Consider the following 576716-nt stretch of genomic DNA (forward strand, 5'->3'; position numbering starts at 1 on the left):
TACAGCACAACTTAGACTGGATGAAGGAGAGTTAGCATACTCATGCGCTAACAATGTGTATACCAGTGATGGCAAACCTTGGCACCACAGATGTTTTGGAACTACATTTCCCATGATGCTCAACCACACTGAAGAGTGCATGAGCATCATGGGAAATGTAGATCCAAAACATCTGGGGTGCCAGATTCACCATCACTGGTGTATGCTCATAACAGGTGAGAGCTGAGTGACAGAGAGATGATCAACTGATCAATATACAGTGGCACTTTTTACTGTTTAGTCTTAGGCTGGAGGGAAAGACTAGACCTGTAAGGGCTGTGCTGTGTGTCACAGCTGTGCAGTGGCGGTTCGTCCATAGAGGGCGCTGGAGAGCCGCCCCCTCTGGCTCTCAACGTCACTGAGTCTAATAACATAGATTCATGCATTGCACGAATCTATGTTATTATCGCCGCTGCCGCTGTTCTATTCAGATGGTCGGCGCTCATGTCCGGCCATCTGAATAACGGCAGCTGGTTGGCTGTACGGAACGGAAGTGCCTATCAGAGCCAACGGCTCTGATAGGCTTTTCTGAGTACAGCCCTTGGGTCCCGGAAGCTTTTACAAGGAACGCACTAGGGATGCGCTCCTTGTATAAGACTGACAGGCGTCTCAGCCAATCAGGTTGGCCGTATCTGGCTACCGGTAACCTGATTGGCTGAGACGCCTGTCAGTCATCGAGGGCGGTAGAAGACATCGAGGGACATGGATGGCTGACTCCAGTAAAGGTAAGTGCCGGGCTGGGGGGGAAAGGGGCACTTTACAGGGCACAGCGGCAACGAAGGGCACAGTCAGTGACATAAATGGGCACAGTGGCGACAATAGGCACAGTGGGGACAATGGGCACAGTGGGGACAATTAAAGGGCACATCGGCGACAATTAAAGGGCACAGCGGTGACAATTAAAGGGCACAGCGGTGACAATTAAAGGGCACAGTGGTGACAATTGATGGCACAGTGGCTGTGTTTGATGGCATGGCACAGTGGCTGCGTTTGATGGCATGGCACAGTGGTGACAATTGATGGCACAGTGGGTGCGTTTGATGGCATGGCACAGTGGTGCGAATTGATGGCACAGTGGCTGCGTTTGCTGGCATGGCATAGTGGTGACAATTAATGGCACAGTGGCTGCGTTTGATGGCATAGCACAGTGGTGACAATTAATGTCACAGTGGCTGCGTTTAATGGCATGGCACAGTGGTGCGAATTGATGGCACAGTGGTGACAATTAATGGCACAGTGGCTGCGTTTGATGGCATGGCACAGTGGTGACAATTAATGGCACAGTGGCTGCGTTTGATGGCATGGCACAGTGGTGACAATTGATGGCACAGTGGCTGCATTTGATGGGCACAGTGAGGCTGCAATTTTTTTTTCGTTTGTGCCCCCCCAAAAATTTTGAGCACCAGCCGCCACTGCAGCTGTGTATATCTCAGGACGTAAATGCAATCCATTTGCTGATAAAAAGAGCTACCATATATGTATGCCATCTGTATATTTAGCTGTTTTCCTGGAATTCGGCTTCAACAGATATTATTTTCAGCATGAAAAACCAATGAGAGATAAAAACATGGCACCTGGCTATAAATATTACTTTTACAAATAACATGTAGCACCCTCCTCTGGTTAAATTGCTAGGCTAAGTTTAGTATTGTTAGGATTCACTGTAGTGGGTGGAGCAGTGATCTATTATTTTTTTGTCTTATGAAGGTTTCCAAGCTGGGTGTTTAATTTCTCTCATCTGCTTCTGATAGAAGTTTCCAGAATATAGGCCAGGGAGAGTCAAATGCCCAGTATGAATGTTTATCATGCCTCAGCCAATCCCTGGAAGGAGAGGTCCAGAATGTGTCTAAGGAAGTGATAAATGTTTGGGAGGCCTTTTCAGAGTGCTCTTTCCCCTCCAGAGAGGGTTCCAGTTCCCCTGAAAGTGCAGCCCCTGAAAGAGAAGAAATTGCAGTCTGGGCCTCAGCAGATGCTGGGCTGAGGGCCTGGAGAAGACTACTAAAGGATTTGGAGAAGGTTTTTTTCTCTCCCTCACTGGGGATCTAACTGTGGATGCTGGGTGGTAGACAGCTTCTGCGATATTGTGAGCAAAGACCTTGCTGTGGACTCCTGGGTGTGCATGTGCTAGAAGGGAACTAAGTGCCAGAGGATGCTATATGGACTGGGATTGCTCTTACATAGATATACTGGTCAACCCCTGTTACCCCCAAGATAGGCTGCTTAAAGAGGATTAATGAGATGCAGTCCTCCTTTAATTTTTTGCTATTGTTTGAAGTATCCCGATCCCTGAACCCCTCTTCTGTTTCAAGTTAGTCAGCAATTTTTTATAAAAGACATCCCAGGGGTTCCCAACTAATGTTTCATGGAACCCTAGGGTTCCTCCAGAGGTTGCTAAGGACAATTCTTGCCTGTCAGATAAGTTCCATTGATCTTTTTAGCTATCTGTTAGGGGGAATTTCTTCCACATGTGTAACAAGCACTGATCATTAAAGTGTTACTAAAAACAGTAATATGAAAATAGATCACCCCCCCCCCACAGTGCCCACAGCTTATAATTCTTATTTTAACATTAAAATATTGGCACTACATACCTTTTTGGCTGTTCTGTATACCACGGTCATGGATAAACTGCACAGTTTCTCCAATGCTGAGAGTTCAGGTAGAAGGAGATTTCCACTGCAGCCTGTATACACGCCCACATGTGTGATGCCAATATCATGTGATCTGGCTAGCTCTGAGAACAAGTAAATGCTCTCTCCAGCATAAAGGACACAACTGAGCATTTGCAGGTTTGCCACTCTCTCTGTGTTAGCTAGTCTTCCCAATACAATGCAAGAAGGGAAGGATCTGTGGATAGAGGATAAAACAGGCTTTTTCCACAATGCAGAGGATTAACCCTTTAAGTTCCACAGTGAGTAAAACAAGCATGCTATGTTGCATATACAGACAGATTTTACTGTTGTGGGTTTAGTAACACATTTAATGTATCATGAGTTGTAGATATAGGCCCGGATTCATGTAGGAGAGCGCATCTTTGTGCGGGCGTAACGTATCCTATTTACGTTACACCTCAGCAACTTTGACAGGCAAGTGCAGTATTCTCAAAGCAAAGTTGCGGCGGCGTAGCGTAAATAGGCCGGCGTAAGCCCACCTCATTCAAATGTGGAAGATGTGGGCGTGTATTATGTAAATGTATTGTGACCCCACGTAAATGACGCTTTCTCCGAACGGCGCATGTGCCGTCCGTGAAAGTATCCCAGTGCGCATGCTCCAAATTAACCCGCAAAAAGCCAATACTTTCGACGTGAACGTAAATTACGCACAGCCCTATTCGCGAACGACTTACGCAAACGACGTAATCGACGGAAAATTTTACGCTGGCCCGACGTCCATACTTAACATTGGTACGCCTCATATACGCCTCATATAGCAGGGGTAACTTTACGCCGGAAAAAGCCTAACGTAAACGGCATATCTGTAATGCGAATTGGCGTATCTAGCTGATTTACATATTTCTAGGCGTAAATCAGCGTGTAGCCCCTAGCGGCCAGCGTAAATATGCAGTTAAGATACGATGGCGTAGGAGACTTACGCTGGTCGTATCTTTTACTAATTCTGTCGTATCTGATTCTTTGAATCAGGCGCCAAGATGCGACGCCTCAGACTCAGAGATACGACGGCGTATGTGGAGATACAACGTCGTATCTCCTACGTGAATCTGGGTCATAGTAATTTTCTAGCGGGGGTTCCCTGAGACCAGAAAGTTATTTCAAGGGTTCCTCTATGTTGAAAAGGTTGATTATGGCTGCCCTAGAATGACCCTGTGTTGTCGGTGTGCATAGAACTATGCTTGTGACTGTCAGCCTCTGGCAAGGGAGACCCGACCATATGTATTCTTAGCATTAAAGTATAACTAAAACAACTTTTTAAAACATTTTTGATAGAGTGCCTGTGTTCCCATTAGGGAGATTCACTGCCTGACCCACAGAGATTTACTCTCACCTCCTGTTTTGGCTATGGGACAGGAAGTGAAGAGAGATTTCCCCAATGGGGCCCATATGTCAAAAACAAAGCTGACAGGGCTACAACTCTCCCTTACTCTATCAAAAAAAAAAAAAAGTTATGCCTTTAGTCTTAATTTATTGCCTAACCCCTTCCCACACAAAACGGAGGTGTGCCTTAATCTGTGTTTCCACATATAAGCATACCCTATTTCGTATTGGCAGTGCACTCAATTGCTTGCCCCCAGCACGGTGACTACGCTGTCACCAACAGCTACCAATCACATACCAAAAAATGATGCCAATAAGATCATGTGATTACTGTGACAGCCAATCACAGTGACCACATGATCGGGAAGAAAATGCCTCCAGCAATAAGTTCCTCTTAAAGGGCTGAGAAAGGCATGTGGAAAGAGGTTAAAAATACTAATATTAGTAATTATATGTGACTCTGTGAATGCACCAGATTCCTGTGAAGTCGGGCTGTTTAATCAATAGAGTACTGTGGATTATTTTGGACTGGTGAACAAAAAAGACAGGTGACAAAACCCATTAATAGTCTAACAAATGGCAGATCTTCATTCTTTATGTTTATATGAATCCCAACTACTACGCATTTCCTCCATTAGAGTGTGTAACACCCCTATGGTTAATTATTCCTGCTGTTTGCAACACTTTCAGCACTCTGGTTGTCATGACAACTGAATAAAGAGGTAAAATTAAGAAAACAGAAAAGTCTGTCAGGTTTCAGCATCACTTCCTCAATTTCCCTAAATTTTTGAGAGGTGCGTGTTTTAACCCATTCCAAGGCTATAAAGCCCAGCCTTGATCTATTTGGAATGGAAGTTCCTACTGCAGTAAGTATTGAATCCATGGGTTGGTATTAGGTATAGGCAGAACCAAACTGGCCATAATCAGCATTTAGCATTGTACAGAAGAAATCTGACAAGCAGCACAGCACCTGTGTGAATGGGCTTGCAATTTATACATACTAGATCCGGGTGGTGAAAATGGACGGACTACTGCTCTATGAAGTATGCCCGACATATTCTGCTGAATGCTTGCTTCCATCAGAATCTAATCACACATGTTTTGTTTCTAAAATAGCCCTGCAATTGTGCAATACTAATTTTCTATAGAATTATGATGTTCTGTACACGACCAATTTAAAAGTGCTTTAGCATCCGAGGGCAGTGCCGGTTGGCTGTGGTTCCTATAGAAACATTTTATATCTGCAACTAAGTAATGCAACAGAAGCTTTAGAAATGGCAAAAGTGAATGAAGACCGAGCACACCAACTGAAAACATCCCTTGTTGCAAAGATCAGTTAGCAAACTGGGATCTTTACCATAGAAATTTGGGAGATTAATGCAGTAGGTAAAGGTACACGTTATTAAAAAAAAAAAAAAAAAAAAATGAAAGTAGTAAACCTTCATCGTTTTATATGTAGCGCCTGTGTACTTTCAGTACCGGTGCTATTTTAAATTTAAGGGGGGATGAGAGAGTTAGTTAGCTCTCATCCGGTTGATTTGTCTAAATTTGGCCTCTGTTTCAGCTGGGCTGTACTGTGGGTTCATTCTGTTGTTGCTGGGGTGCTGTACCACCCCGGAGTGACAGGTGGTGCCAGTGGGGTCCAGACTGGGGTGCCTCTTGCCAGCAGCCAATCAGGAGGGGTTTTCACTCGCGGGGCATACTGGGGGAAGGTACTTCTGGAGCAGACGCCTTTTGGCGGGGTTCTTGTTCCGGGTGTGGCACCCACCTTCAGGGTGACCACACATCGCGGCTCCCCGGCTATATGGCCTACCAGGCCGGGGCGCGCGTGCCACGCGGAGTTCCTGGTTCTGGGACCATGTTGGCCCGGAGCATCTAAAGCTGTGGCGGGGGTTCCAGTAGTCGACTGTGCCCCAACTCTGAGGAGATCCCAAGCAAGTGTAGCTGTTCGGTGGGGAGTCCGTCTGAGGAGCGCCAATGAGAGGCTGGCGGTCCAACAGGGCCTAGACAATCCACCGGGGATCGAGGTAACCAAACGCTGAGGGGGTGGATGTTAGCCACCTGTCAGTTGGTAACCCAATTGAAACTACCTGAGCGAGATCCAGGCCAGAAGAAGTTTACTGAGAGTCGGTTCACACTAGGGCGACACGACTTCCAGCGCGACTTTCAGAGGCGACTCCGACACGACTTGAGCATGAACCACAGGGCGATCTGGGGCGATTTATAACACGACTTGAAGTCGTCTCCAGGACAGGAGATTTTCCAGTGGCCAATCAAACAACAATCAGCTCTAGAGGAGGGAGGGGGAGGGAGAGGTTTGCCTGAGATATGTTATCTTCCTGGAAATTAGCTTTAGTTAAGACAGTGATCAGACTTGGATCAGACTTGGAGGCGACTTCCATTGAAATCAATGGGTACAAATCGCCTACAAGTCGGATTGAAGTAGTACAGGAACTTCTTTTGAAGTCGGAGCGACTCAAGTCGTGTGTATTAACACCGCTCCCTTTCACTTGCATTGTTTTTCTCGACAGCGTGACTTGGGACGACTTGAGGCGACTTCAAGTCGGATCCCAAGTCGCCCCAGTGTGAACTGGCTCTGAGGAGAATAGTCTCCATAACCTAAGTTCTGAGGGCAGGTCTGTGGCAGAGACCTGTTTTCTCTCAAAGTTCCGAGTGATATCCTGGCTGCCAGGTCGGTGTGAGAGGCCTGTCCAGATACACTATACCCACTCCGGCTGAAGTGGCGACGAAAGTGAAGTGTCGTTGGAAGCTATCTACCTCAAGTTTGTATTTTACCGTGTTGGGTAAAATAAAGCACAAGAAAAGACACCTGTTGTTTGGACATTCCATCATTGCTGCTCTCATCATCTACCCCTAGACGCTCACAGAGGTAACACGCCATCCCAATTCTATCCAGCGTCTCCTTCGGGGGTGAGCGCTACATATAGCTTAACATTTTAAACACATTAAAATAAACATTGCTGTTTCCCTGAACTTCCAGTTTTCACAGGAATTAGTTAACAGTAGATAATGTCGTTTTCAACCAATCTGTTAGCTTGGAGAAGAGAGCGGGGAGAAGGAGGAGGGAGGAGCAGGGGAATGTTTACTATCTTAGGCTGTGTTTCTATTGATTTACACAGCGTTGGGAGACCCAACTTTTAAAAAGGATTCACCCATCAACAACAGCATACAGCGTAACAGAATGATTCCAATAACAAAAAAGGCTCCAGGCACTGCGATTAGCTGCATTTGTACATTGCAATTACATGCGCTTACGTGCGGTTACATGCGGCCGCGTTTAGCTGCGGTAGTCATTCCCATAGCAACCCTTTTTATTTTAATTTTTTGGTCCCTTGAATCACACTGCTATCCGCAGTTCACACAAAAGACTGCGATTACCTGCGGTTATGTGCATATAGCTGCGCTAAATCGCACCTGGACGCATTCAATTCAATTTTTTCACACCAAACCGCATGTAACGAAATCACAACTAAACACTGTGTGTGAATGGGGCCATAGGAAAGCATTGTGTGCTTTTAGCTGCGGTAGAAAACTAGGAAATCCGCAGATAAAAGCACCATTCTATCCATCCGTGTGAAAGGGGCCTTAAAGAAAACTGTCCGACTTTCAGCCGTGTGTTTGTTGGTCTGTCCATCAGAAGCCAGTCAGCTTCTGTCAGATGTGCATGCTGGAAAACCAGCAGCCGACTGACTCCTGATCAACGCTCTCAGCCAATGGCAGAGAGCACTGATCACAGTGTTCTGTCCGGGGGGGGGGGGGGGGGATCAGATTACGTGCCTCCATCATCGGCTGCTATCTGCAGCTCTACCTGTGTCTCCCTCTGTCCTCCTCCTCCCCCTCCCCTCCCTGCCTGTCAGCTCTCACTAGCACTGCTCTGCTCCTCTCCCCACTGCTTCAAAAAACTGATCAAACAAACTGATCATTATATCATCCCCTCTGTCACATAAAAAGCTGATATATCATGGTCATTTTACAGGAGGGAGGTAGAAACTTGCAGGATCAGCCAGGTCTTTTAGGTGATACAGGGGGGCAAATGACACAGCACAAGTACTGTGCTGTATAACGTGCTTTAAGGAAACAGGATCCCTTTTTTGGGGGGGGGGGGGGGTTGACAAACGCTATTTTTTTTTTACAGTGGTTCTAAAGCCTTGTTATTTTTTTCTTTAAAATAATTATGGCTTTTTTTGCAAAGTGCCCCCAGAGCAAGCTGTTTTCTCTGGGGGCACTCATGCATGCTCAGTCTCATCCCCTCCTCATTGGCTGTGAATGACAGCAGCGGGAGCCAATGCCTCCCACTGGTGTATCTCAGCCAATCAGGAGAGAGAGTCCTGGGAGAGCCTCAGCTCTTATGGACATTGCTGGATGGGGATCGGAACTGCACATGGAAGGTTTAGCAAGTGGCTTGCTGAGTGGGGGGGACTCGAAAGCAGTGTATGAGCATTATCTGTCAAAAAGAAACCCCCTCCAAAAAAAATTGGGCACTAATCTGCATGTTTACCCCTTAAGCATGAATCCTCCCTGCTGAAATCCCCCCTCCATCCCCCAAAGCCTCCCAGCACACATGCCCCCCCCCCCGTTCCTGTAAGAAATCACCCCTCCTAGCACAAATCCGCCTAACATTTCCCCTCCAAGTACATATTCTGTCCTCCGCCTACTCCACATCCCTCTCCTAGCACAAATACACCCCAATTGCCCCTACTAGCACAACCCCCCCCCCCACACACAAAAAAAAAGCTCTCCTCCAAGCACAAATCCCCTTCCTTCCTCTACCATATCACTCACAAACCCCCAAATCCTCCCTCCTAGCACAAATCCCCCTGAATCTTTACTCCTTGCACCCCCCTCCCCCCGACATTTCCCCATCTATAACAATTCTTATGCCCTACAGCCCCCCCACCCCAAATTACCCCTCACAACACAAATACCCTCCCCCTCAATCTCCTTATGGTGCCCCCCCACCTCACATGATACTATAGTGCCCAGGGCAGCCGTCCCTCCTGCCCACCCCTTGTCCTGGCCCTGGCCAGGAGTGCCTGTGGCACCCACCATAAGAGGAGGATAGGGACTGCTGTGTGCAAAAGCATGTACAGAGCATGTAAGTACGACATGTTTTTTTTTTTTTTACTCTAAGGCCCCATACTCACGACCAAACATGTTTGCTGAAACTGGCCCGCGGACCAGTTTCAGCATACATGTTTGGTCGTGTGTAGTTACGAGCGTACAGAATTTCACCGTACATTTGCCCGCCGGGCCGTTTTTCAGCAGACATTTATTTCCAAACTTGTTTTAAAACCGTCCGCTCAAATCCTGTCCGAACGTACATGTTTGGTGGTGAGTACACAAAACCAACGTACAAAAACCCCGCGCATGCTCAGACTAAATGAGGCCACGGGAGCGCTCGTTCAGGTAAAACTCACGTTTCTTTGGGATATGGCACATTCGTCAATAGAAAGATTAATTCTAGCAATAGAACACTGAAGCAAAACACACAATAACCAATGCTTGATGCCGTCGTTTTATTCATTCTTCTCTTGCTATAACTAATCAGTTATTTAGCTCATGTTATTTCAACTGAGTTGTTCCATACTCAAAAGTGACATTTGTTAGCTGTGATGTAGTAAGATTTTTGCAAACTTTTATTGGCCCGACGTATCATATTTTTAGTGGTCCTCCACATTTCAATTTTTTTGCTTTTAATGTTTAATGGTTATCTTTCCCACTTTCTTTAGGTGTTTATAGTTATGTCACCATTTAGAATATTTTAATAGGAAATAGTTTTGATTTAGCTTTTGTTTGTATATTTAACATGATTTTGTTGAAGGTTGTTTAAATTGTCTACCATGTTGGCACACCAAATGACCCCCCCCCCCCCCACATGAGTTAGTGAATATTTTAGATTAATCATTTTATTTATTTGTAATGTTTGATGCCTAAAATAATACCCACAGTATTACAAACAATAGGCACGTTTTTCAAATCAACAAAAAGGCTTTTATTTGAGCAAATTATAAAAAGGATCAAAAACAGAATGGCAGCACTTGAACAGCTAGCAACATACATGCAAACTTGCATTTCAAACATGGTGAAGGATAAACTAGCCAACCTCAGGAAGCACACAAAATAAAATCTGAAGCAGCAGCACATAACCAAAGCAACCCAAGCTGTGGTAGTCCAAACAAGATGCCATTTGTGGGGGATCAAATGGAAGGCAGGGCATCAACGTCTCCTCTTCCTTGCAACCTTCCTTCCAGGCTGCCTTCCAGCGGGTCTTCCCTGGGCCCTTGCAGGTGGGGATGATGTGGCAGCAGGAGAATGGTGTTCAGCAAGCCGGGCCGGGTCACATAGCCCAGTGTCTGGGGTCAGCAGCTCCCTCTGCATCCACCAAAGGGCCTGGTTGATCACGCCCTTTGCCAGTTGCCTCTGCTCCTCCGTGCCTTGATTCAGGTCATGTGCCACGGAGGCACTGTAGGCCTCAGTGGGGTTGAGGGGGGCCCTCATGATGGCACTCGCCTCCTGAATCATTTTCAGGCTGGCTTCCTCCACTGCCCCCAATTTCTTCTTACGGCCTGGTGGCCTAATATAAAGTGGAGGAGCCTGGCTGGTGGTGGTTGTCCTGGGGAGCTGCTGAACGCCACTGGGCCCGGCCTCCTCCTGGCTGCCACTGACCCCTTCGGCCTGGCTGTCAGTGAGGAGAGGATCTGCCACCTCCTGGCTGGTCTCTTCTTCCTGTGTAAAAAAAAGGGACATGTTGTAATATATTTAGGAATATACTCACTCACATTTTCATGCTTGAATCTTATTTTTTGCCTTGAATTTAAACTTGAAAACAGACTCACCCTCTGACCCCTGCAGTTGTCATCCCTGACACCTATTTGTTTGCCCACGATTTTAGATTTTTACTTCCCAGCTTGTATTTTATTAACCAATATCAAGTCAAGAATCAAACAATAATTAATATTATTACATAAATAGTTATGAAACTACTATACCTCATCATCGTAGAGGCGCAGATCTGCCTCTCTGTCAGCCAGGCCCTCTTCATCCGACTCTGCAGGGCTGTGGTGATCTGGGGAAGTCCCGCTGGGAGGTAGCGTGGAGGAAAGGTTGGGATTCAGACTCGACATTGATGGCCTGCCTTCCAGTTGATCCCGCAAAAATGACATCTGGTTGTAATACCACAGCTTGGGTTCCTTTGGTGGTCTTGCTGCTGCTCCAGATCTTAGCTGCTTTTGGTGAGCTTTGTACGCTCTCCTATATGTGCCCCTGAGGTTGGCAAGTTTATCCTTCACCATGTTGGCACTGCATTCTGGCACCCATGTCCTCATGTATGCTGCTAGCTGTTCAAGTGCTGCCGCTCGTACGTCCTTATTGTGGTAATGGTCCTGCTTTGAATCCCACAGGATGGGCATTTCCCGAAATTTATCCAGCAAATGCTGGATAATGTCTTGGCTCTGCAGGAGATCCATTGTGAATTTATTTTTTTATTTTTTTTATTCTAGATAGAAAAAATGAAAAGAAACCAAAAACACAATTAAAAAAAGCCTCAGCATTTACATTGATAGAATATGTTGTTAAAAAAGTAGTACCTATATAGAAATACAAACACAGTGTCTCTTGTTTTGAAAATGCTGGCCAGCTCTGCCCCATTGGTTGGTTTTAGCTAACATTTTTTTTTAACATGCCGCCCCTTTGGTTACATTGCAGGAAATAATATAAATCTACAACCATACACAATTCTTACAAATGACAGCATTCATCAAGGCACTATTGCATGTGTAGATATCCTGCCCCTCAGCATTGATTACATGAAAGAAACTTCCTAATGACCTCTGTCCAACCAACACAGAACAATACTTGGCCTGATCTGAATACACCCTACATAATTACTAATGAGTCACAGCATTTTTGATCTCTCTATTTTGTGATGTCTACAAAAGCATTTGGGTATGAAAATCACATTCTGGTATCCAAGAGACATAATAGCTTAATAAAACTGTGCAACCAACAGACCAAACCCCCATCCCATTGCTCTACATTTTAGAGCCCGCTGCTGATCCCATGTTTAAATTTCTTACCTGCCTCTCTCACAATCCTCGTTTCTTCCGCTCGCTGAATTAACACGTAACCTACGTAATCACGTCAAGCGCCTTTTATCCACTCCGCGTATGTATGAAACGCCGCCCTCGTCACCTTTGCCATGCCCCTAATCAATTGAAAAAGTAAATATGGCGTTAACTGTGTAGGTTCTGGAATCGCGCGAATATTCTCCGCGTAACCTACGTCAATACGTTGTTGGCATTCGCGACACTCCGCATATGCAATAATCCCCGCCCTCATCTCCGCCCCTGACGGGACATTTCCTCGTTTCCACGCCCCTAATCTCTGTGGGAAGGAAAGATGGCGATGTCACACGAGCGGGCACGGAGCTCTCATGGCGCAAGTGAAGGGACAGAGGCTGGACCGTCCCGATCCAGGCCTAAAAGATATAAAGCCACTAATATGGCGTTCGAAGAAATGGTGGAGTTGGTTTACATCATGAGGAGGAAGGATTATGATGGTGAATGTGGGCCCTACAAAACACCGAACCGTAGGAAGTCACACATAATGGACAAGGTGGCAAGGAGAATGAGGAGAATGTTTGGTGTCACCAGGTCAAAGGAGCAACTACGGAAGCGTTGGTCCGATTTAAAATTGAGGGAGCCACATCACATGAAGAAGATCCTCAAAATTCTGCGTAAAAGTAAGTCCATATTATTTAAGGGGGGGGGGAATGTCTGCAATAATGTGTTGACATGTATTTTTTCACATCTGCCTCCTTGGCCTGCTTTTACTTTTGAACACGTGTAGATACTGTATTGTGTTTATGTCAAATAACAACCTTAAACAAATTTTGTGAAATAGTAAACACGCGTAATATGACATTGTTTAGCAAAAATGTGACGTTACTCCAGGAACAACACACCTGGACATGGCTGACTGGCCCCAAACTTGGTTTTCCAACATTGTTGAATAGCAAAATCACAGAAATTAAATTGAGTGAATGTGACAGGCAAACAAGATTCATTCTCCAAAATGCAAATAAAGCTGATGTTTTAACATCTTGAAATGCAAAGCACCTGTGTCTCAAAAATCAAAGTATATTTATTTGGAGGGTCGACGAGAATTAATGTTTTGGGGGGACATCCATTTGTGTCACTTCTTTGCAAAAAAGGGGCAGGATCAGAGCTTGGCCTAGAACTACGCCAAAAATGGAGGATTGCTGAAAGAATAAACAACCAAAAATCATCATAAATGTATCGTCTATGCAATGTGTGCGATTTATGATATCCAATATCAGTGTGCTGATGAGTATACCTTTTGTTTTTTATTATTTCTTATAGGGGAAAGAAGACGCCAGCAATTGGAGGAGGCAGAGAGGGCCAGACACCCGGAAAATCAAACACCTCCACATGTTGAGCAGGAGGAGGCTGGGGAAGGAAGAGAGGAGGATGTGGAAGGAGAAGAGGATGTGGAAGGAGAAGAGGATGTGGAAGGAGAAGAGGATGTGGAAGGAGAAGAGGATGTGGAAGGAGAAGAGGATGTGGAAGGAGAAGAGGATGTGGAAGGAGAAGAGGATGTGGAAGGAGAAGAGGATGTGGAAGGAGAAGAGGAAGGAAGAAAGGAGGAAGGAAGAGAGGAGGAAGAAGTTATTTTGGACTTAGAATTTATATCAGATGAAGGGCAAGTGGCGGAAGAACAATTTGGCAAATTGCAAGAAGGTGGATTGATGGATGAAGGAGGAGTCGAAGATGATGGGGAGGTGGTGGAAGAAGGAGGAGTGATAGAAGATGATGGGGAGGTGGTGGAAGAAGGAGGAGTGATAGAAGATGAAGAAATTGGGGATGTGGAAATTATCAGGCCATCAGGTCAGTGTCACCCCTATATTAATAGGGCCAAACATATGCAGATAGGCTGGAAATTATTTACATATTTTGAATGCCAATTTGTTTCTTTTTAGGGGATCAAGATGGAGTAGCACATTTTTCACGTGCAAGTGCTTCTATCATTATACAGCAACTAATGGAGTGCAGCACGGAAATGGACATTATGCAGGAAAGGATGCTAGTCATGGAGCAGAATGTGCGAAATGTCATTTCAGAGTGTAGCACGGAAATGGAGAACATGCGACAAAGGATGCTAGTCATCAACCAAAATTACAAAAATATCATGGACATGATGGGCCGTGTCAAAGACTGAACCACAGAATCCCATCCCCCGCCCATCCCCCGCCCACAAAACCCTTTTTAATTTTTGTACTTTATAATACGCCAAAATTTCTAAATGCACACACAGTGTGCCAATATGTGCTAGCTGCCATCACAGACTATCTATTGTCTGTGCTTTGTGGGTACAAACCCCTCCTCGATCCTCAAGTAGTTGAGAGGAAGGGTTTGCTCCCACAAAACACAGACATTGATCACCCATGATGTCAGATAGCACATGTGGCCATTTGTCTGTTTAACCAATGACATTTGGCGAGTTTTCACTGAATGTGTGCATTTAGAAATTTTGGCGTGTTCCAGTGTGAAAGCACACCATCCATATGACTGACTGCTGTTCATTTTTTAAATTTTTGTTTGGTGTTGATCTTTTTTGGTTTGTAAATGTTTCCATTTTCAGATCACAAAACGAACAATAAATCTCACCTAAAGAAAGAAGTTAACTAATTTTTGTAAAAAAAAAAAAATTTTTTGTGTTGTGTTAAAATCTTGTTAAAAAAATTAGACACAAACAAATGACAAGCCCAAAAATTCTTGCGTATAGTTTCAGTGAAATTATTCTTACATTGTGTTTCGATCATTATTATTGATAATCACTGTCAATAAAGACAAAAAAATAAATAATTAAAAGCCAATATTTTGTCTCAAGAATTTGCAGGAAATGTTTTCTGCCTAAAAATACACATTTCTTGTTAAAAAATGACTAAAATAAAAAAAAAAAATGAGACATCAAAAGCAGAAAAAAGAGTGGCTTCTTATTTCTAGACTGAATACCCAGTTAGTAGATGAGTGAATAATGTGCAAATGTGGTTAGTTAATACATCTGAGTAAGTAAATCTGGCACTAGAAGTGCACTATTTTTGGAGATAACCTGGAAGACAGAAAAATAGAGAAAAAGCAGTAATGACAAACAACTGTATAAAGTCCAATGGTCTAATTATTTATTAGTTGTGAGAATATTCCTTTCTTTGGGGGCCGAATTAGAAAGAAATATGATCTGGCATAGCAATGGCCCCCCGACCCATGAAGTACTCAACATATTTGTCGCGTACCTCACGAGCAGATTGGGGGGCCAAGCCAGCGCGACCAGTGTCCAGGCCAGGAATGTTCTCTGAGGGTAGTCCTGCCTCAGAGCCCATGGAGGCTAGGTACGTCTGGGAGTGCCTGCGTAGAAAATTGTGCAAAATGCAGCAGGCAAATATAACGGTGTTCAATTTATATTCCGCCAAATGTATCGATGTCAGGAACAGGCGGAACCGGTTGCTGAGGATCCCAAAGGCATTCTCGACTACCCTCCGAGCCCTGGACAACCGAAAATTGAACACACTCCTCTCTGAGGTGAGGGTCCTCTGGGGAAAAGGCCGCATTAGGTGAGGTCCAAGGCCAAAAGCCTCGTCCGCTAGGAACACAAACGGAAGTCCTTCCACATTATCTTCATCTGGTGGCAATGCCAGACCACCAGTTTGGAGACGATCATAGAAATCAGTCCGTGCGAACACTCCCCCATCTGACATCCGGCCGTTCTTCCCCACGTCCACATATAGAAACTCATACTGTGCCGACACCACCGCCATCAACACGATACTATGATAACCCTTGTAATTATAATAGTAGGACCCCGAGTGGGGTGGGGGCACAATGCGGACGTGTTTCCCATCTATTGCTCCACCGCAGTTAGGAAAATCCCACCGCTCGGCAAATTGGGAAGCCACAGACTGCCATTCCTGTGGTGTGGAGGGTAGCTGTGGGGACAAACAAAAAAAGAGATTTAGTACTTTGGCACATAAACATTGCAAACATAATCATACAAGCATCCTTGTGCAACTTTACATTTTTTAAATAGCATTTGCAAATTATGAAGGGAGAATTTCGGGGCACAAATATATAGGGCCAATTAATTAATAAGAGACTCCACAGCCCTCTGATGGGGACAAAAACACTTTGAAGGGGGGGTGGGGGGTGTTTAAACTGTTTTTAGAAAACCAAAAAAATAAAAAAATAGTGGCATGGTGGGGGTTGGCCCGAAGATAGCATGCTGGACAGGTTAATATTGGGTAAGATCAAAATATGCAGGTAGGCCAAAATAAAAAGAACATGTAAAAGCTGATATCAACATGCATAGTGAGAAAAGGGAACGTTAGTTAAACACACAGCATATCTGGGAAATAAAATAAAAAGTTAGTTTGCCACATTATTAAAGACACATTGTGAGGTTAAAATGAGGAAACTTACCTTCATATACTCCTCGTGCATAACTTTAATGATGGCAGCACACGTGTCCGGTATGATGACCCCAAGCGCCTGCGGAGAGATGCCTGTTGAGAACTTGAGGTCCTGCAGGCTCCTCCCAGTCGCCAGGTACCGCAACGTGGCAATAAGCCTCTGCTCGGCCGTGATGGCTTGGCGCATCACAGTGTCCTGCCTCGTGATATAGGGGGACAGAAGATCCAGCAGACTGTTGAATACGGGGTCCGTCATGCGGAGAAAATTCCTATAGTCATTAGGATTATTCTCCTGGATTTCCCTAAGCAGAGGCATATGTGAGAACTGGTCACGCTGGCGCAACCAATTCTTGGTCCAGAAACGCCTCCGCCCCCTGTTTCTGGCCAAAGTACTGGAATAATGAACATATCCAGCAGCCATCCCATAAACAGCACCAACTCGCGAAAATTGACGCTGCTGCTCCATCATGGCTTCAAACCGGCCGGCTGGTCAGTCAAGAACACACTCCAACAGAAAGCACAATCAAATCCAGTGGTACCTGCAAAGAACGCACGACACACAGATACGAACGCACAGTACGAATCTGCTAAGCAGAACGAACTGCACGCCTGTACCCGAATGCCAACTACGTACCCACAAGCACACGCACTGAACGAGAAAATACTACCTGCTAAAGCCTGGAGACCGAGAAGCGCGAATCAGCTCTAACCAAACCTTCACTAACACGAGCAAAGCCGTAACTAGCAAAAGCGGAACAGAGGGCGTCGCCATTGACTTTGGCCTTTCCCTTTATAGTGACGTCAAACGTGGATTACGTGCACGCGTTCAGGTCCGCAGGGAAATATCGTCCGCTGGTGTGTACAAGCCAGCGGGCCAAATGAAAAAACAGCCTTGTACGCCGGAAACAGCCCGTCGGACATTTCGAACGGACATGTTTGCTCGTGAGTACTCGGCCTAAGGTTTAGAATCACTTTAGGCTGATTACAACTGTTAATTTAGTTAATTAATCCTCTTAGGCTAGGTTCACATTTGTGCGATGCAGGCAAAATGCAGGCAGGCATTCCCACAACGTACAAAAAAACGCATACCTTTTAATTCTTAATAGCATCCAATCGCACCTTGCTAATGTGCATGCAGAATCGCACTTCAAAAACGCATTCTATCAAATTATCATGCATTTTGGTGCAACGCAAATTTTAAAAAGGTGCTTTTACAAGCATAGGTCAGCCTACTAAACTAAAATTATAAAATAAATGGGATGCCCTAAACGCAAAGAGCAAAAATGCATGCACACTGTTACACCTGCATAGGTGGATGGAGCCTAAAAAAATTCTGAAAGTTCAATTTGACTTTATGCCCAGGTTCACACTGGGCTGAGGGAATGAAGCCGCGCAAGTTCAGCTGAACTCGCACGATTTCAATCCCGCTTGCCAGTCCCGATTTTGGCTGCGATTACAGGTTTCTGCACAGATGTCAATGTAAATTGCGTCCAGAAATCGCAGACGCAGGGCCAGATCCATGTAGATAGGCGTAAATTTAAGCGGGCGTAGCGTATCGTAGTTACGCTATGCCGCCGCACCTTTGAGAGGCAAGTGCTGTATTCACAAAGCACTTGCGTCTAAAGTTACGGCAGCGTAGCGTAAATGTGCCAGCATAAGCGCGCCTAAATCAAATGAGGAACAGGGGGCGTGTTTTATGTAAACTAAGCATGACCCCACGTAAATGACGTTTTTTTCGAACGGCCCATGCGCGCGCATGCTCAGTATCACATCAAATTTTTTAATTAAATTACGCCCGCTCAATGCCTAGACGACCGTAATGTAATTTACGCAAAGCCCTATTCGTGAACGTTTTACGCAAACGACGTAAAACGTAAAAAATTCGAGGCTGGCCCGACGTCCATACTTAACATTATGTACGCCTCATAGAGCAGGGGTAACTATACGCCGGAAAAAGCCTTACGTAAACGACGTAAAAAAATGCGCCGGGTGGACGTACGTTTGAGAATCGGCGTAACTAGCTAATTTGCATACTCTACGCGGAAATCAACGGAAGCGCCACCTAGCGGCCAGCGTAAATATGCACCTAAGATCCGACGGCGTACTAAGACGTACGTCAGTCAGATCTAGCCCACATTCTGGCGTATCTTGTTTTGTGAATACAAAACAAAGATACGCCGGCGCATCGTAGAACTTACGCGACGTATCAATAGATACGCCGCCGTAAGTTCTTCGTGAATCTGGGCCGCAGTGTCGCACCGATTAGGATGGTGCCATTGCAGCTGATTTGAAATGCATTTTGACATGTCAAATTGTATGTCAAAACGCACCAGTGTGAACCAGGGTTTAATGTTTTGTTTTAAAAAAAAGCTAAATAATTTTCATGATCTTTTAGGCGCTAACTAGCTGGGCTTGCAGGGACATGTAGTCCACTGGCAGATGATGGGGGAATATTGGGTTCTGTAGTCCTACAAAACATTTGCTTGGAGTAATAGCAATATGACTGGACGGAGGGTGGGATTAGGCTGATATATTCTCAAATTCGTTTTTAAAACCAATCAATGAATTACAATTTTAATTGAATTTAAAATGACAGAAAGTATTAAAAATGATCTGAAAATGTCCTCCCTCCATTTTCTATAATAAGCTGAAATGCTGATCTATAAATCACGCAATCCTGAGGACCCAGGTTCTGGTGTGGGTGTAACAAGCAGCAATCACAGCTCCTCCTATTCCTATACCATGAATAGTGAGTCCTGCTAGTCTTTATAACACGCTTGGGTGGCATATTATTCTGCGATTACACCACTTCCTAGCCCCCTCCTTTACAAACTCTTCCTATGAGATGCAAAATTGAAGTGTTCCTTTTAAACGGCAGCTCGAACGCTGGAGGAGGCAGAAGAATAGCTGGCTGTGTCTCTGTGAATGGATATCTGTGACAAGCCTGTCTCCAATCATTGTAACCTGCATGTAATTCAGGGATTGCTGCTGCATTGAAGAAACTGCAAGCATCTTGTTCTTGTGGAGGACAGAAGAAGATTATGGTGTCACCTGGCCACCTAACATTTCACCTGGAAAACAATGGGACTGAATTACAAAGGAGCTCTCGGAAGCAGCAGCATCAGTGCCTTGTGCAGTACTGAGCCAGTGCAGTGATGCTTTTTAACAATGAGGTCTCACCTCTGAGCGGTTGCTGTCTCCCTCTGTTGCTGTGCATTATTTGCAGATAGCCGGTTGCTGTCATTTCTGGGTGTGTGCTTTCTGTCAGTGCATCGGATATATGTTGTGGGGACACCTGTGTGGAGAGGAGGTGGTTCGTCAGATGATGGATATGCTGAGCTGATTTTAGACCAGCACCGTCTTTCATCAGGCAGACTATTCTGCAGCCAGTGCTATCCTTGCAAGCTGCTCACTCAGGGGACCCATGAGCAGAGGAGCCACCCTTCAGCGCAGGACCACCTACCACATTTCATTGACCCTAGTCAAATTAGAGGCTGTAGGAGAGGACAAAAAAGCAGAGAGCACTGAGGTATACCGAAGACATGACACCCCCTCTCTTGGAAGCACCCCTGGATTGGCCCATTGCCTATCACTGGATAGGGAATTTTCGGATGTCTGGGCATGGGGAGGGCCCTCTTCTGGTTCCGGGGTGAGTGGAGGAAAAGAACGGTCTACCACAGAAGCCAGTTTACCTGTGATTAACAGCAGCGTGGAGACAAGTGTGACAGCAAAGGTGACTTCAGGTACTAACAATGCATCACCACCAGTTCCTTCAAAATCTGTCCCACCTGAAGCTGAAACATTGGCTCCAAGGCAAGCAGAATCTGCACATAGTACTGCTACGGTGCTTAAAGAGAAGGCCACAGGAATTGCCAGTTCCTCAGGTTTGGAAATGGGGGCCAAACACAAAAGCGATACATCGTCTTCACTACCGGGAGAAGGAGATGCTTCAGCTAATATCAACGGCACTGCAAAAGAAACAGCAACGATCCCCGAGACATCAAGTATTGTGGGTCACTTGTCTCAAGAAGTTGCCAGTGCAGAATGTACAACAAACAAACCAACGCCATTAGCAACCGAAACATCGGGAGCCACTGGGAAATCTCAACCTTCAGTCCCCAAAGAGGTAAAGAGTAATACTATGGCATCTAGTATTCCAGTACCAGCACCAACTGATAAGGATACAGGGTCATCAAGTGCTACAACTCAGAAACAGGATCAAAAGAGTTCTCAAGCAGCAAGTAATGCAACTTCAGTACAGGGAGACAATCGCACAGGTGCACCCAGCAGTGGAGACCCTTCTGCGCAAAACACCAAATCTTCAGGAGCTCCAGCACCAGCAATGAAAGACACCAGAACAGCTAGTGCTCCAGTGCCATTTAGTCAAAGGGAATTTCGCTTTGGAGAAGTGCGGGTAGTTCGAGGATCTCTCATCAGAAGACCAGCACTGGATACTGATGTGTCCAGGGATTTAGTATGCAGTCCTTTAACACCAGTGTCTGGTTCCAGATTCACTGAGGGTGTCAGCCCTGAGAAACCAGTTACCGAATCTAGAATTACCCGTCGCAGTTTAAAGGCAATAAAGGTACCAGCTGTATCATCTGACTCGCCACCACACATAAGTGCTTTACCAGTTTCTACGGAGAAGTCTATCAACATTTCTGAAAATATTGACAAACCATGTGCAGTGTCATCTAGCATACCCCGTGTTACAGCTCCTCCAATAAGTGCTGCCCGCACTGCATCAGCATTGTTTTCTGCATCCCGATCTGCAGGAGCCCCTGTTATTGCTGCAAAGCCTAGTGAGGCCAAAATAATTGCTGCGAGAACTGCTGCAAGAGGATCTAAGGGATCAACTGCAGGGGCAGGAAGCGAAGAGTCTACAGGAAGCAAAGCAACAAAAAGTGGGGATACTGGCACATATCCTGGAGCAAAACCACCTGTTACTGTATCCAAAACTGTACCTACTGTCACACCAGTTAAAGCCCCAAGTATTATTACTAAACCAGTGACTTTATCTAGTGACACTGTACCAACACCAGCCCCTAGAAATAAACCTTCATCTACTGCAAAAGCTCCAATGACTGGCACAGGAACATATCCAGGAGCCAGATCACAGAATATCGGGACTAAATCTCCAGGTGGCAAAGCAACTAGTGATAGGCCCGTTACCTTGATAGAAAACAAGACTTCAAGCCCCAGCAAGCTAACATCAACCACACAAAAGACTAGAGAATCTACGCTCGTCGTGTCCGTTTCACCCTGTGGTGATGTGTGCACCTCTTTGCATGGTGAGGAGGAAGATCTCACCCCAGACAGTGACGATCCCGGAAAGAGTAAGCGTCACGAAAGATTGTTTCACAGGCAGAATGCTATGTGGATCAGCACTAGTGTCACCTCTGACTACTTTCTTCAGAATTCTCCTAGTCGGCTTGGCGGAAGCCCTCGGCAGCATTCAAGTCCTACTTTTTTTTCTGGGCCCAGATATTCCTTCAGCTCTCCATCCAGTCCACTTTTGCCTATACCCTGCCAACCTGGAACACCATATCGTGAAGCACCAGTGACCGTGTCCCTCTTAATCAGTCCAGACAGGTCTGGAGAATCTCAGAAGAACAACTCACAAGTGGATAGCAAGACCAAAGCTCCAGGTACTCCAATAATAGGATTAACAGGATTGTCTGGGCCTCCTGAGCAAGTAAAGATGACTCCTGTTCTATTAACACCATGTAAAGAAAAAGGGAGTAGAATTCTCAAACTCACCAAGGCCTCTAAAAGTCAAGTGGAAAAATCGGAGCCCCGTGAAAAAAGTCAAAGCCAAAAAAGTGGCTCCAACCGATTGTCCTGGCCTGAAAATGAAGGAAGTAAAAGTCGTTCAAAGTCCTCCTCAAAAAGCAGCCCAAGAGCAGAGACTCCAAAACTTTCTGGGGGTGGAAAAAACCTGTTGTCTCCATCCTCATGTGACCCCAAAGCATTTAGAAAGGGAAAAAGCAGGACAGTGGACAACAGTGACCTAGACCTACTACCTGAAGATTTGAAGAAACAAGGGAAGGAGGGAGCATCTCCTACTGGGGACAAGGCCAAGACTGCAGCTAGGGACAGGAAGATGCTGAAGTTCATTAGTGGTATCTTCACCAAGTCTACTGTGGCCTCTTCCGTCTCCCCAAGTGGATTAAGTCCTGGAGATGAGAGAGATTTTGAAAGTAAGTATCTTTTTTTCTTATCTTTTACTAATAGCTTGCTTTAAAAAAAATCAGTTTGATTAAAAGTCATATACACCGCCAACAATCTATATATTCACTTTACAAAAGGTTGGTATCCCATTACTTTTTATGCAAATTGCTTTCTCTAAGGCCTCGTACACAAAACCGAACATGTCCGCTGAAACTGGTCCGCTGACCAGTTTCAGCGGACATGTTCGGTCGTCTGTACGTCCGACCACACAATTTTCCGGCGGATCGGACAGGTTTCCAGCGGACAAATGTTTCTTAGCATGCTAAGAAACATGTCCGCTGGAAGCCTGTCCGTCGGACATGTTCGGTCGTCTGTACGACTTACCGGACATGTCCGCTTGGCCGAAAGCCCTCGCATGCGTCGAAGTGATTCAACGCATGCGTGGAAGCATTGACCTTCCAGGGTCGCGCACGTTGCCGCGTCATCGTCGCGGGGACGGCGCGGCCACGTCATCGCGTATCCTGTACGCGGGGATTTTGGTTTGATGGTGTGTACAACCATCAGACCAAAATCCGGCAGCGGACATGTCCGATGAAAACGGTCCGGCGGACCGTTTTCATCGGACAGTCCGTCCGTGTGTACGAGGCCTAAGAACTGCGTTCTCTGTAAGTGATATACGCTGTTTATTGTTCTGATATTTATTATATTGTATTTAGTGTTTATTGTATTGTTAATCTTCTTAAAGTTTAACAAAATTTACCCAGGGGCACAATTTATAAAAGCGGTTTATCGCTGTGACCTTCCAAATCTTCTAATTCATTAACAATTTTCTTCCAAGCATACAATAAGCATAACCTCACCATACATAGGGAATTAAAACATAAATCCACAATTATTTTCTCCAGTAGGCATTATGTGTGTTAAAGCTGAACTCCTGGCCAGATATAAAAGGCATAAATGAATGCAGATCTGTAATCATTAATAAGTAATTTAATGTTTTTTTAAATGCAAGCAGCGCCTGTATTAGACTTAGGATCTGCCTCTTGCATTCTGTACAGTTGAGCTCAGGGGTTAGGGGGCGGGGGGTGGTGGGATCAGTACGGAGATCAGCACAGGGAGCCAATCGCGTATGCTTCAGGGCATACTGATAGGAGGAGATAGCACAGGTGAACTCTTCAGTGCGCTGCTTCTCCTTTCACTGTCCAATCGAAGGATTGGGGGGAGGCCTGTGAGTGAAAGTGAAACCACTGCAGATAAAGATCAGGTCTACAGCTAGATAGGGATGTGCTATGGGGCAGAACTATGTAGCACTGGATGGACAGAAATAAAAATCTTTTGGCAGATAAAACAGCTCTCAAGCGCTGTACACACGACTGGGATTCCCGGCGATAAAAAGTCCACCGGGAATCCCGGGGGGGAAACCGAGAGCCTGCCTCGGTAACCTTCCCCCTGTACACACCAGAGGTTTCCCATAGGGAAAACTGCGGTGAGAGCTTTGGCCGGGAATCCCGGCCGTGTGTATTCTCCACTGCAGTGTTTCCCGTTGCCGGGAAAAAGACCGACAGGAATCGCGGCAGGAAAAAAGAGAACATGTTCTAATTTTTACTGCCAGCATTTCCGGCGGTTTTCCTGACGGCAAAACTGCCATGGAGCATACACACGGACAGTTTTCCCGGCCAAAAGCTGTCATGGCAGGTTTCCCGATGGGAAAACTGGTCGTGTGTACGAGGCATGACATATGTTTCTCATGTGTGGATTTAACTGTTTGTTCAGCTTTAAATGCTAAATCAGGTATACTTTTTTTTTTTTTTTTTTTAAGAAATAGGTCTGTACCATACATTAGGTTTTCAATTGCATGAGGTTATACTCTTATTGCAAAAAAAAATATTTTTAGAAATATCTACTGTCAAGAAATGAGCTGTCAGTACATCAGGACTAAGCAGCATCAAATATATATACTATAGTTTGTAGACTCAATAACTTTCACACAAATAAAATAATATACACTGAATTGGATATTTTTTTTTTTTTACCAAAGAAAGGTGACAGACCACATTTTGGTTTAAATTTATGGAGAAAGAAATTTGCAAATATTTAGAACAGAGATGGGTTTTTTTTTCTGTATTTTTTCATTTATATAGCAAAAAATAAGAAACCCAGTAGTGATTATTATGTGTATACTTTACAAAAGTATATTAAAAAGTAGTATAAACCCTGTATAACCACTGTTCCCTACAGGGAAGCCTATAATAAGGCTTACCTGTAGGTACTGGAAATATCTCCTAAACCTATACGGTTTAGGAGATATTTGCCATATACGCTTGCGCCGATGTCATCGGCACATGCGCACTATAAAAAGGGCACGATCGTGCCCTTTCTATAGGGCCGTGCCATGACCGTCGGGTCCCGTCCGCATGCGCAGGAGTGATGTCATGTGACCGGCCCCGGAAGGAAGAGGGGTTTAAGATGGACGCAGTCACACAGCGGGGACATCGGTGAAATTGCAGGCTTATTCTGCAGGTAAGTCGCATATAATGGACTACTATGCGATGCATAGTAGCCCATTATGCTTTTACTTTACAGGGAACAAAGAGGAAGTAAAAGCCATCAGGGTTTACAGTACTTCCTCTTTAAATACCACCAAAAGAAAGCTGTATTTGTGTGAAAAAAAAATAGATAAATTAAATTTGCATACAGTGTTACATGACTGAGCAATTGCCAGTTAACCACTTCAATGCCGGGCACTTTTACCCCTTCCTGCCCAGGCCAATTTTCAGCTTTCAGTGCTGTCACATTTTGAATGACAATTGCGCCGTGATGCAACACTGTACCCAAATGAAATTGTTATCATTTATTTCACACAAAAACAACCAAAAAAAAAATCTAAAAAAAAAAAATACGTTTTTCTTTGTTTCTGTTATAACATTTTGCAATTAGATAATCTTTCTTCATAAATTTAGACCAACATGTATACTGCTACATTTCTTTGGTGAAAACCAACCCAAATCTGTGTATAATATGCAGTCTGTGGGAAAGTTATAGAGTCTACAAACTATCTATGCTTTTCGGCGCTAGCGGGGCACTTTTAACCTCCAATAGTGGCCGAAGAAGGGGTTAATTTAGCCAGTGTAAATGCCACCTTTATATTGGCAGCCAGTGTAAATTTTCCCCATTACATTGGTGGTCAGTAAAAATATACCCCCCGCTGAACACCAGTGTGTCAAGGGGGATTTATTAAGGAGGAGTTTAAATTTGATGAATAAACTTAAGAGAAACTTAGGGGGGAGGGGTCCCTTTGCACGCTTCCCACGCGCCCCCCTGCAGGGCACGTATGGCGTGCGCTGTGATCACAGAGTGACTAAGACTCGGGTAATCATAGATCCGAGTCCCTTACCACGTGATCAGCTGTCAGCCAATGACAGCTGATCACGTGATGTAAACAAAAGCTCAGCAATCGTTTTTTTTCTCCTTACACTGACAGCGTGAGGAGAAAAAAAAAGCAGACCGCCGCCTTTTGTGCAAGGGATATCGGTCCCGAAGAAGAAGAGGCACATCCGCCTTATCTGTGCCCACTAGTACTGCCAGCCAGTGCCCCCTGCCAGTGCCCACCAGTGCAAAACAGTGCCACCTATCAATGCCCACAAGTGCCACCTATCAATGCCCACCAGAGGTGACAATTAGTGCCTCATCAGTGCCACCTAGCAGTAGTGCATATCAGTGTCATCTACCAGTGCTGATCAGTGCCCATCATTTTCACCCATAATTGCCACCTATCAGTGCCCATCACGGCCACCTATCAGTGCCACCTATTAGTGCCAATTCTAAGTGTCCACCAGTGCCACCTATCAATACCCTTCAGTGCCACCCATCAGTGCCACCTCTCAGTGTCACCTCTCAGTGCCCACCAGTGCCGCCTTATCGGTGCCCATCAGTGCCACCTTATTGGTGCCCATCAGTGCCCATCAGGGCAGCCTATCGGTATACACGACCAAGAATCTCGTCGTAAAAGAAACGTTGTTTTCCTCGACGAGGTTCTTGTCAGGCTTCTCGAGAATCTTGACAAGCTTTCTTTACATACACACTGTCAAGACAAAATCTCGTTGTTCTCAAATGCGATGACGTACAACACGTACGACAGCACTATAAAGGGGAAGTTTGATTCTACTGGCGCCACCCTTGGGGCTGCTTTTGCTAATCTCATGTTACTGAGTGTTAAGTAAAAGTTTGGTGAGAGACGATTTGTGCTTTTCAGTCTGTTACAGCATGACAAATGTGTTATCTCCATTACAAACGCTACTTTTACCGAAGGTGCGCTCCCATCTCATACTTTATTTTGAGCATGCGCGGGTTTCTAAGCATACACACGAACGTGTTTCTCGTCGTAAACCAGCCCAACGAGAAACACGACGAGGAAATTGAGACTCCCGACGAGAAAAAAGAGAGCATTTATGTCTTAACGAAAAACATACACACGACCGTTTTTCTTGCCAAAAATGCTCTGCCAGCATTTTTCTTGATGTATTTTGCCAAGGAAAGCTGTCGTGTGTACGAGGCTTCAGGCCTCGTACACACGACCAGGTTTCTCTGCAAAAACCAGCAAGAAAAATGCTTCTTGCCGAGATTCCCGTTCGTGTGTACGAGGCATTCAGGTTTCTCGTCTGGAAATCTGGCCAGAATCTCGACGAGAAAAAAGAGAACCTGCTCTCTTTTTTCTCGTCAAGATTCTTGTCGGCCTGTTTCCCGACGAGAAACCCGAGAGTGTGTATACTTAACTATCGCCGTGGAAACTAGCGTATGCTCGAAATGACTTTGACGCATACGCGGTAGCTTCCACGGCATAGGTAGGGTGAAGCAAGATGGCGGCGATGGCATCGAATGTGACGAGCGCATGCTCGTCATACGCGATGACGTCACCGCGTTCTTTTCTTTTCAAGAGAACCGCGGTTCTTTTGAAATGAAAGTCAGTACACTCCGGCGGCAAGAGTTTCTTGCCAAGAATCTCGTCAGGGAAAACGACGGGTTTTTCCTGACGAGATTCTCGGACGTGTGTACGAGGCCTGAGAGCGCTGAAAGCTGAAAATTGGTCTGGGCGGGAGGGGGGTTTAAGTGCCCAGTAAGCAAGTGGTTAATATAAACAGCTTTTGCAGCGTAATATGTTTCTGTTGGATAATATAATGTATTATCACAGTCTCTGTCCTCACACAATGTTCTATTGTAGTTGTAGATTCTTGCTAGGTGACATCACATGTAGTAGCTGTAATTTGGTATTACAGTGCAATTTACGCAATTTGCTGTAATGGCATTATGCAGTATAATGTGCTGTTACAGTGCAGTGATTTGCGACAGTGACATATTAGGGTCAAGTCACTAAGATGGATGAGTTATTTTTATTCCAATTGCTGTTTTATCTCATTATAATTTTCTCCCAAAAATGTACAATTTGCAAACATACGTATCATTTTTGTGTAGAGTTTTTGCCTAAAATGTCTTATTTTACAAAGATCATTACAGCTCACAATTCAGTGAACCATAATGTACTGTTTAGGTTACTTGTCATTACAATATTATAAATAGGGCCCAATATCATTTGTGTAGAGGGGCCCCTAGCTACTGTCTGCTACTGGCTACGCCTATGCCTTCTCCTCTTAGTTCATGAATTAGATCTGTACAGAAGTCATGCTAACATGCTGAGAAGGAGCAATGGTCATATTGATCTTAATTAACCTAATTAGGGATTTGCTGCTCACTATTGTCCCGTTGCTGCTTTGAATTCCTGCGGATCAGTTGCTTGCATGATGTATACATCCTTAATGGTAAACAAGTGCCGAGATCTCTCCTTTCCTTTCAAAAGTGGAAAAAACTTTAGAACTTTGAGAATCACTGAGCTAGACCTATGTAAGTTAGGAGTATCGCCTTCACTGTCTGCACAATTGTTGAGTATGACCATAGACAATTACCATTTTCTAAAAGACGCAAGCAATTGCAGAACCTGTATCTCTTTCCTGATAGGTTTACGTAACCACATCAGCCCCAGAAGATTTGGCTGCTCAATGACCAGGCCATTTTTTGCAATACGACACTGCATCGCTTTAACTGACAATTGCGCGGCGTGCAAAGCTATACCCAAACAAAACTGACATCCTATTTTTCCCACAAATAGAGATTTCTTTTGGTATTTGATCACCTCCTGCGTTTTTTTTTTTTTTGCGCTATAATCAAAAGAAGAGCGTCAATTTTGAAAAAAACATAGTGGGGGTTATTTACGAAAGACAAATCCACTTTGCATCCACTTGAAATTGCACTGAAAGTGCACTTGGAAGTTCAATCGCTGTAAATCTGAGAGGAAGCTCTGAAATGACGGGAAGCTCTGCTGATTTTATCATCCAATCATGTGCAAGCTAAAATGCTGTTTTTTATTTTCCTTGCATGCCCCTCTCGGATCTACAGCCACTGCACTTCCAAGTGCACTATGCACTTGTAGTTCGCACGTAGTGCAAAGTGGATTTGCCTTTAGTAAATAACCCCCAAAATCTTAAAATTTTTGCTATAATAAATATCCCACATTAAAAAAAACAACTTATTGTTATTTTTATTAGTAATGGCGGTGATCTGCCATTTTTATCGGGACTGCGATATTGCGGCGGACAGATCAGACACTTTTGACACATTTTTGGGACCATTGACAATTATACAGCGATCAGTGCTATAAAAATGCGCTAATTACTGTATAAATATCGCTGGCAGGGAAGGGGTTAACACTAGGGGTGATCAAGGGGTTAACTTTGTGTTCCCTCACTGTGTTCTCAATGTGGGGGGGATAATTAGTATGAACACAAGATCTGTCTCCTCTCCCCTGAGAGAACCGTGATCTGTGTGTTTTCACACATAGATCCCGGTTCTCGCTCTATCACGAGCGATCGCGTGTGCCCGGCGGTCATCGCGCCCGGCTCCAGGCGCATGCCTCGTACAGCGTCTTAAAGGGCTGACGTACAGTTATGGCGGCTTGCCCAGGGGAGCCATTCTGCCGCTGTAAAACTGTGGCGGCCAGTCGGGAACAGGTTAAAAGGTTTCTTCCCATTAAGCCTGGTACACATGGGCCAACTTCTGTTGAACAGGCATGCTGGAAAACAGTCATCCGATCGGAGCTGGCAGCCAATGGGTAAGAATGCTGACCGGTGTGTTCTAGTGGGGGTGGGGGGTCAGTCCCCCTGTCAGAACATAATAGCAAAGCAGGGAGACCGCTGTGCTAACATTAGATAGTTGTAAGGAGGGTTATTGCCGCGCTACCAAAGAACTGGGGGGAAAAGTGGCTAAAAAAGAGGGAGAAGTGGAGGGGGAGAGAGGGAGGGGGGGCGGGGGGAAAGGACGGGGGGGGGGGAGGAGGATATACTGCTGCGGCACTAAGGGTGTATCAAAACCAAAATTAAGTGAGCTAGATGAATAGTGCTGCGCTGTGTGGGATAGGAGAAATGGGTAAGTCTTATAAATACAGTGCTAAAACAAAAATTAAGGCATGTGCATCTACACAATTAATCTTCGGTACATAACCTCACAGTGGTGCATACCATCAAAGATAAACGTCTGTGTTCATGCAGGAACAGCGAACCAAACGCTGTTGAAACGCATATGCTAAAGTGCTGGTGCCAGGTGTTCAGTGTATAGTGCTTGCAGTTCCAATTTCCTTTAAAGGTAGTGCAGATGTCCCCTTACCTTACTGCTGTAAGGCAACAGCATAAAGGAACTCTATATGGACGAGTACAGCAGCGAAATTCAAACCGTTAGGGGCTGCAATGACCCTCACACAGGAAGATGAAAAGAGAGCACCAATAGTGTTAGGCTCCATGCACACTGAAGCTGATAAAAGCTATAAAAAAAACGCCAGTAGTTTTGCAGGGAGCCTTTCAACGTTTTTTAGCGTTTTTGCAATAGCTTTAATCAGCGTTTTTCAGTGTAGCTTTTTTATTTATTTATTTTTTTTACTTTTTTTTTTTCAATGGATTAAAAAACACAAAAAAAACGCTGGCACCGGCATAACGTAGGAACAATTTAATGGTAAAAAAGCTTATACACTAGGTACTCACAAAGGTAATTAAACGAGCATAAAAAAACGAGTAACGCTGACGTCACATCCGGTATCTCTTTTACTGGACTCGTGCGCGCATTCATCACTGACACGTGACTTCCTCAGCAACACTTAAAAATTTGGGATTACCCCTTACTTTTGTTCCCAATAACAATGGTCGCCAGTACATAGAGGGGTCAACAAGGCCACAGACCCAAATAAAGACATGACAGAGGGTCTAACCCCTTCTTACTCTATCGGAACACATTGGGGTTGATTTACTAAAACTGGAGAGCGCTAAATCAGGTGCAGCTCTGCATAGAAACCAATCAGCTTCCAGTTTTTTTTTGTTTTTTTTTTACAAAGCAAGCTGAAGTTAGAAGCTAATTGGCTACCATGCACACCTGCACCAGATTTTTCACTCTCCACCTTTAGTAAATCAACCCCATTGTGTTTACATTACTTCTATGGTGTGTTATGGAGCGATTTGAAGAAGTATCTGAAGCCCAGGAGCCGGAAAAAAATCAGCTCCTGGGCTTCTGATACTACTTAGGGCCAGACCATTGGTCTAGCTCTAGTCGGGACGGTAAGGGGAAGAACCACAGGAGTCACTGAATGAGACTGCTTTTAAACAGTGATGGGACATACAGACACTGCCCCTAGGTTCAAGTGTTTTATTTAATTAGAGGGTGTAGTTGTAAACCTATTATTTAGCAACTATCAAGGATATGCTTGCCCATTGGCTGACAGGTATTCTGACTCTGATTGTTGTAAAGCGATTTATCCCTTGTGAGACCTCTATGCCTGGCCTGTATAAGCAGATGTAATCACTGAGGACAATCCTTATCAGATAGCTTGAACTCACCAATACTGATTCTATTGACAGAAGTTGCTTTAATCCAAAACTTCAGAATACATCAGATGACAGGTTACAGCAGATGAACGGGTTGTAGTATTGTGCAGTCAAAAGATGATACTGCATGTAGCTTACTTATGCAGAATACATGTGCCCTTGTTACATGTGGCCTGTAAGCAGTCTCCATAGACAGGAAGAAGAAAGTCAGGAAGAAGGGGTGGAGCATTACACAGAAAGGAAGTGTGTAATAGATCAGACAAAGAAAATACAGAAACTGTGCATTACCACAAAAGGTCACTAGATGACAGCATGTAAACTAAACATAATGTACATAGAAAATGGTTAAGAGAAAGAATATTATATATAACAAATCTATGCCCATTGGGCAGCACAACAGGTATGCTGAAATATATAGTTAGATGATGGAGAGCCTTACAGTACCATGCATACATTAAAGGCTGTTTCTGTTATTGTATTCAGAAAGCATTATTTGGTAGGAAGAACCTGGATATGGCTATGCATCCTTGTGCTCGCTCATTCACAAACAGTGCTTCTGGGCCTCTAGGGCATAAGAGTAGCTTTACCCAAGCTATTATTTAATCCTCTAGTCCTGTCTCACTGTTCACAGCAGTCAGTTAAGCATTATGCAGCTTTGGGCTTATGTCTTGTTTGGCTGCATGCTGGGAAGAGAGGCATTTGAAGGATAAAATAGTTTGTCTTATCTTTTTAGGCTTTATTCTAATGGTCATCAGCTGAATATTGTAGAGAGGGAATTTGTGCCTATCCTTGCACCGACTGTGATTGTTCAATAAATTCAATGATGTCTATGTGTTTTGGTTAAATCATCTAGATCTGCTTTTCTCAACTGGGGTTCCTCTGAGGGTTGCTAGGGGTTGTATGAACAAATGACACCAATGATTTGTAACCACTTCAATACCGGACACTTTTACCCCCCTTCTGCCCAGGACAATTTTCAGCTTTTAGCGCTGACACACTTTGAATGACAATTGCGTGGTCATTCAACACTGCACCTATATGAAATTGTTATAATTTTTTTTCCACAGAAATAGAGCTTTTTTCGGTGGTATTTAATCACTACTGAGCTTTTTAATATTTGCTTAATAAATGAAAAAAAGACTTGCATTTAATTTTTTTTTCTTTTTCGTTTCTGTTATAACATTTGGCAAATAAATAATCTTTCTTCCTTAATTTGTATTCTGCTACATTGATTTGGTCAAAATAACCCAAATAAGTGTATACTTTTTAGTCTGTAGGAAAGTTAGAGCCCAGAAACTATGGTATATATAGTATCTCACAAAAGTGAGTACACCCCTCACATTTTCGTAAATATTTTATTCTATTTTTTCATGTGACGACACTGAAGAAATTACACTTTACTACAATGTAAAGTAGTGAGTGTACAGCTTGTGTAACAGTGTAAATTTGCTGTCCCCTCAAAATAACTCAACACACAGCTATTAATGTCTAAACCGCTGGCAACAAAGTGAAAATTACAAACTGGGCCCAAAGTGTTAATATTTTGTGTGGCCACCATTATTTTCCAGCACTTCCTTAACCCTCTTGGGCATGGAGTTCACCAGAGCTTCACCCACTGGAAACCCACTGGAGTCCTCTTCCACTCCTCCATGACATTATTACAGAGCTGGTGGAAGCCTTGAGACCTTACGCTCCTCCACCTTCCATTTAACGTTGCTCCACAGAGCCCAATAAGGTTTAGGTCTAAAGAAATGCTTGGCCATTCCATCAACTTTACCCTCAGCTTCTTTAGCAAGGCAGTAGTCATCTTGGAGGTGTGTTTGGGGTCGTTATCATGTTGGAATACTGCCCTGTGGCCCAGTTTCTGAAGGGAGGCGATCATGTTTCTAAATGTTACAGTACATGTTGGAATTTATGGTCCCCTCAATGAACTGTAGCTCCCCAGTGCCAGCAGCACTCGTGCAGCCCCAGACCATGACACTTCCACCACCATGCTTGACTGTAGGCAGGACACACTTGTCTTTGTACTCCCCACCTGGTTGCTGTATTTGTCTTTTTTAAAGGATAGGTTAACACTCGTATTTAGGAACATGCTACATGCTTTTGAAAATGTATGTATCATACAATCTATGTACAGTACATATAAGTATTTTGCTATATGTTCTGCAACCTCTCCCCAAACCCCCAATTCGGCTCCCGCTGTCTAATTTCAAAAACAGTGCAGCGGTGCGTGTCTCCGACTGCACGGCCGCATCATTCATTCACAGAAATCTGTGAATGAATGAACTACAAGCCCCGTCATCCACCGTGGAAGACGGCTTGTAGTTCTCAATGAATTACAAAGGCTCTGGTGAGCTCTCTTGTAGTTCAGTGACACTTCCTACAGCTCCTACAGCTTCCTACAGCTTTCAAACAGAAAGCCTGTAGCAACTGTCTGCAGGAGCCTGGCATTGCACCCGCTATCTGCTGATTATGGGTGCAATGCTCTACAGGCTCCTGATAAAAAAATAATACATGCACATTTTTTTTTGCCTGCAAAAATATGAGCATTTATGTTTTTGTAAAAGGTGAACTTAGTCTTTAACAAGTTAATGTTTTTATCTTTCTAATTTACACATCCCTTTCCATTTATATTGTACATTCACATCAGACCCTGCTCTTATGGAGCATACAATCTAAGGTCCCTATCTCACACGTATACACACAGATACTAGGGCTCATTTAGACAGGTACCGTTCTTTATTGCTGTCTGTGTCTCCATTAGGGAGATTCACCCTCTCTATTTGTCCTGTTTTCCATTATCATTGAAAATGAACGTAAAGTGAACGTAAAAGAAATCACTCATTTTGGGTTGTCCCAAGAAAAGTAATAGAGGGGAAATCTTCCAATGGGGGCACCAAGGAATTCCCATAATTTGTAGGTATTCCCTTTCATTCCTTCTGTTTTGACTATGGGAGAGGAAGTGAAGGCAAATCGTTCCAATGGCAAAAAACATCTGACAGGGGTTATAACCCTCCCTTACAAAAAAACGTGTTATGCCTATAGTTCTGCTTTAACTTATAAGCATGTTTTTGGAGTGCGGGAGGAAACCAGAGCACCTAGAGGAAACCCACGCAAGCACAGGAAAAAAACATGCAAACTCCAGGCAGGAGTTAGTATTGAAAAGGTAGCTCTGTAAAAAAAAACTTGTGGGTTTAACTAATCATTTTTTGCTTATTCATTTATCATAGTCAATGTAAGTGGCAGACATAGCAGACGTGTGTAGTTTGCTTTATTTTGTGCTATAATGTGCTCCTCCTCCCATATCAGAAAGTCAGCTTACAGTGATAAAAGTAAATGGCATTTTTTTTTTACACATTTTGGCATAGTATCTGGATTTTAATTAAAAAGGTAAGAAATATTACATAAAATGTACAAAGTGGATAATTATGTTTCTGCCATGGCTACATATTTGAATTAAAGCATGCCTTGCATTATTAGCATATCTGTAAATAAATAACCCATTTTAAAAAACATAACTATAATAAGATTCCACTTAATTCATATAAATAGACATTTGTTGGCTTCGCATTGCGTATTAGGGAGCTGCCAAACATAGTTGTGGTGCTCTGCCTCTGTTAGCCTAATGTCTTTGGTTTCACTGTAGTGGGGCAGGGATCTGTTCTTTTGGTCTGGTCAGGGTTTGCTAGGCTGGATGATTGATTGCTCCTGTCTGCTTCTGGAGGAAGCTTCTAGAAAATAGAGACGAGAGGGTCAATCACTCAGTTGTGAATATTTATCAGATTTGCCCTCCTGTTTGTCCTTCTGTTGATACCTGACATTGTTATTCGAGTACCCTGAATCCCTTTAATCCCCTTCTGTTCAAGTTTCTGTAAAACAAATCCACAAAACGAAATTCCCTAGACCAGTAGTGGCTGTTGCTAAAACAAATTTGGGGGAGCGCAAAAAAAAAGTGGCACCTCATGGTGCCCATTATATGCGGCCTCACTGTGCCAATCATATGCGGCTTCACTGTGCCCGGAATATGCTGCCTTACTGTGCCCATAATATTCAGCCTCACTGTGCCCATAATATGCAGCTTCACTGTGCCAATAATATGTAGCCACACTGTGCCAATCATATGCAACCACACTGTTCCAATCATATGCTGCCTCACTGTGCCCATCATATGTGGCCTCACTCTGCTAATCATATGTGGCCTCACTGTGCCAATCATATGTGGCCCCACTGCTCATGTAATATGCAGCCTCACCCATGCCAACCATATGCAACAGCCTGTACAGTATGGAGGGACAGATGATGTATACCTGCAGTCAGTGATGATGGAGTCTGCACTGGCTGCTCTGGTGGGGAGAGAAGTGACTGTAATTATTACAGTGTCAGTAGGGTATGCCTAGGTGGAGCGGCAGCTATCAGTGCTGTTAAAATCATCATTCAACATTCAACAATAATAAATCCCTCATCCATGTCCAGCCCATGTGCGGCACTGAGAAGGACAGTTGGCACTGCCAGTTAGCTGAGTAACTTAGCTTACTGTCCGTTCCTTCAGGTGGCTCTTTCCGAGTGGTGGGGAAACTGGAAGTGACGTTCCGCGATAAGCCCCGCCTACCATCCCCCGGGCCCGCCAATCAGGTGCAACAGGGGTGCCGGAACACCCCCTATTGCAGGGCTCGACAAATCCCGGGCGCCAGGTCGCCATGGCGACTAGAAATAGTGTCCTGGCGACTTGGCTTGGAAGGTGGGCAAAAAAAAATTAGCTGGCGCCATCTGGTGGTGAGCCGTTGGTATTACAAGTTATTACCACCAGATGTGAGCTGGCGCCATCTGGTGGGGGCCGTTGGTATTACAAGTTAAGCATTACAAGTTAAACAGCAATTCTAATGTCATTTTTCACTATTTTCACTGCCATCTTCTTCCCTCTAATTAGAACCCCCAAATATTATATATATTTTTTATCCTTACACTCTAGAGAATAAAATGGCGATCACTGCAATACTTTCTGTCACGCCGTATTTGCGCAGCGGTCTTACAAGCGCACTTTTTTTGGGAAAAAAATACACTTTTTTTAATTAAAAAATAACACAACAGTAAAGTTATCCCCATTTTTTTTAATAGTATGAAAAATAATGTTACGCCGAGTAAATTGATACCCAACATGTCACGCTTCAAAATTGCGTTCGCTCGTGGAATGCCGACAAACATTTACCCTTTAAAATCTTCATAGGCGACGTTTAAAAAAATCTACAGGTTGCATGTTTTGAGTTACAGAGGAGGACTAGGGCTAGAATTATTGCTCTCGCTTTACCAATCGCGGTGATACCTCACATGTGTGGTTTGAACACCGTTTACATATGCGGGCGCTGCTCACATATGTGTTCGCTTCTGCGCGCAAGCTCGTCGGAACGGGGCGCGTTTTCTGGCTCCTAACTTTTTTAGCTGGCTCCTAGATTCCAAGCAAATTTGTCAAACCCTGCCCTATTGACAAGCCGCCACTGCCCTAGACTGAGCCTGAATTGTTGTTGTGCATGGAGCTGTCATCTGTGTCTGTGGTAGGCAGCCTCTCTACTAACACGATAGACCTGGGCTTATTTTCAGCGGCCCCTTCGGGGCAGCGAGCTACGTATTATTTGGCCTGTTTTTGTTTTTTTTTCATCATTGCAAGGCTTATAGAAGACTTTGTTCTGTGCTCCAGTTCTGGGCAGGAAGTGCTGAGATTGATTATGTCAATGTGATTACGTCATCATGTGACCAAAATACCATGGTCTCTTTGGAAATGGGTTCAAGTTTGTCATTCTCCAAATTCTGAGCTAAATCATATGCACAGCAAAACTATTTAAGCCAAAGCATACTGTACATATTTCAAATACTGTGCTCACTTATGAAGGTTATGTTGATACAATGCCATTTATTTATTTATTTATTTATTTATTAATACAAGGTCCTTTTAAAAAGCATGCTGCTACCTCTTAGGGCTCTTCTTTGTGATACTAGAATTTTTTTTTTTTAGAATGTTTCATGGCATGGTTTGTCTTTTGTCCTAGTATGACATTGCCCACTCATACTACATTGTCTATGGAGAAGTGGTATTGTCATTCTAGGACAAGAAGTGTGTTAGGACTACATGACTCTTTCACATTACCGCATCTTTATAACAAAGAAGAGGTGTTCTATAGTTCACGGGGAGAACTGTGAATAAAGCTGATAACAATTAGCAGTGGCAAAGATAACATAAAGTTATCAACTCAATGATTTTTTTTTTTTTACATTTTTGTTAAGCAGATATCAGAAAATGCTTTTTTTGGTGTATTTGATAGACTAAAATGAGCAAGTAAGAGAAATACATGGAGTGGGATTAAGGAGACATCTGCTCAGGCAATCCACTACGGGTGAATCCTTGATGGGCTACTACATGTTCCTGGCATCATAATATCATTTTGTTTATTAATAAAAATGCCTTGTTTAAAATACAGAGGAATTAGCGCTAAATATCACTTTTATCTAATGATTTTAGAATCGAAGAACAGCTCATTTGCAGTCCAGCACCTGATACCTTTATATATTTTGTGTCCTTACTACATTATCCTAAAGCATTGAAAGCTTCTACTGCATGTCCGGTTGACATGCTAGAAGTTAGGCATAGCTTCATAGCTTCACACAGCAACACAGAAGTGATCAAACATCTAAATGAGTTTAAAATGAAAGGCCCAGTCCACCCAAATTTTGCCACCACTAATATAAGAACTACTTCTGTATTAATGTGTATGTATAGCCAAAATATTCATCTTAAAGGGATTGTAAAGGTAAAAAATGTTTTACCTAAATAGCTTCCTTTACCTTAGTGCAGTCCTCCTTCACTTACCTCATCCTTCCATTTTTCTTTTAAATGTCCTTATTTCTTCTGAGAAATCCTCACTTCCTGTTCTTCTGTCTGTAACTCCACACAGTAATGCGAGGCTTTCTCCCTGGTGTGGAGAAAGCCTCTTGAGGGGGGGCGGGGGCGAGCAGGAGGGTCAGGACACTCTCTACTTTGCAGATAGAGAAAGAAGCTGTGTGTTAGTGGGCATCCTGACCCTCCTGCTCGCCCCCTCCCCCCTCAAGAGGCTTTCTCCACACCAGGGAGAAAGCCTTGCATTACTGTGTGGAGTTACAGACAGAAGAACAGGAAGTGAGGATTTCTCAGAAGAAATAAGGACACTTAAAAGCGAAATGGAAGGATGAGGTAAGTGAAGGAGGACTGCACTAAGGTAAAGGAAGCTATTTAGGGGGGAAAAAATGTACCTTTACAACCCCTTTAAGTTTTGGACCCCTATCAGTTTATCATTGCGGCCTATCCCTCACTGGGGAGGTTTCCCTTCAGTTCCTGTCCCAGTGGAGATGCAACAGGAAGTAGTAAGAAATCTTTACCAAGTGATGGGGAATTCTCTTCTGAGCTGGTCATACATTACACAATTTTCTTATTCAATTTCCTTTAGATTTGCCTTCAACTATGTAGTGCAAGGGCCCAGGGCTGGTGCAAGGATTTTTGACCCCCTAGGCGAAAACCTAATTTTGCCACCCACCATTGGTCCCGCCCCCTTTGCCCTCCCTATGTATACCCCACCTTTTTAATGAAGTGCCCATCAAATGCAGCCTATGAGCACCAATCAATGCAGCCTACCAGTGTCCATCAATGCAGCCTACCAGTGCCCATTAATGCAGCCTACCAGTGCCAATCAATGAATGTTTGCTTGCTTCTATTCATTCGGAAGTCGGGACACAGACGCAGTCCTCCACCGCCCTGCGCCTCTGACACTACGTGTGAATGGAACGGCGACTGCCTGATGATGCTGAGACTTAGTTGCTTCCTGCAGAGAGAAGAGAGTAGGAACACCAGTGGCCGGACACCCTAGGCAGCAGTGCGCCCTAGTGCGCCCTGCCTAGTGGTAGCACCGGCCCTGCAAGGGCCTCCCTGACTGCATACAAATTAAAAGTGTTTAGGTTTGGCCTCATATTACATGATTTTGGTAAATCTAAAGGAAAATTGTACAATAAAATTGTATAATGTATGGCCAGCCTTAGACAGCTGCTGTTGGTAGAGATTTAGTCTCACATTCTCTTTCAGTGAAAATTGTACAATTTGGATTTTCTATCACTTTTTGCCTTGGTGACAATGGTCACCAGGATAAATAGTAAAGGCAAATCTCCCGAGTGGAGACACAGACAGCAAATTAAAACCTCACAGGGGTCCTTTCCCTTACCTACTCTACCTTAAAAAAGTGACTGATATATAATTTAACTCTCCATCATCAACCAAAAAATGAAATAACAGTTTCCTGTAGACTGACCTTTTAATAAATTTTGGCAAGGTCATTTGACTTTTTAATTGATTGGTTTCAAGACTTCCTTAAAAACATTTACAATGTTTATTTAATGCTGTGCTTTCACTAAAGCAATTGAGTTGAGTGCTTGGAAAATGTACCAGTAGAAAAATGCATAAGAATGACATGCTCTAACTTCTGGCAGCACCCAAGGCAATGTAACATTTCCAAGGTCACCATTAACTTTCTATGCTTATTTGCAGCTCACAGTTTTCATGCCAGAATCAAATTAACAAGGAAATGAAATAAAGAAAGGATAACATAACAGATTGGTTTAAACTAGATAAATAATTGATTCACATAGGACACCCTTGTGCTCTTAGGCATTCTGCTTTCCTTTGACCTGGTTTTGTAACATAAAGTAATGCATTGCAATCTGAACTCAACTGGATGAAAACAAAGTGGTTTTAATTTCTCTTCCATTCATGGACGGACACAGCAGCCTTTGACCTTAGGGTATTATGCACCTTCCTTCTAGGAGAGATAGTCTCTCCTGAAAGGAAGGATGATAAACCCTAAGGTCAATTGCGGCTGTGTCCATCCATGAACTCAGAGAAATGGATTTTACGGTGAGTACAAAAATCCTATTTTCTCTTTTCCGTTCATGGACGGACACAGCAGCAATTGACCTTAGGGTTTATCATCCTTCCTTTCAGGAGAGACTATCTGTGACGGTATTGGTATGATATCCCCGTCAACGTTCCCTTCTTCCCATAACGAAAATCACCCCAATATTCCACGAGGAGGGATATCCCTGGAATCGCCCAGAAAGCCACACATGAGACAAGCTTACTGCTAGAACAAGACACTTTAATGGCACAAAAACTCAGCTTATATGTGGTTACAGCCTGTTAGGAACGCCCCCCTCACACAGTGGGGTTTCCCATACAGATTATAGGAGACAAGTCGGAGCCGACCATGCAGACACGTTTCTTTAGATAAAGACATCAGTGGAGTTAATTAATACACTGAAGCAATCAGAATAATTAACATACTACTTCTCTAATCATTTAGCCTGATGATACAATACACATCTTTTAAGGGTAAACACAGATCTTCTTCACACAACACAATAGATCAATTAACGTTTAGAATAGTGAGGGGACATTAGCACGTCAATAACCTGTCAGAGGAATGAATCACACATGAAATTCCTTTCTACCTCTACCCATATGGCTAGCAGGGAGCAGTAAACTGAGACATATAGGCAAATGTATCACACTATCTCTCCTAGAAGGAAGGTGCATAATACCCTAAGGTCAAAGGCTGCTGTGTCCGTCCATGAACCCAGAGAAATGGATTTTACGGTGAGTACAAAAATCCTATTTTTTTGTTAGAGACCTAGAAACATGGAAGATTGGTGGCTGAAAAAGACCAAGTGGTCCATTGGGACTTTCCCTTTTTTTTTCCTTTTAGGAAGTCTAGGTATAATGTCTGGGTAGAAATCTATATTTATCACAAGCATGCTTAAAATCACTTACTGTTGATGAAACTTTAGTTTAATCTCAATAAGAATCCAGCTGAAGTTGTTGGGATAGTGGGATAGTTGTAGGGAACCAAGGCCAAGATCATAGATTTGAGATTTCCCAGAATAGGCTTTAAAAGTTATAAGAGTCTGACAACCAAGACACTTGTGACTGTAATAAGTTCATTTTCAGTGGGTCTAAATGAGGCCTTTAATAAGCATGTATGAAGATTATATTTACTCATCACTCTTTCTGAGAATTCAAGTTGCCTGGCTATCATGCTTAGTGGCTTCAGTACTTTCTGGGCCATTACCATGCAACACGTATGCAAACCAGGAGGTATTGCTTTCCTAATGATCGTGTTTATTGTATCAGTGACTCTGAATATATTGTAGTCAGTGACCACCAAGCAAAATGCAATTTTCAGAAGGTAAGCAATGTCTGCCTTTTTTCATAAAAAGGTTCCCCCTGGGTAGTGGTAAATAAAAGCTCAGAATTCAATACACAAAATCAGTCATTAACCACTTCAGCCTCGGACCATGTTGCTGGTCAAAGACCAGGCCACTTTTTGTGATTCGGCACTGCGTCGCTTTAACTGACAATTGCGCGGTCGTGCGACGTGGCTCCCAAACAAAATTGGCATCCTCTTTTTCCCACAAATAGAGCTTTCTTTTGATGGTATTTGATCACCTCTGCGGTGTTTAGTTTTTGCGCTATAAACAAAAATAGAGCGACAATTTTGAAAAAAATGAATATTTTTTACTTTTTGCTATAATAAATATCCCCCAAAAATATATAAAAAAAATGTTTTTTCCTCAGTTTAGGCCGATACGTATTCTTCTACATATTTTTCATAAAAAAAAATTGCAATAATCGTTTAATGATTGGTTTGCGCAAAAGTTATAGCGTTTACAAAATAGGGGATAGTTTTATGGCATTTTTATTAATATTTTTTTTTTCGAGTAATGGCGGCGATCAGCGATTTTTAACGGTACTGTGACATTATGGCGGACACTTCGGACACTTTTGACACATTTTTGTGACCATTGGCATTTTTAGGGGGCGAGGAAGGGGTTAAGTATGTTCCCTGGGTGTGTTCTAACTGAAGGGGGGGGGGGTGGACTGACATGGGGAAATAACAAATCGCTGTTCATACATTGTATGAACAGACGATAGGTCATTTCCGCCCCTGACAGGACCGGGAGCTGTGTGTTTACACACACAGCTCCCGGTTCTCGCTCTGTAACGAGCGATTGCGGGTGCCCGGCGGTGATCGCGCGCCCCTATTCGCTGCTCGGCGAGATGACGTAGATCTACGTGATCTCGCCCAGCAAAGCCGACCTCTGCAGTAAAACTGCGGTGGCTGGTCGGCAAGCGGTTAAAGGGGTTGTAAAGGAATTTTTTTTTTTTCATAATAAGCATCCTTTACCTGCAGACATTCCTCTTTTCACTTTCTCATTGTTAGTTTTTGCTCAGAAGTTGCTCTATTTCTTCTCTGTTCTGTTCACTTCCTGCTTGTCTGATTGTTACTCACCACCATGACGGGAGGCTTTACTGCGGTGGTCAGTGACGTGCTCACCCCCTCCTGGGAACTACATCTGTGCAGCAGGACGCTCTCTACGTGTTAGAGACTTCAAGGAGGTGTGAATTACTGGGGGTGCCGCAATGCATACTGGGAAATGTAGTTTTTATATGAACGAGCACCGCAAACCAGGAAGTGAATGAGAGAACAGAAACTAGAACGCCAGAGGTGATATAGATGAAGGAATTTAATAGGTATTTACTCGTTTTTTAACAGAATCATTACACTATTCTGTCTGTCTACCTTGCAGACATTAATTTTAGGCAACATTTTTTTTCCCTTTACAACTCCTTTAACTGACCCCTGCTGTGCCCCTTTTCCACCACAAGATGTCCTCAATCTTCTAAGTTGAATGATGGCCAGTGTTGCTTAACCCAAAAGATTGAGAGCATACGGTGAGTGCATGGCATCATTAACACACCCCCTAAGATCGTTTTACCCTGAGGTGCCTTTCATTAACAGTGATATGGAGTAGAGATGGCACTAACGTCTTTACTTCAGTGTTACTTTCTGCATCAGTAAGGATCACCCAGTCTGGAGAAGAGGACCCTGTGGTGTTATGTGACTAGCCTGAGGACTTATGAAAAAGGTAAGTATTTAAAACAAACAGCAAAACATACAGACAATGGAGTCTGACCAGGGAGCCTGGAGCTGGGCTTTATCATGGACCTAGGATTAAATTTTTTTATTTTAGGTGCATGCATACCAAGAGTAAGCATCATAAGTAACACATAGAGGTACACACTGCCTTTCACAGAATTCACAGTACTACACCTGACAATATCAAGGATGGCACCATCTTTTTTTAGGAATTAAGAAAGATCAGCATTCAGCTCCTGGATTGAGATGCTGGCTCAGTCATTCCGTATTCTATCCAAAATGTACTCCGTGGGATCTAGCGGGTTCTGTGTCTTTATTCTCCCTAATATCTAGTTTTTTTCGTTTGTTTTTTAAACACAATATCCATGTTTCATGATTGTTATCCTACAGTGTGGTACTTTTACTTTAGACCACCCATTATCAGCCAAGTGTCTGTGAAGCCCTACGTTTCCTCCAGAGGTTACTAGGGATGCCTTGAACAGGTAGAAATGGGCCTCCCATTTGATGGTGCCTACATAGTACCAGGTCCAACTTAACTTGGCAGAGGTGTGGCACCTGTGGAGCATCTGTAATCTCTGGGATAAGTAACCATTGACACCAGTAATCTCTTTAGCTGCCTGTAAGGCTGACATTCTTTCCAATGACAACAACAGTCAAGCCTGCCATACATGGAACCAAATTCGGTGGGTTCAGCGGGCACAGCTTCCATAGTTCAGTTTCTTTTTAAGGTCATGCACGAATTTGACTTCATGATCTGCTTCCTACATATTTCCGATGTTATTGACAGTGACCTTCAATTCTAACCCAGTCATCCCACATTAATTTGTTTTCACAACTCTTGTCTATTACTATTCCAGCTAATGACACCATTGTATAAATATAATGGATGCTTTGTTCAAATGTAGAAAAGGAATTTCCCTACATAACTAATTTATTGTTCTTTATCATTCATTTCCCAGTTACATAAATAAATGGGTTATTTGTTACCTGAGGAATAGCCAGTCAGCCATATAATATATGAAATAATGTAGCTCATGCTATAATTAGAAGAATATTAGGATTCGCCACATTCCATGAATGTATAAATGCACAATGCCTGTGCTTAACACAAGGTCAATCCTAATAACCTTAATGAGACACAAAACCGGTATTTACACAGTTACTGAAGGATACAGACTGGCAGGCGTTGATGGATGGGAACAAATGAATACTAATGGTGGCAGACACTAATGGGTAAATGTACAAGGGTTGAAGCTAGGTATATTATGCCTTGTTGTCCTTATAAAACCATACCCAACTTGGAACATTACATCTACTTTTAGGCAAGTGACCCCTCAAAATGAATTTAATGTTTTCTATCCAGATGGTATTTGTAGGATACACACTTGATAAGAAAAGTGTTAAATAGGGATAAGCAAAGTTGTCTGATTTTACTTCAATGACTTCTCAGAAGAAGCTCTTGCAAATTGTGTACTTGATATTAGATACTAGATTGATACATGACACTAGCAGAAAAGTGTCAGCAGTGTCAAGGGGAATAACAATGTAGCAATGTTATTTTGCTACATTGTAAATACTGTGGTTCATTAATAGCAGATCAATGGGGTGATCTTTGATCTGCATATGATGTATTAAAGCAGGGATCCTCAAACTACGGCCCTCCAGCTGTTGCGGAACTACACATCCCATGAGGCATTGTAACTAGGGTTGTCCCGATACCAGTATCGGTATCGGGACCGATACCGAGTATTTGCGGGAGTACTCGTACTCCCGCAAATACCCCCGATACCTAAATAGAATACTTGTCCCAAGCGACCAGGAGTGTCTATACGCGGCGCAGCGGGGAATACTACAGCTATTCAAATGAAAGCTGTGATATTCCCTGTACGCTGTTTAACCCATGCGGCGGCGCCGGCTTCTCTTCCCCCGTGTTCCGTGACCGGCTTCTCTTCCCCCGTGTTCCGTGCCCGGCTTCTCTTCCCCCGTGTTCCGTGCCCGGCTTCTCTCCCCCCGCTCCGTGCCCGGCTTCTCTTCCCCCGTGTTCCGTGATCGGCTTCTCTTCCCCCGTGTTCCGTGCCCGGCTTCTCTTCCCCCGTGTTCCGTGCCCGGCTTCTCTTCCCCCGTGTTCCGTGCCCGGCTTCTCTTCCCCCGTTTTCCGTGCCCAGCTTCTCTTCCCCCCGTGTTCCGTGCCCGGCTTCTCTTCCCCCGTTCAGTGCCCGGCTTCTCTTCCCCCGTGTTCCGTGCCCGGCTTCTCTTCCCCTGTGTTCCGTGACCGGCTTCTCTTCCCCCGTGTTCCGTGCCCGGCTTCTCTTCCCCCCTCAATCTGTCAGGATGGAGAGCGGAGGTAGGAGCCGATAAACCCAGCTCCTACCTTTTCAGAATGAACAGAGTCAGTGATCACTGACTCTGTCCATTCATATAACTGAGCATCGTAAACTGTGTTTACGATGCTTCAGTTTATGAATGGATAGGAGCCTCTGTCTCCTGTCCATTCATTTCCAGTGCAGCTGAGAAAGGGACTGGGGATCTGTGACCTTAGTCCCTTTCTCTGTATTAAAGGGGAGATGTCAGAGGTCTGTTAAGACCCCTGATATCTCTCCAAAGACCCCCAACAGTGCTGATTAAAAAATAAATAAAAAAATTGCAATAAATATTTAAAAAAAAAAAAATGTAAAAAAAAATGTAAAAAAATAAATAAAAAAAAAACACACACTGACAATCCCCTAAAAAAAAAAAAATCAATACTGCCACTGTCACATGACATTAAAAAAAAAGTATCGGTATTCGGTATTGGCGAGTACTTGAAAAAAAGTATCGGTACTTGTACTCGGTCTCAAAAAAGTGGTATCGGGACAACCCTAATTGTAACACACTGACATTCACAGACATGACTAGGCATGATGGGAATTGTAGTTCCTGAACAACTGGAGGGCCGTAGTTTGAAGACCCCTGTATTAAAGCAACCTTGCAAGTGCTTAAATATAAAACCATACCCACCTTGGAAACCATACCTACCATGTGTGTTCCTGTTTAAAGAGAAATTGGAACCCCCCTCCCCCGTCCCTTTTTTTTTTTTTAATCCCCTTGTTCATTGTTATGTTTAATAAACACTCTTCTTCTTCATTTGTTTATTTATTTTTAAATGCAAAATAAACTTACATTACAAATAAATAAAAATAAAACAAGTCTTTTTAATGGAAAGAATGTAAGGTGTAAGAGCTGTAATGGCTAATGTTGTTTTTGTGACTTTTTGTGACGATCAGAAAAAAAAAAACCTGCAAGACAAAGGCATAATGAGCTAATATGCATAGCATACTGGCTCATTATGAATTACTCACCTTAGATCGAAGCCCCCGCAGCGGTCCTCGTACACCCCCTCCGGCCGGCAATGTCTCTCCCGGGGGTTACTTCTGGGTATTTAGACTCCGGCACTGTGATTGGCCGAAGCCCCAATGACATCATTCTCTCGCGGGAGTCACCGGTATCGGCACACTGACTGAAGCAATGGCACATACCTGCCATTGCTTCAGTTTTCTTTAGAGTGCATGTGCCGATGACAGTGGGCTTTAGTCGCTGTTGGCTAACCTTGGGTCACATGCATAGGTGTGCACAGCCTACTAAATTAGGGTGTGCACCCTAAATCTCAAACACACATGTCTGGGTGGGTCTACATATTTTTGACCCTGGCACATTGATCTCCCTGCCAGCACAGTGAAAGAGAAGTGCATAAACACTTCTCTTATGGCAGAGCCAATAAGAGGGAGATCTTTCCCATCTTCCTGCTGGCACACAGAGCGATGATTCTAATGTGCACGGGGTGATTCGGGTGTGCCCAGCCTGTGCGCACGCCTATGGTCACAGGAGTGCAGAACTAAGTAGGGACAAAAAAGCTTTGCAATGTCTCTTCTGCAATAAAACCTACCTGCCTGCTCACAGTGATCCCAGACTATAAACTGAGCTGTGCATGCACAGCTCAGCTTACAGCAGCTGGTCTGATCCTGTGTGCTGGGATGACTATCTCTTGTGCATACGCAGGAGCGCTGTCATCCTGCACCAGCCAATGAAGGTGGCCAAAATCCAGCACACAGGAGAAGATGCCAGCACTAAAGAGAGCATTGTGAAAGTGAGTATTGCTCCCTTTAGTTCCGCTTTAAAACATAGAAACGAGGTATATCTGCATTTCGCTACAACACAATTAGGCCGATAGATCTTGAGTCAATGTATGTGAACATACATTTGCTGTCATCTGTAAAAGAAACATTTTAACACATCTAGAAGGGGTGATAGTAACACAAATCTAGGAGGATTCTGCAAAACTCACACAACATAGGTGGCTGCTCCTCTACCCTCCTTCCTCCTGGGATTTCCTTTATTTAACCATTTTGCTGCAATGAAGTTCTATACTGTAGAAATGAAGATTTTAGGATTGTACGCTATTGACTATGATAAAAATGGAATTGGGCTTTAAAACCCAGCTAAGCCTTCAGTTCAAATATATTCCAAATGCAAAACAGAATGTATACAAAGTCTGATAGTTTGTTTTCAATAGAAAGTGACCTGGAGAAAGCCTGTTCTCTATCAACATGGTGCAACATGGGCCCTTGCTCTCTGTGCAGAACCAGTGGTCTATCTGCAGAAGTCCAATACACACCCTTCCCACCATAGTCAGACCTATAGCTCTGCAGTCATTACATCACACAACCCTTTCTCTCTGTGCAGAACCAGTGGTCTCTCTGCAGAAGTCCAATACACACCCTTCCCACCATAGTCAGACCTATAGCTCTGCAGTCAGTAAATCACACAACCCTTTCTCTCTGTGCAGAACCAGTGGTCTCTCTGCAGAAGTCCAATACACACCCTTCCCACCATAGTCAGACCTATAGCTCTGCAGTCAGTAAATCACACAACCCTTTCTCTCTGTGTAGAACCAGTGGTCTCTCTGCAGAAGTCCAATACACACCCTTCCCACCATAGTCAGACCTATAGCTCTGCAGTCAGTAGATCACACAACCCTTTCTCTCTGTGCAGAACCAGTGGTCTCTCCGCAGAAGTCCAATACACATCCTTCCCACCATAGTCAGACCTATAGCTCTGCAGTCAGTAGATCACACAACTCTTTCTCTCTGTGCAGAACCAGTGGTCTATCTGCAGAAGTCCAATACACACCCTTCCCACCATAGTCAGACCTATAGCTCTGCAGTCAGTAGATCACACAACCCTTTCTCTCTGTGCAGAACCAGTGGTCTCTCTGCAGAAGTCCAATACACACCCTTCCCACCATAGTCAGACCTATAGCTCTGCAGTCAGTAGATCACACAACCCTTTCTCTCTGTGCAGAACCAGTGGTCTCTCTGCAGAAGTCCAATACACACCCTTCCCACCATAGTCAGACCTATAGCTCTGCAGTCAGTAGATCACACAACCCTTTCTCTCTGTGCAGAACCAGTGGTCTCTCTGCAGAAGTCCGATACACACCCTTCCCACCATAGTCAGACCTAAAGGCTCTGCAGTCAGTAGATCACATAACCCTTTCTCTCTGTGTAGAACCAGTGGTCTCTCTGCAGAAGTCCAATACACACCCTTCCCACCATAGTCAGACCTATAGCTCTGCAGTCAGTAGATCACACAACCCTTTCTCTCTGTGCAGAACCAGTGGTCTCTCTGCAGAAGTCCAATACACACCCTTCCCACCATAGTCAGACCTATAGCTCTGCAGTCAGTAGATCACACAACCCTTTCTCTCTGTGCAGAACCAGTGGTCTCTCTGCAGAAGTCCAATACACATTCTTCCCACCATAGTCAGACCTATAGCTCTGCAGTCAGTAGATCACACGACTCTTGATCTCTGTGCAGAACCAGTGATCTCTCTGCAGAAGTCCAATACACATCCTTCCCACCATAGTCAGACCTATAGCTCGGCAGTCAGTAGATCACATGACTCTTGATCTCTGTGCAGAATCAGTGGTCTCTCTGCAGAAGTCCAATACACATCCTTCCCACCATAGTCAGACCTATAGCTCTGCAGTCAGTAGATCACACAACCCTTTCTCTCTGTGCAGAACCAGTGGTCTCTCTGCAGAAGTCCAATACACACCCTTCCCACTATAGTCAGACCTATAGCTCTGCAGTCAGTAGATCACACAACCCTTTCTCTCTGTGCAGAACCAGTGGTCTCTCTGCAGAAGTATAATACACACTCTTCCCACCATAGTCAGACCTATAGCTCTGCAGTCAGTAGATCACACACCCTGAGCAGATTGTAGAGTTCCAGCTATGAAGTAACAGGCAGTATGTTGGACCTCTATAGAGAGAACAATTCTTTCTGGCAGAAGACAGAAGACAGAAAACCAACTGTAATGCCTCGTACACATGATCGGTTTTCCTGGCAGGAAAACTGCCAGGACAGCTTTTGGCCGTATGTATGCGCCATGGCAGTTTTCCCGACAGGAAAACCGGCAGGAATCCCGGCAGGAAAAATTAGAGCATGTCTTCTATTTTCCTGCCGGGATGTGTACGAGGCATAAGACATTCATGCCTCGTACACACGATCGGGTTTCCCGGCTGACTTTTTACCGAGGGGAAAGCCGAGAACCGGCTCGGCAGCTTTTTCCCCTACACCCGGCTGGTTTTCCTGGCAGGAAAACTGCCATTAGAGCTTTGGCCGGGCTCTAAGCTGTAATGCCTACTACACACGATCGGTTTTCGTGGCAGGAAAACTGCCAGGACAGTTTTTGGCCGGGAAAACAGGCCGTGTGTATGCTCCACTGCAGGCTTTCCCCATAGGGAAACTGCAGAGAACAATACCGCCGGGAATCCTGGCAGGAAAATAGAATACATGCTCTAATTTTTCCTTCGGGGATTCCCGGCGGTTTTCCTGTCGGGAAAACTGCCATGGAGCATACACATGGCCAGTTTTCCCGGCCAAAAGCTGTCCTGGCAGTTTTCCTGCCAGGAAAACCGATCGTGTGTACTAGGCATTACAGCTTTAATGCACCATAATAGGTATTTAGCTGATTTAAACTGAAAGTTTAATTAGACTAAGTTTTTTTTGTATTTGAGGTTTATTTATATATGGGGTAAAAAAGCTACACACTTTGGAAGCTCTTTTGATTTCAGAAAACCCAGTCACTACAGATAATTATACAGAATGGCTGCCTAGAGTAAATTTTGGCTTTATATTTTAATATTATTGTATGTAGACCCTAGTAGACTTGGCAGAAACATGTTAAATGGGGTGCAATAACAAGAAAAAAAGAGACACGCGCTCAATGTAAGTCACAGTGAATATCTTTGGGTCACAAAATTTAACAAATAACCAAGTTAAATCCCAGCCTTTTAGGCATTACACCACCAAATAACCAATTCCACAAATTATGATGTCCATCTAGACTAGACTGGATGACTAACCCCTAACAATATCATGAACTAACATGCAATATAGGACTTAGGCCCCTTTCACATTGAGGAGTTTTTCAGGCGGTAAAGCGCTAAAAATAGCGCTGCTATCCCGCCTGAAAAACTCCTGCACTGCAGACTCAATGTGAAAGCCCGAGGGCTTTCACACTGAGGCGATGCGCTGGCGGGAGACAAAAAAATCTCCTGTCAGCAGCATCTTTGGAGCGGTGAGAGGAGCGGCATGTATACCGCTCCTTCACCGCTCCTTCCCATTGAAAACAATGGGAACCGCGGCAATACCGCCCGCAATGCGCCTCTATAGAGGCGCATTGCGGGCGGTATTAACTCTTTATCGGCCGCTAGCGGGGGTTAATACCGCACCGCTAGCGGCTGATACCCGCGGCAATTCCGGCGGTATAGCGCCGCTATTTTTAGCGGCGTTATACCGCCACCGCAGCTCCCGCCCCAGTCTGAAAGGGGCCTAAGAGTTACTCCGGCGTATCAGTCGATACGCCGTCGTAACTCTGAATTTACGCCGTCGTAAATTTAAGCGTATTCTGGAAACCAGATACGCTTAAATTAGGCTAAGATACGCGCGGCGTAAGTCTCTTACGCCATCATATCACAGGGTGCATATTTACGCTGGCCGCTAGGTGGCGCTTCCGTCGTTTTCGGCGTAGAATATGCAAATGACCTAGATACGCCGATTCACAAACGTACGTGCGCCCGGTGGTATTTTTTTACGTCGTTTGCGTAAGGCTTTTTCGGCGTAACGTTGCTCCTGCTTCTATGAGGCGCACGCAATGTTAAGTATGGACGTTGTTCCCGCTTCGATTTTTGAATTTTTTACGTCGTTTGCGTAAGTTGTTCTCGAATAGAGCTGGACTTAATTTACGTTCACGTTGAAAACCAATACGTCGTTGCGGCGTACTTGGGAGCAATGCACACTGGGATATGTACACGGGCGGCACATGCGCCTTTCGTAAAAAACGTCAATCACGTCAGGTCATCATACATTAACATAAAACACGCCCCCCCCCCTCCACATTTGAATTAGGCGGGCTTACGCTTTACGCTACGCCGCCGCAACTTACGGAGCAAGTGCTTTGTGAATAATGCACTTGCCTGTCTAAGTTGCGGAGGCGTAGCGTAAATAACATACGCTACGCCCGCACAAAGATACACTGCCCTCACTGAATCTAGCCCTTTGGTGCTAAGCTAATACTAGGGCAGATTTTGCCTGTAAAACCAATAGCAGTCTGCAAGAAAAAAGTGCTCTTTGCGATGCGCCATGGGTTCCCCACTTAGGGCCAAGGGCCGAATCATTATTGAAATCATGAACTGCTTCGAATTGTGACTAAGAACTTTAATTGGAATCAGAAATAAGAGCGAAGTTCCACTTTTACGCTAGTTTCCCACCTTAGCGTTTTTGCAGCCCACATTTGCAATGGGCTGCTGTGCCTTCATTTTAAAAAACTGAGATGCGTGGGCATAACAGATGTGATTCCCGCAGCCACGCATAGATGTGAACCTAGCATAAAAGGGAAAAGAAAGCAAATAGACTTATGGTCTATAGCAGTGGTCATTAACCCTGTCCTCATGGCCCACTAACAGGCCAGGTTTTATGTATTACCTTGGGGAGATGCAGACTAGAATACTGAAATCACTGAGCAGCAAATGAGATCACCTGTGGGGTATTTCAGTTATCTTGCAAACCTGGCCTGTAAATGGGCCCTGAGGACAGGGTTGATGACCACTGGTCTATAGTGACCAGTAAGAATGTTTGTCTTCGTAATATGAATGCTTTGTTATTTATTTCCTCTGGGTTTACTAAGTCAGCCCCTGATATGCCTCTAGATGCAATAATAAAAGCAGATTTTAATATGGACCTTGAGTGACTCAATTCGCCAGCTTGGGACTGTGATCAGATCAGCTCTTTTCCGTTCTGTAACAGAAAGCTGCACCATGATTGAATCACAGGCGAGGTCACTGACTACTGTTGTCACATGCTGACAGGTTGGGCCTGAATGCTGCAGCTGTCCTTGGTTCTTCCTTATATCCTCATCCAAATGCAAAGCCTTAGATGAGAAAACATCACACATTGTATATGAGGATGTTGATGGCTGGTCACAGCTTGCAGCCATCAGCAGTAATTTCTTCAGCCCAGGCAAAACACAGTGGCCACAATAACACATATCAGCATCTCATCACAACAGAAAATAAGACGGTCAATTTTGTAGGAAAAGCCATTATTTGAGGAAATATTTACGGAATGTACTTTGAGACAGCAAGCATATTTTTTCTTTAAATAGAAGTATCCTAAATATATATTGCACAGATGTTAATGAACTTCCAGTATTTGTGTGGATTCAGTTTAATAAACTGATTTATGTTAATTGTTTTATATTAAATCTGAAATTTGTGCATTTTCTTATGGCCTGTACACACGATCCGAATATCGGACGAAAACAATCGTCCGAGGAAGAATCGTACGATTTTCGGATCGTGTGTACACTACTTTCGAGAGCCGATCACGACAGTTCATCCGATATTATTCGATCGGACAAGCACAAACATTTTCCTTGTACGATGCCAGATCGTACGATTTTAGTTTAGTCAGTACAGTTGTCGTATATTAAATGAAAAAAGTCGTATGATCTGTCGTATGATATACAGATCATGTGTATGGGGCATTATGCCCTAGTCTGAGAGAGGAAGAGAGAGCAGCACCACTCTGGGTGTAGTATTGGGGTTAAAAGTATCAAGTTTAATAAATAACATTTAACACACATTGAGTAGAAATATAGAGGCATGTGTGTATGGTAATTAATCCTTAGGGCTCCCTTTAGCTGGGCAGGGCTAATCGTCTGTTCCAGCCACTCCGGTGGACTCCGAGGCTGGATGTGATCAGTGCAGCAAGCACGTCAGACATGATGTACAGGGGGCGTGGTAGAGCTTGCGTTCAGAGCATACGTTCTCCTTCATTGGGCATCAGATGCCTGATGAAGGAGCATGCCTGCTCCGAGCGCGAGCTCTGATGTAGTGCAAGGGCCTGCCTGATTGGATACAAAGTGAATGGATAGATAGGTGGGTCCTCCTATTCCATAATTTTGGTAAATCTAAGGAAAATTTTACAGACACTTTAGTCTGATTGGTTTCTAAAGGTTATTACATTTTGCATATCATTATTGGTGTTTTTCTGTCTTTTTGAACTATGATTTGTAAACTTGGATCAATAACTAATGCTGCGTACACACGATAGGTTAGTCAAAAATTATCTGATGGATAAAAAACCTATAGAAAAAAACGATCGTCTGTGGGTACGTCCATCGGTTAAAAATCCACGCATGCTCAGAATCAAGTTGACGCATGCTTGGAAGCATTGAACTTTTTTTTTCAGCACATCGTTGTGTTTTACGTCACCGCGTTCTGACACAATCGTTTTTTTTAACTGATGGTGTGTAGGCACGACTGATCATCAGTCAGCTTCATCGGATAACTGATGGAAAAATCCATCAGACCGTTTTTATCAGACTAACCTATCGTGTGTACAGAGCATTAGACATAACATCAGTCAATATGGCTGCTTTTAGGAGCCTCTTTGATGATGGAATGTGACATAACGCACAAGAAAACGAATAGCTAGGTTATTGTGACGGTATATATACCTCAAACAAAAGTAGGCTTGATTATGTAACAAATAATTGATTATTAGAAAGTGAAGAAAATTAAGAGTAACCTTCAAGGGGGTTAGATGTGTCCTGTCAATCAGCACTGCTGGTTATGCTGCTTTGACCTTTTCCATGGTAACAGTGCGGAATTGTTTGTATTGTAGTAGTTTGTCTGGGCATCATGTTTTAAGCCAATAATCTAATCATTACTGAAAAATATGATCTACTATTTAACAGTTATATTTATGTCTTTGTTTAAATACACAATTGTATCACCCCTAAGAGTAAAACAAATCTTAATGCCTAAGCACAATTTTGCATCGTTGACATGTTAGTAAAACTGTACATATCATCACAACTACTCTGTGCATCCAGGTGGATTATACCGCATTTTTTTCAGGACAAATTATTATTTATTTATTTTATTGTGAAAGGAAAATGGGCCCAAAGTAGTAAAAAATATATATATTTTTTAATTTAGCTGTATATTTTTTTGCTATTACCAGGACCTACAATCAAAGAACAACCCAAATTGAATTCTCCTGCTCCTGATTATCACACCGACACCACACTTGTGTATGTTAGTTGTTGTTTGTACTCGTAGTACAGCCCAAAAGTAATAGTGCGCATTTTGCTTTTTTTTATCCTACCTATAGCACACTGATACAATTTTTTAAAAAAATCCAAAAAAATACTTACCCTAACCTTTTGTCCTTGACCTTCAACCCAAACACTAATCTTGGCACTGACCTAGATCAAACCTTGAACTAGGCATTTTTTAATGTTATTTTTTTTATTATTATTATCTCTTTTTTTTTCTTTGCACACACCCAGTCCAGTAAAGCTGCATATTTGTGTTAGGTCAGCGTGAAGAGGTTAAATTATATTTTCATAATGCACTATTCATTATATATAGGTAATATAGAAATTTTGGAGAGTTGTTCTAATTCAGGCAATGTTGTATGAATAGTTAAACTAAACATTTTTTTTACTTGTTTGCTGTCTGTGTACCATTGGGAGATTTCCCTCCACTTCTTGTCTTTTAACAAGAATTGAGGATAATTCTCCTTTTATTCCTGGAATAGGTTTCCCTATTAGATGATCTCCCCTTAACTCATGTTTAGGTGACAACTTTAAGATTTTGGATTTCCCTCACTTTCTTTTTCGGTGACTATGGGCCTTAGTACAAATAGAGGAGTGACTTTCTCCAGTGGGGACCCAGACAGCATATAACATTTGACAGATGGCCAAATCTTTCTCTATTCATTTCAAAACTAGAATTATACTTTAATATAATACACTATTTATTCCTCACAATTTTTTTTCCCAAAAGATTTGGTCATTTTCAGTGTTGCCCTTAAAGTCACATAAGAATCCCCTCTTCCCAGCTCTCTGTAACCTTTTTTGACAATAGCTCACCTATCAGCCTTGAAAATGAAAAGCCTTCAAAATGTTGTATCAAATTTCCCTCTCCTATAGGCTTCAATGGGGTTCAATGGGACTTCACACAGGATTCAACGGACCCTCCACAAATGAAACCCAGGCAGTCTCAAGGTGGGTTTGTGGAATCATGTCTGAAGTCTGTGAAACCAGCTCTTAACACCAAACACCACTGAAGTATATAAGCAAATTAATCTTGAATATATATTTGACAGTATGGTTCCCTGTCATGGTGTGTGCCACCCAGGATTCTGAACTAGGCAGGTTGAGGATGCGTGTTTTTGGAGTAAAACTGTCTTTTCTGTTTCCTCAGTGGTAGTTAAAACTCTGTTTGGGATCTAGAGCCTGGAGATTTTCGCAGTGACCTGGGTGGGGAGAAATCTCCAATCCTGGGACCAGGTATTAGGAATAGCCAGGGCACTGTGCAGGTGGGTTCTGGGATTTTTGTAGAGTCAGGACCAGAGTTCTGGGCTCCATTCTACCGAGAAATCCATGTAGATGTAAGAGAGGAGCCACAAGCGTGCATGTCTGCACGGTGCAGTCTGGCAAAGCAGACAGAGGACCCAAGCCTGTGGGCTGGAGCAGCAGGAAGGCCGCGAAAGAGAGAATACTAATAGAGGTACGGCATTTGTACATGAAACCAGGGACACTGTTACAAGGTCAGGAGGACCAAGGCACAAAGCCTGAGCTGCTAAAGAAAGTCAGGAGGCTGAACTGTACTTTATTTTTGCATTGACGGTGAAAACGCCTGTGTGGGCAACTATGTGTTTTGTTGGGCAATTTTCTTTTCCTTCACTGCAATAAAAGTGGGCTAACAAGCCTTTAAATGGCACAGCTGGCATGCTCTCTACTCACTGGTGAGCTTTACATTAAAGCTAAACAACCCCCAAACATTATACATCAGGCTCACTTCTACATAGAAACCAATGATCTTCCAGGTTCTATTACCAGGCTTAATTGAACAAGCTGGGGTTAGAAGGTCATTGGTTTCTATGTAGAAGTGAGCCTGATTTTGCACTTTCCAGCTTTAGTAAATAAACCCCATTGTATACTTTAAAGTGGGGTATGCCAGTATATATATATATATATATATATAGTGGCAGAGCGAGGCTCTGTCCCAATGAAGATGGGATTAAAGTGGACACAGAGGGGCAGATCCACGTACATCGGCGCATATTTGCGTCAGGCGTAGCGTATCTAAGATACACTACGCCGCCGTAACTTACTTTTTTTTAGAATCCTCAAAGCAAGCGCGCAGTAAGTTACGGCGGCATAGTGTTTCTTTGGCGGCGTAAGGGCGCGCCATTCAAATGGATGTGATGGGGGCGTGTTTTATGTAAATACGTCTTGACCCGATGTAAATTACGTTTTTTTTTTCAACTGCGCATGCGCCGTCCGTGGGGGTATCCCAGTGCGCATGCTCCAAATTAAACCGGAACAAGCCAATGTTTACGACGGTGACGTCATTCTACGCAAAGCCCTATTCGCGAACGACTTACGCAAACGACGTAACATTTTTAAAATTTGACGCGGGAACGACGGCCATACTTAACATTGGCTGCGCCTCATATAGCAGGGGTAACTATATGCCGGAAAAAGCCGAACGCAAACGACGTAAAAAAATACGCCGGCCGGACGTACGTTCGTGGATCGCCGCATCTAGCTAATTTGCATACTCGACGCGGATTTTGACGGAAACGCCACCTAGCGGCCAGCAGAAAAATGCACCTAAGATCCGACGGCGTACTAAGACGTACGCCTGTCGGATCGAGCCCAGATGCAGTCGTATCTTGTTTTGTGGATACAAAACAAAGATACGACGCAGGAACTTTAAAAATTACGTGGCGTATCAATAGATACGCCGGCGTAATTCGTTTGTGGATCTGGCCCAGAGTCTGCATATCGGCAGAGTGCAGAGCTGCAGAGCTTAAATTTAAATATCAGGACAAACACATGTAAACCATCAGGCTAGGATGGAAGAAAGCCTATTTCTTATCTTTAATATCTAGGTCTCTTTGTAAATTTGCTTTATTTTAAGTAAAGTCGTATTCCATTGGTTCCATTTTTGCTAGAGATGTAAGTAGTTCTTATAATGCTGGTGTAGGTTTAGGTTCTGAAATTGTGTTCATATGGGGCCTGGTGCAGGTTAAGTTGGAGCAATAGGGTAGGGAATAGTATGACGTGGCAGATAACAATGCAAGACTGACACGTGAGCTAGCTGCCACCATAAACAGTAGACTACCTATGAGGGCAAGCATATATTAGTAAAAAAGCTGGATGAAGATGATATTCAACAGAGAGTGTCCTGTGCTAGTTCTCTGCAGAGGATCCTTATACAAGCTGTGCCCACCAGTGCTAAAGGCAGCCGGATTTCCTACAAAGTATTTCACAGCCTAGCTAAAATGATTAGCACTTGTTAGTGTTGTTTTCCGGTATATATAGTTTTGTTTTGGATGCGCTGATAGGTTTGAGAACATTTAACATTGAGTAATAACACAGCAGAGAAACTTGCACTGTCGGTAATGACAGGAACCTATTACATCTCTTTGTGAACTTGCCTATGTTCCCCTGGCCCATGTAGAAACAGATTGTGTGAGTCAGATGCAGCACAACCCACAAGTGCCTTGCCCGTCATACATCTGACAACGAGAGTTCATCAAGGAGGCTCCTCTAGCAGCATAAAAAGAAACTGGAGCAATTCTGTGGAGCAGCACTGAATTAAATCACAGACTTTGGCCAAGTGGGTGGTATTGAAGGTAACAATTAACTACTGACACCATGTGCAAAATTATGCCCTTTCTTTTACCGCTATCACATTCTCCCAGAACGTGTTATTTTAACGCACACTGGGGCAGTTTCTTAAGCTTACATTTACTTTTGTTGTTCTTGCAGACCAATGAATCATAAGCTAAAATGTATCGTTAAATAGTTCCTCTTAACAAAATTGATGTCACTTGAGTGGGTAGAATGTTTAAAGTGTATTCTCTTTAGTTGTTTAAAGACTGTTAAATGTCGTTCATGTTTTTATATTGGCTTATTTAAGTGGTATGCATGTTTTGGAAAAGAAAACAGTGCTGTTTGATGGAGCAGAATATGCTATGACTCCGTAGTTGGCATCACTATGGTGGTTTCTTAAACCTGCTACTGAAATGCAGACATTGGGTCTCAGGTGAGCTCTTTCTAGGGTGCCTCCTCTTTTGTTAGTTGACAATCTAAAGGGCCTGCATAACTGCTGGGTCTCTGTACACCATTTCACCCTGCATTTCTCTGATCAGAGTTCATGGGTTAAGGCTTAAATTTTGTTCCAGAAGATTGAGTTTGAAGGAAGGGTTTTGGTTAATAATGTTCTTGGTGATATGTGGGGGTGACATTCACTTGCAATTTTATTCCATTATAAATTGTAAATAGTCATCTTCTATTTAATTGACAATTAACTGGCTACTTTCTTTAAAGAAAGCAAGCCATAGGTCACCAATGCAAAAGGTGCACATTTGAATGCAGGCCATCAGTGTTAATGGTACACCAGGTATACAAACGGCTGCTGGCAATTAGTGTTAGAGCCGGTTCACACAGGGGCAACACGACTTCTAACACGACTTTGGGAGGCAACTTGGACACGACTTGAGTATGAATCATCATGCAACTTACAAGGCAACTTCAAGTCGCCTCCAGGACAGTTCAAGGCAACTTCAAGTTGCCTCCAGGATAGGAGGCTTTCCAGTAGCCAATCAAACAACAATCAGCTCTGTGGGAGGGAGGGGGAGGGAGGGGTTTGCCTGAGAAATGTATGTTATCTTCCTGTATTGTTGCTTCAGTTAAGACAGTGATCCGACTTCTGAGGTGACTTCCATTGAAGTCAATGGGTACAAGTTGCCTACAGGTAGCCTAGAAGTCGGATTGAAGTAGTACAGGAACCTTTTCTGAAGTCGGAGCGTACATTAAGACGGCTCCCATTCACTTACATTCATTTTCTCGACCGCACAACTTGGGGCGACTTGAAATTGGATCCCAGGTCGCCCCAGTGTGAACCGGCTCTTAAAAAGGCTGTGTTTACATTATTATGATCTTTCTTTATACGCTTAAATACACCTAAGTTCTGTGCCGCAGCAATGGATGAAGAACAACATTGGCCACAACCTCACAGGCCTTTCTAGGTCTGCAGCAGATAGTATTTTTGCCTATTGAAATGTAAGGCGTTTAGGAAGGACGATGTCACATGCCTCAGTGATGCCAGAAATTTCTAGTAAATGTAAAGGAATGATCTAAAACAGCCTTTCTCAACCTTTTCAACACAGAGGAACCTTTGAAATAACTTTCCAGTCTCAGGGAACCCCTGCTAAAAAATACTGTCTACAAGTTATGGTACATTACTGTGATGGTCAGTGAGAAGAATGCTCCTAAAACTTGTGGTCATTGTGAAGAATTACCCCCTTACAGAAAGCTAAAAAGATCAATGATGTCAGTGGGAACTTATCTGAAAGGTAGGAATTGCTCAACTTCTGAAGAAACCCTTGGCTGCGAAACCCTAATCTAAAAAATACCAATTGGTGGTATGATTATCTCAGATTTTTGAATCTCAAAGCGGTAAATTGTTTTGCATAGTAATTTGGCATTTTACATAGTTACATAGTTAGTCAGGTTGAAAAAAGACACAAGTCAATCCAGTTCAACCATAAAAAATAAAATAAAACCATCCCATACTGTATACCCAATTCTATACCCACAGTTGATCCAGAGGAAGGCAAAAAAAAAACAGCAGAGCATGTTGCAATTTGCTACAACAGGGGAAAAAAATCCTTCCTGATTCCCCGATAGGCAATTGGATTTTCCCTGGATCAATTTTACCTATAAATGTCAGTACCCAGTTATATTATGTACATTTAGGAAAGTATCCAGGCCTTTCTAAAAGCAATCTACTGAGCTGGCCAGAACCACCTCTGGAGGGAGTTTGATATTGTAGATATGCAATTCTTAGTAATAACACACTTAAATCTGTCCAAACAAGAGTCTAGTAGACATCTCAGGTATGATAAAGTTTGAAACACGAAATCATAAATTATAATATAATAAATAACTATAATTATAAAAAAATAATAATATAATAATAATAAAATGAATTTCCCCACAAATTACTATCACACAATTCTGCAAGTGTTCTAATTTACTATCACTGTTTTCTAGCTTGCCTAAAACCACTTTTGTTGTAAAGACTTTTGGTTGCCATGAACAATCTCAAGTTGCCAGGCAGAAAGAACAGTATATGTGGCATAAAAAGTGCACGCAGGGCACTGGACAAAGCACTAGGGACAAAAAGGAGGTGAAATGGTTTGATACAGTAATGTAATCTTACAGATTACGGTATACTGTATGTGTTATTTTTTTTGTACTTTTTGAATTTGTCCACCGGGCTCCGTCCCCATGCGTCGCGATGCTGGCAGGGAACAGAGCCCTGGACACAGGATCGGGCGGATGATCCAGCGGAGGACACAGCGGGGGGACATCTCAGGATCCTGGTGACAAGGTCATTAACCTAGACCAGGATCCTGAGATGCAGTCCAGAGTGTGGCCCGGGGTTACTGCTAATGCTACTGAAATTTAACCCTGAGCCAGGAGGGTTAAAACCCCTATCAAATGGTTACTATAGGTGACTTCTGGATTTGAACCGCAGTTAGCATGCTGCACGAGAGGTATAATAAAATGCAATCACATGTAAAGTGTACTGCACTCCATTTGAGGAAAGTAATGACAGCATAAAAATCAACATAAAAACACGTAGCATGCAAAATGTAAAACAAGAAGCTAACTGTGGAAATCCTTTATTGTTTGAACACAGAACTTTCTCTTTGAGAAGGTTAAAAGGTTTATAATTAATGACGTAGCCTATGAATCACTGAAATGTGTTTGGAACAGCAAAGTGTTCCCTTATAAATTAATAGAATAAAAGTAGAATAGGTATACTACAAGCTCAGCTACAATGTTCGAATATAAACAGAATGAGGTTGATTTACAATGTGAGTTGAGGAGTACGCAATAAAATGTAATAATATTCACTTTGATTATGCAATGATGTAAAAATCAAATTCCTGTTCCCTTTGAATACCCAATCATGTGCAAATGAAATACATAAACAACAAATAAACTATATTTAAGTACAATCACTTTTGTGTATCAGATGCTTTTAGGAATGTAGGTGGCGTCTCTAATGGGGTAATATATTGGCGCAAGATACGCTACTTTCTAGTTGATCTGATCTTGGTCTTGTTGTATGCATGCTTTCACATTTGTATGGCTGTGATCATTGACAATTCTAAAAATTTGGTCTGATTTATTCCATCTTTCTTCCTTTATGTATATACATCATGTTCATAATGAGCCCCATAAACCAGGCTGTATGCCTGCCTGAAAGCTTTGACTTTAGTGGCAGTTCTGGCATGCCATTGGTATCTCACAATGCAATGCAGCTTCGCAGCAATAAGAGAGATACTTGCATTGCATTGTGAGATACATGCTGGAGTGTTGACTTGGAGTTCCCAGTGCAAGACAGTGTACAGTTATTATTATTATACAGGATTTATATAGCGCCAACAGTTTATGCAGCGATTTACAATGTAAAAGGGAGACAATACAGTTATAATTCAATAAAATACAAGAGAATTAAGAGGGCCCTGCTCAGTAGAGCTTACAGTTAAGCCTCGTACACATGCTCGATTTACTCGGCAAGAACCAGCAAGAAAACTGCTGGCAGAGCTTTCTTGCTGAGTATACCGAGCGTGTGCACGGGGGTTTCGGTTTCTCGACAAGAAAACTGCCCAGAATCTAGACGAGAAAAATAGAGAACATGTTCTCTATTTTTCTCTTTGTGAGATTCTCGGCAGTTTTCCTGCCGAGAAACCCGAGAGTGTGTATACTTTCCTGTCGCCGTGGAAATCCGTGCATGCTCGAAATTACTTTGACGCATGCTCGGTAGCTTCCTAGGCATAGGTAGGGTACAGCAAAATGTCGGCGACGGCATCGATGGTGACGGGCGCATGCTCGTTGTACGCGATAACGTCACCGCGTGCTTGCCTTTCAAGAGAACAGCGTGCTTGCCTTTCAAGAGTCTGTACACTCGGGCGGCAAGAGATTCTTGCCAAGAATCTCATCCGGAAAAACTATGTTTTTTTCCTGACGAGATTCTTGCCTGTGTGTACAGGGCTTTAGTGTTCCCGACTTTGGCTACAAAAAAGCATGTACTTTTAATGTAGGGTATTTGAGGTAGGTTTTGCAATGTGACGAGTTTGCTTTAGGCTGTAGCACAAGAAGTGTGTTTACTTTAATTTCCTATAGGGATAGAAAATAACCCACAAACCCACATAAGGTACAATAATTCAGGCTACATGGTGTTCCTGAAATGGATGGCACACTGGCGGCAGGTTGTAAATGTTGCTTTAGCGCTGTGTTACTTTCAGAAGGGACTATTTAGCCACTTAAAGGATTAGGAGTTTGAATAAAATTAATAAAACTCCTAACCACTTAACCCCTCCTCAATTTGTTCCTCTGTGGGTAAGAATGTTCTCCTTCAAACCACTTCTGTTAATTTATTCTGTTTTTTAAAACCTTTATCAAAGAGAAAACTGTCAGAGAGCTGTTGGTTTCACTATCAAACATTTTACTGCATACATTTCTGTGCAAATATTTTCTATGGATTTTTCGGCAATTGTGTCAATAGCGTACAAACATGGAGTAGAAAAAAATTGACCACTTCCTGTAGACATTGTGTAGGCTGTACCATTTTTAGAGCCTTGACCATTCATTGTAAGAGACATGAGACAATAAAAAGGCAGTTTACAAATGTGCAATAAAGTGAATCTGTGTTTGCTTTAAACATCTAACCAGGACAAGGGGTTTCTACTTTAAATCTCCCATACAAATCTGGACATTGAACTAATCACCTTAGTGCAGTGGTTCTCAGCTCCTGTCCTCGGGACCCACTAACAGGCCAGGTTTGTAAGCTAACTGAAATGCATCAGAGATGATATAATTTGCTGCTCAGTGATTGTAGTATTCTAGTCTGCATCTCCCCAAGGTAATACTTAAAATCTGGCCTGTTAGTGGGTCCTGAGGACCAGACTTGAGGACCACTGCCTTAGTGAGTCACCTGTTTCCAATCAAATGCAAGAGTTCCTGTTTTTTTTTACAATTGGCCAGCTCATAATTAGATATTTGAAGTAAGTAATCCGAGTAAATCCCTCCCACTATGGATTCTAACAAGTAATGTCCAATAACATTTTAAGTTATTAGTCGTTTTTTTACCCTCAGGGTTGTCCAGAGTCTTCTAGCAACACCCTCCTAGATTTGTGCTTATTAAATACCATTGTTCATCTCAGCTATTCAGGGCCGTCTTTAAGGCAGGACAAAAGGGGCAGCTGCCCTGGGCCCTGTCATTGTTGTGGGGCCAAAAGCGGCTGCCTCATACTAGCCAACTATACTAGTTTAAGTTCCCTTGTCTCTTGAATTTTTAGTCCAGTGCTGTGTCCCGATATCTCAGTGCAAAGTGCTGCTACTAATGCTGCCCAGCTATTGTTGTGTAGAGATGACTCACCTGCAGACCCTGTGTTTACAATAACCGTCATTCATATGCAAATAACCAGAGCATTCATATATAAATAGCGGCGACCAGCGGCATTGACATGTAAATAAAGGTGGCATTCATATGTATATCATGCCCCTCTGCAGTGAAGAGATTATGTGCTGTAACGTCTAGCAACTAATTAGTGAGCCGTAATGTGTGCTGTAACCTCTAGCAACCAGTCAGTAAGTGGCAATGATATGCTGCAACCTCTGGCAACCAATCACAATCGCTGCCTGATCTGATACAGTAAACTGATTTTAAGTCTAGCTGATATGTATTCTATGTCTCAGAGCACGTGGAGACCAAAATTGCATGGTGGGGGGGAGATTTTTTTTGCCAAGGGCCCAATCAATATTAAAGACGGCCATGCAGTTTGCTGCCAGTACATAAATATTCTTGCTCTATTGAGCTTTGGAAGTTTAGCCATTTTCATAAATCTGATCAGCATGCGTTATATGCCAGGTCTTTTTTTTGCATTCCAAGTTTGGCACTAGAGTACTGAATGTGCTGGCTCATTGGGTTTCAAATGTTGCATGCACCGCATTCTGTAGCAACAGAATTGACTAGAATTTATTGGTTTTATGTTCTGTCTCGGCTCAGAAATAGTTGCATATTATAGCCAAGTTTGCAATCAGTACAATTATTTCTGTGAAATATGGAAATAAATAAAAGGGAAAGGCAGTTATATTAAGAAACTTAGTTATGCAGAATGTATAGAAATATTTATCTTTTTTTTTTTAGACAGGGCTGCCAGGTGCATAACAAGAGGAGCAAAATGAGTACAGAACTATAATTCCATTTACATTGTTTTTTTTTTCATTACAGCTGTACTAAAGAAAATCTTGTTTTAACAACTTCTAAAACAGGTCTGCCCAATTTGCAAATAAAGAATTCCAAATTTAAATTAAAATAAATAAGTACGCAGATATGCGGCCTCGGCTTTAGGGGGTTATAGCGGGATGATGCCTGCAGCTGCAGGCATGATCACGGTACCGTTCTTTAGAGCGAGTGGGCGGTTGGCTCTTCAGGAATAACAACCACTGCGGCTAAAAGCAGCTCGGCTGTCATACCGGAGGAGCGGGGGGGGGATGGCCCCCCTCCCGCTGCCTTCCGATGCTCTTACCAGGCCTCCCATCGCACGGGAGACCCGGTCCGTGATCTGGCACTTCCGTCAGCTAGAGAGAGACTGGCACAAAGCCCAGAAATGGCTTTGTTTCAGTCTTCTCTCTGTAAACATGGAAGCAATGTCAAGACGTCAGTTCCGGTTTACTCGGCTTGAAATGGCGCAGTTTTTAAAAAAAATTACAGTATTCAGAATTGCAGTCTTTTAGACCCCCGATCTCTCCATAAAGAGTACCTGTCACCACCTATTACTGTCACAAGGAGCAATACAAGTGATCAAATAAAAAAAAATGTTTTAAAGTGCCCAAAAAATTAAATAAAACAAAATAAAATACATTTTTTAAAGCACCCCATCCCCGCGAGCTTGCGCAGCAAAGAAAATGCACACGTAAGTTGCGACCGCATATGTGAACGGTGTTCAAATCACACATGTGAGGTATTGCCGTGATTGTCAGAGCAAGAGCAATAAGTCTAGCACTAAACCTCCTCTGTAACTCTGACCCGGTAACCGTGATTTTTTTTTTAAATGTCACTTATGGAGAGTTTTGTCGCCATTCCAAGAGTGTGCACAATTTCAAAGCATGACATGTTGGGTATCTATTTACTCGGCGTAACATTATCTTTCACATTATACGAAAAAACTGGACTAAATTTACTGTTTAGTTTTTTTTTTTTATTCATGAAAGTGTATTTTTCCAAAAAAAAAATGCATTTGAAAGTCCACTGCATTTGAAAGTCCAAATGCAATATTAAAAGTGGTCTTTCAAATTGCATTTGAAAGAACACTGTGGTCTTTCAATTTGCGTTTGAAAGACCACAGATTTTAACTTGCAAGCAACAAATGTCAGTAATAGGCTTAATCATGAAAGGGTTATAGAATGAATTATGCTGATGTAAAAGTTGAAGCGGTTATACTCCGCTTTGACTTACAAGCTGTCACCTCAGTTCTACATTACACATGCAGACAGAGCCTAACTTAGAACTTGTGCTGGAACCCCTTTCCCACAATGCATCCTATCACTGTAATTTATGTGGAATTTTCCCATTGGCAATCCTTCACAAGATTCCTAAGAACACACTGGGGTGGATTTACTAAAGGCAAATAGACTGTGCACTTTTCAAAGTTGCGAAAACAATTGCTTCAGAGCTTAGTAAATGAGTAGAAGCTGACTTAGTAAATGAGTAGAAGCTGACCATCATCCAAGTATGTGCAAGCAAAAATGCTTGTTCTTGCTGGTGACTGGGTATTCTTTGCAAAGCTAAACCTTACTAAGCTCTGGAGCAGCTGCACTTAAAGAGTGCAATTGCACTTTGCAAAGTTCACAGTCTTTTTGCCTTTAGTAAATCATAGAATGCATTAAGGTGAAAAAACTTTTACCTTTTACAACCCCTGTAAGCATGCTCACTAAGTAGGTGGGGCTAGTGATTGTAAACTATTGCCTTGTAAAACAACCCATTCAGTTTAAAATTGAAATGAAATGCAAAACATTTTTGTATAGATATAAAAAAAACATTATAAATACAATTTTTGACATAAAGGGACACTTTTGGTTGCTATGGACAATCTACAGTTTGCCGACAGAAAGAACAGTTTTTATTATATAAAAGTACATGTAGGGCACTGGGCAGACCACTAGGGACAAAGGGGGGTGTGTATTTTTTACAAACAGTACTGTAATCTATAAGATTACAGTATACTGTATGTAAGACGTTTGTTTACCTTTTTGAATTTGGCGCCGTTCTCCGCTCCCGTGCGTCGTAACGTCGCAGGGAACGGAGATCGGCGGCACAGGAGGACACTGTGTGAATCGAGCGAGGTCCCGCTCGCTCACACAGCGCGGTGGCATCGCTGGATCCAGGGACAAGGTAAGTAAACACTGCCTGTGGATTCAGCGAGGCGAGCCCGAGTCTGACTCGGGGTTACCGATCGTAGCCAAAAAATCTCACCCCGAGTCAGACTCGGGAACACCGCCAGGGGGGTTAAGAAAACACAGATTTTTTTTGTTTTTGGTCATATGAACTATAACATCATTGGTGAACTAAAACACACATTCACAAAATATAAAATATATATATTCTAAGACCGCCGCATTTACCCCATTTTCCTATATTTGTATTTATCCTGCTTTGACTCTGGGAATGAGAAGATATCGCTATTCCATAAATGAATTCAGTGTCAGAAATAGACATATGCAGGATATCAGTGTCTCAGAGCTTAAATTGTATTTCATCACTCTCCCACCCATAAGAGAGAGGAAATCTGCTGCACCAACAGATTTACAATGTAAATTCCCCTGATCAGCCATCCGCATCGCCTTGCTAGGGGATAGTAGCTGGGAGTGCCAGCACAGATAATAACACAAGATTGCTCAACATTTCATCCCGCAATCATTTCCATTTATCCTAACATGAAAGAAAAATAACACTAAGACTCACACAAGAAGACAAGAAGGTGGTAATTACCTATTTACTTGTAGTAACCCACATTAACATATCATTGGCAGGCAAGCTACTGGGGATGTCAGTGTCTGGAAAAATAAATCAGAGAGTCTTTCAGAATATTATCATATCCAAGCATGTTGGTATGGAAAATGAAGCAGTAGGCTTTATCATCGCTTATTAGCAGCTCAGCACTGGGCAAGAACATAGGGATATTACTGGTGTAGAACATGTCTATTTCAGACTGTTAATAAACACATCTTCATTGCTTTGATACAAGGAAGCAGCCATTTTATGAGCTAAACCAGTTCTCAGCCTTGTTATTCACTCATATGTAGTAGAGTTACTTATGGGTAAAAGCAGGCTTGTTGCAATATAGTGCAATATGTTTAGGAGTGCAATTGGCACTCATAATTGGAAGATGGACCTTTAAAGTTAAATTCTAGGCAGACTTAGAGGACACATTAATCTAGCTCTGCAAACATAATACATCATTACAGTGAAACCTCAGATTGCGAGTAACACGGTTAATGAGCGTTTTCGCAATACAAGCATTTTTTTTAACCACTTTGTTACCGGGCCTATTTTGGCACTTTTCTCCTTTATGTAAAAATCACAATTTTTTTGCTAGAAAATTAATCAGAACCCCCAAACATTATATATTTTTTTAGCAGACACCCTAGGGAATAAAATGGCAGTCATTGCACGGTATTTGCGCAATAATTTTTCAAACGCCTTTTTTTAGGGAAAAAACTGTTTCATGAGTTAAAAAATAACAAAACAATAAAGTTAGCCCAATTTTTTTGTATAATGTGAAAGACGATGTTACGCCGAGTAAATAGATACCTAACATGTCACGCTTTAAAATTGCACACACTCATGGAATGGCGCCAAACTTCGGTACTTAAAAATCTCCATAGGCAACGCTTTAATTTTTTTTACAGGTTACTATTTTTGAGTTACAGAGGAGGTCTAGTGCTAGAATTGTTGCACACGCTCTAACGCACGCGATGATACCTCACATGTGGGGTTTGAACGGTGTTTACATATGTGGGCGGGACTTGCATTCGCGTTCGCTTCTGCACGCGAGCGACCGGGACAGGGGCGTTTTAATTTTTTTTATTATTTTATTTATTTATTTTTACTTAATTTTTTTATTTTTACACTTTTTTTTACATTTTTTTTGATCACTTTTATTCCTATTACAAGGAATGTAAACATCCCTTGTAATAAGAATCACTGTGACAGGTCCTCTTTATGGAGAGATGTGGGGTCAATAAGACCCCACATCTCTCCTACAGGCTTACAAGCATGAAATCGGTGAAAAAAAAAATCACTAATTACATGCCGACAGCCGCGATAGCGGCTTTGTTTACTTTTGGGTACCGGGCGTGACGTCATAATTTCGCGCCCGGTCCTCCGACGGTCATAGAGATGACTGTGACCGTCTGGTCACCAGTCATCTCTATGCTTCACCAACGAGCGCCGGCAGATTCGCTCTCCGGGCCCTCGATGGCACGGGAGAGCCCGGAGAAGCACCGGATGGCGGCGGGAGGGGGGGGCGTCCCCTCCCGCTGCCTAGAAGAACGATCGAGTGGTGGAACCGCCGCTTTCATTGTTCTTCTGGTCCACAGAATCGCCGGCTGAAGACGGCGATATCTGAATGATGTCTGCAGCTGCAGGCATCATTCAGATATCACTGCACAAAGCTGAGGACGTCCTGGGACGTCCTCTGGATCTCAAGTGGTTAAAAAAACGAGCAGGATCCAAGCCACAGCAATGGGCAGTACCGCATTTGGCTAGAGCAGGCATGTCCAAAGTCCGGCCCGGGGGCCAATTGCGGCCCGCCTTCCGATTTTAATGCGGCCCCACTGGTAATTTGGATATATATCTCTTTTGTAGCCCCCAACAAATCCCAGAGCATCGTGCATTCAGAGACTGCATTCATGGCACTTGTGAGGCTGCATTCATGGCAATGGTGAGTCTGCATTCAGAGGCAATGGTGAGACTGCAGATGGGCACTGATTAGGCTGCTTATTTTGCTTCACAATTCTTTGTTTAAATTATTTTTTTCCTGAAACGTCCCTCTTAAAATTAAGGTGCGTGTTATACGCCGATAAATACGGTATATCCAAATAACACGCCCAAGCTCATCCTTAGAATCTTGACCACACACAGCCAAAAAGGCATGAGAATTCTTGTTGGGCAGTGTTTTAGTTCATTTGCTTTTAATTTTAATGGTTCAAAGAATGTCAGGCAAAATGGTCGGCCCTCACACATTATCACTTCATCAAATCTGGCCCTCTTTGAAAATAGTTTGGACACCCCTGGGCTAGAGTTACGGGGGTGCCGGAGCCAAGCCGACCCGAGCGGAGCGGATCGGAGCCATTCGAAAATATTTGGAAAAACTCAGAAATACTCAGTTCCTGAGCCTTTCAAAGGTTTTCCAAGTTCAGCCGAGCTGTCCCCAAGCCTTTCTGTGTATTTCAGAGGCTCTCCGGTGCCCCCCCACCTCTAGCCACATGCGGTAATGTATGCCATAGAAGTCAATGCAGAACAATTTTTTTTTTTCTATTGACTTCAATGGGGAAACTCGTTTTGATATGCAAGTGCTTTTGATTACGAGCATTCTCCTGGAATGGATTCTGCTCGTAATCCAAGGTTCCACTTTATATGTATTTTCCAGCCACATATCCAATCACTGCCAAATCTTGCCACGTCAACCTCTGTACATCTTTCAAATACGCCCCTTCTTAACCAATGACACCAGCTTCTAATTCACTCCCTTTTTATCTCTTATCTTGTCTATTGCAACTCCCTCACCATTGGATTACCTTTACATAGACTTTCCTCCCTTCAGTCCATCATGAGAACTACTGCCAGAGCTGACTATGACTACCTTACCAACTCTTCAGTGTCTGCCACTTCTCTCTGCCAGTCTCTAAATCTATTGTATTTCAACAAAACAAGCTGCCCTGTAAATGCATTAGTTAGTGTTAAGACAAAACATTTACCACTGAGAGGGGTGCTTACAATAATCAACATTCATTTATTTATGTTAAACCTTTATCCTAAAAGGAAAAACTGTTGCTGTAACTGCTTGTGTAACTGCATTGCAAGATGGAGTTTGGCTTCAATTTGTTAGTGTATCTAAATCTGCTTGTACATCTAACATTACCCTTCCCCCAGAGTGACAATGCTGCTGTTTGAAGGTGCCCCCTGTGTGCTTTCATCGACTGTGGAGGCACTCTAATACAGAAGGTGTGTTGCTGGCTAGATCACCAGGGAAAACAGAAGGGGAAAAAAGCAAAAAATAACAAAAACTAATGCAGCCACAATATCTAATGCCGCGTACACACGATCGGTTTTCCTGTCGGAAAAACCTTAGATGTTTTTTCCGACGAAATTCCGCTCAAGCTTGTCTTGCATACACATGGTCACCCCAAATTCCGTCTGTCAATAACGCGGTGACGTACAACACGTACGACGAGCCGAGATCAATGAAGTTCAATAGGCAGTTTGGCTCTTCTGCTTGATTCTGAGCATGCATGTTTTTTTTGCGCGTCGGAATTCCATACAGACGAAAGGCAAATTTGGGAAGGCTTGTGCATTAAACTAGGCCTGTTTGTGTTGATCTGGGACTGGGAGTGTTCTAGTGCAGCAGTGGGTGTGGCCACCTGTGCTCAGACTCAGAGACTCCCCTGGTTCAGTCAGTAAGTTCTGGAAAAGGGGTTGGACTTGAGGTTCTGAGTGACAGGCAGTTTGTGTAGGAGCTCTGACCAATCCCCAACTAGGATTGGCAGGGTGCAGGCCTCCTATTAAAGCTGAGGTAACATACCACTGGGGAGGAGTCTTGAGAGGAAAGAAGATGTAGCAGTAGTGTTTTCTGTGTGTGGGCCCCAGGCTCGGGGCCTGGAGCCTACCAGGTGCTGAGAGGAGGACCATTCTTCTTCAACACCGCAGAGGAGGAATTCAGGATTAAGAGGAAGAAGTATTGGGACTGTTACTGCTGGACTGTGTGGTTTAACCATGTTTATTCTATGGACCGGGGATCATGGAGAAGATCAGTGGGTACACTTCAGCAAGTGATGGGACGGGAGGAGAGTCGGGAAGCTTGTGAATATCTGCTGTTGCCCCTAGTAACGGAACGCAACAAGGGGGTGTATTTTATGGGATGTTGCATGGTCAGTCCCACACAGTAGGATATTACAAGGAGAGATTTTGAAGCGGAGGTTCTCCCAAACTGACAACATTATTCTAACACAATCATTGCACAACGCACATACTCAAAAGCCACAACATATTATTTTTTAACAATAAATACCGTAGAAACTGTGACTTCCGGGATTCCTCTCTCGCCGGAGTAGGTGTATCTTATCTTTTCCCCGACGCCGCAATGCGATGTGGGACTTCTCTGCAATGTTTTCTGGGAGCACACTGTCGTGCTACCCCAGATGCAATGTGGAACGCCGTGCTGCCAAATCACAAGAGATGACGCCTGATGACGGTCACGTGACGAGGGCATCTCTAATTTTCGCCATTTTAAAAACTGGCATGAAGGTAAATATTGCCATTAGGTACCTGAACACTGCGCAGGCTCGAGAACAAGCGGTGAATGCTGGGACAAGAGCATTCACCGCTTCCAGGAAATGATTGCTTGTGGGCTTCACAATGCTCACAAGAAAAATGGAAACTGACAGGAACGGAGAATATAAGTTGTTCTTTACCACGAAAACAGACAGGTTGCATTTGCAGACAACGAAAATGTGAGTATAACTTCGTTTTGTAAAACACCATTGAATGCAAAAAAAAAATATCTGCCGCGGAACCCCCGTTTTAAGCTTATTGTGGATGGCTGTAACCGAGGTATAGTCTCTGCAAGATTTGGACTGTCTGGGCCTAGTAGTCCAACAGTTGCTATATGCTGTAAAGGTACTGGGTCGTCGGGGGGAGGTGTGTGGCGACACCTCTGATGCAGTACCAGCATTTTAGAAACTGTCCATGTGCTGAAGAGTTATTCAGAGTGGCTCTTCACAGGGAAGCATGAAATTCAGGAACAATTTATAGCCAAGGCTTTACTCAGGAATACTAAAGTAATATTCTGCAGGGGACATTGCAGCAGTCAAGGAGCAATAGTCTGCAGTGACGCAGCACCATTGACTGTTGCTCTTTATATGCCGTATCTACCAGAACTTAAACTACTGTGTCTGGAAAAATGGATGAATGGATGGTCAGACAACAGGGTGATGTGTGGATCTTCGGAACTCGTGCTCAGTGCACCGCTACATAAATGTAGATTGGTTAGTGTTTATATCTACATTAACCTCCCCGGCGGTATTAGTCTTTCAGAAAAAAGGTGCTGAAAGCGGTACCATTATTTGCAAGGAAATTTGGTGATTTGTACTGTAGGCCTGTAATTCTTAGGAATAACTCACTTAAATCTGACCAAACAAGAGTCTTGTAGGCATCCCGGGTATGAATTTTTTTTAAAAACAAAATGATAAATTATAATATAATAAATAATTATAAATAATTATAACAAATAATAATATAATTCTAATAAAAATGATTCAATAATGTAATCAACTCAAAATCACTGAAATTTGCTCAGTTGCAGAATTGTCGCTGTCATTACTTTTAGTTTTTTATGACGAATTTCCCCACAAATCGCTATCGCACAATTCTGCAAGTGATTATAATTTATTATCGCTGTTTTCTAGCTGCTCTAAAACCACTTTTGACATAAAAAGACACTTTTGGTTGCTATGGACAATCTACAGTTTGCAGGCAGAAAGAACAGTTTTTATTATACAAAAGAACATGCAGGACACTGGGCAGACCACTAGGGACAAGGGGGGTGTGTATTTTTTACATACAGTACTGTAATCTATAAGATTACAGTATACTGTATGTAATGTGTTTGTTTACGTTTTTGAATTTGGCGCCGTTCTCCGCTCCCGTGCGTCGTAACGAACGGAGATCGGCGGCACAGCAGGACGCTGTGTGAATCGAGCGAAGTCCTGCTCGCTCACACAGCGCGGTGGCATCGCTGGATCCAGAGACAAGGTAAGTAAACCATGCCTGTGGATCTAGCGAGGCAAGCCCAAGTCTGACTCGGGGTTACCGATCGCAGCACAGAAATCTAACCCCGAGTCAGACTCGGGAACACCACCAGGAGGGTTAAGGGTCTGATTTTGAAAAACGAGAGCAAATTTTGAGCATCTACATTAACAACCAGCCAGAATCATTTTTTTTCTAAAAGACTACTGATGCAACATGGCAGCTTATGACTAGTTGTCCACGACTTTTAATTCAACCTCTTTTTTTAAGGATCTACAGTATGTAGACCTAATACACAGGGTAAGTAAAAAGAGAACGTGCTGTACATTTCTGGATTGTGTATTACAGGGATTTAATAGTAGAGAGCAATTATGTGTGTCGCCAGTAAACTTTCTCTTAGACTTACTTATAAAAGAGGCTTGTTCTAGGTCAGTGAATCAGCACTGCCAGCAGGAATTCTAATCAAATAAAATGAGCACTGGTAGGTGTGCTTCCCCATGAAGTGGCTTGACTAAGAACTATTTCAAGAAATGCTGCCAATTTCCTTTTTCAGTCTGTATAGTTTTTATCTGTACAAATGGAAAAACATATCGCACAGCTGAGATATATGTGTATACAGTGCTGTGCAAAACGTTTAGTGAATGCTTTCAAAAATATATATTTTATTGTCTATTTTTATCAATTTACAAAAATGCTAAATGAGTGAACAGAAGAAAACTCTAAATCAAATCAAGATTTAGTGTGACTACCCTTTGGCTTTAAACCAGCATCAATTCTGAAGCCTCGTACAGACGACAAGAAACTTGCTGGGAGATACTTTTTTGCCGAGGAAACCGGTCGTGACTCGTGTGTACATTTTCGTCGAGGAAACTGTTGAGAAACTCGACGAGCCAAGTTCTCTATTTCCTCGACGGGAATGGAGAAACTTGCCTTGTCGAGTTCCTCGACAGCCTAACAAGGAACTCGACGAGGAAAACGATGTGTTTCGCCCGTCAAGTTTCTCGGTCGTGTGTACGAGGCTTTAAGCCTCGTACACACGACCGAGTTTCTCGGCAAAAACCAGCAAGAAACTTGCTGGGAGATATTTTTTGCCGAGGACACCGGTCGTGTGTACATTTTCGTCGAGGAAACTGTTGAGAAACTCGACTAGCCAAAAAGAGAGCAAGTTCTCTATTTCCTCGACGGGAATGGAGAAACTTGCCTTGTCGAGTTTCTCGACAGCCTAACAAGGAACTCGAAGAGGAAAACGATGTGTTTCGCCCGTCGAGTTCCTCGGTCGTGTGTACGAGGCTTAACACTTGCACAAAGTCAGGGATTTTGTAGTATTAGAGTCAGGTGTGCGATTAAAGGAGTTCTCTGACCTAAAACTTTTAACCCCCGCTGTGCCCGGGCTGTAAAAAAATAGAAAATAAACTGTCACTTACCTGCCTACGATCCCCCGTTGTTCCGATATCGCCGTCCCGTTCTCCGGTCCCGGTCTCTTCCGCTTCCTGTGTGTCGTGACTCATAGTGCGCTCAGCCTATCAGTGGCCGCGACGGGACATTGCTGCGGCCGCTGATAGGCTGAGCGCACTATGAGTCACCGACACACAGGAAGCGGAAGGGGCCCGGGACCGGAGAACGGGACGGCGATATCGGAACAACGGGGGATCGTAGGCAGGTAAGTGACAGTTTATTTTCTATTTTTTTACAGCCCGGGCACAGCGGGGGTTAAAAGTTTTAGGTCAGAGAACTCCTTTAACCAAATATAACAAGCAGGGGCTAATGATCATCAATTTCATATGTATGTTAAAACACAGTCATTAACTGAAAAAGAAACAGCTGTTTAAGAGGCTTAAAATTAGATGAGGAACAGCCAAACTGCTACTAAGGTGAAGACAGTGTCATTTCACAGGTCATCATGGCAAGACTGAATGAGCACAGCAACAAGACCAAATGTAGTTAAACTGCATCAGCAGAGTCTCTCCCTGACCAAGATTTCAAAGCAGACTGGGGTTTCAAGATGTGCTGTTCAAGTTCCTTTAAAGAAGAACAAAGAAACGGGCATCGTTGAGGACTGTAGATGGAGTGGTCAGCCAAGGCAACTTAGTGCAGCAGATGAAAAACAGTTCATGCTTACTTCCCTTCAACATCGGAAGTTGTCCATCAGTGCCATCAGCACAGAGTACACCCATTTACTGTCCAGAGAAGTGTGGCCAGAAGTGGTCTTCATGGAAGAATTGCAGCCAAAAAGCCATACCGCCGATGTGGAAAAGCAACTGAACGTTTAATGAAAACATAGGAACTGGGTTGCAGAAAATGGCAGCCGGTACTATGGACTGATGAGTTATCATTTGAAATATTTGGCTGTATCAAGAGGCAGCTTGTTCACCAAAGCCCTAGAAAGTGGTAAAATAATGAGTGTCTGCAAGCAACAGTGACATGGCTCTTGAATCCATTCCTGCGGTATCTGTCTCTGCGTCTCATAAATTGTCACAATTATTTATTCTGCATAGGGCCTATAGAACATCAGTGCAGCTTCACAGGTAGGGAGGAAGGGACTCCCCCTTGTGCCAAAAATGCAAAGTACATCAGGGGGACTTTATACACTTAATTTGGAGATGCCCAAAGCTCCATCGGTACTGGGGGGAGGTTTCTCAGTGCATCACTAGCTTAGCCCAGGTACCTGTTTCCTTGGTGTACTTGCTTGGGGCCATTGATGTCGAAAAGTTTCCAAAAGGAATGTACTATATGATAACTAGATTGATGTACTTAGCTAGAAAGCTTATCGCACGATATTGGATTGCATCTGCGGTCCCCACGGGGGACCGCCATCTCAATATCATCAAGTCTGTCTAGGAGTGCATGAAGAGACAGAAGGATTTGAGGCAGCTCCACAGAAGATCTGTGGTTTGTTCTCCAAGATGTTTGGAACAACCTACCTGCTGAGTTCCTTCAAAAACTATGTGCAAGTATACCTAGAAGATTTAGTGCTGTTTTGTAGACAAAGGGTGGTCACACCATGGAAATGTTTGATGATCCTTCCAGAAGCGCATTTGTGAGGTCAGGCACTGATGTTGGATGAGAAAGCCTGGCTTGCAGTCTCCGCTCTACACAAAGCATAGTCCATAGATGAGTGAGTTTGGGGTGGAGGAACTTGACTGGCCTGACCTCAACCCGGATAGAACATCTTTGGAATGAATTAGCTTCCTCGTCCACATCAGTGGACGAGGAAGTGCACTTCTGGAAGAATAGTCAAACATTTCCATAGACACACTCCTAAACTTTGTGGACAGCCTTCCCAGAAGAGTTGAAGCTGTTATAGCTGCAAAGGGTGGACCAGCTCAACAGTGAACCGTACGGACTAAGACTGGGATGCCATTAAAGTTCATGTGTGTGTAAAGGCAGGCATCCCAATACTTTTGGTAATATAGTGTGTATGTGTATATATTTATATATACAGGCAGGCATACTCAAATTGTAGGTACACAATGGGGTCTATTTACTAAAGCTGACGAGGGCAAAATCCAGCTCACTTCTGCAATGACATCAATGAGCTTCTAACCCCAGCTTCTTCAATTACGCTTTGGTAATAAAATCTGGAAGCTCATTGGTTTCTATGCAGAAGTGAGCCTGATTTTGCCCTTTTTAGCTTTAGTAAATAAACCCCATTGCGTACTTAAAAGTGGGGTATGCCTGTATGTATGTATATGTATATACAGAGCGTTTTTTTTTTTAAGAAAATGGGTGCAGGAACTCAACCACGACCCCGTTCAGATTTAAAAAACAGTAGAAGGGTCTTAAAGGGGCATTAAATACCAGTATTGCATTACATACAGAATGCAGAGTTCAGGGGGTTACACACAGAGTGTAGAGCTGTCACTTTTAAACACATAAACCAGACTTCTGTGTTTACAAGTGATTGTGGAGAGCAGGCACCAAAGGGTCTGAGCCAGAGGTGGTGGAACTGAGCTCCCCCAGGTTCCCCCTGAAAAAAAGCCCTGTGTGTGTATATATATATATATATATATATATATATATATATATATATATACACACAGGGCTTTTTTTCAGGGGGAACCTGGGGGAGCTCAGTCATTCCGTCGTAAGTCCGAATGTGAGCCGTCGTATCTATGTGCCTGCATCTTAGAATCAGTTACGCATAGATTTGGCCAAGATACGAGCGGCGTAAGTCTCCTACGCTGTCGTATCTTGGGTGAATATTTACGCTGGCCGCAAGGGGCGCTTCCGTAGATTTCCGTGTCGAATATGTAAATTAGGTAGATATGCCGATTCACAAACGTACTTGCGCCCGCTACGCCGTTTACGTTAGGCTTACGTCCGGCGTAAAGTTACCCCTGCTATATGAGGCGCAGCCAATGCAAAGTATGGACGTCGGCAAGCGTATCTTTTTACGTCGTTTATGTAAGTCGTACGTGAATGGGGCTGTGCGTAGGTTACGTTCACGTCACAGGCATTGGGCCTGGCGTATCTTATGGAGTAAATTCGATGTGATACTGAGCATGCGCGCACATGCGCCGTACGATCGGCGCCTCATTTGCATGGGGTCACGGCTCATTTTAATAAAACACGCCCGCAACTTCCACATTTGAATTAGGCGGGCTTGCGCCGGGCGATTTACGCTACGCCGCCGCAACTTACGGAGCAAGTGCTTTGTGAATACTGCACTTGCCTGTCTAAGTTGCGGCGGCGTAGCGTAAGTAGGATACGCTACGCCCAACTAAAGATACGCTCTCCTACATAAATCTGGCCCATAATATATAAGCAGGCCAGTATGGTGGCCTGAATTTATGGGAGGAGCCCGGGGGTATATATTCAGCCCACTCACACGTGTTCCTTGTCGGTTCCAGTGTGCAATACCCTGCCACCCATTCCCCTTTTTAGGACACTTTCCTTGCATATTCCTCTTTTCCTCTTCTATAATCACCCATTGCTTGTCATTGGGTATGACCAGGGCACACCTCAGGTCTGTGTTATGTTAGGAGTCTTGTGGCGTGTTTGTGTATTTCCATGTCTTTCTTGAGGAACTCCAATTATATATATATATATATATATATATATATATATATATATATATATATATATTCTCCATCATTCTGGTCCTCACATCTTGTGATATTCGATTACTACTATACTAACTGTATGAGTGCTATTAAATTTGGATAATTTGGATAGGCCTATAGACATACGAAATATAGATTTCTAAGCGGCGTGGATGAAAAAATCTTTCCTGACGGCTTTTGGATTCTGACCGCCGGCACCCACAGCTGTCAGAATACCGAAATGGATGCAGTCACTGTTTAGTCAACAGTTTTTCTTCTAGCTTTTTCGTTAAAAGTGGATTGAAAAATAAACTTTTGTCAAGCTTGCTGGTACTGACAGGGCCACCTACAACTAAAATGTTTACTGATAAAAATATTATTTATTTTGCATCATAATTTATGTGTGCTTAATGTGGAATTCGAATGTAACAGTTAAGTAGATTTACACTGATAGGCATCTGTGGTGCTGATGTGGCTGGAACAGCAATATCTAATGGCTGTATTTCATTATATCCAGCCAGGGCCGTCTTTACCGCAGGGCAAATGGGGCAGGTGCCCTGGGCCCTGTCACTGTTGGGGGCCCAAAGCAACCCCCTTTAAAAAAAAAAAAAAAAAAATTTTTTTTTTTTTTTTTTTTTTTTTTTTTTTTTAGGGGTCCGGAGGCCCCCAGGGGCCCGGAGGACCCCAGGGCCCCAGATGGCAACCCCACCTTTTTTTTATTTATTTTTAAATTAAAAAAAAAAATTATATATTTTTATTAAACGGACAATTTTTTAATATATTTTTATTTTATTTTTTATTAAAGGGGCAATTTTTTTTTAGAGGTCTGGGGGTCCCCAGGGGCCCATAGTTCCCCAGGGCCCCGGATGGCAACCCCCCTTATTTTTTATAAAAAACATTTTTTTTATATATTTTATTTCTTTTTTTTCTTTTTATATATATATATATATATATATATATATATATATATATATATATATATATATATATATATATATATATATATATTTTAAATTAAAGGGCTCAGAGTTCCCCAGGGCCCCATGTGGCAAACACCCTTTATCTTTTTTATAAATGTTTATTTTTTTATTTTTGTTTATATATTTTTTTATTTATTTTTTATTTAAGGGCCCAGAGGTCCCCAGGGCCCTGGATGGCAACCCCCCCTTTTTTTTATAAATGTTTCTTTATATATATTTTTTATTAAAGGGCCCAGAGGTCCCGGATGGCAACCCCCTTTTTTTTGTAATTTATTTTTATTAAAAAAAAAATATTAAAGGGCCCAGAGGTCCCCAGGGCCCCAGATGGCAACCCCCTTTTTAAAATATATTTTTTATATATATTTTTTATTTCTTTTTTTTCTTTTTATTAAAGGGCCCAGAGGTCCCCAGGGCCCCGGATGGCTACACCCCTTTTTTATATATATTTTTCTTTATTTCTTTCTTTATTTCTTTTTTTGTAAATGGCCCCCCGCTTCTAAATTCGCGGCAGCCCCCCCCCTGCTTTATTAATTTCAGGCGGCAGCACCCCCCATCCCTGTTCTCTGCTCCAGGGGGCCCATGCCTGAAGCTGTGTAAGTGGCCTCATAATTCCTGATGGCGGCCCTGCCTCCCGTTAAGCCCCTGTGCTGCCCACAAATCAGGCTGAAAATCATCAGCGGCACGCAGCCAGTGACAGTACTGCTTCCCTTCCCAGTGTTTTAAAATGTACAGCACCCCTGGCTTCCCTTTAGACGTGCTCTTCTCCCTTCCTGCCACTGGGTGCTGCTTGCATATAAAAGTGAATTAGAATGTGATTTTATAACATCCCCAGTTTGCTCTTCCTGAGGCTGACTTCTTCATGTGCTGCTCCTCAAGGTATGTCACTGTTTGCTAATCTATATTGTATATAGAAGTTTTCTGTAGAGTGTGCCCAAAGTCTTTATAATATTTGATGATTCACTGCAGGTCTGGTCAGTGTTTTAAAAAGTTCCTCTATTTTACACATGGCATGGCATGGGGGTCACAGCACTGTCTGTCCATTCTGCTTTAGCACCATGGGACCCCATGCCATGCCATGTGTAAAATAGAGGAACTCTTTAAATAACAGACCAAACCTGCAGTCCAGGCTGAGTAAAGCCTCAGAGCAGATGACATTACTGTCTGTATTTAACTGCTTGATGGGCTTATTTTGGGCCTGGCTGGTTCACATGTATGTGTTTTGGCGGCCCACATTTGCGCAGGCACAGCAGCCCATTCATTTGAATGAGCCGCCATGCCTGCGTTTCCTGCAAAGAAAAGCGCATGCCTCATGTAATAGGCTGCACACACGGCACACCTATGCCCATCAAGCAATGAAATACAGCACTGTCTGTCCATTCTACTGTCTGCTGTGACTTATCTGCAGTTCCCGCACTGTCAAACTTGCTGCATTTTTAGACGTTTAGGTCACGCTTTTAAAAACACAGTGCGTTTGTGTGTGCAAGAACTGCAGGTAAGTAGCATGGTGCAAAAGCAGAATGGATTTCAAGGCAACTGTATTTTTAAAATGCTGAATGCACCTTTTTTTCTGCAGGAAACAAAGGCATGGCAGCCCATTCAAATCAATAGGCTGCTGTACCTGCACAAATGAGGACCGCCAATACATACATGTGAACCAGCCAGGCCCAAAATAAGCTGGAGGGGGGCCCAAAAATAATGTTTGCCCTGGGCCCAAACCATATTAAAGACGGCCCTGTATCCAGCCGTTGGTGAAAGTGGTTGGCTGAGTGGAAACACTGCCGATTTCAGCACATCTGTTCCCTGAGCATTTTCTTTGATCCTTTTTATAAGTAGTTCTAAGCGTATCGCCGTCATTACACTTATGTGACTAGCTTATGGCAATCCTCTCTACCATATCCATGGCAGCTTCTTCACACGCAGATTTACTCGGAACCTTCGATCTTATTTTTATTTCAGGCTGTGTCTGAGATGTGAGATCATTCTCGCTGGGTTCCCTGAATCTTTGTACCTTTGTACTGCAGGTGTTACGCTAAGTTATTCTGCTGTCATATGACTCTTTGCTTTGTAAAGACTTGGAATTACTTGTTATCAGTTAAGTGTTATACTCCCAAGTGGTTTGTCTGCATAGATGTTGAAGGCTTGTAAGCATTGTGCGTGAATCCCAGAAATCAACTATTCATATGCACTAAGGGATATGTTCTTCCACTTTCAGTAATTGGGGACTTTCCCCTTCGCTGCACACTAGAGATCCCATTAATGTCAAGGAATTCTAAGCTATCTTATTGCTTTGTTCCTACTTGGAATCTACTTTCACTGCCTTCAGTGCACTCTATTTAAACAGTACTTTATCTTCAAATATTTATCTCTCTATGTTTAAGGAAACCAAGAAAAGTTGCTAATATAACCTCTTACATGTTCCCTTTATTTCCAGGACCTTTGGAAGTTGTGATCACAGACCCATATCAGTGCAAATAATGCTTTCTGTACAAGTAGTCTGTCTGCACAATATTTTATCTTTGTGCTGCTCTTCTATAATCACTAGACCAACAGATCACAAACTGCTCCAATTAACTAGCCCCTGCATAGGTTTAAAGTGTTTCTAAAGGCTCAACGTTTTTTATTTTACCTCCATGCATTCTACAGTGTGCAGCTCCCCCTCATACTTACCTGAGCTCCATTGCGATCCAGCAATGTGCATGAGAGCAGCGGCTCTGGCAGGTCTCTCTTTCCTCAATGGCTCACACAGCAGCCAGAGCCATTGGCTCTGGCTGCTGTGAATCATGGCCAGTGAGCCAATGAGGAGAGATCAAGGGCAGGGCCGAGCCACACTCTGGGGTAGATTCACGTAGAATGGCTTATTTTTCTTTTTTTCTTTTTCTAAAGTGTATTTTTGTGCGTGTACTCGATAGAGGAGCCGGACTGCAGGAGTTGGGAGTAGGCAGGCCTCCCCCAGAGGCAATCTGCCACCTTTCTCCATGCCCCGGGTGGCAATGGCGGGTGTGTGAGGGGGTCCTCCCACACAGCCCGCCCTACCTGCTCTGCTTTGAAGCCCAACGGGGCAGAGGGACTCCCTATAAGGGAGTGAGAGGATCTAGCCCGCTCAACCAGCCCCGTTAGTCCTTCGCCTCTCTTTTTTTAGAGAATGGCTTATTTTTATGCGGGCGTAGTGTATCTCCGATACGCTACGCCACCGTAACTTAGTGAGGCAGGTTCTGTATTCACCAAGAACCTGCGCCCTAAGTTACAGCGGCGTAGCGTAAATCTGCCGGCGTAAGCACGCCTAATTCAAATTATGAAGAGGTGGGCGTGTTTTATGTAAATAAAACATGACCCCACTTTAATGACGTTTTTGACTAACGGCGCATGCGCCGTCCGTGAAAGTAAGCCAGTGCGCATGCTCCAAATTAACCCGCAAAAAGCCAATGCTTTCGACGTGAACGTAAATTACACACAGCCCCATTCACGGACGACTTACGCAAACAACGTAAAAATTTCCAAATTCGACGCGGGAACGACGTCCATACTTAACAGAGGATATGCCTCATATAGCAGGGGTAACTTTACGCCGGAAAAAGTCTAACGTAAACTACGTAAAAAAATGTGCCGGGCAGACGTACGTTTCTGAATCGGCGTATCTACCTAATTTGCATATGCCTTGCGTAAATCGACGGAAGCGCCACCTAGCGGCTAGCGTAAATATGCAGCCTAAAATACGACGGCGTAAGAGACTTACGCCGGTCGGATCTTAGTCAAATCTATGCATAACTGATTCTAAGAATCAGGCGCATAGATACGACGTTGTATCTCCTACCTGAATCTGGCCCTCTGTGTGTAAATAGACACACAAAGCCCTGCTCCGGAGCGAGGCTGCTTGAGTGCTCTCATAGCCTGCTTGCTATTGGGGGCATTCAGCAGGGGGGGGGGCCACAGGCAGAACAGCCAGTGGGGGGACCCAAAAAGAAGTGGATCAGGGCTACTCTGTGCAAAACCATTGCACAGAGCAGGTAAGTATAACATGCCTCTTATGTTTTTTTCAAACAAATCTTTTGTTTAGAATCATTACTCCACACATCCCTCTTTTGATGGGGTTCCAGAATGCACAAGTAATTAGGTGCATGATGAAGAAGAGATGTTATTTTCTTTTCTTGTCTAGAGGTCTGCGTCTATACAATTTATTGTTGACCTACCCACTTATAGCGTTTTTTGCTCTTTTCCTCCAGTGGATACATGAGTGCAGCAAATAGTTTTTTGCTACTGATACCGAAGACATTGGATCAAAAGGGCATGTAGAACAGATGCTTTCTTTGTTATTATCTGCCCTCTTCTGAACACAAGTCTTTCTCTATTACAGACAGGTTGAATTGAACAGATGCAATTTTACATGACCCAATGTTATGGAGTCCTCTGTTGTCCTAAAACTTTTTGACAACGCTGCCCTTCCATAGATACAGTACAGCGAGTGTTGTCACCCTAGGACAGGAAGTGTGCTACTGGCTCATAAAGCAAAAAAAACTGAAAGAAAACTAATGTAGCCATTGCATCAAAGGACTAGTAAGCTGTAATATATTACATTTTTTGGGGGGTTTAAATACATTTTAATGTAGGGTATACCATGACAGATGATTCCTGGCGCACTGTGAATTTTCTGAAGAGAGCACAGCAGAAACTGTCTTTCTCCAGACATGCTGTCTCTGGAACTAAAGAAAAAGGCCTATACATTAAGTAAGTCATGACCATTAGCGGCTGGTGCTCCATTTTTTAAGGGGGTGGCAAACAAACTTCCCCCATTCGGTCGGTCTGTCAGTCAAAAAAAACACAAAGACCCCTCCTGTTTGGTGTTTGTCGGTTGGTCCGTCAGTCAAGATGCCCCCTCCATTGGTCGGTCAATCGGCAATACAACACTCAAACCCCGCCGCTTGCCCGTCTTCCCACCAGCCCTGCACTTACCCCATCTAGGTCTCAGGCAGCTTTGGTAGATTCCCCCTGTGTTTCCTCCTCAAGGGTTTCCCACTGCATCTCCTCCTCTGCGGCCAATACGGTTGCTTCTCTTCTCGGCTAATCGGGTCTCAGGACCCACTTCCTGATTGGCTGGGAGGAGAATCAGGAAGACAAAAGTGAAAATAAATTGCTATTGTCACACAACTGGGTGGGCTCAGGGTACAGTGCTCTGCGCCACAAGCCCACCCTATTTTTAAGCTAATTAGAACCTTGGGCTCTAATCATCTGCTTCCAAAAAAAATAAACCCCATTGAAATCCATGCATCTGGCGGGATGGAATAGGGGGCGGCGCTTCTGCGTCCCTAATGAAGCGGCCGCCACTGGTCACGACTCTAAGTGACTTGTGTATGCATCTGCCTGAGCTGTTGAGCTCGGCATACTACATCAGGTAAGGAGATAAAAAATGTCCACTTGTGGACTGGATATAATAATATAAAATAAAATAATATATTTTTTTAGTCCAGACTATAATAAAGAAAGACCATATATACACATTCCCTTGAACATCCTCGCTAGGTTGGAATAAATTGCACCCCGCTCTTCGTAATGAACTGTGGAAAAGAACAAGTATATGGTAAAGGCATGTTGGCTAATTTACTAACAGCAGAAAACGCTTTGCTGTGTACTGACACATACTGGCCTCCTAGAGATAGGCTTTAGCAGCTTTTAGCAGGCAGGTTAATGAGATGCGATGATTGGTTGATATCATTTACTGTACATCACTAACCTTTGCTGTAAATAAATCTTCGCAGAGTGTAAAAATGTGTCATGTTAAAGTGCTAGATGGCTTGTGGTGAAAATAATCAATGCGCATTGCTGGTGCTTCCCTCTGTGTTGATCTATTTAGAAAGCTTAGTCCCAGAGGCAGATGTCCTTTTGTGGTGGGAGAATGAGATCTCTTCAGTACTTTGTGCCTCACAAAAGAATATGAAAAATGTCTCATGACAACCTATAGCATGTCAGATCTACAGGAAACAACAATGGCTAGTTCTTTATGGGGGCTGCATACTGCCCCTTCACTTGGACCTTGGGTTGTAAGCTCCTTGAGGGTAAGGACTGATGTGAATGTACAATATATATAGAGAGCGCTGCGTAAATTGATGGCGCTATATAAGTTATGAGTAAGCATCAATTTTAGATGTAAAATGCGTTTGTCATTTGTCCCTGCATATCCACTTCTTGTTTTTGACTGTTGTCTTGCATGATTTTTTGGATTATTTTGGAGTTTTTTGGATGTTATCCTTTGCTATTTTTGCAATAAAATTCACCTAATCTGAGTGCGGCAGTCCAGGATGATTTATTATTTTAATGGCGCTATATAAGTACCTGAAACAAATAAAATATATAAATTTCACGCCTTTAAAAAAAAAACCCGCTAAAATTGTTTAATATAAACATCATGAAGTTCTCAAGAGTTTACTTCAGATGTTCAGGTCCACTGTGTTATTACACTGCAGGCTGTCATCCCTGGTTGGGCTGCTCCGTGTTTGTTGTAAAGGCCCATTCTTTAGAGTCTCCTATAGTGTCTGGAGAAGGTGTTTTTTTTTTTTTTTTTTGTTTATTCTCAAAAAATACTTCAATCTGAGTCCCTTGTATGCATATTTTTGCATTTTCTCAATGAATACAAGATGTTCTCTCATTGGAGGTGGAATTGCATGGTTGTTCACCCTGTCCAATCTGCTTTGCATTCATTGAGAACATGCAAAGTATTCCGTGAATGGTGCTCATGCTGAGGAAGTGGCCTCCGGTGTTCACTAAGCAGCAGCTCAGCGTTGGACCTGGAAGCCAGTGATTTCCAGCTTTCACAAGAGTCATCCAGGTAGGGCTCATGCCTACTTACATTGGTTTAATCTTATTTTTTATCTTGCTCTATTTAGCTAAAGTTCTTGTTTTAACCTCCCTGGCGGTATGATTCTGTCAGAAAAAACATGCTAAAAGCGGTACCATTATTTGCAAGGAAATTTGGCGTTTTATATTGTAGGTCTGTAATTTTTAGAAATAACTCACTTAAATCTGACCAAACAAGATTCTAATAGGCATCCCGGGTATGACATTTTTTTAAAAACAAAATTATAAATTATAATATAATAAATAATTATAAATAATTATAACAAATAATAATATAATTATAATAAAAATTATTCAATAATGTAATCAAATCAAAATCACTGAAATTTGCTCAGTTGCAGAATTGTTGCTGTCATTATTTTTTTTTTTTTATGACGAATTTCCCCACAAATCGCTATCGTACAATTCTGCAAGTGATTATAATTTATTATCGCTGTTTTTTAGCTGATCTAAAACTATTTTTGACATAAAGGGACACTTTTGGTTGCTATGGACAATCTACAGTTTGCAGGGAGAAAGAAACGTTTTTATTATATAAAATGACATGCATGACACAGGACAGACCACTAGGGACAAGGGGTGTGTGTTTTTTTTTACATACAGTACTGTAATCTATAAGATTACAGTATACTGTATGTAATGTGTTTGTTTACTTTTTTGAATTTGGCGCCGTTCTCCGTCCCCGTGCGTCATAACGTCACAGGGAACGGAGATCGGCGTCACACGGAGGCACTGTGTGAATCGAGCGAGGTCCTGCTCGCTCACACAGCGCAGTGGCATCGCTGGATCCAGGGACAAGGTAAGTAACTTGTGCCTGTGGATCTAGCGAGGCAAGCCCGAGTCTGACTCGGGGTTACCGCTCGCAGCAGGAAAATCTAACCCCGAGTCAGACTCGGGAAGACCGCCAGGCAGGTTAAGGCTCCAGTGGGGCATATGCAGTGCTGGTTAAAGAGAAAGTGTTAAGCCGGCCATAGATGGGTGAAATCTCGCCCAGGTCAGCAGGAACCGTCCAAGAGTCAAACCATGTATGGGAAGGCTGAAGGTACCCAAGTTGATCAATCCACATCAACTTGGGTACAACCAGCCTGTCGGATTGTACTGTACATTATTGCCAGAAGCTGTCTATGGCCTGCTTTAGAAACTTTGTCAAGTTTTTGCTGCTATTTATGCTCCTGTTGGAAAGATTACCCTCTACTCCCTGTTTCTCCAGATGTGGTCACTGAGATAGAAAATAAAGATACATTTCACATTGGGAACACAATGGGATTGATTTACTAAAACCAGAGAAGGCAAAATCTGGTGCAGCTGTGCACGGTAGCCAATCAGATTCTAACTTCAGCTTGTTCAATTAAGCTTTGACAGAAAAAAAAAATCTGGAAGCTTATTGGTTTCTCTACAGATCTGCACCAGATTCTGTTTGATTCCAGTTTTGGTTTCAATGGTGTTTATTAAAGAATTTTCAAGTTTACAAAATTATACGTTACTTTCACAAAATTTGTTTAACAATACGACAGTAACCTCGCAGGAACAGCATACTGCGGTCCAAGTGGCAAAAACCGGCATTACAAGGCACAACCTCAGGGGCAGGCCCTGCAATAAACAAACTTGGCAAGTTCGAATTAATGTCCTCTGGGGTCAATTATCCCCCGGGACCAGCACTGCCCCTGCAGGGGCCCTCCCGACACTAGGGGCCGAAATGAGTAGGGGAGAGGAGCAAATCCCCCAGGCCGAGCAGGCCCAGAGCCCTTCGGGCAAAGCTAACAGCAAACCATTATAACATTACTTACTAGATTATTAGGTAAGATAAAGAGTAGATGGACAAGAAAGAAACAAAGGAAAGACGAGAGGAAGATAATAGAGTACCTGAGAGAAAGGGAGGGGGGGGGGGTCTCGGTCCTGCACCCGTAAGGCTGACTAGGGATAAACTAAGGTGTGAGCCTGTTAGGGTCATTAGTTAGGTACGAAATCCATGGGTCCCACACTTTATTAAACAATTCCATTTTATCTTGCGACAATGCTGATAACCGTTCATTTAGCATCAACCAGGTAAGTTTACGTTTGAACTGGTCAAATGGGAGGGCTGCGGTCTTCCAATTCCTAGCTATTGTTATCCTTGCGAAAATAAATATGAAGGAGATTAGTTGTCTAGTGGGTTTTGAAGTATCAGCCACTCTGCTCCCCAGTAATGCTTGTTGTTCCGCTTTCCACAGATTGACCTGCGTGAGCGAGTAAAGGAAGTTATAGATCCTGATCCAGAATCGTTTAACCTTTGTTCACGTCCACCAAATATGATGGGCAGTGCCTCTCTGGCCACATCCCCTAAAGCACAGGGGGGATGCCCCTGAAACAAAGGCAGCCAGCCTAGTAGGCACCATATACCACCGGAAGAGGACTTTATAATTTGCCTCAATTATGGAAGTGTTGATGAGAGATCGAGATGCTGTTGTGGCAATTGAGTGCCATTCTGCTAGGTCCAGGTCCATCTGCAGGTCTGTTTCCCATTGGGTCATATAAGCCAGCTTTCTCGAATCCCCCATCAGCAGCATGTAAACCGAGAATATATGGCCCTTCATCTTATCATACTGTCTACACAACTGTTCCATTAGTGTGATTCCAGTTTTATCAAAGAAGTCGTGCAGTGATATTACTGTGCTGGGATTTGGTTTATTGACTCTGAAGCCTCGTACACACGGCCGAGGAACTCGACGTGCCAAACACATCGAGTTCCTCGGCCAGTTCAGCACTGAAGCCGCCGAGGAGCTCGGCGGGACGAGAGCTCCCATAGAACAACGAGGAAATAGAGAACATGTTCTCTATTTCCTCGTCGAGCTCCTCGTCGGCTTCCTCGGCCGAAAGTGTACACACGACCAGTTTCCTCGGCAGAATTCAGCCAGAAACTCGGTCGGAAGCTGAATTCTGCCGAGGAAACTGGTCGTGTGTACGGGGCCTGAGTGTTCAGCAGCTTTACTTTATTTGATTTTGATTTTTTGAACGGTTGCGCTGATTTATCTTCTTTATAATACACTCCAGTTTTAGTAAATCAATCCCAGATTGTCCAAAGCTAAATACATTTTCAAACTAAAAAAAATAAACTTTTTTTGGATGGATTTAACTTTAAAACATATCAGCAATGGCAGCTACTATATACCTATCCTAAAAGGTATCTTTATAAAATATTATATATTAAAAGGACATGCCCATCCAAAACAAATAATAAAACCAGTCCAGGACAATGAGATAAAAACTATAACCTGCCAGATGAAATGGCCTTTAGCTACTTATTTTAAAAATGATACCCTGAATAAAGATGTCAGAAATGCAGCCATTTGGCTGACAGGTTATGCTTTCGTAGAAAACTATTTCTAATTTAAAAGGCTAACCCTAGTTCAAGTTTATCAGCGCTCCTTCCCACTAATGCATGTTTTTTCTGGAAGAGAAGAGTACTTTAAGCTTTTCACAGTTGGAGTGACCTACAATCCAGTGGCAGTATCCAGCAGTGAGGCTGCTGAAATGACTGTGAAATTGCTTTGCAATCTTTACTTTGTAGAACAGCAGTAAAGCTGATTTTCAGTTGGAGACAACAGCTTTTGAAATTGAATGTCTCCTGGAAGAGAATTAACTCAGTGCTGCTTACCAAAAGTTAGCAAGAGACAGCTCAGTAGGCACAGGCAATTAATTGAACTCAATGCAAGCTGTGGGTGCAACTGTTTAAAGGATGGTTCTGGCATGCACTAGGATGCAACCCAGGGAAGGCCTCCTGTGTTCCCTTGCTCTCCACGGGTCTTCACAGTGGTGGCCTTCTGTGTTCCCCTGCCCTCCACAGGTCATCACAGGGGTGGCCTCCTGTGTTCCCTTGCTCTCCACAGGTCATCGCAGTGGTGGCCTTCTGTGTTTCCCTGCTCTCCACAGGTCATGACGGTGGCGGCGGCGGCAGCTTCCTGTTCCCCTGCTCTCCACGGGTCATCAATGGCGGCGGCTTCCATTTCCTCCCTCCTCCTCGGTGGCCAACTGGGAGTTATCTCTTTTTGGCCAATTGAAATACGGGTCTGGCACCCACTTCTGGTTGGCCGGATTGAGGATCAGTGTTTCAACAGCTAATATTCCTTCGCTTTTTTACATATGCTCAATAAAAACCTTTGTTTGAGGAAAAAAAAAAATATTCCTTCGCTGTTGTAACACCTGGGTGGGCTCATGGCGTAATGCTTTGCACCACAAGCCCACCCTATTTTGAAGCTTATTAGAGCCTCTAATCAGGTGCTCCAAAATAAAACACCCCGCCGCTGTAATTTAGGTGCCTGTCGTCCTGAAAGGGGTCGGATGCATGAATAGGGGGCTGGCCGTGGCGGCCGTGGATAAATTCATGCTATATATGAGTCTATCTATTATACATATAGGGGGTGGCGTGGATAGAGGGGGACATGCAAGGAAAATAAAAAACAGCATTTTAGCTTCACATGATTGGATAATAAAATCAGCAGAGCTTCCCCTCATTTCAGATCTACCCCTCAGACTTACAGCAACTTCCACTTTCACTGCAATTTCAAGTGCACTCGAAAAAGGAAAAGGAACAAAGTGCAAATAACGGAATGGCATACATCTCCAGATAAAACATTTGTTATAAATCACACATCAAATATATTACACTACCACCCATCTCTGACTGTCTAATCCCACCCCATTTCCCCGGTGGTCTTGATAGTAGATCTGCTACCTAAAAGAAAACACACAAAGATATGCATAGCAAACACATTATTTTAAAATATCAACATATGTACACATAGAAGCAGAACTGCATCCCCGTGAGGATGGAGCTTTCCTTCTGTTAAGTTTTAAATCAGTTTGGAATCTAGTATTATCCTAAGAGTCTTTCCCTAGTTCAGAAAACCACTGCCACCTAGTGTCAGAGGCACCACATAGTGTCCTTTGAGCAGGGGTTGGAACAAACACAAAAAGAACACGGTTGAACACAGTGTCCTCAGTAACCCAACTCTGTCTGACTAACCCCCAGAGTTCAGCAGCAAAAGAAAAAAACTTTCCCTCAGAGATAAAAAAAAAACGTTCTCGGTCCTGTTTTTTTCTTTTTTAAGGCAAACAAATCTTGATGGTAGAAACAAAGTCATTCTGATATGGAATACTCTCCACTTATCAGAAGAATCAGAGTGCAGAGGCAAGCAAAGTCGATTCGAAAGTTATAGGTAGAATCCAGGATCTGGCAGGGTCACAGGTCTCCCCCGCTTGTCCCGGGTATTAACCGAATGTACAACGTCATCTCCCCATTCACTACAGTTGACCACCCGATCAGAGTAAATGTGCCGGCCGTAACTTCAAATCCGCCGACATGCAATGGAACTGTTCAGCCACAAGGAAAGAGTCCCGTACTCTGAGGGGTTTGGGTATGGCCAGATGATCCCAAACGGCTTCATCGTACCATTGCTCCCTAATGTCCTCGATTTCCTGCATAACATCCCGTGGCACATATCGGAAATCGAGACCATATTCTTTGGTTACACTGTCCATCAGTACTCGCTGTAAGCGGGCGAGTTTAGGCATTACATATGAGTTCAGTGATCTCTTTGCTACAGACTTAACAGGTTTACACGGGGCCTCTCCAGCTGGCAAAAACCTATCTAACACCAGCTAGGGCTTTCATTCTGGCTGTTGCCGGCTCCCCGGTCCACATATATACACGTGGGAGCAACAACCTCTCCATTGCTTTTTAACAACTCCAAAGCCATGGCCTTTGCCCATTTCCGGGGACCACAGAATATGAGTTTCTTCTCCTCTCCAGATATATAAGAAAGAACAGTCTCAGTCACCTTACCAGCTCCTGGCGTGGACCTCCCAGAGGCATCACCACTCACAAGGTCCAGTTCCGGCAGGTGCTAAGGTAGGTCTCGACCGCGGACGCGGGAGGCTTTAACATAGCCCACCTTTCGTTTCACAGGCGAGGCGAAGGCACAGGTGGTAGCGGTGACAGCTTCCGCTGCGATGTCCGCTGATGGCTCTATAGTAACAGTGTCATCTACTCTGGATACACCTGTAGCAGCAGATGCGGTGCGCATAGGCTGGACTGAGGGGCATAGGCGACTTCCTCCGAAGTAACGGTGCCTGTTATCCAGATCACCCGATAAGCGTGGGGTGGCACTGTGGGCTGTTCCACCTCGAAGAGATACTCCTCGCAGGACTGACATCGGCCAAATGGGTGCAGCTGGATAGTCCCTCACATCCAGGGCAAAGCATGCCCAAGGCCTCCACATCCCGGCTGGTGTACAACGTGAAGCGGCCTCGAGGCTTCAATCGGATCCCCGTATTCATAAGCGGGGCTCCAGACTGGATAGCATCCACAGTAGCAGGCACGGAAGACATCCCAGGTCCCGACATGGCAGGTGCCCAAGAAAGAGACAACATGCTGCTACATTCACTCACTTGATCTGGCAACTTCCGGTCCTTGGCGCGAAACACACTCACGCGGTTCACGCTGGTGGTGGGAACTCCTCCCAGTTTAGCTCTTTTGGCACGTAGTTCGTGGGCTTTCTCCTCTGTGACCTACGCAGTTGGCAAAGTAGTGATCTGTACCCCTTAACCCCTTCTCCTCTTGTTCAAAGCACAGTCCAATACTTTCTCAATGGCAGACTTCCCAAAAAGCAAAAAAACATCAATCCATTTTCCGAAGGCAACGGCAAATTATCTCAGACAAGCCCCCACATGTAGCACTACCCCCGAAGGAGCTGCTGGTTAAATTTTGGGTTTGCACATTACCTCTTACGCTTCGTTGTCAGGGTAGGAAAGTCCATAGTAAATGCGATGTCCAGACAGATGTAAAACCTTCAACAGTTGGTTTTATTTTCACTGCAGGGTAACTTGAATAAGAGAAAGTAGCAGGGAGAAGAAGAGCAGGGGAAGGTTCAGGCACATGGCACAGAATGCTCAAAATAGTCACATTGCTCACCCGGATAGTCCCCTCTCACATGGCCTAGCAGCCGGGATGATGCACAAACTAATGTTCAGACAGTCTCTGCCAAAGACTGTCGTGGAATGAACTTGGTCTCTGCCACAGACCCTTTGGATGAACTTGGTCTCTGCCACAGACCTTTTGGATGAACTTGGTCTCTGCCACAGACCTTTTGGAGGAACTTGGATGCGTCCAGGAATCCTCTGCCACAGGATTTTAAAGTCCCGAACCTCCAGCCGTGCAGTAGAAGAGCCTTTAAGCCAAACTGGCGTGCAGGGCTTTCAATGTAGTGGATCCCTCCCTAATCAAGTCACCAGGCCTCAGCCGAGACATCAGCACTTTGCCGGTCTCCTCCAGGGCAAGTCCTCCCCTGGTCTCCTTCATTAAGACTGCTTCCTCCCTTGTGTACAGACAGCTTGGGATACCATTTTAGAATTTGTAGGCCCCAGCCAGCATAGCTGGGCCTACTGAACAGCGAAGTGACCCCAGGCCAATGTGGCCCCGAAGTTGGGTACACACACACGCACCTCGTGCCTGGAGGGCCACGAGGCGAAGAAGAGCCCTGATCAATGGCATCTGCCCCTTAAGTACCCCTCCCCAGCATGCACAGCGGGGTCACCACTTTCACTGCACCGATGCCGAAAAGGGACACCCAACACACCATGGTACACCTGCGCTCCAACATAAGCCCAAGATGGCAATGCCACCTGCAGGCAACAAGGGAAAACTACCAGATAGTACCAGAGCCAGAGCAGAGGCAAATTTGTATTAATTAGACAGGTCTGGGTCCAAGTACTGACTCAGACATCCCTTAGATTTAAAAAAAAACGCCCGATGATTTTCATTTTCGGTTTCGCATCAACATTTCCATTCAGTGCACCTCTAAAAAAAGGTATTTGTTATGTTTTTCTTATGCATACAAATGTTTTGCCTTTCATTTCTATTTTTTGAATGGGGTGTTTTACAAGTTGAGGGTTCTCCTATATTCTTTAACCATTTTGCATGCATCTCTGACAATGAAAGAACAGCTAATTTGTAGCCCAGACCCCAAAACATATAAGAGAAAAAATAAGAGGTGCCACATGCAGCAGCTCATGGAACTGCATTTCCCAAAGGATGCTAGGAAAACCACGAAAGTAGAGTTGTTTCATGGAAAGGTGCAGACTCAAGCTAAAGGAATCCTGTACCTGGCCATAGATTTCTATGGGCCCACCTGCATTTATGGATGTTGGTTGGTAGTAGGCCCGGACACTGCTGCCCCAATGTTTATTCCCTGTTAAGGACATTTAAAAAAAAAAAAAGGAAAAAAAAAGTAATGTTGATTTCCTGATAAATGTATTCAATGCCACACAAGTTCTAGCCATATGTTTTACAGAGTTAATGGAAAACTATTACTACATAAATGGTTTAAATGCAGAAACCTGACCATTTATTATGCTACATGTTTAAATTATTTACTTGCCAGCAATGGGAGATGTTGAAAGATAATGAAAAGGAGCATGTTTTGCTTTTAAATATTAATGTGGCTTTTGTGTTACACATTTATAACTGTTATTCTGTAACATGTAGTAACAGTATGCCCTCCAGAGTAACCAGAGCGAGTTCACTGCTATGCAGACCCTGCGACAAAGTTGTTTTTTCGTTATACAACTGGTAATATCATCTTCTGGTTCCAGTGCTCTTGTTTCCACTGTACCAATGGCTCCTAAGGGTTTATTTACTAAAGGCAAATAGACTGTGCACTTTTTTGAAGTTGCCCTCTGCAAGTGCAGTTGCTCCAGAGATTAGAAAATTAGGTAAGGCTTCACTTTGCAAAGAGTACCCAATCACATGCAAGGAAAAAAATAATAATAATTTTTGCTTGCACATGATTGGATGATGAAAGTCAGCAGAGCTTCTGCTCATTTACTAAGCTTTGGAGCAACTGCTCCCGCAGAGGGCAACTGCAAAGTGCAATCTTTTTGGCTTTATTAAATCAAACCCTTGACCTTTTGTTTTCACGGTTTGGACCCTTTTTAAAGCAACAGGCAGCAGGAATGGGTTTGATGAGGGGGATTGGATTCTGTCTAAGGTTCAGAGACCAAACCTTAAAGCTGAAACTCTGCAAAAAACCACGATCCTCCCTTGCAGGGGGGTTTCCACTGCACTGCAAGGGTTGAATGCTTGTAATGAAAAAAAGCACTGTCCCTTACCTTATCACCCACTCCAGTATACTCCCTCCTGGCTGTATGATTGGCACATGTAGCCAACTTCTCCCCTGTGCACTGGCAGTCATATGCCCTGATGTAATGGTGTACAATGCAGGCTCAAAGCCCTGCACTGGATGTGGAGACACTAAGGGACAATCCACAAGCTGGAATATAGGGGACACAAGGATAATGCTGGCTGCCAGGGAAGCTTGGGATCAGGTGGGTAAGTAGTTCTTTCCAATACCATAGACCTAAACAAGCATTTAATCCTTGCAGTGGGGCTGCCCTTGCACTGCAAGGTTTAACCGGTTAAGACCTGGACCAATATGCAGGTTAAGGACCTGGCCCCTTTTTGCGATTCGGCACTGCGTCGCTTTAACTGACAATTGCGCGGTCATGCGACGTGGCTCTCAAACAAAATTGGCGTCCTTTTTCCCCCCCAAATAGAGGTTTTTTTTGGTGGTATTTGATCACCTCTGTCGTTTTTATTTTTTGCATGACAATTTTGAAAAAAAAAACTATTTTTCACTTTTTGCTATAATAAATATTGCCAAAAAAGATATGAACATTTTTTTCCCTCAGTTTAGGCCGATACATGTTCTTCTACATATTTTTGGTAAGAAAAATCACAATAAGCGTTTATTGATTGATTTGCGCAAAATGTATAGCGTTTACAAAATATAGGATAGTTTTATGGCATTTTAATACATTTTTTTTTTTACTAGTAATGGCGGCAAACAGCGATTTTTTTCGTGACTGCGACATTATGGCAGACACATCGGACACTTTTGACACATTTTTGGGACTATTGTCATTTACACAGCAAAAAGTGCTATAAAAATGCACTGATTACTGTGAAAATTACAATGGCAGTGAATGGGTTAACCTCTAGGGGGCGCTAAAGGGTTAAGTGTGTACTAATGTGTTTTTTCCAACTGTAGGGGGGCGTGGCTGGACGTGTAACGTCACTGATCGTCGTTCCCTATGACAGGGAACAGACGATCAGTGACAAGCCACAGAGAAGAACAGAGAAGGTTTGTTTACACTCACCTCTCCCTGTTCTTCAGCTCCTGTGACCCGAATGCGGGACACTGGCGGCGATCGGGTCCTGCGGGCTCAGTCACGGAGCTTCAGACCGGGTCGCGAGCACGCCGCCGGCGTTCTGGGTGCTCTGCGTTGCTGGCTGTGCTAGGGGGTAGTATGATGCACAATTCAGTCAGTGAGGAGAGAGCGGGCCTACCTGCATTATGTGTGTTAGTGCCAGCTTGGGAATGAGTACACATGAGTAGTGATTAATAGCAGAGGGAGACAATGGTTTCGGACTGCTACCTCTCTGTCCAATGAGGAAGGAGAGCAGCTGCTTTCATGCATATCGCTGGATCGAGATCCTGCTCAGGTAAGTACTTAGTGGGGGCTGGGGGAGGATGAGGTGTATACAGAAGGTTTTTCTTTTATAGTGGTTCCAAAGCCTTAAGATATATATATATATATATATATATATATATATATATATATATATATATATATATATATATATATATATATATATATATATATATAATTTTGCTTCAATGCATTCTTTGCAGAAGCACATTCTATGCTGCAGAATCTCCTCTCAGCCCCCCCCCCATTATACTTGGAAAAGAGAAAGTGCGGCGCTCAAATTATTACTCTCTGTATGCTCAAAAGATATAAGTGTACATTTAACCTCCGTGTTATACTTGATAAATTAATTAAATTGCACACATAATATGAAAACTATGCGATTTTTTTTAATCAAAGTGATAATATAACGCAATTATTGACTGAACAAATTGTGTTATTCAAAATTTGGACAAGATACAAAATAATATGTGTAGGTTGAAAATGCACCAAATGAATGAAGTGAATCAATAACCAATATTATATAAATAAATATAATAAATACAAAGTGAAGCACCAAAGATGGAAATAAACCAAAAAAGTGCCAGTGAACAAATGAAATATAAAGTCCAAAATTGATCCACTGTGATAAAAGTGACTCTGTATATAGTTGTCTGTAGGAAATCCACCACCATGAAGATCAAAGGCTTACCAGACAATATAGACCCAGCAGGGCATATGCCTGAAGGATCGAATGAGATTGTTGGTGTAACACTCCCAGGGAGAGGTACAGCAAGCACAGCTTCCAATTAGGCCAGGCAGTGAGACCAGGCGACGATATTCCACTTGACATCAATGGGTATCCACCATAGGTTTAAGCAACGTCACTTCATACACAAATCCTCCCAGTGTAACATATGTTAAGGATAGAAATTGGGCCACATAGTATAATTCTGTTTAAAAAGTGGTCATTTATTAAATAAAATATAAAATGGTCACTCACATTTGAGAAGACAAGTAAAAGCAAATAGGATTAAAATAACGCAGTGGCATCAGCAGAACCCTTCCTGATGCGTTTCTCCTAATAAGGCATCATCCCCATTACATTTACCTGAAGCCAATCTTGATCCAGTGCTGTGCATGAGAGCAGCGGCTCTCTTGACTCTCTCCCTCCTCACTTGGCAGATCTCTCCATAAAGAGTACCTGTCACATGCCTATTGCCATCACATTGGATGTTTTCATTCCTTGTGAAAGCAATAAAAGTGATTAAAAACAACATTCAAGTGACAGTGTAAAAGTAAAAATAAATACATAAATAATAATAAAAAAAGTTTTTAAAGTGCCCCTGTCCCTCTGTCCCATGTGCAAATGCGACTGCATGCGTCAGTCAAACAATGATCGGCCCACACATGTGAGGTATCACAGCTAAAGTGGTAACCTGTAAAGGCTTTTAAAGCGTTGCCTATGGATAGTAAAATTGATGCCGTTTGTAACCGTTGCATGGTTGTGTGCAAATTTAAAGCGTGACATGTTTGGTATCTGTTTACTCGGCGTAACATCATCTTTTCTATTTTACCAAAAAAAATATTTTTTTCTAAAAGAATTGCTTTTGAAAAATTGCTGCGCAAATACTGTGTGACATAAAAAAATTGCTAACCCCCCCCCCCCCATTTTATTCTCTAGGGCCTCTGCTTAAAAACATATATATATATATATATATATATATATATATATATATATATATATATATATATATATAAAATGTTTGGGGGTTCTTACTAATTTTTGAGCAAAAAATACAGATTTTTACATGTCAACAAACGTGTCAGAAAAAGGCCTGGTCTACAATTGGAGATACTTAGCTGGATTCAGAGAGAGTTAGGCCGGCGTATCAGTAGATACGCCGACCTAACTCGGAATCTGCGCCGACCTAAGTTTAAGTGTATTCTCAAACTGAGATACACTTAAACCTATCTAAGATACGACGACTTGCGCCGTCCTATCTTAGGGTGCAATATTTAGGCTGGCCGCTAGGTGGCGCTTCCATTGAGTTCGGCGTAGAATATGTAAATCACTAGATACGCCTATTCACAAACGTACGTGCGCCCGTCGCAGTAAAGATACGCCGTTTACGTAAGGCATTTTCAGGCGTAAAGTTATTCCATCAAATAGCTGGACTAGTAATGTTAACTATGGCCGTCGTTCCCGCGTCGAAATTTGAAAATTTTACGTTGTTTGCGTAAGGGCTGGACGTAATTTACGTCCACGTCGAAACCAATACGTCCTTGCGGCGTACTTTGCCGCAGCGCACACTGGGATATGTACGCGGACGGCGCATGCGCCGTTCTTAAAAAACGTCAATCACGTCAGGTCACCCCCATTAACATAAAACACGCCCCCTCAGCCTAATTTGAATTAGGCGCGCTTACACCGGCCCCATTTACGCTACGCCGCCGTAACTTAGCAGGCAAGTACTTTGTGAATACAGTACTTGCCTAGCTAACTTACGGCGGCGTAGTGTAAATACAATACGCTACGCCGCCGCAAAGATGCGGCAATGTACCTGAATCCAGCTAACTGTGTGTGTGTATATATATATTTATTTAAATGGGGCTAGTGGTGAGAATGACTTCATAATGCGGTGGGGAGGGGTGTAGCAATCATTCTAAAAAAAGGTAACAGAAACATGAATTTAGTAGCAATGTTTCACATCATACTTTATTTTCTGCATTATTCAGGCATTGTTGTATTTTAGATGCACAAATTATACCAATAAGAAGTGCAATTTTATTTACAAAAAATGATCTTGCAACATTTATAGATGCCATTGTGGTTTCTCAACCTAATGTGTATCTGGTAATTATAACAACGCTTTAGAATAGAAGCTGTGCCTACAAAAGGATATTTAATTTGTTATGACGCACCTCGGGCGCACTGCCAAGCATCAGAGAAAATACAGAAAGAGTGAGGATATGAGTTCATACAGTAGATAGTCTGCTGGTGCTGACTTAAGGCTCATTCATCTGTGAAATGGTTCCCCCTAAGCCTTTCGAGTTCTTCCAGTCTGAGTAGAAGTTGGAGTAGCTGTAATCACCATTAACCTGCATGGTTAACTCATGAGAGATGCTGGGAGTTCCAAAAATTGCATGCACTACTCTTTGTGTGACCCAGTGTTATTTCAACCTATTCAAATGACAGGTCTGAAAATCGCACCACACTGATTCATACAGGAATCGCAGCGTTCCTGTATAATTCACATGTGAACTAGCCCTTAAGGTGGAATTAAAGCCTAAGGGCCAGATTCACGTAGTTTGGCGTATTTTTGTGCGGGCGTAACGTATCCTATTTACGTTACGCCTCCGCAACTTAGACGGGCAAGTGCTGTATTCTTCTCTACGGCGGCGTAGTGTAAATAGGCCGGCGTAAGCCCGCCTAATTCAAATTTGGAACAGGGGGGCGTGTTTTATGTAAATAACTTGTGACCCGACGTGATTGACGTTTTTCACGAATTGGAATATCCCAGTGTGCATTGCTCCAAAGTACGCCGCAAGGACGTATTGGTTTCGACGTGAACGTAAATGACGTCCAGCCCCATTCACGGACGACTTACGCAAACGACGTAAAATATTCAAAATTCGATGCAGGAACAACGTCCATACTTAACATTGGTACGCCGCATGTACGCCTCATATAGCAGGGGTAACTTTACGCCGGGAAAAGCCTAACTTGAACGGCGTATCTGTACTGCGTCGGCCGGGCGTACGTTCGTGAATTTGCGTATCTAGCTGATTGACATATTTCTAGGCGTAAATCAGCGTACACGCCCCTAGCGGCCAACGTAAATATGCAGTAAAGATCCGACGGCGTAACAGACTTACGCCAGTCGGATCTAATAGAAATCTATGCGTAACTAATTCTATGAATCAGGCGCATAGATACGACGGCTCAGACTGGAGATATGCCGTCGTATATCCTTTGAGAATCTGGGCCTAAGTATTCTTAAAACATTTCCTCTTCCTACCTATCTTGCTTACCCCGTGAAAAAAAATCTGTATACTTACCTTTTTTTTAGTCCGGTCCGGTCCTGTGATCCTGCAGCTCCAGCTCATGGAACACTCGATAACGGCTTGGATTTCTGGTAGCCATGATATCACCCTCAGGCTCCCATTGTCCAGCCGTTGTCGGCACTCCTTCATCTCCCCTGCAACAGGATCCTGTTACTGGAAAGGAGCAAACTAAAAAAGGTAAGTAGTCAAGAGTGGGTAGGTAGGAGGAGGGGATAGGATAATTTTTTTAAGAATAGTTAGTGTTAGATTTTAATTCCACTTTAAGGAAGCAAAGTATTATATAAGGAGAAGGACCGTTCTCATCGGTTAACCGATGAAGCTGACTGATGGTCTGATGTGCCTACACACCATCAGTTAAAAAAATGATCGTGTCAGAACGCGGTGACGTTAAACACAACGACGTGCTGAAAAAAAAAAAACGAAGTTCAATGCTTCCATGGATGTGTCGACTTGATTCTGAGCATGCGCGGGTTTTTAACCAATGCTTTTGCATACTAACCGTCGGTTTTGACCTATCGGTTAGGCGTCCATCGGTTCAATTTTAAAGCAAGTTCAACATTTTTTGACCGAAGGTTAACTGACCGATGGGGCCCACACACGATCGGTTTGGACCGATGAAAAGGTCCTTCAGTACGTTTTCATCGGTTTTGACCGACCGTGTGTACGTGACCTAACAGACCACTTTTACCTACAGGTAAGCCTAGATTAAGGCTTACCTGTAGGTGCAAGAAATATCTCTTAAACCTACACGGCTTATGAGATATTTGCAAAAAAGGCAGGCACCGATGTCTACGGCGCATGCGCCATAGATAACGGCGCACGCAGGCGTGCCGTTTCTAAAGGCTATCGTGCCATGATTATTGGCTCCCACACACATGGGGCGATGGAGGAGAGGAACAAGGACCGCTGCGGGGGCTTCTATCTCAGGTAAGTAATTCATAATGAGCTAGTATGCTATGCCTTTGTCTTGCAGGGTGTTTTTTTTTGCAGAGGGTTTACTCTCTCTTTAACCACTTAAGGACCAGCCCATGTACATATACGTCCACAATATGGCACGTACAGGCACATGGGCGTATGGGTACGTCCTCCCCTATTAGCGGGTGGGGGGTCCGATCGGGACCCCCCCCGCTACATGCGGAGGTCGGGTCCGCTCGGGGAGCGATCCGGGACCACGGCGCGGCTATTTGTTTATAGCCGCTCCGTCGCGATCGCTCCCCGGAGCTGAAGAACGAGGAGAGCCGTGTGTAAACACGGCTTCCCCGTCCTTCACTATGGCGGCGCATCGATCGCGTCATTCCCTTTATAGGGAAGACACGATCGATGACGTCATTCCTACAGCCACACCCCCAAACAGTTGTAAACACATACACAGTGATCCCTAACTCCTACAGCGCCGCCTGTGGTTAACTCCCAAACTGCAACTGTCATTTTCACAATAAAGAATGCAATTTAAATGCATTTTTTGCTGTGAAAATGACAATGGTCCCAAAAATGTGTCAAAATTGTCCGAAGTGTCCGCCATAATGTCGCAGTCACGAAAAAAATTGCTGATCGCCGCCATTAGTAGTAAAAAAATAAAAAAAAATAAAAATGCAATAAAACTATCCCCTATTTTGTAAACACTATAAATTTTGCGCAAACCAATCGATAAACGCTTATTGCGATTTTTTTTACTAAAAATAGGTAGAAGAATACGTATCGGCCTAAACTGAGGAAAAAAAATGTTTTTATATATGTTTTTGGGGGATATTTATTACAGCAAAAAGTAAAAAATATTGCTTTTTTTTCAAAATTGTTGCTCTATTTTTGTTTATAGCGCAAAAACTAAAAACCGCAGATGTGATCAAATACCACCAAAAGAAAGCTCTATTTGTGGGGAAAAAAGGACGCCAATTTTGTTTGGGAGCCACGTCGCACGACCGCGCAATTGTCTGTTAAAGCGACGCAGTCCCGAACTGTAAAAACCCCTTGGGTCTTTAGGCTGCATATTGGTCCGGGGCTTAAGTGGTTAAGAGCAGGCGTTTGACAGGCATCATGCACCTATAATAGACAGCACATTGTGCCGTTCACACTAAGCGATAACGTCGCTTCACAATTGAAGCCTCATGTCGAGTCATTCAAGTCTATGCCATTCAAGTCTATGGTAACACTTCGCAAACACTTTGGAAGGCGTTTTTGGCGTGGCTTTGGTGCGGTTGCGGCATGTTAAAATTTGTTTATTTATGTCACTTTTCATTGTGGAGCGGTTTTAACGCTCATCAAAAGCCAAGAAACCGCGCATAGGGAATTTAGGCTGGATTCACACCTATGCAGTTTTAGTGCTTTTTGCATTTTGCAGATTTTCACTACAGAATGTGTTCCATAGTAAACCATGTTAAATGGACTACAGTGCAAATCTGCAAAATTTAAAAAGCACTGAAACTGCATAGATGTGAATCAAGCCTTAGGGAGCATTTTTAACGCTTCTAAAACGCCCCCGTCTAAAGCTCATTGACCCCTATCTGACGCCAATACCAACGAAAATACAAACGCTATAGATGCGTTGTTGAGTGTTAGAAATGTAGTCAAGTGTGAACAAGCCCTTTATCTTGCACAGGTGCTTTAAATCAAAGTCAATTGCTTGGTATTTTGGACAGGTATTTCATCTAAGGGCCAGTTCACACCAGACGCAGTTCCGTTCAGTTCCGTGCGCATTTTTTCTGCACTAAAAATGCATGCATAATGTTTTCCATGTATTCCAATGGCTCTAGTTTGCACCGTGCAGTCAGTTTTCACTCAGGCCCCGTACACACGAGAGGATCCATCCGCTGGAATTGATCCGCGGACCGGCTCCAGCGGATAGATCCCCTGGTGTGTACAATCCAGCGGATCTGTTTCCGCGGATTTTTATCCCCTGGGATGGATTTCAAGCGGATAAAAATTTGAAGACATGCTTTCAAATCTATCCGCTTGAATCCATCCCAACGGATTGATCCGCTGGTCTGTACAGACTCACCGGATCAATCCGTCCGAATGAATCCCCCGCATGCGTCGTAATGATTCGACGCATGCATGGAATTCCTTATATGACAGCGGCGCGCACGTCGCCGCGTCATCATCGCGGCGACGGCGCGACACGTCATCGCGATGGGATTTCGGAGCGGATCTTGATCCGATGGTGAGTACACTCCATCGGATCAAAATCCTCGCAAATCATCGAGAGGATTTATCCGCGGAAACGGTCCGGTGGACCGTATCCGCGGATAAATCCTCTCGTGTGTACGGGGCCTCAGTTTCCGGTGCAGAAACTGACCGGAACTGACTGTATTGGTGCAGAAGAAACGGAAATGCACGGAACTGCATGGAACTGCACCTGCTGTGAACTGGCCCTAAGAGAAATCCCCAAAACATGGCCTGTTGGGGGTCCTTGAGGACGGGGTTGAGAACCGTTGCTCTGTAGGATGAAGTATTACCAATTATGCTTTAAATTTCCTATTACAAAATTAAATGTAATTATTTTTGAAAAGTTAAAAGTACAAAGAAGAATGACAAGTTAGACACGTTGTCATATCAAGCTGAGTTCTTTGTGGTTATTTTTTTCTATAATAGATGTTACAGTGACAGTTTTGTTTCCATTCTTGTACTTGGAACAGAACACTTAATATGTCAATAACAAAACTGCCAAATGAAATAAAAAATACTTTGCAGCACAGCTTTAGGCTTTAAAGTGAAACTTCAGTAATTTTTTCATCTTTTCATCTATTACATTGTCTGCCCTTATTGTTTTAACTTTGGATAGTAAAAAATATTTTTCTGCCAGGAAAAAGCCTAGGCTTATGACATCATGCACAGCTTTCTTTCTCAGAGTTTGCCAGGAAAGGAGGGGGGTGAGTCATATGAGGACCAATGAGAGCTGCAGAGCTGGAGGTGTGCCTCTGTGTGTCTGTGTAAATATAGGAAGTGAACAGGCAGTAGCTTCAGCTGCCCACACTTAAAATGGATGCAGCAAGACTTAGTGGAGGGAGATTTCTGCAGCATATTTGGCAAGTACAGAATCGCAGTATATATAAAATAATATGCAAAGTGGTTGGAGGGAAGCTTCAGAATGGCAAAGATGTTTTAATTACAAATTATGTGAGCAGACTGCAGTTCTTCTTTAAATTGCTTAGCGGCAAAAGATTCTTTCAGGATAAAAATATGGCAGCTGTGATGCTGACTTTTTTCAGGTTGTAGGGCTGTCTTCCTTATTCTGCTTTCTAGCTACGTGGACAGTTATTAGTCTGATACAAACTTTTGTATATCTGGAGTTCCAATACCTGCTACTGTATATATGTTTCTACCATGTCCCACTAATTAGGAAGTAAGGATGAGGACCTTGCAGCTTTATACCTTCAAAAGTCAGCAATGGTAGTTCTATAAAGTCGGCCATACATGGTTCGAATGTCTCTCAATGGTTTAAGTCCCTACTGAACCGGCTGAGATCCGAACCAACCATGGGGAGGCTGATTGTACCCAAGTCAATTCATTCAGCATGTTAGATTTTTACATTGGTTTATTGCCAGAGGCTATAGCAGCTAGTAATAAACACTGACTGTGTTGATGGGGTAATCAAGCGGTTTTCTTTCCTGCAGACTGTGGTTGCAGGAAAGAAAATCACATTGTCTATGGCCTGCCTTAAATTTGATTTAAAATGTAAACAGATTTGATATAAAATGCCTTAAAGCGGTCCTCCACCCTAAAGTGGAGTCCCGCTGATCGGAACCCTCCCCCCCTCCGGTGTCACATTTGACACCTTTCAGGGGGGAGGGGGGTGCAGACACCTGTCTAAAGACAGGTATTTGCACCCACTTCCGGCCACACGATACGGGCGAAAGACGGGCATTCCGTCACATCCCGTCTGTCGCCCGTTGTGTGCTGGGAACACTCGGCTCCCAGCACACAGCGTGTGAGCCAATCGGCGGGCGCAGCGCGACTCGCGCATGCGCCGTAGGGAACCGGGCAGTGAAGCCGCAGCGCTTCACTTCCTGGTTCCCTCAGCGTGGATGGCGGGGGGAGCAGCAGAGTGACGAGCGATCGCTAGTGCTCTGCTGCGATCGGCGCTGGACTCCAGGACAGGTAAGTGTCCTAATATTAAAAGTCAGCAGCTGCAGTATTTGTAGCTGCTGACTTTTAATATTTTGTTCCCATGGCACATCCGCTTTAAGCAAGGTGACTCTTCAGCAATTAATTGTTTTCTTTTTGTAAGCCTAGTACACACTAACATGTTCTTTTCCTTCAATCCAGCTGTGAACAAAATTTAAGCGCTCGGGAAGAGATTATGTTCCATGTACTAACAATCCAATGTTAGTACAGCGATCTCCCCTGCTGAGCAATTGTGTTCTGACAGGGGGATGACCCCCCTGCCAAAACACACCAGTCAGCACTCTCACCCGTCGGTTGAGAGAGCTGATCGTGTGCCAATCGGCAGACCTTTTTCGGTTATGCCCCCATGACCGGCTACTGTACACATGGGCCGAATATCGTCTGATTTCTATTGAACTGACCCCTGTGTATGGCCCTTAATGATGACAAGTGCACTTTAGAGCCACTATAAGTAAGAAATGTTATTTTTTTAAACCAAAACTATTTATTGACATATGGATGTTATCATTGTCCACCTCCTTCTGAAGCCTCGTACATACGACAAGGAACTTGACAAGCCAATTTTCTCCATTCCCGTCAAGGAAATAGAGAACTTGCTCTCTTTTTGGCTCGTCGAGTTTCTCGACAGTTTCCTCAACGAAAATGTACACACGACCGGTTTCCTCGGCAAAAAAATATCTCCCAGCAAGTTTCTTGCTGGTTTTTGCCGAGAAAGGGGGGGGGGGCAGTATGTGTGTAACACGAGGGCTCCCAGCTCTGCGACCTCCTAGAGTCATGCTGTGTATAGGTCTGTATTCTCTCATCTCTCTCTCTCTCTTTCTATTCTAAATCTATCTCACTCTCTCTCTCAAATGTCCCTCCCCCTCTCTCTCTTCTATATCTATCTATTTATCTATTCTATATCTATCTATCTATCTATTATCTATCTATCCATTATCTATCTATCTATCTATCTATCTATCTATCTATCTATCTATCTATCTATCTATCTATCTATCTATTCTATCTATCTATTCTATCTACCTATTCTATCTATCTATCTATCTATCTATCTATCTATCTATCTATCTATCTATCTATCTATCTATCTATCTATCTATTCTATATCTCTATCTGTCTGTCTATTATATATCTATAGCTATCTATCTATATCTATCTATTATATATCTATATATCTATTCTATCTATCTATCTATTATATATCTATAGCTATCTATCTATCTATTCTATCTATCTATCTATCTATCTATCTATCTATCTATCTATCTATCTATCTATCTATCTATCTATCTATCTATTCTATATATCTATCTATCTGTCTATTATATATCTATAGCTATCTATCTATATATATCTATTATATATCTATCTATCTATTATATATCTCTATATATCTATCTATCTATCTATCTATCTATCTATCTATCTATCTATCTATCTATCTATCTATCTATCTATCTATCTGTCTGTCTATTATATATCTATAGCTAGCTATCTATCGATCTATCTATCTATTATATCTATCTATCTATCTATCTATCTATCTATCTATCTATCTATCTCTATCTATTCTATATCTCTATCTATCTGTCTATTATATATCTATAGCTATCTATCTACTGTATCTCTATCTATCTATATCTATCTATCTATCTATCTATCTATCTATCTATCTATCTATCTATCTATCTATCTATCTATCTATCTATTATATCTATCTATCTATCTATATATCTATCTATTCTATATCTCTATCTATCTGTCTATTATATATCTATAGCTATCTATCTACTGTATCTATCTCTATCTATTATCTATCTATCTATCTATCTATCTATCTATCTATCTATCTATCTATCTATCTATCTATCTATCTATCTATCTATCTATCTATTCTATATCTCTGTCCGTCTGTCTGTAAGCCCCATCATGGTGAGTGACGTTGGGGGGGGGGGTTGATTTTTTTGTGCCCCCCTAAAAAAATGGAGCACCAGCCGCCACTGTGGGGGGGGGGGATCATGGTGGGAGTAGGGGGTCACAGGAAATGTCTCAACTAGTTTTGCGGTCAGTTGCCGCTTCGTCAGGAGAAATTCAGAAATTAATTGACATACAATCAACAACTGAACAGATTTGACAAGCACGGAAATACAATTAAACCCAGCAGAATAGTGGTATAATATATACATTGGGGGACAAGGGCTGAGCTGCTTACCTAAAAAAACCTGTAAGTTCAAAAGACCAGGGGTCACCAGTCAGGGTCTACCTACAAAACTGACGGAGTTTTTTAGGTAAGCAGCTCAGCCCTTGTCCCCTAATGTATATATTATACCACTATTCTGCCATGTTTGATTGTATTTCCGTGCTTATCAAATCTGTTGAGTTGTTGATTGTATGTCAATTTATTTCAGAATTTCTCCTGACGAAGCAGCAACTGGTAGCGAAACTAGCTGAGACATTTCCTGTGACCCCTACTCCCACCGTGATTCCCCCCTGGGGATCATTAGTTTGGTGATACGTACGGTCTATCACTATGTTTTTACACTGTATATTTTTGCTTGTGTTTTATTGATGTTGTATTAATAAAAAATTATACTTTTTCATATACAGTATGTATCTACATATTTGAGTCTATTTACTTACCTGTACCGCAATAGTCCAACTGCCCCGTTTGGTTTGGGGACCAAAAGTCCAATCTCAATTCTTTGGATTAGAATATGACTTGCCATGCTACGTGAGATGGGCAGTTGTCATAGATTGCCCACTTCTGGTTCTGCTGGAATTTAGGCCTGGTACAAGCTGATAAGATCTTCTGAATCACATGCTGCTAACTGGTAAAACGCCACAGGCTTCCAATACCCGCTTCACCTGCTATAGCAAGCATGTTAAAAAGTTATTTTAAAGCTATTTCTTGATGATGCTAGGAGGACTTGTCAGACTCTTGCTGTGAAGGCATAATCTAACCGGACAGCTGCCACAGCAACCTAATCAAAGTTTGCCTTCACTACAAATTCTTATTATGTAAATTTTCTCTGTGCAGCAGCTCGGTGCTTCGGAATTCTGCATCCTGTACCAGTGGCTTATAACTGTTACCAGGCTGGATTTTTATCAATAGAGCCCATAGGCACGCATCTGTTGGCTCCTCTAAGCATAACATTTCATGGGTTCTAACCTGGCCGAGAATATTGTGATAATGTTTAACCACTTCATTACTGGGCACTTAAACCCCCTTCGTGCCCAGACCAATTTTCAGCTTTCAGCGCTGACGCATTTTGAATGACAATTGCGCGGTCATACAACACTGTACCTAAATTATATTTTTATCATTTTTTTCCCACAAAGAGAGCTTTCTTTTAGTGGTATTTGATCATCTCTGCGATTTTTATTTTTTGCGCTATAAACATAAAAAGACAGAAAATTTTGAAAAAAATAACACAATATTTTTTACTTTTTGTTATAATAATATCCCAATTAAATAAAAAAAAAAAAATTTCCCTCGGTTTAGGCGGATACGTATTCTTCTACATATTTTTGTTAAATAAAATCGCAATAAGCGTATATTGATCGATTTGCGCAAAAGTTATAGCGCCTACAAAATAGGGGATAGATTTATGATTTTTCTTTTTTTTTTAACTAGTAATGGCGGCGGTTTGCGATTTTTTTTTGTCAGGCCTGCGATATTGCAGCGGACGTATCGGACACTTTTGACACAATTTTGGGACCATTCACATTTATACAGCGATCAGTGCTATAAAAATGCACTAATTACTGTATAAATGTGACTGGCAGTGAAGGGATTAACACTAGGGGGTGAGGAAGGGGTTAAATGTGTATCCTGGGTGTGTTCTAACTGTGTGGGGGGAGGGGACTGACTGGGGGAGGTGACCGATCTATGTCCCTATGTACAAGGGACACAGATCGGTCTCCTCTCTCCCTGACAGGACGTGGAGCTCTGTGTTTACACACAGAGCTCCACGTCCCTGCTGTCACCACCAATCGCGGGTACCTGGCGGACATCGCGGCCGCCAGGCACACGCATCGGCTGCCGAGCGATGCGCCGTGCACGTTGTTTCCCCGCTGCGCGTCCCCAGCGGCGCGCACGGGAAATGACAACAACAGGACGTCCAAAGACGTCCACTCGGCACTTGAGAGCCGCGCTGTGAACGTCTTTCGTCTATAGCGCGGATCCCAAGTGGTTAAATAACCTTATATGAAATTACTATTTCTACTCATTATGCAGAAAAAAATTCAACAATTTTAGAGAGAAAAGCCACCTGATTGGCCACACGAAAGGCGCAAGCCCACTGTACCATATGTTAGATATGCATATAACATTTCAGAGGGTGGACCAAAGCAACAGGTAAAGATAGAAATCTATGCACTTAACCAGGTGTTTATTCAAAAACACCAAGATAATTACACAAAGTATAGAAAGGGGTTACAGAACAGAAAGCATTATTACCGTAATTAAAGAATAACCAAGTAACTGCAGGCATCTCTTCCCTTTTATTAGCTTCAGACATGACTGCCCTTTTATTCACTGACCTGCTCTATGCAGTAGAAATGGGGATATGTCTTAGATATGGGGTAGGCAACCTTTCAGAGGTGGAGATCTACCAGGACAACATAAAAGACATCAAAGATCACCGGGTTTCGGTGCCCTTATTTTTTTAAAGAAATTAACTAGCAAGGCCTAACTAAATAGTAGGAACAACTTAGAAACATATAATAAAACAAATCTCAATATGAAAATATTAACTTAGCCTATCCTAACAGTGGACAGTGTCAGTAGGGCAGTGTTTTTTATCAGTAGGTAAGTGGTTGGTGTTAGTAGTAGTAGGGCAGTGGTTGTTATCAGTAGGGAAGTGGTTGGTGTTAGTAGTAGTAGGGCAGTGGTTGTTATCAGGCGGGAAGTGGTTGGTGTTAGTAATAGTAGGGCAGTGGATGGTGCCAGTCAGTAGGGAAGTGGTTGGTGTCAGTAGGGCAGTGGTGGGTGTCAGTAGGGAAGTGGTTGGTGTCAGTAGGGAAGTGGTTGGTGTCAGTAGTGGTTGTCAGTAGGGCAGAGGATGGTGTCAGTAGGGCAGTGGTGGTTGTCAGTAGGGCAGTGGTGGTTGTCAGTAGGGCAGTGGTGGGTGTCAGTAGGGCAGTGGATGGTGTCAGTAGGGCAGTGGATGGTGTCAATCAGTAGGGCAGTGGATGGTGTCAGTCAGTAGGGAAGTGGTTGGTGTCTGTAGGGCAGTGGTGGTTGTCAGTAGGGCAGTGGTGGGTGTCAGTAGAGCAGTGGATGGTGTCAGTAGGGCAGTGGTGGTTGTCAGTAGGGCAGTGGATGGTGTCAGTAGGGCAGTGGATGGTGTCAGTAGGGCAGTGGTGGTTGTCAGTAGGGCAGTGGTGGGTGTCAGTAGGGCAGTGGATGGTGTCAGTAAGGCAGTGGAAGGTGTCAGTAGGGCAGTGGGTGGTGTCAGTCAGTAGGGAGGTGGTTGGTGTCAGTAGGGCAGTGGTGGGTGTCAGTAGGGCAGTGGATGGTGTCAGTAGGGCAGTGGTTAGTGTCACACACATACATTTAACAGTAAAAAAAATCAGCTGGCTTCTCCTACCTACAAAGATGTACACAGGACCCTGCACATCTCTGGACAGGGGGCGGGACCACGTGCTGCCGGTGTTAACTTTCTATAATACCAAGCTGGTGATTAGTTGCTAGCACTGTCCCATGTTCTGGCAACCAATCATCTGCCAGTTAACTTCAAAGTTAACTTGGCCAGCTCCTTCTGCTCATTTACTAAGCTGTGGAGCAACTGCACTTGCAGAGTACAACTGCACTTTGCAAAGTGCACAGTCTATTTGCCTTTAGTAAATCAACCCCATAGTGCCAATATGAAGCAAGCAGGCAGAGCTGGAGCTAAGCTACAAGTGATGGATTGCCAGTGCTGTTCCTTGTGACCTTTTCCATGTGATGTACTCAGAGGCACAGGGAGAACATGCAAACCCCAGGCAGGTAGTTGGACTATATCAGTACACAGTAAATAGATAGTAAAAAACAAGAATATATCCAAGAATTTGGTAGATTTATTAACATAATATCAAAAACGCATAAAAAACATCAAACATCACAAACAAATAAAACAATACAAGTATCGTGACAACCATACGTGTCACCGAAACTAGGTCCCGTGGGCGAACCCCGTGACAGTAGAGGTCACGATACACAAGGTCTCAAACATACCAGGCAGGTAGTGTCGTGTTTGGGATTTGAACTGTTGACCCTAGTGCTGCTAGACTATAGTTTTATTGCACAAGTTTTACCAACTAGAATTTCTTATTCCCCGTGTACATGTACATTTTATTATTGTATACTGTACAGTCTATATATATATATATATATATATATATATATATATATATATATATATATATATACATTTCCTTTGGTCTTTGTGAGGACTTCAAATGATCCTATGACGTTACTGCCATGGTACCTACTCCATCATACCAACACCTAATTGATATAATGCTGGAGGCACAGGAATGACAGCACAAGTTATACATTTATAGATATGTGACAGTAATGACACCCAGGATTTGCATTTTTACTCAGACTGTAATATTAACAGAATATTTTGCAGGACCTCTAATGTGGCCCTTTTGACCTTTTGGTCATTGCCATTGTTAACATATTCTGCCGTCCTGATGAAGACTTCTGGTGTACTAATTTAATGTATATTTATTTGTGTCTAAGGGTCCTTCTTGATAATAATGATGATTGTATAGTGTTTCTGCCTGTCAGTTCCTTGGTACTGTACATCATAACTATTCTCCTGATATCCTCCGGATGCCATAATGAAGTCCTATTATCACTTTTATTATATAAGGGCCCTTTCACGTTGGTGCATTTTTGCTGCACTTTTACCCTGCTCAAAAGCGCAAGGAAAATGTAATAAAAAATATTTATCTTTAAAGTAGTTGTAAACCATCACATATACCCAGTGAAGTGATTGGCCTCAGGTGATACACAGGGATGAAACCTATCCTCCTACATAGGTTTTACTTGTTAATCTACAGTCTTCTCTTCTCGACAACCCTTCCAAAGGGCAAAATCGTGTTAAAATCCTTCTCCATCCATCCGTCAGTATCACAGATGAGGGGCGGAGAGCTGCAGTTACACTGTGTGAGAGCTGATTGGACGAAAGGCACACACCCCCCTCCACACAGCTAACAGGAGCGAAGGAAGGATACAGAGCTGTCTTCTGCATAGACAAGCTGTGTGCTGAGCTCCCTTCCCCATCACAAATGTATCTCATGTGTTGGGAAAACTTCTAAGAAGTGTCTCATGCTGATAACAGAGGAATGAAGCACCAGAGAGAAACGACACTTAAGGCCCGTACACATAATCAGAAAATCGTAGGAAAAATACAGATTTCGAAGCGGTGGTACTGTTTAATCTGATCATTAGTACACAGCTTCATTGCCAAATTATCCAATAGAATAGGCTGGAAAAATGCCCTCATAATATAACAGATCATACAATTTTCATTTAATCAGTACAGTTTTCATCCAAAAATACAATACAAAAACACCACAACACATTACATCCCTCCGGAATTTTATTCTATCACATGAGAATTTTCATAACTTTAGTAACATCTTAATTTTCGATGTATCGACCGGCATGCAAAAAATCGGATGATCATTTGTCCGATAACCTCATTTTATGTACAAGGCATTTGAGCTTTGAAGAAAGATAAGTAAACACTACAGATATATGTGCTTTGTTCAGATTTCATGACTGAGGTTTACAACCACTTTAAATCCTATGGAACGCTTGTGCACTGAGGGTGCAGTGTGTTTTTAAAAGTCCTGCATGCTGCATACTGATGCCCTGTTTAAAAAACTCAACCAAAAACTCACTTCCCATTGAAATCAATAGAAAACGCATCAAAAACACACTGAAAACACATTAAAAATGCAACATGTTTTACAGGTGCATTCTGGGAGTGAGGCAAATAGAAAACAAATAGAAAACTCACTGAAAATTCATTATAAATGCATAAAAAATGCATGTGCATTTTTACTATTTGTTTTCAGTGGAGCAGTGTAAAAGGGCCCTAACTGTACTGAACAGTATACTGATTCTTGGCATCTATGTATTTTATTTTTCTAATGGAGTTAACCTCTTGCCGACCAGCCGCCGCCATTATACTGCGGAAGGTTGGCATGGCTGCGCGAATTGCCGTAGGTGTACTTTGGCCGCTTTAAGAGCTATAGGGGGTGCGCGCACACGCGGCATGATGCTGGAGTCGAAGCGTGTGGCCAGTGGCTGCGATGTCCACTGGAAAACCGCAATCGCTCCTCAGAGAGCCAGAATGGAGATCTGTCAATGTAAATAGACAAATCCCCATTCTGTCAAGGGAGTAGAGAGAGGTCTGCTGTTCCTAGTGATCAGGAACAGTGATCTCTCTCCTCCTCCAGTCAGTTCACTCCCCCCACAGTTAGAAAAACCTTCCTTGGGAACACTTAACCCCTTGATCGCCCCCTAGTGTTAACCCCTTCACTGCCAGTGACATTTATACAGTAATCGGTGTCCGATCTGTACACCGCAATGTCGCAATCCCGCTAAAAATCACAGATTGCCGCCATTACTAGTAAAAAAATGATAATAAACATACTTTTGCGCAAAACAATCACGATACACTTATTGCGATTTCTTTTACCAAAAATATGTAGAAGAACACATATTGGCCTAAACTTTTTTACATTTTTTGGGGGGATATTTATTATAGCAAAAAGTTAAAAATATTGTATTTTGTTTAAAAAAAAATACGTTTTTTTTTGTTTTATAACGAAAAAAAAACCGCAGAGGTGATTAAATACCACCAAAAGGAATCTCTCTTTGTGGGAAAAAAGGACATCAATTTTGAATGGGTACAACATCGCAGGACCGCGCAATTGTCAGTTAGAGCGACGCATTGACATATTTAAAAAAATGGCCTGGTCATTAAGGGGGTAAATCCTTCCGGTCCTTAAGTGGTTAAGATACAATGAAATTGTTTGTGGCAATGCTGCCATGAAGGTCTTCATGGGGGGAGTTGTCATAAACACAGATATAAGGTAATATCTCAGGTTGAACCAAAATTTGGAGGCAGTAGTTTCTTTTTTTATTTTGAAAACTATATACGGTACGTAAAAAAAGAAGTGAGTGATTTGGCCAAGGAAAAGAAGCCGCTTATGGGTATAAAGTGGACACACCTAGATGCCTGCTTACAACTCTCTGCCTGAATGGTAGGCCATTGTGATTGGGCACCAGTCAGACAATTCCTGGAAAACATGGCTGTTGATTGCCAGGGCTTTCTTCCACACAAGAATTTCAAACTAGCTCAGATGCCAGTTAAAGCCCAAGTATTTTATTTTTGGAATACTTTTTTCTTCCTACGTAAAAAAATAACTTTTAAATGCAGTACTTAGACCTTTTTCACACTGAGGCCTTTTTCAGATACTTTCCCGCTAAAAATAGCACCTGTAAAGCTCCTGAAAAATGCCTCATCTGCAGTCCCAGTGTGAAAGGCCAAATCCTTTCACACTGGGGTGGTGCGCTTGCAGGACGTTAGAAAAAGTCCTGGCGGTTTGCGAGCGGTGCATATACTGCTCCTCCACCGCCCCTGCTCATTGGAATGCATGGGCAGCGCTGCCGAAGTCCCTGCAAAGCGATTCAGCAGCAGCGCTACACAGGCGCTTTTAACTCTTTTTAATCCCTTCTAGAAGGTTTAACCTTTTAAAATGTAAGTGTGAGGAGGAGTACTGAGAAGCTGGAGAGTTATGCCGCGTACACTTGATTTTTCATGATGACAAAACTGCCATTTTTTAGATTGGACGTGAAAACCGGTCGTGTTTATGCTCCATAGCAGTTTTATCGACGAGAAAACCGACCGCAAAAAAATTAGAACCTGCTCTATTTTTTCTTGTCGTTCTTTTTCTCGTCGCGAAAACTGCTTGTGTATGCTTTTCCGAGGGGAAAAAAACATGCATGCTCAGAATCAAGTATGAGATGGGAGAGCTCGTTCTGGTAAAACTAGCATTCGTCACTGCGCAAATCATCTCTCACCAAACTTTTAGTAACATGAGGATCAGCCCAAAGGGTGGCAACATTTGAATGGAACTTCCCCTTTATAGTGCCGTTGTACGTGTTGTACGTCACCGCGCTTTGCTCGAGCTTTTTTTTCATTAAAGTGTGTGTGCAAGGCAGGCTTGAGAGGAATCACAACGAATCACATGGAGAAGAATGTCAGAAAAGGGGGGAAAGTTTCAACTCCCCCTTTTCCTATGGGACAGCGGCAGGGCGGTCAGTTTCAAGGCTCCCCTTGCAGAGGCATGCTATGGCTCTGCAGGAGTTGCCTGTCACTTTCCCGGGCTTTCTTTCAAACACCTGCTGTCCACGAGGCCAGCACCTGCTGTCCACGAGGCCTGCACGTGATTTTCCCGGGCTTTTAGGGCTCTTTGAGCCCAGTTCTGGTTCTGACCAGTTTTATCCAGTTGGAATTCGGGCTATAAAAGGAAGGGTTCCGAGGAGCTTTTCAGTCCGCCTCAGAGAACAGGATTGTGGTGTCCCCCCCCCCCCCTCCCTTTTATTATTTTTGTCGCGGCTGCAATTATGTGGTAATGTCATCTTCAAAAAAAAAAAAATATATATTTATATATATATTTATTTATGTTGAATAAAGTTCTGTGCATATTAAATTATTAATAAAAGTGTATGATGCTTGAAGATGGACAAAATCTGTTATAACTCTATATATTTAATATGGGTTGATTTTTAAAGCTGAAGTTTATACAGCCTGGGCCGTAGTGGTCAGGTTTGTTTTATTTTAGTGTCTTTTTAAATATTTATGAAGCTAATTGTATTTAAACCAATAATAAAGCAGCTGCGGCCGTTTCATTCCATGCAAGTGTCAAGTTTATTTATTATAGTGTTTAACTACTTGCCGTCGCCGCACCGTCATAATACGTCCACAAGGTGGCTCTCCTAGGCGAGATCACGTATTATGACGTCCTACCCTTTAGCCGCCACTAGGGGCGCACGCGCGCCGCCGGAGGCGCGCGCACGCGCCCCCCGCTCGCCCCCGACTCCCGTGCGTGTGCCCGGCGGGCGCGATCGCCGCCGGGCACACGCGATCGCTCGGTACAGAGCGGGGAACGGGAGCTGTGTGTGTAAACACACAGCTCTCGTTCCTGTCAGCAGGGGAAATGCTTTTCTTCGGTTCATACACTGTATGAACCGAGGATCAGTGTTTCCCCTAGTGAGGCCACCCCCCCCCCCCACAGTAAGAACACACCCAGGCATACTTAACCCCTTCCCCGCCCCCTAGTGTTAACCCCTTCACTGCCAGTGGCATTTTTATAGTAATCTAATGCATTTTTATAGCACTGATCGCTATAAAAATGCCAATGGTCCCAAAAATGTGTCAAAAATGTCCGAAGTGTCCGCCATAATGTCGCAATACCAAAAAAAAAAATCGCTGATCGCCGCCATTACTAGTAAAAAAAATATTAATAAAAATGCCATAAAAATACCCCCTATTTTGCAAACGCTATAACTTTTGCGCAAACCAATCAATAAACGCTTATTGCGATTTTTTTTTACGAAAAATATGTAGAAGAATACGTATCGGCCTAAACTGAGGAAAAAAAATGTTTTTTTATATATTTTTGGGGGATATTTATTACAGCAAAAAGTAAAAAATATTCATTTTTTTCAAAATTGTCGTTCTATTTTTGTTTATAGCGCAAAAAATAAAAACCGCAGAGGTGATCAAATACCACCAAAAGAAAGCTCTATTTGTGGGAAAAAAAGGACGCCAATTTTGTTTGGGAGCCACGTCGCACGACCGCGCAATTGTCTGTTAAAGCGACGCAGTCCCGAATCGCAAAAAGTACTCTGGTCTTTGGGCAGCAATATGGTCCGGGGGGTAAGTGGTTAAGTATTTTGGTTTTAGGGGTCCTGCCTGCTGTCCCATGTCTTTTTCTGCATGACAGGAAAAACGGTCGTGTGTACGCGGCATTACACCTACAATAGGCTCAACTAGAATGGAAATCAAACCCACCCAAACTAGGGATGAACATACAAACCCTGTACAGATAGGGGTTCATTCACTTTTCAAGTAAAATTGCACTTTGCAAAAGAATTTGCCCCAGAGCTTAGTGAATGTAGTGAAGTTTCACTTTGCAAAGAGTACCCAATCATGTGCAAGGAGGAAGCATTTTTTTTTTCTTGCAAATGATTGATTGCTGAAAGTCAACAGAGTTTTACCTCATTTACTAAGCTCTGGGTAAATTCACTTACAAAGTCTATGTTCCTTTATTAAATCAACCACATAGTGTCAGACATTGGAATTAAACCCAGAAACCAGGTTTTTCAAGGCTACTTCTTTGTGGAATATTTCATTTGTTTGCTCATTGTGAGGCCTCATACACACGACTGAGTTTCTCGGCAAAAACCAGCAAGAACCTTGCTGGGAGATATTTTTTTGCCGGGGAAACCGGTCGTGTGTACATTTTCGTCGAGGAAACTGTCGAGAACCTCGACGAGCCAAAAAGAGAGCAAGTTCTCTATTTCCTCGACGGGAGTCTGATTTGGCTTGTCGTGTTCCTCGTCGGGCTGATTTTCGACGAGAAACTTGAACGTCTGTATGCTAAGAAACCAGCGCTTGCTCAGATGAAAGTATGAGACAGGAGTAAAAGTAGCATTTGTAATGGAGATAATACATTTTTAAAGCTGTAACAGACTGAAAAGTGCAAATCGTCTCTTACCAAACTTTTATTTAACACGCAAACACATGAAATTAGCAAAAGCAGCCCCAAGAGTTGTGCCAGTGGAATCGAACTTCCCCTGCCGTTGTATGTGTTGTATGTCACCGCGTTTGAGAACGAGGAGATTTTGGCTTGACAGTGTGTACGCAAAGCAAGCTTGTCGAGTTCCTTGACAAGCCTAACAAGGAACTTGACGAGGAAAACGATGTGTCTTTTCCGACGAGTTGCTCGGTCATGTGTACGAGGCCTAACACTTTACTGGATGCTTTGTATATGTGGAAAGTGACCCTTATATCCCAGGAAAATACATTTGTATAATGACAACCCATGGAAATGTGTAAATAGGCTGATTATATCATTACCATTGCATTAACTTGGCTGGAAGAATACAATAGCAATCTGTGGAGATTGTGAAAAAGATCTAATTTTAACCGGTTAAATAGGGATAGTGTTTGCGCAAAGGTCGGGTACAAGAGGTTTACGACTAATTGCTTTTTTGCTGAGTGTCAGGAGTGATGTTCCTTGTCCCCAGTCTGTATTACCTGAGGTGCAAGGCAAGGCTAGTTCTATGCGTCTGAGTCAACGGCATGATCTTCTAGTTGCCAGGCAACCGCTCTCCAAGTCTCCACAAAACACAGTAAAGGAGTGGAGGTGCCAAAAATAAATTGTATTTGTACCTGTTATCAAGTCAGACAAAGACCGGGCAGCTATTGTATTTAATTGTAGCTCTGGACACAAAGCATGTGCATTTAAATTGAGGACAAAATGTAGGCAAGCAACAATGGCTGCAAAAACACTGGCTTTTGCTTTTCTTTTCAACTAGTTTTTCTGTCAGAACAAATACTCATTATACCAACCAGCTCACTAGTTAAAATAACTGGCCAGTTCAGCAGGAACCGGCTGAATTTCGATCCATATATGGGCAGACTGGTTGATCTCTCAATAGACTTCTGTACAACCAGCTTGTTGGACAATTTTCGCTTGAAGTGTTTTTTAAGCCAACAATAAAAACCTCCCATCCCCTCTGTAACATAACGTATGTGTCCCTGTGCCCCTGTTATATATATTAAAAAGATGCCGATCTGTACCTATATCAGAGCATCTCCTGGCGCTCACATGACTCCTCGGCTCTCTCCTCTGCCTGGCTGAAAGCTCCAGCAGGCGGGGCCGAGCACTGTCGCTGATGTCAGGAGGGGAGGAGAAGAAGAGAGAGCCAAGGAGTCCCGTGAGTCCCGTGAGATGCTCTGATATAGGTACAGATCGGCATATTTTTTATATAACACAGGCACAGGAGCACATAACATTAAGTTACAGAGGGGATTTATTTTAGTTATAATAGCAGCAGGAGGAGAGGGGCACTGACACAGTGAAAAAAGTCAGGGGGGGGGGAGAAGAGGACAGAGGAGGACAGAGCCGGGCTGCGGATGACGGAAGCATGTAAACTGACCACATGTCAGGGCTCAGGAGCCTTGATAAACCGTGGTCAGTTTACAGGGGGGAGGGTGTGTAGTGAAGTAGTTGTGTAGTAGATGATTATTATTTAATTATTATTTTAATGTGAGTAATTGACTTGCATGAGATCAACACATCAAAGGGTCATCAGCTGTCCCTTTGACATGTTAAAATTGAGTTGGCAACTCAACCATTATCAACTGAATTCTGGCCTGGTCAATATGGCACTGTAATATAATAGCCTACATAAATCTGCCAACATATTACAACAGGGTATAGCCAGGCAATATCAGCCAGGTTTTTTAGGTGTTAAAAGGGGCCACACAAGCACTGTGTTGTATAACATGCTTGACGGAAACAGGATTTGTGTTTTTCTTTTTGCGTAACAAACACTTTAATCAGTGCCCCCGGGTATACAGCTATAAAAGACTCACAGCTGTCAGAATACTATCTCTCCACAGAAGGGATTGCCCTAACCACATCACACTGGCTTGTTTGACTCTCTGCCTAATAGGTTGTTGAGTCCATAATCTTTGGTAAGCGCATTCACAATTTCCTTGGTGGTGAATCCTTGCACTTTTTGACACATGCGAAGTGTGATGCATATACATTTATGGTGACCACTCATCCGAAGTCACATGTATGATACAGTGAAGTTTGTTGGACACTTTGGACACTTCCTTTGGATGCACTCTGAGCTGCACTCTGCACTTTATATTTGTATTTGTTTTGTGACTGGTTCATGTTATAATGATTTTATGAGTGGTTTGCACTGTAGATGCCAATTGTATAGCCAGCTGCCTCTCTAACTTATTAGTGGAGTCAATTGACACTACCCTTCGATACACTTAGCTTATATGTTGCACTTTATATTTGTTATTCAATTGCATTTTCAATTAAGCATTGACAATAAAACCTGCATAAACCATAAATTTCTTCTTTTGCTATACACAACCAGCTATGAATAAGCACTGTATGAAAGTGTGAAACGCGTTAGCCCTTTTCCTGATTTTTTGCTGTGTCATTCATGATCTGACCAGTTTTTATTAAAAGGAACACATTTTTATTTTTGGAGTGCGGCCGTCCCGGTTTTTTCTTATACATTTTTGCAAAACCTGCAAACTGATTGGTTTCTATGCAGAGCTGCACCAGATTCTGCACTCTCCAGTTTTAGGCTCCATGCACACTGGATACTAAAATAATGTTATAAAAATTCCAGCAGCTTTGCAGTGAGTCTTTCAACGTTTTTTAAAGTTTTTGCAATCGCGTTTATTAATGTTTTTAGTGTTTTTCTGCGTTAGCGTTCTTATGCGTTTTTTTTTCAGTGGGCCAAAAACGTTAAAAAACACTGGTGAGCCATGTTTTTGAGCGTTTATCAATGTTTATGAGCATTTGCCATTTTTTGTGGTCAGAAAAACAACTTCTGAATGCGATTTTAGGGTGTTCAGAAAACAGCCCATAAACTCCACTGCTGATAAACATCCAAAAACGTCCATGTGTGCATGGACACATAGGATAACATAGAGTGAAGTTTATGGGCTTCTAAAAAAAAAACAGCCATGTGTATGCGCCACCGCAGTGTTTACCATAGGAACACTGCCGGGAAAAAGACCACCAGGAATCGCGGCAGGAAAAAAGAGAACACGCTTTCACGGGAGTTTTCCTGTTGGGAAAACTGCCATGGAGCATACACACGGCCAGTTTTCCTGGCCAAAAGCTGTCATGACAGTTTTACAGACGGGAAAACTGGTTGTGTGTACGAGGCATAACCAGGGCTCAAGTCCTGCGGGAACGCGTGGGAACGGAGTTCCTGCACTTTTTTCACAGCAGGAACTCAGTTTCCTTTGCAGGACTAGAGCAGCCGAGAGCACCCGAGCCAATACTTCACTAAGCAGCGATGCCCAGCTCGAGTCACTGTCAGGGGCAGGCGAACCTTAGTAATCCTTTATGTTACTGGCCGCTTTCTGTATATGGATTCATCGGGTAGTGTGCGGGTATTCCGTCACTTCCTCGATGCCGCAATGTCTCCTGGGAGCTTTTGTCATTGTTCACAGGAGACATTGCGGAGGTCTGCCGCACATTATCGCGAGATTTAGAAAGAACTTGCGTCTTTCTAAATCCCGTGATAACTCGCGGCAGACCTCCGCAATGTCCCCTGGGAACAATGACAAAAGCTCCCAGGAGACATTGCGGCATCGAGGAAGTGACGGAATACCCGCACACTACCCGATAAATCCATATACAGGAAGCGGCCAGTAACATAAATGATTACTAAGGTACAGTGGATCGAAAAAAAACATGCAGTTTAGTAATTATGCATATGAGCGTATCATTTTTTTTTTTTTTTTTTTTTGGTGGGGAAGTGGATCTTGGGTGGGAGTTCCCACACTTTTTTCCCCAGGACTTGACCCCTGGGCATAACGCTATTAAAATATTGTCAATTTATCAGTTGTTAATTTTGTAACATAAAATGTGGGCCATTTAACAAATTACCTACTTTAATTACCCCATGCAACATTATTCCATTAGACAGAAGCTGTGTTTTCCAGTGATATATAATGTACATCGTTAGTCTACCCAGAGGTCTGTCCTTGTACGGTAACATAACGAGTCTATATCCCTAGGGACAGCCATTTTTCATGGTGGCCTACCCTTTACAATGGTTCTTGAGGCCGGTTCACACTGTCGCCGCATGCGGCGCACATCAGGCGTCTGTTGCGTGCTGGTTCACTGGTTCAGGTCCGATTTCAGCCCAAATTTTGGGCTAAAATCGAACCTGGAACGCACCAAAAATGGCACGCGTTTTTCCGGCACACCGGACCTGCTGCAGAGATATGTGAATCGGCTCCATAGAGAGCCAGTCACATTTTCCTGCTATGCAAATTGAATGCGGGGAAACGCGCATTCAATTCGCATAGGTGTGAACCGGACCTGAAAGAGTGTTGCACACCAGCATAATACTTGTTCATCTTAAAATTAATCTCCAGCTTTTACAACCAGTATGAATTGTTCAAGTTATTTATTACATTTTAGTCAGTTGTCACAAAGTGTTCTTTATATAAAAGACACTGTAGAAAAAAAGAGAACTTTTATACACAGGTTAATTTACGAAATTGAATTATGCCTTAGCTTAGTGAATGGGACAAATATAAAGTGGGTTCTAAAGTCTAAATGTTTTTTTTTTTTTTTTTTTATCTTAATCCGTAGCCTGCCATAAAGGATTGTAATGGATTTTTTTTTCCCCCCTAAATAGCTTCCTTTACCTTAGTGCAGTCCTCCTTCACTTACCTCATCCTTCCATTTTGCTTTTAAATGTCCTTATTTCTTCTGAGAAATCCTCACATCCTGTTCTTCTGTCTGTAACTACACACCGTAATGCGAGGCTTTCTCCCTGGTGTGGAGAAAGCCTCTTGAGGGGGGAGGAGGCGAGCAGGAGTGTCAGGGCGCTCACTAACATACAGCTCCTTTCTCTATCTGCAAAGTAGAGAGTGTCCTGACCCTCCTGCTTGCCCCCTCAAGAGGCTTTCTCCACACCAGAGAGAAAGCCTCGCATTACGGTGTGTAGTTACAGACAGAAGAACAGAATGTGAGGATTTCTCAGAAGAAATAAGGACATTAAAAAGCTAAATGGAAGGATGAGGTAAGTGAACGAGGACTGCACTAAGGTAAAGGAAGCTATTTAGGGAAACATTTTTTTTTCCTTTACAACCCCTTTAAGGTAAAGAACATTTAGGCCCCGTACACACGACCGGTTTTCTCAGCAAAATTCAGCAAGAAACTCGACGGGAGACGTATTTTGCCGAGAAAACCGGTCGTGTGTACACTTTTCACCGAGAAACCCATCGGGGAAACTCTTTGAGCCAAAAAGAGAGCATGTTCTCTATTTCCTCGTTGGGCAATGGGAACATTTGGCTCGAGGAGTTTTTTGACAGCCGATCAAGGAACTCGACAAGCAAAATGATGTGTTTTGCCCGTCGAGTTTCTTGGCCGTGTGTACGCGGCCTTAGTTACCCCCTCCTTGCTCTTCGGATCAGTCCAGTGCTGTGTCCGGCTGCAGTTGTTCTCCCTTCATGTCCCTTCTGCTGCTGTCAATCAAATGCTGTGAGGAGGGGGGTGTTCTGGCAGATTAGGCGACCCGTCAGAATTGGTAACAGAAGTGACGTTCCGTTACCACCATCTACCTACACCACGCACCCCTCCACAGTAACGATAGAGTGAGAAGGGGGCAAGCGGACATCTTGTTACACTCACCACAGTTTCACAGTTATTTTTAACAGCAAACTGAGCTTATATGGTGAAATACAGGATTTGGAAATCCATTGGACTGTTTACATGTTGAATTAATCAGCTTTTTCCCCCCGTCATGCTGACAGAAAAAAATAAAGCTGATTGCCGACTTCTGTAAAAGGGACATCGATCTCACAGTTACCACGAGTGCTCCTAACCAGTCACCCCCAGTGCCACCTACCAGTGCCCATTAGTACTGCTAACCAGTGCCCATCAGTGCACACCAGTGCCCATCAGTGCTGCCAATCGGTGCCCATCAGTGCTTCATAATCAGTGCCACCTACCAGTGCCAAATATCAGTGCCCTTAAGTGCCACCTATCAGTGTCCTTCAGTGCCCATCGGTGCCACCTATCAGTCATGCCTCATCAGTGCCTCCTGATCATTGCCCATCAGTGCCACCTATCAGTGCTGCCTTATCAGTGCAGCCTATCAGTGCCCATTAGTGCAGACTCATAAGCACATATCAATGAAGACGCAAAATTGTTTGTCCATTTTTTTTATCAAACTCTGAAAACTGGGGGGGGGGGGTTGGTATTTTTGTTTAGCAAAAAAAACAAAAAAACAGTGGTGATTAAATACCAGCAAAAAAAATCTCTATTTGTGTAAAAAATATATATAAACATGTAATATGGGTACAGTGATGCATGACCGCGCAATTGCCATTCAAAATGTGACAGCGCTGAAAGCTGAAAATTGGCCTGTGCAGGAAGGTGGTATATGTGCCCAGTAAGCAAGTGGTTAATAGCCCGGTGCAGATGTGAATGGCCTCATTTTAATCAATCTATTTTTGAGACATATGTATTTTTGTACATGTAGTGAATGCACATAAAAATGTAAAGATGTGAACCAGGCCTTAGCTCTGCTTTAATACTGAGACGTTATAATTTGGCCCAGCTAAGTAGGTAACAGGGACCCCTCCAGTGAACTATCAGTAAAGCAGATCTATTATGTTTTTGGATCCTAACTTAGCACCATGCTGCCCTTTTCAATAAACTCATAAAGATTGTGATGAACAAAATATCACAATGAAAAAACGATTATCGATATAATGGACATATGGAGAGGGCGCACAGTCAGCTGCAGCTTTGAAGCAGCTGGAGGATGAACAGAAGCATGGACATTTTTAGCCACTTAAAATGTGTCCGTGGGGGAGAGTTACTAAAACTGGATAGTGTAAAATCTGGTGTAGCTCTGCATAGAATCCAATCAGCTTTGAGATTTCATTGTCAAAGCTTAATTGAACAAGCTGAAGTTAGAAGCTGATTTGCTACCATGCATAGCTTCACCAAATTCTGAGCGCTTTAGCTATAATAAATCAAACCCATTGGGTGCCTTTTGACACAGGTCATATGGTCTCTACTCAATGACAATTAGTTCTAATTGGGGCCTTTCTACCTGATAGAAGCAGGCTGGTAATACTAACAAAGAAAGACACGATAGGCTTAAAATATAAACGGACACCGAAACATGTGAATCGCCCTCTTTAGGAAACAGAATTCATTCATCCGCTTTTTCCACTCCAGCTATTCTGTTATTAAGTATACATATTAGCTTAGCGGTGTCTCTTGGGATGCGTTAGTAGTAGGGCACACAAAATATATCTTCAGCTATCAGCATTTCTAAAACGAGCAGCTTGCTATTTTTCTGTGCTGTACAATGCTGTCAGCAGTTATCTTTGTCCCATCATTCAGGTCTTTGTCCCTCGCCAGTTTTGAAGACGGGCAGCGTTCAGTCGGGCTCTTCCCAGCAACCTGTCTGAATTATATGGAAGAGTTTTGTAGTGAGATAAATGCACTCGGAAGGCAAATTTAGAACAGCCTGACTGAAAACCATTCAGACGCCCTCATGGACAGGCATAGACACAAATAAACCTCATGCCAAAAACAGTTAATATAATTGCTAGTGGCCTCAGTGCTGTCTTCAGTGATTTTTGCCAAGGAAGTTTATGAAACCTTCCAGTCCCAAGTTACTAGTGTTAAGCCTCGTACACATGACCGAGGAACTCGACGGGCGAAACACATTGTTTTCCTCGTCGAGTTCCTTGTTAGGCTGTCGAGGAACTCGACAAGGCAAGTTTCTCCATTCCCGTCGAGGATAAAGAAGACATGCTCTCTTTTTGGCTCGACAGGATCCTCGACAGTTTCCTCGTCGAAAAATGTACACACGACCGGTTTCCTTGGCAAAAAAAAAATCACAGCAAGTTTCTTGCTGGTTTTTGCCGAGAAACTCGGTCGTGTGTACGAGGCCTGACTGTTAGCGGTGAAACACAAGGATACCTACTTATAAAAACCCTGCATGGGTCAAAGCCATGCATGTTTATCAATTAACCGATTGCCGACCGCTGCACAATGATTGATTGATTGATTGATTTTTGAGCTTAATTAGGCGCCAAATGCTGACTGTGAAGTGATATACGTTGGCAGAATAGCACGGCTGCACAAAGCAACGTACCTGTACGTCGCTGTTAAATCGCGGCATAGTGGGCACACGCCCGCCACAAGCTCCGTGACCGTGCCCGCGGGTTCCGTGGACTCGATATCCGCTGTGTGCCCATGATCATGTCACAGAGCGGCAGAACTGGGAGATGCCTATGTAATCAAGGCATTTTCCTGTTCTGCCTAGCAACATGACAGAGATCTAGTGCTCCCTGTCACCGGGAGCAGTGATCGCTGTCATGCTGTAGTGAGCCCACCCCCCCCTCCACAGTTAGAATCACTCCCTAGGACACACTTAACCCCTTCATCGCCCCCCAGGTGTTTAACCCCTTCCTGCCAGTGTCATTTACACAGTGCATTTGTATAGCAAGAAATCGCTGTATAAATGACAATGGTCCCAAAATAGTGTCAAAAGTTTTCGATGTGTCCGCCATAATGTCACAGTCACAATAAAAATTGCAGATTGCCGCTGCATTGCCACGAAATGAGATTTGCAATCAGATGAGATGGTCTACCTCCATCACATCCTATTGGCTCACTCCTGTCACGTGACATATTTAAACGTCAAGTATCGACGCGAACATCAGTCTCAGCTAGGCTATCATAGGGAGAGGATCTCCTCTCCCTGTGATAGCTGAAGCTGCACGGAGCTGGTGCACGGAGCTCACATGGCCTCTGTGGCCCGATTCCGAGAGCGGAATCGGGCCACAGAAGCTCATACATTTACTAGGCTAATAAATGTTCTCTTTTATTACAATGTCAGGCTAATCAATGTTCTCCTTCATTACAATGTCACTTCGGGATCTACAGCGATATCGGGATCCCTCTGCCCGATAGCGCTGTCATGCCTCCCCGCGAGCGCGATAGATCCACAGCGCTATCGGGATCCCAATGCCCGATAGCGCTGTCAGCGTGCCTCCCGCCAGCGCTAACTACACCCCGCGCCCGCAGCTCTACTCCCCGTCCCCCGTTAAGGCTCAGGGAACGGGGAACAGAAAGTAGAGCATCGGGTGCAGGTAAAGTAGTAGTGCGCAGGCGCAGCACTACGCAAATAGCTCCGTGCACCAGCTCCGTGCAGCTTCAGCTATCACAGGGAGAGGAGATCCTCTCCCTATGATAGCCTAGCTGAGACTGATGTTCGCGTCGATACTTGACGTTTAAATATGTCACGTGACAGGAGTGAGCCAATAGGATGTGATGGAGGCGGACCATCTCATCCGATGGCAAATCTAATTTCGTGGCAATGCACCGCCATTACTAGTAAAAAACAATAATAATAATAAAAATGCCATAAAACTATCCCCTATTTTGTAGACGCTATAACTTTTGCGCAAACCAATCAATATACGATTATTGCAATTTTTTTTGTAGGCGAATACATATCGGCCTAAACTGAGAAAGATATATTTTTTTTTATATATTTTTGGGGGGATATTTATTATAGCAAAAAGTAACAAATATTGCTTTTTATCCAAATTTACGTATGCCTGATCTCGAGCCAGTGCTGAGCCTGATCTCGAGCCAGTGCTGAGGTGATAAAATACCACAAAAAGAAAGCTCAATTTGTGGAAAAAAAGGACCTCAATTTTGTTTGGGTGCAACGCCGCACGAACGCGCAGTTGTCGTAAAAAGTGCTCTGATCAGGAAGAGGGTAAATTCTTCCGGGGCTGAAGTGATTAAGGGGTTGCTTTAGTGTAAGGGACAATTTTTTTCAAATACATTTAATTAAGTTTACATTTTTACACATATGCAGACAAAAAATATAAAAAATGTACTTACAAAACAAGACAATAAAAAAATTAAAAGGAATAATAGTTGAATAAATATAACAATCATTTGTTTTAGTATACAGCAGTCATGCCTAAGGAATGGCAATGTTACATCACAATCAGTAATCCAGTTAAGTTCCCCACCGTAGACCCATCATAAAACAGCATTACTATCGGCAGAGTCAGGACAAATTTAGGGTCAGGAGTCAATTGGATTTAACAAAGTTCTGATAAAAACCAAAATATATCTATCCAGTATCGAAAGGACAATTTTTTAATTAGCAAAACTTTAGTATTTTCAGTGCCAAAAGCTCCATTCCAAGAAAACACAGAACTGGATAATTTGTGATCGTTGTTTGGCAGGGGTACCTAGATCTTAAAAATGACTCCACAGAATTACAATTTCTTCAGGAAAATGTTCTTCTTATATATGCATCTTCCTTGGGTACTTAGCAACTTGTCTGAAGTTCAGAGCAGAAAGACTTACATGATCTTTTCTATGCATAGACTAATATAATCTGTTGATACAAGAAACCATAGCATAAAAAAAAAAACAATCCATTCTGATAGGGTCTGCAATCTTTATATCCAACTCAGCAATTATTTAGGGAGCAAATGAATGTAACATTTTGTTTTTTTTAGGATCGATCACTCTCCATTTTCCTGTAATCTAATACATGCATTTTACTGCAACAAGTAGAAATCCCATTCATACCGAGGTGGCTAGATCCAATATATGTGTATATACTGCAGTGCAGTGTGATATTAAAGGGAGTGTGCACTTTGCAAAGTGCAGTTGCTTAAGAGCTTAGTACATCTTCTAATATTTATTCAATAATAGCATTTTGATGAGGAAGAGAATGCCACATTTGATGTGTAAGAGTTGTCACCCCCTGTATCAGCCTGATACTATCAGGCATTTCGTAATTATTATAGTTATGGTGGATTTAGAATGTTCTTAGCTACTTTGTTGTAGAAAATGTTAATGTAGCTTCATCCATACATTCCTAGTAGTGCCCTTTGTCGCTGCTGTGCCCTGTAAAGTGCCCCTTTCCCCCCCCCCCGCCCCGGCACTTACCTTTACTGGAGTCAGCCATCCACGTCCCTCGATGTCTTCTACCGCCCTCGATGACTGACAGGCGTCTCAGCCAATCAGGTTACCGGTAGCCAGAATTGGAAAAACCTGATTGGCTGAGACGCCTGTCAGTCTTATCCAAGGAACGCATCCCTAGTGCGTTCCTTGCATAAGCTTCCGGGACCCAAGGGCTGTACTCGGAAAGCCTATAAGAGCCGTTGGCTCTGATAGGCACTTCCGTACAGCCAACCAGCTGCCGTTATTCAGATGGCCGGACATGAGCGCCAACCATCTGAATAGAACAGCGGCAGTGGCGATAATAACATAGATTCGTGCAATGCATGAATCTATGTTATTAGACTCAGTGGCGTGAGAGCCAGAGGGGGCGGCGCTCCGGCACCCTCTATGGACGAACCGCCACTGCTTACCTCATTTACTAAGCTCTGGAGCAACTGCAACTTGCACTGCAAGTGCACAGTCTATTGCCTTTAGTAAATCAAGCCCTCTGTCTCCCAGGTGTGCTCCTGCAGCGTCACCAGATTATCACCAGATTAAATAGACATCCAATAAAGGTTTGCACTACAGTCCATTTAACAATGCATAGATGTGAATCCAGCCTTATCACTGTTTAGGCCTGGTTCACGCCTATGCATTTTTTAGTGCATTTTTAGTTTTGTAGAAACACACTACAGTCCATATAACATGGTTTCCTATGGATGTAGTTCACATCTGGGCATTTTATGGAAAGGGCCAGGGACTTTTTTCTGTTTTTTGGTTCCATAGACTTCAATGGATCAAAACTATGTATTGAAAAATGCAAAATGCACCCGGGATATGCAAACTGCAACCTGAATTGGTGTGAACCAGGTCTAAAAATCTGTCCTGAGAAATGATATGCAGCCATCGCTGTGTGCATGTAGACAGGAAGTGGCTGCAAGGATGCTGCTGGAGATCAGCCACAATGAGATGCAACAAGGGTTGAAAAGGTGATAACAAATATAAAAAAAAACACAGTTCTTGTTCAGTAAAATAAATGTCATTCAGTTGAGTTTTGCATTTAAATTAAACAAACAAACTAGTGCACATTATTGTCCCATGGGTGAACAGATTTACAGTTCTGTTGTATAGTATTAAGCCTCGTACACACGACCGAGGAACTCGACGGGCGAAACACATAGTTTTCCTCGTCGAGTTCCTTGTTAGGCTGTCGAGAATCTCGACAAGCCAATTTTCTCCATTCCCGTCAAGGAAATAGAGAACATGTTCACAGTTTCCTCGTCTAAAAATATACACACGACCGGTTTCCTCTGCAAACAAAAAATCCCAGCAAGTTTCTTGCTGGTTTTTGCCGAGAAACTCAGTCGTGTGTACGAGGCCTAAGTGAATTGTCAAACGTTTGGTTTGCTTGAATTGAATTTGATGCATTAAGAATACAAAAATGTTTATGTACATCGTTTTTTCTGAAAATGCTTAGGTAATGGGAGAATGCACTTGCTGCTAAAGCAGGTCTCTCGTAGAATTCCTTATTCTGTGTGATTTAATAAAGGTTACAAGTCGCCCTAAAGGCTTTAAACTTAATGAGGGCTTTCCTGCAGACAGATCTCTTATCACTCGTGTTTTCTGTATTATGAGGCTGCTGACCTCCATGCTAGTTGCCAAAAGGAAAAAAAAGGTCCTTTATTCTCTCCCTTTTAGTAAACCCTGTGATGGCAGAACACAAAGAGATGTAGGGAGGGCATTTTCCATAAAAAGTGAAAATAAAATTTGTCTTCTGGCAAAATATCATTTCATGTTCAGCTGGAAAGCTAGACTTTTATTGAAAAGCAAAACACCCTACCGCTGCTTTTCTATAACTATTATTGCATCAAATGAAAAGTATGATAATAAGAGCTAGGGTCACATATAACACGTTCACCATCAAATCTCATGGCTAGGCTTAGATGTGCCTATGTGTTTTTTAAATCTAAAAGTGTGTTTAAAAATTAAACCTATTCAGTGTATTTAGCCTAGTAATATGGTTAGTTATGGTATTGAATAAATGAGCAAATGAGTGCGTGAATGATTTGTTTGGATTCAAAATGGTTACTGGTTTTAATGACATATACTGTATAAGGTTGGTTTTGGCTTAAAAGAATACCAGGACCAAAAAAAAACTGTGGTCCCCATGTGCAGGAGTATTGTACTAATAGCTTTGCACTTTTACTATTGGTAAAATGCATCTTGTTGCAATACAATTCCGTAAAACGAAAACATTGGTTCCATTGAGCGCTATGATTCCTCAACTGGTTGATAGGGGTTCCTTGAGAAATCAAAACATGTCTGTCTCTTACATAAGTAAACAGTGAGACCAATGACCTTTTAAGCTTTCCGTAATGAGGGATTCTTCCCAATGACCCACAAATGTAAGGATTGTTCTTCCCAGTGACCCTCACACTAATGTACCACGAGCTGTAGATACAGTAATTGTTAGCAGTGGTTCCATAAAATCTGAATGTTATTTAAAGGGTTCCTCTGCGTTAAAAAGGTTGAGAAAGGCGTTGACATTTTGTGTGACCATTTATCAGTGGTATTACAAGCGGGGATCCCATGTGGGCAAACTCAAAATGGTGCCATGATTCTAGACCAGTGTTTCCCAACTCCAGTCCTCAAGGCACACCAACAGGTCATGTTTTCAGGCTTTCCATTATTTTGCACAGGTGATTTGATCAGTTTCACTGCCTTATTAATTACCACAGCCGTTTCATCTGAGGGAAATCCTGAAAACATGACCTGTTGATGTGCCTTGAGGACTGGAGTTGGGAAACACTGTTCTAGACCATTGCCATTAAAGCAGAATCATAGCCAGCATTTGCTATGATCACAAATAGTGCAATCCTGCAGGAAGAGTCCATAACAGATTTCCCACATTGTAGGCAAGTTTTTATTTTATTTTATAGACCTGCTCCAATACAAGCCAAGTACTTCTTAGATGCTGATTTTGAGTTCTTCTTTCCTGGAAAATGTAGTTTAGCTGGAAGTACCATTTCTCGACTAAGGCAACACAACATTCTGTTACCATTTAATCACTCTTGTAATGTTCAACGTCCATGTAATGTGGAGCTACTGCTTCTCTGTTAAAATCGGGAGTGGGAGGTCAGATATTGTATGTGGACAGCTTATCTCTTTTCCCCAGTATTCTCTTACTCCACCTCAAGCACAGAATTGTCATAATAAAATAGTTTTATGCTCTGTTTCTGTAGTTAACCATGGCCTGCATATACGTATATATATACAGTGTATATATATATATATATATATCTATATATATATATATATATCTATATATATATATACAGTACAGACCAAAAGTTTGGACACACCTTCTCATTCAAAGAGTTTTCTTTATTTTCATGACTATGAAAATTGTAGATTCACACTGAAGGCATCAGAACTATGAATTAACACGTGTGGAATTATACATAACAAAAAAGTGTGAAACAGCTGAAAATATATTTCATGTTCTAGGTTCTTCAAAGTAGCCACCTTTTGCTTTGATTACTGCTTGGCACACTCTTGGCATTCTCAAGAGGTAGTCGCCTGGCACAGCACCCCATCACTCTCCTTCTTGGTCAAATAGCCCTTACACAGCCTGGAGGTGTGTTTGGGGTCATTGTCCTGTTGAAAAATAAATGATGGTCCAACTAAACGCAAACCGGATGGAATAGCATGCTGCTGCAAGATGCTATGGCAGCCATGCTGGTTCAGTATGGCTTCAATTTTGAATAAATCCCCAACAGTGTCACCAGCAAAGCACCCCCACACCATCACACCTCCTCCTCCATGCTTCACGGTGGGAACCAGGCATGTAGAGTCCATCCGTTCACCTTTTCTGCGTCGCACAAAGACACGGGGGTTGGAACCAAAGATCTCAAGTTTGGACTCATCAGACCAAAGCACAGATTTCCACTGGTCTAATGTCCATTCCTTGTGTTCTTTAGCCAAACAAGTCTCTTCTGCTTGTTGCCTTTCTTTAGCAGTGGTTTCCAAGCAGATATTCTACCATGAAGGCCTGATTCACACAGTCTCCTCTTAACAGTTCTAGAGATGTATCTGCTGCAAAAGGTGGCTACTTTGAAGAACCTAGAATATGAAATATATTTTCAGTTGTTTCACACTTTTTTGTAATGTATAATTCCACATGTGTTAATTCATAGTTTTGATGCCTTCAGTGTGAATCTACAATTTTGATAGTCATGAAAATAAAGAAAACTCTTTGAATGAGAAGGTGTGTCCAAACTTTTGGTCTGTACTGTATGTATACAGTATATGCTCTGCGCTGGTTTCTTGGCCCAGGACCTTTTTTGGATGTTATCAGTGCCAGTGATTGCAGGTGGTTGTAGAGCATTATAAATTATGCTCAGAATACTATATGATCTATGCTCACGTCCTTTAGTAGATTAGGCCTTACTGTATTTTGTGGATGATCTCCTATCTTTTATTAGGTAGCAAAAGCACACACATCCTCAGACCAACTTAATTTTAAGGTGCCAAATTGCATGGCAACTGCATTTAGCAGAAGAGCCGGTAAGTCTGAGAGCATGTGTGGCTAAGTGCAAAATGGACTGCAGCCAGACCACATTCTTTCTGAAAACCAACAAACATGGATGGATAGAGGTGCCAGAATACATCAGTATTATTCTTCAGCTGATTTTAGCAAAATTAGGTTTTTGTCCTATTCTGGCATTGAAAGTGATTAGTCAATAAACCAGCTTGTTTGCAGTTGCAGTCTTATGTGATAAAAATTGCCAAGCAGTATATTAATTATAAATACTATAATTTAGTAAATATTCGGCCATGCTTTATTTCTCTAAGGGGAGTTGATCACAAATTTTCAGATTACGTTATAAATTCAAACCAAATTGTACAATTTAGGAAGGATGTGGCTCAGGCTGTCCTTTAGCCCCATGTTTTCCCCAAGGTGCAGTTACATCAAAAGGAAACCTGAACTGGTGAAGCTTGACCTCTCCTTCTGAAATTGCTAGTTACCTGGCTATCATGATTTTCTTTTAGATTAAATAGTTTTGAGTTACTGACTCAAAACTCAAAACAAACATTTTTGCTTATTTCGTGTTTGCTGTGGGCCAGTGACCTAGAGAGTTTTAAAGCCAGAGACTGCCAGATAACTAGCATTTTCATAAAGCGGTCAGCAATGGCATTTTTAACATTCCTCTCAGTACAGGTTGGTTTCCTTTTTTTTTGTATGGCAGTTAAGCTGCTTTTAATGCTTGTTATGTGATGCTTGCAATTTCACACACATCAAAGACTGATTATTATACAAATTCTTTTAACACTGTATGTTTAATGTGTGATCTAGGTATATTTTTTCTGAGCCCCTGGCTTGGTTTTACATGCACATGCCTTAATTTTATAAGCTACGTTGCTGTTAGAGCATTTCTTTAATATTTGTATTTATCACAGTACTGTACTTTCCACGCATCTGCTAGAACTCATTCAAGAATGTGGTTCAAGGAAGTGGCACCGCACTGAGCATTTACAACTACGGTATGCTTTGTTAACAACATAAATGCAGTTTTACTAATTTCATTTTTTTTTTTTTCAGAATGTGTAATCAATAGCCAAGAATGGACCCTCAGTCGCACAGTACCAGAAATACGTGTGGTAAGTTTCAGGTTATATTTGTCTATAAATGTACTTACAAGACAAGTCTGATGGCAAATATGACAGTCCTTTTCAGGATATTTAATACTTCTGTTGCAATGTCTTTTTAATTCTAAATCAAAATTCTAATTATAGTCAGCATTATATCCAACAATTAAAAGGGTTTGAATATAATGCTAACAGTACATACTTCCTTTGCTTAGCTGCCTTCCCACACACACTTATTATTTTCTTTTTTAGTTTTTATGTGCACCAGGATGTTGTGGAAAATTTATAATGGACTTTAATATAGGCACTGAGATGCACATTGTTTAAAATGAATCATCTTTTTTACAAAAAATCATTTAAAATACAAAAGAAACAAACAGACATTCTTAAAAATAGCAATGGAAATATTGCCTAGAAATTATAAGTCACACCACCAATTATACCAAAAGGGTTGTATCCTGAATGGTTGTAGAATCTTCCTAGGGGAGAATCTCTACCACGTTGAATGACTTCTGAAACGGTGGATGCATATACTCGATAAGGAACCTTTTTTTTGCAAATAAAATAAACTGTTGTAACTGCCCAAAAATTTTAGCCTTTGTAAATCCTGGTACACATCATGAGATTTTCGGATGAATTATCATTTGTTTTTTGTTTTTTTTTAATGTTAGGCTGCTTTCACACTGAGGCGTGCAGCCGCGGTGACGGTATAGCCCCGCTATTTGTAGCGCGGCTATACGGTCGTATTTACCGCGATATTCGGGCACTAGCGGTGAGGTTTTAACCCCCGCTAGTGGCCGAAAAAGGGTTATTACCGCACTTTCCCATTGATTTCAATGGGAAGGCGCGGTATAGGAGCGGTGAACACACCGCTCCTATACCGCGGTAAAGATGCGGCTAGCAGGACTTTTGCTGCGCTTTGGGCTTTCACATTGAACACTACAGGGCATGATTTTTCATGCGGTATAGCAGCGCTATTTTTAGCGCTGTACCGCATGAAAAACGCCCCAGTGTGCAAAGGGGGCCTTAGTCTCCATATCGAAAATGAGGAGGTTACTAAAGTCACGAAAATTCTCATACGACAGAATAAAAATTTGAAAGTGATGTAATGTGTTATATTCTATTTGTATTGTATTTTCAGACAAAAACTTTACTGATATCTAGTATAGTACAAGAAACATTTTTTTGTTCGTCCCATCAGATAATTTTAGTCGAAAAGCTGTGTACTAACGATTAGATTATTGTACAATCGCTTAGAAAATTTATTTTTTTGTACGAATTTCTGATCGTTTGGACTAGGCTTAAGGCTTCCGTTTGTTTTTCCTGTATATAACCAGTTGCCGACCACCATATAGCAGCTTTACTGCTACAGGGTGGCCGCTCTGTGCGGAACCACATATAGATACATGATTCTGCACTTCCAGGTAGGGGGCGTGTTTAATCACAGCAGAAGCCAATCAGCCGGTGCCGGTCAATGGATGCCAGCCAGCACCCATTGATCGGCGAGGAGACACACTGGACAGAGCTCTGCATACATAAACAATGCAGAGCTCCATCCTGTCATCGGAGATGTGCACCACATTAGTGTGAATCTAGACATAAAGTGGTTGTCAAGCTGTATGTATAAAGGTAAAAAATCTTTGTATCCAGCAGCCGTCCCCCCCAATACGTAGGTGAGCTCTATCATGATCCAGCAACGTGCACAAGAGCAGCAGCTCTCCCATTTCTATCTCTCCTCATTGGCTGAGACAGCTCCTTCTGCTGTCAATCACAGCCAGTGAGCCAATAAAGAGAGAGCAGGGGCGGGGATGAGCCATGCTCCATGTGTGAATAGACACAGTGAATAGACACTGTGTGAATAGACACAGAGCAGCGCCTCGGAAGCAAGCCTACTCGGGTGCCTCCATAGCAAGCTACTTGCTTTGGGGGTATGCACAGGAAGGAGCCAGGAGCACCGGTGGGGGACCCAAGAATAGGAGGATCTGGGCTGCTCTATGCAAAACCACTGTACTAAGAAACTAAGATTTTTTTTTTTTTTTTTTATTCTTTGGTCTTTTTTTTGGAAAAAATAAAAAAACCCAGCAGTGATTAAATACCACCAAAAGAAAACTCTATTTGTGTGAAGAAAATGTTCACAATTTCACATGGTCACAGTGTAGCATGACCACGCAATTGTCATTCAAAGTGTGACAGTGTTGAAAGCTTAAAAATGGTCTGGACAGGAAGGGGGTGAAAGTGCCTAATATTGAGGTGGCTAAAGAGGATGCATTGTTTGAGGACACTTTTTACTTTGTTGTTTCTTGCTGCAGATGTATATGATATAGCAGAGAGTAAGCACAGTGCGATACCTGTGAAGAGACTAGATAAAAAATATAAATTGTAGGAATCACAAAAACTGTGGCAGGGATGTGACATCACAAAACTCAGGGCAGATCCTAGGCAGGGTGCACAGGGTGCATTGCACCAAGACGCCTAACAGTCTCTCTAACAGAAGCCCTCTCTGTGTCCATCGCAGAGCCCCCCTCCAGGTCCCAATAAAGTACTCTGCTTCTCTTCCTGTATTTTGTTTATTGTTAAGAGATCAGGTAAGGATCCCAGGTTAATGAAGACTTCGTGGGGGAGCATCTCTGTGGTTGAGTCATTGCCATAGAAACATTTATAAAGGGGAGGAGTTAGTAAAATGACGACACCCATGTGGGGGCGCCAGAAATATTTCTGCACCCAGGCGCCTGTGACCCTAGGATCGACCCTGACAACACTTCCCGACAGTATGGAGGCCTGGAAAGAGCTGTTGCATCTCTGTTCAGCCTCTTCCTGCAGCAATAGATCACTGAAAAAGTCTCCAAAAAGTAAATAAAAATATTAAATGCAACAATGTTCAAATTCTTTGCGATCTTAAACCTGTGAGGAATTTGTGTTAATTTGAAAATGATCTGTCAGCCCTCTCTATCAAAAAAACAATGTATAATACACTTGATATAATGTGTGCAAATGGGACATCAACAAAATAAAAAGTAAAAAAAACACTCTGGGATGCCAGGGGATTTAGGGATCCAAACAGTTATTTAAAAGGGGCATCAATATCTGAATGTGTCCTCATATTACCCCCCTGTAATGCTTTGCACAGCTAGAAAGGTGAGGGGCAAAACAATTCAGGGCTCTAATTCTTAGTAAAGTGCTTTCACTTAATAATTATAACATGCTTTAACCCCCTTAGCGGTATCCCCGAGCGTGACTCGTGGTGGTTTTTTCATGCTACCATCGGTATCCCCGAGTCACGCTCGGGTAGATGTGCAGAGCGTGCAGCGGCGCGGCTTACCTGCTCGCTGAATCCACAGACAAAGTTACTTACCTTGTCCCTGGATCCTGCGATGCATCCCCGCTGTGTGAGCGAGCGGGTCCTCGCTCGATTCACAGTGTCCATGTGTGCCGCCGATCTCCATTCCCTGAGACGTTACGACGCACGGGAGCGAACGGCACCAAATTAAAAAAAGTAAACAAACACATTACATACAGTATACTGTAATCTTATAGATTACAGTACTGTATGTAAAAAATACACACACCCCTTGTCCCTAGTGGTCTGTCCAGTGCCCTACATGTACTTTTATATAATAAAAACTGTTCTTTCTGCCTGCAAACTGTAGATTTTCCATAGCAACCAAAAGTGTCCCTTTATGTCAAAAATGGTTTTAGAGCAGCTAGAAAACAGCGATAATAAATTATAATCACTTGTGACAACTTTTTGAATTTTTTATTTTTTTTTGTCATTATTCAATCACTTTGGACGAAAAAAAAAATTCAATGGACTCAACATGCCTCTCAGCAGTTTCCTTGGGGTGTCTACTTTCCAAAATGGGGTCATTTGAGGTATTTTTGTGCAATTTTGGCATTTTATGGCCTTCGAAACTGTGATAGGTAGTGAGGAGTGAAATAAAAAATTTACACCCTTAGAAAGCCTGAAGGCGGTGATTGGTTTTTGGGGTCCCATACGCGGCTAGGCTCCCAAAAAGTCCCACACATGTGGTATCCCCGTACTCAGGAGAAGCAGCAGAATGTATTTGGGGGTGCAATTCCACATATAACCGTGGCATGTGTGAGAAATATATAATTTAGTGACAATGTTTTGTACATTTATTTTTTTGGTCATTATTCAATCACTTTGGGGGAAAAAAATTAAATATTCCATGGACTCAGCATGCCTCTCAGCAAATAGCTTGGGGTGTCTACTTTCCAAAATGGGGTCATTTGGGGGGGGGGGGGGGGTTTGTGCTATTTTGGCATTTCATGGCCTTCGAAACTGTGATAGGTAGTGAGGAGTGAAATCAAAAATTGACACCCTTAGAAAACCATGAAGGCGCTGATTGGTTTTTGGGGTCCCGTACGCGGCTAGGCTCCCAAAAAGTCCCAATCATGTGGTATCCCCGTACTCAGGAGAAGCAGCAGAATGTATTTTGGGGTGTAATTCCACATATGGATTGATCGGTGGGTATGCCCACCATTAGAATACCTCCCTTCATCCACCCACTTCTAATGATGGGCATACATGCACCATTTATATATGCCGAAGCATGGGGGCATCCTCCTGCAAAAAAAGTTATGCCGCGTACACACGGTCGGACTTTTCTATGCCGCGTACACACGGTCGGACTTTTCTATGCCGTGTACACATGGTCAGACTTTTCCACGGGAAAGCCTCCGTAGGAATGTCAACCGTATGTACGCGGCATTAGGAGCAAAATCGCTCCTCCGCCCCTAATGCCCCCATGCTTCGACATATATGCTCTTTTTTGAACTGTGGTGGTGAAATCACCTCCTACAGCGTTGGAGTCGTGGTTTTATATATCGTGGGAGCAAACGCTGTTGCTGTCACGCTAAATAAATCCGCGCTGCAACTGAATGGCGTACCTGCTAAGCAAATGATGGTTAACATTAAAACAAAGTAACATTACAGTATAACAGTAAGATCATACCATACCTGCAAAGCAAATACCAATAAAAAAAACTTAGTAAAAATAAAACATTTTTTAACGCAACCTGTGCCTAATATATATATATATGCCGAAGCATGGGGGCATCCTCCCGCAAAAAAGTTATGCCGCGTACACACGGTCGGACTTTTCTATGCCGCGTACACACGGTCCGACTTTTCTATGCCGTGTACACATGGTCAGACTTTTCCACGGGAAAGCCTCCGTAGGAATGTCAACCGTATGTATGCGGCATTAGGAGCAAAATCGCTCCTCCACCCCTAATGCCCCCATGCTTCGGCATATATGCTCTTTTTTGAACTGTGGTGGTGAAATCACCTCCTACAGCATTGGAGTCGTGGCTTTATATATCGTGGGAGCAAACGCTGTTGCTGTCACGCTAAATAAATCCGCGCTGCAACTGAATGGCGTACCTGCTAAGCAAATGATGGTTAACATTAAAACAAAGTAACATTACAGTATAACAGTAAGATCATACCATACCTGCAAAGCAAATACCAATAAAAAAAACATAGTAAAAATAAAACATTTTTTAACGCAACCTGTGCCTAAAATATATATATATATATATATATATATATATATATATATATATATATATATGCCGAAGCATGGGGGCATCCTCCCGCAAAAAAGTTATGCCGCATACACACGGTCGGACTTTTCTATGCCGCGTACACACAGTCCGACTTTTCTATGCCGTGTACACATGGTCAGACTTTTCCACGGGAAAGCCTCCGTAGGAATGTCAACCGTATGTACGCGGCATTAGGAGCAAAATCGCTCCTCCGCCCCTAATGCCCCCATGCTTCGGCATATATGCTCTTTTTTTAACTGTGGTGGTGAAATCACCTCCTACAGCACTGGAGTCGCGGCTTTATATATCGTGGGAGCAAACGTTGTTGCTGTCACGCTAAATAAATCCGCGCTGCAACTGAATGGCGTACCTGCTATGCAAATGATGGTTAACATTAAAACAAAGTAACATTACAGTATAACAGTAAGATCATACCATACCTGCAAAGCAAATACCAAAAAAAAAACATAGTAAAAAATAAAACATTTAACGCAACCTGTGCCTAAAATATATATATTTCGAAGCATGGGGGCATCCTCCCGCAAAAAAGTTATGCCGCGTACACACGGTCAGACTTTTCCAAGGGCAAGCCTCCGTAGGAATTTTGACCGTATATACGCGGCATTAGGAGCAAAATCGCTCCTCCGCCCCTAATGCCCCCATGCTTCGGCATATATGCTCTTTTTTTAACTGTGGTGTGAAATCACCTCCTACAGCACTGGAGTCACAGGCTTTATATATCATGGGAGCAAACGCTGTTGCTGTCAAGATAAATAAGTCCGTGCAACAGCTGAATGGCGTACCTGAAAACCGTAAAATAAATTACATACCTGAAAAGCAAGCATGAAAAAAACATAACAATAAAACTTTGCAGAATAGAATACAGTAAAAAAGAGCAGAACAATAGAGAGAGAATAGAGAGGGAGAGAACAATAAAACGACAACTATTTTTTTTTTTTTTATTTTATATATTTTTTTGTGTTTTTATTTTTTATTTTATTTTTTAACGCTTTTTTTTGTAACTGTAACTTCAACTTTTCGGTTCCAGGTTTGGGTCTCTCAAAATGCGATGGCATCTTGGGAGACCCTGTGTAAGTGTGCTTAGCCTGTGAAATGTTTCACCCTACGCTAATAATTAACTTGTGTGTGGAAGCGGGCCGCCATCATCGGGGTACAGGCATTACACCTGTAAGGGGCCCGATGGTCCCCAGGGGCCCGGCTGACCCCCCTCCCATTTTTTTTATTATTATATATTTTTTTGCATTACACCTGTAAGGGGCCCGATGGTCCCCCAGGGCCCCTTACAGGTCTAGCTGGCCCCTCTCCTGTTTTATTCATGTATTTATTTATTTATTTATTTATTTTTTGCATTACACCTGTAAGGGCCCAATGTTCCCTAGGGCCCCTTACAGGCCCAGCCGGCCCCCCTTCCGTTTTTTTTTTGTAAAAATTGCTGTTTATATAAGTATGGGGGACCTACATGCATGGTTACATTTGTTCATGAGCATGGATGTATGGGGGGCTCTTAAAATGTGTTTGTTTTTTACACTGTACCTTTCTCACCCCTTCCCTTTCTGTCACCCCCCTCCCCCTCCATTTCTGTCTCATCCCCCTCCATCTCTGTCTCACCCCCTTCCTCTGTCACCCCCTCCCTTTCTGTCACCCCCTCTCTGTCACACCCTCACCCCCTCCCTTTCTGTCACCCCCCTCTCTGTCACACCCTCACCCCCTCCCTTTCTGTCACCCCCCTCTCTGTCACATCCTCACCCCCTCCATCTCTGTCTTACCCCCACCTCCTCCCTCTCTGTCACCCCTCTCTGTCTCACCCCACCCCCTCCATCTCTGTCACACCCCCACCCCCTCCATCTCTGTCTTACCCCCACCCCCTCCATCTCTGTCTTACCCCTGGAGCCTGAACGGCCCACCCTTCTGGAGCCTGAACGGCCCACCCTTCTGGAGCCTGAACGGCCCACCCTTCTGGAGCCTGAATGGCCCACCCTTCTGGAGCCTGGACGTGGTCGGGCCCACTCTGCTGGAGCCTGAAAGGCCCACTCTGGTAGTGCCTGATCGGTCCACTCTGGTGGAGCCTGATCACCCCACTCTGCTGGAGCCTGAATGGCCCACTCTTCTGGAGCCTGAACAGCCCTCTCTGCTGGAACCTGAACGGGAGTATCGCATTCTACTGGAGCCTGAACAGGGGTGTTGCACTCTACTGGAGCCTGGACGTGGTCGGCCCACTCTGGAGCCTGAAAGGCCCACTCTGGTAGTGCCTGATCGGTCCACTCTGCTGGAGCCTGATCGCCCCAATCTCCTGAAACCTGAATGGCCCACTCTTCTGGAGCCTGAACGGGAGTGTCGCACTCTGCTTGAACCTGAACGGGAGTGTCGCACTCTGCTTGAACCTGAACGGGAGTATCGCACTCTGCTGGAGCCTGAATGGGAGTATCGCATTCTACTGGAGCCTGAACGGGAGTATCGCATTCTACTGGAGCCTGAACAGGGGTGTTGCACTCTACTGGAGCCTGAACAGTCCACTCTGCTGGAGCCTGGACGTGGTCGGCCCACACTGGAGCCTGAAAGGCCCACTCTGGTAGTGCCTGATCGGTCCACTCTGCTGGAGCCTGATCGCCCCAATCTCCTGAAACCTGAATGGCCCACTCTTCTGGAGTCTGAATGGGAGTGTCGCACTCTGCTTGAACCAGAACGGGAGTGTCGCACTCTGCTTGAACCTGAACGGGAGTGTCGCACTCTGCTTGAACCTGAATGGGAGTGTCGCACTCTGCTTGAACCTGAACGGGAGTATCGCACTCTGCTGGAGCCTGAACGGGAGTATCGCATTCTACTGGAGCCTGAACAGGGGGGTTGCACTCTACTGGAGCCTGAACAGTCCACTCTGCTGGAGCCTGGACGTGGTCGGCCCACTCTGGAGCCTGAAAGGCCCACTCTGGTAGTGCCTGATCGGTCCACTCTGCTGGAGCCTGATCGCCCCAATCTCCTGGAGCCTGAATGGCCCACTCTTCTGGAGCCTGAATGGGAGTGTCGCACTCTGCTTGAACCTGAACGAGAGTATCGCACTCTTCTGGAGCCTGAACAGGGGCGTCGCACTCTGCTGGAGCCTGAACGGGAGTATCGCATTCTACTGGAGCCTGAACAGGGGTGTTGCACTCTACTGGAGCCTGAACAGTCCACTCTGCTGGAGCCTGGACGTGGTCGGCCCACTCTGGAGCCTGAAAGGCCCACTCTGGTAGTGCCTCATCGGTCCACTCTGCTGGAGCCTGATCGCCCCAATCTCCTGGAGCCTGAATGGCCCACTCTTCTGGAGCCTGAATGGGAGTGTCGCACTCTGCTTGAACCTGAACGGGAGTATCGCACTCTTCTGGAGCCTGAACAGGGGTGTCGCACTCTGCTGGAGCCTGAATGGGAGTGTCGCACTCTGCTGGAGTCTGAATGTGGGCGACACACTCTTCTGGAGTCTGAATGTGGGCGACACACTCTTCTGGAGTCTGAACGCGGGCGACACACTCTTCTGGAGTCTGAACGCGGGCGACACACTCTTCTGGAGTCTGAACATTGGCGACACACTCTTCTGGAGTCTGAACATTGGCGACACACTCTTCTGGAGTCTGAACGTGAGTGTCACACTCTTCTGAAGTTCTAACAATTTCTTCCAACTTTTTGGCAATCTTCACTCCCAAAAAAGCTGCACCCCTCCCATTTAAGTGCAGTCCATCTCTTCTATAGAGCCGGTAACCAACTGCAAAGTCAGACCAGTTCTCCATGAATCCAAACTTCTCTTCTCTGCACCAGTTCCTCAGCCACTTGTTAAGCTCTCTAAGCTCCTGCTGCCTTTGTGGTGTGGCTTGAGGTACAGGCAGTATTTCTGAAAATACTGCCTTGGAGGTCCTTTTTTTCAACATAGTCCCTATGTCTCTGAAATCATTTTGTAGAATTCTCAATCTTCCTCTAACTTTGTCATGGGTACCAATATGTACCAAGACAGCTGGGTCCTCCCCAGCCCCACGTAACAATCTATCCATGCGATCTGCAATGTCTCGAACCCGAGCACCTGGTAAACAACATACTGTTCGGAGGTGACAGTCTTTGTGACAGATTTCCCTCTCTGTCCCTCTAATAGTTGAATCCCCTACCACCAGTATCTGCTTATGCTTTCTTGTAACCTTGCTCCTATCTTTACCGGGGGAGATGTTTCCAGGGTCCCTCTGGCATTTTGTTGGAGTCGCAATGTCTGGTACAGCCCCAATGTGCACATCACACTCTACTGGAGTTTGCACATAAGCATCATACTCTGCTGGAGTCTCAACATTAGCGTCACACTCTTCTGGAGACTGAATGTGAATGTCACACTCTTCTGGATTCTGTACGTGAGCGTCACACTCTTCTAGAGACTGAATGTGGGCGACACACTCTTCTGAAGTCTGAGCGTGGGCGACACGCTCTTCTGAAGTCTGAGCGTGGGCGACACGCTCTTCTGGAGTCTGAGCGTGGGCGACACACTCTTCTGAAGTCTGAGTGTTGGCGATACACTCTTCTGAAGTCTGAATGTTGGCGACACACTCTTCTGGAGTCTGAACGTGGGCGACACACTCTTCTGGAGTCTGAACGTGGGCGACACACTCTTCTGGAGTCTGAACGTGGGCGACACACTCTTCTGGAGTCTGAGTGTGGGCGACACACTCTTCTGGAGTCTGAGTGTGGGCGACACACTCTTCTGAAGTCTGAGTGTGGGCGACACACTCTTCTGGAGTCTGAGTGTGGGCGACACACTCTTCTGAAGTCTGAGTGTGGGCGACACACTCTTCTGGAGTCTGAGTGTGGGCGACACACTCTTCTGGAGTCTGAGTGTGGGCGACACACTCTTCTGGAGTCTGAACGTGGGCGACACACTCTTCTGGAGTCTGAACGTGGGCGACACACTCTTCTGGAGTCTGTACGTGGGCGACACACTCTTCTGGAGTCTGAACGTGGGCGACACACTCTTCTGGAGTCTGAACGTGGGCGACACACTCTTCTGGAGTCTGAACGTGGGCGACACACTCTTCTGGAGTCTGAACGTGGGCGACACACTCTTCTGGAGTCTGAACGTGGGCGACACACTCTTCTGGAGTCTGAACGTGGGCGACACACTCTTCTGGAGTCTGAGTGTGGGCGACACACTCTTCTGGAGTCTGAACGTGGGCGACACACTCTTCTGGAGTCTGAACGTGGGCGACACACTCTTCTGGAGTCTGAACGTGGGCGACACACTCTTCTGGAGTCTGAACGTGGGCGACACACTCTTCTGGAGTCTGAACGTGGGCGACACACTCTTCTGGAGTCTGAACGTGGGCGACGCACTCTTCTGGAGTCTGAACGTGGGCCACGCACTCTTCTGGAGTCTGAACGTCCTTTTCAATCCTGCTCACTGTGGCAGGCCTGCCATGTGAGCTGTGTCTGCAGCAAATCTCGCCTTCATCTGCAATAAACAAAGAGGAATTGGATTTAGCATCTTTACCTACATTTCATATATTTTTCTTTATACAACGTAAAATTATGAAGAAAAAAGTTCAAAGCTCCACTGCCGGGGACAAAAAGTAAACCCGACATGACAGTGACACAGGAAAAACTGTTGTTGGCCTTTGTAAAAAAAATGCTGGTTGCCTGGAAGTTATGCTGACCCACTAAAATTCCATGATTGGAGGCCAGCAACAAGTATTTTTAGCAGTATAATAAAACAGCATCTACCAAACATAGGCTAAAAGTAAATAGTGGCTGAGCATTTTATCTTGCTGCATTTCTAAAAAAATGTACTTCTGTATGCAGCCCCCCTAAATACATACCTAAACCTGATCATGATCCAGCAATGTGCACAAGAGCCAAGGCTCTCTTGCTCCTCGCTGGCTCAAAAAATAAACGCTAAAAAATGCAAATGCTGTAAAAAAAATGCTATTGCAAAAACGTTGAAAAACTCACTGCAAAGATACTGGCGTTTTTATAACGTTATTATAACGTCCAGTGTGCACGAGGCAGCTTGTTATATTTTTTTCTCAGCATTGCACAGAGCAGGTAAAAAATAAAAGAACAAGCTTTACCATCACTGTAATGTATGGCATTGGTTTAATGATCTGTGTCTTGTAGAACGACTCCTATTGTAAGTGAAAAGACATTCTCTGCCTACAATGGCTTGCTACATGTGCAGTATATTTGTGGAATATTTGTTTAGAAATTTTGGTAACTATTCATATGTGGGTAACAAGGGGTTAAACTTGTATGTGGGGTTCTTTTCTTTTCATATTGTAAATCTCTGCCATCTTGCTGGGTGGCACTGAGGTCATTAGTCCAGCCTGTAATAAGTGGCATGCAAGATTTGTTAAAAAAAAAAAACGTCAGTTAGCAGGTGGCAGTTGGAAAAAGAGGGGGGAGGGGGGACTTGGCTCAGGGTAATCAGATCTAAAAATAGCTGCTTGCTCAGAATGTTGTTTACAAGACAAAAGCCAGCAATGGCCCAGATTCAAAGAGCAATTGCGCCTGCGTAACCATAGTTACGCAGCGCAATTGCTTACTTGCCCCGGCGTAACGAATGCTCCTGATTCAGAAACCTTGTTACGCCGACTGCAGCCTAAGATATGCGTGGCATAAGGCTCTTATGCCCACATATCTTAGGCTGCATTCTTGCGATGGCCGCTAGGTGGCATTCCCGTTGTGCTCAGCGTATAGTATGCAAATTGCATACTAACGGCGATTCACAACATTACGCGAGCCCTGCGTACGCAGTTTACGTCGTTTGCGTACGGCGGTTTTTTAAGAAAGGCTGCCCCTGCTATTAGCAGGGGCAGCCAATGTTACGTATACCCGTCGTTCCCGCGTCGCGAAATTTGAAATTTATGTAGTTTGCGTAAGTGAATCGTGAATGGCGCTGGACGCCATTCACGTTCACTTTGAAGCAAATGACGTCCTTGCGAAGTCATTTACCGCAATGCACATCAGGAAAGTTTCCCGACGGAGCATGCGCTCTACGCTCGGCGCGGGAACGTGCCTAATTTAAATGATTCCCGCCCCCTACGGGATCATTTAAATTGCGCGCGCTTACGCCGGGCATTTTGCCGGAGCGCCCACGCAATTTACGGAGCTACTGCTCCGTGAATCGCGGGTAGCGCAGTAAATTTGCGGGGGCGCAGGGCAAAAACGGTGCCCTGCGCCTACGTAAAAACTGCGCAGATGTTACTGAATCTGGCCCAATGTCTATGGCCATCCCTATACATGTGTCCATATGGGGGGGGGGGGGTGATTGTCATCAATGAGGGGGAAAAAGAATCCAATGGAAGTATTTTGTATTAATCAATATCCATAAATCTTACCAGCGCCGTGTTCTTTGTTCCGGCGTGTTCCATCGGCTTTACTGCCGGCATCAAGACATCCGATAACGGATCTGAAGCAGCGACTTACAAATCGCCGTGCCCTGCGCATTTTGGTGGGCTTCTTGCTTGTAGGATGTACAAGCTGTTGTTGGTTGATAGCTCCTTCCATAGCGGGGCTTCCTCTGGTTGGTTTCTCAATGTTGTTATTTTGAGAAACAATCTGTTTACTTTTAAATAGTCTCATTATGAAGATATAATAAGAAAAGCTTTAAATCTGAGAAATCGCAATAAAACTGAATCGATTAAAACCGAATCCAATCAAATAGCACAAGAAAACTGGACAAGGAGAAGAACACGTCTTCACTGTACAGGAAATAACTCAGCTACTGATTCCTCTGCTCAGCACAGCCTTATATTGGGTCAGGCGATGACATCACAGAGGGCTTTTTATGACTATGAATTTAATAACTGACGTTTTTTCTTAAAGGAGCCTCGTCCTTTTTTTGTGAGCTTTGTGAATTGAGCCTGTAGGCTTATTCTACAGATGTAATAGGGATTTATCTCCTGTAATAACAATGTTTTTCTTGAAGTGACAGTTATTGTGAATGAAATTTAACTCTTTCACTGCCAAACTATATTGTTCATTTGTTTCAACCCATAACCACTTGCAGACCACCCGCTGTCGTTTTATGTTGGTACTTTGAAGAGGAATTCCATTGTTATGATAGCAGCTAGCTGCCATATCCCTGGTATCCTTTTCTTCAGCGAGCAGTCCTCTTTCAGATAAAAGTAGTCTCTGCGACGGATTCGCCATAAGAAAAGTTTTATAGGTGGCGGGAGAGTGCCCCCCCTCCTGTCGCTTACCTGTGCCCTCCACTGCTTACCGGATGCTGTCGGTAGTGGCGGAGGGCGATCACATCCTCCTGCTGGCTTGGTAGGGAGATGAGTGAGGGGAAGATGACCCCCCACCCGTCACCATATCAAACATCACTTCTGCCCAATGCTCTTTTTTTTTTTTCCAAATGACACTTCATTTTTATTTTTTTATTGCATTTTAATGTAAATATGAGATCTGAGTTCTTTTTGACCCCATATTTCATATTTAAGAGGACCTGTCATGCTTTTTTTTCTATTACAAAGGATGTTTACATTCCTTGTAATAGGAATAAAAGTGACACAATTATTTTATTTTTTTTAAGAACAGTGTAAAAAAATTAAATAAAAGGTAAAATAAATAATAAAAATAGTAAAAAAAAATTGTCAAGGTGCCCCGTCCTGTCAAGCTCACGTGCAGAAGCGAACCCATACGTGAGCACCGCCCGCATATGAAAACGGTGTTCAAACCACACATGTGAGATATTGCTGCAATCGTTAGAGCGGGAGCAATAATTCTAGCTCTAGACTTCCTCTGTAACTCAAAACATGCAACCTGTAGAATTTTTTAATCGTCGCTTATGGAAATTTTTAAGGGTAAAAGTTTGTTGCCATTCTGCGAGCGGGCGCAATTTTGAAAGGGTCACATGTTCAGTATCAATTGCATTGGCGTAACATTATCTTTCACAATATAAAAAAAATGTGGGCTAACTTTACTTTACACGGACGCCGTGATAGACAAGAGGACGAGAGGGCGTCCGTGATAGGCAGAACACTGAATACAGTGTCTGCTGGGAAACTGAGTGTTCCGCCTATCACGGAACAGGACATGGAGGAGCGCGACTTTTTAACACTGCCCGGCCGCCGTCTGAATCTGCATGTCACGGACTATCACGGAATAGTACTCGGGTACACGGCAAAGTGATTCTGCAATGGGCACGGTGAGGTCTGACTGCAATGAGCACTGTGAGGTCTGGCTGCAATGGGCACGGTGAGGTCTGGCTGCAATGAGCACTGTGAGGTCTGGCTGCAATGAGCACTGTGAGGTCTGGCTGCAATGGGCACCGTGAGGTCTGGCTGCAATGAGCACCGTGAGGTCTGGCTGCAATGGGCACCGTGAGGTCTGGCTGGAATGGGCACCGTGAGGTCTGTCTGCAATGGGCACAGTGAGGTCTGGCTGTAATGGGCACAGTGAGGTCTGGCTGGAATGGGTACCGTGAGGTCTGTCTGCAATGGGCACAGTGAGGTCTGGCTGTAATGGGCACAGTGAGGTCTGGCTGCAATGGGCACAGTGAGGTCTGGCTGGAATGGGTACCGTGAGGTCTGTCTGCAATGGGCACAGTGAGGTCTGGCTGCAATGGGCACCGTGAGGTCTGGCTGTAATGGGCACAGTGAGGCGTGCAAATAGGCATTGTTGACCCTCTTTTGCATTGCCTGCACCCGAGTTGTCTGCAACGGAGGATATTCATCTGGGTTCCCACCTGGAGCGGCTATTCCCTTTCCCCTGCTGCATTCTCACCCTAGGCTTATATTCGAGTCAATACCTTTTCCCATTTTTTTGTGGTAAAAGTAGGTACCTCGACTTATATTTGGGTCGGCTTATACTCAAGTATATACGGTAGTTAGTGATTGTAAAGGACTCTATCTGACTTGCTGCAGCTTCTAATGCACATTGTGAGAAGCTCACAGTGTGCAGTGAAATCAGAGTAAGCCATTTCAGTCTAGAAGAGGAACATGTACAACTGTACAAGACTGAAGGCTGGAGGTCGGCTTTAACCCCTAACAATCAAGTACTAGGTGACAACACTGGAGCACATTTAGGGGACAAGGGCAGAGCGTTGTCACCCCACAATAGGAAGCACCTATTGTATGTCTCAGCAACAAAAATAATTGATCCCGTTTCCCTCTTTCCTGAGATTTACTGTTTGATGTGTTACAATGTATCTTCATAATTGTCTGACATGTTGCTGCCTGCTGGAACTATGCAGAGAATGACGAATCTTCAAGCCTAACAGCCTGAATGTATAATAGATCCGAAAATTCACTTCTTTCCCAGTAACACTCTCTGGATGGGTATCGGTGATAAAATCGCTCCCTACAATTTACTTTCCTCTACAATGAAAATTCTTCACGTGCCGGACAGCGCTTATTCACACCACTGATTCTTCTAAGCACAATTTTTAACCACTTGAAGACCGGGGGCCCGGATTCAGATACAATGGTGTATCTCTCGGCGGGCGTAACGTATCTCAGATACGTTACGCCGCCGTAAATTAGGGCGCAAGTTCCGTATTCAGAAAGAACTTGCACCCTAAGTTACGGCGGCGTAATGTATGTGGTCCGGCGTAAGCCCGCCTAATTCAAATGTGGATGATGTGGGCGTGTTTTATTTAAATTAATTGTGACCCCACGTATTTGACGTTTTTTACGAACGGCGCATGCGCCGTTCGTGAAAGAATCCCAGTGCGCATGCTCGAAATTACGCCGCAAATCGTCAATGCTTTAGACGTGAACGTAACTTACGTACAGCCCTATTCGCGAACGAGTTACGCGAACGACGTAAAATTTAAAAAATTTGACGCGTGAACGACGTCCATACTTAACATAGGATACGCCTCATATAGCAGGGGTAACTTTACGCCGAAAAAAGCCTAACGTAAACAACGTAAAAAAATGCGCCGGGCGGACGTACGTTTCTGAATCGGCGTATCTACCTAATTTGTATATTCCTCGCGGAAATATACGGAAGCGCCACCTAGCGGCCAGCGTAAATATGCAGCCTAAGATACGACGGCGTAAGAGACTTATGCCGGTCGGATCTTAGGGAAATCTATGCGTAACTGATTCTATGAATCAGTCGCATAGATACGACCCCGCACACTCAGAGTCACAACGGCGTATCCGGAGATACGCCGTCGTAACTGTTATCTGAATCCGGGCCAGGGTCTTTTTTCTGACATTTGTTGTTTATAATAAAAATCTGTATTTTTGTTTTGCTAGAAAATCACTTAGAACCCCCCAAACATTATATATTATTTTTAGCAGAGAGCCTAGAGAATGAAATGGTGGTCGTTGCAATTTTTTTATGTCATACGGTTTTTGCGCAGTGGTTTTTCAAACGTAATTTTTGGTGAAAAAAATACACTTTAACCACTTTGTATCTGGGCCAATTCTGACACTTCGTTCCTACATGTAAAAATCGACTTTTCATTGTGGTTTTTCAAACGCTATTTATTTTGGAAAAAAAAAACCTTTCATAGATTATAAAAAAAAATATTAAAGTTAGCCCAATTTTTTTGTATAATGTGAAAGATGATGTTACGCTGAGTAAATAGATACCTAATATGTGATGCTTTAAATTGCGTCTGCTTGTGGAATGGCCAGGGCCATCTTTAAGGCAGGGCAAAAGGGGAAGCTGCCCTGGGCCCTGTCATTGTTGTTGGGCCCAAAGCAGCTGCCTCTTACTTGCCAACTATCCCAGTTTAAATTCGCTTGTCACTTGAAGTTTTAGTCCTTTGCTGTGTCCTGATATCTCAGTGTGAAGTGCTGCTACTAATGCTGCCCAGCTCTGCCCTATTATTGTGTACGGATGACTCACCTGCAGACCCTGGGCCATATTCTTGTAGAGTTGAGGCGGGCGTAGCGTAAGCCATTTACACTACGCCGCCCCAACTTACAGGAGCAAGTGCTGTATTCCCCAAACACTTGCTCCGTAGTTTGGGGCGGCGTAGTGTAATTGGCCCGGCATATCCCCGCGTAATTACAAGAGGGCGTCTTGTATTTAATTTAAGCGCGCCCCCGTTTCGATTGAACTGCGCATGCGCCGGGCTAAAAATAGCCGTAAAGTCGTATTCAAGAACGACTTAGGGAAATGACGTACCCGACGGGAAAAGACGACGCGGACCCGACGCCATACTTAACATGGCCTACGTGGGACTGGCGTAAGGTTACCCCTCATATAGCAGGGGTAACCTTACGCTTACGCAAACGCGAATTCGTTCGGGAATAGGCGTATCAGGCTCATTTGCATAAACAAATGAGACCTGAACGTAAACGCCACCTAGCGGCCGGCTGGGTAATTACATTTAAGATCCGACAGTGTAAGTGACTTACACATGTCGGATCTTCAGCGTATCTATGCGAAAATGATTCTAAGAATCACTCGCATAGATACGCGGGTCAAAAAAGAGAGATACGATGGAGTATCCTGAGATACTCCGTCGTAACTATACTCAGAATTTGGCCACTAGTGTTTAAATAGCGACAGCATGCATGTGTAAATAAATGAGGCCGGCGACATTCATATGTAAATAGTGGCAGCATTCATATGTATATCATGCCCCTCTGCAGTAAAGCGAGGATGTGCTGTAACCTCTAGCAACCAATCAGTGAGCAGTATTACTGTACAGTAATCTCTAGCAACCAATCAACAAGAAGATATCATGTGCTGTGACCTCTAGCAACTAATCAGTGAGCCGTAATGTGTGCTGTAACCTCTAGCAACCAGTCAGTAAGTGGTAATGATATGCTGTGACCTCTGGTAACCAATCACAATCACTGCCTGATCTCATACAGTAAACTGATTTTACGTCTAGCTGATATTTATTGTATGTCTCAGAGCAGGTGGAGAGAAAAATTGCATGGGGGGGGGGGGGGGGCCAAGAATTTTTTTGCCCAGGGTCCAATCAACATTAAAGACGGCCCTGGGAATGGCGGCAAACCACAGTGTTTAAATTCTCCATAGATAAATGGTTACAGGTTACCAGTTTAGAGTTGCACTGGAGGTCAGGCGCTAGAATTATAGCTTTTGCTCACGATCAATGTTACAGTGCGGGAGTAACGTATGCGTTCGCATTTGCATGACTCAGCAAAAAAAATAACTGACAATTTTTCTTAAAGGAGCCTCGTCCTTTTTTTGTGAGCTTTGTGAATTGAGCCTGTAGGCTTAGACTACAGATGTAATAGGGATTTATCTCCTGTAATAACAATGTTTTTCTTGAAGTGACAGTTATCTCTAGCAACCAACCGCAGGTTGCAGGAGAAGAGAGGGCGGGCAAGCGATGTCATCCTTGTTGAGGATTGCGGAAGTGGGAGGAGGTACCAATAAAAATCAATACACCCCCCCCCCCCCCCAAAAAAAAACTCAGTAACAGGCTTAGAGGGAGTGAGCAAACCAACAAGTCTTCACTGGTGTTCCTACTCTCTTCTCTCTGCAGCAAGCAACTTAGGCCCAGATTCTCAAAGGCGTTACCCCGGCGCATCTTGATATGCGCGGCGTAAGTGGACAGATGCGCCGTTGTATCGATGCGCCGCACCCACAGAACCAGGTACGCCAGAAATTAGTCTTGTTCCGATCGGCGCAACGTTTGTACGCCGGCGTAGCGTAGGCGCACATTTACGCCGAGAACACCCATCGCTCCCATTGATTTCCTAATCAAATATGCAAATGAGGGATATACGGCGATTCCCTAATGTACGACCGCCCGACGCAGGCTACGCGCGGTGCGCGTAAGCTGTACGTCTGGTCTAAACTTGCCCCTCATAAAAGCAGGGGCAACTTTGCACCAGACGTGTGCAGGTCAGCTGGAGAGCAGCTTTAGCAGCACCCTTACGGACGAGCTGAACAATCACACTTTCAGGACAAGACTTCTGTATGCCAACATGCCAGGGGCAGGCATGGTCATAGCACAACTAGTGTGCGCCCAGGCGCTTAGAAGGAGAAGGAGGTGGGCACGGGAGCGTTTTTACCGAACGCCATTAGACGTCTTTGCCATCGGGGAAGCAGAGGTGTATCGCCTCTTCAGATTCAACACTCAAGCCATCCAGGAATTAACCACAATCCTGCAGGATGATCTCACCAGCCCAACACACCGCTCACATGCAGTGCAGCCACTGATCAAGGTCCTGGCAACACTGCATTTCCTGGCCACTGGCTCTTTTCAGCGCACAAGTGGAGGTGTGGCTGGGATGTCACAAACCAGCATGAGCAGATGTGTGCACCAGGTTGTCCCCGCAATCCTGAGACAAATGTCCAACCAAATCGTCAGACCCACCCAGGAGGTCCAGCGGAATAAGGCAAGGGCAGATTTTGTCAGAATTGCAGGATTCCCACGCACCGTGGGGGCCATTGATTGCACCCATGTGGCACTACAGCCCCCCCATGAGACAGAGCACATATACCAAAATAGGAAGCATTGGCATTCAATCAATGTCCAGGTGATTAGTGGATGCCCATGGCCTCATATGGCACGTCCGTGCCAAACACCCAGGATCCAGCCATGACAGCTATATATACCGCCAAAGCGACATCCCAATGGAATTTGAACAGAACGTGTATGGGGACAGCTGGTTGGTGAGTGACATGGGTGTCAGGTATGACTGCCCCCCCCCCCATGATGCAGACATCACGAGGGGCACATGCACGACTAACATCCTCCTGTCTTTTCCCTTACAGGTGACTCTGCATATGCACTGGGACCCCATCTTATGACTCCATTCCGGAACCCCCAAACCCCAGGAGAGGAAAGATACAATGCTGCACACATAAGTACCCGTGGAGTGGTGGAACGCACATTTGGCCTCCTGAAGTCCCGTTTCCGATGCCTGGATAAGTCTGGGGGTACCCTGTTGTATTCCCCAGACTTTGTGTGCCAGATCATCGGGGAATGTTGTATTCTGCACAACTTCGCAGTGAGAAGAAGCCTGCAGATTGACATACGTGATGACCTGACCCCTGAACCAGACAACCCCCCCCTGCCTGAGGGTACCCCGTCTGCTGAGGGATCAGCAATCAGGAGATGCCTCGTTGAACGTCTCTTTGAACGTTAAACACACACATTAAACATGGCACAATGAGAATGCACGCGTGCACACCACTGTGGTCCCTAGCACACACACCCCACACGCACATCGAATTGGATTAGACCCAAGTAAACCACCACATGGTTTTAGGGATCAGTAACGCCGCGCCAAGGCTCCAATTATGTCACTGTACATTCATACACCTTTCACACGGCAGAGGGTCACACCCCTTTGCTGGCAGGAGTGTCACCCCCCCCCCCCATTCACACACCAGTCACACTATTCTGCACGCCTCACCGTGTGCTTTTGGGGGGAAAAAAAACTCTTTACCAGAGCAAGATTCAAAAAATAAAAAATAAACTCTTTACCAGAGCAAGATTCAAAAAATAAAAAAAAACTCTTTACCAGAGCAAGATTAAAAAAATAAATAAACTCTTTACCAGAGCAATAAGAAGAAAAATAAATAAAACTAATTGGCCTGCCTGCTGCCACGGCCCCGGCTCCTCAACTGTGTGTTTTGGAGATCCCGCAAACAGGTTATAATTGCAGTGGTGTTGCCTGCAACGTCCTGAATCACATCGGTGACATGTCCCCTCTCACCAAGGCTGTCAGCCACTCGAGTGATGTCCTGGGCCATCGCTCCCATAAGGCGGGTCTGGTTTTCCTGTGCAGTGGATCTTAAATCAGGTAGATCGAGCGGATCTAAAGATCCGCTGATCTACTTAAATCTGGCCCCTAGTGTCAGAGGCACAGAGCCTGGCGGAGGACTGTGTCTGTGTCCCGACTCTCGAATGAAGGGAAGCAAGCCAACATTCATTTATTAATGGGCACTGGTGAGGCTGAATTTGATGGGTGCTGCTGAGGTTGCATTTGATGGGCGCTGCTGAGGCTGCATTTGATGGGCGCTGGTGAGGCTGCATTGATGGGAGCTGGTGAGGCTGCATTTGATGGGCAATGGTGAGGCTGCATTTGATGGGCAATGGTGAGGCTGCATTTGATGGGCGCTGGTGAGGCTGCATTTGATGGGCGCTGGTAGTCTGCATTTAATGGGCGCTGCTGAAGGTTGCATTTGATGGGCGCTGCTGAGGCTGCATTGATGGGTGCTGGTGAGGCTGCATTTGATGGGGAATGGTGAGGCTGCATTTGATGGGTGCTGCTTAGGTTGCATTTGATGGGTGCTGCTGAGGCTGCATTTGATGGGCGCTGCTGAGGCTGCATTTGATGGGCGCTGCTGAGGCTGCATTTGATGGGCGCTGGTAGGCTGCATTTGATGGGTGCTGGTAGGCTGCATTTGATGGGCGCTGGTAGGCTGCATTTGATCGGCGCTGGTGAGGCTGCATTGATGGGCACTGCTGAGGCTGCATTGATGGGCTCTGGTGGGCTGCAATTTGATGGGTACTTCATTAAAAGGGTGGGGTGTTCATGGGCAGGGCAAAGTGGGCGAAGTCAGGGGTGGAGCCAGGGGGACGGCAAAATTAGCTCTCGCCTAGGGTGTCAAAAATCCTTGCACCATCCCTGATTGGCTGATTAGCAATTTGTGTTGCCAAGCAATTGAGCAGGTGTGCCTAATAAAGTGGCCGTTGAGTGTATTTCTATATTGTGTGCACCAAACATCTTTGCAAATCCAGATATTACCTCGTGAAAGTAGTGGTGATATCATCCACAATGCTGTACATAGCCTGTGCACAGAGCAGAGCTGTAGGAGGGGCCCAGCAAGCTCCACCCACTACAGGAGGCTACAATAGGGGGAGGAGGAGACAAGACCAGTCATTCTGCACAAGCATAGAGAGCAGCAGTGGCCGGTCTTTATTACAGAGGTAATATCTCACACTGGATTACTGCACAGATCTGGAAGAAATACACAAAGCACACCAAGATTCAAAGAAGAAAACGCATAAAAGTTGGATTCAGACAATATTGACTTATCCTGGAATCCCGCTCACAGCATAAGCTTTTAGGTTATTTCTATCCTGAATGGATGGTTCGGCTTTGGGGGACACAGATGGATTGAGGTCTTGGGGGGGGTATGTGCTCCGGCATAAGCCCGCCTAATTCAAATTTGGATGATGTGGGCGTGTTTTATTTAAATTATCTGTGACCCCACGTAATTGACGTTTCTAACGAACGGCGCATGCGCCGTCCGTGAACGTATCCCAGTGCGCATGCTCCAAATTACGCAGCAGTAGTCAATGCTTTCGACGTGAACGTAAATTACGCACAGCCCTATTCGCGAACGACTTACGCAAACGACAGAAAATTTTACGCTGGCCCGACGTCCATACTTAACATTGCGTACGCCTCATATAGCAGGGGTAACTTTACGCCAAAAAAAGGCTTACGTAAACGACGTAAAAAAAAATGCGCCGGGCACACGTACGTTTCTGAATCGGCGTATCTAGGTAATTTGCATATTCTATGCGGAAATCTACGGAAGCGCCCCTAGCGGCCATCGTAAAATTGCACACAATTATACGCCGGCGTATGCAAGTTACGTCGGCGGAGGAAGCCTATTTTTTAAGCATATCTGCCTTTGAGAATCGGCGTAAGGATACGATGGCGCAGTTTTTAAATTACGGTGGCTGTCTGGAGATACGCCGCCGTAAATTGTATCTGAATCCTGGCCAATGTTGTAAGGGTTTTTTCTTGTACTGGTCAAATGTTTTTAATGGATTTACATGGAAAATACTGCATTTGGCCACTAGATGGCGCTAATTATAATACTTAGCGCCATCTAGTGACCAAATGTGGTATTTTCCATTCTGGTCAATTGATTTTCATTGCTGTAAAACAGTGGTCTCCAAACTGCATCCTGGGGGGGCCAGATGTGGCCCTTTTCTGTTTTTTGTTTTTTTTTTATCCGGCCCTTGGGCTACTTTCATACAAAGGCACTTAAAGGAACACTAAAGGCAGATTTTTTAAATAACAAACATGTTATACTTACCTCCACTGTGCAGCTCGTTTTGCACAGAGTGTCCCCGAATCCGGTCTTCTGGGGTCCCTCGGTGGCGGTCTCGGCTCCTCCTTGCAAAAGCTTTCCACCTTCATGCGAGCTCACATGGCGGAAAGCTTTTGTGAGCGCGCTCCCCTGATACAGCGGCGGCCATAGGATGCATTAAGGTGTAAAAACATTTACCTTTACAACCAATTTTAAAGCGGAGGTCCAGTTAAAAATAAAAATTAAAAGTCAGCAGCTACTAACACTGTAGCTGCTGACTTTTAATAAGGACACTTACCTGTCCAGGGTGCCCGCGATGACGGCAGCCGAAGCCGAGCAATAGCTCGGGTCTCGGCTGCCCCACCGTCATCCTCGGTGAGGGAATCAGGAAGTGAAGCGGTGTGGCTTCACCGCCTGATTCCCTACTGCGCATGCGCGAGTTGTGCGGCGCTACATGAATGGCCGATGTCTCCTGGGACACACACAAGGTCCCAGAAGACACCGCTCCCCATTCTCCAGGAGGCACCCCGAGGAGAAGAAAAAAAAAGACCATGGATCAGGAAGTGGCAGATTAGGATGATCTGCCTAGCAACGGGCACTTCTGGTATGTATAAAAAGAAAAAAAAAATTGTAGCATTTTGGATTTTTTTTTGGGTGGAGCTCCGCTTTAATGGGAGTTTTAGCACTAAAATTAGAGCCTACAAAGCACCTGTAAAGCACCTCTCCTGTCACTTTAGTGTGAAAGCCTGAGTGCTTTCACACTGGAGCGATGTGCTTGCGGGACGTTAACCACTTGAGGACCGCCGCATGCAGATATACGTGACCAAATGTGGTATTTTCCATTCAGAATGGCACAGCTGGGCACAAGGGCGTACATGTACGTCCCCTTTAAGATCCCAGCCGTGGGTCGCGAACGTGCCGCTGGCGGCAAGCTCGCAGCCCGATCCTCTTCTCCGTGACGTCCCCCCGGGAACAGCGGACCCGATCGCCGCCGGTGTCCCGCGAGTGTGTCACAGAGAGGAAGAACGGGGAGAGGTGAGTGTAAACAAACCGCTCCCCGTGCTTCCTAGTGAGCCTGTCACTGATCGTCTGTTAACTGTCATAGGGAACGACGATCAGTGACGTCACACGTCCAGCCACGCCCCCCCCAAAGTGAGAATCACTGCCTTAGGGCACACTTAACCCCTACAGCGCCCCCTCCTGGTTAACCCCTTCACTGCCAGTGTAATTTTTACAGTAATCAGTGGATTTTTATAGCACTGTTCGCTGTAAAAATTTCAATGGTCCCAAATGTGTCCGCCATAATGTCGCAGTCACGATAAAAATCGCTGATCGCCGCCATTACTGGAAAAAAAAAATATTAGTAAAAATGCCATAAAATTATCCCCTATTTGGTAGACTCTATAAATTGTGCGCAAACCAATCAATAAACGGTTATTGCGTTTTTTTTTGTTTTTTTACCAAAAATATGTAGAAGAATACGTATCGGCCTGAACTGAGGAAAAAAATGTTTTTTTATATATTTTTTGGGGGGATATTTATTATAGCAAAAAGTAAAAAATGTTGTTTTTTTTTTTTCAAAATTGTCGCTCTATTTTTGTTTATAGCGCAAAAAATAAAAACCGCAGAGGTGATCAAATACCACCAAAAGAAAGCTCTATTTGTGGGAAAAAAAGGATGCCAATTTTGTTTGGGAGCCATGTCGCACGACCGCGCAATTGTCAGTTAAAGCGACGCAGTGCCGAATCGCAAAAAGTGGTCCTTTAGCTGCATAATGGTCTGGGTCTTAAGTGGTTAAACAAAGTCCTGCAAGCAGCATCTTTGGGGCGGTGGAGGTGCTTTTCTGCCTGCTAGCGGGGAGCTTTTACCCCCCCTCTCTAGCGGCTGAAGAAGGGGTTAAAAGCGCCCGTGTAGCACTGCTGCTGAAGCGATGTGCAGGCGATTCGGCAGTGCTGCCCATGCATTCCAATAGGCAAGGGCCATAGTCTTGCCACAGATTCTTAATGTGGTTTAGGTCTGGACTTTGGCTGCATTCACACCTGAGCGTAGGTCGTTCGGGCGTTTTTTCCGGCGTTTATTTCCGGCGTTTTTTCGCGCGTATTCATGCTTATTTGCGCGTTTGCATACAGCGTTGTCTGATGTTTTTGTACTTCGACGTTTTTTATTTTAGCCAATAGGAAAAATTACCATCTTTTCATCACTTGTTGCTATGTTGGTAGATTTTTTTTATCTTCTGCCTGGGTGAAATGTTCTATTGATTAAAGCGACAAAACGCCCGTAGCAAACGCTCGTTGTCGCGCTAGTCGCTTGAATCGAGCGCTTCCATTACTTTCTATGGGAAATAGAATTGCTCAAAAACCCCCAAACCGCCCGATTCGCGGGTCCGGAACTTGTTTGAGCTTCAGGCGTTCGGCGTCAGGCGTTTTGGAGTGGAGATGTGAACCATCTCCATAGGGAATAATGTATATTTTCCCCCTCTAGCGTTTTTGAGCGTCGCGCTTCAGGCGACAAAACGCTCAGGTGTGAATGCAGCCTGACTGGGCCATTCTAATACATGGATATGCTTTGATCCATTCTAAACCATTCCATTGTAGCTCTGGCTGTATGTTTAGTGTTGTTGTCCTGCTGGAAGGTGAACCTCTACCCCAGTCTCAAGTCTTTTGCAGACTCTAAGGCCCCGTACACACGACCGGATCTATCCGCTGGGATTGATCCACGGATCAGTTCCAGCAGATAGATCCGGTCGTGTGTACGGCCTAGCGGACATTTTCAGGCGGACATTTGTCCAGCCGACGGTTTTCAAGCGGATAAAAATTTCTTAGCATGCTAAGAAATCTATCCGCTGGAAACCTGTCCAGCGGACTTATCCGGTCGTCTGTACAGACACAATAGGATCACCAGAGGAGAATGGTCTGAAGGACCGTTTTCATCAGTCCAAACCGATCGTGTGTGGGCCCCATGGGTTAAAAAATGAGAACTTGCTTTAAAATTGAACCGATGGACGCCTAACCGATAAGTCAAAACCGATCGTTAGTATGCAAAAGCATCGGTTAAAAACCCACGCATGCTCAGAATCAAGTCGACACATGCTTGGAAGCATTGAACTTTGTTTTTTTCATAACGTCGTTGTGTTTTACGTCACCGCGTTCTGACACGATCAGTTAATTAACCGATGGTGTGTAGGCGCGACGGACCATCAGTCAGCTTCATCGGTTAACCGTTGACAACGGTCCTTTGGACCTTTCTCATCGGATGGACTGATCGTGTGTACGAGGCTTTATGCCCAATACACCATGGTACATCTGCGTTCCAACATAAGCCTGAGATGGTAACGCCACCCACAAGCAACAAGGGAAAACTACCAGATAGTATCACAACCAGAGCAGAGGCAAATTTGTATCAAACAGGTCTGGGCCCAAGTACTGGCCCAGACATCCCTTAGATTTGAAATAGCGCCCCCTAGATTTGGGGTGGGCGCTACATATCTATCTTTTGTTTGGTTTCAGTTCCTCTGTGTAGCCTATGTGTCTGGTCACCTTAGACGCTGACCCTGGCAATATGAGTGCCTTGTCAGATCCCTCTAAATAGGGTTCCAGCTGGGCCTGAGGGTTCTGCAAACAAGATTTGTGCAGGAGGCAGAAGAGAAGTGTATATGGGCTGTATATAGTTGTGTCCATGAAGAGTTGCTTTTGCTGAAAAGTGGACATCCCATTATACCCCTATCCAGGGCCAGACTTACCATTGGGCTTGACTGGGCTCAAGCCCATGGGCCCCGGCCAATAGGGGGCCCCTATTGGATGCACCACAGGAGGAGGAAGCAGGAAGAGGAGCTAAGAAGTCCATCTAGCGATATCCCACCCCCCGCTCAACAACCATAACCAATCGGCGGCACCCTACCCCCCCTGCTCAACAACTTTGTTCGGGGGGCCGAACCCCCCCCCCAGCTCAACAACTCAGGTTGGCCCGCTCTCAACAAGTTTGGTTGGTTGGCGGATCCACTACCGCCCCCCGCTCAACAACTTCGGTCAGGACCTTCTCGGCTCCAGGGGGCCTCTTTAACACTCAAGCCCAGGGGCCCCCACCACCCCAAGTCTGGCCCTGCCCCTAAGGGTAGGGTGACCAGACATCCCCGGTTTCAAGGAACAGTCCCCAGATTGAGGACACTGTCCCCGGACCAAGTGTGTCCCTGGTTTTGTCCCCAGATTGGATTTGAACAGGGGCTGAGGCAATTTCAAAGACAGTCAGTGCAGAAAAAAATAAAAATAAATCTGAATTACCCCCCCCCCCCCCCCATTATCTGTGCCCCTTTCTGATGATCATGTGCTGGTCGGAGGGGAGGGAATATTTCTTTATATTTCTTTCGGGTGTCCATTTAGCTCCCCTCGCATTTCCTTCTGCCTTGGCTCAAGTCCTGGCCAGCCGCCTGTTTTATCTCCTTGCCTTCACTGGTGGAGTGATCTTCCTCCGCTCCCCACTCAGTAGTAGCCATGGGCCCGGAGAGTGAGACTTGACAGGCTGTGAGGTGGGCAGAGGCGGTGACAGGCAGAGAGTTGCTGATTGCCGCCATTACTAGTGAAAAAAAAAATATGTCCCCAGATTTCATTTTAAAAATATGGTCACCTTACCTACAGGGGGCATAGACAGCAATAACAACTGACACAGGCTTTAATCCATCTCTACTCTAATAAAAAAAGATTTGCCTATAGCGGATAGAAAGATAAGAACAGGTTGGTGACCAATCTTTACTACTTAAATGTAGTAAAGAAAAGTGAAGTCACCACCCTAGCTGTACTTGCTGTGTACATACTGTAGCCGACAGCAAGATTGAGCAGAACTATATATATATATTTTAACCTCCCTGGCGGTATGATTATTTCAAATTTTAGGTGCTGAAAGCGGTACCATTATTTTGCATGGAAATTTGGCGTTTTACATTGTAGGCCTGTAATTCTTAGGAATAACTCACATAAATCTGTCCAAACCAGAGTCTAGTAGACATCCCAGGTATGATAAAGTTTGAAAAACAAAATCATAAATTATTAAATAACTATAAATAATTATTACAAATAATAATATAATTATAATAAAAAATATTCAATAATGTAATCAAATCAAAAACACTGAAATTTGCTCAGTTGCAGAATTGTCGCTGTCATTACTTTTATTTTTTGATGACGAATTTCCCCACAAATTGCTATCGCACAATTCTGCAAGTGATACTAATTTATTATCGCTGTTTTCTAGCTGGTCTAAAACCATTTTTGACATAAAGGGACACTTTTTGGTTTCTATGGACAATCTCCAGTTTCCAGGCAGAAAGAACAGTTTTTATTATATAAAAGTACATGCAGGACACTGGGCAGACCACTAGGGACAAAGGGTGTGTGTATATTTTACATACAGTACTGTAATCTATAAGATTACAGTATACTGTATGTAATGTGTTTATTTACTTTTTTGAATTTGGCGCAATCTCCGCCCCCGTGTGTCGTAACGTCGCAGGGAACGGAGCTCGGCGGCACACAGGCACCCAGTCTGACTAACCAGGCCTACTTGGTAGATCACAACCCCGGACCAACGTGGTCCCGGAGCCAGGAACACTTGAACACGCACCCCCGGCCAGGAGGGCGACACACGGGGGGTGGTGAGACGACAGACCCAAGATCGACGACGACCCCGGACTAATGACGTCTGTCCCTTAAAGGATCACTAAAGGAAATTTTTTTTTTGCTAAAATGACTGTTTACAGGGTATAGAGACATAAAAGTTAACTGATTCCTTTTAAAAATGATTAAAAATAGATTAAATTCAATCATATAATGTGCCTGTAGTTTCACTTTCGTTTTTAAACTGGTTTCATGTTTATGTGAAGTAAAGAGACCCACAGAACAAAAACAAACAAATCCAGGGCAGTGTTTTGTTTTTAAAATTAATCTGATTGGTTCTGTTAAGTTTTAGACACACAGTAATGACAGCTTAGACCATCGTGAAAAGCTCCCAGTACGATGGTTATAAGGAAACAGGCAACCAGGAAGTGTGGAGATCACAGCAGTTTTACAGCAACATCAAAGAAAAAACGAGCAATGAGGACATGAAACCAGTACTGCAGTAAGGTAAATGAAGCTATTTAGCTAAAGAAATAAATTCCTTTAGTGATCCTTTAAGTACTCCTCCCCAGCATGCACAGCGGGACGATCAACTCCCTCTGATTGGCTGCCGAAGGGGAACACCCAAAACACCTTGACCTGACTGCTGCCACCCTTGGCCTGGGAATTTAAAGCAGTGCTGGCTAGAAAGTAGCAGGCCGCTACACTAGTAAAAAAAAAAAATATTAATAAAAATGCTATAAAACTATTCCCTATTTTGTAGACGCTATAACTTTTGTGCAAACCAATCAATAAACGCTTTTTTTTTTTTTACCAAAAATATGTAGAAGAATACGCATTGTCCTAAACTGAGGAAAAAAAGTTTTTTTATATCTTTTTTGGGGATATTTATTATCGCAAAAAGTAAATATTGAATTTTTTTCAAAATTATCGCTCTATTTTTGTTTATAGCGCAAAAAATAAAAACCGCAGAGGTGATCAAATACCACCAAAAGAAAGCTCTAATTGTGGGAAAAAAAGGACGTCAATTTTGTTTGGGAGCCACATCGCACGTCCGCGCAATTGCCAGTTAAAGCGACACAGTGGCGAATCGCAAAAAGTGGCCTGGTCATTTAGCAACAAAATGGTCCGGGGCTTAAGTGGTTAAAAGTACAAAACATAATTACCAGAGTTCCCTTCAAGAGCACCACATAATTTTCTGCCAAACAGAATGTGCCTCATTTTCAATGAAGTGCCAAACAGAATAGTTGAACTGGTCGTGCCACTAGCTAATTAATTACTTTGCAAATTAAACTTCTTTAATTTGTCACAAGTGATTAAATCATGCCAATTGTAAAGAGAATAATGAGATAATTAGTTTGTATTGACATCATTTATAATTACACTCTCCAACATGTTTTTAACTAGTAGAAGACTTCACCATTTTGTACATTTTACTGACCATTGTCAGACAGGGATTAAGAAAGCCATCATAACTAGAGAGAAAGGGAGTACAGTGCGGGGGCCTTCATTCTCCATTACAACTACATTTTCTGTTGGCAAAAATGTATATGAATGTCACATTGAGAGTGTAAAACAAAATATAATGGCTCTATTGAAACAATGTAGTAAACTTCCCACCACTTTGGGGAGATTTTCTCTCACTTGTCTTGTGCTTAGGACAGGAAGTGAGGGAAAATCTCCCTGGTATGGACAGAGACACCAATGATAACCACTCAGAAATTCTAGCCTTTTCCAAATCTATAAATAGTGAAAGTAGTGCACTGTCTTATATAACAAAAAGGGTACTATATGTTTTGATTGTTATAGAAGACATTATAAGCACTAACCACACAGGACAGGGTCAAGATTAATAAAACCTTTACCTTTTTTTCTTAAATAGTCTAGTTGCCTGGCTCTTAGACTGTCTCTCTTTAGCGTCAGTGATCTGGAACACATATGACTTTCCTGATTTAACCACTTGCTTACTGTTCACATATACCCCCTTCCTGCCCAGGCGAAATTTCAGCTTTCAGCACTGTCACGCTTTGAATGACAATTGCGCAGTCGTGCGACGTGGCTCCTAAAAAAAAATTGACGTCCTTTTTTTCCCACAGATAGAGCTTTCTTTTGGTGGTATTTGATCACCTCTGCGGTTTTAATTTTTTGCGATATAAACAAAAATATAGCGACAATTTTGAAAAAAATATTTTTTTTTACTTTTTGCTATAATAAATATCCAATAATACAAAAAAAAGTTTAGGCCGATACATATTCTTCTACATATTTTTGGTAAAAAACACAAAAAAACGCAATAAGCGTATAGTGATTGGTTTCGCAAAAGTTATAGCTCCTACAAAATAGGGGATAGAATTATGACATATTTTAATTTTTTTTCCTATTATTGGTTGGCGATCTGTGATTTTTGTCACGACTGTGATATTACGGCGGACACATCGGACACTTTTGACACATTTTTGGGACCATTCACAGCGAACAATAATATAAATATGCACTGATTACTGTATAAATGTGACTGGCAGGGAAGGGGTTAACACTAGGGGGCGAGGAAGGGGTTAATGTGTGCCCTGCATAGTGTTTCTAACTGTGGGGGGAGGGGAGTGACTGGGGGAGGTGACCGATGGTTATCCCTATATACAAGGGACACACCATCAGTCTCCTCTCCCTAACAGGACATGGATCTCTGTGTTTACACACAGAGATCCATGTCCATGTCTCTGTGACTGCCGATCGCGGGTGCCTGGCGGACATCGCGGCCAGGCACCTGAGTGATGCGGCGGGCGTGCGTGCGCCGACGGCGGTGCTCGCGCCCCCCAGTGGCTGGAGGCCATATATAGATGGCCTCCCAGCAATTAACATCCACATTGCGGCCGTAGAAAGTCGTATGGCCGGCGGGAAGTGGTTAAATACCTTTTCCAGGGCATTTATTCTGCATTATTAGAGCTGAAAACAGTCAAACAACTAGTATTTTCAAAAGGAGATCAGCAATGGACCTTGAATCTCTCTCATGACAGTTTTGCTTTAAAAAAAAAGGCATGGGAATATTTTTTGTTTGGATTGACACACAAATGTTGGAAGTATTTTTTAGAATGGTTAGGCTTTATTTAGGTATGTGGTTGAGAGGCTGTAAAAATGTTCAGTTGAGCTCAAAGTGGATGTTAACCTGATTCATGAAATTTTACCTGGTCATATATATATGTAGTGTTTACTTATCTCTCTCCAAAGCCCTAAGTCCTGTGTCTTTCTGCTACTTCGTTCCCATGCTAGCATGATAACTTCTGACAAGTTCTAAAACACGGGAGATAAAAAAAAGCAGTTGAAGATTTGTGTGGAGGAGGGTGCAATAAATAGATTAGCAGAGATCTATGTGAAAGGGGGTGTGTGCGTCTTTCCTCCAATCAGCTGTCACACCGTGTATGCCAAGACTCCCCTCCCACTGATGAAAGAGGAAGTAAAAATTCTAACACAATGTTCACATTCTAAAGAATATAGAAAGCTGAAGACAGCTGATATACTAGTAAAACTTATGTAGGGAGATTTGTTTTATCTCTGCGTATCATCTGATGCCTTGTGCACATGATCGGCTTTCCCGGCGGTAAAAAGTCAGCCAGAAAAACCTAGAGGAAAACCGAGAACCTGCTTGGTAGCCTTTTTCCCCCTACACACGGCCGGGTTTCCTGACAGGAAAACTGCCATGAGAGCTTTGGTCGGGAATCCCGGGCCTGTGTATGCTCCATCGGCACTGCCTCGCAGTGTTTACCATTGAAAAACTGTAGAGAAAAAAAAAAAAACGGGAATCCCGGCAGGAAAATAGAGAACATGTTCTCTTTTTTCCTGCCGGGAAAACTGCAATTTAGCATACACACGGACGTTTTTCCTGGCGAAAAACTGTCCTGGCAGTTTTTCTGCCGGGAAAACCGGTCGTGTGTACGAGGCATAAGGCTGTTCACTTCACTAGGTATAGGAAAGCGTTTACATCTGTTTTATGCTGCAATAGGCAGCAGGTGGGGTTGTTTACATGCTGTAATGCTTCACACCCATGCCAAAGTTTACCCAACATGTAGCAGTCAGCGGGCTGAAAGCCCTCCAAACGCTACACATTCAAGTTAATAGGGAAGTGCCGCTAATGCCCAACACATTTGCAGCACATTTTGTTGGCACGAATAAGGTTAAAACAGACGTTGAGTAGCATCTGAAGTGCAATCTGAACTTGGATCGTTTTCAGAGGAGAGGGAGATAAACTACCAAGAGAGGTAGTAGGACAGTCAACAGTAAATGGCTTCAAACATGCTTGGGATAAACATAGATGCATTGTCAGACACCAAGGTTAATGAAAAAAAAAACAGACTCAATGGACTACTCAGTCCTTTTCTCTCATCACTTTTCTATGTTTCTAATTACATGACAAGAAATCAACCATTCCTTGTCTAATGTCTAAGGCCTTGTACAGACGTGCAGACATGTCTGATGAAAATGGTCCGCGCACCGTTTTCATCGGACATGTCTGCTGGGAGGTTTTGGTCTGATGTGTGTACACACCATCAGACCAAAATCCCTGCAGACAGAGAACGCGGTGACGTAGACGACACCGACGTTCTCTGACACGGAAGGTCAATGCTTCCACGCATGCGTCGAATCAATTTGATGCATGCGCGGGATTTTGGGCCAGCGGACATGTCCAATGAGTCGTACTAACCATCGGACATGTCCGACGGACAGGCTTCCAGCGGACATGCTAAGAAACTTTTGTCCGCTGGAAACCTGTCCGCTAGGCCGGAAAACTGTCCGGTAGGCCCTACACACGGTCGGACATGTCCGCGGAAACTGGTCCGACAGACCAGTTTCAGCAGACATGTTCGGTCGTGTGTACAAGGCCTCAGACACTCTTCAGAATACCAATATGACTCTATACAACTGATGACGGTGTGGGCAACAGATTCAGTGTACCTGTTGTACACAGGTACATGAATCTTGGGCACACACTGAGTGTGGAGGCGCACTGATAGTAAGCTGTCACAAGGGCTTCGCAGCGGTGGGAGATTTCTGTACTTGGTGGTGGAGCCTGATGGTTATTTACAGACACTAGTTTCCCATCAGGTCTGTTCCCCTTGTGACTGACAGCAAAAAGTGGGTGGTTTCTTAGCCATTAGACAGCCCGCTATTGGCTAAAGAGTCTGCCCACAGCCCCACAGCCTGTTGTCAGTTAAAGGCAAGTGCTGAACTGATGAGGAACTAGTGTCTCAGCTTCCCCATCACGCTCTGCCCACATTAGCATCATTAGTTGTTAGGAGGCTGTCGGCTCTGAAGCCCACAGCTTCCTTAACAACCAGTGACAGGGAGGGAGTAGCTGCTGTGAATATGCCACTCTGCTACACTGCGGACAGGGACAGGCATTCTGCCTGTCTCTGTAGGCCAATTAAGAGTAGGTCTTAATTACCTCCAGTTTCGTTATCAACTAACTGAAGGTAATTATTTTGAATTTGAAGCACTTTTACAGAGTGCGCTATATAAAAATATCTATGAGATGATAGGGGGTGGGCAAGTTCCTAAAGTATTAGGTGCACCAAAGCTATCCTTGGTTATAACAACCTAGCATTTGGCTGCAGCAGAGCACATTGAGAGTTACAGCAGGTATGGCAGTCACTTACATCGCCTGCACTTTATAAATGCTATCAGCTTTTTTTTTTTTTTTTTAAGTGACAGAGCCTCTTTAAATGGACAAGATACTGACATGTTGAATAAATAGTTTAACCCTCTTCTGTGTCCTTCTAGCTCAATCCACAGCAATACTTTTTCATAGAATAAATTATTGTAGATGATCTCTTGTTACTGTAACTGATAAAAAATCTCATTATTATCTCTCTTGTTCTCTCTTAGGGAGTTCTGGGTAATGTCAAAAGTGCAAAATCTTCTCTGGTTCACCGATTTGTTACTGGATCCTATCTGCCATTAGAGGCACCAGAAAGTAAGTCTACAAAAACCACCTCTGTACATTTCCAGTGATAATTTACTCTTAGTTCTCCAGAAATGAAAACAAGTCAAGAGGGCAAAAGGGGAATTTCATAAAGTAAAAACTTTATATTAATTGAGTTGGCTGTTTAGACAAGTATATGATTGCTGGTCTTTTGAACCTTTGTAAACGTGAATTGTATTCCAATGCATATAAGTGTATTTGTTCTCATAAAGTACACATATATGGTTACCTTATAATATAATTGAACATGCTTTGCTAAAAAAAAATGGACTTTCCTGCCAAATGTGTTGTGGGTCTAATGCTATTTTTCAAATTGCTTTATCTTTCTCTAAGATTTACTTGTTTTTTTTAAAGGATGCACGAGTGACAGTTTTTCTTATCAATGCCTTTACTGCATATTTTCCCCTTTATTTGTTATTTGTATAGGCATATTGAAGCCATAGATAAGTTGCTTGCATAGCCTGTATTACTGCATAAGGGCTTAAAAGAACAAGCCAACCCAGTAGGGGATTCAGGGGGAGCCATGTGATTATTAGGTGATCCGAACGTGTTTTCATCCCCTTCTTTCCCTTCTGAGTACAGTAATTCTCCATTGACTGAGATAATCTCATAAAGATAAAGATGTGTAACTATGATGTGGTTGACTTGATTCATTGTGGTAACATCAAAATACATAATGCCAACAGCCAGGTATAAGCATGGCAAGAAAGCATGCACATGAATGGAGTGTAAAAGGGGGCTGACATTTTTTTTTGCACACAAGTAATGTTTGCCACTGCCATATATTCAAATAGATACTATTTTCTTCTTGCATTTTCAATGAATTGCCATTTACTTGGCCACTGTGAAGGATTATATTACATCATAGCATTTTTAATATACAGAAACTGTCAAATATGATAAGTGATTATGTATTTTCTAGACTTTGGTTAATAAGTCTTCTGGTATAATGAATGACACGGTATCTGTCGACTATTATGATTTCCCCTGGCATACACATGAGAGAAGTAGAAAGCAGAAAGCATTTATAACTATCTTGTAAACCAACTGGTTTTTTTTTTCTGTTTGATTATTGTGCCATGTAGTCTATATTTCACTTTTAGGCCCCTATCACACTGGGGCGGGAGCAGCGTCGGCGGTAAGCGCCGCTATTTTTAGCGGCGCTTTACTGCCAATTTCGCGGCACTATTCGGCCACTAGCGAGGCGTTTTTACCCCTGCTAGCGGCCGAGAAAGGGTTAAAACCACCCTATGTGCCTCTGCAGAGGTGCATTGCTGGCGGTATAGCCGCGCTGTCCCATTGATTTCAATGGGCGTGAGCGGTGAAGAAGCTGTATATAAACTGTTTCTTCAACGCTCCAAAGATGCGGCTAGCAGGACTTTTTTTCCCGTCCTGCTAGCGCACCGCTCCAGTGTGAAAGCCCTCAGGCTTTCACACTGGGGAAACAGCAGCAGCAGCTGTTTAGGGTCGGTTTGCAGGCACTATATTTAACGCAATATTTTTAGCCCTCTCTGGCAACACCTTCATATGCAAGCTCTCACTTATGATTGGCTCCTTAATTCCATGTGATCCAACGAGAAGTGTCGGCCCACTATCTTCCACATGCACATATCGGGGAATCCACAGTGCTCCCTGTCTGTCCACGTGTCGCTACCTCAGCTCCCATGCCAGACAATTTTTAACAGCTCTGGTCCTGTGCTCACATCTATACAGTTGACATCACCATTGCATTCGCCCCTGAAGAGTTGGTATATCCCAACGAAACACGTCGGGCATACATAGATGCATGATGTTCACACAGATGATTTTATGTTTTTTATACTACCAAGCCCCTCCAGTGGTTCATGTTGTGCAGGACTTGTCCTTACTCCACGAGATGCCAAGTACCATTGTGTTATTATGCATATGTAATTTGTAGCATGTTTATGCGATTTTGTGGATGCAATTTTTATCATTCAGTATGCTTTATATTATATCACAAGGCATAATAAAATGCTCTTTACTAAGACTGCTCTTTGTTATACACCTCTCATTGTAAGTCCTCAGCCAACTGCCCCCTTTTGTGTTGGAACCTAATTAACCAATACTGTATACCTTATATGCTTACTCCGCATGGTGATTGGCCTAATTTAAAGTCCCGCTGACCAAACTCTCCTTTTTTCTGTTCAAAATTTGGGATGGAGGCCATTTACCTATGGTGCCTTGGACCACATCATTTTTTTTTTTTAAGTATAAGGAGGTACAAAAGCTAGGCTATTGAACTAGGCTTGTTTGGCACCTATGCCATTTTGGGTCAACTTGTCTACATTGGTGTCAGAGGTACATATGTAAACCTTAAATCATTTTTTCAGTATGTTTGGCATCATGAATCTCATTTGTTTAAGAAAACTGTATGCAGCGAGGCATGATGCCAAACATACTGAAAAAAAAGATTTAGAACCTTTGTAAACATAAGGGTTTGAAGCTTATTTTTTTAACTGCTATATGTGTAGTTGCTGGAGAGATTTACTTTCTCTGTTTGCCATAGTGACCGTTGTTACTGGGACAAAAAGTGATGGGAAATCCAAAGGTTGGATGCTGTCACTAGAGCAGGATGTGAAGGGAAAATTACCAATGTGGAGCACTAGATGCAATTGACAACTGTCTTATAGAAGGGGTCTTCCCACATTTTAGAGAGATTTGTATTCCCTTGCCCTTCAGAAAGTTAAAGGAAAGTAATGTCTCGTACACATGATCAGAATTTCCGATGGAAAAAGTCAAACTGACTTTTTCCATCCGAAATTCCGACCGTGTGGATTTTTTTCATCGAAAATTCTGAGGAATTTTGTCAGAGTTTAGATAGAGAACATCCCATGGAATTCCGTCGGAACTCTGATGTGATTTTGGCTGGTCAAAAGTCCGACCGTGTGTACGGGGCATTAGTCCAGTTTTAACCATTCCCTGCTGCCTCAAAAAAAGTTTTCTTAGCTTTACATACACCTAACCAGAAGTAGAAGGAAAATATTGGAAAAAGAGGAGCCCAGTCTGTACCACACAAGCACCCAATGTGGTGCTTAATCTTTATAAGACCCACCAGGCACCAAACCTTCTACCCCTCAGATCTGGTGAGTGTGGTGCTGCTTTAGATATACAGTACTGTAATTCCAGACTTATGCAGAAAAATCTAGCTTACTTAAGGAACAGAATTCTTTGCTGTCTAGTTCAGTCATTTTTCCTTTTCTACTTAAGCCACCCACTCATTCACTCCGCTGTGTTCTTTATATGCTGATGCTTAAAGTGGCAGAAAGCATTGTATATTGTCAGCAGGGAAAAGGTACTTTGTTTTTAAAACCACAAAAGAACATCTCTTTCTCCAAACATTTAGAAGCAAGGAATTCTAAAAGTGAATTAATTACAGCTGTGTAGGCTCTCCGCATGAAAAATGTTACACTTTATGCACAGACCTTCATAAAGAATAGGGCTAGTGCCTTTTTATGATAAATATCTGTACTTTATTTCAGGAAATGCACACAGTCTTAATCATTTTGTTCTGAAGTACATTGGATGTTGCTCATAATAAGCTGTATTAATTAAAGGGAAAATCACCCCAAAACAGAGTGAAGCAGAGTTTGATTCCTTAAAAGGCTTCTTTCTGCCGTTGAGGGGGTGCATGGCCAGCAGTGATACTGTATTATAGCTCATGTGTGGGCTATTCCATACGACTTAGGTTTTTATTGTGGCTTGTGATCCTGACAAAGATATCTTCAGAAATATATGAAGAGCATTCTCCTCATATTCCCGTGAATATATACAGCCAAAATTGTTGGCACCCCAATTTTTTCCATAAAATAAAGTATTTCTCCCAGAAAAGTATTGCAGTAACACATGTTTATTCCTTTTGTGTGTATTGGAATAAAACAAAAAAAGGGAGGAAAAAAAGCAAATTGGACATGTCAAACAAAACTCCAAAAATGGACTGGTCAAAATTCTTGGCACACTTAACTTAATATTTGGTTGCACACCCTTTGGAAAACATAACTGAAATCAGGCGCTTCCTATAACCATCAATAAGCTTCTTACACCTCTCACCCGGGAATTTTGGACCACCCTTCTTTTGCAAACTGCTCCAGGTCTCTCTTATTGTAAGGGTGCCTTTTCCCAACAGCAATTTTATGATCTCTCCACAGGTGTTCAATGGGATTTCGATCTGGACTCATTGCTGGCCACTTTAGAACTCTCTAGCGCTTTGTTGCCATCCATTTTTGGGTGCTTTTTGACGTATGTTTGGGGTCATTGTCCTGCTGGATGACCCAAGATCTCGGACACAAATCCAGCTTTCTGACAATGGTCTCTACAGTGCGACCCAAAATCCTTTGGTAATCGTCAGATTTCATGATGCCTTGCACACATTCTAGGCAGCCAGTGCCAGAGGCAGCAAAACAACCCAAAACATAATTGAACCTCCACCACATTTCACTGTAGGTACTGTGTTCTTTTCTTTGTAGGTCTCATTCCATTTTCGGTAAACAGTAGAATGATGTGCTTTACCAAAAAGCTCTATCTTGGTCTCATCTGCCCACAAGACGTTTTCCCAGAAGGATTTTGGCTTACTCAAGTACATTTTGGCAAACTGTAGACTTGCTTTTTTATGTCTCTGTGTCAGCAGTGGGGGTTCTCCTGAGTCTCCTGTCATAGCGTTTCATTTAATTTAAATATCGACGGATAGTTCGCGCTGACACTGATGCTCCCTGAGCCTGCAGGACAGCTTGAATTTCTTTGGAACTTGTTTGGGGCTGCTTATCCACCATCCGGACTATCCTGCGTTACAACCTTTCATGAATTTTTCTCCTCCGTCCACACCCAGAGAGATTAGCTACAGTGCCATGGGTTGCAAACTTCTTGATAATGTTTCGCACTGTGGACAAAGGCAAATCTAGATCTCGGGAGTTGGACTTGTAACCTTGAGATTGTTGATATTTTTCCACAATTTTGGTTCTCAAGTTCTCAGACAGTTCTCTTATCCTCTTTCTGTTGTCTGTGCTTAGTGTGGCACACACAGACACACAATGCAAAGACTAAGTGAAATTCTCACCTTTTTTATCTGCTTTCAGGTGTGATTTTTATATTGCCCGCACCTGTTACTTGCCCCAGGTGAGTTTAAAGGAGCACCGCATGCTTGAAACAATCTTATTTATCCACAATTTTGAAAGGGTGCCAAGAATTTTGACCAGCCCACTTTTGGAGTTTTGTGTGTCCAATTTGCTTTTTTTCCTTCCTTTTTTTGTTTTGTTCCAATACACACAAAGGGAATAAACATATGTATAGCAAAACATGTGTTACTGCAATACTGTTCTGTGAGGCCTCGTACACACGACCGAGAATCTTGTCATAAAGGAAACGTCGTTTTCCTCGACGAGGTTCTTGTCAGGCTTGACGAGAATCTTGTTAAGCTTTCCTTGCATACACACTATCAAGACAAAATCTCGTCATTCTCAAACGCGGTGACGTACAACACGTACGATGGCACTATAAAGGGGAAGTTCGATTCCACTGGCGCCACCCTTGGGGCTGCTTTTGCTAATCTCATGTTACCGTGTGTTAAGTAAAAGTTTGGTGAGAGACGATTCATGCTTTTTAGTCTGTTACAGTGTGACAAATGTGCTATCTCCATTACGAACGCTACTTTTACCGAAGGTGCGCTCCCGTCTCATACTTTATTCTGAGCATGCGCGGGTTTCTAAGCATACACACGGAAAAAAGAGAGCATGTTCTCTTTTTTTCTCGTCGAGATCCACGACAGTTTTCTCGACAAAAAACATACACACGACCGTGTGTACGAGGCCTGAGAAATACTTGATTTTCTAGAAAAACTTCGGCCATGACTGTATTTACATTTATACTCATGAATTAAAGAAAAAATGTAAACATTAATTTAAAAAAACCTTGTGGAACCTACTGTACATTTCATTATATGGTCTTCTCGTGCTCTGCATGCCAAAACGTGTATTTGGAAAGCTTCTAAACCCAGTGGAGAGAAAGTAGTGACTTAAAGTGGATCTATCAGGACAATTCACCATTAACCTACATCAGTAGGAGATATGTAGCATTACCCAATCAGTTTTAATTTCAGTTAAAAAAAAAACCTCTTTCTTGCCACAAAGATTTCTTGAATTGTTTTCAATCAGCAGTGATACGAAAGGTCATAAAGGCTGAATTGGATAATTGCAAACTAAACACGAAAGAACGGGTTCGTTGGGACCCCAGAGACCCAAAGAAGCCAGGGGGAGTGGGTCAGGGCTAGTGGACTGTATCGGTACTAGATAAATCAGTTATACAGAGTAAGTATAGTAAAGGTAAAAAAGTTTAATTTATTAAAAGATACATAACATAAGAGAATTAAAGAATACACAATGTTTTAAAATTACAACAGTAATAGTGTGAAACAGATTATACGACCAGCCAACACGTCATCGAGGTGGTATATATAGGCCCTAGTATGCGGGCAGCGATGAGGCGGAGGGGGTCATATAGATCAGGATCTCTACTAGTTTCGCTACTCGTGGTAGCTTCGTCAGGAGAAATTCCGTTCCTTATTCAAAATTATGTTAGGATGATGGTACTTTAAGATTATGTTATTTTTTGTCTACTGAGAGGTCTCTATATAAACACGAAAGAAGGTTTTCAAAATGTTGAAAAATTTGTTTTCATGAAGCTGTACTAATTGACGTGAATTTATTAAAACAGACTATAGTAGCCCATTACATAACATAAAATATATATTTACATAGTATAAAATTGTATATTGTAGAGAGATTATGGGAATTAGTTTTCACATACATTTTTTTTTCTACCTTTTTTCTATTTTGTAAGAGATTAGGGGACAATTCCGACAAAGTTCATCCAGGAATTGACCTTAAAGCTCAGCCTCTACCTACTAAGTATTGACAATCAGTGCCTCCTTTACTCAGGCACTCAACCTAGAATGACAGCAAATGTGGCTTTCTCAAGTAGGAGCAAACAGGACACAAGCAGCTCTTAACACTTGATGTTAACCTATTTCAAGATCTAACCTCTCTAGTACTGCTTACTAATCTAAGCCAGTCCTTTGTGGGGCACTTATAACACATGATTGTCAGAAATTGTCTTTATTATTCTCCTCCAGTTGTACACATTACTCATTCATATTGCTTGCTGTGATTCATGTTGGAAGAAGGGGGATGTACACTCCTTTCTGCAGCTTAATCAGCTGCAATACTGTATATAGATGTGCTTGCATGGCTGTGTAGTGGGTGCCCCCTCCTCAGGGCATGCCTGCAGTCTGCATGAACCCTCCAATTACTATTGCGCTATGTTTCTTTAGCTTTCTTCTTCTGTAAACTGTCACTTCCATCTACTGACTGTCATGTTAGTTGTGGCTTGGGAGCAAGCAGCTCAGGACAGTATAATAAGTTTATTTGCCCTTCGATTTTGTGGCTCCCACTGTTTGCATAACATATATCCTCCTGGGACTACATTTTTACACTGCTTCCTATCTCTCCACATGTTGCCTCTATGCCCTAGCCTACATCCCAGACAGCCTTTTTAAAACAGATCTACTTAGTCGGCTCATACTGAAGCCTCGTACACACGACCGAGGAACTCGACGGGCGAAACACATTGTTTTCCTCGTCGAGTTCCTTGTTAGGCGACAAGGAACTTGACAAGGGAAGTTTCTCCATTCCCGTCGAGGACAAAGAAGACATGCTCTCTTTTTGGCTGGACGGGATCCTCGACAGTTTCCTTGTCGAAAAATGTACACACGACCGGTTTCCTCGGCAAAAAAAAAATCCCAGCAAGTTTCTTGCTGGTTTTTGCCGAGAAACTCGGTCGTGTGTACGAGGCCTGAGAGTAGTGATGCTGATGTCAATATTACATTTAGTCAATCAGCAGGCTGTAATTATGGCAGTGAAGCCCAAAGGTTTGACAGACATACTTAAAACGAATGTAAACCCGATTCATGAGATACCCTGTTTCCCTGAAAATAACACCTACCCCTAAAATAAGACCTAGCATACTTTTCCAGGAGGACTGCAATATAAGCCCTACCCCGAAAATAAGCCCTAGTTTAAAATCCTATAACCCACTCTATTACAGTAGTACACAATGTACAATGTGTGTGTTTCTGTAACATAAATGCAGGGAAGAGAGCTCCGGCAGGTCACAAAAGCGCAGAGCGGCGCTATAATGAAGGTATTTGGCACAATTATATTACAGAAATACACACATTGTACATTATATAATACTATAATAGAGTGGATTACAAGATTTTATAAGCATTTTAACTAAGTTCACACGGGGGATTCCTAACAGCCAGGGAGGGAGAGGGGAAGAGAAGACAGCACATTACATGGTAAGACCTACCCCGAAAATAAGCCCTACTGTATCTTTTGTTTCCAAAATTAATATAAGACCCGGGCTTATTTTCGGGGAAACACGGTATAAGCTGAGCACATATCGTATTTTTCACTCCATAAGACGCAATTTTTTCCCCACAAAAAAGGAGGAAAAATGCCTTTGCGTCTTATGGAGTGAAAACTGACCAGTCGCCTCCGTGTTACAATATCGGTCACCTCCCCTCTCCTTTCCCCGCTATGTCTTCTGGGTCCTGTAGGCTGGTGGGGGTTTATGTCACCGGTGCACACACAGTGGCGATTTTTCGTCCCTGCTCGATCGATGACCTCAGGCGCCGAACAAGCGGGGGATACAAGAGGCCGGCATCTCCAGCGTGTCATCTGCTGGAGTGACCATGCAATGTGAGTACATGGTGGTAGGTATCTAGTCAGTCTCAGGTCTTTCTTTATCAGACTGCACCTGCAGGTGTTCACAGCCTGCATTGTGAATTTGTTATAAGATGGTGATATTTCCTATGAATTGTATATAAACTGAATTTGGTGACAGGGCGATATTTGTTTGCTGCCTGGAAGCTATCTGGCACACTTGATAGATGCCTGCATTTGGTGCAGAGTATTTTTTTTCTTGTTTTCCTCCTCTAAAATGTAGATGTTTCTTATGGTCAGGCGCAGCTTATGGAGCGAAAAATATGGTATATCTGCAGTTGACGGTAATATACCAAGTTAGCAGTTCCAGAGAATTCACCTCCCCTGCACTAGGCAAGTACTGGCTCTGTATGTAAGATATGAGCAAATAAAAAAGATCTGGATAGCCTCACTCCAAGTTGATGTATTTATTGAATGGAAAACAGTACATACAGCATACAGAATCTCTCCAGCCACCCCCTCTGTGCACTATGGATAGATTCATGCATCTATGGCCACCGCTGCCACTCTGAATTACAGCAGTGGGGGTGTTTTTTAGGCTCCTGATTAAAGCCATAGGCTCTAATAGGCATCAAAGAAAAGTGACCTGCGAGCAAAATGCTTGGCGCTCGCAGTTCACTCAGCTGTGAGCTTAGGAAAGCGAATATTTGCTTTCCTAACACTGAACTGCCTCTCCGCCAATCAGGTGCTCGGGTCTGTTACCTGTCACCGGATTGGCTGAAACGACAGGCGCTGCTATTGGACACCTATCAGGAGGAGAGGATGGGAGTCGGGAGATGAGGACATCAGGAGACGCTGGCTTGAAGAACCCCGCTCGTCGCCGTCACCCCCTGCCTCACCAAGACAGGGTAAGTGCTAGGCAGACGGTGAGTGGATTGGGGGGTCACACTGGTGGCATTCAATGGCACAGTGGCAGCGATTGATGGCACAGTGGCTGCAATTGATGGCACAGTGGCTGCAATTAATGTGTTTTTTCAGAATTTTTCGGTTTGTTTGCGCCCCCCCCCAAACAATTTAAGGCACCTGCCGCCACTGCATTGGCCGCTTTTTATTAATGGGAGCCACAGTACAGCTTCTATCAATGGAGGACGTGGTGGTACGGAAAGGATGGGCATTGTTGTACTCTTGACAAGTGCATATGACAGGTCCCTCAGCTTGTATTAACTCCTGCAGCACCAGATGATTAGCTTGCAGAGAGATCAGAGAACAGAGGATCTCAATTAAAACTGCAGCCATTAACACAAGGGAAATTGCCCATTGATTGTAAGTACTGTCCCTTATGCTGATTTTGTAAAATCTAAATTGACTAAATCTAGGCTTTACATTTCTACTTGGTGTCACTTGTGACAAATAAGCATGTTTTTATATTACAAGATTTGTAGCAAATTATGTAAATGTGAATGTTATTACAGTATTGTCAAGCTATAAAGCAATGTATCTGCTTAAGGCATAGAGTGAAATGGCTGAGAAAGCACTTCCAAATAAGCTTCAGTTCATGTCATCATGTCCATAATATCTCTTTAGTCTTTTCTTTTGCTTAGTGAACCAAATTTTAGTCTTATAGAGGAAAGACTATACCTAGGCAATGTACTCTGAATTAGAATACAAAAAAATATATTTATATCATATTTCGAAAAGGCCAAGTAAAAATGAATAATGATACAAAAGTACAAGTGTCCAAATTCTTCTATTTGCTCAGTGAGGTTGTTTGTAGCATTACAGGAACAATACGGGGGCACAGGAGGTAGAGAGGAGCAAGTCAAAGCTTAAAGCTGAGCTTAACTGAGCATGACAAATTGAAAATGCTATTTAACCACTTACCCCCCGGACCATATTGCTGCCCAAAGACCAGAGTACTTTTTGCGATTCGGGACTGCGTCGCTTTAACAGACAATTGCGCGGTCGTGCGACGTGGCTCCCAAACAAAATTGGCGTCCTTTTTTTCCCACAAATAGAGCTTTCTTTTGGTGGTATTTGATCACCTCTGCGTTTTTTATTTTTTGCGCTATAAACAAAAATAGAACGACAATTTTGAAAAAAATGAATATTTTTTACTTTTTGCTGTAATAAATATCCCCCAAAAATATATAAAAAAACATTTTTTTTCCTCAGTTTAGGCCGATACGTATTCTTCTACATATTTTTCGTAAAAAAAAATCGCAATAAGCGTTTATTGATTGGTTTGCGCAAAAGTTATAGCGTTTACAAAATAGGGGGTATTTTTATGGCATTTTTATTAATATTTTTTTTTACTAGTAATGGCGGCGATCAGCGATTTTTTTTTCGGTATTGCGACATTATGGCGGACACTTCGGACATTTTTGACACATTTTTGGGACCATTGGCATTTTTATAGCGATCAGTGCTATAAAAATGCATTAGATTACTATAAAAATGCCACTGGCAGTGAAGGGGTTAACACTAGGGGGCGGGGAAGGGGTTAAGTATGCCTGGGTGTGTTCTTACTGTGGGGGGGGGGGGTGGCCTCACTAGGGGAAACACTGATCTTCTGTTCATACATTGTATGAACAGAAAATCAGCATTTCCCCTGCTGACAGGAACGAGAGCTGTGTGTTTACACACACAGCTCCCGTTCCCCGCTCTGTACCGAGCGATCGCGTGTGCCCGGCGGCGATCGCGCCCGCCGGGCACACGCACGGGAGTCGGGGGCGAGCGGGGGGCGCGCGCGCCCCTAGTGCCGGCTAAAAGGCAGGACGTCCATTTACGTGGTCTCGCCTAGGAGAGCCACCTTGTGGACGTAATATGACGGTGCGGCGACGGCAAGTGGTTAAAGGGGTTGTAAAGGTTTGTTTTTTATTTTCTAAATAGGTTCCTTTAAGCTAGTGCATTGTTGGTTCACTTACCTTTTCCTTCGATTTCCCTCCTAAATGTTTTTGTTTGCGTAAGTCGTCCGTGAATGGGGCTGGACGTCATTTACGTTCACGACGAAACCAATGACGTCCGTGCAACGTCATTTGGAGCAATGCACACTGGGATATTTTAGGGACGGCGCATGCGCATGCCGTTCGGCGCGGGGACACGCTTCATTTAAATAAAACACGCCCCCTACCCGCCGAATTTGAATTCTGCCGGGTGATTTACGCTACGCCGCCGCAACTTTACACGCAAGTGCTTTGTGAATAAAGCACTTGCCTGAAAAACTTGCGGTGGCGTAACGTAAATGAGATACATTACGCCTGCACAGAGATACACCGATCTCTGTGAATCTGCCCCAATGTATTTAGAAATGTTCTGCAAACTGGATGCGGTTTAAGCCGCACTCAATTCGCATAGATGTGAACCCGGCCTTCACGTATCGCAGTGCTGTATCGCAAAAACATTGGCCTGGCCATGAAGGGTGCTAAATCTCCTGGAGGTCAAGTAGTTAACTGAGAAAACCCTTCCTCCTATACTCCAGATGAAAGAAGAAAAAATGCACATGAAGACTTCTGTGATGCGTGACATCATTTTAACCTAGGCCAGAAACCAGGAAGCAACTGAAGATATTTAAAACATGTTTAAACCAAGTAAATACAATATACCTGTATATCTATTAAAGCGGAGGTCCCACTAAAAAAAAATATATTAAAAGCCAGCAGCTACAAATACAGCAGCTGCTGACTTTTAACCTCCCTGGCGGTATGATTATTTCAGATTTTAGTTACTGAAAGCGGTACCATTATTTTGCAAGGAAATTTGGCGTTTTACATTGTAGGCCTGCAATTCTTAGGAATAACTCACTTAAATCTGTCCAAACAAGAGTCTAGTAGACATCTCGGGTATGAAAAAGTTTGAAAAACAAAATCATAAATTATAATATAATAAATAATTATAAATGATTATAACAAATAATAATATAATTATAAAAAAATTATTCAATAATGTAATCAACTCAAAATCACTGAAATTTGCTCAGTTGCAGAATTGTCGCTGTCATTACTTTTATTTTTTTATGACGAATTTCCCCACAAATCGCTATCGCACAATTCTGCAAGTGATTATAATTTATTATCGCTGTTTTCTAGCTGCTCTAAAATCACTTTTGACATAAAGGGACACTTTTGGTTGCTATGGACAATCTACAGTTTGCAGGCAGAAAGAACCGTTTTTATTATACAAAAGTACATGTAGGGCACTGGGCAGACCACTAGGGACAAGGGGTGTGTGTATTTTTTACATACAGTACTGTAATCTGTAAGATTACAGTATACTGTATGTATTGTGTTTATGTACTTTTTTTAATTTGGCGCCGTTCTCCGCCCCCGTGCGTCGTAACGGCGCAGGGAACGGAGCACGGTGGCACACAGGGACACTTTGAATCGAGCGAGGACACCGCTCAATCACACAGTTGAGAGGCATCGCAGGATCCAGAGACAAGGTAAGTAAACCATGCCTGTGGCTGCTGTGAGGCGATCCCGAGTCTGGCTCGGTGTTACCGCTCTTGGTTCTGAAATTCCACCCCAAGCCAGACTCGGGAATACCGCCAGGGGGGTTAATAAATGGACACTAACCTGTCCAGGGTGCCCGTGATGTCAGCAGCCAAAGCCCAGCAATCGCTCGGCTCCCGGCTGCCCCTGCCACCATCCTCGGTGAGGGAATCAGGAAATGAAGTGTTGCGGCTTAACTTCCCAGTTCCCTACTGCGCATGAGCGAGTCACGCTGCGCGTCTTTGCTGGTCCCCGCTGTGTTCTGGGAGCTGTGTGTCTCCCTGAAGACAGCGGGGGGACAGAGTAGGTGTCGGAATTGGCGTAGATCACAAGGTGGTCTATGCCAAGAGGTGGGAGCAAATACCTGTATTAGACAGGTTTCTGCTCCCCCCTCCCCCTGAAACGTGCCAAATGTGACACCGGAGGGGGGGAGGGTTCCAAAAATTGGAAGTTCCTTTCTTGGGTGGAACTCCACTTTAACTAATGCTTGCAGAATAATGATTACTAATATTTAATGTTAGTTGAGAGAGTTTAGTTCCACTTTAACTCTTGACTTGGAAAAGTCAGGGTTGGATTGCTCATCATTTCAACTGCCTTCATCTCTGGATCTAATGATTGTCTTGTCACACAGTATTTACTGAGGCTGACCTCTGCCTCTCCATGTTTTCATCATATTACCAGTTGGAATTATTCAGGATTGTGACAGCTTTTGCTGCAAGAGTAGGAACGATCAGAATATTACAAAATAGCGGCTTTTGATTCAATTTGAAAGGTATGCATTTTACAGAATAATTGGCTTTTCGTGAAAATGTGTTTCAAAGAAAAGTTCCTGTATTTCCCATATAAATTAATTTGATTCTAGCTATCCTTTTTGCGTGGCAGGTCAAACAATAAAACAAAAAAGCATTTTAATGTGGATAATTAAGCAATACAGACAGCATAATCGCTGACATACTTATATGTATGTAAAACAGTGCATTGTTTGTTTAACTAGTACTACCTTGCTCGGACATTGTTTGACGTATCATGCCCCTGATCGCTTGAAAGAGGTAGTCAATCTCAGTCCTCAAATACCCCCAACAGTCCATGTTTTAGGAATTTCTCATAGATAAAATAGCTGTCCAAAATACCAAGCTATTGACTCTGATTTAAAGCACCTGTGCAAGATAAAGGAAAACCTGCATACATGGCCTGTCGGGGGTACTTGAGGACAGGGTTGAGAACCACTGGTCTAGGGAGTAGTTCAGTTGAACTCTGCCATGGGATGCATATGTGTGATTGATGACTGTGCCCAAGCACAGAACATTTACAGATCATTGGGCAGTCACGGAGCATGGACGCATGTAGTCTGGCTGGGATGATGATGTATGGGTGCATGGGCTTTACAAAATGTGAGCACAGTGTAATTGGGAGTTGGAAACAGGGACAAGCATATTGGGACATAATACAAGCATGCCTAGTGTGAGTACACCCTAAGAGAATTTGGCAAAAAGAAATGCTGACATATTAAAGTGGTATTAAACTCAAAACCACAAATGTAATATATTGCAGCTTACCAATCATTAGTTGTGGTAGCTGCTTTGGTTTTCTTTTTAGGCATTTTTCTAGTGATATGGCTGGTAACATATTTCCTGAGTTAGGCCTCGTACACACGACCATTTTCCTTGGCAAAATCCATCAAGAAAAAAGCTTTGCGGAGGAAAATGGTCGTGTATATGTTTTTCGTCGAGAAAACTGTCGTGGATCTCGACGAGAAAAAAAGAGAACATGTTTTCTTTTTTCTCTTTGGGAGTCTCAATTTCCTCATCGTGTTTCTCGTCGGGCTGGTTTACGATGAGAAACACGTTTGTGTGTATGCTTAGAAACCCGCGCATGCTCAGAATAAAGTATGAGACGGGAGCGCACCTTCGGTAAAAGTAGCGTTCGTAATGGATATAGCACATTCGTCACGCTGTAACAGACTGAAAAGCGCGAATCGTCTCTCACCAAACTTTTACTAACACGCAGTAACATGACATTAGCAAAAGCAGCCCCAAGGGTGTCGCCAGTGGAATCAAACTTCCCCTTTATAGTGCTGTCGTACGTGTTGTACGTCACCGCGTTTGAGAATGACGAGATTTTGTCTTGACAGTGTGCACACAAAGAAAGCTTGACAAGATTCTCGACAAGCCTGACAAGAACCTTGTTGAGAAAAACAATGTTTCTTTTACGACGAGATTCTCGGTCGTGTGAACGAGGCCTCAGAGTGTGTGACAGGAGTGACTTTGGGTCGGGGGTTTGTGGCATTCAGCTTGCCCTGGAGAGTTCTGGAGGCTCCTTGTCCAGCTTCCCCAGGCTCTCTTATGTGTAAATCACCCTGTGTCTCTAATAGTGGCACAGGGTGAATGAGAACCCCACTGTGATCTGTGATAGTCAGACTCAATGCTGTATATATGTATATATAATGTGTGCTGTCTCATGCTGTTGTGTACTATTTGCTGTGATGGTTTGGGGTGTGACTGTATTCTATTGTCTATTGTGGCTGTCTGCCTCAACTATTATGGAATGTGTAAGGCCTCGTACACACGACCGTTTTCCTCGACAGAATCCATCAAGAAACTTGGTGGCAGAGCTTTTTTGCAGAGGAAAACTGTCGTGTGTATGTTTTTCATAGAGAAAACTGTTGAGGAACTCGACGAGAAAAAAAGAGAACAAGTTCTCTTTTTCCTCGACGGGAGTCTCAATTTCCTCGCCGTGTTCCTCGTCGGGCTGGTTTTCGACGAGAAACACTTTCGTGTGTATGCTCAGAAACCCGCACATGCTCAGAATAAAGTATGAGATGGGAGCACACCTTCGGTAAAAGTAGCGTTTGTAATGGAGATAGCACATTCGTCACGCTGTAACAGACTGAAAAGTGCAAATTGTCTCTTACCAAACTTTTACTTAACACGCAGTAACATGAGATTAGCAAAAGAAGCCCCAAGGGTTGTGCCAGTGGAATCGAACTTCCCCTGCCGTCGTACGTGTTGAACGTCACCGCGTTTGAGAACAACGAGATTTGGTCTTGACCGTGTGTACGCAAAGAAAGCTTGTCAAGTTTCTCAACAAGCCTAACAAGGAACTCGTCGAGGAAAACGATGTTTCATTTACGATGAGTTCCTCGGTCGTGTGTACGAGGCCATAGTGTCTTGCTGTGAGAAAAGAGGAGGGGGGATTCCTGACCTGTGTGTCCGTTATCATTGCACAGTTTAACCCGCCCTGTTTTCCAAGGGTGGGGGGAAGTGTTTTGAAGTGGGATCTGTATAACATATTCTTGAATAAAGTAGTCTGTTGGTTTTTACCCTACACTGGGGTGTTTTCAGGTGACTAGGAAGGCTGGAGAGTCTTGGATGGTGCTGGTTCTGGACAGAGGAAGCATTGACGACGGACCAAGTTCTGTTTGAGGACAGAGGGTTCGTCACAGAGTGCCTATACTGGCAAGATCACCAAGTGAAAATAAAAGAAAGAAAGACTAAAAAATAAAACATACCTAAGAATTGGCAAGCTGCAATAGAATAAATATTTGCTTTTGGGTTTATTACTGCTTTAAACCATTTACTATCAAGCTAGTATTTAAAATAAAGTTCTGCTTTACCCATGCTGGGCAAAGTACCAGTTCAATGGCGGTTCAGGTACCCAGGCACTGTCATGTCATATATGTGGAAAGACCTATGTTAGTTTCAATATTTGACTTGCAGCTTACACAGGACTTCCTCTCTTTATTTCCCAAGGCCAAATAGAGCAATGGTGGAGTGAAGGAAAGAAAGGCATTTAACTAAAAACGTTTGGTTTGCCCTGCATGGGCAAAGCAAAGGTTCATTTTAATAAACAGCCTAGAACAAGAGTCTATGGGAGTATAATTTCAATGTCAGGATGTTATGCCGTGTACACATGATAATTTTTTGGGTTGTAAAAAACAAAGTTTTTCAGCCTCTAGAAAAAACAAAGTTTTTCCAACTTCATCATTAAAACGACGTTGCCCACACACGATCGTTAAAAAAAATGCTCTAGCAAAGCGCGGTGACGTACGACGGCACTATAAAGGGGAAGTTCATTCGGATGGCGCCACCCTTTGGGCTGCTTTAGCTGATTTTGTGTTAGTAAAAGATGATTTGCGCTTTTCTGTCTGTTACAGCATGATGAATGTGCTTACTTAATTACGAATGGTAGTTTTACCAGAACGAGTGCTCCCGTCTCATAACTTGCTTCTGAGCATGCGCGGGTTTTTCACATTGTTTAAGCCCACACACGATCATTTTTTACTAGTGTTGCTCACGAATATTCGCATTGCGAATATTCGACTCGAATATAGCATATTCGAGAAATCGCGCTATATTTCGAATTTCGCGGTGAATATTCGCAATTCCGAATATTCGCATTTTTTCAATTTGATTTTTAAAACAGATCACATCCTATCGACGTCTAAAAGCATTGCTGGTATGATTAGAGACCCTGGGCCGAGTAGCTAAGCTGAGGCGATCCTTTTATGTTGCCAAATTGAAAAAAAAAAATTGCGATTTTTCGCTATTGCGAATGCGAAAATGATTGCGAATTTTCGATAACTGTGGTAGGAGAACTCTGATTGTCTCTGATGCAAAAGGGGGGGGCTTTGTGTATGTTTCTGTTATGAATATTTGTATGTTTGATATTATTATTTTTTGTAAGAAGGAAAAAATTGCGCATACCTTAAAAAAAGGGGAGAATACAGCAGCAACTCAAAAATGTTATACAACATAAATTAATACAAGAGAGAAAATGGAGTCGCTCTACAAGAATAAAAAATATGTCTAGTGACAAGACATGTGGGCAAATTATAAAATAAGCAAGCGCAAATAACTTGTGAAATACACAGTGAAACAAATATATAAAGAAATATAGTCCCAATAATAGAAAAATAATCTTTCATAAAAATGTCTTTGATATGTGAAGTGAAAAAAAGTCCAAAGCATGCAGCATGAACGTGTTCAATCTTCAAGGTGTTTGATTGACAAATGGCTGTGACAGATGGATAGAGTAAAGAATCACCACCAATGCAAAACACTTTTTATTTTGTATTGTAAAATATCACGAATATTCTGAGCCAATCAGAGTGCTCCTTCCGCATTTGCCGAATATTCGCAATTATTTTGTATTGTAAAATATCAAGAATATTCTGAGCCAATCAGAGTGCTCCTTCCGCATTTGCCGAATATTCGCAATTATTTTGTATTGTAAAATATCAAGAATATTCTGAGCCAATCAGAGTGCTCCTTCCGCATTTGCCGAATATTCGCAATTATTTTGTATTGTAGAATATCACGAATATTCTGAGCCAATCAGAGTGCTCCTACAGCATTTGTCGAAATTGCGCAATAAATATCGCATTCGCATGTTGCGATATTTCGATAAAATATCACGAATATTCTGAGCCAATCAGAGCGCTCCTCCAGCATTTCTCGAAATTGCGCAATAAATATCGCATTCGCATGTTGCGATATTTCGATAAAATATCACAAATATTCTGAGCCAATCAGAGTGCTCCTACCGCAGTTATCAAAAAATCGCAATTATTTTCGCATTCGCAATAGCGAAAAATCGCAATCATTTAATTTCGATAAAATATCACGAATATTCGAATTTAGCGAATATATCTCGAATATTCGAATATATATTCGAGATATATCGCGAAATCGAATATGGCATATTCTGCTCAACACTATTTTTTACAACCTGAAAAACGACATTGTTTAAAACATCGTTAAACAATGCGGCATGTTCGATTTTTTTTTTGTCGTTTTTTAGAACCCGAAAAATTATGTGAAGCCCACACACGATCGTTTTAAATGACATTTTTTAAAAACTTAGTTTTTTACATGCCGAAAAATGATCGTGTGTACGCATTAGGCTGTCAGACTTGTCAACTTTTGCTACAATACCCTCACATATTGGTCTAATTAAAGAATAATTATTACAAGAAGACATTTGACAGAATTAATTGTATAGACTGCATTGCTCTTGAAGAGACGTAGAAGAGATGTAGTCTCTGTTGTCTCTCCGACAGATGACTCATCTGAGTTTCAGAAAAGGAAAGTTTTAGCTTAGGTTTCTGAAAACATTTAATGTGTATCTAGCACCCCGAGTCTCTGTAAGTCTTTCAAAATCAGAACACATTGTGCTATTAATGTTCCCATCTACTCTGTCAATAAAACATTAGCGGAAAATGCTTGCAATTTTATTTTTATTTTTTTAAATAAACTGCCAGTTATATGAAAAAATTACATTTGACAGCTTGGCCACAGTAGCAGTAGACAAAAACCAAATTCATCCAATAAATAAAGTCATATGAAGACATTTTACTTGTTTTAAAATGGGAATAATTCACCTTAAAGGGCTTTGTGGATTAAAGGCTCTGTTTAGCCCAATTCAGCATATACTATTTTAAAGCACCATCAAAGGAACAGGTAAAGTCTTGCACTGGTTGGCCATTGAAATTATATGGATAAATTATACGGATAAAAGGTAGAATCATTGGCTCCAATAATCATATCATTTACTATACTAATTAATTCTTAAGAAAGTTGACTAAGAAATTTTCAGGCATCAGTGTATACCATGTTCTCGCTTAAAGATGCATGCTCACTTACTTGAAAATACCACTTACGCAAAATCACCCTATTCACCCTAAAACAACTAAAGTTCAATTGAACTTTAAAATTAAAATTAAAATACCTAAATACATTCCAAGTGCATCAAAACAGATCAGCTACATCCTGAGAGGAAAAGCCTGGCAGCATGGTGGGCATTTTTGACACAGCTTGAGCCTAATGATTGCTGCACCACCTCTAGGCTACCTTGGGCTTAACCATCAATTATATAGTATTGGTCCGCAGGTTACATAGTTTGTATTTGGATCCTTTACTCCAGTGTTTCTCAACTCCAGTCCTCAAGGCGCACCAACAGGTCATGTTTTCAGGATTTCCCTCAATTGAAACAGCTGTGGTAATTACTAAGGCAGTGAAACTGATCGAATCACCTGTGCAAAATAATGGAAAGCCTGAAAACATGACCTGTTGGGGCGCCTTGAGGACTGGAGTTGAGAAACACTGCTTTACTCTACCTATGAACCACTGATGTTCGGCCTGCCCTCTGTATTCCTTCAATTATTATCTTTTTTGCTACGCTGACATCTCAAGTCCTGACCCCATACCACTATCTGGATCTTATACTTTTAGTACTGATGAGTGTTGCCTGGCATACCTTATTGGCTGCTGACTCATCAATATACTTTGTTAGCTTAGCAGCCCTAGGTTTGTTGCCTTGATAGAGCAATTTGTATCTTGGTTTTACATTGGTGGACATGTTCCTAATGCCCCTATACCCACCCATGGGAGTGTTCCCTGGGCCCTATGTGCCTGCCATGCCTGTTGATGCTTTCTCAATATATCGAGGCTTTAAGAAGCCATACGTTTCAAAACACATTGACCTCAAACCTAGATGACTGGTAAAGCAGAAATATAAGCAATACTTCATATCTGCCAGGTAATGTATCAGAATTATATATAATTCCAGTCATTTGTAGGTGCATACTTGGGACTTGTTAATCCCTTACATTATTGAGGGGCATTTCTGTTATTTTTAATCTGATCCATATTGTTTTTTAACAATTTTGTAATAAAGATATTATCTTGTTATACATATTTATGCTTTTGTGTCTCCTATGCTGAGCTGATAAAGTCTGGCCATTTTTGTAGGGTAGATGTGGTCTTTTCCACCATACACTGCGGTTTTCTTCTATAACAATAGAGATGTGGCTATTGGAAGTATATTTTTACATATCCTGTAAGAGTTATGACTGGAAAATGAACCAATCTTGTTTGTAACCCAGGGACTGCCTGTACTTGAATTTGTATGCACCTGGAATGCATTTAGCTAATATATATATAGTTGATTGGCATTCAAAGTGGAATTCAATGCTAGACCTAACTTAGCTTAAAGGGGTTGTAAAGGTTTATTTTTTATTTTCTAAATATGTTCCTGTAAGCTAGTGCGTTGTTGGTTCACTTACCTTTTCCTTTAATTTCTTTTAAATGTTTTTTCTCTTTGTTTTCTTTGAATTTCTCACTTCCCGTTCCTCCTCAGTAAGGTGTTCAGTGAGCTGTTCTAAATGACTTTCCACCGCTCAGATGATGGTGGAAAGCTTACTGAGGAGAAACAATAAGTGAGAAATTCAAACAAAGAAAAAAAACATTTAGAAGGGAAATTGAAGGAAAAGCTAAGTGAACCAACAATGCACTAGCTTAAAGGAACCAATTTAGAGAATAAAAGACGAACCTTTACAACCCATTTAAGTTTAAAACTGCTCCCATCCCCCTTCCCCCTTCTAACGCCTGTTCTAACTACCATGTAGAAGTAATATGCTTATACTTGCTACCTTACCGTATACTTTTCTCGTGCTCTAGAGCTGGTCACGTGATCTCTCCAGTATCCTGGTTCAGGAGAGAGACCGAGAATTTATGTAAAGCCTGGGTGCAGACATCAACCATAGGTTTACTGTCGGGCATCAGTTGTCGGATGCTTCTCCTCTTCCCTGAACATGGCTGCTGGGAGCCAATCATGTGACCAGACTGGAGCATCCGGCGAAAAGTGCAGGCCATACATGTGTCAAATTTCAAAAGAATTTTCTTTCGAAAATCTTATCTAAGAATTTTCGTTCGTATTTCGTACCATTAGTGGGCTGCAGCAACAGCCGATTTTCGTGTGGCCATTGAATTTTAATAATCGGACATGTTGGAAATTTTTTGAAAACAAACGATTTTCTAATCAATGATGGGAGAATCGTGTGAGAAATGTCATTGAATAAGAAATGCGCATGAGTGCAAGAAAAGAAAATTCCCAGAAAGAAAAGAAGATTCCCAGACATGAAAATTCTTTTTTTGTAGAAACATGAGGTGAAATTGAAGGTTTGGTTGGTCGAATTTCGAAATCAATGGTGGCATCATCGGATCACAAAACGCACAAGTTTTCTGATTTTCAAAGGAAAATTCTTTCACAATTCGACCATGTATGGCCAGCCTAAGCATCTTCCTTCTACAGGGTTGTTAGAATTGGAGTTACAAGAAGTTTGGAGAAGTTTTAAGCTTAGTTAGAGTTAGCCTGGAGTTCTACTTTAAACTAAAAGTTTAGTTGAGTTTTTCGGACCCTTTCACACTTACGGATCCCGTGAGGATCCGTTCCTTTAATATCCACTTGCTAAGCTGGGATTGCTCTGTTGATCCCCGCTGAGCCGGCAGATGACAGGGTGGTCCCTGCACACTGTGTAGGGACTGCCATGTCAGATCTCCGCTCTCCTCTATGGGGGGATTGGATGATCCGTGTTCACCTTATCTGTCCGTGTTCACCCGATCCGATCCGCAGACGGATGGAAAAATATGATTTTCCGCCGTCTGCAGAAACGGACCATAGCGGGGACCGATGAGACCGCTATCCCATAGGGATACATGTATGTCCGTATTTTATCCGAAAACGGATGAATGAAATACTGAGATACGGTCCGAACGTGTGAAAGAGCCCTTATACTATCTTGCACAAATTATAGGCACATAGCCAGAAACCTCTGTACACAAGCTGAAATATATTGCTCTGTATTGTTTAGCGTATTTGTGCTTTTAAACCACGAGATCTGGATTCACATTTGACAATAATAGCATAGGAGAATGATTTAAATGGCTGTCTGCTATCCTAAAATGAGCATTACACTTTTAGTTCCCAGGTTTGTTATGGAGGTTTACAAATGTTAATACCTTTGGGCAGAGCTTTTTTTCTCAGAGAATAGGTACAGGAACTCCCCCTCTCCAGCCCCTACCCACCTTTGAGCACCGTCCCTTGGTTCCACCACCTACCCACCTCTCACCTCTCAGTACTACCCTTTTTAGGGGAATACAGAACCAAATATCATTTGTGGTGTAAAGTAATTTGTATGGAATTTCATAAAAAGCTTAGCAGTAAAATAGATCCCCTGCAGCCAGCAACAATAGACCCCCCAGCAACAATGGACCACCTGCAACATAAGACCTACCCCAAAGGAACAATAGATTCCCCACCAGCAACAATAGACTTTCCCAGCAAAAATATGCCCACCTGCAAAAAATAGATCACCTCCAGCAGTAGGTGCACCTCCGACAATAGATCCCCCATCAGCTGACAGATCCTGCAACACACCCAAGCACCACTTGACATTACATACATTCAGTGGGAGAGGTGCCGGAACTGCGTTCCCCCGCGTTCCGGGTTGATTTACTAAAGGCAAATAGATTGTGCACATTTGAAAGTGCAGTTGCAATCTGCAAGTGCAGTTGCAATCTGCAAGTGCAGTTGCAATCTGCAAGTGCAGTTGCTCCAGAGCTTAGTAAATGAGGTAACGCTTCATTTTACAAATAACAACCAATCACGTCCAAGGAAATAATAATATTAAAAAAAAAAAACAGCATTTTTGCTTGTGCATGATTGGATAATGGAGGCAGCAGAGCTCCTCCTCATTTACTAAGCACTGGAGCAAATGTATTTGCAAAATGCAACTACACTTTTCAAAGCGCACAGTCTTTTTCCCCTTTAGTAAATCACCCCCCTTGTGTTGTAAAGGAAACCTAGTTTTATTTTATTTACATAAGACACACCTAGATTTAAATTCTTCTTTATGTAGAACATTCTGTGCATTGTCCAGTTGCCATTTGTCTTTTTAACCTTATTTTTAATAAAAAAAAAAAAATGATGTCACATGTATTTTATTGCACCAGATCAAAGTTGGGAGCACTGGAACTTTTTTGAAACAAAACCTATCATCGCGCTTGTGTAACCAATGTCTTTTCTGCATTTTACCATGCCCATGAATGCTATTGTGACAGAAATCAGAGCAGATTAATCAAATGGTTGCTCACATAGAAGCAGAGCGTCAGCAGTGGGCTTTAAGCAGATCCCAGTTGAGCTTCACACAGTTTCCTCTGCGGTGCTAAATTGTCTTTGTGATTACAGTTGTGAAAAATACTTAATTAGAAGATTTGAAGGTGATTACTAAACATCCTTTTTAACAAAGAATTTCTTCAGGAAGGAAGGCAGTGACGCTTTGTATTTACAGTGTAGCTCGGTTCTCCGTGTTCTTGCAGCTGCACTTTTAACCAAAGTGTCTTTTAATATATTAATGGATTAGCAATTACCAAATGGGCGAGTAATTAAATAGGTTAGATAGATATCACAGTTCCTCTTTTGTGTGGCATTTATATAAGCAGAAGTTTCTAAGCATATATTCTGGTTTCTAACTTACACACCTTTCCAATTATGTAGCAGCCTTTATAAAAATGAACATAGTATTTGTTGGACATGTGGGTTGGCTTGCTTGCAATGTACCACACTTGCGATCTGCAGCAGGTGTCAGTGTTAATGACACGCCAAACGCAGGTCGCAGACACAGTGCATTTGCCTTTACCAGATTGCATGGTATAATAGCACCATGCAATTTGATTGCTGTGCATTTTGTTAAGCAGTGCATGCACTATTGTTGGTGCAAATGAATGGGCTGAAATCGCACTGCACCTGGATCGCATGTGAATTGCGCAGGAACAATCAGTTCCTGTGCGATTATTGGCAAGAACTAGCTCTTAGGCCAATGTCACTCCAATAAATGTGTCCTTTTATTGGTCCACAAAGCATTATAAAGGTTTCCCCTCAAAAGAAGATGAATGAGTACAGAAAAAATAAATCACTTGATAGACTTCTATCTAGCTCTGTCGAACTTGGAGGAAAACCCAGCAAGGAGTGGTGGCCAGGAAGCCCATCTTCATATTTTATGCCCCCATTTAAACCTAGGCGTTTTGTCGCCTGTAGTGTGACGCCGCTGCCGCCAGAGGGATGAAAACACATTGCCCTCTATGGAGATGGTTCACATCTCCACGCCGGACGCCTGTCGCCTACCGCCTGAAAAAAGGTCCCGGACCTTTTTTTCAGGCGGCTTTCGGCATTCGGGAACCATCTCCATAAAGGGGCACATCTAGGGGCACATCTAGGCGGACAATCGCGGCGTTTTGTCGCCGCAAATCGCGGTACAAAACGCTGCTATTTGCCGCCGCAATTCGCGGGACAATACGCCACGATTTCGTCCGCCTAGATGTGAATGGAGCCTATGACTAGGCTCCAGAGACTAAACCAATCGAAATGTGTTTGTGCAAGTTCAAGTGTTCCTAGTTGCCTTAGGTGTGCGGAGCATATTGCATTAGGGTGTGCACCCCAAAGCTCAATACACGTGTGTGTGTAATAAATATATATACAGTATATATATACATACACACACTCTTATAAATACATGTAAAAAAAACTGTAGGGCAGTGGACGTTTTTTCTTTTTATTATTTTATTTTTGTATTATTTTTTACAATTTTCTCTTTATATTATTTTTTACAATTTTCTCTTTATATTATTTTTTACAATCTTTTTTTTAGGAGCCCCGTTGGGGGGCTTTGGTGAAATATCAACAGGTGAATCTGTGCCCAGGCACACTCCGAACACCCCCTGCGCACACCTATACTAGCTACCAAATACTAAGGCCCCTTTCACAGAACCATTCAGAATCACTGATACAAATGTGCTGGTATAACATGGCCCTTAGTGCTTGTTTACACTTGTGGTTGAGGGGCGGTAAAAACACATGGTTTAGTCCTGTTTTTTACTGCCCCCCCCCCCCTTTTAAGCTGACAAGGCAGTGGTGTACGCATGCTTCGCCTGTGATGTTATGCTTTGCAGAAGACCACTCTGCATACGTGTGCATTGGTGGTGCAGCATTTATGACCGTCTGACAAATGACTCCAGAAAATCGGCCATGGTTCACTTTTCAGAGGCGCAGCAATGACACCCACTAACGTAGTCATGGCCTAACTCTGAACTTGATATACTGTAGTTACAAAGTCAAGTGGGAGCTGTTTATCAAAGCTTCCAGTGCTCTATAGAGAGCTCAAAAAATCTCTGAAAATGCATGTAGATGAGGAGACTAAACCAACAGGATGGTATCTATTCATGGTCATGCCTGGACCTTTACTTTTTCCCTTAGTATACTGAGTTATCTAACAAAGCTCTGGAAGAAGCATATTTATGATAGGGCAGCTGGACACTAGTAGGGGGTTATTTACTAAAACTGGAGCGTGCAAAATCTGGTGCAGCTTTGTAAAGAAACCAATCAGCTTCCAGGTTTTATTGCCAAAGCTTAATTGAACAAGCTAAAGTTAGAAGCTGATTGGCTAACATACACGGCTGCACCAGATTCTGAGTGCTCCAGTTTTAGTAAATTGTCCGATTGATGAAAGATATATTCCTTCTGCTGATGCTTGCTCCAGGGTCCTTGTGTTCTATCTGCCCTTATAGTGTAGCGCCTATGTACCTTACAGTACTGGTGCTAGTGAAATTTAAGGGCAGATCAGAGTGTAGTTAAACTCTGATCCAGATTGTTAGTAGCAAATTGTGGTCTCTGTCTCAGCTTGGCTGTGCTGTGAGTCTATTCTGCTGTGCTGGGGTGTCCTTCCAACCCCGGTACTGCAGGTGGCAGCAGTGGAGTCAAGGTTTGGGTGCTCTTTCCCAGCAGCCAATCACGGGGGGCTTGTCCTTGCTGTGCATGCTGGGGAGGGGTATTTATGGGACAGACGCCATTGGTTCTGGGTCTTCTTTGTCCAGTGTGGCACCCACCTTTAGGGTGGCCACATCACGGCGCCCCGGCGTTATGGCCTACCTGGCCGGGGCCTGCGTGCCACACAGTGTTCCTGGTTCCGGGGGCCATGCTGACCCGGAGCATCTGAACAGTGGCGGGGGCCCAGTGAGTGACTGGGTTCCCAGTCTGAAGATCCCAAGCTGTATTGCTGTTCGGTGGGGAGTCAGTCTGAGGAGCGCCATTGAGAGGCTGGCGGTCCAAAAGGACCTGGACAAACCACCGGGGATCGAGGTAGCCGGACACTGAGGGATTGATCACCTGTCAGTTGGTACCTGGGCAGCAAGTTGAAAGAGATCCAGACGTAACTCAAGTAAGGAGGCATATCTCCAATAATCCAACCCAGAGGGGACCTGTGGCAGAGGTATCTTCTGAGGCTCATTGAGAGGGGTCTGTGGCAGAGACTTTCACCCAAGTTCAAGTTCACCGAGGAGGGTCTGTGGCAGAGACTTTATCCTACAATTGTCCGAGTGACACTCCGGCTGTCAGGTCAGTGAGAGAGGCCTGTCCGGGTACACTAAACCCATTCCGGCGGGAGTGGTGAAGAGAAGTGTTACGTTTGGGAGCAGGACTGTTTCCTATCATTACGCCTGAATCTGCCATTCTCCTATCTTCTTCAGCTTTACTTTCCTCATCACAAGTTTACTGTTTTTACCCGGCTGGGTAATAAAGAGCACAGCAAAGAGCACCTGTCGTGGACATTCCTTTACTTCTACTATATGCAATATGCATCATTCACCCCTAGGAATTTCGGAGCAGCCCAAAAATCCAGCAGCTCCTCCGGGGGTAATGCTACATAGTATTATTAGTGAAATGTAGCAGTTGAGCATTAAATGGTATGTATAGCAAAAACATTTTTTCATTTTTTTTTAATCGGGAGGGCTTAGAATTGCTAGTTTTTAGGTCTAATCTAGGTCTGATATTAAATAAAATTGAAAGGTTAGCTCAGGACTGCTGCTTTGTTAATTCAAATGAATTGTAAGCACTTTCAGGCTTTGGTCTAAGTTTTGTGAAATGTAAATCTGCAGGTTTAATATACCTGGAGACATGGTAAACTTTGATGTATTGAGCATTTTGCTGGCTTTGACTTTTGCTTTAGCAATCATGTACTGTATTTGCCATTTATACTTCAATGTATGCTCTGATGTGAATGGAACAGTGCTACTGGAAAAACGATTTATCTTGAATCCTTTCCCCTATGACTCTGTATTCCACAAACAGCCACAGGTTGGAAGTAACTTGTCCAAGGTCAATCAGGTTATGAAGAACATAGTGCTTTTAATTTTCGACACATTAATTAAACTGCAATGGGTTGCCTTTCACAGTTTGCATAATTTAACTAAAATTCCCCTATACCAGATACAATATCATCTGCTTGCCAACAGTATACAGTAACTTAACCACTTCAGCCCCGGAGGATTTGGCTGCCAAATGACCAGGGCACCTTTTGCGATTCGGCACTGCGTTAACTGACAATTGCACGGTCATGCGACGTGGCTCCCAAGCAAAATTTATGTCCTTTTTCCCCCCACAAATAGAGCTTTCCTTTGGTGGTATTTGATCACTTCTGCGGTTTTTATTTTTTTGAGCTATAAACAAAAATAGAGCGATAATTAAAAAAAAAAAAAAGCAATATATTTACTTTTTGCTATAATAAATATCCCCCAAAAATATATAATTTTCTTTTTCCTCGGTTTAGGCCGATACATATTATTTTACATATTTTTTGGTAAAAAAAATCAACAAGCGTTTATTGATTGGTTTGCGTCTACAAAATAGGGGATAGTTTTATGGCATTTTTATTAATATTTTTTTTACTAGTAATGGCGGCGATCAGTGATTTTTATTGTGACTGCGACATTATGGTGGACACATCGGACACTTTTGACGCTATTTTGGCAACATTTATATAGCGATCAGTGCTATAAAAATGCACTGATTACTATGTAAATGACACTGGCAGGGAAGGGGTTCTCCTCCCGGCCAATCAGGAAGCCGGTCCTGAGATCAGTCACCCGATTGGCCGAGAGGAGAAGCAATCCTATTGGCCGCTGAGGAGGATGAGGAAGGAGATGCAGGGGAAGCTGCTGTAAAGCACCAGGAGGAGGAGACGCCGCCTGCCTCCTGGAGGAAGCGCCTCTTCCGACCTAGATGGGGTAAGTGTGGGGTGGTGACTGACCGACCGGGGAGGAGGGGTGCCTGTGACTCGGCCAACCAGTGGGGTTGGCGGCTGGTGGATTGTTTGCTGCCCCCCAAAGATATACCACTGCCCTACACAGTGATTGCATGCTTTTGGGAACCATACCAATATGTTTCCGCGTAATAGCGGGGCCCGAGCTGTCAGTGCCAGTCGGGCTTGACGAATGCAGCCAAAATGTTAGCTGGTAGCAGTTAAAAAACTGATAACATAATATGTTAACATATCCTAACCCATTGTGTTGTGGAATATTTCTTTTCAGATTGTTGGCAGTAAGGGGATCACACCTGTTCCTAAAGTATAAAAAGCTGAACTGTAGCCAACAATAAAATGCAATGTAAAATGCAATGTAATGCAGCAGGACTAGTGTTCCCCCCCCCCCCTCCGTGCTAAATCTTTTTTCTTAAAACCTTTTTTCTGGCTTTAGTTCCCATTTAATAGCCTTCTTTCAGAGCTGAGGGATTTCAAATACAAAGCCTTGGAATTTCAAACGTAATAAATCCATTTCAGAACATAACCAGACACCAGGAATATAAAATATATCTATTGGAGTAGCCGTGGATCAGCTTTAAAGCAGAATTCCACACATATGATAGGATTTGATTCCAAGAACTTCCTCCCACATTTTTGGCATGGCCATTCATTCCAAGCTGCAATTTGCTCTTTAGCGGAGCATGTGGTGTCACTGTACAGGTGCATGTGTGTAGGTTTTTTTTTTTAGTTTATTTAAAAATGTATTTAATCCCCTGTAAATGCTTGCCAAATGTGCCAAAAACAATATCACTGAATTGTAATGTGATGCATATGAAGTAAGATACGAGATACATTTCACCAGTTACCATCTCAAATGTTATCCTTAGCATTGAAACTGTACGCTGATTGCTACTGTCCACATTTGGTAACCATACACATTAAAAGCTGTCACAGCCGGGTGCCCATAGTTATGATGATTGCGCCGAAGGAGAGGAGCGAGCCCCCAGGCAGCCGCATCACTGGACCGTGGGGCAGGTAACTGTTGGTTTATTAACCTGATGTCGACCGCGCTATAGACAAAAGACGTCTACAGCACAGTCGAGTTATTCCGGAATCATCCGTGACCGCCGGGTCTAGAATCGAATCACGAATCGCTGTAAATTGCCGCTGATATCGCTCATTTACCACAGGATTATCACTTGTAAACAAACCGGCATCATGTGATGTTCCTCCCTCCCCTCTCTGTATCGATTGGTACAGTGTGAGAGGAGAGGGAGAGGGATCGGATGGCAGCAGCAGTGCTGTGGGCTGGATCTGTGACAGTTGCAGTCACAGATCCAGCCATCCATCCCTCCATGATCAGCCATCCCTGCTCAATACTGTGCAATACCCTGTGCAATACTCTGCAATACCCTGTGCAATACTCTGCAATACTCCGCAATACTCTGCAATACTCCAATACTCTGCAATACTCTGTAATACTCTGCAATACTCCAATACTCTGCAATGCTGCAATACTCTGCAATACTCCAATACTCCGCAATACTCTGCAATACCCTGCAATACTCCGCAATACCCTGCAATATTCTGAAATACTCCACAATACTCTGCAATACCCTGCAATACTCCGCAATACTCCGCAATACTCTGCAATACCCTGCAATACTCTGCAACACTCTGCAATACCCTGCAATACTCCGCAATACCCCGCAATACTCTGCAATACTCTGCAATACTCCAATACCCTGCAATACGTCCCCCCCTCCGGTGCTTCTACCGACTCACCGATACGATCAAAGCCAGGATCATTTTTTATTTTTTTATTTCAGGCTTCCCAGCCTAGAGGTGAGATGTGGGGTCTTTTTGACCCCACATCTCACTGTAAAGAGGACCTGTCATGCTATATTCCTATTACAAGGGTTTACATTCCTTATAATAGGAATAAAAGTTCTCAAAAAATGTATTTTCGGGGAAAAAAGTGTCAAACTAAAATAAATTAAGTAAAATGAACAATACTTTTTTTTTTTTTTAAAGCGCCCCTGTCCCTGTGTGCTGGCATGCAGAAGCGAACGCATACGTAATTCCCGCCGACATATGAAAACGGTGTTCAAGCTACACATGTGAGGTATCGCTGCGAACGTTAGAGCAAGAGCAATAATTTTGGCCCTAGACCTCCTCTGTAACTAAAAACATATAACCAGTAAAAATATTTAAAGCGTCAGTGATTAAATACCACCAAAAGAAAGCTCCATTTGTGGGAAGAAAAGGACACAAATTTAATTTGGGTACAGTGTTGTATGACTGAGTAATTGTCATTCAAACTGTGATGCCACGTACACGATCGGTTCATCCGATGAAAACGGACCAATGGATTTTTTCATCAGATATCCGATGAAGCTGGCTTTCATCAGTCTTGCCTACACACCATCAGTTAAAAATCCATTTGTGTCCAACGCGGTGACGTAAAACACTACGACATGCTGAGAAAAATGAAGTTCAATGCTTCCGAGCATGCGTCGACTTGGGAAAAAAAATGATGGGGCCCACACACGATCGGTTCGTCCGATAAAAACGGTCCATCGGACCGTTTTCATCAGATAAACCGATCGTGTGTACAGGGCATTAGAGCTCCGAAAGCTGGAAATTTATCTGGTTAGGAAGGGGGTTTAAGTGCCCAGTGGTCAAGTGGTTAAAAGTCAGCAGCTATGCTTTTTGTAGCTGCTGACCTTTAAATAAGCTAAAACACGGGTGGAACTCTGTTTTAAATATACAGAAGCTGGGCCTGGTTCACGCCCAGGGCTGTCTTAATGAGAGGGCACACTGGGGCACTGCCCAGGGGCCCCAACTGCATGTGGGGCCCCTGCACTTTCCCCAAAGCAGCTGGTCCTTGAGCCCACGCTGCCCCGAAAATAGCATACTAGCTCATTATGGATTACTTACCTGAGATCGAAGTCCCTGCATCCTTGTACACCGCTACGGCGGCCAAAAGCTCTCCCGGGGTAACTTCCGGGTATCGCGGCTCTGACGCTGTGACTGGCGGGGGACGCGATGACGCATGCGCGCAGGAGCCGCTGGTAATGGCACACAGTTTGCCCCAGTGCGCATTGGGGCGATGACATTGGCACATGCAGGGGACAGGGGATATCTCCTAAACTGTGCACGTATTATAGACTTACCTGTAGCATAAAGTGGTGTGTAAGGGTTTACAGCCACTTTAATGTGGAGCTCCCCCCAAAAGGGGCAGCTCCGCTTGTCTGCCTCCTACCTTACTTGATGTCTGTTTACCTGCACTGTCTCCATTGTAGGGACCCCAGAGCATTACTTTGCCCAGGGGCCCATGATGCTATTAAGACGGCCCTGTTCACGCCTAAGCATTTTTTATTGCTTTTTGCTTTCTGCAGAATTGCATTCAACATGGTTTTCTATAGGACACTTTTACATCTATACTTTTTTCAGCCACGTTTTTGGAAAGAGTCAGGGACTTTTTTAGAATCCATGCACACTAGCATTTTTTATAAGCTCATAAAAAAAAAGGAAACATAACACCAGATGAAAAATGCGGATAATAGCATTTTTGCGCTGGCTTGTAGTAGCGTTTTAGTAGCTTTTAGGAGCTCTCAGCAGCATTAGCATTTTATTGGTACGTGATCTGCCGCAGGAGAGCCACTCAGCCGACGTATAACTAAATGATGGGGTTGATTAGAAGAGGGAAGGTCTTGACAGCCGCACTCCAATAAAAATGCCTTTATTGTGCAAAATAACAAACGTACAAACCACAGCAGGGTACATGATAAAAAACTGACGCGCTTCACACTCTCAACAGTGCTTAGTCATAGCTATACAAGCACAAAACTTTGCTACAAATATATACTAGTGCATGTTAAACATGTGATCAATTATGCAATTAATTGAGACTAATTCATTATTTAAATGAAATTTGATTAAATAAATGATGGGGTTGGCAAGCAGTTAATGTGCTCCTGCATTGTCACATTTTCTTTTTTTTCATTTTTTTTGCTTGCACATATTTATATAGCATCAACAATTTACACAGAGATTTATACACTGCACATTCACATAAGTCCCTACCCTCAATGGGTTTATAATCTGAGGCCTCGTACACACGACCGAGTTTCTCGGCAAAAAACAGCAAGAAACTTGCTGGGAGATATTTTTTTGCCGAGGAAACCGGTCGTGTGTACATTTTTGTAGAGGAAACTGTCGACGAGCCAAAAAGAGAGCAAGTTCTCTATTTCCTCGATGGGAATGGAGAAACTTGCCTTGTCGAGTTCCTCGACAGCCTAACAAGGAACTCGACGAGGAAAACGATGTGTTTCGCCCCTCGAGTTCCTCGGTCGTGTGTACGAGGCTTAAGGCACATTTCACACTTGTGTGACCTGTCCTGAGACTTGGGACTGCAAAGTCACATGACAAGTCGTACCCCATGATTTAAAATGAGTACTATTTATATCTGTACGACTTCAAAGTAGTCCCTGTACTACTTTGGTCCGACATTGATGCAAGTTACACAGTCTATCCCTGAAATTGCGGCAACTTTTACGCTGGGAAAAGCCTAATGTAAACGTCGTAACTTTACTGCGTCGGACGCGCATGTGTTCGGGAATTCGCGGATCTAGCTAATTTGCATACTCAACGTGGATTTCGACGGAAGCGCCACCTAGCGGGCCAAAAACAAATGCAGTTAAGATCCGACGGCGTAAGAGACTTACGCCTGTCAGATCTAATGGATATCTATGCGTAACTGATTCTAAGAATCAGGCGCATAGATACGGCGGCTCAACTCAGAGATACGACGGCGTATCTGGAGAGGCGTATAAGTTAGCATTTGCTGCGCTATACAAGTTACTCACTCACTCATACGCCGTCGTATCTCTTTTGTGAATCTGGGCCTAAATGTTTTAGATCTCTTTAACTATCTTACTATTGTGTGCCAGACACCACACAACTGCAATAAAAAAACTTCTTGTTCTGTCATAAAAAAAATATATATATCATGTAATTGTAAAAAGTTCTTGAGAATCAAGTCTCTGAATGGTCATAACCCATGACATGCTGGCCCCCAAGATATCCATGGATGTCTGACAAGGAAATCACAAAAAAAGGAGAGGGCTGATGTAGGGTGAACAATACTGTAGAATGAAATCCCATATCTGAAGGAATTAAAACCCTTATCTTTTAACTATCAAGAGTTTCTACAGACTATTGTATAAATGTATTGGTGAAGTAGAAAATCCCTTTTAATACATCATAAATGGTGTTTGATGAATCTCCAAACAGCACATTTGCCCTAACAGACACATTTTTTCTCTAATAGAGCTTGTGACAACCATTCCTAATTTGAAGCACCCAGTGGCACCAAAATGCGCTGGAAGCTATAAAACCTCATAGCACAATCACAGCTAAACACAGCAGCTGCCACAAGCCTGGTATAAGAATCTGTCTTAAATCCTCAGTTGCTTTTCCCCACACCGTAATGCAGAACAGAGAATGTCATTTTTTCTAACGCCTCCAATGGGAGCTGTCCCCTCAGCTTAGTGCTGAAATCTCTGAGCCCTCACATGGATTCAGCGCTGTTTCACGTGAAGCTATTGCAGACTTACTTAAGTCACATAAACCAAATTCTCTGTATACAGTATATGCAAGAAATGCTATAGGATTTTTTTCCTTTTATTTGTTCAGCATTTATATTTGATTTTTACCTACGTGGTCTGTTTTACAGAAGAACAAATAGTTTAGACTTTGCTCTAAAGAAAATAAACAGATGGTAAACAAATTATAGTTTTATCTATAAAAAGCAATTTTTTTTAACTCATTTACATGGGTTTTTGTCTATATTTATATATATATATATATATTAACCAAAATGTGATGGCCATCTGTGTTTAAGTGGAGTAAGATGACTTTTTATATTCCAACACATTAAAAGGCATATCAGGGCAAAAAAAGTATGCAGTACATCTCTGCAATACATGCACATTTCCCATGTTTTATCCATCTAACCACTTCAGTAATAGGGCCAGATCCACGTAGCGTGTCGTAATTTTAGGCAGGCGTAGCATACCGTAGTTACGCTACGCCGCCGCTACTTTGAGAGGCAAGTGCTGTATTCACAAAGCACTTGCCTCTAAAGTTACGGCGGTGTAGCGTAAATCTCCCGGCGTAAGGGCGCGGAATTCAAATGATGAACAGGGGGGCGTGTTTTATGTAAAATAAGCTTGACCCCACGTAAATTACGCTTTTTTCGTACAGCGCATGCGCGCGCATGCTCAGTATCACGTCGAATTTTCAAATTAAATTACGCCCGCTAAATGCCTAGACGCTAAAAGCCCTATTCGCGAACGTTTTACGCAAACGACAAACACGATGGAAAATTTGATGATGGCCCGACGTCCATACTTAACATTGCGTACGCCTCATAGAGCAGGGGTAACGTTACGCCGAAAAAAGCCTTACGTAAACGACTTAAAAAAATGCGCCGGGCGGACGTACGTTTGTGGATTGGCGTATCTAGCTAATTTGCATACTCGACGCGGAAATGGACGGAAGCGCCACCTAGCGGCCAGCGTAAATATGCACCTTAGATCCGACGGTGTACTAAGACGTACGTCAGTCGGATCTAGCCCAGCTTCAGGCGTATCTTGTTTTGTGAATACAAAACAAAGATACGCCGGAGCATCCTAGAAGTTACGCGGCGTATCAATAGATACGCCAACGTAACTGCTTCGTGGATCCGGGCCTTAGTCTGTAGCTATGACTAATGTCGCGTACACACGATCAGGCTTTTGCCCGGACAAATCACATCGGAATTCCGACGTAATTCTATCAGAAAAAAATAGCACATGTTCTATATCTAAACTCCGATGGAATTCATAGGAATTTCCGATGAAAAAACTCAGATTGGGGTACTACACGATCAGAAAATCCAATGGAAAAAGTCCATCGAAAATTCCGATCGTATGTACGGGGCATTAGGCTTTGGCTAAAACACTTTCTGCTGGGTTTGTTTTGCTGTCCCAGATTCATATTTTTTACAAAATAAAGTATTGTGAGGGATCGTTATTGGACTGCGCTCCCTTTTTGAACACTTTACCCAAATAAAATTATTATTATTTTTTTTAAAAACAGATAGTACACCTCTTGCATGCTCAACAGCTCGATCTGTAACCCGCTCTGTCCACCACAGTGTACGGGGCTGGCTATCATGTGATTGCTCTGACCCATCATAAAGATCACATGACAGTACAATGAATGTCTTTCATTCATAGCCATTTATTGTGTAGTATTGTGATCTCTGTGATTATTGTTATAGACAGAGCAAATCACACAGCACTGTACCATGTGATAGCTGTGGCCAATCACAGCTATCCCAATAGTACATAATGGCTATGACAGGATGCCATTCATAAAAATGATTGCTTATAGAAGTGAGCATAACTAGGTAAATATATGGAGGTATATGCGCTGTAGAGTAATGTGGTCACAAATATTAAAAATAGAGCAGCCAGCATAATTTTTTTGATTTACAAAAATACATAAAGAGTTCATATGCAGCGCTAGAAACAAATAATTGGCTGTAAATTATGATTAAAGGAAGAGATGAGATCCCTGCAACAGCTTCAGTGTGAGATTACAGCACACCACACCACAGTGTCAAATCCAATCTCCTTACCAGAAGAAGAATAAAACAGGCATATGACCAGGATCTATAAGGCAATACCAGCATCACTCACGACTCCACGCCATAAAAACACCTATGCGGTTTTTATTTTTTGCGCTATAAACAAAAATAGAGCGACAATTTTGAAAAAATGCTATATTTTCTACTTTTTGCTATAATAAATATACCCAAACAATCTATAAAAAAAAAAAAATGTTTCCACAGTTTAGGCCGATACGTATTCTTCTACATATTTTTGGTTAAAAAAATCGCAATAAGCGTATATTGATTGGTTTGCGCAAAAGTTATAACGTCTACAAAATAGGGGATAGTTTTATGGCATTTTTATATATATTTTTTACTAGTAATGGCGGCGATCAGCAATTTTTATCGTGACTGCGACTTTATGGCAGACACATCGGACACTTTTGGGACCATTGTAATTTTTTCAGCGATCAGTGCTATACATATGTACTGATAGCTGTGAAAATGACACTGGCAGTGAAGGGGTTAACCCCTAGGTGGCGCTGAAGGGATTAAGTGTGTCCTATGGAGTGCTTTTAACTGTTAGGGGGCGTGGCTACAAGTGACACATCACTGATCGCTGTTCTCGATGAGAGGGAACAGACGATCAGTGACAGTGTCAATAGGTAGAACAGGGAGATGCATGTTTACACTTGCCTTTCCCCGTTCTGCAGCTCTGTGACCTGATCGTGGGACACCGGAGGACATCGAGTCCGCGGGTCCTGCGGGATCGTTCATGGAGCTCACGGCAGGGGCGCTCGCATGCACTCGCACTTCAAAGTGGCGTATATATACGTTACTTTGCCCAGCCGTGCCATTCTGCCAACGTATATGTACAGGACCCGGTCGGGAATCGGTTAAAGGACAGGTGCACCTGTTGCCCAAAGGCCCCTTTCCTTTTGCTCTTCAACATCCTTGTGCCTCACAATACTTACCCCCAAACAGGCAATCACCAGATCCCAAGGCTGTAGCCTTCCACTGAAACAGGGGTGCTCAACTGTTCCTGGAGCTACCGTTTTGTGTCTGATATTATACTACAGTCTACTGTAGCAATGACCACATCATTAGGATGAGGGTGGGGGGCTGACTGACTGGGGTAAGTTATCTAATACAGTTTTGATGATTGCATTGCATTTTGATATTTTTATATAAAAATTGCCAGTGCTGGATTATCCACAAGGCAGCCTAGGCTGGAGCCCAGGGTTTGATGGAAATACAGGGGGCCCTGCTACAACGTTTATACTCCTGCAATGAGCCAGGGGAATAGCACAATAGGTTAAAACTGTGCACCTACCTGAGTGACAGGATAGTTATTGCCACTGCAGTCATTCTTTGTGTTTATTGGATGCCTTATCAGTGTCAACAGAAGGGTTGGGAGAGGACAGAGCTTCTAATTTGTCTAGTGACCAATTTTGCTTTAATCTTCTCTGGACCCCATCTTTTCATACATCTTTATAAATTGCATTCTGAATTTGAAGTGTTCAAAGAGACGATCGTGAGCTTTCTTCCTCTAGTCTGTAACCTTTTAAATATTGTGAGATTTTTAAAAGTCCAGTGATAGGAAAAATGACTGAGATTGCTGAAATATCACATCCCATAACCAATCCAGGAAGTCTTCGAGGGCTGGGCTGCCCTATCACTTTTGCATTTTCTACGTTTTTGTGATCAATTTATTAGCATTAAGTTTGTAAGAATACAGGGAGTGCAGAATTATTAGGCAAATGAGTATTTTGACCACATCATCCTCTTTATGCATGTTGTCTTACTCCAAGCTGTATAGGCTCGAAAGCCTACTACCAATTAAGCATATTAGGTGATGTGCATCTCTGTAATGAGAAGGGGTGTGGTCTAATGACATCAACACCCTATATCAGGTGTGCATAATTATTAGGCAACTACCTTTCCTTTGGCAAAATGGGTCAAAAGAAGGACTTGACAGGCTCAGAAAAGTCAAAAATTGTGAGATATCTTGCAGAGGGATGCAGCACTCTTAAAATTGCAAAGCTTCTGAAGCGTGATCATCGAACAATCAAGCGTTTCATTCAAAATAGTCAACAGGGTCGCAAGAAGCGTGTGGAAAAACCAAGGTGCAAAATAACTGCCCATGAACTGAGAAAAGTCAAGCGTGCAGCTGCCAAGATGCCACTTGCCACCAGTTCGGCCATATTTCAGAGCTGCAACATCACTGGAGTGCCCAAAAGCACAAGGTGTGCAATACCCAGAGACATGGCCAAGGTAAGAAAGGCTGAAAGACGACCACCACTGAACAAGACACACAAGCTGAAACGTCAAGACTGGGCCAAGAAATATCTCAAGAATGATTTTTCTAAGGTTTTATGGACTGCTGAAATGAGAGTGAGTCTTGATGGGCCAGATGGATGGGCCCGTGGCTGGATTGGTAAAGGGCAGAGAGCTCCAGTCCGACTCAGACGCCAGCAAGGTGGAGGTGGAGTACTGGTTTGGGCTGGTATCATCAAAGATGAGCTTGTGGGGCCTTTTCGGGTTGAGGATGGAGTCAAGCTCAACTCCCAGTCCTACTGCCAGTTTCTGGAAGACACCTTCTTCAAGCAGTGGTACAGGAAGAAGTCTGCATCCTTCAAGAAAAACATGATTTTCATGCAGGACAATGCTCCATCACACGCGTCCAAGTACTCCACAGCGTGGCTGGCAAGAAAGGGTATAAAAGAAGAAAAACTAATGACATGGCCTCCTTGTTCACCTGATCTGAACCCCATTGAGAACCTGTGGTCCATCATCAAATGTGAGATTTACAAGGAGGGAAAACAGTACACCTCTCTGAACAGTGTCTGGGAGGCTGTGGTTGCTGCTGCACGCAATGTTGATGGTCAACAGATCAAAACACTGACAGAATCCATGGATGGCAGGCTTTTGAGTGTCCTTGCAAAGAAAGGTGGCTATATTGGTCACTGATTTGTTTTTGTTTTGTTTTTGAATGTCAGAAATGTATATTTGTGAATGTTGAGATGTTATATTGGTTTCACTGGTAAAAATAAATAATTGAAATGGGTATATATTTGTTTTTTGTTAAGTTGCCTAATAATTATGCACAGTAATAGTCACCTGCACACACAGATATCCCCCTAAAATAGCTAAAACTAAAAACAAACTAAAAACTACTTCCAAAAATATTCAGCTTTGATATTAATGAGTTTTTTGGGTTCATTGAGAACATGGTTGTTGTTCAATAATAAAATTAATCCTCAAAAATACAACTTGCCTAAAAATTCTGCACTCCCTGTAGTCATTTCTAACCTGTGTAAAATAAATGGCAGCTTCCTGTGGACAATACAGCTTTTTGACCCTTTATTATGAAACTGTACTATTCTCAGAACAAAACCATGTCACCATTCATGTTTTTAAAATAACGATCAAACTTCTGTTTCAGTCAATAAATGATCTTTGCTCCAAAAAGTCAACATTGACTTATGTCGCATTGAGAATTTATCTTCACAATTGAAATGCAACAGATTGTTTTGTTGCGTTATTGACCAGTGTAACACCAGGCCCAGAGATTTTGTCCAGATTTAATAAATGGAAAAAAAAGCTTAAGAGAAAAGAAGCATTTAACCTCTTTGTGCCCGCGCTATAGACGAAAGACGTCTACAGCACGGCGTTCAATTGCCGGGACCCTGCGCGCCGTCACGGGGGCGCATCGGGGAAACTCTGTGCCCACCGTGTCACGCGGGTGCCGATGTGCATGCCTGGCGACCGCGATGTCCGCCGGGTACCCGCGATCGGCATTTACAGAGCCAGGGACGTGGATCTCTGTGTGTAAACACAGAGATCTACGTTCTGTCAGTAAGAGGAGACCGATGGTGTGCCCCTTGTACATAGGGACACCGATTGGTCCCCTCCCACAGTCAGTCCCCTCCCCCCCACATTTAGAATCACTCCCAGGGAACACATTTAACCGCCTCCTAGTGTTAACCCCTTTCCCTGCCAGTCACATTTATACAGTAATCAGTGCATTTTTATAGCACTGATCGTTGTATGAATGTTAATCATCTCAAAATAGAGTCAAAAGTGTCCGATCTGTCTGCCGCAATATAGCAGTCCTGCCAAAAATCGCAGATTACCATTACTAGTAAAAAAAATCATAAATCTATCCACTATTTTGTAGCTGCTATAACTTTTGCGCAAACTAATCACTATACGATTATTGCGTTTTTTTTAAACCAAAAATATGTAGAAGAATACATATCGGCCTAAACTGATAAAAAAATAAAAATGTTTAATTTGGATATTTATTATAGCAAAAAGTAAAAAATATTGTGTTTTTTTCAAAATTGTCGGTATTTTTTTTGTTTATAGCGCAAAAAATAAAAACCGCAGAGGTGATCAAATACCACCAATAGAAAGCTCTATTTGTGGGAAAAAAAAGACGTCAATTTTGTTTGGGAGCCACGTCGCACGGCCGCGCAATTGTCATTCAAAGCGTGACGATGCTGAAAGCTGAAAATTGGCCTGGACAGGAAGGGGGTGAAAATGCCCGGTATTGAAGTGGTTAATGATGATTTGTAAATGTTTGTAAATGCTGTAGGCAGAACATAAGTACAGGAAGATTGAATATTTCCTGCCTTATAAGTTCAAACTGAGTGGTTGAGGTGCTTCTTATGCTTAGGATTAAAACAAATACAACAACATTTTACTACTAAAAGTCAATACAAATTGATTACTCCAAAAATGCTTTATAGACATTTGCTCTGAAAATGTATCTTCGCACTCAAATAGAAGCAAGCCTAGAAAGTTTTGTTTGTATTTCATTTTCATGTTGGACCTCAGGCATTATCAGATCCTGAGGCTTTTTCCTAGATTTACTAAATGCAAATGAAAGGTAATGTACTGCTGCCAAAAACAAACTATTCCGCTTATAAACAAGTCATCAAGGAATAAAACCTCTGCTCCAGTGATAGAGAAGGTGAAGCCAGGCTGTCAATCACAGCCTGCATGTCAGACACCTCAAAGAATCCTATCCAAGACAGCTCTGATCTTCTAATGGCAGTTATGTGTCACTGCTCTCTACGTAAGGATCAGCAGCCAGAGGGAGTGGTTAGAGACGAAGGCTTGGCTGTTGGCCTTTGACAATGATATTTGCATATCAGTAATAGCATTGTCTAGTCTGCACATATGGGTGAAAGAGTGCATTTAAAGCGGGGGTCCACCTGATTTTTTTTTTAACCCCCTGAGCAGTAATCCCGAGTCTGGCTCGGGGTGGAATTTCAGGACCAAAAGCGGTAAACCCCGAGCCTGACTCTGGATCGCTCGCAGTATCCACAGGCACAAGTTACTTACCTTGTCCCTGGATCCTGCGATGCCTCGCCGCTGTGTGATCGAGCAGTGTCCTCCTTGCTCGATTCACAGTGCCGAGTGCCGCCGAGCTCCGTTCCCTGCGAGGTTATGACGCACGGGGGCGGAGATCGGCGCCAAATTTAAAAAAGTAAATAAACACAATACATACAGTATACTGTAATCTTATAGATTACAGTACTGTATGAAAAAAATACACATCCCCTTTGTCCCTAGTGGTCTGCCCAGTGTCCTACATGCACTTTTATATTATAAAAACTGTTCCTTCTGCCTGGAAACTGGAGATTGTCCATAGCAACCAAAAAGTGTCCCCTTATGTCAAAAGTGGTTTTAGACCAGCTAGAAAACAGCGATAATAAATTACAATCACTTGCAGAATTGAGCGATAGTGATTTGTGGGAAAATTCGGCATGAAAAACATTAAAAGTAATAATTTTTATTATTATTATTATTATTATTATTATTATTATAATAATATTATTTGTTATAATTATTTATTTATTTATTATTTATATGTATTTATTATATTATAATTTATGATTTTGTGTTTCAAATTTTATTATACCCGGGATGTCTACTATAGACTCTTGTTTGGACAGATTTAAGTGAGTTATTCCTAAGGATTGCAGGCCTACAATATAAAACGCCAAATTTTCATGCAAAATAATGGTACCGCTTTCAGCCCATAAAATCTGAAATAATCATACCGCCAGGGAGGTTAAAAAGCCAGCAAAATACTGCAGCTGCTGACTTTTAAAAAATAGACACTTACCTGTCCAGCGCGCCCGCGATGTCAGCAGCCGAGGCCGAGCAATCGCTCGTCTCTCGGCTGCCCCCCCGCTGACATCCACGTTGAGGGAATCAGGAAGTGAGGCGTTGCGACTTCACTGCCCGGTTCCCTACTGCGCACGCTCTCTCCTGGGACCAGTGTGTTTTCCAGGAGACAGTGGGGAACGGGGGGGCAGTGAGTCTATGCCCAGAAGTGGGTGCAAATACCTGTCTTAGACAGGTATCTGCACCCCCCTGAAAGGTGCCAAATGTGACACCGGACTGGAGGGGGGGAGGGTTCCGAAAAGCGGAAGTTCCATTTTTGGGTGGAACTCTGCTTTAAAGCAGCTGATAGGGTGAATCATAGTGTACCACTATGTTAACATGCTTGGAAAATGAAAAAGTTCCCTTTAACCACTTGACCTCAGGAATATTTACCCCCCTTCATGACCAAGCCATTTTTTTGCAATACGGTCAGTAGCCGCTGGTGCTCAATTTTACCACGGCAGAATCATTCAAAGGGATTTTTCAGCAAAATAAATCATTGAGACATGGAGTGACGAGTTTGCTTTGAATATTAAAAATGAATAAAATACAGTTTTTGGTTTGTGGTGCTCAGATGCAGTGTAGTTCCACTTTAACAATTATGTTCAGCACTTCCTAGTTTGATTGGTAAAAGGAATGGAAGGTCTACAATTTACACCAAGACCTGAAGATTTTATACTTTGACCTAAATCCGTTGATGCTTAAAAATTATTGTGAGCTTCATAGTAACAAATTAATCCCCTGCACCTGCCGCTTCTGTCAGAAGTTTTAGGGGAGACTTATTTGCACAGTACTGGTCCCTAGTACTGAGTATTGTTAGCAGTTTGTCCATATGGACACACTTTATGTTAGGATCAAATACACTATTGTCCCATCTGACATTGCCAGATACCATAGAGGGAAGCTGCAGGGGGCCTAGTGCAGTATAGACAGGGTTAACAGAGGTAAACTTAACTCCCCACCCTGCTCCACATTAAACAGAAGAGAAAAGCGAAGTAGGATTTAAAAAAGCAAAATAAAAAGGTAAGTAGCAATTTTTAATTTAGGTTTGTTATCAGGGGCGTAGGTACAGGGGTCACAAAGGTCGCCATTGCCACCCAGTCCCATGCTCCTGGGGGCCCGTGCGGTACCCCTGTACACCTGGATAGGAGGGGGTGGGTGCGGTGGCATGTAGGGAAAACAATCCCTGTATGCAGCCGCTGAATGCCCGCAACTCGTCCTCTCCCTCCCACAGACATTCAGCGGCTGCAGGAGGGGAATGGAGGACATTGGTTCCTCCACATGCCACTCTCACTGCCTCCCTATCGCTGTCCTGCTGCCCAGGGTTCCTGTGTGCTCTCTCCTTGCTCCTCCACTTGCCCCCCTGCAGCGCTGATGGTTTTTCCCCTCCCGCTGGTTGCTGCGGGGGATCTGTCAGGATGTCATTTACCAGCTCCTTCCTTGTCCCAATGAATAGAGTCAGTGATTAGTACTAATCGCTGACTCTGTTTTTTTTTTTTTTTTATTTATTTATAGCTCAAGCATAGTAAACTGTGTTTACTATGCCTCCGTTTGTGAATGCATGGGAAGCTCTGAACAATGCTATTCCTGTTTATTCATTTTTGTACAGCTGAGGCTGCAGAAAAAGTCCCTTTCTCTGTCTCAAAAGTGAGACATCAGGGGTCTGTTTGGACCCCTGATATTTCACCAAAGCCCCCCAATGGGGGTCCTAAAAAATATAAAAGTGACGTCCCAATGTGGCTGTAAAAGTGAAAATACAAAATACCTGACAGTAAGAACACTGGGCAAACCCAACCTATGCTCTCTTATTCCTGTGAGCTAAGACCTCCATTTCATGCATGTCAGGTAAAGAGACTGCTAGAAAAGACACTGCCATTGCAAGGCTGATTTCGTCTTTCAGCTAGCATGTGGCAACATTGATTGTTTAGAGTTTGTGAGTGGATCAGTAAAAGTGGATTACAAATACAGTATGCTGTAACTGATAAATAACCACTAAATAATACTTTGGCCTGCAGCTTCAACAGAGTGAATTTTTTTTTCTTCATGGATCTAAATGCTGAAGTCAGGCTTAAAAGCATTTTAAAATAATAATTGTTGAACAACACTGATTCTCACTCAAAACAGCTACATTTGATGGCCTGTACTCATTCACGTCTTGTTTTCTTCCTCTGTAGCTTCTTTTCTTGTTAGTTTCCATGGTTACTGAACAGTGGACGCGCTATGACAACATCCTTTCTTAGTCTCTAGTTTCAGTTGCCATGGAGATTGGGAAGTCCTCTGAAGTTGGGAGGTAACCAGCTATGGATGGAGAGTGACACAAAGGAATGAAGTCACCCTGTACATATAGGCTTACATGAAGGAAGGAAGGAACTGATTAGGAATTCTGTTAATTTCATTCTGATTCTGAACAACTTCCTGTCATCATTTAAACTAAGCCTGAAAGAAGTGGGTTGGACTCCTTAAATCAAATGTCGCAGTTTCAATCCAAAATCTTTTGACATCTGATGATTTTTCTTTACATAGAAGACCAGCTGTGACTCTAGCTATTGTTCAGCGTCAGCCGTATGCATGTAGCAGTGGCACAAATTTGTCCTATTAGGCTAGTTTTAGGCCCGGTTCACACTGCTGCAGTGCAAATTGCATCTGTTTTGAGTGTTATTTAGGTGCGAATTTCATAGCGCAATTCCTGTTTGCCGGGTGTGGTTCCAATGCAAAAACGTAGAAATTGCAGCGGTGTACAAGCCGGTTGTTAAGGAGAGGGGCAACCAAGTTTTTACCAACTTATAACTTTTCAGCTGTCAGTGGGTTTCCCCGCTGAAAGCTGAAATGTAAACAATAGAATGGCGTCAATGAAAAGTTCAGACAAAAAACAGCTTGGAGGTTTACCCCCAAATCCATACTAGGGCCTTTGGGTCTGGTATGGATTTTTAGGGGAACCCCACACCAAAATGTAAAAAAAAAATTAACACCAGACCCTTATCCGAGCATGCAGCCTGGCAGGCCAGGAAAGGGGGACGAGCAAGCGTCCTAGCGTTCCTGAACCATACCAGGCCACATGCCCTCAACATTAAGGGGTGATTTGGGGTAGAGGGGGTTCCCCCCAAAGCACCTTGTGCTTGTTGATGGGGACAAGGACCGGTGGTTGTGGGGATGCAGGTGGGGAATTATCAAAATCTGAAAGCCCACTTTCACAAGGGCTTCCAGATCCCGCCCCTCCACCCTACTCACCAAAAAAGTATCAAAAGGTAAATAAAAAAACGCACAGACGCGCACACACACATGCACAGTTTTTGACATGTCCTTTTTTTTTAAAAAAAACGTCTCCTGGTGCAGATCCAAAGTTAATCACGATGAACCCTGCTCTGCCGAGGGGGGGCGCTAAAAACATGGCGCTATTGAGCATTTTAACTCCCCCCCCCCCCAACTGCACATCTAAACTTAGACCAGTTCCACTGCACTGCATCACATAGGGGAGTTGACAGTTCGAAAATGCTTTTATCTGAAATAAGAAATCAGCTTTAAGTACAATGTAAATCCATAATTCATAACATAGTTTTACCTTTCTACTCTTATGCATGCTTCTTTGGTATTGGTGGCTTTTGCTGAATGTTTGAATATGGGTGTGACATTCGGCTGAAGAGCTCATAGAGATTGTTTAGACAAAACATACTTCTCAACAATACCGTGGTTGCCAGCCTGGCTCTGGTCTTGTCATTATCCCTTAGTTCATATGAAATATCTTTACACCAGCTTGTACCATGCAGTCATTTTCATTTTAACTTGGGAACACTAGGGCAGTTATACATTAATTGTTGTACATTGGATGTGTTATATTACTGGGATTAGTCAAACAGAATTTCAGAACAAATTGGCCTTTTGTATTTAAAGTGTTAGCAGATATAGAATCCAGTCATGTGTTAATTTGAAGGCAATAGTACTAGCTCCCTATTACATCAGAAATCGAAGAGGCAGAACTCTAACCCAGTCAGTCTTTACAGCATTAGATAGGACAGCGAATCTAAAAAAGAGAGCTTGATGATTGGAAGAGAGAGCAGTGAGATGACGAGCTTAGTGTGCTGCTGCTGGTTCTTTATTGTCCAATCATCACCTTAAAAAATAAGTCTTACTGAACATATTTTTATTCATCTTGCTCCCCAGGGAAAAACGTGTACGTACAGTAGCACTTTGTCCTCTTAAAGTGATTGTAAAGTCTTGTTTTTTCCTATAAAAATAACAAACATGTTATACTTGCCTGAACTGTGCAGTTGGTTTTGCACAGGGCAGCCCAGATCCTCCTCTTCTCGGGTCCCTCTTTGACTCTTCTGACTCCTCCCTCCTGTTCAGTGCCCCCACAGCAAGCAGCTTGCTATGGGGGCACCCGAGCCGAGTCACAGCTCCCTGTGTCCATTCAGACATGAAGCCCCGACCCGGCCCTATCCTCTCTCTCTCCTGATGGCTAGCTGACTTTGATTGACAGCAACGGCAGCCAATGCCGCCACAGCTGTGTCTCAGCCAATCAGGAGGGAGAATCTCGGATGGCTGTGAACATTAGGGGGGCTGCTGCACACAGAAGGCTTTTTATCTTAATGCATAGAATGCATTAAGATAAAAAAAAACTTCCCCCTTTAGAACTCCTTTAAGATTGATGTGGTAAATATTGGAGCATGCTGCTCTGTGGAAGATAAATATTTAATGAATGTTGTTTGGCAGCACTGGTTTAAGACACCAGACGCTTTCCTGGGACCAGCACCATCACAACTCAAGCAGAGAGAAAGAGGCATGCCAGCAAGACCCTCTGTTTACTATTGTCTGTTGTGAGCTTAGGTGTGCTCAAAGCAGAGGGGGGTGATAGCAGCTGAGGAGAAACTGCAAATTGGGCTTTTGCAGGGGAGGAGCTGACAGGCAGGAATGGCAGAGATAAAGATCTGCACAACCATTCAGCATTTATTTTGACAAGAAGAGATAAGTAGTAACATAATGAAAAATGTTTTGACAGGAAAAAAGTCTAAAGCATTAGTAAACCTCCACACAAAAAAGGCCCTCAGAAGCTTTTAGCCACAATGTGCTAGAAGAATTTTGTGTGTTGAGATTCTTTTGCTGCTTGACTGGCCTGCGCATGCACATGTTAATTAATTTGTCTCCACTTAGAGGAGTGACATGAATGTACAGCAATCTGCACATGAGGAAGCTCAGTGTTCACAAAATACCGAAAGGCATGTAGAAGCAATCATGACCAATAGGGTATCCTCTGTCATAAAAATCCTACCAGTCACACATTTTTTTTATAATTTATAACTTTACTTCCACTTTAACTGGGTATTTAGTTTGCCAACACATACATTATAGTTGGGGTGCCAGAATAACTGGTCAGAGTTAAAGTTACCTCTGACTATGCATATTGAAGTATTAACAAATTCTGAACAAACATTAAAAGCTCCCATTCACCCCTGTGGCTGTAGACATTGTGGACAAGTTTGTCTTAAAAATTTACAACAGAAGCATTTTTATTGTAGCTTCTCTTCGTCTTATGCCGCGTACACACGACTGTTTTTCGGGTTGTACATTTTTTTTTTTTAATGACATTAAAAACGATCGTGTGTGGGCTCCAGAGCATTTTTCACAACGTAAAAAACGGGCATTAAAAATTTAGAACATGCTCTAATTTTTCACGCGCATGCTCAGAAGCAAGTTATGAGACGGGAGCGCTCTTTCTGGTAAAATTAGAGTTCGTAATAGAGATAGCACATTCATCACGCTGTAACAGTCTAAAAAACGCAAATCGTCTTTTACTAACATGAAATCTGCAAAAGCAGCCCCAAGGGTGGCGCCATCCGAATAGAACTTCCCCTTTATAGTGCCGTTGTACGTGTTGTACGTCACCGCGCTTTGCGAGAGCATTTTTTTCACGATCGTGTGTAGGCAAGGCCGGTTTAGCAATAATCGGGTTGAAAAAAACTTTGTTTTTTCTAGACCATTAAAAATGTCATTTTTTGCATCCCGAAAAAAGGTTGTGTGTACGCGGCATTACTGTTTGAGGGCAGAATCTGCCAAGCTTCCAAAGCAAACAAACATGTGCTTGTAAATAGTTAGAGACCAACTCAAACACAACTTTATAAGTCTCTGTTGTGATCTTTGTGGATAAATTATTTTATAATACAAGCAGCTAGAGAGGTCAGTGATGGAATGTTTAAAACAGAACTAAAGCCATAAATGTAATTGTTTCCGGAAACAGTTACTTTTAAGACATGCAGTGAACTATAAGGCCTCGTACACACAACCGTTTTCCTTGACAGAATCCATCAAGAAACTTGGTGGCAGAGCTTTTTTGCTGAGGAAAACGGTCGTGTGTACATTTTTCATCGAGAAAACTGTCGAGGAACTTGATGAGAAAAAAAGAGAACAAGTTCTCTTTTTCCTCGTCGGGAGTCTCAATTTCCTCACCGTGTTCCTCGTCGGCCTGGTTTTCGACGAGAAACACATTCGTGTGTATGCTTAGAAACCCGCGCATGCTCAGAATAAAGTATGAGACGGGAGCGCACCTTCGGTAAAAGTAGTGTTTGTAATGGAGATAGCACATTTGTCACGCTGTAACAGTCTGAAAAGTGCAAATCGTCTCTTACCAAACTTTTACTTAACACGCAGTAACATGAGATTAGCAAAAGCAGCCCCAAGGGTTGTGCCAGTGGAATAGAACTTCCCCTGCCGTCGTACGTGTTGAACGTCACCGCGTTTGAGAATGACGAGATTTGGTCTTGACAGTGTGTACGCAAAGAAAGCTTGTCAAGATTCTTGACAAGCCTAACAAAGAACTCGTCGAGGAAAACGATGTTTCATTTACGACAAGTTCCTCGGTCATGTGTACGAGGCCTAACTCTTGCAGCTGCTCAATCGACCTGTCAAGCCATCAAATGGCTGCCGTAATAACTGATCACATGTGCAGTATCATGGCAACTGCAGATAAACTGAGGCCAAGATGGCCGCTTCCTTGGCTGCAACAGATCAGAGGATTTAGTACTGCTTTAAAGCTCTTTTATTGCTTGCTTAGAAAATACAAAAGCTTTAAGATCCACAGTTTGGACACAGGTGTAATTTAAACTTGCACTGGAAAGTGGCAGTTGGAGAACAAAAGTCTGAGTCTGACTAGTGGCTAGTAATGAGCAGTTTTGCTCCCTATGTGCAGTGAAGTGACAAGGTTCTGTTCATAAGCTGTTCAGAGGTGTGCAGCTAGACAATATGAAATAATGACAGATGGCAGTGACATATCCTTCCACCTCTTTCTGCTGAGCTCTGTGAAAAGCTGGACTATAAAAAAAATAAAAACAATTCTGTATAGTCAATAATTACCAAATTTGGTGGTTTTCATAATAGTTTTCAGGAAAATGCATAAAGTGGGGTACACACTATAAGAAAATCGGGCTTACGTTCGTACGACTTTTCTTAATGTTTCACAGCAAATCAAAACTGATGAACGAATATTCGTATAAAAATTCTCACACAACAAAGGCTTTTTTTTTTTGTTTATTGTTTCTGATCATGTGCAGTCTTTCTTTTCTGATTTTTCTTGTACGAAAATTGGACGAAATGGTACACATTAAACTAAAATCATTCCTTCTGTTCCCGTACGAGAACATTTTTGGAGTTTGTCCCTTCGGGAATTTTCGTACGAAAATTTGGAATCAGCTGTCGAAAGTTGTGTACAAACTATGCGAAAATCGTCCGAAAATGTTTTCCTGATTTTATTATAGTGTGTACGTTAAGTGTGTACGAGCCTTAAGTGTAATCAGTCTGCTTACATAAAGTTTAGAATCTGTTGTGTTTTTAACATCTCATTTATATTTTCTTTTATCTTTATTCAGGTGATCAGTTCAAGAAAGAGATTAGTGTGGAGGGCCAAAGCTACCTACTGCTGATTAGAGAAGAAGCGGGGGCACCAGATGCAAAGGTAACTATGATTGTTACGGGGAGGACTGGGAAAGCATGCCATGCAGTAATTGGTGGGAGGAGTGACAGGTGGGTGTTGTCCTCAAGGGTGTGGGTTATTGTGACACCTCTTTTCAGATATACATGCTGCAAAAAATGGATTGTAAATGATGAAGTGCTTTAGGAATTACATTTTATGACTGCTGGATTCTGAAAATGACATGAGCGAACCTGATTAAATACAGCCATAACAAAAAATACTAATGATTTAGCTTTCTTTAAGTGTATGCAATTCATGTCTCAGTATGTTTGCTCATTCCTCACTGTATGTAGTTTTCTTAAAGCAGAACCAGAGGCAAAAACAACAGGATATTTTTGCACACATGCTTAGAAAATAATTTTAGCCCTGAAGATTATACGATACCCCAAAACATTATACATTTTCTGAAAGCAGACACCTTAGAAAATAAAATAGTGGAAATACCAATTTTTTATGTCACACTATATTCCCGCAAAAGTCTAGAAAACACACAATTTCAGTAAAAAAAAAAAACTAAAGCTATAATAATGAGCACACAAACATAATAATGTACTCAATTTATTGGTAATATCTAAAAGACAAGGTTGCACAGAGTAAACAGATACTCAACACGTCCAACCTTAAATTTGCATGCGCCTGTGAAATGGTGACAATCTTCAGTACCCTATATTTTCCATAGGCGACTCTTTAAAAGCCTCTTTAGGTCATCAGTTTAGTGGTATGGAGGACGTCTGGTGTTAAAAATATTGCTCTCACTGCGGTGTGCATGGAGATATGTAACATGTATTGCAATCAACGTTTTCATGCGTAGGCACCCTGGCACGTGAGCTAACATTAATATGCCCTAATATGTGGGGGTTGAGAGGCCTCAATTTTTTTGGGGGGGGGTATCTTACATTTTTTACTATTAAAACATTTTTTATTTTACTTTTTTTATCACATAGGGGACAAAAAGTTCCCTATATGATGATTTTTTGGTGAGAGGTTCTCTTTAATGAGACACCCACGTCTAAAAGACCCACTCCTGTCTCTACTCTTCTCGTTCCCTTCTACCTGTTGGCACCTGCTGTGTTGGTTCCAGGCCCACAGATGGGCAAGCGGAGCCTGGGATACATGCTGGGGGAACGCATGGGGGATGTGTAAAAGCAATCGGGCAGCGCAGCCACCCGAATGCTTCCTTCTGACATGCAGAAGTCTGCTTGTCAGATGTACACCCAATTCCGGTGGCTGTTGCCACTGGGAATGTGTGTAAACCCCCCCCCCCCCCTCGCTGTTATGTCCGTACGATATATGAACCTGGCAGCGACAGGGTTAAACGATTAAATAAAAAATAAATATTTATTATCAAACCATAGGTTTTCCTTGTAGTACTTTTTTTCTGCCACTAGATGTCTGCAGTCTAATGACCAAAATAATTCAGCCCACTTCTGTTGAGTCCAGGCTATCTTGGACCCTCCACAGCCTGTGAATGGACAGTGAAAGGAGAAGAAGCACAATGATGAGATCATCTCTCTGTCAATCTGCTTTCTTTTCCTATCCACATGATCCTTGTCAGCACATGTACTGATCCTTGTGCTGCTTATTCCTCTCACAATCCAACCCTGCTGTACAGAGACTGCAATAGGTTAAAACCAGATCAAATTCAGATACTTACACTGGGAGGGAACCCGGTACCCACACTCCACTTGAGTGCTTTTGTCAGTACATCGCTTCCACCAGTCTGAACATCAATATCAGATATTATAGCCGATCGTACAAGACTAGCCAACAATAGCTTGTATGAACATGGAACACCTTTATTTGAAAAACTCACACAACATATATACCCCATAAGAGGACATCCCCTCTCCTGATCATATTACCCCAACAATACAAACTGTAACCAGAAACATAATTATAACAACCGACATAAACTATAAACATTATGTTAATTATCCACCTGGATGACTCACTAAACTCACTAAAACAATACACATTATTACAGGTATAAACACATCCCAAATGGGCTTGCTAGCAGGGACAATAGGTTTTCCAATTAACACAATTAACAATACAAACAGGGATCTCCCTCCTTCTCAACCTAGTAGACAACAGACTATAGCAGGAGACCTCAGTAGCAGACTGTCCGGCTCCTATATTGAAGACCATGGAACAGGGATCAATGTGACCGCTCTTTCAATAACATGTATAGTTCAGAATCAAACAAACCAGGAATATTCTTCATGTATTTCTTGAGGGATATTGTTGATAAATATTACTGTCCCATCTGAAGTAATCCAAACCACATTGTCAGTGTCCATTAAGTAGTTTTCTATCCTTTTCTTGGTCACCCTGTGTCCATAATAGACACAGGGTCAATCACACACAAACTACAAAGTTTCTTGGTGCCTACTACTACTTACTGCTTATAGTTCCCTACAAGCAAAGTCCATAAAGACATGGGTGAGGGAGTTTGGGGTGGAGGAATTAGAGGGGCTAGGAATGCCAGCAGGGGGCCCAAGAAGAGGAGGATTGGGGCTGCTTTCTGTAGAACTATTGCACATAGCAGGTAAGTATACAATGTTTATTATATTTTATTTTTTTAAGTTGCCTTTAATATCACTTTAATATTGTGGCCAATGGAATTAATGAACGCACAAACACTTAAAGCGGGAGTTCACCCGAAATTTTTGTTTAACCTTAGATTGATGCTCATTTTGTCAAGGGGAATCAGGTAGTTTTTTTAAAAACAAAGCAGTACTTACCGTTTTAGAGAGCGATCTTCTCCGCCGCTTCCGGGTATGGTCTTCGGGACTGGGCGTTCCTATTTGATTGACAGGCTTCCGACAGGCTTCCGACGGTCGCATACATCGCATCACGAGTAGCCAAAAGAAGCCGAACGTCGGTGCGGCTCTATACGGCGCCTGCGCACCGACGTTCGGCTACTTTCGGAAAATCGCGACGCGATAGATGCGACCGTCGGAACCCTGTCAATCAAATAGGAACGCCCAGTCCCGCAGCCCATACCCGGAAGCGGCTGAGAAGATCGCTCTCTAAAACAGTAAGTACTGCTTTGATTTTAAGGAAACTACCCGATTCCCCTTGACAAAATGAGCATCAATCTAAGGTTAAAAATTTACTTTTCGGGTGAACCTCCACTTTAACATGCCTAAACACATTTAAACGCATGTGCAAAACGTGGCTTTAGGTTGTTTATTAAGCAGTTTTTTTTCCCACCAGAAGCAAAAGCAATCAAGGGAGTAAAAAAAAAAATATTCTGTATGCATGGGGCCTTAGATGTGAGAACTCAGGCAAGTTAGTGTTGATTTTTGCAAATAGTCATTTATGTTTATGACAGTAATTAAATCAGTTTCCTTTGATTTAGTATTACAAAGAAAAGAGGTTTACATATACAGTATATTCTTACTCCATTTCTGTTTCCTCAAAGTCTTGCTATACAACATATGACATATGGTTGTGTTAACTGTGACATTTGACTAAACCATTAATATTTTAGTAATTTGACACTCATATTATCCTAATGTTAATCTCATATTACCTACTCTACTAGAGTTTTGACCCTAGGTTCACATTTGTGCGATCCTGTGGGACATGTTTGCATGGGCAAGGCAGCCCATTCATTTCAATGGACTCCTGTGCCTGCAATTGTCCTGCGGTTCCAGAAAAGCCCAGAGCAGGGGAACGCAGTGGACTCGGTGGAGGGCTGGCATGACTGACGTCACAGCGGACAGCAAAGACAATGGTTGGCTGTCAGTACCCGGGGGGCGGGGAAGGGAGTTTATTTAAGGGTTGGTTCCCGCCCTCCCGGCAACACAGCGCGGAGGAAAGTTCGGTGCAGGATGTCTGAAGTGGAGCTCATGTTAGCTCAGCTGCAGGCGGAGGCGTCGGCGCACGGCCCAGAGTGGCTTCGGGACCAGCTGCGGCCTATTTTCGGTAGGTCGGCAGCTATTGAGGACGCGGGGGGGAGGGACACAGGACGCGCCCGGCGTTCTCGCCCGCCGGAGCGCTTTTCCCCGGACACATCCCCCAGGGCCCAAAGAAAACAGGGGAGTCCCCGTTCGCGGGCCCCTCCGGGCCCCCCCGCCAAGCGCGCAGCATTGCCCACGAGGGGGGGGAACGGGAGGAATCCCTATCGGGGCCGTGGCATGGCAGCAGGCCGGTCGGCCAGCCCTGGAGCAGCACCTGGGCCCGCGCAGCGTAAGGAACAGGATTCGGCGGGCCCCGCCCCCCGCTCCACCGTGGGGGGTGCGGCGCCTCAGCGGGGGAGACCTAGAGGCCCGGCTTCTGGGCTTTCCATTTCCTCGGCCCACAGCCTTGCCGCGGTGCGGACGGAGGGGGAGGGGACCACCGGCGACCTTGTTGGGGGCAGCAGGGCTGGGGAGACCCCCCCAGTCCCACGGAAAGCGGCGCAGAAATCGGCGAACGGGTCTGGCGCGCGGAGGAGTGACCAGGCGGACGCCAGGCCCACGGCAGCCAGGGATCTTTCCCCTGGGGTGCAATCAGCAGAGGAAGAGGATCCATCCACGCTACGGTCGGAAGGGGAGCTGACTGATTCGGAGGACGACCAACCATCCAGGACGGTGGCAGCGGCGGTGGAGACGGGACGATCGGCTGGTGGGTCATCACCTAGGCAGCCCGGTAAGTCAATTTTATCTTTGCCTTATACTGTGGGGAGGGGTGTGATGGCCACTGGGGGCAGCGGGGGGGGGGGTGTCAGCTCGGTGGGGGCGGATACACGGGCAGGGGGCTCTCAGACTGTGCACCCGGGCGGGGGGGGGGGTCCCTGGGGGGGGTGGTTTTGCGGGTTTTCTGGCAGGCATAAAAGAGTTGGTGGGTAGATTTGAGGGCTCAGATGGGGCGACTGCGGGCCCGGTCGCGGCTTGGGTCCCCCCTGCGGTTCCGGTGGTGGGAGGGGTGGTCGCTACGCCTAACACTCTGCCGGCGGTTGTGACGGCTGGGCCGGTGGTGGCATCCGCCCCCGCGGTGAGCGGGGGTTCGGGAGCAGCTGCGGCTCCGGCGGCAGCAACAGGGGAAAAAGGGGCGGTGGCAAGTGAGGCGGCGCGACAGGAAATAATCCGCCTCGCTGACGCGGCAAAATGTGAGGTGTACTTATGCTATGAGGCGTCGCTGGGGACACATTTGAAGGCAGAGGTCCGGGAGAAGATATGGAAGGGTGAGTATGTGGAGATTTTCGCGTTACTCCCATTAGAGAAGTTCAACCTGGACAGGGGGAAGCCAGACGAATCCAAGAAGGAGGAGGAGGAACGGCGCAGGTATCGCTTGATTCCACGGACGTTTACCAATTGGCTGCAGGCTTTCAGCATCCTAGCGGGTGTGATAGGGGAGAAAAAGCCGGAATGCTGCTCAGGGCTCTTCATATATCAGAATGCGATAGGGGAGGCACACAGGATCTACGGAGGATCCGCTTGGCTGCGATACGATGAACAATTCCGGCAACGGATGGCGGTGCGGCAGGACCTGCGCTGGAATCAAAAGGATATGAACCTTTGGCTGTGTTTGATGACGGCGGCGAGGGTTCCGGGGCAGTCCTTTCAAGGGGGGGCCGGGGGTCCATCTTCCCTTGGACAACCGGCCGGTCGGGCAAAAGGGGTGTGTTGGCAGTTTAGCTCCGGCACTTGCAAATTCGGAGGCACCTGCAGATACAAACACGAGTGCTCTGGTTGCGGAGGCTCCCACCCGTTGTCCAAGTGCTTCAAACAGGGTAAGGGACGTTCCGGAGATTTTGCGAACAAGAGGGACGACGCCGGTGATGGTGGAAAGGATGCGGCCGTTTCTCGGTAGGTATCCGGACAGGGGGGCGGCTCGGGCACTGGAAAGGGGTTTCTCAGAGGGTTTTCAAATACCGTGCGCGCTGGGGGTGGTACCCCCGGTCCCGCGCAACTTGCGGTCTGCGCTCCTACATCCAGAAGTGGTTTCAGAGAAGCTGCGGAAGGAGGTAGCTCTGGGGCGCATGGGAGGTCCTTTTTCGGTAGCACCCTGGGGTGATCTGGTGGTTTCTCCGCTGGGGGTGGTGCCCAAAAAGGAACTCAACAAGTTTAGGCTGATACACCACCTCTCCTTCCCAAAGGGGGGGTCGGTTAATGACGCTATAGACCAGGAGGCGTGCACAGTGAGCTACACGTCATTCGATGCGGCTGTCCATTGGGTGCGACATTATGGGCGGGGGTCCTTGATGGCAAAATCGGACATTGAAGCGGCGTTCCGCTTATTGCCAGTGCACCCGGACAGCTTCCGGCTGTTGGGGTGTCATTGGGGGGGGCAGTTTTATGTGGACAAGTGCTTGCCCATGGGGTGTTCCATTTCTTGCGCACTGTTCGAGATGTTCAGCTCATTCTTGGAATGGGTGGTTAGGGACGTGTCCGGGGTGAGTTCCATCATCCACTTCCTGTGCGTTGGACCGGCGGCGTCACGGATCGCGGCGATTCTGCTGGCAACGCTGGAACACATGGCGGAGCGCTTCGGGGTCCCCCTGTCTCCCGAAGAAGACGGAGGGCCCAAGCACGGAGATGACTTTTCTGGGCATAACATTGGATTCCATGGCAATGGAATGCCGCCTGCCGGAGGACAAACTCGAGGCGATGAAAGCAGAAATCAGGGGCATGCTGGGGGTTAGGAAAGTGAAGCTGAGAGCGCTACAGTCGTTGCTCGGTAAGCTTAATTTCGCGTGCCGTATTTTGCCCATGGGGCGGGTGTTTAGCCGACGGCTGTCGGCGGCGACCGCGGGCGTGAGTTCCCCTAACCACTTTGTCACGCTCGGCAGGGTTCTTAGGGAGGACCTGAGGGTGTGGCACTCCTTTTTGGAGTCATTTAACGGCCGGGCACTGTGGATGGCGGGCCCGGTCAGTAACTTTGACTTGGAGCTGTACACGGACGCTGCGGGCGCCACAGGCTTTGGGGCATTCTTTCAGGGCAAGTGGTGTGCGGGTCCTTGGCCGCAAGACTGGGTGGACGCGGGTTTCACTAAGAATTTGGTGCTATTGGAATTATTTCCAGTGGTACTGGCGGTTGAGTTGTGGGGCTCGGAGTTCAGGGATCGGAAGGTCAGGTTCCATGGGGATAACCTAGGAGTGGTTCAGGTCATTAACAGGGTATCGGCTTCGTCACCGCCGGTGGTTCGGGTGTTGCAGCATCTAGTTCTACGGTGCCTACAGTTGAATATGTTTGTCCATGCAGTTCATCTGCCCGGGGTTGAGAATGTCATTGCTGACGCGCTGTCTCGATTTCAGTGGGACAGGTTCCGAGAGTTGGCCCCGGAGGCGGAAAGACACGGAGAGCCTTGTCCGGATTGGCTGTGGAGGGTTGCATTGGCGTGATATCAAAATGGCTCAGGAGGTCGGTGAGTGAGGCCACTTGGGGGGCGTACAGCAAGGTGTGGTTGGAATGGGAGGCTTTGGCGAGAATGGTGGCTGTGGACCCGTTCGAGTCGGAGACACGATGGCTGGTGTTGTACTTCGTGGCTAGGAACATGGAGGACGGCACGTCGGTGGCCACGCTGAACAAAAAGATGGCAGGTCTTGCGTTCCTTTTTAAATTGCGGGGTTGTCAGGACTTTACGAAGGACTTCTGGGTGCGGCAGGCGCTGAGAGGTTATAGAAAGGCAGGAACGACAAGGGACTCCAGGCGCCCCGTGTCGTTTGCACTACTGGAAGGAATGCTGGAAAAATTGCCGGCCATTTGTTCTTCTGAATATGAGTTTTTGCTGTTCAGGGCGGCCTTCACGTTAGCTTTCTTCGGGGCTTTCAGGATCAGTGAGCTGGTCAGCCCGTCTACCAAATGTCAAGGGGGCTTGGGCCCTCAAGATGTGGCTTGTGGGCAGGACAGGGTATCTATTTGGCTGCGGAAGTCAAAGACGGACCAGGGGGGACGGGGCAAGTCCATACAGGTATTTCCGATTACGGGTTCTCCTTTATGTCCGGTTCAGGCGGTACGGGCCTTCGGGGCCGAACGGCCCGAGGCGACGGGGTCGTTTCTGGTACATAGGGATGGGTTGCCGTTGTCCAAATATCAATTCGGGGCTGTTTTTAAGAAGTGTTTGTTGGCCATGGGGTTGGATGGCAAGGGTTTTTCTTCCCACTCCTTTAGGAAAGGGGCGGCTTCAGAGGCGGCCCGTTGGGGATTGGGTACGGAAGCCATACAGCGTATAGGCAGATGGGAATCGAGGAGGTTTCAAAGTTATGTCCGTCCCCACCTATTGGATGTATAGGACGGTCACGTCAAGTGGGGGGTGGGGAGGGAGTCTGGGGTACGTGTGTTATTGTTTTGAGTGTTGCTGGGTTATGCGGTGGATTACCCGGTGCAATTGTCTTTTTTCTTTCAGGTGGGACCCCGGCACTAGTATGGATAATGGGACATTCTTATGTCTTTTGGGGGGCAAAACGGGCTGAGCTTAGACATAGCGGTCGGCAGTTGGGTTTCCCGAGGGAAGAGGCAAGCGTGCACTGGTTAGGGATTCCGGGAATGCTCTGGGGCAGGGTTGTCCCGGAAGTGCATCGTTTTGCGCGGCTGGACAGGCCCCCCGACGTCTTACTCTTGCACGTGGGGGGCAACGACCTAGGGGTCAGGGCAATGATGGACATCACTCGGGATATCAAGTTTGATATCTTGAGACTTCGGATGGCCTTTCCGGATATGATCGTTGTGTGGTCCGACATCGTGGCTCGGACGGCATGGCGTATGGCTAGGTCTGTAGCGGGAATCAACAGGGCCCGGAGAAAAATCAATAGGGATGTGGGCAAGTTTGTGGTGAGGAACGGGGGGTTGGTGGTACGCCACATGGAATTAGAGGAAGAGACCTGGAGGTATCTGCGAGGAGACGGGGTCCACCTTAGCCCAGTTGGGATCGACATGTGGGTGTTGGGGTTACAGGATGGGATCCAGAGGGCCATTAGGGTGTGGAGGGGCACCCAAGGGTAAGGTTTTACCTTTGGGTGCTGGTGGCGTTGGTTGGTCCCTGCGGGTAAGGAATAGACTTTGAGAATGGAATTAATGACCTGTCGGTGACAGGCGATGATGAGGGTGATGCCAGTTAACGGAGGTTAGCTGGAAGAATGGAGTATGGAGCACTACGGTCGTGAGACGCCTTTGAGCCTGTTCGGCTTGAGGCCTGCAGAGGAATCCGAAGACCGGAGTGCATCAAAAAGGGCATATATATATATGTTTATATATATATATATAGTTTACGGAAGGATAGAGGCTTTGCCTGCGGGGACCAACTTCAGGTAGTTTAAGTTAGCAGATGTTCTTGCTTAGTTTGTGTTAAAATCTATTATGTTTAATAAATCAGGCTGCTACGGCCTATTTTTCCCCAACAAGCAATGGTGTGGTCTCAATTTAATGGGCAGAGGTTGGGGGGGATACTAAGGTTTTTTGGGAAGGTGGTAAGTTAAGTGGAGTAGGACATCTGTTGTACTAAAGTCATGCACACGCACTGTGATTTTACATGTGGGGGTGTCATTTAGAATGAGTGGTAGCCCTGTGCTGTTTCATAGAACAGTGTGTTCAGCCTTAAAGGGGTTGTAAACCTTCCCGTTTTTTCACCTTATTAATAATTGTCACCCCCCCCCCCCCGTTTACTTACCTGAGCCCTCCAAAGTCCTGCGTCGAGAACGCGCTTGATCTTGGCCAGGTCTTCTCGGCTCTTCATTGAATAGATTGATAGCAATGCAGCCATTGGCTCCCACTGCTGTCAATTAAATCCAATAACGCGGGTGCCGGGGGGCGGGGCCGAGTCCGGCATTTGTGTCTATGGACGCAAATGCTGGACCCGGAAGCGTGCCCGCAAGGTAACCCCCTTAGAAAAGCGCTTCCCAGAGGGGGTTATCTGATGCAGGGAGGAGACGAGACAGCCGCTGAGGGACCCCAGAAGACATGGATCGGGGCCACTCTGTGCAAATCCAGCTGCACAGCGGAGGTTAGTATGACATGTTTGTAATTTAAAAAAAATATATATTTGAACCTTTAGGGCCCTTTCACACAGGCGGATCAGTAATGATCCGCCTCCGTGTGTCCGCAAAAGCTCAGCGGGGATCCTCCGTAAAATCTCGCTGAGCTGGCAGCTGACAGGGCGAACCCCGCACACTGTGCACGGACCGCCCTGTCTTTCCTCCGCTCTCCCCTATGGGGGATCGGATGAACACGGACTGTATGTCCGTGTTCATCCGATCCGGCAGATGGAAGAAAAATAGGATTTCTGCGGAGGCGGACAATTACGGGTGTCAGCGGATGGTCATCCGCTGACACCCGTAATCACATAGGGACCCATGTATGTCCCGTTTTCATCCGCAACGGACGGATGAAAATGCGGACATACGGTCCGTACATGTGAAAGGGCCCTTGCAATCACTTTAATAGTTGCAGTGTTGATTTTAGGTAAATTGCACAACTTCTTAGACTGGGTGATCAGAAAAGTGAAGTTCCAGCAATGCATGTTTTGTTTAAAACTATGCATTTTCTATTGCTCTTTGTCCTGACTTAGGAAATTCCATTCACTTTCTCTTGCAGTCTGCAATAAAAGCCAGGTGGAGCTACTAATCTTTCCCCACTCTATTCAAAACAAAAAAGGTTGTGATTGTAACTCCACCTTAAAGTATACATCAAAATAATCTTTATTTTTAGTTTTGGATAGAGTGGGAAGGGATTAGAACATCTGTCAGGTTTTTATTGCTGTCTTTGCCCCTGTTTGGGACATTCACACTTCTTATTTTTAATGTTCACCATTATCACTGAAAGTAAAAGGAAATTCAGAATTGTGGGTTGTCACCAGAAGAGGAATAGAGTTGGAATCTTTTAAGGGGGACATTATTTGTGGTGACCCTGGTAAGAACACTTTGGTGGGATTTCCTATCACTTCCTGTTTTCGATATGGGGCAGGATGTGAATGTAAATCTCCCTAGTGAAGCACAAGTGACAAAAAAAACGATAGGGGTTAACTTAAAACCCTTCCTTACCTTATAAAAATAAATAAAAAATACTACTTTAAAGCGAACTAAATCCAACAACGTATCTGTATCTAAAGAGAAAACCCAAGTAAAAATGTCCTTAATCAAACATAATAATAATGTTGTCTGCAGTGGTTTCAAATAAAAGAAAAGTATAGTGGATTTTTAGTGAGCGATAATTACATTTTATCTAAATTTTTAGTTTTTTTTTTATGGTGTTCACATTATAAAAAACTTGCATTATCAAACTTTTATATTAAGCATTGAGTTTTATAGATTGTCCACTTTAGGGAGCTCAGTGCTATATTACCTTATATCTTATCTATAGAATTATATAGATATATATATGGATGAGAGAGATAGAGAGAAATAAAGAGAGAGAGAGATAAATATATAGATATAGGGCCAGATTCAGAGAGAGATACGATGGTGTATCTCCTGATACACTGTCGTATCTCAGAGTAAGGCTGGTCATATCTATGCGCCTGATTCATAGAATCAGTTACGCATAGATATGCCTAAGATCCGACAGGTGTAACTGTGTTACACCGTCGGATCTTACCTGCAATTTAAAAATGGCGCGGGGGGCGTTCTTGCTGATTTACGCTGAGAAATATGTAAATCAGCGAGATACGCAAGTTCGCGAACGTACGCGGACCCGACGCAGTGTTGTTACGACGTTTCCGTAGCGGTTTTCCCGGCGTATACTTACCCCTGCTTCTATGAGGCGCAGCCAATGTTAAGTATAGCCGTTGTTCCCGCGTCGATTTTGTTTTTTTTTACGTCGTTTGCGCAAGTCGTTCTCGAATACGGATGGACGTCATTTACGTAAGCGTCGAAACCACTGACGTCTTAGCGACGTCAGTGGGAGCAATGCACACCGGGAAATTTCGCGGACGGCGCATGCGCATTTAAATCGGCGCGGGAACGCGCCTGATTTAAATAGTACACTCCCCCTAGCAGCGGAATTTGAATTCCGCCGGGGGTTTTACGATCCGCCGCTGCAAGTTTGGAGGTAAGTGGTTTGTGAATCACCCACTTGCCTCTCAAACTTGCGGCAGCGGATCTTAAATCACATAGATCACGCGGATCTAAAGATCCGCTGATCTATGTGAATCTAGCCCATAGAGTGATTTGCTTAAAGGATAAGTTCACCTTTTTTTTCCTCTAAATTCCAGCTCTCCTACGCACCAATATAGCATTCTTGTATTCTATAGCAATATCAAAGCTTTCCATAAAATCCATGTTTCCAGACGTTTCCATTAGTAATGTCTTCTTCCTGATCAGACTTTAGGTCATGACATAGGAAGGAGTTGACCAGCTGACTTCATTAGCACACACCCTGCATCATCCACCCTCCCATTCCCAGGTGCAGGCCAGTTGGCACTTACTTGTGAACTATCGGTGCCATTCTAAATAAAACCGCACCACAAAGCACCATACCACACAGAGTGCTGTGTGGTACCATGTATTGAGGTAATGCACAGTAAACACCCCTCCCCACGTCAACTAAACCACCTTGTACTTTTCACCTTTTGATCAGCGAGTGACACGGTCCAGGAGCCTACATCATATCAGGTGGCGCAGTGCAACCTATAGATGATGATTATCTATCAGAGACTCAAAAGATCTGCTTTAACCACTGGAAGAGCTGGAAGCAGACCCTCAAACATGGATGTCTTCAGAGTTTGCTTGCAGAATTGACAGCTATGTAGCTATTGGGTGGATATACTAAAACCAAATAGACTGTACACTTCGCAAGTGCAGTTACTCCAGAGCCTAGTAAATGTGATTAAGCTTCAGTTTGCAAAGACTACCCAATCACATGCAAGGAAAATAAAAATAAATTGCATTTTTGCTTACACGTGAATGGATGATGGAAGTCAGCTGAGCTTCCCCTCATTTACTAAGCTCTGGATCAATTGCTCTTGAAAAGTGCACAGTCTATTTGCCTGTAGTAAATCCACCCCTATGCCTCTATAGTCAGGAAATCAGCCTTTTGGCTTCTGGAAATGCTGTGCACATTGTTTGTGTCCCCCGGTGAAGGAGAAGTGGGTGCACAGTTCCGGACTGAGGGGTAGTACTAGCAGGAAGCCAAACATTGAGATGTTAATATAAACCCATCACCTCCATTACTACAAAACCCTTCCAATATGGCAGCAGTCATGTCAAAGTCCTACATCCAAATGCATTATTTATTTATTTTACTTTTATGGTGGGCATTTTATTTGAAATACATCTTCACTATTTATCACTTCTTATAACAGGCGAAAACTAAAGAGGAAACTAAAACACCACTGCATTCTTCTTTATTCACGTTAGAAAATTAAAAAAATGCAAATAGACTGTGCACTTTTCCAGAACTAGTAAATGGGGTAAAGCTTCATTTGCAAAAAATACCCAATCATGTGCAAGGGAAAAAAAAAAAAAAAACAGCATTTTGCTTGCACATGATAGGGTGATGGAAGTCAACAGAGCTTCTGCTCATTTACTAAGCTCTGGAGAAACTGCACATGCAGAGTGCAACTGAACTTTGCAAAGTGCACAGTCTATTTTTCTTTAGTAAATCAACCCCAGCGCCTCAACCCAAAGTTCTGAGCGCAGTGTGCATGTACAGAAGGATTCAAGATCAAGTTAATGTTATTTTGCCAATAAGGAAAAGCGATCCTAGCTTCCCCCTTCTGGCAATCTGGGCTCAACTGAGTAGAGGTCAGGCTGAGAAAACATCCTTATGATTCCCTAGAGAAGGTGAGAATGGTTTAAACCTGAACCAATAATTCCCAGTGACAGATTGTGTATTGATTGAACCTCCTCTTGCCTTTTAGTTTTCCAACTGGGTGGATGGCGTCATCTTCGTGTTCAGCCTGGAGAATGAGGCAAGTTTTCAGGACATATTCCAGTATTATGCTCTCCTGGCAAACTATCGTAACGTGTCGGACATTGCTGTGGCATTGGTGGGAACTCAAGGTAAGCCTTATTTATATGGTAAAATTGCATTTGATATTACTTAACATGTTCTGATGGTTGATATACAGGATGATCTTTTAACAATAGAAGTTTATATCCACTTCTCCAAACGATTGTGAAGAACCAGTAGATTATATAAATACATAGCCTTTAGCCAATCATTTTTTCAACAGCAAAGTATACCATGAAAACATTCATCTTTCCTAATGGGGTGTCATTTATCTAGATGGTTTTATAATACTCTGACACGCATTTCCTAACAGGCAGCACAATTTTGCAAGCTTTACCACAAATTTTATAATGCTAATCATTATCACCATTTTATGACCTGTACACTAATCATTCCTCACTGTATACTTTATTGGTACTTTATCAAATAATTTAGGAATGTAGATGCATTCAACAAAGCACACATTCTTGCATCTCTCATTTTTATAGATGTTTTTAAAGTTAAAGTGATATTAAAATCTTATTTTATTTTTTTTTGTTTAAAAATAACAAACATACTTACCTCCTCTGTCCAATGGTTTTGCACAGAGCAGCCCAGATCCTCCTCTTCTTGGGTCCTTCGCCGGCGTTCCTGACCCTTTCCTCCTGCCAAGTGCCCTTACAGCAAGCAGCTTGCTATGGGGGCACCTGAGCCAAGCCGCCACTCTGTGTGTCCATTCAGACACAGAGCTGCAGCTCAGCCCCAACCCTTCTCTCTCCTCATTGGTTTACTGACCTTGATTGACAGCAGCAGGAGCCATTGGCGCCCGCTGCTGTCTCAGCCAATGAGGAGAGAGAGTCCCGAACAGCCAAGAATCTCATGCAACATCGCTGGATTGAGATCTATAGCTGCCAGCAATAATCATTGTTTTCTACCAGCCGGGAAGGCTCCCCCCCAGCCACTGACAGAACAATAGTGCTGCAGGAGGGAATCAAGCGATTGGAAGGAAAGAAAATCATCTATGGGTTGCTTAAGGCTCCATTCACCTCTATGTAGCAATTTCACATGTCACATTCATAAGTGCATTGGCCTTTTTTTTAAATTTGTACTAATGTGTTTTAATGCACAAGCAACACACGCAGCAAGGTGCCATTCAGAAATACTGTCACTAGCATGCGCCTGCAAAAAAGAGATGCACATTTTTGTGCATTGCGGGAACACATGCAATTGTGTGCTGGTTCCTACAACACACAAATGTGAACCTAGCCTACGAGCTTGCTCATAACACAACCCCTGCGAGCCGTGTTCATTTCTTCATGTGTGGTAACATGCGTGTGATTTGTTTTTTGAAGTTTGTTGTATTGCAAATTATTTAACATTTTTATTTTTTACTTAATTGTACTGTATTTGCATGCATTTGTGGTGGATTCACAAGCCTTCAAGCAGGGCCGGACTGGGAGTAAAAACCAGCCCTGGAAAACATTTCATACCAGCCCCATAGCATTATTATACCAGCCCAACATCATAACGTCATTATTTTTTTGTTCATAAAAGAGAAAACCATACATTTTAAAGAAACATTTAAAGAGCGTATTATATAAAGATAAGACAGATATGAAAGCACATAGGGCTAGGGAGATATATATATATATATATATATATATATATATATATATATATTACACAGTGGAACCTCGGATTACGAGCATAATCCGTTCCAGGAGAATGCTCGTAATCCAAAGTGCTCACATATCAAAGTGAGTTTCACCATTGAAGTTCATGGAAACGAAAATAATTTGTTCCGCATTGACTTCAATTGCATGCAATACCGCATGTGGCCAGAGGTGGGGGGCGCCGGAGAGCATCGGAGACACTCGGAAATGTCACTTGCCACTTGTCACCAGATTCAGCATGTCACTTGCCATCCGTCCCCTGCCACCAGATTTAGTGTGTCACTTGCCACCCATCCCGTCACCAGATTCAGCGTGTCACTTGGACTGGGTGACAGCAGGGGGACTGGCTGACAGCAGAGGACTTGGCGACAGCAAGGGGACTGGGTGACAGAGGACTTGGCGACAGCAGGGGACTGGGTGACAGAGGACTGGGTGACAGAGGACTGGGTGACAGCAGGGGACTGGGTGACAGCAGGGGACTGGGTAACAGCAGGGGACTGGGTAACAGCAGGGGACTGGATGACAGAGGGCTATGTGACAGAGGGCTGGGTGACAGCAGGGGACTGGGTGACAGAGGGCTGGGTGACAGCAGGGGACTGGGTGACAGCAGGGGACTGGGTGACAGCAGAGGACTGGGTGACAGGGGACTGGGTGACAGCAGGGGACTGGGTGACAGAGGGCTGGGTGACAGGGGACTGGGTGACAGCAGGGGACTGGGTGACAGCAGGGGACTGGGTGACAGAGGGCTGGGTGACAGGGAACTGGGTGACAGAGGGCTGGGTGACAGAGGACTGGGTGACAGAGGACTGGGTGACAGCAGGGGACTGGGTGACAGCAGGGGACTGGGTGACAGCAGGGGACTGGGTGACAGAGGGCTGGGTGACAGGGAACTGGGTGACAGAGGGCTGGGTGACAGAGGACTGGGTGACAGAGGACTGGGTGAAAGCAGGGGACTGGGTGACAGCAGGGGACTGGGTAGCAGGGGACTGGGTGACAACAGGCTGGGTGACAGAGGGCTGGGTGACAGGGGACTGGGTGACAGCAGGGGACTGGGTAACAGGGGACTGGGTGACAGAGGGCTGGGTGACAGCAGGGGACTGGGTAACAGGGGACTGGGTAACAGCAGGGGACTGGGTAACAGGGGACTGGGTGACAGAGGGCTGGGTGACAGCAGGGGACTGGGTGACAGCAGGGGACTGGGTGACAGCAGGGGACAGGGTGACAGCAGAGGACTGGGTGACAGCAGGGGACTGGGTGACAGCAGGGGACTGGGTGACAGCAGGGGACTGGGTGACAGAGGGCTGGGTGACAGGGAACTGGGTGACAGAGGGCTGGGTGTAAGAGGACTGGGTGACAGCAGGGGACTGGGTGACAGAGAACTGGGTGACATTAGGGGACTGGGTGACAGAGGACTGGGTGACAGCAGGGGACTGGGTAGCAGGGGACTGGGTGACAACAGGCTGGGTGACAGAGGGCTGGGTGACAGGGGACTGGGTGACAGCAGGGGACTGGGTAACAGGGGACTGGGTGACAGAGGGCTGGGTGACAGCAGGGGACTGGGTAACAGGAGACTGGGTAACAGCAGGGGACTGGGTAACAGGGGACTGGGTGACAGAGGGCTGGGTGACAGAGGGCTGGGTGACAGCAGGGGACTGGGTGACAGAGGGCTGGGTGACAGCGGGGGACTGGGTGACAGCAGGGGACTGGGTGACAGGGGACTGGGTGACAGCAGGGGACTGGGTGACAGCAGGGGACTGGGTGACAGAGGGCTAGGTGACAGCAGGCTGGGTGACAGCAGGCTGGGTGACAGAGGACTGGGTGACAGGTGACTGGGTGACAGCAGGGGACTGGGTAACAGGGGACTGGGTGACAGAGGGCTGGGTGACAGAGGGCTGGGTGAAAGCAGGGGACTGGGTGACAGAGGGCTGGGTGACAGGGGGCTGGGTGACAGGGGGCTGGGTGACAAGGGGCTGGGTGACAGGGGGCTGGGTGACAGGGGGCTGGGTGACAGGGGGCTGGGTGACAGCAGGGGACTGGGTAACAGGGGACTGGGTGACAGCAGGGGACTGGGTGACAGCAGGGGACTGGGTGACAGAGGGCTGGGTGACAGCAGGCTGGGTGACAGAGGACTGGGTGACAGAGGACTGGGTGACAGCAGGGGACTGGGTAACAGGGGACTGGGTGACAGAGGGCTGGGTGACAGGGAACTGGGTGACAGGGGCTGGGTGACAGGGACTGGGTGACAGACGACTGGGTGACAGGGGCTGGGTGAAAGCAGGGGACTGGGTGACAGAGGGCTGGGTGACAGGGGGCTGGGTGACAGGGGACTGGGTGACAGAGGACTGGGTGACAGACGACTGGGTGACAGGGGCTGGGTGACAGACGACTGGGTGACAGGGGCTGGGTGACAGGGGCTGTGTGACAGACGACTGGGTGACAGGGGCTGGGTGACAGGGGCTGGGTGACAGACGACTGGGTGACAGGGGCTGGGTGACAGACTACTGGGTGACAGGGGCTGGGTGACAGGGGCTGGGTGACAGACGACTGGGTGACAGGGGCTGGGTGATAGACTACTGGGTGACAGGGGCTGGGTGACAGACTACTGGGTGACAGGGGCTGGGTGACAGACTACTGGGTGACAGGGGCTGGGTGACAGACGACTGGGTGACAGGGGCTGGGTGACAGACTACTGGGTGACAGAGGCTGGGTGACAGGGGCTGGGTGACAGACTACTGGGTGACAGGGGCTGGGTGACAGACTACTGGGTGACAGGGGCTGGGTGACAGACTACTGGGTGACAGGGGCTGGGTGACAGACTACTGGGTGACAGGGGCTGGGTGACAGACTACTGGGTGACAGGGGCTGGGTGACAGAGGGCTGGGTGACAGGGGACTGGGTGACAGGGGCTGGGTGACAGATGACTGGGTGACAGGGGACTGGGTGACAGACGACTGGGTGACAGGGGCTGGGTGACAGACTACTGGGTGACAGGGGCTGGGTGACAGACTACTGGGTGACAGGGGCTGGGTGACAGACTACTGGGTGACAGGGGCTGGGTGACAGAGGGCTGGGTGACAGGGGCTGGGTGACAGAGGGCTGGGTGACAGAGGGCTGGGTGACAGGGGACTGGGTGACAGACTACTGGGTGACAGGGGCTGGGTGACAGACTACTGGGTGACAGGGGCTGGGTGACAGAGGCTGGGTGACAGGGGCTGGGTGACAGACTACTGGGTGACAGGGGCTGGGTGACAGACTACTGGGTGACAGGGGCTGGGTGACAGACTACTGGGTGACAGGGGCTGGGTGACAGACTACTGGGTGACAGGGGCTGGGTGACAGGGGCTGGGTGACAGGGCCTGGGTAGAGAGAGATTATACAGTCCTGATTACAATTTGCAGGGGCAGCAAAGGTGACAGAGAAAGGGGGTGCACCATACAACCCCCCTCTCTCTGTGTCACCTTTGCTGCCCCTGCAAATTGTAATCTGGGCTGTATAATCTCTCTCACAATTGCATTGTCAAACCCCCCCCCCCCCCCGCACCTACCTTTTCTGCCTTCTGCTCCAAGGGTGACCGGCGCCATACACTTCATCCCCTCTGCGGCTCTGCCTTCCCACGTGACTCTGCAGGAGAAACATAGTGGGCGGTGCTGGCGCCGCACGGGACGATGGGACGTTCGGTTCTCCTGCTCGGCTCCTCCCCTCCCTCAAACACGCTCCAGTCCACACTTCACACAGCGCGGGAAGGAAAGTGCAGCGGCGAGCACGGCGGCCGCAACCCGCCGGCGACCGGCCCGCCGCTGCTTTTTATTTACATAACGTGATGTGACATGACACTGGAGTGAATGCAGCTAGGGCAGGCAGGCGTATAATTGTAAAGTGCGGCCGCGGCCCACAGCTGAGCTGGTTAATTTTACTGACAGCAGGCGGCCTACCGGGAATTTTCCCGGTATCCCGGTAGGCCAGTCCGGCCCTGCCTTCAAGTGGAAAAATGCTGCATGCTGTATTCTTTTTAAACGCCCATAGAAGCACTGCAGTGGTGTAAACTAGGATTTTTGAAATACATTCCATTTACATTTTCATTACATACCTTGCTTTGTCTCTTTGCTTCCCTATGCAATGTAGGCAGATTGTGGCTGTTGGGAGGGGCCAGCAGTGCACTGTACTCTGGTTCCTGAAAACATCACAGCACCCTGGGTTAGTACTCCTCTCAAGAGCCCTCAACCATGATGTAAATGGTAGGCTGGCTTTTAGGAGGAGTTATACAGATATCAAAATGCCTTGATGGGTGGATGTGGGTCTGGAGGAGTGGGTGTACCTAGGCAGGCTGTATTTGCATTCAGAGCCAGGCAACATGTAAGGCTACATCTTCATGATTTAAGAAACTGATATCGAATGAATGAATAAATGGGACTCTGATTTCGACTCTGATTTCGAGGGACTGTCCCTGATTTTGATGGACTGTCCCTGATTTTGAGGGACTGTTCCTGATTTTGAGGGACTGTCCCTGATTTCAAGGGACTGTCTCTGATTTTGAGGGACTGTCCCTGATTTCGAGAGACTGTCTCTGATTTCTGATTTCGAGAGACTGTCTCTGATTTCTGATTTCGAGGGACTGTCTCTGATTTGAAACAAAGTCCCTCTGTCCTTCTTTCTTCCTCATTTTGGTCTGATCTATATAGTTATAAAATGCATTATTTTTCACTATTTATACATATATATAAATATATATATATATTTCATATTCACTGTTTATAAAAAGTGTTTCCCAGTGCTAAACATTTCATCCAATTTCTAAATTGCTGCATTTGTACATTTTACAAGCCAGTATAAAGGGATAGTAGTGGTAAAACAAGCACGCATTTTTGTTTGTTAAAGTCTCCTTTAAGGGGCGTGGCAGGGGGTGTGTGTCCTTTGGCTAAATACTTTGCAAATAGGTATACTTGTCTCAAAATGTTGGGAGGTTTGGATCATCCTAGATGTCCTCTAGCTAGAAATAAGGTGGGGTCTATGACTTACTGAAATGCTCACAGTGTGCAGTGAAATCAGAGCAAGCTAGAACAGCCTGTACAACTGTGCAGGAATGAAAGTAAGGATGGAGTTCAGCTTTAGGTAGCTGTGTGCGGCACCCTGCTGGCTCCTCCCATTAGTCATGATCTGCCTGTAATGCATAGAAATGCACAGAGATCCACTGATGATGCCACTGGGTCTAAAATAATGCCTGTGTAGACAAAAATCCATGCACCGGACCTGTCTGTATGTAAAGTCAAAAACTTTTTTCTTTAATGTTGAATAGAATGGGGAATTTCCAGAATCTTAATTCATATTCTTTTTGCGGTATGTGTCCCTGCTATATAAATTTGCTGTCTGTAAAGGTTTTGGTTGTATATGTGCTTTATTAATAATGATAAAGTTGGAACATATCTGACATGGCTCATTGATATTGCCCCAGCCTTGGCTGCAGGGTGCAGTCTACTGCTGCCCATAAACATGGGGATTATCATACACAAGCCAGAAGAATCATCATCTCATGTGTGCTACTATTTGGTAACTGTCTGTAAAGAAATGTATCGCTGTAACTGTCTTTAAAGAAAAAAAAAAAACAGTTTTGTGTCTCTCCTTGTTTTTTCCATAGAGTATATGTGTGAAATGACAGCAGCATGGCGACAGGTTACAGGGCAGGCAAATAACTGATATTTATCTAATCTGCTGTATCACATTCCTTTTCACTTTTCTAAGTGTTACTCTTTGCAGATAAAATCAGCTCCAACAACCCCAGGGTGATTGAAGATGTGCGAGCCAGAGGTCTGTGCAATGACATGAGGCGATGTATGTACTATGAGACATGCGCCACCTATGGGTTAAATGTGGATCGAGTCTTCACCGAAGGTAAGCTACTGAACTTACTCTGATTCCAAATTTTTGATTACTCTGTCCTAACTACAGCCCTCCAACTGTTGCGGAACTACACTTCCCATGAGGCATTGTAAAACGCTGACATTCACAGACACGACTAGGCATGATAGGAATTGTAGTCTCGGAACAACTGGAGGGCCATAGTTTGGACACCCCTGCTAAGGAGAGATAACAAGTGCACTGCAGATGCAGCCAAGGCCTCCTGTTTAGTCCGGTTCAGTGAATGTATGCCTGGTGCGGCCTGCTCTCAGTACACACACACGACCTTGCTTATTATAATAGCATAGAAATTATATAAAAAACAAGAAAACTGAATTTACACTGCACAAAAAAGTAACTCAATATGCCTATAAACCCGTGCAGCCATCCAGTGACTAGTGTGACCATATATACAACATCCAACACATTTCCATTATTAAATATCTGATTAGATAAAAGACAAATAATAATCAATGGGTCCCAACATTCTGTGATGATGTAGTAATTAAATGCTGTAAAACAGCTGAGTGAGAAACTTATATAGCGCAACACATGCAAACTGAATCGCCCCCGGGCGCTTAGTATGCATTCTCTGAGTGAACTTTTTGATCTCAGAAGAGATGGGTTTTGATCTTTCTTCTGAAGGCCAAGTGGTTCACCTCCAATCGGATGGTGGTTGGTAGAGCGTTCCACAGTCTTGGTCCTTGGACTGCGAATCTTCGTTCTCCTTTGGACTTGTATCTGGCTTTGGGTATCTAGAGTAGATTTTGGTTGGTGGATCGCAGAACGCGATTGGATTTGTGAGCTTTTATTTTCTCGCATAGATATTGGGGGGCGTTTCCTTGGATACACTTACCGTATTTTTCGCCGTATAAGACGCACCGGAATATAAGACGCACCCAATTTTAAAGGAGGAAAATCTAGAAAAAAAAAGATTTTGACCCAAATACTGTAGTAAAATATTTGCCCCCCACTCGTCATCACCATCACACCACTCCCACATTAGTAATAGCCAGTAACATTGCCCCCACATAGTAATAGCCAGTAACATTGCCCCCACATAGTAATAGCCAGTAACATTGCCCCCACATAGTAATAGCCAGTAACATTGCCCCCACATAATATTAGCCAGTAACATTGCCCCCACATAATATTAGCCAGTAACATTGCCCCCACATAATATTAGCCAGTAACATTGCCCCCACATAATTGCCAGTAACATTGCCCCCACATAGTAGCCAGTAACATTGCCCCCACATAGTAGCCAGTAACATTGCCCCCACATAATAGCCAGTAACATTTCCCCCACATAATAGCCAGTAACATTGCCCCCACATAGTAGCCAATAACATTGCCCCCACATAGTAGCCAGTAACATTGCCCCCACATAATAGCCAGTAACATTGCCCCCACATAATAGCCAGTAACATTGCCCCCACATAGTAGCCAGTAACATTGCCCCCACATAATAGCCAGTAACATTGCCCCCACATAGTAGCCAGTAACATTGCCCCCACATGTTAGCCAGTAACATTGCCCCCACATGTTAGCCAGTAACATTGCCCCCACATAGCCAGCCAGTAACATTGCCCCCACATGTTAGACAGTAACATTGCCCCCACATAGCCAGCCAGTAACATTGCCCCCACATGTTAGCCAGTAACATTGCCCCCACATGTTAGCCAGTAACATTGCCCCCACATGCCAGCCAGTAACATTGCCCCCACATAGCCAGCCAGTAACATTGCCCCCACATGTTAGCCAGTAACATTGCCCCCACATAGCCAGCCAGTAACATTGCCCCCACATGCCAGCCAGTAACATTGCCCCCACATAGCCAGCCAGTAACATTGCCCCCAACTCACTGTTGCAGATCGCTCTGGTAGGAGCCCCCACGCGAGCCCTCTACTCTGCTCAGCGCGCACCGCCGCCGCCGGGTGTACCAAGATGGCCGACCGCTCCGGAGCTAGGCCAAAGCCGCGGCCTTTCCTAAGACCGCGGCGGCGGTGCGCTCCGCGGATCGGATCGGTCGGATCGGTGAGTAAAAAAATGGTATCTTCGTCTTATAAGACGCACCAACTTTCCCCCCCCAGTTTTGGGGAAGAAAAAGTGTGTCTTATAAGGCGAAAAATACGGTATGCGTTAAGCAGAGTGCTTTGAAAGTGATTCTGTCTTTTACTGGGAGCCAATGAAGGGATCTCAGAGAAGGTGAGATGGATTCCCATGGTTTTTTTCCCAGTCACTAGTCGCCGGCCGTATTTTGAATGACTTGCAGACGAGTGATTTGGTATTTGGGGAGTCCGAGCTAAAGGGCATTTGCATAGTCAAGTCTGGAGTTGATAATTGTACCCACTACGACTGCTATGTCTTCTTTTGGGATAAAGGGGGTGAGTCTGCGTAGAAGACGCAGCAGATGGTGCGATCCACTGACCACTGACCCTATTTGTGCATCCATTGTCATGTTGGTGTCGAAAATGACTCAGAGACTTATGACTTTGGTGCTGGGGGTGATAGTTTTACCCAGAATGGGCGGGGGTGTCCATGTTGTTACTGGATGATTTTTCCGGTTGGCGTGAAACAGGAGAAGTTCTGTTTTTGAGCCGTTGAGTTTAAGATAACTCTTCGTCATCCAGTTTTCTATCATAGTAAGGCATTTCTCTAGTCCGAGATAATGATCCTTATTGTTGCAGATGCGAAAATACAGTTGTGTGTCATCTGCATAAGAGTGGTAAAGTAGCTCCTGATTACTGATGATTTCAAAAAGAGGACGGAGATAGATATTGAACAGAACAGGCGACAAAGGGGATCCCTGAGGGACCCCGCATGACACCGTGCGTTCTGCAGAAGTGAAAGGCCCCAGTTTTACGATTTGTGAATCTGTTTAGAGCTGATCAGTGTATTCTGACAACGGAGGAGTTCTGTTGTCAGAATACAATAGTTCAGAAAGAAGAATTCCTCCAGCCACCTCAAGTGTGTGGCTGGGGGAATCAATTTTTTCTTTTTGTTTTGTTTTTATCAGCCAGCTTCCCGATCCATCTATGGCCAGCTTTAGTCTCTTTATCTCTTATTATCACATATTCCAATCCTAACAAAAATCGAATATGGGAAAAACATATGCGTACGAGGTAGTGAGTCCTAGTGATAAGTGAAGCCTCGTACACACGATCAGTCCATCCGATGAGAACGGTCTGATGGACCATTGTCGTCGGTTAACCGATGGAGCTGACTGATGGTCCGTCGCCCCTACACACCATCAGTTAAAAAAACAATCGTGTCAGAACGCGGTGACGTAAAACACAACGACGTGCTGAAAAAAAACGAAGTTCAATGCTTCCAAGCATGCGTCGACTTGATTCTGAGCATGCGTGGATTTTTAACCGATGGTTGTGCCTACTAACGATCGTTTTTTTCCCATCGGTTAGGAATCCATTGGTTAAATTTAAAGCAAGTTGGCTTTTTTTTAATCGATGGTTAAATAACCTATGGGGCCCACACACGATCGGTTTTGACCGATGAAAACGGTCCATCAGGCCGTTGTCCTCTGGTTAACCTATCGTGTGTACGAGGCCTCAGGCCCCGTACACACCATAGAATCCATCCGCAGATAAATCCCAGCAAATGGGTTTCAGCGGATAGATCCTATGGTGTGTACACGCCAGCGGATCTGTTTCCGCGGATATATCTCCCCTGGGATCGAATATTTGCTGACATGCAGAACATATCCATCTGCTGGAGTCCATCCCAACGGATGGATCCGCTGGTCTGTACAGACTCACCGGATCCATCCGTCCGAAGGGATCCCCCGCATGCGTCGTAATGATTCGACGCATGCGTGGAATTCCTTATATGACAGCGTCGCGCACGTCGCCGCGTCATAATCGCGGCGACGGCGTGACACGTCATCGCCAGAGGATTTCGGCGCGGATTTCAATGCGATGGTGTGTACACTCCATCGCATGAAAATCCGCCGAAATCCTCGAGAGGATTTATCCGCGGAAACGGTCCGCTGGACCGTATTCGCGGATAAATTCTATCGTGTGTATGGGGCCTAAGACTCAGAATGAACAATATTTGCCAAAAAAATTTATTACCAGAAAAAGACTCAAACAGGTTGTATGTATGCAACCTCAAGTCCACATTCCACCTCCCAAAACCCATAATAAACGTAATGATAAAAAATCAATAAAATAGTTACCTGGGTTAGCTTGGTAACCCTGGAGATTACATGGACATTTTTGCCATACAATAGGTACGATGGCCTTTCAAGTCAAACCGGGACTTTTGAGTTTATATAATAAAAGAATACATTTCAAGGTGTGGAAACTGTATTTATTTTTTGACATACTCCCCCCGCTACATATATACACTTATCCCAGTGTTTAACCACTTCAATACCGGGCATTTTCACCCCCTTCCTGCCCAGGCAAATTTTCAGCTTTCAGCACTGTCACGCTTTGAATGACAATTGCGCGGTCGTTCGACATTTCTCCCAAACAAAATTGACGTTCTTTTTTCCCCACAAATAGAGCTTTATTTTGGTGGTATTTGATCATCTCTGCGGTTTTTATTTTTTGCGCTATAAACAAAAAAATACTGTAAATTTTGTAAGAAAACACAATATTTTTTACTTTTTGCTATAAGAATGTAAGAATGTAATAATTGCAAAGTATACCTGCTTAAAATTTCACCTAAGTACCTAATATTGGGAGTTAGATGACAGAAGAAATGGGCAGAGTGATGACCTCATCAGTTTGGTGAAGTTCATTCATGGTTCGGTATTCATGTAATGGGTCTGTGACCTGGCTGTATTGCTTAACTGTAGTGGAGCAAATTGTTGTCACCAACCTTGCTATGTAGTGTGGCAGGGGTGAATGTGAATCACAAGACAATTGACATATATGGGCTGTTTGCTTGCAGTTTAGCTTTAAAATTGGTAATCGGTTAAGTTTATTTTATGTAGCAAATCTTTCTATAAAAAGAAAAAAACTGAATAAAAAAATTAAAATTCTGACACCATTGATCATTTTAAAAACACTAAATACCATTCATATTAGTAGACTAAAAACTTTTATACTTTAATGTTTCACAGCAAATCTTTAAAAAGATCCACCAACAGAATACACGTGAAGTGTTTGCTCACTGAGGATGCAGTTTCATCTAAAGCATAAATCTCAAGTGCACACAAATACATACACTTAATTGCTATTCATTTAAAATTGCTCATCTTCTTATGGTACTTTACATTTGTTGTATATTTGCTTGATATTTTCAGTTGCTCAGAAGGTCTTATCGCTGAAGAGACAGCAACAGCTACTATCATGCAAGTCATTACCCAGTTCTCCAAGTCATTCCGGTGGTTCCACTCCATTATCAGTGCAGGTATTTATATATTCACAAATAAAAAATAAAATAAAAAAATAAACTTATGCCATGCTGTGTGTACCTCTCTATAAGTACTATTAACGAATGTGCCAATCCGTAAAAGTGCAGATGCCAGTGATAAAAAATCTAAATAAAGTGACAAAATGTACTATGTGTGTTACCACTACATATAACTCTCTCTGTTGGAAAACTTAAACAGCCAATATGTTACCAAAGCACAAGTGCTAAATCAAACAGTTACATACGTACCTATAAATAAACGATTGACTATATTGCGAATACTGTCAAATCTTAATACTCTTCAAACGATCTGATACATTGTCCTGTGCTCAAAGACACAATGTACAATCTGCAAGGTAAGTGCTAATTGTAAATACCTATATAATAATACATTAATATAAACTATAAATGAATGAGTAAATACAGCGCCACCATCAGGGGGGTACAGGCAGTACACCTGTAAGGGGCCCGGATGGCAACCCCGCCTTTTTTTTGTAAGGGGCCCGGAGGTCCCCAGGGCCCCAGATGGCAACCCCCCTTTTTTTTTATTATTTTTTTTATAAAAAAAGTTATATATATTTTTGTTTTTATTAAAGGGCCCAGAGGTCCCCAGGGGCCCGGAGGTCCCCAGGCCCCCGGATGGCAACTCCCCTTTTTTTAATTATTTTTTATCAATTTACATTTTTATATATATTTATTTTTTGTTTTTATTAAAGGGCCCAGAGGTCCCCAGGGCCCCGGATGGCAACCCCCCCTTTTTTTTAATTAAAGGGGCCCCTGATGGCTACCCCCCCAATTCGTGGCACCCCTCCGCTTCTCTCAATTCACGGCCTCCGACTTCTCAATTTTCTCAATTAGCGGCAGCACCCCCCGCTTCTCAATTTGTGGCAGCCCCCTGCTTCTCAATTTGAGGCGGCACCCCCCCCCCTGGTCTTTCTCTGGTACTCTGCTCCAGGGGGCCCATGTGCATGCGTTCTAGTGCATATATCATAAATGATAATACAGTCCAAATACATATAATATAATATCCAGTGCTCCAAAACTAAATTCACAGTGGCTTGTGACTGTACTGCAAATTTTCAGTGACTTTCAGTGAATCCACACACGTGCTGTCCACATACCCCCCCCCCCCCCCCCCCCTGTGTCTGCGCTCAGCTAAAAAAAATTGACCGCACACCTATGTTTGGTCAAAATATGCAGTAGAACCAACACTGGGTTCAGGGTTGGTGGACTCTGTGGATCATACTCACATCTTAGAGGTGCTACCAGCGCACCACTCTATACATAGAATGGATAAACAAACAATTCCAATTCGACAGGTGTATCGCATGCCTCAAATCGCCACGTCTCAGCTGGCTTCTTATCCGTCCTGGCCACTCCCCAACAGGTATTTGGCACAGTGCTTGTCACATGTCTTCATCAGGGGGATTCGTGAAGATACATGACAAGCCCTGTGTCGAATACACGTTTATTGTACTGGTAACTCACAAGATTTTATTGATAACGTTTACATATTCACAGCCTTTTTTTGATGATTCTGGTGTAGATAATCAGCCTTGTCAACATTTTCTCCTGTGTATTTCTTACACTGAACTTCTGCTATGATCACTAACATCCAGTCAAAACACAGAAAAGCCACCACATGACTTCAGCATGCCCAATCATGTGGAGGTGTGGAGCAGCCAATCCTGGGAGAGCTGGAGAAAAAAAGAGGAGGGGATGAGAATTACTCATAATACCTCTCTAAGACTTGTACATGAGATATGTAATTCACCTGTCACTCACAGCAAGGGGGGAGAACTGACTGGTATTTCTCTACCTGTCCGTTTTTATCTCACTGAAAAAAGATAGGAGGATTGCTCAGAGCTGGATTAACTCTTTGTGGCAAGACTGGGCACAGATTACATGAAATCCTATACTGTACAAGTTACAAGCGTAAATAAAAAAATAAAAAAAAAATTGGGTTTACATCCACTTAAACTAGCATTCTGCCTACAAGCTGCATGGGCAGATATACCTGATTGGCTATAATTGTCTATATAGCTCAGTTCTGATAGTCAAATTGCAACCAGCCATCTGACTTAGTCAGTGTATGAACACAGAGCATGCAATGTGAAAAGAATAGACCTATCTATGATGAAACAGAAACTATGCAAATATTGATTTTAGCACTCTAACATTGACCACATCTATAAACATTTTAATATTGTGCGTTGTCTGGCTACCCTATTCTGAGTCTACTGTTTCATTAACTCCTGTAACTCAATTTAGTTTTAAACTTTCCCATCTGCTATTTTTAAATAGCAGTGTATAATTAGTAAGGATGAGAGTGTCTTAAATGGGTTGTAAAGGCAGAAGGTTTTTTGGCTTAATGCATTTTATGCATTGAGATGAAAAGCATTCTGTGTGCAGCAGCCCCCCTAATACTTACATGAGGTCCATCTAGTTCCAGCGATGTGCATGAATGCCTCACCCGTCGGAAATTTTCCTTCCTGGTTGACTGAGACACAGAATGGTGCAATTTGCTCCTGCTGCTGTCAATCAATGTCAGCTAGCTAATCAGGGGAGTGGGGGGGCTGGGGCAGGCCAGGACGGGGCTCCATTTCTGAATGGACATCGGGAGCTGTGACTCGGCTCGGGTGCCCCCATAGAAAGCTACTTGTTGTGGGGGCACTGAACAGGAGGGAGGGGCCAAGATCACAGAAGAGGGATCAGAGAAGAGAAGGATCCGGGCTGCTCTGTGCAAATCCACTGCAACAGAGCAGGTAAGTATAATATGGTTGTTATTTTTATAAGAAAAAAACAAGACTTTACAATCACTTTAAGTTGAGATTTCCTGAAAATGGAACACTCATGTTTCTGTCATAAAAGTAAAATTATATATAGCTATAGGTTTTGTCCATTGGGATATACAGTATTATCATATATCTGTATATGCTCTGCAGACTAGTAATGGAGGACCAGGAAACGACTACTCTTCGTCATTGCCTTCTACCCCAAACATCAGCCACAGAGAGCTGCGCAGTGAGGTGTCCATCGCAGTCAGCACACCAGGGCCACTTCATCGTGGAGCTAAGCGACGTACAAGCCTTTTCCCAGTAAGTAAATTTTTGCAATAAATGTGCTTATTTTTTTATGGGTCGCTGTGTGTTTTAGCTCAACACATCAATCTGCTTGGCCAGGCATTCACTTCAGACACACTTTGCCAGTCAATGAACAGTCGTTAACTTGTTTTTGTTGCTTTTGTTTAGGGGATTAAACATGGATGGGGAAAGGGGTCATGGGATGCCCAGATAATGATGAATCTTGCTTGAACAAAGATAGTTGAAACTTTATTGACAGTCTCTAAAGCTCCACACTCCTCCAGCACACTACTTGAGATCACTTGCTTTCTCTACTGCACAATCCTAGATTCCGGTAACCATTAGCACATGGTTAGGCCTCACTCTGAATAAGTCCCAACAGTTCAGAAATAGTCATTCGCTGGAAGGGGTCTGCAGTCCCCTTTGGTGTAGCAACCAATAGCGATGAAAAAATACATTTGTGCTGACTGAAACTTGGTGGACTACTGATCCCAGAGAGTCCGATGCAAATCCTGCCAACCCTCCTGGCTGCAGCAACTTGACTTCAACGACACCACAGTCTCTCCCTCTGGCTTCACATCCAATCCTGGCATGTCCCTCCCAGAGCTTCTCACTGTGCTTCTCACTCACCGACCCTGCATGAATCCCTCCTAAATTACTTTCACGGCAGTGCTCCCCGCTGTCTACATTCTGCTCCTGTTCCAGGACACCTCTCAATGACTGTGTAAAGAGAGGATCCCACCCAGCTCCAGAGCTCCAAGCCCAAGATCACTCCCCCCAGAAATGGTGTTCTCTCAAGGGCCACCACAGCCTAACACTCCATCATTCAGTTCTTCCAACCGACAACTCTCCCCCCAGCAGGCTGACCATGAGTATATACACAGGGGAGGGAACTCCAGCTGATTTACAGCCTCAGCTCTGTTTCTGATAGCTCAAGAGGGGGTGTCCCTTCCCTCCAATCAGCTCTAGAGCTCATGTATAATGTGTAAGGGCAGCTAGCTCCCCATCCCCTGCTTTGAAAATCTGTAAAAAATAATTTTCAGCTCTGTGTTTTACAAGGATGTACAGAACAAATAGCTACAAATAAACAGGTACAACGTATGTAGGAGGATTTGTTTTATCTCTGTGTATCACCTGAGGCTTGTCTGGCTACAGTCGTATGCAAAAGTTTAGGAACCCCTGACAATTTCCATGATTATCATTTATAAATATTTGGATCAGCAATTTCATTTTGATCTATCAAATAACTGAAGGACACAGTAATATTTCAATAGTGAAGTGAGGATTATTGGATTAACAGAAAATGCGCAATATGCATCAAAACAAAATTAGACAGGTGCATAAATGTGGGCACCCCAAAAGAAAAATCACATCAATATTTAGTAGTGTAGAAATAACAGCATCTAAATGCTTCCTATAGCCTGCAATGAGTGTCTGGATTCTGGATGAATGTATTTTGGACCATTCCTCCTTAGAAAACATCTCCAGTTCAGTTAGGTTTGATTGTTTGCCGAGCATGGACAGCCCGCTTCAAATCACCCCACAGATGTTTATTGATATTCAGGTCTTGGAACTGGTATGGCCATTCCAGAACATTGTACTTGTTCCTCTGCATAAATGCCTGAGTAGATTTTGAGTCGTGTTTTGGGTCGTTGTCTTGTTGAAATATTGGTCCCCGGCGTAACTTCAACTTTGTGACTGATTCCTCAACATTATTCTCAAGAATCTGACGATATTAAGTGGATCCCATGCGACCCTCAACTTTAACCAGATTCCTAGTACCGGCACTGGCCACACAGCCCCACAGCATGATGGAACCTCCACCAAATTTTACTGTGGGTAGCAAGTGTTTTTCTTGGAATGCTGTGTTCTTTTGCCGCCATGCATAATGCCTCTTGTTATAACCAAATAACTCAATCTGTGTTTCATCAGTCCACAGCACCTTATTCCAAAAATTAAGCTGGCTCGTCCAAATGTGCGTTTGCATACTTTAAGCGACTCCGTTTGTGGCGTGTGTGCAGAAAAGGCTTCTTTCCCATCACTCTCCCATACAGCTTCTCCCTGTGTAAAGTGCGCTGAATTGTTGAAGGATGTGCACAGTGACACCATCTGCAGCAAGTTGATGTTGTAGGTCTTTGGAGGTGGGCTGTTTTTGACCGTTCTCACAATCCTTCGCCTTTGCCTCTCCAATATTTCATGTGGTCTGCCACTTCTGGCCTTAACAAGAACTGTGCCTGTGGTCTTCCATTTCCTCACTATGTTCCTCACAGTGGACACTGACCCCTTATATCTCTGCGGTAACTTTTTGTAGCCTTCCCCTAAACCATAATGTAGAACAATCTTTGTTTTCAGGTCATTTGAGACTTGTTTTGAGGCCCCCATGTTGTCGCTCTTCAGAGGAGAGTCAGAGAACAATAACTTGCAATTAGCCACCTAAAATTCCTTTTCTCATGATTGGATGCCCCAAGGCTTAATGAGCTCACCAAACCAATTGTGTGTTCAAATTAATCAGTGCTAAGTAGTTACAGGTATTCAAATCAACAAAATGACAAGGGTGTCCAAATGTATGCACCTGTTTGATTTAGTTTTGATGCATATTGTGCATTTTCTGGTAATTCAATAAACCTCATTTCACTACTGAAATATTACTGTGACCTATAGTTATTTGATAGATCAAAATGAAATTGCTGATCCAAACACCCAAATATTTATAAATGATAATCTTGGAAATTGGCAGGGGTTCCTAAACTTTTGCATACGACTTCTTGGTTCATGATCTCCAGTGCTCTGGGAAGTAAATACATACACCGAACATATTTTCCTTATAAAGTGACTTTAGTCTTGTAGAATAATTTGATCAGAGTCTTCTTTTCCTGTTATTCAACACACTAGATGCTGGTATGCTGAATAACATATACAAAAACTCTTTTAATGCTCCTGTGATCCAGTACAGGTCCTTTTCCTGGTTGAATGGGTGCAGCATCATTTAACCAACTTCTTGTGACACCAGTATGTCAGGGACACACGTCCGAGGATCCATCATCGAGCTGCTCTGGGCTTCAAGAATAGTGATTCTCAACTCCTGTCCTCAGGGCCCACTAACAGGCCAGATTTTAAGTATTGCCTTGGGGAGATGCAGACTGGAATACTGCAATCACTGAGCAGAAAATGATATCACCTGTGATGTATTTCAGTTATCTTGCAAACCTGGCTTGTTCGTGGGTCCTGAGGACAGGGGTTGAGAACCCCTGTACTCTAGAAGAATTCTACAGAGAATATCACTATGATTTACTAAAACTGGAGAGTGCAGAATCTGATGCAGCTCTGTAAAGAAACCAATCAGCTTTTAGGTTTTATTGTCAAAGCTTAACTGAACAAGCTGAAGTTAGAAGCTAAATGGCTACCATACACAGCTGCACCATGTGCTCCTGTTTTATTAAACCTCTCCCTATCTCAGTGTTGGAATCAGACTTTCTAGGCTGGCCATACATTATACAATTTTCCTTTAGATTTACCAAAACCATATAATATGAGGTCAAACCTAAACACTTTCAATTTGTATGCAATCAGGCTGGCTCTTGCACTATTTAGTTGAAGGTAATTCTAAAGGAAACTGAATAAGAACATTGTATAATGTATGGCCAGTTTAACTGCTTGCCCAGTTTTACGGCGGCAGGTCAGCTCAGCTGCGCGAGATCATGTAATATTACGTCATCTCGCGAATCAGTCAATAGGGGCGTGCGCGCCCGCCCACCGCTCGCCCCTGGTCCCAACGCGTGTGCCCGGCGGGCGCAATCACAGCCAGGCACCCGCGATCGCTCGTTAGAGAGCGAGAACCGGGAGCTGTGTGTGTGTAAACACACAGCTCCCGGTCCTGTCAGGGGGAGAAATGCCTGATCGTCTGTTCATACAATGTATGAACAGCGATCAGTCATTTCCCCAAGTCAGTCCACCCCACCCTAGAGTTAGAACACACCAAGGGAACATACTTAACCCCTTCCTCGCCCCCTAGTGTTAACGCCTTCCCTGCCAGTGGCATTTTTATAGCACTGATCGCTATAAAAATGCCAATGGTCCCAAAAATGTGTCAAAAGTGTCCGAAGTGTCCGCCATAAGGTCGCAGTACCGATAAAAATTGCTGATCGCCGCCATTTCTAGTAAAAAAGAAATATTAATAAAAATGCCATAAAACTATCCCCTATTTTGTAAACGCTATAACTTTTGCGCAAACCAATCAATAAACGCTTATTGTGATTTTTTTTACGAAAAATATGTATCGGCCTAAACTGAGGAATTTTTTTTTTTATATATATTTTTGGGTAATATTTATTATAGTAAAAAGTAAAAAATATTCATTTTTTTCAAAATTGGCGCTCTATTTTTGTTTATAGCGCAAAAACTGAAAACCGCAGAGGTGATCAAATACCAACAAAAGAAAGCTCTATTTGCGGGGGAAAAAGGACGCCAATCTTGTTTGGGAGCCATGTCGCACAACCGCGCAATTGTCATTTAAAGTGACGCAGTGCCGAATCGCAAAAAGTGGCCCGGTCATTGACCAGCAATATGGTCCGGGGCTGAAGTGGTTAAGACACAGATATTGTGGTGAAAATAACCCCCACCAGTTAACCCTAAATTACAAGTTGATGTGTTTTATACGGATAAATATCAAAAAAGAATATGCCACAAAGCAAAATGTGGTGAAAGGGACTACAGTGGAGTAGCGCGGTTAACGAGCGCCTGACTGACTAATCAAATATACATTATTACAAACTAATGGCATTGCCTTCTGGAGCACCATATACCCAATTTACCTTAATTCGAGTATTTCCAAATCTCTCCGGTGCCCCCCCCCCCCCCCCCACCTCAGGCCACATGCGGTTTTGCATGCCAAAGAAGTCAATGCGGAACAAATTATCTTTGTTTCCATTGAGTTCTATGGGGAAACTCACTTTCATATGCGAGTGCTTTGGATTGCAAGCATTCTCCTGGAACGGATTATGCTCGTAATCCAAGGTTCCACTGTATTTTATTTTAGAGCCGCATAGAGAGCCAAACTGTTATCCACCTCCAGGTGTTGGAAAATGAACAGCAGACTTGCATAAATAATTCATCTTTCTGGTATTCACACCATGACATATTAGAATCAAGCAGCAACATTTTACCTACTGCCTTTCTACCTCTTTCACAAAGACAGTTGCTGTTAAGGACACTATGAGCCATCCTGCCCATATCATTTGGAGCTGCATGAGTGATGTGACTTGTGTTGGGTAAGAGTTCAGCTCCATCACTCTGCTGCTTATATTGAATACGAAACGTGATTGAAAAGTCGCCTTGTCAAATCAGTCACAGCCGAAATAAAAATTGGTGCCATGTGACTGAGCACTGCTATTGTACCAAGCACTGAAAATCTGCTATTTGTCTCCTATTTGGCATTCCTGTTCAAGAAAGAGAATATTAAATGACAAATGACTTTCTCTTTGCAGACCCGAAGGGGCAGTGATATGGAGAAGAGGAGTTTTGATAGTCGAGGTGACCCCATCACTGGCGGCCGAGCTCTGCCTATCAAACAGGTAATAATATTTCTTTAAAAAGTTTTATGGAAAAAGTACTGCTTCTTTATTAAAACTAGCAAAGTGTGCGTTGTATTTATATATACTGCAGCTTACCAATCCTTAGGCCTCGTACACACCAGCGGATCTGTCTGATGAAAACGGTCCGCGGACATGTCCGCTACCGGATTTTGGTCTGATGGCTGTACACACCATCAGACCAAAATCCCTGCGTAAAACAAACGTGGTGACGTGTCGCGACGTGGCCGCGGCGACGTGTGCGACCCTGGAAGGTCAATGCTTCCACGCATGCGTCTAATCACTTTGACGCATGCGAGGGCTTTCGGCCGAGCGCACATGTACGGTGAGTCTGTACAGACGACCAAACATGTCCGACGGACAGGCTTCCAGCGGACATGTTTCTTAGCATGCTAAGACACATTTGTCCGCTGGAAACCTGTCCGATCCGCCGGACATTTGTCCGGTCAGCCGTACACACGACCGAACATGTCTGCTGTGTACGGGGCCTAAGACGCTGTTTTATTTTTTTGGGCTTTTTTCTGTTCTGTTTTCACCTGGTGATCTGGCTAGTAACACACCTCCTATATTAGAGTGCCCCCCCCCCCCCAATCTGGATAAAGGAGCAACTGAGACACTTTAGACAGAAGCACTGTCAGTTCGGGGGGGGGGGTGTTAAAAGGACTAGCAGATTTAGATACACTAACAAATTGAAGCCAGTTCACACTGCAGTTACACAAGCAATTACAACCCTCAACTGCTTTATTTGCAGGGCAGCTTGTTCTGTTGGCCAGATCACCAGGTGAAAATAAAAAATAAAACAAATGCAGCCATCACATCTAAGAATTGGTAAGCTGCAATCAAAAAAAAGTTTGCTTTTGGGTTTAAGGCCTGATTCACACCTATGATTTTTAGTGCTTTTTGCATTTTGCAGAATTGCACTACAGAACGTGTTTCATAGGGAAACCATCTTAGTGCAAAGCTGCAAAATGCAAAAAGCACAGAAAATGTGCTTTAGTATAAACTAAGGGCCATATTCTGAGTAAAGTTACGATGGAGTATCTCAGGATACTCCATCGTATCTCTCTTTTTTGGCCAGTGTATCTATGCGAGTGATTCTTAGAATAATTTTCGCATAGATACACTGAAGATCCGACATGTGTAAGTCACTTACACTGTCGGATCTTAAATGTAATTACTCCGCCGGCCGCTAGGTGGCGTTTACGTTCAGGTCTCATTTGTTTATGCAAATGAGCCTGATACGCCGATTCCCGAACGAATTTGCATCGCGTAACCGTCGCTTACGTCGTTTGCGTAAGCGTAAACTTACCCCTGCTATATGAGGGGTAAGTTTACGCAAGTCCCACGTAGGCCATGTTAAGTATGGCGTCGGGCCCGCGTCGCGTTTTCCCTTCGGGTACGTCGTTTTACTAAGTCGTTCTTGAATACGACTTTACGGCAATGACGCACACGTCGGCGTCATTGACGTTTTACGCCGAGAACTGGAGCATGCGCATTGGGCTATTTTAAGCCCGGCGCATGCGCAGTTCGTTAGAATCGGGGGCGCGCTTAATTTAAATACAAGCCGCCCCCTTGGATATACACGTGGATACGCCGGGCCATTTACACTCCGCCGCCCCAAACTACGGAGCAAGTGTTTGGGGAATACAGCACTTGCTCCTGTAGGTTGGGGCGGCGGAGTGTAAATGGCTTACGCGCCGCCCGCCTAGAATCTTAGAGAATATGGCCCTAAGCTCACAAGTGTAGTGTGCTAGTAGACAATAGTTGAGGTAATTAGCACAAATAACAATCGGTGAAAGACCCTCAGGAGACACACTAGACATACTTGCAATTAACACATTATAGCAGACAACCCCAGGTGGCTTGCTGGTAACATCAGTATCTGCTATGAGTCCCACAGTGTGTAGCCAGCCTTGCTGGAAATGTGGCATATAGGCATTTAACATGGATCCCAGAGTCTGTGGCCCAGATTCACAAAGAGCGGGCGCACATTACGCCGCCGTAGCGCAAACAATGTACGCTACGCCAACGCAGCGCAGAGAGGCAAGCATGGAATTCACCAAGCCAGTGCTCACAACGCTGCGCTGGGTTTCGAAGGCGTAGGCCGGCGTAGGTGGAAGTGGGCGTGAGCCATGCAAATGAGGCGTGGCCCCAATGCAAAAAATGGGCCGAGCGCCAGACAGATACGTATCACGAACTTTGCATGCGCCTAGATGTGGACGCATCCCCATGTGCATACTCACAACCGCGTCGGAACAACTGCGTACGCCCAGACAGACACGTCCAACGTAAAATACGCCGGCTTGTGTTCCCTGGTGCAGACCTTTGCATGTCTGCTGCTGGGTTACACCTCCTTTATGGGGAATAACTTTACACCGGACGTACAACTTACGCGCACTGCGTCGGGCGCACGTATGTTCGTGAATCGCTGTATTTCACTCATTTGCATATTTGAATGGCTAATCAATGGGAGCGCCACCATGCGTCCAGCCTAAATGTGCGCCCACCCTACGCCGGCGTAGGCAAGTTACATTGGCGGGTTGAAGCCTGTTTTTAGGCGCTTCTTAGTTTGTGGGTCCAGCGCACAGATACAACGGCGCACATTTGCACTTACGTCGGCGTAAGTGCTTTGTGAATCTGGGCCTGTGTGTCTTGAGGAGACATGGACTTGAATCCAAAGTAACATTACTCCAAGGGTCAGCAGGCATACACCTCACAAAGAGTAGTGTTCACAGGGCCCATAGTCAGTAGACAAGAGGCTAGCATTCAGTCCCCTCCAAAAGCCTCTGTCCCGAGTAAGTCTGTCACATTTCTCTCCCATCAAAAGTCGACTAACAAGGTCCCAGACCTCCACCTGGTCTGGGCATGCGTTAGTCAGGCATAGTGAACTTACATAGCCAGTCAGCATGATCTCTATTCTTGGCTGCAAGGAATAGTGCAAGAACCAACATATCCCATATACAAAAAAAGATCTCTTAGCATAGTACACAGTAAAACAATCATAAACCAGTTAAAAACAGAATTTAAAAGGAAATTAAAAGCGATGCTAATGTCTGACCCTAAGTTGGGTCATAAGCTTGTGAAAATAAAAAAGTTTTTAAAAACTCTCAAGTCTCATATATAGAGGTAAGGAATTCCAAAATGTGGATCCTTGTACATTCAACCGCATTGTCCTCCCTCCGCATTTTACTTTTTTGAATTTAGGAATGATCAATTTAGCCTGATTAGCAGATCTCAATGATCTGCTAGGAGCGTAGTAGGCAAATTTTTTCTGCAGGTACTCTGGGCCTTTCCCATGGATGGCTTTGTGCACCACACAACCCACTTTAAACAAAACCCGTTCAGTAACGGGTAGCCAGTGCCAAGCTTTCAAGGATGGAGTGATGTGGTCCTTACAACCCACACCCGTTAGTAGCCTCGCTGCAGCGTTTTAAATAAGCTGGAGTTTGTGCAAGATGGTTTTTGGAAGCCCCATGTACAGAGCATTGCAGTAGTCCAGCCGACTGCCGATAAAAGCATTGACCATGGGGACCTGTTGCCAGCATGTCTGCTTGGGACTCCACATCATCCTGTCCGGCTAACTGTTGGGGCGAGAGGCTGGCTTCCTCCACTCCCAGACTGTGGATCTGCTGCTGGGGAGGAAGGATGACATCCGTCTCTCCCAAACTGTGTAGCTGCCATTGGGGAGGTGAGCCGGTTGCTTCCTCTTCCATTCCCTCATCTGGCTTCTGGGATGACATTTCTCTGTCACTGTCTCCCAGGTGCATGGATCCTGGATGGGGAGTGAAAACAGTTTCCTCCACTCTGTCTGACTGTTGGGAAGAGAGGACGACAACCTCTTCTCCCTTCTCCCCCTGGGTCCTGATCTGCTGCTGGGAAGTGACCACCTCCTTCTCACCCTGGGCCTCCGGAACTACCGCAGGTGTGGGGCAGAGGTCTTGGACCCTCTGTCCGATTGCCAGCGCTTCCGCTGGAGAAGTTTCTTGAAACTCCACAGATGCTGCTGGCAGGAAACCCCATGTCCCTGTCGTGGGAGAAAGGGTGGCTGACTCTTCTCTCAGAAAGCCTGAAGCTGCTGTTGGTGCTTGGCAGAGCTCAGTAATGTTCTGCCCTCATGCTAGCTCGTCTGCTGAAGTCTCACTCTGTTGTTTTCTTCAGCAGAAAAGTTGATAAAATCTCTAGTCTATGAAACTGCTGAAAATCCAGGACATGGGTTGATGGCACTTAGGCCCAGTGCCAACACTTTGGCAGGTGATTTGTAATCCATAACATCCTCTGATGAAAAGTCAATTAAACCCATACATTTTGTGATCTGTGGTTGGTGAATGAGGATGGCTTCCTCTTCTCCTGAGCTCTGACACTGCAAATGGGAAGATGAGCCAGCTACTTCATACCTTTACCTAGCTGCTGGACAGAAGCATTTCTCCATTCAAGCTCGACCTGTCCAGAAACAGGATCATCAAGGTCAGTCAACACTTGCTGCATTCGCTATAAGACCTCCGTGCCCCATTTTTTAAACGAGAACCTTGCAGGAAAAAAGAGTGACCGCTGACTTCAATCAATCACAAAATAATATAAAAGGCAAAAAATCCCCAATAATAAGACCAAAAAAAAAAAAGCAAAGGTGTTTACTGCCTAAAGAGCTAACAATCAGAAATAAAGTAGTTTCCTAACTGACCCTAATCACACCATATGCAGTTTGTGAGGTGGTTAGCATTATGTTCTCCATAATGATTTAAATAGAAGCCTCTTAGTACATGGTGTGTGAGAATAATAGTACCATCATCCTAAAGATCAGTTAGAATAGAATTAGGACTTAAGGGACCCCAAAGACCCAAAAGACCAAAAAAGAGAGGGGCGAGAGGACTATATTGGTACTCTATGAGCAGGTAAACTCAAAGAGTAATTATATAAAAAATATATAAATTTATTAACATGGTATCAAAAAAGACAGACATAATCATAAAATACATCAAAAATACAAGACAATGAACATATAGCGAGATCGGCCATACAAATTACCGAGCTAGAATAGTCCCCAGAGGGAGGATCACAGTGAGAGTGGAGGTCATGCAGAACGGAGTCTCAACTAGTTTCGCGACTGGGTCGCTTCGTCAGGAGAATTCTAAAAATGATACATAGTTGTTAGCAAATAGGGCTATATCTACATATATATAGACATACATAGGTCAACCAGATGCCAACAGACAAATATTAAAGTATCAATTATACATAGAAACATTAGAAAAATACTTAGGGGAACCTTACCTAAAAAGAACACCTATCTGCTCGGATGTCGCAGCCGACCGCGGGAAAATCTCCCACAGCGACCAAGGGGGACAACTGCGGAGGTGGACCTGTTTAACTAGATACATAGGGGCATCGTAAGTAGGGATGAGTCAAACACCCCCCCCCCCTCCGTTCGGTTCGCACCAGAACCTTTGAACGGACCGAACGTTCACACGAACATTTAGAACCCCATTGACGTCAATGAGACTCGAACGTTCGAATTGAAAAGTGCTTATTTTAAAGCCCAATATACAAGTGATTGTCGGAAAACGTCTTTGAGAACCAGGGTCTTGCCCCAGGGAACATGTATCAATGGAAAAAAACGTTTTAAAAACGGTCATTTGGTGATGGTGATAACGTGCCAACGTGACAAGTTTAAAGGGATTCTGGTAATGTGAGGTAAGTGAGGGGACCATGAACCCAGGGAAATGTGCGGGAGTGAGGCAGTGAGGGGGAGGGGGGTAGGAAAGAGGGAAAATAAAAGGAAAAAGCAAAGCAAGGGGAAGGAGAAAAGGGGGGGGGGGGAAGAAACAGAGGGGGGGGGGAAGGGGAGAAGGAAGGGGGGAGAGGGAGGGAACAAAAGAAATAACGAGCAGAAAAGGAGAGAAAAGAAAGAGAGAAAGAGGGAAAGAAAGGAAAAGGAGGAAAAGAAACAAACATACTGCAGGTACGGAAGGAAAAGGGAGGAAAAAGGGGCGAACAAAGGAAAAAAGGGGGGAATATGAATATACAAGGTCAAGTAGGAAGGAAGGGTAACGACCAAAGATAGGGAAAGAGGAAAAGTGCAGCAGAGACTAAAAAAAGCTAAAAAATAAGAAAAAGAAGGGAAGAGAGACCAGGGAAGGGCAGGGAGTCAGGGAGAGAGAGAGGGAGAAGGGGGGGGATAAAGGGCAGAAAGGAGAGGGGGGGAAGGGGAAAAGGGGAGAGGGAGGGGGGCACAGTAGCAGTAGCGGCAATTGATGGGCACAGTGTCAGCAAATGGATGAGTAAGTTTGGGGTGGAGGAACTTGACTGGTCTGCACAAAGTCTTGACCTCAACACGATAGAACACATTTGGGATGAATTCAAGACTGCGAGCCAGGCCTTCTCGTTCATATCAGTGCCTGACCTCACAAATGTGCTTCTGGAAGAATGATCAAACATTCCCATAGACACTCCTAAACCTTGTGGACAGCCTTCCCAGAAGAGTTGAAGCTGTTATAGCTGCAAAGGGTGGGCCAACTCAATAATGAACCCTACGGACTAAGATGCCATTAAAGTTCATGTACGTGTAAAGGCAAGCGTCCCAATACTTTTGACAATATTGTGTATTATTTATCCAATGAAACTGACAAAGCCATGTAATATAACTAGGTATCAGTTATGCAGTGGTTTTCAATTATTTCTGAACCTTGGAGTTGTATAACTTTAAATGGTTATCAGTGTTGGCTTTTAAACTCCAGGTTCCACTAAATGTTGAGAAGGGTAAACGACAGGTCTTTGAAGAGTCTGATTATTTACAAAAGGAATATGTTTTTCGCTTTCCATGCATAATATACTATTTTACCTAATGCCCATACAAGAATATATTACTAATAACTATGTCTCTATTCATAACTACTAATCACTCTAGTTTTGATTTTCTGAAATGAAGCACTTACTGCATTTGCTCTGTGTTTCTAGTTCCCCACGCTCTGGGGGCTACACAGCATTACATAAGCTTTATAGGGGCAATGCAGTATAACACGGGTTAATGTATGCCCACTGTGTATAGATTAATGTCCCTCTTGCTAATTTGTTAGCATTTGATTAGCTAATTCACTACTGGCAGCAGAGTGTAGCAGTAAATGACAAACACCCACACAGCCGCTCTAGAGCGAACGCCTTAATTGTTACAGTCGCCTTCTGAAAAGCATTTTAAATGGAAGGTGTGCACTAGGACACAGTAGAGAGCTGTATTTAATTCTTTCATGGAGCAGCTACCTGCAGATTCTTGTGGGAAGAACTGCCACAGGAAGAACCCACACACATTCTGATTGAATCCTTCCACAAAGCAAGCAAGGTATTGAGGATAGGAACGCAATGCTCAGTTACCTTCTACTGAGCTGCGGAAAAGAAGCAGATCTCTGTGGGGGTGAGAGACATAATTGATGTCAAGGAAAGGGCACTATATATTAAAAAGTACAGTAAACCTTGGACTGCGAGCATAATTCATTCCAGAAACATGCTTGTAATCCAAAGCATTTGTATAATCAAAGCAAATTTCCCAATAAGAAATAATGGAAACTCAAATGATTCGTTCCACAACCATTTATTCATAAGTCCTTCAGTTTATAGTCCATATAAAAATATTATAGCAATGTGATAGGTTATGTAACCATAAAATGTCCATCCACAAATGGAAGCCTCCACAAGGGGATTAGAAGCAGAATCCAGCAGGAGCTACAGAGTATAAAAGAGAAGAGAGGCGGCTCTAAGTGTAGCAATATGTTGCTAAATGTTGTACCTTCATTAAATGTAACCATATTGCTACACTTAGAGGCACCTCTCTCCTCTTTTATACTCAGTTGTGACATGACGCTGCTTGTATATCAAGGCATCGCTTGTATATCAAGTCAAAATGTATTAAAAAATGTTGCTTGTTTTGCAAAACGCTCTCAAATCAAATTACTCTCAAACCAAGGTTTTACTGCATACAGTATATTTTAGAAATCAAGTAAGGTCTTCTTGGACAGTCAGCTGTCACAGCTCAGCCTCTAATTTGCACAGTTATCTTGCTGCGTCTTCTGCTTTGTATTTCAGATTTCTAGAAAACATGTTAGGCTTCATGTACACTGCAGCTGCTAAACTCACGTGTTGGAGCAGTTGGGTGTTTTTTTCAGAAGCCCCTGAACTCTCCTCTATGTTATTTTATGTGTACAGTCGTTATAGTAGTTTAGAGGCAGTTGAGTTTACAGATTTTTTATTTTTTTTTATTTTTTTTTTAAAGTGTATTTTGTGCGTGTACTCGAGAGAGGAGCCGGACTGCAGGAGTTGGGAGTAGGCAGGCCTCCCCCAGAGGCAATCTGCCACCTTTCTCCATGCCCCGGGTGGCAATGGCAGGTGTGTGAGGGGGTCCTCCCACACAGCCCGCCCTACCTGCTCCGCTTTGAAGCCCAACGGGGCAGAGGGACTCCCTATAAGGGAGTGAGAGGATTAACCCGCTCAACCAGCCCCGTTAGTCCTTCGCCTCTCTTTTTAGAGACCGCGTGGTCAAAGTGCGTGATGTTAACCCAATTTCGAGTGCGTGTAAGTGTGGTGGTTTTTGTGGGAGGGGGGTGGGCGTACTAAGCGCAGGCTTACCTCGCATAGCACACCCACCGGGAGCCGGGCTGAGACCACCAAACTCAATTCACATGTAGCCGAGACCGGGATCCGAACCCCTAGCTGCAGAGGTGAATGGCTTGTCAGCGCAGTGCCAATCGCGTTGAGCCACCGCAGCTCCACTACAGATTTTCTTTTTAAAACAGATAAATCGTGTTCAGGACGGTAGTTAACCGGCATTTCAAACGCCAAATGCTTGTAACTGCCATAACGCTTGTAAACATTAAGATACAGCGTTTATCATGATCCGACTTGTGGTGCGACTTGTGCTCTGAGGATCTTGAAGGGGATCCCCATGTCAAAAAAAAAAAAGGCGTGGGGTCCCCCTCAAAATCCATACCAGACCCTTATCCAAGCATGCAGCCCAGCAGGTCATGAAAGGAGGGGGATAAGCGAGCGCCCCCCTCCCTGGACCTTACCAGGCCACACGCCCTTAACATGGGGGGTGTGGGTGCTTTGGGACAGGGGGGCTCTGTTCCCCCCACTCCAAAGCACCTTGTCACCATGTTGACCATGGACAGTGTAGGGGTCAGGAGTGGTTAACATGCAGAGTGGATGGGGTCAGTAGTAAATAACACACAGAGTGCAGGGCACATGGGTACATAACCCACAGAATAGATTGCAGAGTTTAAATCTCCCCCCCCCCCTCTCAGTACACATCTCTTCTCCACCCAATATATACCCCCCTTCCCTCACCACAACACACATATCTCTCCCCTCCTCGCAAGCAACATCTCTCAACCTCCTCTCCCCATGTACACATCTTTCTCTCCTCAAACCCTCCTAATACACATTTCCCCCCAACCCCCCCAGAGCACAGCTCTGTGCCTCCAACCCATTCAGTACATATCCATCCTCTTCCCTAAATATACCCACTACTCTCAAGCTCCCTTGTCTCCTCCTCCCATGCTCATCTCCATGACTTCTCCAGAGCCTCTCCCATCCTCTGGAACTTTCTATCTCAATCTGTATGGCTACCTCCTACTCTGGCTGCCTTTAGGTAGTCCCTGAAAACTCATCTCTTCAGGAAAGTCTATTACGCCTCTAACTAAACTTTTATGACTTCCACCAGCTCATCCCCCACAGTTATAACCTTTTGTACCACTTGCCCCACGCTATTAGATTGTAAGCTCTTATGAGCAGGGCCCTCTTAACCCTCTTGTATTTTATTGTATTGTAACTGTACCTTTTTATATTGTAAAGCGCTGCGTAAACTGTTAAGCTATAAAAATTCTGTATAATACTATTAACTACTTGCCGACCGCCCACCGTCGTTATACGTCATCACTTTAGAGATGAATATCTCGGTAACGGTAGCAGCTGCTGCCACAATCGAGATATTCATCTCTTCTGTGGGCGGCCGTGTTAACGATAATGGCGGTCTCCGCGGCGAATCCGCCGCGAGATCGCCGTTATCGGTGGCGGGAGAGGGCCCCCCCCCCTCCCGCCGCTGTTCCGCGCCCTCCGCCGCTTACCGGAGCCGTCGGTAGCGGCGGAGGAGATCGCGACCATCCGGCAGCTGAGCGGGGACGAGACTGAAGGAAAAATCTCCTTCGCCCGTCCCCATAGCTCCGCTGGGCGGAAGTGACGTCAAAACGTCAGTCCCGCCCAGCGTCTTAAAGAAACATTTTTTTTTTTGTCATTTGAAAAAATGACATTTCCAAATTTTTTTTTTTTTTTTTGCATTTAAGCCTAAATATGAGATCTGAGGTCTTTTTGACCCCAGATCCCATATTTAAGAGGACCTGTCATGCTTTTTTCTATTACAAGGGATGTTTACATTCCTTGTAATAGGAATAAAAGTGATAATTTTTTTTTTTTTTTTTTTCAGTGTTAAAAATTGTAAAATAAATAAAAATAAATGCGAAAAGCAAAAAAAAATTTTTTTAAAGCGCCCCGTCCCGACGAGCTCGCGCGTAGAAGCGAACGTATACGCGAGTAGCGCCGACATATGAAAACGGTATTCAAACCACACAAGTGAGGTATCGCCGCGATCGTTAGAGCGAGAGCATTAATTTTAGCCTTAGGCCTACTCTGTAACTCAAAAAATGCAACCTGTAGAATTTTTTAAACGTCGCCTATCAAGATTTTTAAGGGTAAAAGTTTGACGCCATGCCACGAGCGGGCGCAATTTTTAAGCGTGACATGTTGGGTATCATTTTACTCGGCGTAACATTATCTTTCACAATATATAAAAAAATTGAGCCAAATTTATTGTTGTCTTATTTTTTCATTTAAAAAAGTGAATTTTTTCCAAAAAAAGTGCGCTTGTAAGACCGCTGCGCAAATACGGTGTGACAAAAAGTATTGCAATGACTTCCATTTTATTCTCTAGGGTGTTAGAAAAAAAAAATATATAATGTTTGGGGGTTTTAAGTAATTTTCTAGCAAAAAAAAATGGTTTTGTCTCGTAAACACCGACTCTGAAAAACAGGCCCGGGGCTAAAGTGGTTAATAATGTCACCCATTGTATTCACTAGCAAAGCATTCTTGACATACAGGTACACCCCTCTGCCTCTCTACCTTTGATGCCCCTTCGATATAGTGAGTAACCCTGGAAGTCACAAGCCAGTCATGTGAGCTGTCAAACCAGGTTTCTGATACTCCCACGAAGACTAAATCCTTCTAATGTATCAGCAGTTTCAGTTCTTTCATTTTATTAACCAAACTTCATGCCATTGTGAACATGCCTTTTAATTTTGTGCACACACATATATTTTTCTCCTTGTTTGTTCCGAAGGCTGCAATACGATTCTGCCAGCCTTCGCACATTGGTCTTTGGTATTATAGTTACACTACCAATTTTGCCCAAAGTAATACCCTCTGACCTTATCTCACTGTCAGTTATAGCTTCCTCTGATCTGACTACCACCACCTAGTTTAAAACTTGTTAGCTACCAAAGTGATGCATATATTTCGATTTTTGTTTGTTTGTTTTTTGTTTTCTATTCTTCCAAGAGTTTGTTTTCTATACTGTATATCTCATAAACGAAATGACTTAAAGCGTTTTTTAACACCCCCCCCCAAAAAAAAGGGGCGGTTCACACTGCTGCGATGCGGGAACCCTACAAATCCACTGCGGGTTCCTGAATCACAATTTTTCCGGTGGCAGTTCACACTACCCTATGCGAACTGCTGGGAGTGTCAGTTAAAAGTTAATGACACCCCCAAATCAGTTTGCATATCGCAGTGCGATTTGAAAGCTCAGACAGGAATAAGATCGCATGGGTGTGAACAAAATAAAAAGGGTCTTGTGCGAGTTTGATACAAATTCAGCCATACGATCCTTATGGCTGAAATAGCATCTAACAGAGATTGCATGTGATCTTCACTGCAGTGCGGTGCGAATCACTTTCGACCTCTGACATCGCACCAGTGTGAACTGGCCCAAAAAAAAACAGATCCTATTATTTAAAGCATGTTATACAGCAACAGCACAGTGCTATGTAATTTGGCCTCCCGTATCACCTGTAATACCTGTCTGATCCTGCCAGTTTCTACCCTTCCCCTGTATGCTGACTCCAATATATCAGGGCTGCTGAGCTCTGACACCGGAGTCAGTACTTGCCTCTATCATACGCAGCCCTGCTCTCTGTCTCCTCTGTCCTCTCCCCCCCTCCCCTCTCTGAGTGTCTACTCATGTAGGCGATCCCCCCCCCCCACCCCCGCTACCTGCTGTTCTTATAGTTAACAATAAAATGCCCCTATGCCCTCTAGAACAATACGTTCCCCTGTGTCTGTGTTATATCATAAATATGCTTATCTGTACTGATAACACAGCGTCTTCCTGTGATCATATGACTCCTCGGCTCCCTTTCTTTCTCCTCTCCTCCCTGGCTGACGTCAGGTGCAGTGCTTGGCCCCTGCCTACTTGAACTGTCGGCTAGGCAAAGGACAGGAGAGAAGAGGCAATTGATCGCAGGAAGACGCTGTGTTATCAATACAGATAAGCATATTTATGATATAACACAGACACAGGGGAACTTATTGTTATAATACAGAGGGCATAGGGGCATTTTATAGAAGTGGCGTAACAACCACTTTAAAGCTGAAATGCAGCATTTCCTTTAATCAGCTCAAATTATACTGGCTGGTCTCCTGAAATTAAATATAACGTCTTCTTAAATGTGAGTTTCTTATGGTATGCATTATAAGATGCTTTATCCTCAATACCACACAAACCACAGATCCCAACCCCTACCCCTACCCCTGCAGTTTAATGTTTGGCCTTGAAACACTTTACACTGTATAAGGTGAAGCATTGTTCTTGGTAGGTTAATAATTCCTATTACCATGCATATTACTGTGCACATAAGACCTGGCACACTGCATTTTTTTAATTAGGTATTTTGTTTGGAAACATTGTAAAGGTTACATTATAGGGAATTTGGGCATGGGGGGGGGGGGGGCAATGTCCTAATATGTAACAGGTTGACCACTGCTTCTTTATGTTTAAGAATTCTGAATAGTAAACAGTGATGGCTTTTAAACATTTTGTACGTTTTACATTGCAGAGCTTTTTAATGAAACGCAGTGGTAATTCTCTGAACAAGGAGTGGAAGAAGAAGTATGTTACATTGACAAGTAATGGAGTATTGCTCTATCATCCAAGTATTAATGTGAGTATATTCAGGAAGCACTCTTTCTTTCTGTAGCACACAATATTTTTTGTAAGGGATAAATAAGTGTGGGTCCCTTATTAAAAAGCAAAACGAACAAAAAACAAATCAAAGATAAAATAACATTGTTGAAAATAGCAACTTTTGCTCTACTGTGATTCCTGTATACTGTAATCCGGAAAAGTTTATACCATGCATAACTTGTATTATAGTATTGTACACTTGGTACCATCATTAAGGATTCCATGGGAGGCCAGAGCATACAACTGCCTCAATATAAGGGGTCCAAGGAAAGGTTGACTGAGTCCCACTCTTTCCTTTATGTACGTCAGCATTATGTGCTCCCAGACCCTCAGAACCTGATTCTCAGGTAGCCTACGAAGTTAGAAACCAACTAAAACCCTCTACTGCATAAAGATGCTCCCCCACTTCTACAAGTGGGAGGCTGATTGTGAATCCTTGCAAATCTTTGACTAATTTGCCTTTAGAGCATTCAGTTGCAAAGCACACCCCTTTACTGTATATTCACAGGCTAATCTCTTGAAACTCCTTAGTTGCTACTTTCCTTCTTCCCTGTGCTAATGTACCGATTAAAGCGGAGGTTCACCCTAAAACAATTATATACCATTACATCCAGCATACTTCCGACATGTACAGTATGCTGGTATTTTTTTTTTCCGCTGTACATACCGTCTTATAGTTTTTTTTTCACCCGGCTTCCGGGTTCTCACTACCGCCGGGAGTAGGCGTTCCTATGAAGAGGCATAGATGATTGACGTGCGGATAAGGCGCGTCACGCGTTCCCAAAATAGCCGAACTGGGACTCGGCTCTATGCGGCGCCTGCGCAGTCAGCTCTACATGGCTCCTAGTCTGTGCGCAGGTGCCGTATAGCGCCATATAGAGCCGAGACCCAGTTCGGCTATTTTCGGAACGTGTGACGCGCCTTATCCGCACGTCAATCATCTACGCCTCTTCATAGGAACGCCTATTCCCCGCGGGAGTGAGAATCCGGAAGCCGGGTGAAAAAGAACTATAAGACGGTATGTACAGCGGAAAAAAAAAAATACCAGCATACTGTAGATGTCGGAAGTATGCTGGATGTAATGGTATATCGATGTTTTTTAGGGTGAACCTCCGTTCCCTGCTTACTGTGGCTTTCTTACTCCTCTGGATCCCTTGGTCCATTTCCTGTGTCAGCTCCTAAATAGGGTCACTCAGGCACACCTGATACATCTCAGAGCTTTGCATACTGTGTGTGGCCTAGTGCCTTTTCCTGACTACCCTATTATGGGATACCCAGATGACCTCTGGTGAAGAGAGTAGGCATCATGGATCAAATTGGGCAACATCTCCCACACTTACAAGATTCGGCCAGATATGGCTTTGTCATGTTTCAGCATTGGAAACAGTCTGTTTGCTGTAGTTGAGGGTAATCAACCGTTTCTTGCTGAAAAGGTCCACAGCAGGTTTATTCTCAGGTTTCTCATCACCAGACAGGACGTTACCCCTCTATCCTACCTTTCAGAAGCAGGAGTTGTTGGGGGACACTCCTCTCATGGTCTACTTTTCTCCACTGTTACTGGTCTAGCTCCTGAATAGTCTATTGCACCTATCTCCATGGTGTCTATCTTTATGAAGTAGTTGTGCTCAATCAGCCTCTTGTTCAGTTGGCTGTTGAGGATTTATCTTCCCACATCCAGGAGGTGTCTCTCACTGGGCATCGAACACCTGCATTCTGGTCTTCCAGAACAGGTGGTTCTTTTTTCATCATGGGATTCTGCCTCGGGCAGGTCCACTGGTTGGATACCATTTCGATGCTGTCTTGTCTTCACCATGCAGAAGAAATGTGAATCATTCTTTTGTCAGGAGAGGTAGTCTGGATACTGTGCTGGATGCACTAGATAATACCATAATAATTCCTTGGAAACTGGTTCTTTCCACTGGCAGCCTCTGGACAAGGAGGAGAGGTTTGGTCACCTAGGTATGCCTCAGACCATGCATGGCAGGTGCAGATCATCAGTAGATTGCCCAGTGCATCCCTGGATTATTAGCAAGCAGAATTCACTAGTCTCCTGCTGCAAGTATCCTCTGCAGGAACAGGGAATGCTTAAATCGCTACAGGGGACTGGTCCACATGGGGTTAGGTCCTCTTTCCTTGGCTGATTATTTTATGATTTACACTACATATATATGGTTATAGTTATGAACAGAGTAGTAGCATCTGTTCTTAGTGGCTGTGGCATTGTAAAAAAAAATAGTGGTGATGTTTTAATGTTTCACTTCTAATGTCAGATTATATTTGCAGAAATCAATTTTTTTTTTATTCTCATTGGCCCTATTCATTATTTTGCTGTTTTGCATAGACAACTGGAGACCATAGCTACAAGAGGATGCTATCAAATGCTTTTACTAGCATGGTAACAATAAGGAGGGCACAAATTACAGACAAAGTTATCAGTAGAGGCATAAGCTAAATACATAGAGAAGCCTTCCTTTGATTAGATAGGATAAATAAATGGAAACAAATAATATCCGATGTACTGCATGTGCTTTTCCCTTCCTGTGCTTTTATTCAATATTGAATAACTAAATTGTTAATCACATTTGTATTTCGCCTGTCTTGTAGGACTACTTGCACAACACACATGGGAAGGAGATGGACCTTTTGAGGACAACAGTGAAAGTGCCTGGAAAGAGACCTCCTAGAGCTATTTCTTCTTGCGGCCCATCAGCCAGTATAAATGGCTTATTAAAAGATGTTAGCAGTCCCACAGTGACTGATACACCAACTAACAGGCCACCAACAACAAGTAAGCATTACTAAAAATGATATGTCTTGTGAATGGAATTCCATTACAAATGTTGATACTTGTCCAACGCTATTGGTCAAACAATGATATTCTCACTGTATTGCTGGTGCCATGATGGAGTGTTACATCACTCGATAATTAGCACAGCAAAGAGCACAAATGGACCAGTTCCTCCCACTCCTTGCACAGTCGCTGGGCAACTCTTCTGCTTTTCAGACCACAACTCTAGGTATGTTCACAAGGAAAAAGCTCTGAGCATGGCTGGGTAACCTGCATGAAAAATTCACAAGTATGTTTAAAGAGGCCATAAATACAGTAGGGTTACACCTAAAATCTCTGGAAGGCAAAAACACTAGCCCGGAAGACAAAATCCCTCAATGTAAAGGCCTCATATACACTGACCTCTTGTCCAGCTCTTCTGAACGCCTTTTCTCCTGCTAGAAGAAAACCAGCATTAAAAATGTGCCTGGGCACGTTTAGGTGTGTCAGGCATTTGGGCGTTCATTCATTTCATTGGCCAGAATAATAATCTATTCTAGTCATTGAAATTAATAAACTCTTCAGTGCTGAATGCACCTAGACGCTTAGCCATGTTTAGACTCGTTTACACACGCTCTGCTTTTTTTTCTGCTGGAACGCTTCTCTCATGAACATGCAACTGTTGTTTTGTTTTTTTCTTTAAACGCCTGTAAGCACCTATGTGGTTAACATGGAGGGGCAAAAAAATGTTACAAGTGGTGTTTTTGACACCCAGTGTCAAAGAAAACAAATTTTTTACTTCCTAGATGTTCCAAAGGATGGGCATATGAGTCACCAGCCTCCTCATAGCTATCTTTCCCAACACTGATATGGCCAGGTGGTAGAAGCACAAAGCCTTAGGTCTGAGACCTCAAAAGCCCAAATACATGATTATCCATCTACAGTGCCTTGGAAGAGTTTTCATACCCCTTGAAATTTTCCAAATTTTGTTATGTTTCAACCAAAAATGTAAATTTATTTTTTGGGGATTTTATGTGCTAGATCAACACAAAGTGGCACATAATTGTGAAGTGTAAGGAAAATGAAAAATGTTTTTCAATTTGTTTTACAAATAAATATTTGAAAAGTGTGGCGTGCATTTGTATTCAGCCCCCTTTACTCTGATACCCCTAACTAAAATCTAGTGGAACCAATTGACTTTAGAATTCACCTAATTAGTAAATAGAGTGTGTAATTTAATCTTAGTATAAATACAGCTGTACTGTGAAGCCCTCAGAGGTTTTTTGAGAACCTTAGTGAACAAACAGCATGAGAGCCAAGGAACATGCCAGACAGGTCAGAAAAAAAGTTGCAGAGAAGTTTAAAGCACCATTAGGTTATAAAAAAAATATCTCAAGCTTTGAACATCTCTCGGAGCACTGTTCAATCCATCATCTAAAAATGGAAAGAGTATGGCACAACTGCAAACCCACCAAGACATCCTAAACTGACAGGCCGTGCAAGGAAAGCATTCAGCAGAGAAGGAGCCAAGAGGTCCATGGTAACTCTGGAGGAGCTGCAGAGATCCACAGCTCAGGTGGGCGAATCTGTCCACAATACAACTATTAGTCATGCACTCAACAAATCTGGCCTTTATGGTAGAGTGGCAAGAAGAAAGCCATTGTTGAAAGAACACAAAGTCTCATTGCAGTTTGTGAGAAGCCATGTGTGGTACACAGCAAACATGTGGAAGAAGGTGCTCCTGTCAGATGAGACCAAAATGCTGTGTGTGGCAGAAAAATAACACTGCATATCACCCTGAACACCCCGTCCCCACCGTGAAATATGGTGGTGGCAGCCTCATGTTGTGCGGATGCTTTTCTTCAGCAGAGACAGAGAAACTAGTCAGAGTTGATGGAAAGATGGATGGGGCCAAATACAGGGCAATCTTAGAAGAAAACTTGTCAGCGTCTGCAAAAAGACTTGAGACTGGGGTGGAGGTTCACCTTCCAGCAGGACAATGACCCTAAACATATAGCCAGAGCTATAATGGAATGGTTTAGATCAAAGCTTATTTATGTGTTAGAATGGCCCAGTCAATGTCCAGACCTAAATCCAATTGAGAATCTGTCGCAAAACTTGAAAATGACTGTTTACAGACGCTCTCCATCCAATCTGACAGAGCCTGAGCTATTTTGCAAAGAAGAGTGGGCAAAAATGTCACTCTCTAGATGTGCAAAGCTGGTAGAGACATCCCCAAAAAGACGTAGTACTGACTCAGGGGGGAATACAAATGCACGCCACACTTTTCAGATATTTATTTTTAAAAATTAAAACCATTTATCATCCTTCCACTTCACAATTATGTGCCACTTTGTGTTGGTCTATCACATAAAATCTCAATAAAATACATTTACGTTTTTGGTAGTAACATGACAAAATGTGAAAAATTTCAAAGGGTATCAATACTTTTTCAAGGCACTGTACATTAGTATAGAAATAGAGAACTCCGGCGCTGTCTGATGGACTGGGGGGGGGGGGGAACTGCAGCAGCACCTGTGGATCTGATCCTAACAGAAATAGTGATAATAATGTAAAGTATGGTAGCTGCGCTGTGGGGGAGGGAATGAGAAGGGGAAGTAAAAAGCGAATGAGAAGAAAAGGGACCGTGGGTGAACTAAACAGTGAAAGAAAAAAAAGGGTATCTGATGATACTAAAATGAACACTACAGATGAAAGTGAACAAACACCTATAATCCTGTACAGATTTAACAGTGAAAATAAAGTAAAATGGCTACTACATATACAAACACCAAAACTAGCATAAATTAAGTGGAAAACAGTGCAAAACTATCAAAAATCACACATGTGATAAAAGTCCTATCTATAAATAAGGATCGGATCTAATAGTCCAGTAATTCCTCCACAGAACAGTGTCTAGATGAAACACCTCCATCCAAGATGCAATGTGCAAAAATGAAATCTTCAGTGATGACACCTCTGAGTGTGCTAGCAGCTCACCTCACGGCTGTTTGTCCAAACAGCTAACAGAGATACTGATCACAGCTGGATGAGTGGGCTGATAAAACACCTCCTCCTGACTCCTAAGACAGCGCAGCTACCATACTTTACATTACTGTACATTAAAATTTCAGGAAAGGAAGTTTGCTGGCTAGAGAAATAATCAAACATATTCTGTGTGCCTATTACTTTAAACTGCACAGTGAAGCACAATACCGTGTCACACAGAAAAATAGGCCTACGGTGCAACTAGGGTGTTCCTTTCAAACTGGTAACTCTACAGAACAGAGCTGTGAACTCCTGAAGGACTGACTTGAGATTCTGCACTGACTTGGGCTAAACAAGTCTTCTTAGCAACTGTCACCAGTTATACCAAGATCCACCAGTTATACCAAGATCTTTGCTTCTGCACCAGGGAGAACAACCCGACCTAACTACAAAGGTGGATTAGGAGGCAAAATCAATTACTTCACTCTTTCCACTCATCCATTTGACGTTAAATTAAAATGGTATACTGTAGTACTGTATTTTCAACTGACATTGCCCTGTACTCTCATATACAAAAAAAAAAACAGCCTCTCTCACTTTTGCAACTTTTTGTTTATTATAGCAGCTAACAGAGCCAATGGCTGAATAACAATGTTACACAAATGTCAAGCTTCTCCATTTCTGTACAGATGCAAGTATGTGTGCAGGGATCCTTTACATATGTAATTGTGACTGGTGCCTGTAGCTATTTCATGTAATACCACATTTTAGTTTTATCATCCTTTAACCACTTCCAGCCCGGTCAATATTCAATTGACGTCCGGGAAGTGGTTGTGAAATCCTGACTGGACGTCTATTGACGACCTGCAGGATTTCATGTCTGACACCCTGCATCTCCGATCTCGGTAAAGAGCCTCCGGCAGAGGCTCTTTACCACATGATCAGCCGTGTCCAATCACGGCTGATCATGATGTAAACAGAAAGAGCCGTTGATGGCTCTTCCTCACTCGCGTCTGACAGACGCGAGAAGAGGAGAGCCGATCATCGGCTCTCCTGACAGGGGGGGTTCATTCTGATTGTTTATCAGCGCAGCCCCCACTCGGATGCCCACACTGGACCACCAGGGAAGCCCACACTGGGCCACCAGGGAAGGGGCAGGAAAAAATTTAAATAAATGAGAAAGATGCCAATCAGTGCCCACAAATGGGCACTGACTGGCAACATGGGCACAAGTGATGCCCAGCAGTGTCCATCAGTGCCACCCCTCAGTGTCCATCAGTGCCACCCCTCAGTGTCCATCAGTGCCACCTCTCAGTGCCCATCCATGCCCAGTGCCCATCTGTACCACCCATAAGTACCCATCAGCGCCACCCATGAGTGCCCATCAGTGTCGCCTATGAGTGCCCAGTGCCGCCTATGAATGCCCAACAGTGCCACCCTAGTGCCTATCAGTGCCGCCTATAAGTGCCCATCAGTGCCGCATACCAGCGCCGCCTATCAGTGTCCATCAGTGCCGCCTATCAGTGCCCATCAGTGCCACCTATCAGTGCCCATCAGTGCCGCCTATCAGTGCCCATCAGTGCCGCCTCACCGGTGCCCATCAGTGCCGCCATATCAGTGCCCGTAATCGAAGAAGAAAACCTACTTATTCACAAAAAAATAACAGAAAAAAAAAACAACTTTATTTTTTTCAAAATTTTCGGTCATTTTTTAGTTGTTGCGCAAAAAATAAAAATCGCAGAGGTGATCAAATACCACCAAAAGAAAGCTCTATTTGTGGTAACAAAATGCAAAAAAAATAGTTTGGGTACAGTGTAGCATGACTGCGCAATTTTCATTCAAAGTGCGACAGCGCTGAAAGCTGAAAATTGGCTTGGGCAGGAAGGTGCGTAAGTGCTTGGTATGGAAGTGGTTAAATCATTTTACAGTTAAGTTTTTAGTTGTTGTTTTTTTATTATTATTTCATTATTGTGTGCTTTCTGTGGCTCCATTTTTGACATGTGACTCTCTTGGTTTGCATTGGCAAATAATAGCATTAGCGGTTACAAATAATCTATTTCCCTTATTTCATGTGTGAGAACGGTAGGAAAGATATATTTTCCCAAAGCAACCAGATTCTTGTTTTCATATTAGATCTTACATAAGAAAAATCAATGGTTTCTATGGGCAATAGATATACTTTTTCTACCTAAGTATCAGTTTTGTTTACAAAGATGTGTCTTTTATACATAAAGAATAATATTTATCACTGATTAAGATTTAAATTGAGGTTTGATTGCTTTTGAATTGATAGAGTAGTCATACTGGGAGTATTAGAATATTGTTTTCAACCGTTCTCATTCTCTAGTCTAGCCTATAATATGAGTTTACTGCCATCTAGTGAACAAATAGGTTATTCATGGATATGCCAAGTCTGACTTCTATGCTGCAAAAGTGACTTGGTCTATACTCTTGGAGTCTGCAGCATGGATATGTAGGGAGGCTTGATTATGAATATCTGGATGTAGTTTTCCACTTTGATTTCAAGAGCTTTTTTGATTACAGGGATGCATTTTTGCTTTGCTTAAAAAGTGTTTAAACAGTTTATAATGGAAACCCTACCGAAGCAATGTGCAAATTCTTTCTCATTTTCATAGCCAACAATATAAATTATTGGTGCCAAACCTATGGCCCTTGGGTACTAGTGTTATTTTCAGACATCATCAGCCAGTAGTCAGGATTTTTCTCACCGCCTAGTTGCTGACTCAGAAGTGATCATAGCATGACCTTAAATAGTGTGATGATTAGAAATCCTGGACTGTGCTCTGCATCATATCTCTGTGTGAAATACTCTATGGTATGACAGTACCTGCACTGCCAGAACTGCAACACTGTGTCATGGTGTCCGTACTGCTAGAACAAGAAGACCATGGAAGTAAATCAATTTTCTACACTTACTGTATATACTCGAGTATAAGCCGACCCGAATATAAGCTGAGGCACCTAATTTCACCACAAAAAAATGGGAAAACTTATTGACTCAAGTATAAGCCTAGGGTGTCCATCTGCATGCCTCACCGTGAACCACTTTGCTTCACTGTGTCCATGTGCATGCCTCACTGTGTCCATGCCTCACTGTGCCCATGCCTCACTGTGCCCATGCCTCACTGTGCCCATGCCTCACTGTGCCTCACTGTGCCCATGCCTCACTATGTCCATGCCTCACTGTGCCCATCCCTCACTGTGCCCATGCCTCACTGTGCCTCGAGTACGGTACCTTGATCAGCGTTATCTCCTGGTGCTGTGCTCATCTTCAGTCTTATTATCTTCCGGCGCTGTGCCCATCTTTAGCCTTATTATGTCCCAGCGCTGTGCCCATCTTCAGTCTTATTATCTCCCAGCGCTGTGCCCATCTTTAATCTTATTATGTCCCGGCGCTGTGATACATTCAGTGTAAGCCATGTAGTGTAACCAAGCGCCGCCTCTGACTCAGTTTCCCAGCAGTGAGTCAGCCTATCACGGACGAGGAGGAGGCGGCGCTTGATTGCACTACACGGCTTACACTGAATGTATCACAGTGCCGAGACATAATAAGATTAAAGATGGACACACAGCCGGAAGATAATAAGACTGAATATGGGCACAGCACTGGGAAATACAAGACTGAAGATGTATCACAGCGCTGGGGGATTAGGCTGCAGATGAGTACAGTGTCGGGAGAGACTCGAGTATAAGCCGAGGGGGACAGTTTCAGCACAAAAAAATGTGCTGAAAAACTTGGCTTATACTCGAGTATATACGATACCTTTGGTCCAGGACTCCCACCTTTGTCAAAAACACTGACTTATACATACCTCCCAAGTTTTTGAGAGGGGAATGAGGGACATCTACTAGCAAACATATGTAGGCATACGACACGCACCCCTCCACACCCCCTTAAAGGAGAATTAACCCCAAAAATAGATTAGTTAAACCCACAAGGGCTTTTTTTTAACCACTATTATTCCTTTATTTTGGCTTTTGACATTTACAAATGCTGCGGTTTAGAAATTGGATGACATTTTTTGAAAGATAAAAAGTGCATTTTATATACAACTATATAGATCAGACCAAAATGAGGGACAAGTGAGAATGAAAGAGGGACAGAGGGACATTGCTCCAAATCAGGGACAGTCCCTCCAAATCTGGGACATCTATGGCTTATATCATTGCAAAAATGTACGTAGGCAAGGGTAACATCCTTCCAGCTAGATCCAGAGAAGATGCTCTTGCACTGAACTGGAGTGTCTTCAAAATTTGAGGCACTTATCATTCCCCAGGGATCTCTTGAGAAGAATAGTGACGTCATGTGATGCCTAGTGTTGTAAAAGACAGGGATTAGGTAAGTATAAGATCCAACTTTTTTTTTCCTTACACAACATTTGATATGCCTGTCTAGCAACACATAAAGCATCCTGAAATCTCTTAAATACCTGGCATAGCGTTTTCTTTTCAGTTCTCAATACGGTCAGTTCATTCGGCAGATTTTCTCACTTTGACAGTAAAAGCTCAGAGCCTCGGCTATCTCTATTGGCTTTCTGAACAGCAGACTCTTGAGACCTTGTTCGTGAGATGTCATTATGAAGCTTCTAAAGTGGAAAATGGAAGGAAGGAAATAGGAAGTATATATGAAAGTACCCTTATATATACAAATATATCAGGGGTCCATATAGTGAACTTGGTGTTAAGTTATTCACCTTATGGTCAACACAAAGGACAAGGGGGCACTTTTTACGTCTAGAGGAAAAGAGATTTCACCTCCAAATATGGAAAGATTTCTTCACACTAAGAGCAGAGGTGGTTCTGGCCAGCTCAGTAGATTGCTTTAAGAAAGGCCTGGATACTTTCCTAAATGTACATAAAATAACTGAGTACTAACATTTATAGGTAAAATTGATCCAGGGTAAATCCGATTGCCTCTCGGGGGATCAGGAAGGAATTTTTCCCCCTGATGTAGCAAATTGGATCATGCTCTGCTGGGGTTTTTCGCCTTCCTCTGGATCAACTGTGGGTATAGAATTGGATATATGGGATTGTATGATATTATTATTATTATTATTATTATTATTTTTATTTTTTTTATGGTTGAACTAGATGGACTTTTTTCAACCTAACTATGTAACTATGTAACTTGTTAACAGAAAAACTATAGTCTTATTGTAGAATAAAAAATGATTACTTCAGGAAAAGTAAAAAACTAGTTGTAACACTGATTTGTCACTTGGAAAAAATTATACCTCTGTAAAAATAGGAAATGTCCTAAAACTATTTGTCCCCAACACTAATAACTCAGAATATTCACCAGGCTTAATGTGGAAGTTCAGACAAAACCTAATTTAATGTGGCACGCTGGCAGCATTTGATGGGGCACACTGGCGGCAATTGATGGGGCACACTGGTGGCAATTGATGGGGCACACTGATGGAAATTGATAAGGCACACTGGTGGAAATTGATGGGTACAGTAGCTGCGTTTTTGATGGCACAGTGGCGGCAATTTATAGGCACCGTGGCTGCGCTTGATGTTTTTTTTTTTCAGTTTGTTTGCGCCCAACTCCCCCCCCCACCCCCCAAAAGAAAAAAAAATTGAGCACCAGCCGCCACTGGTCTCCAACCACACCTGTAGCATGCTGCCAGTCTCTTACCATTTCTCTGGCCTGTCTTGCAGCTTTTGACAATTACCAGTATTACGTCTGCAGTCTGACTGTCTTATGTAGCTCCCTTTCTTGTTGTATGACCACCACTAATATGGGTGCAAAACTCTTTGCAAAGTGCGGAGTTGACTGTAGTCATTAGAAATCAATTATAAAGCACAGTACAGCTGACAGGTGAACTTCTAACACATTATTGATGTATTTCCAAAAGCGTTTTGTTGCACAAATGCAGCTGAACATTTACAATGATTACATGACTGACTTACGTCTTAGACATCTTCTTTTTTTTTATTTCTTTTTTTTTGTACGATTACCCCATCTGGGTTCTAAGCACATGAAAGGTTATCATCTCTGTTGGAATGCGTGTTTTAATTATCTCTTTTCAAACAGCCACACTAATTGTTTTGGCTGCTTATGTTTAATTGTAATGAACTGTCTCACAGCTGAATTTTTTTTGTTCTCTCTTCCTCTGAAACTCAACTTGTCACCTCATTTGTTTATTTGGTTTGCATAAAATCTTTAATATAAAAAAATAAACAATACAAACAGATGGCAGATACAATCAAGACACCATATTACCAAGGCCGTGCCTTGAAAACTAGAGGAAAGTCAAAACACTGGTATTGCCGATAGCAACCAAACTTTTCTATTCGTCTTCTTTATAGTGTTTAAATCCAAATGTGCCAGTAAACTATTGGTACTGCCCAATCCTTAATACTCATTTTCCTGCACATAGTAAAATAACCGGTTCGTGGTCTGGCTCCCCTTTATCAAGATGCCTTAGAGCAGCTGTTCTCAACCAGGGTTCCAAGAAATCTTAGGCTTCCTCTAGAGCAGTGGTTCTCAACCTGCCTAGTGCGGTTACCCCTTGATAAAAGTTCCTAAGTTGTGGGGACCCCTAACAGTAGAATTTCCAAAGCGTGGGTTGTCAGCACCCAAGGCAAGACAAGTAATTTGCGCCCCTAACCCACGGACATTCAGGGCTCCCTGAGTCCCTTCCACTCGTACAGTATTAAAACCCCTTGTGGTACCTTTTTAGGATGTACCACTCTCTATATGTTCTCCTTGCTTTCCCTTTTATCTCTAGCTTAAGTTCTTCTTCTTTTTTTTTTTTTATAAATATCCCTCTCTAGCCATCTTTCCTGTTCTTTCTCACCCTCTTTTCCCCTCCCTTCCATGTATTCTCCAGCTCTGTGGTGTCTTGCAGCAGTGACACCTATGCCGAAATCAGAAGATAGGGTCTCCTCCAGCCCCTCCCACTTCACATTTCTCACCAGTCAGCTCTAGTCTCTGCCCCACAGCCATGCCACAGGCTCCAGGGACTGCCTTGCTGGGCGGCTGCAAAAAGACTGTGAGTGCTGCGGGCTTCAGGAACAGCCCAGGATTCGGTGACCCCTGGCAAATCGTCATTTGACCCCCGAGGGGGTCCCGACCCCCAGGTTGAGAACCACTGCTCTAGAGGTTGCTAGGGCTTCCTTGAACAATGATCAATTTCTACTTCCAGATATATAGCCACTGCCATCAAAGATCTTTTAAGCTATCTGTAAGGGGAGCATTGATTCCAAAGACCAGCAATGTAAGGAGCATTCTTCCTATTGACCACCGATGTAAGGAGCATTCTTTCCACTGACCACCACACACTTGTACTGTGAGCTGTAAATATAGGAATTATTGGCAGGGGTTCCCTGGGACCTGAAAGTTACTTCAAGGGTTCCTCCATTTTATAAAGGTTGAGAAAGGCTGCGCTAGAGTGACAAAGAAGTGCTGCAAGGTAAGACATTCACATCACTGCCCCCTTGCAGATGAAAAGGAGCAGGCAATCCTTTCCAATGATATATGCCAGTGGAGTTACACTTTCAATAAAGCGACACGCTAAATACATCAACTATAGATGCCTAAATTAAACGTACATAAAGTGCTAAATGAATATGCTAAATCAACAATCTAACAATAATGTCTGTGAGATGCACAAACTTAAATAAAGTGCTCCAGTGCATGTGCTAAATCAAAAATAAAGTTCATAATAAAGTTCATATGCTGCAAACAAAATCTTTTGATGGTGCTCGAGAATCTGCTCACCTCAGGGCATGGGACCACACAATTAAGTTGGTCAATGCACGCTTGTGAACCACCCCTGGGTTCTGTGTGAATGGACATATTGGGATGCTGGGATATCCAATGATGTGTTCCTCCGTACATATAAAAAACAAGGTCTAAGGAGCTGCGGTGGCTCAACGCGATTGGCACTGCGCTGACAAGCCATTCTCCTCTGCAGCTAGGGGTTCGGATCCCGGTCTCGGCTACATGTGAATTGAGTTTGGTGGTCTCAGCTCGGCTCCCGGTGGGTGTGCTATGTGAGGTAAGCCTGCGCTTAGTACGCCCACCCCCCTCCCACAAAAACCACCACACTCACACGCACTCGAAATTGGGTTAACATGCACGCACTTTGACCACACGGTCTCTAAAAAAGAGAGGCGAAGGACTAACGGGGCTGGTTGAGCGGGCAAATCCTCTCACTCCCTTATAGGGAGTCCCTCTGCCCCGTTGGGCTTCAAAGCGGAGCAGGTAGGGCAGGCTGTGTGGGAGGACCCCCTCACACACCCGCCATTCCCACCCGGGGCATGGAGAAAGGTGGCAGATTGCCTCTGGGGGAGGCCTGCCTACTCCCAACTCCTGCAGTCCGGCTCCTCTCTCGAGTACACGCACAAAAATACGCTTAAAAAAAAAACAAGGCCTAGATAGTGTTTTACTGTTTCAAAAACGTCTTTATTAAAATAGAATCATTCAAGGTACCCCCATGTTGCAGGTGCTAAAGCGCACCACTCAGCAGTTAAAATCAAACCAAATGAAATTTCATGTCCCTCTGCAGCACACAGAGCTATCTGCCTCCTACACTGTCCTGTCCCCTCCCCAACACATGTCAACACAGGGTATTGTCACGCGTCTTCCTCAGGGGGTCTGTGACAATCTCCCTGAGGAAGACATGTGACGTGACATTCCCTGTGTGTAATTTCTTGGAAAAACAATATTCTTTCATCCGATTATACACTCATAACATTGGTTATAAAATAGTGACGTATGTCTTTGTTTTGTATGATAACACATTACTTTTTCATAGCTAGCACTACTCAGTCTGGATCTTTTACCTCTTTTAATAGAGAGCAGCTCCACTGGGGATGTGATTTCCAGCCCATCCAGCAACAAGGAGCCTCCACCATCACCACTAAGTGACAAAAAGAAAAAGGGGAGGAAGAAAAACATGACTCCCTCAAAAACAGAGGGCTCAGCAGGACAGGCAGATGGTATGGTATTCATATTTGTGTTTTCTGTTTTTTCATGCAGTCATAAATGCTCATTTACCAGCTGAAAATTCTACAGTAGAATTTTTTTGTCTTTCTGAACTTAATCCGATAATGCAAACACCGCCATGCAAAGACAGAATCTTAGGGCCAGATCCACAGCCAGCCGCCGTAACTTAAATATTCCCATTTAAGTTACACCGCCGCAAAATTTCTACCTAAGTGCCTGATCCACAAAGCACTTACCTAGAAATTTTCGGCTGTGTAACTCCTATTCAAATGGGGCGAGTCCCATTTAAATTAGGCGCGCTCCCGCGCCGGACGTACTGCGCATGCTCCCGACGTCATTTTCCCGACGTGCATTGCACGAAATTACGTTACGCCGAGTTTTGTGAATCGCGCCGGGTAAAAAAAGTTGCGTCGGGAAAAAAAAAAGATACGGCGGGAAAAATAAATAAAAAATAACAGCGTCGCGGGAAAGAAGGGTCTACTTTTACAAGGTGTAAACAGTTTACACTTTGTAAAAGCAGCCCTAATTTTGCGTTTGCAAACTAATACTTACGGAGAAAAAACGAAGCGTAAAAGCTTTGTGGATCTCCGTAAGTGCTAATTTGCATACCCGAAGCGGCATTTCGACGAGAAATGCCCCCAGCGGCGGCTGCGGTACTGCATCCTAAGATCCGGCAGTGTAAGTCCCTTACACATGCCGGATCTTCTGCCTATCTTTTGGAAACTGATTCTGTGGATCAGTTCCAAAGATAGAAACAGGGATACGACGGCGTATCAGTAGATACGCCGTCGTATCTCTTTTGAGGATCTGGCCCAAGGTGTAGTTGTATTATATATAAGTATATGTAAGCAAAATAAAATGATATCCAGTATATATCTGCAATACATGCCCATGTGTTGTCTCCTTACAATCACTGTAAGTATAGAAAAAATACCTGGTGATCCTTACAGATATCCAGTGAGCTTCTAACTTCTTGTCATAAGTTGACAACATTGCCTCTTCTGCAGTGAAATCCCAAACAGAAATGTCAGCCCTGTCAAGTTCTCCTGGACTAACCCTCTCCTCACATGTTATTAGGATGACAAGAGGCAAAGATGTTTTATAGTCCAGCAGGGTTGACAACACTGCTTGGGGTTTCAATGCAGCAGAGACAATGCCGTCAGCTTACCAAAGGAAGCTAGGAGCTCTTTGGATTTCGGGGCAGATCAACATATCTATTTAAAGAATTTTTAAACTTAAGATGTACAAAGATGCACTGCATATGTTTTTTTTTTTTAACTACACATGCACTTTACTTCTAAACTTCCGTGTGGAAGTCCATCAGTCAAAAATCCACGCATGCTCAGAATCAAGTCGACGCATGCTCGGAAGCATTGAACTTCATTTTTCTCAGCACGTCGTGTTTTACGTCACCGCGTTGGAGACGGTCGGATTTTTGACTGATGGTGTGTAGGCAAGACTGATGAAAGTCAGCTTCATCGGATATCCGACAAAAAAATCCATCTGATTAGATTCCATCAGATATCTGATCGTGTGTACAGGGCTTAACTTAAAATGGATTGCACTAGTGTGATTGGTCTGATTGTATAGAATAATCCATAATATGTGTGGAGACACAACAGGGTGCAGTCTCATGTAAGTAGAATTATTATATATACTTGTTGGAAGAAGATTGTAACATGTTTTAAGCATTTAATTTTACATTAGATATCCTGACATGATAGACATATCTTGGTTAACAGCAATATAATTGATTAGGTGACTGGATGCCATTAAGTTTTCCAGCAGACTGTCCAGTATTGGGTGACCGTTTTTTTTTTTTAAAGACACCTCAAGTTTTATGTGCTACTAAGGCCCCGTACACACAACCGGATCGATTCGCTGGGATTGATCCGCGGATCAGTTCCAGCAGATAGATCCGGTCGTGTGTACGGCCTAGCGGACATTTTCAGGCGGATAAAAATCCAGCCGACGGATTCCCAGCGGATAAAAATTTCTTAGCATGCTAAGAAATCTATCCGCTGGAATCCAGTCCAGCGGACTGATCCGGTCGTCTGTACAGACTCACCGGATCAGTCCGTCCGCTTCCATCCCTCGCATGCGTCGTAATGATTCGACGCATGCGTGGAAGTAATACCTTTCAGGGTCGCACACGTCGCCGTGTCATCGTCGCGGCGACGGCGCGGCCACGTCACCGCGGATGTATTCCGCGGGGATTTTGATCTGATGGTGTGTACAGCCATCAAATCCGCCAGAGGATTTATCCGCTGGAAACGGTCGGCGGACCGTTTCCAGCGGATATCCTCTCGTGTGTACAAGGCCTTACACAACTAAAATCTTTGGACCTGCATTATAATTCAATAGTTGTCAGACCCAAAACTAAAATGGGACCTATGTGGTTATCTTTTTGCCTCTCCAGAGCTATTGCATAATGTGTGTGCATTTGTGTGTGTGATAAGCTATTGTGCAGTTGTTTGGATCTTTCTACCCTAGCCTGTAATGCTTACTGTGTGTCCGATGTTGTCCTGATACCTGTCTATCCTTTAATTCTGCCATTCTTTCTCTTTCTTTCTTCTTTTATTCTTTCTGCTTTGCTCTTTGGGATCACCTTCCAGCCAAGCGCAAAATGTGGAAATTAAAAACATTTGGTAGTTTAAGAAACATTTATAAAACAGGTAAAGAGCATAAAAAGCTGTATCTTTCTGTCATTCTGGGTGGCGGGGTCAATGATCTGTCTTTTATGTAAAATGACGGCGCCATGTAATGTTGCCAAAAGCAATCCACCACCAAACATATATTACTACTTTACGATTGCGCTAAAGTGGAATCTGATAAGTCACTATTAAATACCATACCTTGCACATCATTATCCTTCTTTACACTAAAGGTATAAGCCTAGAATAATTGATCTGTTGGAGTTAGACCATATAGAAGACTTGGCAGGGCTCAGCATTACTGAGCACCCTATACTTATTTTAGAGGAGAAAATAATGCTATTGAGGAGTTGCTCAATTCTATAGTCAAAAGGAAAACAGTGAGAAAAACAAACTGCAGAATTATTTCTGCAATTTATGCACCCAGCAGGATATATAAACCTGATTTATGTTAAAAGAAAGTACTGTTTCTCTAAGCTTTTATGTACGTAAAAGGGTCCTATACTTTGTGTTAAGATATAGATTTATATAATGCTGTTCATTGCGTCAAAAACTCACATGGATACCCAATTGTTCCTGAACAATTGAAATGCCATATAGTTATAGATAAGGGGCTAGATTCAGAAAGATGAGCGCATCTTTCTGCGGGCGTAACGTATCTCCGATACGTTACGCCGCTGTAACTTTGGGCGCAAGTTCTGTATTCAGAAAGAACTTGCGCCCTTAGTTACGGCGGCGTAACGTATGTGTTTTAACGGTGCATGCGCCGCCCGTAAAATATCCCAGTGTGCATTGCTCCAAAGTACGCCGCAAGGACGTATTGGATTCGACGTGAACGTAAATGACGTACAGCCCTATTCGCGAACGACTTACGCAAACGATGTAAAATTTCAAAACTCGGCGCGGGAACGACGGCCATACTTAACATTAGCTACGCCTCATATAGCAGGGGTAACTATACGCCGAAAAAAGCGTAACGTAAACAACGTAAAAAAATGCGCCGGCGGGACGTACGTTTCTGAATCGGTGTAAATACCTAATTAGCATATTCCTCGCGTAACTATACGGAAGCGCCGATTGAGGAAAGGACTAATAAGTTGGGCTTTAAGGGCACACAGTACCAATAGATGTAGAAAACTAGAAGTTTATTTAGTATGAAATATCATAAAAGTGGAATGACATAAAATCAAAGAAATTAACGAAATTAGGTCAGCAACTAATACCACAACTGTGATTACAACACTATACAATCATATCATATATAGGCTTCATTTAGAGAGCACAGTTACAGGTACAATGTTGAGTTGCATATCCAGTGTAGTATTCCAAAGATTTGGTGAAGAGCTTGCTCTACATGTTACGCGCTTAGCGCTTCCTCAGGAGCATAAGATATTGCATCTAAAAAATAGGTCGCATTGGGGGTAGACAAGCGACAATAGCGTGTTAGCCCCACAGTGGCTGGGCGGACAGACTATATCAAGCCAGTCAGACGTGGGAAAAGTATCAACAACACTGATTTGTAAGCATACAGGTGTTCAGACAGTCAAGTGCTGGTGGGCACTAAAAATTCGGATCCAGGGATCTATAACATGCGGTAATTCAAAATTTCACAGTGCTGGGCTAAACAGGATAGATATTAGCATATGATAGGGCAATCCAAAAGATCCTGGGTATATAAACCCAAGGGTATTGTATAGGATTCCCAGAGCTAGTTCCTGCAGCCTGATCAGCAAAGTGAGTACCGCATGTGTCCCCAGGGAAGCGATGACGCCGAAGCGTATACGTAAGCGCCACCTAGCGGCCAGCATGAATATGCAGCCTAAGATACGACGGTGTAAGACACTTACACCAGTCGGATCTTAGGGAAATCTATGCATAACTGATTCTCTGAATCAGGCGCATAGATACGACGGCCCGCACTCAGAGATACGACGGCGTATCAGGAGATAACCAGTCGGATCTTAGGGAAATCTATGCGTAACTGATTCTCTGAATCAGGCGCATAGATACGACGGCCCGCACTCAGATATAAGACGGCATATCAGGAGATACGCCGTCGTATCTCCTATCTGAATCCGGCCCAATGGCTATAATTATTCCTATGTATGTTCAGTCTTACAGAACTTTTAATATAGAGAGCCGTTACTCTAAACTTTTTTCTGCGCATCTTCTGAATGGAAGACTAGTGAATATTTTCCACTAAACACCACTAATCAGAACAAAATAGTGTTACTGTTTGTAAAGACTACAGATTGTAGTATGAATATGGTTTTATATATCACACTGACTAGTACCTCATCATTCCCATTACATTCTAAAGAAGAGAACTTTGAATTCATCATTGTATCAAGTACTGGACAAACATGGCATTTTGAGACCGGCAGTTTTGAAGAAAGGGATTCCTGGGTACATGCCATCGAAAGTCAGATCCTTGCAAGTCTACAGTGCTGTGAAAGTAGCAAAAACAAGGTAGGATTCACCCACCGAAAAGAAATGGTACATCATTTATGTAGTGTGTTATTTTAGTTGTAGGCAGAGCCTGTTTGTTTAAGTCAACCTAGAATATCATGGAAGCCACATATACTAAAACAGTCAAATCACTCTATCATTTCATATATTGTTCTTGTCCTCCTGGCTGTTTTGGTGGTTCTGCCCACCTTTGCATGTTCTACTGTTGCATTGTCTATAATATAAATACATAATAAAAAAAACACAGGGAGTGTGGTAAACCTCAACAAATGTAAAGACCATGTAAGTCAAGTATAATGATCTCACCAATAGAGCCTCAAGGAAAAATATGAAACCTTCAGTGTATTTAATTTCTCAGCACCTACCATAATAGCGGATGTGCCACTAAAAAAATATATTAAAAGCCAGCAGCTACAAATACTGCAGCTGCTGACTTTTAATATAAGGACACTTACCTGTCCTGGAGTCCAGCGCCGATCGCAGCAGATGACGAGTGATCGCTCGTCACCCTGCTGCTCCCCCCTCCATCCACGGTGAGGGAACCAGGAAGTGAAGCGCTCCGGCTTCACTGCCCGGTTCCCTACGGCGCATGCGCAAGTCGCGCTGCGCCCGCCGATTGGCTCCCGCTGTGTGCTGGGAGCCGAGTGTTCCCAGCATACAACGGGGGACGGACGGGAAGCAGAGAAAAAACCCGTCTTTTGCCCGTATCGTAGGGCCGGAAGTGGGTGCAGATACCTGTCTGTAGACAGGTATCTGCAACCCCCTCCCCCCTGAAAGGTGTCAAATGTGACACCGGAGGGGGGAGGGTGCCGATCAGCGGGACTCCGACCCTTTAAAAATAAAAGCCACAGATTCATGAATAGCCACGGAGAATAATTTCAAGCTACAAACTAAAGGATCCCACTTGTTTTGGATTTCCTGAAATTTAGGCTTCAGCTTACTTATCCATCTTTATGACCTATAGTTTGGTGAGCTAGCCCTTCAAGCATGTATATACATTTGTATCCCCAACCTATGCAAAAAATATATTTATTGTTATGAAGTATCTTTGTTCAACATGGCTTCCACCACATGTGTAAGTTGCAAGTACATATTACAGCTGGTTACTGTAAACACAATAGGAGATTCACTTATAATATCTTCTTAAAATGAATTGCAGAATATGCCAATTATAAATCTTAGGGCCAGATTCATAAAGATCCACGGCGGCGTAACGTATCGTCTTTACGTTACACCGCCGCAAGTTTTCCTCGTAAGTGCTTGATTCACAAAGCACTTGAGTGTAAACTTGCGGCGGAGTAACGTAAAGACGTCCGGCGCAAGCCCGCCTAATTCAAATGAGGCGGGGACCATTTAAATTAGGCGCGTTCCCGCGCCGAACGTACTGCGCATGCTCCGTTTTGAAATTTCCCGCCGTGCTTTGCGCGAAATGACGCCGCCCAACGTAATGTTTTTAATGGCGACGTGCGTAACGTACTTTCGTATTCCCGGACGACTTACGCAAAAAAAAAAAATGTGAAATTCGACGCGGGAACGACGGCCATACTTTAACATGGCTCGTCTAAAGTTAAGCCATGAAAAAGCAGACCTAACTTTGCGACGGGAAAAACCGACTAGCGACGACGTAACGAACGCGCGTACCTTCGTGGATCGCCGTAAAAGCTAATTTGCATACCCAACTCTGGAAAACGACGCAAACTCCACCCAGCGGCGGCCGAAGTATTGCATCCTAAGATCCAATGGTGTAAGTCAATTACACCTGTCGGATCTTAGGGCTATCTATGCGTAACTGATGCTATGAATCAGCCGCATAGATACTCTCAGAGATACGACGGCGTATCAGGAGATACGCCGTCGTATCTCTTTTGTGAATCTGGCCCTTAGTGTTTTCTGCAACTTTGTGGATGTACTGTACCTGATGGGTTGACACTTCACCGGTGCTCAATGTAGTGGCTGCATATAGGATAAAGGGTATATATATTCAGTAAAATGTCTGTTTAGACTATATAAGGTAAATCTAATTGTTTTTATATGTATACATCTTTTTCTGCTAGATATGTGACAAGTATTGAAGACAATGGTGACAAGTATTGAAAAGGTTCTAGATAGTTAAAATGCACAGTAAATATCACAGAATATGTAGAACAAATATGTTACTGCTCATTTATGAACTAAAACTTTTGTGTACTTTTTTTAAGGCTCGCTTGGACAGTCAAAGTGAAGCTGTAGCCATCCAAGCTATCCGCAACGCAAAAGGGAATAATTTCTGCGTAGACTGCAATGCACCAAGTATATATCATTCTCTTTACTTTTAAATAGAGGGCATAGTAAAATGGCACACCAGTTTACTTCAACATATGTTATTAAGGAAACATTCAAACCCTGCATTTTATCCTGGGTCGGTCACTTAAAGCACTGAAAGCAAGGGTTTAGCACAAAAGGCAGGCAATTGGAATATGTATGTATGTATTATTTTACATAGCTAGCAATTGTTTACATTATAAATGTACCTGCTTCTTGTCCAGAGTCTTCAGGCTGATGTGATATAGCTCTGCCCCTTTATCCACCCAGAGGGCCTGTTTAAATCTATAAAAGGAAAGCTAGAGCAATCTCCCCCATTCTTCATAAAAATAAGATCAAAAAAGGGAGGGTTTTTATTCTGTCATGGATTGGTGTCAGGAAAAGAAAATTACAGTATTTGATAACATTTTCAGTTTTACTGATGCCAATATGGCAGCAGACATGTGATAAATAACTAGCTAAATAGGGAGGGCTAAAATGTATAATTAAACTTTATTACAATGGTCATGTAAGCCTGGACCATCATTGCGTCAAAGTCCATTGATGTGCGAGCCTCTGATCTTCCCTGTAGCACCTGAGGCAGCGGCACTGTGCTAATCAGCCAACATAAAGACATAACTTAAAGACATAAAAATGGAGGCGGTTCTCTAGCTTTCCTTGTATAGATTTAAACAGGTCCTGTGGGTGAATATAGGGGTGGAGCTATATCACATGTATGCTGCCATGTTGGCGTCAGGAAAAAGTGTTCGGCCACATACTATGGGGTAGATCCACAAAGAAATTACGCCGACGTATCATTCCCACGTCATATCTATTTTGAATCCTCAAAACAAGATACGACGGCATCTCGGCTAGATCCGACAGGCGTACGTCTTCGTACGCCTTTGGATCTTAGATGCAATTTTTCGGCGGCCGCTAGGTGGCGTTTCCATCGTAATCTGCGTCGAGTATGCAAATTAGCTATTTACGGCGATCCACGAACGTACGTCGGCCCGGCGCATTTTTTTCCGTCGTTTGCGTTCGGCTTTTTCCGGCGTATAGTTAAAGCTGCTGTTCTGAGGCGTACTCAATGTTAAGTATGGCCGTCCTTCCCACGTACAATTTTGAATTTTTTGCGTCGTTTGCGTAAGTCGTTCACGAATAGGAATTTGCGTAGAAGGACGTCACCGTCGTAAGCATTGGCTGGTTCCGGTTTAATTTTCGAGCATGCGCACTGGGATACCCCCAGGGACGGCGCATGCGCAGTTAAAAAAAAACGTTGATTACGTCGGGTCACGACGTATTAACATAAAACACGCCCCCATCACAGCCATTTGAATTCCGCGCCCTTACGCCGCAAGAGATACACTACGCCGCCGTAACTTATGGCGCGGATTCGTTGTGGATTCAAACCAAAGCAAAGTAAGTTACAGCGGCGTAGTGTATCTTAGCGGCGCAGGTGTATGTGGATCTGCCCCTATAGGTCTTCCTAGCAAACTGCCCATTGCCTGATCATGAAAAAATACAAACACTAAAAATTATCAATGCATAATGTATGGTATATTTTTACATTTGTAAATATTTGTGATACTGGGAAAACTCACATCAACAATTTTTCTCCACATTACTTACCTTTTATGATGCTTTCCCCTTTTTCTTCTGGAAGTTTCTTAACTTAAAATATTGATAATCCACTACTCTACTGGACTTGACCAACAGCATGGAAAATGTGCCCAAAAAAAATCATATTCACCCATAAAATTAGAAATGTTGAAAGTAGTCCAAATCCCATATATTTTTTAATTGTTTACAATTCTTTACATTAAGGGCCAGATTCACATAGAACTGCGGCGGCGTAACGTATCGTAGATAAGTTACACCGCCGCAAGTTTTCATCGCAAGTGCCTGATTCACAAAGCACTTGCGATGAAAACTACGCTGGCAGCCTCCGGCGCAAGGCGGGCCAATTCAAATGGGCGTGTGCCATTTAAATTAGGCACGCTCCCGCGCCGGACCTACTGCGCATGCTCAGTTTCGCAATTCCCGCCGTGCTTTGCGTGCCGTGACGTCATTTTTTCGAACGGCGACGCGCGTAGCGTACTTCCGTATTCCCGGACGTGTTAGGCAAACGACGTTAAATTTAAAATTTCGACGCGGGAACGACGGCCATACTTTAAACAGCAATACGATTGCTGAGTAAAGTTAGGGCAGGTCAAACGACGACTAACTTTGCGACGGGAAACTAGACTAGCGAACGTAGCGAACGCGAAAATCCGTCGGGAATCGCCGTAACTCCTAATTTGCATACCCGACGCTGGTTTACGATGCAAACTCCCCCCAGCGGCGGCCGCGGTACTGCATCCTAAGATCCGACAGTGTAAAACAATTACACCTGTCGGATCTTATGGATATCTATGCGTAACTGATTCTATGAATCAGTCGCATAGATAGAAACAGAGATACGACGGCGTATCAGGAGATATCTCTTTGGTGAATCTGGCCCTAAGTCTTTACTGCCTTTAAAAATTTAACTACTTTCTGATTGTATGAATGTGCCCTCCTAAAGCATAATTATTGTATTTAGCCTTGCTTTTTTTATTCTGAGGGCATTGTCACCAATAGGGATGGCCCGATGTTCGAGTCGAATGGCAGTTCAACTTGAACATCGGGTGTTTGTTCGCATAACAAACTTATGGGGCGTTCACTGCAAATCGGAGAGCCACGGAGCACCCCATATTGCACTGCGAGATCAGGTCAGGTGCATGCTTTGACCAATCACAACACATATTGCTGTGAGAGCCATGATTGTCCCAAGTTCACGCCCCACACTATATAAGGCTGCTCATATGGTGGCTGTATGTAGTGTGATACGTGGAGGAGATTAAGAGAACTTGAGCTAGATTAGGCAGGTTAGTTAGTGGCATGCAGGCAGTTTAGTATATATATATGTACAGTATATAATTACATAGTAGGCAAGTGAAAAAGACGGACGTGCTAGGAATAGTGATCAACTGAATTAACTAAATAAACAATTAATCAGCAAAACAATAATAAATAATCAGCAATAATATTTAAACATACATAAGTGAAAAACGAATAAAATAAGTGGATGGTGAGGTATTGATAAGGAACATTAAGTTAAATAAAGATAGTGTCCATCAAAATGCAAAGCTCCCTAATGAGGGAGATGACATTAACCAATAATGTGCAATAGAACAGTCCAAACGGTGAATATGCTTGCAAGATGTATCCACTTAATCTGTGCAGACTTCCACCTCCACCAGAAATAAAGGAAAAAATTATCACCGCAAAAAAGTGCTCATGGATGGCACCTTACCAGAAGATGTTGACCTCTTTAACTAAAAAGAGGTCAAGTATGCATGGGTTAAAACCATAGAATCCAGGCGAGGCTCCAGATAGCTTGATAACATCAGATTCAACACCATATAAAGCAAATCAGAAGAGAAATCGCCATAGAGTATTAACGTTTTATTTAAAATATAATAAGACAGGCAACGCCAAATGGCCCCTTACTTGAAAGGTGCCTTAACCCGGCAATGAGGCTGGTCTGCGTTGGATGATTGTGGAGAGACGGTCCCACGCTCCAGGAAGCCTGCAAGCGACGTGCGTTCCACCTCTCGGCAGGAGAGGACCAGCAAGACCGGAAGTCCGTAGGTATTTGCATGACCAGTGCGCCTCTGGTGCCGGGTTAAGGCACCTTTCAAGTAAGGGGCCATTTGGCGTTGCCTGTCTTATTATATTTTAAATAAAACGTTATTACTCTATGGCAATTTCTCTTCTGATTTGCTTTATATGGTGTTAAATCTGATGTTATCGAGCTATCTGGGGCCTCGCCTGGATTCTATGGTTTTAACCCATGCATACTTGACCTCTTTTTAGTTAAAGAGGTCAACATCTTCTGGTAAGGTGCCATCCATGAGCACTTTTTTGCGATGATTATTTTTTCCTTTATTTCTGGTGGAGGTGGAAGTCTGCACAGATTAAGTGGATACATCTTGCAAGCATATTCACCGTTTGGACTGTTCTATTGCACATTATTGGTTAATGTCATCTCCCTCATTAGGGAGCTTTGCATTTTGATGGACACTATCTTTATTTAACTTAATGTTCCTTATCAATACCTCACCATCCACTTATTTTATTCGTTTTTCACTTATGTATGTTTAAATATTATTGCTGATTATTTATTATTGTTTTGCTGATTAATTTATTTTGATTTATTCATATAATTTTGGCGCAAGATTCTACCTCCCACATAGTAGGCAAGGTTGAAAAAAGACAAAAGCCCATCAAGTCCAACCTATGTGTGTGATTTTATGTCCGTGTTACATGGTATATCCCTGTATGTTGTGGTTGTTCAGGTGCTTATCTAATTCTTTTTTGAAATTAACAATGCTCCCCGCTGAAACCACTGCCTGTGGAAGAGAATTACACATTCTAACCACTCTTACAGTAAAGAACCCTCTACGCAGTTTTAGGGTTGAACCGCTTTTCCTCCAATTTTTGTGAATGGCCACGTGTCTTTTTAAATTCCCTTTCGTGGAAAAATGTTCTCCCTATGGTGGGGTCCCCAGTATTTGTACACTGAAATCATATCCCCTTCTCAAGCGTCTCCTCCCAAGAGAGAACAAGTTCAGTGCTCGTAACCTATCCTCATAACTAAGGTCCTCCAGTCCCTTTATTCGTTTTTTTGTCCTTCTCTGCACTCTCTTCAGTTCTAGCACATCTTTCCTGAGGACTGGTGCCCAGAAATGGACAGCATACTCCAGGTGCGGCATTCCATGCCATTGCTGAGCCTGTCATCTACTAGGACCCCCATGTCCTTTTCCAGGAAAATAAGAAATGGCTGCACATCCAAAGGTTCCAAAAACGTGGCTTTATTAAAAATCACCAGGATACACCAGGACACCAGATATTTAGTCACGTAGATGCGTTTCACACATCCAATGACTAAGCACAGTTTGGATGTGTTAAACGCGTCTACGTGACTAAATATCTGGTGTCCTGGTGTATTCTGGTGATTTTCAATAAAGGCACATTTTTGAACCTTTGTATGTGCAGCCATTTCTTTTTCTCTAAGTATTCCACGGAGGCGGGTCGAGGCTAGAACTCCTACCTGGTTCCAATTGGGATTGTATACACCTGGAGCGGCGGATTCTTTCTTTCTTGACTCAGCCTCTGTGTCAACACTGAAAAGTGGTGGTCACGGACATGGTGCATCCTCTGCAGGCGGGGGGCGCTTTTTCTCTGCTGCAGTGCTGGCTGTGTTATTGAGCCACAACATGCAGAAGAGTTGGTGGAGTGGATAACTAAGTCGTCCTCATCATCTGTCACCCAGGCTAAAACTAGTTTGCCTTTCAACGCAGCTGTGTCAGGGCTGGGATCAGCCCTTCCTTCTCTGAGCTGGTCATTCAGCTGTCAATTTATTTCCAGCTCCCATCTCTCCACAGTAACTAACTCACCTGTCGATATCATACTCGTCAGTCCTGCTTACTTAAGCCGTGCAGCCCAGATCTTCTCTGCCTTCGCCTGGTCAACATCACAGAGACTCTCTTATCTGTGCCTGTTAAAGACTTGCTTGGCTGACGCCCCTTCTGGTTCCAGATCCTGCTTGCTGTTCCACTACACCGATCCCTGGCTTCCTGACTTCCTTGCTTGTCTGACTATCCGTTCCGGTTACAGAACTTTGGCTATGTTTTAACTATGTTTGTTAGATTTACTTTTTTTATTATTATTAAACAAGTGTGATTTAACTGTACTTCTGTCTTGGTCTGATTCATGGTTTCTGACAGTAGGCGAAGGCCATGAATTCAGAACATGCAGTTAATCCACTTGTTGGTAATATTTTTTCCAGATTGGATGACCAGAATCACTGCATGGATCAGTTTGCCATAGTGTCACAGACGCTCCTGAGTCGCACCGCTCACCTGGAATCTCCCACTGTTTCTGCTCCGGTACAACCTGTGTTGCAGGCTGTCTCTGTGCAGGCACCCGCCTCGAGTATTACCCGAACCATGGGGTTACATCCTCTGCAATTTTTTCTTGGCTTTGCCAATTATTATCGGAAGTTTATTCGTAACTTTTCGTCTCTAGTCAAGCCCTTGACCGATATGACCAGAAAGGATGGTAACTCACAAAGTTGGTCTCCGGAGTCCATTAGGGCCTTTGAGAGCCTCAAGGATGCCTTTGTTTCTGCTCCTGTGTTGGCACATCCTGATCTTACGTTACCCTTTATCCTTGAGGTTAATGCTTCTAAGACTGGAGTTGGTGCCCTTCTGTCTCAATGTCCTACCTCAGAGCGCTATGCATCCTTGTGGCTACTTTTCTAAGAAATTGTCACCTGCAGAATGCAATTATGAGATTGGGGACAGAGAGCTGTTAGCGATCATTTTAGCTCTGAAAGAATTGAGATATCTGCTCGAAGATGCTGTGCCGGTTCTCATTCTTACTGACCATAAGAATCTCAAATTCTTGTCTGAGGCTAAACGCCTCTCTCCCAGAAGGGCACAATGGGGTCTTTTCTTGTCAAGTTTGAATTCAATTCATTATCTCATTCTTACCTGGTACTAAGAATGTAAGGACTGACACTTTGCCGTGGCAATTTTCCTCCACTTCCAAGATGGAGTTGGTTCCTGTGATTCCTTCTGATCGTATTCTGGCTACGGTTCGCACCAGTCTCACTTCTCCTTTGGGTGACAAAATTCTTGACACTCGGGTCCAAGCTCCTCCTGAGAAACCTTGTGACCGCTGCTTTGTCTCTGAGAGTCTCCGTACTGCTGTGCTCCAGACTTACCATTCTCCCAAGGCTGCTGGTCACCCTGGGAAGAATCAACTCTTTTGGGCCATTTCTCGACAATTCTGGTGGCCTAGTCTTCGTGCTGATATAGCCGCCTTCGTAGCTGCTTGTTCCCTGTGTGCTCAGAGTAAGACTCTATGACACCTTCCAGTCGGTCTCCTACAACCCATACCCAATGGAGAGAGGCCTTGGACCCACCTGTCTATGGAATTCATTGTGGAGTTACCTTATGGTGGTGTCTTATTGTATTCCACTTAAAGCGGATCTCCACTCTAAAGTGGAGTCCCGCTGATCGGAACCCTCCCCCCCTCCGGTGTCACATTTGACACCTTTCAGGGGGGAGGGGGGTGCAGATACCTGTCTACAGACAGGTATCTGCACCCACTTCCGGCCCTACGATACGGGCAAAGGACGGGTTTTTCCTCCGCTTCCCGTCGCCCCCCCGTTGTATGCTGGGAACACTCGGCTCCCAGCACACAGCGGGAGCCAATCGGCGGGCGCAGCGCGACTCGCGCATGCGCCGTAGGGAACCGGGCAGTGAAGCCGGAGCGCTTCACTTCCTGGTTCCCTCACCGTGGATGGAGGGGGGAGCAGCAGGGTGATCGGCTCGTCATCTGCTGCGATCACCGCTGGACTCCAGGACAGGTAAGTGTCCTTATATTAAAAGTCAGCAGCTGCAGTATTTGTACCTGCTGGCTTTTAATATAGTTTTTTAGTGGCACATCCGCTTTAAGAAGTTGCCCACATCTAAGTAACTGGCTTCCATTTTCGCTCGGGAGATCTTTCGCTTACTGTAACGAGTGCTCTCAGCGTCATAGTGTGTTCCACGCTGAAACGCCTACGGTGCCAGCGCGATGACATCATCGCCCGGCGCCACGTGCGTTCCAGCCTGGAACGTGGAAGTGCGACATGGGGATCACCGCTGATTGCATGCCACCTGCCTCTCACCTATAAACAGAGCGGTGTGCAGATTCCAGCTCTCTACCGTCATGTGGAAGGCAATGTTTTGGCCTCGTTGGACAGGGCGGTCAGCAGCAAGGTTCATATCCCATGGTCAAGCAGGCATTGTCAGGGACATTGCCTTTGCTTCACGGTGCACTGGGTAACTTCTGGCAGCTGGGAAGGATGCAGGACAGGATTCAATGTTGGAGCTTGTTCCGCCAATACGCCTCCAAAAAGCTGGTGGTGATTCTGCTACATCTGTCTGCTCCACCCCCTTCTCTTCTTCCTCTATGGCCTCTTCTGCAGAATTGTCCTCTGAACCAGCAGTGCTCCCTAAGCGTTCAAGGGGCTACGCAAGGCTAAAAGATGCCATGCGGTGCTTCGGTTGGCCTGTCTAGGGGACAGGAGCCACACTGGGGCAGAGATTCTGTCAGCTCTACAGGGGCAGGCTCAGAGATGGATTACGCCATGGCAGCTTGAGCCAGGAATGGTTGTATGCAACAATGGCACCAACCTTCCCTCCACCCTCCGACAGGAACACTTGACCCATGTTCCATTCTTGGCACACGTCCTAAATTTGGTGGTGCAAATTTACCAGGTACCCAGGTTTACAAGGTCTGCTGAGGCAAGCCTGAAAGGTCTGTGGTCATTTCCAGCGGTCATCCAATGCCAGTGCTCAGCTGGCTGACATTCAACGGGAATTCAACCTGCCCAACAACTGCCTCATTTGTGACATGCCCACCAGGTGGAACTCAACATTGGCGTGGGGTCCCCCCAAAATCCATACCAGACCCTTATCAGAGCAAGCAGCCTGGCAGGTCAGGAAAGGGGGGGGCAGGCAAATGCCCCCCTCCTGGACCATACCAGGCCGCTTTCCCTCAACATGGGGAGGGTGATTTAACAAGGGAGCCCCCAGATCCCACCCCTCGCATGTGAATGGGTATCAGGCACCCCAACACATTCACCAAAAAAAGTAAAAACACAACAGAGAGTTTTTGACAATTCCTTTATTAATAAAGAAAAAAGTGTCCCACAATGTCCATTCATCTTCATTTACGCCGATGGGAGGCCACCCGGCGACTGCTGTCTCTTGCTGTGACAGCTGTTATATAGGCAAGGGCGGGGCCACCCAGTGATGTAACTGAGTGACCCCGCCCCTTCTGATGTTATGTGATGTCAGAGGGGGCGGGGTCATTCGGTTACATCAGCGGGTGGCCCAGCCCTTGCCTATAACAGCTGTCAAAGCCAAAAGACAGCAGTCACCTGGAAGCCTGCCATGGAGGCGTATTTTTTTATTTTTCTATTTTTTGGGTCTGTCAGGTGATCGACGATGGATGTACATCACGGGACACTTTTTTTTTCTTTTTTTTTCTCAATGCTGCATGCTCGGATAAGGATCTGGTATGGATTTTGGAGGGGAACCCACGCCCATTTTTTTTTTTTACGTGGACTTCCCCTTAAAATCCATACCAGACCCGAGGGGCCTGGTATGGGCTGGGGGGAACCCATGCTGATTGCTTTCCTTTATTTTTTATCTATATTGCAGGGAGCCGGCAATACATTACAGCCGCAAGCAAGTTTAAATGAAAAAATTTTCCTTTAAAAATGTAATTTTGCAGCGGCGCTGTTCTACACATTGCACCGATGCGCCACTTTACAGGCAGACTAAGGGGACACCCCAGGCACAATAGTTAAAGGAATATTACGTATTTATTGTTTCACTTTATGCATTATTAAAATCACTGCTCTTAAAAACAGTTTTGTTGCATTGATACATGTCCCCTAGGACAGTGCTCGGGTCCCCATACACTTTATATGGCAATAACTTGCATATAAGCCTTTAAAATGATCACTTTTGATTTTTCATGTTCGTGTCTCATAGACTTTAATAAGGTTCGCATGTTCGCTAGAACTTTTTGCCTGTTCGCATGTTCTGGTGCAAACCCAACCTGGGAGTGTTCAGCCCATCCCTAGTCACCAATTCCCCAAATCCACAATTTTACAGTTGACGCCTGAACAGATGTAGAAGGGATATCTACCAATGGGGACACTTGTTCTGCTAACAACTGACGCAGATGTGATTTCAGTTCATTTCTGTTGTACCTCTTGGGACAGGAAATGCAAGTAAAGCTCCGCTAATGCGGACAACAATAATAAAAAGAGCAGCAATTGTAAAAATAGGGCTTTTGGGTAGAGGGTTTTAGTGGGAATATGTACAAGCATTTGTTTGTAGGTTTAGTTCATGGGATTAGCTGGCAGCTCCCCATCCATACAGAGGCTTTACATGTGGTCTGTGTAGAATTCTTCAAAGATAAGAAATGATGGGAGCACCAACCCACTGTTAAGTGTCCAGTATGGTCTTTATTTGACCTGGCAGTCAGTAAAGAAAGACCAACACATTTTGGAGGCTACAAAAATCCCTGCTTTAGGTCTAAAGTTTAGATTGCTTGAGTACTATTAGTGATATAATATGTGAAATATGAGAAATGTATATTTTTCATATAAGCTAGTGCTTTGACAGCAATTAAAACCCAGACCGATTCTGTAGTAATGTTTACATTTGTGATCGCTGTGGTGGCCAATGTAAACTGGCAAATGTAAATTTTGCATGCTTTGATCATTCCTAGTTGCCAGCTAGTGGACCTGAGCTCAGCACAACCATTCTAAAGCTAAGCCCTGATTTTCTGTTCCTCATGTCTGCCTACTGACCATATTTTCTAGTTCAGTAATGTCAAAAATGAATAGGAAAACTACGGAGAAAAGTTAGAGGTACAACGCAGTAGTATCCTTTCTATAACATTCTTTGTCCACTAGATCCTACTTGGGCCAGCTTGAATCTGGGTGCCCTGATCTGCATTGAATGCTCTGGAATCCATCGGAATCTTGGAACACATTTGTCCCGAGTGCGCTCCTTGGATCTTGATGACTGGCCCCTTGAGCTGACTCTGGTCCTGACATATATTGGCAATGAAATGGCTAACAGCATCTGGGAGATGACAACTCAAGGTCGGACTAAGCCACATCCTGACTCTTCCAGGTAATGTTTTTTTTTTATTTAGTAAATGTGTGCTACTTATTCTTCTGATTCTGTGGTAATTTTGTCTGTGTTTCTTAACCTTTTAGGGGAAATAAATACTTTAGTAAATCTTTATGCTGAAGACATAAACAAGAATCCAATTGTAAACAAGCGTAAGCCTGGGTTCACAATAATGTTGGGAGATTGTGACCGGCTCTCTGTGGAGCCGATTCACACATCTACGGAGGAGTCCTGTGCGTCTTCTGGTCTGTTTCAGGTCCGAATTCAGCCAAAAATTCAGATTGAAATCGGACCTGAAACAGTGAACAGGGACACACCGCACCACTGCCGTGAGCCGCTCCATGCTGCAGTGTGAACTCAGCCTCAAAGGGTTATCAGTCCCCATGAAGAATCTAAAATATTGAAGAATCAATAAAACTGCAATTAAAATAATTTTTTAAGCGTATGTTTGTATGAACTTTTCTTTTGCAGTGATTTGTACAATGTGTTTAGTTGTCATAAATAGGTATCAATGAAAATGTTTTCTCCGTATGACAGCCATATAAAAGAAATTCAAGAAATGTAACTACCTCAAGTTAATGCATGTGTGTACGTGTTTGAACTAATTAAAAACTGTGCAAGCACAGAAAAATGTATATTGAATCATCCTAGTTGAAAATATACAGTGAACACCCAACTTCCTGTTTTGAGCAGATGGATCAGTGACTTTGCTGTACCAAAATTCCAAACAATTATGTCAGCCCTGCCCAGTTGTCTTTTTCTGGGATAAAGAACACCTCCTCTGTTCTCATCCCTATAACACAAGGGGAGATGTTCTATAATCCAGAAGGGGAAAATAGGTATAGCTGATAAAATCGATTGGGATTTCAGTGAAGCAGAACTGACTGCATGGTACGAAGGAGCCCGTTAAAATAATATTCTTGATAGGGTTACCATATGTAGAGCCCCACTGACCCCCCGGCATCAGGGAGGGCTGACATTTTACCTCAGGGTGCTGGTTCGGCATGGTGGGTGTGGATGGTTGCAGTAAAGTTGGTAAAGATTCAGTAAAGAAAACAAAACAGCCAGGTACACATCAACAGCAGTCTCCTATAACAACCGAAAACTCACAACATTTCTTTAGATGAGTCCCTCTTGGTGCTTTCTCAATCTCTCCACAGTCCCCGGCTAAGGAAGAGTAACCTCTGGTACTTCATGTCAGAACTACATCCTCCTCATGCCTCCAGACAACAAAAGACTCTCTCTCTCAAGCCCCCAGGCAGCAAACAGGCTCTTTCTGGCAGAGCCTCAAGCACATGGCCAGGCATTGATTTCAGGCCTCACCCAACGCAGCTGTTCCTTGCACATTCATACCAGACCAAGGTCTGGGTGGGAGGACCTTGACCACCTGACTTCCCCTAAATATATATTCTCTCCCAGCATGCTCAGTGACCTGAAACTCCTACTGATTGGCTGAAAGGGATATGCATATTCTCACTGCAGCTCATCATACTAATGTCAAAGGCAACAGTGCCATGACAGAAGGGAGAAACCACAATTAAACCAAGTTTAGGAGAAAACCCAAATGATCACAAAGACTATAAATCGGCCAGGTTATTTGCCAGTAGCCCCTGTTTAAGACAAGGGTGCTACCCATATTAGATAGCTCAGAAGTTGATAATATAGGGCCATATCCACAAAAGAGATACTCCGGCGTAAGCCGTCGTATCTCTGGTTCTAACTTTGGAACTGATCCTCAGAAGCAGTTTTCCTAAGTTAGGCAGAAGATCCGACATCTCTAAGGGACTTACACTGCCGGATCTTAGGATGCAGTACCGCATCCGCCACTGGGGGCATTTCGAGTCGAAATGCCTCTTCTAGTATGCAAATTAGCACTTAGGGCGATCCTCAAAGCTTTTGTGCCTAGTTTTTTCGCCGTAAGTGTTAGTTTGCCTGGTGTAAAACTAGGCCTGCTTTTACAAAGTGTAAAGTTAGTCACACCTTGTAAAGGCCCATTCAAGCGACGGCATTTGGTATGCATTCCCGAGGGAGAACTCCACGGCAATTTGTAAATTCCAAACCGGCAGGAGCATACCAGGCCCGTAGGTCTGTTATGGGTTGTAAGGAGACCCCCCCTCCGCCGAAAAATCGACGTAGGGGGTCCCCCTACAATCCATACCAGACCCGTATCCAAAGCACGCTACCCGGCCGGTCAGGAATGGGAGTGGGGACGAGCGAGCGTCCCCCCCCCTCCTGAGCCGTGCCAGGCCGCATGCCCTCAACATGGGGGGGTTGGGTGCTCTGGGGCAGGGGGGCGCACTGCGGGCCCCCCCACCCCAGAGCACCCTGTCCCCATGTTGATGAGGACAGGACCTCTTCCCGACAACCCTTGCCGTTGGTTGTCGGGGTATGCGGGCGGGGGCTTATCGGAATCTGGGAGTCCCCTTTAATAAGGGGGCCCCCAGATACCGGCCCCCCACCCTAAGTGAATGGATATGGGGTACATCGTACCCCTATCCATTCACCTGTAGGCAAAAAGTAAAAGTTATTAAACACACAACACAAGGGTTTTTAAAATAATTTATTATTCTGCTCCGGATGCCCCCCCTGTCTTCGTTATTAGCTCAATTACCAGGGGGGGCTTCTTCTTCCACTCTCCGGGGGTCTTCTCCGCTCTCCGGGGGGGGTTTCTTCTTCCGCTCTCCGGGGGGGGGCTTCTCCGGACTCCGGGGGGCTTCTTCCATCTTCTCCCCTCTTCCGCTGTTGACTCGGCGAACCCCGGTTCTTCTGCAGATGTCCGGTGCCTTCTTCTTCAGCGCTGGCTGCCTGCTATGTTTGTGTGTTAGCTCGATTTCAAACAGGCAGCCGGCGCGGTCTTCTGTGACGTCAGGTTCTTCTCTTCCCTTCTTCCGATGTTGTGGGTACCTGCCGGAGCATGATGGGACGGTGATGCCTATATAAATGGGATGCAAGGTGCGCTTCCATCATTACAGCGACAACAGGCGACGAGGCAACATCGGAAGAGGGGAGAAGAACAGAAGAGAAGACCCTGACGTCACAGAAGACCGCGATGGCTGCCTGTTTGAAATCGAGCTAACACACAAACATAGCAGGCAGCCAGCGCTGAAGAAGAAGGCACCGGACATCTGCAGAAGAACCGGGGTTCGCCGAGTCAACAGCGGAAGAGGGGAGAAGATGGAAGAAGCCCCCCGGAGTCCGGAGAAGCCCCCCCCCGGAGAGCGGAAGAAGAAACCCCCCCCGGAGAGCGGAGAAGACCCCCGGAGAGTGGAAGAAGAAGCCCCCCCTGGTAATTGAGCTAATAACGAAGACAGGGGGGCATCCGGAGCAGAATAATAAATTATTTTAAAAAGCCTTGTGTTGTGTGTTTACTAACTTTTACTTTTTGCCTACAGGTGAATGGATAGGGGTACGATGTACCCCATATCCATTCACTTAGGGTGGGGGGCCGGTATCTGGGGGCCCCCTTATTAAAGGGGACTCCCAGATTCCGATAAGCCCCCGCCCGCATACCCCGACAACCAACGGCAAGGGTTGTCGGGAAGAGGTCCTGTCCTCATCAACATGGGGACAGGGTGCTCTGGGGTGGGGGGGCCCGCAGTGCGCCCCCCTGCCCCAGAGCACCCAACCCCCCCATGTTGAGGGCATGCGGCCTGGCACGGCTCAGGAGGGGGGGGGACGCTCGCTCGTCCCCACTCCCATTCCTCACCGGCCGGGTAGCGTGCTTTGGATACGGGTCTGGTATGGATTGTAGGGGGACCCCCTACGTCGATTTTTCGGCGGAGGGGGGTCTCCTTACAACCCATAACAGATCTAAGGGCCTGGTATGCTCCTGGGGGGGGGAACCCATGCCGGTTTTTTCTTTGAAAATTGGCATGGAGTTCTCCCTCTCAGGAATGCATGCTGAGCGACGCTGTCATTTTTTTTTAAAATTATTTGTTTTCCCGGCGCGTCTTTGTTTTCACTCGTCGCAACTTTAGTGTCCCGTCGCAATCCACAAAGCCGCCCGGCGTCAATTACGTTCGCGCGATGCATGTCGGGAAAATGACGTCACACGCATGCGCAGTACGGCCGGCGCGGGAGCGCGCCTCATTTAAATTGTAAACGCCCCCCGGAGAGGAGGAACGCCTTACGACGGCGGCACTTAAGTTACACTGCTTGAAATTTTTACGTAAGTGCTTTGTGGATCAGGCACTTAGGTAAAAACTTTAAGTCAGTGTAACTTAACTGCTGAAAGTTAAGTTACGCCGCCTGGCTGAGGATTTGGCCCATAATTTCTTCACAGCCTTTGCATAAATCAATCACATAATCATCTATGAGATTAGGAAAATAACAAAAAGATTGTATTATGTACCTAGAATCTATTCTTATGCAGCGTACACAAAATCGGAATTTCCGACAAGAAATGTTCGATGTGAGCTATTTTTGTGTGTAGGCCCCATCGGACATTTTCTGTCAATTTCCGACAGCAAAAATTTGAGAGCTGGTTCTCAAATTTTCCGACGGAAAAAGTTCTTGTCGGAAATTCCGTTCATCTGTATGCAATTCCGATGCACAAAAATCCTACGCATGCTCGGAATCATTGAACTTCATTTTTCTCGGCTCGTCATAGTGTTGTACGTCACCGCGTTCTTGACGTTCGTAATTTCCGACAACATTTGTGTGACCGTGTGTATGCAACACAAGTTTGAGACAACATTACTTTGGAACAAAAATCCACGGTTTTGTTGTTGGAAATTCTGATCGTGTGTACGCGGCATTAGCCATGGCAAAACAGACTCGGGTGTTGTGGTGCTTGTCACAAATATTAGGGCCTGTTCGCACCTAAATATGCATTAAAATGTATAAAAAATGTATGTCCTTTACCTTCCACTGATTTGTGTTGACTTGCATTTTAACACTCGATGACATGCGATTTTATGTAACTTAAATTGCTATAGATTTTTTAGGTTATTTCCTTTGGCATTACATCCTTTTCCTGTTTTGGAGTTGACAGAAAGAGTGAGGAGATGAATAAAGATGTAGACAAACATTTTTGTTTTGGAGAGTAATTGGCAAATGGGATGTCTAGCATAACAGCCCTAATCATTGTAATTGTGCTAGCTATATTAATTGGATAAATGCAGATGAGGAGATTGGGGCAAGGCAAAGAATGCTATTGGGCGTATTCTTTGCTCACACATCGTAAGAGTAAAAAGTGGTTTTGGACCTTTAAACTCTGCCATTGAGCATGTGCATTTACATGAATTTATGTGAGTTGCGTTGTTTTAAAAGGCATTGTTGTAACATATCTACAATATATATACACACACACACATACACACTGTTACCAAAGTATTGGGATGCCTGCCTTTACACGCACGTGAATTTTAATGGCATTTCAGTCTTAGTCCATAGGGTTCAATACTGAGTTGGCCCACCCTTTGCAGCTATAACAACTCCAACTCTTCTGGGAATGCGGTCCACAAGGTTTAGGAGTGTGTCTATGGGCATGTTTGACCATTCTTCTAGAAGCACATTTGTGAGGTCATGTAGAAAAAAGTGTGGGGGTGGTGGCGCTGCCTAACCCCGAGGAGTGATCTTCACAGAACTATATGAGGATATGTGATATAAACTATATGTTCTATTAAAGATTGCATAAACAATAATATGTGTTTAGGCCGTTGCCCAAATTGTTCACTTTAGCAGTGTATTAAGGATCCCTAATTAGGTGCAGCTGAGCAATAGACACTCAGAAAGCTAACAATGTGACAAATTGACTCCTGATAAACAGTGTGTGAACAGAAGGATCCTTATGTTATATAATGTGTCAATACATATAATGGTTCAATGCATATAATGGTATTGTAAAAAACTGTGAACAAAATAGGGTACCTTGTATGTACCAATTAACAAATGCTGCCCAACATTATTCCATAATGTGCCAAAAAATCCTGTAAACAAAAGGTAGGTAAATCAGAACGGTGGTGGTCCACACCACATATTAAAGAGAGTCCAAAAAAAATGAAAACAAGTAATAAAAGTCCAGTAAGTTTAAATGTCCGGTATTATTCAGCATTGAACTTCCATTGATATATGTTCAGACCGATGCGTGATCTCGCAGTGAGGAGTGCTCTTATACAACAAGTGATCCTGAGGTGACTACAGGTGCTCCCCCACAAGGGTCCCCACTCACCAACTCCAATCACCCCTCCAGGGGTATACAGCATATAGAGTCAGGTCTCATAGACATCCCCCGTCTTATTCCACCGCTCACCCAGTTCGCTGTATGCAGGCTTTCCGCAGAGAATCCAAGACCTCAGAGAAATTGGCACCAGCAAGTTTCCAGTTATCCTCAGAAAATAAGAGATTTGGCTCCCATGGTGTAGTATCAAAAGTAATGTTTAATAACTACCACCAAATAAAACTAACATAAAATATTTAAAACTTGTACACCAACTCCTGGCTGAACCAGGCATGTAAAAGATAAAAGTAAAAACACGGTACGGCAACCAAGCTGGAGATCGAAGCGTACGCTCCAACTGCGTTCTAGCTGACGGTACCCCGGAAATTACGTAATGTGCATGACTCCGCCATTTGTGATGTTGAACGAGAAGGCCTGTCTCGCAGTCTCTGCTCTAATTCATCCCAAAGGTGTTCTATCGAGTTGAGGTCAGGAATCTGTGCAGGCCAAATAAGTTCCTCCACTGGAACTAGGGGGCTAAGCCCAACCCCTAAAAAACAACCCCACACCATAATCCCCCCTCCACCAAATTATTTGGACCAGTGCGAGTTTGGGGTGGAGGAATTTGATGGGCCTGGAGTCCTGATCTCAACCCGATAGAACACCTTTGGGATGAATTAGAGCGGCCACCGCCAGCTAGGCCTTCTCTCCCACATCAGTCAAACATTCCCATAGACACACTCCTAAACCTTGTGTACAGCCTTCCCAGAAGAGTTGAAGCTGGACTAAGACTCCATTAAAGTTCATGTGCATGTAAAGGCAGGCGTCCCAATACTTTTGGTAACATAGTGTGTATATATATATATATATACAGTGATGAAAATAAGTATTTGAACACCCTGCTATTTTGCAAGTTCTCCCACTTGGAAATCATAGAGGGGTCTGAAATTGTTATCGTAGGTGCATGTCCACTGTGAGAGACATAATCAAAAAAAAAAAAATCCAGAAATCACAATGTATGATTTTTTTAACTATTTATTTGTATGATACAGCTGCAAATAAGTATTTGAACACCTGAGAAAATCAATGTTAATATTTGGTACAGTAGCCTTTGTTTGCAATTACAGAGGTCAAACGTTTCTTGTAGTTTTTCACCAGGTTTGCACACACATTAGGAGGGATTTTGGCCCACTCCTCCACACAGATCTTCTCTAGATCAGTCAGGTTTCTGGGCTGTCGCTGAGAAACATGGAGTTTGAGCTCCCTCCAAAGATTCTCTATTGGGTTTAGGTCTGGAGACTGGCTAGGCCACACCAGAACCTTGATATGCTTCTTACAGAGCCACTCCTTGGTTATCCTGGCTGTGTGCTTCGGGTCATTGTCATGTTGGAAGACCCAGCCTCGACCCATCTTCAAAGCTCTAACTGAGGGAAGGAGGTTGTTGCCCAAAATCTCGCAATACATGGCCCCGGTCATCCTCTCCTTAATACAGTGCAGTCGCCCTGTCCCATGTGCAGAAAAACACCCCCAAAGCATGATGCTACCACCCCCATGCTTCACAGTAGGGATGGTGTTCTTGGGATGGTACTCATCATTCTTCTTCCTCCAAACACGGTTAGTGGAATTATGACCAAAAAGTTCTATTTTGGTCTCATTTGACCACATGACTTTCTCCCATGACTCCTCTGGATCATCCAAATGGTCATTGGCAAACTTAAGACGGGCCTTGACATGTGCTGGTTTAAGCAGGGGAACCTTCCGTGCCATGCATGATTTCAAACCATGACGTCTTAGTGTATTACCAACAGTAACCTTGGAAACGGTGGTCCCAGCTCTTTTCAGGTCATTGACCAGCTCCTCCCGTGTAGTCCTGGGCTGTTTTCTCACCTTCCTTAGGATCATTGAGACCCCACGAGGTGAGATTTTGCATGGAGCCCCAGTCCGAGGGAGATTGACAGTCATGTTTAGCTTCTTCCATTTTCTAATGATTGCTCCATCAGTGGACCTTTTTTCACCAAGCTGCTTGGCAATTTCCCCGTAGCCCTTTCCAGCCTTGTGGAGGTGTACAATTTTGTCTCTAGTGTCTTTGGACAGCTCTTTGGTCTTGGCCATGTTAGTAGTTGGATTCTTACTGATTGTATGGGGTGGACAGGTGTCTTTATGCAGCTAATGACCTCAAACAGGTGCATCTAATTTAGGATAATAAATGGAGTGGAGGTGGACATTTTAAAGGCAGACTAACAGGTCTTTGAGGGTCAGAATTCTAGCTGATAGACAGGTGTTCAAATACTTATTTGCAGCTGTATCATACAAATAAATAGTTAAAAAATCATAAATTGTGATTTCTGGAAAAAACATTTTTGATTATGTCTCTCACAGTGGACATGCACCTACGATGACAATTTCAGACCCCTCCATGATTTCCAAGTGGGAGAACTTGCAAAATAGCAGGGTGTTCAAATACTTATTTTCCTCACTGTATATATATATATATATATATATATATATATATATATATATACACACACTGTATATTCTTCTAATACATAAAAACTGTGTGCTCCAAATAATCTCACTAAATATAAGATTTCAGTGTTCAACCCCTTCCGCAGGTTGTTCTGGCTCAAACCCTTCTAACTACAAGGTTCAAAATCTCATATAAAATGTGAGTCTTATAATTTAACGATAGTGGGTCAAGTACATCCTCTCAGATGTGGGAGACACCAAAATACAATTTGGAGTATGACATGCATGTATATTAAGAGACAGAATTTATTGTTTTATGTCTTTATTTTGTGCACAGGGAAGAGAGAGAATCATGGATCCGAGCAAAGTACGAGCAGCGTTTATTTTTGGCTCCTTTAAAAAGCCCAGGGGTGCCACTTGTCAAACAGCTGTTCAAATCAGTTCAAGAAAAGAATCTGCCCAATGTCTTACTTCTGCTGGCACACAGTAATAAGGAACAGATCAATAGCCCCACCGGAGATCGGGACAGGCGCACCGCTCTTCATATGGCCTGTGAGCTGCCTAATGTGGTGATGACACAGCTGCTAGTCTGGGTGAGATACTAATGTTATCCAAAACATTGCTGTTTCTTCTACTGGCTATTATGTATATATTTGTGTTTTTAATCACTTTGCATTGTGTTTTTTATTAAGCTGTAACAAGACAGGGATATAATGCTAGTATATAAATAAAAAAAAGACCATGCTATAACCATGTTCTACCACTTCATTAATGGGCACTTTCACCTGCTTCCTGCACAGGCCAATTTTCAGATTTCAGCACTTTCACACTCTGACTTACAATTACTCAGTCATGCAACACTGTACCCAAATTCATTTTGTATTATTTTTTGAGATCGATAGAGCTTTCTTCTGGTGGTATTTAATCACCATTGGGTTTTTGTATTTTTTTGCTAAACGAAAAAATTATCGAAAAGGTTGAAAAAATAATTGTTTGGGGGTTATAAAATGTTGCAAATAAATTATCTTTCTTCATAAATTTAGGCCAAAATGTATTCTGCTACAGGTCTTTGGTATAAATAACCCAAATCAGTGTATACTTTTTACTCTTTCTGAAAGTTATAGAGTCTATGATCTATGGTATATACATTTGAAAAATTATCAATCCTGATGTACGGACGACCTTATTACATTTCTGAAGGCCATAAAATGCCGGGGCTGTATAACAACCCCCAAAATAACCAGTTTTTGGAAAGTAGACACCCCAATGTATTTAGTAAGAGGCAAGAGGCGGGGGTTGGTTAAATAACAATATTATATACTTAACCAATACAACAGGTTCTCATTTGCCAAGAGGATTTCCATAGGTTATCCAAAGAATATAGAGTTGTTTGCATTACTGACAGATAGAGACAGATATGCACTGGAGTGGCAGATCAGTTTTAATTTTATCCTTATATTATATACTTTATTGGTGTATTTTGAAATGTATAGCATGTCTCAAAAAAGTTGGAACAGGGCAACAAAAAGCTGACAAAGTAAGTGGTACTAACAAGGAAGAGCTGGAAGAACAATGTGCAAAGACATAACAGGCCAGTAACATGATTGACTCTCTTAGGCCCCGTACACACGACCAAACATGTCTGCTGAAACTGGTCCGCGGACCAGTTTCAGCAGACATGTTCGGTCGTGTGTAGGGCCGACCGGACAATTTTCCGGCCGACCGAACAGGTTTCCAGTGGGCAAATGTTTCTTAGCATGCTAAGAAACATGTCCGCTGGAACCCTGTCCGTCGGACATGTCCGATGGTCAGTACGACTCATCGGACATGTCCGCTGGCCCGAGAACCCGCGCATGGCGTCGAAGTGATTCGACGCATGCGTGGAAGCATTGAACTTCCGGGTTTGCGGACGTGGCGGCGTCAACGTCACCGCCACGTCACCGCGCTGTCTGTCCGCGGGGATTTTGGTTTGATGGTGTGTACAACCATCAGACCAAAATCTGCTAGCAGACATGTCCGATGAAAACGGTCCGCGGACCGTTTTCATCGGACATGTCCGCTCGTCTGTACGAGGCCTAAGATGCTCTTTTTATACCCAGAGTATCTCAGAAGTAAAGATGGGCAGATGTTCGCCAATCTGTGAAAATCTGCATCTAAAAATTGTCTAACAATGTCAGAATAATGGGCCTGATCCTCAAAAGGGATACGCTGGCGTACCTACTGATACGCCGTCGTATCCCTGTTTCTATCTATGGAACTGATCCACAGAATCAGTTTCACATAGATAGGGAGAAGATCCGACATGTGTAAGGGACTTACACTGTCGGATCTTAGGATGCAGTACTAAGGGGGCATTTCTCGTCGAAATGCCGCTTTGGGTATGCAAATTAGCACTTACGGAGATCCACGAAGCTTTTACGCTTCGTTTTTTCTCCGTAAGTATTAGTTTGCCGTCGCAATATTAGGGCTGCTTTTACAAGGCCTAAACTGTTTAGACCTTGTAAAAGTAGACCCTTCTATCCCGTCGCTGTCTTTTTTTTTCGAATTTTTTTTTTCCCGCCGCAACTCGTATTTTTTTTTACGCCCGTCGCGATTCTCAAAAACCTGCGCAACGTAAAACCGCGCGAAGCACGTCGGAAAAATGACGTCGGGAGCATGCGCAGTATGTCCGGCGCAGGGGCGTGCCTAATTTAAATGGGACTCGCCAAGGCGTTCCCCATTAGGAACGCCTTGCGCCGGCCGGATTTAAGTTACACAGCCGAAAATTTCTAGGTAAGTGCTTTGTGGATCAGGCACTTAGGTAGAAATTTTCCGGCGGTGTAACTTAAATCCGAATATTTAAGTTACACCCGCTGGCTGTGGATCAGGCCCTATGTTCCTTAACATAAAAAACAAAAACAATGTTGTTTTTACCCGTGATCTTTAGGTCCTCAGACGGCACTGCGTTAAAAACAGGCGTGATTCTGTGATGGACATCTAGGGAAATTGTGGCCTCTAGCACCATCTATAATCATGTGCCTTCATCCCTAAATCTATACATAAAAGTTTGCATTCCCCTTGGACTTTAAATAAAGCACATGACATCAAAGTAATAAAAATCAATACAAATGATTACAAATGTATTAGTTAAATTATAAATAGATCTGATGGCAATAAAATAAATATATAATACTGAAGAGCTGATGAGTAGCAGAAATACAATATCTGCATGGATAGATTGCAATAAATTCATTCATAGTATAAATACATTTAAATGTGGCATCCAAATGTATAACGTATGATTGTAACAGAGCTGCATCCAAGAACTCAACGTATTTCATCGAACAACGTTCACTTCTTCAGGAGTAAATGCGTGTCTGCGAAAAATAAATAATGACAGAACGGTTTGGGAAGATAAGGGAAAAAAAGGAAGTTTAAAACGGTCAATGGAATATCCCATCCTGCTACTTACAAGATTACAAGACAGCTCAAGATTGGACATAGTGATGCTGAGGACAGGTGGTTCCTGGGGGCGTCTATCCCAGGAACTGTGGTCGTGGGCAGGCGGACTGTGAAAAATAACATGCTTAAAGCGGGGGTTCACCCTATTAAAAAAAAAAAAAAAATTTTTTTTATTATACCATTACATTCGGCATCGTAGCGCGAGCTACAGTATGCTGGTCTTACATTTTTTATCCCCGTACTCACCGTGCTATGGATCGTTGAAGATTCCGGGGAATGGGCGTTCCTATGGTGAGAGAAGGTGATTGACGGCCGGCCCTGGCACGTCACGCTCCTCCGGAAATAGCCGAAATAGGCTTGGCTATTCACGGCGCCTGCGCATAGCCTGTGCGCAGGCGCCGTGAAGAGCCGAGACCTACTCCGGCTGTCTTCGGGGAGCGTGACGTGCCAGAGCCGGCCGTCAATCATCCTCCCTCTCCATAGGCACGCCCATTCCCCGCGGGAGTCGGAAACTTCAATGATCGATAGCACAGTGAGTACGGGGATTAAAAATTTAAGACCGGCATACCGTAGCTCGCGCTACGATGCCGAATGTAATGGTATAATGATGTCAAGGAGGGTGAACCACCGCTAAATAAATAGAATGAATGTATGATCATAGAAGTGAACCAGGTGTAGCCGGATGGTAGGGATAAGCCTGATGTTTGCGTCGAACATAAGTTCCACTCGAACATTGGGTGTTCGCCTGTTCGCCGAATAGCAAACAATTTGGGGTGTTCGCGGCAAATTCGAAAAGCCACAGAACACCCTTTAAAAGTCTATGGGAGAAATTAAAAGTGCCCATTTTAAAGGTTAATATGCAAGTTATTATCATAAAAAGTGTTTGGGGACCTGGGTCCTGCCCCTGGGGACATGTATCAATGCAAAATAAAAAACCCTACAGGATGACTGCTGAGTGAGTTGAAAAAAGAAAGCAAGGCATGATTCCCTTCTATTTTACTTTCTTTCTCATTACATTTTATAATTTTTTTTCTCTTTCTTTACTTAAGTGGGTTGTGAGCCATGCTAACTAACTATCTATCACACGCCTTGGTTTGCCCTTTTAACTCATGCAGCAGACACATGGGCTATACCTGATTCACATGTATTATTACACACTTATTTGTGTCTATTATATATTAGTTCCTGCACAGTTTTGAATTTCCTTCTTCACTTATGTGGGTTGTGAGCCACGCCAACACACTATCTATCACACACCTTTGTTTCTTTTGTCAACTTACTCAGCAGCCATCCGGCTACACACCTGATTAACATCTATTATCATACATTCATTCTGTTTATTTAAGCACATTATTTTTCACATAAATCTCTTGGACTGCTGTGGCTATTATTACACTATGTCAACCTATGCTTTCTTGAAGTCCTCCTGCCCTCTATCAGAGCCTTTGATCCCCACAGGTCACACTGCCACAGTTCCTGGGATAGACCCCCAGGAGCCCCCTGTTCTCAGCACCACCATGTGCAATCTTGAGCTGTCTAGTAATCTTAAAGTAGTAGAATGGGATATCCCATTGATAGTTTTAAACTTGCTTTTTTTTTTCTTATCTTCCCCAACCATTCTGTCATTATTTATTTTTCGCAGACACGCACCCTGCATTTTATGCACCGTACACATGCTCGGGATTTCTGCCGGGAAAAAGTCAGTTGGGAAATACCGACTGGAAAAAAATAAAGCTGGTTCTCTATTTTTGCTGGCGGGTTTGGCAGTTTTCCCGTTGGAACAACTGCGAGGGAGCATACACACAGCCGGGATTCCCGGCCAAAAGCTCTCATCACAGTTTTTCCGTCGGGAAACCTGCTTGTGTGTAAGAGGCATTACTCCTAAAGAAATGGATGTTGTTCCACGAAATGTGTTGAGTTGTTGGATGCAGCTCTGTTACAATCATACATTGTACATTTGGATACCACATTTTAATTTATTTATACTATAAATTATTTCATTGTAATCTATCCATGTGGATATTGTGTTTCTGCTGCTGATCAGCTCTTCAGTATTATATATGTATTTCATTGCCATCAGATCAGTTTATAATTGGACTAATACATTTGTAATTATGTGTATTGTCTTTATTATTACATTGATGTCATGTGCTTTATTTAACCACTTTTCTACAGAGTCATTGTGAAATGACATCGGTGGGAACCCTCCCTCCCTCTGGGTGGACGTCATATGATGTCATGGGCTTCCCGGGTGGCTAGGGGGCGTACTTTTGCGGCCGCTGAGCTCGGGACCCGTTGCACGTGTCCGCAATATCCGCCGGGCACCCACGATGGCAAGCAATCGCCTCAGGACCATAGATCTGTGTGTGTAAAAACACACAGATCCATGTCCTGTCTGTGAGAGGAGACCAATGTGTGTTCCCAGTACAGAGGAACACACATCGGTCTCCTCCCCTTTTGGGTCCCCTCCCCCTACAGTTAGAATCACTCACTAGGGAACATAATAACCCCTTGATCGCCCCCTAGTGTTAACCGCTTCCTTGCCAGTCACATTTACACAGTAATCAGTGCAGTTTTTTAGCACTAATCGCTGTATAAATGTGAATGGTCCCAAAAATGTGTCAAAGGTGTCCGATGTGTCCGTCGCAGTGTCACGGTCACAATAAGATCGCCGCCATTACTAGTATAAAAATAAATAAAAATGCCATAAATCTATCCCTTATTTTGTAGATGCTATAACATTTGCGCAAACCAATCAATAAATGCTTATTGCTATTTTTTTCTACCAAAAATATGTAGAAGAATACGTATAGGTTTAAACTTAGGAAAAAAATTGTGATATTTATTAAATCAAAAAGTAAAAAATATTGTGGTTTTTTTTCAAAATTGTCGCTCTTCTTTTGATTATAGCGCAAAAAAATAAAAACCGCAGAGGTGATCAAATACCACCAAACGAAAGCTCTATTTGTGGGGGGAAAAAAAGGTTTTTTTTGGGTACAGTGTTGCATGACCGCGCAATTGTCATTCAAAGGGCGGCAGCGCTGAAAACTAAAAATTGGTCTGGACAGGAAGGGGGTGAAAATGCACTGTATTGAAGCAGTTAAAGTCCCAGGGGAATGCAAATTTGTATCTGTGATGGACATTGATGCATGGTCTCAGGAATACTTCCAAAAACAATGTCTGTGAACACAGTTCACTGTTCCATACAAAAATGCAAGTTAAAGTTCTATCATGCAGAGAAGAAGCTATATTTGAACATCCAGAAATGCTGCCATCTTCCCTGGGCCAAAGTTTATTTAAAATGGTCTGTTGCAAAGTGGACAACTGTGGTCAGAGTAATTGAAATTTTACATTCTTTTTGGCAGCCATGGGCATTATGTTATTCAGACTAAAGAGGGGGGGGGGGGGATTCTGGCTTGTTGTCAGCTCTCATTTCAAAAGCCTGCATCTTTGATGATAGGGGGTGCATACGGGATAAGCAGCTTGCACATGTGGAAAAGCACCGTCAATGGTGAAAGATATATGCATATAGCATATGCTCCCATCCAGATAATGTCTTTTTTAGGAAAGACCTTGCATAATTCTGTAGAACGATGTTAAACTGCACACTACATCTATCACAACATAGTAGAAAAATAGTAGAAAATAGTAAAAAAGTCTGGATGCTTAACCTCCCTGGCGGTATGATTCTGTCTGGAATTACGTACCAAAAGCGGTTGCAAGGAAATTTGCCGTTTTATACTGTAGGCCTGTAATTCTTAGGAATAACTCACTTAAATCTGACCAAACAAGAGTCTAGTAGGCATCCCGGGTATGATTTTTTTTAAAAAACAAAATTATAAATTATAATATAATAAATAATTATAAATAATCATAACAAATAATAATATAATTATAATAAAAATTATTCAATAATGTAATCAACTCAAAATCACAGAAATTTGCTCAGTTGCAGAATTGTCGCTGTCATTACTTTTATTTTTTTATGACGAATTTCCCCACAAATCGCTATCGCACAATTCTGCAAGTGATTATAATTTATTATCGCTGTTTTCTAGCTGCTCTAAAACCATTTTTGACATAAAGGGACACTTTTGGTTGCTATGGACAATCTACAGTTTGCCGGCAGAAAGAACCGTTTTTATTATATAAAAGTACATGTAGGGCACTGGGCAGACCACTAGGGACAAGGGGGGTGTGTATTTTTTACATACAGTACTGTAATCTATAAGATTACAGTATACTGTATGTATTGTGTTTGTTTACTTTTTTGAATTTGGCGCCGTTCTCCGCCCCCATGCGTCGTAACGTCGCAGGGAACGGAGATCGGCGGCACACGGTGACACTGTGAATCGAGCGAGGACCCGCTCGCTCACACAGCGGGGATGCATCGCAGGATCCAGGGACAAGGTGAGTAACTTGTCTGTGGATGCTGCGAAGGTAAGCCGCGCCGCTGCACACTCTGCACAGCTACCCCGAGCGTGACTCGGGGATACCGATCCCAGCATGAAAAAAACACCCCGAGTCACGCTCGGGGATACCGCCAGGCAGGTTAACTGGCCTGCCTGGAGTGCAGAACTTTCACCAATTGAAAATATTTGGCGCACCTTGAAAATAAAAATATGACAAAGACGACCCAGGACCGTTGAGCAGTTGGAATCCTATATCAGGCAAGAATGGGACAACATTCCTCTCCCAAAACTCCAGCAACTGGTCTCCTTGGTTTCCAGACATTTACAGAGTGTTGTTAAAATGGTAGTAAAGTGTAGCAAGAGTAAAAAAAAATCCTCCCTGCAATTTTAGGGCATATTGTGCTAATATGCATAGCATACTAGCACATTATGAAAGACTTACCTTAAAACAAAGCCCTCCACTGGCACACCGTCACCACTGACAGAGCTTCCATGTTCACCCAGTCTTCCTTCTGGGTTTGTGGGCTCCAGCTGCATGCGCAAGTGAGTCATGACTGTGGCATAGCGCAGGGGATGGCATTAGTACGTCAGCAGGTGACATCACCAGCTAGAGAAACAGTAAATCTCTCCTAAACTGTTTACATTTAGGAGATATTCCTTGTACCTACATCTAATCTTTATTATAAGCTTACCTGCAAGTATAAGTGTCCTAGCGGTATTTACTACCACTTTAAAATAAGTGGGGATGCTACACTATGGTAAACATGGCAGTGTCCCAATTTTTTTTTAGACGTGTTACTTTCAATTTCCAAATTGCCTTAAGGTACATTCTTTCATTTAAACATGTATTGTGTTTTCTTTCTTTTTCTATTGAGAATAAAATTATGGGTTTATGAGATTTGCAACTTATTGCATTCTGTTTTATGTACCGTATATACTCGAGTATAAGCCGACCTGAGTATAAGCCGAGATACCTAATTTTACCACCAAAAAATGGGAAAACGTATTGACTCGAGTATAAGCCTAGGGTGAGAAATGCAGCAGCTACTGTAAGTGGATAAGAGGGTCAACAATGCCCATTTGCAGCTTCACTGTGTCCATCGCAAGCCTCACTGTGCCATTGCAAACCTCACTGTGCCCATTAAAAACATCACTGTGCCATTGCAAGCCTCACTGTGCCATTACAAACATCACTGTGCCCATTACAAATATTACTGTGCCCATTACAAACATTACTGTACCCATTGCAGCCTCACTGAGCCGATCTGTATACCTAATGAGAGCTGCGTCATGCATGGAGTCAGACGGCAGCCATCCATCCAGTGTTCAAAAGCCGCGCCTCCTCTTTGTTCTCGTCTGTGATAGGGAAACACTCAGTTTCCCAGCAGTGAGTTAGTGATAGGCGGAACACTGAGCACTTGCCGAGGGGGGCATTTTCAGCACAAAAAAATTTGCTGAAAAACTTGGCTTATACTCGAGTATATATAGTAGATTTTACACAGCGTCTCAACTTTTTTGGTATGGGGTTGTAAAGCTGATACTGCTTAGCTTCCTGTTCCCCCAGTGGAGTGCAATGCGGTTGCAGGGACATACTTCCAAATGCAGGGGTGCAGAGACAGTACAGGTTGATCCTATCCTATGGTGGAAGTAATGATGTCCCTGAGAAATTCTACACTGCTGGCTTTTCTAGAATCTCACTCACTTCTTCTTCCCTTTCATATATGTCAGCATGGCAGCACAGCACTGAACCATCCCACCATCCCTTTTAACATTAGCTGATCTATGCTCTTAAATCCTTAGGTCAGTCAGTAGCGACAGTTGTATATTCCCATGCCATTTGTAAACATTTTCCATGCTGCAAAGTTGTGTGATATGTTACCTAGCCCAAGGCTCAAAATTTGAAGTCACGAGCCACTAGCCACTAGCCAGGCCTTGAAAGTTACTCGCCACCAGTTGCCCCTCCCAACCCAGGACATCAGAGCGGCTGCGGCGGGGGGTATCGATCAGGAACACCGGCTCTGTAACACAGCCTGCATCTCCGTGACAGGAGGAGAGAGGGAAGGTGAGAGGGAGGGAGAGGGAGGGAGAGAGAGGAAGAGCGAGAGGGCGTGGGGAGAGGAAGAGAGAGAGGGTGGGGGGAGAGGAAGAGAGAGAGGGCGGGGGGAGAGAGGGAGGGGAGAGAGGGATCTCTGTCCCTGTCCCTGTCTGCAGCCCCTCCTGTGTACCAGTCTGCAGTGCCTGTCTGTAGGAAGCTGTGTGTGATGCTTGGTACGGTACCTTTCATGACAGCAGGATGTTCATGACGGCCAGTAGCAGGCAGGGCCCGTTCTCATTCTGGGTGGGGACAGCGTCCTGCTGTGAGATGGAGTGGTCCCCGGTCATCTTTACCTTCCACCCGTCAACTTTTTCCGGCCCCAGTCAGCCTGTCCCCCAGTCCTAGGAGGTCTTTAGAGCTCTTCTCCCTCCAGAACTATGGATCCTTGCAAGCTTTGCTGCTCAATTTGCCTGCCAGGCCCAGACTGGGTCAAAAAATAGATTGAGCAGCCCATGATAGCGGTGCCTTCCCTGCTCCCCAGCCTGAGACCCCCGCAGCAGCCGAAGGGAAAAGAGGGGGGAACCTAGCAGAGCTGCCAGGGGGTGAGGGGGCCAGAAAGGGGAACAGGGTGGCGGAGAGCACAGGAGTGAGGCTGAGAGCAGCAGAGGGGGGGGGGGGGAGAGTGTGGAGGGCAAGAGCACTGGGGGGGTGCACTGGCGGGAGTGGAGAGCCTGGCGGTTGCAGAGAGAACGGGGAGGTGATGGAGAGCATAGGGGCCAGAGAGCATCGGGGGAGCTGGATAGCACAATGTGGTGGAGAGCATGGGGGGAGCCAGGGAGCACAGGGGGGGTGGGGGTTGTTGTAAAGCACTGGGGGGAGCTGGATAGCATAGTGGGGTGGAGAGCATGGGGGGGAGCCAGGGAGAAAAGTGGGGGGCTGAAAAGCACAAGGGGAAGAGAGCACAGGGCAAGTTGAAAGCACAGTGGGAGACAGGGAGTGCCGCGGGGTGGGGGGGCAGAAAGCGCCTGGGGAGAACTGGACAGCATAGGGGACAGAGAGCACTGGGGGTGCAGGTAGAACTGGGAGGGGTTAGGGAGCATGTGGGGAGCAGAGAGCTCTGGGGGGCTGGAGAGCAATGTTGGGTGAGCCAGGGAGCACAGGGTTGGAGAGCACTGGGGGGGGGGAGTATGGGGGGGAGACAGGGAGGACCAGAGAGCACTGTGGCGGGGATATCAGTGTGGGGGAGCACAGAGCACTGGGAGGAGGTGAAGAGCTAAGGAGCAGTGGGGGGGGGAACTGGACAGCACAGTGGGGGTAGCATGGGGGAGCACAGAGAGGACCAGAGAGCACTGTGGGGGGAGCACAGAGGGAGGGGGACTGGACAGCACAGTGAGGGGCAGGGCAGCACAGTGGGTGAGCCAGGGGGCACGGGGGCAAGAGAGCACTGGGGAGGAGCCTAGGAGCAGAGGGGGTATGCAGGAGGAACTAGGGAGCACGTTTGCAGTAAAAAGTTGGATAGGAGGAGCTCTGGTGGATGGATCAAATCTCTGCGCCTGCTGCAGCCTGGCCGACCGACCAGAGAGAAGGTGAGTGCCCGGCCGTGCCGCCCTCCTGTGTGCCTGGATAGGAGGAGCGGCGGGGACAGCTGCACATGGAGGAACTGATCTTTCCATATTCCTCCTGCAGCCGCTGAATGACCGCTTCTTCTGCAGGCGTTCATTGGCTGCAGAAAAAATATGGAAAGATCAATTCCTCCATGTGCAGCTGTCCCCACCGCTCCTCCTATCCAGGCACACAGGAGGGCGGCACGGCCGGGCACTCACCTTCTCTCTGGTCGGCCAGGCAGCAGCAGGCGCCGGGATGTGATCCATCCACCGGAGCTCCTCCTATCCAGGCACACAGGAGGAGGGCGGCATGGGCGGGCAATCACATTCATGCTGGGAGGTCGGCCAGGCAGCAGCAGGCGCCGGGATGTGATCCATCCACCGAAGCTCCTCCTATCCAGGCACACAGGATGCCGGGACGGCCGGGCACTCACTTTCTCTCTGGTCGGCCAGGCAGCAGCAGGCGCCGGGATGTGATCCATCCACCGGAGCTCCTCCTATCCAGGCACACAGGAGGAGGGCAGCACGGGCGGGCAATCACATTCATGCTGGGAGGTCGGCCAGGCTGCAGAAGGCGCTGGGAGGGGATCCATCCACCGGAGCAAGCCTATATCGATCAGGGAATCCCCCTCCGGCCGCTCTGGTGTCCAGTAAAAAAAAAAAGCCTGCACTGCCAGAAGAGATCAGCGAGGAAGCTGTCAGACTAGTCCAGCCCTGCTCCTTACTCGCCCTGCACTAAATTCCACTCGCCTTTTGCGAGTAGGCGAGTGGAATTTTTGAGGGCTGACCTAGCCTATGAGAGTATTACTGTTTCAGTGATTTTTTTTTTCCTGATGATTGTGTTTTTGGAGCTCTAAGAACACTTAAGTATATAAAAGAATCACCCCATATAAAATAATACAATTGTGTTGCTTTGCAGCCTGAAATGAAGACAGACACAGTTTTTTTTTCCAGCTGTATTTACTCAGTGCAACTTATAACATCCAAGTAAAAGATATAACACCAACATGTTCTTAATTCACTCACTGGGCATCTCTCGCCTCGACTACTGCAACTCCCTACTCATTGGCTTACCTCTACATAATCTTTCCCCCCTTCAATCCATCATGAATACTGTTGCCAGATTCATCCAATTCCTTCACTAGCTCCTGCTCATCCTATGAATTAAATTCAAAATACTAACAATAACTTACAGAGCCATCCACAATTTAGCCCCACAACATACCAACCTAATCGTACTCTTCGTTCCACTCAAGACCACCTGCTCTCTAACTCCCTTGTCACCTTCTCCGTTGCTTGCCTCAAGGACTTTTCTAGAGCCTCTCCATTCCTATAGAACTCTTTAACCCAACCTGTCCGATTATCTCCTACTCTATTAGCTTTTGGATGTTCCCTGACAACCCTCCTCTTCAGAGAAGCCTATCCTACCCACACCCAACAACTGTATTTTCATTTTCTACATCAACTCATCCCCCACAGTTACAGTGCCTTGCAAAAGTATTCACTCACTTGGCATTGTTCGTGTCTTGTTGCCTTTCAACCTGGAATTAAAATGGATTGTTTGAGGATTTGCATCATTTAATTTACATAACATGCCCACAACTTTGAAGATTTGTTTTTTATTGTGAAGCAAACAACAAATAGGACAAAATAACAGAAAAAGTAATAACTATTCACCCTCCAAGTCACATCCTACCACTGGGATTTTTGCCCATTACTCCTTGCAAAACTGCTCCAGCTCCTTCAAGTTGCATGGTTTGCACTTGTGAACAGCAATCTCGAAGGCCCCGTACACACCATAGAATCCATCCGCAGATAAATCCCAGCAAATGGGTTTCAGCGGATAGATCCTATGGTGTGTACACGCCAGCGGATCTTTTTCCGCGGATATATCTCCCCTGGGATGGATTCCAGCAGATCGGATATTTGCTGACATGCAGAACATATCCATCTGCTGGAGTCCATCCCAACGGATGGATCCGCTGGTCTGTACAGACTCACCGAATCCATCCGTCCGAAGGGATCCCCCGCATGCGTCGTAATGATTTGACGCATGCGTGGAATTCCTTATATGACAGCGTCGCGCACGTCGCCGCGTCATAATCGCGGCAACGGCGCGACACGTCATCGCAAGAGGATTTCGGCGCGGATTTCAATGCGATGGTGTGTACACACCATCGCATGAAAATCCGCCAAAATCCACGAGAGGATTTATCCGCGGAAACGGTCCGCTGGACCGTTTTCGCGGATAAATTCTATCGTGTGTATGGGGCCGAAGTCTGACCACAGATTTTCTATTTGATTGAGGTCTGGGATTTGACTAGGCCATTCCAACACATTTACATGTTTCCCCTTAAACCACTCAAGTGTTGCTTTAGCAGTGTGTTTGGGTTCATTGTCCTGCTGGAAGGTGAACCTTCGTCGCTAGCCTCAAATCACAGAGTGGTACAGGTTTTGCTCAAGAATATCCCTGCATTTAGCACCATCCATCTTTCCCTTAACTCTGGCCAGTTTCCCAGTCCCGACTGCTGTAAACCATCTCCACAGTATGATGCTGCCACCACCATGTATCACTGGGGATGGTGTTCTTTGGGTGATGTGTTGGGTTTGTGCCAGACATAGCGTTTTCTTTGGTAGCCAAAATGTTAAAATTTAGTCTCATCAGACCAGAGCACCTTCCCTCAATACATTTTGGGAGTCTCCCACATGCCTTTTCGCAAACTCAAAACATGCCATTTTGTTTTTTGCTGGAAGTAATGGCTTTCTTCTGGCCACTCTGCCATAAAGCCCAACTCTATGGAGCGTACGACTTATTGTCGTCCTATGTACAGATACTCCAGTCTCTGCTGTGGAATGCTGCAGCTCCTCCAGGGTTACCTTTGGTCTCTGTGAGGCCTGTCTGATTAATGCCCAGTCCATGAGTTTTGGTGTGCGGCCGTCTCTTGGCAGATTTTCTGTTGTGCCATTTTCTTTCCATTTGATTATGATAGATTTGATCCTAGGGATCATCAAAGATTTGGATATTTTTTTTATAACCCAACCCTGACTTGTACTTCTCAACAACATTGTCCCTTACTTGTTTGGAGAGTTCCTTGGTCTTCATGGCAGTGTTTGGTTAGTGGTGCCTCTTGCTTAGGTGTTGCAGCCTCTGGTGCCTTTCAAAAAGGTGTGTATATGTAATGACAAATCAGGTGACACTGAGATTGCACACAGCTGGACATCATTTCACTAATTATGTGACTTCTGAAGGTAATTGGTTGCACCAGAGCTTGTTATGGGCTTCATAACAAAGGGGGCAACTAGATACGTACATGCCAATTATCAGTTTTTTATTTCTGAAAAATAGTTGTATGTATATATTTTTCTAATTTTACTTTACCAACTTAGACTATTGTGTTCTGATCCATCACATATAATTCAGATTAAAAAAACATTGAATTAAAGGCTGTAATGTAACAAAATAGGTAAAAAGCCAAGGGGGGTGAATACTCATGCAAGACACTGTATTACCTTCTGTTTCACTTGACCCTACCTTCTAGATTGTAAGCTTTAACAAGCAGGGCCCTCGGATTCCTCCTGTATTGAATTGTATTGTAACTGTACTGTCTGCCCTCATGTTGTAAAGCGCTGGCAAAATGTTGACACTATATAAATCCTGTATAATAATAATAATGTCAGAATTTTTTTTCAAAAACAGAATCACTGAGTTGGAAAAAGGATCACCCCCTCCTAAAAATGACTTGTAAACTCAATCAGGTGAAGCTAATCACCTTCGCAATGGCACACAAAGCCATTTGACTTTCAACTGTGATCATCTGTGGTCATTTTGATTAGCTCAGCATGAAAAGAGCTTTCCTGGAGCATTTCAGTCCCTGATAGTGTAACTGAAGCACTCGACTATGGGTGGCAAGGCACTATCATCGGGATCTCCAGGATAAAGTTATGGAGAGGCACAAGTCAGGAGATGCATACAAAAAAAATATTCAAAGGCTTTATCAATGCCTAGAAGCACAGTGAAGTCTATTATTAAGAATTGGAAGGTATTTGGTACAACACAGACTCTCCCTGGATGAGAATGTCGCTCCAGACTGGGTGAAAGAGTCCGGAAGAAACTGGTCAGAGAGGCTACCAGTAGGCCCACAGCAACTCTAAAGCAGCTGCAGAAATTTAGTGGTCATTGTGTGCATGTGACAAACATATTACAAGAGTATATGTTGATATGGGTTGGTGACTAATTTAACCACTTAAGGACCGGACCAATATGCTGCTAAATGACCCAAGGGGTTTTTACAATTTGGCACTGCGTCGCTTTAACAGACAATTGCGCGGTCGTGCGACGTGGCTCCCACACAAAATTGGCGTCCTTTTTTCCCCACAAATAGAGCTTTCTTTTGGTGGTATTTGATCACCTCTGCGGTTTTTATTTTTTGCGCTATAAACAAAAATAGAGCGACAATTTTGAAAAAAAATGCAATATTTTTTACTTTTTTCTATAATAAATATCCCCCAAAAACATATATAAAACATTTTTTTTCCTCAGTTTAGGCCGATACGTATTCTTCTACCTATTTTTGGTAAAAAAAATCGCAATAAGCGTTTATCGATTGGTTTGCGCAAAATTTATAGCGTTTACAAAATAGTGGATAGTTTTATTTATTTTTATTTTTTTACTACTAATGGCAGCGATCAGCGATTTTTATCGTGACTGCGACATTATGGCGGACACTTCGGACAATTTTGACACATTTTTGGGACCATTGTCATTTTCACAGCAAAAAATGCATTAAAAAAATTGCATTGTTTATTGTGAAAATGACAGTTGCAGTTTGGGAGTTAACCACAGGGGGCGCTGTATGAGTTAGGGTTCACCTAGTGTGTGTTTACAACTGTAGGGGGGTGTGGCTGTAGGTCTGACGTCATTGATCGAGTCTCCCTATAAAAGGGATCACTCGATTGATGCAGCCGCCATAGTGAAGCACGGGGAAGCCGTGTTTACATACGGCTCTCCCCGTTCTTCAGCTCCAGGTAGCGATCGCAAGGGGGCAGCTAGAAACGAATAGCCGTGCCCTCGTCCCGGATCGCTCCCCGCAGGAATCCAACCGCCGCATGTAGCGGGGGGGTCCCGATCGGACCCCCGACCCACGTCTAGGCAGGGACATACAGGTACGCCAATGTGCCTGTACGTGCCATTCTGCCGACGTATATATATACATGCGGAGGTCTCTAAGTGGTTAAGGCAAGCACCAACATCCCTGAATAGACAATAGATACAGAGATTTTTTTTGGTGGGATTTTTTAGGTGCTAAAATAGGAAAAACAAATATTCAGTTAAAAAAGGTTTTATTAAGACACACAAGATAGAATAAATAGTTTGTTAAAACATACAAATACAGCTTGCATGTAGATATGCCAAGAATATAATAGTATGATGTGGGAGTATCTTATGTAAGTAAGATAGCGCTTATGAAGTTATCCCGACATGTTTCCCCACCATGGGCTTCCTCATTGGATATGTTAAATAATGCAATGTACAACACTAGCTATAGAACAAAATATATTTAGAACATAAAAAATTACAAATTATAATAAAATACAAAACATTTCTTGAAAAACTCAAAATATTCAGAAAGTTACCCGCCATTATCAAAAAATCAAAACAAAGGTTTGCGCTAGTATTACCACCTAGTGAAGTGTGTAATTATTCCATAAATAAATGTGTGACTACACCATTAAATTCCTAAAGGAAGAAAAAAGTATGTAGAAATAAATAAATGAATAACTAAATATAGATATCAATGTCCTAATCCTAATCAATTTTATTAAAAGATTTGTAGCCAGAAACACACTACATGCATTTAAAATTGCCGGCATAAAACATATAAAACAGAGAAAAAAAATAGTTCTCTGTTTTATATGTTTTATGCCGGCAATTTTAAATGCATGTAGTGTGTTTCTGGCTACAAATCTTTTAATAAAATTGCCTAACGGTACCTCACGATCTCGAGCCCTCATTTTTTCCTCCTGGGTACCCCATTGGAAGATGGAGCCTGTGAGTTGAGACCTTGAGTGGAGCGGAGAGAGGTGGTGTTTGGTTACCTTGCAAGAAGCAGCTGGAAGCGTGGGAGTTTACAGTTCCTGGTACATCCGATCGGTGGATCGATACGCCTAAAATTCATGGTGATCTGGTAAGGGCATATACTTACCTTTGTCCTGCTGGTGTGATCTTTGGGATTCCTTTCTTCCTCCTATACCAACTTCAATTCTAATTGGTGGTGGATTTCTACTTCTGCTAATCGTCCTGCTACAGTGGATGTCAGTTGGAACGGGACTTTTATGTTTTTCACCACATATGTGGTCCTTGGGACTTTTCATCTGATTCACAGACGTCCTTTAATTACTATGACTGTTTTTTAAAATACATGTCACTTTGCTTACTATTGTGATTTACCTAATGTCTCATTAATTTTGGTGTTGGAGGAGTGGTTGTGGCCTCACGGTATAGCCTCAGCCCCCCTCCTTTCGTAATAATTAACAATATATTTATTTAATTTAACATATTAATTTATTTATTTATTGCACACTGCTTTCACACGGTTGCACACGGCAAATGCCTTTTGGTGTGATATTGATCCTGTTCAAACAGGATTTATATATATATATTAATTTAATTCAAGTTATTTATTTACATTTACATATTCATTTATTATATATTCTTGGGCCTAGTCACAGATTTATGTGCTATAAGCGCAACCTTCCTTTCTTCTTTTTCTACTGTGCGAGGACTGACTTACACTCCCGAGTGATTCACTGGGAACTGCCTCCAGTCATTGTATTTGGCAATTGTGCCAGCCTTGGCCTGATTAGGATATTGATATCTATATTTAGTTATTCATTTATTTATTTCTACATACTTTTTTCTTCTTTTAGGAATTTAATGGTGCAGTCACACATTTATTTATGGAATAATTACACACTTCACTAGGTGGTGATAATACTAGCGCAAACCTTTGTTTTGTTTTGATTTTTTGTTTTACATGTATATCACGTGTTTGTAGGTGTTGCAGCTGGAGTTATTGATTTAACACAATTTATCTTAATTTATGTCTCAATTTAAATACTTTTCCCCTTTAGCGCAATTATTTGCCTTGTTTACCCGCCATTGTCAACCTCATCACCACTCACCCAGTCTAGACTACCAAGAGTTCCAAGTGAATGCCAGGGCCAGAGCGGCATACTGCAAGGGGCACACAAAATTGGCCAAAGAAGGTCCAGTTGGACCGAACTACAAAGATAAAAAAGCTGTGATTAGTTATCTAAAAAGCAGCCAGAAATTCAAGGGTAATACAGCACAGACAGAGAATATACTTACTGCACAAGCTGATGATGTGCAGACAAGCCGAGGGTGCCATGTGATGTTAGTAATCACTCTTACATGGATAAAGCAGATAGAAAAAGCAGCTGAAAAAACATTTAAAGATAGTGAATACTACTAGACTTGATATGGACTTAATGTAAGACGAGCTAAAATTGCAAATTCCATACATAGAAGAACTGCTGATTATACCGTGTTTTCCCAAAAATAAGCCCGGGTCTTATATTAATTTTGGAAACAAAAGACCCATTAGGGCTTATTTTCGGGGTAGGTCTTATAACATGCTATTTCTCTCCCTCCCTGCCTGTCAGGAAGCCTCAGTTTGAACAAAGTTAAAATGCTTGTAAAATGCCAAAATCCTGTTACAGCTGTTACAGTAGCACACAATACATTATACAATGTGTGTGCCCCTGCAATCCAATGGTGCCAAACGCCTCAGCTCTGCTCTCCTCCACCTCTCCCAGCCACCAGCCCCCCCCCTCCCACAGCTCTCTGAGCGGGGAAGAGAGCACACCGGCATGTAACGAAAGAAAGATCTGTAGCATTTTAGTGCTTAAGTCTGTATGGATCGCCTGAGTTAAATACGGTACCTTGTGGAGACAGGAGTATCGGTATGCACACAGTGTGACATGTTTATTTAGTGCAGAGCCTCTGCACTGAGACGACTGTACCTTCCGTGACTGCAGAGGAAGGAGGTGCCCCGAGATCCCCCGCCGACAGCTGGGAGAAGGAGGAGGAGACCAGCAGGGAGATGAGCTGAGCGCCGATCTGTACCAAAGGCACCTGACACTGCTAGATCAAAGAGACACATACACAGCACACTGTACACCGTCGTATCAGAGAGGATTGTAGGAGTACACAAGCACCTCAAACTAGGGCTTATTTTCGGGGTAGGGCTTATATTGCAGCCCTCCTGGAAAATAGAACTAGGTCTTACTTTCGGGGTAGGTCTTATTTTCGGGGAAACACGGTATCTGGAAAAGCAGGAATTTGTATAATCTGTGTGCCAACAAGCCTCAACAGGTAATATGTATGCTGCAGATCATTTGTCTCCTTCAACCTGAGGAGGTTAAACAGACATCAGCGGATAACATTTAATAGTGGATATATGCAAAAGAAATTAACTCTCAAGTCTTTAGAAAAGGAGACATACGAGACACTGATGTAAAGTAGAATAAACTGACAACTAGAAATTTACCTGAGAGAAATCCTTAGCAGTGTGTGGTCCCCCTTCATGCAACATAAATGTAATCAAGAGTGATCTTTTTATATGTTACACACTGCTCGGTCGGCGTCAGACTTCACCATCCGAGTGTGAATGTGCATGAGCTACTGCGCAGGCGCGATGCGGCATTGAAACTACAAGGTCCATAATGCATGGCAGCCCAGTGGGGGAGATGACGCAGCGGGAGCTGACAGGCCCAAATCAGTGGGCGTGGGTCTATAACTCCACAGGCATACCGACGGGCAGACATTGCAATGGGACATGTAGACGCGTTGAACAAGTTTGAATAAAGGTAGAGAAATAAACAGGAAACATGGCATATGGCATTGAGCAGTTAATCATGAAAATACAAACAAAATAAAATATAATATAAAATATATTATACAAATGGGATGGAAGAATAATAAATAAAATTGAGGGGAGGGAGGAGGGAAGGAAGGCAACAATGTGACAAGGGATTAGCTGGATAGTGCCCATCATAGTGATTTACAGAAAAGGCTTGAAACTAACAGTTTTGTTCAGGCCTGGATATGTAGTGGCATTTAGATTGAAAATCCATCAAGTTTCCAGATGTAGCATCATGCGATCGATGCTGCCGCCTCTGGTGATAGTGGGTATGTTGTCAAGGGCCATGAATTGAATAAATTGTGGGTCAAAGTTGTGGTTGAGACCAACATGTCAACTCACGGCAGTGTCCATTTGTCTTTTTAAGGTTGGAGACACATGGTCCCTTATTCACTTGAAAAGGGGGCATTTCATTTTCCCTATATAGAAACTAACACAGTTGCATTGCATAAGGTACACCACTGCTACCGTTTGACATGTAACCCTGTATTTAATAGAATATTATTGTCCATTTGGGAGGATTATTTTGTTTCCATTGTGGATAAAACGACAAACTACCACAAGGGAAGGTTCCTGTTTTGTGTGGGTTTGGATTGAGTTTTGTGGGGTCATGGTGACTATAAACTAGACGATCTTTGATTGAGGTGGCTCTCCTATAGGTAATTTCAGTATGGGATTTTATGTGTTTGTTGATAGTGGGGTCTGCAGTCAATAGAAGCCAGAATTTAGTAAGGCTGCCTCTAATCTGCTTGTGCTGTTTCCAGTAGGGGGTGATAATCCTGCCAGGTTGCATGATGGTTTTTGCATTTATGCTGGAATAAATCAAGAAAGATCTATTCTGCCTGATTGTTTTGTTGTATGCTTTTTTTTAAGACTGTAGCCTCTATCCCTTAATCTAGAGTACAGATCCTTAGCTACTTTAATGAAATCCTCCTCATTAGTGCAATGTCTTTGAAAGCAAATGTATTGGCTATATGGTATGCTTTTCAGTAACGTAAAAGGGTGCGAACTCGTCGCATGTAAAAGAGTGTACCCTGCTGAGGGTTTTCTAATTAGGGGGGAGCCAAGTGACCCGTCCTCATTAAGAAATATTTGATTTTGGAGAGATAACATGTTACAAGTTTTCCACAAATGTGATTTGTATGGGAGTGTTGCAAGAAAAAAGACACTCCTCAACAAAGGCCACATGCAGCCAGCTTTGCCAAAAACGCACCTTGAAGATTCAAAGCCAAAGCACACAGCAAAAATGACCACACAGTGGTTAAAGGAAAAAAGGTAATTGTCCTTGTATGGCCTAGTCAGAGCCCAGACTTGAACCACATTGAAAATTAGTGGTATGACTTTAAGACTGCAGTCCACAAATGGTAACTATAAAAAAAATTAACTGAATTTGAGCAGTTCTGCGAAGAAGAGTGGGCAAATATTGCAAAGTCTAGATGTTCAAAGTTAGTAGAGACATATCCCAACAGACTAAAGGCTGTAATTAAAGCAAAAGGTGGTTCAACAAAATACTAACACAAGGCGGTGATCCTTTTTCCAACTCAGTGATTCTGTTTTTGAATTTTTTTTTCCGACATGTTATAAGTTGAGTAAATACAACTGGATAAAAACAAAATCTGTGTCTGTCTTCATTTCAGGCTACAAAAAAAAAAAAAAAAAAAAAAAAAGATTATTTCAAAGGGGGGCGATTATTTTCTATACCCACTGTATATAGCATGTGTACTGCAGACTAATTATGTGCATATCTAAAATTGCAGTGCTGGCTCTAGTATGATAATATGCCAGGTATGTCACATCTCAATCGTACTTCTGCCTGGTTTTAAATGGATACAGCCTGCTGTGTGACTATTTATAGCAATCTGTGATAACCTGTGATCAAACTCAAACCCCATAATTACAGCATCAACTGTGCTGACCCAGTAAGTGCCAGAAACAAACCATTTTTATTGTAGTGCACCACTATATGGCAAGAATGTTGTTTGTACAACAATAATGTAAAAGGTAAAGCCGGTTGATTAGCAGGTATGATCAGGGCTGGTGCAAGGATTTTTGACACCCTAGGCGAAACCTCATTTTGCCATTGGCTCCACCCCTGACTCCATCATCTTTGCCCTGCTCATGTGAGAGGAGGCGGTGCTATACAGGAAGCATCGGCTCTGCTTCCTCTAGCACTGGTTCCAGTGCTGCTCTGCATCTCTAATTACTCTTACCGGTCTGACAGAGCAGCCGCCTGAGACTGAGTTAGTTACATGCTGCAGATGCAGAGGGAAACCCACGGCCGGGCACCCCTAGGCAGCAGTGTGCCCTAAGCGGCTGCCTAGTTTGCCTAGTGGTAGCACCTGCCCTGGGTATGATCACTACAGTGTAATAAACCCTTAATCTTTTGCATAAATGCACTCTATAACCCAACCTTTCTGGACACCTGACCATCACCCACTATGACCTAAAATGTGTGGACACCCCTCCAAAATTTTTAGACTGCTGGCCACTTTTAACCCTGTGTCAACAGTTTAGGGGGAAAGGCTTCTACTGCCCCAGCATGGCTGTGCCCCTGTGCACAAAGCCAGGTCCATACCATGTTTGTGTGGGTTTGTAAGGAAGGTACTGAATTGGCCTTCACAGGGCCTTGACCTCAATCCTACTAAACATTTAGAATGAAATGGAACTCAAATTGTGAGTTTGATCTTATTGCCCTGACCTCACAGACACACTCATAAGTATGACGGGTCTTTGTTCTTTGCCACGACTCTTATGACTCTTCGGCATGAAAGAAAACGTCGTTTTTCAGCATGTCCAAAAAACGAAGTTTTTCCAACTTCATCATAAAAAACGACGTTACTCACACACCATCGTTTTTAAAAAGTTATGAACAAAGCGCGGTGACGTACAACACGTACAACACGTACAACGGCACTCTAAAGGGGAAGTTCTATTCGCCTTTGGGCTGCTGTAGCTGATTCCTTGTTAGTAAAAGACGATTTGCGCTTTTTTGTCTGTTACAGCGTGATGAATGTGCTTACTCCATTAGGAACGGTAGTTTTACCAGAACGAGCGCTCCCATCTCATAACTTGCTTCAGAGCATGCACGGGTTTAAAACGTCGTTTTAGCCCACACACGATCATTTTTTAAAAAAAAACAAATTTTTTTAAAACAACGTTAAAAAATGCAGCATGTTGAATTTTTTTTTGTCGTTTTTCAGAAACTGAAAAACAATGTGCAGCCAACACACGATCATTTTAAATGACGTTTTTAAAAACAACGTTTTCTTTCATGCCGAAAAATGATCGTGTGTACGCAGCATAAGAACTGCTTTGGCCCCTGTGACACACCTGGTTAGGTAATGAAATACTGCAAACACCTATGAGCTCAGTTAGTAGTATACTACTCACAATGGTAATGGCATATATGAAACAGACACCATGTAGTAGTAAATAGCTATATTATCACCAAGCAAAATAAATGAAAATGCACAAAAATCAATGGCCAGGTAAAGGAGTAATATTTAATTAAATAAACTGATGTGAATACTAGGCTAATATGGCTAATAAACCAGGGCCCAGATTCACGTAGGGCGGCATAACTTTGTGCGGGCGTAGCGTATCTTATTTACGCTACGCCGCCGCAACTTAGAGAGGCAAGTGCAGTATTCACAAAGCATTTGCGTCCTAAGTTACGGCGGCGTAGTGTAAATGGGCCGGCGTAAGCGCGCGTATTTCAAAGTAGGCAGGTCGTGGGCGTGTTGTATTTAAATTAAGCGTGACCCCATGTAGATGCATGGCCGAACGAACGACGCATGCTCAGTATCATGTCGAATTTACGCCCTAAGATACGCCGGCTCAATGCCTGTGACGTGAACGTAACCTACGCACAGCCTCGTTCACGTACGACTTACGTAAACGATGTAAAAAGATACGCTTGTTCCGACGTCCATACCTTGCATGGGCTGCGCCACCTAGAGAGCAGCTTTATCTTTACGCCGGCGTATGTCTTACGTAAACGGCGTAACTAATTGCGACGGGCGTACGTACGTTCGTGAATTGGCGTATCTTGCTCATTTGCATATTCGACGCAAAAAACAACCTAAACGCCCCTAGCGGCCAGCGTAAATATGCAGCTAAGATACTACGGTCGTACCTTAGCAACAGATAAGCGTATCTCAGATTGAGAATACGCTTATAGATACGACGGCGTATCTACTGATACGCCGTCGTAAGTCTTTGTGAATCCGGGCCCTGATTACTGTGGTATTAAGCAGAATTTACCTAGTATAAGCAGCACTCATAAAGAGCAGCATCACTTATGGACCAGTGCACACTGTGTATATCCCCATGGATGTAGGTATATGTATATATCGTTAAAGAGGTACCCTGAGATGTAGTTGTACAGTATCTGGTGCCTGATTTGGGACATCAGCTGCCAAAGGGGGGCCCAATCAGTACAGCGGTGCACTGTCCCTCTCAGGGCACTACAGTTCTCAGTCCCCTCACTCTGGTCCTCAGGCTGTCACTGGAGTCTCTGCACACAGGTCTTTCCAGCTCCAGTCCCTGCATAGCCAGCCTCAATTCTCAAAAGCCCAGGAACAGCTCTTGCTCCCCTCCTCATTTTACAGGGGTTTTCTCTGTCTTGTGGCTCACAGCTGCATTCATCCACAGAGCCATTCCCTCCCCCCCCCCTGACTACATCAATCTTTACCCCCGGCAGGAGGCATTATTAAGTTCCCTTAACCCCCGGTGGGTGCACTGTGGCTGCTGCCAGCACTTTGGGTGGGGGGGGGGGGGTATGTGGACCCAGTGCTTCTTCTGTCCTGTCTCTTCCAGCTGGCCAAATACAGGCTACAGCTACAAAGGAGAGGAGGAGGATAGAACTCCATATCGAGTTTTGAAATGGGATGTCAAATAAGCTCATTTAAGTGTAATGTTCTGGTGTCCACAAACACTTGGCTATATAGGGTATGTACAAATTACTCAGCGTACTTAAAATATTTAGTTTTTATGAATGCAATCTTTATACTTGATATGATTTGTATCCTACCATATTTTTTAGCAGTGCTGTGGTCTTAGTGCAGTGGTTTCCACAAGGCTGTCACAGAATACATTATATTCCATTAATATATCTTCTTTCTGTTGCAGTATGGAGTTGACGTAAAGGCCAAGGACGTTAATGGTCACACGGCGCTCTTTTATGCTAGGAAATCTGCAAATCAAGAGTGTGTGGACATTCTACTTCAACATGGATGCCCTAATGAGCCCTCGAGTTCCATGAGTACCCCAATTCAGAGAAGGAAAAGCAGCTGTTCTAGCATTTTAAGAACTGATTCCCGGACTGCCCTTGTATAGCCAGCCACACTGTCATGAAGAAAGCTGGCTTCAAATCAGTGACTTTGTAACCAGTCAAAAACTTGTCTGGTTGCTTTTCCGTGCCAATGTATAAGAAAAAAAGCAAGAATTTATCTGTATATAAGGATGGGATATGTATATTTTGAAGTAAGTTACTGAAGAAATGCCAACCATCTTAATAATATTCCCATATTGTAATGTTTTAATCTTTTTCTGCCCTTCTTGCTGTAATCCAGCATAGTAGTATTTAATGCCTTAATTCTTTCATTAGTGAAAGAACCATCAATTTGAACACTCCCTTCTGTCAATGTTTACAGCAGGATAATGTCTTCTGAGCACAGGCAAACACCCTTATTTTGATTGCCACATCCTATGATCAAGCTGAATTCTTATATCGATTTCCAATTACTTTTTGGCTCATAAAATGTATTAACAGGGTCAGCTAGTTACTGGAGCAGGATCTTGTGTCATATATTGAGATCAAATACAATATGGAACACCTTAAGCTCAAAGACAGTTAATAGTGTTACAGATTTGGAGGATTTTATTATATTTTAAAGTTGTTCACCTCATTGTTGAGCTCTACACACAATATCCTTTGCAGTAGGATTACAATAGGCACCAAAAAAATATATATGCGTGTTAACGAAAACATAACATGTTCTGCTATGCTTGATGGAAGTATTCTGTTGATGGCTACAGACAGAGCCCATTGCATAAAGCAACACTTCTGTTTGAAACACTAGAAAGTTCAAAACCATTTACAAGCATAAAAATAAAACATAAATCTGTATTATTTACAAAACGGATGGTTTCACTACCCCTTCCTATGACATCACAAATTTGTGAAGTTTTAATTTAAATTCCAAAGGAACATTCAGTTTTAATCAGCTAGAGGCATTCCAGGAGCATAAAACCATAAGATGTTCAAAATATTTGTTTTCATTAGAAAGCAGCCTCAGACTGAGTAGAAAATCTTGTCCTCTGTCAACATGCTTTCAGCGAAGAAGTCTTGTGCTCTTCGTGGAAACAGTGGTCAGTCATGGGTCTGTTTGATACATCCCCTGCCCAGTCAGTAATAGAGCATTCCGTTCAGCAAAGCCCATGCTCCCTGCTCATTAGAGAGCTCTAGTTTTGAGACTACTGCTTCTGAGGCTATGGCAGTTTTCTAAATAAATTAACTATAACACTTTATGCACCTTTTGTGTTGAGTTAGACTTAGCTGGTTTAAACTGAAGGTTCACTTGAGCTTTGATATGACATTCTTTGGGCCAGGCATGGAAGTAGGTTTTTGCAGAGTTTGGTATTTAAGTTGTAACTAAATGGAAAAGAGCTTAAGAGGAGCCTGGTAATTTTATAAATATTTTTGCACACGTATTTTGTGAATATATATATATATATATATATATATATATATATAAAGAAAATATTTGTGTGTTATATGTATATAATGTGGCTAATAGGCACTAGCTTGTGTGCTAAATGATGGCTGGTGCTACATTCTAGTACCTGCTCTCCAGCTCTCTTCTGTTTAGTGCAGTTCTGTGTACTGAAGTACACCAGCAAGCTTCACAAAGTACCCATTGCTAAACTACTACGTTGGTATCTAGAGGATGAATTATAATTATTTGTATCATTACTTAGAGACTCTGTGGTTCTGAGTTAAGTATATAGAAGTTATTACATATCTGAGCATAGTGTGCCAAAGTTGTTACTTTTACTTTTGTTACAGCCCTTCAGGTTGGTCAGCACAAAACCTTGTATGCCTTCTTCCATCCACTCCAGAGGTGTCCCATATTTTTCTTCCAGCACCCATATGCAAATATAATGGAAAGCTAGCTGCTTCTGGCTTTAAGGAGTGTCCAAAATAAGATACAGTAGGACCGTTTTCATAAGGCATTATTAGTAGGTTATAGTAAAAAGGGTACAGAGGTAACCATTATAGAAGCCTTATCCTAATGCAAGATAAGCATGAGAATTATTACTCATGTTTTGAAAGGACAACAGTGTAATATGTCATCTGATTATCCAATTACATCAATTAAATAGCTATATAGGCGCCATGAGCTTTGACCGGTCACACTGTATTGACTAATTATGTGCAACACTGAAAGATGCTGAAATAGCCTAAAATAGCAGGGCCCTGGTGCCATTTGTTCCCCTCTCTTTCCCGTGCCAGTCCTCCCCTCTTAATGCCAGCTAGATGAATTATCTCTTTAGGTGTAAATGGCCATGATAATAAGCCCTGACCCAGGCTTTAACTCCTATAAATAGTCACAAGATACCTAAAATATTACCACCGTACAGGAACTCTGTAGTGGAGGTATACTCTTCAGCATTTTATGAATGTGCCAAACTGTCAGTAGTATAAAATTCCATCCCCTTCACACAAAGATTCACAATCTTTTTTGGTGCTGTTGAGGCAGGTGTTGAATGCAAATTAAGTGGGGTAAGTAAATAAACAAGCATTTCTAACAGAAAATAGCAACACCAGCATACATGTTAATCACGGTTTCTGGTTGCTTTCTACACTTTTTGAAAACGGCTTAAATGATATAAAAGACCAACCTGGCTTTATAAATCAAACAAACCTTAAGTTTACTGATAAATGCAGCCTAAAGATGACCAAATCTGGTAATTTACTGGTTTGGTGCCAATGTACTCTATTTGGCCTTCATCTTGTGTTTGAGCTCTAAAGAGTTCTACAAATGTATATGAAAGGAAGTAACAGATCCCTGGCCAGAGCCTGATGGTCTCTACAGATACTAAGAATGACAAATGTTCCATCAAAAAATATTTAGAATTTGGAGTTTTCTAGAAAATATTCTGGTATTAACAACATATAGAAATGAAGGTGTAATAATGAATTTACTTGGCATATTTTTAAGGAAATTATACAAATATTTATGTACTATAGGTCCTACATTTTCTTTTAACATAAGTGTCACTGAATTAAAATGACTCCAATTCCATAGGGATAAGGATCAGAAGGATTGGAATTCCAACCAATATTTTTAAATCAACCCTTAAGCCTTCAAAACAGTGGGTGCTTTGCACTCGAATGTATGTGCAAAAAGAGTGTTGTTTTTTTAACGCAATCTAGTTTGTATGTAAGATTTTTGAAATTATATATTAGTCTTTATGAATAGACAGCTAATGCCCAGAAGCAGAGTAGTGAACATTGTTTTGCCGTGCACATGGTTAACGGTATAATTTGTGACTTTTCTGGGATAGCGATTTAATTTATTGGTTTATTAGAAATCTGGGGCATTGGTTGGGTGTTTTACATTTTGCGTGCAGTATGGCAGCTTAACAATGAAATCTCTAGAAAGCATAAATATTGTTCTGTGTGAAGCAGTAGTAAATGTTTGGAGGTGGGAGTGTGAAATATACTGTATACTGGAGCTCCACTGTTGGATGCTTAAATCCGTTTGCTCATTTACATAGATGAAATGATTGATAGGCATTTGTGGTTTTATTTACTATGTTTTATGCTTTTATCCCCTAGTCCAAGGTAGGTCTAGTGTGATATTTATTTGGCACAGTCAAAAAGGCAGGAGCCTAGGACTTCAATCTTCATGCCTCTGCAGTAGCACAATGGTTTACAGTCTACCTGTTATTTCACTAGGGAGGACGTACTTTTAGGTAGTTGGTGTCTGATGATGTGAGTTATAACAGTCCAAAAAATGCTAATCAGATGGGTTTCTGTTACTATTGCATTTAATGGCATGGTGGGGCCAAAGCTGCCATCTTCTCAGGGGCTCCATTCTGCCCTAATCTTTTATTTAACACAGTAATAATAATACAGAAAAAATTATATTTAACCTTCCAAGTGCTTTTAACAGCATTGCTTGCCTAACAAAAGAAAGGTGATTAAGACCTACTGTTTGATTATTTTTGGATTTTTGTCCAATTATTCTTGAATGTCAATATAGGTAAATCATGCCATCTAAAAAAAAAGGATTAATAATTTGGAATTACATAGAAAGTTAAAAGCAGTCTGATTTGTTTTACCAGTAATTAACACATTTCCACCAACCAAACATGAATTACTGCCTTTGTATGCCGCCAAAATGTAAAATAAATAAAAGAAACAAAAAATGAAAAAAATAAATAAAAGAAATGGCTAAAAAAAAAAAATATTGGAAAAAGTCAACATTATCGTACTTTTATATGAGTTTGCTGTTCTGCCTTTTTCACTTTCCAATTGTACCTGTGACACTTGTAGGAGCTGTGGTTGTGCTTTCTTGAATCCATTCCTCTGTGCTGAACATATTACGTAGAAACAAAAACTGCCTATGGAAAAAAACAACATTGCCCATTTACCGATTCACTGGAAGAAAATAATGCACACATTTGGATAGCCCTAAGATTCTCAAATGTTAGTGGACAAATGCAGCTATAAACATATGGAAATATGCTGAAGGTCATACATAATATATTCTCATTGCAAATAAATGCATCATGTTCTACATTGGACAACATATTATCTAGGCTAGAAAATTTAATAATATACCCTTGCTTAAAGCAGGCACCCAGGCTATCCCAAAAGCATACGGACATTACCTAGGATACTGGCCCATGGGCCGACCCCCTTTTCTTCTTTGTTGGTCAATGAGACTGCCCATCACATTTAGAAGTCAATATCAAGGTTAGGAAAGAAGGCAGGGTAGAGCAATATACCAACCTTCTATGTGATTTTGGCATTTGGACAATAGTGCCTACTGAGACACAGTGCAAGGTAGAGGTCAAGGCGCTTTTCTTCTTTGAAAATTATGTAACCACTATTGTAACTCATCCACTTTTTATAAACCCAATTTTATTTTAATGAGTTACCTACAGCAGTGTTTCTTCACTCCAGTCCTCAAGGCGCCCCAACAGGCCATGTTTCCAGGCTTTCCATTATTTTGAACAGGTGATTTGATCAGTTTCACTGCCTAAGGCTGGGTTCACACTACTACACTACTTTCATCCTACTTTGCTCTGTGTTCAATGTTTCCCTATGAGAGCGTCTTGTAGCGTCCTACACAAGTCGGTCCGACTTTGAAAATGCTCCCTGTACTACTTTTGGTCCTACATTGATCCTACTTCAGGCCCATTGAATATCATTGAAGTCGGACCAAAGTAGTATCCTGTTCATGAAAGTAGGATGGATGTAGGACCAATGTAGGATAAATGTAGGACCAATGTAGCAAAGCAAAGTAGAATGAAAGTAGTGTAGTAGTGTGAACCCAGCCTTAGTAATTACCCCAGCTGTTTCATCTGAGGGAAATCCTGAAATCATGACATGTTGGGGCGCCTTAAGGACTGAAGTTGAGAAACACTGATCTACAGTATGTGTTTGTCTTAAAATTTGTGACTTTACAAATTAGCTTAGGACTGAGTAGTCTAAAAACGTAGCGGCCGCAAAGAAGATCTGTAGTGAGGAAATATGGATCTTGCATTGCTGAGCTCCCCTCTCAAAAATGCATTTTACTTGACTGACTGTGATACTAAACAAACAATCTCTGTATGTTCAACATTATCACAGACCCAGAAAAAGTTTGCAGATCAGCAGTGCTGGCTTTTTTTTTTGGTATACATATTTTTTGCAACTCAATAACTAAAAAGGTATTGAAACTATTGGATCAACATGGCAGACAGGAAACTAACATTTTCACAATGAGGCCAGTAATAGAGGCCTCTATATTTCTCTGCATCTAATTCGCAATATCAGGAGATTTTAAGCAGCTCTCTATGGAGCTGGTTCACATATCTCTGCAGCAGATCTGGTGCGTTTTGCGAAAAACGCTGTGTGTCTTTTGGTCCATTTCAGGACCGAACCCAGCCCAAAATTTGCACTGAAATCGGACCTGAAATGGTGAACCAGCACGCACCGGACCCCTGCTGTGAGACGGATGCAACTCATATGTAAACCAAGCCTTACAGAGCATCAATGAACTACCTAGCGCACTCATCAGCACCCTGGTAGTTCATTGGGAACTACAAGCCATCAGCTGCAATGCATGATGGTAGTTATTCTATTCACAGAACTCTGCGCTGTTTTTTTTTAAAATGTGGGCGCAGGGAGAACATCCCAGACCCGCTGTCACAATGGGTACTTGGGGGAAGGGGCTGCTGCATCTGAAACCCTGGCTACAGGTGTAACATGTATTAGGTTTTAAAAGGTAAACTTCTCCTTTAACAAAACATTTTGCTAACAGTTTCCCTTTAACTGGCCTGCAACCCTGCCAAGCCAGCTGTATGGGTCCTTCTACTTGGCTCCAGCATAACCAAGTCAACTTTCTCCAGCTTATAGCTGCCATTAGGTGATTGCCAACTATGATTCATAGTCAAAAATATGTTTTCTTTCAGTGGCGAGTACAATGGCCAGTGTTGGCAATGCAGAAACACCTTGTCCTTTTCAAAAATTCCATGAAATGACCAGATTAAAAAAAGAACAAAATAAAAGTTGTGTATGTGTTTATTTCCAGGTTTATTTTGCAGATACAAGATGATGTAATATAAGATTTATAAAATAAAGTGTTAAACTGTTTATTGTATTTTTGTTTTGATTTATTCTGAAAATGGAAAAGTCATATCCCTTGCTCATTATTGAATGATGTAGCTGTCACCTATTCCTCTTCTAAATCCTATGTTGTGCTACTTTAGTTAAAGTATGCTATACTGTACCTGGCAGGGAAAGTACTTTCGCAGATCAGCGATGTGCGATCATTGGAGTTTATTTTGTTTTACTAATTTACACCAGATAACAACCCACACATGAACTAAAATACTTACTATTAGTGAAGGGACAAAGTGCCAAGGGCGAAAATTCCAAACGTCTGCCCTATGCCAGTTTGAGTAGGGGTAGGGTGGGGTTTATAGCTACATTGGTAGTGCAATTGATGGAAAAAAATGCACCAGCATTGGTGGTCTCATTGGAAAATAAAATGGCCCTATATAGTAGGGCTGCGCATCTTCACTCGTCTCACGATTCGATTACGATTATCAAGTCCACGATTCGATTCGATTCGATTCGGCGATGCATCACGATTACCGACGAGCTCTCACTTCCGCTTGGGCCGCCTAGGTGGCCCTTCCTCCCCGCAATCTTCTGAGACACATCACAGGTTCCAGAAGATTGCCCAGCTATGCAGGACAGCGCAGTGAGACATGTACACCTGGCTGTGAAGCTGCAAGCTGTCACAGCCGGATGCCCACAGAAGTATTGCCAGCGCCGTGGACAGAATGGAGTGTTCGGGTGGCAACATCGCTGGATTGTGGGACAGGTGAGTGTCTTTTTATTAAAAGTCAGAAGATACTTTTTTTTGTAGCTGCTGACTTTTAATGTTTTTTTTTACTGAACTCTGCTTTTAAATAAAAATAACCTCACTCCCTTAAAGTGGAGTTCCACCCAAAAGTGGAACTTCTCCTTTAAGCACTCCTCGCCCCCTGACATGCCATATTTGGCATATCATTTTTTTTGGGGGGGGGGTCCTCTTTTTAGTGGGACTTCCTGTCCTGGCTGCCTAGGTGACTCCTTCTGTCGCCCTAGGTGGCCCCTCCATGCCAGCGATCTTCTGGGACACAGGTCCCAGAAGTTTGGCTGGCCAATGGCAGATCACAGTGCGCGCCTGGCCATGAAGCCGTAAGCTATCATGGCCGGGTGCCCACAGTAGATATGATGGCATTGAGGAGAGGAGCGGGGAAAGGTATGGGGCTCTGTGCGGTCGCATCGCTGGACCGTGGGACAAGTAAGTGTCGGTTTAATAAAAGTCACCAGCTACACTTTTGGTAGCTGCTGACTTTTACTAAACTAAAAAGCAGTGGAACTCCACTATAAAAAGTGATTAGTGCACTACAGGGTACAGGAATATACAAATGTGGCTGCTGGGAGGTCTGGAGGGATTATAATTCACAGCAAGTTCCCTGTACTGTCTGTGTTGAAATTTGAATGTGAAAAAAAGGGGAGGTACAGCGCAAAAAACTAATGTAAAAATTGAAAACCTGCACATGAGGCGCAGGTTGATATGTTGGTGGTAATGAATTGATGACACTAGAAAAAACAAATATATATAATCAATGGTTATTGGATGTAACATATGAAGGATAAACCCAATAATTATGACATATAGCTGGGAAATCTTCAGATAGTGCAAGAAAAAATTCTCTCAACAATACGTGCCAAAAGATGAAATCAATCAAAGAAATCCAAATAAATATGGTGACGTATGAGTGGGTGAAAAAAATCCACAAATAATGATCAAGTGAAAAGCTGTTGAATTATGTTGCCAGTATATAATCAATGGTATAATCATATATATAATCAATAGTTATTGGATGTAACATATGAAAGATAAACCCATAATTCAACAGCTTTTCACTTGATCATTATTTGTGGATTTTTTTCACCCACTCATACGTCACCATATTTATTTGGATTTCTTTGATTGATTTTCATCTTTTGGCACGTATTGTTGAGAGAATTTTTTCTTGCACTATCTGAAGATTTCCCAGCTATATGTCATAATTATTGGGTTTATCCTTCATATGTTACATCCAATAACCATTGATTATATATATTTGTTTTTTCTAGTGTCATCAATTCATTACCACTAACATATCAACCTGCGCCTCATGTGCAGGTTTTCAATTTTTACATTAGTTTTTTGCGCTGTACCTCCCCTTTTTTTCACTTAGCTTTAAATTTGTATCTATAATTTTTGGTACCTGGCAGCACTTTTTCTGTATTCTGCGCAGTGTTTTTTTCTACTAGAAAAAGTTTTTCCTGTGTTGAAATTTCCCTGACTTCCCAAGTTCGCACATTCCAGCACACTAGGAGTTAACACAATGGAATGTGCAAACTTAGGACACCAGAGAAATGTCAACATAGAGCACATGGAGGAGGAGAAAGAATACTGCTGTAATTAAGAATCCCCTATTTGCAATACATGCCGTTCTAAACCATTTAATGGCCACTGCTGCATGTGCTGTTTTAAATATATACAGTCAGCTTCTCATACCTTCGTTTCTGTGTGTATGCTGATCTCTGTATTTCCGCACATGTGACTCTGTCCTGTCTGGCCCGCCTCTCACCACTCGTTCTCCTCTTTCCCGACTTCAGTGGGAGTTCTCAGCCCCGCCCACCGACTGTACTATAGCTATCAGATGAGAAGAGAGGCGGGCGGGGCTGAGACGTAGGAGGTGAGAGGCGGGCCGGAGCTAACATGAGAGGATTCCAGAATATACAGACAGCAATATAAGTATGAAACACTGTGTATTTTAAAAAGTACATGCAGCAGTGGCCATATAGTGTATTATAGCGGCATTTAATGCAAAATGGGTATTTTATTAGACGCGCTCGGAGCGATCTCCCGGGAGGGGCGGGGCAAGTCGGGATGACGTCACCCGACATCGATTATTGGGGCCACATGCATCGATGCCGAATCGGGGGCCCCCGAATCGCGATGCATCGATTATATTCAACACCCCTACTATATAGGTGGTGTCACTTTAAGGAAAAGGTGTCAATCTGATGAGAATATCCCAGGTTCTCCCAAATAGTAGAGAGGCTACCAGTCACACAAGCACAGTCCCACGCACACCGACAATTCAGGCTCATTCAAGAGAGGGGCTTAAGATCACAGGATACTCCATAACAATGACAGGACGACAGACTTCTATTCTAATCTTCCAAAAGAAGCTTTTCTGGAGGTAGCAAAGAATGGACAGTATAGCTAGGACCCTACAGCAACAGTCCATATAGAAACCTCTGGCTCTCAGTTTGCTTCTGGTGCTTGCACAACAGTCGCCAGCATACCTCAGAACTTTTTAAGCAGGGGGGGCCCATAACACAGGGTGCCGCCCAACTAATCCATGTGTCTGTCCCCCTAATCCCCATGCAGAGTGCCGGACGCATGGATTTTAATGTTTTTTTTTTGGAAGCACGTGATTAGAGCCTGAGGCTCTATGTGGCTTCAAAAAGGGTGGGCTCGGGGGGCAGAGCACTGCACCCTGAGCTCACCTAGTTGTGTGACAATAGCAAATTAATATTTGCTATTGTCTTCCTGATTCTCCTCCTGACCAATCATTTAGTGGGTTCTGAGACCATTTTGGTGGGGAGTCTTAGGACTCCCAGCCAATCGGGTCTCAGGACCCACTTCCTGTTTGGTCGGGAGTATAAGCAACATCTGTTCGGCCAGAAGGAAAAGCCCCGTCTCTTCCCTGGGCTGGAGAGAGATGCAGCAGCCCTACCCCTCGTCCTTGATCCTCATCATCTCCTAAGGTAAGACCACGGGGAGTGAGGGGGGTCTGTTTGCTGCCCCCGCAAAATATTGAGCACCACCTGCTACTGTTTTTGAGGTAGGAACGAGGGACACCAATTAGCAAAAGTATGTTAGCATATGACACACCCCTGCCACCCTAAAGAGAAAATATATATATATATATATATATATATATATTATAAAAAGATAAGTTAAAACCCATAAGTGCAATTTAGAGATTGGATGAAAGGTTTAGCACTGGGAAACACTTTTTGAAAAAAAATAGTGCATTTTTTATACAACTATATAGATCAGGCCAAAAAGAGGGACAAATGAGGTGGAAAGAGGGACTTTGTTCCAAATCAGGGATAGTCCCTCGAGATCAGGGACAGCTGGGGCCGGTTTGCCACTCAACATCCCCAGGTAGAGCCTTAGTGAGAAAGATAACAGGCACAGTCTCAAGACCAATGGCTTCAGAGCAGTGCCCTTCAGCAAATGCAACATTAAGCCAATGTTCAGCAGCTGCGGAGGCCTAGACTGCAGCTTCTTTTCTTTAGTGGAGCTGCAGCCCCAAGTCAATGGAAACCCTTTCTAGGAGGGAGAAGAAGCCTCTGCTCAGGTCTCCTTCACATTTATCACCTACCCAGCCACCCTCTGGATGCCTCCTTCCAGGGATTGGCTGGGGCATGATAAATATTCAACTGATCATTTGAATATCCTTGCCCCATGTCCTGAAAAATTATTTCAGAGACAGGTGGGAGGAATCAAAACACAATCAATCACTGCAATGGGGCCAAAAACTAAATTTACCTTGGAACCTATGCAGAAGAGGGTGCTATACACCGGTTGCAATACATTTTGCCACTACATTTTCCAGTGAATACATATTACTGTTATATATAGTTACACAGTTGGTCAGGTTGAAAAAAAAGACATAAGTCCATCCAGTTCAACCATAAAAAAAACTAATAATAATATCATACAGTCCCATATACCCAATTCTATACCCAAAGTTGATCCAGAGGAAGGTGAAAAACCCCAGCAGATCATGTTCCAATTTGCTACAGCAGGGGAAAAAATTCCTTCCTGATCCCCCGAGAGGCAATCGGATTTTCCCCGGATCAACTTTACCTCTAAATGTTAGTATCCAGTTATATTATGTACATTTAGGAAAGAATCCAGGCCTTTCTTAAAGCAATCTGCTGAGCTGGCCAGAACCACCTCTGGAGGGAGTCTGTTCCACATTTTCACAGCTCTTACTGTGAAGAAACCTTTCCGCATTTGGAGATGAAATCTCTTTTCCTCTAGATTTAAAGAGTGCCCCCTTGTCTTTTGTGTTGACCGTAAAGTGAATAACTCAACACCAAGTTCACTATACCCCTTATATTTTTGTACATGTTGATCATATCCCCCCCCTTATTCTCCTCTTCTCAAGAGAGAGTTAATCTTTACTCATAGCTGAGCTCCTCCATGCCTCTTATCAGTTTGGTTGCACTTCTCTGCACTTTCTCCAGTTCCCCAATATCATTTTCGAGAACTGGTGCCCAAAACTGAACTGCATATTCCAGATGAGGTCTTACTAATGATTTGAACAGGGAAAAAATTACTGTATATCTCTCTCTCTCTGGAGTCCATACCTCTCTAAATACAAAAAAGGACTTTTTCTCGCTTTGGAAACCGCAGCTTAGCATTGCATGCCATAATTGAGCTTATGATCTAGCAAAACCCCCAGATTCTTCTGCACTACGGATCCCCCCAGTTGTACTCCCCCTAGTATGTATGATGCATGCATATTCTTATTCCCTAAGTGCATAACTTTACATTTATCAACATTAAACCTCATCTGCCACTTAGTCACCCAATTAGACAGAGGAAAAAAGGTGGGACAGCCGCACTCCAAAAAAACTCCTCCTTTAATTAAAAATCACAAAATACATGCCACAGCAAAAAACAGCACAACAAAAGAAAAGCTGACGTTTCGCACTATGCCTTAGTGCTTCTTCATAGCTATGAAGAAGCACTAAGGCATAGTGCGAAACGTCAGCTTTTCTTTTGTTGTGCTGTGGCATGTATTTTGTGATTTTTAATTAAAGGAGGAGTTTTTTTGGAGTGCGGCTGTCCCACCTTTTTTCCTTCATCCTAACCTGCATTTTGATTGCACTGCCTGCACCCTTGGCTCGGACCACAGGAATCAGATTACCTGGTTCTCTTTGAGCGGTTACCCACTCTCTCAATTAGACAGAGCATTGTGGTCGGCTTGTAAATTGGCGACATCCTGTAAGGACATTATTCCACTGCATAGCTTGGTGTCATCTGCAAAGACAGAAATTTTATTTTGGATCCCAAACCCAATATCATTTATAAAGATATTGAAAAGTAAGGGTCCCAGCACTGGACCTTGGGGTACCCCAACTGATAACCTTGGACCATTCAGAGTAAGAATCATTAACCACTCCTCTGAATTCTGTCTTTTAGCCTGTTTCAATTCATTTACAAATAGATTTTTCCAAGCCTGTAGACTTTACCTTACACATGCTGCTTTGTATACACAGAGCTGAAGAAAGTATTTCAAACGGGGGTTCACCCAAAAATAAACTTTCTGACAATAGCTACATCCCTCCAGCATACTGCTAACATCTGCAGTATGCTGTTTTTTTTGTACTTATCGTTATACGAGCCCTTGTTATCCGGCTCCGAGCGGGGGATTACTTCCGGGTATAGGCGTTCCTAAGCGAAGAGGAGTTGATTGACGGGCTGCTAAAGCGTGTCATGCCTTCTGAAAATACCCAAAGTCACACTCGGGTGTTTACGGCGCCTGCGCAGTCAGCTCTAAACGGCAGGCGCAGGCGCCGTAAACGCCCGACTGTCACTTCGGGTATTTCCGGAAGGCGTGACGCGCCTTAGCAGCCATCAATCAACTCCTCTTCGCTTAGAAATGCCCATTCCCCGCAGGATTCCCCGCTCGGAGCCGGATAAGAAGGGCTCATATAACGATAAGTACAAAAAAAAAAAAAAAAACAGCATACTGCAGATGTTAGCAGTATGCTGGAGCTATTGTCAAAAAATAGGATTTTTTGTACTCACCGTAAAATCCTTTTCTCTGAAGTCCATGGACAGACACAGCTCCTTAAATCTTGACAAGTGGGTTATGTTCCCTGTTTACAGGAGAGGACTAGGCAGAAACATGTTAAATAGTTAAATACATGTTACATTAACAGAGTTGAACAGCCCCGCCCAGGGGGCGGTCCCTCCAGACATAACCCTCCTCACTGCAGCTTGCAGCCTCAGTTCGTAACAAGCAGTACAAACCTAAAAAGGAGGGGTGGGAGCTGTGTCCGTCCATGGACTTCAGAGAAAAGGATTTTACGGTGAGTACAAAAAATCCTATTTTCTCTTATCGTCCATGGACGGACACAGCTCCTTAAATCTTGACAAGTGGGACGTCCCCAAGCAGTGTCAAAACGAGGGGTGGGAAATATATCAGTAAAAACAATTTTAACTTCACCCCAAAACAAGCAGAGCTCCTCAACGGAGGAGGTGCAACTTTAAACAGCCGCCGGCAAAAACTAGCGGCTGAAAAAAACATCATAAGATCAAAGCGTGAACGGACGAGCAAATCGCCGCCTCGCACACCTGTGAGACCGACGCATGATGTCGGGAAAAAAAAAAAAAAACCCAGGAAGCACCAATTGCCCTGGTCGAAAGTGCCGTGACCGGAAAGGGGGGCCCGCCCTTAGGAGCATAGGCCTGTATGACGGCCTGCCCGATCCACCGAGAAATGGTGGTCGACGAGACCGCCAGGCCCTTTTGTGGACCAGACACCGACACAAAAGAGAGTCAGAAGCTCCGAAATGGAGCCGTAGTAGGCTGGTATACCCGCAAAGCGCGTACCACGCCTAAAGTATGAAAGGCCGAAACCTCCTTCGGAAGAAGGGAAGGTCGCGGGCGCACCATCACCTAATCCTTATGGGGGATCAAGCATGGCGGCTTGCAAGACAAGACCGCCAACTCAGAAACCCCTCTAACAGAGGTAAAGGCCACTAAAGGGGCCACCTTCTGAGATAGTGTCAAGAGAAAATCTCTCTGATGTTTCCAAAAGGAAGGTTCCTGAAGAACCGAGAGCACCAGAGTCAAAACTCATGGGGGAAGAGATGGGCCAAGAGGGGAAAGTATATGACAAACCCCTTGCACACAAAAAAAAAGGGGACCCACCAGGGAACGGGCCGCAAAAAGGCCACTAAAAGAACACAGCCAAGGCTGAAATCTGCCCCCAAACGGTGCTTTAAGCAATTTTTAGATCCAATCCAAGCTTTAAAAACAGCAGGACCCTGGACATTGAAAGTACGCCCGTGGACGTCACTCCATCCCTTCGCACCAAGAGAGGTGCGACGGTAGATCCTCCGGAAGAAGACTACGGTGCCCTGTTGAGATGACCGAGTCAGACAGACCCTGGTCACCTAAAGTCTGGCTTCCAATAACCATGTTAAGCAAGTCAGTGACTGTACAACAGGAGGAAGTATGGGACCTTGAGACAGGAACCTCCTGCCCTGGCAATCGCCAGGGTGCCTCCGCTACCAGGCGCCCGATATCAGCGTACCAAGGACGCCGAGAGTAATCTGGAGCGATTAGAATCATCGGGATCTCCTCAGCATCCACTCTGTGGAGCGGCCGAGGAAGCAACTACCATGGAGGAATGGCAAAAAATCACCGATACAGACCCCACAGGGCCACCAGCGCGACTGACGCGTCTGTACAAGATCACTAGACCTGGCCACTAACTGACACCCTTGCGGCGGAGACAAGCTGCCAGGAGATCCATGCCATGTGAGGCTCACCTCCTGCAAGGGAGCCGAAACACCCCAAGCACAAAGACCAGTCGCCCTGGTCCAGCATCTGGCGACTCCAGTAGTCTGCCTGCCGGCATACCTGATGGTAGACTGAAGCCACGGCCGTGGCGTTGTCCGGCTGAAACCAGATTGGTCGACCACAAGGAGAAGCATAGCCTGATCGCCTAAAATAGTAGGACAATGAACAGTAGACAGCACCTGGTATTCCCAGGCGGTCTTCCACCAGGCACTAGCCAGGCCCGACCCTGGGTAGCTACCGAGACCAGACACATTCAAGGAGGTGTGGTCATAGGTCCACGCAAGTCCAGCGACTCAGGGCCGACTGGACCCCCCAGTTTTGTGAACCTCCAGGTTCACAACCCGTGAGCTGGCATTCGTCGTAAACACCGACCACTGGAAGGAAGGAACAACTTCCCGGACCGAAGAGTCGGGAATCTCTGTCACCAACTCAGAGAGACTCTGACTAGGTGGCGCACAGGAATCTAATGATTTCAGAGACAAGAGATTTTTACCACCTGGACAGTAGTTCCACTGGAAAACCAGGGTGTGGAACTGGGAATACTGTACCACCTTGAAGTAGGCTACCCACAGACCATGAACCAGCAGGCGCCCGGAGAGAAGACCGATTGCGTGATGCCAATACCTTCTCCGCAGACTGAAGAGTCTGCAATTTCTCCAGGGGAAGAAGGACCTTTGCCACTGAGGAGTCTGGATCAACACTAGATACTCCAACGCTGAGTCGGAACCTAGCATGCCCATAATTTGAACCCTGGGTCGCACACATGTAGGGCAGGCTTGCTGCCACTGAGCTACACTTTCTGGCCTAAACGTTTAACATCCACCCGAATCTTCGGAGGGTCTGAATGGGAATAACCTATCCACTAGGTCGGAGACAGAAGCTGCTCTCAGAAGAAAGTCGTCAAAGTAGCCAATGAGGCAAAGCCTCGCTGTCCCAACAAAATTCAAATAAGTGCGAGCTCCTAGCTGAAAACCCATGGTGCTGACGCCAGATCAAAAGGGAGGGCCACAGGCTGACAGAGACCCTTCTCTCATCACGAAGCACAGAAAAAAACACTGTGACATGTGCAAAACGGGACATGCATGTATGCGTCCCTGATGTCCGAGGACGTCAGGACATCCCCCGGATGAAGCGCAGCTACCACCGAACAAATGGATTCCATGCGGAACTACCCGACGTTCACAAAGGTATTTAGGGCCTGAGGCCCATAGAAAACCCCAAAACTCTCGTCCTGCAGGAAAGGTAAAATTACCTTGCAGCTTAGCAAATCCCACACTGCCCAAGGCAGACCGACGTGCCGGGAGGGGAAGACACAAGGACAGAACTTTGTTCTGTGGATAGGAGGAAACCCTATCTAGTACTCCGAAGAGACCACCTCGCAGACCCACTAGTCGTAGAGCAGGGAGGTTTCACTGAATTGTGAACCTGCAAGCCGCCCCTCCCACCTAGAGACAGGGAGGGAAGGCTATATACATTGGCAGGATTTGGGTGCCGGCGTGATCGGCTTATGCACCCAGGGACAGATTAGTCCCCCAGCTGGGCCTTTGACGGCCTGGGAGGGTTGCCCCTAAATAATACACACACACATAGTGTGTATGTATATTATGTAGGTGTATGCACACATGTCTTTGGAGGAAACCGGAGTACCCGGAGGAAACCCACACAGACACAGGGAGCGACAATGCAAGCTCCAGGCAGATTGGCGTCAGTGTGCAGATTTGAACCAATGACTCTTTTGCTGCCAAGTAATGGAGTTAAGCACTACACCACCGTGTGCATAAAACCATTCTGAAACAGACGCCCTGGATAACAAGGGCGCAGCATTCAATGAAGCATCACAGACCTATATGAGGCCCTGGACCAGCTGGTCCGCTAGGCTAATAACCTCAGGAGAGAGTCGGTGCTCCTCCACTGTCTGGTGCAAAATGCTCACTCTGTGAGTTGTATACAGCACTAGGGGTCAGGACTACTCCAAGATGGCCGCCGAGCGTTCAGAACGCGGCCACAGGAAAAAGGCCAGCACAATGTAAGCTGCGCCATAGCGTGGCTACGACAAAATGGGCGCCAATGGGAGTTTTCAATGTAATTGAAAAATCTCCCAAAAAAATAGCGCCAGCGACCACTGAGACCCCAGTGTAGTGGCCACAATAGGCCGCAAGCCAGACCCCAGCATGGTAAACATGGAACGGGTCAGTACTTCGGATCTTCTATCAGTCAGATCCATACAAGTAGGGGTTCCCGCCCGGCGGTGAGGGACTACAAAAGCCCTCAGTGGCTTTTCTCATTCCGCATCTCAGAAGTTATCAAAGAAGGGCACAGAAGGAAAAAACCTACACAGCGGTCTGATTTGTGTGATCCAAAAAAGACCGAGCCCTCGGCGGAAACCCAGCTGCACTATGCAGCTTAGGAGAGTCCCTTGCAGCAGTAAAAAGCGCACCCATAAATGCCTTATTCTGCCTTTCTTTTTTTTTTTTTTTTTTTTAACTAGGTACCTAGTCCATGGCTCCATAACAGAGCATTCCCCAGGGGATAACGGGGGAAGGGGGCACTCTTTTACCGCCCGCCCGCAGTCCACCCCCACCCTGGCACAAACTGTGTCCAGGACTAACAATAAAAACTCTGTGGGAATCACAGGTGCTAACACCTGCTGCCACCACCAGCATGTGGGGAAGGACACAGATACTGACTCCAATATTTACATATAGTGTGTATTATAATATGCACACCTGTCCATACAAATAGACAAAAGCTCCTAGAGCCCCATACAGGGCCTCTCACTCACTTGCTGCGCTGACCAGGGGTAACCAGGGGACTCCCTCAGGAGGAGACTGCCCAGTGCTGCCTGTGAGAGGAAAAGAACCGTGAGGTAACTTTTGCAGGGACCTGTGTTTAAACAGGAAAAGCCTCCTAGGGCTGTTTTATTTAAGGACAAGTCACAGATACAGCATAAAAAGCAAAACCATTACAGGTGTCACCAATCAGTCAGCGTCTGCTGAAGTATAATCATAAACATCTGTGCTCATCACAAGGCTTTTTACCTCACAGGAAAGCCCAATACAAAAAAGAAAAAGCACAGGCCAGATAACACAGTCCCCTCAGGAAGGCCCCCTCCCCCCTGACAGCGGCAATGTTAGCAATGCAGCAAGGGAAAGGAGCAGGGAAGGGAGAAGGGACCCCCAAACCCCAGGAATGCCCAGCTGTACCAACCCACCGAAGCAGGAGGGACTGTACTTACCCGTCCGAGCGAGGACTCGCTGACGCATTCCTGACAGACCTACAACCGCAATGGAGGTAGCTGTCGGCCCGGTCCACTGTGATTGAGACAACACCACAGCTCAGTCATATGTGGACCTCGGAGCAAAGCTCACCGGCCACCTCAGGAGTCATGAGGTATGGCGTGGCAGACCAAGCCTCTTTGCAAAGGTGTGCCCACGCTTGCTGGTCGGACTGAGTAGACTACAAGGATCTATAATATCCAGCCTGTCTCTCAGCCAACAGTTGAAAGAAGATTCTTCAAGAAAAAGTAAAGTAAAATAAAATAAAATTTCTCCTCAGGGCGCTGGGCCCAAAGGGAGCCATACGTCCTTCTCCTTTGCTAGGCAGAACGAAACTGAGGCTGCAAGCTGCAGTGAGGAGGGTTATGTCTGGAGGGACCGCCCCCTGGGCGGGGCTGTTCAACTCTGTTAATGTAACATGTATTTAACTATTTAACATGTTTCTGCCTAGTCCTCTCCTGTAAACAGGGAACATAACCCACTTGTCAAGATTTAAGGAGCTGTGTCCGTCCATGGACGATAAGAGAAAGTGGATTTTTGGGTGAACCTCCGCTTTAATAAATTAGCCTTCTCTTTGTCCCCAGTCACCCACTTGATTATTTTGTAAAGGGCCTACATCCTCCGACCTGACCTTTTTACTAATAATATATTTGAACAATTTTTTGGGGTTTGTCCTATTATCTTTTGCAATCTGTCGTTCGTTTTGAATTTTTGCATCCTTGATTTACTTTTTACATATTCTGTTATATTCTTTGTAACATTTAAACGACACTAGTGTTCCTTCGTTTTTATATTTTTTTAAAAGCTCTTTTCTTATCGTTTATAGCTTGTTTAACTTTGGCTGTGAGACACATAGGTTTTATTTTTAGCCTTTTAAACTTATTGCCCATGGGAATTTACTTAGCAGTGAGTTCACAAACAGTCTTTTTGAAGAATTCCCATTTCTGTTCTGTGCCCATTGATGCCAATATTCTCTCCAAGTCTAATGCCGCGTACACACGATCATTTGACGTTTTTCGGCATGTAGAAAAAATGAAGTTTTTCCAACTTCATCATTAAAACGATGTTGCCCACACACCACGGTGACGTACAACATGTACAACGGCACTATAAAGGGGGAAGTTCCATGTGAATGACGCCACCCTTGGGGCTGCTTTAGCTGATTCTGTGTTAGTAAAAGACTATTTGCGCTTTTGTCTGTTACAGCGTGATTTTTTACTACCCGAAAAGCAACATAGTTTAAAACGTTGTTTAAAAATGCAGCATGTTCGGAAAAAAAAATTGTCGTTTTTCAGAATCCGAAAAATTATGTGAAGCCCACACACGATCATTTTAAGCACACCAAGTAGCTTTATGTGCAAACTACAGAGCACACGTGCAGTACACACCAAGTAGGTTTATGTGCAAACTACAGAGCACAAGTGCAGTACACACCAAGTAGCTTTATGTGCAAACTACAGAGCACACGTGCAGTACACACCAAGTAGCTTTAGGTACAAACTACAGAGCACACGGACAATACACCACGTGAGAATACTGCAGCTAGCACAATCAACTGCCTGACAGTAAATTAGGAAGAACTGATCTAGCTAAACTATACAGTGTATAAATATATGTACAACACCTGGGATGTACAGTATATATATCCTCTACACACTAACTTTAACTGACTAGCCTGCCTGCTCTATCTACCTAGAAAAAAAAAGAAAAAAAAAAAAGACTCTCTCTCTCTCTCTCTGACAGATCTCTAACCAGCGCCGCAACACACTACACAAGGCCGCCCTGCAGGCGTCCTTTTATAGTGTGGGGCGTGTACTAAAGCCCTGAGCCATAATTTGCTTTGGCCAATTATGGCTCTCCGTTTTTTGCGCGCTGTGATTGGCCAAGCATGCGGGTCATAGTGCATGCTTGGCCAATCATCAGCCAGCAATGCCGCAGTGAATTATGGGCTGTGACGCGTCACTCAAATTTGGCACGAACTGCCCGTAACGTTCGTCGAAAGATCGGACATACAATGTAGAATACAAATCTGATAGCCGGTGTTCTACTAATTCTTGTTGGTGGCCGGCGCTAAACTGCAATGTTAATGTAGCCTTAAAGCAGAGTTCCAGACAAAATTATTTTTTAAAGTACTGTAGCTGCTGACTTTTAATAAAGGACACTTACCTGTCCAGGGAGCCTGCAATGTCGGCCCACAGAGGCTCAGGTGCAGGCGCTGCCATTTCAACTAAAGGGAAACTGGCAGTGGAGCCTTGAGGCTTCACAGACGGTTTCCTATTGTGCATGCGCAAGTCGCGCTGCACTTTGTGAATGGCCAGGACACACACAGGTCCCAGAAGGCAGAGGGGGTGAAGGAAGAGGGCTTGCCGCAGAAGAGGACATGATGTCCTGCACAAGGCCGAGCTAGGGCAGAAGTAGACTACGTACTTCTAAAAAGGTATGAAAGAAAAAAAACTATATAGATGTAGAACTACCCCCGAAGGAGCTGCTGAGAATAATTGTGGTTCCTGCCGTTACCCCACTTTTCACCGTTTCAGAACGAAGAGTCTATATTGAAGAAAATACTTTTGCACCAATCACTTAGTCTTGTTTTCAATGCTTTTAATAAATGCAACTTGCAGTAGTAGAGGGATGGAGGGTTAGAGGAAGTTCAGATACCTTATTGCAGATCACTTTCTATCAGTGGATTTCTTGCACACCCGGATAGGCCTCTCTCACCGACATAGCAGCCGGTATGATGCACGAACAAAGTCTCTGCCACAGACTTAGAAATATATTGAAACTGCTGGATAATCCTCTGCCACTGGATTGTGTGACCAGTAGTTGGTAGATTGAAGCACAGCTACACAGTACCAGAGCCTTTAAGCCATCCGGCAGTACTGTGAGGGTAAATTGGTTTAGGTGCATCCTCCAAATGAGTCACCAGGCTCTTCTTGAGAAACCAGCCTTCCGCTCGGTTCACTTCAAGAAAAGTCCTCCCCTGGATCTTCCCAGTTGCTCGGCTTCTTCCCGCAGGAAGACAGCACAGGACCCCAGTCAGAGTTCTGGGCCTACATATAGTACCGCAACCTCAAGCCAACAGGGCCCAAGGCAGGAGAGAGAAATTTCACATACCTTAGGCCAGGAGGGCCATGAGGTCAGAGAGCGAATCACATGGCTTCTGTCCCTTAAATATCCTCTCCCAGAATGCCTAGCTACAAAGAAGCTCCGGATTGGGCTGTTTCCGGGGAAAGAATAGCCAATACACTTGGCTTGCTGTATTTCTCACACTGGCCTGTGGTGAAAACGACACCTACTGGCAACAGTGAGAAACAACACAGCTAAACTGGAACAGAAGCCAATTTAGCTTTGAAATATAATTTCTGAACCATTTGCAATTTAGACAAACACTAAATTTACATTATAGCGCCTATTCATTAGGAGCAGGGCGCTACATAGATATTCAAAAATGAGGGGTGGTCTTTAATTTAAGACCACCTTGTAAAAGTGGATGGAACTCCGCTTTAACATACACATTGTTAATCAAAACCCCAAATTCTTTATTGTGTTCCAAACCCAGATACATCAGCTTGTTTGTACTTTTAAGATGTCCATGGTTATATAATAAGAACAGATATTTTGAAAAAATAGTTTATTGTATCCAAAAATACATATATAATCTGTCTCCACATGGAGTAGATCTGGGTAGATTAAATCCTGCCTGCAGGTTAACAGGATACATATCTATTATATAGAGCACTGGTGTGAAACATCAAACAGTATACAACAGAGGAAAGACCTAGGTCTACATTTTGGAACCCTAAATAAATTAGCAGCAGCTAGTTCTGTGCTTTAAGCACCTGTTCCAATATCCTTCATAGCAGAAGACTCACTTAAATTTGTTTTTATATTTATAGGTTTCTTGGTGTCATTATGCTGTCTGTTGGTGAGAGCTGGCCACTGGGGCTGGTAACGGTACTGGTATCCATATGCTCTCAAGTGGTAGGTGAAGTATTCCAAGGTGTGCATAAGTTCTGCATCCACATAGTGGAATGATATGGCCAAGTCTGAGCAACATTTGGGACCCTAAAAAATAAAAATAAAAAATCATTTAAAAAAGTAGCTGGATTTTTCGTTACAACTGTATATTATAAAAACAAAGATTAAAACAGAAAATCTATTTTGCAATTTTAATATTTTTTATATGAATTACTATGAAGCTGCCATGTAATAGTTTAACCCCTAATGCCTTTTTCTGACATTTGTTGCTTGCAAGTTAAAATCTGTATTTTTTTTGCTAGAAAATTACTTAGAACCCCAAACATTATATACCGTATATACTCGAGTATAAGCAGAGTTTTTCCAGCAAATTTTTTTGTGCTGAAAATGCCCCCCTTGGCTTTTACTCGATTCAACTTTTTGCACCTGACCCCCCGGATTTTGGGGACCCGGTACTGGTAACTTGGTCCACATGTAGCCCCACTCTTCCTCTACAAGTGTGCAAAATTTCTTGGCCAGGGAGCACAGATTTTTCAAAGCTGAGCACCCCTTCCATAGACTCCCATGTTAAAAGTCATTTCTTCAGCGACTTTGGGGACCCGGTAACCGGCCGGTCGTAGGTCCCCTGGACCCGGATCTTGGCACACATGTAGCACCCCTTCCATAGACTCCCATGTTAAACGTCAGTCTAGTCATGGACACAGTGAGGCATGCAGATAGACACCCTAGGCTTATACTTGAGTCAATACGTTTCCCATTTTTAAAATTAGGTGCCTTGGCTTACAGTATATTCGGGTCGGCTTATGCTGTATATATATATATATATATATATATATATATATATATATATATATATATATATATATATATATATATATATATATATATATTTTTAGCAGAGACCCTAGACCTTTTTTTTTACATTTTCTATACATGAGTATCGCATGTTTGCAGGTGTCGGAGCTTTTTCTTCAGCACAAATTTTTTCAATTGTATTTACTTTTGCACAGTATTTCCTCCTTGAGATTTACGGGGAACCAGTGGCATGAAGAGGATGGTGCCTGTGCGAAGGAAGAAGAAGTCTGTGTATACACGGACAGTCTTTTTTTCGCTCAACCAGCAAGTTGAAGAATAAAAACTTAAAAAAAAAAAAAAAAAAAAAAAAAAAAAAGAAAAAAAAAAAAAAAAGAAAAAGGACAGATTCCTGCATTCACACAATTGATGCGAGTGCAAAAGTCTCACCTGCTGCACTTTTGTATTCGGACAGCGGATACACAGATCATCGCTGCAGTCATTGGCTGCATCCATTGATAAAATGCTTGTTTTTCAGCAGAACCATTCACCAGAAGCCGGTCTAACGATCGGCTTCTGTTGAACAGAGAGGGATACACACACATATTGAAATTTGGATGGTTTATGCTGAACGACTGAATTTGGATACGTGTTAAGTATGTCATCATCCACTAGGCAAAATGTACAGTTAACACTTGCAGTGGGGACCCATTGCAAAGACAAAGGTTTATTTCCCCCAAAGCTAAACTTCAACCAGTTCATATGATGTCCTCTCAGAACACGCTTCATGCACCCCCCATGGACCATGCTGCAGCGTGATCTGTCACCCGCTGTGTTTACCCGACGACTGATCAGTGTACTGGCTGCTGCTGGTGCCATGTGATCGCTGTGGCCAATCACAGCATATCACATGACAATTGTACAAAATGTATGGCTTTCATTCATGCCATCCATTGTGTACTGCTGTTTTGATCTCTGTGATTGGTCACATGGTACAGACAGGGCCAATCACAGCCAATCTGTACCATGCGATTAGCTGTGGCCAATCAGAGATAACAAAAATAGTAAGCACTAAGTAATTCGATTTCATTCAGTAAAAATGGTTACTTAGAACAGTGAAATTCACTGGTATAAGCAATGATAATGTGCATGAAACAAAAAAAAAAAAGCATGATCACCTCCACAGTGTACCTATGGCAACATTGATTTTCTTTTTTTAAAACACACTTTTGTGACAAAAAAAAAAAAAAGGAATATAATATTCACATACTGTCACCATTTACTGTTCCTGATCACTGCCACACAAGTAAATGAGGACACGGTACTGCACTTGTGACAGTATGCAAGAAAAATTTGTGAAAAAAAAAAAAAAAAAAAGTCTTAATGTTTCAAAACAATTGACAATCAGAATTACAACTTTAAAAAAAAAAAAAACTCTCCATGCCTGTTAGTAAATACCTTGGACTGTCTAATTTCCAAAAAGGGGCAATTTTTTATTGATATTTGTACTGTCCTGCCATTTTTGGGTCTTAAGAAATTAGATAGTCAGTCAGTACATCAGGATTGGTTAATTTTCAGATACTTTGTTGACTATATAACTTTCCTATAGACTAAATAATAAAACACTGATTTTGGTTAGAGCCGGTTCACACTGGGGCGGCACGACTTCAGAGGCGATTAGCAAAATGGCTTCTGTATAGAAGTCAATGCAAATCGCCCCAAAGTCATACAAGAACCTTTTTCTAAGTCGGAGAGACTTGCGTCGCGCCTATTAGAACGGTTCTGGTGAATAGAATAGTACCGGACTTGTCAGGCGGCCGAGTCGCCTGACGAGTCGCCCCAGTGTGAAACGGCTCTTATTTTCACCAAAGAAATGTAGCAGAATATACAGTTAGGCCTAAATTTATCAAGAATGATTATTTAAAAAATGTTATACCAGAAACTATGAAAAAACACAGCTTTTTATAAACATTTCCATTCTTCATTTTCCTTTATTTAGCAAAAGATAAAAAAAAAATCAAGTGCCGATTAAATACAGGGCCGTAGATATTTTTTGTTCTGTAGGGGGGTTCAGCAGCAGGTACAAAGTAAAAGTAATTTTAAATAAAACAAATTGCACTAAATTCATAAAGACTGGAAAAGGGAAAAAAAACGATGTGTTGCGTATAGTAAGCAATCACATGCTTAATTCTATTTTCTCAGACCCTCTTGAAAACTGCGGTGCACGTAGCGCGGGGCTTAAGGGCCGTTGGGGAGAGACTCAGGACGTATTACAGGAGATAACCAGAGACTGCGGTATGGACTACAGGAGATAATCAGAGACTGCGGGCAGATTACCTTATCTTAGGGTCTCCATCAGTGACCCCCTGCAGAATCTTTCGAGCAGATGACAGGGCAGTCTGTGGTGTGGAGCCGTCATGCACTGACCTTAACTTTCTGCTGCAGTCCGAGGGTAGGAATTGACCCTCTTCTCTTCCCCCTTCCCATTCCTTGCAGTATATTTTAAATTGGTGAAAAAGGCCCCTTTGCGTCACCACACTGTGTGCACTGGGTCAGCAGACCACCCTGCCTGAGCCGACCCAAGATGTCACTGGAGCATCCCTCCTCCTACCCGAGATCAGGGTTGCCAACCTCCCACAGCATTTTTTACTGACAAACTTTGGAATTTTTTTTTACTGATGGAGCACATTTTTTACTGGAAACCTGAAAAATTACAGAACTCCTATTGAAAACTAACACAGTGAATATTTGAACAGTTTAAACATGATATGGAAACACTGACCATGCCCATAACAAAGTAATTTGCGTGGTTACACTTAAAGAGTCAACACAGCATGAAATTATTAGCCCCTAATATTTACTGACAGTTGTAAAAAACTACAAATTTTTCACAAACTGTCAGGAAATTTACTAGCAGTTGGCAACCCTGCCCGAGTTGTCAGTGAATCGCTCTGCCCCCTACCCGAGCCAAGATGACGGCGAAGCACCCCGCTTGAGCCGAGCCAAGATGTCAGCGTATCGCCCCGGTCCCCAACCAAGCCAGGATCTAAATTGGCGTGGATGGAGAAGGGAGGAAGGGAGGCTGACAGCGGCAGTGGCTGGATCAATACAGGAGATTGCCTTGTTCAACAGAATTATCAGCATTTGCATTATTACATACAGTATATGCATTTATAAAGTTAAAACTCACCTCAACAACAGGGTAAACAGAATAATCATGATAAAGGTCATCTTTTTCCAAATGGTTAGTTAAGTGAAATTCTGGCGGAAATGGATGAAAGGTTTCTCTGCCGTTAGAGTCCCGAGTGTCAACAGGTGCAACTCCCATGATCTCCATGCAATGTCCAAGTTCCAAGTCCTCCACAGAAGATCTATGACTACAGTTACCAGAGTGAAACCCTTCCACAAAACGCTTTAGTGCTTCCTTACTCAGTAAATAACCAGCTCCACCACTCATGTAGCCCTGCTTGACAAAAGGTTTGAACAGTTTCCCAAAGTAGATAGGCTGGTCAGGCGTATAATTGGAGAGCATTAGATTAAGGTTCTCCATTACTATATAAGTGTCATCATCAGCTTTCAAAAACCAGTCAGCCTGATTTATGTAGTGTTTATGTATATATTGAAAAGCTCTGATTGTCTTCAAGTAGAGTTCACTTCGCCCTTCCTTGGTACCCAGACCAATAGTCGGAAAGTCATCACTGGAGGTAGAACTCATGAACAAAGAAATATTACAGTGACGAATCCAAGAATATTTGACATGGATGGTTCTGGTCTTTAAGTTTTTAGGTGAAGTCATAATCCAGCAAAGCACTCGAACTTTGTGTGCGAGTTCTTCACTTACACTGATGTCATCTGTAAGGTACATACACATTTCCAAAAAAGGGAGAGAAAGGTCTGTTAAGGAATACATAGGGGTTGATTTATTAAAGACAAATAAGTGTTCATTTGGCAAGGGAATTTGTCCCAATTTGTCCCAAAAAGTGTGGTAAAGCTCTACTAATATCCTTCATCCAATCATGTGCCAGCAAGTGTTTTTTTTTTCTTGGCAAATGATTGGGTACTCATTCAATACATTCACTAAGATTCCCCCCCCCCCCCCCCGAATAGGGTGGTGTCAGTAGGGCAGGGATTGGTGAAAGTAGACCAGTGGACAGTGTCAATACTTTTTATTATTTTATATATTTTTTACAATTTTATTATTTTTTACAATATTCTTTTTTATATCTTTTTAGGAGCCCTGTTTGAAGGCTTGGATTCAATATTAGGGGTCTAAAAAAATAAAATATAAAAAAACTCTGATGTCTCACTTTTGAGAATGAGAAAGGGGCTGAGGACAGATTACCCAGTTCCTTTCTCTGCTTGGCATAATTTAGATATGGTATATACATAGTTACATTGGTCTAAGCTGGAACAATGCAACCATGTATAATATAACCTATGCCTGGAATTGTCCTTTAAAATTGCCCATGGATGTACAGTACTGCAGCCATCCCCACAGCTTGGATTCTGGAATTTACAGTAGGCAAGGACAAAGCTGCTGCAGAACAGCCGTCTAGAAAATGGGGGAACACTTGGCAAATATGGGGCTAGCTTTCCGCAGCTCTGAAATTTTCTGTTTAAGGCCCCTTTAACAAAAAAAAACAAAAACAAAAAAAAAAAAAAAGGATCCAATTAGGTCTGTCAGTTTTTTAGGCAGACCTGATTGGACCTTTCAGACACCCCTATGGCCCAGCATGTGTAAATGAACTTGTGCATTTTTACACCCGCCTATCTACAAATCAAACCAGTTTACTCAAATAAAATAAAAATGGAGGGGGGCCTGTGCCCCTCCTTCTAGGTTGATGGGATTGGAGGGCAGTTAGGTGTAACCAGACAGGCAGTTTGCCCATAGAGCAGACAGGGCTGTCTCTGTGTCCACTCTGCATAAACTGAGTGGACACAGATTGGTGGCAAGTTGAAGGGTGAGATTTTGCTGTGGTGTTGGTGACTGCAGCACCAGGGACCTGGAGCATTTGCCAGGGATTCAGGGCATGCGACAGCAAGTATCTATTATTATTGTCATTTGAGATATCACTATAATGTGTATGCATTGAGCTTTTACACCTTTTTGGGGATTTTGTTGGCAGCCATATAAAAACAGACACTTAATTTTAAATGTACAAATATAGATTTCATTTTACATCATAAAATATTCACCACTTAAATCTGTGGCATATTAAAAACAGTAATTCTTTACAAAAAATAACAGAGGGTCTACACTTGTCAGATAGGAGTAAGACCAGTTGCTGTCATCTAGCTGGGATGTAACCCATGCAATCACTTCAACTGGAGCTATCCAACGCGCTTCGAATATAAGTCAAAACAGTTCTTCCTCAGGGAAGAACCACAATCATATCTGACTGTTATTATGATCCTCAGAGGCATCCAGCAAAGGAACCCATTCTGTGGTGGGAAGGAGAAGAGACAAGCACACATGTAGCGAAGCCAAGAATGGGCTCTTTTGCTGGATGACTCTGGAGGATCATAAGTGGTCCAACAGTCATATATGATTGTGGTACTTCTCTGATGAAGAACTGTTTTTACTTATGCTCAAAACGCATTGGAATCTCCAGCTGCGGGGGTAACATCCGAGCTGGAGGACAACTGGTCGTACCCCTATCTGACAAGTATATTCCTGTATATGTAGACCCTCTGTTATCTTTTGTAAAGAATTACTGTTTTTAATAAGCCACAGATTTAAGTGGTGAATATTTTAAACTGAATAAAGAAATCTAGATTTTTACTTTTTAAATTAAGTGTCCATGTGTTTTATATGGTTGCCGACAAAATCCCCCAAAAAAGTGTAAAAATTTAATGTTCGGTAGTATCGGTACTCAGTCTTAAAAAAGTGGAATCGGGACCGCTCTATAAGATGCAATACAATGTTTGATTTTGGGTTTATTACTGTTTAAAAGGGGATTGTAAAGGTTTGTTTTAAAAAAAAAAAAAATAACAAACATGTCATACTTGCCTCCTTTGTGCAGGGGTTTTGCACGGAGGGGCACCGATCCTCCTCTTCTGGGATCCCTCAGTGGCACTCCCTCTTCTCGAGTACCCCTTACAGTGACCCGCATTCCATGGGGCACGCTCCCTAGTCCAGCTTATGCGTCCATTGACAGACAGGACTTGGCCCAGCTCCCCACCTTCTGTGTCACTGGATTTTATTGACAGCAGCAGGAGCCAATGGCTCCTGCTGCTATCAATCTATCCAATGAGGACCCAAGACAACAGCTGGAGCTGCTGGGCTTGTTCCCGTCGCTGGAACGATCAGGTTAAGGTAAGTAAAGGGGGGGGGGGGGCTCTGGGGGGCTGCTGAACTACAGAAGGTCTTTCACCTTCATGCATAAAATGCATGAAGGTGAAAAACCATGAGGGTTTACAACCCTTTTAAGCCATTCCCGTGCCTCCAGCCTATGACTTGATAGTGAGAGCAGCGGCAGACTTGTGAGGTCATGCCTCTGCTCACTCTTCCTGTTGGTGTGTGCTGTGTCAACACAGGGACGTACAGAACACCAGATTGGCCCCAAGTGCTGCCTTTTCCTCTCCCAGTGCTGTATTACAGGGGAAGGGGCTACAATCCAGTCAAATTCTGGTAGTTTAAGAAGATTCATTTTTTAAATAATTACATAACTACATTAATTGCTATTTGATTGGAGTCTAGCTTTAAGCTTTAAAGAGATTTCATTATTTTTATGAGAGGACAGCAACAATCACTTAGAAAGTATTCAGAGACCTGGTTTTGGCATTGGCTTTGGGTTCCACGATTGTTTAGATGACTCCAGTGTGCAGGCAATCTTCAGGAAAGTGCCGACAATGCAGAATGTTGTTAGGAATCCAATGAAGAAACCAAAGATAAATTTCTTCCATGATGTCCGAGCATGGCACATAGTTATTATGAAATGTACCTAAGGGGAAAAGTGGATAGTAAATATAATGCAAGGATATCAATCCTTAACTAAGAAAAATAAATATATAACAACGAATGTCTAGCATCAAAGCTACACAAAAATTACCTCATCAACTGTGATAAATTTGCCATCTTCAGTAAGGGAATCAGGAAGTGAAGCTTGAGGCTTCATAGCCTGGTTTCCTACTGTGCAATCCCACTTGTCCCTGATGTCTTCTGGGACCTGTGTGTCTCCCAGAAGACAGCGTGGGGGGGGGGGGGTGGAGGAAGCACCGGACATGGCATAGATAGCCGTGGGTGGCTCGGCTAGCTATGCCGGAAGTGGGAGCAATACTTGTATTAGACAGGTATCTGCTCCCCCCTCCCCCTGAAAAGGTACCAAGGAGTGGAAGTTTCATTTTTGGGTGGAACTCCCCTTTAATCTAGTCCTACATGACAGATTGCTGCTACTACTTCTTCTATTACTCGGATCTACTCATGAACAGGAAGCGCAGAGACAATGGGAATGTGTTGAAACAAACATGGCAGCTGCCGTTGACTTAGATGGGAAGATTGAATACAGACAACAGTCCATCCAGTTCAACCTGTGTAGGTGTGCATGTAGAAAAAAACGTATAATTTCCCATATCCCCTTAAATTGTTTTCGTTAAGATGATGTCCAAGAGTCTTTTAAAACGATCCATACTTCCTGCCGACACCACTGATTGTCCCATATCCTTAGCGCCCGAACTGTGAAAAACCACCTATGCACCCAGGGCCGCCATCAGGAATTATGGGGCCCCTTACACAGCTTCAGGCATGGGCCTGGAGTGGGGGGGGGGTGCTGCCGCGAATTGAGAAAGAAGAAATAAAGAAAAATATATATATATATATATATATATATATAAAAAAAAAAAAAAAAAAAAAAAGGGGGGTAGCCATCCTGGCCCTTTAATAAAAAAATGTTTTTATATATAAGGGGTTAGCTCGGTGGCGGGGTGTGTGACCCCTTTGGATGGGTTCACCACACACTGAATTTATACAGACTGGCAGTCGAAGACGGTTGAAAACAAAGTTTTTGGTTTATTTTTCCATCTTGCTGGAAAACAATTGCAAGCATCCAAACAGCATAAACAAAATCAAACATAAAATAAACCCTGGCCACTCTGGGCGTCTACCTTCCACACAGGAACCTATCTATGGAGTCTAGCACAGCCTACTGCTGGGTAGATAGTGCTGGTCATACAGCAGAAAAATAATAGTCTTTTGATTTTTATCACACAGAAAAATCTATTTCCTCCTCACCTCCTCAGAAGACATTCAGCTACTGGCTCTCTCTCACTCAGAAAGCCTCAGCATGCAGCAATTAGTGGTAACCCTCTGGACTTCTTATAGAGGCCTTAATTGCCCCACTCTGAACAGCTGGAGTCTTCCAACGGCCCTTAGCCTTCCTGGTTACATTTTCCAGCCCACACCTAATAACGATTGGTGTATTGTCTAAACAAGGCAGAAATGTATGTTCCGTCTGACAACACCCACAGATTTACCTGACTTCCTGTCACATACCCTCCCCTCTTGTTTCAACCCTAGGATTGGGACACAGGTTGCTAGGCAGGCATGCACTCGGGACAACCCATCTGCATTCCCCATTTTAGCACCAGGGCGATGCGTTACCACAAAACTAAATTCCTGGAGGGCCAGGAACCACCTATTTATTCTCCTATTGGTCTCTTTGTTCTGTGCCAGCCACTTCAATGGGGCATGATCCGTCACCAGTTCAAACTGTCTACCCACGAGGTAGTACCGGAGAGAATCCAAAGCCCATTTCACCGCCAAACATTCTCTCTCAATGGTGGCATAATTCTCTTCATAGGCCTTCAACTTTCGGCTAAGGTACATAACAGGGTGTTCCTCCCCCTTGATAACCTGAGCCAGGACAGCTCCTAAACCCACATTTGACGCATCAGTCTGAACCACAAAGTACTATGAAAAATCAGGCGAATTTAAAACTGGCTGACTACATAAGGCCTGTTTTAAAGCCTGAAAAGCTGTTTCTGCTTCGGGAGTCCATTTGGTCATTACAGACTCCTTCCCTTTGGTCAAATTGGTCAGGGGAACAGCCTGAGGCAAAATGGGGGATAAAGCGGCGATAGTAGCCCGCGATCCCCAAAAATGCACAAACCTGTTTCTTGTTGGTGGGACGTGGCCAATTCTGAATAGCCTCAACTTTATTTATTTGGGGCTTGATTAGACCTCTTCCAATGGTATACCCCAGATACTTCGCCTCTTCTAGCCCAAGGGTACATTTTTTTGGATTGGCTGTAAACCCGGCTTTCCAGATGGAATCCAACACAGCCTGAACTTTTGGCAAGTGTGATTCCCAATCCTCACTGTGGGTGACAATGTCATCGAGGTATGCAGCAGCATAGGCTCGATGAGGCCGAAGGGTCTTATCCATGGTGCGTTGGAATGTGGCGGGAGCATTTTGTAACCCAAAAGGCATCCTCCGATATTGGAAAGATCTGTCTGGAGTTACAAATGCTGTTTTTTTCCTGGCCGTCTCCGAGAGAGGAATTTGCCAATAACCCTTGGTCAGGTCTAACGTTCTCATGTATCGGGCAGTGCCTAGGCGATCAATCAGTTCATCTATGCGGGGCATGGGATAGGTGTCAAACTTAGTGATTTGGTTAAGGCGGCGAAAGTCATTACAAAACCGTCAACTTCCATCTGGTTTGGGCACTAAGACAATGGGACTTGACCAATCACTATTTGACTATCACCCCCAGCTCAAGCATTCGTTTTACTTCCTGGCGAATTGCCTCTCGCCGGGCTTCTGGAATTCTATAAGGCTTCAACTTGACCTTATCCCCTGGTGTGGTGATAATGTCATGTTCAACTCCAGAGACCCAACCTGGCAGGTCTGAAAACTTCTTATTACGGAGCACAAATTCTTTAACCTCCTGTTTGAGTTTTGGATAGAGTTTCCGCTATCCCAACTTCAGGGACAGCCAGGTTAAATGGAGCAGAAAAAAAAAAAATCGGGTAGTCTTAGCGACCAAGGACTCTCTATCCTTCCATGGTTTCAGCAAGTTCACGTGATAGAGCTGCTCAGGTTTTCTTCCCGGTTGGCTAATTTTATAATTCACCACTCCCATTTTTTCCAACACTTCATATGGACCCTGCCATTTGGCTAGGAATTTACTTTCGACCGTGGGGACCAACACCCTATCACCAGGTGCAAACGAACGGACCTGGGCCCCACGATTGTAAATCCTTTGTTGAGCCAATTGGGCTTGGGACAAATGTTCCTTCACAATCGGCATCACTTGGGCAATTCGGTCTTGCATTTGGGCCACATGTTCAATCACACTTCGATGAGGGGAACTCTCACTCTCCCATGTTTCCCTGGCAATGTCCAGTAGGCCCCGAGGGTGCCTCCCATACAGTAGCTCAAACAGAGAGAACCCTGTGGACGATTGGGGAACCTCTGTTATTGCAAACATCAGATAAGAAAGCAGATAATCCCAATTCTTTCCGTCTTTATCCACCACCTTCCTCAACATTTGTTTTAAGGTTTTATCAAACCTTTCCACCAACCCGTCTGTCTGAGGGTGATATACTGATGTATGTAATTGGGTCACTTTCAGGAGTTTACAAAGTTCTTTGGTCACCCTAGACATAAACGGGGTGCCTTGGTCAGTTAGGACTTCCTTAGGAAGACCCACACGGCTGAAAACCTGAAACAACTCTTTGGCAATGGTTTTAGCAGAGGTGTTTCGGAGAGGAATCGCTTCTGGGTACCGGGTGGCATAGTCCATTATTACCAAGATGTGCTGGTGCCCTCTAGTGGACTTCAGTAAGGGGCCAACCAAGTCCATGGCGATCCTCTCAAAAGGGACCTCGATAATGGGTAGGGTTACCAACGGACTGCAGAAATGTGGCATGGGTGCAGTAATCTGACACACTGGACAGGAAGAGCAGTACAATTCCACTTCTTTAGTGACCCCAGGTCAATAAAACCTCTGGTTGATCTTCTCCCGTGTTTTTTCCACTCCCAAATGTCCCCCAAGAATGTGCCCATGGGCCAGTTCCAAAACCATCTTGCGGTACAGTTTAGGCACTACCAGTTGCTCAATCGCGTCCTCTATCCTCTGACACTCGATATAACAGGTCCCTTTTAATAACGAAGTAAGGGAGGGCAACCCTCTCGTCAGGGTTAACTAGCTCCCCATCTATCTTTACTACATTCTCCCGGGCTCTTAGCAAGGTGGGGTCCCTCAATTGCTCAGTGACAAAATTTTCTCTGTGCACCTCGATGTCATCAAACCCTATCGGCCGCTGTTCCTCTTCTGAGGTAGCAGGCTCCTCCCTAGGGACTGGTGTTTCCCCTGCTAATACTGAGAATGGAAACTCGGGAGAATCCTCACAGTTGGAGGTTTCTGGAGTAGATGGTTCAGCCTCAGAAGAACCACCTACTGGGGAATTTGGGCAGTCCCAGAGTTCCCAGAATTTTGGGAAATCCCTTCCCACAATGGCGTCATGTGGCAGTTTGGGAACTAAACCCACCTGGTGACACAAGTTACCGAGGGAGGTTTCAAAGGAAACGGTAGTCACCGGATATTCTCGAGCGTCCCATGTACACAAACTACAGCCATTTTCCTCGGATGTAAGGTTTTTCCCACCACTAGGTCACTTTTCACTAAGGTAACCAGGCTACCTGAATCCAACAATACCACAACATTTTTACCATCTAAGCACATTCCATATAACGGTTTCTCATTTCCCTTTACTGCAGTGCATGTGGTTGCAAAAGGGGACTGTCTCTCGGTCAGAAAGTCACACTGCATGGGTTCATCACCCGCTGGGCAAACTGCTGCTACATGTCCCTCTTCCCGGTAACGGTAAAAGATCAACCTTCTGGTCCTCTCCTGTGCCATGGGTCTTCCAGGCCGCTCTCGCCAAACATTAGCAGTAGTCCCGATAATTCCTCTAGTTGCTCCTTGGTACCTTTCTCCACCCCCATCCCTTGATGCAGTCTTACCTATAGGTAGGGACGGTCTGGTCTTGGGGTGAAAAGTCTGTGCGTCTCTGGTGGAAGAGGACAAATGGTCCGGACAGAGTTTCTGGCTGCAGCCATTTCCTAGCCAAATGGATGAGGTCATACATCTGCGACCGCGGTGGCTGCTAACTCCAATTGTGGACCCGCTGAGCATGGACATCCAGGGTTACACCGAAACGTGCCAATATTTCCTCTTTTAAACGATCATAGTTTTTTGCGTCTGCAAGCTCCAAATCAAAATATGCCTTTTCGGCTTCTCCAGATAATAGGGGGGCCACTAATCCAGCCCACTGGTCTTTAGGCCAACTCTCTCAAACATGGTCAGAAACATCTCAGGGTCCTCATCTGCAGTTATCTTTGGCAACAAGTGTCTTATCCGAAAAGTCGGTATGTTACTGGCCTGACTCCCAGCCTCGGTCTGCCATCTCTGAAGTTGTTTCACGATGGCCTCCATTTGCTGCTGGTGTCTCTGTTCCAAGCCTGCAATGCTCTCTTGGTGAACCTGTTGTTGAGCTGCGTAAACCTGTTGAGCTGCAATGCTCCGCTGCAAACCTGCATTCGTCTGCTGTTGATTTGCATTTGCTATAGCCAGCTGTTTCAGTATCTCCTCCATTTTGGGTTTACTTTAATTGCCTGTGGCGCTCCACCATATGTGAGGGGTTACATAGTTACATAGTTACATAGTTAGTCAGGTTGAAAAAAGACACAAGTCCATCCAGTTCAACCACAAAAAACAAAATAAAAAAACACAGTAAAATCCTATACACCCAACTTCATACCCACAGTTGATCCAGAGGAAGGCAAAAAACCCCAGCGGAGCATGATCCAATTTGCTACAGCAGGGGAAAAAATTCCTTCCTGATCCCCCGAGAGGCAATCGGATTTACCCTGGATCAACTTTACCTACAAATCTTAGTACTCAGTTATATTCTGTACATTTAGGAAAGAATCCAGACCTTTCTTAACGGTTAGCTCGGTAACGGGGTGTGTGACCCCTTGGATGGGTTCACCACACACTGAATTTATACAGACTGGCAGTCGAAGACGGTTGAAAACAAAGTTTTTGGTTTATTTTTCCATCTTGCTTTCCAAACAGCATAAACAAAATCAAACATAAAATAAACCCTAGCCACTCTGGGCGTCTACCTTCCACACAGGAACCTATCTATGGAGTCTAGCACAGCCTACTGCTGGGTAGACAGTGCTGGTCATACAGCAGAAAAATAGTCTTGATTTTTATCACACAGAAAAATCAATTTTCTCCTCACCTCCTCAGAAGACATTCAGCTACTGGCTCTCTTTCACTCAGAAAGCCTCAGCATGCAGCAATTAGTGGTAACCCTCTGGACTTCTTATAGAGGCCTTAATTGCCCCACTCTGAACAGCTGGAGTCTTCCATTGGCCCTTAGCCTTCCTGGCTACATTTTCCGGACGACGCTAATAACGTTTGGTGTATTGTCTAAACAAGGCAGAAATGTATGTTCCGTCTGTGACAACACCCACCGATTTACCTGACTTCCTGTCACATATATATCAAAAAAAAGGGGGTTGCCATCCGGGCCCCTTACAGGTGTACTGCCTGTACCCCCCTGATGGCGGCCCTGTATGCACCTTAAGGTTAAGCTGCTTCTCTTCCAGGCTCATCGTGTGGCCCCGGGTCCTCCCTGGGACGGAAAAGTTTCATACTTACGCTGGGATCACCGTTGCTATATTTGTACATCGCAATCATATCTCCTCTCAACCGTCTCTTCTCCTGGGAGAATACATTTAGCGTTTGTAGTCGTTCCTCATAATCGAGGTCCTCCAGTTCCCATATTAATTTAGTTGAACTTCTCTGGACTCTCTCCAGCACATCCTTTCTGAGAACTGGACAGAATACTACAGATGCAGCCAAACCAGAGTTTTATAAAGTGGCAGAATAATCATCTTATGTCTTTAGTAAATTCCCTTTTTAATACATGCCAATATTCTACTGGCTTTGGTAGCTGCAGCTTGACACTGCATGCTATTGCTCAGTCTGTCTTCTACTAGGACCCCTAGATCCTTCTCCATCCTGGAAGCCCCTAGGAAATCTCCTGAGTCCCTCTAAAGAGTAACTTGTGTTTATTTTTACCCCCCCCCCCCCCAAGTGCATTACCTTACATTTACCAGTATTAAACTTAATTTTCCATGTAGTTAATTTATTCAGGTCCTCTTGTAAAGTTTCTAATCCTGCTATGTTGTGATCGTCCTTCATATTTTTGTGTTGTCAGCAAACACTGAGATTGAGCTATTTATGCCACCCTCTACATCAGGGGTGTCCAAACTTTTTTCAAAGATGGCAAGATTTGATGAAGTGAACATGCATGAGGGCCGACCATTTTGCCTGGCATTTTTTAAAACCAATTAAATTAACTAATACACTGCCCATCAATAATTCTATTGCCTTTGTGGCTGTGTGTGGTAAAGAGTCTAAGGATGAGCTCGGGCATGTTATTTGGATATACCGTATCTATTGGCGTATAACACGCACCTTCACTTTAAGAGGGACGTTTCAGAAAGAAACATACATTTTAAATCAAGAACTGTGAATCAATATAAGGGTCAGTGCCCATTAATGCAGCCTAATCAGTGCCCATCAATGCAGCCTCGCCATTCCACATGCATGCAGCCTCAGCATTGCCATTAAATCAGTCTCACGATGGCAGTGGCGACAGGCAGCAGTAGTAGTAGAAGCAGTAGAAACAGAGGAGAAGCAAATCTGATAGCACGGAAGAAGGCACCGGACAGCGAGACAAAGAACCGGGGTGCGCCGAGTCAACAGCGGAGAGCGGCGAACATAGAAGGAGACCCCCGGAGAGTTGAGAAGACCCCCCTGATAGCGGAGAAGACCCGGTCGGGATAGCGGAAGAAGAAGCACCCCCGCCGAAGACGCCGGAGGAAACCCGCCGGGGGGTGGGGGCTTTTTTAAAAGCGACCCCCCCCCCGGCGGTGGAAGAGAACCAGATGGCGGCCCCCACCCACCCGAAGACGTCAAAGAAGAAGCCCCCCCTGGTAAACAGAGCTAATAAAGAAGACAGGGGGAGCCTCCGGAGCAGACTAATAAAATATTTTAATACCCTGTGTTTTTGTGTTTTTACCACTTTTCCTCCAGGTGAATGGGTAGGGGTACGATGTACCCCATATCCATTCACTTAGGGTGGGGGGCCGGTATCTGGGGGCCCCCTTCTTAAAGGGGGCTCCCAGATTCCGATAAGCATCCCGCCCTCATACCCCGACAACCAACGGCCAGGGTTGTCAGGAAGGGGCCCTGTCCTCATCAACATGGGGACAGGGTGCTCTGAGGTGGGGGGGCCGCAGTGCGCCCCCCTGCCCCAGAGCACCCAACCCCCCCATGTTGAGGGCATGCAGCCTGGTATGGCTCAGGAGGGGGGGGGGCGCTCGCTCGTCCCCACTCCCTTCCTGGCCGGCCGGGTAGCGTGCTTTGGATACGGGTCTGGTATGGATTGTAGGGGGACCCCCTACGCAGTTTTTTTCGGCGTAGGAGGGGCTCTCCTTACAACCCATAACAGACCTAAGGGCCCGGTATGCTCCTGAGGGGGGAACCCATGCCGGATTTTTATTTAAAATCCGGCGGGGACTTCCCCCTCAGGATTCATAACAAACGCCGCACACGTGTAGAATTGGCGGGAATCCAAGTCGGATCTCCCGTCGCTTCTATGACGGCTCTGTCTCCATCGCGGCAAGCCAGCTCGGCGCTGGCTCCTGCGATGGGGCTCGTAGGTGCTCAATCTCGCCGAGAAAGGGAGCGAGATTGACACAATATCGAGTTCACCTACTGTACCTCTTTACCTTCCTGTTTTGCCGGTTGGCAAATAAGTCTATTTCTGGATTTCCGAAGCACTGTACCAGGGTTAGAAATACCTCCTGGTTCAGTTCCCATTCCTCCTGCCTCAGCCGCTGACGGCTGAGGAAGTCTGCTTCTATATTGCTTGTCCCTTTTATGTGTATGGCTGAGATGGAGAGGACTCTATCGTCCAGATAGGGTATAAGAGATATACCCAGAAGGTGCAGAAAGGCCACAGCTTCCGCTAGGATTTTTGTAAATATCCTTGGGCTGGAAGTTAGCCCGAACAGGAGCGCCCTGAACTGCCAATGGAGGGCTTCCCCTTCCATCAATATAGCAAACCTTAGGAAAGCTTGATGATCTATGTGAATCGGCACATGAAGGTAGGCATCTTTGAGATCTAGAGTCACCAAGAAGGCCCCTTTCATGAGGTTTTTCCTTACCGAATAGATACTTTCCATAGTAAACTTTTTGTATGTCAGAAACTTGTTCAGGTTTAAGTTTACTATTAGACGGTATTTTCCAGAAGGTTTGCGGACTACGAATACATGGGAATAAAATCCCTGGTACTGTTGATTTTTTGGTACTGGTACCATCACTAGCTGTTCGGCTAGCTCCTGTATCCCTTCCAAAAGGGCAGATCTTTTTAGGGTCTCCCTGGGAAGATGTGTGAGGGTGATCATAGAGGGGGGTGTTGCCATGAATTCTAGACGGAAGCCCTCTTGAATAATTTGGCAAATGTAAGGGCTGTTCGAGATCTTTACCCACTGAGGTAAGAACTGGGACAGCCGACCCCCCACTCTGATCTGGGCGTCACTTAGACTGTTTGTCGCTGGCTTTAGGAGAAGGGAAAAGCAAGTTGTTCTTTTTATTCCCTTTCCCAAAGTTCCAACGCCTGAAGGGTTCCTTTTTGTTTTTCTGTTTAGCTTGCCCCTGGGGGCCCTCGAAAAAAACTTCCTGAAACCTTCTTTTTTAGGTTTAACTGGACATTTTTTGCCTTTTTCTGATGATCTCGCCAGGACATCATCAAGGTCTTTTCCAAACAGAAGGGAACCCTGAAAGGGAATGCCACACAGTTTACCTTTTGATGTCGCATCCCCCTCCCAGGCCTTGATCCAGATAGCTCTCCTAGCTGAGTTAACCAAGGCTGCAGTTTTAGCTGAAGCTTTTGCAGATTCAATTGCTGCATCCGCTAGGTAGGCAATAGCCTTCCTGATGATTGTTAGGGACTCTACTACCTCCTCAGGGTCCGAGTTCTGGGTCAGATGCTCGGAGAGTGTTTCCACCCAGATATCAGTGTTCCTGGCTGCACATGTCGCTGCTAAGGCTGGGCCTAGGGCTGCTGCATTAGCCTCCCAAGCCTTCCTAAGGAGAGATTCTGCTTTGCGGTCCATCAAGTCTTTGATACTACCTGCATCCTCAAAGGAGAGATCAGACAATTTTGTGACTTGTGATAAAGCTGCATCAAGTCTAGGAAGCTTAAAAAAGACTTCCGTGTCCTCCTGGGAAAAGGGAAACCTTCTTTTCCAGGTCTTTTGTTTGACAATTCTCCTTTCAGGATCTCTCCATTCCTGTAGGACTAATTCCTTAAGGGACTGGTGTAGAGGGAATACCCTAGACTGGGTGTCACCTAAACCCCTATAGACTTTATCCTGTACCGAGGTAGGTTTAGGGGTCTCAGGAATTTCCTCTGTGGCATAAATGGCCTGGAGGAGACTCTCAAGGTCTTCTACAGCAAAGAGGTGTTTAAGACGCAAGTCTTCCTGCGACTGACTAGCTGAGTCTAAATCTGCCTCCCCTGAGTTGTGTCTAGACCTGGCCAGACTCACTATGTCACTTTCTTCGTCCTCTGCCTGCCCCCTAGGGGGTATCGGCGTGGATGTGAAGAAGGCACTAGGACCCTTAGTAAATAAACTATCTTGGGAAGAAGTGCCCTCCCTGGGGGTAGGTTCCTCTGTATCAGTTTGCACTGACTGCTCAGCTGCCTCTCGGAAAGCTTTAACTGCTGCTAGCATTTCTGATTGCATAGATGCAAGAAAACTTCATCATGGTTGCAGCTTCTTTTCCTGCCAAATTGTTAATGCATTTGTAGCAGAGGGGTTTAGTATAGGATTTAGGGAGTTTCTCCCTACAATTCCCACATTTCTTAGAGGAACTATGCCCTGTAGCGGCAGGAGACTGATTAGAGGCCTCCTGGGCTCCGCTGTGGGATTCTGAAAAGACATGGAAAATGCACATCATTACATTGCCTTCCCCCTAAGACTGCTGGTTTGTACTGGGGAGGAAGGAAGCAAGCAAGAGGGGGGTCAGATCCTGCTCCGACCATTCCCTGGAAGTCGGGACTCTTGCTGCTAACTTCCTCCCTTTCCAGGGGGATAAGTACTCACCGACCCCCGACCTGGATCTGCCAGCAGTCGCATCCGTCTTCCCATCCTCTTCCATGATGGGGGTTGATTGGGCCTTGGCTGCCGGAACCTCCGAACAGGCTTTCCTTAAGCCGACCCACCACCGCCAACACTGCTCCACGCTGCCCAGGAGCTTCCGGGTTGTGCTGCCGGGAACCGCCCCTTCCTGTGACGCGGTTCCCCTCTCAGAACGAGGCTTGGAGCGTGGCGTTCTCCCGGGCGATTTGAAATGGCGGCGGTCTCGAGCTATCAGCGATGGCTTGCCTCCCCGCAGCACATGCTGATGCTCTCTTGGGGCGACCTGCGAGTGGGACCCGAAGGCCTACAGGTTAGTTCAGCCCTCCCCGGCCTCCCTAGACCTGTCTCACAGGGGTACCTTCGACCCTCCCCGGTCTCTAGGGTTTAGAAAAAAACAAACATGTCGTTGTGTTGGAGAAACACAATCAATACTGGGGAACAAGGGGATGGGTGGGGCCTTTTAATCTGTCATGTGATTGTGTTTCCTGCAGGGAGGAGCCATCATCTCTCAGCTGCCGTCCTGGAAGGTGATGGGAGAAAATGAGGTTTTAAACCCGCGCATGCCCAAAAGCAAGTTATGAGACGGGAGCGCTCGTTCAGGTAAAACTACCATTCATAATGGAGTAAGCACATTCATCACGCTGTAACAGACAAAAAAGCGCAAATCGTCTTTTACTAACAAGGAATCAGCTAAAAGCAGCCCAAAGGCGAATAGAACTTACCCTTTAGAGTGCCGTCGTACCTGGTGTACGTCACCGCGCTTTGTTCATCATTTTTCAAAAAAGATGGTGTGTGGGCAACGTCGTTTTTTAAGATGAAGTTGGAAAAACATTGTTTTTTGGACATGCTGAAAAACGATCGGGTGTACGCGGCATTACATTTTAACGAGCCTCTTAAAATATGAATACATGAGAGAATCCACTATAATTATCAACTAGAAAAGATACAATTTCTGGGGAAATTGTGTGACGTGTTCTTGCCTCCACCAATACTCCTGACTGGAGACAGTGCCCCTGGAGATGTAAATGTGATCCAACAGTGTGTCGATCCATTTTGATCCATTGCCCCATCAAAAACTGCTCCATCAAAAACTTCCCCAATCAAAGTGTGTGTGTGGGGGGGGGGATGCCTAAAGCAGGACTTCCCCTTTTAAGTGGAGCTCCGCATTGAACAACATTTACATTTTTGCAAAGGGATTGCTGTGCATTGCTATAATACATGGCAAAATGCACGTTATTTGGGCATAAAGTTCACTGTAAGGGCCCTTTCACACGGGCGGATCAGTAATGTTCCCCCCGTGAACCTCCGCTTGCTCAGCGGGGATCGCTCCGTTGATCCCCGCTGAGCCGGCGGATGACAGGGCGGCCCTATCTTTTCTTTGCTCTCCTCTATGGGGGGGATCGGATGATATAAAAATGTGAAAAAATTCAGCGCTGGGAAGTGCAAGTAGAAATAAACAATAAGCAATAAAAATTAATATGCTAGCCAGCACTAAGAATAAATTCATAAAAAATTCTCAAAGCATAAATAAAAGAAGAAAAGTGCAGCGCAAAAATTAAATTAATACATAAAATCAATATACATTATAAAAATATGCCAGTGAATAAGTGCCAATGAAAAAATATGTGTCCAAGTGTCCATAAATCCTTAAGTGAAAAATCACACGAATAAATCCGGCAGGGGTGAGAGTGAAGAGGAGACACCAGGGGAAAATCCACCACCAAGGTACAGATGGACTCTCACCTCATTGCTTCGACCCGTGAGGGTCACAAAGCATATCTGCAAACAATTCACAGTCCGGTCCAACCTCCAGATAGATCATCAAATCTCTTGGTTTTGTCCGCTGTCATAATTAGCGTCTCTTGTTCACAATTCCTGGACCAAGAATGGGAAGCCTCTTCCCTGCAAGTAGTGTGAGCAGCTCCAGCCCGATCGGATGAACACAGACCGTCTGTCCGTGTTCACCCAATCTGATCCGCAGACGGATGGAAAATCTGCAGAATCAGAGGATTGTGGCACCGGGCAAGATCGGGTGTCAGCGGAAATTTATCCGCTGACACCCGCAATCTCATAGGGACCAATGTATGTCCCTTTTTCATCCGTACACAGATGGATGAAAAAGCGGACATACGGTCCGCAGGTGTGAAAGGGGCTTAACACGTGAAAACACACTTATCCCTGGTTCACACCAGTGCAGCTTTGAAATCGCGCTACTGCAACACAATTTTAAAGCCACACATCAGTGCTCTTATGATGTGCGATTTCATTGTGACGATTGCCATTTAAACAGCGATCAGTGCTATAAAAATGCACCGATTACTGTATAAATGGCATCAGCAGGGAAGGGGTTAACACTAGGGGGCGATCAAGAGTTTAAATGTGTTCCCAAGGGAGTGGGGGGAGGGGGACTGACTAGGGAAAGAGACCGATTGTTGTTCCTATATACTAGGAACACACAGATCGGTCTCCTCTCCCCTGATAGGACGTGGATCTTCGCGTTTATGGCGGCCATTTGACAGTTGCCCGGAGGGACAGAGGGTTCCTGTGGCCGTCATATTACTATGGCTCGGATGGCAAGTGGTTAGAGTCACTGCAACTTGAGTCACAACGATTTGAACATTTTCATTGCCACAAATGGGGTGCGATTTGTAATGCGATTTTGAACTGTCAAATCGCATTGGTGTGAACCAGGGCTTAAAGCGGAGTTCCGGCCACAAATTGAAAAAAAAAAACTTTTTAAATACAAATCCCCCTGTAATACACAAGCTGAATGTATTCTACTACAGTTAGTCTGTAAACGAAGGTCAGTTTTGTTAGGTTGTTACAGCATTTAGACATGAAGCCAGACTGTATGACTTCCTGGATTTCAGCCTTGCACATGCTCAGTGCTGTACAAGCAGTGTAATGGTTTCAGATCAGGTTTCAATAGCAATGGGAGTGCCAGAGGAAGTTACCGCCCCTTATCTATGCAAAGCAAATCTCTCCTCCCCTCCTCCTCCCCTCCCCTTCTCCTTCCAGGAACCAGTAAATATAAGAAATCATTTGTTCCTGTGCAGATATATCTACATAACAAGATGATATATATCTCTTGTTATATATGTGGTGTGTATACATATACCAGACATGTGCACTGTCAATAAATTCATTTTGTTAGTGCGGTGACGTTAGTGCGGTGACGTTATAGTGCGGTGACGTTATAGTGCGGTGACGTTATAGTGCGGTGACGTTATAGTGCGGTGACGTTATAGTGCGGTGACGTTATAGTGCGGTGATGTCAGTGCGGTGATGTCAGTGCGTGACATTGGTGCGGTGATGTCAGTGCGTGACATTGGTGCGGTGATGTCAGTGCGTGACATTGGTGCGGTGATGTCAGTGCGTGACATTGGTGCGGTGATGTCAGTGCGTGACATTGGTGCGGTGATGTCAGTGCGTGACATTGGTGCGGTGATGTCAGTGCGTGACATTGGTGCGGTGATGTCAGTGCGTGACATTGGTGCGGTGATGTCAGTGCGTGACATTGGTGCGGTGACAACATTAGTGCAGAGTGGGGGGGAGGTACAGATGATCGGACGGGTGGAGGAGCTAGGACGGGGGCGGTGCTAGGACGGGGGCGGTGCTAGGACGGGGGCGGTGCTAGGACGGGTGGAGGAGCTAGGACGGGGGAGGAGTTGGAGAGGGAGAAGAGGAAGGACACCACCTCTATGGGCGGCACTGCCCTCCCTCCCGCCCCCCGAGATGTTCATCCACGGCTGCGATGTTCAGCCCAGCCTGGGGATGATAACACACATATCCCAGGAGGCATAGCAGCGCTGGATGCGGCGGGGGGGGCCATTCCGCCGCGGCGGGGGAATAAGACACTCACAGATAAAAACGTGAGTTTTTAAAAGACAAAAACAAAACATCCCAAATGTATTTAAGGGGGCAGTGTAAAAACGAATGCAGATAAGTTGTAAAATAGGGTGGAACTCCGCTTTAAGGAGGCAGTAAAGCACCCATCTTAACTTGTATCTACAGGTAAGCTTACAATCAGGTCTACCTTTAGGTAGAATGAATGCCTCCTAAACATGCACCATTTAAGAGATATTCGCATCAGCAATAGCCGATGACGTCACCTGCACAGTGCCAGATTCAGGGCACACAGTATGTCGTGTATTGCAGAGCGCCATGACGCAGCCACGGCTCCCACGTGCATGTTCAGGAGTGACGTCATCGCAGGCCTCAGCCATTCAAATGGGGTGAAGATGGAAGCACCGGAGCGGCCGTGACAGCGCTGCCCTGAAGGTCTCCATTTGCAGTTAAGTCTGCGATAATGTGCGGTGCATACTATCATATTATGTGATAAACCTGATAAACCTGCTTGGGGCCCTTTATTTTATGAGGTTAAATACCGCTTTAAACTGCCCGATAGGAACAACAGAGTGCATTTATTACTGGAAACTCTTTAGTGAATTGAAAACATGTTTTGTCAGTTGTAAAAATTTGCAAATAATAAATTTTAACAACATTTTAAACAGTGTATACTCTTACATTTTACATGGATGCAACCCACGGCTGGGCTCTTAAAGGCGACGTATCTGTGCCCAGCTGTGCCATTCTGCCGACGTATATCGTCAGTAGGAGGTCCTGAAGTGGTTAAAGGGCCTGGAGGTCCCCGGATGGCAACCCCCCCCTTTTTTTTTATAAAGTGTGTGTGTGTGTGTGTGTGTGTGTGTGTGTGTGTGTGTGTAATATATATATATATATATATATATATATATAATTACACACATACACATACACACACACATTCTTTTTATTAAAGGGTCCAGAGGTCCCCAGGGGCCCGGATGGCAACCCCCCCTTTTTAATTTTTTTTTTTTTTATTAAAGGGCCCAGAGGTCCCCGGATGGCTACCCCCCATTATATATATATATTCTTTTTTTAAGGGGCCCAAAGGTCCCCAGGGCAACCCCCCCACTTCTCAATTCACGACCCCCCCCCCAGCTCTCTGCTCCAGGGGGCCCATGCAAGTTGCTGCCTCATAAGGGTTATCTCTAGCTAGAGGAATGGTAATACATCAGTGTATATTCTTCACCTGGGGCAAAGACTCAGTTCCATTGTCCTATCATCAGAATCCCATTTTAAATTAACCCCCACCCCCCTAATTTAAATGCCCCTTCTTACATTAGTATCCCCTTTACACCAGTGTCCTGACTTACATCAGTGCCCCCCCCCCCCCCCCCTTTAGATCACAGTCCTTTCTTACTACAGTGTGCCTCCTTACATCAGAGTCCCCCCTAATTCGGAGCCCCTTCTTACATCAGTGACATGCTGGTAGGTAAATTGGAACTTGTCCAAATTGTCCCAGTATATATATGTATATCTGTGTGTATGACTGTGTGTCCCAAGCGTGTCATGATCCTACGGGGTAAAATGACCGCACCAGCCAAGCAGACTCTGGCTGGAAAAAGCGCCCAGAGGCGATTCATTTCGCATGAGTTGCGCTATACAAGTCATTCATTCATTCAGTGAGCCCCCTTACATCAATGTCCCCCCTAACAATAGTGGTCCTTCTTTTCATCAGTCTCCCCCCCCCCCAACCATCAATTCCCCACTTTACATTAGTGTTCACCCTTACATCAGAGCCTCCTTACATCAATTCCTCCTTTACATCAGAGAGTCCTTCCTTACATCAGTGTCCCTCCTTACAATAGCATCTTCCTTGCATCAGAGTCCCCCCTTACATCAGTGTCACCCCTTATTACAGAGCCCCCCCCCCTTACATCAATTCCTCCTTTACATCAGAGTCCTTCCTTACATCAGAGCCCCCCCCATTTACATTAGAGTTCTTCCTTATATCAGTGTGCATCCTTACATCAGAGCCCCCTCTTAAATCAGTACCCCCTTACATCAGAGCCCCCCCTTAAATCAGTTCCCTCTTTATATTGGTGTCCCACCTTACATCAATGTCCCTCTTTACAATAGCATATTCCTTGCATCAAAGTCCCCCCTTATTTCAGAGACCCCCCTCTTACATCAGTCCCCCCTTACATCAGAGTCCTTCCTTACATCAGTGTGCACCCTTACATCAGAGCCTTTTCCTACTTCAATGTCCTCCTTCCCCCCTACCTTAACCAGCATGGTGTAGAAGCTCAGCAAGCAGGTGCTGAGAGGAGGAGAAAGTGTGAATAGGGACGTTCTGTCCTATTGGAGCTGGGGGGAGAAGGGAGGGAGGTGTGCAGAGCTCTGGCACCCTCTGCTAGGCAGTCCCAGCAATCACTGATCTCTCACTACACACAAGCGATCTGTGAGCTGCCTGCAGCCGACAGTGACAAGAGCAATCCTCCAGCGCTGCACACTCAGTGCCCTACAATCAGTGACAAGCCATCCTTCCTTTCTAGTATCACCTGTTAAAGTGGAGGAGGGAAACCGGAGGAGCTCTGTACTACTCCTCGTGGTAGTAGGTCCGGGGAATGACTTACCTTACTCGCTCCTAAGCTGCTTCCTCCTGCACACACAAACTTCCCAGGAAGGCTTGCAGCAGAGATTCAATAGGAGAAGATGCAGGGAGCAGGCGCGCCGCATTTGTCGAAAGAAGAAGGGGAGCGCGCACTGCCTCTGAGCCCCCCTCCCCCTCAAAGTGACGCCCGGGGCACAGGCCCCCCTATATGCTCTTTTATAAAGTGTACCTTATGATCAGGCTGGTCACCTCTTCTAGTTTTCGTAAAGATGCTGCTGCTGTGTGATCACCTTCTTTGGCAAGTGGATGCCGGGTGGAGCTGTAGGCTCGGATTCTACAGGTGTGAGTGAGTGGTGTAGGGAGAGATCGCACTGCTGCAGGCTACTAATCACAAATGGGGAGGGTATGGCAAAGCATACAGACTAAACTCATAGGGCCAGATCCACAAACGAATTACGCCGGCGTATCTATTGATACGTCGCGTAATTTCAAAGTTCCTGCGTCGTATCTTTGTTTTGTATACACAAAACAATATACGACTGAATGAGGGATCGATCCGACAGGCGTACGTCTTAGTACGCCGTCGGATCGTAGGTGCATATTTACGTTGGCTGCTAGGTGGCATTTCTGTCGAATTCCGCGTCGAGTATGCAAATTAGCTAGATACGGTGATCCACGAACGTACGTTTTACGTCGTTTGCGTTCGGCTTTTTCCGGTGTATAGTTACCCCTGCTATATGAGGCGTATCCTATGTTAAGTATGGCCGTGGTCCCCCCCTCGAATTTTGAAAATGTTATGTCGTTTGCGTAAGTCGTTCGTGAATAGGGCTTTGCGTAGAATGACGTCACCATCGTAAGCATTGGCATGTTCCGGTTTAATTTCGAGCATGCGCACTGGGATACCCCCACGAACGGCGCATGCACAGTTGAAAAAAAGTCATTTACGTCGGGTCAAGACGTATTTACATAAAACACGCCCCCATCACATACATTTGAATTGCGCGCCCTTACGCTGCCTAAGCTACGCCGCCGTAACTTACGGTGGAAATTCTTTCAGGATACCAAAAAAAAAATGTAATTTACGGTGGCATAGCGTATCATAGATACACTACGCCGGACGGAAGAATGCGCCGATCTGCCCCACAATGTCTCCTGGAGGTGTATTGTTGGATTACCATGTCCCACTCCTCAAGTAATACAGAAAACACTGATATCTTGCATGTGGGTGGCAAAAGCCCATTTTCAGGCAAACCTTTTTATTTTACATTCTCACAAGTGTGACTGCATTTAAATGGGCAGATGTCTGTGACCAGGGAGTGACTCATGTGATTGGGTTAAACATGTCGGCAGTTGATCCTGACCTCCCTGGGGCCCTAAGCAAAATGACATGTCACATTAAAATTGAGAAGCGGGGTGGGGGGGGAGATTGCTGATTTCTTACCTCTTCTCCCATGCAGCCAGCGAGTTGAGAGGCGGGGTGAGGGCCGAAAATGACTTCTCACCAGGCGGGGCCTCTAGTAATTTGGGGGGCCCTCTGCAGCTTTGTGGGGCCCTAAGCGGCTTGCATAGTGAGCCTATAGGGCGGATCGGCCCTGCATGTCGGTTACGACACAATGGCAGCGACGCTTTGACGTCACAGCTCAACACGCTTACATATGCTCAGTGTACTCCATGAGGACAGCGGGATCCATTTTGGTGAAGGCACGCTGAGGCACTCTTGACCCAGGATACAAGTGAAGGCATCTGACCATGTTTGGCCCCTGTGAGCCACATACTGGACAGCGGGCTCCCCAATTGGGACACTTGGGATACTACCTGTGATAGTATATCATTGCCATATGGTCAGGGGAGCGGACTGATCGCTCTGACTGTAGGCTTATTCATGTGCACTTTTCTTCCCCTCAGAGACTTAAACTATGGGGGTTATTTACTAAAGGCAAATCCACTTTGCACTGCAAGTGCACTTGAAAGTGCAGTCGCTGTTCATCTGAGGGGGACATGTTAGGAAATAAAAAACAGCATTTTAGCTTGCACATGATTAAATCAGCAGAGCTTCACCTCATTTCAGATCTTCCCCTCAGATCTACAGCGACTGCACTTCCAAGTGCACAGTGGATTTGCCTTTAGTAAATAACCCCCTATGTGACTAAACCTGCGTGTCTTGACATATCAAAGTACATCCAACCAGTCAGGGGTTGTAAAGGTTCTTGTTTTTTCACCTTAATGCATCCTATGCATTAAGGTGAAAAAACATCTGACGATTACTGCCCCAGCCTCCCCGTTTTACTTACCTGAGCCCTGGATAGTCCTGCGTCGCGAACACGCTCGATCTTTGCCTGGGCTTCTCGGCTCTTCATTAGATAGATTGATAGCAGCGCAGACATTGGCTCGCGCTGCTGTCAATCAAATCCAATGACGCGGCCGCTGGGGCCGAGTCATACACTCGGCGTCTATGGACGCTGAGTGTATGACACAGGAGCGTGCCCACAAGGCAAGAGCTGCCCAGAGGGGGTTAACTATTACGGTAACGAGCTGAGAGAGTCACCGCGGTACCCCAGAAAATGGCATTCAGGCCACTCTGTGTAAAATGAGCTGCACAGTGGAGGTAAGTATGATATGTTTGTTATTTAAAAAAAAAAAGAAATGTGAGCCTTTACAATCACTTTAAGCATACTAGCTCTGAGGAACTGACAATTTGTGGGTACATTTAGCAATCACGCAGTTCTGAGACTGTTTATGAGAAGCCTGCATCTCACCATGAAAGTTTACTTTGCTCTGAATCAGGGATGTCCAAAGTCTGGCCCATCCCGGCACGCGTCCCGGTTTTAATTGGCCCGCCGGGTTATTTAGACATATATATCTTTTGTGGCCCATGATGATCTCCCAGCGCCACAAAATATGTATATGCCTTGGAACGGGACAGGGAGGAGGCGGGACGAGCGCTGCCGTACACACACGAGAGAATTTCCTGTTTACAAACGGCCTCTGTAATAGGAAGTCCCGCGCTGCCATTGGACGACTGTTCTGTCCATCAAAGGAGGCGGGACTTTCTATTAAATAGGCCGCTGTGTAAACAGGAGATTCTCCTGTAATTTATTTTTGGCACTCGTGAGTGCATTCCTGGCAAATGGTGCGTGCATTCCTGGCAAATGGTGCTGCATTCCTGGCAAATGGTGCGTGCATTCCTGGTAAATTGTGCTGCATTCCAGGCAATGGTGAGGCTGCATTTATGGCAATGGTGGGTCTGCAGATGGGCACTTGTGAGGCTGCAGATGGTCACTGACCCTTATTTTGCTTCACAGTTCTTTATTAAATTCTTTATTTTTTTTCCTGAATCTTTGCTTTTAAAGTGAAGGTGTGTGTTATACACCAATAGATACAGTATATCAAACTAATATGCCCAAGCTCATCTCTTTACTCACACACAGCGGCAAGATGATTTTTGTTGGGCAGTGTATTAGTGCTCGGAGGAAAACTGTCCCTCTTTGAAAAAATATACAAAGAAAAAAGTGCAGCGCAAAATATATTAAATACTAAATAAAAAATCTAGGACATTAACCACTTGCCGACCGCGCTATAGCAAAAATACTGCTACAGCGCGGTCGAGTTACTGTGACAGGACGTCCCTGGGACGTCCTCGTGCACTTCCGCGTTTGCGCGTCCCCTGGGGCGCGCTCGCGGAAGTGTCCGTGCTCGCCGGGTCTAGAAGACCCGGCGCATCACGGTAAATTGCCGCTGATCGCGGCCGTTTACCACGTGATCGCTCCGTCAAATGACGGAGCGATCACTTGTAAACAAACCGGCGTCATTTGATGACGTCGGTTCCTCCCTCTCCTCTCTGTACCGTTCGGTACAGTGCGAGAGGAGGGGGGGGGGGAAGGGGGAGCGGGTGTCAGCAGTTCTGTGGCTGGATCTGTGACAACTGCAGTCACAGATCCAGCCATCCATCCATCCCAGCTCAGCGATCCCTGCGCAATACTCTGCAATACCCCATACTCTGCATACTCTGCCATACCCCATACTCTGCATACTCTGCCATACCCCATACTCTGCCATACCCCATACTCTGCCATACTCTGCCATACCCCATACTCTGCCATACCCCATACTCTGCCATACTCTGCATACTCTGCCATACCCCATACTCTGCATACTCTGCCATACCCCATACTCTGCCATACCCCATACTCTGCCATACCCCATACTCTGCCATACCCCATACTCTGCCATACCCCATACTCTGCCATACCCCATACTCTGCCATACCCCATACTCTGCCATACCCCATACTCTGCCATACCCCATACTCTGCATACTCTGCCATACCCCATACTCTGCCATACCCCATACTCTGCCATACCCCATACTCTGCCATACTCCATACTCTGCCATACCCCATACTCTGCCATACCCCGATACTCTGCCATACCCCGATACTCTGCCATACCCCGATACTCTGCAATACCCCGATGCTCTGCAATACCCCGATGCTCTGCAATACCCCGATGCTCTGCAATACCTCGATACTCTGCAATACCCAAATACTCTGCATATATAATGTTTTGGGGTTCTATGTAATTTTCTAGCAAATAAATGGTGATTTTTACATGTAGGAGAGAAATGTCAGAATTGGCCTGGGTGCTCCAGAACGCCTGATGGCGCTCCCTGCATGTTGGGCCTCTGTATGTGGCCACGCCGTGTAAAAGTCACACACATGGGGTATCGCCATACTCGGGAGGAATAGCAGAATGTGTTTTGGGGTGTAATTTGTGGTATGCTTATGCTGTGTGTGAGAAATAACCTGCGAATATGACAGAAACTATTTTTTTTTTTTTCTACAGAATTTTCTGTCGTTTTTCTTTTATAGCGCAAAAAATAAAAAACCCAGAGGTGATCAAATACCACCAAAAGAAAGCTCTATTTGTGTGAAAAAAAGGACAAAAATTTCAAATGGGTACAATGTTGTATGACTGAGTAATTGTCATTCAAATTGTGAGAGCACCGAAAGCTGAACATTGGTCTGGTTAGGAAGGGGGTTTAAGTGCCCAGTGGTCAAGTGGTTAAAGGATGATACCAATAGGTGCTGTTTAAATGAAAAAGTCAGTGAAACAATAATTAATGAATGATGAACAGAAGATGTATGAAAGAGTCCATAAAAGATATTCCACCAGTGAAAACGGGTCCACACACAGTTACAATCCCTTCACCCAATGCTCTCTAGGTACTCTCACCTCCAGGTATGGACTCCTGAATTAACAGGAAGTCAAACCAGCAGATAACAAGATCGACCAGACCCTTGAGAAATCCTCCTTTTAAAAGATAGCTCACAATACTCCACACAGACAGCTGGTATTTTCAGGCTCAGCAGGCAGGTATACGGTACATAGGAGACAAAGGAATGATCTAAGTGCTCTCTGTATACTTAAAAGGCATCGGCATTTATTTGATATAAAAGACACTCACAAACAAATGTTCATGTGAGGCATAAAAAACGACTGTCTGGATCAGGCAAACAGGGCGTGTGAGGGCGCTAGACCCCCGTACGACGTTACGTTCACAAAGAACTTCCTCAGCGCACTTAGATCATTCCTTTGTCTCCTATGTATACCTGCCTGCTGAGCCTGAAAATACCAGCTGTCTGTGTGGAGTCTTGTGAGTTATCGTTTAACCACTTAAGCCCCGGACCTTTAGGCAGCTAGATGCCCAGGCCAGGTTTTGCGATTCGGCACTGCGTCGCTTTAACAGACAATTGCGCGGTCGTGCGACGTGGCTCCCAAACAAAATTGACGTCCTTTTTTTCACACAAATAGAGCTTTCTTTTGGTGGTATTTGATCACCTCTGCGGTTTTTATTTTTTGCGCTATAAACAAAAATAGAGCGACAATTTTGAAAAAAAATCAATATTTTTGACTTTTTGCTATAATAAATATCCCCCAAAAACATATAATTGTTTTTTTCCTCAGTTTAGGCCGATACGTATTCTTCTACCTATTTTTGGTAAAAAAAATCGCAATAAGCGTTTATCAATTGGTTTGCGCAAAATTTATAGCGTTTACAAAATAGGGGATAGTTTTATTATTATTTATTTATTTTTTTTACTACTATTAGCGGCGATCAGCGATTTTTTTCGTGACTGCGACATTATGGCAGACACTTCGGACAATTTTGACACATTTTTGGGACCATTGTCATTTTCACAGCAAAAAATGTCTTTCAATTGCATTGTTTATTGTGAAAATGACAGTTGCAGTTTGGGAGTTAACCACAGGGAGCGCTGAAGGAGTTAGACTTCACCTAGTGTGTGTTTACAACTGTAGGGGGGTGTGGCTGTAGGTCTGACGTCATCGATCGAGTCTCCCTTTAAAAGGGATGACTCGATCGATGCAGCCGCCACAGTGAAGCACGGGGAAGCCGTGTTTACATACGGCTCTCCCCGTTCTTCAGCTCCGGGGAGCGATCGCGAGGGGGCGGCTAGAAACGAATACGGGACCCGATCGGACCCCCGACCCCGGAAAAGACGGGGACGTACATGTACGCCCATATGCCTGTACGTGCCATTCTGTGGACGTACATATACAGGCGTTAACCGGTTAAAAGGAGGATTTCTCAAGGGTCTGGTCGATCTTGTTATCTGCTGGTTTGACTTCCTGTTAATTCAGGAGTCCATACCTGGAGGTGAGAGTATCTAGAGATTAGGGATGAGCTTTGTGTTCGACTCGAACGTATGTTCGACTCGAACATCGTCTGTTCGTACGTTCGACGAATTTCGAACAAAACGGTCGTTCGCACCAAATTCGAGTGACGCGCGTCGGCCCATAATTCACTGCGGCGTTGCGCGCGGATGATTGGTCAAGCATGCACCATGACCCTGCATGCTTGGCCAATCACAAGGCGCAAAAAAACGAAGAACAATGTGGCTCAGGGGCTTTAGTACATGCCCCACACTATATAAGGCTGCCTGCAAGGCGGCCTCGTGTAGTGTGTTCCGGCTTTGTTAAAGACAAGTCAGACAGACAGTCAGTTAGAGAGATAGAGACACAGGGCCAGATTCACATAGAGATACGACGGTGTATCTCGAGATGCGCGGCGTAAGTGTAAATGTGCGCCGTCGTATCTACGCACCGTACCCACACAAGCAGATACGCCCGAAAATAGGCTTCATCCGTCCGACGTAACTGTCCTCCGCCGGCGGAACTTAGGCGCATATTTAGGCTGGGCGCATCTTTCGTTCCCATTGATTTCCTATTCAATTATGCAAATGAGGGAGATATGCCGATTCTCATGAGTACGTTTGGCCAACGCAGGCTACGCGCGGTGCGTGTAAGCTGTACGCCTGGCCTAAAGTTACCCCTCATAAAAGCAGGGGTAACTTTGCAACAGACTTGCACAGGTCAGCTGGAGAGCAGCAACAGCAGCAGCGTTACAGACGACCTGAGCAACAACACTTGCAGGACACCACATCTGTGTGCCAACATGCCAGGGGCAGCCGTGGTCTTAGCACTACTGCGTCTACGGGCAAGTAGGAGGGCACAGGAGAGGATATACCGAACGCGCATTGACATCTTTGGCATCGGGGATTCGGAGGTGTATCGCATCTTCAGATTCGACACTGATGCCATCCTGGAAATAGCCAGAACCCTGCAGGATGACATCACCAGCAAGACACACCGCTCACATGCAGTGCAGCCACTGGTCAAGGTAATGGCAACACTCCATTTCCTTGCCAGTGGATCTTTTCAAAGAATAAGTGGAGCTGTGGATGGTTTGTCACAATCCACCATGAGCAGATGTGTGCACCAGGTTGTCCCCGCAATCCTCAGACGCATGTCCCACCACATCTTCAGACCCACCCAGGAGCATCAGCGGAATAAGGCAATGGCAGATTTCTACAGAATTGCCAGATTCCCACGCACCATCGGGGCCATTGATTGCACACATGTGGCACTACAGCCCCGTGAGACAGAGCACATATACCGCAATCGGAAGCACTGGCATTCCATCAATGTACAGGTGATAGCTGATGCCCAATGCCTCATATGGCACGTCCGTGCCAAACACCCAGGATCCAGCCATGACAGCTTCATATACCGTCAAAGCACCATCCCAACAGAATTTGAACAGAACGTGTATGGGGACAGCTGGCTGGTTGGTGAGTGACATGGGTGTCAGGCATGACTGTCCCCCCCCATGATGCAGACATCACGAGGGGCACATGCACGACTAACATCCTCCTGTCTTTTCCCTTCCAGGTGACTCTGCATATGCCCTTGGACCCCATCTCATGACTCCATTCCGGAATCCTGAAACCCCAGGAGAGAGAAGATACAATGAAGCACACGCACGTACCCGTACAGTGGTGGAATGCACATTTGGCCTCCTGAAGTCCCGTTTCCGATGCCTGGATAAGTCTGGGGGTACCCTGTTGTATTCCCCAAACTTTGTGTGCCAGATCATCGGTGCATGTTGCATTCTGCACAACTTCGCCACGAGAAGGGGCCTGCAGATTGACCTACGTGAGGACCTGACCCCCGAACCAGACAATTCCCCCCCAAACTGAGGGTACCCGGTCTGCTGAGGGAAGAGCAGTCAGGAGATGCCTCACAGTAGGCTTATTTTCACATTAAACACACACATTTATCATGGCACAAGGAGAATGCATGCATGCACTCCACTGTGGTCCCTAGCTCACACACCCCACATCCCCATTAAATTGGATTAGACCGAAGTACACTGCACGGTACTTGGGAGCAGCAATGCCACGTCAAGGCTCCAATTATGTTGCTGTACATTAATTCTACGAAAAAAAATAAGACTCATATCATGAGTATATTAATAAAATAATAAGACTCATATCATGAGTATAATAATAAAACTCATAACGAGTATAATAAGTAAATAATAGAACTGGCACTCATTTGCCCTGACGTGGACTACGCCTAGTGCCAAGGCTCCTGGCCCTCTGTTGCCTGGGGGCATCCGCCGGTGGGGGGGTGGGTCATTGGGAGGAGGAACATCCCCCGGTCTCTCCCTGGCTGCCTGGCTTCCCTCCAAAGCCACGGCTATGCGTGTGAGGACCGCATTTGTCTGATTCCCCACTGCCTCAATGGCCTGTATGGCCACTGCCAGGCTTCTCACCTCTGCCACAATGCCTGCATTTGTGGCATCCAGGTCCCTCAGGCAGGTCACTAATGCAGTGCTGTTTACACTGACCTCCTGCACACTTTCTGTGATGGCGGTAGTGTAAGCAGCCTGCTGGTTGAGGGCCTGCTGGACTGCCAGTGTGCTGGCAGCCTGGGTCTGCTCCAAGGAGGCCAGGCTGTCTGCCACCCGGCGCATGTCAGACGCAACAGAACCAACATGGTGGGTCTGCCTGGCCTGGTCCTTCGACAAAGTGGCTTCTAAGGTCTCTGGATCACCCCTCGTCTTGCTAGTAGCCTTCCTGGGTGCAGGTGTGGCTTGGGGCCGACTGTATGGGGATGCCCTTGAGGGTACTTCCCTTATGGAGGAGGAAGAGGGGCTTCCCAAAATGGTGGAGGCCCTTGGGGGGCTTCCCATAATGGTGGAGGCCCTTGGGGGGCTATCCTCTATGGAGGTGGAGGTATGGGAGGGTCCTGGGATGGTGGTCTCGTCCCCAAGGTAAATTCCGTTCCTCAAGGTCCCCGTGCTCCTCCTCTAATTCCTCTAAAGGAGATGTGTGGACACTGTCCTCATGGGATGGGGTTGGTTGTCCAGCAGCTGAGGATGGGCCCGCTTCATCCTGCACATCTGTGGATGACACAAAACATTCACATGTTGGAAGACCCACACACTTGTCACATGTTCCCTCCCCCCCCCCCCACACATGCTACACACCAGATAAGAGATAAAATACACTCACCTGTCCTCAAGGGCTGATCAACAGACTCAAATCCCTCCAAGCCCTCCACCTGCTCCCTCTCCAAGCACCTGGCTATGACCTGCTCATCAGGTATGAGCGTTATATTCATGGCTGGTCCACCTCCGGTGCCCCTTCTGTGCCTCTTCATCTTGGCCACCTTCTCCTTCACGAGACGCCGCAGTTCGTTGATTTTCTTAGCATTCTTTTCTGGGGTCCGTTCTTCATGGCCAAGGGCACTGACCTGCGTTGCTATCTCAGCAAGTATCTTATCCTTCCGGAACTTGCTGGTCGTGCCACTTTGCGAACCATGGAGGTACTCGTGGTTCCTTGCCATGACATCAATTATTATCGCCTTCTCCTCTTTTGTAAAATTTTTAAGCCTCCTTTCCTTAGGCACTGCTTCAGACACGTTTGTCAAATAAGAAGACAAAAGTAGCCACACCAAACCAACCAAAGCTGCTGGTGTACTTTTGCGCTCGACATCGCGCATGTCTGGGCGTATTTATACCCTGGGGCGTAAACGGTGGGCCGGCTTATCTCGGGAGATACGATAGGCGTAGTTGTGCGCATGCGCAGAGGGACGCGGGACATGCTATCACGTGACGGTGCATGCGTCATTCGTTCGGCCCTTCATTTGCATGGGATCACGCTTCATTTAAATGGATCACGCCCACTTCCTTCCCACTTTGAATTACGTCGGCTTACGCCGTCTAATTTAAGTTACGCCGGCGCAATATAGCGCGCATTTGCTTTCAGAATATGCTGCTTGCCTCTAGAAGTTTCGTCGGCGTACTGCATCTTCGACGCGCTACGCCGGCATAAAGATGCGCCGAGGTACGTGAATCTGGCCCACAGTGTCTTTTCTACCAGATAGATAGATAGATAGAGCAGGAAGGCTAGTCAGTATAGTTAAATTTGTGTGTGTAGAGGATATATATACATCCTTGCGTTGTGCATATATTTATACACTGTATAGCTTAGCTAGATCAGCTATTCCTATTGTTAGGCAATTTCTTTGTGCTAGCTGCAGTGCTCTAACGTGTTGTATTGCCTGCATACAGTTTAGTTTTAACTGAAACATAGTACTCAGTGTTAGTGGACGTGTGCTATTTAATTGCACACATACACGCTGTTGCTATGAATAAGCACTGTATGAGAGTGTGAAACGCGTTAGCCCTTTTTCCTGATTTTTTGCTGTGACATCCATGTTGTGACCAGTTTTTATTAAAAGGAACACATTTTTATTTTTGGAGTGCGGCCGTCCCGGTTCTTTCTTATACATTTTTGCATACACGCTGTTGCTGTTACTGTTACTGCATGACATGTGTACTATATAATTGCACATACACGCATTAGCTGTTACTGCACGTGGCCGTCTGACCGATGCGTTCAGACAATTTTTTAGTCCGCAGCCCCAAGGTATGACCGGTTCCAGCAACCATCGCCAGCGTTTGATTTACATGGTGCGTGAATACCTATGGGCACGATCAGATTTGGACACCTTCCCCACCAAAAATCCTCTGGCATACTGGGTCTTGAGGATGGATCACTGGCCAGAGCTTGCACAGTACGCTATTGAGCTACTGGCTTGCCCTGCATACAGCATTCTTTCAGTGCTGCTGGAGGCTTTGTGACCGATCACAGGGTGCGCCTCTCCACCGACTCCGTTGATCGACTGACCTTTATAAAAATGAATCAGGCTTGGATCAACACCAGCTACCAAGCACCTGATGCTGATGTAACTGAATAATTTTTTTCAAATGACCGATCCCTTGGAGACTGCCTATGCTGATGCTGAGTGACTGTCCTGTTATGCTGCTGACTGAATATCCTTTTCCTCCTCACTGATCTTCCTGATAGCTAGTAAGAAAATGTTGGTTTCTGGGCTACGCCACCAGTGCCTAAGGCCCAATTTTTCTGCCCTGTTTAACAGGGGCGTCTAATAACAATTTTTAGTGCAATACTTTGCACGTGGCTCTTTTCTGCGCTCTATTTACAGTATCTGAGGGGTTGCAGTGTTGTGTTGTGCCTAAGGCCCAATGTTTCTGCCCCTGTTTAACAGGGGCATCTAATAACTATTTTTAATGCAATACTTTGCATGTGGCTCTTTTCTGCACTCCAATTACAGTATCTGAGGGGTTGCAGTGTTGTGTTGTGCCTAAGGCCCAATGTTTCTGCCCTTGTTTAACAGGGGCGTCTAATAACTATTTTTAATGCAATACTTTGCATGTGGCTCTTTGCTGAGCTCCAATTACAGCATCTGTGAGGGGTTGCAGTGTTGTGACACAACCACCAGTGCCTAAGGCCCAATTTTTCTGCCCCTGTTCTAGTAATTTTCTTGGTTTGATTCTTTTCTAATTTAAGTTCATTCTAGCTTTCTAATACGTTATCATAGTGTCATGTTTATTTTCCTTTACTAAATACTCATCATTGTCAATGTAAACACCACAAATCTAGTTCTTTTAGGCAGCATTGATATAATGAGAAGCCAGACATTGTTGAGTATCCAAAAATATTTAATGTATCACACTTAAAATGTGTCATTTTCATTTTTTTTAATATCTTAATAGAAATTGTTTATTTATTTTTTTAATAACTATATTTTTGCTTTTAAATACTTGTCTAAAGCTATTTTTATTTTTTTATTTTTTTTAAACCCTCCCCAGAACATCGATAATATTCTTGAGGTTTTGGTCCACCTTTCTGTTGTTCTTTATGATCTTCTCCAGGGCGATGTTTGTGTCCTCTATTTGTGCCCTGCAGGACATTATCTCCCCAATTAGCACCTGGGCACTTTAAGGCCCCGTACACACGAGGGGATCTACGCTGGAAACGGTCCGCCGGACCATTTCCAGCGGAGATTCCTCCTCCGGATTTGGATCCGATGGCTTGTACTCACCATCGGATCAAAATCCGCGCGGAATTCATCCGCGGTGACGTGTCGCGCCGTCGCCGCGATGATGACGCGGCGACGTGCGCGACGCTGGAAGGTAAGTACTTCCACGCATGCGTCGAATCATTACGACGCATGCGAGGGAGGGGAGCGGACGGATTGATCTGGTGAGTCTGTACAGACCACCGGATCAATCCGCTGGACCCGATTCAAGCAGATAAATTTCTTAGCATGCTAAGAAATTTATATCCGCTTGAAATCGATCCGGCCGAGAAATCTCCGCGGATAAATATCCGCTAGGCCGTACAGACTACCGGATTTATCCGCTGGAACTGATCCGCGGATCAATTCCAGCGGATAGATCCGGTGGTGTGTACGAGGCCTAAGTGTCTAAGCCGCCACCAACAGCTCGTACACCTGAAATTTGGGAAAAAAAACATGTATTAAAATTATGCAGCTGAAGCTGTGCTGTATGACACTGACCTGATGTGGTGGCATTTTGCACTTCCTGTACATCCAGCAAGGGTGGGGCTTGGCACTGTGTGGGGTTGGTCGGCTCCACTTCTGCAGCTTGATTGCGGCCTATGAGATTGTAAAAAAAGGGATAGATGAATCAAAAAGATTAGAGGCCTGAAAGAGGAATATCAATCATTCTTTTTAAAAAGTGTGGTACAATTGTCTGCTTTTACAATCCTCCTAAGCTTAACACTGGATTTTATCCATTACTAAAGCTGCTGCATTTCTCTATCTTTGGACAAGTTTCATACATGGAAAAACAACAAGTATACACTGGATCACCTCTGTGTGACACGCTAACTAGGTTGTTCTTGTGACCAACACTCAGTGCCGATCCTGACCTCCCTGGGGCCCGAAGCAAAATGACATGGCACATTAAAAATGAGAAGCGGGGGGCGCTGACGACAGTGACAGGTCACATTAAAGAAAGTTGGGAAGTGGGGGGAGGGGGTGTTCTGCTGTCGGAAATGACATCTTACATTAAATTGAGAAGCAAGGGGTGTTGACTTCTTGCCTCTTCTCCCATGCAGTCAGCGAATTGAGAAGCAGGGTGAGGGGGCGAAAATGACTTCTTACAAGGCGGGGCCTCTAGTTATTTGGGAGGCCCTTCGCAGCTTGGTGGGGCCCTAAGCAGCTTGCATAGCGAGCCTATAGGGCGGATCGGCCATGCCAACCATTGTGCTACTGAGTCCATATGTGTAATCAACTGCTGTGCTGAGCATACTCTCATTTTACTGTATATTGACTTAAGTTGGATTATTTAAATCTAGTTAATAACACATCTACATTAAATAAAAAATTGGTCTCACATAAAAAGATCTTAAATACAATGAACAACCAATTATTATGCCCACAAACATGAACCTTGAAACATCTATTCTTGGACTGTCTATATACACAACATGAAAGAAAAACCACATGACGCAAAATAATAAAAACAAATATTCAGAGTACACGTGAAATTTACTTACGTCTTCTGAGAACTCTTCTAATTCTCTCCATCTGGTCCGGCTTTCTGATTTTCAAATCAGACCATCGCTTGCGCAACTGCTCCCTGGACCTCTGCACCCCGAATTTTGCATGGAGAGTCCTCCGCACCTTCTCTATGATCTGGGCCTTCACTTTATTGGGGTTCTTGTAAGGCCCTTTGTAACGGTCACCACCGTTTACGACCTTCCATCCACGACAACAGCTCATCTGACACACAGACAGACCAGCAGGCATCCCATTTTCCCAGAATCAAGACGAGACACGCTCTGTGCTTGTTCCAAATGTAATGACCCTTTAATGATTTCTTCTCAGCTTTTTATATAGTACAACAGGTCACAGAATTTACAGGAACAATCAAACTGTCCCCCCCCCCCCCTCATCACACACTAAGGCTAATTACTAAACATTCTTTAATTAATAACAACAAAACCTTCACCCACTCCGTCTCCTAGGCAGACGTTTCGTCTCCGCATACAGAGACAGTGTTATCACACATAACAGTATTTAGCATGCATAATTATAGGTCTGGGAGCAGACCTGGGATTAACACCTGTCCGTTACAACACCTTTACACAAGGACAATGGACTGCCTCCCAGGCCCTGATTCAATTAGCATGTCACTAGAAATCATAGAATATTCTTTGCAGGCATTTTAAGGAATATACTGTAAAACACTATCCATGCCAGAACAATCCAACATCTTGCAGTGTCTCAAAATCCTGCAATACGAACTGTCAGTGATGTCCCATCTCATGTAATACATGAGTTATGATTTACTTGCCACTCCATGCCCAAAGGGCACAGAGTGGACTCAGACCCAAGACTTATCAGGGACGCTGACACAGGAGTATCCCCCATCCTCACAAAGTCTCTGGATGTCCCGGGTCATTCCTTTACATCTCTCCCCTTTCGGTGGGAGACTGACACAGGAGGAGACCCCGAACGGGTTGACTCCGAAGTCAGTCAGTAGTACCAGTCCTCCAATGCTGGTATCCATACCGTACCCCAAATAAATTGCTCCAAACAGAGCATTACTCACCCAGCCAACCTCTGTCTCTCTCAGAGAATCTGCCTGCCGCTGGGGAGAGGCCTGGACTGGCCCTTCTCCCTGGAGTCCTTTCCGCCGCTGGAGAGAAGACAGGGTGACTGGGCTCAGTTCATCATGCTGCTGGGGATCTGGGCCAACTGCCCCCCATCCCTGGGGTATACCAGTGGAGACTGAAGTCCCATCCACTGGTGGTAGAAAATCCCCTGATGCTTGCAAAGCCAAGCCGACATCCTCCTGTCTCGGTGACGCACCATTTTCTGGGGTTGTGTCAGTGGAGACCACAGTCCCATCCACTGCCCCAGGAACTCCCTCTTCCATTAGTAGAGAGCAGAGGCTTGTGGCACTCTGCTCTGTTGCCAGCTCTTCTGCTGGGTCGCTTGGAGTGGAGACCACAGTCCCATCCACTCCCACAGGAACTCCCTCTCCTGCTAGGTGAGAGCAGAGGCTTGTGGCGCTCTGCTCTGTTGCCAGCTCTTCTGCTGGGTCGCTTTGGGGGGAGACCACAGTCCCATCCCCCGATGTCAGCTCAAGCTGCAGTTGTGTGCCGCAGCCAGTAGCATCCTGCCCTGCCGCCAGAGATTCAGCTGGGAGTAAATGCTTTACCACCACAGCTTGTTGCTGGGGAGAGGGGCCAATTGCCCCGGCTCCCTGGAACTCCACTTCCATGGTGACTGGCATCTGTACCTCTCCCCTCTCTTCAGTTGGTGCTGCTGTGACTTCTGCTGCTGCAGCACCTCTTTGCTCTAGCCAAGTGGCATCCACAGCCGCTATAACCCGGTCTATGATCTCTGGTGGAGGATTAGGTCCATACTGTGCCAGTCCACGTCTAACAGCCCGGTCCCAAAACTCTTCATCGGGTGTCCTGTCTGTTACGCTGGGCCTCTCAGCTCTATCCATTTCGACAAGTTGTGCGATAATGTCCCTTCTCTTACGGTTGCAGGCCGATCTGCCCCGGCTCTCCAGTAAGTCCTTGAGGGAAGAGAGCTTCAGCCGTTCATACAGCGTCTCCATCGTCCTGTGTCCTTGTCGCCGTCCTTTAAGCGATGGAATTATCCCACTGCTGTGCCACCACTGTAACGGTCACCACCGTTTACGACCTTCCATCCACGACAACAGCTCATCTGACACACAGACAGACCAGCAGGCATCCCATTTTCCCAGAATCAAGACGAGACACGCTCTGTGCTTGTTCCAAATGTAATGACCCTTTAATGATTTCTTCTCAGCTTTTTATATAGTACAACAGGTCACAGAATTTACAGGAACAATCAAACTGTCCCCCCCCCCCCTCATCACACACTAAGGCTTATTACTAATCATTCTTTAATTAATAACAACAAAACCTTCACCCACTCCGTCTCCTAGGCAGACGTTTCGTCTCCGCATACAGAGACAGTGTTATCACACATAACAGTATTTAGCATGCATAATTATAGGTCTGGGAGCAGACCTGGGATTAACACCTGTCCGTTACAACACCTTTTTTTTTTAATCCAACAAAAGTTTTATTTGTTTTGCAGAGGTACAAGGCATACAGAATCCCCTCGACACGTCGGGGACATAAACATAAAATAGAGAAAAAGATCAAGGCCATACAAACAAGTACAGATATAGCAATCCCATTTTGGAGGTGAATCCCCTCCCCCGCCACCACTCCGGACATTACTCTCATGGCATCCGCTCCCATCCAGATCTCACCCAACATTAATACCCAGCAACCTATCCATCACCAAGTCCACCGGGGCTAGGCCCGGTACATCCAACCATTTTGCCCATAACTTCTCAAACTTGTGGGCATTGCCCCTGTGTTGGTATACCAGTTTCTCCATCCTCATCGTTGTCCCAATGTTGGTGATCCACTCAGCACGGGTCGGGGGGGCCTCAGCTCTCCAATGAACCATGATGAGTTTCCTCGCCTGGAACAACACCCTGTGAATCACTTCCCTGTCCGCCTCTTCCCATTCGTACTCCTCCAGAGCCCCCAAGAGACATGCCCTCGGGTCCTAAGGAAGAGTCACACCGAAGGTTGAGTTAATGGTACTCACCACTCCTGCCCAATAGGTGTGGAGTTTGGGACATCTCCATAACATATGGATCAAATCTCCATGGTCTCTCTTACAGCGTGTACAAGTAGGGTCAAGTTGCGGGTTCATCTTACTAAGTCTGTGTGGGGTGTAATAGGTACGTAACAGGATGTACAACTGGGTAAGCTTTTGTGATACATTCAGGGAGCACTTGCCCACCGCCTGAAAAATCTCCTCCCACTGTTCCCCATCCAACTCTCCCGCATCCGCTTCCCACCTCTCTCTTATCCTCAGGGGGTGCTGCTTCATCACATATTGCAATAAAATGGTATAGCACTGGGAGATAAAGCCTTTCGACGTTTCAGCGTCCCCCAAAAGATCAAAAGCAGGAGTAGGTGACAGGCACCACTCGGAAGAGCGACCCTGCACCACCACTGCATGCCTCAGCTGTAGGTAGGAGAAGTACATTGACTGCGGCAAGCCAAACTCCTCTTGCAATGCAGGGAACGTACGTAACACTCCATTACGAAATATGTGTGTGAGGTGTGTGACCCCATATCTTTTCCATCTGGTCCCCGATTGCAACTTGGCGAGTTCAGTGTAGGTGTCATTCTGCCATATTGGACTGTATTTCGTGAATCCTTCCGCATTCTGAACATATTTGACCTTATTCCATACCTTCTGGGTTAGACTAAAAGTGGGGTATTTCTTATGTGGTTTAGCAAAGGCCTGTGCCTCCAACGCGTCAGGAATCGGACTTCTGCCCACGGTGTGCTCCAGGAGCTTCTGAGCCGAGGACCGCATCGCCGGCCGAAACATACCGACCAGCTGCTGCATCTGGGCCGCCAAATAGTACAGCCAGGGGTTTGGCAATGCCAATCCCCCACTATCCTTAGGTCTCTGTAAGTGCTCTAATTTAATCCTAGGAGCCCCGTCTCTCCAGATGAGGCCTCGAAAGATGCTATTAACCGTGTGAAAAACTTTCAAGGGGATGACCATGGGGGTGTTATGGAGGAAGTATAATAACTGTGGCATAAGTATCATCTTAACTAAATTCACCCGGCCTGCAACCGATAACAACAGGGCCTTCCAAGTTTTAACTTTGTCCCTAAATCGCAATAACAAGGGGGATATATTGAGACGGATGAAGTCCCGTGGCTGAGCCGTGATCTGCACCCCTAGGTACTTAAAGGAGGGAGTAACGGGAATAGGACACAAGGGATTAATTACCTGCGTGTTGTCACCGTCCAGCAAAAGCAAGGCCGACTTTGACCAGTTAATAAGTAAACCGGAAAATCGGCCAAACTCTGTGATCGCTACCATGGCCTCTCTAAGGGAGGTGTCCGTATCCCCCAGCAAAAGGAGGGTATCGTCCGCATATAACATCACCTTTTCCTGCTCATCTCCATAGCAGAAACCGGTGATGCGAGGGTTGGCTCTGATACTAATGGCCAGCGGCTCAATAGCCAAAGCAAAGAGGAGGGGAGACAGAGGGCACCCCTGCCGAGTGCCCCTCCTCAGTGCGAAACTCCCTGACAGGGAGCCAAACGCCCTTATTGCCGCCTGTGGCTGGCAGTATAGCAAGCGCACCCAGGAAATGTAAACCGGACCAAACCCGAATTTCTGTAACACCGTCCAGAGGTAGTTCCAATCTATACTATCAAACGCCTTTGTGGCGTCTAAGGACAGTAGCGCCCTACTGCCCATGTTGTCCGCCCGTGCCTGTATATTAAGGAACAGTCTCCTAAGATTGACCGCCGTGGATTTATTGGGCATGAAGCCAGCCTGGTCTCCATGCACAATTGAAGTTATCACCCCGTTCAGCCGCATGGCCAGCACCTTGGCTAGTATCTTAATGTCACTTTGCAGTAAGGAAATTGGGCGGTACGCACCTGGGTCTACAGGATCTTTGCCTGGCTTAAGTAGCAGGACTATGTTAGCCTTAGTCATAGACGGGGGTAAATTCCCCCTTTCCCTGGCCTTGTTAAAGACCTTTAGTAATTGGGGGAGTAATGTTTCAGAGTACTGTTTATACACCTCCATGGGCAGCCCGTCTTCCCCCGGGGCCTTGCAGTTAGGGAACGCACCGACCGCCCCCACCAGTTCCTCCACTGTGATCGGCTTATCCAGCAGAATACGCTGGTCAGCAGTCAGTTCTGGGAAGGCCAGTTGGGCTAGGTATAGCTCTAGGTCTCCCTGTGTGTATGCCGTGCCCGAGCTGTACAGGGTCTCATAGAAACCCGCCAGTTCCTGCATGATCTGTTCTGGTTGCGAAACTAATCCTCCAGAACTAGATCTTATGGCCCCTATAGCCGGCGATCGTTGGTGGGAGTTCGCAATCCGGGCCAGTATACGGCCGGTTTTCTCACCCTCCTCAAAGAACGCCTGTTTTGCAAAAAAAACGTTTCTTCTCAGCAGACGATGAGAGAAGTTGCTGGTAGGCCGACTGAGCGGCCCGCCAGGCTTCCCTGGTCGAGTCAGAAGGATCCGCCACGTAGGCCCTCTCCATGTCCTGAACCCTGTTCTCTACTTCAATCAATAAAGCTGTTGAGGCCTTTTTAACCCCGTTCACTTCCCTGCTAAGTATGCCTCGAAAATGCGCCTTGAAGGCGTCCCAATGTTCCACCTCCATGTCCATCCCTGCACCCGCTGCAAAGTACCCCTGTACCTCCTCCAATATCTCCCCATGTGAACGTATGAGCTGTAACCAGAACGCATTCAATTTCCATGGTGCCTTAACTAAGTTCCCCTGCGGAGCCACTAAGAGCTGTATCACTAGAGCTGAGTGATCCGACACGCTGCGGGGCCTGTGTGACAGGTCCGCTATCAGCGGAAGCATGCTCAGATTTCCCACCCCCAAATCAATCCTGGACAGACAGCCGTGAGTTTTTGAGAAACACGTAAACTGCCTGCCTCCCGGGTTATGGTGTCGCCAGACGTCCACCCAGCCCACCTCTTGCAACAACCGCGCCAGGGGAGTACTCCTAGCGAGGGCAGAGGGTCTAGGGGCCGGATGTCGATCCGCCACCTGATCCAAGCAACAATTGAAATCTCCCAACACGAGCAGCGGAGCCTCCGGCCTACCGTCCAAAAAAGAGAGGAGGAGCCGGAGCACCACTGCCGTGAAGGGCGGGGGAATGTAAACGCATGCTATGACACAGTTTAAGGTACCAATTTTACAGTGAACAAATACATAGCGGCCCTCTGGGTCTATAACACTTGCAATCTCCTGAAAATCCACTGCATTATGCACCAGTACACTCACCCCCCTCGAAAAGGAGGTGTGTGTAGAGTGATACGCCTTACCCACCCATTTGTATTTCAGGAAGCACACGGTCTCCGCCGTCAAGTGAGTCTCCTGAAAGCAAATCACCCCTGGCAAATATTTCTTTAAGCACATAAACAACATTGTACGTTTTAGTGGTGAATGCATACCCCTCACGTTCCATGAAACAATAGGCACTTTAGCCATGAGAGTCCTCCACTAAAATCATGTAACTATACACTGGTGAGCATAAATACACATTCTGGTCCCATGTCTGGGAAGGCAGACCCACCCCCAGGACCGTCCACATCTGTATACTACCTTGCAAGTGGGCCAAAGGCCTAAGTCTCGTGCGATGTACCTCTTTCCACGAATGGCAACTGAAAAAGTGATAGAAATTAATGTAACCTGTGGACCAAACGGGCCCCAAATATCCACGTATCGCCAACAGGGCGGATACAACTCTTTTTGCGATTACTTGTCGACTGACACTGTTCGCATTAACCATCAGCATAGCACACTTTTTGTTTAGAGCATCTCTCCTCACATCTTGCTGCCACTTATCATGTCCCCCGGCCAAGAGGGCGAAGAAAGAACCAAAAAAAGAAAAAAAAAGGATGCGGAAATGGATCTTCCTATATGGAGCATAAAAGTCTGAAAAAGGAGATCAACAGGGAAAAAGTAGGGGCTCCCCCCTAAACAGGATCAACTCAGACATTCTCTCAATTGTGCAGGATAGGTGCCCAAAGGCAAACAATAAACCTCCCACCCCAGTCCCAGGGCTCACTCTCCTTCCTCCTGCGCTCGCCTTTGTAAGGATTGTTCATTGCGGTCCAGCCACGACATGGCCTCCTTAGCGGATTCAAAAAATTGGGCTTGGCCCCTAACCACCACTCTGAGCTTCGCAGGGTATAGCATTGCGTAGGGAAGTTGCAGGTTTCGCAACCGTCGCTTCACATCAAGGAATTTCGCCCTGCGCCTCTGCACCTCTTGTGAGAAATCCGGATAGAAGGACACCCGCACTCCGTTATATTGAATATTGGCTCTTTCCCGGGCCTGGCGGAGCACTGCCTCCCTGTCACGGTAGTGAAGTAGTTTAGCCAGGATAGATCTGGGGGGGCCCCCCTGTTGCGGTGGGCGCGAAGGGACTCTGTGGGCCCGCTCCACCGCAAAGAACGGTGACAGTGTTTTTTTGCCAAAAAGTTCCAATAGCCAGTTCTCTACAAACGTGGTGGGGTCCCTGCCCTCCACCCTCTCCGGTAGGCCCACTATGCGGACGTTGTTTCGTCTGAGACGGTTCTCCATATCTTCTACACGATCATAAGCCTCCCTTGCCATCTGCAAAGCTGCCCTGGTATCCTGTGCCATGGGGTGCATCTGGTCCTCCACCTCACTGACCCTGCTTTCCACCGCAGTGGTGCGTTCACGGATTTTTTGCATATCCTGCCGCAGCAGGCCAAACTGTTCCTTAATGGTGTCAACAGAGGCCGTGCATTTGTTCACAGCCTGTAATATGTCCGCCAGCGTGGGCTGCACTGCAGTCGCGGCCTGTGGTGCATCGGCCTGGCCGCCATCTGGCATGGAGCCGGCCTGATCCCCATCTACCTCCTCTCCCCAATGCAGCTGGGCAGTATCTTCCTGCATAGCAGGCCCGGCCTGGTGTGCTTCCCCAGAGCGGGACGGTTGTTCCTGTCCCCCAGCCCCCGACAGTTTTTGGGCATAATAAAGCATGTCCTTAGGGGGGACATTGCCCGAGGTCTTGACCTGCTTACTGTGCTTGGGCCCCGATTTCTCCGCTCCACGAGGCGTCCCTTTCACAGCCAGCGCGGCGGCGCCATCTTGGATCTCCGGCCCTGCGGTCTCTCCTTGTCCTTTGCGGGTCATCCCCCTGGTACAGAGTGCCGGTGGTGGTACCGCTGTGATCCCGGTGTCGTCAGCTGCCAGCATAGGGTGGTTGCGGATCGATATTTTGGCCGGGGAAGGATCGTTACCGGATCACCGCTGGGAGCTGTGAGAGACGCGTCCTCTCACATGCCTGTCCTGGCCACGCCCCCCGTTACAACACCTTTACACAAGGACAATGGACTGCCTCCCAGGCCCTGATTCAATTAGCATGTCACTAGAAATCATAGAATATTCTTTGCAGGCATTTTAAGGAATATACTGTAAAACACTATCCATGCCAGAACAATCCAACATCTTGCAGTGTCTCAAAATCCTGCAATACGAACTGTCAGTGATGTCCCATCTCATGTAATACATGAGTTATGATTTACTTGCCACTCCATGCCCAAAGGGCACAGAGTGGACTCAGACCCAAGACTTATCAGGGACGCTGACACAGGAGTATCCCCCATCCTCACAAAGTCTCTGGATGTCCCGGGTCATTCCTTTACACCCTTTTTTGCCGTCGTAGTCCACCTTTTTAAGAACAGCCACCATCTCTACCATCTCTTCGAAGCTCATGTTGGTGGCTTTGTACCTCCTGCTCCTCCTGGTGTGTGCCTGGCCTCTCTCCTGCCTGGTTGCAGCTTGCTGTCTCCCCTCCATCATTTCTTCAGACTCTTGCATTGACCGACTGAAAATGGGCGTGTCAATCACTAGAACAATCGTCATGGCGGCGATCTGCGATTTTTATTGGGACGGCGACATTATGGAGGTACATCGGACACTTTTGACACATTTTTGGCACCATTCACATAAATATGCACTAATTACTGTATAAATGTGACTGGCATTGTAGGGGTTAACACTAGGGGGGTGAGGAAGGGGTTAAATGTGTATCCTGCTTAGTGTTCTAACTGTGGGGGAAGGGGGGTGACTGGGGGAGGTGACCGATCTGTGTCCCTATGTACAAGAGACACAGATCGGTCTCCTCTCTCCCTGACAGCACGCTGTTTGTGAGAGGCGGCTATGAGAAATTATCTCATATGTTTACATATGAGATCATCTCTCATTGGCCGCACAGATCCCCTACCGAACGGCCACTCCGATTGGCCGTTCACGGCGATCTGTGCTTGGCTGTGTCCAAGGGACACGGCCAACACAGAGTTTCCCCGCGGGGAACGAGCAAAGGGGCGGACGTCAATTGACGTCCACTTGGATTTTCAGGTCCGCGCTGTAGCCGTCATTCGCGGGCCTCAGGAGGTTAAGCATCATTAAAATCGCTGCTCAAGAAAAAACTACAGTTTTTACAACTTTTTTTTCCATTGATACATGTTCCCTGGGGCAAGACCCGTGTTCTCAAAGACGTTTTCCATCAATAACTTGCATATTGGGCTTTAAAATGAGCACTTTTGAATTCGAACGTTCGAGTCCCATAGACTTCAATGGGGTTCTAAATGTTCGCGCGAACAGTCGGTCTGTTCGAACGTTCTGGTGCGAACCGAACCCAGGTATGTTCGGCTCATCCCTACTAGAGAGCATTGGGTGAAGGGATTGTCACTGTGTGTGGACCCATTTTCACTGGGGGAATATCTTTTATGGACTCTTTCATACATCTTCTGTTCATCATTCATTAATTATTGTTTCACTGACTTTTTCCTTGTCAATAAATCTTTATTGTGTAGTTGACATTCGTACAAGCATTTAACAAGCAAAATCGACCTTATGCAGAGAGAAATTCCTGCTTTTACAAATAAACTAACAAAATAAAGAATGGCGTCATTACTCTATCCATTACATCTCTCTTTCTTCAATAGTGTAACTGTAAACTAAACAGGGATCAAGAGAGATCCAACAACGCAATATGTAATCCAATAATGTTCCTGTCATTGCGACCATGTGCTATTAGTCCTAGTGTTTCGGTATTTTGCGTCTCATGGAACTTCCAGCTTGTCCATAGCTTCGAGTCGATCAAAGATGCATGGCTTATCAATTAGGTACTTAGTGCTAGGAAAAAGACTACACATTAAGGTGAAACACATTCGGAGGCAAAGAGAGTAATGGAAAAAAAATTAATAAAAAAGAGAAGGAGAACAAAAAAAGGGGGGGGGGAAGGAGAAGGAAGGGTGGGGTCGGGGGGTCTGCAGGACCAGATCGGGGATCTTTCAATAGTGCGGAAGTTTCTGACAGGACACCTATGTAATGGCTGGGCTACCATGGCATCAAAACTTCATCATTAAATGTTTTTTGCGAAACATATTCCAACCAGGGCTTCCATGTATCCTCAAACCTGGCGATCGTGTCCAGCTCCATTGCAGACATTTTGGCGTATATCATAGCAGTGTTCATTTTATTGATAGTTTCATTTAAGTTCACGTTTGGGGACTTCCAAGCTTTCGCTATAGTTTGTTTTGCTGCTGTTAAAAGCTGTCTTGTCAAAGTGAATCGAGCGTATGAAATATCATCCGGCTTTAAATTGAGCAGGGCTATTTTGGGGTCCATGGGGACTATTTTGTTTGTGAGAACTTTAATTATTTTGAAAATTTCCAGCCAAAATTCCTGCACTTTTGGGCACTACCACCAAATATGAAAGTAAGTTCCCTTGTCTGTGCATTCTCTAAAACATAAATCAGAATGAGTTTGTGAGAACTTGGCCACCCTGGTTGGAACTAAGTACCATCTGGAAAGTACTTTGTAGTTTGTCTCTGCCGCTAGTATATTGGTGGATACCGTCTTGGTATTGTTCCATATTTGATCCCACTCCGCTTGATCCAATTCAATTCCTAAATCTTCTTCCCATTTACTCATATAAGGCAACTTCCCGGTTCTCGGGTGCATGAGCAGTTGGGAGTACAAGGTAGATATTACTTTTCTGGCATGAGGGTTGCCGTTACATATAGTTTCAAAAGCGGACAATTGGTTCGATACTACTGTCGAGCCGGCTGAGGGCTGAAAGAAATTTTTTATCTGTAGATATTGAAAGATTTCCTTCGGGGGTATGCCATGGGCTTTATTCAAGGTTGGGAAAGAGGTCACTGTCGTTGAATCGAAGAATTTATATTTTTGTGTGCAGTCTCAATCCGTCCATTCCTTAAAGGACTTAGGATAGACCCAGGCTGGGTAAAATGCTGGATTTTTGATAAAAGACAGCAGGGGGGTTAAAGGAGACATCAAGCGGTGTTTATTTTTAATTTTATCCCAGAGGGATAGTGAATGTTTCGTGATGGGATTGGTTATTTGCTTTCGTTGCTTAGGGGTGATCCACAATAAGTTCGAAATTGAAATGGGGTCACTTTCCATCGCCTCAATAGACACCCATATCGGTGCCTCTTGCTTAGCGTGGTATTTAACTAGTGTGGCCATTTGTGCTGCGCGATAGTAATTTGCGAAGCTAGGATAACCGAGCCCCCTGCTGACTTTGGGAGATATAAAATTTGCGGTCTAATCCTTGGTCTGGAGGTACCCCAGACGAAGGAGGAGACCCTCTTTTGGATTATCCTAAGGTAATGAGCCGGAACTGATATAGGGAGCACTCTAAAAAGATATAGGAGCTTGGGTAGTAAGGTCATTTTTACAGCCGAGATTCTTCCAAACCAAGAAAGAGGGAGTAGGGCCCAGGATTTTAATAAAGTCATCAAATGTTTTAGGAGGACTGGGTAGTTATGCGCATAAAGATCCGAGATGTCTACGGTCAAATGTATTCCCAAGTACGGAATGCTTTTGGTTGGCCACTCAAAAGGGAGGCCCACTTTTGCTGCCATCAGTTCCGTATTGGAAAGAGAAATGTTTAATGCTGAACATTTCCTAGGATTTATTGCCAAGCCTGATATTGACGCGAATTGGTGTAAGATTGGGAGTAAGTTGGGGCCTGATACTTGGAGAGATGAAAGGAACAACAAAATATCATCAGCATAGAGGCATAATTTGTGTTTAACGCCGCCCAGTTCAATACCGAGTACTTTTGGATCCATTCTTATCTTTTGGGCTAAGGGTTCTATAAGGAGGGCGAACAGTAATGGGGAAAGTGGGCAGCCTTGTCTGGTTCCCCGTTGTATATTAAAGGTTTCTGATTTGTAGCCTGCATATTTCACATACGCCCTTGGGTTTTGGTATAATTGCAGGACCCATTTTGTAAAGTTAGGGCCAAAGCCCCATTTCATCAACGTGAATTCCATGTACGACCATGAGACTGAATCGAAGGCCTGTCTAACGTCTAGGGATAGAAAGCAGGCAGGGATTTTCCTCTTTTTAGCTATGCTTGCCAGTAAGCTTGCCCTTCTTATATTGTCTCCAGCCTGCCTATTGGGCATGAAGCCCACTTGGTCCCGGTGTATCAGGGATCCTATTATTTTGTTCAATCTATTGGCTAAAATCTTACCAAGCAATTTTACGTCTGTGTTTAACATGGAAATAGGGCGGTAATTGTCGCAAATGGTGGAATCGGAGTGCGATTTGGGAATCATGCAAATAGTGGCCGTGAGAGACTCTTGTCTAAAGGACTTCTGGTTTAGAAGATCATTAAAGGCTTCCCCCATCATGGGGGAAAGTAGGTCTCTGAATGATCTATAATAGCGGGCGGTGAACCCGTCCGGACCCGGTCTTTTATTTAATTTTAGGTCTGTAATGGCTTGTAGGACGTCTTCTTGCGTGATCGGTTCATCCAGTAGTGTACATTGAGACATGCTCAATTGAGGCAGTTGTAAGTCAGAAAAGAAGTCGTCTGCGTCCTGTTTGCTAAGTGTGTTAGTTTCTGCGTATAGTTTTTTAAGATGCGAACTGAATTTTTGTACTATTTTGACTGGATTACTAGAGATAATACCGTTAGCTGTTTTAAGTTGGATAGGCTTATATGCTTTATTTATGGAGTTGAGCGACCTCGCAAGAAGAGTTCCTGATTTATTTGCATTTTTGTAGAAAAAGTGCTTGGACCGAAGTATCGTCCTGTCCGCCGAGTCCGTGAGGAATAGGTCATATTCCGTTCGAGCTTTATCTAGTCGGGCTTTCGCTTTAGGTGAGTGATCGAATTGGAAGGCCTCGAAGGCCAATTCGTGTTCTTTTTCTAATTTATAGGATAGTTGCCTTCGTTCTCTTTTAAGAATCCCAGTTTGTTTCTGTATTTTCCCTCGCAGCACTGGTTTGTGGGCTTCCCAAAGTGTCAGTGGGGAGACGTCAGGAGTCTTGTTTAATGTTATGTATTCACTTAACTCTTGCTCAATTATAGTCCTGTACATGGGATGTTTGAGGATTTTGTCAGGCAGATACCATGTTGGGTCCTGTTTTTTGGGGATTATAGAGGCTAGGGTGGTGAGAACCGCGTTGTGGTCCGACCAAGGAATAGGCATGATGTCGGAATCTAGTACCTCCGGTAGCATGCCTATCGTCAAGAATATATGGTCTATACGGCTAGACGACTTATGGGGGTTCGAGTAGTACGTATAGTTACGTTTAGTGGGGTTCGTTTCCCTCCAGGAGTCCACTAAATTATATTTAGCCAACAAGGTGGACAGGGTCCGTTTGACTTGTTTCGCGGGGGAGAAGGGCGTTCTATCCAAAAAAGGGAGGAGAACATGATTAGTGTCCCCACAAATGATAAGGGATCCGAGTTTATGCAAATTTACTACTTGCAGCAGGTGCGACATAAATGGTAAGGGATTTAAATTTGGCGCGTAGTATGATACTATCATTACTGCCGTATCCAAAATGTGGCCAGTCAGGATGATATAACGACCTTCTGGGTCTATGATTTCAGACTTAATTGTAAATGGCGTGGATCTATGAAAGGCTATGAGGGTGCCCCTTTTTTTGGAACGGGCTGATGCGGTGTAGACCTGTGGATAGGAGGCATGGAAGAATTTAGGGGTCGTACTCGGCGTGAAGTGCGTCTCCTGCAGACATATAATATGTGCTTTCTTGGCTTGGAAGTGTCTAAACGCCTTAACCCGTTTCTGTGGTATGTTGAGGCCCTGTACATTCAATGTTAATACATTCAAAGGAGCCATGATAGCCAAACCATCGCGCAATTCTTACCTTGGTGTCCTGCACCGCGATCTCCCGATCTAATCCGTGCAGACAGTGGGTGAGGGGGGGGGGGAGGAGGGGAGTCCTGAAAATGAGAACCTTCAAAGAAAAAGACAGTACGTTAAAGTAAAATAAACATATGTGCATCAATACACACAATAAACTTGTAAGGCTAGTCCGTGATCGGGGGGGAGGTGCCCGGTCAGGGAGAAGAGGGCCCACGTCAGACCCTCGCAAATAGCTGCGGGGGTCAGAGGGGAGCCGTGTGTGGCGCATGTGGATTCCGTTCATTGGAGACTCGCATCCTAAAGATTTCCGGCAAGTATCCCTAATGGATACTGTATGTGTAAAACTATAGGTGTTTCCGCGTAGTAAATAGGGGCTGCTTGTCCACCTAGGGAGGATAATTTGCGATTTAAGGTGAAGAGGAGAGAACATCGTGTAGTTTCTGATTATTAGAAGGGGGTACTGGAGGATTCCTACAGCCGATGCTGTATAGTTGGGGCGTTGGGAAGTTACTATTGAACAAATAGCATTTTGTAAAGAATGATCTAAATGCCGACAATCCAACCGACAGTTGGATTGCGAAGTGATAAGGAAAAAGGGTGAGGGTAAATTGGTTTAGGTACATCCTGGATACCGGGATGACTTGGCCACCCAACAGGTGGGGTAGTGTGCCAGTCATGTTGAGAAGGGACTAGGAGTTGCTATGTGAATAATAGTGTTGCTCACGAATATTCGCATTGCGAATATTCGACTCGAATATAGCATATTCGAGAAATCGCGCTATATTTCGAAATTCGCGGTGAATATTCGCAATTCCGAATATTCGATTTTTTACAATTTTTTTTTTGAATCAGATCACATCCTAGATATCTCCATCGACGTCTAAAAGCATTGCTGGTATCATTAGAGACCCTGGGCCGAGTAGCTGAAGCGTTCATTGAATTTTCCAGAAAGATCGCAATGCGATTATTCGGCAAACGCAATATCGCGCGATTATTTTCCTCGCCCCGATCTTCCGCATCAGAGCGATTTTTACAGTTTCATTTTTAAAACAGATCACATCCTAGTGATCTCCATAGACGTCTGAAAGCATTGCTGGTATGATTAGAGCCATTGGGCCGAGTAGCTGAAGCGATCATTTTATATTGCCGAATATTCGCAATGCGAATATTCGGCAATAGGAATATTGCGCGATTATTTGCTCCGCCCTTTTGCATCAGAGCCAATCAGAGTTCTCCTTCCACACTCGTCACAGGTTAGCAACCAATAGGAACCTGCCTGCATGGACATTATATAAGCTCACTCCCAGCACCATTTCATTGCAGATTCAGAAGCTGGCTATAGAGTGTGGAGGCTGTTTCTGTGTTCCTGGTTTCCTGTGTCTTTGTTCTTGATTGATTTAGATCATCACCAGCATTGCTATTTAGTGATTCCAGTGGATCTTTTCCAGTATATCAACTGCTTTTTTCAAAGCAATAGACCCAAGAGCTTTTTTCAAAGCTACGTTTTGTGCTGTTTTGTGCTGTTTTTTTCATTTGTGTTACTGTTTGATCCTGCAATCCTCCCTGTTCAGTTATATTTGCAAGAGATTTCAGAACACATATTGATCTGAGCTTTATAAAAGAGCTTTTCTAAAAGCTAAGTTTTGTTCATCTTGTGTTACTGTCAGATCTTGCAGGTTCACTGTTCAGTGATATTTGATAGGCATCTCAGTTCAAATTTTGTTTAGTTTTCCCTAAAGAGCTTTTATAAAAGCTAAGTTTTGTGTTCAGTTTAGTTAAATTTTGTGTAGTAAGTGTACACACTGTTAGTGTACATTTATTTCATCTAGCTTAGCTTAGTGTGTGTTTAGTGTCTGTGTTTTGTGTTTAAAAAAAAAAAAAAAAAAAAAGTTAGTGTTTGTTTAGTGCTTTTTTTTTTTTTCTTTAATTTTGTAGTCCTTGTCTGGTGTACTACTTTTCTTATAGTTTAGTAGCTGTCTGTGTACGTCTTTGTCTGCGTGCCTGTCTTGTAAAAAAAACACAAAAACACATTTTGTTCACATTTTCCCCCCCAATAAAGTTTAACCCCCCCACACACATATCAGCAATTATGAGCGGCATCCGTGGCCGTGGCAGTAGGGGTAGGGGAGTTACTCCCAGTGCTGGATCGCTGCCAGCACGGGGTACCTCTCGTGCCCCTACTAGTGGTAGAGGATCGGGTGCAAGGGGAGTACGCCTGATCCGGGAGTTCTTCCCATCGGGCAGCCGCCCGATATTGCCATCTCAGGCTCAAGTAGTGGTGGACTACATGGGGCACAGCAGTGCCACTGAGTCGTCGGTCCCGACTCACAGTAGTACCACCATTACACCGTTGCCTGTACTACCCCCCCCCAGCCCCCAAGAGTCCAGCATCTTACTGTTCGACAGCGACAGTGATAGGGATCTCTTGGGGGAGGCCATGCATCAGGCAGACCTCCAGCTCTGTCCTGATGGTCAGGACCTTTTTGAAGGGATGGATGAGGAGGATGGGATACCTGCTGGCAGTATCCCAGAGACATCCCTTCAAACTGGTGCTGCTGTTTTGGTGCAGGAAACAGCAGCACCTAGTCAGACCCAGGCGTGGGTGAGGGGACAGCGGAGCCAGGCTAGAGGCTCCATGTCACGTGGTTCCCTCAGACCAACACATCTCAGCCCTTGGTCTGACATCTCTGGGGGCGAAGAGGGTGACCCATCATGGTTGCCATCTGACGCGTCGGCTCACTACGTCAGTGACGACGGGGAAGGTAGGCACCCTGGTGAAACGGTGCGCCAGGTCACCACCAGGGAGACCATCGTCAGGGTCTCCACTGGTGATGGCAGCAGGAGGTGTCAGGAGGAGGAGCAGCAGCAGCAGCAGCAGCAGCAGGCAGCTCCACCTGTGCGCACCGAATCCCAGCAGGTGCAAGTAAGCGTCACCCCATCTGACAGGAGGGCGGTGCTGAAGTCACCTGTCTGGAATTTCTTTACCCTGGTGGCAGACAACCCTACCGTGGCCATCTGCCGGATTTGTAAAGTGAGGGTGAAGAGAGGGAAGTGTTTGGCTCGGGTGGGTACCACAGCCCTGAACCAGCACCTCAGGATAAACCACTGGGCGTTGTATGAGGAGATGAAGCGTGGTGGTGGTAGCAGCGCCACCACCACAAGTGAGCAGGGTACAGCAGCCCCTGCCACATCTTCATCTGTTTCCAGCAGGTCATGCCCCCCCGCTCCCTCTAGTAGAGGTACTGGTACCGGCAGCCAGACCTCTACTTCCACAGCACCCTCCACGTCTGTGTCCCGCACTGCCGTCCGGCGCCAGGCGTCGATTTCAGACGCCTTTGACCGCACCACTCCCTTCCCCCCTGGAGACCGACGTGTGCGTTCCCTCAATGGGCTCCTGGCAAGGGTTATTGCCCAACATCTGCTGCCCTTCAACATAGTTGACAGCAACCCCTTCAGGCAGATGTTGGAGCAGGCCCAACCCCAATGGCGTGTCCCCAGCCGCCATTTCTTTGCCAGGACTGGTGTCCCTGCCCTACACCAGCACATTGTTCAGAATGTAACCCTGTCGCTGGATCACGCTGTCAGCGACAGGGTTCATCTGACAATGGATGGCTGGACCAGCAGGCATGGGCAGGGACGCTACATCAGCTTCACGGCCCATTGGGTTTCCCTCCGAGGCGTCGGTGAGGGATCGTCGGCAACCGATCTTGTGGTGCCGCCCCGGGGTGTCCAGGGGAGAACTGCTGGTCTCCCTCAAGCCACTGTCTCCGCAGCTGCTGAGCCTCCCAGCAAGCGCCCCCGTAGCTACTCAAGTGTGGGGCACGTGCGCTGTCAGGCCGTGCTCCAGCTTGTTAGTTTAGGGGACCGGAGACACACTGCAGAAGAAGTGCTGAAAGCACTTCAAGCTCAGGTCCAGAAGTGGCTGACACCCCGAAGGCTCCAGCCAGGTATGGTTGTCTGCGATAACGGCAGCAACCTACTCGCCGCCCTCCATGCTGGCAGTCTGACGCACGTGCCCTGTCTGGCACATGTCCTCAACCTGGTGGTGCAGAAGTTCCTGCGCACTTATCCAGGGTTGAGTGACATTGTGGCAAAGGCGCGTAGGATTGCCAGCCACTTCAGGCGCTCCCCAACCGCTACCGCGTCCCTGTCCAAATTGCAGCGGAAGTACAATCTGCCCCTTCACAGGCTGATTGTGGACAGTGTGACGCGGTGGAACTCCACCCTCCACATGCTGAAGAGGTTGTGGGAGCAGCAAAGGGCGGTGAGGGAGTACCTGATGGAACTAGGCACTCAGAGGGCTTCACCACAACTCCCTTTCATCGCCTGTGCGCAGTGGGGGCAGATAAACCAGGTCTGCCAAGTGTTGTCCTCCTTCGAGCAGGCGACCAAGATGGTCAGCAGTGAGCAAATTGGCCTCAATAGCGTGCTGCCAATACTGTTCATGCTGGAGAGGACACTAGATCGCCTGCTCGAGGCTGGGGAGAGTGCCTTGGTGGAGCAGGAGGAGTCAGCAATGCTCCACCGAGACCAGGGCCAGGACCAGGAGGAGGAGGAGGAGGAGGAGGATGATGATGAAGAGGAGGAGGAGGTGGTTGCTGGTGTCGTCCCGGAGTCAGGGCCTGGTCAGGAGGGAGAGCCGGTGTTGGGGGCACCGATAGTCCGGGGGTTGGGCATGTCTGAGTTTGACCAGCAGCGCCTCAGGGAAGAAGAGTCGCACCTCATTCACCTGGCCAGCATTGAGGAGTCACAGCGGGCTGTGCTCTTCCCCATGGCTGCCCACATGCTCAGATGCCTCAGGAGGGACCCCCGGGTTAAGACCATCAAGACGAGGGATGATTTCTGGATGGCCACCCTTTTGGATCCCAGGTGCAAGGGGAAACTGGAGCAGTTCATCCCAGCCAGCCGGAGGCAGCACCGGATGGAGGAACTGCAGGCAGCCATTGTCAGACGGTTGGAGCAGGCAACTCCCCGGCCTCCAGTTGTCCCCCCTCATCTCACCCAGCAGGTGGCTGCACCCAGCTGCAGCCGAGCAGGGGACCTAATGGAAGAGATGAGGATGTTCTTCCAAACCGAGCGACCCAGTACCACCACCAGCAGCAGCAGCAGCAGTCACCACCAGCGGCTGGCCCACATGGTGGCAGACTACATGGCGTCCGTCGGTGCTTCTGACAGTATGAGCACCGACGACCCCATGGAGTACTGGGTTGCCAGATTGGACACCTGCCGCGAGCTCGCTCAGTATGCGCTGGAGTTATTGTCTTGCCCCCCCTCCAGCGTACTATCTGAGCGGACATTCAGCGCGGCAGGTGGGGTGGTCACGGACAAGAGGACCCGTCTGTCCACAGAGTCCGTGGACAGACTCACATTCATAAAGATGAATGAGTCCTGGATCGGCGGTGACTTTCTGGCACCCGTCGTCGGTTCAGGGCGCTGAAGGGTCCCTTGCCATGCATTCCCTGATGAAGCCCCGGACCTGATGTATTTACAGTGCTGAATATAACTATTTCAACATCAGAGAAAATCAATGTTAATATTTGGTACAGTAGGCTTTCTTTGCAATTACAGCGGTCAAAAATTTCTTGTAGTTTTACACCAGCTTTGCACACACTGGAGGAGGGATTTTGGCCCACTCCTCCACACAGATCTTCTCTACATCAGTCATGTTTCTGGGCTATCGCTGAGAAACACGGAGTTTGAGCTCCCTCCAAAGATTCTCTATTGGGTTTAGGTCTGGAGACTGGCTAGGCCACGCCAGAACCTTGATATGCTCCTTACAGAGCCAATCCTTGGTTATCCTGGCTGTGTGCTTTGGGTCATTCTCATGTTGGAAGACCCAGCCTCGACCCATCTTCAAAGCTCTAACTCAGGGAAGGAGGTTGTTGCCCAAAATCTTGCAATACATGGCCCCGGTCATCCTCTCCTTAATACAGTGCAGTCACCCTGTCCCATGTGCAGAAAAACACCACCAAAGCATGATGCTACCACCCCCATGCTTCACATTAGGGATGGCGTTCTTGGCATGGTACTCATCATTATTCTTCCTCCGAACACGGTTAGTGAAATTATGATCAAAAAATTATATTATAGTCTCATCTGACCACATGATTTTCTCCCATGACTCCTTTGGATCAGTCAAGACAATTATGTCAGCAGTTATTTCACACCCTATATACTCTTATTAAGACTGCTGTACATCATGGCAACTCCTGCCCATGTGATATGACTCTGTATCAACTACTACTGTTAATACTACTACTGCTGCTTCTGCTGCTGCTGCTGCCCAGTCAAGACACCTATGTCAGCAGTTATTTGACACTCTATATACTCCTATTCCTACTGCTGTTCATCATGGCACCTCCTGCCCATGTGATATGACTCTGTATCAACTACTACTGTTAATACTACTGCTGCTGCTTCTGCTGCTGCTGCTGCCCAGTCAAGACACCTATGTCAGCAGTTATTTGACACTCTATATACTCCTATTCCTACTGCTGTTCATCATGGCACCTCCTGCCCATGTGATATGACTCTGTATCAACTACTACTGTTAATACTACTGCTGCTGCTTCTGCTGCTGCTGCTGCCCAGTCAAGACACCTATGTCAGCAGTTATTTGACACTCTATATACTCCTATTCCTACTGCTGTTCATGATGGCACCTCCTGCCCATGTGATATGACTCTGTATCAACTACTACTGTTAATACTACTGCTGCTTCTGCTGCTGCTGCCCAGTCAAGACACCTATGTCAGCAGTTATTTGACACTCTATATACTCCTATTCCTACTGCTGTTCATCATGGCACCTCCTGCCCATGTGATATGACTCTGTATCAACTACTACTGTTAATACTACTGCTGCTTCTGCTGCTGCTGCCCAGTCAATACACCTATGTCAGCAGTTATTTGACACTCTATATACTCCTATTCCTACTGCTGTTCATGATGGCACCTCCTGCCCATGTGATATGACTCTGTATCAACTACTACTGTTAATACTACTGCTGCTTCTGCTGCTGCTGCCCAGTCAAGACACCTATGTCAGCAGTTATTTGACACTCTATATACTCCTATTCCTACTGCTGTTCATCATGGCACCTCCTGCCCATGTGATATGACTCTGTATCAACTACTACTGTTAATACTACTGCTGCTTCTGCTGCTGCTGCCCAGTCAAGACACCTATGTCAGCAGTTATTTGACACTCTATATACTCCTATTCCTACTGCTGTTCATGATGGCACCTCCTGCCCATGTGATATGACTCTGTATCAACTACTACTGTTAATACTACTGCTGCTTCTGCTGCTGCTGCCCAGTCAAGACACCTATGTCAGCAGTTATTTGACACTCTATATACTCCTATTCCTACTGCTGTTCATCATGGCACCTCCTGCCCATGTGATATGACTCTGTATCAACTACTACTGTTAATACTACTGCTGCTGCTTCTGCTGCTGCTGCTGCCCAGTCAAGACACCTATGTCAGCAGTTATTTGACACTCTATATACTCCTATTCCTACTGCTGTTCATCATGGCACCTCCTGCCCATGTGATATGACTCTGTATCAACTACTACTGTTAATACTACTGCTGCTGCTTCTGCTGCTGCTGCTGCCCAGTCAAGACACCTATGTCAGCAGTTATTTGACACTCTATATACTCCTATTCCTACTGCTGTTCATGATGGCACCTCCTGCCCATGTGATATGACTCTGTATCAACTACTACTGTTAATACTACTGCTGCTTCTGCTGCTGCTGCCCAGTCAAGACACCTATGTCAGCAGTTATTTGACACTCTATATACTCCTATTCCTACTGCTGTTCATCATGGCACCTCCTGCCCATGTGATATGACTCTGTATCAACTACTACTGTTAATACTACTGCTGCTTCTGCTGCTGCTGCCCAGTCAATACACCTATGTCAGCAGTTATTTGACACTCTATATACTCCTATTCCTACTGCTGTTCATGATGGCACCTCCTGCCCATGTGATATGACTCTGTATCAACTACTACTGTTAATACTACTACTGCTGCTTCTGCTGCCCAGTCAAGACACCTATGTCAGCAGTTATTTCACACCCTATATACTCTTATTAAGACTGCTGTTCATCATGGCACCTCTTGCCCGAGTGATTTGACACTGTATTGTCAATGTCTACTACTACTATTACAGCTCAGTCAAGACACCTGTGTCCCAATTTTTTGGTACACTATTGACTACTATGACCACTACTGATGCTGTAAAGTATTCCCCAAGTGTTTTTATGCTATGTATTACTATTACCACTACTGCTTGTAAATCATGCCTGTGTGATACTTAGTGGGAATGCTTTAATAAGCATTCCTAGTATGGATACCCGTAAATGTATTAATCTTAATTAGTGTGAATGCTTTAATAAACATTTCCAGTATTGATATCCGTAAATTTAGTAATCTTATTATTCCTTAAGTTTTTTGGTTCTGCGTAACTTCGGCATACTTTCAACTATTGAGACCATTCAACTGTAAAAATGTTCGTCTCGTTCAGCTAATGATGGGACTTCTTCAAGTTTTTTTCTACTTTTTACACTTTTATAAATTTTAAGCTTTTAGACCCTTTTTTTAAACATTGAAGTCAATGAGAACATCCTTTTCCCCTTTGAATTCACATGCCATGCCAAAAGTTTCAGCTACTTCATACTTTCACTTACAGACACTGAAAAAACTTTAAAGCGGTCACAAAATATTTAGCTATCCGGCTATGACTTTTCAAATCGTTATCGTTTACAATTTTTTGGTGAAAACGCAATTTACGTTTTGCGAATTTTTCACAAAAATGCAATAGGTTATAATGTAATCCTATGGAGGGGATTTAGAGTCTGTCAGGTGACCTTAACATTGGAGATCTTTGTAATTAAAAATATCTTTACAAAAAGGGGAAACAAATTGGTCTCACGCCCACAAGATCTACTTTTCATACACAATTTTTAGATCAAAACGTAGCTATGCTTGTCTGGTTTATGGCAATGTGACCAATTCTGCGATACGTATTTTAGTTTTAATTATTGGAGCAACAGCCAGAAATTATGTCTCATAGACTCTCATGTGAAATTATCTAAAAAATGTTGCTGCAGAACTCACAAAGACGCTCTTTTCTAAATCGCAGAAATGGCCACATTTTTAAGTTTATCTACATAAATTTCATATCGATGCGTTTACAAGGGCCGTGTATTTCAAACGGTGTAGTCGTTGTATCAATTGCATGTACGTTTGAGGATTTATTAAGCTTTGTTTGGAGGCTTAAATCATGTATTAGATCTGTGAATTAAAAGCGTTTGTAATGTTATTTCTTTCCATAAATAACTTTCCTGACCTCAGTGCAATATTCCTCCTCACTGACCTGGGGGGGAGGGGAAACCTATTGAGGGGGGAGGGGCGACCAGGAAGTCAGCATACTCTATACTTTGCAGATAGAGAAAGAAGCTGTGTGTCCTAAAGATAGTGTAGTGGTTATGGTGAATGTCTTTGGCAAGGGGCTCACCAATTAAGCTATTCAGCATTCCCACTCGCATTTTCCTCAGGAAATGCATTGTCTAGTTATATTATATTTTAATACTCCTGCTGCTGCCTCCATGCTGAGTAAAGCTTCATGAGCTTTCTGGCACAGCGGATCCACCAACAGCCTCCGCTACAAGCTACCAGACCGGACTACCAGACCGGATCTAAACAGCAAGTGTAACTATAACAATGAACCTTATGTTAAACCCTGTTTTGCGGCATTTATACTGCAACCATTGGGCTGACTGCAAGAGCTCATCTGCATTCTCTCTCTTTCTTGCTCTCCCTCTCTCTCTCTTTGTATATATATATATATATATTGTTGCTTTTGTTATGTTCATTTTTCAACAGTTTATTTTGTGTTCGTCGTGTCTGTGTCGTGTGCTTTAGTTTGTCCTAGGTTAATGTTAAATAAAATAATAGTATAAAATGTTTTTGCTTATTATGAAGTTAAATGTGTTGATGTTGATTTGTTTGATGTGAAGTTAGATGTGTTGAAAAACCTACAACTCTATCTCAAAAAGAAATGAAACATTTCCAAAAAATAAGTTTTTTTAATACAAAAATAAATTTAAATATAGCTCTCAATCCGTTTTTGAATGCGGTGCATTTCCGCAATCTGACCCGATAGCTGCTGCTCTAGCAGAGCATTTTGTTGGTTGAGGTAGCTCATCTTACGCTGGTTCTGAAGGATCTTCTGGTGCGTCTTTTCAATGAGTATATTTTGCCTCTTCAGATCTCTTGATGCTTTTAGGATATAATAAAAAAACATTTGGATTTCAAATAACGTTACCAAATAAATAAATATTTTTTTTTGCTTATTAATCAATCATTATCATGTGTATACACTTGTTATGTGTCTAACACATCCCGGGAGTGCAGAATTATTAGGCAAATGAGTATTTGGACCACATCATCCTCTTTATGCATGTTGTCTTACTCCAAGCTGTATAGGCTCGAAAGCCTACTACAGATTAGGCATATTAGGTAATGTACATCTCTGTAATGAGAAGGTGTGTGGTCTAATGACATCAACACTCTATATCAGGTGTGCATAATTATTAGTCAATTTCCTTTTCTTTGGCAAAATTGGCCAAAAGAAGGATTTGACAGACTCTGAAAAGTCCAAAATAGAGAGATATCTAGCAGAGGGATGCAGCACTCTTAAAGTTGCAAAGCTTCTGAAGCGTGATCATCAAACAAAAGAAGCGTGTGGAAAAACAAAGGTGCAAAATAACTGCCCATGAACTGAGAAAAGTTAAGCGTGCAGCTGCCAAGATGCCACTTGCCACAAGATTGGCCATATTTCAGAGCTGCAACATCACTGGGGTGCCCAAAAGCACAAGGTGTGCAATACCCAGAGACATGGCCAAGGTAAGAAAGGCTGAAAGACGATGACCACTGAACAAGACACACAAGCTGCAACGTCAAGACTGTGCCAATAAATATCTCAAGAAAGATTTTTCTAAGGTTTTATGGACTGCTGAAATGAGAGTGAGTCTTGATGGGCCAGATGGAAGAGCCCGTGGCTGGATTGGTAAAGGGCAGGGAGCTCCAGTCCGACTCAGACGCCAGCAAGGTGGTGGTGGAGTACTGGTTTGGGCTGGTATCATCAAAGATGAGCTTGTGGGGCCTTTTCGGATTGAGGATGGAGTCAAGCTCAACTCCCAGTCCTACTGCCAGATTATGGAAGAGACCTTCTTCAAGCAGTGGTACAGGAAAAAGTCACCATCCTTCAAGAAAAACATGATTTTCATGCAGGACAATGCTCCATCACACGTGTCAAAGTACTCCACAGCGTGGCTGGCAAGAAAGGGTATTAAATAAAAAAAAGTAATGACATGGCCTCCTTGTTCACCTGATCTGAACCCCATTGAGAACCTGTGGTCCATCATCAAATGTGGGATTTACAAGGAGGGAAAACAGTACACCTCTCTGAACAGTGTCTGGCAGGCTGTGGTTGCTGCTGCACGCAATGTTGATGGTGAACAGATCAAAACACTGACAGAATCCATGGATGTCAGGCTTTTGAGTGTCCTTGCAAAGAAAGGTGGCTATATTGGTCACTGATTTGTTTTTGTTTTGTTTTTAAATGTCAGAAATGTGTATTTGTGAATGTTGAGATGTTATATTGGTTTCACTGTTAAAAATAAATCATTGAAATGGCTATCTATTTATTTTTTGGTTAAGTTGCCTAATAATTCTGCACAGTAATAGTAGTCACCTGCACACACAGATATCCCCCGAAAATAACTAACACTAAAAACAAACTAAAAACTACTTCCAAAAAAATTCAGCTTTGATATTAATGAGTTTTTGGGGTTCATTGAGAACATGGTTGTTGTTCAATAATAAAATGAATCCTCAAAAAATACAACTTGCCTAATAATTATGCACTACCTGTATACTTCTAGCATCAATACCATATTATGGTTATACAATCTGACAGGTGCGCTTTATATGTTGTCCATTTTTATATCTACATTTTGTTGTTGAAATGTTATTAATCATTGTGCACATATTTACCTTCCTGAATGAGGCTCACAGGACCGCTCTCTTCCTCCTGCTCTTCTGCTTGAGAAGTTGGGGTGGTGGGGGGGGGAAGCTCCTCAGCTTGCTCCTCAACAGGAGCTGGGGTTGGGGAGTGGGAGGGCCCTGGCTGCTCCTCCTCATCCATGTCCTCCTCTGCCGCATCCTCCTCTGCCGCATCCTCCTCCTCCTCCTCATCGGCCTGGCGCCTTCTGCGCTTGGCGCGGACAACTGGCATTGGAGCTCCTATAATAACACAATGTTCATATATTATAAAAATGTTTTCTAATGACGTATGCAAATTCTGTGTACTGTGCTGTATTGTATATGAATACAAATTGATTTATATAGACAGTTAACCAATGGGACAATGTTATATTAAAGGGTCTTGTGGGCACTACAGGGGACTGAGCGTGAGCTGGGATGCAACCATGTTAAAATGAGCTGTTTTTGTCTCCTTTGTTTTGTTCAGACCATCTCATGTTAAAAAAAGGGCCTGATGGAGCACACGGGATTACTATAACAACCCCACTCCTAACACAGGAATTTAGTGGTAATCTATATATATAAAACTCAACGTGTGTGTGTGCATAAATGTATGTATGTATGTATGTATGTATGTATGTTCCAGCATCACGTACAAACGGCTAAAGATATTTATATGAAACTTGGCACACAGGTTACTTATATGTCAGCCACAAACATAGGATAGGTGGTTTAAACCTTACCCACCCCCACTTGCCATGGTCGGGGTTTTTCTTTAAAGTCCCATGCAAAGCAATGGGAAAATTATGTTCCCACATAACTTCTGTGTTCCTGTCTGCTGCCCCATGTCTTTTTTCAACAGTACTATGAATACCTTGGCCGGTGGTGATATATGTTAGCACAACATGGCATCTTGGTTAACAACATCTGACCTTACATGAATTACATATGACCTTACATAACTGTCACCAAAGGAGCTGCGGTGGCTCCACGCGATTGCCACTGCACTGACAACTGATTCACCTCTGCAGCTAGGGGTTCGGATCCCGCTCTCGGCTACCTGTGAATTGAGTTTGGTGGTCTCAGCCCCGCCACTGGTGGGTGTGCTATGCGAGGTTGGGTTGGGAGGACCCCCTCACACCCGCCATTGCCAACCGGGGCATGGAGAAAGGTGGCAGATTGCCTCTGGGGGAGGCCTCCCAACTCCTGCAGGCCGGCTCCTCTCTCTTTCGAGTTCACGCACAAAATACACTTTTTTTAAAAAAAACATAACTGTCAACAATAACTTACCTGGATGATATTTAGCCCGAAGACGTCTGACATTACCCATTTGGCGCCTCTTGAGGTCAGACCACTTCTTAACAATGGCCTTGTGGTCATGTTGGCCGCCAAAGTCAGCGATTAGGGCGCTGACCACAGCCCTTTTCTGTGGCTGCCGCCGCAGGTCATCGTATCCTGTTTCCAGGAACTTCTGCAAGATGAAGAACAAAGTATATTGTAATACTTCTGTTGACAGCCTTATGGATATATGACGTAAATGTATGCTATTCAACAATTGGAAGCATTCTCGCCTTATTAATCAATGACAGGGGTAACATGAAAGATTTTATATCCTGCCATTTCGGTCGCCACCTTTTTTGCATAAATATAGCAGCCATTATCATTTGCATAATTATGAATATATTATTAACAACACAGGATACACGTATAGGGGAGATATGCGTTGCTAACTCTTTTCCCTGTCAGGAGCCTAACGCCCCGGGGGGTCAGAGACGGGACCTTTTTCGGAGGACCACTGACGTATGTACCAGTCGCAGTTTTTTGTGATGTCACTCTTTAGGTGTGTGCACATTTTTCACTGCATCCGGGTGGAGTTTTTGGGTTGTGTTTTGCACGCCACAGGCTTTTCAACAGGAAAAAAAACAGCTGGAGGCAGAATGGTTGCAAAACACTACGTGTTTGTTACTTAACTCTGGGTTTCAAGACCAGTCCACCTCCAGCTGTTGCAAAACTACTACTCCCATCAGCCACGGTCTGTCAGTGCATGCTAAGAATTTTACTTTTGCTGCATTTAGGGTGCCACAGTTTAGAGACCCGTGCATAAAGGCCTGAAAAATGGGGGCCTGCAGAACTTACAATACTAGAAGTGCCAGCATTCCCAGGCATGCTGGAAGTTGTAGTTCTGCAACATCTAAAGGGCAATATGTATTCGAACGTCCTTGGGCCTTGAGGACACTGAAGTCAGGACGTTCGCATACGTCCTATGTCCAAAAAATTTTTAAATTCATTATGCTAAATAACAAGGAAAAGTGCCTAAATACACATTTGCCAACCAGGGTGTCTGCAGCTGTCCAGGCATGCTGGGACTTGTAGTTTTGTAAAAGCAGGAGACACATTTTTTGTGAAATACTAATATATGATCATATATACTAACTTTTAAACTAGACTTAAATGCTGGGCTGGGCTGGGACTTGTAGTTTTGTAAAAGCAGGAGACACATTTTTGGTTAAATACTAATATCTGATCATATATACTAACTTTTAAACTAGACTTAAATGCAGTTGAAGATGATGAAATAACAGTGGTCAAAATACTTACACAAATCAGCAACTTTTCCTCAGACTTAGTGAAATTGCTTCCAACCATGTTGCTGTGTGATTGCGCTGCGATCATAAGTTGGAAACTGGCAAGGCTCCAGGAAATGGTCGCGTGTTGTTCGCGTGTTGATTGCGCTGCTTGGACCGAGATGGGTCCATATGGCTTCGGCTGTATGGACCACAGTAACTCTTTTCCCTGTCAGGAGCCTAGGAGCCTAACGCCCCGGGGGGTCAGAGACGGGACCTTTTCGGAGGACCACTGACGTATGCAACCGTCGCAGTTTTTTGTGATGTCACTCTTTAGGTGTGTGCAAATTTTTCCTTGCACCGGGTGGAGTTTTTGGGTTGTGTTTTGCACGCCACAGGCTTTTCAACAGAAAATAACCAGCTGGAGGCAGAATGGTTGCAAAACACTACGGGTTTGTTACCTAACTCTGGGTTTCAAGACCAGTCCACCTCCAGCTGTTGCAAAACTACTACTCCCATCAGCCACGGTCTTTCAGTGCATGCTAAGAATTTTACTTTTGCTGCATCTAGGGTGCCACAGTTTAGAGACCCGTGCATAAAGGCCTGAAAAATGTGGGCCTGCAGAACTTACAATACTAGAAGTGCCAGCATTCCCAGGCATGCTGGAAGTTGTAGTTCTGCAACATCTAAAGGGCAATATGTATTCGAACGTCCTTGGGCCTTGAGGACACTGAAGTCAGGACGTTCGCATACGTCCTATGTCCAAAAAAATTTTAAATTCATTATGCTAAATAACAAGGAAAAGTGCCTAAATACACATTTGCCAACCAGGGTGTCTGCAGCTGTCCAGGCATGCTGGGACTTGTAGTTTTGTAAAAGCAGGAGACACATTTTTGGTTAAATACTAATATCTGATCATATATACTAACTTTTAAACTAGACTTAAATGCAGTTGAAGATGATGAAATAACAGTGGTCAAAATACTTACACAAATCAGCAACTTTTCCTCAGACTTTGAGAAATTGCTTCCCACCATGTTGCTGTAATATTGGGAAACTGGCAAGGCTCCAGGAAATGGTCGCGTGTTGTTCGCGCAATTGCGCATGCGCGATCGAAAAAATCGCAATCGCAATATGTATTTTGGTTAAAATATCATACATATTCGATTTCAGAGTGCTGCTACAGCAGTTTTCGAAATATCTGCAATAAATTTCGCATTCGCATGTTGCGATATTTCGATAAAATATCAGGAATATTCTGAGCCAATCAGAGCGCTCCTCCAGCATATCTCGAAATTGCGCAATAAATATCGCATTCGCATGTTGCGATATTTCGATAAAATATCAGGAATATTCTGAGCCAATCAGAGCGCTCCTCCAGCATATCTCGAAATTGCGCAATAAATATCGCATTCGCATGTTGCGATATTTCGATAAAATATCACGAATATTCTGAGCCAATCAGAGCGCTCCTCCAGCATATCTCGAAATTGCGCAATAAATATCGCATTCGCATGTTGCGATATTTCGATAAAATATCACGAATATTCTGAGCCAATCAGAGCGCTCCTCCAGCATATCTCGAAATTGCGCAATAAATATCGCATTCGCATGTTGCGATATTTCGATAAAATATCACGAATATTCTAAGCCAATCAGAGCGCTCCTACCGCAGTTATTAAAAAATCGCAATTATTTTCGCATTCGCAATAGCGAAAAATCGCATTCAATTAATTTCGATAAAATATCACGAATATTCGAATTTAGCGAATATATCTCGAATATTCGAATATATATTCGAGATATATCGCGAAATCGAATATGGCATATTCTGCTCAACACTAGTGAATAAAAGGCAAGATACTTATCCTCTGAACAAGGAGTGTCTGGGGAGATTGTTAATAAAGAGAAAAGGGAAAGGACGTACTCATTTAGAAATGAGAGTAAAGAGCTTCAGCTCTCATAAACTTGTAAACATATAAACCCATAAACTTATACTTATAAACTTATAAACTTATACAACCAAGGTTTGGGTGAAAGACAAATAGTCTGAAGGCGGGTAAGACAGACTTGCGTGCAGATATCAGTCCATCGTGTCTTCTTGCTCCTGCGCTTGTTCCACAAATCTACCTCTCTTATGTAGCTGCTGGATGCCATTGTTGTGGTTCTGCTGTGGCGAGTTGTCCCGTGGCGAGGTGGAAGCTGATCTTCTGCGAGCTGTATTCACCGACGGTGGTCTGTCTATTATTTTAAAGTCCAGCAGGGCTTGTTGCAGCTGAGCTGGTGTTCTGCATACAATCTTCGTGCCTTGATGAGTGAATCGCAGGGAGAAAGGGAAGCCCCATTGGTACTTAATTTGGCGTTGCTGCAGTTCGTGCAAGAGGGGTCTCATTTCTCTCCTTTTGTTGATTGTCATTTGCGAAATGTCCGCAAAGATTTGATAATCATTCCCCTGAAAGGTTAGCTTGCTCTTCTCTCTGGTAGTCTGCAGAATCAGCTCCTTTGTTTTATAGAAATGAAATTTTGCTATGATGTCCCTAGGGGGACCATCAGCCTTCCTGGAAGTTAGAGCTCGGTGTCCATTTCCAGCCTGTCAGCTGATATTCCAGGCAGTATTTCCTGACACAGTGCCAACATTGTACCATTTAGGTCTATGATAGATTCGGGTAGCCCCCTGAACCTCAAATTTGATCTCCTGGCTCTGTTCTCAAATTCCTCCAATCTATTCTGTAATATCAAGTTCTCTTCTTTTAGGGTGTCAATTTCAGATACACATTCCTGCGTGAAAGTTTCTAAGTCTTCCATTTTAGTCTCAAGTACTTCTGTGCGGCCACCAAGCTCTCTAATTTCTTTAGTCAGGTTAGTTGTTATCTGGTCTGAAGTGGTCTGCAGCGCTTTGTGCAGCATCTTCTCAAATTGCCTCAGAAGGCTTGTGGGTACCGCTGTGATGTGACATATCGCTGTGGGGTTTGTCAGACTGTCATCCTCTTCACTATCTGAGATAGTATTACTAAGGGAAGCCATCTGTTTTGTGCTTTTTACAATGGCTTTTTTCTGTTTCACTGAGGTGAATCCCTCTGAGGGGGCTGGCGCCTTTTTCTCTGAGGCGCTCTTAGGATGCTGAGGATGCTGAGCGCCGCTGCTATGGAGTGATTTCCCCCTTCCTTTCGTTTCCTTCAGCACCATAGTAGTTTAAACGTGGTCTCTCACCCTTCCCAAAGCCGTGCCCGGTGTTCTGGTTGGTTTTGCCCGCTGTGCTCCTTCGTTATTAGCGGGTTGAACTCCGTCACGGAGCGGAGCTCTAGCTCGGCATTACCGACCCGCTAGGCTCCGCGCATGCGCCCCGTTTCACTGACTTTTTCATTTAAAGCGGATGTGCCAGTAAAAAAAAAAATATTAAAAGCCAGCAGCTACAAATACTGCAGCTGCTGACTTTTAATATTAGGACACTTACCTGTCCTGGAGTCCAGCGCCGTCCGCAGCAGAGGATGAGCAATCGCTCGTCTCTCTGCTGCTCCCCCCGCCATCCTCAGTGAGGGAACCAGGAAGTGAAGCGCTCCGGCTTCACTACCTGGTTCCCTACGGCGCATGCGCGAGTTGCGCTGCGCCCGCCGATTTGCTCACACGCTGTGTGCTGGGAGCTGAGTGTTCCCAGCACACAACGGGGGACAGACGGGAAGTCTGGAAAAACCCGTCTTTTGCCCGAGACGTGTGGCCGGAAGTGGGTGCAAATGCCTGTCTTTAGACAGGTATCTGCACCCCCTCCCCCCTGAAAGGTGTCAAATGTGACACCGGAGGGGGGGCGGGTTCCGATCAGCGTGACTTCCACTTTAGGGTGGAGCTCCGCTTTAAACAGCACTTATTGGTATCATCCTTTGATGTCCTACGTTTATTATTTAGTATTTAATATATTTTGCGCTGAACTTTTTTCTTTGTATATTTGTCACCGGAATTTTGTGTTAATTCTATAGTGTTCAGCTTGCATAAGGGGGGTTTATTATCACTTTGTTTTGCGCTGATTGCACCTTCTATTTTGAATACTCTCTTTGAAAAAAGTTTGGACACCCCTGCTCTAAATGCTTCCCAGGAAAAGCTAATTAATGGTGTCAAGGTCCTCTTAGGCTGGGTTCACACTACTACACTACTTTCATCCTACTTTGCTCTGCTACATTGGTCCTACATTTATCCTACATTGGTCCTACATCCATCCTACTTTCATGAACAGGATACTACTTTGGTCCGACTTCAATGATATTCAATGGGCCTGAAGTAGGATCAATGTAGGACCAAAAAATAGTACAGGGAGCATTTTCAAAGTCGGACCGACTTGTGTAGGACGCTACAAGACGCTCTCATAGGGAAACATTGAACACAGAGCAAAGTAGGATGAAAGTAGTGTAGTAGTGTGAACCCAGCCTTAAGAGAACTACAATTATCCATCCAGGACGGGAATTCCTGTTGGTTACTAGGTAGCAAGAACTGTTTGCATATCTTGACGGTGCATGTTCACCAATTATTATGTGCTAATTACATGTCTAAAACCTACTCTATACCACAAGAATGAGGATATTAGCATAGTATAGGATGTGTGCTTAATGTGATGTAGCTGCAACTTTTTTAGACATTGTTGTCTTTTTAACTAAGGTGTTGGTGGTAGTTTTTTGTAATCAATTTTTTTATGTGTAGCGCCCCCTTGCTTTTAGCATGGGCACTACGCTAAAGTTAATGGGGAATGGGAGAGTTACTTTGCTCCTATTCACAATTTATTCAAATTGGGACTTCTGTCACTCCAGAAACGTCCCCTGGGTCAGTCTGTGCTCCAGGGATGCAATACCATCCCTGGCCAGCAGTTGGCACCAGAGGGGTTCTGGCATAGCAACTTTCCCCAGCAGCCAATTAGAGGAGCTTTTCCCTTGCGGGGCATGCTGGGGAGGGGTATATCTGTGACAGGTGTCATGTGCTAAGAAATCGTTCCAGGTGCGGCATCCACCTTTAGGGTGCCCGCATCCATGGACCCCGCTGGCGCGGCCTACCTGGCCAAAGCTGCAGACTGCATTGAACCTCATCCGGAAGGTAAGAGGGGACCCCAAAGTTTCACTGGGTTCCTGGACCTATTGAGAAAATCCCACGCTGGGATTGGGTGACTGGACCGCTGACAGGTATGCTTGCTGTCATCCGGGGACCTATATAGAAAAGTCTACTGGGAGGATTTGCTCTCTTTATCCACCTAACTCCTTATTTGTAATTGGCCTGTGACAGAGGCTATAGAGCCAGGCCTGTGAGAGAGGTCTAAAGTGTGAGAGAAATCTAAAGTGACACCTCGGCTGCCAGGCTTTCGGCAGGGGTCTGTCCGGGGGCACTTCACCCACTCCAAGCAGAGTGGCGACGTGTTACAAATTGGTACTATACAGAGCAGTATTGCTCCATTTAATATCCAGGCCTGATACTGCAAGGTTTTCTCCCTCTCTTCCTTCTTCAACCTTGTTCTTCATATTGATGTTGATGTTGGCCGTGTTTGGCCTGGAAAATAAAGCATTGGAAAACCCTTTATTCACTGCCTGAACATTTGCTCACTAACTCTACTCTCACAGCTACACCCCTAGACAACGCCAGGGTAACTTAATAGGCCGATCCCAAATTCAACCAGCGGCTCCTTCGGGGGTATCGCTACATATGTGTAATAAAATCCCTTGCTTGAGCTGCATGGTAATTTTTTCAGTGGTCCTTTACCTCATAATGCTTTTTTATCGGATTCTACAGGTGTGAGTCATGTAGTGAGAGATCACCCTGCTGCAGGCTACAGGTAAAATGCTGATAATGTTAACACATGATGTTTTATGTGTGTGTGTGTGTGTGTGTGTATATACAGTACAGACCAAAAGTTTGGACACACCTTCTCATTCAAAGAGTTTTCTTTATTTTCATGACTATGAAATGTGTAGATTCACACTGAAGGCATCAAAACTATGAATGAACACATGTGGAATTATACATAACAAAAAAGTGTGAAACAACTGAAAATATATTTCATATTCTAGGTTCTTCAAAGTAGCCACCTTTTGCAGCAGACACATCTCTAGAACTGTTAAGAGGAGACTGTTTTAATCAGGCCTTCATGGTAGAATATCTGCTAGGAAACCACTGCTAAAGAAAGGCAACAAGCAGAAGAGACTTGTTTGGGGTAAAGAACACAAGGAATGGACATTAGACCAGTGGAAATCTGTGCTTTGGTCTGATGAGTCCAAACTTGAGATCTTTGGTTCCAACCCCCGTGTCTTTGTGCGACGCAGAAAAGGTGAACGGATGGACTCTACAGGCCAGATCCTCAAAAGGGATACGCCGGCGTATCTACTGATACGCCGTCGTATCCCTGTTTCTATCTTTGGAACTGATCCACAGAATCAGTTTCCAAGAGATAGACAGAAGATCCGACATGTGTAAGGGACTTACACTGCCGGATCTTAGGATGCAGTACCGCATCCGCCGCTGGGGGCATTTCGCGTCGAAATGCCGCCTCGGGAATGCAAATTAGCACTTACGGAGATCCACGAAGCTTTTCAGCTTCAGTGATTTGAAGTGGTCAAGGTGGTATGAGTCAGTATGTGGGATGGCATGAATATACTAAGGTGGTCTAATGATTGGCTTCTAACAGGGAGGGCTACACAGAGATCAAAATTTGTCCGATTCCTGCTAAATTGAAATTTGATGTGCGTGTGTACCCAACTTTACCTAATTCCTTGCTTCAGCTGGCTTCTTTCAGTGCTGACTGGTTCCCCACTGTGCCTGTGTATGTTTTACGCTGCTTACACGCTGGAGTGCGGCGTTGACAGTAAATTGCCGCTTTACTGTCATTTTAGTGCTGCTGTTTGGTCGCTAGCGGGGCACTTTTAACCCCACTAGCGGCCGATGAAGGATTAAATGCCGAAGCGCTTTGCAGGTACTTTGGCAGCGGTGTCCATTGATTTCAATGGGCAGGAGCGGTGGAGGAGCGGTGTATACAGCGCTCCCTTACCTCTCCAATGATGCTGCTTGCAGGAGTTTTTTTTAACGTTGTGCCAGCGCATCACCTCAGTGTGAGAGCGCTCGGGTGCTATTTTTTAGCCCAAATGCACCTGAAAAATGCTCCCAGTGTGAAAGCGGTCTAACTGACCATGCTCAGTTTCTCACACTCCAGCCCCCTTATACCATACAAGGTAAATGTTCCTGTATGGTATGTGATGAGGCTGAGGTTTTGCTGGAGGAAGAGAACACTGCAGCTGGTTGTAGCATTGAAACAGGTAAGTGAAAGAGTCTATTCTCTCCCCTCCCCCACACACTGCAACATTGGACTTTATTTAATTTACTGGAGATGGACTGTATTCTTATCTATATATATATATATATATATATATATATATATATATATATATATATATATACACACACACACACGCACACATTCTTTGCTGTTAATGATCAACTTTATGAATATGTTAGAAATACACTGGGACTTTTCAGGTGCTACATAAATATATTCTACATACACATATATAAAAAAATAATGATTTTGTCAAATACATCTGTGTGTAGTACCTGAAAAGTCCTATTATACATATTCCTTACATATTCAGGCAATTTACTTTCACTTTCACCAGACCTGTCCTCAGGGCCAGATTAACATAGAGGCTATTGGAGCTGCAGCTCCAGGCCCCTTCCTCAAGATAGGCCTAGAGGATGAGATCACAGGGCTTATAATAATTATTTATTTATTATTTGTATATTACTTATGGTAATTAACCCCTTGCCACCCAGGTCAATTCTCTCCTACATGTAAAAATCATCATTTGTTTTTTGCTAGAAAATTACTCAGAACCCTCAAACATTATATATATATATTATATATATATATATATATATATATATATATATATATATATATATATATATATATATATATATATATATAAAAGTTAGCACGATTTATTTTTGTATTTATTTTTGTATACTAAGCGATGCTTTAATTTTTTTTTTACAGGTTACATGTTTAGAGTTACAGAGGAGGCCTAGTGCTAGAATTATTGCTCTCGCTCTAACAATCCTGGCATATGTAACCTGTGTGTATCTGGCTCTGATATTAGCCAGGGCCTTCCCAGGGACTGACTAGTATCTCTCTCCAGCCTTTCCCCACACACCCTCTCACCTGCTGACCTGTGGATGGGGGAATACCTTCTGCAGTGTTATTGTGTTCTGCCAGTGAATACAATGATCAGAGGGCCAGATTCAGGTAGATCCGCGCAATATTTGCGTGGGCAAAGGGCAACGATTTTTGCTCTGCGCCCACGCAAATATTTTGATATGCCTGCGATTCACGGAGCAGTAGCTCCGTAAATTGCGCGGGCGCTATGCTAAATAGCCCGGCGTAAGGGCGCCTAATGTAAATGATCCCGCCGGGGGCGGGAATCATTTAAATTAGGCGCGCTCCCGCGCCGAGCGAACAGCGCATGCTCCGTCGGGAAACTTTCCCGACGTGCATTGCGGCAAATGACGTCGCAAGGACGTCATTTGCTTCTAAGTGAACGTGAATGGCGTCCAGCGCCATTCACGAATCACTTACGTAAACGACGTGAAATTTAAATTTCACGAGCGGGAAGGGCGGCTATACTTTAGCATTGGCTGCCCCTGCTATAGCAGGAGCAACCTTGCGCTAAAGTCGCCGTACGGAAACTCCGTACCTTGCGTGCGCAGGGCCCGCGCAACTTTTGTGAATCGGTGGTAGTATGCAATTTGCATACTATACGCCGATCACAATGGCCGCGCCCCCTAGCAGACAACGCAAGAATGCAGCCTGAGATATGAAGGCATAAGGAGGCTTATGCCTGTCATATCCTAGGCTGCAGTCCGCGTAGCGATGTTCCTGAATCAGGGGCATTCGCTACGCGGGAGCAAAACAGCTATTGCGCCGCGCAACCTATGGTTGCGCGGGCGCAATAGCTTCTTGAATCTGGGCCAGTGTTGATAACTATAGCTGGCAGCACTGATTGTTTTGGGAAAAACCTGACAGGCTGGTTGTACTCAAGTCAGATAATAGATTGACTTGTGTAAAACCAGCTAGCCCATACATAGATCGACTATGGCTGGTCTCTGCTTAATTGCCGTAATTTCAATCAATGTATTTCCCGCTTAACCACTACGCATTTCCTAAACATCCTTCCACAAACCTTTTACATTTTTCCTTGCCAGATTCCTTCATCCTCCTCACATGTACATACTCTCCACACTTCTCTCCTGTACATACTGCTCAATGTCATACCCTCCACACTTCTCTCCCATACATAGTGCCCACTGTCATACCCTACTCACTCCTCTCCTGTACATAGTGCCCGCTGTCATACACTTCTCTCCTGTACATAGTGCCCACTGTCGCACTCTCCACACTCCTCTCCTGTACATACTGCCCACTGTCATACCCTCCACACTTCTCTCTTATACATAGTGCCCACCGTCATACTCTCCACACTCCTCTCCTGTGCATACTGCTCACTGTCATACCCTCCACACTCCTCTCCTTTACATAGTGCCCACTGTCATACCCTCCACACTCCTCTCCTTTACATAGTGCCCAGTGTCATACCCTTCACACTTCTCTCCTATACATAGCTCATCCTTAGTGACTAGCAGCAGCTGCCACATTGAAATCTGTGCAAATCAACAGCAGGCGTCACGTTACTGCTGTTTGCATGTAACTGCTCCTCTAACTGGTTACTTGTAAATAGAGCCTCTGGCTACCCCTGGATGCAGCCAATGTGCATCGGGGGTTAGCGTTTCTGCAGAATTTTGGCCACGCACATATTTTCCGCAGGTATTTGGCCAGTTTGTATGTGGTCCTAAAGCAGAGTGTTGATGCACCCAATACAGAATTGCCACCTCATCCTTTTAAACCTAAAGACATATGAATTACATTCTGTTCTGTTCTGAGGTTAATTTAAAGGGGTTGTAAAGGTAAACATTTTTTTACCTTAATGCATTCTATGCATTAAGGTGAAAAAACATCCGACAATACCGCCCCCCCCCCCATTATACGCTCGCATGAAGGTGTTGAGTCCTTGCGGGGGGAGCCGGGACAGCCGCCGAGGGACCCCAGAAGACCAGGTTCGGGGCCACTCTGTACAAAACGAGCTGCACAGTGGAGGTAAGTATAACATGTTTGTTTTAAAAAATATATATATATATCTTTAGTGATCCTTTAATGCAGATAAAGCACCAAGTGAGTTTATTCATCCCCTTAGCCCTGGTACACACTGATGCGATTTGTAAAATCACATGTCAAATTGGCGGCAGTGGCACCGTCCTAATCCCCCCAACGCTGAAAAAACGGCGTGGGGGTCCCCCCAAAATCCATACCAGACCCGTATCTGAGCAGCAGCCCAGCCGGTCAGGAAAGGGGGTGGGGACGAGCGAGCGCCCCCCTCCTTAACCGTGCCAGGCCGCATGCCCTCAACATGGGGAGGTAGGTGCTATGGGGCAGGAGGGCGCACTGCGGCCCCCCCCCACCCCACAGCACCCTGCCCCCATGTTGATGAGGACAGGGCCTCTTCCCGACAACCCTGGCCGTTGGTTGTCGGGGTCTGCGGGCGAGGGGCTTATCGGAATCTGGGAGCCGGCTTTAACAAGGGGGCCCCCTGATACCGGCCCCCCACCCTAGGTGAATGAGTATGGGATATCATCGTACCCCTACCCATTCACCTGGAAGTTAAGTTAGCAAGGGGACTTTTTATAGGAATCTGCTGTCTGTTGTTCAAGCACTTCCATTCTACCTTAAATTCCTCCTGCTGGACGTGACGTATTATGAGAGACTCGCGATGATGAGAAATGTCCTGGAAGGGGGCCGCTGTAAAAGAGCTAAAGAAGAAAGCGGCCCCCACCCGGCGGAAGAGAACCAGACGGCAGTGAAGACTGGGACCCCCCAGAAGACGTCGGAAGAAGGGGGGGGCTCCCCTTTAAATCCGCACCAGACCCATGGGCCTGGTATGCTCTTGGAGGGGAACCCATGCCGTTTTTTTTTTGTTAAAATTTGGCGTGGAGTTCCCCGTCAAGATTCATATCAAACACAGTGCCTGATATTGGCAGGGATCCAAGTCGGATCCCTGTTCTGTTCCCATATGAAGGCGAATGAAGGTATAACTGATAATAACTGTGTGACTTTCTACCTTCGTATCCAAGCAGTGGGGCAGACAGGACCGGCAGATGCTCAGGTTAGATGGATCCAGACTTAGACATGAGGATGAAATCAACGTGGGTTTATTCAATCCAGATAAGCAATAAACGGTGATACAATACTGTTCTGTAGTAGTGGTATCAATGCTGACTTGTTGGTATATATCCTGAAGCTAGCTGCTGTGCTGCTGTTGGTCAAAAACTGATGCCTTCTCAAGCCCAAAAAATATACAGTGTCTAGTCACACAGCCATGAGGCACTGAGATGGCTGCCCCCATGTGATGAAGCCAGCCCAGCTTGAGTCCACGCCCCCGATGGAAAAAACTTTACTAACAAGAACAGAGGCATGTGGCATGCAAATTCTGGCCAGCAGATGGCAACAGTACAAGATGCATGAAAACAACATGGTGAAATAACGATTAATAATGCAATGTACAGATAACTATGAGGAGAACAGCACACTCCCCGTCTGAAATTTCCGTTAGGAGATTTCACCATGACGAATGTCCATGAAATATGATACAACCTGTAACAAAGAACATGTGAAATGCAATAAACATAACATAGTGGGTTGGCTGACCCGTAGCGGGATAGAACTGTGAAGTTCAAGTTCAGTCCTTTTCATCCTTCAGGAACGTTCTCGATGGGTAATATTAGAATGAGTTTGTTAATTAGCCTTGCAAACGTTTTAAGCTCACCCTTCCTGAAGATCTTCAGCTCCACCTTTCGGACCTTGCCATCCTTGCTAGGAAGAACCTTTGTAATTAGTCCCATAGGCCAGGCGATCCTTTTGGTTTGTTGCTCCTTCATCAATACGAGGTCTCCTTCTTTCAAGTTTGGTTTTTGATGTTGCAATTTCCTCCTTCCTTGAAGAATATTGAGATACTCTTTTCGCCATCTGTTCCAGAAGTAATCTACCAGGTGTTGTACACGTTTCCAGTGTTTTTGATAGATATTCCCATGAGTAAATTCTCCACTAGGCGTTAGCATATTGTCAGTTTTTTGGGTAAGTAGAATAGCCAGAGACTGTATGGCTGGTGTTTCAGGATCCATAGATACTGGCACAAGTGGTCTTGAATTGATAATAGCTTAAACTTCAGCAAGAAGAGTGACGAGAGTCTCGTGTGTAAGTCTCGTGTGAAGAGTTAACATCCATCAACATAGAATTTAAGATGTTGCGTGAGATCCCGATCATTCTCTCCCAGGAACCCCCCATGTGGGAACTATGAGGAGGATTAAAAATCCAGGTGCAACCTTTCTCCGCCTACTGATCTTGGATAGGCTTAGTGTCGATGTTCAGTCCTCTACAGGCTCCGATGAAGTTACTTCCCTGGTCTGACCTCAACTGTTTCACTGGTCCTCTGATGGCGAAGAACCATCTTAAGGCATTAATGAGGCTGGATGTGTCCATAGATTCTATCACCTCGCCACGAATTCTACGTGCGGACACCATTCATGGTCCAAAGACATCCAGGCCAGTGTAGGTGAAGGGCGGTTCTGTACATAATCTATCCGCGGGCAAGTCGGCCATTTGTTGGTGTATCTGTTTTCCTCTGGCTTTACGACAGTGCACACAGTCATGCAGTAGTTGGGCTACACGTTTCTTCATACCTAAAATCCAAAGACCCGCAGACCTTAACTTGGCCTCAGTGATTTGTCTGCCCTGGTGTTCAGTCTTTTTGTTGTAATGTCGGATCAGCAACGTGGTGATATGAGGTTTGCTGGAAATAATGACAGGATTTTGCTACGGAACTCCTAGGTGGGCTTGATTCAAACAACCACCAACTCTGAGCAGGCCAAAACTGTCCATAATTGGATTTAAGTTAGCAAGGGGACTTTTTATTGGAATCTGCTGTCTGTTGTTCAAGCACTTCCATTCTACCTTAAATTCCTCTTGCTGGACGTGACGTATTATGAGAGACTCGCGATGAGAAATGTCCTCAGCAGAGAATAGTTTATGGCAGACGTGCCAACCATGACAATCTTTATCTTCCTGAGTATTGTGATAACATCTGGCGATGTGCACTAACCTTTCAATGGTTCTGACAAGTCTCATCCAACTGGAGAAATGTTAAAAACGATGACAGCCAAGCCTGGAGGTCTCCCTTGTTTCGGTGACTAATGCGCTAACTTTGGCGCGGATTTCTGGATCATTATCCGGAACCTGGATGCTGAAAACTTCCTGTACACCTTTGTCTGCCCGTTCTATCAGAAACTCTGGGCATGTAAGCCAAGCAGATTTAGTAAAGGAACCCATAGATGTAGGCCTGGTGGCATGATCTGTTGGATTAAGTTTGGATGGTACGACAATGTGTTCTCTCGTCTCAGGCTTGCTGTTCATGGTACGCTGAAGAGAGTTAGATCTGGATAGCGCTTGCTCCTGATTGTCCGGGAGTCTTATCCTGGTGGTTCGGAAGGGTAATGGAGAAACCCAGTGATTGGTTTCGTTTTTAAAGAACTCTCTGTCTTCTACTGATAAGGCCACTTTCTCGTCATCCTTGGTTGTGTGAAAGACTGATCTCCCCAAGTCATCAGCAAAGAGGGGAGAAATGATGTCAGGTGGTTGTACGAGGTCTGGAGACTTCTCCTTCACTTCATAGTTATGAGGACACGGCTTAATGCAGGTTGTGCGTCCATCCACGCACGTACGTTTTGAAGGAGTCGATTTTTGGTTGATCCAGGCATACATTTCCTATGACTACCCATCCCAGGTCCAGCCTCTGGGCAAATGGTGCGTAGCGCAGCTGGTGAGTCTCTGGGCAGTGGAACTGGGTGCATAGCTGAGGCATGTCTTTCACTATGACACTCCTCACACTTGATGATGGATTTACAGTCCTTAGCCATGTGCTCCAATGAAGCGCAGCATCTGAAACATACCCCAAGCTCACTGAGGACCTTCTTGCGCTCCTGTATGGGTTTGGATCTAAACCCCCTGCATTTGTTCAGTGAGAGTATTTTTTTATGAATTGGACATTCACGATTGAAGGACTTGTCTCCTGAAGAGGTATTGTACTGTTTACCCGTGGGTGCTGCAGAAGACGGTAGGTTAGTCTTTCTAACACTCACGCTGCTCTTAAAGTCTCTGTGTTTATGCATGACACTTTCATACCTTGGTGATGGTGTCGCTGGAGCTGTAGTGTTGAACTCCAGGAAATCGAGGCTGGGGTCATTCCTCATCTGGGACTGTTCATCAATTAATCTGCAGAAATGAATAAATGGGGGAAAGGTGACGTCATGCAACCTTTTGTACCTTGAGACTGATGCCGCCCACTTTTCTTGCAGACTGTATGGTGGTTTCACGACAATTGGGTTCACTCCATGGGCTGTATCCAGGTAGCATAGCCCGATCAGACAAGGGTCTCTTTTGGCAAGCTCTAGTTCCATGAGCAGGTCACTCAAATCCTGAAGCTTATGGACGTCCTTAAGATTGATCTTTGGGACATTCTGCAATCTCTTGAATAGGACCTTCTCTATTGCTTCTGCACTGCCAAATGTACGTTAGAGTCTCTGCCAGGCGGCAGCGAGACCTGCTTCTGCTTGTCCCACATAGACAGTTCTGAGGCTCTTGATCCGGTTTGTGGAGCTTGGGCCCAGCCATTTGATCAGGAGGTTGAGCTCCTGCTCTGCAGTTAGGTTGAGGTTGGCAATGGCAGCCTTGAGGGTTGCCTTCCAAGCTCTGTAGCTCTCTGCACGGTCATCTAATTTTGAGAGACTTGTATTAATTAGCTCTCTGCTCACCATAAACCTGGCAAACTCAGACATATCTGATTTCTCACTGCTTGTTGCCACGACAAACTGTGATGCTGCCGGGGTGTGCAGGCTGCACGGCGTGAAAGGGTGAGATGCATCCGAGTAGAATTATGTTGCTGCATGGTTGAGCTATGATCTAGCCTCTGTAGATCACGACTGATGGCCTTTTTTGTAGTTTTTTAATAACTTTTCTTGAGAAGGCACATCTGGGTGAACACCATCAGGTTGTTCAGGCACTTATCCTGGTGGTTCGGAAGGGTAATGGAGAAACCCAGTGATTGGTTTCGTTTTTAAAGAACTCTCTGTCTTCTACTGATAAGGCCACTTTCTCGTCATCCTTGGTTGTGTGAAAGACTGATCTCCCCAAGTCATCAGCAAAGAGGGGAGAAATGATGTCAGGTGGTTGTACGAGGTCTGGAGACTTCTCCTTCACTTCATAGTTATGAGGACACGGCTTAATGCAGGTTGTGCGTCCATCCACGCACGTACGTTTTGAAGGAGTCGATTTTTGGTTGATCCAGGCATACATTTCCTATGACTACCCATCCCAGGTCCAGCCTCTGGGCAAATGGTGCGTAGTCAGGACCGTTACACCTTGTGCACCCTTAGATTGTCTCTGCCAAGCAGGAGTAGAATCTCAGCATTGTTGTCCATAGGTGGGATAACGTTGGCAAGGTGCCTTAGGTGCGGTTGGTGAAATGCAGCTTCCGGGGTAGATATCTCATCCCTATGGTTGGGTATTTGATCGCATTCAATCAGCGTTGGTAGGGGTATTTCTGTATTCCCACTGATGGGGGGAAGCAATGAATCCTTGCGCCCTCCTGCCGCTAGTCTCTATGCAGCCTGAGCAGGTGTTTAAGATGTAGGGTTCTGATGGTCTCTTTATCCCAAAGGCTTCAAAGAATTTAGGTCCTGCTAGGGCCCGGTTGCTTTGGTCATTGATGATGGCATACATTTTTACTGTCTTTTCTGGTAGTCCCTCTGGATAGACCTTGATTAGGCATATTCGGGCACAACATTTCTCATCCCGGCCCTCGCCACATACTTCCAAACATGAGCAGGAAAGAGCAGCGGCTGTGTTGGCTTGGTTCTGGGGCTCCCCGCCATGACTTGAAGCGGGACTGGTGGTGACGGCAGCTGGTGAGTCTCTGGGCAGTGGAACTGGGTGCATAGCTGAGGCATGTCTTTCACTATGACACTCCTCACACTTGATGATGGATTTACAGTCCTTAGCCATGTGCTCCAATGAAGCGCAGCATCTGAAACATACCCCAAGCTCACTGAGGACCTTCTTGCGCTCCTGTATGGGTTTGGATCTAAACCCCCTGCATTTGTTCAGTGAGAGTATTTTTTTATGAATTGGACATTCACGATTGAAGGACTTGTCTCCTGAAGAGGTATTGTACTGTTTACCCGTGGGTGCTGCAGAAGACGGTAGGTTAGTCTTTCTAACACTCACGCTGCTCTTAAAGTCTCTGTGTTTATGCATGACACTTTCATACCTTGGTGATGGTGTCGCTGGAGCTGTAGTGTTGAACTCCAGGAAATCGAGGCTGGGGTCATTCCTCATCTGGGACTGTTCATCAATTAATCTGCAGAAATGAATAAATGGGGGAAAGGTGACGTCATGCACCCTTTTGTACCTTGAGACTGATGCCGCCCACTTTTCTTGCAGACTGTATGGTGGTTTCACGACAATTGGGTTCACTCCATGGGCTGTATCCAGGTAGAATAGCCCGATCAGACAAGGGTCTCTTTTGGCAAGCTCTAGTTCCATGAGCAGGTCACTCAAATCCTGAAGCTTATGGACGTCCTTAAGATTGATCTTTGGGACATTCTGCAATCTCTTGAATAGGACCTTCTCTATTGCTTCTGCACTGCCAAATGTACGTTAGAGTCTCTGCCAGGCGGCAGCGAGACCTGCTTCTGCTTGTCCCACATAGACAGTTCTGAGGCTCTTGATGCGGTTTGTGGAGCTTGGGCCCAGCCATTTGATCAGGAGGTTGAGCTCCTGCTCTGCAGTTAGGTTGAGGTTGGCAATGGCAGCCTTGAGGGTTGCCTTCCAAGCTCTGTAGCTCTCTGCACGGTCATCTAATTTTGAGAGACTTGTATTAATTAGCTCTCTGCTCACCATAAACCTGGCAAACTCAGACATATCTGATTTCTCACTGCTTGTTGCCACGACAAACTGTGATGCTGCCGGGGTGTGCAGGCTGCACGGCGTGAAAGGGTGAGATGCATCCGAGTAGAATTATGTTGCTGCATGGTTGAGCTATGATCTAGCCTCTGTAGATCACGACTGATGGCCTTTTTTGTAGTTTTTTAATAACTTTTCTTGAGAAGGCACATCTGGGTGAACACCATCAGGTTGTTCAGGCACTTATCCTGGTGGTTCGGAAGGGTAATGGAGAAACCCAGTGATTGGTTTCGTTTTTAAAGAACTCTCTGTCTTCTACTGATAAGGCCACTTTCTCGTCATCCTTGGTTGTGTGAAAGACTGATCTCCCCAAGTCATCAGCAAAGAGGGGAGAAATGATGTCAGGTGGTTGTACGAGGTCTGGAGACTTCTCCTTCACTTCATAGTTATGAGGACACGGCTTAATGCAGGTTGTGCGTCCATCCACGCACGTACGTTTTGAAGGAGTCGATTTTTGGTTGATCCAGGCATACATTTCCTATGACTACCCATCCCAGGTCCAGCCTCTGGGCAAATGGTGCGTAGTCAGGACCGTTACACCTTGTGCACCCTTAGATTGTCTCTGCCAAGCAGGAGTAGAATCTCAGCATTGTTGTCCATAGGTGGGATAACGTTGGCAAGGTGCCTTAGGTGCGGTTGGTGAAATGCAGCTTCCGGGGTAGATATCTCATCCCTATGGTTGGGTATTTGATCGCATTCAATCAGCGTTGGTAGGGGTATTTCTGTATTCCCACTGATGGGGGGAAGCAATGAATCCTTGCGCCCTCCTGCCGCTAGTCTCTATGCAGCCTGAGCAGGTGTTTAAGATGTAGGGTTCTGATGGTCTCTTTATCCCAAAGGCTTCAAAGAATTTAGGTCCTGCTAGGGCCCGGTTGCTTTGGTCATTGATGATGGCATACATTTTTACTGTCTTTTCTGGTAGTCCCTCTGGATAGACCTTGATTAGGCATATTCGGGCACAACATTTCTCATCCCGGCCCTCGCCACATACTTCCAAACATGAGCAGGAAAGAGCAGCGGCTGTGTTGGCTTGGTTCTGGGGCTCCCCGCCATGACTTGAAGCGGGACTGGTGGTGACGGCAGCTGGTGAGTCTCTGGGCAGTGGAACTGGGTGCATAGCTGAGGCATGTCTTTCACTATGACACTCCTCACACTTGATGATGGATTTACAGTCCTTAGCCATGTGCTCCAATGAAGCGCAGCATCTGAAACATACCCCAAGCTCACTGAGGACCTTCTTGCGCTCCTGTATGGGTTTGGATCTAAACCCCCTGCATTTGTTCAGTGAGAGTATTTTTTTATGAATTGGACATTCACGATTGAAGGACTTGTCTCCTGAAGAGGTATTGTACTGTTTACCCGTGGGTGCTGCAGAAGACGGTAGGTTAGTCTTTCTAACACTCACGCTGCTCTTAAAGTCTCTGTGTTTATGCATGACACTTTCATACCTTGGTGATGGTGTCGCTGGAGCTGTAGTGTTGAACTCCAGGAAATCGAGGCTGGGGTCATTCCTCATCTGGGACTGTTCATCAATTAATCTGCAGAAATGAATAAATGGGGGAAAGGTGACGTCATGCACCCTTTTGTACCTTGAGACTGATGCCGCCCACTTTTCTTGCAGACTGTATGGTGGTTTCACGACAATTGGGTTCACTCCATGGGCTGTATCCAGGTAGCATAGCCCGATCAGACAAGGGTCTCTTTTGGCAAGCTCTAGTTCCATGAGCAGGTCACTCAAATCCTGAAGCTTATGGACGTCCTTAAGATTGATCTTTGGGACATTCTGCAGTCTCTTGAATAGGACCTTCTCTATTGCTTCTGCACTGCCAAATGTACGTTAGAGTCTCTGCCAGGCGGCAGCGAGACCTGCTTCTGCTTGTCCCACATAGACAGTTCTGAGGCTCTTGATGCGGTTTGTGGAGCTTGAGCCCAGCCATTTGATCAGGAGGTTGAGCTCCTGCTCTGCAGTTAGGTTGAGGTTGGCAATGGCAGCCTTGAGGGTTGCCTTCCAAGCTCTGTAGCTCTCTGCACGGTCATCAAATTTTGAGAGACTTGTATTAATTAGCTCTCTGCTCACCATAAACCTGGCAAACTCAGACATATCTGATTTCTCACTGCTTGTTGCCACGACAAACTGTGATGCTGCCGGGGTGTGCAGGCTGCACGGCGTGAAAGGGTGAGATGCATCCGAGGTGGAGATGACTTGGAGGTTTCGGTGTTGTCGGCTTGGACGGTACTGCATACTGGGGGCGATGCAGATAATTGTTCCAGTACATAGTCACTGGTGCGGTCAGCTGGATTTTCTACCTCCTGTGGTAGCGAGCAGACTGGATCAAGACCTTGGCTTAATGCTTGCTCAAGTAGTCTTACTTTAGCTAATACAATTTCCTCTTCCAGCTCTGATTTAAGAATCTTTATTTGAGCCTCTGCTTCTGCCCTCTTGGTCTCTGCTTCTGCCCTCTTGGCCTCTGCTTCTGCCCTCTTGGCCTCTGCTTCTGCTTCTTTTTCAGTGAAGGAACGTCTGACTTTGGATTGCTGTGCATTTATGCAAGCCTCTAGTAATCTGTCGCTTAGGGTTGAGCTTCTTGAGCACGATGATCTGTATGACCAAGAGGAATGTTTGGATGAATTTGATCTTTGTGATCTAGTTTCTTGCAAATGGGAGATGCGGAGTTCCACTTTATCTTTAGCAAGCAGCACCATGGCATCTCTATGAATGTCTATTGATTCTGCCTTGCTCAGTTCTGAAAGGGCTTCATCATTATTAACATTTTGTAGAAAGGTTATATACCTTGTGGACAGTCTCTTGTATCCTTCATGAGCTGTGTTCAGCCGCCTGATGGCAACTTGTAAGCTTGTGGTATCACCAGAGGATTTAAGTCCTGACATGAGGGAGGAAACTCGTTCCCATAGCTCTTCCAGGTTATCGCATAGATCGTCTTTTGTGGTTTGATAGTTTCCCCTGACCTTTATTGTTGATTTGAGGGAGCGTCTTGGTCGCACGACTTGGTCTGCTGGAAGTGTGGGTCCTGCTTCCTGTTCTTCATAGTGATCAGTATCAGGCTGCATTAGCTTTGTTTCATCACTGGGGAACTGTGTGACGTCCATTTTGATCTAAGGTGTGCTGTCTCTTTAAGAAAATAAACTTTTGAATTGGGGGCTGAAAATCGCAGTGCGGCTGCGCTGGGGCACTCTGGCAAGGTTCCTCAGGTGTTTTAAGTGATTTGCGGGGGTTAGGTTAGAGAGGGGCCCCGTGTGCATTAACAGTTCTGCTATGCGAGCAAAGGTTGATATGGGATATAGAAAACGGCTTGATGAGTTGTGGAGGACTTCCAGGCGACAGTAAAGATACTGTTGACATGCGGTGCTTGCCCTTAAACTTGTGGAACATGCACTGTAGCCAGGCAGATTCGCTGCAGATGGGCCTGTTGCAAGGGAGATTCCTGAGTGTGGTAACTCTGAGGGAATCTGTGGATGGGGTGTGGACATTAAGGCAGTTTTTGACTGTTCTGTTCCCACATGAAGGCGAATGAAGGTATAACTGATAATAACTGTGTGACTTCCTACCTTTGTATCCAAGCAGTGGGGCAGATGCTCAGGTTAGATGGATCCAGACTTAGACATGAGGATGAAATCAACGTGGGTTTATTCAATCCAGATAAGCAATAAACGGTGATACAATACTGTTCTGTAGTAGTGGTATCAATGCTGACTTGTTGGTATATATCCTGAGGTTAGCTGCTGTGCTGCTGTTGGTCAAAAACTGATGCCTTCTCAAGCCCAAAAAATATACAGTGTCTAGTCACACAGCCATGAGGCACTGAGATGGCTGCCCCCATGTGATGAAGCCAGCCCAGCTTGAGTCCACGCCCCCGATGGAAAAAACTTTACTAACAAGAACAGAGGCATGTGGCATGCAAATTCTGGCCAACAGATGGCAACAGTACAAGATGCATGAAAACAACATGGTGAAATAAAGATTAATAATGCAATGTACAGATAACTATGAGGAGAACAGCACAATCCCTGCTCATTGAAAGTTGGACTTCAAGTCCAAGGCAAAGTCGGATCAAAATAGTATCCTGTTCATGAAAGTCGGATGGATGTAGGACCAATGTAGTATCAGTGTAGGAGCATTGTCGCAAAGAGCAAAGAAGGATGAAAGTCGTGTAGTATAGTGTGAACCCGGCCTCAGGTTGGATTTATACCTATGCATTTTTAGTGCCTTTTGCAGATTTGCACTACAGAACATGTTCCATAGCACTAAAAATGCATAGGTGTGAATCTAGCATTAGTACCTTATCTGCATTAACATAAATGTAAATATGTGTAGGGATGAGGTGGCAACCCTAATTGCACTCTAATTGAGGATTTTAATGCAAACATTAACCTAACAATTCAGGATATTGATACTCAATGTTGATGTTTTGAAATTCAAAAACATGCCGAAAAAGAAGTTCTGAATGCACAACTCACTCCCTTCATGCTTCAGTGTTGTCCTTCTCTATTGCTTGTTGACGTCCAGTGCCATTCAACCTCATCCTGTGCACCTGGAGTGTCAATAACACACACCCTGGTCTTCATGCAGGGCCGCCATCAGGAATTATGGGGCCCCTTACACAGCTTCAGGCATGGGCCCCCTGGAGCAGAGAACCGGGGGGGGGGGGGCTGCCGCCTGAAATTGAGAAGCGGGGGGGGGGCTGCCGCAGATTGAGAAGCGGGGGGGCCCTTTACACAAAAAAGAAGAAATAAAGAAAAAAATATATAAAAAAAAGGGGGTAGCCATCTGGGGACCTCTGGGCCCTTTAATAATATATATAAATGTGTGTGTGTGTGTGTGTGTGTGTGTGTGTGTGTGTGTGTGTGTGTATGTATGTATGTATGTATGTGTATGTGTATATATATATATATATATATATATATATATATATATATATATATAAAGAAATTACAAAAAAGGGGGGTTGCCATCCGGGACCTCTGGGCCCTTTAATAAAAATGAAAAAAAGAAACCTCTGGGCCCTTTAATAATAATAAAATATATATATATATATATATATATATATATATATATATATATATATATATATATATATATATATATATATAAAAATTAAAATAAACATTTATGAAAAAAAAGGGGGGTTGCCATCTGGGGACCTCAGGGCCCTTTAATAATAAAAAAAAAATATATATATATATATATATATATATAAACAAAAATAAAAAAATAAACATTTATAAAAAAAAAGGGGGGGATTTGCCACACATGGGGCCCTGGGGACCTCTGAGCCCTTTAATAATATATATATATATATATATATATATATATATATATATATATATATATATATATATATAAAAACATATAAAGACAAAAAAATATATATATAAAAAAAAATATATAAAAAATATATAATTATTTTTATAAAAAAAGGGGGGTTGCCATCCGGGGCCCTATAAAAAATATATAAAGACAAAAAATATATATATATATATATATATATATATATATATATATATATATATATATATATATATATATATATATAAAAAATATATATATATAAAAATATATATATATATAAAAAAATATATAATTTTTTTTATAAAAAAGGGAGGTTGCCACCCGGGGCCCTGGGAACCTCTGGGCCCTTTAATAATAATAATAATAATATTATATATATATGGGGACCTCCGGACCTCTAAAAAAAAAAAATGTCCCTTTATTAAAAAATAAAATAAAAATATATAAATAAAATATTTTTTTTATAAAAAATAAATTAAAAAAAGGGGGGTTGCCATCCGGGGCCTCCGGGCCCCTGGGGACCTCCGGACCTCTAAAAAAAAAATTGGCCCCTAAAAAAAAAAAAAAAAAATAGTTTTTTTTGTTTTTTTTTTTAACCACTTAAGCCCCGGACCATATTGCTGCCTAAAGACCCAAGGGGTTTTTACAGTTCGGGACTGTGTCGCTTTAACAGACAATTGCGCGGTCGTGCGACGTGGCTCCCAAACAAAATTGGCGTCCTTTTTTCCCCACAAATAGAGCTTTCTTTTGGTGGTATTTGATCACCTCTGCGGTTTTTATTTTTTGCGCTATAAACAAAAATAGAGCGACAATTTTGAAAAAAATGCAATATTTTTTACTTTTTGCTGTAATAAATATCCCCCAAAAACATATATAAAAACATTTTTTTTCCTCAGTTTAGGCCGATACGTATTCTTCTACCTATTTTTAGTAAAAAAAATCGCAATAAGCGTTTATCGATTGGTTTGCGCAAAATTTATAGCGTTTACAAAATAGGGGATAGTTTTATTGCATTTTTATTAATTTTTTTTTTTTTACTACTAATGGCGGCGATCAGCGATTTTTTTCGTGACTGCGACATTATGGCGGACACTTCGGACAATTTTGACACATTTTTGGGACCATTGTCATTTTCACAGCAAAAAATGCATTTAAATTGCATTCTTTATTGTGAAAATGACAGTTGCAGTTTGGGAGTTAACCACAGGGGGCGCTGTAGGAGTTAGGGTGCACCTAGTATGTGTTTACAACTGTTGGGGGGTGTGGCTGTAGGAATGACGTCATCGATCGTGTCTTCCCTATAAAGGGAATGACGCGATCGATGCGCCGACACAGTGAAGCACGGGGAAGCCGTGTTTACACACGGCTCTCCTCGTTCTTCAGCTCCGGGGAGCGATCGCGACGGAGCGGCTATAAACAAATAGCCGCGCAGTGGTCCCGGATCGCTCTCCGAGCGGACCCGACCTCCGCATGTAGCGGGGGGGGGTCCCGATCGGACCCCCCACCCGCTAATAGGCGAGGACGTACCTATACGCCCATGTGCCTGTACGTGCCATATTGTGGACGTATATGTACATGCGGGGGTCGGGAAGTGGTTAAAGGGGGTTGCCATCCGGGCCCCTTACAGGTGTAATGCCTGTACCCCCCTGATGGCGGCCCTGTCTTCATGTCATCACACAGCCTGGGTTCATAGTACAAAACTACCTAGGACAGCATTCACATATGACAATGCAAGAGCAATTCTGTGCGTTTGAACTTTCTATGCAACAGAGGAGAAAGGGTGTGCAGATGGCTAACAACCAAGATCACTTCTACTGTATAGACAGAAGCCGGCGGCTACATTTTATAACAAACCATGGCTGTAACCTGTAGCAGAACTCTAGAAGAAAATAATAAATAAAAATGAAGAAAAAGCAGACTAATATACAATTAAAATTATGATTGGGGTTGCAATGCTTTGCAAGCTGATTTGTGAAAAACGTATTATTGAACTTTTTTTTTTTTTTTTTTTGCTGCAAGTATTTGTGCATTTGTTTTATTTTTGCAAAAGGGGGACTTGGCCTTTATGTTATACCCTAAGCCCCATGCATACAACAAACAATAATAAATATACAATGCCTTTGTTATTTTAACATAGGGGGCCATGTTGGTCCATACAACAGTTTGCATAGTAAACATAAAGCACACAGCACATATATTTGGGAAACAGGTTTTAAACAAATGAAGGTGATTCGCTTTAAAGCACAAACACTTATTTTGCAAAGCAAACCATTGTGTTTTTTTTTTTGTATAAAAAAAAAAGGACAGGAAGAAAGACATCTGCAGAACCTACAAAATATACACTCCCTATACTAACATTGAAAATGTGTAAAAGGTTGGATAAATGAAATCGAGCTACATGTTTGCATAAACCCCATCGCTAGCCACTGAAATGAATCCAGGAATTCACTGCCACAATAACCAACTAACCATAATGCCCTTCCCAGCTTTTGACCTCAAAGTGGTTCTAAATCAAATGTTTTTTTGTTTTTCTTCATTAAGATTCGAACACCGCCAATCGTTCGGTTCTCACAGTTCCGTGAGCAGAGAACTGATGACTGTTAAGCCCCGTACACATGATCAGAATATCGTACAAAAAATACCGTTTATTGGTCGTACGATATATATGATCATTCATGCACAGCTGTCGTCCAAAATTTGAAAGGGACAAACACGAAAATATTTCTCGTACGATACCAGATTCTATAGTTTTCATTGAATCAGTACAGTTTATGTCCAAAAATACAATACAACATATTTCATCGCTTCCAAATTTTTTATATGTTATACAAGAATTTTTGTACTTTGAGTGAGTGAGTGAGAGGCTTGTAAAGCGCAACACATGCGAACTGAATCGCCTCTGGGCGCTGTATCCATTTCATGGGTAAGGAACCCCTTGACCTCAGAAGAGATGGGTTTTAATCTTTCTCCTGAAGGCCAAGTGGTCCGACTCCAGTCGGATGGTGGTTGGTAGTGCATTCCACAGGCGGGGACCTTGGACTGCAAATCTTCGATCTCCTTTGGACTTGTATCTGGCTTTGGGTATCTGAAGGAGGTTTTGATTGGTGGATAGCAGAATGCGATTGGGGTTATGGGCTTTTATTTTTTCGCATTGATATTGGGGGGCGTTGCCTTGAATACACTTATGTATTAGGCAGAGTGCCTTGAAAGTGATTCTGTCTTTTACTGGCAGCCAATGAAGGGATCTCAGTGAAGGTGAGATTGATTCCCATGTTTTTTTCCCAGTCACTAGTCGAGCGGCCGTATTTTGAACGACTTGCAGACGAGTGATTTGGTATTTGGGGAGTCCTAGATAGAGTGCATTTGCGTAGTCGAGTCTGGAATTGATGATTGTTTCCACCACGACTGCAATGTCCTCTTTCGGGATAAAGGGCGTGAGTCTGCGTAGTAGGCGCAGCAGATGGTGGGATCCGCTGACTAGTGACCCTATTTGTGCATCCATTGTCATGTAGGTATCGAAAATGACTCAGAGACTTTTGACTTTGGTGCTAGGGGTGATAGTTTTACCCAGAATGGGTGGGGGAGTCCATGTTGACGCGGGGTGATTTTTCCGGTTAGCGTGAAACAGGAGAAGTTCTGTTTTCGAACCATTGAGTTTAAGATAACTGTTTGTCATCCAGTTATCTATTAGAGTGAGGCATTTCTCTAGTCCAAGAGAATGATCCTTTTTGTTGCAGATGCGGAAATACAGTTTTGTGTCATCTGCATAGGAGTGGTAAAGTAACTTCTGGTTACTGATGATTTCAAAGAGAGGGCGAAGATAGATATTAAACAATACGGGCGATAAGGGAGATTCCTGAGGGACTCCGCATGACACCGTACGTTTTTCAGAAGTGAAAGACCCCAGTTTCACTATTTGTGATCGGTTTTCCAAGAAGGAGGAGAACCAGGGTAAAACACCTTCAGCGACTCCGGCTACTTCAGCTAGCCTAGCCAGTAGTAGTCCGTGGTCTACAGTGTCAAAAGCCGCGCTTAGGTCCAGCAGTATCAGGAGACAAGATTCTCCTTTGTCTGCGGCCTCTAGAGCGTCATCCCATATTTTGAGCAGCGCCGTTTCTGTTCCGTGACCCGGACGGAAGCCTGATTGAAACGGATCAAGTAATTTATGGGTGTCTAAATGCAGTTGCAGCTGTTGTACAACTACTTTCTCCCTTACCTTGGAGAAGACATTTAGAGCTGTTATGCGTCTCCGGTTGTTTGGGTCTTTGGGGTCGAGGGTAGTTTTTTTTTAGAATTGGTTTTATTGTACCTTGTTTCAGCAAGGTGGGCACCATCCCCTCCTTGAATGATTGGTTTATGAGCTGCGTGATAGCTGGTGCCAGTATATCGGCACTTTCTTTCAGCAGTTTAGTGGGGATGATATCATTGGGTGCTGTGCTGTTACGCAGAGTTCCGATGATATTTTTTGTGGCATCGATGGAATTGGGTTTTAGAGTGAATTTTGGTGATTGCGGCGGATTTATGTGGGTATTAGGTTTGTGATTTGGGGGGGAGTTGGTGACGGTTCAATTTTGCTGAATACTTTCACAGGTTTTTTCAATTTTATTAATGAAATAATCCGATAATTCGTTGCAAAATTCATGTGAATCAGAATTGGGGGCCTCTAAACAAGCAGGATTCATAGTCTGAGTGACCAGCTTGAAGAGTTCTCGGGGGCGGTTAAGGGCATTTGCGATGATGTTGGAGAAATAATTTTTTTTGGCCGTGAAGATTTCTTTGTGATATTTCTTTGTTATTATCTTGTAAATGGTGAGGTTTTTTATCTGAAGAGCACCTTTTCCACGCAGCTTCTGCTCTTCTACGCTCTTGCTTTAGCAACGTCAGCTGGTCATTAAACCAGCTGGAGTTGTTTTTCCGGGTGCAAGTTTTGCGTTTTGGTGCTACTAAGTCAGCTGACTGTAGTAGCGCCTTGTTGATGGCGTCAAGTGTTTCTGTGGCTGTTTGTTTTTGTTGGGTTGTTTTTATTTTTGTTCCCTAGTGTTGTTTTGAAGAGTTCCGAGTGGAGCTTCTTCTGAGATCTAGTCCAGTGAGTTGTCACTGGTTTTGTGTTTTTTTTTGGGCTGGCGTTTTTGGTGATTGTGAATTTGATAGCATGGTGATCGGTCCATGGTTGCAGCTCATTTCCCAGGACGTCAATTTCCAAATCTTGTTTGAAAATTAGATCGAGCGTATGGCCTGAGGCATGAGTGGGTCCTTGTATTAGTTGCTGCAGACCTAATCCTTCCAGATGGTCGATGCAGGCGTCGGCTACAGGGTCCAGCGAGGAGTTGGCCCAGAGGTTGAAATCCCCAAGCACCAAAAGGTGTTTGATGTTTAGGGTATATGTGGAGATGAATTCCGTCAATGAAGTGAGAAGGTGCGTTTTTGGGCCTGGTGGTCTATAGGAAAGTAGCATATGGACCGTATCTTGGGGATTTGTTTGCAGCTGCAGAGTGAGGGTTTCCATGAATGGAAGCGAGTTGAGGCGACTTTAGTCACCTATTCATTTTCAATATGGAGACTAGCATCCAAAAACAACTATAATATCATTTCGATAATCTCATCAGGTGTACTAGGCTTTAGTCACCAGCTCTCTGCTCTGCCCCCCACCTCACCCCCCCTTCACTCACCCCCCCCCCCCCCCCCCCCTTAATTCACTGGAGTGCTGGGCTGTGAAAGAGATGGGAGTGGCCAGCTCAGGCATGTAAGCGGATCCTGACTCCATTGTTACAGTCTTGCACAAGCCTGGACCAGCTCTGTAAGGTCAGCCGACAACGGGCTTCAGACGTACAGATCTAACAGCACTCTTGTGATCCACAGGAGAAGTACAGCCAAACGAGCTTTGGCAGGAGGACTTCTCCTTTAATGTTTTCTCTGCATTAAAATAATAAAAAGTCCCACTATCTGTCCTACCCACCTCCATCCCTAAACATTTACCTTGCTCCTGTCAGCACTCCACCACTGTCTTAGGCTCCAGTACCACTCTCCTTACTTTTAGTTTTCACAAGAAAAACTGAGGGCAGCGGATCCATAGGCTCCTGATGCTGTCAGTCCCACTCTTGTGACGTGGAAGAGTGGCTCACCAGCGCTGTGTGCATTTATGGACACACACAGCCCATCTCAGGAGCATGCACAGGTATCTCCTTAGCCCCTGTCTTGCTAAGAAGGCACCTGGAATAGGAAGAGGCTGACCGCACCTGCAGGGACTGCCACAAGAGGAGGTAATGGACATTTGTGCAATGTTTTTTGCACTAAGCAGGAAAGTATCGCATGTTTGCATAGTTGATCTGGTAGAAAAAAAGTCCACCAGTTCAATCCCCCCCCAAAAAAACACTCACAAATCGAAAATCTCCATATACACAATCCTATACCCACAGTTGATGCAGAGGAAGACAAAATACCCTAATAAAGCATGATCTAATTTTCTCCAGTGGGGGGGATGGTTCAGCAAATTTTAGCATTGTTTGATCTTCAGGGGCTACAATCAATCGGCTGCTGATTAGTGTATTCTGACAGAGGAAAGTCCCAGTGTCAGAATACAATGTCCCTGCTGGAGGGGTTCCTTCTTCATTCACCTCTTTGGTGTGGATGGAGGAATCTGTTTTCTTTCTTTTTTAAGCCCACTGGCTAAATGAAAAAAAGTAAAATAACCATCTATGGCCAGCTTTAGTGTAGGGCTTGCAGATGTAAACCCTTACTAATTGTTCTTTAGGTAGCAAAAAAATATAGTAAAAAATGTTCATCCTTTGTTGCATCTTAAGGCTTCTGATGTTCTAAACCTAAATTATAATGAGTGAAGATTTACATCAATTATGGTTGTAGTGTAAATACACCCTAGATTTAGTCTAAAAAATGTATACGTATAGGATTTTGGACGGGGTATTCGTACGAAAATTCTTGCACATTCGATGAATAGACAAATGTTATTAGAAAATTGTCTTTTGCATTTAACATTCAATTTTAAAGTGAATGTAAGTTCTGAACTAGGGGTGAGCCGAACCCCCCCCCCTCCCCCGATTCGGTTCACACAAGAAAATGCGAACAGACAAAAAATTCTATGGGACAGGAACATGAAAAATCAAAAGTGTTGATTTTAAAGGCTTATATGCAAGTTATTGCCATAAAAAATGTTTTTTAAAAATGTTTAGAAAATTTTCTTTTAAATATCGTGCCCCAGGGGTCCACTTTGGCATGCCCGTAAAGTAGCGCATCTTTCCCATGTTTATAACAGTACTGCAGAAAAATAAAATTTCTAAAGGAAAAAAATTACTTTAAAATTGATTGTAGATGTAATGTATTGAGTCAGTGAGTGAGAAACTTATATAGCGCAACACATGCAAACTGAATCACCTCTGGGCAATCTCGGACCCCAGCAATATACATAAAAATAATTGAAAAAAACTGCATTCCCCCCCCCCAGTCAATACCAGACCCTTAGGGTCTGGTATGGATATTAAGGGGAGCTCTATGCCAAAATTGAAAGAAAAATGGCGTTGGAATTTAAGGGGAACCCCTGCCAAAATTGAAAAAAAAAATGGTGTGGTGGTCTTCCAAAATCCATACCAGACCCTTATCTGAGCATGCAACCTGGCAAGCCACAGGAAAATGGGAGGCGAAAAGAGAGCCCCCCCCCCCCGATCCGCCGTACCAGGCCACATGCCCTTAACATGAAGAGGGTGATTTGGGGTCAAAAGTGTCAAAGTAAAAACCACAATACAAAAATAAGTGTCCCGCGATGTCCATCCATCTTCATGGCGCAGACGGACCCCAAAAAAAAAAAAAAACCTCTGTCTCGATGGGAGGCATCCCGCCGACTGCTGTCTCTTGGCTGTGACAGCTGTTATATAGGCAAGGGCCCCCGCCCTTGCCTATATTACAGCTGTCACAGCGAAAATACAGCAGTCGACGGATGCCACCCATGGAGGCGGAGTATTTTCATTTTTTTTTCTATTTTTCATGTGCGTCTGCGACATGATTGAAGATAGTCCCCCCAAAGCACCTTGTCCCCATGTTTATGGGGACAAGGGCCTCATCCCCACAACCCTTGCCCGGTGGTTGTGGGGGTCTGCGGGCGGAGGGCTTATCGGAATCTGGAAGTCCCCTTTTAACAAGGATAAGGGTCTGGTATGGATTTTGGGGGGCCCCACGTCAATTTCTTTTTCTTATTTCTGTCATAGGGTTCCCCTTAACCACTTAAATACACTATATTATATTATGTACACTGCACTATATACCCTGCACTGTATTATATATATATATATATATATATATATATATATATATATATATATATATATATATATATATATATATATATATATATATATAATGTGTCTTGATCAAATGTTTAAGACCACTTGAAAAATGGCAAAAAATCATATTTTACATTGTTGGATCTTAACAAGGTTCTAAGTAGAGCTTCAACATGCAACAAGAAGAATGAGAGTGAGACAAAACATTTTTTGAGCATTCAATTAATTGAAAATAACGATTACCGTATTTATCGGCGTATACCGCGCACTTGCGCGGTATACGCCGATACCGCTTTCCCGCGCCGAGTTTTGAATACTGCGCCGACATATACCGAGCGCAGTACACTCGGGTATAGTCGGCCAGTCTCGGCTCTTCCGCGCTCACGTCCTGGACGTACAGGACATGAGCGCGAGTGTTGCCAAGCCTGCCCGACAATACACGAGTGTACTGCGCTCTGTATATGTCGGCGCAGTATTCAAACTCGGCGCGGGGAGGACGCCGCAGAAAGACGCCGGACCCGATGAAGAGGACACCCGAAGCCCGCAGACGGACCCCGTACCCGACGAAGAGGACACCCGAAGCCGCAGAAGGACGCCGGACCCGACGAAGAGGACACCCAAAGCCGCAGACGGACGCCGGACCCGACGAGGCCGCCGATGGACGCCGCGCAAGACACCAAAACTGTAAGTACAAAAAAAACTTTTTTTCCACAGGATTCGGAGCCACTTTAGGTGTGCACAGTATACGCGGGAGCGCGTTATACCACGATAAATACGGTAAACTGAAACAGGCTGTTTTTCAGCTGATACAAATTTTAGAACCACATGCCTTTAAAAGGCCAAATCTGTGCAAAGATGTGGATTCATTGTCCATTTCTGTCAGGTAGTCACACGTTGTGATGGCAAAGGCAAAAAAACTCTCCCTTTTTGAACGTGGTCGGGTTGCTGAACTGCATAAGCAGGGTCTCTCACAGCGCGCCATCGCTGCTGAGGTGGGACGCAGTAAGACAGTCATTTGGAATTTCTTAAATGATCCTGAGGGTTATGGAACAAAAAAGTCAAGTGGAAGACCCAAAAGAATTTCACCAGCACTGAGCCGGAGGATCCAATTGGCTGTCTATCAAGAAACTGGACGATCCTCGACCCGAATTAAGGCCCTTACTGGTGCTGACTGCAGCCCCATAACCATCAGACGGCATCTGAGACTGAAGGGCTTCAAAAACAAAAAACTTCTTCAAAAACCTTGTCTCCTTGAACGCCACAGAACTGCTCGTTTGGACTTTGCAAGAGAGCACCAAACATGGGTCATTCAAAGGTGGAAGAAAGTTTTATTCTCTGATGAGAAAAAATGTAACTTTGATGGTCCTGATGGTTTCCAACGTTACTGGCATGACAAGCACATCCCACTTGAGATGTTTTCTACGCGCCACAGTGGGGGGGGGGGTGCCATAATGGTCTGGGGTGCTTTTTCCTTCAGTGGAACAATGGAGCTTCAGGAAGTGCAGGGGCGCAAACGGCCGCTGGCTATGTCCAGATGTTGCAGAGAGCATTCCCCATGACTGAGGGCCCTCGTCTGTGTGGTAACGACTGGGTTTTTCAACAGGACAACGCTACAGTACACAATGCCCGCAGGACAAGGGACTTCTTCCAGGAGAATAACATTACTCTTTTGGCCCATCCTGCGTGTTCCCCTGATCTAAATCCAATTGAGAACCTTTGGGGGTGGATGGCCTTCGTGCGGCTGTCTTCACCACTTGGAGAAATGTTCCCACTCATCCCATGCAAACGCTTGCATCAAGCATGCCGAAACTAATTTTTTAAGTGATCAACAATAACGGCAGAGCTACTCATTACTGAGTTCATGTTTGGAAGTTGGATTTTTGTTTTGGGGGGGGTTTAGTTTTTTTTGGAGGTGTGGTCCTAAACTTTTGATCAGCTGAAAAACAGCCTGTTTCAGTTTATTTGTTGTTTTCATTAAATTGAATGCTCAAAAAATGTTTTGTCTCACTCTCACTTCTTTTTCTTGCATGTTGAAGCTCTACTTGGAACCTTGTTAAGATCCAACAATGTAAAATATTATTTTTTTGCCATTTTTCAAGTGGACTTAAACTTTTGATCAGGACTGTATATATATATAAAAACACTGACTGCACTATATACTCTGAACGGCAGTATATATACTATATGGACTGCACTATATACTCTGCATAAAAATTGGGCCTTAGGTGTTGGTGGTGCCAGAACACTTTAACCCCTCACAGTTACTCTTGTTGGGCGCAGGAACGGGCCCTGCTGTTATATATTGTATCAAAAATTTTAATTACATGCCCCTGGGACTCAATGACCTTAGATTTCTAGACTTAAAACGAGTTGAGAGATCACAGACACGACATTTCCTTTCCAATGGCCAATGGAAAAATAGGCAGCAAATCTTGGAAGATCCAGCCCTGGCGGGGCTATCTTTTTGGCAGAAAGTACAGCTATCCCATTACATTAGCTCGCTGCCCTCTCCGGACGCCTTCGAGAGACAATTGACCCCCTTTGAACTACTAAGCTTAGTCCAATCCCCGTTGAGGCATGCAATCTCTCTAACATACCAACTACTGGTATCTCTGCCCCTGGAACATTGGCCTCCTTATGTGACGAGATCCTTTCTCGCCCGGTTCTGCTCTCCCGACACTCCTCTGCTACCAGTGAGTCAGCTTGCAGATTGCAATGTCTGATGGTCCAGTCATCCAAGGTTCCGGGGTCCGAACTACAGCTATGTGCCATTCAGACCCATTAAGAACAAACACCAGGCAGGCTGTATGTAAGTTCCAACAGGACTCTTTATTTTCAAGTACACAGCACACTTTTATACAGAATTTGGAACATCCCACCCCCAACAACCGCTTTCCTATTGGTCAATTGTAAAGTATGCAGTCTTCACTAAGGTCCTCCTTGACCATGCAAATAAGGACTTGAAATAGTCAACAGGGATTGATCCAATAGCTTGGATAGAAAGACTTGTGTATTGAGACAGAAGCCCCAGGGGGTAATCAATGTACACAATAACCCGGTCTACCTAATTACTACCTCTGAGAGGTTACATTCCTTTTAGACAATAGAATGCTAATTCAATACAGCTGACTTCTGACCTTTAGAACAATACAAAGTCCCTTAGCGTAAACACATACATCTTCAAACATACATAATAGATTCAATTAACCTTCAATCCCCAATTATAGCCAGACGGACTGTCTCCGACACCCGCTCTTAACCTGCAGAAAAGCTAGTTCCACTTAGCATTTCAATAGTCTGAGCTAAGCATTGAAGGGTCATTGTCTATTGACCTAGTCAGGACAACTATACCACTTGTAATGTGTCCAGTATCTCCTGCAATGAACTGTCAGTAATGTCCTATCTTCTGATATACACGAATTAGGATTTCAAGTAGAAACATTCTAGCACTGCAAGGCCAGGTCCATGACATTACTTCCCCTGGGAAACAGTCCAACAGCCACAGTGGGACCCAAACGGGTCAACTCGAGGATGTTGGAAAAGTAGTCTTAAAGTTCCAGGACTGTCTGCTGGGATGACCCATCTGCCTTCCTGTTTTGAGGTCCTGGCCCATAATCGGACGGAAAGAGGCTCGCATTCAGTCCTCTCCAAAAGCCCCTGTCCCGGCTAGGCCTGTCACACATCTCCCCCTTTGGCAGGAGACTAACACTGGGAGAGACCCCAATTCCGGTACCCACCCAGTACCCCAGATACCTTGTCCCAAAGAGAGCATTACTCACCCAGCCAATCTCTGCCTCTCTCAGAGAACACGCCTGCCGCTGGGGAGAGGCCTGGACTGGCCCTTCTGCCTGGAGTCCTTTCAGCCGCTGGAGAGAAGACAGGGTGGCTGGGCTCAGTTCATCATGCCGTTGGGAATCTGGGCCAACTGGCTACCATTCCTGGGGTATACCAGTGGAGACTGCAGTCCCATCCACTGATGCTAGGTAAAAATCCCCCGGTGCTTGCAAAGCAAAGCCGACATCCTCCTGCCTCAGTGCCGCACCATGTTCTGGGGTTGTGTCCGTGGAGATCGGAAAGTCCCATCCACTACCACAGGAACCCCCTCTTCTGTTAGTTGAGAGCAGAGGCCCGGGGCACTCTGCTCTGTTGCCAGCTCTTCCGCTGGGTTGCTGTGAGTGGGGACCACAGTCCCATCCACCGATATCCGCTCAAGCTGTAGTTGTGTGCAGCAGCCAGTAGCATCCTGTCCTGCTGCCAGTGATTCAGCTGGGAGTACGAGCTTTACCACCTCAGCTTGTTGCTGGGGAGGGGGGCCAACCGCCCCGGCTCCCTGGAACTCCACAGTTGGTCCCGGTGCTGGGCAGAGATGGCTAGCACTCTGCCCTGTTGCCAGCACTTCTGCTGGGGGGATGAACATTGGGGTAGTGTCCAATGGCTGGGGAGGGAGAATTGCTTCCTCTACTCCCGGTGGGGATATCTGCTGTTGGGGCAACAGCTCACACAGATCCTCTCTCAGACTCTCCGGATCCACCTCTTTTTCTGATGCTGGGCAGATGCCAGAGGCACTCTGCCTGTAGCCAGCGCTTCTGCTGGGGCACCCGATGAGATACTCTGGACTTGCTGCTGATCATCATTTCCCAGCCTTCCAGCGCCTGTCTCAACTCCCCTTTCTGAGACCTTCATGCTATTAGCTTGTCTCGCTGCCTGGGGGACCTCCGGTGCGTTCCGGCATTCTAGCGCTTGCAGTGCCCTCTGTATCATCGCTGCTTCTTCCAGTGCGATTAGAACGGGAAAACGTAGGGTCACCCCTGGCCCCATTTGCTCCTCATCTTTTTGACTGTCTGCTATTTCTCCCAGACAGTCCCAGGCAACGGGAGCCCCACCCTGCTGCTGAGCAGAGTCTAGCAGCTGTCTGTAGGCGGTCTCCAGCTCCTCTTGCCGCTCTCGTTCTCTCTTTTGCCGCTCTCGTTCTCTCTGTTGCCGCTTATCCTGCAGCTGGATGTCTCTAATGGCCTCCTGTATGACGGTCTCTGACGGGTTAGTACCATATAATGCCAACCGTTGTCGAACTCGTTGCTGGAACAAGTCTTCAACTGACCGGGGTCCTGCATCACCATCCCTCTGATCCATCTCGGCTAGCGTAATGATCAGGGTGGCCTTGTTCTTCCCACCGGTCCCTCCACGGCTCTCAAGCAAGTCTTTAAGCATGGTTCTCCTCCAGGCTGCATAGCTGGTCATTCATGGTGGTGGTTTGGAGTTGTCCCAGTAACTGGAGAGCAAATCCCACTGCTGCCACCAATGTGACAAGATCCTTTCTCGCCCGGTTCTGCTCTCCCGACACTCCTCTGCTACCAGTGAGTCAGCTTGCAGATTGCAACGTCTGATGGTCCAGTCATCCAAGGTTCCGGGGTCCGAACTACAGCTATGTGCCGTTCAGACCCATTAAGAACAAACACCAGGCAGGCTGTATGTAAGTTCCAACAGGACTCTTTATTTTCAAGTACACAGCACACTTTTATACAGAATTTGGAACATCCCACCCCCAACAACCGCTTTCCTATTGGTCAATTGTAAAGTATGCAGTCTTCACTAAGGTCCTCCTTGACCATGCAAATGAGGACTTGAAATAGTCAACAGGGATTGATCCAATAGCTTGGATAGAAAGACTTGTGTATTGAGACAGAAGCCCCAGGGGGTAATCAATGTACACAATAACCCGGTCTACTTAATTACTACCTCTGAGAGGTTACATTCCTTTTAGACAATAGAATGCTAATTCAATACAGCTGACAGGCTTCTGACCTTTAGAACAATACAAAGTCCCTTAGCGTAAACACATACATCTTCAAACATACATAATAGATTCAAATAACCTTCAATCCCCAATTATAGCCAGACGGACTGTCTCCGACACCCGCTCTTAACCTGCAGAACACAATAAAAGGTATTTCACAAGCTGGTTCCACTTAGCATTTCAATAGTCTGAGCTAAGCATTGAAGGGTCATTGTCTATTGACCTAGTCAGGACAACTATACCACTTGTAATGTGTCCATTATCTCCTGCAATGAACTGTCAGTAATGTCCCATCTTCTGATATACACGAATTAGGATTTCAAGTAGAAACATTCTAGCACTGCAAGGCCAGGTCCATGACACCTTATATCACCAGATTGGAGTGTGAGTTGGGCCTACAACTTACAGAAAAACAAGTTCATTGGATCATCGTTTTCTCTCACAAGACCTCTTTTTGTGCAAGGCTCCAGGAAACGGGGTATAAAGTCCTGACCCGTTGGTACTATACGCCGGAAAAGATATGCAGGATGTTCGCTCATGGCACGGACTTATGTTGGAGATGTGGGGAGGAGGTTGGAATGCTCCTTCATGTCTTTTGGTTGTGCCGCGTCTTACAGCCCTTCTGGACAGAGGTTCATCGAATCACCCAGAAATTCACAGATCGGGAGCTACCAATGTCCCCTGAGCTCTTCCTTCTGCACCACCACAGGATCCTGAGTAAGGCCTATAGAAGATCCATACTGCCGCTCCTGATCACGGTGGGAAAAGGCTGCATTCCCCTGAATTGGAAGCAGACCCAGCCTCCTTCAGTGGCCGGTTGGTTGAAAAGAGTGGCGGATATCCATGCAATGGAGGACTTGGTAGCCACAGAAAATATTTTGCCCTGTTTGTCAATTGTCAATAACTAAGTAAAGGCTGGGTCTTGAACTCCAGGAATAGTAATTTTCTAATGATTGGGAGAAGTAGAGAAGGATGTTCAGAGAGGCGCATAGAAGAAAAGACCCTCTGAGTGGTCTTCCAGATGAGGCTTTCGTTAGATGGTGTTTGATTGTGGGAAGGTAGAGCCCAAAGAGAACCTATAGATGCAGTCTTTTCTAAGGGTATTCATAGCCGATGGCCCAGATTCACAGAGAGCAAGGCGCACAAACACCGTACGGCACGCCAATGTAGCGCATTCAGCAAGCCAGCGTGGCGTGGGTTTCGAAGGCGTAGATGGAAGTGGGCGTGACCCCATGCAAATGATGGGCCAAGCGCCAGACAGGTATGTATCACGAACTGCGCATGTGCCGTGACGTGGACGCATGCACAGCACCCCCCTGCGCCTGCTCACAACCACGCCGGCACAACTGCCTAAGCTACGCCGGATCACCGCGTACACCGTGAACATAACGTACGCCCAGCCAGACACACGTCCAACGCACAATACGCCTTGTGTTCCCTGGTGCAGACCTGTGCATGTCTGTTGCCGGGTTGCACCTCATTTATGGGGAATAACTTTACGCCGGACGTACAACTTACGCGCATCTCGCGTAGCATGCGCCGGGCACACGCACGTTCGTGAATTGCCGTATTTCCCTCATTTGCATGTTTGAATGGCTAATCAATGGGAGCAACCACATGCGTCCAGCCCATATGTGCGCCCACCCTATGCCGGCGTGTGCAATGTAGCCTGTTTTTAGGCGCATGTTGGTTCGTGGCTTTGCTGCACACATACGCCGGCGCCAGTGACTGGTAAACGAACAGTGTGACATATAGAAACCACCACCAGAGTACACACTGACCCTTACCAGAGCCCTGGATCCCTAAGGATCAGAAGTGGCAGAGGGGATGTGAACAGCAGATGAAAGGATCTTCTCACAGAGCGGTCCTCGGACTCACCAGGCAGTCAAAGATCATGAAGAAGAAAACTCACAATGGCATAATAACGTTTGGAGCATTTAATGAGTTAAACAGTAGCACACTTACAAATTCAACGATATAAAACAGCATAAAATCCGGCCGGTAACAGAACGAGTTGTCCTCAATCGCGGTGACGTCAGCACGTCTACTCCCGATGTTTCGTCTCAGATAGACTTGATCACGGGGTATATATATGTCACACTGTTCGTTTACCAGTCACTGGGGGATGTCCTGTGTATAGGTACCATACAGTATTACACTATTTTAGTTTATTTGTTTTTCTGGATACTCCGCTGGTGGACTATTGGGAGGATCGTATCAAGACTCTGATCCCCTGTGCAGCCCAGGTGTTTGGCTACTCGCTCGACTTGATCCGTTAGGATCTTATAATTCGGTAAGAGTCAGTATTTTCAGGGAGCTGTGATCCAGATTTTCCTTCACTTGTGTGATAGTTCCCCACCACTTGGAATTTGATTATTATGGGACTTCATCTTTATTTTTTCACTAGAATTATTTGATATATTTTTTGGACTCTCACATTTATTTTCACATTGTTTATGACCCAATAAGTCATACTTATTTATTTTGTTTAGTGCAACTCCACCTCTTTGACCATGATATTTGTGTTTGTATAAACATTTTGAGTTTGCTGCTGTTTATAACTGTCAGATAAGCGCACTGTTTTCCACATTTCTAACCCCTCACAGATACTCTAGTTGGAGCGCAGGAATGAGCCCGCTGCAAAGTATTGCATCAAAAATTGTAATTACACGCCCCTGTTAAACAGGGGCAGAACAATTGGGCCTTAGCCACTGGTGGCGGTGCCCAGAACCAAAAATGTTCTTACAAGCTATCAGCATGATCATTGAGGAGGAAAAGGATAGTCACTCAGCATAACAGGATAGTCGCTCAGCATCTGCTTAGGCAGTCTTGAAGGGATCTTACATTTAAAAAAAATTACACAGTTACATCAGCATCAGGTGCTTGGTAGCTGGTGGTGATCCAAGCCTGATTCATTTTTATGAAGGTCAGTCGATCGACCGAGTCAGGGGGAGAGGCGCACCCTGTGATCGGTTACAAAACCTCCAGCAGCACTAAATGTACGTTCTGAAAGAACACTGGATGCAGGACGCACATTCAGTGCTGCTGGAGGCTTTGTAACCGATCACAGGGTGCGCCTCTCCACCGACTCGGTCACTCAATTGCGTACTGTGCAAGCTCTGGCCAGTGATCCATCCTCAAGACCCAGTAAGCCAGAGGATTTTCGGTAGGAAAGGTGTCTAAGTCTGATCTTGCCCCTAGGTATTCCCGCACCATGTTAAACAAACGCTGGCGATGGTTGCTGGAACCGGTCATACCTTGGGGCTGCAGACTAAAAAAATGACTGAACGTATCGGTCAGATGGCCACCTTCTCCACCGCTCCTTCTGTGACTGACCGAAGCCTCAGCAACACGTTGTCCAGAACCTGGATTTTGTAACCCCCCCAGTCTCTGGGAACATGTTGCACAGACCTTTCTGCAAGGCCTCCCGAAGATGTTTCATCTTCTGCTCCCTCTGCGCTGGCAAGATAAGGTCCGCAACCTTATTATTGTAACGTGGATCAAGGAGAGTTTCCAGCCAGTAATGATCCCTCTCCTTGATAGCACAAATATGAGGATCCTTCCGCAGGCTTTGCAGGATCAGGGAGGCCATACAATGTAGGTTTGCTGAGGCATTCGGTGCAGAGTCCTCTGGGTCACTGAGGACGACAGGATCCGCAGCCACCTCATCCCAGCCACGTACAAGTCCATGTTTTTTTTGGGACTGTAATTGATCCCTTAAAGACTGCTGCTGATGATGAGTGCTAGGCTCCACCTCTACCTCCCTCTGTTCTGCCTTAAGGGCCCTGTCCATTATTCCATGCAGTGTGTGCTCCAACATGTGAATAAGAGGGACAGTCTTACTGATTCATGCACTGTCACTGCTCACCATCCTTGTGGCCTCCTCAAATGGTGACAGGACAGTGCATGCATCCCTGATCATGGTCCACTGGCGTGGGGAAAAAAACCAAGCTCCCCTGACCCAGTTCTTCTGCCATATTGGCACAGATACTCATTGATGGCCCTCTGCTGCGTGTGCAGCCGCGGCAGCATGGCCAACGTAGAGTTCCACCTGGTGGGCATGTCACAGATTAGGCGGTTCTTGGGCAGCTTGTATTCCCTTTGGAGGTCTGCCAGCCGAGCACTGGCATTATATGACCGTCAGACTTTCCTGGCCTGCTTCAGGACATCCTGTAAGCCCGGGTACCTGCCCAAGAACCGCTGCACCACCAAATTAAGGACATGAGCAAAACAGGGCACATGGGTCAGTTGTCCCTGTCGCAGGGCGGAGAGGAGGTTGGTGCCATTGTAGCAAACCACCATTCCTGGCTTAAGCTGGCGTGGCATCAACCACCTCTGAGCCTGCCCCTGAAGAGCTGACAGAACCTCTGGCCCAGTGTGGCTCCTGTCCCCCAAGCACACCAGCTCAAGCAATGCATGGCATCTCTTTGCCTGCGTACCTGCGTAGCCCCTTGAAGGCCTACGGAGCATCGCTGGTTCCGAGGACACATCAGCACAGGAAGAGGCCAAAGAGGAAGAAGAAGAGGAGGGGGTGGAGGAGAGAGGTGTCTCACAACCAGTAGTAGCATTTTGGAGGCGTGGTGGAGGAACAACCTCCAACACTACTGTACCTTGTCCTGCGTCCTTCCCAGCTGCCAGCAGAGTCACCCAATGCGCCATGAAAGATAGGTAACGTCCCTGTCCATGCCTGCTGGACCATGAGTCAGCGGTAATATGCACCTTACCACTGACCGCCCTGTCCAGCGAGGCATGGACATTGCCTTCCACATGCCGGTAGAGAGCCGGAATCGCCTTCCGTGAGAAAAAGTGGCGTTTGGGAACTTGCCACTGAGGTACCGCACATTCAACAAACTCACGGAAGGGGGCAGATTCTACCAACTGAAAAGGCAGCAGTTGAAGTGCTAGCAATTTAGCTAAGCTAGCATTCAACCGCTGGGCATGTGAATGGCTGGGAGAGAACATCTTTCAACGCTGCAGCAGCTGGGGCAGGGAAATTTGCCTGGTACAATCTGCCATCGGTGTACCAATAGTAGATTGCCCGCATGTACTAGGCTGTGACACACCTAATTCTACACCTTCAGTCCTATCAGTGCAGGCTTCAGAGAGGGCTGAGGGTATAGTGGGGTTGGAGATCCCAGCTGATGAGGGGCAAAGGGAGGTCCGCTTTGTTCTTTGTGGGTCTTTGAGGTACGCTTGCCAATGAACTGCATGGCAAGTCGACATATGTCTGGTCAAGCATGTGGTGCCCAAGCGGGTGATGTTTTGGCCACGCGAGATACGCTTGAGACATATGTTGCAAATAGCAGCGGTGCGATCTGCACTCGTCTCAAAAAAGGCCCACACCAAAGAACTTTTGGAATAACGCTGAGACACAGCAGCGCCCTGCATATGCGTAGCTCTGGGTTGTGATGCAGTCAGTGTGCTGCCCTTAAGCTGGCCCCTGGAGGGCATCCTGCCTCATTGGAGATGTGCCTGTGCCGCCTCCTCCTCCTCTTACTCCTCTCTCCTATCAGGCACCCATGTAGAGTCAGTGACCTCATCATCCCCTCCCTCCTCATGACTGTAGAAAACCTGGCAGTATGCTGCAGCTGGGGGAATATGACTGCCAGATTGCTGTCCTTCTTGGGCACCCCCTCTCTCTGGGCTCACGTTACTGCCTTCCTCTATCTGTGTACCATCATCGGAGCCTTCAAAACGCTGCACATCCTCATGCAACATGTACCCAACACTGTGGTCAAACAGTTCGGGGGACTCCTCAGGAGGACATGGTCGGGCTAGGGAAGGAGTGGCTGATGCCATTGAGCAGAGGGAAGAGGACTCCTTGGCAGCTGCTTTGCCAGACAAAGTACCCTGAGCCTGGGTGAGAGAGGATGAGGAGGATGAGGACGTCTTGGTCATCCACTCTACCAAGTCTTCGGCATGTTGCGGCTCAACGTGGCCAGCTGCCAAAAACAAGGACGAGTGTGTCCAACGGCCACATGCTGATGAGGATGCACCATGTCCACGACCAGCACTGTTGCCTCTAGACGCAGAGCCTGCTTGCCCTCGTGACTCTCTGCCTCTCCTTGTTGTCCTTCCAGACATACTAATGGCCTGCAGAGGACAAAGGCAGTACACACACCTCGTAGCTTTGGGTGCAAACTGCAGAGGACACGGGCAGTACACACCAAGTAGCTTTAGGTGCAAACTACAGAGGACACGTGCAGTACACACCAAGTAGATTTAGGTGCAAACTACAGAGGACACGTGCAGTACACACCAAGTAGCTTTAGGTGCAAACTACAGAGGACACGTACAGTACACACCAAGTAGCTTTAGGTGCAAACTACAGAGGACACGTGCAGTACACACCAAGTAGCTTTAGGTGCAAACTGCAGAGGACAAAGGCAGTACACACCAAGTAGCTTTAAGTGCAAACTGCAGAGGACACGGGCAGTACACACCAAGTAGCTTTAGGTGCAAACTACAGAGGACACGTGCAGTACACACCAAGTAGCTTTAGGTGCAAACTACAGAGGACACGTGCAGTACACACCAAGTAGCTATAGGTGCAGACTACAGAGGACACTGGCAGTACACACCTTTAGCTAGATTCAGGTACAATGGACTAAAGTTACGGCGGCGTAGCTTAGCGTGTTTAGGCTACGCCGCCGTAAGTTAACTAGGCAAGTAATGATTCTAAATGTACTTGCCTGCTAATATACGGCGGCGTAGCCTAAAGCGGGCAGGCGTAAGGGCGCCGAATTCAAATGTGTGTTAGGGGGGCATGTTTAATGGTAATGAGGCTTGACCTTACGTTTTTGACGTTTTTTTGTTACTGCGCATGCGCCGGGCGCCTACATTTCCCAGTGTGCATAGCGGCTAAGTACGCCGCACGGGCCTATTGATTTTGGCGTGGACGTAAACTACGTAAATCCCGATTCGCGGACGACTTACGCAAACGACGTAAAAATTTCGAATTTCGCGGCGGGAACGACGGCCATACTTGACATTACTATTCCAACTAGGGCCCAGCTCTAACTTTACGCGGCCTATCTCTTACGTAAGCGGCGTAAAAGTACTGCGTCGGCCGGGCGTACGTTCGTGAATCGGCGTATCTCCTCATTTACATATTCTACGCCGACCGCAATGGAAGCGCCACCTAGCGGCCATCCGAAATATTGCAATCCAAGATAGGACGGCGCAAGCCGTCCTATCTTAGATATGTTTAAGCGTATCTCTGTTTGAGCATACGCTTAAACATAGGTCGGCGTAGATTCTGAGTTGGGTCGACTTATCTACTGATATGTCGGCCTAACTCTTACTGAATCATCCTACAAGTAGCTTAAGGTGCAAACTACAGCGGACACGTTCAGTACACACCAAGTAGCTTTAGGTGCAAACTACAGAGGACACAGGCAATACACCACGTGAGAATACTGCAGCTAGCACAATCACCTGCCTGCCAGTAAATTAGGAATAGCTGATCTAGCTAAACTATACAGTGTATAAATATATGTACAACACCTGGGATGCATATACAGTGGGGATCGAAAATTTGGGCACCCCAGGAAAAAAAGTGTATTAATGTGCATAACGAAGCCAAGGAAAGATGGAGAAATCTCCAAAAGGCATCAAATTACAGATTAGACATTCTTATAATATGTCAAAAAAATTTAGATTTTAGTTCCATCATTTACACTTTCAAAATGACAGAAAACAAAAAAATGGCGTCTGCAAAAGTTTGGGCACCCTGCAGAGTTAATATCTTGTACTGCCCCCTTTGGCAAGTATCACAGCTTGTAAACGCTTTTTGTAGCCAGCCAAGAGTCGTTCAATTCTTGTTTGAGGTATCTTTGCCCATTCTTCCTTACAAAAGTCTTCCAGTTCTTTGAGATTTCTGGCCTGTCTGTCACGCACTGCTCTTTTAAGGTCTATCCATAGATTTTCAATTATGTTGAGGTCAGGAGATTGTGAAGGCCATGGCAAAACCTTCAGTTTACGCCTCTTGATGTAATCCCCCGTGGATTTTGAGGTGTGTTTAGGATCATTATCCATTTGTAGAAGCCATCCTCTCTTTAACTTCAGCTTTTTCACAGATGGCATCAAGTTACCATCCCAAATGTTTCTGAAATTTTATTGAATCCATTTTTCCTTCTACTCGTGAAATGTTCCCTGTGCCACTGGCTGCAATACAACCCCAAAGCATGATTGATCCACCCCCATGCTTAACAGTTGGACAGAGGTTCTTTGCATTAAATTCTGTGCCCTTTCTTCTCCAAACGTACCTTTGCTCATTCCGGCCAAAAAGTTTTATATTTTAACCTCATCAGTCCACAGAACTTGTTTCCAAAATGCATCAGGCTTGTCTATATGTTCATTTGCAAAGTTCAAACGCAGATTTTTGTGGTGAGGACGTAGAAGAAGTTTTCTTCTGATGACTCTTTCATGAAGACCATATTTGTACAAGTATCTCTTTATAGTGGAATAGTGTACCACAACTCCAGTGTCTGCCAGATCTTTCTGGAGGGATCGTGCAGTCAAACGTGGGTTTTGAATTGCTTTTCTCACAATTCTGCGAGCTGTTCTGTCTGATATTTTTCTTGGTCTTCCAGATCTTGCTTTAACTTCCACTGTTCCTGATGACTGCCATTTCTTAATTACATTCCGAACAGAGGATATTGACATCTGAAAACGCTTTGCTATCTACTTATAGCCTTCTCCAGCTTTGTGAGCGTCAACTATTTTCAGTTTCAGTTTTCTAGACAACTGCTTAGAAGAACCCATGGTGCTGATTGTTTGGGCAAGGTCAGATGGGTCTGGGCATTTAAAACCTTTGAGATTGACATCACCTGGTCTTCCCAGACGATGATTGAGAACAATCCATGACACTGGCAGGTCTCAGCTTTGCAAAGGGGGCAGTGCATGCTATAAATTCTGCAGGGTGCTCAAACTTTTGCAGACGCCATTTTTTTGTTTTCTGTAATTTTGAAAGTGTAAATGATGGAAAAAAATCTAACTTTTTTGGACATATTATAAGAATGTCTAATCTGTAATTTGATGCTTTTTGGAGATTTTTCTATCTTTCCTTGGCTTCGTTATGCACATTAATACAAATTTTTACCTGGGGTGCCCAAACTTTCGATCCCCACTGTATATCCTCTACACACTGTAACTTTAACTGACTCGCCTGTCTGCTCTATCTACCTAGAAAAAATGACACTGTCTCTCTCTCTGTCTGTCTTTAACCACCGCCGCAACACACTACACATGGCCGACCTACAGACGGCCTTTTATAGTGTGGGGCGTGTACTAAACCCCCTGAGCCATAATTGGCCGAAGCCACCCTGGCTTTGGCCAATTATGGCTCTCCGTTTTTTGCGCGCTGTGATTGGTCAAGCATGCGGGTCATAGTGCATGCTTGGCCAATCATCAGCCAGCAATGCACTGCGATGCCGCAGTGAATTATAGGCCGTGACGCGCCACTCGAATTTGGCGTGAGACCATGTTCGATTGTTCGTCGAAATATGAACGTTACGTTCATATTTCGACGAACAATCGAACATACGATGTTCGAGTTGAACATGGGTTTGACTCGAACACAAAGCTCATCCCTATAGCCTATTAGGTTTTAAACGTGAAAAAAAATTCAATGATTCAGATTTAACATAACTGATATGGAACTTGGGGAGATCAACATATTCAGAATAGACATATTTGGACAGATATAAAGTCATCCGTGTAAGTGGCAGTCTTATAGTGGTATTGTAGATTCCCTTGATATCGGGGTTTGTCTTGACAGAGCAGAGTAGATATTTAGGTTGCTGGTCCAAAAGTAAATTGGAGTCACCCCCACCCATGGATAGAGGGGGATTTCTACTTAGAGGAAATTAATTGGCACAGAGGACACATCCTACTGACTAAAAGTGATGTTCCTTGTGCTGATTTTGCTGCTTTTTATCTTAGTTACACTTAGGCTTTAAAGACAGATAGTACCATTGAGCAAGGAAAAAATGGACTCAAATCTTTTTTTAGGGCAGCACACCACAATGTACAGATGGTTCACATCTGTGCTTTGTGGTGTACAACAAGACCTAGATGCGTTGTAGTGCTCTGTGTTTGGGCATTATGATGCCATTCAAAATTAAGTAGTTGTTTGTTGCATCAATGCACAGTAGAATGCGCATTTTAACACACATTACTGAAACTCACTAGTCTCAAAAGACCCTAGTACAGACAGTAGTATAAGTCTAGCTTTATAAATTGTGTAAGGTAATGTGCCTTACCACAAAGCACAGTGATAGATGATTGATGGTATTACATTGCAGTTCTAATAATTTTTGAATAGTACCGCAATCAGGGCGGGTGCTACCACTAGGCAAACTAGGCAGCCGCCTAGAGCGCACTGCTGCCTAGGGTGTGCTATCACTGGTGTTTCTACTCTCTTCTCTCTAAAGCAAGCAACTAAGTCTCAGCATCAGCAGGGAGCCGCCGCTCCATTTGCATGTAGTGTCAAAGGTGCAGCGGCGGCAGGGGACTGTGTCTGTGTCCCGACTCCCGAATGAATGGAAGCAAGCAAACATTCATTGATGGGCGCTGGTAGGCTGCATTTGATGGGCACTGGTGAGGCTGCATTTGATGGGCACTGGTGAGGCTGCATTTGATGGGCACTGGTGAGGCTGCATTTGATGGGAGCTGGTGTGACTGCATTTGATGGGCACTGGTAGGCTGCATTTGATGGGCACTTCATTAAAAATGTGGGGTATTAATGGGCAAGGCAAAGGGGGTAGAGTCAGGGGTGGAGCCGAGCGGGGCAGAAAAATTAGGTTTTGCCTAGAGTGTCAAAAATCCTTGCACCAGCCCTGACCGCAATGGGTCTGCGTTAGTGCACACCACAGTACACAGAAGGGAACAATCTGTACACTGTGGTGCAAAAAAAAAGGCCATACCTGTTTTGCTGTCCTTTGCCATGTATTGGCAGTGCATTTAAAAAACCTTCAGTGTGCAGCTCCCCCCTCAGCCCCCCCTAATACTTACCTAAGCGATTTACTATCCGCCGGCGCACTTTTGCGAGGCTAGTGCTGTATTCACAAAGCACTTACCTCGAAACTTGCACCGGCGGATCGTAACTCCCCTGGCGGAATTCAAATTCCGCGGCTAGGGGGAGTGTAGTATTTAAATCAGGCGCGTCCCCGCGCCGATTTAAATGCGCATGCGCCGCCGGCTAAATTTCCCGGCGTGCATTGCTCACACTGACGTCGCTAGGACGTCAGTGGTTTCTGCGTGAGCGTAACTTGCGTCGGGAAGAATTCTGAATCGGCGTACGCAAACAACGTTAAAATTTAAAACTCGGCGCGGCAACGACGGCCATACTAAACATAGGATACGCCGCAGTTACCCCTTCTATAGCAGGGGTAACTATCCGCCAGAAAAATCCGAATGCAAACGACGTGAAAAAAAAGCGACGGGTGGGCGTTCGTTACTGAATCGGCGGTTCTCCTCATTTGCATATCCGACGCGTAAAAAACCGAGGCGACACCTAGCGGCCGGCGGGAGATTGCAGCCTAAGATCCGATGGTGTAAGTCACTCACACCAGTCGGATCTAAGGGAGATCTATGCGGAACTGATTCTTATGTATCAGTCGCATAGATCCGACCGTCGGATCTCAGAGATACGCCGGCGTATCAGGAGATACGCCGTCGTATCTCTTTGTGAATCTGGCCCAGTGTCCTCAATCCGGGGACTGTCCCCGGAACCCGGGGATGTCTGGTCACCCTAACCTAAGCCCAATGTGCAACGATGTGCACGAGACCCAAGGCTCTCCCGGGTCTCTCCCTCCTGATTGGCTGAGATGCAGCAGCAGGAACCATTGGCTCCCACTGCTGACAATCACAGCCAGTGAGGCGGCAGCGAGGGGGGGGGGCAGGGCTGAGCCGAGCTCTGTGTGTCTTATGAACGCAGAGAGCCAGTTCAGGAGTGAGCATGCACAAGTGCCCCCACAGCAAGTGGCTTGCTATGGGGGCACTTGGCAAGGGGGAGGGGCCAAGAATGCCGGCGAGGGATTCCAGAAAAGGAAGATCGGGGCTGCTCTGTGCAACACCACTTCACAGAGCAGGTAAGTACTGTATAACATGTTTGTAAAGGAAAATTATTTATAAAAAAAAAATAACAATCACTTTAATGCACTACATGTATTAACTTGAAAAACACTACATGTTAAAATGCATCTAGTAATGCAATGCAAGGTATTTCATAAGTGTGCAGTGAAGTTTCAATTTATATTTCAATCTTTTTATTAGAGAAAAATAAATTGTACAAAAATGAAAAATGCAAAGCAAAGAGAGACACAAAGTTCTTAGGTTATCATACAGGTATAACATAAATTGCATTGGCAATGCTTGAAAAAAATGAGCAAGTAAACATTATATCACACAGTAAAAAAAAGCAATCATCTTCATTAATTCAGAACATATCACACTATTAGGAAAATTTTGTATTTAGGCTCCTTTCACACGGGCGGATCAGTAAGTAACGTTTGCTCAGCGGGGATCGCTCCGTTGATCCCCGCTGAGCTGGCGGATGACAGGGCGGTCCCCGCACACTGTGCAGGGACTGCCCTGTCTCTTCTCCGCTTTCCTCTATGGGGAGATCGGATGAACACGGACCGTATGTCCGTGTTCATCCGATCCGCTCTGCAGACAGAAGAAAAAATAGGGTTTTCTTCCGTCTGCAAAATCGGATCTTTGCGGAGGCGGACAAGATCGGGTGTCAGCGGATATTCATCCGCTGACACCTGCAATCTCATAGGGACCAATGTATGTCCCTTTTTCATCTGCAAACGGATGGATGAAAAAGCGGACATACGGTCCGCACGTGTGAAAGGGGCCTAAGGTTCCTGAGAATATGACCACACCAACAGTCAGGCTCTTGATTCGAGTACATCAAGAAAGAAAAATTAGAAAAAGAAAAAAAAAAGGAAGAAACAAGAGGAAACAAAAAAGAGGAGAATAAAAGATAAATTGAAATGGACGTGGAAGAGGGTCAGCTGAGGCCCCATTAAGGCCCCTTTCACATTAGGGCGGGAGGCGCGGTGGCGGTATATCGCCACAAAAAATAGCGGCGATATACCGCCGGGACTGCCGCGGGATTCGGCCGCTAGCGGTGCGGTATTAACTCCCGCTAGCGGCCGATAAAGGGTGAATACCGCCCGCAATGCGCCTCTGCAGAGGCGCATTGCGGGCGGTATTGCCGCGGTTCCCATTGTTTTAAATGTGAAGGAGCGGTATACACGCCGCTCCTCTCACCGCTCCAAACATGCTGCTGACAGGAGATTTTTTTGTCTCCCGCCAGCGCATCGCCTCAGTGTGAAAGCCCTCGGGCTTTCACATTGAGGTTACTGGGCAGGAGTTTTTCAGGCGGTATAGCAGCGCTATTTTTAGCGCTGTACCGCCTGAAAAACTCCTCAGTGTGAAAGGGGTCTTAGGGACAGATAATTATTGAATCCACAGGTCCCACGTTTTATCAGATTTTGTTGTATTGTTATAAAGCATGCAGGTAAGTTTGTCATTAAAGGGGTTGTAAAGGTAAATGTTTTTTCACCTTAATGCATTCTATGCATTAAGGTGAAAAAACATCTGAGTATTAGTGGCCCCCCCGATTACTTACCTGACCCCTCGAAAGTCCTGCACCGTGAACGAGCAGGCTTCTCGGCTGTCTTCCTGGCTCATTCATTGGTTGATTGAAAGCAGCGCAGCCATTGGCTCGCACTGCTGTCAATCACATCCAATGACGTGGCACGCCAGGGGGCGGGGCCGAGTGATACAGTGAGCGACTATGGCCGCCGGCTGTATCACCGGAGCGCGCCCGCAAGCACTCAACACCATGCAAGCTCGCTCGCATGAAGGTGTTGAGTCCTTGCGGGGGGGGGGGGGGAAGAGACAGCTGCCGAGAGCTGCCACTCTGTGCAAAACGAGCTACACAGTGGAGGTAAGTATAACATGTTTGTTATTTAAAAAAAAAAAAATATTTTAGTGATTCTTTAACCATGATCCAATTCAATTTGCTTTTAATGTAGTCAAATGGAACCACTGATTGTTTCCAATGTTTAGCAATAGTGCTCCTTGCAGTTTTAATTTAACCACTTAAGCCCCGAACCCTTTAGGCAGCAAAATGCCCAGGCCAGGTTTTGCGATTCGGCACGGCGTCGCTTTAACAGACAATTGCGCGGTCGTACAACGTGGCTCCCAAACAAAATTGATGTTCTTTTTTTCCCCACAAATAGAGCTTTCTTTTGGTGGTATTTCATCACCTCTGCGGTTTATTTTTTTTGCGCAATAAAAAAAAATAGAGCGACAATTTTGAAAAAAATTCAATATGTTTTACTTTTTGCTATAATAAATATCCCCCAAAAACATATATACATTTTTTTTCCTCAGTTAAGGCCGATACGTATTCTTTATACCTATTTTTGGTTAAAAAAAATCGTAATAAGCATTTATCGGTTGGTTTGCGCAAAATTTATAGCGTTTACAAAATAGGGGATAGTTTTATTGCATTTTTATAATTTTTGAATTTTTTTACTACTAATGGCGGCGATCACCGATTTTTTTCGTGAATGCGACATTATGGCGGACACTTCGGACAATTTTGACGCATTTTTGGGACCATTGTCATTTTCACAGCAAAAAATGCATTTAAATTGCATTGTTTATTGTGAAAATGACAGTTGCAGTTTGGGATTTAACCACAGGGGGCGCTGAAGGAGTTATGCTTCACCTAGTGTGTGTTTACAACTGTAGGGGGGTGTGGCTGTAGGTCTGACGTCATTGATCGCGTCTCCCTATAAAAGGGATGACACGATCGATGCAGCTGCCACAGTGAAGCACGGGGAAGCCGTGTTTACATACGTCTCTCCCCGTTCTTCAGCTCCGGGGAGCGATCGCGAGGGGGCGGCTAGAAACGAATAGCCGCGCCCTCGTCCCGGATCGCTCCCCTGAGGCTTAGCGACCGCCGCATGTACCGGGGGGGGTCCCGATCGGACCCCAGACCCGCGGAAAGGCAGCGACGTGCGGGCACGTCGTTCTGCCTGCCTGTGACAATTTGCCGCCATATATGTACATGCGGCGGTCGTTAAATAAATGTTTACCACAAACCGTAATTATTTTTTAACATAAATACATTTATTCACTTTTTTTCTGTTTTATTTTAGCACTCCTTTTCATGAACAGGGTGGGACTGTAGTCCTGTGTAGTCCGCACTTCAGCTGTGATGCCGCATACACGCGATTGGAAATTCAGACAAGAAAAGTCCAATGTGAGCTTTTGGTTGAAAATTCCGACCGTGTGTATGCTCCATCGGAATTTTTCTGTTGGAATTTCCGCCAAGAAAAATTGCTGGTTCTCATATTTTCAGACGGGAAAAGTTCTTGTCGGAAATTCCGATCGTCTGTATGCAAATCCGACGGAGAAAAATCCTACGCATGCTCGGAATCAAGTCGACGCATGCTCGGAAGCATTGACCTTAATTTTTCTCGGCTCGTCGTAGTGTTGTACGTCACCGCGTACTAGACAGTCGGAATTTTGTGTGACCGTGTGTGCAACACAAGTTTGAGCCAAAAATCCATATTTTTCTTGTTGGAATTTCCGATCGTGTATACGCGGCATAAGTCCTACACCATGAGAAGTGCACTGTGCAAGAAAAAAAAAATTGGCCCAATACCTGAGAAAAAAATAAGAAAACAGTTGGTGGGGTTTGTTTCTCTTTCTCTTCCCGGGGACTGAAGAGCCAGTGCTTCAGGAGGCCGACACAGCCAAAGACGTTGTAGACCCCATGCAGGGTGCTGGTGGGTCACATATTGAGCATCAGGAAGTCTTATGCCGCGTACACACGATCGGTTAAACCCATGAGAATGGTCTGATGGACCGTTTTCATCGGACCAAACCGATCGTGTGTGGGCCCCATCGGTTATTTATCCATAGGTTAAAAAAATAGTTTTTAAATTTAACCGATGTATACCTGACCGATAGAAAAAAAAACGATCGTTTGTAGGCACGTCCATCGGTTAAAAATCCACGCATGCTCAGAATCAAGTCGACGCATGCTTGGAAGCATTGAACTTCGTTTTTTTCAGCACGTTGTTGTGTTTTATGTCACCGCGTTCTGACACGATCGTTTTTTTAACCGATGGTGTGTAGGCACCACTGACCATCAGTCAGCTTCATCGGTTAACCGATGAAAACCGTCCATCAGACCATTTTCATCGGATTGGACCGATCATGTGTACAGGGCTTTAGTGTTATCACGTGACCCTGTATAATACTGTGGATCAGACGACCAGTTTACATCAATTGGGGGGATAGTAAGGAAAAATGTGTTTTTCATTTCTTTGTAATTGAACATGATAAAGAAATATTTCCTGCTTCAGTCACATTTGAACTATAACACTGAAGTAGTCTTTATTGTAGTGATGGCTGATAACGGTACTGGTATCCATACGCTCTAAGGTGGTAGGTGAAATATTCCAAGGTGTACATGAGTTCTGCATTCACATAATGATAAGATATGGCCAGGTCTGAGCAGCACTGGGGACCCTGGGAAATACAATATTGAAAAATTAGTTTAGAATGAGACATCTTAAGTCAACAGTCAGAAATTTAAAGAGAGAAAAATGGGCAAGAGCAATCGGCAATTTATAAATCAAACATAGCAAGCAGTCAGAACTGTTCCTAGATTAGACTTGCATAAACTGAAATGTCATTGGTTGCTATTAGTAACTGCTCTCTGCACATAATATTCCTAATTTTGCTCTTCCTTTTTAATTTAGCCCAAAAGAATGTGTGTAACAGGCCTTACACTGGAAGGAATCCTCACTCTCAAAGTAGTTTTCCAGATGGCTGTTCAGCAGTAAACAGGCTCTGATATGGAGACATTTCAGGAGGGAAAGTGCAGAACACAGATCCTCCTGCCATCTCTTGGTGACACAAACAGGTCCTATCCAACTTTTCCTATGGCAGGGTTACACGTAACTGTACTTTTAAGGCCTTGCCACTTTTTGGATACAGGACAGCAGAGGACTCAAGTTAAGTAGCTGCCCACAGGGGTGCATCCCAGACCATGAGGAAAACCCCACTATCAGGACTTTTCATCGCCTGGCCACCATGGCTCGCTTTCTGAGCTTGCTGCTCCTCCTTCCTTCGTTGTTAATTAGATCTGCCCAGCCCAATAGGACCCCCATGCATCTACCCTCACACCACACAATAGTTTTTGTAAACGTAACTTTTACTTTCTAAATAATGTTGTATATTTCATAACCTCCAGCACCCAAGATGGAAGACTCCAGTATAAACATTAACAAATATAACTACCACCTGACAAGTCCAAAGGTCATCCTTTTACCCACTCAGAGGGGCCTACTGAGGGAAAAACATTCATAGTGTAGAGCGGTACCCCCATAGGGGCTCCTGAAAGTTGTGGTCCACCTGTCACCCTTCCCGGCCTGTCATTCAGTCATGAGACCATGAACAATCCTGTGCTTTGTTTTTGTTGATTTATTGAGTGGATTTGAACTTGGATGGGTAAGGGGTTTATGGGATGCCCAGAGATCAATAGTTGGATCAATGAATGATCAATAGGAACTTCTATTTACACTTTATAGCTCCAGTCTCCTCCAGCACAACACTTTCTTGCAGACTGTTTCTCTCTCTCCTGCACAACACTTAACTCCAGGCACAGCTAGCATGTGGTTAGGCACTCTGACTCAGTCAGGCCTCAGCAGCTGCCTTTTTTAGGCTGGGACCGCAGGTCCCTTTTAATGTAGCAGAAATAGAATAGTAAGTCTTTAGTGCTAGCTGTACTGAGGTGGACTACTGCTCCCAGCAAGTCCTCCTTAGGTCCTGCCTGCCCTCCTGGCTGCAGCTGCCTGACTTCACTGGCCGTGACATCCAGCTCTGGGGGGGGGGGGCAAGGTTACCCCCCCAGACTGGGGAACTCCCTCCAAGGCCCGACAGCCTAGTACTCCATCCTCAGTTCTTCCACCCGACAACTCCTCCCCAGCTGGGCTGACTCCAGGTATTTCATGGAGGCCTGTCCCCTGCCAATCCTAGTTGGGGATTGGCCAAGGCTCCCTGAGACACCCCAGACAGCTCCACCTCTCTTGCCAGCCTTTCTTCTAGAGTCCTCTAGAAGGAAAAGGGAAGGGACAGTGGAGTGATGCTGTCTGTGGGTCACATGCTACTGCTCTAAGCCAATCTCAGCCCACACAGATTAAAACAAACAGGCCTAGCTCTTAAATTTTACCTGCTCTCACAAAAAAATCCTAACTCTAGTACATACCTAGGTAGAGGGTGCTACAATAGCTTAGAACGAGAGCCGATCCCCCAATACGCTCACTACACAAGCTGCGTAGGACCCTGAAAATTACTCGAGGCCTCGCCTCTCCCTCGTGGGTGCAGGGGCAGCGCCGGTGGAATGGGAGTCCTTCTCCCAGCAATCGTGGAGGGGAAGAGAGAGAGAGAGAGACGCCTGTATGTTTAGAGAGCAGCGCACGCAGGGAACACAGCGATAACAGTTTTCATTTCAATTGCCGTGTTCCCTGCCGCTCGCTGTCAGATAAAGCCCCTCCTCCTGGTCTCAGGACTTTGATAGACAGATCACCTGTCCAATCCTGGTGACGGGTGATCTGTCAATCAAAGTTCCCCGGCCAGGGGGTGGGGCTGTATATGACGATGAGCGGCGGGAACACAGCAATTGAAATGAAAGCTGTTATCGCTGTGTTCCCTGCACTGCGCGCTGATCACCTTTCCTCCCCTGCACAGGTAGGCTGAATGGTGGGCACAAGGCTGCATTGGTGAGCACAAGGCTGCATCATGGTGGGCACTGGGCGCAAGGCTGCATTTGGTGGGCACAAGGCTGCATTTGGTGGACACTGGGCACAAGGCTGCATTGGTGGGCACAGCACAAGGCTGCATTATGGTGTGCACTGGGCACAAGGCTGCATTTGGTGGGCACAAGGCTGCCTTTGGTGGGCACTGGGCACAAGGCTGCATTGGTGGGCACAAGGCTGCATCATGGTGGGCACTGGGCACAAGGCTGCATTTGGTGGGCACAAGGCTGCATTTGGTGGGCACTGGGCACAAGGCTGCATTGGTGGGCACAAGGCTGCATCATGGTGGACACAGGGCACAAGGCTGCATTTGGTGGGTTCAAGGCTGCATGGTGTGCACTGGGCACAAGGCTGCATGGTGGGCACAAGGTTGCATGGTGGGCACTGGGCACAGTGGCTAGTGTTTATAGTTACAATTATGCTCATAAGTTTACATATCCTGGCAGAATTTATGATTTCTTGGCCATTTATCAGAGAATGTGAATGATAACTAGGGATAAGCTGAACACCCCCATTTCAGTTCGCAGCAGAACATGCAAATAGGCAAAAAACAATTGTAACACGAACGTATTAGTATGCCTGTAAAGTAGCAATTTTTTCCCGTGTTTGGAACAATGTCACAGCAAAATTTATTTTCTAAAAGGAAAAAAATGTATTTAAAACTACTCGTGGCTGTAATGCATTCTTGGGTCCCGGCAATATAGATAAAAATCATTGAAAAAAACTAATTTTTTCAATCATTGAAAAAAACTAATTTAACCCCTTCCTTACCGGCGCATTGTAAAATGACGCCAGCAGGAACCCTCCCTCGATCTGGGTGGACGTCATAGGACGTCCTTTGTTCCCGGCAATCTAGGGCGCGTGCGCCCACGGCACCGGCGATTGCCGGTGATCACGGCAGGAGTGTGGATGTGTGTAAACATACAGATCCACCTCCTGTGAGAGGTGAGGAGACCAATGCTGTGTTCCCAGTACAGAGGAACACACATCGGTCTCCTCCCCTTGTGAGTCCCTCTCTCCCCTACAGTTAGAACACACTTTAGGGAACATTTTAACCCCTTCAGCACCCCCTAGCGTTAACCCCTTCCCTGCCAGTCACATTTACACAGTAATCAGTGCATATTTATAGCACTAATCGCTGTATAAATGTGAATGGTCCCAAAAACGTGTCAAAAGTGTCCGATGTGTTCGCCACAATGTCACGGTCACAATAAAAAAATCGCAGATCGTCGCCATTACTAGTAAAAAAATTAATAAAATAAAAATGCCATAAATCTATCACCTATTTTGTAGACGCTATAACTTTTGCGCAAACCAATCAATATACGATTATTGCGATTTTTTTTTTACCAAAAATATGTAGAAGAATACGTATCGGCCTAAACTGAGGAAATTTTTTTTTTTTTTTTTTAAATTGTGATATTTATTAAATAAAAAAGGAAAAAATATTGTGTTTTTTTTTTAAATTCTTCTTTGTTTATAGCGCAAAAAATAAAAACCGCAGAGATGATCAAATACCACCAAACGAAAGCTCTATTTGTGGGGGGAAAAAACATAGATTTAGTTTGGGTACAGTGTTGCATGACCACGCAATTGTCATTCAAAGTGCAACAGCGCTGAAAACTAAAAATTGGTCTGGGCAGGAAGGGGGTGAAAATGCCCTGTATGGAAGGGGTTAAGAAAAAAATGGCGTAGGGGTCCCCCAGGCACTATATACTCTGAACAGCAGTATATATGGTGGTGTCCTACGCCCAAAATGTTGTTGGAAGCTAGCATCATCAAGATTGAGGAGGAATAGGGTAGTCAGCATAGGCAGTCTTCAAGGGATTCCACATCCATAGCAAATTCAATCAGTTACATCAGCATCAGGTGAGTGATAGCTGCTGATCCAAGACTGATTCATTTTTATGAATGTGAGCCTATCAACGACGTCTGTGGACAGGCACACTCTTTGATCCATTAAAAACCCTGCAACATCACTGAATGTGCATTCAGAAAGCCTGCTGGATGCAGGACAGGCCAGTAGCTCAAATGCATACTGAGCACGTTTTGGCCGGTGGTCCATCCTCAAGACACAGTAACCAAGTGGAAAGGAAAGTAAACCTGTTGGAAAGGTCTCTGGATCTGCTCTCGCCCCTAAATATTCCTGCACCATGTAATGCATACGCTGGCGATGGTTGCTTGAACTGGTCAGACCTTGGCGCTGAGGACTGAATTTTCTTTTTAAAGGCATCGGTCAGCCAGCCACCTTCTCCACCGCTCTTCCTTTGACTGAACGAAGCCTCAGCAACACGTTGTCCAGCACCAGGAAATTGTAACCTCCGAGGTCCTGGAAATTCATAGCACAAACCTTTCTTCAAGGCCTCCTGAAGATGTTTCATCCTCTGCTCCCTCTGCAAAGGCAGGATGAGTTCTGTAACCTTACCCTTGTAACGTGGATCAAGAAGGGTTACCAGCCAGTAATGATCCCTTTTCTTGATACCAAGAATACTAAGGTCCTTTTGCAGAATCAGAGAGGCCATCCTCCTCCTCCTCTTCTTTCTGTGTGTTTGGCAGGCCCACAGGAATGCTATCTGGATAAAGGGGGCCTTGAGAGGTAAGGAAGTTCTCCTCTTCCTCCTGCTGTTCTGCCTCAAGTGCCCTGTCCATGATTCCACAAAGTGTGTGCTCCAACAGGAAGACTAGAGGGACAATGTCACTGATGCATGCATTATTGCTGCTTACCATCCTTGTGGCCTCCTCAAATAGTGATAGGACAGTGCATGCATCCTTGATCAGTAGCCACTGGCGTGGTGAAAAGTGGCCAAGCTCCCCTGACCCTGTCCTGGTGCTATACTCGTACAGGTACTCATTGATGGCCCTCTGCTATGTGTGCAGCCACTGCAGCATTGCTAACATTGAGTTCCAACTGGTGGGCATGTCACAAATGAGGTGGTTGGTGGGCAGGTTGCATTTCCTTTGAATGTCAGCCAGCCGAGCACTGGCATTGTATGACCAGCGGAAATGACCACAGACTTTTCTGGCCTGCCTCAGGAGATCCTGTAAGCATGGGTACCTGCTCAAGAACCGCTGCACCACCAAATTCAGGACGTGTGCCAAACATGGAACATGGGTCAAGTGTCCCTGTCGGAGGGCGGAGAGAAGGTTGGTGCCATTGTCACATACAACCATTCCTGGCTGAAGCTGGCATGGCGTCAACCACCTCTGAGCCTGCCCCTGCAGAGCTGACAGAATATCTGCCCCAGTGTGGCTCCTGTCCCCAAGCAGACCAACTCAAGCACTGCTTGGCATCTTTTTGCCTGACTGCGTAGCAGCTTGAACGCTTACGGAGCATCACTGGTTCAGACGACAGTGCGCTGTTAAGGAAAGGTAACGTCCCTGCCCATGCCTGCTGGACCATGAGTCAGCCGTATTACTGCTGACTCATGGTCCAGCAGGCATGGGCAGGGACGGTGTACACAGTATGGTTTACCTTTCATCATAGGCCTTGTTGACTCCTCTCCAAATGTAGAATTTATGGTTGTGGCCAAAAGGCTCAATTTTGGTTTCATCACTCCAAATGACTTTGTGGAAGGTTTAAGGCTTGTTGCTGTGCTGTTTGGCGTATTGTAAGCGGGATACTTTGTGGCATTTGCATAATAATGGCTTTCTTCTGGCGACTCGACCATGCAGCCCACCTTTCTTTAAGTGCCTCCTTATTGTGCATCTTGAAACAGCCACACCACATGTTTTCAGAGAGTCCTGTATTTCACCTGAAGTTATTTGTGGAGATTTCTTTGCATCCCAAACAATTTTCCTGGCAGTTGTGGCTGAAATTTTAGTTGGTCTACCTGACCATGGTTTGGTTTCAACAGAAACCCTAATTTTCCACTTCTTGGTTAGAGTTTGAACACTGCTAATTGGCATTCTCATTTTCTTGGATATCTTTTGATATCCCTTTCCTGTTTTATACAGTTCAACTACCTTTTCTTGCAGATTTGTCAATTCTTTTGCTTTTGCTTTTGCTTTCAGGTTCCAGAAACGTCAGTGCAGCTATGGATGAAAGATGCAAAGGTCTGTCAGGAGTCCAGAAACGTATTGACCTTTTTTACACGCACACCAATTACAAGCAAACAGCTCACAGGTGAGGATGGTTACCTTTAAACGCCATTCAAACCCCAACTCGTGTGCATGTTATCAGGTCAAAATCACCAGGGTATGTAAACTTTTGATCCGGGTCATTTGGGCAGTTTATGTTGTGGTTATGATTTAAAAAGAGTAAACACAGTTGATTTAAAATAAATGGCTTCAGCCAAATAATAACCATGAGTGAAAGAAATGTTTTTGTGTTATCATTCATATTCTCTGAAAAATGGCCAAGAAATCATAACTTCTGCTAGGGTATGTAAACTTATGAGCACAACTGTAGTATTTAATAATCAGATAAGGCATTTAGATTACTTACATAACAATAGTAATACCATATAAAAAATAGTCAATTTACAATTGTCAAAATTTAGTAGTTCATTTACCGTAACCTAACAAGAAAAAAAATATTTTTGAATTCACCAGCAGTTCTGAACTCACCTCTATGATATGGTAATAAGAGTAATGATAATACACAGTATTTTCAGGAAAATGGCCAAACAAATGATATTCAGGTGTGAATGGGTGGAAACTCTCTCTATTTTCACTGTCTCTGGTATCTCCAGCTATAACCCCCATATTCTCCATACACTGGCCCAGTTCCAGATCCTCCACAGGGGACTTGTGAGAGCAAACCCCTTTGCGAAACCCCTCTATAAAGCGTTGCAAAGATTCTTTGCTGAGTACATAACCAGCTCCACCGCTCATGTAGCCCTGCTTGACAAAAGGTTTGAAACGTTTGCCAAAATATATTGGTTGGTCAGGTGTATAATTTGAAAGCATCCTTCGTAAATTGTCCACCACAACATAAGTGTCATCATCTGCCTTCAAAAACCAGTCAGCTTCATGGAAGTGATGTTCATATATATACTGGAAGGCACGGATGGTCTTCCAGTAGAGATGGTCCCTTCCTTCTTGGGTGTCTAGACCAATAGTGGGGAAGATCTTATCAGTAGTGGAGCTCATGAATAAAATCTTATTACAGTGACGAGTCCAGGAGTTCTTCAGGTGGATGGCTTTAGTCTGTAAGCGATCTGGCGATGTCATGATCCAACACAACACTCGTATTTTATGTGAAAGCTCTTCACTCACGCTGCTATCTGTAATATTCAAATGCAAGAACTTGTTAGCAAGTATAAAAACACTCACCTGTGTGCTCTTTTGGCACCATTTGCTTATGTTATTTATGCTCTTAGACACTACATGCGCTCCCAAGCAGCCACACATTAGTCAGGGTATGAGTATAAGGAGGTTTACATAGTTGTCCATTAGTCATCTTCGTGGGTGAACTGTACTTGGATTGTATCTATTACTGTAAATTAAATCCAAAGCTAGTTTTTTATTGTACAAAATTATTGCAATCGCTGGAAAACTTTTTCTCACCCACACCCTAGTCTAGCCCTGTTTCCTTTTTCTGGAAATAATTTTAGTAGTCAAAGACCGAAGGTTCACCAAAGTATAATAAGCGATAACGTTCCTAGGAAACAGTACCTGCCACGGGCACTAGATCATTACAGTAAGAAGTTTACCCACCCATTTGAAAAACTATTTCCTTGAATGTAAAACGTACATGTTTGGGAAATACGTTATACACAGGTAAACATACAAAGAGCATCAAATTTTATGCTGGTACAAGCGCATACATTGATGAACTATAACTGGCTATATGCACCACCTGGGACTCCCTGGGTGTGGGAAATTTCTGAGAGTTTAACCTCAGAACTTTCTTGTGCTATGAACATGTATAGTTACATTTTAGTCCTTATAGCCAGTGGTCTCATGCACATGGTCAAATGACAAAAACAAACCCCAAAGTGTAATTCCATAAGATAATTTATTAGAAAATGGTTAAAAAAAACACTTACAGTACAGACCAAAAGTTTGGACACACCTTCTCATTTAAATAGTTTTCTTTATTTTCATGACTATGAAAATTGTAGATTCACACTGAAGGCATCAAAACTATGAATGAACACATGTGGAATTATACATAACAAAAAAGTGTGAAACAACTGAAAATATATTTCATATTCTAGGTTCTTTAAAGTAGCCACCTTTTGCAGCAGACACATCTCTAGAACTGTTAAGAGGAGACTGTGTCAATCAGGCCTTCATGGTAGAATATCTGCTAGGAAACCACTGCTAAAGAAAGGCAACACGCAGAAGAGACTTGTTTGGGCTAAAGAACACAAGGAATGGACATTAGACCAGTGGAAATCTGTGCTTTGGTCTGATGAGTCAAAACTTGAAATCTTTGGTTCCAACCCCCGTGTCTTTGTGCGACACAGAAAAGGTGAACGGATGGACTCTACATGCCTGGTTCCCACCATGAAGCATGGAGGAGGAGGTGTGATGGTGTGGGGGGGGGGGGGGGTGCTTTGCTAGTGACACTGTTGGGGATTTATTCAAAATTTAAGGCATACTGAACCAGCATGGCTACCACAGCATCTTGCAGCGGCATGGTATTCCATCCGGTTTGCGTTTAGTTGGACCATCATTTATTTTTCAACAGGACAATGACCCCAAACACACCTCCAGGCTGTGTAAGGGCTATTTGACCAAGAAGGAGAGTGATGGGGTGCTGCGCCAGGTGACTACCTCTTGAAGCTCATCAAGAGAATGTCAAGAGTGTGCCAAGCAGTAATCAAAGCAAAAGGTGGCTACTTTGAAGAACCTAGAATATAAAATATATTTTCAGTTGTTTCACACTTTTTTATTATGTATAATTCCACATGTGTTAATTTATAGTTTTGATGCCTTCAGTGTGAATCTACAATTTTCATAGTCATGAAAATAAAGAAAACTCTTTGAATGAGAAGGTGTGTCCAAACTTTTGGTCTGTACTGTACGTGGTAAAATCAGAAATCAGGAAGTCCGGGACTGTAAGCTCCGCCATATGTGTTTTGTCAGAGTGATATCCTCAGGAGCAACTGCGATGCTCAATGCATTGTGTCCCTGATTTCTGCTTGTATTACTGCTTTTATCATGCAATTGGATTTTTAACCCTTTTATAATTAATTATCTTAAAGAATTACACTATTAGGTTCGTTTTTGTCAGTTTACCATGTGCATAAGACCACTTCTGGTGAGTGCAGTTAACAAGAAGGAGCACAAGTGGAATTGGCACACCACATGTCCTTCTAAAAAAAAAGAAGAGATATTGAAGCACTAAATAGCACTTTATTATGGATGTATAAACTGTGGACTCGTTATTTATTGGGAGAAATAGAGAATGTTTAATGCCGCGTACACACGATCGGTCCATCCGATGAGAACGGACCGATGGACCGTTTTAATTCGGTTAACCGATGAAGCTAACTGATGGTCCGTCGCACCTACACACCATCGGTTAAAAAAACGATGGTGTCAGAACGCGGTGACGTAAAACACAACGACGTGCTGAAAAAAAAAAAAGTTCAATGTCTCCAAGCATGCGTCGACTTGATTCTGAGCATGCGTGGATTTTTAACCGATGGTCGTGCCTACTAACGATCGTTTTTTTGCCATCGGTTAAATTTAAAGCAAGTTGGCTTTTTTTTAACCGATGGTAAATAACCTATGGGGCCCACACACGATCGGTTTTGACCGATGAAAACGGTCCATCAGACCGTTTTCCTCTGTTTAACCTATCGTGTGTACGAGGCCTTAAGCACCTGTCACTTTCATTTCTATTGTGCATCTTTATATGAATTTATTCACTGCATTGTTAGTATTGTGTCTATATCAATTGTTTTCAGTGTGCACTTATACAGTTATTGAGTATTCTATTTTTTGTGGAGCTAATACTGTATACATTTTACTCATGTTTTTTGAAATTTGCACTTTATTCAGGCAACCATATTTGCCGGCGTATAAGGTGACTGGGTGTATAAGAAGACCCCCTAATTTTCCAGCTAAAATGTTGGTTTTGGGATATACTCGCGGTATAAGATGACCCCCTTCCACCCCTCACTGTGCCATTGCCTCACCTCATTGTGCCAATGCCTCACCTCACTGTACCATTGCCTCACCCCACCTCACTGTGCCATTGCCTCACCTCACTGTGCCATTGCCTCACCTCGCCTCACTGTGCCATTGCCTCACCTTGCCTCACTGTGCCATTGCCTCACTGTGCCATTGCCTCACTGTGCCATTGTCTCACCTAAAATCGCCAATCTTCATTCCTTTATGCCTTGCAGGGTGAGGCAGACGATAGGCGGAACACTCAGTTACCCAGAAGAGCCTGTGTTCAGTGTTCCGCTGTTCTCTCGTCTGAGGACGAGACGATGTCCTCATGAACACCATGAGGAGGAGGCACTGCTTTTAAAAAATGGACGCCCGCAGTCTGCATCCGGCGTATAAGACAACCCACGATTTTTGAGCCATATTTTTAAGTGTAAAAGGTCATCTTACGGTAGGTTAATTTATTAGGAACTTTGCATATCATAGAGTATTATCTATTGAAGTAGCGCCACATTCACTCCTTATTTCCCTTTCTAGCTTTAACTCTACCACAGTAGTATTTTTTTAGGGGGCCATAGCGCTGAAATACTCTTTAGTTCTTTATGTTTATTTTTTACTATTTGTGTTCAGTTAGGGATATTTCTCTTCACTTCTGTCCTGGGGATGCATCAAAATTTGAGGAGCAATCTCCCCAAAGAAGGAGGAATTCACATTTTAAGCCCCTTTCGCTGTGGTGCACTTTTGCTGCACTTTTCCAGGGCAACAATAGTTCATGAAAACCATTACCCATTAAAATGTTTGCAACTATTCAAACTGCAGGAGCACTGCGTTTTGAAAAGTCCTTCATGCTGCATCTTTTGTGTAGTTTCTCAAAACACATGAAAAAAGTCATTTAAAACTTCTTGCGGCTTTAATGTAATGTCTGCAATATGGATGAAAATCATTGAGAAAAATAGCATGGGTTTCCCCGCCCACCTCTTCCCAGGTCATTACCAGCCCCTTTGGCCCTATACAGGGAGTGCAGAATTATTAGGCAAGTTGTATTTTTGAGGATTAATTTTATTATTGAACAACAACCATGTTCTCAATGAACCCAAAAAACTCATTAATATCAAAGCTGAATATTTTTGGAAGTAGTTTTTAGTTTGTTTTTAGTTTTAGCTATTTTAGGGGGATATCTGTGTGTGCAGGTGACTATTACTGTGCATAATTATTAGGCAACTTAACAAAAAAAAAAAATATACCCATTTCAATTATTTATTTTTACCAGTGAAACCAATATAACATCTCAACATTCACAAATATACATTTCTGACATTCAAAAACAAAACAAAAACAAATCAGTCACCAATATAGCCACCTTTCTTTGCATGGACACTCAAAAGCCTGCCATCCATGGATTCTGTCAGTATTTTGATCTGTTCACCATCAACATTGCGTGCAGCAGCAACCGCAGCCTCCCAGACACTGTTCAGAGAGGTGTACTGTTTTCCCTCCTTGTAAATCTCACATTTGATGATGGACCACAGGTTCTCAATGGGGTTCAGATCAGGTGAACAAGGAGGACATGTCATTAGTTTTTCTTCTTTTATACCCTTTCTTGCCAGCCACGCTGTGGAGTACTTGGACGCGTGTGATGGAGCATTGTCCTGCATGAAAATCATGTTTTTCTTGAAGGATGCAGACTTCTTCCTGTACCACTGCTTGAAGAAGGCGTCTTCCAGAAACTGGCAGTAGGACTGGGAGTTGAGCTTGACTCCATCCTCAACCCGAAAAGGCCCCACAAGCTCATCTTTGATGATACCAGCCCAAACCAGTACTCCACCTCCACCTTGCTGGCGTCTGAGTCGGACTGGAGCTCTCTGCCCTTTACCAATCCAGCCACGGGCCCATCCATCTGGCCCATCAAGACTCACTCTCATTTCATCAGTCCATAAAACCTTAGAAAAATCAGTCTTGAGATATTTCTTGGCCCAGTCTTGACGTTTCAGCTTGTGTGTCTTGTTCAGTGGTGGTCGTCTTTCAGCCTTTCTTACCTTGGCCATGTCTCTGGGTATTGCACACCTTGTGCTTTTGGGCACTCCAGTGATGTTGCAGCTCTGAAATATGGCCAAACTGGTGGCAAGTGGCATCTTGGCAGCTGCACGCTTGACTTTTCTCAGTTCATGGGCAGTTATTTTGCGCATTGGTTTTTCCACACGCTTCTTGCGACCCTGTTGACTATTTTGAATGAAACGCTTGATTGTTCGATGATCACGCTTCAGAAGCTTTGCAATTTTAAGCGTGCTGCATCCCTCTGCAAGATATCTCACTATTTTTGACTTTTCTGAGCCTGTCAAGTCCTTCTTTTGACCCATTTTGCCAAAGGAAAGGAAGTTGCCTAATAATTATGCACACCTGATATAGGGTGTTGATGTCATTAGACCACACACCTTCTCATTACAGAGATGTACATCACCTAATATGCTTTATTGGTAGATGGCTTTCGAGCCTATACAGCTTGGAGTAAGACAACATGCATAAAGAGGATGATGTGGTCAAAATACTCATTTGCCTAATAATTCTGCACTGCCTGTATACTTTTAACAGCAGTATACAGGCGGTGCAAACAAGACAGGGACTGTAGGTTTGTTGTTAAGTATAATCTGTTTGTAATTTTGAACTGGTACTTTTTAAAGTAAATGTAGCTCCAGCCAAAAAATCTATGTTTTAAGCTTTTTGGAAAACATAGAGAAGGGTTATCACCCCTGTAACATTTGTTTTGCTGTCTGTGCACATCTGTTCAGAAGATTGCACCTCACTTTCTGTCCCAAAGACAAATGATTTTTTGAAAATTTGGGTTTTTTGGTGCCCCTCGGCCTCCTGACTGTGTTTTAAAGGTTCAACTTCACATGTATGCGATGCATCAGAGTATGTGCCTTGCGATTTTTTGAGAATCTTGATCTTCATTCTAAGCAAAAGAATCGTGATTCTCATTTTTCCCAGAATCGTGCAGCTCTACTGCCTTTAGCAATTAATATGAGAAACACCAGCAAATCTATTGACGTAGCTTTAGGTGCACACTGTACAGAGGACATAGACAGTACACCACGTGAAAATACAGCAGCTAGCACAATCACTTGCCTGCCTGTCAGTAAATTAGGAAAAGCGGATCTAGCTAAACTCAATGCAGTGTATAAATATATATACACAACACCTGGGATGCATATATATCCTCTACACACTGTTACTCTAACTGACTAGCCTGCCTGCTCTATCAAACTCCAAAAAATTACACACTCTCTCTCTCTGTCTCTCTCTGCAAACCACCAGCACACTACACAAGGCCGCCTTCCAGGCAGCATTATATAGTATGGGGCGTGTACTAAACCCTTGAGTCATAATTGGCCAAAGCCACCCTGGCTTTGGCCAATTATGGCTCTCCGTTTTTTGCAGGCTGTGATTGGCCAAGCATGCGGGTCATAGTGCATGCTTGGCCAATCATCAGCCAGCAATGCACTGCGATGCCGCTGTGAATTATGGCCCGTGACACGCCACTCGAATTTGGCGTGCACAGCCGAAAACGTTCGAAAGAAAGAAAGAAAGAAAGAAAACTGGATTTTCAATAGCAAGAGAGTGAGTTTTCTGTATCACTAATTGAGAAACACAGCTGGACTTATTAGAAATGTGGGTTTTTGCTGACACACTTCTAATGAGCTTAGCTATGTCTCTTAGGCTCGATTGCTATGCATGTTACTTTTGAGCGTTTCTGCAGTGCTTTTTGCGGTGCTCGCTGCGTATTTGGACATGCATTTTTAATGCAATTTTACAGCGATTTGCTTTTTTTATTTATTTTTATAAACTCTGTATATAGCTTGTTGCTAAGGAGGGGGCCCGGGAAGCCGGCCTCCGCATCCTTAACAACCAATGAGTAATTAGCTGTCAGCTGACAGCTGAATGTAAAAAAAGATTATTTTTTTGGCAGCAATTCTTTTTTTTACATTCAGCTGTCATCGGGGAAGCCCGCCGACAGCTAATTACTCATTGGTTGTTAAAGATGTGGCAGCCGTTATCCCGGCCCTCTCCTTAGCAAAAAACACAAATCGCGAAATGCAAATTGTGCCAAAAAGGCTGTACTTGCATTTTGAATGCGGGTTCATTGAAGTTTTTTTACATGCAACCGCTGTATTTTGCAAGCGCAGAGGCACAAAAATGCATTGATGTGAACATGTTCCAAAATGCATCAAAAAACGCATTCCTGTGAATGGAGTCTGATGCCGCATACACACGATCATTTTTCAGCATGTCCAAAAAACAATGTTTTTCCAACTTCATCATTAAAACAACGTTGCCTACACACCATAGTTTTAAAAAAATGATCTAGCAAAGCGTGGTGACGTACAACACGTACGATGGCACTATAAAGGGGAAGTTCCATTCGCCTTTGGGCTGCTTTAGCTGATTCCGTGTTAGTAAAAGACGATTCGCGCTTTTCTGTCTGCTACAGCGTGATGAATGTGCTTACTCCATTATGAACGGTAGTTTTACCAGAACGAGCGCTCCTGTCTCATAACTTGCTTCTGAGCATGCGCGGGTATTTTACGTAGTTTTTGCCCACACACGATCATTTATTACAACCCGAAAAACGACATTGTTTAAAACGACGTTTAAAAATGCAGCATGTTCGAATTTTTTTTTGGTCGTTTTTCAGAACCAGAAAAATGATGTGTAGCTCACACACGATCATTTTAAATGACGTTTTTGAAAAACTACATTTTCTTCATGCCGAAAAATGATCGTGTGTACGCGGCATGAGGCTTGAAAGTTGCGTGATGCAGCTGCAATTATAGGGAATGCCTCTGTAAACTTGAGGTCTACGGGCCTTAACTCGCATCAAAGTAGAACCAAAGTAGTACAGGGACTGTTGTGAAGTTGGTGTGACTTGAAGTCGCACATATATGAATGGTTATCATTTGGAATCATGGAGTATGACTTGTCATGTGACTCTGATATCTGAAGTCACAGGAAAAGTCTCATAAGTGTGAAAGGAGGCTTAATAACCTCAGAGAGCAGAACTTCATGATGAGTACAAAAACTCTATTTTTCTGTGGAGCTGACCTTTCAATACAAACCTCTAAGGCCTCTTACACACGACTGGATCTATCCGCTGGGATTGATCCGCGGATCAGTTCCAGCGGACAAATCGGGTCGTCTGTACGGCATAGCGGATATTTATCCGCGGAGATTCGTCCGGCCGATCGATTTCAAGCGGATAGAAATTTCTTAGCATGCTAAGAAATCTATCCGCTTGAATCGTGTCCAGCGGATTGATCCGGTCGTCTGTACAGACTCACCGGATCAATCCGTCCACTCCCCTCCCTCGCATGCATCGTAATGATTCGACGCATGCGTGGAAGTACTTACCTTCCAGCGTCGCGCACGTCGCCGCGTCATCGTCGCGGCGACGGCGCGACACGTCACCGCGGATGTATTCCGTGTGGATTTTGATCCGATGGTGTGTACAAGCCATCGGATCAAAATCCGGAGGAGGAATCTCCGCTGGAAACGGTCCGGCGGACCGTTTCCAGCGGAGATCCCCTCGTCTGTACGAGGCCTAACATTTAAGTATCAAAGCTTTGTACATTCTTACACACAATCGTAGAGCCTGATTTGAAACAAACCTTTCCTCCGAGGCACATTAGGGCCACCATTGCTAATCCCTTTCTGACAATGATACGGTGGGTTGCACCAGTGATTGCTAGAATACCAAAAACACATTGGGGAAGCAATCTGCAACCAATGTAGACAAAAGCAGCAGTTCATGTAATGAGCTACAGAAAATGGTGAGTGTGGTTCTGTATCAGCAATAGATTACAAAACTCTTGAGAGAGTTGTATAGCTACCTTGTTTTGGAGTGAAATTTGTCATTGATTTCCAATCCAGTGTTGGATTGAATAGAAAAAGTGTACCCATGTCAAATTTCTCACTAGTCCAGTAGAATGTTATGAAAAAGCCCACGATGAAGCCCAAAGTGTAAGGCATCCATGACATCTTAATATTAGCACAAGTCATTGCTTATTTCTGTAAAATAAAAATAAAAGATAATTCATTATTAGTGTAATACTTTAACATGTTTAACCTATAAATAATGCCAAATCACTATACATCAGATGACAACACAATCCAATAACAATTTATCCCACAGCACTATATATCCTTTGAAACACAGTAACTTCATTATTCACGGTTGAGAATGCTAGAGATCTTGACCAACTGCTAAGGCTACTTTCACACTGAGGTGCTTTGCAGGCGCTATTGCGCTAAAAATAGGACCTACAAAATGCACTGAAAGAGCCGCACCTTTCACTCCAGTGTGAAAGCCAGAGGGGCAGATCCACAAAGCGAGTACGCCGGCGTATCTACTGATACGCCGGCGTTCTTTCAAATTTCCAGCGTCGTATCTTTGTTTTGAATCCTCAAAACAGGATACAACGGCATCTGGGTTAGATCCGACAGGCGTACGTCTTCGTACGCCTTCGGATCTAAGATGCAATTCTTCGGCGTCCGCTGGGTGGCGTTCCCGTCATAATCCGCGTCAAGTATGCAAATTAGCTATTTCCGACGATCCACGAACATACGAGCGGCCGTCGCATTCTTTTACGTCGTCTCTAGTCGGCTTTTTCCGGCGTATAGTTAAAGCTGCTGTTTGGTGGCGTACTCAATGTTAAGTATGGCCGTCGTTCCCGTGTATAATTTAAAAAAAAAAATTTTGTTTGCGTAAGTCGTCCAAAACAAATGACGTCCTTGCGACTTCATTTAGCGCAATGCACGGCGGGAAATTTAGGGACGGCGCATGCACAGTTCGTTCGGCGCGGGGACGCGATTCATTTAAATGAAACACGCCCCCTACTCGCCGATTTGAATTATGCGCCGCGAGAGATACACTACGCCACCGTAACTTACAGCGCAAATTCTTGCAGGATTCAAACCAAAAAAAGTAAGTTACGGCGGCATAGCGTATCTCAGATACACTGCGCCGGGGCAGATCTTTGTGGATCTGTCCCAGAGGACGCAAAAAAGTGTCCTGCCAGGCACGTCTTTGAGGCACTGTAGGCGCCCCTGCCGATTAAAATCAATGGGCAGCGCCGCCTTGCGGACGGTTTTGACCCTTTTTCGACCAATAGCGGGGGTTAGAAGCACCCCGCTAGTGGCCGAATAGCGCCACAAAAACAACAGTAAAGCGCCGCTACACCCCAGTGTGAAAGTAGCCTAAATCTTTTTTGCTGTTGTTGGCACCTCATTATTTACTTCAATGTGGCCCAATATCAAAGCTTGTTGAACAGGACTATAATTCACAAGTAATTGCACTTTTGGGGACAAATTTCTTTTTACCGGGTAAAGGGACACTTTTTTATAGTTGGATAGGAAATGCACAATTAAAAGATGTAATAGACAAAGGGAAATTAAAACAAAAAAGTGACCTATTTAAAGCTCTGGTTCACACTGACTGCGTGAATGAACTTCATTCACTGATTTCATTCCCGCATGTCAGTCCGGACTTCAGACATCTGGGCGGGTTGGAAATTGCACACCCCGAAATCGGCAAAAGTAGTACAGAAACAAATTTTGGGAATCGGTGCGGTGCCACAAATGCAGCCTCGCACCAATTTGGACGCTGCTATTGCTGACGATTTGGCATATCTTGGACTTTACAAATAAATTACGTACAAAAAAGCAGCAGTGCCAGTGGGGCCGTTGATCTTCGTGACTACTTGTCCCATGAGCCTCTGTTCTTCCTCCTTCTATTTGGTCCCTTCCCCTCAGCCAATGAGGAAGCAGGGGAAGGACTAGAGCAGGCAGATGTCTTTGCGAGTGCCATTTACAGTGTAAGGAGGAGAGAAGGGGGAACCCCTGCAGCTGCTGCTGTCTGTGTCTCAGCGCTGCAGCCTGTGTGGCCTGTGGCAGCAGCGGCTGGCTGTGCGGGGAGGGAAAGGAGCTGACACCCGCTACATAAATATATTCCTAGGTGAAAATTAACTAAAAATAAAACATTTAAAAAGAAAACCACCACATCTAAAGATTTGTAAGCTGCTTTAATTTTTGTTTTGGGGTTTAAATGCTTTTAAAGTAATTGTATACAAACACCTTGTAAAACAGCACATTCCATTTAAAGCGGGGGTTCACCCAAAAATAAATTTTTAACATTACATTCAGCCGAGTTGTCCTAATGACAATCGGCTGTTTTTTTTTTTTTCCCCCGTACATACCGTATTTTCACCGCCGCTTCCGGGTATGTCTTCTGCGGGACTGGGCGTTTCTATCTGATTGACAGGCTTCCGACCGTCGCATACCGGGCGTCACGAGTTGCCAAAAGAAGCCGAACGTCTGTGCGGCTCTATACGGCGCCTGCGCACCGACGTTCGGCTTCTTTCGGCAACTCATGACGCGCAGTATGCGACGGTCGGAAGCCTGTCAATCAGATAGGAACGCCCAGTCCCGCAGAAGACATACCAGGAAGCGGCGGTGAAAATAGGGTGTGTACGGAAAAAAAAAAAAAAAAAAACAGCCGATTGTCATTAGGACAACTCGGCTGAATGTAATGTTAAAAATTTATTTTTTGGGTGAACCTCCACTTTAAGCCTGAAATAAAAGGCAAAACATTTGTGTGCATATATAAAAATACATTATAGATTTTTATAAGTGATCACATTTCCTCTGTTCTTAGCTTCATAAGATCTGGGGGGAGGAGAAGCAACAGCACACTGAGCTTTCCAGTGAATGGCTGTGCAAAGGGGCATGTCAGGACAATTCTGATCATTGGAGGACACTGAGTTCCTGGCACAGCTACAGAACTAACCACGCTTTGCTCTGCTGCTTAGTGTGGTCAGTTTTTAATATGAAAGCAGAGGAACTGTCAGGAACTCCAGGGATTTCACACATAGGAAGCAATACAAAGAGAACAGGATATTTTCTCATACAAGTACATAGTACAGCAGGCACATATCGGGTATATGAAGTGTTGGGGTAACTAACAATTTAAGACTAATGCCGTGTACACGCGATCGTTTTTTCCGATGAAAAAAGTCAGACCTTTTTCATCTGAGAAATCGATCGTGTTTCCATCGGTGTAAAAAACATAGAACATGTTTTAAATATTTCAGATAAAAAAAAAAACGATAGTAAATTCCGATCGTCTGTGTGGAACTCCATCGGAGAAAAATCCATGCATGCTCAGAATCAAGTCGACGCTCAGGAGCATTGAACTTCATTTTTTTCGGCTTGTTGTAGTGTTTTACATCACCGCGTTTTGGCACGGTCGGAATTTAGTCTGATAGTGTGTATGCAAGACTGATGAAAGTCAGCTTCATCGGAATTCCGACGAAAAATTTCATCGGATTTTATTCTATCAGAAATCTGATCGTGTGTACGCGGCATAAGTTCACACTATTGCAGTTTCCCTGCAGCAGTGTTTGTGCTGGCAGAGAAAAAATCCCTGGACCTATTTGCAACCACAGGGAAACCCAGGGCCAGCCCTATGATGGGACTAGGTGGTACCATGGGTACCAGGTGGCACTTTTAGGGGGGCGGCATTCTGAATGTGATGTGCCACATCACTAGACAAACATTGCAGTGTGGCAATGTTTGTCTAGTGATGTGGCACATGACCATCCAAAAATGTGTGGCAGGTGACGTTGTGGCAAGTGACAATCCGCAATATGTGGCAGGTGACGTTGTGGCAAGTGGCAATCTGCAACGTGTGGCAGATGACGTGGCAAATGACAACCCGCAACGTGTGGCAGGTGACGTAAGTGACCATCCACAACGGGTGGCAAGTGACAATCCGCAACGTGTGGCAGGTGACAACCTGCATCTAGTGGTGCAGTCCGAAGCAAAACTGTAAGTACAAACACACATCACAAGTTGTATGAGACATGAGAGCCAGAGAGGGACTTGCCCTTAATTGACCACTTAAGGACCGGAAGGATTTGCCCACTTAATGACCAGGCCACTTTTTGCCATACAGCACTGTGTCGCTTAAACTGACAATTGCGCGGTCATGCGACACTGTACCCAAATAAAATTGATACATTTTCCCCACAAATAGAGCTTTCTTTTGGTGATATTTGATCACCTCTGCGGTTTTTATTTTTTGTGCCATAAACAACAAAAAAACGATAATTAAAAAAAAATATTTATATATATATATATATATATATATATATATATATATATATATATATATATATATATATATTTTTTTACTTTTTGCTATAATAAATATCCCAAAAAATTATAAAAAAAAAAAAAAAAGTCTTCATCAGTTTAGGTCAATATGTATTATTCTACATATTTTTGGTACCAAAAAAACCCCACAATTAGCATACATTGATTAATTTGCGCAAAAGACATTGTGGCCGCCGGCAATGCACAGGTCCCTTTATACTCCTGGATACATGTATAGAGCCATGACAGGTCCTCTTTATAAATGTATAGAGCCATGACAGGTCCTCGTTATACTCCTTTATACATGTATAGAGCAATGACAAGTACACTTTATACTCCTATATACATGTATAGAGCCATGACAGGTCCTCTTTATATTCCTTCACATGTAAAGAGCCATGACAGGTCCTCTGTATACTCCTATATACATGTATAGGGCCATGGCAGGTCCTCTTTATACTCCTTTTTACATGTATAGAGCCATGACGGGTCCCCTTTATACATGTATAGAACCATGACAGCTCCTTTTATACTCCTCTGTACATATATAGGGCCATGGCAGGTTCTCTTTATACTACTTGTTACATGTATAGAGCCATGATGGGTCCCCTTTAGCTATCATGATATAAAATAATGAATGTGGGGGCCTTTTGGTGGGCGTGATTTTTTTTTGGGGGGCAGTATTTCATTCTTGGTCCCAGGCAGGGCCATCTTTTCCATTGGGCACGCTGGGAAGTTGCCCGGGGGCCCTGCTTGCCTGGGGGGCCCCACCGGCTGCCCAGCAACTCCAGTAAAAAATTGTGGAGAGTGACGGGTTAGAACTGCTAATGCCCAGTTTGCGGAAATCACAGAGAAGATCCGATCCTCCATGAGTGCGGGGGGTTGCTGATGTAAAGGGGGAGTGAATGCAAAAATGAAAGGGGGCACTGATTTAAAGGTTCCCCCTCCTATATTAGTGACCCCCCTTACCTTAGTGTATTTACTCTACGGAAGGTGGTCTCTGGTCACCAGAGTGCCCCCCACATCAGAGTTCCCCTTTACATCAGAGTCTGCAGGATTCCCCCTTACAATGCAAGGGGGAACTCAGTCTGCGGACCCTGATGTAAGTGGCAAAAAGAAAGCAGTGGACTCTGATATAAGGTGGTCTCTGGTCACCAGAGCCCCCCTCCACATCAGAGTTCCCTCCTTAGATCATGATCTGCAGCGTTCCCCTTTACATAAGAGTTCCCTTTCACTGTAAGGGGGATCCCTGCAGACTCTGATGTAAGAGGAAACTCTGTGCTGGCTGGGTTAGAGTAACCTGACCTCCATGTCAATGAAGACATTTTATAGTTTAAATACTGACATTTGTATTGTTCGGCACTGAAAACTGTAATTTTAGGTACTTTTTTTGCACTGGCAGTAAAAGATGTGGTTCTGCCAGTAAATTTTATGATTTTTGTCAGTAAATTCTCGTGCGTGATTGTGTAGACAGGGCCCCAGTGCACTGTATTGCCCGGGGGCCTATAATGCTCTTAAGATGACACTGGTCCCAGGCAGCACAATGTCTTGGGCCGGCACTGAGGAAACCACATAATGCTATGCGGTTCCCAGCACAGAAAAAGTGCTGCAGTTTACAAATTAATGGCACCCATGCTTGTCTGCTAATAGCAGCGTATGTTTGCTGCAGGGGTGGGAAACCATCTGAATTGCAAGCAGTCCCACACCTGCAGAAGTGTGAACCTAGCCCAACTGAATACAGAGGCCCAGATTCAGTAAGCAATTGCGCCTGCGTAACCATAGTTACGCAGCGCAATTGCTGACTTGCGCCGGAGTAACGAGTTCTCCTGATTCAGAGAACTCGTTACGCCGACTGCAGCCTAAAATCTGCGTGGCATAAGGCTCTTATGCCACACAGATTTTAGGCTGCATTCTTGCGTTGACCGCTAGGGGGCGCTCCCATTGTGATCAGCGTATAGTATGCAAATTGCATTCTAACACCGATTCACAATTGTTGCGCGGGCCCTGCGTACGCAAGTCACGTCGTTTCCGTACGGCGTGCTTAGCGTAAGGCTGCTCCTGCTAATAGCAGGCACAGCCAATGCTAAGGATACCCGTCGTTCCCGCGTCGCGAAATTTGAAATCTACGTTGTTTGCGTAAGTGATTCGTGAATGGTGCTGGACACTATTCACGTTCACTTTGAAGCAAATGACGTCCTTGCGACGTCATTTGCCACAATGCACGTCGGGAAAGTTTCCCGAAGGAGCATGCGCTCTACGCTCGGCGTGGGAGCGCGCCTAATTTAAATGATTCCCGCCCCCGGCGGGATCATTTACATTGCGCGCGCTTACGCCGGGGCAATTTTGCCGGCGCGCCCTCGCAATTTACGGAGCTACTGCTCCGTGAATCGAGGGCAGCGCAAAATATTTGCGGGGGCGCAGGGCAAAATCGTTGCCCTGCGCCTCCGCAAATAGAGCGCAAATGTACCTGAATCTGGGCCAGAGTCTTGCTCTGAGTGGAAGAAATCGGTCTTACAGCCAACAATCCCCTGTTCCCCTAAAACTGTCAGTTGCAATAATTGTTCAGCAGAATGTCAGAAAGTTAAGCTGCTGGTTCGGTTCAGAATATGTGAACAGACAAAGCACTTGTGCGAACACGCGAACACCGTTAAAGTCTATGGGACACAAACATGAAAAATCAAAATTGCTAATTTCAAAGGTTCATATGCAAATTATTGCCATAAAAAGTGTTTGGGGACCTGGAAGCCCACTTTAACAAAGGGGACCCCCAGACCCCTTCTTTTTACATTAAAATATTGCTACTATATACCTTTTTGGCTGATCTGTATACCACCATCAGTAATAAACTGTACAGTTTCTCCAGTGCTGAGCGTTCAGGTAGGAGGAGATTTCCACTGCAGCCTGTATACATGCCCACATGTGTGATGTCAATATCATGTGACCTAGCTAGTTTAGCTTAGGGGCCCAAGAAAATTTTTGCCCAGGGTCCAATCAATATTAAAGATGGCCCTCCATAAAAGCCTTTAAAATTAGCACTTTTGATTTCTCCCATAGACTTTTAAAGGGTGTTCCGCGGCTTTCGAACTTGCCGTGAACACCCCAAATTGTTTGCTATGCAAACAGGCCAACACCCGATGTTTGAGTCGAACATCGGGCTCATCCCTATTCACAACATTGGTATGATAAGTATGGTAACACAAGATATTTAAAGCACACACCCAAATTGAGCCGCACTCAAAAAAACACCTGATTTGAGGAAACAACTGATGCATATGTAAATAGAATAACCCAAACATACAAATAAAAACATTTCATAGACCTAGGCATCAATACTTAAAGAAAAAGGAAGAAAACCAAAAAATGTCACCTATATCCAAAGTAATATGATTATATTTCATATTTATTTTTATATGTATGGGTGTGTGTGTATTATAATATTATTTTTTTCATTTTTTACCAGTATTACATCTCCTTTGTCTTGGGTGAATTTGTTATCTGCACATTGTTCTTTGTCCTTGATTCATGTTGATGACTGTATATCATTTTCAACATTGTGGGTTATAGCTAACCATCAACTGCCCTCCCTTTTCCACAGTCGATTTTCACCCATAATTGCTATTCTTATGTATGTATATATATATATATATATATATATATATATATATATATATATATATATATATATAAAAATATATAATCCGTATTTTCCCTAGTACACCTTTACCTTCACTGCTTTCATCTATGTGATTTTTATATTGCCTTTTACCATTCCAACACCATGCCCCTCTATTTTATGTTTGATAGGCGATTCACTATCTTGATTACTTCAGATAGGTGGGTGGTGGGTGGTCTCCCTTCATGTTTGGATAGAGATATTGGGCTAGATTCACAGAGAGATACGACGGTGTATCTCCTGATACGCCGTCGTATCTCTGACTTAGGCCCGTCGTATCTATGCGACTGATTCATAGAATCAGTTACGCATAGATATGCCTAAGATCCGACAGGTGTAACTGTGTTACACCGTCGGATCTTAACTGCAATTTAAAAATGGCCGCGGGGGGCGTTCTCGCTGATTTACACTGAGAAATATGTAAATCAGCGAGATACGGCAATTCACGAATGTACGCGGACCCGACGCAGTGTTGTTACGACGTTTCCGTAGCGGTTTTCCCGGCATATACTTACCCCTGCTTCTATGAGGCGCAGCCAATGTTAAGTATAGCCGTCGTTCCCGCTTCGTTTTTTTTTTTTTTTACGTCGTTTGCGTACGCCGATTCAGAAACCCGCGCGCCACAAGTTACGCTCACGCCGGGAAATTTCGCGGACGGCGCATGCTCATTTAAATCGGCGCGGGAACGCGCCGGATTTAAATAGTACACTACCCCTAGCCGCGGAATTTGAATTCCGCCGGGGGATTTACGATCCGCCGCCGCAAGTTTGGAGGTAAGTATTTAGTGAATTAGACACTTGCCTCTCAAACTTGCGGCAGCGGATCTTAAATCACATAGATCACGCGGATCTAAAGATCCGCTGATCTATGTGAATCTGGCCCACAATTTATATCTCTACTTTTTTATACAAAGTGTTTAGAGTTGCTACATTATGTCCATTGCCATCACTTTACAGGATACTTTATTGCATAAATATAAATGAACAGATCAAAAAAATAACAAAGTATCGTTGTCCGTAGTTGATGCACAGGAGTGCAAAGAAGTGTATTGCCATATGATAATGGACATGTATCTTACACGATGTAGATATATATATATATATATATATATATATATATATATATATATATATTAGGGCTGTTACTGATCAAAATTTTTCTGTTCGATTAATCGTTTTTTTTTTTATCGCAATTATAACGCACATACAGATCCAACTACTTTTAGCTGATCTCCTTGCAGGCTGATTCCCAGTGTAGCTACCAACCACTGGAAAAATGGATAGCAGGATACAAAAAACACACAAAGGCAGCGCTCGATGGGAATAGCATTAAAACTTTTATAGTCTTCAAGTTGGTAACCAAATAAATATTGCACTGGAGATAAAATCGATGTAGCTACATAAACTGTAAAAATGGTGCGAGTAATACCAAACGGTACCAAAAGCAGTCATAAAAACATGTAGCCAAGTATGATACTGGTATAAAAATGTGTACAACGATACCACTGCTGAATCCAGATGAGGAGAAGTTAACATCAGTCCGTCGGCATGTAGATGTCCCATGAAGGGAACTATCACAACTCCCAGTGGATGGAACACCCTAGAGAACAAAATGGCGTTCATTGCAATACTTTTTGTCACACCATATTTTCGCAGCCGTCTTACAAGCGCACTTTTTTTGGAAAAAATTCACTTTTTTGAATTAAAAAATAAGACAGCAATAAATTTGGTCCAATTTTTTTATATATTGTGAAAGATAATGTTACGCCGAGTAAAATGATACCCAACATGTCACGCTTAAAAATTGCGCCCGCTCGTGGCATGGCGTCAAACTTTTACCCTTAAAAATCTCGACAGGCGACGTTTAAAAAATTCTACAGGTTGCATTTTTTGAGCTACAGAGTAGATATAGGGCTATAATAATTGCTCCTGTTCGCTTCTGCGCGTGAGCTCGTCGGGACAGGGCGCTTTAAATTTTTTCTTTTTTTTTCTTATTTATTTTTATTTATTTTATTATTTTTTACACTGGGAAAAAAAAAATTGATCACTTTTATTCCTATTACAAGGAATGTAAAGATCCCTTGTAATAGAAAAAAGCATGACAGGTCCTCTTAAATATGAGATCTGGGGTCAAAAAGACCTCAGATCTCACATTTAGACTTAAATGCAAAAAAAAAAAAAAAATGGAAATTTTGTCATTTGAAAAAATAACAAAAAAATGTGCCTTTAAGACCCATGGGCAGGACTGACGTTTTGACGTCACTTCCGCCCTGCTATGCTATGGGGACGGGTGGGGGCCATCTTGCCCTCACTCGCATCCCCACACAGCAGGCTGAAGGACCCGATCGCCTCCGCCGCTACCGACGGCTCCGCCGCGGAGACCACCGTTATCTTTTACAGGACCGCTCACACTAAAGATGGATATCTCGGTTGTGGCAGCAGCTGCTGCCGTTACTGAGATATCCATCTTTAAAGTGCCGCCGTATAAAGTCATAAGGCGGTCAGGAAGTGGTTAAATAGCTTCATATAGCCTTTTTTTATTTTTTTTGGAATAGCTTTTACTTTTTTTTTTGTAAGTAATTTTTTAAGTAATTAAGTAATAATTTTCTAGCAAAAAAAAATTTACTTAGAACCCCCAAACATTATATATTTATTTTCCAACACCCTATAGAATAAAATGGCGGTCATTGTAATACTTTCTGTCAGACAATATTTGCGCAGCGGTTATACAAGCGCACTTTATTTGGAAAAAATAAATCTTTTGAAATAAAAATATAAGACAACAGTAACATTAGCCCATTTTTTTTTATATTGTGAAAGATAATGTTACGCTGAGTAAATATTCTACAGGTTGCATGTTTTGAGTTACAGAGGAGGTCTAGGGCTAGAATTATTGATCTCGCTCTACCAATTGCGGCAATATCTAATATGTGTGGTTTGAACACTGCTTTCACGTATGCGTTCGCTAATGTACGCAAGCTCGTCGGGACGGGGTGCGTTCCTGGCTCCTAACTTTTTTAGCAGGCTCCTAGATTCCAAGCAAGTTTGTCAAGCCCTGTATATGTGTATATATATATATATATATATATATATATATATATATATATATATATATATATATATATATATATATATTTTTAGGTTGTACCACAGGCCACAGCACATATATTTTCCATTTGTCTCTCTTTGTGCTTTTATCCATTTTCTACTTTTTATTCCTTTCATATTACTTTGGATATAGGTGACATTTTTGGGGTTTCTTCCTTTTTCTTTTTGTATTGATGCCTAGGTCTATGAAATGTTTTTCATTTTAAATTTGTATGTTTGGGTTATATCATTTACATATGCATCAGTTGTTTCCTCAACACAGGTGTTTTTAGGTGTGGCTTAATTTGGGTGTGCGCTTTAAATATCTTGTGTTGACATTATACCAATGTTGTGAACAAGCTTGGTATATCTATACAGTGTGTGTGTTATATATATATATATATATTATGAAACATGTTAACTTTGGTCCCGTTTTACTTGTCTGGCATGCGACAATAAAGATTTTCTTCAAGCATTTACCTTGTTTCAGTGTGTGGCCATCTCTTCTTACATACATTCTGTTGATGGTGGTGAGTTGGGGCAAGCACCATATATATATCGCTACATGTGAACAGTGGAGCACGGCATCGCCCAAAGGGCAGGAGGCGACAGCAAGCTCTTCACATTTGGGGCACAAGAGGCCCAACAACTCTGTCCCCTTGGAAGACAACAAGACAGACTGTCCCGCCGTGGACAGCCGAATGCCCGTATCCGTCACGGGCACTCCGAGCTCTGCAGGCTCAGAGGGCAGCCTCGGTGTAGTCACAGGGCGTCTTAGGGCAGCTGAGGCCTTCGAAGTTCCGGACATCTCTCCGGCAGTGATCCGTCCCGTTCGAAGAAAATAATGGCTCTGCCCCCTTGGCACGAAATTGGGCGTTTCTCCTCCCCATTTGGCGCGAAACTCTCAGTATGTGCACGCAGGGGAGGGTGGCTCCGCCCACTCTAAATGAACTTGTCCGGACACGCTGCAGGCGCGTGCTAGGCCGAACGCACGCCCAAGCTTAGTGAGGCAAGGTTAACCCCCTCGCTGCCGGACAGTTCAAAGTACACAACACCGGACACTCTTCACTCTACAATAAATGATCTCACTTTCCGGTTGCCAATGGTAACGGCCGAATCCCCAACGAGCCCCCACGTGTAGCGCTCACCCCCGAAGGAGCTGCTGGTTGATTTTGGGATCGCCTTCTAAGTTACCCTGGCGGTGTCTAGGGGTGTATTTGTGAGAACAGCGGTAGTAAGCGAAGGTCCAGACAGCCAATAAAAGGTTTTCACTGCTTTATTGTCCAGGCCAAACACGGCCAACATCAACATGTATTGGGAAGGTCAAGGTTGATGAAGGAAAAAGAAGAGAACATTGCGGTATCGGGCCTGGATATTAAATGGAGCAGTCAATACTGCTCTGTATAGTACCAACTTTTGTAACTCGTCGCCACTCTACTTGGAGTGGGTGAAGTGCCCCCGGACAGACCCCTATAATAGGCCTGGCAGCCGAAGCGTCACTCTGAACTAGCTGGGAGGAACAGGTCTCTCTCACAGACCTGGCTCTAGGGCCCCTGCCACAGGCCAATTTCAATAAAGGACCTAGGTGAATAAAGAGAGCGAATCCTCCCAGTTGACTTTTCCTATATAGGCCCCCGGATGACAGCAAGCATACCTGTCAGTGGTCCGGACGCCCGATCCCAGACTGGGATCCTCTCAACAGGCCATGGAACCCAGTGAAACACTGGGGTCCCTTTTCTCCTCAGGATGAGGTTCGATGCAGCCTTCTGCTTTGGCCAGGTGGGCCGCGCTGGCGGGGTCCATGGATGCGCATACCCTGAAGGTGGATACCGCACCTGGAACGGGGACCCCACGAAGATTGACCAACACATGACCCCTGTCACAGATATACTCTCCCCCAGCATGCCCCGCGAGGGAAAACTCCTCCAATTGGCTGCTGGGGAAAACTTGCTCTGCCAAAACCCCTCTGGCGCCAACTGCCGGCAAGGGGTGGTATTGCACCCCTTGACCACAGACTGACCCAGTGGACATTTCTGGGATGACAGAAGTCCCAAATTTAGACAAATCACGAATGGGAGCAAAGTAACTCTCCCATTCTCACTAACTTTAGCGTAGTGCCCATGCTGAAAGCAAGGGGGTGCTACATATATATACACACACACACACACATAACAGTATCTCACAAGTGAGTACACCCCTTACATTTTTGTAAATATTTTATTATATCTTTTCATGTGACAACACTGAAGAAATTACACTTTGCTACAATGTAAAGTAGTGAGTGTACAGCTTGTATAACAGTGAACCGGCTTAGTTTCAAACCGCTTTAACCACTTAAGACCCGGACCTTTTGGCCTCGTACACACCATCGGACATGTCCGCTCGGAGATTTTGGTCTGATGGTTGTACACACCATCAAACCAAAATCCCCGCGGACAGAGAACGCGGTAACGTAGACGACACCGACGTTCTCTATCGCGCGAGTTCAATGCTTCCACACATGCGTCGAATCAATTTGACGCATGTGCGGGATTTCGGTCCGCTGGTTAGACGTACTAACCAGCGGACATGTCCGACAGACAGCTTTCCAGCGGACATGTATCTTAGCATGCTAAGAAACATTTGTCCGCTGGAAACCTGTCCGCTAGGCCGGAAAATTGTCCGGTCGGCCCTACACACGACCGAACATGTCCGCGGAAACTGGTCCGGCGGACCAGTTTCAGCGGACATGTTCGTCGTGTGTACGAGGCCTTAGGCAGCTAAAGGACCTGGCCAGTTTTTGCGATTCGGCACTGTGTTGCTTTAACTGACAATTGCGTGGTCGTGCGACGTGGCTCCCTGTCTCCCGTGGCTTTCATTTGGTGGTATTTGATCACCTCTGCGGTTTTTATTTTTTGCGCTATAAACAAAAATAGAGCGACAATTTTGAAGAAAAATCAATATTTTTTACTTTTTGCTATAATAAATATCCCCCAAAAATATATAAAAAAAACATGTTTTCCCTCAGTTTAGGCCGATACGTATTCTTCTACCTTTTTTTTGGTAAAAAAAAAATCGCAATAAGCTTTTATCGATTGGTTTGCGCAAAATTTATAGCGTTTACAAAATAGTGTATAGTTTTATTGCATTTTTATAAAAAAAAATTTTTTACTACTAATGGCAGCGATCAGCGATTTTTTGTGTCTGCGACATTATGGCGGACACTTCAGACAATTTTGACACATTTTTGGGACCATTGTAATTTTCACAGCAAAAAAATCATTAAAAATGCATTGTTTACTGTGAAAATGACAATTGCAGTTTGGGAGTTAACCACAAGGAGGCGCTGAAGGGGTTAAGTGTGACCTCATTTGTGTTTCTAACTGTAGGGGGGTGTGGCTGTAGGTGTGGCGTCATTGATTGTGTTTCCCTAAAAAAAGGGAACACACGATCAATGACGGCGCCACAGTGAAGAACGGGGAAGCTGTGTTTACACACAGCTCTCCCCGTTCTTCAGCTCCGGGGACCGATCGCAGGACTCCAGCGGCAATCGGGTCTGCTGGTCCTGCGGTCACGGAGCTTCGGACCGGGTCGCGGGCACGTGCCCGCGACCCACTGCTGGGCACTTAAAGAGGACGTACCTGTACGTGCTTGTGCCCAGCCGTGCCATTCTGCCGACATAAATGTGCAGGAGACTGTCCTTAAGTGGTTAAGCTTGTTCTATAAAAATCGGCAACTGAAGTATATTAAGTGTAACCTCAGTAAAAGAGTTCCATTATTCAGGCTTTCACATTGAGAATGCTGGGGCAGGAGTCTTTCAGACGTTATTTATGCGCTATTTTTAGCGCTAAAACGCCTGAAATACTCCTCAGTGTGAAAGGGGCCTTAATAATTACTAAGGGACAAAGAGCAAGGTAGAGAGTGGTTTGAATCCCTTGGAATTTCATTATCGGACGTTCATAATGTATCTCCAGTTACTCTACAGAGTGTTATAGAGGACTTTAGTGCAGTTTTTGAAGAAGGCCTTGGCATGTATAAAGGCCCTGCTGTTTCTTTCAGATTAGACCCTACAGTAACCCCAATTCGTGCAAAGCTGCATTAGATCTCAGACCAAAAAATTATGCTGAGATTACACGTTTTGTGGAGTAAGGTATACTTGAACCTGTAACACACCCTAAGTGGTGTACCCCAATAGTTCCAGTATTGAAGCCAAATGGTGACGTTAGAATTTGTGCTGACTATAAACATATAATCAACAAAGCCAGTGCCGATCCTGACCTCCCTGGGGCCCTAAGCAAAATGACATGGCACATTAAAAATGAGAAGCGGGGGGCGCTGACAACAGTGACATGTCACATTAAAGAAAGTTGAGAAGCGGGGGGAGGGGGTGTTCTGATGTCGGAACTGACATCTTACATTAAATTGAGAAGCGGGGGGTGCTGACTTCTTACCTCTTCTCCCATGCAGCCAGCAAGTTGAGAAGCGGGGTGAGGGGGAGAAAATGACTTCTCACCAGGCGGGGCCTCTAGTAATTTGGGGGGCCCTAAGTGCCTTGCATAGTGAGCCTATAGGGCGGATCTGCCCTGAACAAAGCACTGCAGGAACATCCCTTTCAAATTCAAGCTGTACATGAAATTCTGACTACGTTGGCAAAAGGAAAGGTATTTGCTGAACAGGATATGGCACAAGCTTACCAACAATTACCTGTGGATGACAACGTTGCGGATGCACAAACAATAATAACACACCAAGGAGCTTTCCGAGCAAAACATTTGCAGTTTGGGGTTTCTACTGCTCTTGGCATATTTCAGAAATTAATAGATGACCTCTTATCTGGACTTCCAGGTGTAGTACCTTATTTTGATGATGTTCTTATTGGAGCGGATTGGATTCATTTTTTGGCTTCACAACTACAACTTGTTTTGAAACGTTTTCTTGAAGCTGGTCTCAAACTTATAAAAGAAAAGTGTGTTTTTGGGATAAACAGCATAGATTTCCTTGGATACAGAATTGACGAATACAGAATTTATCCAACTGATTCTAAGGTTGAATTTATCCATAAAGCTCCAGTCCCAACAAACAAACAAGAGCTGCAAGTTTTTCTATGGTTACCTAATTGTTACCCTTCTTTTCTGCCTGACAAAGCCACTGTTGCTGAACCCCTGTATCGTTTACTAGATAAAAATGTTCCATGGAATTGGACTGACGTACATTCTACAGCTTTCATTGCTGCAAAAAAGCTGTTATCTTCTGACAGTGTACTTATACACTATTAGCTAGATTCAGAAAGACCGCCTTAACTTTGCGGCAGCGTAGTGTATCGTGTTTACACTACGCCGCCGTAAGTTAGCGAGGCAAGTACATGATTCACAAAGTACTTGCCTGCTAAGTTACACCGGCATAGCGTAAATCGGGCCGGCGTAAGCGCGCCTAATTCAAATTCGGCTGAGGGGGCGTGTTTTATGTTAATGGGGGGTGACCTGACGTGATTGATGTATTTTACGAACGGCGCATGCGTACATATCCCAGTGTGCATTGCGGCAAAGTATTGTATTGGTTTCGACGTGGACGTAAATTATGTCCAGCCCTATTCACGGACGACTTACGCAAACAACGTAAAATTTTCAAATTTCGACGCGGGAACGACGGCCATACTTAAAGCGGGAGTTCACCCGAATTTTTTTTTTTTTAACATTAGATTGATGCTCATTTTGTCAAGGGGAATCGGGTAGTTTTTTTTAAAATCGAAGCAGTACTTACCGTTTTAGAGAGCGATCTTCTCCGCCGCTTCCGGGTATGGTCTTCAGGACTGGGCGTTCCTATTTGATTGACAGGCTTCCGACAGGCTTCCGACGGTCGCATACATCGCGTCACGAGTAGCCGAAAGAAGCCGAACGTCGGTGCGGCTCTATACGGCGCCTGCGCACCGACGTTCGGCTACTTTCGGAAAATTGTGGCGCGATGTATGCGACTGTCGGAAGCCTGGCAATCAAATAGGAACGCCCAGTCCCGCAGCCCATACCCGAACGCGGCGAAAAAGATCGCTCTCTAAAATGGTAAGTACTGCTTCAATTTTAAAAAAACTACCCGATTCCCCTTGACAAAATGAGCATTAATCTAATGTTAAAAATTTACTTTTAGGGTGAACCTCCACTTCAACATTACTATTCCAGCTATTTGATAGAATAAGTTTAGGCCTGAAAATGCATTACGTAAACGGCGTATCTTTACTGCGTCGGGCAAGCGTACGTTCGTGAATCGGCGTAACTACTCATTTACATATTCTAGGCCGACCACAATGGAAACGCCACCTAGCGGTCAGCCTAAAAATTACACTTTAGGATACGACGGTAAGACACTTACGCCGCTCGTATCTGAGCCTAATTTAAGCGTATCTGGTTTCCAGAATACGCTTAAATTTGCGTCGGCGCAGATTCTGACTTAGGCCGGCGTATCTGCTGATACGCCGGCCTAAATCTTTCTGAATCTGCCTATTAGACTTAAAAAAACTCACACTGCGATGCTTGTCCATATAGCATTGGAGCTGTCTTGAGTCATGTTTTGGAAACTGGTGTTGAGAGAGAGGTATTATGCTCAAATTGACAAGGAGGCTTTAGCTATTGTGTCCGGGGTAAAAAAGCTTCATGACTATTTGTATGGGCGGAGGTTTACCATTGTAACAGATCATAAGCCTTTGCTGGGGTTGTTCACCAGAAGTTCTCCCACTCCTGGAAATTATTTCCCCATAAATGCTGAGATGGTCCTTCATGCTAAATGCCTATGAATGATTTTGAATGGGCAAGAATATCACTCATGCTGATGGTTTTGAGCCGGTTGTCTTTGTTTTCTCCTGATTTTCTTGTCTATCCTGTGACTGTGGTTCTCATGTTGGAAACCATTCCAAACCCTTCGTTACATGCTAGAGACATTGCTGGTATGAGTGCTAAAGATCCCTTGCTGGCCCGTGTGCTCAATTGGGTGTGGAGGGGATGGCCCAAATCAAAAATTGAAGAGAAGTTCAAACCATTTTTAGTGCGCCAACATGAACTGTCTGCCTATAAAGGTTGCCTATTATGGGGGAACAGAGTGGCAATTCCAAAGGCAGGACAAGCTCAAAGTACTGCATGCTCTCCACGAAGGACATCCTGGAATAGTCCGCATGAAAGCGTTAGCCGGAAGTTGTTTGTTGTATGTTTGGTGGCCTAAAATGGATGAAGTTCTTGAGAAGTGGGTAAAGAACTGTTTACCATTTCAATCTATCCGTCATGCTCCACCTAAAGCCTCAGTCCGTCCCTGGGAAATGACCAGGTCACCTTGGTTACGGTTACATATGGATTTTGCGGGACCTTTTCAAGGACAGATTTTTTTTAGTTGTCAATTCCTTTTTAAAATGGCTGAAAGTTGTTTCAGTTACATCCCCCACCTCAGCCACTGTCAGAGTTTTAAGGAGGCTGTTTGTTATACATGGGTTGCCAGATACAATCATGTCTGATAATGGAACGCAATTTACCTCTTCAGAATTCAAAACCTTTACGGCAAGCAATCTTATTTGACATGATGCGATTGAACAATTTTACCCATAATTAAATGGGCAAGCTGAATGTATGGTTAAGATCACCAAAGACTCATTGAAGAGAATTGTTCAAGGAGATTGGAATCAGAGACATGCAAATTTCCTTCTGGAACAACATGTGACAACATGCTCAAGCACTCGTTGTAGTCCAGCAGAGCTCCTAATGAATTGTGATCTACAAACATTTTCGTATTGCTTACACCCTAATCTGACATCAGAGTTTCAAGAAAAGCAAGAACTGCATTTTAAAAAGGATGCTAATGTTTCTGTGGGAGTGTTTGAGTCTGACAGTGCTGACTAATGCCGCGTGCACATGATCGGAAATTCCGACAAGAAAACCGTGGATTTGTTTTGACAGAATGTTGGCTCAAACTTGTGTTGCATACACATGGTCACACAAATCTTATCGGAAATTCCAACCGTCAAGAACGTGGTGAGGTACGACCCGAGATCAATGAAGTTCAATAGGCAGTTTGGCTCTTCTGCTTGATTCTGAGCATGCATGTTTTTTTGTGAGTCGGAATTGCATACAGACAAGCAGATTTTCCGATAGAACCTGCTCTCAAGTTAGCAAAAGTCCGATGGAGCATACAGACGGTCGGAGTTTCTGACCAAAAGCTCACACCGGACTTTTCTTGTCGGAATTTCCGATCGTGTGTACGCGACATATGTCAGAAACTTTGCTGCTGGGCCTTGTTGGATACCTAAAAAGGTGCTTGTGGCTACATGACCTTTGTCATACAAAGTACAAATTACTGATGGTAGAATATTACAAAGGCACGTTGATCACATCTGAGAAAGAAGTGGGGAAATTGTACCTGCTGCTGGTTCTAGTGGTACTGGGATTCCAGTGATGCCAGATCATGGTGAACCATTAGTTGATACAGGTGCTATTCCTCAAGGAAATGTTGTTGCAGAGCCAGTTTCTCTCAGTCCCTCTGCCACAGCACACAAAGAAGAATTTCACCCAACTGAGGGTCCCAAGGGACTGTCTCAAACAGTGGTCCTTAGGCGTCCAAGGAGAAATATTCACCCTCCCAGTTATCTCAAAGACTTTGAGGTCTAGGGGGAAGGAGTGTTGTGTATTAGTGTGTTTTACTGCTCTCCATCCAGTAGTGGGAAGCATTGTAAATATGTTCACTTGTTTATTGTTCTGGTAGAGCTATGTACCACAGATATCACAGATGCCTTCTCATCCTCGGACGAGATGAGAAGACGTCCCTGATAGGCGGAACACAGAACAGAGGCGCTGCTGGGAAGATTTGTGTTCCGCCTAACACAGGACAGTCTGAGGAGAAGGCGCGTCTTTTAAATCATGACGCTTGCAGCACCCGGAGACTGTCACCGCACCGCACCGCCTGAAAAAAAAGTGAGTGATGGCACTGGGGGGCAAGTTCAGGCACAGTGGGAACAATGCTAATGCCATAAAAGGGAAAGGTATGCAAAAGGTTATTCCCTGGATTCTAACGATTTGACAGCTGAGAATAAGGAAGAGGGACCCAACGAGTAGTACAGCTTTAAAGCAAAGCCACGCTACCACCTGCTGTTACTGATTACATATTTGCCTTGAATTCAAGTTTTTTTAGAAGCATACTATAGCTTTATAGCTTATTCTTTTTTTACCATTGGATTTGAAATAATATAAGTTATTGTGCATCTTGAGAACCACAAGTTTACAATGAATAACTCCTTCAGGAAAGCTAAATAAAAACAAACAAAAAAAAAACTTGGCCTCATCCCATCTGTATTTAAGTTTCTCATAGTTCATGATGTGAAATAAATGGGAACTTCAGCACTCAGGATTATTTGGGAATTACTGTCTGTAGATTGTATACATAAAAATGCCATCAATAACCAGGCACAGTGGGGGCAAGTGATGGCACAGAGAGGGGGCAAGTGATGGCACAGAGGGGGCAAGTGATGGCACAGAGAGGGGGCAAGTGATGGCACAGAGAGGGGGCAAGTGATGGCACAGTCGGGGCATGTAATGTAATGGCACAGTGAGGAATGTAATGGCATAGTGAGATTTGAAAAAGCCTGTTTCTGTCAGCGGTTCTGGCTACCCCTCAGCTTCCAGAAAGACAGTAAGAAGGGGGTAGTCTTATACAGTGAGTATATCCCAAAACCAACATTTTTCCTGGAAAATTAGGGGGTCGTCTTATACGCCCAGTCGTCTTATACGCCGGAAAATACGGTAGTCCTCCATGGCGTGGCCCAGCAGGGACTCTGTGGAGGCTGGAGAGGGAGTCAGGGGGAGCTGGGCACTCCCGTGGATCACCTGGGAGTAGGTGAGGGTTTCCGAGGCTAGGATTGCCTCTGATCCTGGGATCCCTCTGTGTAGGCCACATGTGGCTGTGCTGCTGTGGTGGCCATCTTGGTACACCCGCCCTATTCCGACATGTCAAACTACGGCCAGAGATCTGGTCTGGTGGCCAGTCTGGACATCCAGGGGTGTGCACAGAGGTTTTAGGGACTGGGGTGTCTCGTTGGTGACTGTCCCGGCTGGCCGTGAGCTGAGCTGTGTGCGCCATGGGTCCGGGGTGATGCGAAGCTCCAAGTTTAAGTGGCCACCTTGGAGCTCCTGTGCATGCGCACTCGCCTTGGTAAAGTTTTTAGCCATTTCATAATGCAAAATGCTTTCAGTTGCAAGATGTTTGTGGGCTTCCTTGCATGATTTCAGGGATTTGACTAGGCCAGTTGATAACCTTCAGTTTCTCTTTTCTTTAAGTGATTGTAAATTCAGAACGTTTTTTATCCTAATGCATTCTATGTATTAAGATAAAAAAAAACTTCTGTATGCAGCAGCCCCCCTAATACTTACCTGAGCCCCATCTTGATCCAGCGATGTTGTACGAGAGTCTCATCTATCTGGGACTCCCCTCCTCATTGGCCGAGACAGCAGCAAGCTGCTTGCTATGGGGGCACTCGGCAGGAGGGAGGGGCCAGGAGTGCCGGAGAGGGACATGAGAAGAGGAGGATTGGCTCAATGTGACCCTTAGACAATGTAGTGTGGCGCTCAGGCTCAGCTGATTCGGGGAGTGATGTCGGTTGGTAGAAGCATCTGCTGCTACGGGAGTGCTGGCAAGTGAGTGGAGCTCGTCCTGGCTCCTACGGTAACTGGAAAGAGATTAATTCCCATTGACCATGATCGGAAGCGCAAACCTGGTGAGGCTGCCCCAATTGTTATATTTACTACATAATTGTCCAGTTTGGTTGACATTAAAATTATTTAGAACAATTGATGCAACCTTTAGAGAGATCTTATATGGAAATATGGAAAACCAAGAATAAAATTAGAAACCCTGCAACAAACAAAAGATAGAGGAATAGTGGTCCCTAATTGAAGATTCTATTACCTGGCAGCACAACTTCAACATTGGAGTGGATGGGAGGAGATTGATAACCAAGACCCCATACAGAATATCTTAATGACTCAATTTAAACCAGCACCGTTGGTACAACAAATAGTATCCCATACATTTTTTAAGAGGTGAAAAATACCAACTTTCTACTTAACCACTTGCTTACCGGGCACATATACCCCCCTCCTGCCCAGGTGAAATTTCAGCTTCCGGCACTGCGTCGCTTTAACTCACAATTGCGTGATCATGCGACGTGGCTCCCAAACAAAATTGACGCCCTTTTTTTCCCCACAAATAGAGCTTTCTTTTGGTGGTATTTGATTACCTCTGCCGTTTTTATTTTTTGCGCTATAAAACAAAAAAAAGCAACAATTTTGAAAAAAAAAACAATATTTTTTACTTGTTGCTATAATAAATAGCCCAATTTTTTTTTCAAATTTTTTTTTTTTTCTCAGTCTAGGTCGATACGTATTCTTCTACATATTTTTGGTAAAAAAAAAAAAAAAAATCGCAATAAGCGCTTACAAAATATGGGACAGAATTATTATTATTATTATTTTTATTACTAGTAATGGCGGCCATCTGCGATTTTTTTATTGGGACTGCGACATTATGGCGGACACATCGGACACTTTTGACACATTTTTGGCGCTATTCACATTTATACAGCGATCAGTGATATAAATATGCACTAATTACTGTATAAATGTGACTGGCATTGAAGGGGTTAACACTAGGGGGTGAGGAAGGGGTTAAATGTGTACCTGTATTGTGTTCTAACTGTGGGGGAAGGGGGTGACTGGGGGAGGTGACCGATGCTGTGTCCCTATGTACAAGGGACACAGATCGGTCTCCTCTCTCCCCTGACAGGACGTGGAGCTCTGTGTTTACACACAGAGCTTCACGTCCCTGCTCTGTCATTACCGATCGCGGGTACCTGGCGGACATCGCGACCGCCAGGCACGCGCATCGGCATCTCGGACGCGCCGGGCGCCCCCCAGTGGCCGGAGGAATCCAGGACATCATATGACGTCCTGTTGGATTTTCAGAGCCACCATGAAGCCATCATTTTACTATGACCCGGGGCTCATGTGGTTAATCTATAGGGTGTGGGAAACAATACGTATCATTGCACATCATGGGGGATATACTAGACATATGCCAATATGGGACAACTATTGTTTATCTGAGTTAAGTAAATTACCTGAACTACTAGAATGGAAAAAAGCAGGATTAACATTTTTATATCAATTGTTCGAAGGAGATGTGTTTCTATTGTTCAATATACTGAAAGATCGCTTTTGATTATCAAATAATATTTTTTATCAGTACCTTCAAATACGACATGCGTTCAGGGCCGTCTTAATAACATCATGGGCCCCTGGGCAAAGTAATGCTCTGGGGCCCTTACAATGAAGACACTGAAGGCAAACAGACATCAAGTAGGTAGGAGGCAGACAAGTGGAGCTTCCCCTTCTGGGTGGAGCATCGCATTAACTACATGAACAATCATTCTGTACAGCAAAGAAACAGTGGGAAAATACTACATACATAAAGTCAGGGCAGCCATCAGGAATTATGGGGCCCCTTACACAGCTTCAGGCATGGGCCCCCTGGAGCAGAGAACCGGGGGGGGGGGGGTGTTACCGCCTGAAATTGAGAAGCGGGGGGGGCTGCTGCGAATTGGGAAGCGGGGGGTGGGGGCCTTTACAAAAAACAAGAAATAAAGAAAAATATATATAAAGAAGGGGGGTAGCCATCCGGGGCCCTGGGGGCCTTCGGGGCCCTGGGGACCTCCGGACCTCTAAAAAAAAAAAATTGGCCCTTTAATAAAAATAAAAAATAAATATATTAAAAAAGTAACAAAGCTGTCCTGTGGATATAAAATATCTGTTAGAGTGATGCCTCCCAAGCACAATGGCACCTGTCTTTAGACAGGTATCTGTACCCCCCTCCCCCCTGAAAGGTGTCAAATGTGACATCGGAGGGGGGGAGGGTTCCGATCAGCGGGAGTTCCACTTTAGGGTCCTCATTTTTAGTAACCAGTCATAGGAGGAACGATCGTGGATTGCAGTGTATCTGGGCATCCCACACCTTCATGGTGGAGGATACTACATTGATGTGCCTATTATTTATTTGTAAGGTGAGAGTTCTGGGAGACTGGTGGAGGAGAGTCACTATGTTTTAATATTACAAATAGAACATCCTCTCATCAGGAATTTGGAAACATTGGAGGATATACCCTCTGATCAAATACATAGGACATTTTTACTCATCTCCTGCATTATCACCATTGCATTATTGAACCATCTACTATTGTAAATCTTGGTGCAATTTTGTGGCACTACTTGCACTTTTTATGTGTTTTTTTGGACTGAGTTGCAGTTTACTTGCATTATTCAGAGTCACTTTATTTGCACAGTAGCACTTTACATATATTTATATCAGTGGCGGCTGGTGCTCAAATTTTTTGGGGGGGGGGGGCGCAAACGTAAAAAAAAGAAAAAAGAAAACAATTGCAGCCTCACTGTGCCCATCAAATGCAGCCACTGTGGCATCAATTGTCACCACTGTGCCATGCCATCAAACGCAGCCACTGTGCCATCAATTGTCACCACTGTGCCATGCCATCAAACGCAGCCACTGTGCCATCAATTATCACCACTGTGCCATGCCATCAAATGCAGTCACTATGCCATCAATTTGCACCACTGTGCCATGCCATCAAATGCAGTCACTTTGCCATGCCATCAAACGCAGCCGCTGTGCCATGCCATCAAACGCAGCCACTGTGCCATGCCATCAAACGCAGCCACTGTGCCATGCCATCAAACGCAGCCGCTGTGCCATGCCATCAAACGCAGTCACTGTGCCATGCCATAAAACGCAGTCACTGTGCCATGCCAAACGCAGTCGCTGTGCCATGCCAAACGCAGTCGCTGTGCCATGCCATCAAACGCAGTCACTGTGCCATCAATTGTCACCACTGTGCCATGCCAAAAGCAGCCACTGTGCCCCTCAATTGTCGCCACTGTGCCAATTGTCACCACTGTCCCCTTTAATTGTCGCCACTGTGCCCATTGTCACTGCTGTGCCCATTGATGCCACTGTGCCCATTGATGCCACTGTGCCCATTGTCACTACTGTGTCCATTGTTGCCACTGTGCATGTCACTGTGCCCTTTAATTGTTGCCACTGTGCCCATTGATGCCACTGTGCTCTTTGTCGCCTCTGTGCCCATTGTCGCCGCTGTGCCCTGTAAAATGCACTTACCTTAAAGGGTCACTAAAGGAAAAAAAAATGTTGCCTAAAATTAATGTCTGCAAGGTAGACAGACAGAATAGTGTAAAGATTCTGTTAAAAAACGAGTAAATACCTATTAAATTCCTTCATCTATATCACCTCCGGCATTCTAGTTTCTGTTCTCTCATTCACTTCCTGGTTTGCATCGCCCCCCAATAGCGCTGCAGCTTCGGACACCTCCAAAGCATATGAACAAGGGTCCCGTTGTCCACTAGACATCGGGGGCAGAATGGGTCATCCCTTCTACGCCATTTATACAACTTTTCAGGTGTACGATATGTACGGTGAATAATGAAAAGCTGGGTTAGCTGCTGAGTTGATGATAATGTTACCTTGGGAACATTACCTAGTATTGTATTCCACTCATCATCAGTAATATATCCTATGTCGTCCCCCCAGCCAGCTCTACACTTCAAAGTCATTGCCGTAGAGACGTGTCCAAGAAGGGCGCTATACAAGGAGGAAATTTGTCCTTTCCTGGAGGGCGCCATAGTTAGCTTCATAAGCATTATCGGCCTGGTAAGCTCCCATGTGGATGTTGTAGCCTGCGCCAAAATAGCATGTCGCAATTGTAGGTATTGAAAAAATAATGTATTGGGTAGATCAAATTCCTCACGTAGGGACTGGAAATCCCTAAGTACCCCTCCATCATATAGTTGTGAAATGTACTTTACTCCCCATCTCTCCCAATCGATGGAATTTTGTAATTTATTAAGTTCTGGATAGTTACTATTCCTCCATATACGTGACCAGCTAGTATATCCCATATATTGCAGGTGTTGTTTAGTTTTATTCCAAATCTTATCTATGAGTATAAATGTGGGGTACTGGTCCATAGCCCCCAGTTCCCCCGCCTCTATACATTCCACCAGGTTATCTCCGGTTACCTGGGCTCCCACCATATTTCTAGTGGGGTCCGAGGGTTCCGGGCATAACCATCCTGCCAAGTGTTGTAGCTGTGCCGCGATAAAATAAAAAAAATGGGTTCAGTACTGCTAAGCCTCCCAAGTCCTTCCTCTCCTGTAAAGTTTCTAATTTAATTCTTGGGACCAGTTTCCTCCATATTAATGCTCGGTATATAGTGTTGCATTTCTTGAACACTTGGGCGGGGATCCAGGTAGGAGCATTATGGAGCACGTAGAGTAACTGAGGATTCCAGATCATTTTGATCAGGTTACAGCGTCCAACAACGGACAGCGGCAACTTGATCCAGCTCGTTGTTTTTTCCTGAAATTTTTTAAGAACGGGATCCACATTCAGTTTAATATATTGATCTAAATTAGGGTGAACCATAATACCTAAATATTTAAATTTATCCACAATTTTGATCTGGTCCGCCAATCTGCGGTAAAGGTCCCAGAAGCGGATCCAGTGGAAGAAGGGTAGACTTGTCCCAATTAATTTTAAAACCGGAGAAGGTTCCAAAAGTATGAACCAATTCCATAAGATGGGTAAGGGATGCCGACGTATCACCCAAAATAACAGCGCATCGTCTGCATATAAGGCCAACTTATCTTCTAGTTCTCCCCGCCTGAATCCCTGTATTTCTGGATCCCCCCTTATAGCCGCCGCCAAAGGCTCTATGGCCAGGGCGAAAAGCAGGGGAGACAGGGGGCAACCCTGCCTCGTTCCCCTATGTAGATCAAAGGAGGGTGAAAGGGTGTTATTCATTCGGATACACGCTTTTGGAGCTTTATACAGTAGCTTAATCCAAGAGATAATATCCTCGCCCAGTTTAAACTTCTCCAGCACTTTCCACAAATACTCCCACTCCACGCTATCAAAAGCCTTAGCGGCATCCAGCGAAAGTATTGCTGTCCATGATTGTCAGTAGGGATCTGCATATTAAGAAAAAGTAATCGCAGATTATTTGCCGTAGATCTGTTTGGTATGAAACCGGACTGGTCCGGATGCACCAGTGCAGTCACCACCGCCGAGAGTCGCATGGCAATCACTTTCGTGAGGAGTTTCAAGTCCGTATTTAACAATGAAATAGCCTGTATGAGTCGGGTTTTTCAGGATCCTTCCCTGGTTTCAGTATTACTACCACTACAGCTTCATACATAGATCTAGGTAGGGAGCCCAAGTCAAGTGTGTTTTTAAGCGTATGGAGTAACTCTGGTAGGAGCACTCCACAAAACTTTTTGTACAGTTCGATTGGCAATCCATCATTTTCCGGAGCTTTTGAATTTGGAAAGGTGGCCAGCGCGATCTGGAATTCTTCAAGGGAAAAAGGTGCGTTAAGGCGCTCTCTATCCATCTCCTTAAGATAGGGGAGTGTGATGGAATCCAAAAAACATGTCAAATCATCCATTGGATATATCACCTTAGAGGAGTATAAGTCTTGATAGAAGGAGTAAAACTCCTTCACTATAGAGGGCGTATCCGTAACTGTCAGTTGCGTTGATGTCCTAATACTGTGTACCAATTGAGGTGGCAGCTGAGACTTAGCTATCATAGCTAACATATGGCCAGTTTTTTCCCCCTCCTCAAAATATGTTTGGGAGGTGAAGAATCTCTCGTTATCAGCTTGTTGTAAATGAATAGTACGATACAGCTTTTGTGAATCTTTCCACTTCCCTTCGTATTAAAGCGTAGGATCCCGCAAGTACAGCTCCTCTGCCTTCTCTACCGCCCTCTCAGCCTCATAAGTCCACTGCCTATTCCTTGTTTTAATAAGACTAATTTCTTTTATACACATCCCCCTAATAAAGGCTTTTAGCGTGTCCCATACCACTCCAGGCGCGGCTGATAATTTATTGTCGTCCAAAAAATGTTGGATCTGTGTCCGCATGCTCCCCAAATCGGTAAATAACTGAAACTAAAAGGGGTTCAATTTCCAGTGCATAGGGAGACATGTTTTATGCAGATCCAAAGAAAGCTGCACCGGGGAGTGGTCAGACAAGCCCCTGGCTAAATATGTTACCGCTGGATCAAAAGAAAGCGTTAAAGCGGGGGTTCACCCTTAGAGGGCACTTTTCCCCCTTAGCTTCCTGCTCGTTTTTACTAGGGGAATCGGCTGTTTATTTTAAAATATGTGCAGTACTTACCCGTTTACGAGATGCATCCTCTCCGTCGCTTCCGGGTATGGGCTTCGGGAATGGGCGTTCCTTCTTGATTGACAGTCTTCCGAGAGGCTTCCGACGGTCGCATCCATCGCGTCACGATTTTCCGAAAGAAGCCGAACGTCGGTGCGCAGGCGCAGTATAGAGCCGCACCGACGTTCGGCTTCTTTCGGCTACGAGTGACGTGATGGATGCGACCGTCGGAAGCCTTTCGGAAGACTGTCAATCAAGAAGGAACGCCGGCTCCCGAAGACCCATACCCGGAAGCGACGGAAGAAGATGCAGCTCGAAAACGGGTAAGTACAGCTCATATTTTAATACAAATAGCCGATTCCCCTAGACCGAACGAGCAGGAAGCTAAGGGGAGATTTTTTTTTTTTTTACAAATGGGTGAACTCCCGCTTTAAGTCATTACCCAGGGCAAAGTCTATACGAGAGAGTATGGAATGAGTCAGGGAGTGACAAGAAAACTGGGCGTGGAGGGGGTATTTACATCTCCACAGATCTACCAATCCCAGCTCGGTTACAAATCTAGCGAGTGAGGTATACTCCCTAGGGCCCTGTGGAGAAAACTTTTTATATATATCCAGAGAGGTATCCATTGCACTATTAAGGTCTTCAAGGACATATACAGGTAACTGCGGATGTTTGGCCAGAAACCTGGCCAGACATTGCAGTACTGTCAACGTAAAAGGTGGGGGTACATATATATTGGCAATAACACATAGACAAGATTCCCATTTCCCCATTAAAAAAATAAACCTGCCCTCGGGATCTACAAGCGCATCTTGTTTAATAAATGCCGTATTTCTAGAAAACAATATACTAACCCCCCTGGAATATCTAGTATGGACCGAATGGTATTGCACGGGGTATTTAGTCATACGTAACAATTGGGTAGTATCACCAGTAAGGTGAGATTCCTGCAAACATATAATTGTGGGATTTTGTTGCAAAAAAAAGTAAATAAAGCAGTCCTTTTTCTGGAATCGTGCAAACCCCTAACGTTCCAGGATAAAATTGTATCTACCTGCTTACCCATAGGAGAAGATGGTTAATTGTACATGATATGACATCCTAGATCTTATCTGCAATGTTCTATTTTGCATTAATTTATATCCTTAAACATTCTATAAACCATGGTATAAATACACAGCTAATAGCCTTTAGAAAAAGGGGTAATTCCCTCTTACACCACTTAGTGCCCCTAGTATACTCATATTCCTGTATCTCTGTACGCGTATACATATCTATACATACATATCCATATACACCTCCACATTATACCCATACATACATATCTATTTTCTATCTCTTTGCCTAAATGTGCTATTAACTTTTCCCTGTTTACTATTCCGTTTATCTATGTGCTCTATCATTATATTGTGTAACATCTATATATGCTCCTGTTAGATCTATTGGTTGTGTTAGTTTACCTTTTATCAGTATTTGTATCGTTTGTGTATGTGCATATTTTCCTCTCAGTGTAACCAAACCCTTCTGTTTCCCCCCATGTACCCCCCTTAAATACTCCCTCCACTTTCTACTCTCCCTCCCAGCTCCCCTTCCCTCCCCTCCCCACACCCCCCTAGGTAATCCCTGTAGGCTTTTTTTTGTGATCGGTTCATCCATACTCTCTCCCCCCCCCCCCCTCCCTCCCTCCCTCCCCCTACCCCCCCCCCCCATACTACCCCCACTCTTAATCTCATTGTGATACACTCCATTCTCATTCTGTGTCCCCTAAGCTATGTGTGTCTCCCATTATTCAATCCTTTTAAAGTGCTTGTTTATTCCTTAGATTCCCCATATCTATTTCTTTAGGCTAAGTGTTCCGTCATTTTAGTACAAGCTGATCTTTTTTGTCCTCCAACCATGTCATCGCATCCTCTGCGGATTCAAAAAAGAAAGTCCCATCTGGTGCTACCACTCGCAAGCGCGCTGGATATAATAAAGCATATGTTAATTTAAACTTTTGCATTTTACGCTTGACTTCGATAAAGCTGGCCCTCCGCTTCTGCAGGAGAGGTGAAAAATCTGGATACAGTGAAACCTTCGATCCTTCCCACAGAATGCTCCCCATCTCTCTGCTTCTTCTAAGTAACATTACTTTGTCCTTAAAATTAAAAAATTTAATATTGATCGTGGGCGTCCCCCTGATGGAGGAGGTTTAGCAGGGACTCTGTGCGCTCTTTCTATTGAGAACTGTGGTGAAAAAGATTCTCTTCCAAATAACTTTGAAAACCAGCTTTCCAAGAACTCTGTTGGATTAGTCCCTTCACACTTTTCCGGTAATCCCACCAGTCTCACATTGTCCCTACGGTTCCTGTTTTCCATTTCATCCAACTTTTCCTCAAACTTGCTCATTTGTTCTTTCATTGTTTTAACCTCTTGTTTTACTGGATACAAATCATCTTCTATTTGAGATATTCTTCCCTCTGCCTCAGTTATCCGTTCATTTGTTTTTTGAAGCTCTTGTCGCATGAGAACCAGCTCTTCTTTAACGCCCTTCATCTGATCGCACAGCTCCCCCAAAGTCTGTTTGCATCCATTGATCACCGAAAATACATCTTTTAGGGGCCAATACTAGATCTATCTCAGTCCCTTTATCAACTGTGGGTATATTCTTGTTAATAACACTTTTACCAGGCCCTACCGATGGTCCTTGACTTTTCCTGTCAGTTGTTATTTTAGTCTGGATCAATGACCCTCCTTTGACTGGGGTAGGATCTGTTGTATGCACACATTTCTCTAATTTAGCTGCTGCACTAACGGGCCCACTTTTATCTTTTTCCTTGTCCTTAGCAGAGCGTAATGATTGTGGGCCTGACATGACTGTTTTTTTTTTTTCTTGGTAGTAGCAGAAAGTTTACACAGGCGTGAGGAAGTAGCACTTACTGAACACTCAAGGTGCAATTTATGTACAGTCTTCAGTATAAATAGCAATATGGTAGCATAAATAATTTCAGCAGGGGGAAAAAAAGTGGGCAATAAATAAACCTTCCGGTATTCAGCCTGATGATTTGAGCTGATTTGATAGTTGAAAGTTATTTCCAGCCCTTGCTGCTTAGAGTTGATATCTTTCTGCCTTTACAAAAAAAAATAAAAAAAATTCTTAACCAAGCAGCACCTTTCTCCCCCCTCGGGAATGCGGCTCCTTCTCTCCCACTTCCCTGTACTGTGAGGGGACAAAATACAGGAATAAAGTGCGGAGTGCAGATTTTATGTTGGTATGCAGCTTGGTATGCAACTTTTATGTAACTTTTATGCCGATTAGTGCTTTTGTACCTGTTCTTTTGCAAATTAATCAGTCAGTTATAGCGTTGCTGGATTACCAATATATAGTTCCGTGCACAGTACACAGTAATATACGGTGTGTGTTTATGCAATATACAGCCACATTGTGCAGATCTTCCTTAATTAGTTACTCACGTGACCTTTGACCTTTAAGTTCTCCTTATGCTCTTGTGTCACTGTTTATTTTGGAAGTATAGTTTTGCACATCCATGCACCCCATATGCCCCTCTTCCAGGTCTTTTGCAGTCCAACGCATCCAGGTTAGCATATAACATGGGGGAGTTTTAGCAAGTAGCTGTAGTAACTATAGCAGGCAGCAGCAGCAGAAATAGCAAAAAAACGAGTCACAAGCGGCAAGCAGCAATTAGCAACAAGGTACAGTCAGTCAGTCAGTCAGCAGATACAAAAAAAAATGTTTCTTCCCTTGCCAGCAGCAGCAGTAGCGAACAGCAATCTTCAGCTCTCTGTCGAGCCCACGCTCCAAGGAGCTCCCAGCTGGGCGGCCAGCAGCCAATCAAAATTGCACAAAGGTGGGGCAGAGTCACGTCACTGCTCGGAGCCACACGGAGCCCCAGCGAAACAGCCGGAAGCGAACCACCGAGAAGGGAGAGGGGGGGACCCGCCGCAGCCCATGTCTCCCCTCCCACGGCAGTGCACAGCAAGCGGAGAAGAGCAGACACCAGAGTCAGGGCCAGAGCGGAGCAAGGTAAGTCTCAGGGGATCCCGTTCACTATCCCCCCGCCATCAAAAGAGAGACATATCCAGCATAGCCAGCAGGGAGAGACGCATAGAGAGAGACACACACGCACTGACACCCTCTTCCTCGCACCTCTCACATCTCCTTCCGGTCACGCCTCCTCCTTCCTCCTTGAAGTCTCTAACATGTAGAGAGCGTCCTGCCACACAGATTTAGTTCCCAGGAGGGGGTGAGCACGTTACTGACCACCGCAGTAAAGCCTCCCTTCACGGTGGTCAGTAAAATCAGACAAGCAGGAAGTGAACAGAACAGAGAAGAAATAGAGCAACTTCTGAGCAAAAACGAACAATGAGGAAGTGAAAAGAGGAATGTCTGCAGGTAAAGGATGCTTATTATGAAAAAAAAAATCCTTTACAACCCCTTTAATCCTTCGACGTCCCTCGATGTCTTCTTCTCCCGCCTTGGTGACGCTTCAGCCAATCAGGTTACCGATAACCAGAATCGGCGAACCTGATTGGCTGAGATGGCCAACAGTCTTATCCAAGGAACGCACCCCGTACATTCCCTGGATAAGACATCCAGGAGGATGAGGGCTGTACACGGAAAGCCTAGGGCTGTACACAGCTGCCGTTATTCAGGTGGTCGGCGCTCATTGTCCGGCCACCTTGAATAGACCAGCGGCAGCTGCAGTTGCAGTTTACTTGCGTTATTCAGAGTCACTTTATTTGCACAGTAGCACTTTACATATATTTATATCAGTGGCGGCTGGTGCTCAAATTTTTTTGGGGGGGCGCGAACGTAAGAAAAAAGAAAAAAATTGCAGCCTCACTGTGCCCATCAAATGCAGCCACTGTGCCATCAATTGTCACCACTGTGCCATGCCATCAAACGCAGCCACTGTGCCATCAATTGTCACCACTGTGCTATGCCATCAAACGCAGCCACTGTGCAATCAATTATCACCACTGTGCCATGCCATCAAATGCAGTCACTATGCCATCAATTCGCACCACTGTGCCATGCCATCAAATGCAGTCACTGTGCCATGCCATCAAACGCAGCCACTGTGCCATCAATTATCACCACTGTGCCATGCCATCAAATGCAGTCACTATGCCATCAATTTGCACCACTGTGCCATGCCATCAAACGCAGTTACTGTGCCATGCCATCAAACGCAGCCGCTGTGCCATGCCATCAAACGCAGTCACTGTGCCATGCCATCAAATGCAGCCACTGTGCCATGCCATCAAACGCAGTCACTGTGCCATGCCATCAAACGCAGCCGATGTGCCATGCCATCAAACGCAGTCACTGTGCCATGCCATCAAACGCAGCTGCTGTGCCATGCCATCAAACGCAGTCTCTCTGCCATGCCATCAAATGCAGTCACTGTGCCATGCCATCAAATGCAGTCACTGTGCCATGCCATCAAAAAGGAAGTCACTGTGCCATGCCAAATGCAGTCGCTGTGCCATGCCAAACGCAGTCACTGTGCCATGCCATCAAACGCAGTCACTGTGCCATCAATTGTCACCACTGTGCCATGACAAACGCAGCCACTGTGCCCCTCAATTGTCGCCACTGTGCCAATTGTCACCACTATGCCCCTCAATTGTCGCCACTGTGTCAATTGTCACCACTGTGCCCTTTGTCGCCACTGTGCCCATTGTCACTGCTGTGCCCATTGATGCCACTGTGCCCATTGTCACTATTGTGTCCATTGTTGCCACTGTGCATGTCACTGTGCCCTTTAATTGTTGCCACTGTGCCCATTGTCACTACTGTGCCCATTGATGCCACTGTGCCCTTTGTCGCCTCTGTGCCCATTGTCACCGCTGTGCCCTGTAAAATGTACTTACCTTAATCCTTTGACGTCCCTCAATGTCTTCTTCTTTCGCCTTGGTGACGCTTCAGCCAATCAGGTTACCGATAACCAGAATCGGCGAAACTGATTGGCTGAGACGGCCGTCAGTCTTATCCAAGGAACCCACCCCGTACATTCCCTGGATAAGACATCCAGGAGGACCAGGGCTGTACACGGAAAGCCTATCAGAGCCGCTGGCTCTGATAGGCACTTCTGCACAGCCAACCAGCTGCCGTTATTCAGGTGGTCGGCACTCAATGTCCGGCCACCTTGAATAGATCAGCGGCAGCTGGCAATAATAACATACATTCATGCAATGCATGAATGTATGTTATTTTCAGTGGCGGTGCGGAGCCAGAGGGGGCGGCGCTCCAGCGCCCTCTATGGACGGACCGCCGCTGATTTATATATTTTTTAGATCACTTGCTTATACTCGATTTTCTACACGTGTGTATGATACATTAATTGCTTGTCACTTACTATATAGCACTTTATCACCATATTGCACTGTGACAGGATTGTTTGTATTTATTTAGATATTTATTTACTTTAGCACAAAATTATTTATTTATCCATTCATACTTTAGGGCGGAGCTCCGCTTTAAGCATTTGTACTGTAGAATGTAAATGAGAAGTTTCATATTATTATAAGGTTTTTTTTTTTTTTTTTTGTAAAACAGATATCTATTATAGTGTTAGATTCAACCAATTTTGTAGAATGTGAATGAAAAGCTCTTTATTATTATAGTCATTATTACATTTTTAAAGCCTTGTATGTAATAAGCAATAATAAAAACAAAATAAAAATTACTTGATTTAAAAAAGGAAAAAGATTAAGCTCCAAGAGGCAGAGCGAAACATGTTGTGGGCATGGCCTGGCACAGGCTGAGGTTGTCCTTTTCACTATCACAAACTTGCATGGATTTGCAGCGCTGGGGATTCCTTCCTTTCTCTCTCCAAGAGGAGGGCCGGGACTGCTCTGTGCAAAACAACTGCACAGAGCAGGTAAGTATGACATGTTTGTTATTTAAAAATAAAATAAAAATGAGACTCTAGTATAACTTTAACTATTCCTTCATTATCATAGTGTTGAAAGATCTATTTCCAGTTCAAATTTAAAGTGGCTGTAAAGTTAGTTTTTTCCCCCCTAAAATAAAAAAAACATGCTATATTTACCTGCTCTGGGCAATGATAATGCACAGAGCAGCCCCAAACCTCCTCTTCTCTGTGTGCCACCATAGGAGGCCACTTCCTATGGTGCCACACATGTGGGCTCGGCTCTGAGCCAGGCTGTTGGCGTCCATTGGCACATACAGCGCCCCCCCCCTAGTCCCTTCTCAGTAATGGCTCCCGCTGCCCTCAGCCCAGCCCGTGAGAGAGCAAAGACAGAAGACCTGCAGACAATCACAGCGCTGGATCCATACAGGACTCAAGTAAGTATTTTGGTTAGATGGTGAAGGACATAATTTCACAGCTTGTTTAGAATTAGGGATGAGCCGAACATACCCGGGTTCGGTTCGCATCAGAACGTTCGAACAGACCGCGGGTTCGCGCGAACATTTAGAACCCCATTGAAGTCTATGGGACTCGAACGTTCGAATTCAAAAACGATCATTTTAAAGACCAATATTCAATTTAATGTTGGTAAACGTCTTTCAGAACCCGGGTCTTGCCCCAGGGAACATGTATCAATCGAAAAAAATATTTTAAAAACGGACGTTTTTGCGGAGCAGCGATTTTAATGATGTTTAAAGTGAAAAAAAAAAAATGAAAAATTCCTTCAAATATCACACCTGCTGTGTGTCTCTAGTAGTGGCACATGTTTAGAAATGTCCCTGCACAACATTAAATTATTATAAGAACAAAGTAATTTAATACTGGTTGCGCACGTGCTGTCTGGGAACAATATCTCGATTATTTTAGGGGTGGTGGGGGGGGTGGCATTATCTTTTTGGGAAAGCAAAATTGTAGAAAAAAGGGCACCCCTCAAACATACTGTAATTGTAGCGCAACAAAGAGCCATGTGCAAAGTATTGCATCAAAAATTGTTATTAGGCGCCCTTGTTACAAAGGGGCATAAAAATGTGTCCGTAGGCGCAACATAACACTGCAACCCCTGCCAATATCTGTAATTGGAGCGCAACAAGGAGCCACGTGCAAAGTATTGCATCAAAAATTGTTATTAGGCGCCCTTGTTACACAGGGGCATAAAAATGTGTCCGTAGGCGCAACATAACACTGCAACCCCTCCCAATATCTGTAATTGGAGCGCAACAAGGAGCCACGTGCAAAGTATTGCATCAAAAATTGTTATTAGGCGCCCTTGTTACACAGGGGCATAAAAATGTGTCCGTAGGCGCAACATAACACTGCAACCCCTCCCAATATCTGTAATTGGAGCGCAACAAGGAGCCACGTGCAAAGTATTGCATCAAAAATTGTTATTAGGCGCCCTTGTTACACAGGGGCATAAAAATGTGTCCGTAGGCGCAACATAACACTGCAACCCCTCCCAATATCTGTAATTGGAGCGCAACAAGGAGCCACGTGCAAATTATTGCATCAAAAATTGTTATTAGGCGCCCTTGTTACACAGGGGCATAAAAATGTGTCCGTAGGCGCAACATAACACTGCAACCCCTCCCAATATCTGTAATTGGAGCGCAACAAGGAGCCACGTGCAAAGTATTGCATCAAAAATTGTTATTAGGCGCCCTTGTTACACAGGGGCATAAAAATGTGTCCGTAGGCGCAACATAACACTGCAACCCCTCCCAATATCTGTAATTGAAGCGCAACAAGGAGCCACGTGCAAATTATTGCATCAAAAATTGTTATTAGGCGCCCTTGTTACACAGGGGCATAAAAATGTGTCCGTAGGCGCAACATAACACTGCAACCCGTCCCAATATCTGTAATTGGAGCGCAACAAGGAGCCACGTGCAAAGTATTGCATCAAAAATTGTTATTAGGCGCCCCTGTTACACAGGGGCACAAAAATTGTGCCTTAGGCCACGTGCAAAGTATTGCATCAAAAATTGTTATTAGACGCCCCTGTTACACAGGGGCACAAAAATTGTGCCTTAGGCCTTAGGCCACATGCAAAGTATTGCATCAAAAATTGTTATTAGACACCCCTGTTACACAGGGGCAGAAAAATTAGGCCTTAGGCCTTAGGCCACGTGCAAAGTATTGCATCCAAAATTGATATTAGGCGCAACATAACACTGCAACCCCTCCCAATATCTGTAATTGGAGCGCAACAAGGAGCCACGTGCAAAGTATTGCATCAAAAATTGTTATTAGACGCCCCTGTTACACAGGGGCACAAAAATTGTGCCTTAGGCCACATGCAAAGTATTGCATCAAAAATTGTTATTAGACGCCCGTTACACAGGGGCACAAAAATTAGGCCTTAGGCCACGTGCAAAGTATTGCATCAAAAATTGTTATTAGGCGCCCCTGTTAAACAGGGGCAGAAAAATTAGGCCTTAGGCACTGGTGGCGGAGCACAGAAAAACAAAATTTCTTACTAGCTAACAGCATGAAAAGTGAGGAGGAGAAGGATATTCCATCAGCAGCACAACAGGACAGTCACTCAGCATCAGCAGTCTCAAAGGGATCTGATATTTCAACACAAAATTCTTATTCAGTAACATCAGCATCAGGTGCTTGGTAGCCGGTGTTGATCCAAGCCTGATTCATTTTGATGAAGGTCAGTCGATCAACAGAGTCGGTGGAGAGGCGTACCCTGTGATCGGTCACAAAGCCTCCAGCAGCACTGAATGTACGTTCTGAAAGAACACTGGATGCAGGGCAAGCCAGTAGCTCAATTGCGTACTGTGCAAGCTCTGGCCAGTGATCCATCCTCAAGACCCAGTAAGCCAGAGGATTTTTCGTGGGGAAGGTGTCCAAGTCGGATCTTGCCGCTAGGTATTCCCGGACCATGTAAACCAGACGCTGGCGATGGTTGCTGGAACCGGTCAGACATTGGGGCTGCGGACAAAAAAATTGTCTGAACGCATCGCTCAGACGGCCACCTTCTCCACCGCTCCTTCTCTGACTCACCGAAGCCTCAGCAAGACGTTGTCCAGGGCCAGGTTTTGGTAATCCCCCCGGTTCTGGGAACGCATTGCACAGACCCTTCTGCAAGGCCTCCCGCAGTAGTTTCATTTTCTGCTCCCTCTGCGATGGCAACATAAGATCCGTTACCTTACTCTTGTAGCGTGGATCAAGGAGAGTTGCCAGCCAGTAATGATCCCTCTCCTTGATAGCACGTACACGAGGATCCTTACGCAGGCTTTGCAGAATCAGGGAGGCCATGCAGCGTAGGTTTGCAGAGGCATTCGGGGCACAGTCCTCTGGGTCACTGAGGACGACAGGATCCTCAGCCACCTCATCCCAGCCACGTAAAAGTCCACGTGTTCCTTGGGACTGTAAATGATCCCTTGAAGACTGCTGCTGTTGATGCTGAGTGCTAGGCTCCACCTCCATGCTGCTGATACAATCCTCCTCCTCCTCCTCCTCCTCCTCTTCCTCATCCTCCTCCTCCTCTTCCTGTGTTCCAGGTGGGCAAGCAGGAACAGTGTCTGGATAAAGGGGGCCTTGAGAGGTAAGGAAGTCCTCCTCTTCCTCCCTCTGTTCTGCCTCAAGGGCCCTGTCCATTATTCCACGTAGGGTGTGCTCCAACATGTGAATAAGCGGGACAGTCTCACTGATGCATGCACTGTCACTGCTCACCATCCTCGTGGCCTCCTCAAATGGTGACAGGACAGTGCATGTATCCCTGATCAAGGCCCACTGGCGTGGTGAAAAAAACCCAAGCTCCCCTGAGCCAGTTCTGCTGCCATATTGGCACAGGTACTCATTGATGGCCCTCTGCTGCGTGTGCAGCCGCTGCAGCATGGCCAACGTAGAGTTCCATCTGGTGGGCATGTCACAGATTAGGCGGTTCTTGGGCAGGTTGTATTCCCTCTGGAGGTCTGTCAGCCGAGCAGTGGCATTATATGACCTCCGGAAATGCACACAGACTTTCCTGGCCTGCCTCAGGACATCCTGTAAGCCAGGGTACCTGCCCAAGAACCGCTGCACCACCAAATTGAGAACATGCGCAAAACAGGGCACATGGGTGAGTTTTCCACGTCGCAGGGCAGAGAGGAGGTTGGTGCCATTATCGCTGACCACCATTCCAGGCTTCAGCTGGCGTGGCGTCAACCACCTCTGAGCCTGCCCCTGCAGAGCTGAAAGAACCTCTTCCCCAGTGTGGCTCCTGTCTCCCAAGCACACCAGCTCTAGGACCGCATGGCATCTCTTGGCCTGCATTCCTGCGTAGCCCGTCGTACGCCTACGGAGCACGGCTGGTTCTGAGCCAACATCACCACAGGAAGAGGCCACAGAGGAAGAAGAAGAGGAGGGGGTGGAGGAGAGAGGTGTGTCACAAGCAGTTGTAGTGTTTTGGAGGCGTGGTGGTGGAACAACCTCCAAAACTACTGTGCCTTGACCTGCGTCCTTCCCAGCTGCCAGCAGAGTCACCCAATGGGCCGTAAAAGACAGGTAACGTCCCTGTCCATGCCTGCTGGACCATGAGTCAGCGGTAAGATGCACCTTACCACTGACCGCCCTGTCCAGCGAGGTATGGACATTGCCTTCCACATGCCGGTAGAGAGCCGGAATCGCCTTCCGTGAAAAAAAGTGGCGTTTGGGTACTTGCCACTGAGGTACTGCACATTCCACAAACTCACGGAAGGGGGCAGAATCTACCAACTGAAAAGGTAGCAGTTGAAGTGCTAGCAATTTTGCTAAGCTAGCATTCAACCGCTGGGCATGTGGATGGCTGGGAGCGTACTTCTTTCGGCGCTGCAGCAGCTGGGGCAGGGAAATTTGTCTGGTAATATCAGTAGATTGGCCGGATGTACTACCACTACTACGTTGTGACACACCTATTTCTACACCTTCGGTGCAGGCTGCAGAGAGGACTAGGGGTCTAGTGGGGTTTGAGGTCACAGAAGGGCAAGGGGAGGACCGCTTTGGTCTTTGGTGTGGGTCTTTCTGGTATGCCTGCCAACGAGCTGCATGGCAGGTCGACATATGTCTGGACAAGCATGTGGTGCCCAAGCGGGTGATGTTTTGGCCACGCGAGATACGCTTGAGACATATGTTGCAAACAGCAAAGGTAGCATCTGATGGACAGGTTTCAAAAAAGGCCCACACCAAAGAACTTTTGCTGTACCGTTGAGACACAGCAGCGCCACGTAATGCAGTTGGTGTACTGCCCTTAAGCTGACCCCTGGAGGGCTTCCTGCCTCTTTGAAGATGTGCCTGTGCCTCGTCCTCTTCCTCCTCCTCCTCTCTCCTACCAGGCACCCAGGTAGAGTCAATGACCTCATCATCCCCTCCCTCCTCATCATCACTGGCGACAACCTGGCAGTATGCTCCAGCTGGGGGAACATCACTCCCAGATTGTTGTCCCTCTCGGCCACCCCCTCTCCCTGGGCTCACATCAATGCCTTCCTCTATCAGTGTTCCGTCATCGGAGTCTTCAAAACGCTGTGCATCTTCAGCTAGCATGTACCCAACACTGTGTTGAAACAGTTCGGGGGACTCCTCAGGAGGACACGGTGGGACTAGGGAAGGATTGTGTGATCCCATTGTGCAGAGGGTAGAGGACGCCTTGGCAGCTGCTTTGCCAGACAAACTATAATCAGTCTGTGTGAGAGAGGATGAGGAGGATGAGGACGGCTTGGTCATCCACTCAACTAATTTCTCAGCATGTTGAGGCTCAACACGGCCAGCTCCCGAAAAGAAGGACGAGCGGCCACGGCCACGTGCTGAAGAGGATGCACCACATCCATCACCAGCGTTACCTCTAGATGCAGAGCCTGCTTGCCCTCGTGACTCTCTGCCTCTCTTTGTCCTTCCAGCCATAGTTATGCGTTCAGGTGTTATGTAACAAAATAGTCGCTGTCACACCAACTGCGTTCAGATGGTATTAAACAGCAACCACACAGTAAGAGCGACTTGGCTCAAGTGTAAAGTAACAAAATAGTCGCTGTCACACCGACTGCGTTCAGATGGTATTAAACAGCAATCACACAGTAAGAGCGACTTGGTTCAAGTGTAAAGTAACAAAATAGTCGCTGTCACACCAACTGCTTTCAGATGGTATTAAACAGCAACCACACAGTAAGAGCGACTTGGCTCAAGTGTAAAGTAACAAAATAGCCGCAGTGACACCAACTGCCTTTAGTTGCTATTAAACAGCACGCACGCAGTAATAGCGACTGCGGTCAAATGCGATTTAACAGCACGCACGCAGTGACACCAACTGCCTTTAGTTGCTATTAAAGCGGATGTGCCATGGGAACAAAATATTAAAAGTCAGCAGCTACAAATACTGCAGCTGCTGACTTTTAATATTAGGACACTTACCTGTCCTGGAGTCCAGCGCCGATCGCAGCAGAGCACGAGCGATCGCTCGTCACTCTGCTGCTCCCCCCGCCATCCACGGTGAGGGAACCAGGAAGTGAAGCGCTGCGGCTTCACTGCCCGGTTCCCTACGGCGCATGCGCGAGTCGCGCTGCGCCCGCCGATTGGCTCACACGCTGTGTGCTGGGAGCCGAGTGTTCCCAGCACACAACGGGCGACAGACGGGATGTGACGGAATGCCCGTCTTTCGCCCGTATCGTGTGGCCGGAAGTGGGTGCAAATACCTGTCTTTAGACAGGTGTCTGCACCCCCCTCCCCCCTGAAAGGTGTCAAATGTGACACCGGAGGGGGGGAGGGTTCCGATCAGCGGGACTCCACTTTAGGGTGGAGGACCGCTTTAAACAGCACGCACGCAGTAATAGCGACTGCGGTCAAATGTGATTTAGCAGGAGAACAATCTCCTGCCTGATAGATAAACTAGCTGAGCTGTACAGTTTATAAATATATTGACAACGCCTAAGGATGTGAATATATTCTCTACAAACTGTACTTTTAACTATACTGACTACACTTCCTACTCTATCTATCTTTCTATCTATCTATCTATCTATCTATCTATCTATCTATCTATCTATCTATCTATCTATCTATCTATCTATCTATCTAGTTAAGACACTGTGTCTCTATCTCTCTATCTCTCTCTGTCTGACTGACTGATCTTCTCTAGAACCGCCAACACACTACACTAGGCAGCCGTGCAGGCTGCCTTTTATAGTGGGGGGCGTGTACTAATCCCCCTGAGCCATAATTGGCCAAAGCCACCCTGGCTTTGGCCAATTATGGCTCTTCGTTTTTTGAGCGCTGTGATTGGCCAAGCATGCGGGACATACAGCATGCTTGGCCAATCATCAGCGCTCAACGCCCCAGTGAATTATGGGACGTTTTGCGTCACTCGAATTTGGCGCGAACGACCCGTTTTGTTCGAGTTTCGACGAACGATCGAACGACCGATGTTCGAGTCGAACATACGTTCGAATCGAACGCGGAGCTCATCCCTATTTAGAATATGTAAACACTTTAATGTCTGTAGTCTGAGCACAGCTGCACATTCCAGCCTATGAGGCCGGGTTCACATACGTGTGGCTATGGTTCCCAGCATGAGGTATACGTTCCTGTTCACTGGTTCAGGTGCAAATCAGGTTTCAAATTTTTGCCTGAATTCGCACCTAAACCAGACCCAAACATGCACAGTACCCTTTTGGAATGCAGACCGCGGCTGCCCCCTCCATTGAAAGCCGGTCACACTTGCATGTCATGTAATTTGGATGTGGGGAAATCGCATCCAGTTCGCACATATGTAAACTCGGCATTAGAGAGTGGAGAGACAAGACCTGCAGATGACACCAACTGCCTTTAGTTGCTATTAAACAGCACGCACGCAGTAATAGCGACTGCGGTCAAATGCGATTTAACAGCACGCACGCAGTGACACCAACTGCCTTTAGTTGCTATTAAACAGCACGCACGCAGTAATAGCGACTGCGGTCAAATGCGATTTAACAGCACGCACGCAGTGACACCAACTGCCTTTAGTTGCTATTAAACAGCACACACGCAGTAATAGCGACTGCGGTCAAATGTGATTTAACAGCACGCACGCAGTGACACCAACTGCCTTTAGTTGCTATTAAACAGCACGCACGCAGTAATAGCGACTGCGGTCAAATGCGATTTAACAGCACGCACGCAGTGACACCAACTGCCTTTAGTTGCTATTAAACAGCATGCACGCAGTAATAGCGACTGCGGTCAAATGCGATTTAACAGCACGCACGCAGTGACACCAACTGCCTTTAGTTGCTATTAAACAGAACGCACGCAGTAATAGCGACTGCGGTCAAATGCGATTTAACAGCACGCACGCAGTGACACCAACTGCCTTTAGTTGCTATTAAACAGCACGCACGCAGTAATAGCGACTGCGGTCAAATGCGATTTAACAGCACGCACGCAGTGACACCAACTGCCTTTAGTTGCTATTAAACAGCACGCACGCAGTAATAGCGACTGCGGTCAAATGCGATTTAACAGCACGCACGCAGTGACACCAACTGCCTTTAGTTGCTATTAAACAGCACGCACGCAGTAATAGCGACTGCGGTCAAATGCGATTTAACAGCACGCACGCAGTGACACCAACTGCCTTTAGTTGCTATTAAACAGCACGCACGCAGTAATAGCGACTGCGGTCAAATGCGATTTAACAGCACGCACGCAGTGACACCAACTGCCTTTAGTTGCTATTAAACAGCACGCACGCAGTAATAGCGACTGCGGTCAAATGCGATTTAACAGCACGCACGCAGTGACACCAACTGCCTTTAGTTGCTATTAAACAGCACGCACGCAGTAATAGCGACTGCGGTCAAATGCGATTTAACAGCACGCACGCAGTGACACCAACTGCCTTTAGTTGCTATTAAACAGCACGCACGCAGTAATAGCGACTGCGGTCAAATGCGATTTAACAGCACGCACGCAGTGACACCAACTGCCTTTAGTTGCTATTAAACAGCACGCACGCAGTAATAGCGACTGTGGTCAAATGCGATTTAACAGCACGCACGCAGTGACACCAACTGCCTTTAGTTGCTATTAAACAGCACGCACGCAGTAATAGCGACTGCGGTCAAATGCGATTTAACAGCACGCACGCAGTGACACCAACTGCCTTTAGTTGCTATTAAACAGCACGCACGCAGTAATAGCGACTGTGGTCAAATGCGATTTAACAGCACGCACGCAGTGACACCAACTGCCTTTAGTTGCTATTAAACAGCACGCACGCAGTAATAGCGACTGCGGTCAAATGCGATTTAACAGCACGCACGCAGTGACACCAACTGCCTTTAGTTGCTATTAAACAGCATGCACGCAGTAATAGCGACTGCGGTCAAATGCGATTTAACAGCACGCACGCAGTGACACCAACTGCCTTTAGTTGCTATTAAACAGCACGCACGCAGTAATAGCGACTGCGGTCAAATGCGATTTAACAGCACGCACGCAGTGACACCAACTGCCTTTAGTTGCTATTAAACAGCACGCACGCAGTAATAGCGACTGCGGTCAAATGCGATTTAACAGCACGCACGCAGTGACACCAACTGCCTTTAGTTGCTATTAAACAGCACGCACGCAGTAATAGCGACTGCGGTCAAATGCGATTTAACAGCACGCACGCAGTGACACCAACTGCCTTTAGTTGCTATTAAACAGAACGCACGCAGTAATAGCGACTGCGGTCAAATGCGATTTAACAGCACGCACGCAGTGACACCAACTGCCTTTAGTTGCTATTAAACAGCACGCACGCAGTAATAGCGACTGCGGTCAAATGCGATTTAACAGCATGCACGCAGTGACACCAACTGCCTTTAGTTGCTATTAAACAGCACGCACGCAGTAATAGCGACTGCGGTCAAATGCGATTTAACAGCACGCACGCAGTGACACCAACTGCCTTTAGTTGCTATTAAACAGCACGCACGCAGTAATAGCGACTGCGGTCAAATGCGATTTAACAGCACGCACGCAGTGACACCAACTGCCTTTAGTTGCTATTAAACAGCACGCACGCAGTAATAGCGACTGCGGTCAAATGCGATTTAACAGCACGCACGCAGTGACACCAACTGCCTTTAGTTGCTATTAAACAGCACGCACGCAGTAATAGCGACTGCGGTCAAATGCGATTTAACAGCACGCACGCAGTGACACCAACTGCCTTTAGTTGCTATTAAACAGCACGCACGCAGTAATAGCGACTGCGGTCAAATGCGATTTAACAGCACGCACGCAGTGACACCAACTGCCTTTAGTTGCTATTAAACAGCACGCACGCAGTAATAGCGACTGCGGTCAAATGCGATTTAACAGCACGCACGCAGTGACACCAACTGCCTTTAGTTGCTATTAAACAGCACGCACGCAGTAATAGCGACTGCGGTCAAATGCGATTTAACAGCACGCACGCAGTGACACCAACTGCCTTTAGTTGCTATTAAACAGCACGCACGCAGTAATAGCGACTGCGTTTCTGTGCAATTCAATAGCCCAGTTGCATTAACAGCGACTGCGCTTCTGTGCAAATAAATTGCACACGTGCAGTAACAGGTAATGCTTCTGTGTGTGCAATTAACTAGCACACGTTAAATAACACAGAATAATTATATTTAAAGTAAATCCCTAATGCAGGCAATACAACACGTTAGAGCGCTGCATGTAGAACAATCTCCTGCCTGATAGATAAACTAGCTGAGCTGTACAGTTTATAAATATATTGACAACGCCTAAGGATGTGAATATATTCTCTACAAACTGTACTTTTAACTATACTGACTACACTTCCTACTCTATCTATCTATCTATCTATCTATCTATCTATCTATCTATCTATCTATCTATCTATCTATCTATCTATCTAGTTAAGACACTGTGTCTCTATCTCTCTATCTCTCTCTGTCTGACTGACTGATCTTCTCTAGAACCGCCAACACACTACACTAGGCAGCCGTGCAGGCTGCCTTTTATAGTGGGGGGCGTGTACTAATCCCCCTGAGCCATAATTGGCCAAAGCCACCCTGGCTTTGGCCAATTATGGCTCTTCGTTTTTTGAGCGCTGTGATTGGCCAAGCATGCGGGACATACAGCATGCTTGGCCAATCATCAGCGCTCAACGCCCCAGTGAATTATGGGACGTTTTGCGTCACTCGAATTTGGCGCGAACGACCCGTTTTGTTCGAGTTTCGACGAACGATCGAACGACCGATGTTCGAGTCGAACATACGTTCGAATCGAACGCGGAGCTCATCCCTATTTAGAATATGTAAACACTTTAATGTCTGTAGTCTGAGCACAGCTGCACATTCCAGCCTATGAGGCCGGGTTCACATACGTGTGGCCATGGTTCCCAGCATGAGGTATACGTTCCTGTTCACTGGTTCAGGTGCAAATCAGGTTTCAAATTTTTGCCTGAATTCGCACCTAAACCAGACCCAAACATGCACAGTACCCTTTTGGAATGCAGACCGCGGCTGCCCCCTCCATTGAAAGCCGGTCACACTTGCATGTCATGTAATTTGGATGTGGGGAAATCGCATCCAGTTCGCACATATGTAAACTCGGCATTAGAGAGTGGAGAGACAAGACCTGCAGATGATCCCAGCACTGGATCAATACAGAACTCAGGTAAGTACCGTATTTATCGGCGTATAACACGCGCAGACGAATAACACGCACCCCAACTACAAGAGGGAATTTTCAGGGAAAAAAAACTTTCCACAGCCCCCTGCGTATAACACGCAGGCACAGTTTACCCTCTATTTTCAGGGTAAAAAAAGTGAGTGTTATACGCCAATAAATACAGTAATTATTTAGTTATTCAACTATAGCAAGCATTTTGCCCCTGGTCACAGGGAAGTAGCATCTAATGTTTTTCTATGGCAGTGACCTAATAGATACAATTTCAAGTAGTGCGATTTGAAAAGTAGTTCATGCATCTTTTTTTCAGGACTTCAGCACGATTTCACTGCCGTAAACTATATGTATTAACTATGTAAATCATGATGCAAATAGGCACCTGTATCTATAGCAGCACTACTTGAGCCTTAACCACTTACCCCCCGGACCATATTGCTGCCCAAAGACCAGAGTACTTTTTGCGATTCGGGACTGCGTCGCTTTAACAGACAATTGCGCGGTCGTGCGACGTGGCTCCCAAACAAAATTGGCGTCCTTTTTTTCCCACAAATAGAGCTTTCTTTTGGTGGTATTTGATCACCTCTGCGGTTTTTATTTTTTGCGCTATAAACAAAAATAGAACGACAATTTTGAAAAAAATGAATATTTTTTACTTTTTGCTGTAATAAATATCCCCCAAAAATATATAAAAAAACATTTTTTTTCCTCAGTTTAGGCCGATACGTATTCTTCTACATATTTTTCGTAAAAAAAAATCGCAATAAGCGTTTATTGATTGGTTTGCGCAAAAGTTATAGCGTTTACAAAATAGGGGGTATTTTTATGGCATTTTTATTAATATTTTTTTTACTAGTAATGGCGGCGATCAGCGATTTTTTTTTTGGTATTGCGACATTATGGCGGACACTTCGGACATTTTTGACACATTTTTGGGACCATTGGCATTTTTATAGCGATCAGTGCTATAAAAATGCATTAGATTACTATAAAAATGCCACTGGCAGTGAAGGGGTTAACACTAGGGGGCGGGGAAGGGGTTAAGTATGCCTGGGTGTGTTCTTACTGTGGGGGGGGGGGGTGGCCTCACTAGGGGAAACACTGATCCTCGGTTCATACAGTGTATGAACCGAAGAAAAGCATTTCCCCTGCTGACAGGAACGAGAGCTGTGTGTTTACACACACAGCTCCCGTTCCCCGCTCTGTACCGAGCGATCGCGTGTGCCCGGCGGCGATCGCGCCCGCCGGGCACACGCACGGGAGTCGGGGGCGAGCGGGGGGCGCGTGCGCGCGCCTCCGGCGGCGCGCGTGCGCCCCTAGTGGCGGCTAAAGGGTAGGACGTCATAATACGTGATCTCGCCTAGGAGAGCCACCTTGTGGACGTATTATGACGGTGCGGCGACGGCAAGTAGTTAAAGAAGTTAAATATTAACCATTTGCAAGTTAAACTTTTGTTCATAACATGGCTTGAAAATCTAATCCCTGCACAGGCTGACCATCACTGTTCCTCCCTGTGACATAGACAGCCCCCTAACCCCTAACCTCTACACATCCACATGTAGCTACATGTGACATGGTCATCAGCCAGTGATGTGTGAAGAAGACAGCAGCAAGGCTCCCAAAACAAAGAGTGGTGCTTTCTAATAAGAAACAAATTAGGTTGGTTCATGAAAGATCAGCTCTGTATGATTCTTCAAATGCAAACTACAAAGACTGCAGAAAAAAGAATGCAGAATGGCTTGAAATTGCCACAGAAATTCTGTCACAATGCTTTTTTTTGATTGGTCAAGGCCAATTAGCAGTAATAAAGTGATTGTAACAAACAAGTTATATGTACCTCCTCTGTGCAGTTGGTTTTGCACAGAGCAGCCCGGATCCTCCTCTTCTCGGGTCCCTCTTCTCTGCTCCTGGCCTCTTCCTCCTTGTGTCCATTCAGACACAGAACCCAACCCAGCCCTGCCCCCTCTCTCCCCTGATTGGCTTTGCTGCTCCTGGCCCCTCCCTCCTGTCAAGCTCCTTGCTGTGGGGGCACCAGAGCCGAGTCACAGCTCTGTGTGCCCATTCAAACACGGAGCCCCGAACCGGCCCCGCCCCCTCTCTCCCCCAATTGGCTTACCGACTTTCATTGACAGTCATGGGAGCCAATGGCGCTGCTGCTGTGTCTCAGCCAATCAGAAGGAGAGTTCCCGGACAGCTAAAACACTTGTGGGCATCGCTGGACAGAGATGAGGCTCAGGTAAGTAATTAGGGGGTGCTGGGGAAGCTGCTGCACACAAAAGGTTTTCATCTTAATCCATAGATTTTAATGCCTTTACAACTCCTTTAAGTTGAGTGAAATGTAATTTTTTCTCTGAATCATTATTTTGTCTCTACCCATTCTCTGTTTCATTTTCTGCACTTAACAGACAGCTTGTAGAACCTTAGCTCTAATCGGAAACTAGGCTTATTTTACATCATCTAATACCATATCATGTAATACAGAGAACATACAGTAGTATATCTACTACAATGTAGTTGTGGCAAACAATATATGGGGAGGACTAAAAGAGCATTGCATTATAGAGTGGGTGAACACTTGGCAAATATTAAAAAGGGTTTCTCTAAGCACAACCTATCCAGACAGTTTGCTTTAAAACACAATAAAGATCCATTCCAAGTGAAGGCGATAAGTAATAAAGTTGGTATACCCCATTGGAGGGGCAGTAATATAGTTTGATATGTATCCAGACGAGAGACTCGCTGGATATATGAATTAAGATCCCATAAACCACTGGGGTTAAATGTTGATTGTGATATTATTAGTTTTATAAACAATAGCTGAATGTCCACCAAATAAAAATCGTGATTTTTACAATTATCATCCCCTCTTTTATAATTTATATATGATTATGTACAATAATCAATTTTAGTGTGTGTGTATATATATTGTTTTTTAATGAATGGAAAGTTATTAGTTGATAATGCATATGTGTACTTATTAGACAATGAAATTGTTATCAGTTAGGGTAATACCTATTGTTATGTACTGTACTAAATTAATATCCTGATATAAGTACATTTTTAATATGCAGATCGATCGTATATGCAGTGCAAACTGCAATACGTTAAAACATTGGTTTGGTTGTTTAAATAGAGTGCCGTGGATCCTTAGGCATATGGACTGCCATGTGTTGAGGTTCGGACTACAACAATATTGCCATGCAGTTCATGATGGTTTTGAATACCATTATGCTGGTACGCTGGTACTGCTGCATTTTTATAGCACTGATCAATATAATAATGTCACTGGTCAATGTCACTGGTCCCCAAAAGGTGTCATTTGGGGTCAGATTTGTCCTCCGCAATATTGCATTCCCGCTAAAAACCGCAGATCGCCGCCATTACCAGTTAAAACAATAACAAATAAATAAAAGTCTCTAAATCTATCCCATAGTTTGTACACCTATTGCAATTTATTTTAACAAAAATAAGTATAAGAATATATATCAGCCTAAACTGATGACAGAATTTGCTTTCCTATATATATATTTTTTTTGGATATGTATTATAGCAAAAAGTAAAAAAAAATGTATATATTTTTCAAAATGTAGGCGTTTTGTTTGTTTTATAGCGCAAAAAAAAAAAAAACGCAGAGATGATCAAATACCACCAAAAGAAAGCTCTATTTGTGGAAAATCAATTTTGTTTGTCTACAGCTTTGCACAAACACACAATTGTAAGTTAAAGTGACGTAGTGCCGTATCGCAAAAAAAATGACCTGGTCATTAAGGAGATAAAAACCTTCTGGGGCTGAAGTGGTTAACATTCTAAATGAAAGATTTTTCTTCAAAAAAACTAAAACGGGAACAACCTTCCTTCTTATTCAAAGCAGGCAAAGCCTAGAAAAAAAAAGACACCTGCTTTTACTGTGTTTTTATACTGTTTTCTCATGTCCTCATTGTCTTCAGCTTCAAAGGTTTAAGAAGACCACCTGCTGGTCTTTAAAATGTAAAAGGAATCTCGCGCCTCCAAGTGAACACGGTGAATAGTAAAATAAAAAGAAAAATTGCTGCTCAATCTAAATGTAAATAAATAAAGGAATAAATAAATACCAAAGTGAATGATAATAGTGAGGTGATAAGCGCAATAAGTGTGTAAATAAACACTGTGGATAGCCTATTAGGCCTTGTACTCACGAGCAGACATGTCCGATGAAACCGGTCCGCGGACCGTTTTCATCGGACATGTCTGCCCGGGGACTGTCTGCCCGGGGACCCGGGGACTATTGTTTACGCGCGGACCTCTGTTCGATGGTGTGTACAGCCATCGAACAGAGGTCCGCGCGTAAACAATACGCGGGGCGTGTCCGCGATGTCGCCGCGACAATGGGCGACGTGGGCGGCCTGCCTTTAAAATGCTTCCACGCATGCGTCGAAGTTATTCGACGCATGCGAGGGATGGCGGGCGGCCGGACATGTACGGTAGGTCTGTACAGACGAACGTACATGTCGGGGGGACAGGAAACCTGTCCAATCCGCCCGAAAATGGTCCGCTCTGGCCTACACGCGGCCAAACATGTCTGCTGAAACTGGTCCGCGGACCAGTTTCAGCAGACATGTTTGGTCGTGAGTACGGGGCCTTAGGCTAAAAAACTAAAGGGATAAAAAGTAAATAACACAAATGTCCCATAAAGTGAGAAATCTTCGTGAATGAATAAACAATGATAATAGTGGTGATGATGTTCTTTCTGTGGACTTCTAGGTAATTCTTCAAAACAGTGGGCTCACAGAGCGCTTACCTTCCTGTAGTGATAGTGGCTCCTTTAATGTATAGATCTCTGCTTGTGGTGGTGATAGATGTTTGCTGTATATCTCCCACAGATCCGGTTCCTCCTGGCGTCCAAAGGTGTAGACTGAGTCCTCAGGGTTGTCATCAATGCTGCTCAGGCTTTCTATCACCCGATCGCTCCTCCGCTGGTCTCTATTAACCCCTTAAGGACCGCCTCCTGCACATATACGTCGGCAGAATGGCACGGCTGGGCACATGTACGTACAGGTACGTCCTATACTAGTACCCAGCCGTGGGTCGCGGGCGCGTGCCTGCGGCGCACTCCCGCGACCCGGTCTGAAGCTCCGTGACCGGGACCGCGGGACCAGTGGACCCGATCGCCGCTGGAGACCCGCGATCGGTCCCCGGAGCTGAAGAACGGGGAGAGCTGTGTGTAAACACGGCTTCCCCGTTCTTCACTGTGGCGGCTGCATCGATCGTGTCATCCCTTTTATAGAGGGACACAATCGATGATGTCACACCTACAGCCACTCCCCCCTACAGTTGTAAACACACTTCAGGGAACACATAACCCCATCAGCGCCCCCTTGTGGTTAACTCCCAAACTGCAACTGTCATTTTCACAATAAACAATGCATTTTAAATGCATTTTTTGCTGTAAAAATGACCATGGTCCCAAAAATGTGTCAAAATTGTCCGAAGTGTCCGCCATAATGTCACAGTCACGAAAAAAAAAATCGCTGATCGCCGCCATTAGTAGTAAAAAAAAAAAATTAATAAAAATGCAATAAAACTATCCCTTATTTTGTAAACGCTATAAATTTTGTGCAAACCAACCGATAAACGCTTATTGCGATTTCCTTTTACCAAAAATAGGTAGAAGAATATGTATCGGCCTAAACTGAGTAAAAAAAAAATGTTTTTATATATTTTTGGGGGATATTTATTATAGCAAAATTTGGGGGAAAAAAGGATGCCAATTTTGTTTGGGAGCCACGTCGCACGACCGCGCAATTGTCAGTTAAAGCGACGCAGTGCCGAATCGCAAAAAGGGGCAAGGTCCTTTAGCTGCATTTTGGTCCGGGTCTTAAGTGGTTAACAATGCTCTGTGACCTTTGAGCAGAAATTCATGAATTTTAATATTTGTATCCTCACAAAGAGGTTGTTATTTTGCAGAATATAATTTTCACTGTTTCATATACGACATGTTTTTTTTATTACAGTGTTTGGTTGTTCTGCAGTACTGACTCACTGCATTTACTCCAGCAACAATAACAATGTTCTGTTACAAGAGGCAAGTTTGTATATAAGGAAGTGATGTGAGCGCCGCTGACCCTTACTGCCTCACAGAAGAAGTACCATTGGATAAAACGTACATCTTCTCTCACCGCCCGCTCTGCATTACCGCTCCTCTGCCCTCACTGTGCAACTGCGGGCAGCAGAGAGATTACACCATCTCTCTGCTGCCTGCTTTCACTCTGGAACACAACAGGTGAGAATCTGCACCGTGTAGCTGTAGCGGGCAAGTGACACAGCAAGTGGCAATCTGCAACGTATGGCAGGTGACGTGGCAAGTGACAATCTGCCCCTTGCAGCAGGCAAGTGACAATCTGCAACATATGGCAGGTGATGTGACAATCCGCACCTTGTAGAAGGGAAGTGACACAGCAATTGACAATCCGCAATGTGTGGCAGGTGACGTGGCAAGTGACAATCCACAACGTGTGGCAGGTGACGTGGCAAGTGACAATCCACAACGTGTGGCAGGTGACGTGGCAAGTGACAATCCACAACGTGTGGCAGGTGACGTGGCAAGTGACAATCCACAACGTGTGGCAGGTGACGTGGCAAGTGACAATCCACAATGTGTGGCAGGTGACATGGCAAGTGACAATCCGCAACGTGTGGCAAGTGACAATCCGCATCTGGTGGCAAGTGACACACTCAGGGCTCCCACTGATTCTGCGTTATGGTGAGTTTAACTATTTTATTTTATATTCCAATGAAATAATGCGCTTCATTCATCCTGACACCATAACAACCATGGTGTCATAATGATTGAAGCGCCAACACCAGCCATTTTCCCGATAAATTGCCTGCAAAACAATACGTATTTTCTGGCAGTTCCTCTCCCGAAACTAGATTGGTTTCGCCCCCCGAAATGATTTTGGACTTTGCAATTTATAGGCTTATATAATATATATATGCATTCCTAATGCCCTGTAAACACGATCGGTTCGTCTGATGAAAACGGACCGAAGGACCGTTTTCATCGGACGAACCGATCGTGTCTGGGCCCCATCAGTTTTTTCATCGGTGAAAAAAAATAGAACCTGTTTTAAAACTTTCGTATGGTTAAAAAACCGATAGAAAAAAACGATCGTCTGTGGGGAGATCCATCAGTCAAAAATCCAGCCATGCTCAGAATCAAGTCGACGCATGCTCGGCAGCAATTAACTTAATTTTTCTCAGCACGTAGTTGTGTTTTACGTCACCGCGTTGGACACAATCGGATTTTTAATCGATGGTGTGTAGGCAAGACTGATGAAAGTCAGCTTCATCGGATATCTGATGAAAAAATCCATCGGTTCGTTTTCATCAGACGAACCGATCGTGTGTACAGGGCATTAGATGAACTTTTGCTTGCCTAATCACAGATAAGGCATTGCAACACCTATTTATGGTAGCGCAACACGTTGATATTTATAGACTTATTTTAGGCAGATAACCCATGACATTGTTTGGTGAGTCAACTTTTACCTACAGACAGCCTCACAAATTACATATGTGCATGCAAGTGCCAGCTCCTGCTTATTATTTTATGCAAAAAAAAAAAAAAAATCAACTGATCGATGCGATAACTTTAGTGAATAAAAAAAGAAAAATATTCAATTTGTGAAACTTAGCACATTTTAATTGATAATGGAAATACTACATGTTTTCCTAATAGAATTGGAATTAAAATGTCTTTCTGATTTTTTCCTATATACAGTACATCCATTATGAAGATTCTCAAGAGCAGGTGAATAAATAGACAATAATAAAAATGAATTACAAAATGTTGTGGGACTACACATGAATATATTTATAATTCAGATATAAAAGAAAATTGACATACAACCAGTATACATGGAATGGCAAGAAAATACTAACTGGCCAAGTTGAATGAGATTAATTACACAAATGTTATATTTTTCTGCTATATACATCTATATAAAATGTAAATGTAAAAAGCCATAGACAACAAAACACACACTATTCTTTTGTATATTGTTGCACATATCAAAATCAATGTTGCACATATCAAAACTCATTTAGAGAACTTTCTGTATGTATTAAATCATAACAAAATACTACATATAATGCACATACTTGTATTAATATAATAGTAATAATACTAATAGAGTGAAACTAGTGATAAAAAGACTTGTACTTACATACAAACCACTGCCAGGTGCATATGTTAGCTTTAGAACGGAAAAGCCTTTTCCCTTGGTTAATCTATTTGTTGATAATGACTAGAGCCTCGTCTACCTTTGCAGATAATGGCAATGAATGAGCTTGCACAGGCTGTCACTTACTGAAGACACACCCAGAATGGGAGCTCAGGTGTTCTGAAATGTCCTTTCTTGCATGAAATCATATACAAACATTACATTACAAAGTATCTGCCCCTCTATGCCTGGACCACCTTGTCTCTAGCTTTCTGGGTTCCAATACAAACAAGGATGCATCCATGTAAGTCTAAACTGTCCATATTCTGCAAGTACTGAACTCAGAGACAGCCAGGCAATTATCATTTTAAGACATTTTTTAAATATGGGTTTATTTTTCATCATCTCGGAGCAGAACTAAAGTCTGCAACTTGGTGGGAGGGCTTTTCCCATGTCCTTCAAGTATAAACAGCGCCCCCCTCCAGTGATGCAACATCCATAATCTCCCATTCACTCTGTCACAGCCGCTGACATATTTTTCCAGTCTCCTTGTAGGTCCAACATCTTCAGTTATATTGATTGATCAGCCAGCCTGGAATGATGTAACTCCGCTTTATGCAATGAAGGCATGGAAAGATTGTATGATGTGCTACACATGCACAGCTCAGTGTACAGCTAGAGGAAAATTGCTGGCAGGCAGAAAAAAATGATATTGCAGAAGAGACATGAGTCTCTTCCTCAGTAAAATCTAGTTGGTGAGCATGCCATTAAGGAGTAACTCCACTTTTGTTGAGGGAAAAAAAAACAATTAGGTGATTAATGTACATTGCAGGGATTTTAACAAACTTTGTTTGCAGATTCCAACCTTTTGTTATTCTGAAGAACTAGCTGTTTGTCTGTGTCCATGTCAAAGTGAATCTGTATTGGAGTGGTTTGAGTGGTTTTATAATTATCAGTCACCCACAGGGCTCGAATGAGGAAAGTTGCAGGGGTCTGCATCCCTTTAGATGTGATTTCCCTTTGGGAGTATCTTACCAAAAATGAAATTTTTGTTGCAGGGGATGCTCAAAATCTGATTTGAATCTTATGCCACATACAGAGGGTCGTTTTTGAAAACGTCATTTAAAATGACCGTGTGTGGGGAAAACGTTGTTTTATGTCTTCGGAAAAACGACAAAAAAAAATTCGAACATGCTCGAATTTTTTGTGTCATTTTTCAAAACGTCGTTTTTTGTGTCAATGAAAATGATAGTGTGTGGGCAAAACGACGTTTCAAAACGACGTCTTTAAACCCGCGCATGCTCAGAAGCAAGTTATGAAGCTAGCTTCAATGGAAAAGAGTGCTGAACGTAACCGCGCTTTGCTAGAGCATTTTGAAAAAACGATGGTGTGTAGGCAACGTCGTTTTTGAAAATGAAGTTTCAAAAACGTCGTTTTATTTCATGATTCAAAACGTCGTTTTTTTTTTTAATCACAAAAAACGACTGTCTGTACACGGCATCAGAGACGACTTCTGGGAAAATCAGTAAGCCAATCACACAAGCAGGGAATTACATATCTGGGGGCGTTCTGTACTCCATCCGTGTACAGAACACCTCCTGGTAGCCATATTGCATTGTATTTTACAGAAAATTACAGATTGAAAAGGGAAAGGTCATTTTACGTATTAATGGCTTTCTTCTGGTGACTCGACCATGTAGCCCATCTTTCTTCAAGTACCTCCATATTGTGCATCTTGAAACAGCCACACTCAGAGAGTCCTGTATTTCACCTGAAGTTATTTGTGGGTTTTTCTTTGCATCCCAAACTATTTTCCTGGCAGTTGTGGCTGAAATTTTAGTTGGTCTACAAGACCGTGGTTTGGTTTTAACAGAACCCCTCATTTTCCACTTCTTGATTAGACTGGGTTGACACCTATGCAAATTGGATGCAGATTTTCCCTGCATCCAATTCGCATGACAGGATAATGTAACCGGTTCTCTATGGAGCCAGTTCACATGTCTCTGGGGCGGCTGCGGAGCGCACTGCACAGAAACACTGTGCGTCTTTGCCTCAGTTTTAGGGCTGAATTCAGGCAATGATTCTGCCCTGATTCATCCCTAAAACGGAGAACAGGGACGCACAGCATTGCTGTGCGATCCACTGCTGATTTAGGTAGGAACCAAGCCTTAGAGTTTTAACACTGCTGATTGGCATTCAATTTCTTGGATATCTTTTTATATCCCTTTCCTGTTTTATACAGTTCAACTACTTTTTCTTGCAGATCCTTTGACAATTCTTTTGCTTTCCCCATGACTCAGATTCCAGAAACGTCAGTGCAGCACTGGATGAAAGATGCAAGGGTCTGTCAGGAGTCCAGAAACTCATTGACCTTTTATACACACACACTAATTACAAGAAAACAGATCACAGGTGAGGATGGTTACCTTTAGAAGCCATTCAAACCCCTTTGTGTCAACGTGTGCTCATGTTATCAGGCCAAAATCACCAGGGTATGTAAACTTTTGATCGGGGTCATTTGAGTAGTTTATGTTGTGATTATGATTTAGAAAGAGTAAACACAGTTGACTGGTAATACATGTCTTCAGCCAAACACTAACCATGAGTGAAAGAAATGTTTTTGTGTTATCATTCATATTCTCAGAAAAATGGCCAAGAAATCCTAAATTCTGCCAGGGTATGTAAACTTATGAGCACAACTGTATCTGTATCTCACAGTCCAAATACACCAAATAGTATTTGGTCATTATAATTCAAAAGAGTACTGAGATAAAAAAAAATGTTGCCCAATTGGATTTCTTGTTTAATTTCAACACAAGACTTTAGATTTGGAAGGTGATTAATTGTTATTGGTAACACATGTTAAGGTTATCACTCTGTTAATACCTTATTGCCTATGAAAGAACAGGAAGGACTGGAAAAAAACAAGTCAATGGCAGGCTGCACAATTATTGTATAATCACAAATGCAAATCCACTAAAGTGGGTTTTTTTTTTTTTCTAAATGGAATTCTTGCATAATAAATGCACAGTGCAAGCATCCTGACCTTCCTACTGCTTTAAAGTGGAGTTCCACCCATAAATATAACATTACATCAGTAGTTTTAAAAAAATTTTTTTTTTAGATGCCTTCAAAGTGTTGTTGCTAGGCAGAATAGTTAATCTTCCCACTTCCTGCACCTAGGTGCTTAACCACTTTAGCCCCGGGCCTGTTTTTCAGAGTCGGTGTTTACGAGACAAAACCATTTTTTTTTGCTAGAAAATTACTTAAAACCCCCCAAACATTATATATTTTTTTTCTAACACCCTAGAGAATAAAATGGCAGTCATTGCAATACTTTTTGTCACACCATATTTGCGCAGCGGTCTTACAAGCGCACTTTTTTTGGAAAAAATTCACTTTTTTAAATTAAAAAATAAGACAACAATTAATTTGGCCCAATTTTTTTATATATTGTGAAAGATAATGTTACGCCGAGTAAAATGATACCCAACATGTCACGCTTAAAAATTGCGCCCGCTCGTGGCATGGCGTCAAACTTTTACCCTTAAAAATCTTGATAGGCGACGTTTAAAAAATTCTACAGGTTGCATTTTTTGAGTTACAGAGTAGGCCTAAGGCTAAAATTATTGCTCACGCTCTAACGATCGTGGCGATACCTCACTTGTGTGGTTTGAATACCGTTTTCATATGCGGGCGCTAATCGCGTATACGTTCGCTTCTACGCGCGAGCTCGTCGGGACGGGGCGCTTTAAAAATTTTTTTGGGGGGTTTTCGCATTTATTTTTATTTATTTTACAATTTTTAACACTGAAAAAAAAAAAAAAATTATCACTTTTATTCCTATTACAAGGAATGTAAACATCCCTTGTAATAGAAAAAAGCATGACAGGTCCTCTTAAATATGAGATCTGGGGTCAAAAAGACCTCAGATCTCATATTTAGGCTTAAATGCAAAAAAAAAGAAAAAATTTGGAAATGTCATTTTTTCAAATGACAAAAAAAAAAAATGTTTCTTTAAGAGGCTGGGCGGGACTGACGTTTTGACGTCACTTCCGCCCAGCAGAGCTATGGGGACGGGCGAAGGAGATTTTTCCTTAAGTCTCGTCCCCGCTCAGCTAGCGAACGGTCGCGATCCCCTCCGCCGTTACCGACAGCTTCGGTAAGCGGCGGAGGGCGCGGGAGAGCGGCGGGGCCCTCTCCCACCACCGATAACGGCGATCTTGCGGCGAATCCGCCGCGGAGACCGCCATTATCGTTTACACGGCCGCCCACAGAAGAGATGAATATCTCGATTGTGGCAGCAGCTGCTGCCGTTACCGAGATATTCATCTTTAAAGTGAGGACGTATAACGACGGTGGGCGGTCGGCAAGTAGTTAAGCTTCCTAACCTACACCGCACAGACTCCTGGGAATGTAGTGGGTGTAACTTTCCAGGAGTCTGTGCACTCCCCAGTCTCGAAGAATCTGAATGTGACTTGGACAGTACAGGTGCTGAAACCTGATCTGAAACCTATTACACTGCTTGTGCAGCACTGAGCATGTGCGAGATCTGCTAGGCTGAAATCCAGGAAGTCATACAGTCTGGCTTCATGATGCCCACACTTAAGATGGCCCCAGTCAATTTCTATTTTATAAAGTGTCTAAATGCTGTAACAACCTAACAAAACTGACCTTAGTTTACAGACTAACTTTACTAGAATACATTAAGCTTGTGTATTACAGGGGTATTTATATTTAAAAAGTGAAATTGTGGCCGGAACTCCGCTTTAACACCCACCAATATTGGGGGCCCAGACTGAACACTGTGCTTGGTTTAAATTGAACAAATTGTGCAGTCATAAAACCGCATCAGGGTAATACAACATAGGACTTTAGCCAAGTGTTCTCCTCCATCTGCAGGTATAGATTTTTTTTTATGCAGACTTACCTGCAAAACAATATTTATCCCTATTTTTACATTTTTGTTTGTTGGTTGATTTTTGTTTTTCTTTGCAAAATAGAATTTAATGGATTACGATTTTAGATATGCCAGCTTGTTAAGGGTTATGTGCTTTACATCATCCTTTTTCTAAATTATTTATTTTTGTCCGTTCTTGTGTACAATATAGCCAAAAACTTGCCATGATCCCGCTGACCCCTCTTCGTTGATGTTGTTTTAGTCACCTAATTTACTTTCTAGGAAAATCCTATGTACACTTCCTGAGGGACACAACCTAATTGCTCCCCATGCAGTGACTTCTAAAAAAGCTGGCAATTACCGTATATGTTTATTTAGTCCCTTGTTTTGATCTCCTAGCAATACGATGATCATCATTTAAATAGATGATGATTATCAACTCACTATATGTAACAATGAGCAGATTTAAATTTTTGGAACTACAACTAAGTGTTGGCCATTTGTAGGCACTTTACTGGATGGAACAGATTTACAAATACTCTTACATTTCAAATATTACAGTGATGGTAGGGCATGCCAGAGTTTATTTGGAGGTTTAGTCTTGCCAAAGAATAATTTTATTTTTGCATGTTTAAAATAATGTATTTGCAAGAGATATTGGGGGTTATTTACGAAAGGCAAAACCACTTTGCACTACAAGTGCACCTGTTTTTTTTCCGTGTGTGTATATCAAAAGCATGTAACAGGTCATAGACTCTTTACCTCCTTTGGAGGACCAAAGGTTCTTTGGTGGGGGGAGTGTGGTAACTGGGCTGCTCTGTCACCGGTGGTCCAACACCTTCCGCCATTCCTGCTAGCAACCACCAGACTGAATAGACAGTGACACAGGCACTCACGGAGGGAGAGTACGCCTGTCAGTCTCTGTGGGGTATTTCTGCCCCTCCCTCTCCGCTTCCTTGACTGACGAGCGACACTCACTCACAGTCATCACAGTCTGCTCTCTTCTCTGTGTCCCTATTGGCAGGGAGAGGGAGCCAAACAAGCAGCAGCAAAGGACCACAGGACTTGAAGTCTCATCACAAAACAGCCCCATTGATTTCTACAGGGGGCGGAACTACCAAGTCCATCCTGCTTTGCAAGAATGGGGGGCTGAGGAGAGATCACCATGAGGCAGGGAGGTGTGAGGAGAGACTACAGGCACCCACTGAAGAACCATTTAAAGACGGTTCCAGAGACCATCCAAAGTCGGATGAAGATGAATGTACCAGCCCACTCCTATGTACCACCTAATATCTCTATTTTTATGTGGAATATTTCTCAAATTATGTGAGATCATCTAATATGAAAACCACTTGATCTTACCAGATCTAACAAATATCTATTAGCCTGAATGATTTTTGGCCAGAAAATTGCATGTGGGGGGGGGGGGGCAACCCCATCCTTATGTACCTCCTAATATCTCTATTTTTATGTGGAATATCTCTGAAATTATCATGTGAGATCTAATGTTAAAACAACTTGATCTTACCGGATTTAACGAATATCTATTAGCCTGAAGGATTTTTGGTCAGAAAATTTCATAAGGGGGGCTAGCCCTCCTCATTAATCACTTAATACATCTCTAATTATGTGAGATCTAACATTAAAACCATGTGATCTTACCGGATCTAACAAATAGCATCTAAAATAGCTAACTGTTTGGTCAATTTTTTGATAAGGGGGGGCTGGCAGGTTAGCCCCCCCAGGAAATAAATGTCAATATTGCTTCTTCTGTGTGAGATCTAACGAAAACAATCTAACCTGATCTAACAAAGATCTAACAAACTGTATAAGATTTTTTCAAACATTTTGATATGCATTTAGATTTATCTTGTTCAGTCCCCACAGGCTATTACAAAATCATGAATAATCAACTGATTCCCCCATCTACGCTGCCACAGCCTAAATGGCCAAGCCGCAATGATGTCAAACGTTCGGGAGTCTCGGCCCATGGCACATAGTTTTGCAGCAGTGATAGCGAACCTTGGCACCACAGATGTTTTGGAACTACATTTTCCATGATGCTCAACTGCACTGCAGAGTGTATGAGCATCATGGGAAATGTAGTTCCAAAACATCTGGGGTGCCAAGGTTCGCCATCACTGCTCTAAAGGAACAACACAGGGGAGCACTTTCTTCAGAGCGCATGCGCCAATGTTCTCACCAGCTGCTGCTCCCTAGAATATCTCTTTCAGCACTGTCACACTTTAAATGACAAATGCGTGGTCTGTACCCATATGAAATATTTTATATTTTTTTGGAGGCAGATAGATCTTACTTTTGGTGGTATTTAATCTTCTTTTTTTTTTGTTTTTCTTTTTTCTTTTTGCTAAACAAAAAATGACCATATATTTGTTTTAAAAAATACAGTTTTGTTTGTTTCTGTTATAACTGTAGCACTACCCCCGGAGCTGCGGGTTTGTTTTGGGTCTACGCTCTGTGATCAACCCCTTAAAGTGTCTCAAAACCCTCCCTTGACACAGCTGGTAATATGGGAGTTGTGGACCCCAGTAACTTGTGGGGAAGCACAATATCCGTTACACTACAACAGATTATGCAAATTAAAGGTTACCTTAAATGGAAGGGATACTGCAGTATGAAAGATAGGCTGCACACAGACTTCAAGATAACCAAAGTAATACTTTACTTAAAATGGAAACAAAAGAACTTGAGTAAAAAAGTGATAAACTATCTGCACAGGGGCGTAACTAGAAATCACAGGGCCCCATAGCAAAATGTTGTATGGGGCCCCCCCAGAGCTGCCCTAGTGTCAATGCAGCGTGACCTGTGCCCCATACAGCATGACCTGTGCCCCATACAGCGCGACCTGTGCCCCATACAGCGTGACCTGTGCCCCATACAGCATTGCCCTTGCCCAATTCAGCCTGGCCTGCCTGTGCCCAATACAGCCTGGCCTGCCTGTGCCCAATACAGCCTGGCCTGCCTGTGCCCCATACAGCGTGACCTGTGCCCAATACAGCATTGCCTGTGCCCAATGCGGCATGACATGTGCCCAATACAGCGTTGCCTGTGCCCAATACAGCCTAGCCTGCCTGTGCCCAATACAGTCTGAACTGCCTGTGCCCCATAAAGCGTGACCTGTGCCCATTACAGCATTGCCTGTGCCCAATGCGGCATTACCTGTGCCCAATGCAGCGTTGCCTGTGCCCAATACAGCGTGGCCTGCCTGTGCCCAATACAGCATGGCCTGCCTGTGCCCCATACAGCGTGACCTGTGCCCAATACAGCGTTGCCTGTGCCCAATACAGCCTGGCCTGCCTGCGCCCAATACAGCCTCACCTGTGCAGAGGAAGAGGCAAGCCGGCCGGATCAGCAGAGAGCGGGATTGCCCGCTGTAATAGCTTTCATTTGAATTTCCCGTCTTCCCGGGGCTCATCGTCACATAGCCCCACCTCTTAGCCCAACGCCTTTGATGACGTCACATGTCCGACACTGGACCGGCGTTCTGTCGATCAAAGGTGCTGGACCAAGAGGTGGAGCTATGTGACATGAGCCCCAGGAACACTGGAAGTTCTAATGAAAGCTATTACAGCGCGCAATTCCACTCTCTGCTGATACAGACAGCTCGCCTCTTCCTCTCTCTCTTCCCCTGGCTGGGAGACCATGCCGGCGATGCTCTTATCCAGGGGGGGACTGACAACTCATGGGGCCCCCGGGCAACAGGAGATCATGGGGCCCCCTGTATCCCTGCCCACACTCAAGCTACACCCACACACATCATGGGGGCACACAGCAAGGCCTAGGGGCATGGGGGCAGATAGCTGGGCATGGGGCACAGAGCAGGGTGTGGGGCAGACATCAGGACATGGCGGCACAGAGCAGGGCATAGGGTAGACAGCATGGCATGGGGGCAAAGAGCAGGGCATGGGGCAGACATCAGGGCATGGGGTCACAGAGCAGGGCATAGGGTAGACAGCAGGGCATGGGGGCAGGGTATGGGGCAGAGAGAGTGCAGGGTATGGGGCAGAGAGAGTGCAGGGTATGGAGCAGAGAGAGTGCAGGGTATGGAGCAAAGAGAGTGCAGGGTATGGGCAGAGAGAGTGCAGGGTATGGGGCAGAGAGAGTGCAGGGTATGGGGCAGAGAGAGTGCAGGGTATGGGGCAGAGAGGGTGCAGGGTATGGGGCAGAGAGAGTGCAGGGTATGGGGCAGAGAGAGTGCAGGGTATGGGGCAGAGAGAGTGGAGGGTATGGGCAGAGAGAGTGCAGGGTATGGGGCAGAGAGAGTGCAGGGAATGGGGCAGAGAGAGTGCAGGGTATGGGCAGAGAGTGGAGGGTATGGGGCAGAGAGAGTGCAGGGTATGGGGCAGAGAGAGTGCAGGGTATGGGCAGAGAGTGCAGGGTATGGGCAGAGAGTGCAGGGTATGGGGCAGAGAGAGTGCAGGGTATGGGGCAGAGAGAGTGCAGGGTATGGGGCAGAGAGAGTGCAGTGTATGGGCAGAGAGATTGCAGGGTATGGGCAGAGAGAGTGCAGGGTATGGGGCAGAGAGAGTGCAGGGCATGGGGCAGAGAGAGTGCAGGGTATGGGGCAGAGAGAGCGCAGGGTATGGAGCAGAGAGAGCGCAGGGTATGGGGCAGAGAGAGAGCAGGGTATGGGCAGAGAGAGTGGAGGGTATGGGGCAGAGAGAGTGCAGGGCATGGGGCAGAGAGAGTGCAGGGTATGGGGCAGAGAGAGCGCAGGGTATGGAGCAGAGAGAGCGCAGGGTATGGGGCAGAGAGAGTGCAGGGTATGGGCAGAGAGAGTGGAGGGTATGGGCAGAGAGAGTGGAGGGTATGGGGCAGAGAGAGTGCAGAGTATAGGCAGAGAGTGGAGGGTATGTGGCAGAGAGAGTGCAGGGTATGGGGCAGAGAGAGTGCAGGGTATGGGCAGAGAGTGCAGGGTATGGGCAGAGAGTGCAGGGTATGGGGCAGAGAGAGTGGAGGGTATGGGCAGAGAGAGTGCAAGGTATGGGGCAGAGAGAGTGCAGGGTATGGGGCAGAGAGAATGCAGGGTATGGGGCAGAGAGAGTGCAGGGTATGGGGCACAGAGAGTGCAGGGTATGGGCAGAGACAGTGCAGGGTATGGGCAGAGAGAGTGCAGGGTATATGGCAGAGAGAGTGCAGGGTATGGGGCAGAGACAGTGCAGGGTATGGGGCAGAGACAGTGCAGGGTATGGGGCAGAGACAGCGCAGGGTATGGGCAGAGACAGTGCAGGGTATGGGCAGAGAGAGTGCAGGGTATATGGCAGAGAGAGTGCAGGGTATGGGCAGCGACAGTGCAGGGTATGGGCAGAAACAGTGCAGGGTATGGGCAGAGAGAGTGCAGGGTATATGGCAGAGAGAGTGCAGGGTATGGGGCAGAGAGAGTGCAGGGTATGGGGCAGAGAGAGTGCAGGGTATGGGGCAGAGAGAGTGCATGGTATGGGCAGAGAGGCGTATGTAGGCCTCGGCTGCAGCCTACTCCCCGTGGGGACACTTCTGGCAGGGTCCTCCTGGGTTGAAGAGACAGTCCAGAGAGAGCACGCCAAACACGTCCTCCCCCTTAAATTACCTCCCCCAGCAGGCTGCGCGGAAGTCAAAGCATCTTGGGGTTGTACAGCTGCTCTCTCGGTAATGTGGTTTATTACTGGCCAGGGCAAATGGAGTCTCTTCTCCTCCTGAATTAAATTCCCCAACATTCTCTGCGGTACCAGAACAAACTGTAAACAACAGGTGGCTCTAACCCATCTCGGCCACAAGAGGGAGCTGAGATCCTTCACGATCAGCAATTGTAGTCTTTTATATCACATCAAAAAGAGTGATACCCCGCTACAAACTCCCCCCACTTAAAGAATCTTTGGTCCTCCAAAGATAGTAACAGTTTACAACCTGGTACATGCTTTTCAATTACACGCGGAGAAAATTCGGTTAATGCACATATGACAATAAACAATCCACATTACCATATGAGGAGCCCAAACTTAAGCAACTCATATCATAACACAGAGCTGATAGAGGAACCTCCCACCAATTGTCATAGGACGAAGGGTTGTTCTGTCCACAGGCCACCTGAACCGGTATGGCCTTACCAGATGTGCCAGGGAGTGAGCTAGGGTTGCCCTCTTCTAAATGTATAGCAGAGGGACCAGGCATGTCAACTGTCCTTTTAGAAGTGAAAACTACCTCTTCAGAGCATTCACCCAGCTGACTGTAAGTTAGCTGCTTTGGGGGGTGAATGGTTCTCTTTCCCTTCTCTTCTTGCTTAGGCACACAGAGCTCAGCTTCTTCTTCTGGAACTTCTGCTTCTGGAACTTCTTCTTCTGGAGCATCTTCCTCTGGAACATCTTCCTCTGGAACAGCTTCCTCTGGAACAGCTTCCTCCAGAGCATCTTCCTCTGAAACGTCTTCCTCTGGAACATCTTCCTCTGGAACATCTTCCTCTGAAGCTCCTGCTTCTGAGACTCTTTCTTCTGGAACTCCTTCTTCTTCAGGGGCATCTTATTCCACATCCGAAACTTCTTCAGAAAGCCACAAAGTCTCCTGAAGGTGTCCTATGGATGAGGGACCCTGTTTGTCTTCCAGATCCTCAAGAAGCGTAGCACGAGGCACAAATTCGGGAGCTTTAGGACGAAGAACCCCGTTGTCAGTCATGTCAGAAGGAGATGGAGAAGGGTCTGTGGTCTCTTGAGACTGAGTCAGCCATAGCCAATCTGATTCCATCTCTTCCTCCTCTGAGTCCTCATGTTCACGATCTTGGGGAGATGACTGTGATCTGGTGACTGGCTGTGACCCTCGAGAGGTCGATGGGGTCACTGGTGGATCTGACATGGGGGGGCAGACGAACTGCTTCGGAGAGAGGTAACAGATGGTTCCGGTGCCAGGTCTTGAGTGGTCCAGTACTTCCTTCTGGCCTAACCTGGTATACTGGGAGACCGGGTAGCTGCTTGCAGATAATGTATGGCTAAGACTTCCAACGGTCCGCCAGTTTGTGTTTCCCTAGCACACCCAAGTTCCTCAACAATGCTCTGTCTCCTGGTTGCAGGTCTTGGACCCTGACTTTCAGATCATAATTTCATTTATCCCTCTGTCCGCTTTGATCTGAGGCAGCTCAAGCCTTTTCATAGGCTGTTTTCAGGCTTCTCCTAAGTCTGTCCACATATCCCTTATGGGAAGTGGTTGAAGCATTGTCCAGGGAGACGCCAAATGCCAGATCTACTGGAAGACGAGCTTCTCTTCCAAACATCAGCCGGTAAGGGCAGTATCCTGTTGCATCACTTGTGGTGCTATTGTAGGCATGCACAATAGCAGCTATGTGCTTACTCCACTGTTGCTTCTTCTCTACACTCAAGGTTCCAAGCATGTCCAAGGGAGTTTGATTAAAGTGCTCCGGCTGAGCATCACCCTGGGGGTGGTAAGGAGTAGTTCTGGATTTTTTTATGCCCAGAAAATCCAACAGTTTCCTAATGAGGTTACTCTCGAAGTCCCTTCCCTGATCGGAATGTATATGTTGAGGCAATCCATAATGGACGAAAAACTTTTCTACTAGCACTTTCGCCATTGTGGAAGCTTGTTGATTCTTGGTTGGGAATGCTTGGGCATATGGGGTAAAGTGATCAGTTATCACCAAGACATTCCCCAATCCACTCATATCAGGTTCTAGGCAAAGGAAATCAATGCACACCAGCTCTATGGGTCCTTGGCTTTGAAGATGGCCCATTGGGGCAGTCCGATGTGGCAAAGTCTTCCTTTGGATACACCGCATACAGGAGTGGCAGTAACCTTCGACTTCAGCCCACATGTGGGGCCAGTAAAACATGTCCCTGACTAACTGGAAGGTTCTCTTGGATCCTAGATGGCCATGGTTGTCATGAAGGGCTTCAGGGCCATCTCTCTGTATTTGGCGGGAAGGAACAGCTGCCATCTCTGTTCTAAACCATCGGAGGGGCCCCTTCAGTAGACCACCCCTGATGTAACTGCAACCAGTTCCATTCTCTTTGTACCAGTCAAGCCTCCTTAAGTGAGTCTGTGAGAAGCACTTCTGGGCATTTCTCCTCCAGAGCGTTTAATATTAATCTTCCCAGGGTGTCTTCCTGTTGGTCCCCCAGCTCTTTTTTTGATAGCTTTGGGAGACCCTCTTCTCTCACCTGTGTTACTTTACAATAGCACTTGGGTACTCCAGCAGGTTAGACTTTAATCTCTTCAGCCATGGACCCTCCCCTGGTTTGAGTTCAACCCCTTGGTATAGGGCCCATACTCCTTCTGAGGTTAATTGAGTCCACTCTTCAGTAGAATCACCAGAACCACGAGGTCTTCTGGATAGGGCATCTACATCTCTGTTTCCAGCATCTGGTCGATACTTCAGGCTAAAGGTAAATCCTGAGAGGGCTGCCAGCCACCGATGTCCTGTAGCATCCAGCTTGGTGGTAGTGAGGAGGTAGGTGAGTGGGTTGTTATCAGTTCCCACCACAAATTAGGCCCCATACAGATAGTCCTTTAGCTTATCCACAACAGCCCACTTGAGAGCCAGAAATCCAAGTTTATGTGTCAGGTAATGCTTCTCTGCTGGGACCAGGCTCCTATTCACGTATGCGACTAGACGCAGGTGACCATCATATTCTTGGTATAACACCCCACCCAATCCATCTCAGCTGGCATCAACGTGCATTTTATACGGTCTCTTGGGATCTGCATAGGCCAGGACAGGAGCCGTGGTAAGGCTTTTTTTTAACTAGATAAAAGCCTCTTCACATTCAGGGTTCCACTGATCCTGGATCGACTCCTTGGATTTCCTGGGCCCTGAAGTGAGCTTCACAGGCTTAATCGCCTCTGGGACTTCATCTTTCCCTTCTATCTTCAGCAACTCATTCAAGGGTCTGGCTATCTTGGCAAACACCTCCACGAATCTTCTGTAGTAGGAGCAAAAACCCAGGAATGATCAGAGTTCAGTCATGTTAGTAGGCCTCGGCCAGGAAGTAACAGCATCCAACTTCTCTGGATCTGTAGCCACCCCTTTACCAGACACAATGTGACCCAGGTAGTGGACTGAAGACTGATAAAATTTACACTTTTCTGGGGACAGCTTCAGTCCTTTCTCATGAAGTCTCTTTAAGACCTTTTCCAGCCTTTCTTCATGCTCTTCCAGGGTTTTGCCAAATACAATGACATCATCCAAGTATACCAGGAATTCTATCAGGTTCATGTCCCCTACTGTCCTCTCCATCAGCCTCTGGAAAGTGGCTGGGGCCCCCGATAGGCCCTGAGGCATGCAATTGAATTCGAAGAATCACACTGAAGTAATAAAAGCTGTCTTCTCCCTGTCTCCAGGATGCATGGGAATTTGGTAGTACCCACTCTTCAGGTACATCACACTGAACCATTTGGCCGCCGATAAACTCTGTAGGGCATCTTCTATCCTGGGGGTAGTATACTGATCAGGGACAGTTCTTCGGTTCAACGTTCGGTAGTCGATGCACAATCTTAGGGACCCATTCTTCTTTCGAACTACCACGATCGGGGAGGCATAAGGACTTCTAGATTCTCGGATTATTCCTGTCCTCTTGAGCTCCGCCAGTTGTTCACGCAAGTCTTCCAAGTCTCCTAGAGGAAACCGTCTGACTCTTTCCCTGAATGGTTTGTCTTCTTCTAGGCGGATCGTGTGAGTGGCACTCTTTGCACACCCCACGTCATATTCATCCTTAGAAAAGATTTTCTGCCATCTGGCCAACTGAGCTCTGGCCCTTCCTCTCCATTCTGGTGGGAGGGCCGTGTCCCCTGTGCAAAGCTTTTCCAGCATTCCTTCGCCCCCTTCTTCCTTCTTCCAATCAGATGGAGCGATTGGGATGGCTAAGTTCACTTGACCCAGCAACATTCTGGCCGGTACCTTCACTGGTGCGGTCGTGGTGTTTCTGATGCTCACCGAGACCTTCCCATGATTCCTCTGCAGTGCCTTCAATGGGACCACTTCAGGGACCACTTCTATCCCCTTGCTGCTCTGTGGGTCTGCTTCTAGAACAACGAAAGGGTCTGGTTGCCTCCAGGTGAGCTTCACAGAAGCCTTTAAGCAGGTCACTTCTCCTGGCTGCAGCATCCTTTCACTTCTTCCCAGTCTCCAGATCCTACCGACTCCTTCTGTGGGAGCCTTCTTTTCCAGGACTAGGCGCTGGTAGGCCTGCCTCAGCATTGGATGCGCCCTTGAAGGTGGAGTATCCTGTTCTTGAGCTAGAGGTGCCAGGAGCCTCCGGACTAAGTCGGTGTTAGTCCCTATGATGAGAGAACTTTTTCCCGGCTCCTGGTGGACGGGGGCAGACTATTGCCAGAGTATCGAAAGTTTCAGCTTCCCCTGCCACTGAGGGGTCAAAAGTCAATTTAATTGGCAAGTATCCATCATAAGGGAAGTTTTGGGTGCCGATTCCCCAGATCTCTAGCTCTTCCAGCTTGCGTAGCGGCAAGTGCTTAAGGTGTCTGTCATAGAAGTCCCTATATAGGAGAGTCACTTGGGCTCCAGTGTCAAGGAGGCCCTAGGCGTACATTCCTTCTACTTTAACTGAAACTATCGGGGAAGGTCCCACTAATTTGGCAGGAAACTTCTTTCTTGGCACCTTCTCATTTGATTCCGCCGTCTGTACCTTTACTTCTTTCTTCAGTGAATTCCTATTAAGTTTGAACCCTTGTTGGACCTGGCGTGCATTGATCTCCCGCCTTTTAGCAGCTTGGGTCATATGAGGGACGATATTTGACTACCCAGAGACAACGACAGGGGCACTTGGCAGAGACTTGTACCCCCGATGCTGCTTTTTTTGTTAGATAATGTCTTGAAATCAACTGAGACCCGTGGACACCCGGTTGACTCCTTTACCGGGGCCCTCTGAAGTTTTCCTTAGTAAATCAGTGTTGGAACTGGGAGGTTTCCTTGATTCTGACGGAGCATCCCTACTCGGTGTCTTAGTTGCTTGACTTGTCAGGGCAGTCACCAATTCTATCAACTGAGACACTTGGGCCTTCAAGAGCTCCACCTGATTGAACCCCTCCTCAGCACCGATGGTTCTGACTTTAGCAGTAGGTTCAGACTTCTGGGGTTCTCTCTTATTATCCAGCATCATTTCTTCTTCCCTGACTAACCTGATTAGATCAGGGTATTCCAGGACACTCCCTGCTGGGCGGGTTCGCAGAACAAGGGCGATGGGGTCTGTGACGGTATCGGTATGATATCCCCGTCAACGTTCCCTTCTTCCCATAACGACAATCACCCCAATATTCCACGAGGAGGGATATCCCTGGAATCGCCCAGAAAGCCACACATGAGACCAGCTTACTGCTAGAACAAGACACTTTAATGACACAAAAACTCAGCTTATATGTGGTTACAGCCTGTTAGGAACGCCCCCCCCTCACACAGTGGGGTTTCCCATACAGATTATAGGAGACAAGTCGGAGCCGACCATGCAGACACATTTCTTTAGATAAAGACATCAGGGGAGTTAATTACTACACTGAAGCAATCAGAATAATTAACATCCCACTTCTCTAATCATTTAGCCTGATGATACAATACACATCTTTTAAGGGTAAACACAGATCTTCTTTACACAACACAATAGATCAATTAACCTTTAGAAATAGTGAGGGGACATTAGCACATCAATAACCTGGCTAGCAGGGAGCAGTAAACTGAGACATATAGGCAAATGTATCACAATGGCCCCCCTTTTGCTCCCTGCTCCGGCAAACCCGGTTGGACCTTCCCTGGTCCAGTAGGGTTGACGGGTTCAGAGCTTTTAGTCCGAGGTTAACTCCATTGGCATGACTGACCTCCCTTGACAACTGCTTCAGACTCAGGTATGTCACCGGGTCGTCAGATCACACGCCGTTCAGTCCCCAAGTCTTTGTGCGATCTGCAAAGTCACCAGAAGTCAGTGTGAAGACAGCGAATGGGTCTGTGCGTCGCCATCTAGGTGTCCCGCTATGGGAGGGGGCAGGTTATGGCTCTGAAGTGACAATCACAGGAGATTCATAAAAAGAAAAAGTTATATTTGTTGAAATGCTGTAGCACTGGTGCTCAGAGTCCGGGGGGGGGGGGAGGGGAATCAGAGCCCCATAAGATCAGCCACCCCCTGCTCCCTCCGCAGCCGCCGGTTCTCCTCTTGGAGCTTCTCCAGCTCCATCTCCAGTTCATGGAGCCTGGGGGGGTCAGCCTGCTGTGACCTCAGGTGGTTGTTCTCCTCCTCCATGCGGCTTATGCATTCCTCCAGCTCTATGTACTCACGGATCAGCTCCTGCTTGCTCATGTCCTGCAGGCTCTCCACGTGGTCCTTCATCATCAGGAACTGGGTGGTGGTGTAAGGGGCCACCGGTGGGCCCTTGGTGAACATCTCGGCCCGCATCTGGGATGCCCGCTGCGACTCCCTCTCCTCCAGTCGCTTTTTCTCCTCCCAGGTCAGCTTGTTATACGGCTTCCAGGACCTCTTCTTCTTGAAGGGTGGCTGGCGGTGCCTCTTTCTGCCCAGCTCCCTCCAGGGCCCCTCCGTCTCATGGCTGTCGCCTATGACCAGCTGACAATGGTGTTCCCTGTTGTCCGTAATACCAGATTGTACCGTGAGGACTTCGTAAACGGTGTCCGATGGTTCTTCCGGACCCAGCTCCTGGAGATCCCAAGCCGAGTCTACACAATGGGCTGCTGCTGGTGGGCGGTATCCAGGTTGAGACCAATTTGACCTGGTGTTGTCACTCATGGGGCAATTCTGCTTAAAGTGACCCAGCTGTTTGCACCGGAAGCAGCGTTGTTCGTTGTCCTCCTGGCGTGGATAGCGAGGGCTAGATGTCATCGGTCTGTTAGGAGGTTGGTATCTAGCGGCTGGTGGGTGTGAGGGCACCGTTTGTGGTGGAGGTTGTACCCGTGGTGTGACCTGGTTTGTCTTGCGAGTATCCGCATATTCATCCGCCAACTTCGCGGCCTCTGGTAGAGTCATGGGCCTGCGATCTCTCACCCAATCTTTGACATCCGTCTGGATGTGATTGTAAAATTGCTCCAGGAGCATTAGTTGCAAAATGTCCTCTGCGGTGGTGGCCTGGCTGCTGTTAACCCAGTTAGAGGCCGACAGGGACAGCTGGCATGCCCATTCTGCGTAAGAGTCTTTCGTGGTTTTGCGTGAGTCCCTGAACTTCTGTCGGTGGGACTCTGGGGTTACTGCATAATGAGCCAGGAGCGCTTCTTTAACCCGGGCGTAGCTATGGATATCCTGATCTGGCACGGTCCGGAAAGCATCAGAAGCTTTGCCTGACAGTTTGCCTGACAATATTGCAACCCACTCTCTTCTAGCAATTCGGTGCAGGTTACATTGTCGCTCAAAATCCGCCAGGTAGTTATCAATCTCACAGTCCTTTTCATCAAAAGCTTTAAAAGCGCTAAACGGAATCTTCCTTGTGTCTGCTGTGCTGTACTCACTGTTCGTAGAATGTGCGGCTGCTTGTTGGACTGCTGCCAGTTTTAACTGTAGTTCTGCGTCCCTTATTTGTTTAGCCTCCTCCGCTAACAGGTCCATCACTTTCAGAACCACATCCGGCGTTGGGTTCGGGCCGAACCACGCTAGCTTCTCTCTCATTAGCTTGTTGGTTGGTGACTCCTCCTGAATCACTGGTGTCTCCATCTCTTGTACTGCTGGCGTTGCTGCAATCCCCTCCTCCTGGTCTAGCTCCATTAATTCTGCTATGATGACCCGCTTGGTTTTGTTGCTAGCAATCCTTCCACGAACTTCCAGTAGTTCTTCCAGTGTCTGCTTGGAATCCGGGTGTGATGGGGAATAGAAGGGAAGATCCCGCTGCTACCAACCAATTGTGACGGTATCGGTATGATATCCCCGTCAACGTTCCCTTCTTCCCATAACGACAATCACCCCAATATTCCACGAGGAGGGATATCCCTGGAATCGCCCAGAAAGCCACACATGAGACCAGCTTACTGCTAGAACAAGACACTTTAATGACACAAAAACTCAGCTTATATGTGGTTACAGCCTGTTAGGAACGCCCCCCCTCACACAGTGGGGTTTCCCATACAGATTATAGGAGACAAGTCGGAGCCGACCATGCAGACACATTTCTTTAGATAAAGACATCAGGGGAGTTAATTACTACACTGAAGCAATCAGAATAATTAACATCCCACTTCTCTAATCATTTAGCCTGATGATACAATACACATCTTTTAAGGGTAAACACAGATCTTCTTTACACAACACAATAGATCAATTAACCTTTAGAAATAGTGAGGGGACATTAGCACATCAATAACCTGGCTAGCAGGGAGCAGTAAACTGAGACATATAGGCAAATGTATCACAGGGTCTAAAGGTTGAGCAAACCCCGTTAAACTTGTTGTGTACGGACCTCATCGACCTTTTTCGGATCCATCACCTTCTTCAGTAAGATCTGGTATATGATCCGGTCCAAACGTCTTATGAACTCCATCATTTTCTCCCCTTCCTTCTGGTAACAGTACTCCAACTGATAAAGGAGTTCAGTGGCCTTTTCAGTTCGACCGTACACATCTTGAAGGGCGCTCAGGTACTCTTGGGCTGTACAGTTTTTCTTACTGAGCTTGAGATTGCGTATGATCTCTAAAGCGGGGCCCCTCAAGTTCTCTGTGACCCTTTGTTTCTTCTGGGTTTCAGGAACTTCCCATTCTTCCAAAGCCTGAGTGGCGCAGTCTAACCACTCCTCTAACCCATCTTCTGCTGAGGGCACCGGTTGTCTTCCTGAGAAGACCCTAAGCTTTTGGTACCCAGCCATCACATAGTCCGCAGGGTCCTTCTTGCACTTGGCAATAATTTCACCAAGGACAGCACACAGTTCTAGGTTAAGAGAGGCTAAGGACGAGGATTTTGGTCCCACGCTTGAACTGGGAGTGGCTTGACTAGTGGATTTAGGACTCCCTTTAGATAGATCTGGACATATTAAAAAAAAGTTCACCTGGGACCTGGGTGTTTGTCTTTACATCAATCACCCAGGGCTTCCTATCCGGGGACAGCATTTTCAGAACTGGAGTCAATTCCTCTTCCGTCCAAACTTCCTCTTTTATCTCAACCACCAGACAGGCATCAGGAGAGGCATTCTCCTCCTCACACCACTTGGTGATGGCAACAGGATCCATTTTGGTGTTGGCAAGGGTTTTTCTTAGGGGGAGGTTAACCGCCAAAGCAGTAGAAATCCTGGACGAGCCCCACGTGTAGCACTACTGCCGAAGGAGCTGCTGGTTTGTTTTGGGTCTACACTCTGTGATCAACCCCTTAAAGTGGCTCAAAACCCTCCCTTGACACAACTGGTAATATGGGAGTTGTGAACCTCAGTAACTTGTGGGAAGCACAATATCCCGTTACACTACAACAGATTATGCAAATTAAAGGTTACCTTAAATGGAAGGGATCCTGCAGTATGAAAGATAGGCACACTTCAAGATAACCAAAGTAATACTTTACTTTAGATGAAAACAAAATAACATGAGTAAAACAGTGATAACATATCTGCAGAGCCCTGCAGGATCAGTAACCATAATAACACATAGGTGTGAGCTGATCTACAATATCCTACAGACCTGTGTAAGCACACAGCAAGGGGGACCCCTTCAACAAAACATACAGGGCAGCACAGTGGTGCAGTGAGTAGCACTTTCACCTAGCAGCAAAAGGGTCGCTGGATCAAATCCCGACCACGACACCATCTGCCTGGACTTTGCATGTTCTCCCTGTGCATGCGTGGGTTTACTCCGGGTACTCCGGTTTCCTCCCACACTCCAAAGACATGCTGGTAGGTAAATTGGATCTTGTCCAAATTGGCCCAGTATATATATGTATATCTGTGTGTATGACTGTGTGTCCCAAGCGTGTCACGATCCTACGGGGTAAAATGAACGCACCAGCCAAGCAGACTCTGGCTGGAAAAAGCGCCCAGAGGCGATTCAGTTCGCATGAGTTGCGCTATACAAGTAATTCATTCATTCATTCATTCATTCATACACATTGAAACGCCCCCTTGCCAAACCTCACCCAGCTCTCTGTCTCTCTACAATGCTATACAATGTATAAGAACCAATTACTCAATCAACGAGCAATAAAATGAATATCAACAATATGCAACGCTAAATAGATAGTCTTTGAGTATTATAGCTGATCAATATGGTTTGGCGGGCCAGGCCAAACCTCAATATAATTTATACTAATAGTTTGTGCACTTATGCGTTACCTCAGGCTGCCCGGAAGGCAAAGCATATTGGGGTTGTACAGCTACTCTCTGGGTAATGTAGTTTATTACAGGCCAGGGCAAATGGAGTCTCTTCTCCTCCCGAACTCAATTCCCCAACATTCTCTGCGGTACCAGAACAAACTGTAAATAACAGGTAGCTCTAACCCATCTCGGCCACAAGAGGGAGCTGAGATCCTTCACGATCAGCAATGGTAGTCTTTTATATCACATCAAAAATGGTGATACCCCGCTACACAACAACATTTTGCAAATAAGTAATTTCTCTTCTTCATTGATGTGCTCTGATAAGGCTGCACTGATGGGTGCTGATGAGCACTGATAGGCTGAGCTGCTTGGCACTGATGAGGCTGCACTGATGTGCCCAGATGAGGCTGCACTGATGGCCACTGATGAGGCTACACTGATAAGGTAGCACTGATGGGCACTGATAGGCAGCACTGAAGGGCACTGATAGGTGGCACTGATGGGCACCAATAGGTGGCACTGACAGGCACTGATAAGCTGCACTGATGGGGTTGAACAGGACACTTATAATCAGAGCCCTGATTGTGCTAATAGCCTTGCCGGTTGTGAAGTAAGTTTAGTAATGCCGTTGAATCGTTACTTTGTTACTCATGGGCAAAAGCTCCCAATTCCGACAAGCAGAACATAAACTCTGACCCTGCGGCCTGCAAGTTTTGACATGTCTTGCAAGTGCCATAAACTAGCTAAAAGGGCTTTCACATTACATTCTCCGAGGAAGCAGCGGTGGACAAATCTGAATATCTGAGTCATCGACTAATAAGAAGGGAAAATAGGTTGGTCTAATAGCACATACGTGCACAGAGGCTAGTGTAATGTTGACAAATCAATTTAAATTTCAAAGTTCCTAATAGCAGTTTTTTCGTATTGAGATTTAGGCCTGCTAACTAGGGTTGAAGCTGGGCAGGGGTTGTTGTCCTGACATGTTGATGGGCACTGTTGCCTCGCAAGAGAGATGTATGTTTAACTGCTTGTAGTTTATATGTTTTTGTCCATGTACGGGCACCCATAAACAGGAATATTGACAGCATATATTTATTATCTCGTCTTGGCCCACACCCAGAGAAAGCTAACAGGCCACAATGGTCAGAGGTAGCCTTACCGGGTTTTGCAAATGCAGCTGCCTCTGATACAGTCAGCTTGACCAGCAAAACCATCGGTTTACCTCTGACCATCGTGGCCTGCTTCCTTTCGCAAGGTGTGAACCAAGGCTACAAAATGATAAGTATATGCATTTTCTTTTTATGAGTTTCTGGACATGCAGTCAGCTTTATTTATATTGCCTCAGTTAAAAAGGCCAGTGGCTGAAGTATGCATACATTTCAAGTGTTGGATTTGTCCATACAGTATATGTGATCTATAAAAGCCTGAAGGACACTTTTTATAAATGAGATATTTGGTGTCTAATATCCAGGGCTGGACTGGGACAAAAATTTGGCCCTGGACTTCATCCAGACTGGCCCACTTTGACAGGTCTCTCCCATGGCTGCCGAACAACTCCCCCCCCCCCCCCCCCCCGCCCACCCAAGCCCCCTCTCCCCCTTCACTAGCCACTAGCCGTTCTACTTTATTAGAGTAGAATGGCTGTTACTGGTACTC

At 44.5% G+C, this 576716-nt stretch overlaps 3 protein-coding genes across 6 annotated transcripts; 1 reads left to right on the plus strand and 2 right to left on the minus strand.

Moving 5' to 3' along the window:
- Window positions 1-19933: 19933 nt before the first annotated feature.
- On the plus strand, window positions 19934-339280 carry AGAP2 (ArfGAP with GTPase domain, ankyrin repeat and PH domain 2). Of its 2 annotated transcripts, XM_040340872.1 has the most exons (18): window positions 19934-22733; window positions 136333-136391; window positions 171395-171482; window positions 222320-222405; window positions 236207-236348; window positions 243702-243836; window positions 249115-249221; window positions 252170-252322; window positions 257791-257877; window positions 271041-271145; window positions 273773-273956; window positions 285753-285896; window positions 288519-288578; window positions 290878-291026; window positions 293225-293315; window positions 303880-304102; window positions 313066-313321; window positions 338293-339280. In XM_040340872.1, exons 1-18 carry the CDS (start codon window positions 19958-19960, stop codon window positions 338497-338499), a joined length of 5052 nt encoding a protein of 1683 aa, XP_040196806.1. In that variant the 5' UTR covers window positions 19934-19957; the 3' UTR covers window positions 338500-339280. The 2 variants fall into 2 exon arrangements, with proteins under 2 accessions (XP_040196806.1, XP_040196807.1); XM_040340873.1 differs by lacking the exon at window positions 288519-288578.
- Window positions 339281-360508: 21228 nt separating this feature from the next.
- LOC120929447 (glycoprotein-N-acetylgalactosamine 3-beta-galactosyltransferase 1-like) lies at window positions 360509-386711 on the minus strand. Of its 3 annotated transcripts, none has more exons than XM_040340875.1 (4): window positions 386559-386711; window positions 368430-368601; window positions 364848-365509; window positions 360509-360952 (listed from the first exon to the last, which is right to left on the minus strand). In XM_040340875.1, exons 2-4 carry the CDS (start codon window positions 368581-368583, stop codon window positions 360719-360721), a joined length of 1050 nt encoding a protein of 349 aa, XP_040196809.1. In that variant the 5' UTR covers window positions 368584-368601; window positions 386559-386711; the 3' UTR covers window positions 360509-360718. The 3 variants fall into 3 exon arrangements, with proteins under 3 accessions (XP_040196809.1, XP_040196810.1, XP_040196808.1); XM_040340876.1 differs by lacking the exon at window positions 386559-386711 and adding an exon at window positions 386352-386451; XM_040340874.1 differs by lacking the exon at window positions 386559-386711 and adding an exon at window positions 385999-386084.
- A 95513-nt stretch (window positions 386712-482224) lies between these two features.
- LOC120929449 (glycoprotein-N-acetylgalactosamine 3-beta-galactosyltransferase 1-like) lies at window positions 482225-554721 on the minus strand. Its single transcript, XM_040340877.1, has 4 exons — window positions 553931-554721; window positions 498823-499000; window positions 489440-490098; window positions 482225-482582 (listed from the first exon to the last, which is right to left on the minus strand). The coding sequence occupies exons 2-4, from the start codon at window positions 498989-498991 to the stop codon at window positions 482448-482450; spliced, it is 963 nt and encodes a 320-aa protein (XP_040196811.1). The 5' UTR covers window positions 498992-499000; window positions 553931-554721; the 3' UTR covers window positions 482225-482447.
- Window positions 554722-576716: the final 21995 nt, after the last annotated feature.

Source organism: Rana temporaria, chromosome 2, assembly GCF_905171775.1.
Source record: "Rana temporaria chromosome 2, aRanTem1.1, whole genome shotgun sequence".
In the NCBI taxonomy this organism is placed as follows: Eukaryota; Metazoa; Chordata; class Amphibia; order Anura; family Ranidae; genus Rana; species Rana temporaria.

Excerpts from the sequence above, each read along its gene's own strand:
- AGAP2 (XM_040340872.1), top strand. The coding sequence starts at position 19,958 with ATGAGCAGAGGAGCCACCCTTCAGCGCAGGACCACCTACCACATTTCA. Across the intron at positions 236,349-243,701 it reads GGCATTGGTGGGAACTCAAG|ATAAAATCAGCTCCAACAAC; the intron begins GTAAGCCTTATT and ends TACTCTTTGCAG. Across the intron at positions 288,579-290,877 it reads AAGAAACATTTATAAAACAG|AAGAGAACTTTGAATTCATC; the intron begins GTAAAGAGCATA and ends TACATTCTAAAG.
- LOC120929447 (XM_040340874.1), bottom strand. Across the intron at positions 365,510-368,429 it reads AAAGCCAATGCCAAAACCAG|ATGACATCAGTGTAAGTGAA; the intron begins GTCTCTGAATAC and ends TGTACCTTACAG. Across the intron at positions 360,953-364,847 it reads CTGTTTACCCTGTTGTTGAG|GGTCCCAAATGTTGCTCAGA; the intron begins GTGAGTTTTAAC and ends TTTATTTTTTAG.
- LOC120929449 (XM_040340877.1), bottom strand. The coding sequence starts at position 498,991 with ATGACTTGTGCTAATATTAAGATGTCATGGATGCCTTACACTTTGGGC. Across the intron at positions 490,099-498,822 it reads AAATTTCACTCCAAAACAAG|ATAGCAGCGTGAGTGAAGAG; the intron begins GTAGCTATACAA and ends TGAATATTACAG. Across the intron at positions 482,583-489,439 it reads CTTATTACCATATCATAGAG|GGTCCCCAGTGCTGCTCAGA; the intron begins GTGAGTTCAGAA and ends TGTATTTCCCAG.